Consider the following 505,490-nt stretch of genomic DNA (forward strand, 5'->3'; position numbering starts at 1 on the left):
TATTCAAATGCCCCCAAAGGGGTGAACATGGTGGTTTTCCATTCATCCCCTTTCCTTATACGTATCAGGTTGTACGCCCCCCTTAGGTCCAGCTTTGTAAAAATCTTTCCTTTTCGCACCCTGGTCAAAATATCATCAATCCTGGGCATAGGAAAAGCCGCCGGCTCTGTCACTGCATTTAGGGCCCGAAAGTCACATACCAGCCTCGGCTTGTCCGTGTTTTTTTTATCCACAAAAAACACTGGGCTACCCCCCGCTGCCTTGGACTCTCTGATGAAGCCTCTCTTCAGGTTCTTGTCAATGAACGCTCGCAACTCCTGCATCTCCCTGTCTGACATGGCATACAACTTGCCTACAGGAAGCTGTGCTCCAGGGAGTAAATTGATCTGGCAATCAAAGGGCCTATGCGGGGGTAGTTGGTCCGCTTCCTTCTCGCTGAACACGTCGCTGAGATCAGCATACTGTGGTGGCACCTTCCCCTTCTCCATCACTTCCGTCCCTGCTAGAGTGGCTTGGGCCCCTGCTGACCCCTTTTCCGCCCTGCAGTGTTCTAAGCAGTGTGCGGAACCGAAGGAAACCACTCTTTGATGCCAGCCCACCAGCGGATCATGTAGGGCTAGCCAGCTCATTCCCAAAATAATGGGAGCGCCTCCCAAGGTGGCCACATTAAACGCTATCAGTTCTGTGTGCCTTGCCACCCTCATTATCATTGGGACGGTCTGCAAGCTGACGCCTCCTCCCAACAGTTCCCTGCCATCAATCGTGGTCACCTGCAGGGGGTTGCTTAAAGGGATAGTCTGTATCTGGTGCTCAGCAGCAAACTCCTTGCTCATGAAATTGCAGGAGCTGCCTGAGTCCAACAGCGCCTTTATTTTTAGGGGGTGTCCATTTTGCAGCTCTAGAGACACTTCAATCACTAGAGCAGGTCGAGGAGCTTCTGGCACTGGCACTTGGGGAAGGGGCACTTTCACTGCTCTTTGGCCTGGCTGCAGTGCCCTGCTGGCAACCAGGCGTTGGCTTTTACCTGCTCCGTTTCTCCCTGCTCTTCCCCCTCAACAGCTCCCACCATCCCTTGCCATTCCTTCCTCTGGGGGCAGACTCTGGCAAAGTGGCCTGGCTGTTGGCAGAGATAGCATTTCCGGGCTCCCTTTCCCTCCTTCTTCGCCCCCTCACTGGGCTTTGAAACTGCGCGCGCGCGGGCTGTTCCGATTTCCATCGGCTCTGCCGGCGGGAAAGCTGGCTCAGGAATGTCTGGAATGCGTAACTCCTTCCAACGTTCCCCTCTCCCTTCCCGCCTCTCCAAGGCTCTTGCCTCCTGGCGCGCTCCAATGGTCAGCGCAGATTTGGTCAGCTGATCCATAGACCCCGCCCTGGGGCTCCTGGCCAGCTCGTCTTTCACAGCTGAAGAAAGACCTTCTTCAAATAGCATCTGAATGGGTGCCGCCGATAAATCCCACCCCAATCTGTGAATCAGCATGGTAAATTCAGTCCAGTACTCACGGACAGATCTGCTTCCCTGCTTGCAAGCCATTAGCTGTCTGCGTACCACCCCTTCCTCAATATCGCTGGAAAACATGATATCCATTGCACGAAAGAATTTCATAGTGTCCTTTAGGATATCGTTGTGCGTTGCCATCAGGGGTCGAACCCAGTCCCGCGCCCCCTTCTCAAGATGCCCAATTACGAACGCAACTCGCGATTCCTCATCAGGGAACTCATCAAACTGCACATTCAGAGCATATTGCATCTCAGTCCTAAAGGCATGGTAATCCTTGGGGTCCCCCCCAAACTTCTGCACCAATCCTGGTACCTTTCTGGGGAACTGAGTGGTTCTCCCCTTTTTGTCAGCATCCTGAGCCCTTCTCTCCTCGAGCCTCGCCGTCTGCAGCGCAAGTTGGACCTCCAGAGCTTGATACCTTTCTTCCAAGCTTGGACCAGCTCCAACCCCTGCGTCTCCGGTTCCGACTGGGTTGCTCATGATGCTTTCTCCTGCACAGGCAGCGTACAGAGACTGTCAGACTGCTGTCAGGGGATGGTTAGCTGCTTGTGCTTAAAATTGTGCCCCTTCAGAGTTTGTGCGACCCCACAAACCTCTGTGTGTGACAGAGCTCCTCAGACATGTCTGCTCTAGTCACTAGTAGAGTCTGACAGTGGCTGTCTGCGGAAGCGCTTCCAGCAAAGAAGTTCCTTAACGGAAACGCGTCTCCTGGACTCACGACGTGGCAGCTTCCGGCGAAGCATGGGTCTCCCTGCAGTTGCTTCTGACACCTCCCCGCTATTTTCGCTCGAAGTGTCTCTCACCCCTTTCTCTCCCCTGCTGCTTCCTGCCTGGGCTGCTGCGTCTCTCTCAGCATTACTGAGATCCTCCTCCAGAGACCCCGCGCTCCCCCTGCTGGTCCCTGCTTTGGCTGTTGACTCTCTCCCAGTCTCTGGGAGCCTTACCACTTCCCTTTCCTCCGATGTCAGTTCCCTGACAATACCTAAAGGTTGCACAACAATTATGGAACTCTGTCTTATTGTAAAGTCAGTGAAACCAAAGCTTGAACAGTGATTTGGAAGCATTGTGAAGCCTTTTTGAATGAGGTAGCTTGGGGAGGCATGATTTAAGCTGGTAGAGCAAGGGTGGGAAATCTGCAGCCCTCCAGAAGACTCCAACACCCATCATTACTAACCACTGGGTATGGGAGTCAGAGTTGGGAATCCAACAACATGTGGTAGAGAGTTTGGATTGTTAACTTTTTTTTTTACACTTCAGTTGGTGTTCTAGTTTGGGATGGGGTAGGTTATATATATTGATTGCTAAATAAAACAATTTGGCATGGTGTCTCTCTTGTTGGTGAAAACTGTTCAGGTAGATCCATTGTTGTCCCTGGAATGTCCATACCCTGCAAAGAACACCCTTCCCAAACCCATCCTCTAGTCTAGCATCTAGTAGCAGCGGCTTTCATTTCAGTTCTACAGTTGTGCAAGGTAGGATGCAAGTGAGAATTGCTAGCTTCTGTAGGGGTTTGGATAGCTCTTGCTTGCACAGCACAGGACCTTGTTGCACTATAGTATAGTAGGGGAACTGTGGTTCATTCAGCTGCGGTCACCTACCTTTTTTTACTGAGATGCTGGTTTTAACACACACACACACACACACACACACACACACGTACACACACTGTTAGTAGCTAGACATGGAGTATTCCTTGTTCACTTGGTTGGGTTTCCATACGCTCAGCGCATGCAGCTGTTTTTAAAGCAGAACTGGAACTTGGTGACAAGTCAGTATTTCCCCAGGGACAGAGTATCAGCCACCAAGAAGTTTTCCGATAAAGTAAAGGGAAGCAAAACAGGAACCAGAATCTGGGTGGGGAAGCTGACCAAATTCCAAATGAGAACCAGTCTGTGGTGGTGATGAAATCAATCATGACTTGAAGTCATGATAGGCAGTGGACTGCATGATGGGGGGAAACAGGGACACATGTTGCTGATGGAGTTCAGCCACCGCAGGCTACTCAAGTTTGTGACCTGGGGTGCTCCTGCAGCTACTGCTGCATCTTGAACTCTAAGAGTGTGGTGGAGGCCAGAAGTGCTTTTTACTACCCTGAGAAGGCTACCGCCCTTACCATTACTGTTCAATAAATGAAAGTTCTGATGCGCAGTCACTGAGAATTTGACCAGAGAAAACCCTGGTTCAAATCCCACCCAAATAACAGTATGTAGCTTCAGGCAAGTCCAGGGATGGGGAACAAGTGGCTGGCTCTCCAGATGTTGTTGGACTCCAACTCTCATTAACCCCAGCCAGCGTGGCCAGTGGTTAAGGATGGTGGAAGTTGTAGTTGTAGAAGGCCACAGGTTCCTCATTAGTGCTCTGGAGAGCCACAGCTTCCCTACAGCTTCCAGTCTATACTATGGAGGTGGTATTATTGACCTCTTAAGGTAAAGGTAAAAGTACCCCTGACCATTAGGTCCAGTCGCGGACGACTCTGGGGTTGTGCGCTCATCTCGCTCTATAGGCCGGGGGAGCTGGCATTTGTCCGCAGACAGCTTCCGCGTCTTGTGGGCAGCATGACTAAGCCGCTTCTGGTGAATCAGAGCAACGCACAGAAACACCGTTTACCTTCCCGCTGGAGCGGTACCTGTTTATCTACTTGCAGTTGATGTGCTTTTGAACTGCTAGGTGGGCAGGAGCAGGGACCGAACAATGGGAGCTCACCCCATCGCAGGGAATCAGCAAGCCCTAGGCTCTGTAGTTTAGACCACAACGCCACCCTATTGACATCTTACAAGGCTGTTAAAAGGCATAACAATGTAATGTATGGGAAAGGCTTTGATCACTTGAAAAGCACTATATACATGCAAAATGCTGTTGTAACTTCAAAACAAATACAGTCGTACCTCGGAAGTTGAATAGAATCTGTTCTAGAAGTCCATTTGACTTCTGAAACGTTTGACTTCCAAAGCATGGCTTTGGAAAACTGGGACACTCACTTCCAGTTTTCGATTGTTTGGGAGCCGGAACGTTTGACTTCCAAGATGTTCGGGAGCCGAGGTAAAACTGTATGTTATTAAATTTGCCCTTGATGATAGCCTGAGAGCTATCTGCCACCAAGGGCATCTAAGAAAGCCCTGATTTTCACCAGAATTCATTCCTTCTGAGAAGGGATAAGAGAAGGGCCATTCCTAGCACAGCCCAGGTGTTTGGAGGGAAATTGCCTACAGAATGTTATTCCTGCAGGCATTCATGAAGGCTGTGAAAAACTACATGTTTAGAGTGGAACTGCACTTTACAACCATATTTAACAAAGCTAGGGTGGCTACTTCTGTTGGGGAAAAGCGGCTTTGAGAAAGGATGATTTGGAGTGGAGAAGCAGTTCAGGAGGGGCTCTTTACCCTTCCCTTGCCTACTTCTTTTCTGCTGGACCTCCTGCCTTCACGCTGCTCCACAAACGCACTTGCAGGGTTCCAGATGTGTGCTTCCCCTCTCTTTCCTAACAAGCAGCCTATACAATGTAAAGGGGGGAAATCCAGCTTTAAATGTGCAATTTAAGTGGAGGGATGATTGATGTTAGTTTTTGCCTCAAATCATGAGCTTGATAGTGAGACCTTGAAGAGACACTGTCAGCCAGACATCAGTTTGTTAATATGCTGGACTGAGGCTTCAGAAACATGAGAGGTTCCAGCAACAGGGATGTGTGCATAGGGATGTGCATTTTCTAGAAACAGACCTAGTTAGCAAGCTATGCCTCCACACGGCCTTATTGCTGGAATCTCTCATGTTTCTGAAGCCTCAGACCAGCATACTGACAAATGATGTTGCCTTACGTTAAGAATACATGTATCCATGTCATGCTAGGAAGGGCCTACCATACTCCAGTTTGTTCCTATGATCCTACTTAAGTGGCTATTCCTTCCTGAGTTGTCTGTTTCTGGTGCGCAGAACAAGAACCCAGGCGCAATGCTCCAGTGAAGGGTTTATTGGTGCATATCCATTTCTATTACATTCAGAGGAGTCGTAATGCACAGGCAGAGTACCAGGGACTTTGCCCCCAACAGTTCAAGTTTCCTAATCCTGGCTATGCAGGGCACAATGGAGGTCACTGTCTATGGGTGGGGCAGGCTGGCAGCCAGCTGGGAATGAGTAGAGGAAAACATTTGGCCTCATAACTACCCAGCCATCAGCAGGCAGCCCCTGAGGTAGGTGGGGAGGGACAGCCTCCATTTTATAGACAGGGAACAAGCAATGGCCCGGAGTAGTTCCATGAGCCAAACTCTTAAGCCACAGCTGGCACATTTGCACACCCCATTATTCCATATACGTAATCTAACAGAACAGATTTAGCTACAGGACATCACAGTGTAGAGTCCCCATGTGATGGCCCAGTGGGAGAGCAGCTCTTCGAAACCTTGCACTGATGGTGTTTGTGCATGTGCTCAACCGCATGGAACACACCACCTGTGCAGTGCCCAGGACTAGATACATGACATTCACCAATGAAGTACAAGGGAGCACAGTATTCTGTTTCTAAAAATCAGATTTGGTGACTGAAACAAATGTATATTTCTGTGAAATTTAGTCCTATCACAAAAATCTGAATTTTCTTTATATGGCAGTTGAAGGGAAATATGAAAATAGCAGGGTTTAAGAGTACAAGAAGGCAGCTGATGATGGTGTTGGGGGAGTGGTTGTGAGGGACTGAAGAGGAGCCAGGAATGGGAGGCCACCAACTTGGAAATGTCAAGGGATGAAGAGAAGCCCCAAGTGCTACAGACGGCTCATACAGCTCATACTGTGGCTCAATGCCACAGTGGCAGAGTACCTCAGCCCTCCTCGAAGCCATCCCCATTCCAGTTGCCAAGGCCAGGCTGGGGGTGGCCTCCTGGAGACTTGGATCTGGTAGTGAATCTTGCTCAAGCTGGGGCCACTACAAGGCAAGAACAAGGTGAGAAATGCAATAGCTGTGCGGAGGATGGAGAATAGAGCAGGAGCTGTGAGGAAGAGGCTACAGCAAGAAACAAGATGAAGCTGGAAATACTGAAGGAGGAGTTGTAGTCTGAAGCACAAAGTCTAGTATAATAGGTAAGAGGTTCTGTTATGTGATGAGGCAAATACCAAAGGCCAAGGTGCCAGTGTTTGTACCTGGTGTGGCTTTTTGCTGCTTGCCTATTACACTGATGTTGGGAGTTCCTGTTTTCCACTGGGCCTGAAGAGGGCAGTGAGCCACAAGAGTGGTGTCAAATCTGTGTGATGATTTCCTGACCGAGAGATGATCATAGTCTTCATTCAATCATTAGGTTAGCTGTTTCCTGGTCTCCAGGTTATGTTGGCAAGTTTTACCTGCACTTCCTTTTCCTGTCTGAGGGGTGGAGATCTACTTCACAAATCACTGTCTACTCTTTGGGCAACCTTTACGGCTGTCCTGAGAGATGGCGAGAACAGGCACAGCACTGTGCACAAGGAGACACATGTGCACATGTATATTGCACAAGTACCTGCATTATACTTGAGAGCAAATCAGGGTGCATAAGGCCCTTGCTAACTTACCCAGCAGTTTACTGGCTTCAGCAATCATCACTGCCATTCCTCAAATGGAAGAGTTTCAGAGTCTTCTGTGGGCAGGAAATCTTAGCTAAGGACATCATTCAGAATGGCAGGTGGACCACAGGCTGTTGAATATTCATGGGCACAGTCATGGGACTGAATGGCAATGGTTCAGCATGGAGAGACCAGTTGGTGCATGTGAAATCTCCCACCCCAGGAATCTGTTGGCTCTGCCTGAATGCTATCAGGCTTGGCATTTCTGGCAGGACCTAGCTGCTCTTTTCCTTTGCTGGCCTGCTGCTTTTCTCCCCTTAGCAAAACAGTGCAGTCTACTTCTCTTCTTAGGGGAGGAGGCTAATGAGAGCTGGCTAAGGTACCTACTCTGGCCTACGCATGGCATAGCACCAACACCAGCAAGCTCTGCTTGGGGGAAATGCGGGGTGGTGGTGCTGGCCCCATACTCTCTGTGTGTCCAGAAGGCAGCATCTCCTGTGCTGCTTGGCCCAAGCTTCCTTTGTGGCCTGGAGCTTCCTTGAAGGGCTATGACACAGCTGCCAGTTGGTCCAGGCCCACAATCATTTCAAAGCCACTTCAGGTTGGTGGTTGTTCAAGGAAAGCACAAGGAAAGAAGGCTTATCCCATGAAGCCAAGGGAGTGCCAGGGCCAGTAGACACATGCCAACTTCTCACACAGGCATGTGAAGCTCATTGTACTCATCCTGCCCATCTTCATCAAAGTTTGGTTCTGCATCCTCGGAATCCAGCTGCAAGTGGGAGGAAAGGACAGAAGAAAAGAGTTAAGCAGCCATTCAAATACAAGGTGGTACAAGGCCATCTCTTTTTCAGAGCAGAGACCTCAGAGCACGAGTCTACAGGCAGGTTTGGGTGGTCTCTGGGAAAATTCACAATGTGCGCCCCCCAAGCTGGTTCTCCAATACAGTACTGCAGGACAGTAAAGAAGGTGACAACAGTCTCTTGCTCTCCAGCTTCAAACAATATACGATGCCATGAAAAGTTTTTTAGTTATGATATTGACCATTTAACCAAATCTGATGCATACACTTTAGACCAATGGCTGAATAAGGACTGAGACTCCCATAACAGTTTAAGACATCAGGCAATGGCGTTTGCTTACCGCTTTGAGTTCTCTCTCATGGAAGAAACGTGGCAGCAGGAATCGTCGCAGGGGGACTGTCATGATCAGGACAAATGGGAAAGCCAGCGATGCCACAGTGGATTTCACCACCCACAGCAGCACAATGCAGGCTAGCTGGATGCATGTGAACAGGTTCATTCTCCAGGTCTTCACCTAAAGGTAAGCCAGCCAGATGATGCACCCTTCTTTGGGCAGCTCTATTTTTTAGCACTTGACAAAGTACCAGACCTTCAGTGTAATACTCCATTCCCTTCTATGGAAGGGTTATCTCTCATAAAGCTGTGCTTGGTACCACTCAGTGAGTGGTTTGCTCCCCATGCCAGTCAAGCCAGCCACTGCATGCCTTTCCCCTGTCCTTCCCCATCTTTATTTTCAGGCCCATCTCAACTTGCCACCCACTGAACTTGCCACCCCTTTCACCACTCCCCACTCCCCCAGTGCACCTACCTTGACAACATAGACATGATCAGGATGGTGCTTGGATGGCATGAAGATAAGGAGGAGCCGCTCATAGAGCTGAATGCCAGTCAGTGACGTCACACCCATATATAGGAAAATCCCAAACAGCACAGCCAATGGGATCTGGCGTAGTACATTCCCCATCACGATGGACAGGCCTGAAGAGCAGGATACAGTGTTGCATTCTCTTTCTACACACAGGTACACCCATACTTCACGATCAGAACATGGGACAATGCCTGACATTGACACACATGTACACCCCTGGATATATATTGAATGGGCCTGATGCTTTAATATAGAGACACAGAACTATGGTTAGAAAGAACAAGGAGATTTGCAGGCTCACTGTTTTACTGTATGTGTCCACTAGTTTCATGGAGCCATGTTCCCACATGCTCCACCCCACCACCACCACAGTATGCCACAAGTAGAGAGTGTCACTACACCACAGGGAAATGAATGCCTGCATAACAAATTCAGGTTGCTCAAATGAGCTAAGATGCACACAACCACCTCAGAGAACACGCTCCTCTGTGTGGACCTCACCAACAAGGCCAGCGATGAGCACTCCTGTCACACGCTGCTCCTTCACTTCCTCAATCTTTGGCTTCTCACCAGGTGCAATGGCCTTGCTCATGACTGTGAGGGCGTTGACGTGGGTGACTGAGCGGACCGTGGCAGCCGTGAGCCAAGGCAGCCCAAAAAGGGCACAGAGCCCTCCCATTGTACCAATGAGCAGCAAATCAAGGTGGAAGCCTGATCCCTTTATCAACTTCCGCTCCTTCTTGCTGACAATCAGGCTGCAAAGGAGATAGGAAGGGAGGGGAGCAGAACAAACATGAGTTTCAGTGACCAACGTAACAGATTTTAGCTGTAGCAAGGGGAGTAGTGGCACACAGTATTTTGAATTTATTGTTATTAGTTTTTGCAGCAGCTCTTTCTAATTGGGAGACTTGGAAGAATCAAGGCATGTGGTCAGCAAAGGGAGCATACAAGATAGATAACATGCATCACACTATAGAAAAGACCTCCTGGGAGCTATGGAAACAGTAGACAGCAAGGACAAATGAAATTAGGAGCCTGCTGTCACATCCCCTCAGAAGGGGTCACTCTGTCTGTCCCCTTGATTCTGACTTCTCTTCCCACCCAACACCAATGCCAATTATTTAATTTTACTTAGCATTTCTACAGGGTGATAGGTACAGAATGAGCTGGCCCCCAGTGTGGAGGCCTGGCACTTACGTGGTGATCTGGGTTTCCATAAAGATAAGGATGAAGACCAGAAGTGCAGGGATGGCAGAAGCAAACATCATCCACATGGGAAACACCTGGTTGCTTCCTAAGGGATGGATGAACCAGCCACGCTTGTTGGGGGTTGTGACTGACAGGACTGAGGGAACATCCAGCTTCTGTGGTGACAACATGGAGGAAAAGACATCAGTCTTGTTTTCTGCATGGAATAGATATCATAATCAACAAGAACTTTATTACCCACCCTTCACCAGTAGGTCCCAGTTCCATTAGGAATGCCACAGAAAGCTTGGAATGTGCTGTTCTATTTTGGCATCTATGTCAAAATCATGTTAATTGGACATGCCTGTACTGGCGTATGGGTGTATGTCTTAATGGGTCTCAGATGCATTCACTGAGCTTGCTCAATTCCCATAGCTGCTGTGGTGCACCTGTGCACTGTCTGCAGTGGGCTCTGCTTCTCTATATGTATATAATGATGGGTTGTGCAGTCACACAGGGGAAATGTGGCGGGGATGCAGAACATCCGCATTGCTTTGTAATACAGTGGTACCTCGGGTTAAGAACTTAATTCGTTCTGGAGGTCCATTCTTAACCTGAATCTGCTCTTAACCTGAGGCACCACTTTAGCTAATGGGGCCTCCCACTGCTGCCGTGCCGCCACCGCATGATTTCTGTTCTCATCCTGAAGCAAAGTTCTTAACCTGAAGCACTATTTCTGGGTTAGCGGAGTCTGTAACCTGCAGCGTCTGTAACCTGAAGCATCTGTAACCCGAGGTACCACTGTATCCCACTTCCCTTGCTCCATTTCTAGTTTAGAACACTGATCAGGGATCACAGAAGTTTTCACATGACAGATTTTGCATCTTTTCTTGGTGGTCCTCAACAAAGACTGGCGGTCCTAAACACAGCCCCATTTTGAAGTTACTGCAGATTAGAAGGAATCCCAGCGTAACATGATAAAACTACCAGTTGTAGATAGCAATTCTAAACTACAGCTTGTATGCACACTAAAGGCATGTATGCCTCTCTCAGCACAGCCACCACAGCCAACCTGAACACCCTAGGCCAATATAGCATCTGACACTATTCGGAAGCCCAGCCAGACATGCATTCTGTCCTTAAGTGACTATACATTCCACAGACAATCCAGCTAGAGGTAACAGGGACACATTCAACAGTGTAACTCACGGAATGGCCTGAACTGGATTTGTTTCCTGTTTAGAAGTCTTGCTTTCATGTGAAATTTACACTGATTGAGAAGACACAGATGCTGGCACCCACATAGACAATGGAAGTCTCAGATTAAAGTCCAAACTCCTTGAAAAACACATGTCCCTCATACCCACTGGGTGGTGAAGAGTTGGAACAGGCAGTACCTACCTGGGTATATGTATCAGTGATGGTATAGTCCACCAGAACCATGACAAGGATAGAGATAGGGATTCCAAAATCTCCAATGATTCGTCGGGCCTACAGACCAAGCACAGGAGATGAAAGTAAGCACAGGGCATGCTGGAGATGTTGCTGGGTGCTGAGCCCAAAAGACCCTATCTGGTCTTTCATCCACTGAAGAATTTCTCACCATATGACTCTGCCTGAAAATGCTTTGTGATGAGGTTTGGTATAGTAGAATAAAGTTCTTAAAGGTGATGCTAAGATGTCTGACCCTTCTCTCCACCACTACACTGCCAGTGCCTGGCCACCTTATATGTCAATCATATGGGGATGCCAGCCAGATTCAAAATGGTATATTGATAACATTTGGGCATGCCCCAGAGTAGCCTTCCCCAACTTGGTGCCCTCCATATGCTTTGGGCTAGAACTACCAACATAATTTACTATTAGCCATGGAGCCCAAGGCTGGTAAGAGTTGGAGTCCAAAACATCTGAAGAGCACTTTGTTGAGGAAAGGTACCCTGTGGAGTGCCCAGCTGAGCCTCTGCATTTCTGTGGTTGAACTTCAGCATCCTGGGGGAAGTAATGTACCTTTGGCCTCCGTGGTATTGACTAGAGCCAGGCTCTCTTCATAAAAAGCTACGCATGGAAGGGGATCAGAACAATATCTCCACCTATTATTGCTCTTAGTACAGGGGGGAAAAAACCTGCTTCAGTGAACATGTAGAATGGAAAGGCTAGATGTCTGTATGGGGAAATGCCACCACACTTCTTGCTATTTAGGCCTTAGCCTCACCTTTCCTCCTAGGAAACGGCTGTTCTTAAACTTGCGCATGAAGAAGGCAATGAAGAAGGTTCCCAACATGAGGATGAGGGACAGCAGGGCAGTGTTTGGCTGCATCTGAGCATCAAGAGCCATAGAATCAGGAGGCAATGTGCTGCCATTTAGATCTCTTGGAAAATTTGGCGGGTAGAACCTCAGTAGTGGGTGCTCTGTAAATACCTGGGAATATAGTGACAGAAAAGAGGACACTTACAGACAGCCATGAAAGACGGAAGAGTTGTTCATCTTCCTACTCAAGGGTGGTGTGTGAGAAGTCACCAATAACCCACAGTTTGTCTCATAATGCTGGCACAGAGTTGATACCAGCAGGCCAGCCAGGTAGATCCAGCTCCAAAGCTCACCTTATAAAGTTTGTAGAATGTTTCATAAATAAAGATGAGGGAGATAAGGAAGGCAAAGATCTCCTGGGTAAAGGGGGAGATGTATCGCACCAGGAAGCTGCCCTCAGCGGCCACAATGATGAAAATGAAGACAATAAGCCAGAGGCCAATCCATACCCGGCCTGTCAGATACTCGATGCCCTGGCTCTGGCAGAACTGCCAAAAAAAGAAACAGAGGTGACAGAAATAAGAGAACTGGCTTGAGCATGTTTCCCTTCCATTCTTTGCACCTTGGCTCATTTTGAAGAGCAAGTCTGCACAACATGTGGCCTGCTAAACTTTGCAGACTGTTATGTATTTGGCAAGCTCACTGTGTTTGCAGTCCCAGGAGGGCAATACAAATAGAGTTTTAGCGCAGTCCCTCTGGGAAGTATGCAAGCCTGCAGTTGAGGCATTATAAACCCCTCCTGGTTTGATGGAGGAGAGGTGCCAAACAACCCAGCAAGAAATGGAAATCATCAGGCTTCATCCTCTGTTCAGTTATATGGTCATCAGCATCCAGTGTCTTGAGCTACCAAAACGTTACCAGGCTATTTTGAGGCACATTTGAGTATTATCTACTGTACTGCATACCCATCACCAAACACTTTTGAAATTTGTGCTCAAGTCTTGCCCCATCATAATTGCCAAACCCTCTTGAGGTAACTCAGGGACACTCTGTGGGCAAATTCCTATGCAAGCAAAGATCAGAAATGCCCAAAGCAACAGAAATAGCAGCAGTGTTGGCCAATAACTACTCTTTCAGCCCACCATGAAAGACTGAGGCAGTTGGGCCTCCTTGGTTAAAGCAATGCATGCATCCTGTATCATTAAACTGAGAGCACATGCTCCTACCCCGTGCAGTGGCGCTCTCTGGTATGGGCATAGCATTTCCTCAACAAGGATAATGTAGGCACATTGTTTAATAAACCAAATAGCCCTATTCACAGGCTGCAGAAGATTATTGTGATGATTTGAGAGGGTGCAGAAGATGATGGGGATTATTTGAGAGGAGTCACCTTTCAGCATGGAGTCAATTCCAGCCTCGAAGTCACTAAATTATGTTATTACCTAAGCAGTGTGGGATGAATATGTAAGCAGGAAATAAATCCATTTGTGTACAGCGACTCCCATGTAGATGGGAACACAAACCTCTCATTTTCAGGTGATTCCACTGAGGTAGTTAAAACCCCATCCATATAGGTGAAAATAAGTTAACAAAAACAGTTTCTCACACAGTTCTGCCCCCATGTCATTTGGAATTTTGGTGACACCCTCACCACTCAAGTAATGTGTGAATTAGGCCAGATTTAAGCCTTCTAGTGTCCTATATGGGCACTTCATAAGCAGTGCACAGCAGCTTGCAGTATGTGGGACATCTGCATGTGAAAGTGGCAATGTAGAACCAAGGAAGACACCAGTTTACAGATACCTTGTAAAAAGCTTCTTCAAAGACCAGCAGAGGCCCTGAGAAGCCAATGACAAGGAGAGGCTGGGCACTCAGCAGAGAAAAGAGCATGCCCAGTACTGAGGTGGAGATGATCAACTCCGAAACGCCCATGAGACCTTCTGTCTTCTCACCTGTAGAGAAAGAGCAATGTCTCTGGGACAAACTGCAGAGTGGTAGACAGAAACATGTGCCCAGCTCCCCCTGGTGGGCGGGGCTCACCACAGGAGAAAACTCATAGCCTTTTCTCTCAATTGCCACTGCCAACGAGTCCCTCCATGCACAGATACGCTACTGTTGGATAATTTTGTAGAACAGTTAGGCCAAGGAACATGAGCAAATTCCCTCATATTAAATTCTAAGAGATAATTTCCATCACAGAATGCATTCCTGTACAGAAATACACCCTTGTTAGAGAGTCCAGCAAGTGATGGGAGATATATTCTAGCTGCAGAGATTTTGAATCCTCTGCTTATTTCAGTTACCTTCTTGGAAGTGTTTGCAATGGATCCCTACCCATAAACATGGGGGGGAAAGGAACAGAGTTTTCTGAAGAGTAAGTGTTCTAGGAAGAATGGTACCCACCCTGTTGGAGCAGGGTAAACTGATGTCTGGATCTACCTCTAATATGAGAGAAAAGTGCAGAATGTAAGTCAGTGGATATATGACTCTGTTACAGTTATTATTATTTTTTATATTATATGACATCTTTTAAAAAATCATTTATTTCTTTACATTTATATCCCACCTTTCTTCCATAATGGAACTTAAGGCAAGATACATAGGATTCGCAAGCAGAGTCCCCCATCCAGGAACTGATCAAAATCAGACCTACTTTGCTTTAGCAATATTGTTGCATCAAGTGCTTAAGAAGTAATAAATACATTGGTGGCCATGAACACGTATAGAAGAATGGATTGTGGGTAATTGGGCTTAAAATACCCTCAATCTGTTCAATAACAAAGGGACAATTCTTCTCACCATTAAACAACATCTTTCTCCTGACCCCAGATGGTTAAGGGCTAGTGCCTGTGCACTGTTTTTTGCTTTCAGGGATATGAGGACAATGTCCACATGCAATCCTTGGCCCCCAGCATTTTGGTAGGTTACAGGAGGCCATTTTGATCCTTACTGATGTTTCTCTGCAGAGATTTGTTGAGACCCTCTCCTGTCCTACACTGTCCTCTGCCCATCCAATTTAGGACTCTGGGTTGCGTGCAAATTAGCAATATTGGGGAGTGACTATTAAGAGTAGTAAAATGCTTTTATTGTTACCATAGAGAACAGGAAAGGAACATGCATAGACTGGAAAGCCCCAGAGCCAGGCAAGAGTGCAATGGGACAGAGCCAAACCCATCTGAACATAGCAAGAGCCAACTGAGCCCACCCACTTGCCCAGCAAGGGCACAGGCACAGATGATCCAATCCCAGCCACTTAGCCAGTATAAGCACAGGCAAAAATTAAACTAATGTGCTCAATCTCTTGAGCAGCCTAGCTGAACAGGAACCAGCTTGAGCAAGGAACTAGGGTGGGGAAGGGGAGGTGAGGAAGGAAGAGGAGGGTGGACTCATTACCTAGCAGTCCCCCAAAGGTGATGGCGGGGGAGAGAGCAGCGAAGTAGATGAATAGCACAGCTGCGAGGCACTGGCTGTGCAGGGCATCTTTGAGGTCACTCAGATACTTGGGGTACCTGCGCTTTATGTCCCGCACCAAACCACCAAAGACAATGCCAGTGCGCTTCAAAGGGTCATCCTCCTCCTCGCCTTCTTCCTCCTCCTCAGCTTTTACCTCACAGATCTCTGGAAAGACAGGGACAGAATGGTGGGGGTGAGGGGAAGGGAGAGAGAAGTAGACGCAAGATACCTTCACACCCAGTGCCAGCCTCCAGCATCCCTAGACAGGGCGGACACAGGTTCCTCATCCCTGCCTACTCCAACTTTCAGAAAGTTCCCCCTCCCTCAGCATCAACAAAATTGTGCTGTGTCTCTTTTGAGCTGATGCAGAGGCAAGACATGGACTGTGCTAATCCTTCCTCACCCACCCTACCCAGGCCATGAAGCAGAATGGCAAGGTACAAAAGGCAAGGAGAGAAGAGACCTTTGGCTTCCTGAACATTCCCTTCTTTGATGGACTTCTTCTGGTCCCGCTCTTTCCTTTTCCTCAGCAGCTCTTTCTGGAAGGTGGCAATTGACTTGAGCAAATCCTTCCCCTCCACTTCTGATGGAGGGATGACAATGCTACAGTCAAGGAACTCATTGATGGCATTGAGCAGGTCCTGGCGGTCATCTGCCATATAAGCGGCTTCATGGAAATGCTGTCAGCCAACAAGGGAAGATGGTCAGTCAGGCAGAGAGCAGCCCATCACTTATCCTGTCCTCCAGTATAACATTGCCTGGTGATGCTGTCTCAGACCCAAGACGAGCTCATCAATCTACTTTCAAAGCCAATATTATCTCAGTGTCATCAAAGGACCCTGTAACTCTCTTCTCAGTTCAGATTGACAGCTGTATTAATTCAATGTCATCGCAATAGCATATGCTCCACCTATCCCTGTTCATTTGATTCCTGTCCTGGCATATCACCATCACTATTTTGCCTTTTGAGGGAGATTGTTGGGGTGATATATATATATATATATATATATATATATATATATATATATGCAGGTTTTGGTGTCTTCGGGTGTCTTCCCGTGTAAGAGTCGGGGTGTCTGTGCGACGTTTCGACGAGGTCTCACTCGTCATCTTCAGGCTGGTGCTTTCGGCTTCTTGTTACTGGCTCTGTTCCAGTAACAAGAAGCCGAAAGCACCAGCCTGAAGATGACGAGTGAGACCTCGTCGAAACGTCGCACAGACACCCCGACTCTTACACGGGAAGACACCCGAAGACACCAAAACCTGCATTCCTGTACCCGTGAAAATCTACGAAAGCATATATATATATATATATATATATATGGTAAAGGGACCCCTGACCGTTGGGTCCAGTCGCGGATGACTCTGGGGTTGCGGCGCTCATCTCATTTTACTGGCCGAGGGAGCCGGCATACAGCTTCCGGGTCATGTGGCCAGCATGACTAAGCCGCTTCTGGCAAACCAGAACAGTGCACGAAAACGCCGTTTACCTTCCCGCCGGAGCTGTACCTATTTATCTACTTGTACTTCATGCTTTTAAGCTGCTAGGTTGGCAGGAGCAGGGACTGAGCAATGGGAGCTCATATATATGGCATTGTTACTGTGAGCATGAGCTCACTAAATCTAATGAAATTTTTATTCAGTGGATATCCATGTACAGTATTTTTTTCTTGGTTGTCTATGCACAAAAGTATACAATTTCCCTTCTATTCTCTCAATAACAGTTTATCCAAGTGTGAAATATTGTTGAATGTGTTTGACTTGCACCTATTCCATCCTATGAACAGTGGGATGCACTGTAAGATTAAAAATTGCAATAACATGATTTTTTTAAGGAAGTTGCTATGGTCAGTTTGCTAGCATACCTTCTTCAGAAGCCAATTCAGGACAGAGTATTTCAAAGCAAATAAAAACAACTTACAGCAAGTGGGGAAGAGCCTTCAGAAAAATGTTTGATACTTAGAGGAGTGTGTTTGGACAGCATGGTGAAGGAATGCACCAGTTGAGCTATTTGGGGCATCTGAAAGGGCATGTCCACCCAACACATTCCTCTTCCCTGGGTTCTATGTTTTAATGTGCATCAGAAGTCCTTCCAAGGGAGCATTTCTTCCTCTGTGCAGACTGCACAGCCCATGCATATTTACAGTTCCCCACATCCCCCATGCTGGCAAGTCAGGGGTCGTGTGGGCATGCATAAATCATTAGCAGAGTATTCAACCAAAGGAGGAAAATGGCTGGAGGCAAAGGGAAGAGGGTTCATACACAGAGCAGTCTGTGGTGCAGAAATACTGGATCAATTGGCTGACAAAGGTGGTGCCAGAGGGGAGCAAACATCCCCTGCCTCCCAACCTGCCCCTGCTGCTTCCCCGCCCTCCCTGTCCTCCAGAAAACTACTCAATCAGAGCAAATAGCAATTCGGGTGTTTTCCTGATTGACATTTGCTCCAGTGTAGCACTAAAGAGTGGGTTTTCCCTGGGAAAGGAGCATAACAAGCAGAAAACCACTCAGACCTGTGCTTTTTAGGCATGGAACAAGTCTACAAACCCTTCCTGACTTGTGCTCCCTTGGCATTGTGCTGCGTCTTCATGATGTTCCCTTTCTAATGCATCTTTCCGCACCTTTGCTGCTACTCTTCTTGTGTTTTCTCCAGCCTGAACCAACACTCAGCTCCTCCTCACCTTGTCTGACATGAGAGTGGAGATGGAACGTCCGATCTCATGGTAGTCCATGTTGGACTGGCTTGGCCCCAGCAAGACAAAGATGAAGCGAACAGGGATTGGGACTTCCAGGACTGACTCCAAGAACACAGCCTCATTCAAACGGACAAAAGCCATTGTTGGTTGCTCAAGGAACTGAACACAACCTATCAGGAAGGGAAGCATAAGACCATGATGATCAGTGTGGAAGCAAAAAGCTTCTGAGATCAGGAAGCATGCTCCAGGTTTAGGGAGACTTGGCAAAATGACACATATGAACACACTTAGGGCATGTCCACACTCCCCCTTGTCCCGTGCTTTCTAGGCATGGTTGCAAGTGGTTTTGCATTTGCCCCACAGCTTTCCCCTGGAAAATATGCTTTTTATGGCTGAACTGGAACAAACAGCAGTCTGCAGAAAACCCAATTTCCTTTTGGTCCAATTCATAGGTAAGCTGTGGGTTTTCCCAGGAGAAAGTGTTGGGGCAAACAGAGATGTGGATGAGCCCTTAGCTGCAAGTAGCACCTGGCAGTGCCCTCTCTACAATACCTGCTAACAGTGGGCAGTGTGAGTAACACAGGATGCAACATCTGAGTATGCAGAGTTTGAGGTTACTGCCCCATTCCCTATTTTTGCAGAAGTGGGGAAGACTGCAACTGAAAAATGACATCTCCATTAATGAGGTGATCTTGATCTAATTCTGAAGCCACCTCAACAAAGCCAAGGGCCAAATTCAGAAGCTTCTCTGGAGTTCCCTCCATCCATACCACAGCTAAGCAGAACCTACTAGAGAATTGTCTTTTCACTATCAAGAACCTCTGACTGACCCAGAAATTCTGAGCAGGTTTACAAGCAATCCTATACTTGAGTTGCTGTAACTGAGGGGCTATAGGACCTGACAGAAGCTCGATTATACTGGCAAAATGCAAAAGATGCTGCTGTCGTGACAAGCACAGCAGCAGAACACTTCAAATATGCTGGCCAATACATTTTTTTGCCTTTGCCAAGACAGTTTTTAGCCAGGCATATGAAAGGTGAGTGGAGGGGTTTGAACCCCTCCCCACTTGGGCTGAGACAGTATAGGTTAAGATGGCTGCTCCACCAGTGTAGCAGCAGCACCGAACCCCTGAACTCCCCATGAGACAATGCCTGCAAAAGGAAGAATGTTACTGTTGTTAAAACCACAGGTCTCCTGATGAGACCTGCTCAAGGCCTCAGTACTAGATTTTGGCTCAGGACTCCTTACCAACAAGCACTACAGTAGCCTCTGCATCATCGGGAATCTTCTCCATCAGCTTGAGATATTTGTGACGATGTCCCTCAGAGCTGTGAAGGTGCATGTTTTTCTGTCTCAACAACAAAGGTTCTCATTAGCCAGGGCTGCCTATGAAAACATTTACTCCCCACAGTGTTGGAGCGCCACTTGGCTCTCTAAATGAAAGGGCCATAAAAAGACAGGCTACATTCTGGTTGCTGAAGTCCAATAGTTTTCCTGCTGCTCTCTGTGATTCTAAATGCTCATTTAAGGCAAATTTAGAAATTGATTGTTTTGGCATACGTATGCTATAACATTCATTCACTCGCTTGTTTGCTTGCTTCCTTTGAAGTTGTTGTTTTTTACAATCAAGTGATATATATACGTTGTAATAAAAATGAAGAAAATTCAGAGAGTTCCTAAGAATTTATTTTTCTTTATTTCCCCCCCCCAAAAAAAAACACTAGATGCGTCCTATGGGCCGGTGCGTCCTATGGGGCGAAAAATATGGTATTTCCCCACCTCTTGACCAATGTCACTTCTCTTACTTTTCCTTGTTCCTTCCCTGTGACCAGCAGAAATAAAGTAAGCTGTGGAAAACATTGAAATCTCTGCACCTTGCTTTGAATTCATTATTTCTTAGCAAGGCCCAGTTAGTTATGAAGGTCTCAGTGTTTTCTTTAGCTCACACAGAGATTTCACTCTACTTATCTTACTTTTCTGTGTATAAGACTAGGTTTTTTTTTACTAAAAAAATGTTTAAAAGGGGGGTAGTCTTATACACGGGGGCAATCTCTCCCCCATTTTCTTAATTTTAAGTCCCCCAAAATAAGGAGCATCTTACACATGGGGGGGGGGTGTTATACACGGAAAGATACGGTACTTTTCAGAACAATTCAGCTCTCCATGCCTGTTCCTCACTCACCTCTCTATAATCAGGGTCATGGATTCTGGGCTCTGTCATCTCAATGCGCTCTTCTCCCATCAATGGCATGCATGTGTCAACTGCATGGTTGTGGTGGTGATGGTGGTTTCCTACCATAGAGTTCATGCTGGAGTTGGATTGGTTCCGGGGAAAGAATACCTCCTTTTCATCATTAGGGTGGCTGAAGAAATAATGTGGATGTTAAAGGAACTACAGGACAGTGGCCAGCTTTCTTTGGCTAAAGTTTATTGCAGCTCAGAGCTTGACCAAAATGAGAATATGCCTTTCACATCATTTATTCCTGTTGTGTCCACAGCAACAAATCCCTGCTCATCTATTTCCCTGCTTCCGTATCCCCATTTTCCTGACCTTTATATACCCCAAAGTCTTGGTCTCCCTGCCCATATATATCTTAAGCTATGAGTTTCTTTCACCACCACAACTTCACTTAGAGATATCCATTTCACTGCCCCAAGACAGCCAACATCTTTATGTATCTCTAGTTCCTAAGAGGACCTCAGGAACCTCATCAGCTCCCCACGAAAAAAATTATCCTGTTCTCACCCAACTCCCTCTTGCAATTCCTGGTCTTTTTGTGCAGTCTTTTATGTATTTATACCACTGTTCACTCTTCCTTAATATTCAGCAGCTCTTCCACATGTGACCCTGCCACTCAAAGCCCAACCTGCTGTCTTTCTAATGCCAGCACATGACTTACCTGTGCTTGAGCAGCAGGGCCCTGAGCACATTGGCTCTGTCTTCAGCCTTGATCTGGTCTGATATTATCATGGTTTCTACCACCAGGTGAGCAATGCCAGGTAATGTTGTTTGCTCCAGGTCCAACAAAACAGCTCCTGGGATCAGGAAGACCAATAGGTTTAGGTCATGTAAGATCACTGAAGAGATTTATCAGGCACAAAGTATCTCAGACTGTTGTCTCCTATCATTTTTCCTGTGCAAAGGAAATTTTAGCTCATACCACTTTGCTTCTGACAGCAATAACAGTGCTGTATGTCAATGACTCAGGGCATTAGGTTGCTCACTCACAAAAATGTATCTGTACCCCACTGCATGGGATTTCACACATCACTTATCTCCCCAGAATCTCCCATAGAGTATTTCTCCCTCAACAGGACTTTCCCCCTCACCTTCCCATCCCACATCCTAAACCTGTTCTAGGGGCTCCCTCAACCATCCAGAGCAGATTTAGGGGGCATAGGGAGTGCACAGGAGGAGGAGGAGGGAAGTCCCATTGTGCGGGTGGACCTTATTCTTTGCACACAACAACTTAGTTGAATCCTGCCCTAAATCTTCAATTGGATCTGAACCTCTTGTGAGAAAAAGCAAACCTTTTCAGTGGCCTCCTTCTTAGCCCAAGACTTCAGTGTTGCACATTCAGCTGCGGGACCAGGCTGCCATGAATGATGGAAAAGATATCCTGGCAATCAGAAGACAACCCACAATTGTCTACCATTCTCTCTCTTTCCCTTGAGAGAGTCTGAATCATGAGAGATCTTGTTGATTTGTGTCTTTTGTTTGCAGGTTGGGATATAGCTTTTATCAAGGTCTTGTCAACATACATCTCAGGACAAAAGCCCAGCCCCACCTTGGTTACTCACCATGGGCAATAGTCTTCCTGAGCTCCAGAAGGCTGCGAAAGGACAGTGAAGCCACATGAGGCTTCCCCCATCGTGCTGTGTCCTCCTCCACATCCTCCTCAAATTTGATCCAGCGCGCTGTCTCCTTCCAGTGCATGTCCTGGTTCTTCTCCACCACTAATTCATTCAACTCCACAAATACCTGTCAGAGGAAAGAAAGGGAACTGAACTGCAGCTGCTTCCTCTGTCCAAGTTCTTTCATGAGAATAGCCTACCTAGCACCTATTGCTGTCGTGGGGTGGTGCTCTTTAGCTCTGTCCTCTTAGCACCAGAAATCCCTGCTGATAACAGAATGCTTAAGACCTGCTATGAGAGAATAGAGATAACTTCAGTGGAAATATGTGCCTGCCTTCATCCTGTGAATCTGATACAGCCCATGGGCCAAGAGTACACAAAGAATATAACTGGAGGTCTAGATTCATATTATCTCAACTGTCTCTAAAGATTTAGGGCTCATCCACACTTCTGCTTTCCCTCAGGGAAAATTACTTGGACCTGTGCTTTCTAGGCATGGCACAAGCAGAAAATGTGGGTGAGCCCTTAGTTTCCCCTTCCAGGCCAGCCATTTCTCCTATTGAAATAGGGCATCTTGTATCAAGAGAGACCCAAAGAGCACAGATTAGGATAAGACTACTTACCTGTACTTACCTACTTGCCATGAACTCTGTAGACACTGCTTCAGCCTCACTTTTGGGTAACACAGTCTTATAATGACTATAATTACTACCTCTGTGGGAAACAATTCACCAACAGGCAACATGGCCAGCACCTGACTGAAGCTACCAATTTTGCCTGTAGCTTGTAAGGTCTCCACAAGGCAGGGCCATTACCTCGTGGGGTTTCCTGTCAAGCTTCTTCTTCTTCTTCTTCTTCTTGACAGACTGTGAAGTCAAAGACTTTTTGCTGCTTCTGGTAGTCTGGCTCCGGGAGGGTTTCTTAACCAGATGTCTTCTTACTCCTGGATTATCTTCAAAACGGTGGCCTAGAAAAAAGGCAGGGCAGGAGAAAGGGCAAGCAGAAGAATGAAGAGAAAAGCAACTTGTCCTTCTGTAGCCAGGGTTGTCTGTATGCCATGACTACAACCATGGGAGCATAGTCAGAAATCTGAGCAGCTCAGCTTTCAGCCCCATGTTTCTAGCCCTAAGAGATGGGTAAGCCATACTAGGTGAAAACTTAGCAGTCAGAAGAGGGATGAGCAAAATTTCTGCTAGCTCAGGCTGGGGCATGGAGGCAGCGTTCTGCATAGCTCCTTCATTCCCCAGCATGTCTATAAGAAACAGAATGAAAAATGAGCCTATTCATTTTAATTTGCTTAACACAAAACACAGAATTAAGCTTTTCTCAGTACACAGCTGGGATAACCTGGGTATGGACTAGGGGTGTTATGTTTCCTTTTTAAAGTAGAGCATACACAGCTCCTCGCTTTTCAAGATTCTGTGGTCTCAAGGTAGCTATGAAAATGTCCCACAAGGAGCCAGGCCATTGATCTATCTTGATCAGTACTGTTTACTCCAAAAGGCAGCAGCTCTCCAGCCCTTCTACCCCAGATGCTTCTAACAGGAGACGCTGGATGATGAACCTGGGGTTTTCTGCATGCAAAACAAATGCTCTACCACTGAGCAATGGCCCCTCTCTGTCCTTGTCTTACTCTACATTCTGACTGTGAAGCAGTTTGCAACACAGCCAGGAAACAGAGGCTTTATTCCCACACATTTGTCCCTGAACACTCTTCCTGAGCAGGTGCAGGTGCTTATGCAATAGATCTCTATCTCAAGAGAGGCACAGATGACTACTGTGATATACTCCATGAAGCATGGCAAAACCTCTGCTCAGCTACAATTTGTTTTGCTGTTTGTTTTCTGGGAGCTGCAGGAACAATGCCAAGGCAGTGGGGGCACATAATGTGCTTATTATCTGTGGCTGCCAGGGAGTGGGGAGAAGGTTTTTCAGGGCTTTGTAAGTGACAGTATAGGAAGGGAATTTTATTGTATCACAGGTATACAGGCATACCCTTTATTATTTTATCTATTACATTTTTTATCATCATCTTCTCCAAGAAGCTCTGGCAGTACACAGTATTCTCCTGCTCTCATTTTATCCTCACCACAACTTTGTGAGGCAGATTAGGCAGCGAGTGACTGCCCCGTGGTCCCCTAGTGAGCTTTGTAGCTGAGTTGGCGTTTGAACCTGGATCGTCCTAGTCCTAGCTCAACACTGTATCAAGCTGACTCTCCCCACAGCAAACATTTTGACATCTGGTTGTCATGCTTTTGAATATTATAATTTGCCCCCTCTGATCCGCAAGTTTTTGGAAAACAGTCCACATTTTAGAAGAACTAAATATTCATATACATATGTTTGCTGTTTGAATATTATCACATAGTGATAAGATCATTCATATAACTGCATAGCTTAGAATACACAAGGCTGAACTTGGTTTCACAAGATGAGATGTTACAGAACAAACTTTATTCTGTTTTGCTTTGTGGTACCCTCACATAAATAAATAAAATACCTAGGGCGTAATCTATCAAAAGTTAAGAATGCAAAAGCCCTGCAGTATGAGGCCAAAGCCCCACCTAATCCAGCATCCTGCTCTCGGGGGGGGGGGGTCTGCCAGATGCCTATGGGAAACCCACAAGTACAACATGAGCTCTCTCACCATACATGCTCCCCAGCAAATGGTACCGAAAGGCATGCCAATACTGAAGACAGTACACAGTGATCATAACTAGTAGCCACTGATAGCCTCGTCATTAATTTACCTAAACCCTGTCCACATTGGATGGCAGCAAATTCCACAGGCTAGCTATGTGAAGAACCTCCCCATATTTAGCCTCATTTGCAGTACTTTGAGATGGAGAGAAAAACTTTTCTGCATCCACCTTCGCCTCACCATGACTATACCTCTATTATATTCCCTATTACTTACCTTTTCTCCAACTAAAAAGCCTCAAATGTAACCTCCCCTCCAAAGGTAGTTCTTCATCACTGCTCCCCCCTCCTTGATCACTTGGTTATCTTTTTCTGCTCTTTTTGCAGCTCTATAACATCCTTTTTTGAGGTGAGGTGACTACAGTACTCCAGCTGCAGTTGCACCACAGAGTATTGTAACAGCATTATCAAACTGGTAGTTTCATTTTCAATCTCTTTCCTAATGATCTCAAACATGGAATTGCCTTTTTTTTCAGCTGCTGCACATTGGGCTGCCATTTTAATTGAGCTCTGCACCGTGACCTCGGGATCTCTTTTCTGGTTAGTCACTGTCAGTTCAGACCCTAGAAGTTAGGGTGGGGGAAATAGCCTAATGTGCATCACTTGACGCTTGCTGAAATTAAGCCTCATTTGCTATTTTACCCATGTCCAGTGTGGAGCTTTTGGAGCTCCTCACAACTCCTTTTTGCTTTTACCACCCTGGACAATTTGGTGTCACCACACTCTTCATTCCAGATCATTTATGAACAAGTTAAAAAGCAACTTTTCCTGCCTTTCTGTTCTCCCACATCAAAAAGCAGGCAGTGTTTAAGGTAGTGTCTGCCAATGTCTAGACAGGCCTTGGGAGCTAATGCCAGAGCAGACATTCTCATGCCATCGGTTCAAATGCTATAGTTGAGGGCTTCTCTGACCTAAAATGGGAGATGTGGTGTGGTCTCTCTCAGAAAACAGCTGAGAGGGGTTGATTAAGTTAATGGTTCATGCCAAGGGCAACTGTTCAGAGGTTCTCATTTTTCCCCAACAGCAGTGGAATTACTGAAAGGTAGCATAAATTATGAGCAATACAGCACTTCTGGACAGTATTGCCCAAGTGTTCTCAAGATAGTTCAGCTATCCATGCCCTCTTTCTATTCTTCATCTACTTTTAATAAATCTTGGGAGTATGAAATGCAGTAGAATCATAGAGTTGGAAGGGACCCCAAGGGTCATGTAGTCCCAACAGCTTGCAATACAGGAATCTCAGCTAAAGCATCCATGACAGATGGTCATCCAACCTCTGCATAAAAACTTCCAAGGAAGAAGAGTTCACCACCTCTCATGGGAGTCTGTTCCACTGTCAGACAGCTTACTATCAGAAAGCTCTTCCTGATGTTGTGTCTCCTTTCTTGTAATTTGAATTGATTGGTTCAGGTCCCAGCCTCTGGAGCAGGAGAAAGCAAGCTTGTTCCATGTGACAGTCCTTTAGATTTTTGAAGATGCTCATCTTATCTCCTCTCAGTCTCCTCTGCAATGCTAGGATTCACTCCCCTGTTCCACATTCTCATGGGAAGGACCATTTTACAGCCTGACACCTTGGAAATCTGGGTCACTAACACTGCAATTCTATGCACGCTTACCTCAGTGTAAGTTCTATTGAACTCAATGAAGCTTGCTTCTGAGTAGACATATACAAATTGCACTGTAAATTAAATATAAACAAAATCTATACATTGCCGGAGGGATTTTCCTCCCACTGGCTGTGCGCCTGATTTGAGGCCTGTTGACAGCTGGATACCACACCATCCCATTTACAGCTACATAAGAGTGACAAAAACCAATAAGTGCTCATCAATACAAATGCACTCTAGCTGCTTGGAGCTGCTATTCTGGGGTCATATTATATGTAGTGCTCATAATTTCAATAGGCAAGTTGTACAGTTCATCTGGAGACAGAAATAACATCTGAGGGCAAATATATGTGCAATACAGGTGTATAACTTGTGTACTTTGTAAAATGTATAAAGCATGTCAGGTGCGATTGTTTGACTATTATAAACATAGAGAATAATATTAGCCTACTCACATGTCAGTCACATACATCTGTGTCCCCCTCCCATGCCTGACATCCCCTTGGAGAGGGATTAAGCAGTGCAGACAGAAGTCAAGTTTGGTGCTTCAAGAACAAACAGATCTGATGTGGGAGGTCCATAATAAGATCTCCTGTCTTCTTAAAAAAACTATTAAATGGCATGTGGTAGCTGCTATTCTGATTGCTGCAGTTGTGGTGGAAAAGAGATTTAACTCTCTTCCCCCAGTGCTGTTTTATTGATGTAAAACCTTTCTGCCCTTAGCAACACATGGGAAAAGTACATGTATCTGTATGGTGCCTATATTCTGCCCCCTCAAAAGGGCCGATAGCAGCTTTAAATTGTAGGATTTAGACATGCTCTAAATCAGCCAGAACTCCAATGAGCAGCATAGAAAACATTTCTCCTGTATGTCCCAAGATCAGAGCTGCTCACTTATTTCTCTCACTATGTATTCATGATGGAAATTGACCTGGGAGGCTGTGGGCCCCAAAGGAAAGTCTTTGGATAAATAAACACTGCAAGCCCCCACTCTGCTTCTCAGCCTGGGCTGACTCAATTCTAGCAAGTACGCTATGTGGTTCTGTCCAGCACTGATAACAGGAACTCCTGGGTGATAAATTAAGACCCAGGGTTTTATGTGCCACAATATGGTTTTAGTGCATATGAGTAGGATTACAAGATGTGTGTTTCACTGTGAGTGTGTCTTCGGTAGAATCAGCATATGTTGCACTTTATAATATATGTTATAACATTATGCTCATATATCAGGATAAACAGCTTTATGATTTCTTCTTGTGAATGTAACATCCCATGCCAACTCTGATTTGGTTTGGTTTGGTTTTTATGTGCTTGTCTCGTGACAGTTTATTTTGTTACTTGGGTTATATGGATAAAAATCAACGAAAATAGTTTCAAAAAAGAGAGAACAACACGACACTCGTGTAACTGTAACCAAAAGCCGTATTTCTAGAAAATACAAATTACAACCTAGAACCAAACTGCAAAATCATGAGCGCAACTATTTGTGTATGAATGAGGAAGTATACACTGTCATTGAGTGTCTTCAGCCTCCCATCCTTTGTAGATTTGTACAGATAGACTCCATACCAAAATAACATAAATGCCTGAAAATTTGTTTATGGGATAGGGCAAGGTATAACTTCCCTGTGCTCTGTATCTACCCAGGGGTAGACAGGATGACCAGATGCAAAGAAGGACAATAGTTCTGTACCTTTAATAATTCTGTAGAAGGATTTTTAATTTTTTTTGTTACTTGTCACACAGGGATGAGATTGTCTGCTATTAAAGGTCCTGACCTCTTTTGAACCTGGTCACCCAATCAAGACTAGACTCTAAGCAAAGTTGAGATCAGGTTGTATGAGGGAATGTGCATATGTGCGCGTATAAGTCTCAGCAGGTACTTACGGGTGGGGTCCAAGTTAGGGTAGCCCAAGTGGTTCTGGATGGCCTCCCATAGGTCATAGTCTTCAAAGTTGAGCGCAAACTCCTCAAAGTCCTCATAGCCAAAAGAGTTACCGACACAGATGGCTATCCCTACTTCCGAGCTGTCTCCTACTCCTGTCTCCTTCACTGCATCCTCTCTGTCTGGAACAGCCATTGCTATGTCCTTAAGAAGGTGGGAGTCGAGGGGCATGTGATAATGACAACATTGGCAAGGAGCAGGACTTAGCAGGTGGACCCTTTTTCTGACTGAAGCTCTTCAGGCAGCACACAATCCAGGAAGCTGCTAGGTCCAGTATTCAGGATTTCTTCTGACAGGATTTGAGAGGAAATGCCAGCATACGTCATCTAAGCAAGTGAAAAGTGTAAAGACTTCCCCTGCTTGCTTGGAGTCCAAGGGAGCATATATGTATCCTTGCTCGCTGCCACAGCTCAGTAGGAAGTTTGCTGCAGGAGATCCAATACATGTGCTGCTGGAAGAGGTTCCTTGGCTTGTGGCACTGCCTGTTGTGTCCCCCCACACTCTTTTGGTGTCTCCTCCCACTGAAGCCTGGAAAGCAGCCTATTGGCTTTTCTGTGTCCTGGGGCTCAGAGCTGGCATTTCCATGACGTATCTTCTGTGCTCTCACATAGAAAGAACCAGCATATGGGGAGGGACATGGCATAGAGCACAGCCCATACATGCACATGTACATAAACTGAATCCTAATGCCTTTGAAACTTTTCAGCAATTGCAACAACACTAGACCCTCTGAGCAGGAAACTGGATCTAATGTGGCCACTCCCTTCAGGAGATAAAATGCATAGATCTCTCAGAGGACAAAAGGTTGTGATAACTCTGAGCCAAGAAAGTCAGTAGGGAAAATAAAAGTCCTGGGAAGATACAGAGCCTGCCTGACCATCTCAGAATTCCATCCAGTCAATTATGGATGGACAGCATCCTAAGACATAAACTCATAAATCAAAACTGAGCCCTTGGCAACAGAAGACCACATCTAGACTGGCCAGAGCTAGAAAGGAAGTTAAGTATTTCAAGACTTTTTCTCTAGTGCACTAAGGCCTAGAGAATCCTCACCAGTGGATTCCGAAGACAGTGTTGGGAGTGTAGGTATGAACTAAGCTGAAGAATGAATGGCAAAGTTCCATGTAGACACTGAACATGTATTTTTCTGGCCCTAGTGATTACAGTGGTGTTTCCTTAAAGTACTGTTGAAAGAAACAACTCAGAAATTATTTTCCCTGGTAGTTTTGGGCTGGCAAGAGGATACAGCAGATATTACAGAACTATTGCCATTGACCATTGACCCACCTCACCCTGGTATGAACAGGATATTATGCAGGAATCAAACCCTGAAAAGGAAGTGGATTTGTAAACAAGAGTTATAAGGGAACCTTGTTTGATTTAACTATGATTTGTGTCAGCACACAATAATGCAAAACCATGTTTAATATGGGGACAGGAAAGGAGGGGGAAGGAAGGGGAAAATATTCCCAAAGTGGAGAAGAAATGTGGAAGGGGTTCTAAACACTTGATTTTGGGGAGATAAAGTTGGGAGCCTGACACACTGCACTATCTGTGTAAGGGCCAAACTACACATGATGCTAAATGTATCTTTGCATTTAACATGTAATGATTATCCCATCCAGCCCTGAGAGGAAATGTAACCATTTTCTTCCCTGCTGTGGTCCTGAGAAAAAGCCCTTTTCTAAAAATGCTATTTGCATCAGCAGTCACAGATAGATGCCTAGTCGGCTTAATTCAGATGATTCATATCCATCAATCTCCCCACACAACCTATTTCAGTCTGCTTCCTTCCTGGCTTTGGGCCAGACTTGTCAAAAGCAAGCACCCAACTTCACCTTTGCAGAGGTAATGGCAGTGCTTGGCACTCACAGAGAAGGATCTGTGGGTGGAAGAAAGCAGTGTTCAAACCATCCCTTGCCTGCTGATTATCCTCTGAAAATGCCCCTAGGTAGCTACCCTCACCCCCCAATTAGACTAGTTTCCAGTTTCCAGTTTTTAGCTCCAGGGAAGGGAATTAATCAGCCCAAGAGAAGGACACTTCCAGGGGAGAATCAGCAGGTGGAAGGCTGCACGCTCCCATCCTGCCTGCTGATTCACCCCCGGAAATGTGCCGCCCCCCACTCCCCACATTAGTATTATTTTGAGAATTCTGTGTTTCCCTTGCAAGTTCTAGTTTGACCCCTCCATGCCAGAATAATTTGACAAGAGTCTTTACCAGATCTTGCTCTCCTGCTTCCCTGCCATTTACTCATTCCTTGTGGCATTTGTGTTACATATGAATGTTGTTAACATGAGATACATCACCGAAGAAAAACTAGGTTTTACATTCATATCATACATTTTCAGCACAAATTTATTTAAGCCTCACAAGTAAGGGTATCCTACGAATTTCAAAATATAAGCTAAGTTCCCATTATTTTATTTCAGCGCAGTTCTTTTTCTTACCTCTATTCCAGACTTGCACACCTTATATTCCTTTCAGTAAAGTCATTGCACATTTTAAATAAACCTTTAAGGCAGTGTTTATGCACTGAGACTATCTAATGCCTTACAGCAACATTTAGGATATTTTTGACATATTCAGGAGGGCCTGAATAGAGAGACTTTTTCTTTCTTTCCTATAATACTTGAACTTGGGGGCAGTAGTGGAAGGCATGGCAGGGTGGCAGCACTCGCCTGACTTCCCAATAGCTGAGTCCCTGCTGCTTACCAGGAAGGAGAGGGGGAGGGGGAAGAAGTCCAGCAAAGCACAAATCTACTGATGGAGCTAGTCTGCCACTCCTGCCAGTATGTTTGCACTGTGCTGGATTTCCTACTGCTCCCCCACTCCCCTCCTTTCCCATTTAGCAGCAGCAACTCAGCTGTTTGGAGGTCAGGTGAGCATCACTGCCCAACCACACTGTCTGCTATTGCCTAGAGATCGTCCAAGGAAACTGAATAGTGGGGGATTCCAGACAGACAAAATGAATTACTTATTTACACATCATATATGGAATTTGCTACCACAAAATGTGGGAATGGCCACCAATTTGGACAAGCTTTAAAAAGCTTTAAATAAGACAAATTCATGGAGGGCAAGGCTATTAGAGGCTGCTAGTCATGATGGCTACACATACTACCTTCTGAAGCAAAGGCAGCATGCCTCTGAATATCAGTTACTGGAGAACAGTGGAAAAGGGCTTTTGTGGGGTTTCCACAGGCATCTTGTTCATCCCTCTGAAAAACAGGTTGCTAGACATCATAGGCCTTTGAGCTGACCCAACAGAGCTGCTTTTTTGTTCTTAGGACCTGGGCTTAAAGCAGGCATAGGCAACCTTGGCCCTCCAGATGTTTTGGGACTACAACTCCCATGACCCCTAGCTAACAGGACCAGTGGGATGATTAGAATTGTAGTCCCAAAACATCTGGAGGGCGAAGATTGCCTATGCCTGGCTTAAAGTGTGCCTATTTCTGCCTGGAAGATGGAGGCAGTTCTGACGGTAGCTCAAGAGGAATTATTTTTGTGTGGCTTGGGTAAACAATTTGACACTAGAATAGGTGCACGTAGGACTTCTTTGTGCTGATCTGAGAGAGTAGAGGGCTCAATTGGGGTCTAGGGAACCAGTTAGGTTTTTAGCTCTTCATAAAAAAGGTGGTCAGAGGAGGTACAAACAGTGCTTGGCAGAATCATGACTGGGGTGGACAGAGAAAACAGGAACAATTATTCTCTGCTTACAATCCTATGCACATTTACTTAAGAGATACTTAAGTCCCATTGAACTCAGAGGCTTATTTCTGAGTAAATATGTGGAGGATTGGATCATAAACCTTCGCAAATACAAAAGCTTGTGGTTATTGATCAATACACAGAAACAGTAGGCTTAAAGACAAACAAAGAACCAGTTCTTCACACAATGCATAATTAACCTATGGAATCTGTTGCTAGAAGATATTATAATAGCCATTAATATAAATGAGCATGCGGTGATAGCCAAAAACACAACCTCTTTTAGAGGCGGTATCCATCTAAGTACTTAATATAAGAGGGATAAACAAAAGGTACATATACCTTCATTGTGTCTTTCTTGTGAAAGCTACTGCGCAATCTACTTGCCCACTTTTAGTACAAAGGGCTATTGTTCTATGCAGCATAGCAATATTTATGCATTTATAAGCCTCCCATATTCATTCAAGTGCTGCACTAGGAGAGAATCTTGGCAGATAGACACCATCACTATCACCCCCACCCCCATCACCAGGGACCCAATCGGAACCTCACTTTTCATATCATCAAGGTCAGCAGAAGCCAGCATCTGAGCCTCAGCTTCATCTGTGGGAATTCGCTGGTAGGTGGCACTCTCCATAGCGGTCATGCTGCCGATACACACCCTCTCCTTCAGGTCGTAGCTTGCCCGTTGCCCACTTGGCACCTGACTCCAAAGTTTGCGCTTGTCCCAAACTCTGTTATCTTTATATCCAGGGAAACTGTGGAGACCAGCAACAGAGGGTGTGATGTTGGCACAGGCATTGCAATAGGAAAAGTTGTTTCTATAAAAGGAGACAAGCCAGGGAACGAGACTGGCTACGTACTTTTGATCTCTCCTAAACAATCCTGGAAGCAAGGGAGAATGTTGCCTCAGCAGAAACAAGCTATTTCCTAGTGGGAAGGATGAACCCTGCAAACGAACCCTCTCCATCCAATTGATGGAGTATCTTCTTACATCAGAGCTGGTAGCTCTGATGTTCCTTTTTTAGAATTGCACTTCTAAAAACCAAAGCTGCTCAAAGTTTGCTTGGAAAGCAGGTCTTCTGTCTGGGAAAACTGATCTCTAATCTCAGGTGCATGAGGGCCTGTTGTGATGATTGTTAACAATCACATTTGTATCATGTTCTTCAAAGAGCTCAGGGCACTGTACATGGGGGTTATTCCATAATATCCTCACAACATACCCTCAGTGATAGGACAATCTGAGATAGTGACTGGGCCAAGGTCACCCAGAGGGCTTCAAGGCAAAGCAGAGATTTGAGTTTATATCTTCCTAATTCAAGCCCAGAAGCATATAGCACACTGATGGCATCACACATGTTTCTCAGTTATGAAAAGAAAGACCCACACTCCCTAGCTATTTACAAATTCCAGGACTGAACTTGGAAATTGGAAATAGGTTCTAGATCTAAACTTGGATTACATGTGACTCAAATTAAGCCCAGTCCCACCTGTGTTTGGGTCTTCAGAATAATATTTTGGTCATGAATTGGGTACATACAAGCACCTTTCTTTCACTACCCACAACATCTGCATCCCATCTGAAGCTCAAACCATGTAAAGAGCTGAGCCCTCTTACCTTTTGGAAGAAATAGGTCCCTTCTCTGGCAGCAGATCGGAGAGATAAGGGAGTGGAGAGAGGTGACTGCATTCCTCTGCCACATGAAATGGCAAAGGGCATGGGCTGCCACAGGCTTTCTCCTCCTCCTCCTCTTCCTCCTCATCACTCCCAATGATAAACTGTAATGAAGCAAAGCAAAGAGCATATCTGGCACAGCAGTCAGGAAGCCTGGGAAATGCCACTCCTATTGCCCTGGCTAAGACTGACAAAAAGAAGGAAGGCTGTGAGTCTTTATCATTTGGAAAACTGCCATCCACCCATTCCCCCCCCCCATATGCATCATACTATCCAGCTGTTTCATACTACAGTGGTACCTTGGTATATGAACTTAATCCGTTCCGGAAGTCTGTTCTTAAACCAAAGCGCTCTTAAACCAAGGTGTGCTTTCCCATAGCAGCAGGGGACTCAATTTACAAATAGAACACACTCAATGGGAAGCGAAACATGTTCTTATTCCAAGGCAAAGTTCACAAACCAAAACTACTTCTTCCAGGTTTGCAGCGTTCTTAATCCCAAGTTGTTCATAAACTAAGCTGTTCTTAAACCAAAGTACCACTGTATGTGATTATTCCATCAGTCTTTAACAGATAATGCACATGCACACAATCACATACAATCAGGTTTGGCCCCCAAAATTTTGCTGCCTATGGCAGAACAACAAATGACACACACACATACCCAAGTCGAGGCTGGCCAAGTTCTTTTGGCGTCTGAAACAGAAAAGGTCAAAAGCACCTCACTCTAGAAATAAATACACAAAAATACATGAAATAACTAACACTTTGCTATCTTTTCATGATGCTAAAAACCTGCCTGAGGTAACACCCACACTCTGACTAATGGTCGGGTCAGCCAGCACTACAAAATATCTGCACTGCCTCATCGTAACACAGGGGGTACTGGAAATCTTTCAACCTTGTTTCCACCGTACCTAATTCTTGTATATGCATCTCCAAGCCCATGGCCCTTGTTGCTGTGTGAGCAGGAAATCTCTCACCTCAATGCTTCCTTCTGCCAGCCCTGCTTTTGGTTTGCCATGAGACTCTCCTTTGGGAGAGGCTTCAAGGTCAGACTCTGCCGAGGCATCCTTCTCTAGAACCTCCTCCCCTTCAGATTCTGCTTCCTCTTCTTCCTCCTCCTCTTCTTCCTCTTCCTCCACCTCCTGGATGGTGGGGGTGACATCAGAGGGAGGTACAGAGGTCTTTCTTGGTTTCTTCTTTTTCTTCTTCTTTCTGTCAGAGTGGGGAAGCCTCTTCTTGTAGGGGAGAGGCAGGTGGGTGGAGAGGGGGTGATGGATGTGGTGGGATGTCTGGCGATGGACTGTGGGAAAGAAACAGAGGGAGGGATTGCGTCATGGAGAGAGGGCAGGAAAGCATCCTGCAGGGAATGGCAAACAGGGATTGGGGAAGAAAAGGCAGAAAACACCTACACTCTATTTTAGCAAGCTTTTCTTGTCCCTGCTAGGATTCCCACTGCAACACACCCAAAGAACTCAGGAAGCTGAGTCAGACCACTGGTCCATCTAGCTCAGTACTGTCTATATTGACTGGCAGTGACTCTGCAGATGTAGCTGGAGATGCTGAGGATTGAATATGGGACCTAGTGTATGCAAAGCACGTGCTTTACCACTGAGCAATGCCCCCCCTCCAGCAACACAGCCATTTCTTTCTCAGTTACAGATAGGTAGCCGTGTTGGTCTGCCATAGTCAAAATAAAAAAGATTCCTTACAGTAGCACCTTAAAGACCAACTAAGTTAGTTCTTGGTATAAGCTTTCGTGTGCATGCACACTTCTTCAGATACACAGTGTATCTGAAGAAGTGTGCATGCACACGAAAGCTTATACCAAGAACTAACTTAGTTGGTCTTTAAGGTGCTACTGTAAGGAATTTTTTTTATTTCTTTCTCAGTCACTGTAAGAAAGAAACTACGGCATCTGCTTCATATGGTTTAAACTTTCTAAGAGGTAAAGGCAAAGGTAAAGGACCCCTGGATGGTTAAGTCCAGTCAAAGGTGACTGTGGGGTGCGGCACTCATCTCACTTTTCAGGCCGAGAGAGCTGGCATTCATGGGGGTAGACAGGATTTTTGTTAGGGAGGACAGGACTTTGTTAGGGGTGCAGGACTTTTGCAAGTGGGGGCAGAACGAATGTGATTGGTCAGTTAGTTAAATATTTTGATTGTTTTACTTGATCTAGGGGAGACAGCTGCCCCCCTTGGCATTTGTCCACAGACAGCTTTCCGAGTCATGTGGCCAGCATAACTAAACCGCTACTAGTGCACAGGACACCGTGATGAGTGCCAGTGCACACGGAAACCGCTGTTTACCACCACAGCAGTACCTATTTATCTACTTACACTATTTATCTACTTACACTGGTGTGCTTTTGAACTGCAAGGTTGGCAGAAGCTGGGACAGAGCAATGGGAGCTCACCACCATCACGCAGATTCAAACCACTGACCTTCTGATTGGCAAGCCCAAGAGGCTCAGTGGTTTAGACCACAGCGCTCCGGCATCCCTTTCTAAGTGAAAGGCACCCCCAAAATATCTCAGAATTGCAATACTGAGGCCAATACTCAGTTCCTGTTGCCTCCATGATACAGCATTTCCACAGTTCTCTCTCTCTCTCTCTCTCTCTCTCTCTCTCTCTCTCTGTGTGTGTGTGTGTGTGTCTTCCCAGCAAATATAATATCCTCTCTAAGCAGTGGACCTCACAGATTAGCCAATCTCTGTCTTTAACATGGAAAGTGATTTGAAAATGAAATCAGACATAAATCAGTAAACTGCAGTTATCAGAAAGCCACTCCATCCTGCTTGGAGTCAGTATTTCCCCTCAATCTAACTTTGCAAAACTCTGTAACTCTATCTCAACCATTAAGCATTACCAGGATCTATTTTAAGAAAAAGAAGAAAATTGAGTCAGGATCAGCTTTACCACAACATGGCTGTAGGTGGCAGCCTAGGGCAAGACTTTTGCTAAAGCAACAGATGAATGCTATATAAAGGGGCAAAAACAACGAATTTCACTTCACTAAGTAACAGCAGCAGCCCAATGGAATCTAGAAACTACAGCCAGTGGCGTAGTGTGGGGGGTGCAGGGGGGCTGGATGCACCGGGCGCAACATCTGGGGGGGCACGCTCGCACTCGCAGCTCTCTGCCCCTACCTGGCTCACTCAGGTTAGGGGGCGCAAATTACTTGCCTTGCCCCGGGTGCTGACAACCCACGCTATGCCACTGACTACAGCTTACTAGCACAGTGAAGAGGCAGGGACTCCAACTAGTCCTGGATGTGAGGATTTCACTGCTTCATCTAGGGTAGCCACTTACACATTGTCAAAAAAGATGAAACATATCACCCAAAAGAGAAGAGGGCAGAGATTTATACGAAGAAGAAGAAGAAGAAGAAGAAGAAGAAGAAGAAGAAGAAGAGTAGTAGTAGTAGTAGTAGTAGTAGTAGTAGTAGTAGTAGTAGTAGTTTGGATTTGATATCCCGCCTTTCACTCCCTTTAAGGAGTCTCAAAGCAGCTAACATTCTCCTTTCCCTTCCTCCCCCACAGCAAACACTCTGTGAGGAGAGTGGGGCTGAGAGACTTCAAAGAAGTGTGACTGGCCCAAGGTCACCCAGCAGCTGCATGTAGAGATAAATTATTTGTGGGTGGTCATAGAATCATTTAAGCAGAAGTACAATAGATTTCACCATAGTGGGAAGACGTGGGCAAGGTGAACTGCATGCTTGCAGTCTACTGAGCAGGTGTTAACTGGTGATGGGCAACTTCAAGGCCCCTGCTCTCCATGGCTGCAAGGCTCAGAAGAGTTCCACAATATCTTTTCAGGAACCAGTAGGAGATAGCTTTAATTATTTGTCAAGGATGCTCAACTTTCTACCAGGCAAATTACACTTTACACACAAATACAAATCACAAAGTCATAATCATTTTATTATTAATGAAAAACCATTCCCAGGAAGCCACAAATTTGCCTGGAGGAGTGATGAGAAAGGGGTGCTTAATCTTTCCCACTAGCCATTTTCCAATCAGGCTGCTCCCCCCCCATGGGGAAAAAAGATAAATGAATCAGGGAAAAACAGCAGGAGGGAAAAAGTTAAAAAAATACCCTCTCCTCCGCACCAGTTCTATCAAATCTGCAGCCTCTTTTTCATTTTTAAAAAACTTGTTTTTCATTTTTTTAAAAAATGACACCATTGTGTCATTGCCCACATTTATGTGTAATATGTTGTTTTCCCCTTAGATGTGGTCTGATGAGGATGAGGGGGCTGCCTTCAGAGTGAAGCTATGCTTATAAAGAAGAGATACTTTGTGAAAGAATAATCTTGATTGTTCTTGTTCCTGGGCTCAGCTGTGGCTTTGCCTGTGCATTACTCTCTGGAGTACTACTCTCCCTAATGTAGTTAGTTGTCCAAAGTCAGACCTGCTTTGTAAGATATTCCAGCAGAGTTCATGACTGTAATAGTGGAAGCATCCACATGAATGAGCACTGCTGAGTAGCCCCAAATACAAAGAAATCATCAGATGTCAGTGAAACAATCCAAGAAACAATACTGATGTTTCCCTCAAAACAGCAGTGCACCATACAACTCACCATCCAAAGCTGCCATCTTGCTTCCATCAGTCTAACTCTGTAAGTAAGAAACAACCCTGAATTTTACCAGTTCTTTTTAGCATTCACTTTGCCTCCCTTTTGTCAGTAAGCCATAGTTTCTGGATCTGAATCAGTAGTGGTTATTACTCAGGCTATGTGGTCTAAACAACGGGTTGTGCCACATGTAGGAAGTTTGAACTCCTTACAAGCCAAACAACAACAACTTCTCAAAGACTATTGTGTGAAAATGCATACTTGTAATTTTCATCAATATAATCTACATGCAGATATCATATAAAAATTATATCTATCTCCTGACTAATATCTTCCATCAAAAAGTGGCAAGACAACATGAAGGATCCAGCATGTATAAAACATCTTAAACTACCATCATCATACATGGAAAAGAAGTGCCATAACATTTACAAGTTTCTACATGTTGCCAAGCAAAGCCCCCAAATAACTTGATGGATCATAACTTGATGGATCAGATTCCATCAATATTCCTGTGGTTTTTTCATTGTGTTTTGTGTTTTTGCTTTCAATGCTTTACTTATTGCTAGTTTATTATAGCTTTGATGCTGAAGGAAATTAGCTCAAGCACTGTCTCCATGGGAACTGCAATACAATTGGCCTAGAATGACATGGATTTGATTATGACAATCATACCAAATTATACCATGGCTTATACAAAAGGTGTGTCCTAAGCTATATTCTTTTAGCTTTAGTGTTAACCTGCACCATTGTTACTATAACTAGATACTGCCTACCAAACATAGGCTCAGACTTGTGTTTTACTGTCTAGGCCAAGAGAGTAAGTCATCCTGGAAATGGATCTAGAAGTGTGGCAATTATTATGACATAGGGCAATTTAAAAACCAACAACAAGAAGAATTTGACCATTGTGTTCTTCTAAAATAAATATTCCTTTTGGGTGAGGCATATCAAAGCTTTGCTCAGGGTTTATTTTAAAATAGGTTTGTCTAAATCACATTCCTCTCTACTTCTATGAAGCGGCTGAGTCTTAATATAGCATATTATAGTCATTTGTAGAGGGTAAGGACACTGGCGTTAAAATAGAAATGAAGTGCTTTGAGTTCACAGCTCAGAGCACTCTGGTTTGGGGGATGTTACCAGGCATCCCTGCATGTCTGAGGTCAAAGATCTGATGGAGTTTGACATCATTTTAATTTGAAATTTAGCAATGAAGCTGAAGGATGCTCTGTGCAGCTTAGCAACGTAACACGGAATTAGTCCCTATCAGCACCAAAACTGCACATGCAGTTAAACATGTCAGCATGTGCAAGGGGTGTCATTTGCTTGTAAACAAACCAGAGCATGTCTTTGGAAACAGAAAACCATGAACTGCAACAGCCAGCATTTGGGGGCAAGCAGAATAAATGTTGGTCAGAAATGTTTAATTGGTGGGAAATGAGGAAGGAATGATATGTACTGTAAAAATCACTGGCTTATCTTCCACACACAGGAGGAACCACCCACCACATAGCCTCCAACTTCCCAGAATTCAAACGCATTTCATTGACCATCATCCAGTCTACCAGGGCTTGCACGCCCTCTCCTGTTTCGGATACTATGGAGAAAGAGCTGTGTGTCATCAGGGTACTGATGGAAACATGCTCCAAAACTCCTAATGACTGCTCCCAACAGCTTCATATAAATTTCATAAACTTTTATTGCACTAGCCAAAGGCCATGGCATTATCCAAAAACAGTCACTATATAGGTATACAAGGTGTCGGTAAGGTTTACCTCGCCTGGGCCAGTTCACTCCAGTGGAGATCCCTCCATGGGCTGGATTGTGCATGCGCGTGAGCATGCGCGCCCGTGATTTCTGATGTCTGCCTCTCTGCAGATGTGATTTGCGGCATCTGCGTCTGTGCAGACGCGATTTCCGGTGCCACGGAAGTGAGCCCCCGCGTTGTGCTGCGCCGGTTTAGCGCAGCGCGCAGGGACTCACCAAAAGAGCGGCTTGGTTTGGGGGTGGCTCGTGGGCCAGTTAAATGACCCCCATGGGCCGCTTGTGGCCCATGGGCCTTAGGTTGCCTACCCCTGATATATGCAGTAAAACCATAGTCAAATCAACTAAAATTCTTTGTTATATAAATAAAAGGTAGTTCTCATACAAAATGTACAAATCTCCAAGTCCCCTTTGCACTAGTTTATCTAGGGGTTTTTTTTCCCCTAAGCTTCCTGGCGGCTTCAGGTAGATGTTAAATAACATTGGAGACAAAATAATGTCCTGTGGAACACCGCAGCACAAGTGTCAGGAGCTTGAAGTGCACCCCCCAGTGTTACTCTTTGGACTCAACCACACAGGTAGGAACAGCACAACTGTAGTACAGTGCCTCCAATGTCCACCCCACTCAGTCAATCCAGGAGGAGACCATGGTCAATGGTATCAAAGGCCACTGAGAGAACAAGTAAGAGTAACAAGGTCACAATCCCTCTGTCCCTCTCCCGATACAGGTCATCCATCCGGGCAATCAAAGCTGATTTAGTCCCCAAAGCAGGTCTAAATCTAGATGGAAGTGGAACCAAGTGCCCATGTTCACAATCAATTCTTGTAGAGGAGCAGTTGCTTGTGCTGTCTATGAGACACTTATAACACAGTAGTGGATTCTTCATGCCCCAATTTTTAGCTTGTCACCACTGCCAGCAAGACATTTGGGCTGTGTGCCTAGACCCCAGAGTCCTGCATGCACCACCAGCCACACATGCTGTCTTTGCTTGGTACTGGTGGCTATCATGCAGCAGTTGAAAATGGGCCTTGTATTTTAAATCAGTGGCTTGCTAGAATCCGAGTGTGTTTACTAATAGTGATTCATTTCATACTTAATATTACAATCAGGGTGAAAACAGAAATAATATAAAAACAGAACTCACTGTCTATTTTTCAGGGCTTTCTCTAAGCTTCACAACAGAAATGACAGTTTTCCCCTCCAGTAGTTTTGAACTACATTTCTCATCAACCTCAACCAGCAGCCAGATTGGGGGGAAATCTAGATAGAAAAAAAGTTAGCTGTCCTGTCACTTGTTCCTCCCCTATAGTTCATGAAAACTGTCCACCTTTTTGTTAATTTTTCAAAATTGCCACATGAGCATTTATCAATCCATTGGTCGCCTTATTACTGGTACTTATATTTTTAAGTACAAAACTACTTTAGGGGTGGGGGTGGGGTTCTTGATGGTATTGCATGTATCTAGTAGCAAATCAGCACTGACAAACTTCCACCTCAAACTTGCAAAAAAAAAAAAAAAATCTTAAGAAGTCAGCCATGGAATGGAAAGTTACATTCAGAATGAAACCAGTGAGAGTGCTTCCAGGTCAGCCTGCTTGCTCTAAAAATATTATATGTGTATTCACCGTACACTCTACACAAGAAGAAACAGCTGCTGCTGCTTTCTTTCTCTCTCAGGATAGATGAACAAGGAAAATATGCCTCACCTGCAAGCACAAAGAAACTCTTGTCACCTCCCACTGCCCCCCTCTATTTTTCATAAAACTACAGAAATAAACAAAGTTAATAATTTGGTTGAAGCCTGATATCTGGGACTCCAGCTGGACGAATATGTGAAACTAACTTCTTTGATAAATCCTAGGCAGCAACAGAAAAAAACTGCCTGTTTATAGCCAGTTTGGCTTCCATGAAGCAACCTTCAATAAGGTTTCATAGTGAAACAGCTTTACAATAAACTTTAAGGGGAGAATGAAATCAGATATTAGCTACTCAAAATCAATTGCCACCAGTCAGAGAGACAAATGGATAATTTGTACAGTAACTGATCAATATGATATATTGTCTATATTTCGAATTAATGACAATATTTGAAGTCAAATAATTGAAACTTGTATTTGTGAATCCTTTTCCCCCTAGATATCAAATTTCAGTTTGAAAAAGTTGAGTTATGCCACTGAAATGTTACTACTGACATATACACACCCGTTTCACCAAATTCTCCAAACAGTGTTGCAAAAGTTGAGTACTTATAAGTTTTTGAAACGCAGAATCTAAAGTTCGCTTCTTAAAATATCATTTCCATTTGTTTCAGTTCTAGTTGGATTGGGTAAACTCTACTACTTTCCTGCTTGATGGTGTGGAAAGACCATAAATGTTTTACACACACTGGGCTAAGATAGGGTTTAATTTGTTCTGCAGGAGATATATAAATAGGGCTGGCATACGTCTGGAATTTCCTGAATATACCCAAGTTTCATCTGCCAAAAATAGCATCCAGGCAGAATTTTCAGAAATCGGTTAAAATTCCTGGGGAAATCCAGATTTTTTCCCACTAAAAATATCAACAACTTGTGTCCAGATTTTCACTTTTTGAAATACTGCAACCCAAAAATAAGCTATTTTAAGCAGGCCTTCCATACCATTAAATATGGTTCCTACCCGAAGGCTGTGCTTGGTCTGTGCTCTGATTATAAGCTGGGGCCAGTTTGTTTATAAGACATACGTACATTCAAAGTCGCTCTCGCTGTAGCTGCGACCTAGCTTCTCCTGGTCTCTTAGCACAGACTTGCTGATCAAGTCTCCGAACCGCTCGATAGCCAAGGTCTTGTCCAAATCCTCCTCATCCTCCGTGCCAGGAAAGGCCGTCTCAGCATCCTCACCATCCTGCACACCAATCCGCAGAACTGATAAATCACACGGTGCCTGAAAACAGTCCCTTACTTAATACAGAGAGGCATAGAAAAATGCTAACCCCTTTTCCCTGTTCCCAGGCTCCTTCCCCAATAGTACCCACATTCACATTTCACAACAATGGGGTCACAGGAGCTCTCAAAACAATAGAGAGTAAAACACTTGGCAGGGTTGTCCACCCTGATATCCATTTAAATTGAACTTGCCTTCCTAATCTTGTCTGCCTTCTTCCCCAGATTGGGACTGTGAAGTTTACTGTCGTGTGCACTGTACAATTTTAGATATCCAGAAGGTGAACAACAGACTGTGTCCAAATCCATCTGTTCAAGACCCTCCTTTACCCTCTCTCCTCTTGATCTCTCTCCACTCCTCTATGATCAGTGTCTCTCACAATCTGATATTTTAACTGTCAAGTTCTTTCTCATCCCCTCCTGCATTCCAGAAAGGAGAAGATCCCTTGGTCTCCAGTTTATTTGAGGGGCGGGAGGAGCAAAGCCAAAAAGAGAGTGGATAAGTGGCGATTCACCTCAGGAGACAGGTAGAACAGGAAATATAGGACATAGGCTTGGATCACGAGATCCAGTGTTGGTTAGTCCATGTCACAGTTGTCTGATGTTTCCTATTGGTTGCCTGCAAAGCACACTTGTGTAATCCCAGTCTCTCCCCCCCCCCAATCTGATCCTCTAGTCTTTTTCTTCCATCTTGTCTTCTTCTATCCTGAGTCCACAGGCCCTGACCCCATCCCATGCTCCCCATTACAATCTTCCACTTTGGAATATCTGTTATGGCCACTTTACTGTACAGCTCTGGGTATCTCCCCTTTCTTTCTGGATCCATTTCGGTCTTTCCTGTGCCTTTTCCAAGCGCCACAGTTCAATCCTGCAGCTATGAGCTCTGTCAGTTTTACCCCTTACCAATCCTCAGCTGCAGACACTGGTTAAAAGAAGAACAATTCCTGTCAATTTAGCCTGAAATGCTGGTGCCAAGCTGTTGTGGACTCCTCGGTTACCATGGCAACACAGTAGGCCCAGCAGTGACAGGTCCTTGCTGAACCAGAATAGGAAGTAAAACCGCTGAACAGCTCCCAACACCCACCCCTAGATAAACAGTCAAGAAAAGCTACAATATCTGTGCTACTGTGCATCTGTACATACACATGCAGGTGTGTAGTTACAGTGTTGCCATTGCTCCTGGGAAGGCAGCCCCTCCCCCTCCCCCCGCACAAGGGCTTAATTTGAGACAGGGCTCAGCCCTGGAATTTGCTTTCACTTACAGGACTACTGTACTTCCTGATGCATTTAAAGAGTACCTGCAAGGTTGTGAAGAAAGCACATTTCACTCAGCATGGAATGATCACAGCTGAACTTACAAACAGGAATTATGATAAAGGATTTTTAAGGCCTGAAGTCCTGCATCTATCATTTTAGACATTAAGGATTACTTTGAAGCATCATTGCTGGTGGATCTTGAAGGAGCCTGGTCTAAGGTGCAGGGCAGAGAATATATTACTAGATTCCCTCCATATAGGGAATCAAAGTTGCAGACATATTGTGATATAGACACTCCAAATGTAAAAAAATAATAATTTTAAAATGGCTTTATTCAGAGGACTTCACATGGAGAATGAAAACAAAGTAAAGATCGGTCATTTCTTACAGACATGAATATTTCATAATATCACAAAATCACACAAGTCAGTTGCTCAAATCTGCAATTATTTGCTTCATGTGCCAAAAATTTATAGCAACTATATTTTGATCCACAGGTGATATAATGAATACCATTGGTATAGTGAGTACTTGATCACCTGGGGCAACCATGTAACAATAGTTGCAGAATGAGTGACTCCACCTCCAAAATCTTAAATTCAGTACTTCTAGATTCCTATCAGATAACTCCAGCTTTCACTAGTCTGATAAAGGCTATAGGTTATTATGTCATATCAGCAACAAATCTATGTCACATTGCCCTCTCATTCTTTGTAAATATTCTTTTGCAATTTATGCATAAATAGTGCTCTATTGATATATTATATAATATTGTAAAATGACTGGCTGATTAGTATCACTGATCCATATAAAAAAAGTTGATCCTATGCAACCATCTGTAAACAGAGGCTTTCTGCTCTCTTGAGCAAAGCCCAGTCCACAAATATATATTAAAAACAGGAGAGCTTGGATCCCAAGAGAAGTTAAGTTTTTAAAAGCTATGGAATTAAGGTTTCTTGTTGTTGCCCCTGCAAATACCCCCACCCACTGAAAAACATATCGGGGAATTGCCCAAAATTAGGTGGAGGCCTGCCCACTTTTGGTCAGTTCTCCCCTGTCCCAGAAACCCCCTGTGCCCCATTGCACATTATTCATATGGGCCTTCACCCTCTGAAGAGGCTTTTGTGACGTGAAGTTGACTTCGGAAAGAAGTAAGGGCACTGGACACTTTTATTCCATGACCTTCCTTGAGTTAGCTTATCCTAGGATCAAAGCCAATGTCTTTTAAAACTCATTTCTGGGTATTAAAGAGGGGAAATGCTTTGAGCTATCACTTCTTGAATACCAAACTTCAAAGAATAAACACTGCTGCAGTGTCTTCAGAAGAGTTGTCATGTTAGCCTGCTGCAGAAAAAGTCTTGTGACACCTTAAAGATTTAAAGAGCTCTAGCTTATTTCACAATTTATCCCAATCTGTATAGGATCTGAAATTTTTTTTATGTGGAATTGTTTAAAGTTGTTTTTATTGTCTTTGTTTTTGTGGTAAAGTTGCTTGGAGATATATATGGGCAGCAATTCATAAATGGAATCAAATAAATAAATTTGGTTAGTCTTAAGGGCTGTAAGACTTGTTTTCACTGATTGTGCAAATCTGTTATGCTTTTTTCCTCTTGAGACCAGTGAACTAGTTAGGGTATAGATTTTCCCACATAACGTGTGAACTGAGAAGACTCTAAGCAGGGCTCATAGTCAAAGAACTTCAGTCAAAAGAACTGAAGTAATTTGTACACAAATCTCATTTTCCACAGCAAAAACGTTTTACCAGTGCTTGATAAGAAATTCTATTATATATACATATATATTTAAATCACCTGCTGCACTGTAGTGAAGATGCCTCCCAAAGGAGCATTTTTTCCATCTGCCATCTTGGTTTAAGATCTATGGACCGTCATGCAACGTTTGGGCAAATATCAACCCTTCTCTTTCATTAGCAGGCAACCAGTAAGTCTGAGGCGTGGCATAACCTGTGGAGAAAGGATAGAACACATGGACATCTGGACCAGAGAAATAGCAAGAGTGTGTAGCTATATTTGTGATGAATAAGAACTAATGGAAAGTTAAGAGCCACAGCTCAGAATCATACGACACCCTTACGCAAGACACTGAGTTCTAAATTAATTATAAGCACTCAGAAAAGTGACCTGGATATTGCTATGGACAGCTCAACAACTTGCTTGGCTCAGATTGCATGCCGCTAAGTGTCAGGATGTAAAAGGAATGGCGTGTGGCATAATAATAATGATAGTCTAATGATGTCCTCCTCTGGAGAGTCATGTGCCATTCCAGTCACCAATCTCATAAAGAAATGGGGGGGGGGGTGCTGTGTACAGGGTTATGTGGAGGAAAAGCCTCTTTATGGGGATAGGAAGAGGACTTTGAGAGCACAGGCAAACAGCTTGAGATGACACAACAGATGTTTGTAAATAATAAACAGCAAAGCAAAGGAAAACGATTGCAGGGGTTAAAAGGCAGTAATTTATAGCTAATCAAGGAAGCATAGCTGAGTAATCCCTCTGTTTGCGTAAGCCCTACGTAGCTACTGGGTTTCACTGAGCAGAGACTTGGTCTCTTAATAGCCCTCTGGGGATTTTCTGTCTTCTCTTCAAAATAGTTGGACAAAGTAGACTGTGGATAGCATTGCTTCCTTGCTGGATTTAAATAGGACTCATGAGAGGGTCCCCCCTCCCACCTGGCTAGGTTTTTTAAAAAGAGCTCCATTTCAGTTTTAGGTGCTGGTCAGCTTTCAATATGTGTATGTCTCCGTACATTAAAGCATACAAATGGTTGTTTTGTCTGGGAGAGGAAGTAAACCCTCCTCTGGGACAGGAATTGCAAAAGTCTCTAAGCAAAAGGATTGCAGGTAACATTAAACTGCTTTTGTAGATCTAGGCTGCAATCCTATACACATTTACCTGGGAGTAAGTCCCATTGAGCTTAATAGGACTTACTTCTGAGCAGACGCGTATAGGATTGCTCTTAGTGTACAAATTGAGGAAATAATGACATGAAATAAATAAACCTCAGTCATACATTGTTAGAACTCCTGGAAAAACATTGCAAACAGCTTTCTTGAAAACAACATTTCAGCACAGAAGGGTGTCAGAAACATACTGGTGCAGGCTTGCAGAAATTCTGGTAAATGTTGGGCTAAGAATTTGACTAAACCCAACCATAATTAAGACAGCAATAGATTTCTGAGACAAGGAATGCCCCTGCAATCACTAAGCTGGAGCCTGCTGTTGCTTCAACATCTAATTATCCCTGAATGTCAAAATACTGCTCCTTGAGCGATAATAGCTATTGTATAGCTTAGATGACCAACATCCTGCCCTGTAATAGTGCATCTACCGCTTTTGCTAATTGCAATTAGAAACATGCACTTTATTTCTTGTTTTAATTTGCCTGTGTAACTTTCAACTCATTGTATTTTGTGTTGGCTTGGGCTGATCTTGACAAACCATTTCCTCCTGAATATTCTCAAAAGAAGTTTTGTAAACTTAAATGTAGTGCCTCCAGAGCTTGTTAAGACTGCTGCTGGTATGTCTAAAAATGAATTAGGGTCTCCAATGCATGTATTGTAGATGTTTCTAGCTAAAGTTACATACACATGCAGTGCCAAGTATAGCTGTCTGTAACACCCGCATACCATCTTATTTTTGTTTTGCTTTGCTTTTAACCAGAGTTGCCAGGAATTGAACTCGGGACTTTCTGCATATGAAACATCTTCCTTCTCTTATCTAACACTGAGCTTGGGTTGATCCATTCATTAACGTATGTGTCTATGATGCCATGAATAAGGGATGCTTGGGGGACCTCTGGGTTGGAGAGTATTACTTTCCATGCAGTCTCAATAGTCATGAGTCTCAATACTCATTTATTTAGAATGTAAAAATGAAAGAATTCCCCCTTTCAAAATGTATAGAACACCATGAGAAGGGACTGAGAAAGTGGGCCAACTCCAAAATACAGTGGTACCTCAGGTTACATATGCTTCAGGTTACATACGCTTCAGGTTACAGACTCTGCTAACCCAGAAATAGTACCTTGGGTTAAGAACTTTGCTTCAGGATGAGAACAGAAATTGGGCTCTGGCGGCACCGCAGCAGCAGGAGGCCCCATTAGCTAAAGTGGTGCTTCAGGTTAAGAATAGTTTCAGGTTAAGAACAGACCTCCAGAACAAATTAAGTACTTAACCTGAGGTACTACTGTAGAAACATAGTTTGTGGGGTTGAGTTTTCAACAATGACCTGTGACATCTGAGTTTGACTTTCCATCCAACCATGAAGCTCATTGGGTGACTGAATCACTTTCCCTCTCTCTCAGCCCAACCTGCTTCAAATGGTTGTTGTGAGGATAAAAGGGGACACACACCATGTAATTAGGTATACATTTCTGTTATCACAGATGGACATACGAAGTTGCCTTATACTTGACAGAACATCGGTCCCATTCAGCCCAGTATTTTTTATGCTGACTGGCAAGTAGTTCTCCACAGGTTTGCAGCAGAGGACTTTCTCATTATCTGCTACCTGATTCTTTTAACTGGAAATGCCAGGGATTGAGCCTGAGCATGCACTCCCTTTCCATTATGGTCAGTGTGTTATACATCCTCTTCACAAGGGTTCCCCCCCCCCCCCCGCCGAGACCATACTCAGACAAAAGGGTGGCAGTTCAAGACTGCAGCAATGCAAGAATGGGATCATTTGCATTTGACATTTGCCCTCGCCCACTCCATTCTGTTGGTTACATACTAGGACTGGGAGTGCTCGAGAGGGTTAGGCGGAGGAGGGAACTTGAGAAAAGTAGATGTCAGTAACAGCAGCAGGACATGGCTCTGTGGAAAGCCCAAGACAGACATTGCGTGGGACTGCGGCCCAGAGTGGAGGAGGCAGGGAAGGGGCAGCTGCATGGCTAGGAACAGCTGGAAGCAGGAGAGAAGGGGGGGGGAGGAAGGAAAGCAGTGACAGAAGCTAAGATGTCAACCAGATTTTTGCATGATGCTCTCCGTTGGCAAGGAAACTTTTGTTTTCTCTTTACCAGAAGCTGGAAGAAAGTGGAGCTCCTCCCACCACTGTACCTGCACGCTAGTCCTGCTCCTACTGCATTTCTGCTGCTCAAACAGCTGTTAAAGAGTCAGCAAGTCTTACTGGGAGTGATTGACAAGGACATTAATCTATTAAAGCCATGTGCTGTGGACACTTCCTTTAAAGGCTGCTGTTAATAAGGCCAGATGGGCCACTGGTGCTGACGATTAAAGCAGCTCTTAATTCTTACGACCTTTTATAGCCTTGCCAATAATGTATCTTTCTCTCATACAAGCCAGTATAATTTTACTTGGACTCCCTTGTCTATCTGCCTAGCTGTCCCCACTTTTACATTCAGACTATGGGAGCTTTGAGGCCATGTATTTATACACTGCTGAGCGTGGTCAGGGCATGGCTCATACCTGAAGCTTGTTAGATCCATGGCAATAAACAAGAGAAGCAAGAGGAGGAAGAAAAGGACAGATTTGATTAGAGAGACGCACGTCACTCCCAAATGATAGGCTGTTGGCGCCAAAGGAAAACCAAGAGAGGGACAAGATGCAGTGTCCTGTGCAACAGAGCAGGAGATAAGGGCTCAAAATCTCACTTAGCACATGCCCAAAGTTCAAACCCCTGCCTGAGGAGGAAGGGACCCTTGAATATGATGAGAAACTGGAGACATGGAGCACACACTGAGATAATAATGTGCAGTAGATGGGACTGAACTGAAGGCATGACATGTACAAAAGCACACACACACAAATGAGGGTGTCTATGCCAGGAGTACTGTGGCATATGCATATTTTGGGGGGATCACAGTGGTGGTTAATTTCTGTGTGAGAGCAGTGCTGGAGCTTGCGCCTGACAGCCACACCCTCTGACCTGGAAGCCCTGGCCACTGATCCCACAAGCAGAGTTTGCTGAGGAAAAGTACTCTACGCATGCTCAGAGGCATTCTCATCTGCATTGCTTCAAATTTTCCCAAACTGAGACCTGTTCCCTAGAGCTGAGTCTCTCTCTCTCTCATCAAAGGATTGCTGATTTATTGCACTAGATTTTGCACTGGGGGAGGGGGTTTGCGTTGTCACTTGTCACGTTCAGGAGGCTCCAGATTTCCCAAGCAGGACACATCACTGGCATCTTTTGTGGGCATGCCCAAATGTGGGCATGCTGGGCGGTGAGAATGCAGACACATACACGGCCTGTTCTGAAATGTCCCCCCTCCCCTTTTTCCTTCTTCTGCTCTCTGAACAACTCACAAAGCATGCACATACCTTGCAGTCTCCTCTGCTGCCCTGGCAGGTGCTTAGGGGGCCCTCACCCCCTTTTACTTCCTTTTATTTAATTTTTTTGCAGCAAGGACTTGACACCCCGGAGAAAGAAAGCCCCAAACCTGTGTGCCAAGCACAAGAGAGGCAAAGGCAAACCCATCTACAGTAAAAGGGTCCTGCTATGAGATCCACAGCTTTGCTCCCTGCGGAAGACTCTCTCTCTCTCTGCCCTGCACCTGGCAACGTCAGGGACATGAGGATGCTGGACCAGGATGGGATGAAGGCAGGAGTGGGGGTGGGGAAAGAGGCTATACTGTACCTCGCTGCTGATGAGAAGGAGAGCTGCCTGCCTCCAGCCAGGGGTCCACCGAATTCACGCTGCTGTGACTGGCCTCTTCTTGCCCTCCCTCCTCCTGCTGCTGCTGGAGATCACTCAACATGTGTCCATTTCCCTGCTAGTGGCTCAGGTAGGGTGGCTGTTTGAGACACCTCCTCTTCTCCTCCACCACCTCTGCCTCCTCCTCTTCAGTGCAGCAGCAGCAGCAGCTTCCTGCTCCTCCTGCAGGCAGCCATCCGCTGTTACTGGCTCTGCTTGGAGACGAGCTGCACATTGGCTGCTCTGGCTCCCTTATTTAAAATTCTGTGTGGCGAGCCGCTCAGGCTATGAGTCACTCGCTGCTTTTCGCCGAAGCAGAAGCAGGCAGCAGCTGAGCCGAGCGGCTATTCTGGAGAGTCACAGGACGGTGGGAGGGAAGGAGGGACGCCAAGTCACCTCCCTTGCTCAGACAGCCTCACTGGCACCTCCACACCCAAGGAGCATGGCACTGGGGCAAAGCCGCATGGTCGGGCAACGCAGTGGTGCAGGCACCACTTGATGCCTGCACACCATCTTCCAACTCTCAGAGGTGCCAACAAATAAAATATTGGGGTGGAGAGAGGTAAGCCCTGCCCAACATAATCGATCACAAGACGCAGAGCGCACACACCATTTGAACGGGAATGCCCTTCAACTTTGGGGGCCCCAGCTCCCTCAAATATTTTATTGGGGGAACCGAAGGGACATCAGCCCCAAGGAGTTGGCTCCTATGCCATCGCTACATACCAACTTGCATGATGCATTGTTATTCCAAAGTGTTGCACATACCAAATTGAAAATGATACCAGTGGCTAAGAGACTCAGCCCTCCCGGGGCTTCTTAATGAGTTTTGAGGTTTTGGCTTTTTAAACTTTAAAGACTGAATTCTTAATCCATGTTTTATATTGCAGCTGTATTTTTAAAAATTGTTTATCATGAATCTTAACCTTTTTTTAAAAAATGCACGCTGCCCAGAGAATTTCCGTTATGGGGCAGCATAGTAATACCGTTCAATAATAATAAATAAATCATCAAAGAGCTCCCCCTTTGAATCTCAACACTGTTATGAACTCACTTAGGCAAGCCACTCTTTCTCAGATATACCTTACAGGGTTGTTGTGAAATTACAGCTAGTTAATGTGCTGCAGGGCAGACTCAAGACTTTGTGGTGCCTGAGGCACAGCAGCAAATGTGCCTCTCACCTCCCAAGTCAAGGTGCATAGGGTTTAAGACAAAAAAATCCCACAAGCACCACTCTCTGAAAAATAAATAACACATTAACAACAATTAAAAAATATTTCCTGCCATTATACCCAGACTGCCTCATTCTCCTTAAGGATGGGGCCAACTCTGACAATGCAAGCAAAGGGCTTTGAATACTTGCAAATGCTATACAAATTTCAACTATTATAATTCCTGTGCAAATTTTTGTGCCAGTTTTAAGTCACCTCACATGCTTTAGCTGAGAGGTGTCCTATGAATAACCAAGCAAACAAATATATTATCAGACATGTTGTGTGAACAAAACAAAAATATAATATTAGCAGGAAATTCTATCTCTGTGTGTGGGTGGGTGTGTAAATTTAAAGCAGCCTTACATCTGAAACTGAAGCCAGGTTAAAAGTGTATTTTTTATCAAGAGACACTACACAGATCATATATTCACAGGTGCATGCTAGGATTGTTTGTTTGTTTAAAATCTATGCACAATCAGCTGCTTGCTAATCTTGTCAACTCAATAAACCATACATAAAAAGTATTCTTTGTCCCTGTGCTATCATATAGGACACAAAAAGTAGTTCTGCTCCCACCCAAATTAGGCCTGATTATTTGACCTTCAACTATTTTCTCAAAAGTGTGTTAACATGAATGACAGGAGCAACTGTTGGTGCCCTATTATAATTCTTTCATAAGGGAAAGCTTTGACATGAAAACTGAGAATTTATCTCCTAGAGAGGAGAGAGCAGATCTGTTCAATTAATAATTTTTGCTTGTGTGTTCAATATTCTGAACGCTCTGTGGACCAAGAAGGATTACCCACACCCAAAGCTGGTCATTTATTTATTTATTTATACATACATACATACATACATACACACACACATAAATGCATACACACTTATTGGAACAATTCACAAACTACAGTACAGTGGTACCTCGGGTTACATACGCTTCAGGTTACATATGCTTCAGGTTACAGACTCCGCTAACCCAGAAATAGTGCTTCAGGTTAAGAACTTTGCTTCAGGACGAGAACAGAAATTGTGCTCCAGCGGCGCAGCAGCAGCGGGAGGCACCATTAGCTAAAGTGGTGCTTCAAGTTAAGAACAATTTCAGGTTAAGTACAGACCTCCGGAACGAATTAAGTACTTAACCCGAGGTACCACTGTACTTAGAATGGAGTAGGAGCAGTTAAGTCACCTAACTGACCTGTGGGTTAACTGATTTTAAGTGACTTGCAGATGACCACAGTACCTAAAATTCTTAGTTGCACCGAACATTTGTACTTTGCAGTGAGTTATTCCCAAATGAGCAATGGAAGGATTTTATCAAGAAACATAGCTAAGGGCTCATCCACACTTCTGCTTGTGCTGTGCCTAAAAAACATGGGTCTGAGCAGTTAGTGTGGAGGAGCCCTTAGTCACAGCTAAGTTTCTGGATGGGATATTTTTGTATTATCTCCCACATCTATTGTGCTGGCACACATGCAGATTTAAATTCCATACCTTAAAGCAGGTGTGGAGAACCTGTGGCCTTCCCCATGTTGTTGGATTCCAACTCTCATCAGCCCCAACCAGTATGGCCAGGGGTCAGTCCGACAACTTCTGGGTGGGGGCACACAGGTTCCCCACCACTGCTTTAAATAATGTGTAGACAAGAGGTAATAGCAATGGATTAAAGAATTGGGCTCACAAGAATAACTGATTAATGTAAGCATAGGGTTTTTTTAGAATTATGACTGGCTGTAATCATTATGAATATAAACAAAATAAAAATAGAAGCAGAAAAGCAGAAGGAACATGGCTTGGACTTCCTATAAATTCTAACTAAAGCTTTAGGCATGCACATCTGATGAGGGGACTTCCTTGTACAAAAATAGGAAGGCTCTGTCCTGATGTGATATGAAACTGGGTTCTTTGCAAAGCAATATCAAACCTGAGAACTGTCCTCCCTTTGACCTGCATTCATTAATGGCTCTGCGAATAAGGAATCAGTAAACACCCATCAAACATTTGGTTAATACTAAGAACTCCCATATATTGGAGGACCATGCTGTGCGCAGCATGGCTTGCTTTATTTGTTTTAAGGTGTATGTGTGCATATGCAGCACGCTGAGGGAGAAATGCCAGAGCTCAGCAGAGAACCAGACTTCTACAAAGGCACACTAAATGGAGCTATTCTGGCTACTCCGCACAGATTGTCAGAAACAAAAGACAGAACAAGTTTTCAGTAAAACTTCTCTGGAAACTGGCAAAAGACCCAAGAAACATGGCTGTGCATTTATTTCTGTCCTAATCCAAAACCCCCAGGGTTCAGGCCCTTCTGAAAACCGAAGGAGGTACTGAGTACCAACAAGCCCTGCCTCAAATAAATTATTACACGGTACTCATTATTAAGACCTGAAGCACAGTGATCCACAGAAGAATGAGGAATCCTGGCCCTCTGGATGTTCCCATCAACCAGCATAGTCAATGGTCAGAAATGATGGGAGTTGTTGTCCAACGACTTCTGGAGAGCCAGTTTCCCCACCCCAAGTCACTAGAGCCTCAAGACTCAAGCTTGACCATCAAAACATTGTAGAGTACGATATTCTCCAGCTTCTCATCGACTCCTGCAAATAATCATTTCCCACCATTATGTTAGCTCTGTAGGAAAAGTGCAACAGCAGGTCCCCAGTTCAGTCTGTGGACACTGCAGCTGGAGGGCTGATTCAATATGAAATTGTATGAAATGACAGGTGTGACCAGAAAGCATAGAGCAGGGGGAAGAGAACTTGCAGGTGTGACCAGAAAGCATAGAGCAGGGGGAAGAGAACTTGCAGCTCTCCAAATGTTGTTGGTTATAACTCCCACCACTCCTAAATGGCCTCTGTCCAGTATACCTGAAGGAGCGTCTCCACCTCCATTGTTCTGCCCAGACACTGAGGTCCAGCGCCGAGGGCCTTCTGGCAGTTCCCTCGCTGCAAGAAGCCAAGTTACAGGGAACCAGGCAGAGGGCCTTCTCGGTAGTAGCACCCACCTTGTGGAACACCCTCCCACCAGATGTCAAAGAGAAAAATAACTACCAAACTTTTAGTAAAGGTAAAGGTACCCCTGCCCGTACGGGCCAGTCTTGCCAGACTCTAGGGTTGTGCGCCCATCTCACTCAAGAGGCCGTGGGCCAGCGCTGTCCGAAGACACTTCCGGGTCACGTGGCCAGCGTGACATCGCTGCTCTGGCGAGCCAGAGCCGCACACGGAAACGCCGTTTACCTTCCCGCTGGTAAGCGGTCCCTATTTATCTACTTGCACCCGGAGGTGCTTTCGAACTGCTAGGTTGGCAGGCGCTGGGACCGAACGACAGGAGCGCACCCCGCCGCAGGGATTCGAACCGCCGACCTTTCAATCGGCAAGCCCTAGGCGCTGAGGCTTTTACCCACAGCGCCACCTGCGTCCCTACCAAACTTTTAGAAGACATCTAAAGGCAGCCCTGTTTAGGGAAGCTTTTAATGTTTAATAGGTTATTGTATTTTAGTGTTTTGTTGGAAGCCCCCCAGAGTGGCTGGGGGGACCCAGCCAGATGGGCGAGGTATAAATAAATTATTATTATTATTATTAATTATTATTATTATTATTATTATTATTATTATTATTATTATTATTATTATTATTATTATTATTATCCTGGCTATCACCTATGCTGGCTGAGGCTGATGGGAGCTGGAGTCTAAGGATACCTGAAGCCACAGGTTTCCTCAGCTCCAAAGCGTAGGATAGTAGACAAAAACTCCCCGCTTTCGGGAGCACCTGCTTGCTAAAGTTCATGAGATCTGCCACACTGCACTCCCTAAAAGGAAGGGCTTTCTGCAACCCAGCGAAGGAGATGGCGAAGCGCGATGCCGTAGAAAGAGAGGGAGGAGCTCTGAAGGCGCGGCACCGGCTCGCTTATTAAGCCAGCCGAGGACGCTCTAGCTCGTATGTCTTTAAATACTCTATGGTGACGCGGAAGTGAGTAAAAGATTCGGGAGCTTGTCTTGCGTCTATGGTCGGGACGCTGTGTAAGAAACCGGCCGTCGGCATTCCAGGTAAGGGAGAGAGAGTGTGTGTGTGTGTGTGTGTGTGTGTGTGTGTGTGTGTGTGTGCGCGCGCGGGTGGGTGGGTGGGTGGGGGTTGAATGGTACGAGAGGCTGCGTGGGCGTTGCTATGGTTACTGCCTTCCTTCCAGGCAGCCGCTCCCCTGTATCATGTGCTTGCTTTATCCTGCCCCATAGAGTAGTCTCTGGGGTTTGGAGACCAGCTTGGGGTAGGTCATCCCCCCCGCCGCCTCTCCTCTCTCCGGTGGGCTTCCGAGAAGGCCCCGGGACCGTCTGAGGCGGGGCGGCGTCGGCGGCGTCGTGTGGAATAAGGGCTGCCTCTTTCTGAAATAAGGGTTATTCAATCCTGTCACTGTCACGTGCCTGTGTGCGAGCACCGTAGCTGCTGACTTTGCGAGGGTCTTGGTGTCCGCACTAGGTTGGCCTGAGAACTTGTGGCTCTAAAAAATCACAGTCCTGGGAGGTTAGTGTAAAAATCTCTATGCCCAGTGGGCCCAGACACTTTTTTGAGCAGGAATTCTGGCTGGCTGGTGAACTAGTGAGTTATTTACAGCACCTTGTTTTGAGATACTTGTAACTGTGATACGGGCTCTTGGGTTCCCAAGTGATGATTCTCATCTTTTTGTTTGCAGATGGCTCCTGGCACACCAAAGGAAATAATGCTCCAGAGCTTAGCCCATTTACTGCAAGAGTCTGGTGAGGTTCTGGTGGTTTGAATCACCTCCACATTAAAGTGTGCTCTTTGCTTTGTTCTAGGTGGTAATATAATGGCCATACATTGGGGTCACAGCTACACCATAAAGCACATGACTTTCCTGCAAAGAATCTTTGGAACTGTAGTTTACACCTCACAGAGCTAGAATTTCCAGCTATGGTTCCCAGGATTCTTTGGAGAAAGCCATATGGTTTAAATGTACGGTGTGGGTGTGACTTTGGATTTGAGGCCAGAGTTGGTGGTAATGACTGAATATAGGAACTGCATGGGATGAACTGCAGTAGACATTGTTATCTTTTTTAAGGACTACAAAACAATATGCCATAGTTTTATTAACAGACATTATTCAGTAATGCCTAAGAGCCATTTCACATCTTGTTTGTCTGCATCAATTTACTCACAGTGCATGCTTATGGTGGGTAATGCAGCTAATCCAACTTCCTGTTGCATATATCAGGTTAAATGGGAGGCATTCATTGGCATGTGCTAATATCTTTAACATACGCAGTAAAGCACCATGTTAGTATCTTAAACATGTGTGCATAAAATACAGCATGTGTATGCAGTGAAAATGTAACATGCAAAATGGTGATTGATGTTGCCACTTTTATTTGGATAAATGCTGGATGTTCTTCAACCTGTATTCAACCTGTATTCAACCTGTTCTTCAGAGAAATCATGCTTCCATTCTTGTGGTTGGTTATAAGGTTATTACTTAGTAGGGCAGGGTTCCAGCCTGTCCTAAGACTCTTGTCCAAGTAAAGGAAGATGGTTGTAATTCCAATCTAGGAACCAGCTCTTTATTGATGTCCTTTCTTTTTATTGTTCAGAGATTTTATTATTCAGAGATTTGCAAGTCATTGGGGCGTGGGTGGAGTAGCCTAGGAGAGTAGTCTAGGAAGCCCTTCATATTGTTCCACTGAACTGGAATTTTCTGTCTGTGTGAGAGGTAGTGATGGTTCAGGAAAGTCAAGAATGTCCAGTACTTAAAGATTATGCGATGAGCACAGAACTAAGACTGCTGCATCAGAAATAACTATATTGTAACGTGTAGTACTTCATTCACATTCAGTAGGTGTGACAAGGCTGTGGAGTTATGGTGGCAGACGTACAATAAGGGGGCTGGAGCAAATTGCCTATGAGGAAAGGTTATAACATTTGGGGCTTTTTAGTTTAGAAAAAAAAGGCAAGTTGGGGAGGACACAATAGAGATGTACAAAATTATGCTTGGTGTAGACAGACATTTGCCTCTCTTGTAATACTGGAACTCGGGGTCATCCAGGTAAACTGAACAGTGGAAGACTCAGGGCTGCATCAACAAGGTATTGCTTCACATGGTTAAACTACAGAATTTGCTGCCACATACAGGCAGACCTCTAAATTCCAGTTATTGTAGTCTTCCTGTAGGTGTCTCATTGACCACTATAGAAAATAGGACTCTGGATTACATCGGCCTTTGGTCTGATTTAGCAGGGCTCTTATGTTCTTATGAACCTTTCTTTGTGTGGTTTGTGATGGTAGGGAGTACATATGGATTTATTAATGCTAATTATTCTTTTTCTTCAGGAGACTTGATTCTGGATGGTACTAGCACCTTGACCTTATTCACCTCCACACTGCAGATTCTCACACAGATCTTTGAGCAGCACCTATTACCACGAAACCAGAACCATGGCTTCATTGCACTCTCGTCACACCCTGCTGAAACATCTGCCATCCTTCAAGCCCAGTTTCTCTTTGATGTCTTGCAAAAGACACTCTCTCTGAAGGTACATGCCAAAGTAGGAGTCTGTGAGCAGCGGGTCTATGCTTCTTGCCTTATCTTGCAGTGAGGATACTGGTGTTGATGTAGCTATATTTCTCACTTTTTTATACAGATGATAGTTTTGAAAATTATTTTAGTTGTATTTTATTTCATCAGTCACATTGGGAGGACTTACTCTGAAAGGTAGCAGAAAAGTATTAGAAATAAAAATAAATTAATTAAATATGATTATAAGGCATTATTTTTTAAATGCACTGTCCTTGGCCTGAGTTGGACCATTGGTCCATGTAGCCCAGTATTGACTGGCACCAGCTCCCCAAGAGCTCCAGAAAGCATGGTGTCTCAGATGCTTTTAAGTGGAGATGCCCAGGATCACACCTGCACCTTAGTACAGTGGTACCTCGGGTTACAGACGCTTCAGGTTACAGACACTTCAGGTTACAGACTCTGCTAACCCAGAAATAGTACCTTGGGTACTATTTGCTTCAGTACCTTGGGTAACTTTGCTTCAGGATGAGGACAGAAATTGTGCGATGGCAGCACGGCAGCAGCGGGAGGCCCCATTAGCCAAAGTGGTACCTCAGGTTAAGAACAGTTTCAGGTTAAGAACGGACCTCCAGAACGAATTAAGTTCTTAACCCGAGGTACCACTGTACATGCAACACATTAGTTTGACTGCTGACCTATGGCCCCTCCCTACTACTCTGCTGAACCCCCAATGCTGTTAATGTTTTACATGACTCCTTGGTCAGTCTGCCTTAATTGGGAAACTTGCTTTTTCTCAATTGATGCCAAACCCAGTTGAGTTACGGCTTAGTTCCTTACTAAATTGGCATTCTTACCTCTTTAAGATACAGGCAGCCATGTGATTTGGTACAGAAGCAGCACATACTTTCAGTATCCTCCAGCATTTTGTGTCTGACGGTGTGCTTAATAAGTTTTGCATGATTCAGGACAGCTCAGATAAAAAAAATATTATATATTGCCTCCAGATGAGTTTGTTTAACCAACCAGAACAAAAAGTATGGAAGATGCTGATATTCCCATTTTTTTTTAATCACATAATGTCTTCGAGTGTTCTCTACTTTTTGTCTGGAGATTAGGGTGTAGGCAACAGCAGAATGAGCCAGGACTGACTGGCATAAGGCTGAGGGGGTGGTGGAAGATTGGAAAAGGAACTAGCTTCCTCTTGGCTGTAAACGTATATTCGTGCCGTCTGTTCAAGCAGACAAAAAACAGATTGAGGGAGTTGGGATGAACTGTGGTTGCTGTTCAAGAATGCTCAGTAATTTAGTCTTAAAATAACTGAGGAGATACGTAGTGGTAGAGGTAAGGCAATATGAAAAGTAATCTAGCTGATAAACTGAAGTTAAAGCGTGGAGACAGGAAGTCTTCGGCTGATCTGCATTACAAATTTCAGGTCTGTTTGCATCAATTATTTAAGTAGGAATATTTGTATCCATTTCCTGAACTTGTAGATTCATTCTGATGGTGCAGTCTAGGATATTCCTGTTCCCCTCCTTTCTCCTTATTCACAGGGGTTAGTGACAGAGCAGAGAGAAAGGACAAAACCTTTGTATACTCCTTGTTCACTGATAGAATATGTGGCACTCTGAAGGGCAAAGACTTGGAAGGAGGCAGGAAGTCTGAAAACAGTTCAACCAAACTTGGTACCACCTACATCCCTTCAGCGTAGTGCTCTCTCTTTGTGTGTGTGTGTGTGTGTGTGTGTGTGTGTGTGTGTGATAGTACTAACTTTTCTATATAATCACTCAGTATGCACACCAGTTTATATATATACATTTATTTTATTTAGTTAATTTACATACTGCTTCAAATGCCCACAGAATTATCTAAGCAGTTTATAAATCCCTACAGAAAGGAATCTATGTAAGAAATACAATACGAATTGCATATATTCTTCCTCCTAATCATCAATTTCACATCGTAAGTAACATAAAATTAAATCTCTCTCTAAGCAATATATATAAGGTATAACATCTAAGAATCACAAAAATCAATTGTGTACAAAACATCAAAATATATAAAATACATCAAAATGAAACATAATTAAAATATATCATTGAAATGTCATAAATATTATTTAAAAAATGCATAATGTAATAGTTAACAAGTGATACCTGCAGCAGGAAAGAAGGGCAAAGGATGTGGTAGAGTCAGATTTGTGTCAATGATAGATGCTAATAAGAATCTGTTTGGTGCTGTGTAGAATCTTCCTTCTGTGAAATAAGATTTGTATCACTTAATAACCAACTTCATTAGTTTGTGACTTTTACCCTTCAAGGTGAGTTGTGTATATTGAGTTTTATCTCTCGGGTCATTGTTCAGGTTGTTTCCATTGGGTATGTTTGCTCTGCTGGTCATGAGGTTTTTAGCCAGAGCAGCAATGACACAGATACGGATTGAAATGTGCTTGCCACTTTCGTTATCTATGCTGTGGGCCTCTGGTGTTTGCATGAGTTAGTGCAATAAATTAAATCTCTTCACCCGAATGGATATTTTGTGTTGAAGTTTGGAAAATCCGAGTTCCAGATTAACCTTTTAAATGAAAAGGGATATGAGAGTTCTTTAAAGCATCTACATGGAAGCTGCTGGTGCAGTCTCATTCCCAACATATGCTCTGTGAGGACACATGAAGCCTGTATATATTGAGCAGGGTCTTAGATTTGTGCTTGTTGGTAGGATGTTACTCAAGCCAACAAGAAGGGTCAGTGATGTCTGTCAGATACAGAATTCCCATTGGGAGCCATGGGCAGTATCCAACGAACACACCTTGTCAGTGCCAGGATTTCCACTTGCACAACAGGACTCTTCCCCCCTCGCCACATCCGCTCCAGAGGATAGGGGAAAGCCTCAGAACAGAGGTATGGGCTGCATATTGGGAAAGGAGGGGTCCTGTTGTGCAAGTGAAAATCCTTGCAGTGATGGGAGACTTACGTAGCCCTATGCACTGGATACAACCACAGATCTGTTATTTGTATCTGAAGCCCTCGTGACAGCCTATCATCACTACAGTATCTGATCTGCATGCCTTTTCCTCCTCCCTAATCTAGTGTAAACTCTGACGTTTGTAATTACCCAACACTGCCAGATAGCATATTTTGATTATTATACTGTATAGGTCCATCCTTATGTGTGACCCATAGGGCCCTTTGTGTTGAGAAACTTTAAATCAACTTAGTATTTAAAGGTGGTTTTCTGCTTCACTTTGTTCCTTGCACAGCATGCACTGTCATTTGTTTGACTTCAGAGTGACTTTGAACCTCTCTAGCTTCTGCCTTGTGGCTGTTGTTACTGGTTAGATTCTCACTATCTTCGCACATGCTACTATGATGTGATCTACTAGTGCAATAGCCTGCTTTGTTCTATTTTTAATGTGGGCTTTGGTTAGCAATCTGGGCAAAAGGCCAACATCCTTAGCTGATACCAATTCTTGAATTTCACTGTTATATTGGATTAGATTGCCGTTGCATTTGGTTTAATAATAGTGCTTCTACAGTGAAGGGAATAGTAGCGGGTTACTTTGGGGCAGGATGAGGAACAGGGAGATTGCTGTTGGCGAGACCATGTGGGATAATCAGTTGTCATTTACTCTGACCATGCTGATAAGATTGTGTGTTTTATTTTTTCAGTCCTTTTCCTTCAGGGAGCTCAGAGCGCAACATATGGTTCCTTACCCCCATTTTATTGTTACATCCACTCTGGGTGATAGTTATGCAGAGACATTAGAGATCCATGATCAGATCTGTTGTCTTGATTTTTTTTCTTTTTGTACAAAGCACCCACCTTGCTTCTGTTTGATTCTAATAGGCAAATAATGACTTTTGGAGGCAATTTTAATTGGGAAAGGTTACCCTATTCCCTCAGCACTGAGGTCCCAATCTTCTACAGTTGTTTTTAACAAAAAGTTTTAACAGATGTACCATCTGATTGCAGCTCTCTGGCATACAGTCCAGTTTGGCCCTTAGTGAGCCACATAGCTCAGCAGGGACTCAAAACTAGGCCTCCCTGTTCCAAGTCAGACACTTCATCTATTATATTGCACTGTTGCCAGGATGATTCTGATCCTCCTGTTAAATTCGGTTAACTGAATTGTGGGTGGCGGTAGGAAGAGACAGGTGCATCCATCAAGCTTCTGGGACACCACTCCTGGAATTCCTTCTGAAGCAGCAATTGCTAGCAAGCAAAGCCCTGCAACAGGGTGTAGGGAGGGCATGGGGAGGGCTTTGTGCTGGTGTGTGTTGGGGAATAGTTGTTAGCACACATCTTCTGCTAGGTGCACTTTTCTGTTTGGAGAATCCAGGAGGAAATGTAGATGAATGCTAACTTTCCATTTCTTTCTTGTCTCCCTGGATATACTTCTTTAGTATATAAAGGAAAGAAAGAAATAATAAAAGGCGGGGTATAAATCTAAACATAAAACACAATGCTCCTTAAAACCATTGTTCCTGAGCTTCAGATATCCAAGGCTTGTCGTTTGAGAGTTGGTGTCTATGGTTTGAATAAGTGTGAATCTAGAGCACCAGCAGCCAATATAGTGTCTTGCAGATGCTGTGGATAACAGCCCCCATTAGCTCCAGCCAGCATGGTCTGTGGTTGTCAAGGGTGACAAGGGTTGTACTCTATCATATCTGGAGGGTATCACGATTGGTTATGCTACAACATCTGATGGGCACCACATTTAGCTATCACCGATCTAGAGTGTCATGAAAGTATAGAACTAGTCTGGTTTATGTTCTATTGCTTTCCTAAGCACTGTTCTCTGTGAGATAGCCTAATCTCTAAGAGAAAAGCAATCTCCTTACAAGACTTGCTTTCTCATGCCCTTAAATTGCATGTGGCATGCTGTCAGGCTGTGGCTACTCAGTATCTGAACTTTGGTAGTTTTTTGTGTTGGGTGCAAAGTTATGTATATAATAGAACATGTTACCCTGGTGCCTGTTCACAGCTTCATTTGCCACTTTTGTAGAGCATGGGGATTAACTTCAGAGATGTTATATTCTGAAGTTGTGGATTGGGCATCATGAATCTTGGGGTGTGGGATGGGTGCTCCATACTGCAGGGACACGGGTGGCGCTGTGGTCTAAACCACTGAGCCTCTTGGGCTTGTTGATTGGAAGGTTGGCGGTTCCAATCCGCAGGACAGGGTGAGCTCCTGTTGCTCTGTCCCAGCTTCTGCCAACCTAGCAGTTTGAAAGCATACGAGTGCAAGTAGATAAACAGGTACCACTGCAACAGGAAGGTAAAGTGTTTCCGTGCGCTCTGGTTTCCGTCACGGTGTTACGTTGCACCAGAAGCGGTTTAGTCATGCTGGCTACATGACTCGGAAAGCTGTCTGTGGACAAATGCTGGCTCCCTTGGCATGAAAAGCGAGATGAGTGCTGCACCCAATAGTCGCCTTTGACTGGACTTACCGTCCAGGGGTCCTTTGCCTTTTACCATACTGTGGGATGGGGCAATGAACTTGTAGAGGTGACTCCTGTTGCTAGTGGGTTATTCCTTTCTTCATTATCACTCTCCCCCACTCCTTCTGCTTTAGCTTGTTCATGTTCCTGATTATGCCCTGCCAATTGATGTGAAGATTTTCCCCTTCAAGTCTTTGCGACGTTTAGAGGTGAGTCCCAGATGCTGAGGTGAGGAGCCTCTGGAATAGGGGCTAGATGGTAGCTTGGCCTATTTCTGGTGGCTACTTGGGGTGAGAAGCTGTGCTGTCCATAGCATGCACAGAATGGTGGGTGGGACTAGAGTGGGAGTTCCATAGTTTCTCACGGTAGCCAAGCAATTTTATTTTCCTGCACTTTGGACTAAAGTAAGACTTTCTAAATCCAGAATCAAAATATTTGATTTGGAGAAATGGCCTTTATAGGAATCAAGACTGAATTTAGCCATGCTGTTACATGGAGGCGAGGGAAGTCTTTGGTTAAGGAAAGGAATGCACGGGATACTGTCTCAAGGGGAAAATAATGAGGGCCTAAAAGTATGTGTGCCCTTTTCTGTAGAAGAGCCCTTAGGCCTATGTGACTTTTTATGTGCTTTGCCCTCTTCTTTTCTCATCTCCTGACTCCCGGCTTTCTCCCTTGCCTTAGCTGAAGTGTGTTCCTTTGCACTATCTGCGGGGCCTGCGGTGTGTCTATTCTCAGTTGGAGGCTTTAACCTGTTCCAGATGTGTGAACTCTCTGAAGGTGAGTGAAGATGCCTAATTTGATTGCTTTCTACTTCAGGAGGGAAGGTGCTAGAGCTGTTTTCAAGAGAGGCTGTCACAGATTCACACTGTGCATGCTGCTCAGTTGCATGAATGTGCTCCCAAAGATTTTTATGTCCCCTCTACCACTGAAAACTATATGCTGTGTTAAATCTCAGGTCAGGAGTGATTTAACTAAAACTAGTACCTCAAAATTTCCTGTGGAGTATGCTAGCCAGGTAGAGTTGCCAGCTGGCTTGCTCTTGAGCCTTTGTTTTATGTGCAGGAATTAGCTTGTGAAGCTGTTCACAGCATTGAGGGGGGCTTACACATCTGTTAGTTGCTGTAGCTCAAACTGCTATTCTAGACCTTGCTCCAGACCTTGTTCACAAGATGGTAGGCAAGATGCAAAGACAGCTCCTTCTTCCTTGTCAACTTGTGTTTTATCCTGCAGGAGATCATCTCTGCATGTGGAGGGGACCTCAGTTCTGCCCTTCCATGGCTAGAACTACAGACTGTCAACTTCAGCTATAACTCCATTGTAGCCTTGGATGATTCACTGGTATGCTGGAGAACTGAGAATTGGGGGAGGTGTAGTAGGTGATGAGAATGGCATTTTACTTAATGGAATACTGAGACAGAGGGTAATTGTACAATTGTTTTCTGGCAGCTTGGGTTTCTCATTCTGACAGTCCTCTTGTTAGTGTTAGTCCTTCTGAGTAGGTCAGGTAGGACTTGGGCTTTTGGATGGCTGTGCCATAACTGGCCACCTAGTCTTGAGGCTGCTTGCTCTATGGGGTTGACTCAGTTGCCATCACTAACCTCTTATCCCTTCTTTCTTGTTTCTGATAAGCAATTGTTGAATGCCCTGAAAGCTCTGGATCTCAGTCATAATCTCATCCAGGACTGTGAGCGCTACCTGACAGTAAGTATCTGGCAGAGGGCTCAATACCACTCTTTTGAAATCCATTATGAGCAGTTAGCAACTACATCCTTTCTTCTTCCTTCATTGCTGGGTTGACTCTTTTCAAGCCTTGGTAACATATATTGGAGAACTGTGGATGTGGTAGAAAGGGGAAGGGGGATTTCCTACTTTGTGTTTAACAAAACCACATACTTGAGTAGCACCCCCCCCTTGAAGTCAAACATTCTTGTGAGCCTGAGAGGAGACTTCACCTTCCAGTGTGTTGTATAGTTAAATGTGAGGGTGCTTTATTTATACTATATAATTCTTCTTACAGTAGGAATCTTGGACCCTGTGCACTCATTCCACCACCCCCTGGCTTTTTTCTTTTGCTTTTTTCATACTATTAGTCTTTCAGGGGCTGTTTATGTGGCAGAGCCTTCCCCTCTGCCAGGGCTGGAATAGATGCCTTCTAGTTCCCAAGTATTCTTTCCATGATTGATTTTGTTAAAGTCTGGATCCTGCCTTCCTACTAGAAACTGAAGGCGGCTTCAGCATAAAAATGCAAATGGTATACAAACTAAATTAGCAATTAACAGCAAGTGCTTCTCAAATGGGTAGCTGTGTCTGTGTTGGGAGAACTGCCAGTCCTCCTTGGGTGCTGGCTTCCTCCTCCTACTGTGATGCTGCTGCCTCTCCTACCCCCCAAGTGCCACATGTGGCTGTCTGAGCAAGAGCAGAGTTGAGATCATGTGCAGCCATGGCAGATTTCCTGAACAGTTTTAAGTGAAAGAAGCCCTCTGCCAAGAACTCTAATCTTTGTGCTGTCATGAGCCTGAGTGTGTTGGGTTCTGCTCTTTTGATCTGCCATGTGTACCTTACGTTAACAATATGTTCTCGGGGCTGGGGGTTCACTTTGAAGGTTGTTCAGTGTAGCAGGGAGGATGTGAACATGGATGAGCAATGTGGAGAACTGCCTTGTTTTCTTTACAGGTGCTGACAGAGCTGGAATATTTAAATGTAGCTTATAACCTCTTGCCCAAGATGCCTGAACTTGGGCTACACAGCCAGGCTAAACTGGTGACCTTGATCCTGCGGTACAACCAGCTTGATAGCATTAATGGTAAGACTGTTGTAGAGCTGCTGATATGAGGGGTAGCCTAGAAACTAGGTCATGCTGCATTGTACCAGACTGAAGAAAGGAGGCCCACAGGGTGGCACAGTATTGGGGAGAAGGATTCTCTTCCGACATTACTCTACTTCCTTTTCCATAGGTGTGGAAAAGCTTCCCAGCCTTCAGCATTTGGACATTGCCTATAACCTGCTGCTGGAACACACTGCCTTGGCACCACTGTCATTGCTGCACAACCTGAGAAGAGTGAGCAATCAACCTGATTGGTTATTTATTGCATTTATACCCTAACTTTCCACCAAGGAACTCAAGGCAATGCACGTGTTTCTCCCCTTCCCCATTTCATCCTCAGAGCATTGTGGGGTAGGCTAGGCTGACTGTGGGTGACTGGCCCAAAGTCATTCAATGAGCTTCATGGCTTATTATTATTATTATTTTGCAAAAAATTTATTGGCTTAGGGGGGATTTGGATCCTGGTGTCTCAGGCCTCCCCCAACGCTATAACTACTGCACTTCACTGGTTCTGATTGGTGGTCAGTTTATTAGTATCTGTTTAGTGGTTTGGGCATTTGAGTAACACAACATTATAAGACTGTATTTTGTTTGAGGAAGGAGGCCTTGTTATTTAAGGGTAGTAGACAGTAGATGCCTTTGACACTCCTAACATATCTCTCCAACTTACAATGGATTCCCTGTCTTTTAGGGAGGAAATTGTTCTGAATACCCATGTGGTATAATGGTTAGGGTACAGGACTAAGAAAACTTGAGTACAAATTCTAGTGAACTCTTCAGGGCTAAGCAATCTCAGGCCATTTCCCATCTCTTGGCTTCACCTACCTCCATAGGGTTGTTTTATAAGATAAAAGAGGTCAAGGAACTCCTTGAAGGAAGCTGGAAAGTAGAATTCAAATTTTCCTAGCAAGAGTTCGGGGGAAAGGCAGTGAGGTACATGGGCATAGCCTGGGGTATAAATAATAAATACTTAACTAACTGAGGTACTGCCCCCTTAAATCCTGGCTACATCCATACTGAGGTAGACAAGGTTCTGGCAATTAGTAGTGTTGTTTTGTTAAATGAAACATACCTGTTCTTTTTCTCCCCACCCCACTCCTCACAGCTACACCTGGAGGGGAATCCTTTAGGGTTCCATCAGAACCACCGGCCTGCTACCATAAGTCACTTGTCTCCTAGAGCTATCTCCAGCAATGTGAGTATATGTGGTCACCTCAACTCAGATGTAAAGATGGCATAGCATGGAAGGCACTTTCCTGTGGTCTACACTATTTAAATACTTTTGTATGGGAAGCAAACCCTGTGTGTGTTTACACACTAGTAAGTAAACTGTGTACCAAAAAAGATTGCTCCCCACTTTTTGCCAAAATGTTCTTCTCCATCTGTGAACTGAAGTTGGGGTCTGTAGCTCCAGAAATCCTTGTTGGCTACTCTGGCTACTCAGTCCCATATAAAAGGATGCAGGACTTGTATTTCCACCACAGGGAGGCAGCATAAGAGGTGTCAATCACTTGGGCCTGTTGTACAAAGAGAAGACATCTCCTGCTCTCCAACTAGGGGTAATGTTGATTTAGCAATTTGCTGAGCCCAGAAGCTCAGTTTCCTGTTCCTGACTTCACACGCTCTATTGGTAAAGATACCTGGAATGAGCCTGAGAATTCCATGTCCATCTGCAGCAAACATGGCATTTTTTTTAGCTGGGGCAATTAGAATAAGATCTACCATCTGACTAACCTGTTTAATGCCTGGTAAAGAAAGCCCATTCATTCATATGTTTTATTTGTGTTCAAGTACAGTTTTTAACTTTTTCCATTGTTTAATTGTAATTCTTTGAAGGTATTTTGTATAGCCAACCATCTAGCTATATCTGTATTTTATGTGGCTCCTTTGCTATGGCATGTCCATTTGTAGGAAAGGGCTTTTCTGATTTCTTGGTTATGTGAGTGACTAGGAAATGGGGTTATTGGTGTCTTAACTGCCATGTTTTGTTCTAATACCAGTTCCTTCTTGATGAAGAGCCATTGTCTGCTTTTGACCTGAGGGTGAGTAGGGTATACAAGTATTACTTTTCTAGGTGTTGTGGTGGAATGAAGAGGGGGGTGGGGTGCAGAACTTCTTGCTGCTGGAAACTGTCTCATCCTCTGTGTGATCTAGAATATCTTGATCCTTCAGAATAATGGGAAGCCAGTAATGGTATTGTTGGCTCAGATGCTATTGCTTATCCAGAAGCCTCTCTCCTGAAGGATGTATCGTCATTTAAGGCTACTGAAACAGCACAGGCTAGCCACTTCTCAAAGAGGAGGGTAGAGGGTGAAAGAAGAGAGAGGTCTTCAAACCTGCCATTCTTACTTCTCTTGGGTTCATTCTGTCTCTTTCAGCACCTCTCGAAGCTGGATCAGGCTGCTGTCCAATCACTCTGCACCTCAGTCTCAGAGAGAGCCCCGACAGACCGCAGTGCCCTGGAAAGTTCATGTGCTGCAGACCAAAGTGACAGCCAGTCCCCTGCAGAGGGCAGACCACCCCTATTACCCCCTCGGAAGAGAAATAAGGTGTTCTTGCTGCTTGGAGTGTTCAGGAATTGTGGGAGGAGAGGAGACTGTTCATCTACTGGTGGTTTGTGTACCATGTGATCACTCACATTAACTTGTTCAGGAGGAGTTGCAGGAACATAAACAATAGCAATGCTTTGGATGTGGTTTACCATTATGAGAATGAGGCTAGCCTAGGGTTTGAATGCCCTCCCACTCCTCTTCCAGTGCAGCCACACAAAGGTAATAAGCTTCTGCTTCCATTCTTAGATTAACTGCAGTTCAGTGTGTCATTCATTCCCTAAACTATGGATAACCTTAACTATGACTATTGAAAACAAGCCAGCTTCATTAACCATGGTTTGTGGTTGGCTTGTTTCCACTGGCTATAGTTTAGATTAAACGTGGATTGTCCAGGTTTAGATGATGCAGCATTATTGATCCAAAATGGAACTCATGACCATGCCAGAGGAGGAGGTAGTGCAGCAGCTTGCAGAGGGAGGCTAGGTTCATCCTTGTAACAATAAACTCTATTTTAGCACAGGGATGAGGAAACCTGTAGCCCTATACATGCTGTTGGACTCCTACATCTATCATCACGGACCATTGGCCATACAGACAGGGGCTGATGGAGCTCTATTCCAACATTTGGAGAAATGCAGGCTCCCCATCCTTCAACCTTGTCTGAACCAGTCCAGCATGGAAGAAGATCTCAAATATCCATCTACAGTGCTCCTCAAACTTCAGTTTCCATCTGTTGTTAGACTACAACTCCTACAACTCACATCATCCCAAGCTAGCAGCACCCAGTGGTCAGAGATGATGGGAGTTGTAGTCCAACAATAGCTGAAGACTCAAGTTTGAGAAATGCTGATCTAGTAACTTTGTGCAGCATCCCAAGCTCTCTTTTTTGGTGTTGTTTGAAAGGTGGTGGAAATGGGGGGATAGTTGCCAAGAAAACACTTTAAGGTTTTCAACAAAAACACATTTAATTAGACACTTCTAAAAAAGCCTTCTTTCCAAAGGCGTGAAGCAATTAATGATAATATTAAGGTATTGTAATGCTACCATTAAGGAATGTGAGAGAGCCATTTCCAGCCTAAACTTAACAGCTTATCTTTCCTTCAGGGGCAAGTGAAAGTGCGCAGGGCCAGCATTTCAGAGCCCAGCGATACTGAACATGAGTACAGAAGCCTGCCCGTCTCGGCAGGTGAGGCACACAGAAACGGGGCTATGACCAGGGGCTGGGTGTGTGCAAGACACCGTTGCAAACTTGGGGGGCTGTCTGTCATCCCACAGGTATAGTTCGGCAGCACCAGGCAGAGATGGAGCGCATGGACAGTTTCCGGGATCGCTTTGGTACCCGCTGGCTCCAGTACAGGCGACACCTGGAAGCAGATGGACAGGCAGCAACCATCACCCCTTCTGGCAGCCCCACAGTAGAATATCTGGGCAGCTCAGGCGAGGCTTCCCAACAATGCAAGAACTCCGTGGAGGAGCAAAAAGTTCCTGAGGCCACAGAGGAAAAGGAACCGGAGCTGCCGATGCCTGAAATCCTGGCAGAAGGCCCCCAGGCAGTAGTGGAAGCTGAGAAGATGCCAGTTAAAGAAGATAAACGCCAGGAAGAAAAACCAGAAGGTAAATGCTTCTGCTCTTAGCTCACTGTCCACTTCCATAGGAAGGTGAGAGGCAGTGGGCATTTGGGCTGGCATACGGTTAGTGCTGAAATCTCAAAAGATGCCACCACGGTGAAAGACATCTATAGTATTTATATATTCTTTTTTCCCCTCCTGTCTGACTTCTGTCATGCCTTATAGCCTTTGCCTGTGTCTTTGCCTGCATTCTATCCCTGGCTAAAGCATTTCGTTCTGCAAGGCCTTAAGCTGCGAATATGCCCACATGTAGTCCTTTTCCTGTTGGAACAGGGGACTCAGTGAACCCTCCAGTACAGGGAAGGAGAATCGGAGCTGGCCAATGTGGGCCAGATCTTGATCTCCCCCACTGCCTGTGGGCCAAATTGGATAGGTAGGAGGAGCCATTCACCTGTCCATTGCCTACAAGCCCCTTTTGTGTCTTTACCTGCCCCATATCTGACATAATATAGGACAGTGGCTTCGATAAAACTGTCTTATGGGGAGACCTGCTGAGCCTAATTAGGCCTATGGGATGGAAGTTGGCCTCCCCCATTCTAGAACCTGTTCATATGCAGCTTACTGAATGGCCTTGGACTCTGCATAGGTGTGAGTAGAGCACAGTGCATGATAATGTTTCATGCAGAGTCCGTCCGTCCGTCCATAAATAAATAAATAAATAAATAAATAAATAAATAAATAAATAAAATCTGTCTCAATGTGCAGAGGCCCTGCCTGGGCCCCCTTAATCAATACTAAATGTGCTCAGTGCTAGCTTCTGTTACAACCCTAATCTGTGGTGGCAGAATTCGTAATGTTGCCAAAAAACCTAAAATTAAAAACCAATTGAATGACCAGAAAACATGCAAGTTCGTCTTGCCTTAAAATCTGGGTATTGTGATACTGTATTTGTGGTGTGGATACACGTTGACAAGTACACTTTGTTCATATCAACAGTGGGGAACATGTGACCTTGCAGATGCTATTGGCCTCCAACTGACTGTTGACCATGCTGGCTGAGGCTGATGGGTGCTGGAGGCCAACAATATCTGGAGGGCCACAAGTTTCCCCACCCCAATTTAAGTAAAGGATTCTTCTTCCTAGAAAGTGCAAAAAGGTAATGCCATTCTAAGCTAGCAAGCCCTTGGCATGTTACTGATGGAAAAAGGAGATCCCAAATTGCTTGGGCTTGACCTTTATTTATCTTCTGGGTAACTTTTATGGTGCAAACCCTTTCTTTCTCTGTGAGGCTGAATCTCCCCACCCATCCACCAGCCGCTGCCGAGAAATAACACCTTGAATTGGGGTGCTGAAAGCTATTTGCTTGTTAATAGTTAACAATTCACAACTCTGTGTTTACTTTCTACCACTGAATACCAACCAGATGCCATATCTGTGATCTTTCATAAGGGGAATACTTCCTGTTCAGTGTTGACAAATCTCGTCATACCATACAGAAATTGGGAATCCTGGCTCCCTCTGTGCCTGACAGTAAGACACATAGCATTCCTTTTTCAAAAGGAGTTCAGAGTGACATTAAGTCCTCCTGGACTGAGAGGTATCATTGGCTGAGAATGATGGGCATGTGAAAGCCCACAGAGCCAGGATTTCAAGCTAGGTATATGATGTCCCAGTTCCAGCCCTAGGGCAGACTGCATTATGTGACAAGATTCTTCCAAGAAAATTACTTTGCTTGCATCATGCGGTGCCCTTAATTTCATACCTGCTTTAGTTAAAGCATTGCCATAACTTGTCTCTTGCTTTCAGTGGGCTTTGCAACCCTGCAGTTTCCATAGGCAGTCTTTGAATATGTGGGGATTTGCAGACTTTCATTGTTGCTGGGACTCTGGATGCTGAAATAGGTAGAGACTAATGTTCTCATTTATCTTGGCAGTGGAGCTCTATCAGCCTCTGCTGGTAAGCCAGATAGAAGATGGTTGTGACCCAGAACCAGACTGGATCTTTTTGCGGATCACTTCCCGACACATAATGGAGGTGGAGCTGAGAAAAGGCAAGGTTTTGCGCAAGCTGGAGCTGAAAAGCCTTCGGAAAATAGAAACCTCAGAGATGCAGTGGAGAAGGATGGTGAGTTCCAGTTGCTTTTGTGGGGGACAGGGTTTCCAGTAAACTGACCACCATGAACTCCAGTATAGCATTGTCTAATGATTGTATGCAAGTATTGGCTGGCTCTTTCCAATGAGCTTTCCTTCAGGCAGTGCACAGGTATATTAGATTATTTCGGGTGGGACATGCGGTGTAGACTAGGCTGGGCAGATCTACCAAGTAAGTGAGAATTCTTGTCAAAAGGAAACGTAGTACAGTAGATTATTTCCCCCCCCCCCCCTGAAACAGAGTTGCTTACTCTAGTCCATACTTTCTGCTTCAAATTCACTACTACTGCTACTATAAAGCACATGATCACATTACAGCTGGGTGAGTGGTAGCTGGTGCTGGCACCATTTTGCACAGTTTCTGTTCAGTTTTCTTCTTATTTCCCAACAGCTTAATGAACAACAGTGTCAGCCTTGTTTTTAAGCATCTAAGGTTTTGTGGTAGCTTGAGCCTGCTTGGTTGCCTTCTGATGATACAGAAATCGGAGCACAACCAACGGGCGGGAGAGGGAGGGAGGGAGGGAGGGAGGTCGAATTGGCACGGCGGATCCGCCGTGGAACGAAGCGTTAGAAAAAAATGTGGTGGAAGAAGGGGCAAAAGAGTTCCCTCCGTGGATGTAGGGAAGCGGCTTATTCATCAGCTCAGGTGCTACATTTATTATAGCCCGCCTCTTTTCCTCTAAGGAGCGCTAGGTGGCGCACACGCTCCCCCGCCCCGCACTCCATTTTATCCACACAGCGACCCTGCGAGGTAGGCTTGGGTCCATCTCGCTCAATATTGCGTACACCAGGCACATCCAGCGGGTAGATCACTGGCTCCCCCCAAATAAGCTCAACAACTTTGGGCCCCCCCCTAAAAAAAAAAGCTCAACAGCCTTGCATCTCCAAAAAGCGGGGCTTCCCTCCTTCCTAAAAAAAGCTCAACAACCTGAACCCCCAAAAAGCAGGTAGATCACTCTCTGAGTAGATCGCAGTGTCTTGGGAGTTGGCCACCCCTGGCCTACACTGACCGGCAGCGGCTCTCCAGGGCTTCAGGCAGGAATTTCTGCCTCGGGAGACAGAGGCGGCGACCTTCTGCATGCAAAGCACATGTTCTACCCGTGAGCAATGGCCCTTCCCTGGTAATGTGGCCTTCCTCCCATCTCCCATAGATGTCCCTTTAATGCCACAGTTGTGCTCTTTTAGCTGTCTCAGCCCCCCACCCCACCCTCCGCAGCTTGTGGCTGTGCCTTCAGTATTTCACTTTTTATAACCTCCCTCCCTCTTTAATGTCTACCCATGGCATCCTACCCAACTGTTGCTTGAGCTGTGTGAACTTGGCCTTCCATGGTGTACACTTGACTATGTCTTTCTATCACAAATCCCAAGATGACACGGTCACTTTCCCTCAAGGTTCCTGCCACTTCCACTCCTTCAGTCAGTTCTTCCCTGTTGGTCAAGATTAGGTCAAGGGTAGCAACTCCCCTTTCCCCCCACCTTCACCAAGAGAATAAGAGATGGCACCTCTGGATAAGTTAAGCTGACTCTCTGCTGCCTGCCCCATTAATGAGCTAGTCTTGCCCATAAGCCTGCCAGAGATAAGGCATCTTATCAGCAATTCCCTTACGTTTCTGATGCTTTGCTTCTAACAACTTAAGGAGTTCTGACCAGAAACTTCCCTCTTCCTGGCAGGACCTGGAGCGGGTGTTTCCTGTTCTCACACTGCACTTCAGCTACATCCGCAAGGACCGCCGGAAGCGCCAATACGTAGTGTTGGATGACCACCCTGAGCGGTGTGTGCAGGTAGGTGAGGAGGTGCTTGGTACACAGCTCAGATTGGAGTGGAAGGGGAGGGTGCCCCTGCAGAACCTTAGCTTCCCAAATTTAGAGGGGGGATGTTGTCTCTGAGGTGGGGCCAGCTTGACTCCTAAGGACACAAGAGCAGCCCTGTCTGAACAGGTCAATGGTCCCATCTAGTCTACCATTCTGTTTCCCTCAGTCGCCACCAGATGAGTGTGGGAAACCCAAATGCAGGGCATGGAAGTTGATGATCATTTCCTGCTCCCCAGGTACTGGCATTCTGTGACATACGGCTTCCAAACCTTGAATTTCAAAATGCTGCCAAGATTAATAGCCACTTGAGTTGGACAAATTCAGGGATGAAAGGTCTAATCCCCTTTTAAAGTTATCTGAGCCACCGCATCTTGTGGCAACAAATTCTATAAATTTTGTATTTCACCTTATCTGTCCTAAATCAGTTGCTAGTCAGCTTGGAGAGAAGTGCAGTGCTTCCTCCAGTGTTCCTGGCCTCCCACCCTCTCTGCCCAAGGCTAAGAAAGGTACTAGTTGTGATATTCACTCTGGTGTAAAGGGAGGCAGTGCCCTGCTGTAAAGGGAGGCAGTATCTCAGCTGCCCTCGCATTCTTCTGCAGCTGTTCTGCCCACTTCTTGTTTTTTTCTTTTTTTAAAGGACTTGCTCCGGGTGCTGGGACCCACCCTGGAGGAAAACCAGAAGAAGGCCGAGGGAAGTTCAAAGCTCCAGTGTCTAAAATGCAAACAGGAATTTGTTGGATTCTTGTCACTTGGACGGCAGAATCCAGGCTCCACTATAGACACTTCAGCTTTCTCTGAACAAGGTATGGGATGAACAGGTTATCCCTATTTGCAAAATGGGGGTCATACCTACTGGGTTGTACTAAAGCCCTATAAGTTCAAAGCACTCATTGGAATGTGAAAACACTGTGGTTGACCACTTATAATCTGATTTGTTCTCCCTTGAAGAAGAGAGATCTAAAATGGAACCTGTGTCTAGGGGATTTGGAGCCTTTGAATGAGCAAATTGGCTACTGCAGCTACTTTGCCTTCTTCCTAGATCTGTTTAGTCCTCTGCTACATCTGCATGTTTCTATGGTAGGACTTTTGCTGCCCAGCTGTTAAATTTCTCTATAATGCTATGAATTATATTGATGTTTTTTTTCTGGTTAGCTTTCCATCTTTGTGAGAGTGTTGTGTTATTTAATCATAAGTCATTGTCTTAGCTATTTGGATGAATTCCTTTGGGGTGGGGGAATGCATTGACATAGTATTCAACTTTTGCTTTTCTTAATTTTTTCAAGGTTGATTATGAGAGATGAATACAGTGCTTTGCTGCATAATTAGCCAGCGAAACCAGAGCATCAAGGGATGTACATGGAAACTCCCTTAAGGAGAAGGCAGGACGGCAAGGGACTAACATGTTAGACTTTGGGTCCCCAAGAGTAGAGCCTGGTGCTTGATTAGTTTGCAACTAGGACTGTGGCTGCCAGACGAGGTTCTGCTATGTTCTTCTTCCTCTTCAGGTGCCACTACTCTCAGTGAGCCCACCATCTGCCCCAGCTGCTCCAGCGACCATGTGGTCATCTTGCCCTGCGAGGGACGTTCCAGCACTCCATTGCTTCCTGGGGAAAGCCAGCAGGAGGCCGAGTCGGGAAAGTTCTACACTGGCGAAGAGACTACCTCTGAAACGGGAACCGGCTCCAGTCCCCGGATCCAAGAGCTAAGCAGTGACCAAGGCAGCGCTGCCCATTCTAGCTCCCGCAGTTCGGAAGGGGCGGACGGCAGTGGCAGCAAGAGTGGCTTGAGCTCCAGGGGCCGCTACTCCTTCCTCAGCCAAACGGATACCAATGGCGGGGGCCTGTTGGGGAGCTATCAGTATGGCCCTTCCCGTGGGCCCACCCCTCCCCAGCTCTCCCTGAGCATGGAGCAGGAGGAACACTGGAATCTGAGTCCCCGTGAGTGCTGGCAACCTGGTAGGGGTGGGTCTGCAAAGTCAAGGGGAGTGCTGAATTCTGCACAGTTAGAGGGGGTATACTAAAAGAAATGTCATCCTCTGCCCTAAGACTCAGTATTAACCTTAGTTAATATCTTTGAAACTGCCTTAACTCCTGTCACTGCCCAGGCTGGTATTCCTATAAATAGAATTGTGTTTTTTTTCCTGCAGAAGTGAAGCAGGAGCTCCATCTGCTGATTGTTAAGAGCACTATGTGGCTATTTATTTGAATTGTTTTGTTTTCAGCTGCAATTTTGAATGCAGCCAAGAGGCGGTGACTTGCTAATGTCTGTGTAAATGTCTGCTAAAGGTTTGGTGGTGGCTGCATTTGGATTGGTAGTGCCAAAGTAAGGCGACAGCAGGCAGATTGCTTTAATTCAGGCCTGCCTAAGTGGAGTGGCTGGGGATGGAGCTCTTTAGGGGGGTGTTACCAACAACCTCCATTGTTGCCAGCTTACTCCCATCTCTGCGTAGGAGCATCTGTGACCCTGAAGTTACCTGTCATAGAGTTGGAAGGGGTCCCTTGGGTCATCTAGTCCAACCCCCTGCAATGCAGGAATCTCAACTAAAGCATCCTTGACAGAGGGCCATCCAACCTCTGCTTATAAACCTCCAAGGAAGGAGAGTCCACCACCTCTCATAGCAGTCTGTTCCACTGTTCTTCTTTAGTTAGTCTTCTTTAGTTAGTTTAGTTAGTTCTTCTTTAGTTCCACTGTTCTTCTTTAGTTAGAATCTCCTTTATTGTAACTTGAATCCATCCCCTCCAGTGCTGGAGAAAACAAGCTTGCTCCATCTTCCATGTGACAGCCCGTTCGATATTTGGATATCATATCTCAGTATGGCCAATGGTCAGAGGTTGTGCCCCCAACAGCACAGGTTTCCCACCCTGGTTCTAATCTGTGCCTTTTCCTTACTTCAACTTCTATTAGAGCTGGGTTTCATAGACCATAATATTATCTGGGTGAGTGGACATCTATTCTGGGAAAGCTACATGACACAGAAGGGGAATTCTGCATAGATCTGGTACTTTGAAACCCATTAGCAACCTTCGGAATGTGGTCCACATTTCCATTGATCTATCTAGCTTGGGCCCTAGTCAGATGATAAGCATACTCTAGCAGAGGGAGGCTTGCCTTCAAAAGAGGTGGGCCTAACAATCTCTATTTTGATGGATTCTAAACTCTGTGACCAATTCAGGTATGACCTTGTAACTGAAATAAACCCAGTCTGGATGCAGTAATAGCTCTAGTTTGATACAGGCACCCATGACTACCTGGTTGCAAAGTTAAAATGCTGCCGTTGACTGCTCAACCCCACTTTTTTTTCTTTTTAAAAACTCTGTTGCCCCCTCAGCCACCCACAGTACTATGGACATGCAGGACTTCTCCTCTGTGGATCATCGGCTCAAGCTTTATTTGGACATGGAGGTCTTTGACAGGGCAGAGGAGTTCAAGTGCTTTCTGAAGGTAAGAAAGGCAGCTCTCCACAATAAGGTGGGTGGGAACACATCTGGATTTAAGTTAGGCATTGACAGTCATGTAGGTTGCTGTTTTTTCCTGAGGCTCATAAGACCCTGCCTTCTGCCATTTTTGTTCTAGGTGGCTGTTGTGAAGAATGGCCGACCTGGGGAATTCTTGGCCCTCCTGGTGGCTTCAGACACCCACTTCCACGTGCTGGAGATTACAAGACGGATTAGGTGAGAAGGGCTATTCTTGGAGCAGTTCTCATTTGTGTTCTGTTTCCTGTCTTGACATCCACTTGATATGGCTAGAGCAAAGAGAACCTTCCTGAATAAAGAAAGACCTCTATTAAAATCATATAACGCCTTCAACCTATGTTACCCGGCATTGTCTACTACCCTAACTAGTGAATAGGTGTTTGAGGTCCCCGGCAGAGGGCTTCCCCCATCACCTGCTTCCTGAAAACCTTTAGCTAGAGATTCCTGGGATTTAACCTGGGATATTCGTTCACACAAAACATGTGCTCCTCTCCTGAGCTCTGTGTTCCTGACTGAGAAAACTCTTATCCCTTCTTGGTGTTCATCTCTGCCAAAAAAAACAACCCTCCTTGAGCTTGCTGGGTAAGGTGGGCCCTACCTTGCATTGACTTGACACATTTGGTTCTTCTGCACCAGGGGACAGCCGTCTGCTTGGCTGAAGAAGGGGGACAGTCACTGCCTGTCTGACCTGTCTTGCCTGGAGGTGGGGCTGTGCCATCAAAGCTTGCATATGGAGTTTGCGAATCCCTGCGCCTCCTATAACCTGCTGCTTCGCAACCAGAGTCACTGCAGAAGATTTCTCCAGTGCCTGACATGTAAGAGGGTGTATGGGGCTGTGTGTGCATTTGTGCAAGCTTCCCTGATCTTGTCTCTGTGCTGACAGGGAAGAAAAGTAACCAGAATAATGGTGGCTTGTGTGACAATCCCAAACAAGTGCTGTGGTCAGTGCAGTTCTGCTAAGCCTGTTGACTAGAGGCTAATGCAGTGTGGTACAATAGAATTCCTCTTATTTTTGGTTTGGCTTAACTGCCTTGTAGCCTTTGCTCAGATGGTCTTAGAGAGCCAACTCTAGCTACTTGACTCCTCCCTGCTTGCTGCTGTGTGAGCTTTGGTTTCCCACCCACCCATCCAAGCCCTATGTGAAGGAGGGCTCTCTTCTCTGACGCAGCAAAATTTAGTCTTGAGAATTGGCCCTTGCTGGCTTAGACCTTTTACCTGGAAATTTACCTTGAAACCGCCCAAGTATCACAATTGCATCATAACTTCCCTCAATATCCTCTCCAGATCTCAAAGAGGAATTGCCGGCCAAAATCAGGAGGAAAATCCCAGACGTTACTGTGGAGGAAATGAATCCGCAGCATCCATTGTGGTAAGATGCCTATTGCCATAGTACAGTGTAAATGAGGTTTTAGCCTACAGGTGGTGCTGTCGTGACAAGGACACAAAGTGGGAAGTTGTAAGTTATGCAGGCGAGGAATAGTGGTTGGCTAGGATAGGAGCAACAAGGGAAAGTGAATTTGGTGGAGGACTTGCCTCAGTCATGTTGTGTCTGTGTTGTAGGCCATTGATTGAAAAGGACCTAGCAAAAGAAGCTGCACGTGGCTTGGCCAGACCCTTCTTCTACCTGTTGGCATACCTCATTCAAGGTATGGATGTGCTGTTCCTGGAGTCATTTTCAGCCTCAACAAGACCCTTGTGTGGCTTGATATAATTCTGTTGCATAAGCTGACTGTCCAACCTCTTTTTCCCCAGGGGCTTCTGCCTTTCCTGTGACTGTGCTCAGCACCCATAAACATATCTTCCTAGTGGAAGAAGATCACCAGTGGCAAAACATCCCACCCTCTGCTGCCTCAGACACTGGCGCTGAGAAGCAGGCAAAGAAGTGCTCCCGGCTGAAAGGGAGTGAACCAATCAGCAGCATCTGTGGTGTTATACTTTACCGTTTCTCCCCTTGTGACATGAAGCTGCAACTTTACGATGAGGTACAGGTCACAGCATGAGCACTTCTTTCCGGGATACTAAAATGCTTGTATGGAAGGGGGTAAATGCTTCCTTTGGAAAGGTGAGCATTATTGCAGGACTGCTCTCTTGCTCGTAGCTAAATCTACTGGTTCCTTGCAAAAGCAGGTGACCATCTCTGGTCCGAGTAAGGAAGGGCAATTCTGCTTGACCTAGCAAGCAGAATTCAGTCCAGGGGCTTACTGCTGGGTATGCCCATTCCCTGATCATCTGAACTGCGCCTTCTTCCTCTGCAGGTCCTGAAGGTGGAGAGCACTTGGCATTTGCGAACAGAATGTCCAGACTTGCTGGCTGATCTGGTAGAATGGCTGCGTGTGCCCTGGGAAGAGATGTTCTCCATTGCTCTCCAGAAGACTGTTCTTGAGGTATTGGACTGAACCAAAGAAGCTCTGACTAATATGTTTCTGTCCCTGTCGGATTGGAAGGACCAGTTCTTTTTTGAACCACTTCCTAGAATGTGGTGAATGACACCATTTTGAACTTCGCGGCTGTTGCAAATCGCAGCGGCATCTGGGAACTGTAACCGGAAAGCTTGCATCTGTCTTCTGTTTTGACAGTACAGAATCCTGGCCATTTGCAAGACCTCTTGGTGGCTGTGTAGGTCACTTCCTGCAGGGCCAAGAGGTGAGCCAGCCGCAGTCTGACCACATATTACTTCCTGTTAGACTGGAAGAAGCTTCAGGGTGGCCCCAAAGCCAGGACTAAGCTTTCCACAGCAGTTCCATGTGCACTCGTCACTTTCTCTTGGGTAGCAGCTACTGGAGATCCTAACTCTCCTGGATTCTACACAAAACTGGACAGTTCTGATCCAGGTAGCGGCCTGGCACTCTCACTGCGGATCTTGGGAAATTGTCTGACCTTCTTTGCTTAACTGTGTAGGCCTCACTTTCCAGACTGGCCAGGTGCATATGCTGCAAATCTGTCCCTGTGCTGGTCGAACATTCCTAAGGGTTGCCTTAGCTATGGGCACAAGGATATGAGAACTCTCTTCTACACTTTGTGGATGTGGAGATATTTGGGCACTCAGGGTATGACACACTGCAAGCTACTGTCTTCCCTGGGACAATTTTAACTGTGAAACTTTTATTTTTTGGTGTTTAATAATAAAATCATTTTTAACTTCTTTTGGTTCCCCCTTGCTGAGATGATGCAAATTCCTAACTGGCTTCGATTTTGCAAGTAACTGATGCTGCTGTTCTTCTGAGAGTTACCCTGCACAGGAAAATACTGAGTTTTAAGATGGGCTGTGGCTTCACAGTCTAACAGGGGTTCTCAAACTTGGCTCTCCACTTTTGCTGGAATAAAAATCCCATCATCCCTGACCAGTGTTCAAAAGTCCCAGACTTTTAGGTGCATTTTGCAACAGGGAATTTCATTAGTGCGAGCAGTTTGAGCTCTGGGTGCAGTACTGTGCCTAAGATTTCAGATTAAAACTGCAGAGTGTAAAGAAAGGAAGACCTTTTTCTGCCTCTCCACTACCAGCTATTCTCTGAAGACTGGAGAAGAGACCCTCCCTCTTAAGAATATTAGGGGGGTGGGCCAGGGAAGGACTAGACCATGTTGAAAACGAAGATAATATTTTAGCTGCAGTTCATTTATTTTCAGCTTTGTATTCTTGTTATAAAAAAGCGCATCTAGACATTCTGCTGTTGTACCCATAACCTAGGCTTAAGGTGCCATTTAGCTCCTAGCTTTCATAACTCAGTTTCTAACACTGTCCCTGACCACTGGTCCTGCTAGCTAGGGATGATGGGAATTGTAGTCCAACAACAAGTGGAGACCCGAGTTTGAGAAACACTGGTCTAATAAATGTGCTTCAGTTGCAGACTTCTGGGGAGTGCAGGGAGATTAAAGTGCAGGGTCTACACTTTTGCCTGGTACTCCAGTGACAACATAGGGAGTGTTGCAGCAAGCCTGGTGGTGATCTTTGTGTCCCCAGGAGACCTCAAGTAACTATTTTCATAGTCATTGATGAAACCTCCTTCTACAGAGGCCTGTTAAGCTGTCAAGGCTTGCTGCCCCCTTCTTTGGGGGCTTCCCTTCTACTGAAATCTGAAGGAAATCTGAGGGAACGTGTAGGGGACACTGTGCTGAGCAGACCAGGGAAATTATGCAATCTCCACCCCCAGTTTCATCTCCCCTTGTTCCTCTTTTTTCAGGGTGGTTCTGTTCCTTTCCATGCATGCCAAACTAGCTGAGAGCCTAGTTTCTTCCAGAATCAGTCCAGGGACATTCCTGGCAAGAGTGTGATCTGTTCTTCTTCCAGGGTGCCCTGGAGCACAGAAATGACTGGGGTATGTTGCATGACCAGTTAGCTGACCTGCGTTCCGGAGAACAAAGCGTGCCTTGATCAGCAGTCCTACACTAACAAGGGACTGAAGCAGAGGCAGTTATATCACAATAACGGAGGTTTTTGTGGATTCTGTGACGGCACTGCAAAAAGGCCAGCAGCTAGGGAGGAGGCCTCTGTGGTGTGCATCTGTTTGGGGGACACACCCAGTGCCTTGAGAGCCAGAACCTCTTTTTATCTCTTTACCAAAAACAACACCACCACCACCTTACTAGGTTTAACAGAAGCGGGGGGCTAGGACCCTGCTTTTTACATCCTTTCACAATGGCCTTGCAAAGTAAGCCAGTGCCAATGGCAAAACTATCCAGTAATTGCTACCACTACACTTCCTGTTAAACCTTGGCAACTTTGTGGAGTGAAGTCTAGGAGGTCAAAGCAATTGCTGGCAAAGGTAGCCTGAGTCAACACACCCTGCATTTCTCAGATCTCTCTCAATTCATCAGGAACAGCAGGGTTGACATCTAGTTGCCTTCCCCACTTTGGTGTTCAGTGCAACCCCTTCTTTCCCCTGTGAAATCCCACAATTTCAACCCCAGTAGTATACACTCAGCAACTAGGCATGTGGGAGATTACAAAAAACTCACATAAACACCCATTAGACCCCACAGCCGCCATATGTGAATTTTTATGAAGAATGAAAAGGAAGGCAAATGGATAAAGCAGGATATGGAAAATAGATTGAACCAACAGGTTCAACCTTGCTATTTACAAATGGGCTTCTAATCTCATGAGCAAACCAACATAGGTAGTTTTCTGATGGTTGGTGTGGAATGAAAACTGCATACCCACAGCCCATTTTTAAGGGGTTTTCCGCCTACATTGGGTTAAGTTACAAGAGGCTTTCCCCACCCCCCAGCCAATCAGAGCACACGTCATGCTTGCCAGGTTACCGGTATGACACCTTTCTGAGAGCTGGGGAGATGGCAGATGACCCCTGGGGGCAGGTGAAGATGGCTACTGCTGGTGTAAATTCCCAGTGGGATTTCTCAAATTCCCTGTCCCAAATCTAGCCTTTCCTTTTTGATTCAAGACTTTGATTGGAGTACAGACCTGGCTTATTCAGTTGCCATAGAGGGCAAGAGATCGGACCTTTTACTCAATCTTTACTATTTCTCAAGCTCTCCACCTGACTCTTGAGTAAAGTGGCTTAAATGCTGCCCTGGGTGCAAAGCTAATTCCTCCTCACCCAATACCCACTTACCATTGTTCTACAATGGCTCTAGTTAACTTCATTCTAAGCCTTCTGCTAGGAGGCTGCTTGAGGAAAGCAAATGGAGCACTGCAAAAACAAGCTCCTTCACTTGAGTGATGAATGAGTCTGCTTTGTTTGCTCTATTGGCATCCTGCCCTCCCACCAAAAACTCATGCCGGCTGTGGAAACTAAAGCAAGTTAGATTTAGAGTGCCTTTCTCAAAGCTATCCAGTAAACTTCAGAGCTTACAAGAAATCTGAGGCTTACCAAATACCCAACTTTGAATGTTTATGACCTTCCTGCCACACTGGGTGCTCTGTTGACCACAGAAAAGCAACGCTGCCTTCCTTAGCCCAGGTTCTTTCTATAATTTCCATAGTAATTGTGGCAACATGCACTGGAAACTGATTATCTGAACTGACGATGAGAAACCTATGCCCCTCCAGGTGTTCATCATCACTGGTTGCCTGTCACTTATCCACAATGGTGCTCAGAGTAGCTCACAACATGAACGATAACAAAAAAAAAAAAAATCAAAAAACAAATTAAGAACAATTGAAAAGAATAATAATGTCAATAGATACAGGAAACAAATCCATACAATAACAATATGAATTAATTACCGGTAATTAACTTGACAGCCTGAAGCTCAACTCCAGCCACAGCCAGCATGGCCAATGCTCAGGGATGATGGGTATTTGTGGTTCAGCAGCTATATGTGGAAGGCCACCAGTTCCCTCGCTCCGTTCTCTCCTCCCCATACCCCATTTGTTTCAAAAGCATTTTCAACTCTGTCCCCCTGCCCTAAGCTTATGCTAACTTTTGGGGGCTCCCAATCCAGCACTAACCTCACGATCTATTTTACAGATGAACGCAGAGAGAACCTCGGGTACATACGATCTGCCACTAAGTGTAAAGAGTCATGGATTGATTGCCAGATGGTGCTTGGGCTACCCCTGCCTTGGAAGGTTCAGGAGGAAGGCAGCACTTATTTCAGGGGATCTGTATTCCATACAGTTTAAAAACAGAGGTCTCTCCCCACTCCACACACACTGCACAGCAAAAACTTTGTCTTTAGATTTTTTTGTGGGTTGTGGTTCTGTGCTGCAGCAGCATGCTGTCTTATGTAAATATGGGGGGGGGGGGGGATAATTGAAACCTTGCCAGTCCGCAACAATTAAAGCAAGTGAAGTTTTCAACCTCAAAGAACAATGATCAGCCAAGGGCACTTCATTCTAAAAATGGCATATTAAATGGTACGTTGGAGCCTTGTGCTGAGCAGGGCAACAGGGGTGGGTGCAGAGAACACCTCTCTGCTCCTTTTCTTTTAATCCTCCCCTATTCTTGGGATGTGTGCTGTGCTTCTGTGTAAGCACATTCCTAGCTTTGAAGGTCTTGGCAGTGGCCAAGCTGACTCTTGCATACCATGTGGAATAGTTGGTGCTATGTTGGGGTGGGAGGAAACAATGAAATGTATTTACTCTAAGGAAAATTAAAGAGGACTAATCTGCCTCCCTGGCCTACTAATGGGCTGATTCATTGTTGGCAGAGAAGAAGCCACTAGCTTAAGACCTCCCCAGCTTTTAGGCACATGCGTATGTGTGACCTTTGTGGGCCCATCTGCCACAGTCTGGAGAGTTTGGATTAGGGAGAAATTAGGTTCCCTTAAGCGGCACTTCTGGGACTGAATCAACTGAGAGAGGGCTTCCTTAAGACAATCGGAAAAGGGACACTCCAGCCAAATACTTTGCGCAAAGGGCGTGCAAGTACCTGTTCAGAAACAGGAATGTGATGGCCTTTGGGGATTGGAGAGCAAGGCATTCACTTTGTTGTCAGAGGGCACAGTAAATTAGTATACTGTGATCTGGGAAAGAAGCTAGTGGTTGCTCATCGCATCTTTTTGGAGTAGCTTTCTTGGAGTGACAATGGTACATGCGTTGTTGAAATGGTTGGTGCGAATATGCAACGCGGGAATGGGTGGGGAGTCTGTTTTGGGGGGACTAAAGCTCCCATCACTGCCAACCATTGGCCACACTGGCTGGCTAGGGCTGATGGGAGTTGTAGCGTCACAACAGTCAGAAGGTCACAGGTTCCCCACCCCTGTTGTAAAGGCAGAAACTCTCCAGAGTTCAAGCTGACAATAAAACAAGCGGAGAAAAGGAGCTTGCCTGTGTTAGGTGAATGATTCATAAGAATCAGAGAATTTTATAAATGAACGGGGCCGAAGTGAGAATAGAGAGTTGGAAGAAGAAAGTATGGTTACATTATCTAAGCGAGATATCAATGTACCGTATTTTTCACTCTATAAGATGCAATTTTCCCCTCCTAAAAAGTAAGGGGAAATGTGTGTGTGTGTGTTATGGAGCAAATGCAGGCTCCATGGCTTTTGCTGAAGCCAGGAGAGCAAGAGGGATCGGTGCACACCGATCCCTCTTGCTCTCCTGGATTCGCTTCACTGGAGAGGGACTGCACAGCTTTCCCTCTCTGCACAGTGCCCTTTCAGCGAAGCAGGAGGAGAAATGGAAGGGGCTCCATTTCTCCTGCTGCTTCGCTAAAGGGGTGCTGCACAGAGAGGGAGAGAATATTTTTTTTCTGGTTCTCCTCCTCTAAAACTTATGGCCAGGTGCGTCTTATAGAGCAAAAAATACAATAGATTTCCAAACTGTCCATATTTGTACTCTAGCAAAGATTGGTTATTCTATACCTGTTTTTTTTTTTAAAAAAAAACCATGTTCAATGTTTTATGTTTTCGCAAACCGCTTAGAGATTGTCTTACAATCAACCAGTACATAATTTTTATCAAGCTTGGGGCTGCTGTCTCTTCTTGCTCCCCTTGCCATCCCTCACCCATGGGTGTAGCCCAGGTGAGACAGGGAGGGGCAGCTGCCCCCACAAATCAATAAAAATCAATAGCAAACTGAGGTTCTGCCCCCCCCAACAAAAGGCCTAGCCCCCGTTAACAAAAACCCTGATTACGCCCATGCTCCCACCCCCCTGCTCCCACTCCTGGCAACCTCTTCCCGTTACACCTGCCCCACCCTGCCCATCACAGCTTGGCAAACCCCCCCTCCCCTCCCTCATTAAACTGTTTAATAGACAGTTGGTCACTTCAGAGAGCAGTTTGCCAAACCACTTTCTGAAGTGCCCCCACACTCCCTTAAATGTTGCTCCAGTAATGTTTAATGCACGTGGGGGGCTCAGAGAGCAAACTGCTCCCTGGAGCCCCTTCTACCCTCCTTTGAACATTGCTCCTTCCTCAGCAGCTCGCCTGGGCTGCCTGCCATCCACGCTGCTCGCTGCTCTGTTGTCACATTGCAGCTGGCATGGCCGTCTGTTGGCAGCCATGTGAACTGCAGCATGATGACAATTTTTCATACAAAAATATAGTCTATAGAGAGAGAACTCGATATACAACAGAAATCTAAGCATGTGTTTTGGAAAGCCTGTGCCTCCTTGTAGTGGAGTACAGGTGCCTTTAAAGGTGTGCTCTTATATTCTTGCCTCTAATTGGCATACACTCAACTTCTAAACCATTTTATGGGCAAGCATCTGATTTTAGCCTGGAGCAAGCACCTACTTTGCCCTCTCCCGGTCTGGTTTTATGGGAACAGAACAGGATTTAAAGAGTGTATTTATGAGCAACAGTGCATAGTGAACTTTTATTTTAATTTATTGCCTGCTGAAACAAAAAATAAAGGTGGCAACCTCTCCCCCTAGCACTAACTGCCGTTGGTCATTGCTGCTGGAGGGCCTACTTGTAGTCTGTATGGTATTGTGGCAAACCTTTGCCTCTGTACATCTTGGGAGATGAGATTTATAATGAGTGAGGGGTAGCAGGTGCACCTTGATAAGTCTGGTGACATGACGCTCATTAAGGTTAGGGGGCTGGTGTATGAGTACTTGAGAGAGGCCGCTTTTCCATTGTGCATGCTTCAGACAGCTCCCCATGAAGTCTCCATTGGGTGACACATCTATTGAAGAAGGGAATGCAGTAGTAATTAAGACAAAACTCACCCATCCAATACAGGAAGCTGCAGTGAAACTCTCCCTTGAGCTTTCCCCTCTCCTCTCTCTTTCTTTGCTGTGTACCTTGGTTTTGGGTTTAATATATAGCAAATATATTGGAAAGAAAAAGAAACAACATCTGTTCACATTAATAAAAATATCCCATCCAATTCTAATAAATATAAACAGTCCATATATCCAAATAGGTGTCCAAATGAGATTGCTGGTTTTAAGACTGAATGTCAAAATATAGAAACCATAAGGTTAGGAAGGATATTAATAATCAATATATCCTCTCCTGCCACCCTCAACATTCCCACACCCTGGAGGCTGGGACCCTGACAAGGAGCCTGTATTGTCAGCTTGTGATGTGCGCAGACACTATACCAAGCTGATGATGGTGTCAGTCGCCAACTGGTTGTTTTGAGACATATACATTAAACACATTACAGGCCGCCATCAGTATGAGCTGCTGGCTCGCCCCTCTAACCCTAGAATGGGAGGAACCACAAACAGTTTATCCCCCACAATCACTGTGAGGAGAAACCATGAAGACTCTGAATAAACAGCCTGCCCCCCTAACCCAGAAGAAGGGAGCCACCACAGGCTCACCCCACTATACCCAAAGCAGGTGAGCCACAAACAGGTCCCTCCTCCTCCTCCTCCTCCATGAGTGGGAAGCCCCAGCTTCTTGGCCTTCCTCCAATAGTGTTAGGGCCAAAGGCAATACCATGCTGCCAACAGGCCCAGTGAGTTTCCCCACAGGTGGATGCCAAGGTCTATTGGAGACCTGAGAGCGCTGATAATCCAGACAGCTCAGATACCTCCAAAGAATATGCGGCCACCACCCACAGAAATATTCTGGGCCATACCCCTGCTTTCCAGTCACAAATTCAAATGATCAACTTTGGACCTTGTAACACGAAGCCTAGAAAACAACTTGCTTCTTACCCTCACCCTTCCCCACTTATCTAAAATGTCATGTTTTATTTTATTATTGTATGTAACCTTGTACTCTGGGAACTGCTATGTGTGACATTGCAAGTTCCATGGAAATGCTGTTTCATTGCCTGTACATTGGTCTGTAAACAAACTTCCTCCAGTGAAAAAATATTGATGTGTAAGAGGGCCTAAGAAGACAATTATTCATCTGGCCTTCTTCCCCACCCCCTCCACCAGCTGTTGGCTCTTTAGTCAAATGAGGCATTTGGTGATACGGCATCTGATTATTAGTACAAACTCTCACATATGCTCCTTGCTCCAAAGACATGGGGGTAGAGTGATAATAGCTCATGTCAATGGTCTTCACATGTAAGCTGCTTCCTTCCTGTGGATTATACTCCTGAATCTGGGTAAGGGGTGTCTATTGAATAAGTCTGTATCCCAGCTGCAGGGAATCTTTGGTTGTCCAGATGTTGCTGGACTACGACTCCAATGATCCCTGAGCATTGGTCATGCTTACTGGGGCAGATGGGAGTTGAAGTTCAGCAACATTTAGAGGGTCACATGTTCCCCACATCTACTATCTCCTGTTTTTCAGTGTGGCCAAGACTAAACTCCTAGGAACTACTGTTGCTGTTTTATACCCCACTTTTCCCGACAGGACTCAATGCAGCTTATAGATAACTCATAGTCATGGGCTCTTTGTTTCCAATATGGCTGGAGTAGCCAGTATGGTGCCCTCCAGATGTTGATAGACTTCAGGTCTCATCATTCCTGAAAATTGGCCATACTGGTTGGGGCTGATGGGAGATGAAATCCAACAACATCAGAAAGGTGTCATGCTGACTACCTCTGCTCCATGATGTGTATTTAGTTATAGAAGCTGTTTTGCTATAGTAGATTTGTGGTGGCATGGAAGGTGGGACCTGACATCAGGACCTGATAAACTGGCCATCCCTTTGCTGCTCTCCTACTACGCCCCCCTTGTGCCATCATTATGGCTCGTACAGATGATGCTATGCATTTCTGTTGTTCAGGCTTTGGGTACCATTGCTTATATATCCAAAATGACACTACCCGCAGTGGAAAAGGTGAGGTACTGGCAAGCTGAGGGCTACACCAAAGCTTGCAAAAGTACAAACAATGAGCCTAAAGTTGGAACCTGGACACAGAATGCTGACCTGTCGTTGGAGCAAAAAATGGGGAGGGACAGGGACAATGAAATGGAGTAGCTCAAGTCCTGGACCACATTATTCCATGATATAACAGTTATGTTCCAACTAGTAAATAAATATATTATTATTAGTTAAATTTATATCTTGCCCTTCCTCTCAAATGAGCCCAGGGCGGAAAATCTTTCTTTTAATAAGCTCAGGATGGTATGTGGAGGTCTTTCCCCCTTCCCCACTTTTATCAAAGCATTCCTGTGAGGTAGTCACTGGCCTAAGACAACCCAATGAAATGCCGGACTAAGTGGGGATTCCAAGCTGACACTCTCCAGGCATAGTCAAGGGCACAACCAGGGCATCACACAGTCCTAGCCAGCACACCTGATGGGAGTTGTAGATCAAAACAACTGGAGGGCTCTAGGATGGCATTTACAAAAAATAGGTTGAACTTTAAAATTGGTTTTGTGTTCAGGTCTGATGATCATCTTATACTGTATCTTGTTTTTGGTATGTGGAGCCAGAGAAGTTGAAACCAGGCATTTATTTCAAAGGCTATAACTGGCCTCTAGAAGTTTTCTGAACTGTATTCATAATGTGTTTACCATATTAAGTGAAAATATAATGCAGAAGTTGTTTGTGAGAGGAAGTACTGGTGTTTCTAAGGAAAGTGGAAAAATACATACGGTACATTTGTATACAAAGGTAATGGAATGTCTTGGGAGAGTTTTACGGTCTGCTCTGATAAGCAGAGTTGCTTCCTGGTATTGTACTTCACGGATTGGGGGTGATGTTCTGATCCTCCTCCTCCTGACTTAAGTTCTTTGCAGGAGGAGGAATTCTGCTTGTACCATGCTAGGCTTTCTCTGGAAATAATCAGCCAAGTAGCTGCAATGGACTTTAACATGCCATGTTTTGGTATCAAAGATCATATACTGTACCTCCTGAATCAGCATGCTAACAAAGGAACAGACTTCAACACCATTGACCTCTGCTTTATAATTGGCATGAATGACATACATAGGCGTGGCTTTTGTGTGCACTTATGATGAACACCCCACTAAGACATGAGGCACACTTAGCCCAAACTCTCTCTTGGGCAGTGCTTCTCAAAGGATGGCCTCAGCTCACTACAGTGCCACAGCGCACCCAGCACCGCTTCCACTCGCCCACCCCACTCCTTGGCTATGCCTAGCCTTTTGGTTGAATGAATGCCAGTCAGCACCAGCAATTCCTCACATGCTAAAGGTGCTCAAGAGGCAGGATTTCAGGAAGAGAGGTCTCCAGCCTTGGAGGTGTCAGAGGGCCAAAGGAGGCGTTGAAGGAAAAAATGAGAAAAAATATCAATAGGATAATAATTATGTAATAAATTTAAAACGTCGTGGAGAGGAAAGCTGTTATAGGAGGAAGAACTGAATGTAAAAAAGTAGCATGGATGAAATAAGCTGACAGATGGGGGTGGGAATAGGGTAAGAGAAATGACAGCAACTGGGTAGCAATATGAAATATGGTGGGAGGGAAAACAGATCTATTCAAATCTTTCAAATGCCAACTTATGCCTAAAACTGGGATGCCTGGTACTTAGCTTGAGAAAAGCTGAACAATGGAACTCCTTGTCATAAGTGAAGTGCTGTGGCAAAGAATTTAGTATTTTACAGTGAGGAGTATGACTGGAAAATAACTGTAATTACCAACTGACTATGCCAAATTCTGCCTCATGTGCCACCATTTTGTGACTAGCCTTGTCCATTCATTACCGTTTTGTGGGTCTCAGTAATTTTCAGTCCTCTCACATGGGTTCACAGGATAGAAAAGTTTGAGAATCCCTGTTCTAGTACAGTATATTCCTGATCTCTTCAGTGCTGGCGTCCACAATGTGGTACATGTGAGCACTATAGTGCTCTCTGACACACACCCTTGGTGCCCCTTGCAATTGTTTTTTGTTTGTTTGTGGGGGGTGGGCTGGTTGGGTGCCTGTTTTTTAGAGGATGTTGCCTACTTCTTTTTGTCTGTTTTGGGGTATATGTAGATGTTTTGCCTACTTATGGTGTGTGTGTGTGTGTGAGAGAGAGAGAGAGAGAGAGAGAGCATTGCCTGTTTTTCTTCTGTGAAATAGGTATTTTGTGGTACTTGTGAATTTCTTAGTTTTCCAAATGTCCCCCTGGGCCTTGAAAGCTTGCGGACCCCACTCTTAGTAGATACTTTATTGTTTCAAGCCACCCCAATCTCTGTGGGGTGAGAGATTCCAAGGGTTCCAGGCACTAACCCAAGGTTCTTGGACATGAGGCACAGCAGAGACTGTGATGTCTTTATGATACACAGTTTATTTACACATATATACAACTTGAGCCTGTGGTGGAGAGGGTCACAGCATCAACAGACCAAACGAGTTGTGTGTCTCCCATAGCTGCAGCCTTGTACTGAACCAGAAATCAAACATTGCTCTCTGATCCTCTGCTTGCTAATTTGCTTCCAGGTCACACCACTAAACTCTGGCTTTATCTGTTGAGGGACGGTCCCCCTCCCACCCATTTGCTGTTTTGCAAATGAGCCCCTTAATAGCTCATAACCAAGGCTATCACCTCATGGGAAGGTAGTTTGGCTTGATTAGATTTCAACACTTGCTGGATCCAGGGATTAATTAGAGGGGTCTGGCACTCACAAACTCATAACATTACTATCGCAGTTATGTTGCATATGCAACAGAAAGTGGGTAAACAACAGAGAAAGCAAGGGTATGGCTCTGGATTGTATTTGATATAAAATGTTTGTGATTCCTCCCTTTTAACCTGGCTGTCCTAAGCCAGAAGCATTTGGGCTTTCCCATTTATAGGAAAATGCAGTTTTTTGTCAATTCATTATTAAATCAAAATATATTGCTTGGAAGCTGCATCACACAGACAAGATTTTACTGCCTTCCAAAAAAGCCCCTTTTTTTAGGTGTCTGAAGATTGATAGAGTGTCTGCAGGAGAAGCTTCTCTTTTAACTTTCGAACTGTGCTTGGATTTAAAGATAGTTTCTCCTAGTGTTTATTGCTTAGGAAAATGCTCAGAAGTCAGGAAGGCTCATGTCTTTCCAAACTATCTGTGACTCCGAGAATAAAATAAGGAATTCAGTAGAAATGAAATTTACTTGCAACATCTGGAGTCTATCTATCTCTCTGTCCAGAGAGCCTGATCTGCTATCTTGAACTCCACTTTGGGCTGACTCCCCTTGGTTGCTTATGTAAGAATGCTTCCTTAATAAATCTAACTCTTCTTGTTCCCTGTTATGATGTCTTGACATATTGGTTTGCCGCCCAAAACTATTAAGTTGCAGAGGTCAGGCTCTGGGCAACATACCCTCTTACCTCTTTTCCAGAAGTTTATAAGAAGACCCAATTGTTTCCCCACTAATTTATAGATACAGGATATGATTTTTTTAAAAAACCCAAGGCAAACAATTGAGATTTGTCTGGGAATTAAAGAAGCCTTTTCTTGTGGCACAGGCTTTCCTGGGCAGGAAGCAAACTCTCATTTTGGAAAGCATGTGTTACAAAACAGGTCTATTGCCCTGTTTTCTTAACAAAACAAAAGGTATGCATATTTGTACATTTGCTTTATGGTACTACTGTGGGTGGAGGTCCTCTCTGTTGGTGCAGGAGAAAAAAATTGTAATATACAGTGTTGTAAACAAAAATCGCCCTTTTCCCTTATGGGGTATCCAAGAACCCATATAGAGTCCTTACATAGGTTCCCTATTGGTAAGGGAAAATAACAGAGACCAACCAGAGAATATTGAGAAGCAAAGCAGCTAGTAAGCCTGATCTTTATTGATCTGTTGCAACAGGGTCCTCACTCACCACAACGCAGGACGGAGGAGGAACCTGGAACAATGGCGCGCAAGGCCTTATATAGACTTTTGAAATTGCCCCCCTGTAGATCAAGACCACCCCCAGAAACATCATACATACATCGCAGAAGGGGTGTAACCTAAGACCACCCCCCAGATACATCATACCTACATCACAGAAAAGGCGGTCTAAAACAGAAATTTGAATGTTGTTTTTCCTGTTTGCCAGGTTATCTGATTGCCTTTCCTGATTGTCTTTCCTGATAGTCTGTCACTCATTATCTGATTGCCTTTCCTGATAGTCTGTCACCCATTAAAATGCTGATTACTCAATTCCTGAGACAATGGGAAGGCTCCCTGACCCTCCCCTCCCTCCTTGTGGGGGGGGGACATTTGGTCAGTTTGGGAATCAAAATGGTTTCAGGTCGGTCTTCCTGTGCTGATCTATGTATGTGCTTGGTTGGTACACTTATGAACATCACAATGTATCTAAGACCTCAAAATTCCTATCACAACATAAAGGATAATTCACTGGATGCCAAAGTCCAGGTTTGGGGCAAGTACTCTTTGGTGAAAGAACCCCAGCAAATATTTAAAAATCACAAAATATGTGGCAAAGTGAAGTGTGGAAATATGGGCTGTTAGACCTTTAAAATAAGCCCCTGTGAGCTCCTCCCAAAGTTCCCCACTTCCCCTAGCATAGAAAAAGGCCACACATTTGGTAAGTTAAAAATGGTTTACTTACAACCTCTCCAAATATCAGATTCATGTACTTTTCCACACAGCATTCAGAAGTTGCACAGGCAAGAAAACTTGGGCTTAGCTGCAAAGTGGTAAAAGTTTCTAAATTACTGGTAAAAGAACTCAAGAGTGGCTTTTGAAAGCCATGTGATCTGAGCTTGGGGCAACAGCTTAGACCTCCTCACACATTGAACTCTGGCAAACTGAAAGGGAACAAATGCTAGTCCCTCCCAAGGTGAGTTAAGCCTGGCAGGACAGCTTACTCTATAGTCTGAATTCCTTCATGCATTAATTAGATTCAAGCATGTTGCTTATATATGAGCCTGGCTATCTCACATTCTCAACCTACTGAAACTTATACTGCTAATTCCCTATTTACATGGGGGTTACATTCTGCTCACCTGAGCACATAAGTGAAATATGCGTAAATGGGGAGCACCCAACTGTGCCTCCAGCTTGTGAAGAGAACTTCCCCAGAGGCCAAAGGGGACATACTCTTTGGGCTCTGGGGAGGGTCTCCTCACGAGCCAGAGGCTTTTTGAGGCTGCTCAGCTAATGTGTGGGAAAGTTTCACCACACTTCATCAGGGCTTCATTCAGCCATGCAGCTGACACAGAAAAGCTTTCCCATGCATCAGCTGAGTAAACCTCAACAAGCCTCCAACTCATGAGGAGACCCTCTCCAGAACCCAAGAAGGACATCCTCTTCAGGCTCCAGGGAGCGACTGCTCGTGAGCCAGAGGTGCACCAGGGCTTTCTGGCTAACAGCTGACACAAGGGAAAGTGCAGCAGTAGCAACCACTTTCCTGAGCCCAGTGGCCGAAGAGCCTCAGCAAAGCCCTGCTGAGCTTCTGGCTTGTGAGGAGACCCTGCCTGGAGCCTGAAGACGATGTCTCCTTAGGGTTTTGGGGAGGGTCTCCTCATGAGTCAGAAGTTCAGCAGGGCTTTGTTGAGGCACTTCAGGTCTCTCCCCCACACCACTTTTGAGTTTTCCATGCAGCACATATAAATGGAGTGGATGGGTGTTTAAAACAAGGGAATGTTTATTAGTTGTCTCCCAAGAACCCCCCACCCCAGCAATTTTCAAATGGTGGGTGGGGAGGAAAAGTTTGAGAACCACTGGTCTAGTATACATGCATAAATTACTATTGACAGCATTTTTTCCAGATAATTGCTTAGTTGGAAAGATAGCTAAAGCGGAATTAGTGTGGTCCAGTAGTTCTGCTTTCAAAGGCAGTTCATGTAGTCTTGTTCTGTTAAAGTTAACCACAGGATTTTCTGGTAAACGGCAACCAACTATTACTTCCTTGTCACATGAAGGAACGGCTGGAACTGCCTCAAGATGAGAGTATGTTTTGTGTGTGTGGTTTTTTGTTGTTATTTGGGGTTCAGTTATTATTACTACCCAGCCTATGAGAGAATAGCATACTAAGTTTATAACAGAAAAATTAATCCTAACCAAGGTAAATGTAAAGGTGTAAAAAAGTTTCATCTACCACAAGTGTGACATGCATTATATTGGCATATGTGGGGACAGGTATGGTGGGCTAATGAACATTAATATTACCAATTCAAGGGACTGCACATAATGAAGGGAAATTTCAGTTTAGTCCTTCCTGCCTAATACATTCTCAAAACCAGCAAAATAGGAACTCTTTCAGCTGAATTCATTCTCCCTCATCAAGCTTTATGTCTGTGGTGATGATGATGATGATTTATTTATATGCAGCCCACCCGACTAGGTTGCTTAAGCCCCTCTAGGCAACTTCCAACAAATGACATCAAACACAGTAAAATATCAAACACTAAAAACTTCCTGATGTCTTCTGAAAGTTGTATGGTTCTTTATCGCCTTGACATGTAATGGGAGGGCGTCACTGCCGAGAAGTCCCTCTGCCTGGTTCTGGTTCCCTGTAACTACTTGCAGTGAGGGAACTGCCAGAAGGCCCTTGGAGCAGGACCTCAGTGTCTGGGCTGGACAAGGGGGGGTGGAGAAACCCCTTCAGGTATACAGGGCTGAAATTGTTTAGGGCTTTAAAGATCAGCACAAGGTCTTTGAATTGTTACTGGAAACATAATCAGAATTGTGACCGGAAATTACTCAAACTCAAGAGAACACAGTGGGGTCTTGGATGTTGATGACACACAGCTTCCATCTCATGAGGCAACAAGGGTGGCTCCTGTCTGAGGGTGGTGTCTCTGTACTGTTATCTTACGCAACACAATGGAATGAAATCTACATTTGTTCCCATTTTTAATGCTAGTGGAGCCACCTCTCCACTCATTTGGTAAACTCCAGGGATAATCTGGTGGCTTGCTGGGGCCAGAGCCCCAAATTATTATTTTTTTGCAGTGGACCCTGCATCATCGGTCCCCTCCCCTCTCCCACTTTAACCATGTTTTTTTAGAAAACAGCTGGATGCACTGCAAAGCAGTGGTGGTGAGACATTTGCCACCCACTTCCTTAATTTTCCCAAAGGCAATTTGTCATGGGCCCACATCAACTTTTTCTTGTTTTGTGAGTGCCTAGCAATACCGTGGGTAAACCCACCTCTACTTCAGAGGAAAGACCCTAATTGCGCAAGAGAGAGATGAGTGCAGGAGGTTTCAGAAAGCAATCTCTAGATAAGGGGCAGGCTAATAGATAAAGAAGATGTATTCCACCTGAGGCTGAACACAAATGCAAAATCCACCTATATATGGGACCTTGTTGTAGTGGCCATCCAAGAATGCAATGGGCATCACTTGGAAATGCAGCTCAATAAATAACTAGCTCTAAAATGCTCTCTTCTCAAGACTGGATACCAAGGGGAAATTTTTGTGTTTCTAATTAGTTGTAGGTGCCTTCTGGATTCTATCCAGAAGAGCCAATCCCTTAGTTGACACTTATTCAAGGTCAAAGCAGAGCTCAGTTCTGGAAAATAATAACAGTCCAAAAACATACTGAAAAGTTGCTTTCCAGAGTTGCTTATCACCCAATCATATATAGCACAGTACATTATACAGGGGTCGGCAACCTAAGGCACATGGGCCACAAGTGGCCCATAGGGGTTGTTTAACCGGCCTATGGACCCCCGCTGCCCGCTCAGTTGGCTCCCGTGCGCCATGCTAAAGTGGCGCAGAGCAAGGACCACCTTCTGCGACACTGGCTGGCTTCCCATTGGCTGCAGGAAGCTCCTGCAGCCAATGGAAAGCTGCGTATGCCTCTTCCGCGCCGGAAGGAGCACCGGAAATAGCGTTTGTGCACACTCCGGCCCGTGGTGTCTGCAGGACTGTGAACTGGCCCAAGCCACAAATACTTTGCCGACCCCTGGTACATGACAATGCCAAATAGCATTAATTATTTTTTTAACTGAGAGCAGTCTGCTCTTCCCTTAATTGTTGGCCACTTTGATTCTGTGCCAAGAGCTGCTGATATTCCTGATGGTAGAGAGTATAATCCGAAGAAAATTATTCTAGTTTCCAAAAGTTTAATCCAGTTCAAATCAGAGCCCCGGGGATTTCAACAGGATAGAGCATTTGAGTAAGCACTTTGCTACCTAATACCTTTAGGGCAGGTAGTCAACTATATGAACCACTAACACAATATTTTGTCCCAAGTGTGATGTTTTGCTCAGATGGCAACAGGTCTGCTCAGGCAAATCATCAGGTACTGGGATCTGTATTTCTATTCTTGTTACCTCTGAAGACAAAAGCAGCTGTTGGGAATGAAGGGGTTACACAGTATCTGCCTTTCCCTCCTTAATCTAAAGCCATCTGCAGCTGCTTTACATAATGGAAACCCTGGGGCAATGAGGGAAGAATCCATTGCAGAACTACTATACAATAGTTCTGCCCTGAGTGAAGTCCTCGCTAGTCAAGAATTGAGGCATGACCTGTGTCTTAGAACATGGCTTACGCCACACACAGCTGTAAAGTAGGAGATGGGGGTTGGGTGATTTTAAAACAGAAGAGGCCTAAGTAGGAGAGTCTTTCCTTGCCCCACTGCTTTTGTCCCGAAACAGCCTCAACCCCATCCTATTTCTCTGTATGGGCATATTTCCCACTTAACCCCAGTCAAGAAGAACAAAGCTGAGGGTGAGGAGCTGTGAGCAGAGGTCAAATATGGCAGGCAAAGATGGTCTGGCACCTCCTTCCTCCCTATTGCTATTAGGCTTATAACAAATACAAAAAAACACTCCACTCCACTCCTGTGATAACACACAGCTCTGCTACCACCCCATTCAGGCAGAATTTGAGTACTGTACTGTATATAATGTGCCTGTGGGAGCAGGATTTTGGGAGATAAGCAATGAGGAAGCCACTTCCCCTTTCAACATAGGGTGTTTTTCCCCTCTTGCCCTTCTCCCATTCCTTTATTGTACATCTCTCTTCTGTCAGAACAGAGCTATCATTCTTTCTATGCCTGTTTTTAAAATTTCCATTCCCCCCCCCCACCTCCAAAAGCTGCTTCCCTTTCATCCAGCCCCACAGGAGAGGTTTTGTGGAAAAGCATTTCCTTCCTCAGGCCTTGCCTACGCAGCATCACAGACTTGCGTTGCCATTGTATCTGACCACAACAGCTGCCAAGTTTTTACCAAGAAGCAAACTATGTGTGGCCTTGTCAGTCTTAAGTTTTTGTAGGAATGTCCTCTCTTCCCTGTGTACAGCAACTGGAGAACAACATCCCTGCCCTTAAATGCTTCCTCAGAACAACACCAAGCTGAGAACAGGCTTCCATTTGGCCTTTCCTTGACTCTGCTGTTGAAGTCCTTGTGGGCTTCTCTGGTGCTTTCTAATGCTAAGAAGGAGAAGAGCCCTTTGCCTGACCAGATTCACAATCCTTTTTAAATCTTCAAGAGCTAATCTTTATTGCCAGATTGCCGAGGGCTTCAATTCCGAACTGATTTGGGCTAGAGGTGAAGCTCTTTGATCCAAGCCTTGATCTTAAAAGGGCAGAGGCAAAGTTGGTTACAGACAAAATGGCGTCTACACTTCTGGGGCTCAGCTTTCAGTGTCAAACAGCTGGAAACAGCTGTCAAGCAGCTTAAAGAAGCAGACGTTTTGTTGTGAACAACAGCGAGGGGTTTGCCACAATGCAGCCATCGGAAATGAGGAATGGACACACTTTCTCCTAAGGTTACAGCCCCTATTTATTTATTTATTTATTGACACTTGCCAGAATGACTGGGCAACAGACCCATGACTAAAATGCTGGCGTGATGGGTGTGTGGATGGGAACTAGGTTGCTTTCAGAATTTCAAATGCTATTTGGGCCTCTTCAGAAATGCTCTATTACTGTTAAGTTGTGGAGAGCCAAATGTATTCCCTTCAGTTCATACATCTGGTGCCGGAGCACCTAAATGGCTTCCTCACTCTCTACATGTGGAAACATGTTTGACTGTGGCCGACTCATAAATAGCACTTTTAAGTCATTTGGAATGTCATAGTATGAATGCCTGCACTGTTGGCAAACAGCACAAGCCTTACCAGTTCGTGTCAAACACACACACTTACTTTAACTTAAGAGGCTTAATATAAGCACAGGGTGTGCTAAGTTATCAGTAGTAAGATTATAATGTCTTATTTGGGGAATTCTTGTATGTGCTTATCCTGTTTTGCAGGGTGCATTTGCACCCTATTTGGTCCTGTGCAGTCTCAATGATGACAATAAAAATAAATGCAGGCAACCCGACCCGACCCACACCTTGGCAAATCTCTCCTACCCTCATCCCTCCCCTGCATTAGTTGTGTTATTGTTCCTTGCAACCATTCTGAAGAATTCAGGATACAATTGTAAGCTCTTAAAAGGCTATCTTCAAAGGTCTTTTTTAATATAGAAAAGCTTTATATGTAACTTAAAAAATAAAAATAAACTGTTAATAGGTGATAGCCAACATTTGTCATAGACTTAAATAAATAAAATAAACGCAATTGATTTAAATGGGCCTACTCTGAACATGATTTACAGTGGTACCTCGGGTTACGTACTTAATTCGTTCCGGAGGTCCATTCTTAACCTAAAACTGTTCTTAACCTGAAGCATCACTTTAGCTAACCCGAGGTACCACTGTACTTGGTTGTCACCTAATGGGATTAGATAAAAGATCTGTTAGCCCAGTATCCAGTTTCTGATAGCAACCGGTTTTTCCATTTTTCTATTTCTAGTCGCTACCTGCAAACAATGATATAACCAAAGCTGTGTGGAGTGCTCAATGTATTATTTATTTTTATTTGTACTATTACTATCCTCTGGTGGAGCATATGTTTTGCATACAAAATGTATTGGGTTCAAATAATGACATCCTCAAACCGCACGTATGATGTCACGCACCCACCCACCCCAAATCTTGGGCGCTAGACGGCACCTCTGCACAAGGCTTCATCAAAGAAAAACCTTAACCCTTTAACAAGGTGTTTACATTACCTATTTTAATGCTCAAATAAAGGGGTCAGAAATAGAACATTTTCTGTTATTTGAATAGAATGGAATTTGAAGCAAGGGTGGGGGGAGACTTAATGAAGAAGGGCTGTTACCCATAACTCCATCCCACAAATAAAGGAAAATAATGTTATAATAAGCCATGCTGGGTTTGTTTTATGTCTGCAGGTTGGACCTAACTACCCTTTTAGAATTTAGGGGCAATTTGTCCCTAGCATAAAAACAAAATAGAAAGTGGCACATTGCTGGAAAGATTGCTTTCAGATTTGCCTGTACTATTTGTGCGTACATGTAGTGTAGAAAACAGAAAAAAGCCTTTTTAGAATTGAATGTGCATTCTAGCCAATGTCTGGTTTATAACTTTCATTATAGGTTCAGGTAATGCATAAATCTTCCCAAGGGCAACAGAATGATTGTAAAGGGTAGAAATATTCAACAGTGGTCTTGTTTTGTTTCCACAGCTTACAAATACTTAAGCTCTGAATATCTCATAGGAAAGGCAATGACTATTGCCTATTATATCAAGAAAGTTTTTTTTTGTAGTAACCTGTCCCTTGGTGTGGCAAGCATAGCTGCAGGCATTTAACTATCATGAGCTGTGACTGTTTTATTGTTGTTTGCTTTCCTTAGCAACTAGGAGAGCAGGAAGCCTTGCAGTGATAACATTAAAACCCGCTCCTGGGTTTTAATTTAAATAACAATATAAATTTAACTGGCAGGGACGCGGGTGGCGCTGTGGGCTAAAGCCTCAGCGCCTAGGGCTTGCCGATCGAAAGGTCGGCGGTTCGAATCCCCGCGGCGGGGTGCGCTCCCGCTGCTCGGTCCCAGCGCCTGCCAACCTAGCAGTTCGAAAGCACCCCCGGGGCAAGTAGATAAATAGGTACCGCTTACCAGCGGGAAGGTAAACGGCGTTCCGTGTGCGGCTCTGGCTCGCCAGAGCAGCGTTGTCACGCTGGCCACGTGACCCGGAAGTGTCCCCGGACAGCGCTGGCCCCCGGCCTATAGATGTGAGATGGGCGCACAAACCCCAGAGTCTGTCAAGACTGGCCCGCTCGGGCAGGGGTACCTTTACCTTTACCTTTATAAATTTAACTAACAATTTAAATAACAAAACACAAATGGATGGAAAAAGGAGAAGGGAGGCGAATAATCTGGTGTCAAAGAAGATATCAGGCCTATTGTCTCAAATAGCTGCAGGATACTGTGGAAGAAAATCAGCCCAGAATGCTCACTGGAAGGCCAGATCCGGAAGCTGAGGCTCCAATACTTTGGCCACCTCATAAGAAGAGAAGACTCCCTGGAAAAGACCCTGATGTTGGGAAAGATGGAAGGCACAAGAAGAAGGGGGCGACAGAGGACAAGATGATTGGACAGTGTTCTCCAAGCTACCAACATGAGTGTGACCAAACTGAAGGAGGCAGTGGAAGACAGAAGTACCTGGCGTGCTCAGGTCCATGGGGTCACGAAGAGTCGGACACGACTAAACGACTAAACAACAACAACTATGGAAGGAGTTGTTGTTGTTTAGTCGTGTCTGACTCTTTGTGACCCCATGGACCAGAGCACGCCACTACAGTGGAAGGAATACTGTACTGTTGAATGTCCTCCCTACCCCAAATCAAATCATCTGAAAATATAGCTAGAAGTTCACAAGTACAAAACAAATAAAATACATCAAAAATCAAGGCATGGAAATAAAATTAAAGATCTCTATATTGGCAGCTTAATTCTGTAAGATTAAACAAAACAAAACACACCACCCAGTAATCACATCAAAGGCTATCTAGTCCAGTATCTTATTCTCACAGTGGCCAACTAAATGCTTAGGGGTATCTTGCAAGCAAGGCCTGAGTGCAATAGCTCTCTTCCACTCTTGAACCCCAGCAGCTTGGTGTGGAGGGGTTTACCACTTCTGATACTGAGGGTAACTACATACCTGTCATTCCTAATAGCCATTGATACTTATCCTCCAATAACTTGTCTAATCCCCTCATGGTAGCAAATTCGAAAGTCTGATTAGAAGCATTCTCTTTTGGTTGCCCTGAATCTCACAGCATTCAGCTTCACTGGGTGGCTTTGGGTTCTAGCATGAAAAAGAAGAAAAACAACAACTTCTGTTCGTTTTTTTCATCCCATACATAATTTTATGCAGCTCTAATCTTATTGTAGAGTAAATCTCATTGCACTGTGTTTAGGATTGCTGCATGTAAAGAGCCGTTTCTGCCCCTGCTTCTCAGCTAATTTCATTAAAAAGTGGGGTCAACCTTGGTGTTATAAGCCCATTAAATAATCAAGTGCTTTTACTGCAGTGGTTACTGCCATAGCCATGTTCTAGGTCAGTGTTGTGTTCAAGTGTGAATGAAGGGGACCTTCACATATTCATAGAATCGTAGTCAGAAGGGCGCCTCTAAGGGTCATCTAGTCCAACCGCCTGTAATGCAAGAATCTCAGCTAAAGCATCCATGACAGATGGCCATCCAACCTCTACTTAAAAAGCTCCAATGAAAGAGAGCCAACAATATCCTGAGGGAGTCCATCCCACTGTCAAGCAGTTCAGTTGAGCATAATTTTACAGTTTTATCTTGTCTCTTTTTAAGCTCTGTACTTTTCCAGGCCACTGTGAGGCAATAGTTTTAACAGTTTTACACACTTATGTGGAAATAGCTAATGTTTACAAACTGGTCCGTAGAGCTTTGAATTTGAAATATGTCAGCTTGCACTGGGGGAGTGGAGAAGGCAGTCTTTGAACATGCATGCAAGGGGCATGGTAATGAAAACTGTAGAATCTCAGTGAACAACTTAGTGTTCTAGATTGCAAATACACTTTCTCAGGGTCTTGCAAGGGCAGAGGAGAAAAATAAGTCAAAGTTATTGCATGCTCATGCAAACTTATTTCGGAGTCAGCTATAGTGGACTTGGGTAACGTGCATCTGAGTCAACATGCACATGGTTTAACCATTGATGCAAGGCAGGCATGCCTTTTCGGCTGACAGATGGTTTTTGCTTGTGTGCTGCTGTTCAAAGGGAGTATCTTGCAGAACTGAACTTGCTCTAGACCTAACTTCTCAATTTCACCGTCCTTATGTAATGGCCTTGCTTGCAGAAGTGCAAGGCCTTATACCAAATGAAAGCTAGGGGACTGCACCCAGGGGCCTCTATGTGAGTTGAGTGGAGTGCCTTGGTATCCTTTGGAGTTTATGGAGATAACATGAGGCCCTGACCACGCAGGCTTGTTTCTTTGGGCCCACATAATTGTGTCACCAGGAGTCCCCAGAAGTTGCTTGTGACCTTGGACATCAGGTTTTGCGGGTTACTAAGGTGTAACAGTCACACCATCAGGCTCCCTCATGTTTCTTAATCTGTGGCCCCTTTGAGGAAGGTGTTAGATGGATTTATTTAGAATCATAGAACTGTAGAGTTGGAAGGGACCTTTTTGAGGGAATGTTGATAAATTACTTTTAATTTCCAGGCTGTCTGAGGGGTGAGTAACACTTAAGTAACCAGCGGTCAATTTACAAAGTGGAGGGGGGGGCTAAGGCCTGGGAGTTCTGTTTGAAATGCTTGCCCTCTGATCCTAGATGCATGGTTCTGAGCAGCTGCAGGTATGCAGTGCTGGTAGGATGCACTCTGTACGTGGCTAGAGAGAGGCATTTTTATTGTTATACATTTCAGAACCAAACTTTGCATTTGGAATAGGGTTGGGACTGAACCCCGCCTCAAATTAACCCTTGCAAGTAACCCAGACCGGGTTTTGGGTGCTCTCATTTTCCCTTCCCGCTGCGCCAGGGAAGCAGGCAGGCGAAGAGGTTCAAGGCCCGACCACATCACTAAATTCCAAGCAATAGCTTGGCGCACGTTCCACCCATTAAGATGCGAGGCGTCAATCGATAGGGCAGCGCGCAATCCAAAAGGGATCGCCTCTGCCTAAGCAGTAAGGAAATGTAATGGGCGGCAAGCAAACCAATGAATCGGGGAGGGGTGGGAGCAAAAGGCCCCGAGCCGCACTACTTTACTGTGCTTTTTTCTCTTTTTTTAAAGTGGAAAGAGATTCCTAAGGCTTTGCGGGGAACCCCCGACAGACGCCCAAACCATACAAGCATTTTGACGACGATGATAGACGAATTTCCTCTGATTAATGTCTCGGGAGGACTTTCACTGATTGTTGCAATGACTCCTCGTCCTGTGACGCCCGCCCAAGTTTAATCATTTAGTCCGTACCGGCGAGCGGCTGGTATGATTCACATCCAGGGATATCCCATCTCTGAATGTTTCCGTGCTCCTTGGAACTTAAGTTCCACTGCAGGGATTCTACGAATATATGAAGTAAGCGGAGTTTTCTCCCGAGAAAACACGTGCCTGGGATCGGGCCACGGATCCGTGTCTTTCTCTCTCTTGGCTCCGCCAAACTCGGAAGACCTACTCCTAGCGCTGAAAGTTTGTTTTCCTCCGCGCCACTGGCAGGAGAAAGGCAGGCAGGCGGACCGTGTGCCGCCTCGCTCCCAGCTGGGGAGGAGAATGGGTGTCGACGTGTAATGCACACGTTCGGACACGCGGGCTTTTTGCCCGCCGTCCCCAGTCTCTCATTACAGTAGTCAGCGTTGGGTTTTTCCCCCCGGCAGGGAGGCGGGAGGAGGAGGAGGAGGGGAAAGGGGCGGGGGTCCCTCCCAAGGCGTGGCCGAAGGGGGCGGGGGGCGGCGACGGTCTGGGGCCCCTTTGTTCGGACGGGCGGGAGAAGAGCGAGTGCAGCGGGGCGGGAGTCTTTTGTGAGCTCCGCCGGACGAGAGTACAGTAAGTGAGGAGGGACTGGGGTGGCGGGGAGGCTGCTTGGGGCTGGGGGCTCTTTTGCCTTGTCCCCTTGGGCGCGCGTCTTCCCCGGCGAGCTCCGCCAGGTCGTGTGGAGCCTTCGGAAACCCTCTGAAGCTCATGGAGAAATGGCTCGGTGATGGAGTGACTGACTTGGGGTGGGGGGCAGCTGGAATTTGAGGGGGCCACACGAAGGGTTTCGCAGGGCCAGGAGGGCAGGCACCCTCGTTTCATGGCCTTCCCTCCCATTCCTAAGCTTATGGATGTGAGCGTTTTCCAGGCAAGCCCCTGCGAGGGAGGAAGAGCTAAGAGTAGATTCTCACGTTATGCATTTCGAGGAATTTGGTTTCTTTGTGATAGGTAATGCTATCTTTTTTACTCCCGGAGCTGCCCATTGTTCCGGGCACCGATAGCTTATCGCTGCGCTGCCCGCAAGAGCACTCTGTCTTGATTGCGGATTAATTAACCGCGCCGTGATTTATATGGTATACCCATAATAATGGTTAGAAGCCCACCCCTCCACCCCAACAAGACAAAAAATGGAGAGGGGGTCCATTTTCAGGTCGCCCTGGTTGTGTGTACAGCGAGGACCGTGTTGAGTGATTTGGGGCATATGCCCCAGATTAGCGAAGTAGAAGAGTTTTGAGCCAAGGGGGCATCTACATAAGGCCGTGCGGGCTTGTACAGACTCGCATTTTTTGTTTCAGTTGCCCACTTTGAGGCAAAAGTTGGATTTTGAGGCATAATACAGGGACAGAAGTACAGTACTTAACTGAAGGAGGGATAACACACCCCGGGGTCTAGGGCTGGCCATGATATTTTAAAGTGCCCTATGTGCTCAACCTCATGCTTTATTCAGGTGTGCTCTTTGGGCAGCTGATATTTGTCCCATTTACCCAGGAAATGCTCCTTTGCTGGTAAACACACATTTGTGCCAAGTAGTCTTGTGGTCAGTAGTCCTTTGAAAGGAACAGGCCTGGTATTGGTCGGAGTGTAACATGGAGGGGTGGACATAGACCCAAACAACCAACTCCCAACAACGGAATTGTCTAGCTTGACTCTTCTTTGGTAGGGAATTCCTGTGAATTCCTCCATTGTCCATTCTCCTTTGAGTAGCATCAAAGTCAGCTTGGCTCCCTGATTTGTGCTGCATGTGGTCTCCAAGCACATGGCCAGTGTTGAAAATTGTAACTGTAAGCAAAAGGCAATCCTGGTGCTCTGTTTGCCTGGAGTTCTGGTAGCATTAGTCCATCATTATTTATGTATTATATAATAAAGCTTACTTCATCCCAAAAAGGATCCCAGAGTGGGGCACAATACCTGTAAAATATAGTAGTGTGTGTGTAGTATTTTAAATTTTGTATGTTTTAAAGTAGAGTTTTATTTTTTCCTTTGTTTTATTGTCTTATCTTTTTGTAAACCTCTTTGAGGGTTTAAAAAAAGTAGCAGTGTATAAATTTTAGGAGAGAGAGATATACAACTAATAAATATATAGGCATAAAAATTTTAACTTCAGTGTATACAACCACAATGAATAAGCAGTTCTTAGCTAAGCCGCCCTTTCAGTGTTTGTTAAAAGAAAAACTCGTTTATTTGGCAGCAAAATGCAGGTAATGATGGGGGCAGTCTTGTTTCCAATTCAAAGGAGTTCCATAACTTTTGCACTGTTTGTAGAGGTGCCAAAACTAGTGTGTAATTGAGCTTTGTGGTTATCTCTCTGACAAGTGTTATAGAAAAAATAGGGAGTTTGGCTTTTGCTGCCTAACTCCCCAAGGGACTGAGTCCCCTAAGTCCTTGACTGGTCAGAGAGGAATGGATGGAGGCAAGATCCATAGAAAAATGGTGCCTAAGCCCCTATAAAGACTTTTGAAATTGCCCACCCTGTACTGCAAGACCCCCCCCCCAACCCCATCATTCATACATCACAGAAGGAGGCGTTCTACAGCAGAAATTTGAGAGTGTTGCTTCTCTCCTGTCTGCCAGGATACCTGATAATGCCTTGCTTCATTGCATTTTCTGGGTAGCCTGGCCATTTCTTTGAGATAGTAAATACTTTAGTTCCTAAATATATTGATAGTTTACTCAGTTTAACAGATACTTGCCAGACTGTATTTGCAGGAATGTGTAAGCCCTACAGTCGAAAGTCAATTGGAAAGCTTTCCCCATTTCCTTCCTCGCAGAGAAATATTTGAGGTCAATTTGGGAGAGTCAACATGGCTTCAGGATTGCTCTCCTGTACTACAGTATTTCAGACACGTGGTTTGTATACTTATGTATGTGTTTGCCTTATACATTTATGACCATTCTATATTTGAGACCTTAGAATTCTTATAACACAAGTCAAAAATGGCATATTAGAAATAAATAACTTCTATGGTATTAGGTAGCAAAACTTTTTTCCTGGTTGCTCAGTTGCATTACTACTCACATTGCAGTACAGAATAGAATTGAAATGAACCAACCAACCCAGAAGAATGAAGTAAATCCCCCATTCTCCTAGCATGCCTTCTAACTGCTCTTATCACTCCCTTTGAATACAGACTTGTAAATTTCTGTCACCTATGGCATTCTCGAAACCAGACAAGGGAGCCTTTGTAAATTGGAAGAAAATTGTCCTCCACCCCACCCCCACCCCCATTTCAGTATGTTGTGCCAGAAATATCCTTACATGGGAGGGAAAGGCTAGAAGAACATATGGATTAGTAATTTTTGTGAATTTATTTCCAAACCTTTGAATGGGTAAGGTGAGGTCTGCTAGCACAACTATTACATCACTCCTCCAAAACACACACACACAGATTAGGCTGCCCCATTCAGTTTTAAGATTAGCACAGTAAGCCCTCAAGGAGTGGGGATTTTCCTGGGATAGTGCCTACAGCCAAAATTGTGCATAGTCAAAATACATTAGGTGCAGTGACGGTGGGATTGGCCAAGTTCTTTTTGAGACATCCGCCACCTTTCTACTCCCTTTTAAAAATATGGTTTTTTGTTGGTTTTTTGTTTCACGCATAAAACAGAATGTGCACAAGTTAAATGTGTGTAAGTTGTGAGTGTACTGTGCCCTCCCTTGTGGCATTCTGCCATTAGCTGGGAATGCGAATAAAGAGGTAGTTTTAGAGAAAAGGGTGAAAATCTTTCATAAACTGTCTAGCTTGTTGGGGCTGATGGGATTTGTAGTCTCCAAGATCTGGAAGGCTCCAGGTTGAAAAAGACTAGTCTAGGCTGCTTTCACCTGTGTGATAATTGCATACCACCTTCCCTAGGGTGTGGACCTTCCGATCCTGCAAAGTATTCAGTCCTCTCAGCTGCAAAGAATTGACTTGATGGCAGCATTCCCTTGAGCACAGGTCTCCTTTAAAGTTTATTAGGCTCTGAAGTGTGTGTGTCAGGCAGGTTGGAGATTGAGTAAGGTTGTTAAAATGAAGTAACTGTCCTGACTGGTGCTCTAAAACTGCTTTACAGTGCACACTTAGTGGCTGTTTCTCATGTCTTTTTTATGTCAGTTTAGTCAACTGAGTACAAGATGCTTGTGTGCAAATAACCATTTTCTCCTTTATGTGAGTGGAAAACAAACCAATGCTTGTGGTCAGTGAAAATTGTGAGCTGGAAAAAGTTCTGGGAAAACCTATGAAAATTAGGGGAATTTGCATTAGGAAATTTTCAATTTGGCTTGGAAAATTTTCTGATATGCTAGGAAGTGATCTGATGTAGCATGTTTTGTTTCCCTTGTATACACCTGCTAAAAACCTTGAAATTGCCATGCTTTCCTAATATTTATTTCCAGTTCACATTGAGTTATTGCTACTAATGAACTTGGGGAATGGGAAATATCCTGCAGAAAAAGAAAACCAATGAAACTTTTCTTCCCCATGTTCCTACTTGTGGCAATCATTGTTTTTGAACTCTTGACTATGTTCAGAGAACACCTTTGGGGATAACTGAGAAGGATGTCTGCCCCCACAAGGCTGTTCTGCAGGTTGCAGTTCTAACAACTTTTAAAGTACTGGTGGTTTAGTTAAGAAACGTTACCCTTACAGCTCAAAACTGGGTATTACAGGCTATTTCCTAGATCACAACAAACGCCTGCCACATATGTTAGAAGAAGGCTATTGGAGTAGCTTCTGCTTTTTTCCTTCTAGTGATACCCACCTCTGAATGGAGATAGCAGGTGTAGGAAGCAGAGCAAAGTGGGTGGGAATCTTCATTCCCTTGTCGGCATCACTGATGCAATCTTCTGCTTGGGAGGGAAAACAATATTCTATTCCCCTGCTTACAGCATGCATGTGAATGCTGGAGAAATAAAACACTTTGCTTCTCTTTGCATGACTTTAGCATCAGGACCTTTGGGTGTGTTGTGCATGTACTGTTCAAACAGCTAAGATAGGGAGGAGGACCTCGCTAGCTAAGCCCTGGCATGGTGATGGGAACAGGAAGCAGAGGTGATTGAGCACCCTTAAACTTTTGCCCTGGAGAAGCTGAGCATAGCACAAACTTCTACCCTGGGGCTGGCTGGGGTGCCTCCTTTACTCCAGGATGCTTATTGTATGTGAGCATTGGGGCGTCACACGTGGCATCCATCCAAAGGTTGAGGCAAGCCTCTTGAGTTGACTCCCAGAAGCAGCTGCTCTGCCAAATCTCCTGCACTGATCTCAGGGCTAAGTTGACAGCAGGGAGTGTTCTTAGGAGGCAGGGGAGAATAAACCCTCCCCATGAGTAGTATAGGTAGATACTTGGCTTTGTATCCCATGCCAGCCCTCATCTCCATTCAGCTTTGTCACTGTGTGCACGTGCGTCATTGTTATAATATGTGTATGAGATGAGTCAAGCAGAATTGGGTTTCCTCTCAGGAGGAGGGTCAAAGGAAATGTGATGTCAGCAAGCTGTAAAATTCATCACTTTATATGAGGTAGGGCTAAAAAAGTAATGGGGGGCAGTTTTGTGAGTACACACCCACCCCGTGGTGGAACATACAGACACTGCATTTTACTTTTTCAGCTAATTGTACTGGCGGTGAGTGGTTTGGATCAAGACCACAGTGTAGGGAAAGGCTTATTCCCTCCCTCTGCCTATGTTGGATTTCAAATCTAAATGGTCTCCCCTGTGGCTGCTTTTGGCCAAGCACACAAACACAAAAATTGTTTGGGAAATGCGTTCATGCTTCTCGGACATGAGTCTAGTTTGGCCCTGAGTTGACTCCAGACATGGGAGGGGGAGTATCAAGTGTCTTAGAAACTTGCGTTGTGCTTTTTGGGTATGGAAAGATTGGGCTGTGAGTCACTGGTTGGCTTTCTAACAGTAAGCAGGAAGTGTATGTATTTAAACGTGGCAAGAACCCATCGCCAAACTTGAGTTCTCTTGCCTGTTTACCTGTATAATCCATGTGTTTACAAGTATGTATTTGTTGCACACTTGCTGAGTATGTATATACATAAAATAGTTGGCATCTACATCTTTAAAAGAGCAGTTTATTAAGTGGTCCTCAGTTGTTGCTATTTGTAGGTGCTATGCGATTATCAGTTGGAGGTCACCATGGGTATGATGGCAAAAGCCAAGTCGTTTTGTAGTGAGTGGAATTAAGCTATGATTCACTCCTGCTCCAGGGAGCTCATTCTTACATAATTACATGGGAAAATGGGAAGGAACCCCCATTTCTCCCCTGCCTGAAGGTTTTGTCAATTTCTAAGTGGAAAAATTGACAACAACCGCGCAAAAACCCCTTAATATATTTTTTCTCTTTTAGAATGAAGAGTGGAGTGTTTGCAAAGGGCTATGGCTGTGTTTTTTTTTTAACTAACTAAAAAAACTTAAGAAACAAGCTAACAAGTGAAACAGTAGAGGGTCCCCCCCGCAAATCCATGCAAACTTAAGTCCATGGGGATAAAAATGAAAGTTGAGAATAGGAAGCTTTAGATTTGTCTGAAACTGATCCTTACTAGAAAATTTGTTTTGAGATGGCAATGTTTTCAAGGATGTATTATTTATTGTTTAATTGACATGATGTGGTTTTCATGTGGATACATTTCCCAAATATAACAGGATACAGTGGTGCCTCGCAAGACAAAAATAATCTGTTCCGCGATTCTCTTCGTCTAGCGGTTTTTTCGTCTTGCGAAGCAACCCTATTAGCGGATTAGCGCTATTAGCGGTTTAGCGGCTATTAAAGGCTTAGCGGATTAGTGGCTTAAAGGCTATTAGCGGCTTAGAAACAGGGGGGGGGAGTGAAAAAAAATCGCTTTCGTCTTGCGAAGCAAGTCCATAGGGAAATTCGTCTTGCGAAGCGCATTGAAAAACGGAAAACCCTTTCGTCTAGCGGGGCATTCGTTTTGCGGGCACCACTGTACTTTAATGCACCAAGTTATAATAATGTCTGTTAGTTTCCCCAAAAAAATTCCAATTCTCATCACCACCAGAAATTGTGGTTCCCTCCCATGACTTGACTTAAAAAACAAACAAACAAACAAAAAACTTAGACATCTTGTGGGACTGGAGACTGCATTCCTCCTTGTGGGGTCTTGGGGAGTTCACTTGGAAGCTTGTGGGGAAATCGGGTGAAATTACTTCAGTTTAACCTTCTGCCTACTGTGCTTGTTGATTGCAGGCGTGTGCTGAGCCAAGATGAGCTGGAGTTTCCTCACCCGCCTCCTTGAGGAGATCAACCAGCACTCGACCTTTGTGGGGAAGGTGTGGCTGACTGTGCTTATTGTCTTCCGCATTGTCCTGACGGCGGTGGGCGGTGAGTCCATCTACTATGATGAGCAGAGCAAGTTCGTGTGTAACACGCAGCAGCCGGGCTGTGAAAACGTCTGCTATGATGCCTTTGCCCCGCTTTCGCACGTCCGCTTCTGGATCTTCCAGATCATCATGATAGCCACGCCCTCGGTGATGTACCTGGGCTTTGCGTTGCACCGCCTCTCGCGCCAGCCGCCTCGGAAAAGCCGCGCCCCTGTGGTGCACCGCGGCGCAGGCCGCGACTACGAGGAGGCTGAGGACAATGGCGAGGAGGACCCCATGATCTTTGAGGAGGTAGAGCCCGAGAGGGAGGTGAAGGAGCCCGACAGCCAGAAGCACGATGGCCGCCGGCGCATCAAGAAGGACGGGCTGATGACGGCGTACGTGCTACAGCTGCTGTGCCGCTCGGTGTTTGAGGTGGGTTTCCTGCTGGGGCAGTATGTGCTGTACCGCTTCGAGGTGATGCCCTCATACGTCTGCACCCGCAGCCCCTGCCCTCACACAGTGGATTGCTTTGTCTCCCGCCCTACGGAGAAAACCATCTTCCTCCTCATTATGTACGCCGTGAGCTGCCTTTGTCTCCTGCTCAATGTCTGTGAGCTGTTTCACCTGGGCTTTGGCGGGATTCGGGATGCCCTACGTGGCTTTGATAATAAGGACGGTGGTGACCCCCCCAGGTCCCAGTATGTCCAGAAGCATCCCAGTGCACCCCCGACCTACCATTCTCTCAAGAAGGAGACCTCCAAGAGACAGGTAGCCAAGGACAAGTTGGGCTACGGTGGAGAGAGCTTGGCTGGGCTGGCTGCCGACCGCTATGCTGTCGCACCGACCGTTCCGAGCCATGAGTTGGAGCGACTGCGCAAACACCTCCGGATGGCACAGGAGCACCTAGAAATGGCCTTCCACCTGCAGCCGGAGGACACGGCCAGCCCCTCTCGTAGTAGCAGCCCCGAGTCCAACGGGCTGGCTGCAGAACAGAACCGCCTCAACTCAGCACATGAGAAGGAAGGCACAGCCTGTGAGCGACCGACTGGTAAGTGAAGCCTTGGTTAGGCTTTCCTAGGATGCCAGCGAAGGCTGTCTGTTGCAGCCTGGAAGAGCCAGAATCATGATGCCGTCTAGCTGGTGCTGACTGGTTAAGCTTGAAAGAGCTGCTAGTGTAGAACGGAGAGCTGGGGTTTCCCTCGGCCACCTGTAGGTTCTGAGGCCTTGTGAAGGATTACATCAAAGTGCAATATGGTTAAGGATGCTGCCCTGTGGCAATGTGTTTGAGAGAGACAACCGGAAAATAGGCTGGATTAAAGTGAAAGTTGATGATTAGCATCCAGATGTAGCAAGCATCAACAGTGAGGAAATTTGATGCTTGGGGAACAATTGGGGAATTCCCTAAAACAGACAAACTGTAGCCACACCTATTTTTTTTTCTAGAACTTCCAAGATCCACTACCTGGAGGCAGGTACAAAACACATCCACACAATATTAAAGAATTATAAGGCTGGGAAATGGTCCTGAGTGCTAAAACTGAACTAAGCTCACTGTCCATTCTCCAGCCCACAGCTTTCTTCTCTGATGGACCTCAGCCACCCTTCTTGGGATACAAACACATTTGTGAAGTGCAGGTTTGGACTGAGAAACTTAACATGTTTTTCCTTCCTTTTTCCAGGCCTCTGAAGTACTGGGCCTCACTGGGCAGCTGCGCAGATGACAACAGGAAGTGTCTGTGGAGAATTGGCAGTGTGTGAATGTCTGCTCCTAGCCTGAAGTTTGGAAACGCCCGGACAGAGTGGGTGGAGGGACGAGGATGTTCTCTGATTTTTGTTGGGTTGAAGGCAAGGAAGGGAAATGATGGAAGCCTCCTCATCCATGCCTCCTGAGGGGCACGTTTGGAAGTCTAGCTCCATGTATGTATGTATGTATGTATGTGAGTGTGCGAGTGTCTTTTTTTAAAAAGGTTCTAAAAGGGACACTATTTTTTTTACTTTTATACATGTGGTAAAGGTACTATTTTGTTCTCTTCCTCTGCTGATTGTCTCCTCTTAGGAGGGATTTTCATGTTTTCTCTAGTCTAGCCTTCATCAACCTGGAGTCTTCCATGTATTTTGGACTACCAGCTCCCATCAGCCCCCAGCCAGCACGACCATGGAAGTTTGATAGTCCAAAACATCTGGAAGGCTCCAGGTGACGAAGGCTGCACTAGTGGGACAGAGATAGGCAGCTATATAGCAGCATTCACTGTTTTTGTTGGGGTTTACTGTACAGGGGGGAGAGCAGAAAGAGGAATGAGATGTCCACAACTTTCTTCTCTTCTCTACATAGCCGCACACAACCTGGTCATCTCTTTCTCTTTCCGTCTCCTCCGACACCAGATTTTGCAAGCAGTTGGTGGTTGGGCCAAAGATAATTGTACTACATTCCAAGATGCCAGTTTCTAAACGGCATCTGCCTTCCTGCCCTCTATGGGGTGCCGTGCTGGGTTCCCCACTGAATTGCATTGGGACCCCAGTCACGTTTTGATCATCTCAGCGATCAACATGAATTGTGTTTGTATTTTTTGTCTTTTTATAATTTGCGGAAATAGTTAATGAAATTGTGTTTTTTTGCTCTTTTATATGAATATATATATATTTGGTATAAATCAGGAGATTTGTTTTATAGGAAACCTGAGTTCCTGACTCTTTTTTTGCGTCCATGGAGGGGAGGGAGGTTTGGACAGTGATGTGCCCATATGAATCCTTCACTGCAGTCTTAAAAACCTCACTGACCACATGAAACCAAGACTGGGCGAGTTGGATGGGAAGGGATCAATTTAGCACTCTGGGTGGCTCTCTGGATGACTGGCCTTGGAGCCAAGGCAGGGAAAGACCAGGCCATTAAGGAAAGGCAGGAGCCAGTCACCCTGTTGGCATGACAACTATGGGTGTGTTCGCTTGTGTTTCTGGCAATCACAGGAAATTTCTCACAGGGGCATCAGGTCCAGTTGCCAGGCACTGGAGAAGTGTTCCATAGTCCTGCAAGTTAACAGCAGTGAAAACAAGGGAACTGAGAAGGAAGCAGGAAGTGGGTGTTGGTTGAAAGGCAAGCATTAAAGGCTAGAGGTGGCCAGACAGGGAGAATTTCCCTGAAAGCTGAGGCTGGGTAGGAGGGGAAGGGAAAAATGATACTGTTTAATCCTTCAAGCTGACCTCTGAGCAGTAAACCCAGGCTGAAACCTGCAGTCCCTAGGAAGTCCTTTCACCACATCCCCACAGGCAGCAACACCTCCAGTCTATCACATGAGTTTCTTTCCAGCCTTGCCCCCCACTGTGAGGCAGATGGTGTATTTACTGCTGGTTTGTACCACCTCAGGCTTAAGGTGGAGGGTTCAGATGTTGGATACACATTCAGTACACCAGCTTTCCCCAACCAGATTCCCTCTAGATGTTTTTAAATGGCATCTCCCATCATTCCTGCCCATTGGCCATGCTGGCTAGCTGGGGCTGGTGGGAGCTGTAGTCAGGGACGCGGACTTATAAAAAATATTGGGGGGGCCCGGGATAGCTCATGAATAATAAATAAGCTCATGAATATGCAAATAAAGTGGCTCTGCCTCCTCGTGAGCGAATAGGGGAGAGCGTGCTGCACCTATTAATCAGCTCCGGAACAGCTGATATGCGGGAAATGTGGGGCTAGCCGGAGAAGAGAGGGCGAGCCCCCTCCGCTCCGGCCCTAAACCGCTGAAACCGCCAGGAGGAAGGAAATTTCCCCCGGCAGTGCCTTGGCAGTGGCGGTGGTGCTGTGAAGCAGCGAGGCAGGAGCCCCTGCCCCTGGGGATTCCCTAATCTCGCGGGGGGCGGCCGGGGCTCTCCGACTAGGGCGCGCGGCTGGCTGGCTGGCGAGGGAGCAGATGGGGAGGAGGCGGGGGACGGCGGCGGCGCTCTGCTGGAAGGGCGCCCGAGATTATTGGGGGGGCTGAGCCCCCCCCAAAATTTTTTTGAGGGGGCTCGAGCCCCCTCAGGCCCCATGGAGTCGGCACCTATGGCTGTAGTCCAAACATTTGGAGGGCACCCAGTTGTGAAAGACTGTCCTACACATTTGTATGTGGGGAAGGGATTATACCAGGGCTGGGGAAGCCGTGACTCTCCAGTCCCAACTCCCATCAGCCCCAGCCAGCATGGCCAATGGGCAGAGATGATGGATGGTTTGGTCCAGCAACATCTGGAAGGCCAAGGGTTCCTCAGCTGAACTGGGGATCTGTATACATGGCAGAGCATATACTCCCATCTTGACTGTTCTGCAACATTACTGTGGCCTCTTGTCTCTCCCCTGCCTCTCCAGTAACACATCCTGTTGTACTTGCATGGTTTGTAAGCTCAGCCAAGCCCTAAGAAATTAACACTGTTCTGATTCATGCTGTGTTCTATAGCACTGACTTCTCCTATGAAGGGTTGTTTGAACAGTCTATCCTCACATCCTCAGAAATGGGTTGGGTTGGTGAACTTGGGTTGTGCAGACAAGGCAAGAGTGAGAGGATGCAGGCTTGGTCCATTCACTCTAGGAACAGCACTATAGCTGTATTGCCTACAATGACTGGCTGCGCAATCGACACAAGATAATATCACCAAGGCCGCTATCTGTAAAAAAACAATAAATGCCCCCCAAAATGGCAAGTAGTTTCCTTCCAAAATAGGTTTTATCTTAATTGCAAACGCAGTAAATAAAGAGTTCACTTGTGATACACCAGTGGTTCAGTGCTCAGACATCGTTCCACTAAAGAGCTTAGTCATCGAGCTGTCAAAATCAATTGTAACAGAATTGCACTGAATTAACAAGTAGAATAAGGAAAATTAAAAATACGTTGAGAATGAATAATTAAGACATCTTTGTAGTAAATAATATACAAGAGAAGACAGCATGTAAATGACTTAAAGCAGGGATACCTCTCCAAGAATAAAAGTAGTTTATTCGCACATACATAGTTAATACCCCCAGTCCCTCTAATACAAAAAATCTCTATAGAAACTTACCTATCCCTACCTGCATGTTTCCATCAGGAGGCTATTATCTTGGGTCGATTGCAGTAGTCATTGTATCACCACTCTGTTCAGTGTTTTATTGTTATACACTGACTGGCAGCAGCTCTCCAAGGTTTTCAGAGGAGTCTCCCAGCCCTTCTTGAAGGTGTGCCCAGGATTGAGCTATCCCCATCTTGTAAAGCATCCCTGAGAAAAGCTTCTATGAAGTGTGGGGTAGACTTCCTGAATTAATAAAATTTGTGTTGTGGTGACCCACATTGGGCATGGATAGAGCTGAACCAGGGTACTGAAAGGAAATGGCTTCTGGATGCTGCTTAGTGCTCATGGTAAGGGAGCAACTCATTCTGACCATATGCAGCAGAAAGTCTGGTGGTTGGAGTGGACAGTGGTGAGGATGGCTAAGAGCTTGGTTGGTTTTGGGGGAGGTGGGATGCCTTTGCCTACTGTGCCACTGGGCTTCTCCAACCAACCCCTTCATACTGACCCCTGCACCTTGATAAATGGAATAGAAACACTCCTTGCTTCCCAGCTACCCTTTTAAGGAATGCACAGAGAGGCCTCTTCAAATCAGTGTAATGACTAGTATGTGAAAAGGAGAGAATTTTCCTTTTTCCTCCCTCAACATTTCTGAACAATTCAATTCAAGCAGTCAGCCTTGCCTCTTCAAGGAGAGGTGAGTTGGTTTAAAGAGGAAAGTCAATCTCAGCCTGAAAGTAAGCAAGCCCTGACCCATGTTCTTTGTGCTGCCGACTGGCTACCTTGAGTATTTTGCTGCCCTCTGCTGATCAAAACCTTGTGTTGCAGCCAGAAATTACTTCAGTATGTGGTTTGTGTGGTGTGGAGAGAGATTGTTTTCACACAGCTGCTAGCACTCACCCTGCCTGTGCTATCTTGGAGACCAACCTGGTCCTCTACCTAGCTGCTGTGTACTTTACATCACGTACAAAAAGTTATTTACAAGCACACAAGTGAAGCCAAGAGTGAATCATTCCCCTTCCCCACTATACTGTTTATTCAGTCTGCTCAGTAAAGTGGGCGAGTCCAGAATATCCCAAGATAAACATCTCTTAAAGATGTAAGATAGCACTGAGGTTTCAGGCAGAATTTTTTTAATAAGTTTATTTATCTTGCACAGTTTCAGAAACACCTACGAAGCCTTTTTTACAGCTCAACTGCTGATGTTAAAATACAAAGTTCAACAAAGCAAGGAGACTCCCACACTTTGGCAGCCACGCAGTGTTCTGATCACAAGCATCCAACAGCTGCAGGCAGCAGTTTCCTTCTGGGTTGCCTTCTGCTCCCACCCCCAGATGCTCTGGCCAGCAAGAGGAGCAGCTAAGTTGCTTTCCCCTTATTGCAGCAGTTCTAATAGTGGAGCTTAAACACTGGTTGTCGATGTCAGGCCAAGGGGCATCCCCAATCCTCAAGCAGGCAGGACTATGCTTATTGCTGTTGGGGGCTGTGTTCTGGATAAGGTTTTTTGTTTTCTAGGTCCTACTTTCCTGCTCCCTTGAGCATTCCTCTTGGTAGGAACTATAAGGAATGTAGTGGCTGGGTAGAAAACCCTGCTGATCCCACAGTGTAGTATGCCCCTCACCTTCCCCTCTGCCCTGTGCTGCTTCCAGGTACATCTCTGCACTTAAAAGGGAAGGCCCTGAACTTGGATTGCTTAGGTTAAGGACTGGGCTGCCCATGCCTCCTGATCCCTGCAGAGAAGGCAACTCAGTTAGAATGTGGCGCTGATAAGGCCAAGGTTGCAGGTTCAATCACCCTCGGCCAGCATTACAGGGGGTTGGACTAGATGATCCTTGGGGGACGCTCCCATCTCTACAATTCTATGTTATGATTCTGCAACGTGGCTAGATTTTGAAGGATACTGGATTAGAAAGAGCTGGGGTAGCAGGAGGGCAACATACAGTGGTACCTCGGGTTACATACACTTCAGGTTACATACGCTTCAGTTTACACACTCCACTAAGCCAGAAATAGTGCTTCAGGTTAAGAACTTTGCTTCAGGGTGAGAACAGAAATTGGGCTATGGTGGCAGCAAGAGGCCCCATTAGCTAAAGTGGTGCTTCAGGTTAAGAACAGTTTCAGGTTAAGAACGGACCTCCAGAACGAATTAAGTACTTAAGCCAAGGTACCACTGTATTGGGATTGAGGACTTTTAACAAAAACGGGTAGACTTTGGATTGCTCAGACTGGACTAAAAAGATCTCCTGACATTGTTTTTTGTTGGGGCGAGGCCAGAAAACGTGCTGGGCAAGTTGGCTACACGGGCCAGATTGATCACCTGTGTGAGGGAAGAGCAGGCTTGGCAGGCTAAACAAGCCTCTGCTTATATTTTCAGGCGGGAACGCTATTGCAGATCCAAAGAGCTGTCCCAGCCTGATGCCTCTTGTGACAGAAGTGGTCTGTACTTGCAATGCTAACCCAGCTGGGCCAAATGATCAGCAGCATCAGGTTCTCCATCCCTGCCCTAAATAGTGCTCTGGCATTGGGAAACAAGGCTCGGTTTCTGGCTCTAGCAAGAGAAATGGATCCAGAACTGATTCCCCACAGGAATCTAATTTACATGGTTGCTGAAAAGCAGCCTTGGTGGCTACAATCAAAAGAACGCAAGGGGCAGGGCGAGGGTTTGTTTAATCATTTCCCCATCTTGTTGCCTATCTGCTCTAAATTCCTCGCTAAAACTTTGCTTTTCCTCTTGCGAGGGAAATTAGATGGGATGGCTTTTGGACAGGAGGGAAGCAGGAAAGGAAACTATTAAGCAGCATCTCTGCCCAACATCTGCTTTTCCCATTCTCAGTTGTAACATCAAAAGATGTTCCTCAGTAAAATAAATTAACATGGGACTAAAACTTCAGCTGCATGAGATCTGTTGAATCCACCCCACCCCCTGCAAGGCCAATGGCTGGCTGAAAAACCTTTACAGTGGGTAGGTAATGATCATTACTATTTTCCCCTCCCATCACTCTACAGTCCCAGCATTGCAACACATTATAAACAGCATTAAACACAACACATTAAAACAAAACACATTTAAAAGGGGATCGGCTTGGGTTTGGACAGATGGACTCAGTCACCGGTCCAACCAGAAAGGAAACTTGCTCAACAGCTTAAGGTGCATGGGGAGGGGGTGGAGGAGTTCTTCTGAGAGCCAGTGTGGTGTAGTGGTTAAGAGCGGTAGTCTCGTAATCCGGGGAACCGGGTTCGCGTCTCCGCTCCTCCACATGCAGCTGCTGGGTGATCTTGGGCTAGTCACACTTCTCTGAAGTCTCTCAGCCCCACTCACCTCATGGAGTGTTTGTTGTGGGGGAGGAAGGGAAAGGAGAATGTTAGCTACTTTGAAACTCCTTCGGGTAGTGATAAAGCGGGATATCAAATCCAAATTCTTCTTCTTAATTTGAAGACAGGTCCTTGCTACAGGCAGGCACAGTCCTGGGTGAGGATGTTGGGTAACGTCTCATACTTGAAAGAGTAGCCACCGTCTGAAGTAGTGCGGACCCGCAGGGAGCGCATGGTGCCTGGCAAAGCCGCACAGCACATTTGCAAGTTGGGCTTATGGGTGAACATTTGAGCATCGGAGCAGGTCCCATGGCAGTAGTGGAATACGAAGCTGCTGGGGTGCACGATCCACTTATCCCAGCCCAGCTCTTCAAAGGAAATGTTGACGGAGGCCCGATGGCAGTTGCCACCCGAAGGTTCGTTAAGTAACTTGAAAGCGGCTGGTGTCCCGGGCACCACGGATGAACGCCGGGCCCGGTCACGGCCTCTGGGCTTGGTTGCTGTGACAAGGAAGGGTATCTTCTCAGCATCTGCCACACAAGGGCAGCCAGGGCAACGGACAAACAGCACAAATATCTTCTGGGAAATGTAGGGCAGGAAGGAGTCCCCAAAGTGGAAGACGGTCCAGCCCTCGGGTGCTGGCACTGCCATGGTAGCCACAGGGACCCGGCCTTGGTCAGAGAGCTTGAGTATCTCTACCTGTGTCTCAGAGCCATTCAATGCTGCTTCCGAGAGGTTGCTGCTCTGAACGGTCACGGGGCCTGTGTAGAACCACAGCTGGGCCGAAGTCACCACACGACTCAGAGTGTGGCTGGAGGACTGGAAGATGTAGGTGAAAACTCCCGCGTCCTCCGGAAGCTCATCGGACTGAGGTGGCCCACATGGCACGTCTGCAAAGGACAAGAGAGGTCAGCAGGGGCTTTGCTTGCCATGCAGGCCCAAACTTCGAAAGGCAACAGAAAACAGTATAGACCAGCCATGGAGAATTTGTGGCCTCCCCAGTGGTGCTGGGCTACAATTCCCATCGTAAATGATCATTGGCCATGATGGGAGTTGCGAATCTGATAACATTGGGGGGAGGAGTAGATGTTCCTGACCCCTAATATAGGCAAACCTATAGGCAGAAAAGTTAAATGCTGGTTTCCAGATCTTCCTTCTGGTTGTTATTTATCGAGCCTTCCATAATAGCTCCCAGCATCTGGCTTGTTTCACACACACACACACACACACACACACACACACACACACACTTTCTGCTTGTTTCATGCTCTAAACAGATTTTTAAAAGCATGAGATCTTGGTCCCCAGACCCTGTTTGCTTTCCCTCCTCCCAGCACCAGACCCGTGGGGTCCTCATTTTACTCTTTACCCTGCAACCGTGGGCTAGGATTTTTAAATGGAACACTGGCTTTGAAGAGCTTGAAAGAGCTGGAATTAGCATGCTTATGTTGGGCTTGCCTTTTCTAGTTCCAGCATTAATGTTTGTACCTGTTGTACTGAATCTGCCTACAATTTGCCCACTTTCCTGTTCTAAAATAAATGTGCCTGTGATGTAGCTTGGAGATAGATCTCATCACCGTTATCACATCTGTTGTTAGAGACTTGGAGTATACCTGGGTTAAGATTACACTCACACGCCATAGCAAAATGTGCTGATATTTGCATATCAAATGTGTGACTCTTGAGCAGCACCCCCTAGTGGCTTGGATTTTCCTTTATGGGACACACTGAATGCCACCCCAGTGTGCTACCTCCTGGCCCTTCCTTTTGAAATCCAGTTGGCTGCTTCCACCCTGCCCTAGGTATGCATGCAATCCTGTGTCCCGCATGCCTCGCTACATCCTGGCAAATGTCATAGGTGCATATATTTATACAGACATACTTAGGAAAGTGGTACAAAATTCAGTCAGGTGTTCTCTTTTATTAGACCAATTAACTTTCGTTGGGATAAGGGTAAGCAAACACTCATGGGCAGTGTCACATGAGAGCCTGCATGTCCTTGCGCCAGCGGAAGTTGGGTCCAATAAAAGACTGCAGACTTATTTTTGTTTCTCTTAACATGCCAGCATCTGTATACGAAGACTAAGTTGCTGCAGAAGAGCTAGTCAAGCCATAAAAAAAATTAAGTTCCTTCCCCACCTCCTGTAAATAATTACCATTTTTCGTAGAATTTAAATTACCAATTTCCCATTTTTCTTATGTACATCCCATTTCATGCACAACTGGAAACTCCCCAGTCTGCTAATCCTGAATGGGGAAAGTCCGTATCTGTCTCAAAGAATGCTCAATAAGCACTGCAGTCCTATGCACAATGCCAGTGAAACATCCTGGAAACAAGGGGGCTTGCTTCTAAGTTAATATGTGCTAGGTTGGGCTGCAAGGTTGCAGCCTTAGGTGTGCCTGCACAGAAGTATGTCCTGTTGAATTCACTTACTTCCAGGAAATATTGCATACTTTGCATTGCAAAGTCTCTTTAAACTCAGTTGGCTATCCAAACTCAGAACTGGGCTGCACAGCTACAAGAGGGAAGGGATGTTCAGATGATACTGAACTTCAGTGGGAGTCCCAGTTTGGACTGGAGGAACAGAGGTAAGCAATTAAGACTCAGGAGCATTTGCAGGTTGTGGATTTCTATATATATATAATTTTTCTATTAATTTTAAAATTTCAAACCGACATTTTACAATCTTTAAAATATCCAGTGACTTCCCTTCTCTTCCCATGGTTCATTTTACATATAATACATCCCTGCGCATTTTATTATAACCATTCAAATCAGTTTTCCACTTTTACATCCATCAAAAATTATTTACTCTGTTGAATTTATCTTAATGCTGCCAGCGTTTTCAGCCATATACAGTTATTTTCCATATATTCAATAAACATTTTTCAATCTTCTTTAAACGTTTGTTCTTCTTGTTCTCTTATTCTATATGTTAAATCTGTAAGTTGTGCATATTATGTCAACTTAAGTTGCCAATCCTCTTTAGTTGGGACCTCGCTCACTTTCCATTTTGGGGCTAACAAAACACGGGATCGCAGTTGTTGTTGCATACATAAATAACCTTTTCTGGCACCTGGGAATTTCATTCTGGGTTATCCCCAACAAAAAGGACTCTGGTTTTTTTGGGAAGGTTTTGGATTTCTAGAGCTGGAGAGGAACGCTTTAGGTGGGGGAAGCAAATATGTCAGGTGTAAAGTCTTGGGGCAGATGGAAGTTGGTATTCTGAAGCATCTAGGGAGGCACTGAATTGGGGAAGGCTGCATCTGAGGCAGTGGGTGCTAGGTGACTGAAATTCCTTCCATAAGAAATCAGTCAATTTTTAAGATGCTACTTTGTGTGTGGCTTAACTCCCATAGTAAGCCCTCAAGTAATGGGTTTGCTTACCTCTGGAGGGGAAGGCGATCACCTGGGATGTGTCCTCTTCCTCCCACCTCTGAGCAGCTGGTGTGTCTGAGGCATGGCGCCGGCGGATCCCTCTTCGTCCCACCTGGACCCTTTCACCTTGAAAAGCAGGACCCAGGGACTCCAGGAAATGAGCCCTGACTTTTTCCAGGATGAGCTGCCTGTCAACCTCCCCGCTGCTGCAGCCAGCCACGGCACCCGGAGCCAGCAGCAGGACCAGCATGGAGCTGATGAGGGTCCGTGTGCGCAGAGAGCTCTGATCCAGCATGTGCAAATAGAAGGATGTGCAGGGTGTGCAAAATTGCTGCTGGGTGGATGTAAGGGGGCGAGCTGAGTCTGTGGCCAGGAGCTGGTTCGTGCTCCAAGGGATGCGTGTGTGTTTGTGCGTGCACAGAGGTCCTATGCGTTCTCTGATGTGGTCTTGCTCCTCCGTTTCCTCCTGTGCATCTAACTTGCCGGGCTCCTTCTGCCTCCTGACTCCCTTGCTGGAGTAGGATGGCATTGAGACTGTATCTGACACTGACGCAAGTGTCTGCCAGCCATGAATATTATCTCCTGGGCAGCAAAACACAGGAGACGTCTGGAATGCAAGGACAGTGCTGCCCCGGGGACAGGGCTTTAGGGTAGGGTACTCTGAGGGAGAGAGGGAGGCAATCGAGGGCTGGGGTGGCAGCAATGGGGCACAGCAGAGACCAAGAGGGCAAATGCGTCCTAGTTTGTCCCCCCCTCCCCTCAATAATGGCCTGGAGATCCGTGTTGGTTCTTGAGTTACTAAAATCAGAGCTAGTCAACCTGACCAATCCCAGGAATCATTAGGGAGATTCAGGCTACAATCCGATACCCACTAGCCTGGGATTTAGCTCCCTTGAGTTCAGTGGGACTTACTTCTGGGTGGCCAGGTATTGGATTGCACTGTAATATTGCCGTGCAACCCAGGATCCTGCATTCCTAAAGGCCTCACTAGGCAGCTTGCATGGGTATCGCACACAAAAGAGCACAACCGCATTGCACCTTGCAACCCATTGGTTCGGTATTCACAGGTGCTGAAGTGGATCGAGGTCTCCAAAAGGATGTGTTAGAATTATTGGAGTGGATTAAAACAACCTTTAAACGTGCATTAAAAATGTTTTTTAAAAGTCGCACCCTTTTATTACAAACCGTGTGGGTGGTGAGAAGGGGTAACTAATTGTGTTTTGCTTAGCTGTGAGTACTGTGGGATGATTAAACAATGTCCCCACCTGGAAGGATGCTCCATCCACTGCTCCCTGCTCCTTGGTCCTGGATTGCATTTCAGAGATGGGCTTGCCAGATCCCAGCCTGCCTGGTTACAAGGCTTTTAATCCTAAAGAAACTAAATCCATGGCTGCCCCTGCCCCTTCTGACCGGGAAAAATTCTTAGCCCAGTGAACCATACAAAGCTGCCTTTGCAATGAATGGTCTATCTTGCTTGGTGCCATCTGCTCTGCCTGGCAGGAGCTCTCAAACTCCCTTTCAGCTTGGTGAAGAGGCATCCCTTTCACTGGAGATGCCAGAGATTGAACATGGGACCTTCAGCATGCCAAGCATGTGCTCTACTGCTGAGCTATGGCCCTCTCCCAGCTAGAGCTGGTCAGCCGAGTGAATCGGGAACCAACACCACAGATTTCTGCTCACAGTGCTAAACACAACCCCTTCCCTACATCCCAGGGTTGGGGGCACAGGATGTGTGAAGTGGTGACCGGAATCCAAACGCAGACAAATAGCTCATGGATTGAGGGAGAGACTACAAAGAATGTAATTTTTCAAGCACGAATCAAAGAATTCAGAACATCTTGCTGCGCCAGCATCTGTTGGCTGAGGTTAAATTTCAACACACTCTCAAACTGTGGTGCGATCCGGTTCCCACTGGCAGTAGGGATTTGGTGGGGATGATTCCTGGACCCAAAGGATAAGGAAGCAAACCTGGCCTGGACATTTTCTGGGGTGTGTGTGTGAAACTGCTGCCAATGCCATCTCATCTGACTTTGTTTCCAGTGATGTATGCCTGTCTGGCTCTATGAAAGAGGGTGGCAACTGAAATGGGTGTGTGGGTGTCCTGCTGTGTTATAGAATAAGTAGCTCAATCCCTTGGCAGTATTCATGTTCAAACAGCCCAGGGGTCATCCTGGATTTGTATCACAAAACCCTCCCACCTTCTTCAGAAATCCAGGGAAGCCCCTTGCTGCCCTGTACAGGCCTAACTTCCCGGTGCTCAACAAAACAGCATCAGCTGGAACAGTTTACATGAAGCAGAATAAATAGTGTCTCACTTCTAAGTACAGGTAGGTATTAGAATCATGTAGCTAGGACCTCAGCGATAATCTAGTCCAACCCTCAGCCAATCCAGGAAAGCCACTGCCTCATCCCGGACAGTTGTTTTCCCAGTCTCTGCTTAAAAACCTCTAAGGAAGGAGGGTCTGCCACATCCCAAGGCATTCTGAGCAAGCTAATGAATTCACCCCCATCTCTGTTACAGCTTAGCAGGATGCTGACAGGTGTTGTTTTGTTTTGTAAGTATGGGGATTTGTTTATTTTTTGAATTGCATTACGACATGTAAGCCCCGAACTTGAGCCTTTCATAGCACAGTTCGGGGGGGGGAGTTCCCCCTTTAATTCTGTCAAATGCATAAGCCAGCTTTTACGAACCTGACGTCTTCCAGAAGTTCTGGACTACAACTCCCATCAGCCCTAGCCAGCACATCTGAAGGGCAGCAGGTTGGCAGAGGCTGTTGTAAACTGACCTCTCCACCACCGCTATGTGTTCCTCATTGCAGGATCTATGGCTCCTTCCTTCTCAGGCCCCCACCCTGGATTCCATTCTTTTCTTTTTTAACCTCTCGGCTGAGAGCAGGCTGCCAGTTGTTCCCTCCTGGGAAAGAAGGAAGCCAATCTTTTGGGAAATGGGGAAAGTTGCAAATTATCCTGAAAACGATGCGTGCGTTTAAATGGCACCAGTATTGTTTGTTGATAATATTTGTAACATGGAAAGCAAATGAAGAATGCAGTTTATGGGGAGAAAAACAACTTAACAGCTCAGTACTTGCTGAAATGGTGGCAGTGAGAGAATATTGAGTTTTCCTGTGACCTTCTGCTTCTCTTTTGGCTAATGTTGCCATATCCTTTGTCACCTCCCCATTCCAGTCTTCAGTGATAAAATACTTTCCAGCGCTGTAGCCTGGTTTCTGATTTTACTTCCAAAGTAGTATCCAGCAGCAGAGACAGCTCGAGGTTAAAGGGGTCCCCAGTCAAAGTGCCCTCTTGTGCCCCCACCCGCTTTTTGCTGATAGGCTCCTTCAGGCTTACAGCCCTCTAAATTTCCATTTCCCACAATGCCCTGGAATGTCCAACATAGTGTCACCTTGGTGCATTGGGAAAATTAAGATGGAGGCTGGCAGACCCAGTTGCCTCATGTGTTGATGGCGGGCCCTATAAGGGCTCTGGGGTCTCAGCAGCTGCCCTGGAGTACCAGGTGCTGATGCCAGACCTCCTTCCCAGTGTTTTAAGCCAGTCACTCTTGCAGTGTGACAGGAACCAGAATTTCAGGCAGCCTGTGGGGGAAGGGGTTATCCTGAGGGGTGGTTTACCCTGCTTTGAGGGCATGGTGACCCTTTTCTCCCCGTCCCCTGAGGTGGGTTCTGCCTGAGGCAGCTCCAGGGCTGAGGGATGCCTTTGTGCTCCTCCCTGCTGGGCTCTATACTTAGCCAGGCCCCAGCCCCCGCTTATCAGCCCAGCCATGTCATCAGAGGGTATTTTTGGGGACAGCAGCTGCAGGCATTTGTAACGTCGAGTCCCTGCTCTCAGACGCCTGGTGAGCAGGGCAGCAGAGGAGGAGGCCAGGGACCCACAGTATGTGAGGGGCAGAGGGTAGGTGTGTGGGGAAGTGGTGCAGGATTGGCAGACCGGCAGCAGGGATGCCCAGCCTGGGGCGCCGCGGTACAGAAAGAGAGAGGAGAACGAAGGAGAGCAGCTGGCATGAGGATAGATGGATGGATGGGCAAGTGGAAATCGTCTGACTGGAGGAGGAGGAGCTGATCGATTGACAGAGTGGGGCAGTCGTAAAGTGGATGCACAAGGTGGCTTGAGGTTAGTGAATGCCGGGAGGAAGGCAGGCCGGTCCCCTCACAGCCCCTTACGAGGTAAGTGTCATGGTGGGGATAAAGGGGAAGGAGCTGGAGGGAGGCAAAGTTATGGCAGCGGCAGCGGTACTCTGGAGCTGCTGTGAGTGATGATGGCTCCTCCAAGATCCTAGTCACTAAGGGATGAATCAGATGAGAAAGTATTGGGGCTGGCTTTGGGATACCAGCAGAAACCACAGCACCAAGAGCCTGGCTAACCTGAAGCCTGGAGGTGGTGGTGTGTGTGTATGCTGCACAAGGTGGTGATAATAACCCAGAGCCTTGCTTTGAAGCAAACCCTTTCTCTCCATCCTGTCCCTGCCCCTGACTCAAGTATACAGCACACAGACATTCTCTTCTCATCCCCCAGCTCCTTCTGTGCGAGGAGGATGTTCACACAGAAAACCGGAGCCTTTTGAGTGAGAGCTGGAGGAAAAGAGAAGGCTCTCTGGAATGTTCTCCCTCCCTCCCGCTCCATGGGGTGTCAGCCTGTTATCAGTGAAGCATTACACAGAACAGGATAGGGCAGGAATGCATATTGCGGGCCCTCTGGGGTCTGGCGTGGCGTTTGGGCACAGAAAGCAAGCTGTGAGATGCCCAGTTCAAATCTCGCCTCAGACTCTATGCTCTTTCTGAGTGGTCCTTGAGAATCCACTATCCTCTTAGCTTCAGTTCCACCCCCTACCCTCCCACACTGTGTGGATGATAATACTGACCTACTTTAAAGTTGGTGGATTGCAAAAACACTAGAGATAAGTTGTATGAAGGAATAATCAGTCTCATTTAACATTATCATCCCCATCTTCATGGACTGGTGGCCTAGGAACTGGCTCATAGCCATCATGGCCCAGAGTGGGGAATCCTGGGTCTTCCCTCCCATGACTTGTGTGTCTTGGGGTCATGAAGGGGGGGGAGAATATAGTTGCATGTATACATGATGCTTCTTCCCAGATTTCTATGAATACCCACAAAATGAAGGCGCAATGTAGTCCTGTCTCTCCATTCATTCCCCTCTGATTGACACATATACATTATATGGTATGTGTGAACTATCTTGAGATGTCCAAAGACAGAGCAAAATAAAAGTCTGATGGGACAGCACTTCATGGTGGGTGCAACTACAGAAAGGAAAAAGGGTCACCTCTTCAGGAGGTGTAGAATTGCACACCGAGACCATGTGTCTGCCCCTGACCTTGGCCTGCTGCCAGCATGGAGCAGCTGCTGAGATTAGGGCAAGGGGAGAATTTGATGGACTCCGCCTGCCCAAAGAGCATTTGTTGATATCTTATTTTGTCCAGAGGACCTGCCCACAGGATCATAGGGGCCAGAAGGTAGTCCAGTACCCTGTCCTACTTACAGCAGAAACCTTCTGCTCATTAATTCCCTACAGGCTAACCTAAACCATACAGGGCTAGCACAGGGCACAAAAGGGCCAGCATCACCGAAGCAGGTTGGTACAAAATGGGATTATCTGGTGGGATTAGCCTGGAGGCACAACCAAAGGAAACCAGTGGTGGTGAGAGCAGCATGGGTGGGTTGAATGGCTCTGGCCTCCATCTGCCATGTGATAGCTTCACTGGCTGCTGGAGAAAGGTTGGATAGCAGTGTGATAAAAATATGGGTAGGATAAGTGATCGCCTGCTTGGCAAACTGAGTTCTGATCCACTTAAACATCACCATTGGGTAGAGTGAACTGAATCGCAGGGAAGGTCTCCCTCCCCGTCCTTCACCTCAGCTTCTCCAGCAATGGTTCTTTCTTGATCTCTGTAGGTCCCTGGCCTCAGCTGTATCCCGAGTGTGCCAACCATGGATGCCTTTGGGGGAGCCCCCCGATTTCTCACCTACCCCCGTACTTTTACAGTGCCGAGTGGCACCAATGCGGTCCTGAAATGGCAGGTAGCTGGTGAGCCACGTCCCAGTGTCGCCTGGGAGAAGGATGGCTCTGTGCTGGACCTGCCATCAGGGCGGATGTTGGTGGAGGCTGATGGGGATGCGTACAGCCTGCTGGTGTATCAGGCTGGTCCAGCGGACAGTGGGCGCTATGTGTGCAAAGCTAAGAACAGTGTGGGTGAAACCTACGCGGCTGCTACTCTCAAAGTGGAGGCAGCAGAGCTGAAACCCAAAGGAGAGCTCGACATTCAACCTCCGGTCTTCCTGAATAGGCCGGTCTCTGCACGCGTCACCAGGGGAGAGGATGTGACCTTTGCCTGCAGGGTCTCGGGGGAGCTTGAGTGGGAAAAGGATGGGTGGAAACTGTCAGACATCTTTGAGAGCAGCCATTACAAAGTGGGCAGAGAGACTGGTGACTGGCACTCTCTGCACATCTATAACACCCGTCTCCCTGATGCCGGTGTTTATGTATGCCGGGCACAGAACAGTTTTGGAGAAACCATGGCTGCAGCTGTGCTCCTAGTGGATTCTGTAGCATGTGTTCCCCACAGTGACGTGTTTACACCCCAGAACAGCCATTTCAAGAAGCAGCTGGAGGCACAAGATGAAAAGTGGAGGTGGCATCATCCTGGGCAAAAGGTGTCATCAGAAGCCAGGCAAAATGGAGAAGTGCTTCCTAGCCCACCCACGCCAAAGGCCTTTACCGTCAATGAAGGGAAGCACGCCAAGTTTCGCTGCTATGTAACCGGGAAGCCCAAGCCAGAGATCGTCTGGCAGAAGGATGGGATGGTCCTGTCCCCTGGAAGGAGACACTTGCTCTACGAGGACAGGGAGGGCTACTTTATCCTCAAGGTGCTATACTGCACAGCTCGGGATTGTGGCCTCTATGTATGCACAGCCTGTAACACTGCTGGCCAGACACTCAGCGCTGTGAGCCTCCATGTCAAAGGTGCGTACACAGTGGGGAGGGGGGACAGAGGGGTGGGTGTCTGAATCCAGGAGTCAGAATGAGAAGGGCACTTGGCATGTGGGAGGGCAAAGCCTGAACAATTATGGGCGCCTCTAAGGGACAGAAGAAGGAGTTGATCTGGTTGAAAACAGGGGAGCCTGTTTTCAACAGGATTAAAGTATTAGAGGTAGGACAACCCCTTGAAGGTGTAGAAAAGCAGAGACAGGGTGGAGTGGTGGATGTTACAGCATAAATTCTGAGTTTTGAGTTAAAAGTAAACCCTTCCTCTTACACACCCTTCAACATTTCTCTGATGAAAATAGAGATGTCCTATTCTATTATTATTATTATTATTATTATTATTCCCCGCCTATCTGACTGGTTTGCCCCATCACTCTGAGGAGCTTCCAACATATATAAAAGCATAATAAAACATAAAACATTAAAAAAAAAACTTCCCTATACAGGGCTGCCTATGGGGAACGCATATCTCCATACCCTCCTATATTTCTTTGATGAAAATAGGGGCATCCTAAAGAAAAGTGGGACATTCTGGGATCAAATTAGAAATTGGGACGGCTTCTTTAAATCTGCCTCTGGAAAACAGGGACACTTGGAGGGCCTGGTCTTAGATTATGGAACCCATTATGCCTGCATGACCTCTGATCCACCCTTGCCCTAATGGGAATGATGAACCAAGCAGCCAATTGCTCCAGGCTGGGAGAGTACAGACAGCTTATTATGTAAAATAAGAACCGTGATGCAATAAAGAAGTACAAGCCCCAGAGTTGGCAGTTCACTTGCCAGAGGGGGGACAGGCCTGGAGCCAAAGCGGTCTCATATGGAACTCCTATGGCCTTCTCTTTTTGGGCCTGAGAGACAGTAGCAGGCTCAAAGGGTGGTGGGTACTGCTCCCTGCTTGTTGTCTGCTTTTATGCTGAGGTGTCTGGGTGACCCTTCTGGCACATTCCTGGAAGCCTTGCCAGGAATGGGGGGTGTATGCCACTCGCCACTGACAGTGCCTATGAAGTGCTGAGTAGTTTGGGTAGTAGCCAGAGAGACCAGGTCGGATGCCAAGTGCAGGGATGAACATGAAATATTTCCCATCCGGAAGGAGGAGACATGGCATGTGAGATAGCGGTTCTAGAACATAATTTGGCAGGATATTCTTCCATCTTGCAAAAAGAACTATAGCCTTTTTTACACATACAATGAATGTGTGCAGAAATTACTCAAGTAATCAAGAGGTGTGTGTAGGTGGGCAGGGGGGTAGGATAATATCTGCAGCTTTTGTGCCTGCTCACTTGAACAACTGCACATTGACAAATCTTCGGAGTTATGTGCCTACAAGCTATAAGCCCATGGGATTTCTCTCCAGAATTACTGATCAACACATAGAAGTTGAGTGTGTGCGAAGGCAATGGGTACAATCCCCTCTTTTACCCATGGATTCTACTCAGTTTTTTGAGTGAAGGAGGCTCTTGGTGGCTCAGAGAACTGAAGGAGATTTTGTTTGCTGGCTAGCAGGATAGTGAGGCCTAGTTACACAACGGAAGATGAGGTGGAAATACTCCTGGATTATGGGTGGGGATTGCAGGACTGAGTCCTCCTCTATTGCACATACAACCCTAGATGTCAAGCTGAAAAATTAGTGTCCAGCTTGCTCCTAAATCCATTTAAAAAATAAAAATGGATGAGCATTCATTGCCAGATTACCAAGTAGGCACTGGCCTATGGGCCCTATGCCTTTTAGGGGCCCCGTGACAACGGATCAAAATAATATTGATTTGATTTTAAAAGGAAATTACAAAAACATATTAGGACACAAATTGTGGCCCCCCACTCCACCCCTGTTCGACTGCCTAGGCCCTAGAGGCCTCCATAGGGTTGAATCCCTCGCTGTGAGCATTTAGTCATGTGATCTTCCACCTGCGGTTTGAAGTGGTTTTTACTGTTTTGCCCTGCTGTTGAACTAGACCTCCGCCTCTGAAAGGATGTTGAGGGGAAAGGTCTGCCAGTGCCAGGGCCAACAACAGCCTGCTCTTTGTCAGACCTGGAAATTGGGCTATGTTTGGCCTTGGGCTGCCCACAGTTCATGGTGCTACCGCAGCAGAAGTAAGGATTCCTTGTAGAAGCTGCTGGCCACCCCTGGACCTTTGTGGACTGGTATGGGACAATTCATACTAATGCATGTCATATTGGCTAAAATGAGGGCAAAGTGTGACAAGGGGGAGAAAGGGGGGTGTGCTTAAAAAAAAAAGTTTTTCAAAGCGTGACAGCACTTATGGATGGGCCCATTCTTTGATGGCTTGAAGCCCTTAATTTTGAAGAGGGTTCCAAGGAGATCAAGGGAGATGATGATAAAGGCTTTGCTGAGTTGTGCACTTTTGTTTAGCCTGGAGAGCAGAATCTGGGAGGTGGATACATGATAAGAGGCTTCAGTTATACGTCAAAGGCTGTCCTTAATAAGAAATGAACCAACTGTTCTCTGAAGCTACTGAGGGTCAGGCAAGATGAGAAATGGGCTTTACAAGGCGGAGGGTGGGAGTAGGGGTGAGAGATTGAATACCAGAAAGGTTTTTCTGTCCATAAGAATAGCCACGCAATGGAACATGTTACCCAGAGAGTTTGAAGTGCCTGCACTCGTGTTGTTGTTTTTTGTTTTTAAATAGTTGAAACATCTGTCAGGACGGGAGCCTGAGTGGAGAAAGGATGGAAAGAAAAAATCCCCTCAGAAGAAGCAGAGAAAGAGAGATGGCTAGTTGTACAGAGGAACTGAGTGGGCCAACTGTGGCCCATTAATAATAAGTTGAATAAGTTATTGTGGCATGCTGGTAAACAGAAGGGAAACAGAATACAGATTGTTTATAGCCTAGATTAAGCAAATAGTAGATGAGGCAGTACAACTGTTCCTTGACTGTACCCCTTCAGATTGAATTAAATGTTTATTTTATCATCATCATCATCATTATTATTATTATTTAAAATTGCATACTGCTATATCATTAAAAAAATTCAAAGCAGCTTACAGCAATAAAACCATAAAACCATACAATAAAACCATAAAAACTATATAAAGCACTCTTTGCTCATAGAAAATGGGACATGATAGAAAAGTGTTACAGCCTGGCCTTTCCCCTGAAATGCTAGCTTTCTTTGGGTGTGGGAGGGGTCGGGGTTTGCCCGACTGAAGTGGCTCAATCAGGATTAGTTTTACCACCTCACTGCTTGTGTTGACCTGGACCAACCAGAACATTATTTCTAGGGGGAATTCCCTTTAAAACATGACACACATTTTAAATGATTATTTGTTGTTATCTGTCTTAATGTCTTCTCATCCAGGGCTTAATCTTTGCTAGGCCTCAGTCCTGACATCTATTCTCAGTTCTGAGATCTTTGGATGAAGGGCGATATGCAAATTTAATAAATAATAAGAATAAGAATATAGGATGCTGCCTTACACAGAGACAGCCATTAGTTCAGAACAGTCTGCCCTAACTAGAACCAGTTTCCCAGGATTTCAAACAGGGGCAGGGCTTTATTTCAGCTGGAACTTGCCGGAACTCAGTTCCATCACCTCTCAGGTGGGGCCTTTGCCACTATAAGAGAACAAGAGAGGTGTTCATGGTGAGTTCTGGCACCTTTTTTTATTAAAAAAGAGCACTGGACAGGGGTATCTCCATAGAGATTCCAGGTGATTGAGTCGGAGGCCTTCTGGATGCAAGGCACATACTTTCCCACTGAGCTATGAGCAGGGGTGGACTTTGGTAATATAGAGCCCTGAGCAATGACAAATTTTGGCACCCCCTCCCAAATAATTCATCTTTTCACAATAATCCCTTTTGCAACGGTTACTTTTTAAATAGATATTCTCAATATTATTATTATTATTATTATTATTATTATTATTATTATTATGCGCCTCCTCAGCTTGGTGCCCTGTGCAAGGGAACCACCCACACCGCCCTAAATCCAGTGCTACTATGAGAAAAGATGAAACTTCTTACCAGTTGGGTGCAAAGTATATTGAGCTTATCACTGAGTAACCTTATAGAAGCCCCATGCATTGGAGATTAAGGGGAAGGCCTTCCAGACAAAAGGATATTATTTCCAGACTGACTTGAGCCTGGCGTCTTTTTGTCCTGAAATTAATCACTGAGCTCAGCTGTGCCATCAAAGCAGCCCCTGCCTGTTCTTCCCAGAGCAATTTGCCCTTGCTGTTTCCCACATTTCCATCTCTGTGTTGCATTCCCTTGGGCTGCTGTGTGGGTGGCAGGTGTCCCTTTGCACTGGGACCCGGATAGCTGACAGCAAAGAGGTTCAGTGTGATAGATACCACATGCCACCCACTTAGCACTCTGCCACTTCTCAGAATAACCCTTGGTAGGAGAACCTGGCTGCCCTCCCCCCAATTCTGCCTCCCAATCATAGGCGCCGACTCCATGGGGCCTGAGGGGGCCCGAGCCCCCTCAAAAATTCGTTTGGGGGGGCTCTGCCCCCCCAATAATCTCGGGCGCCCCTCCAGCAGAGCGCTGCCGCCGCCGCCCGCCTCCTCCCCACCTGCTCCCTCGCCAGCCAGCCAGCCAGCCGCGCGCCCTAGCCGGAGAGCCCCGGCCATCCCCGTCGCGCAATCGGCTGGATCTCCCTTCAGCAGGCCGTGCTCACAACTCGGCCCAGGGACCCCCCAGCAGCGGATCTCCGGCCCAGCTGAAGAATCCGGCAACAAGCCCCCTCCTCCCCAATCGCTCTGGCTCCGCCGAAATACTTTAAAACTCACTAATTTTCATCTAAAATTTAGAAAACTTCCCGGGGCAGGACCCCGGTATGCCCCCCCCCCAATATTTTTTATAAGTCGGCGCCCCTGCTCCCAATTCTACATTCCAATTCTGCTTCCCAATTCTGCAGGCAAAGGAAGGGCAGGTACTAGCTGAATATTCCTCAATACCTTTCCTCAGGGCCCCACAGCAGCTTTACAAACAATTGAGTTAAACCTTTCATGTTTATCTAGTCCCTTTTTCAGTTTGATGGCAAAACATTCCAGAAAGAATGTGGGCAGGAGATTGTGGGCAGGAGATAACCACTAGTGCTTGTTAAAACAATTATGTTTAAACCCTTACATGCATATTCCCTTTCAAGGTTTGATGACAAAATATTCTAGAAAGAACATAGGCCGGGGAGATTGCTATCATGTTTGTTAAAACTGCCTTGTGCATTTGTAAATGTTGAGATTCAGTATTCATTAACGCCTCTGTTCATCTTACTGATTATTCCATGTGGCAAAGCCCCAAAGAGTTTAACTAGTTACTGACACTTTCTCATGATGGATTGGGGGGGGGGAGTCAGTAGATGCCACACCAAGAAAATGTGATGTGGTGTTCAGCTCTTTGGTCTTCCCAAGCTCTAGAAAGAAGAACCAGATATGGGTTTCTGGGCTGCAGATGTGCTTGATGGTTGAAGTAGGAGCCCAGCCAAATGGAGAGGTGAAAATATCAGTTGTGTTGGTTGTGAAACAAAACACAAGGAAGCCAGAGGGCTGAGGCAGGAGGGCTGTGGCAACAACAAAGGAATGGACCTTTGTGAGGGAGAAGAGTGATATTTTCTGGATCCCAGCACCCTGACTCTTTTCCTCAGCTCTGGGACCCTGAAGATTTCAGTTGTCTCTGTGGGGATGGGCCTTTTCTTATGTTCAGGTTTCCACATGCATTCAGGTCCATCTTTATCTCTTTTTCACAGAACCCCGACTGCGGTTCCAGGCACCGTTGGTGGATGTGGAAGTGCTGGAGCGCCAGGATGCAGTCTTAGAGTGCCAAGTGCCTCTGGAGACCATCCCTACAGCGTGGTATCTTGAAGACAAGCGCCTGCAGCCCAGCCCCAAGTACCTGATGGAGGAACAGGGCCTGTTGCGGCGGCTGACAGTGCGGGATGCCCGGGCCGACGATGATGGCATTTATCTGTGTGAGATGGAGGGCAAGGGCCGCAGCGTTGGGGAGCTCTCAGTGCAAGGTGAGGAGAGTTTTGGAGTCATGTGTGGCTATGATAGAGGTTCTTCTTCCTGTGCTAACTGTCCAAACTCTTTCTTCAGGTCTGATTGTGAAGCGGTTGCCGCGGAAGCTGGATGTGATGGAAGGGGAGAATGCCGCCTTCTATGTGGAGACGCGGGAACCTGTGGAGGCACCAAGTTGGGGCCGTAATGGTCAGGAACTGGTGGAGGCACCCCATACCCTCATCAGAAGCTTTGGCAAAACCCATCTTCTGGTCCTGGTGCACGTAACACGGCACGATGCTGGGGTCATCACTTTCACGGCGGGCGAGTCGCAGACCTCCGCACAGCTCCGTGTCAAATGTGAGTGGAGAGGAGAGATGGGGCTAGTTGCAGCAGGAGAAGGAGCATTCAGCTAGCCACAAAACCCATTACATTTGGCCGTTGACACAAACTCCAATCGTTAGTTTCCTCACTAAAGGAAAAGTTTATTATTTCCTGCATTTCATCCTGGACTGGATTGGAATTGATATCCCACAGAAAAGAGGTTTGACATATCCACTCTAGAGTCAAACTAGATTCACCCATAACGAATAATAAAATCATAGAATAATAGAGCTGAAAGGGACCCTGAGGATCATCTAGTCCAACCCCCTGCAATGCAGGAAGATGCTGTAGTGTTCTAGTTGGTAGGCCAGGCCTGGATCCAGCCTGATTGAGACTGCCCTGAATGACGTGGAGTCGGGTCATGACTGAATTGTCACAGAAATTTAAACCAATATTCTAATAATGACTAACACATTTCAACCCCTCTTTTGACCTCAGGTCCTGGTTTTGAGCTGTCTTTTAGCCATTCTCCTATGAGAGCCCTTCACAGGTCACACTCTGCCTTTCAGAGGGTGTCACCAGACTGCCAATATTTTGCAGGAGGGATGCAAGCAAATATCATGAAATTTAGGTTTCTGCAATTAAAGTAGGTTAAAGTGCTATGTCACCAGAGTGCAACGAACCCACTTTTTTAAAAAATGTACTTTTTGTGTTAGGAAACTGGCAGGAAATTGCATTGAAGCAGGTGGAATGAATGAATGATTAATGGAAAGTTGTGTAGTAAACACCCTGCAAGCAAATCAGGATGAATAGGAGGATCAATGATCATTGTTGTATAACCATCCTGCCATCATTTTAGAATGAATGTTAAATAAAGACCAGATATGATCTAACCTCCATGTAAGCTTTGTGCAAGCAAATCAGGATGAATGCTCAATAAATAAGTTGTCTAGAGGAGCCTTGAGCATCTCTATGCCAAATGAGGATCAAATTGCTTTAGAATCACAAGAGAAAGAAATTGCAGCTAAGCTACAAACTAGCTACTTGTGAGACTTTACAGCTGAAATCTATGAATAACCCTTGATAAAGAGTTATTGTACTTGAAACGTCTCAGGAACAAAATTAATCATACAAAGAAGGCTTTGCTGACAGCAGCTGTTTTTGTTTTCTGTTTTTCCTGCTGTCCAACAATCTAGCTGCTCCCTGCTCCCTGACGTATGCCCCAATTGTGTGTTTCTTTGCCTAGATGGTTTGTTTTGCTAACAGCTTCAGAGTCTGCAATTGATCATGCAAAAGTAGTTGGAATGGGCAAGGGCTGCTTAATATTTTATCTAGGTGTTTGTTCCTCTCCCATTCCCTCAAGCTTCATTCCCATGCTCTGGAATGGGGGAGGGAGGACAAGGGTTAAATAAGCCACCCTATCACTCTTCCACTCTTGATTGCAGCCTCAGAACTGCTTTTCTGTTTAAAAGAGAAAAAACTAACAAACACAAAATCTACTTTGTGGGAAGGACACACAACTTTGTTTAATGTGTATTTTGGCCCTAGGTCTATCAAGCAGATATGCAGATTGAGGATTTTCTTCCCTCCCAAGACATCACTTTTTGGGTTTTAAGAGTGCAAACTGAATTTGTGGCGCTGCTGGTAAAAGCCTCAGCGCCTAGGGCTTGCCGATCGAAAGGTCGGCGGTTCGAATCCCTGCGGCGGGGTGCGCTCCCGTCGTTCGGTCCCAGCGCCTGCCAACCTAGCAGTTCGAAAGCACCTCCGGGTGCAAGTAGATAAATAGGGACCGCTTACCAGCGGGAAGGTAAACGGCGTTTCCGTGTGCGGCTCTGGCTCGCCAGAGCAGCGATGTCACGCTGGCCACGTGACCTGGAAGTGTCTTCGGACAGCGCTGGCCCACGGCCTCTTGAGTGAGATGGGCGCACAACCCTAGAGTCTGGCAAGACTGGCCCGTACGGGCAGGGGTACCTTTACCTTTACCTTTACATGCTGTTGGCAACATCACATTGAAGTGTCTATTCTGCCATGTGCACATGTGATGAAGAGCTGTAGATGACTATTGCTGTTTGATGCACACACATTGCCACGAACCAGTGATGGCCTAGATAGGGGCTAGAACTGAAACCCAATCCTAACAAGATGGAGGTTAAATAATTTGTCTAAGAGGCTTCATGGTATTCAGTTTGTACTGAATGGGCTTGTGACCCCTCTAAACTTAAGGATCAAGTTTGTAGTTTTGGCGAACTCACAAGCTTTGTTACTGGAGAACCATGTACCCTTCTCCTCTCCCTTCCCCTCTAACTTCCTCCCTAATTCTGTTCTAAGGGTTCCCCCAATAACCTGGAGCAGATTCAGGGAGAGTGCAGGAGGAAGAGGGGGTCCTATTGCACTAACAGGATGCGCTGGTTGTATAATGTCATCTGACAGGAGTGCCTTGCATCATTTTAAGCTTGTGCACTAACTGTGGCCTAGATAGATAGATAGATAGATAGATAGATAGATAGACAGACAGACAGACAGACAGACAGACAGATGCTGGCCCGTTATCCATGCTCTGGATTATGCCCCAGGTTAATAAGATGGAAAATTGATAGAACTGAATTATTTTTTGCAGGTGCCAAGAGGATCCCACCAAGTGCGCCCGTGGCAGCAAGGATGTGCATGTCACGCAACAATGCTGCCCTCCTAACTTGGTGCCCACCACCTGATGTTCACCGCAGCCCACCAAGTAGTTACATTCTTGAGAGGCAGGCAGTAGGAGAAGCTGAGTGGGTGCCTTGCCTCACCACTGATGTTGCCAGCATGGTTGAAGTTCCAGGCGATGGTGTGCCTCAGGAGGCTGACTACCGTTTCCGTGTGTGTTCTGCCAATCAGTATGGAAGTAGTGGCCATGTGGAATTCCCAGGCACTGTGCACCTTGGTAAGCCTCTCTGCCCCCTAATAGTGACTGGACACTGTCCCTTACTCAAGCATGGACATTGCAAGGATCTATGACCTTTTATTTTTGAACCACTGGGCACTCTCTTCTTCCACTGTCCTTTGCCATTGGCCTCTGCAGCTGTGAAAACACTATAAGTGTTGCCACTTCCTTGCTTTCCTGGGCCATGATGATCCACCTGCCTGCTAGACTACCCTTACCATTTAAAGGGAAGGACCACTACTCTGTCCAGCTACCTTCTGCTTATATTTGCTCAGCAGGGCACCTAAATTAGCTAGGCTATTTCTTACTAACTAGCCAGTATCTTTAGTCGAAACAAAATAGAAAAATTCCTTCCAGGAGCACCTTAGAGACCAACTAAGTTTGTTATTGGTATGAGCTTCCTGCAGTCAGCTTTGGAAGCTTGTGGTTTTCTTTTTCTTTCTTTTTTGGGGTGGTGGTGGGAATTCTCATTTCCTTTTTTTTTTTTTTTTGTCTTGTCTGAGACCTCCCTATTCCTTTTTATTTTAAAGCTCAGTGTATGTGCTGTGATTACTATCTCCACCTTAGGCAATTCACAATATACTGTGTGGCGATCTTGTGACAGTATCTCCTTCAAACCAGGCCTGCTTCCAGCATGTGGCATATCCGTGGAAGTAGATGCCTTTTGTCTGGTACTGGTGCCTCTGTAAACAAAATGGCTAGGTTGTGCTCAGGCGAGGAGCAAACTGCAGTAGCAGAATCTGGCAATACAAGCCACCCACTGAAGCATCGCCACAGATGTGACAAACCACCCACCATGAGAAATGTGCTAACAAGCTTTCACAACAGTGATATATAATGGATTGTTTTCACTTACTAGATTTTTTACAGTGTGCAGAAATCTAAATTAAATATATAAAAAATACAAGCTATCATTTTGATGATGGTTACATCATACGGATGCTCCCCCCCCAAAAAACCCACCTTCAGATGTGAGCAGCACAAATTCCACAATAACTTTCCACCTGGAAGTTCCCTCAGACAATTGAATGCCTCCCATTCATTTTCTTCCACAATCTGAACTCTTTCCTTCCTATTTGTGTGTGCCAGTTGAGTGTGTGTATACATGCATGCCTCACCCATTTTGAGCTGACTTCCTTCATCTCTGTCTGCCTTTGTAGTGCCCAGGGCTCGTATACAAAAAAGACTGCAAGATGTGAAGGTTCATGCTGGAGAGGATGCTACTTTTTCAGTGCAGCTTTCAGCCTCTCAGAGCGGTTGCTGGTTCTTCAATGGGAAAAGGCTGGAAGAGGAGGAGGGGGAAGAAGGCCAGCAGTACCAAATCACACACAGCGGGTTGGACCATGCTTTGCGGATCAAAGGAGTGCAGCTAGCAGCCAATGGGTCTGAGGTGCAATTTGAAGCTAATGGTGTGAAGGAATGTGCTGCATTATGTGTACAAGGTGAGCCTTTGGTTGGATCTAGGTAGCGGGCCAGGAATCAGTCGACTGTACCTAAAATGATTACATGCAAGCAACCATACCATGAAAAGAGCAGTGCTTTGCTCATAACATACAACAGTGTTCAACCTTGGGTCCCCAGATGTTGTTGGACTTTATCCCTGACCTTTGGGTAGGCCTGCTTTGGATTATAGTCCAACAACATCTCCGGACCCATGGCAGAAGAACAGAGGTTGGGCCGATGGATTGTTCTGCTGTGAGAATAATAGTTTGATGGAATTTAGATGGAAATAATGGCATAGAGGTTAAGGTTTTAAAACCTCTTCCATAGGTTTTTCCAGTCAAAACCAGAGCCCCATTTGCAATTATTTTCAAGTAAAACAAAAAAATATAGCAGGAGATCTGATCATGAATTTCCTGTGCCATATGTGGTCTAGCCCTCCAAGCTGCCAGCTGTTATTCCACTTGGATTCCTTGCAGCTGGAATCTTTATAGCTGTAAACGACAACAACTGGCTTCAAGGCATTTGCATCAGATCTCTTTGAAACTTCCCTCTGACAGTTTACTCTGAATTGCATTTGTTTATTTTGAGTTTCTGTGATTTGCACTACTCTTTGCACAAACCAAAGCCAAATTGGCGCAATCCAGTTCTGCCGAAACTAGTAGATAAGATGTTCTCCTGCACATGATACATTTCAGCCAATCTGAAATCTCAGTCATAACTTATGTTGTCTTATGTATTAATTTAATTTCCAAGATCTCTGTGCCCTCCAAGGCATCTCCCCTATATGATTAAAAATGTATAGCACAGCTAAAATAACATAAATGCATGCATAAATACAACTGAACATAAAATACATCGGTTGCAACTGCATAACAAGTAAAACAGCAATCCAAAAAACAAAACAAAAAATCAGATAAACAGAAGTAGCGACAGTTTAAGCAATTAAAATAAATGGGAAGCTTGTCTTCTTGTTTGCCTTGTCTGTACATTTTAATTTTTATTGCCCTTTAAAAATGTTTTTTCTATACTATAAAGGCTACAATTCATTGTGCATAAATAGATATAAACATACCTGTTGTTGTATAATATACGGTATGTATGAGGCGTGACATGATTAAAGGAAATTTCCATTGCATTTCAGTTATTTACAAGGATTACCCAAGGAAGGCTTTTAATCTGAATCACTGTTACTAAAGCAGGAACTGTCACAATATTCTTCTGAGTAAAGGAGATTATGAACAGTTGGATTAAGCCTATGGATCCATTGCCTTGGCACCAACTGTGTTGAAAGATGGAACAAATCAACACAAGCTTCGTATCTGTCACTCAGAGTTGTGTTTAAATACAGATATCCTGATGATTCTTCTATCCCAGCAATTTATTGTGGTTATCACCATAACTTATTACCACAAGGTAGTCACTTCTGTGCTTTTCACATGTGACACTGGACAGAGGTTTTCTCTCACAGGTGTACCTGGTGTTTTCAAGTGGCGTCACCTGTTCTGTCTGTGAAGTTAATGTTTCATTTTGCATAGGTTTCACACGCTGTGTCTCCCCAGCCCCACAGGTACATATCACCCCAGTGCCTGAGGCTAGGCGACTCCGAACACTCACAGCTGGCATGCCTCTACTCCTGGAGTGTGAAGTCTCTATACCTGACACCCCCACCAGCTGGTTTAAAGAAGGGAATCCGGTGGCCTTAGATGATAGTCGCTTTGGTGTCCAAACCGAAGGCCGTATCCACAGGTTGTTGATTTCCTCTGTCTGCTCTTTGGACTCTGGGACATATACATGCGATGCAGGCGATGATGCTATCAGCTTCACTGTGACCGTGGATGGTGAGTGGAGGAAAAAGAAGTGGGCCTAGTTTTGAGGATCAGCTAGTGTAAGTTCTACTTGGGTCACCAATGGAGCCATTGCTGGGGGCAAAAGGGTGTCATTGAGGTCTTTCCCTGACACCTGTGAACCCTCTGAGGCCACACACACACTGTCACCTTGGCCATGGTGGGTTAGGATAGTTAACTATTCCTTCCTTGAAAAGCAAGTTACATAGAGCTGAAGGAGGAAATTGGAAGACTGATACTCTTTCTCACTTCCTCTTTCAACTCTATGTGCTCAGATTAATTGTATGGGGTCAGACTTTTACTAAGATCCCTTTGAAAACATAACTGTGTGTGCGCGCACCTTCTCTCTTTCTGTCTCAGGGCAAGGAGGAGGAATAGTCCAGGGGAGAGGAGGGAGAAGAGACCAGAATGGGTGGCACCCACAACGTTTGCTCAACAACCTGAATGTGCCCATGGGCCTAAAAAAAGTTATGCAACCCTTGCTAGATTAAGGTCTTAGAATAAGGTCTAACCTATTAAAATAAAGAGGTCCCTTAAAATAAGGGGCACCTGTGAGATTTCTGCCATCCGGTCCCAGCAGGAGTTTGTCCTGCAGCCCAATCTTTTCCACCCCCAATTCAGAAAAAGTGCTCCATCCTCTGAATATTTTCCACCTTTTCTGCCATTATAGTAACTCTTTGCTGTTGCAGAACCTCCTGTGAGGGTTGTTCACTCCAATTCTGAGGAGGCCCATAACTACCAGGTCACAGAGCGTGTGGTGCTAACCTGTGAGCTGTCCCACCCCAATGCTCCCGTGCGCTGGTACAAGGATGGGGAGGCAGTGAAAGAAAGCGACAGCTTCTTACTGGAGAGTGAGGGCCCACACCACCACCTGGTCATTCCTGCAGCACAGGTGAAGGATGCAGGGGAATTTGTGTGTGACATAGGTGGAGATTCTCTGCTCTTCAACATCACTGTTACAGGTTAGTAATTTCCCCCAAATGAAGGGCCACCACAATCTGAACATGCCCTCATTGCTCAGTCCTTGAAACCTTGGTACAAAGAATCAGATAGATAACAACCTTTTTTTCTGGCTCAGATAAGGGGACAAACAATACAGGAATATATTTCTGCATTCATAGGGAAAGGCCTGCTTCATCCAATGCATGGACAATGAAGATGGTGGATATCTATTTTTAATTCTGATTCTGATGAAATAGGCTCTTGTCTATCAAATCTCATGACAAAATTAAGTAGCTTGTCTCTAAGGTGCCACATGTTTCAGTTTGGGGTAGGATTTTTTTTTTTCCTACAGCAGACTACATAGCTCCCTTTTCTGAGGAGTAGGAGCATTCTTCTCAGCCATCTAGACTCTGGCACCTAAGTTGCAGAAGATTTTACAACAGTGATGTAGCAGACCAGGAACAATAGCACACAGAGGTGTGTCTGGTACTTTCATCATGTAGTTTTCATGAAGATGCACTTGGTCTGAGAGATATTTTCAGGAGATACACTCTAGTATTGTGACTGTTGTTTTTTTAAAGCCATTTTTAATACTGTGTTTTAAAATTGCTTTCTAATTCACCCTACAACCTTAAATGAAAGGAGGGTAAGAAATATTAATATTAATGTGATCTCTTGGGGCACTATTTGTCAGTCCTTCTCATGTCAAATAAATGAGGCCTCTCACCAAGAGAAACTCACTAAATAAGTTAAGCCAAGGTAAGATGTAGGCTACATTAGTGCGCATGACTAAGGCTGAAAGTGGATCTTTTATTTTGACAAAAAAAAACTTGAAGTTCGTTTAACCAAAATGTTACAAAATAGTGAGCAAGCTTTTGAGTCCATAATAAGTCTTAATCAGGCTGAATGTTAAGCAAAGCAGATGGCGTGTATTATATGAGGGGGGAAATACATTTTTAAAATGTATAGTCTGAGAAGGAGCATAGCTGTGGGGTTATTGTGAAGAGCACTCACACTCTTGAATTAACCACTCCATCACTGTTTTATAAATCTGAAATGCTGAGCTTTTCTGAAATTGTCTACTGGTGCTTCATTGTTCCAAACACACAATTAGATTTTCAGAGGTTATTTCAAACACACCCCTCCCTTTTCGTTGTTTCTCAGCTAACTTGTGGTGTCACCATTCCAGAAAAAGAAAAGAAACCTGTTCAACAGCATTGTTGGCCCAAAAGCTTAGGAATGAAGCTTGAGTGAAGTAGCTGCTGTGAATGACCTAAAGCAGAGGATTTCAACCTTTTTGAGTCCACGACTCCCTTTACCAACTACATTCTTTCTGCAGCACCCTTGTGGGGCTCAGGAGCCCAGTTATGTCACCCTGTTTGCCTGCAGAGCTGGCAGCTTCTCACACTTTTTCAAACACCCTCCCTCACTGAGAGAGGGAGACTTGCCCTACGGCCGGGCAGTTTGAGTTTCATGGCAAAGTCAGAATCTGTATGTGGGTCATTCTGTGTCCAAGCCCTACATGTTAATGGCATTTATAATTTCTAAATTACTTTAACAGTTAGCTAAGTGAGCAAATTCCCATTCCATCACAACCCTGCAAGATTGGTCACTGTTATCTCTGCTGTGTGTAGATGGGAGCACTGAAGTTGACAAACAGTGGCTTGCTCAAGGCCAAACAAAGAGTCTGTGGCAAAGGTGACGTTTGAAATCCAAGTCTTCCAAATACAAATTCACCTTTCTGTCTTCTAAACCATCTGGCCTCTTAGTAAAGGGAGATCTGATGGCACGAGGTTCTGTCACTGAAAACAGGCCTCCTTGTGCACTCTTCCTTTCCTCCAAGGTGATATGCATAGTTCTCCCCACTTTATCTTCACAGCAACCTTGCGAGGCACGTGAGACGGAGAGGCAGTGATGGCTCTCCCACGTCCCAGTGTAACACTTTGACCACTGCACCATCTTTTCTCCCTAACACTGGTTCTTGTTTCCATAAAGCTCACAGTTTTTTGAGTTCGTTTCCAATTCTAGAGTGGGGATGCAAGAGTCTCTGGGGCAGTAATAGGCTTTTCATGGTGCAGTTCTCCCTCCCCTCCCCCAGACCCTCCTGTAAGGATCCTGCACTCCAACGCTGAGGAGACCCATGCCTACCGAAACTCTGAACGTGTGGTGCTGGCCTGCCAGCTGTCCCGCCCTGATGCTCCCGTGCGCTGGTACAAGGATGGGGAAGAGGTGGAAGAAAGTGAGCGCCTCCTGCTGGAGAGTGAGGGCTCACACCGCCGCCTTGTCATTTCCTCTGCACAAATCCATGATACAGGGGAGTTTGTATGTGATGCAGGCGGTGACTCTGCCTTTTTCAACATCACCATCACAGGTGAGAGCTGTCCCCTGTCCTTCCCCACTTTTTATATATGTACATTATATATTGCCTTCTTGACAGCCAAGGGGTACTTGCTCAGGGAGGGAGAAGTGGTTATCATTTGAGGGAGACCCTGTCTCCCCCAGCACTGCTCCTTCAAGGTGCCCTGTGCAGCTCCTTTCCACCTCTGACATAGGAGGGCAAAAGGAGCCCCTCAGAAAGACTTGCAACATCCTGTGCAATCCTCCCCATGCTTTGTACCTCTGACATTGTGGGTGGAAAGGAGGGTTGCAGGAGGATTGCAGAGGGCCTTGCAAGCCTCCCCATGCTTCCCCTTTGTACCTCTGACATCAGTATACCTGAAGGAGCATCTCTACCCCCATCATTCAGTCCGGACACTGAGGTTCATCTCCGAAGATCTTCTGGCAGTTCCCTCACTGCCAGAAGTGAGGTTACAAGGAACCAGGCAGAGGGCCTTCTCGGTAGTGGCACCCGCCCTGTGGAACACCCTCCCATCAGATGTCAAGGAAATAAAAAACTATCTGACTTTTAGAAGACACTGTATTGGGAAGTCACTGTATTTAGAAGACACTGTATTGAAACCCTGTATTGGGAAGTTTTAATATTTGATGTTTTATTACATTTTTATATTTTGCTGGAAGCCACCCAAAATGGCTGGGGAAACCCAGCCAGATGGACGGGGTATTATTACTATTACTATTACTATTATTACTATTATTATTAGAGATTCTCACACAAGCTTGCCTATCTGGCTGGTGGCTGCTGTTTAGAGTTTAGTGCTGGGTTCTTCTCCAGCTCTACTTGGCACTTTCTGCATGCAAAGCATGTGCTTTACCACAGAGCTAAGGCCCTTCCCTAGAATAATAGAATTACAGAATTGTAGAGTTGGAAGGGACCCCTAGGGTCATCTAGTCCATCCCCCAGCAATGCTGGAATCTGAACTAAAGCATCCAGCCACTGCATATAAACCTCCAAGGAAGGTGACACTTCTTTTTTGTCACAGAGCCACCTGTGCACGTTGTGTGCTCCAACGCGGAAGAAGATCATACCTATCAGATCTTGGAATGTGTGACGTTGTCCTGTGAGTTGTCCCGTCCTGATGCCCCTGTGCTCTGGTACAAAGATGGGGAAGAGGTGGAAGAGAGTGAGGGACTTCGGCTAGAGAGTGAAGGATCCCATCACCGGCTGGTCATTGCCTCAGCTTGTGTACAGGACACAGGAGAGTTTGTGTGTGATGCAGGTGGCGACTCTGTTTTCTTCAATATTACTGTTACAGGTCAGTGTGAGATTTGTTGTTTTTCCCCAGACATGCATTTTAAGGCCAATAATGGTCCTCAATCTTTAGGCTAGAGAGCCTTTCACTTCTAAAACTCAAGACAATGTAAAAATAAAAAAATTCCTTCCAGTAGCACCTTAAAGACCAACTAAGTTAGTTCTTGGTATGAGCTTTCGTGTGCATGCACACTTCAGGTATCTGAAGAAGTGTGCATGCACACGAAAGCTCATACCAAGAACTAACTTAGTTGGTCTTTAAGGTGCTACTGGAAGGAATTTTTTTATTTTGACTATGGCAGACCAACACGGCTACCTATCTGTATCAAGACAATGTAGTCTTTTTGTAACTTTTCATAGCCATGTTTGAGTTGGCTAAGTTGAGTTAAATGATACCAAAAGAGGATTCAGTCTGCCCCCTTTATTTGTCATTAGCGATTGTGTCTGAGCATGTAGTTGAGATATTATTTATCTCTCTCCTTTGTAAGCATTGGTTATTTCTTCTGAACCTCTCTTCTCTGTGGCTGTTCCATGACACTTTCCTGCCCTGTACTGAATTTTGTTGAAGGTCTTTGCTGAATAGCTTTAATGCAAGCAATTCAGCCACTTCAGATCTCTTGAGTGACTATATCTTGTCATCTAGGGAGACTTTGCTTTGTTAATTATCAGTTCTCTTCAGTGCCCAAAAACTTGGTGGCTTTCGATACAGCAGACAAACATGGCTTCTCCTTCAAAACACTTTGTTGACAATTTCTCAGTTTTAAAGGCAATCTAGATTATATGTCCAGTATAAATTACAGAGTTGGCAAAGGGTTTGATGAGAACACGAGTTCTCCCAAAGAATCCTGGGAACTGTAGCTCTGAGAGGTAAACTACAGTTCCCATTATTCTTTTAAGGAAGCCGTGTGTGTTAAATGGATGCTGTGTACACAGCATTGGTGTCCAACAATATCTGAAGGGCCCAGAGTCCCCCAGCCCTATGTTATATGGTTTTGTTCTACTTCCCAATATTTCAGTGTGGTGTTGGTGGAGGGGGCATATTTCTTTCTACTGATCCCCATCTATAGAATGTCTCTTCTTGCCACAGAACCTCCTGTGAGGGTTCTTCGCTCCAATGCTGAGGAGGCCCATACCTACAAGGTTGCAGAGCATGTGGTGCTGGCCTGTGAGCTGTCCCGCCCTGATGCTCCCGTGTGCTGGTACAAGGATGGGGAAGAGGTGGAAGAAAGTGATTGCCTCCTGCTGGAGAGCGAAGGACCCCACCGACGGCTGGTCATTCCATCAGTGCAGATGAAGGACGCCGGGGAGTTTGTGTGTGATGCAGGCAGTGATTCTGTTTTCTTCAACATCACTGTTACTGGTAAGAGAACTAATCAATTTATCTTCGTAGAGAGACGTCCCCTCCCAAACCCATGTCCTTTGCTCTTCTCTGTGCTGCAGTCCATGGTGCTTCAAAGGCCTTATTGGTGTACTTTGGTAAGAACCAACAGGGAGAGGAGCATAACTGCCATGCTGCATAAATTGTACTGGTCCATCTTGTTTTGTGCTGTATTTATGAAAAGTCATCAGACAGATGCCTGAAGGAAGTTCATGTTCACTGTTGATGTATCTGGTGGTTAGAGGTCTACTGACTCCGAATAAACACAGGAGTTGCACTTTGGGCTGTTCTGAGTAGTAAGCCACTCTATCCTCATTTGTTATCTAATCCTTTGACCAAACTTTATGTTGGTTGTCATCACAACATCCTGTGTCAGTCAGTATCATAAGCTGATTATACCTTGCGCAAAGAGGTTCTTTCCTTTGTTTGTCTGAAACCTCCCGCTTCTTATCCATTTCAGTGGATTAGTTTACAGTATACATCTTGAGTGGGAGTGAATAATATTTTCCTATTCACTCTTTTTCATGCCATTAGTGAATTCTGTTCAGAAGACATTGGTCTTTCTTCTTTTTAAGCTAAAAAAATAAATAAAATCAAACTACTTCATTTACAAGAAAGATACTTGATCTCCTGAATTCTTTTAGTTGCCTTTTCCTGCCATCATTTGCTTTGCTACTTCCAGAGGAGTAGCTGTGTTAGTCTGCTGCAGCAAAAACAACAAAGAATTTTGTGACACCTTAAAAACTAAAATGTTATGGCATAAGTGTTTGTGAGCTACAGTCCACTTCATCAGATTCATGACGTGTAATCCTCAGGTGTAGATGTATGTATGTAGATACGTAGAGACGCACACACAGAGATTGTAAGAGGGGGATTTATAAGCAGTGAGGTCAGAGACAGATGAAATGCAAAAAGTACAGATAATGACAATTAGAGCTGAAATATATGCAAAATAAGCACAGTGACCCTTTACAAAGCAGTGATAGGTGATAATCAGTTTGACAGTGCTGAGTTAATTAACATCTGAAGTGGGAAGGGAAACAATTGAATAGAATTGATGGCCTTGATGAATTGTAATTCAGCATTTTCAGTCTGGAGCCTCTCTTTGTAATTCATTCCTTCAAGTATGGCAGTATTAAGATCAGTGCCAAATGTCAAGGGCAAATGGAGCTTAGCTTGGAGCTCTGAATTCAGACTGAGTCAATTTGAGAAAAAGGTCAGACCTATAGGCTGTATGGGGAGCTCTGAAGATCCTAGGAGCTGCCTTCCAATAACCTAAGTGAGGAGCAGTGTCTGTTGTGAATTTCCACTTATGTTCAACCTTTAAATTTGCAAATATTTATAAATTCCAGTAAGCTTCCAGTGACCTCCTTAGAAAGGAAACAGAGCTTCAGCCAGTCCTCATTCACTGCACCCCTGAACCCTCTCAATCCAGGCATGCATAACTGTTGTTATAAATGTGGGTTCATCACAGGTTAATATAAGGAAGCTGTGTTATTTGCTACTTTATTTTCAAGCACTTTCTCAAAAATTCCTAGCACGGCATCTGCCTTCCAAAAAACAAAAATGTGGCAGCATGCTGAGATGACATTTTCAGTAAGCTTTCCCTCTCTCTTTCGCATGCACTCTGCCCCCACACTTATGCTTCCCATGACACATTGGTTTCTCCTGCCCCCTTCACTTTGCTATCTGGTTCCTGATCCACTGCTTTTCACTTTGGTTAGAAAAAAAAGACAACCTGCCAAGCATCCTCCCCCAACCAGTGGTGTAGTGGTCTGAGGTTGGGGTGTGTGTGTGGAGTGCTGATGGTGGATGGATTGGAAGAAGTTCACTCTGCTTGTCATGTGATACTTTGAGTTCCAAGCACCAATTGAAGCAGGCAGAAAGGTCAGCACTTTACTGTTCAGGGGCTATCTGGCCAGGGGCGCCGACTTATAAAAAATATTGGGGGGGCCCATACCGGGGTCCATACTGGCGGCAGGATGGCAGTGGTGCTTTTGCATGCAAGAACCGGCCTGCCCTCCCCAGGCTTCGCGCCGGGAGGCGGCCACCCCCTCCTACCAACGTCACCTTAGCCGAACCCAGAAAAAAAGCCCCGCTCCGGCGGCGGGAACTCCCGTCCCCTCCATTCTCCCCTCACCCCGGTCCCTCGCCGGTGACGAATATGCCGTTCCTCGGCCCCGCGGCTCCATTCCTTTCTAAAGTCCCGCCGCTGGGGGTCTTCCTCTGACTGACCGACCTGCCCGCCCCTTCTCAGGAGCTCCCGGTCACTTTGGGAGGCGCGCGCCGGAGTCCCCTGCGCGGTTTTTGGCAAGGTGCCTAATAATTTTCTTAAATTATTGGGGGGGGCAGAGCCCCCCAAAACGAATTTTTGAGGGGGCTCGGGCCCCCTCAGGCCCCATGGAGTCGGCGCCTATGTATCTGGCTATGAGGCAGGCAGTAGCTGACCAGTGAGACACAATGATTTCTCCCACTGGCGAAGACAACCCATAGTGTTTATACCTAATGCCTATCAGGTTGAGCTTATAACTTGTAATTGCTGCCTCTCATGTTGTTTTTGCTGCGTTTGCAGCACCAAAGTGACCTCCTCAGGGCGCAAGCCTACGCAGTCTATATGGAGGTCTTGGGCTGCCCAGATGACAAGACCACCACTCTCAGACTCACTGGTGTGATCCAAAGCAAAGCAATACATTTGGCACCAGCTTGGCTGCAGGAGTTGCCGGAAGGAGCCATACAAGACGCCATCCAAGCTCCTTAGGGACTCCTGTCCGGATTTGTATAGGGTTTACTCCTTATCCTTTTCTTCTCCCAAAGATGTCCTGCAAGGCAGCAGGTACAGATTGTTCCTCAGGATTTACTCCTGAAACCTTTCTGAATGAGTATAGCTGTGAGGCAGTGGAGGTTTAGGATCAGAGTTTTCCTTCTCCTAGATGGGCTACCTTCCCAGGTTGATGACCCCACTATATTTCTGAAAGGGACGCGTGTGGTGCTGTGGTCTAAACCACAGAGCCTAGGGCTTGCCAATTGGAAGGTCGGCGGTTCAAATCCCCGCAACGGTGTGAGCTCCCGTTGCTGGGTCCCAGCTCCTGCCAACCTAGCAGTTCGAAAGCATGTCAAAGGTCAAGTAGATAAATAGGTACTGCTCTGGTGGGAAGGCAAACGTCGTTTCCGTGTGCTGCTCTGGTTCGCCAGAAGCGGCTTAGTCATGCTGGTCACATGACCCGGAAGCTGTATGCTGGCTTCCTAGGCCAATAAAGCGAGATGAGTGTCGCAACCCCAGAGTCGTCCGCAACGACCTAATGGTCAGGGGTCCCTTTACCTTTGCATTTACTATTTCTGCAGCAGGGTTCCTGCAAGGTCTCCAGTCTCCTAGAGCCACCCAATCAGCATGAAGGGGGGGGCTTTTTAGCCACTTTGTGATCCAACGTGAAACATTTAGGAATACTGAAAACACAAGGTGCTTCAGTTTCAGGAGAATGGTGTCTGTTACCCTGAAAGAAGATATCGAAGCACTCCAAATCATTTTCCATGTATGTATGCAGAAAATAGTAAATCTAACTAAAATGAAGACCTGCATTGATCATTGCAATGTATCTTTAATTATTATTATTGTATAATTTTAAGATTATTGTCTAGTCTTAGAAAGTTGCATACCCTTAGCAGTCGCATAGCTGTGAGGGTATGCGGCTGTGACACATAACTGTGAAGGGACCTTGCACTTCTGATTTTGCTACTACACTACTGCCCCCAACAGTCTCCAAATCTGCTTCTAATTCCTGAAACTTTTCTCTCTCTCTCTCTCTCTCTCTCTCTCTCTCTCTCTCTCACACACACACACACACACACACACACCCTGTAGAGCCACCTGTGCAGATTCTGCACTCCAACGCAGATGCATCCCATTCTTACCAGGCCTCTGAACGTGTGGTGCTGTCCTGCGTGCTGTCCTGCTCCAGTGCCCCTGTCCGCTGGTACAAGGATGGGGAGGAAGTGGAAGAGGGAGAGCGCTTGCTGCTGGAGAACGAAGGGCCCCTCCGACGCCTTGTCCTTGCCTCAGCCCAGGTGCAAGATTCAGGCGAGTTTGTGTGCGACACTGGGACTGACTCTGCCTTCTTTGTGGTTACAGTTGCAGGTTAGTAAATGTACAGTGGCGCCTTCCTTAGGACTCTTCCCCTGACCACTCTGATACATGCCATATATTTCCTCAGAGTCCCACTTTGAAGCCCATTGCTAAGCTTCTGTCAGAGTAGACAATACTGAGCTAGATTAGGGGTGGGAAACTGGATTCAGACAATAGGCCAGATTCTGATGTCCCCACACCCTCCATGGGCCACTTTGGCAGGTGGTCAGCCCCACCCGCCTGCCAATCACCTGATGTCAGCATGCCATCAGGTGAAATATTTCACTTTGCACACCAGCTTGAATTCACTGTTGGAGCTAATCCCTGCAGGCTGGCATTCGGCACTGAATTTAAATTCATCACCAGCAAATGTAAGCTCCAGTTGCAGCAGGGACTGACTCTGCTTGAGAATTTAGAAGGCACTGAAGGGAAGCCCCACTTGCAGTGGAACAACTGGGAGCTGGCTTTAAGGCTCCCAATTGTTCCTTAGTAGCCTCAGTTTTACCCGCGGATGTCAGCTGTGGGAGGGAGGGTGTGGCTGGGGGAAAATAAGGACTCCTGCCAGGCCTAATTTGGCTGGCAGGCTGAAGGTTCCCCAAGCTGAGCTAGACCTACAAGTTGCGTGACCTGGTATAAGATAGCTTCCTATGTTCCAAGGGCAGGGGCACCTGAGCTCAAATTCCAGGGATCAGATTTGCATTTAGCTTCTATAATCTGTATTGCACTTCACTGTGGAGCCATGTGGCAGAGATAATGCCAGTTTGAGCTTTTCCTGTCCTACGTCCTGAAAAAAACTCTAAGGAAGTTGCCTTATATTGAGCCAGACAACCTGTTTATCTAGCTCAGTGTTGCCTACACTGACTGGCAGCAGCTGTCCAGAGTTTGACACGTTTTTTCTCAAGCCCTACCTGGACACACTGACGATTGAACCTAGAATGTGAAACGTATGCTCCACAACAGAGCTATATGGGTTCAGTGGTTAGAGCAGAAGCTGGTGAATGAAGCCAGCTAGACCTGCACCCAGTCGGTGCTTTTGAAAGTGGAAGTTGATAGGCCTGGATTCAGATTTCTATTAATTGATTTATGTATTGGAAAGGGTGGGAAAGAGACAGAAGTCAACTCTTGTCCCCCCATGGGCTACCCCTGAGCCTTAGAGGCAAGCAGAGATATTTAAATGATATTTACTAAGAAGTTTAAATGAAAGTACAATATGTAATTGAATATATATTGAAAGAGGAATAGACGTTCATGAGAAAATGAAATTAAGAAATGCTGAAAATAGTGAAAAGCAATACAGTTTGTATATATTGGCTTTCCTACCATATCTGAGTGGGCTCAGAGAGGGTTACAAGATACCCAGAGAACTGAACAGAAATGTCTCTCCTAGATTCCAATCCAACACTTGGTTTTGCTGCACAACACGGATCCTGTGCCATGCTGCACATTTGCATCATATGTGAGTGTCTGGCTTTAGTTAGCTTTTCCCAAAGCCAAACCATAGTGCTGAGCACTATGAGCCCTACTGCAGCTTCTGTGCTCAAGCTAAGCCCTTCCCAACTCTAGAGCCAGGGGCTGCAGTAGCTGTGGAGATCCTGTCATGGCTCTGTGGGCCAAAGATATGTGTCTGTGGGCTTGCTTCTCATGCTTAAGCCCTGAATCTTTGTGGAGGTGTGTCTTGGCCTTAGGGCAGAGCAGGGCAAGCTTTTTCCAGCCTAAGGGCCACACTCCTTTCTAGGCAACCTACAGGGGGCCACATGCCAGTGGTGGGCAGAAGGAAAAGTGGGCAGAGCAGCAAATACAAAATTCACCTTTGTGCAGTAGGCTGATTTCTGCACACATTCAAAGGACCCTCTTTGTCCTCCATCCAGAGAAGCAAGAGGCATTATCAGAATTCTCAAGGTTGCAGTCCCAGCTAGGCAAAAACACTTGAGAAGGATGCAGAGCAGCACCAGTGAAGGGTGTGGTAGCCTGGGAAGAGGCTGTGTAGCTGGGGAGAACCCTGAGAGGCAGATAGAGAGACCAGAGAGTGACATTTGGCTCTTGGGCTTGAGGTGGGGAACCTCACCCCTGGCTTAGAGGATGGCCGCAGCAAGCCACTCTCCAGCTTTGACTGCATCATGACCCAATGGATGGAGTTTTCTCACTATCTTAAAAAGACCATTCCCACCCGCCCCCACCACGCTCCTGCAGTCTTGTGTGAGAGAACGAAGTTCTCATTGCAGCTATGGGGATCCAGTGAGGATCCATGCAACTAAAAGTGCTGTCGTCTGGCACAAAGCAGGAGGTGAGGTGGGAAAAGAGGATATGGCAGGCCAGCCTTTATCTTCCCTTTTCACCCTACATCCTGGCTCCAGAGGCTGAGGGCTTGTAGATCTACACTGCTCTCCCTTATCAGCGTTTGCTGGCATCATGAATGCAACATGGCCTGCACCCCCTTGCGATTTCTGCAGGTTTGGGTAGAGGCAGGGTTTCCCCCCATCCCCACCTCAACAAACCAAGATTTTGCTCCATCCCTCCTGACTCATCACAGACCCTCACACTCCTATCCTCTTCCTCTGCTGTTTTGCTGCCCAGCAAACCTGCCCACTAGCTGCCTATTAGAGCAGTGGTTTTCACACTTGAAAATTTTGCCCGTCAGTATTTATTCAAGATACTGGTCCAGATTCAACTAAATTGTTGTGTTAGCAGAAGCCAATGGAAGAGCTCCTATTACTGCAATAAGATTTTCCTCCATCAATGCCCCCCCCCCTGTGCTCCCCCACTCCTTCCTCATGTGTTCCCTCCCCCCCCCAGATCCGCTCAGCAGGGTCAGGAGATCCCCTAGAACAGCATGAGAGGGGAAGAGAGGGGAGATAGTTCTGCCCGGCAGGCGGAAATGCTTCCATTGACAGTAGTGTTTACCCAGCAACTTTATGGACCCCTGTGGGAATCCATCCTCCTCCAAATCTGTTGGATGAGGCTAGCCATGCACTGGAAACATTAACAGGGCTACAGTGGCCCACTGATTGATGATGTCCTTCTCTCTCCCACCCACCTAATGCTCTCTGCAATTTTTCACAGTTTCCAACATTATTATATACGCACTTACACCCACATATATTTTATATAATGAATATATGCAGTAAACAACCAATAGCTATAATAAACAATAAAAGCAAAATCTAAAATAATGATCAAATTCTTTCCCAATGGGCGATCAAGTCAGAGAAGAGAATTACGGCTCACCTAAAAGTTACTATCGCTGGTTGTAAATTGAATTACCTTCTGCATACCCCTCTGAATATCAATTCTTCATTCAATACTGATTCAATTACATATTGTGCTTTCATTTTAACTTCTCAGTAAAGTTAATTTAAACTTCTTCGGTTGTCTGTCAGATTCACGGGCACTCCAATAAGCTCCTCATCAGGGAACTGGAGTTCAGCTCTGGATCTTTTCCAAGGCACAATTCAGAGAAAAGTCTTGGTTCAACATTACAAATTGCTGTAACTTGAGACACATCCCACTCAACTGCACCTCTGGTATAAGTAGAGCCTGTTGAAACAGGGGAAGAGAAAAAGACAAGAGTAACATACAGAGTTCACTTCCTGCTCCCTGTTTGAAAGCCACTATTTGAGAAGCAGAACTATGATGGAGGAGTTGCTTGCCCACACATGAGTCCAGAGTAATATCCTGTTTGTCTGCCATTGGTTGCCATACAAATGGTTATACTCAGTTGAAAATGGGAAGTGCCAATTAAAGTGCCAGGGGGCTGGGACCCCTTGGAAAGCTTTCTGTTTCACCTGTGCTCATAACCAGGGCTCTGTTTTGAACTCTAGGAAGCAGGAAAACAACGTGCCTCTGAGCATGTGCAAAGTGTCTCCCCTCACCCACATCTCTGAGCAATTACCAGGCCCTTTCATTTGGCATTGCAGGTCAGAGGATATGACATTTAGTTATTCTTGAGCCCACTTCTCCTTACAGAAACTGAGCCCTTTCTATAAATTAAAGGGGCAACTGAGATAGGATATTTTGTTCCATAGCACAGATTCTCTGTAGGTCAATTTGAGATCATGTGTCCTCCTTCATGTGGCCACAGGAGCACAAAGGTGCTCCATCCATTCACAATGTCTCTCTTCAGCTCCGAAGGTGCACATCGCTCCAGTGTCAGAGGCCCAGTGTCTCCAGACAATCCTGACTGGGATGCCTCTCCTCCTGGAGTGTGAAGTCTCTGCCTCTGATGCTACTGCCCAGTGGTTCAAGGATGGAAATCCTGTGGACCATGACATCTTCACGGTGCAATCAGAGGGCTGCATTCGGAGGCTGTTGGTTCATTCAGCCTGCCCCCTGGATTCTGGGACGTATACATGTGACACAGCTGATGACACTGTGGTCTTCACTGTGATGGTGGATGGTGAGTTGAGTCAAAGAAATGTCAAAGGAGTGCATGAGGCAAGCCCTAAACCTGTAGTCTTCAGCTTTTCCAAACCTGAGATGCATTTTAAATATGGACCCATTTATCCCTCCCCCCTCTTTACCATCTAGTTGTATGGTGGTGCAACATACCTTATGTTAGGTCATGACCTATTTTAGGGTCCCAACCCACCAGTTGAAGATCAAAAATGCTATTAGACCTAAAGTGCTGTTCCTGGCTGAAAAAACTCAGGAGCTGGTGACAACTTCTCAGAACAGCTGCCCAGTCTCTCTCTTCATTGCCCTTTTAGGACCTGAACCAAGTTTATCTACTTGAGGCCACCCATATCTCTGCCTTTCTTCATGCTCTCGTTATTTCATTGTCCTTTTTGTGTAATTTATAGGTGCCATACCTAACTGATTGTTAATAATCTCAGCAGCACCAGTCTCTTCTAAAATGGCAGGCATGCTGCAAGCACCAAGATCCCTGCTTCCCACCTGTACCTCATCCACTATCTCCTGCTCCAGTGAAATGCACAGCACTGAGCCTCCTGTTCCATTGCTCCCCCAACAACTCACATAAGAAATGATGCCCTCACTCTCTATTCTATGCTTTTATGACATTTCTATGCTATGGTGGTATTATGATGGAGATCCAGTATGGTGTAGTGATTAAGACCCGGTACAACGAGGTTCAAATTTCCAGTCAACCCTGATTCTCCCTGGGTGATCTTGGGCCAATCACCGTCTCTCAGCCTAACGAACCTCACAAGGTTGATAGGAGGACAAGATGGAGGGGAGGGACCACCTTGGAGAAAAGAGGGGATATGAATGCAATAATAAATAAATAAATTTCTCCCCTGCAGAGCTGCCTGTCCGAGTTCTGCACTCCAATGCAGACGCAGCCCATGCCTATCGGGTCTCAGAGCGTGTAGTGCTGGATTGTGAGTTGTCCTGCTCTGATGCCGTTGTGTGCTGGTACAAGGACGGAGAGGAGGTGGAGGAAAAGGATGGCCTCCTGTTGGAGAGCGAAGGGCCTCATCGCCGTCTGGTTATTATTGCGGCCCAGGTTCAGGACACAGGGGAGTTTGCATGTGGCACTGGGGGCGACACTGTCTTCTTCAATGTCACTGTCACAGGTAAGCAAGTCTCCAGGGTTCAGTCCCAGTGATCTTGTGCCCAAATTCACTCTTCCTCTTTGACTTAGGTATGGATTTCTGTCTCTTGCTACTAACCATGATGTTCGTTCTTCACTAATTAGAGGAAGCCATATTTGAGATTTCTGGTTCCTATCCTTTCTGTTCTATCTCAGAGCTTTCTAGAATGAAGTGGCTCTAAGTCATCTCACACAGGGGTTGAAGCCTCATATATTCCTACATTTGTCTTGTAGAGCCACCCGTGCAGATTTTGCACCCAGTGGAGCGTTCACTAGAGAAGCATATACAGGCATTTGAGTGCTTGGAGCTGAGCTGCGAGGTGTCCATTCCCAATGCCCCTGTGCGCTGGTTCAAGGACGGCCTGGAAGTGGATGAGACAAACAACTTGTTGCTTCAAATGGAAGGTGCTGAGCGTCGCCTAGTTGTCCTGCAGGCAAGTGCTGAAGATGCTGGTGAATACATCTGCGAGACCAAGGATGAGTCTGTCTCCTTTGATGTCAGAGTTTCAGGTGAGCACTCTGATCTTGAACCTGCAGTTCTGAGAAGAAGGAGGAGAAAAAGCACCCAAAGCCCTAACCCATTTTCAACTTTAAACCAGCGCAGAAACTTAAATTCTAAGCACACCAGTCCCAACACAGCCCAGACTGAGTTACAACTGGCTAATCTGTAAATGAAGCCTTTCCTGCTCTAGTCCAGGGATGGGGAACCTGTGGCCTCTGATATTAGCCATGCTAGTGGAGTCCCAACAGCAGATGAAAGGTCATTTGTTATTCGCCCTGGTCTAGTCCCAGCCATAAATCTGGGTTTATATATTAGTGTATAGATTTGGGCACAGAATTATTATTAAAGCACTCACAATGTATATTATACTCAAAAAATCTCTGGAAATGGAATTAATGCCAGGGACAAATGGAATAGTACAAGAGACACAGAGGTGCCATTACGCTGTGTCTCTTTATACCCTTTTCTTGTGAGGTGATCCAGAGAAAGTTTCATTGTGCTGTGGGTCTTCCACCCCCATCAGACAATGTCTGGCCTTCACAAACATATATGCCCTTTTAAATTTTCGCAGGGAATCGTCCCTCTTCAGTACAGTGCAATTGGAACATATTATTGGAAGTACCTGCACTGATGCAGGTGGCGCTGTGGGTTAAACCACAGAGCCTAGGGCTTGCCGATGGGAAGATCGGCCGTTTGAATCCCCGCGACAGGGTGAGCTCCCCTTGCTCGGTCCCTGCTCCTGCCAACCTAGCAGTTTGAAAGCACATCAAAGTGCAAATAGATAAATAGGTACCGCTCCGGTGGGAAGGTAAACGGCATTTCCGTGCACTGCTCTGGTTCGCCAGAAGTGGCTTAGTCATGCTGGCCACATGGCCCGGAAGCTGTACGCCGGCTCCCTTGGCCAATAAAGTGAGATGAGTGCCGCAACCCCAGAATCGTCCGTGACTGGACCTAACAGTCAGGGGTCCCTTTACCTTTACCTTTACATTGATGCCCAGAAAGCAAGCCTGATGCCAACTTAATCTACACCAGCAGATTATTACAGTATTCTCTAATGAGAACATAAGAGGCCTGCTGGATCAGACCAAAGGCCCTTTTAGTCTGGCATCCTGTCCTCGCAGTGGCCAACCAGATGCCTGTGGGGAGCCCCACAAATCAGGCATGTGTGCAACAGAACTCTTCCTGTTTGGGATTCCCAGAGACTGGGATTCAGAGACACCCTGCCTCTGGCACTGGAGGTAGTACACAGCCATCGTGACGAATAGCCTTATCCTAAACCCCTCTTAAAGCTGCCCAAGTTGGTGGCCATTACAGTACTACATTTTCTGGTAGTGAATTGCATAATTTAATTACGTGAAGAAGTATTTAGTTTTGACTGTCCTCCTGAATCTTCCAATGTCCAGCTTCCCTGGATCACCCTAGGTTCTAGTATGAGAAGGAGATAAACTTCTCTCTGTCCGCTTTTTCCACACCATGCATAATTGTATGTACTTCTGTCATGTCCCCCTTTCTCACCTTTTTCCCGAACTGCAAAGCCCTAGACACTGTACCTTTTACTTTATAGATAAACTTATTGTGCTCTTGCAGGCAAACCCTGAGAGAGCTCAAATAATCAATACAAAGGAGGGATTGTCATTCCATGCATGCATGTTATGTGTTCGCTGTGAGATCCCATCTCTTAGGGATTGGCCTCCATAGTGCTAGTGGTGGTTTGGGAATCCCTACTGGCCAAAATTCACAGGGTCAGTAAAATAATAACTCATATTTAGACCAATATTTGTTTACAATGCATTGTATGAGCTTTTGCTGGCCAAAGCTTTGGCTTTGCGTACTGTGGAAATGCCAGAGCTTTGCTAAATGTGTTTCTAAGGAGGCAGTAAATAAATAGGCCATCTACCTAAATAGGGAATCTCCCTTGCCGTTTGGGGATCCAACAATGCTATTTGCATGAGTGCATCCTTCTATGGCTGCACTTCAAACAGCTCTCAAACATTTATTCTGACCAGTATATAAATTTGGCAAAACCTGTAGAAGGAGTTGAATTCTGCACAGAGGACTCCAGCTACAAATGTTTGGGCGTAAGCTGCTAGCATGGTGCTGCAGCAAAAAGGCCTAATACCACCCCCAGGTGTATTTGGGGGAGCTACTCTTAACCGTACAGGCACCCTCCAGCATTGCTTTGAGTTCTAGCAGCCCTTTTAAAAGTATGGCTTTAAAATAATTCCTGGAGAGGGAAGTTGGAGAACTGTTGGAATGACCTATGATTGGGGAAGTCAGGCCAAACTGTATGTGATACTCAGTTACATGTAGAGTTTCCTCAGTGTTTCTCCCACATGCCCCTCCAGTGAGAAAATTGTGGGTGTGGCCCAGCAACAGCAGTGTTGCCTGTGGCCACTTCATATCTGGGCTGCCTGCCCTCTCCTTCCAGAACCCCCTGTGAAGATCGTGCAGCCCCGCAGGACTCCCTCTGTCCTGAAGGCCTCAACGGGGGAGACAGTGACCCTGACCTGTGTGCTCTCTCATGGGAATGCGCCAGTCCGCTGGGTTAAGGACGGTGTCACGCTTGAGGCTAACAGCGGCCTCATCCTGGAGGAAGAGGGTGCCCGGCGGTGTCTGGTCATCCCTGCAGCTGGCCCAGAGCATTCTGGGAAGTACACCTGCAACGCTGCTGATGATACCATGGCCTTCGCCGTCCAGGTGTCTGGTGAGTGCAGTGCTCAGGGACCCTGGTAGCACCAGGGAAGGGAGCTGAGATAAGAGTGTGGGTGGGTGGTAATTTGGGCAGGGGGGTGTTGGAATTCCAAGCCAATGTTGCTGGGATGGATTTCATGTACTGATCCATTCCAGACCCCAGGCACTCTCATTGTCGGCCACATTCCTTGCACTGCCTTCTGTACAGAGCTTGAGCAAACTTGTCCTGGAGCTTATTGAGGACTGGCTGTACATTCCCCAGAGCCGGTGCTCTGGGCATCAGCATGACTTTATCTCTTAAATCCAGACAGGTTCTAATTTGGTAATGAAAGCAGAGGCATAACAGTATTATTTCCTAAAGAACTGAGCCTGCAATCTGGTCTTGTATGACTTTGGTAGCATTCTTTGCCAGTAGACTCATAACAAACACCCCTGACCATTAAAGTCCACGGGAAGTGTTTGCTCTAAACATTGGCTTTTTGTGATCTTCTGCCCTGGATTTCTGGTTCCTTGGCTTGCCTAGAAGTGCGCTGGCTTTTCTTTGTGTTTTCTGCATTCTTGTACCGCTTGATGCTGTCATTCCCGCTAGTATGTTTGCACATCATTCATTGTCCAGAGGGAGTGTGTGCATGTTGTTCTGAGCATGAGTTCGTAAGCACTCCATGTACTACAAATGCAGCCCTATCATTAATAGCAGATTTTGGGTTATTGCTAATCACCAGTTATTTGTTACGTGCAAGATCAAAACGAACAAACCAAAACCCATGCAGCCAGCTATACAGGAAATAATAATACAGTACATTTAAAAAGCCAGGGCAAATAAGAAGTACATCTGAACCTGGAGCCAAAATATAAAATACAATGTAGGAGTTTCAAAGCTGGAGCACCACCAGCAAAAAGGCTCCCCTTCTTCAGGGATATGGGTCCCCCCCTTCCGTTACTATGGGGAGCACCATTTGCATTTCCTACACCTGGCACAAAAGTGACTTGTGCTGCCCTTTTCTTTCTCTGAGGCTCCAGAGATGGCCACAACTGGAGACATGCGTGTTGTGTGTGGCGAGGTGAGGATTTAAGCTTGGGAGACTTGGGGTTTGAAGTTGGCTTCACACTCAATGCCGAAGACCCAAAACCACAAATGTCAGTTCATGGAGTTCTGTGCACAGAAACAATGTGTTCCATCTCATACATATTGATTTGAAAATATTCTTCCTCGTGTACACAAGATCCCCTCTTTCTCCACCATCACCATCAGCTTACGGTATTTAAAGCATGTGCAGAGCAGTGGTGAGATCACTTCGATGGATAGAAGAAACTTATTTTTCCTTGATAGGCTCGCTTGCCAAAATAAATGCCCTAGAACTCAATTTTTTAAATGGACAACCCATAAAAATGTAGCTGAACTGAATAAAAATGCTATCTGGTTCCCTGGAACATTGTAGATAGGAGGGTTCTAATATGGCCCACATACCAAGGTTTCTCCTACCCAGTCCAAAGAACTGCTGTGTTGGGTTGGGAGGGGATTTGAAACCCTGCTTCTTCCTGATATCAGTTCAGATCTATTGCTGTTCCTGAGTGGACCATTTCTTTTGCTTTAACTGGCTGGTTTTAAGGATTGCCACAGTATTTTACCAATAGAGGTTGTATGCCTATAGCAGTGGAATGGCAGGCATATTGAGCTACTCTTTACATGCAGTTATCTTTTGGTGTGAGACTTGTTCTCTGATTGTGATGCACTCTCTTAGTCTTAGTTATGTGAAAGGTTAAAACTGCAGGGGAAGATGTTGCTATGTGCTGTAGATTCATTTCAGCCACAGAGGAGAAGCTGAAGAAGACTTTTGGTCTTGTCCAACCCCTAAGACTCGATTACTCTGAAATTTTATTAGATAGGTAGCAGCTGCTTAGTAGGAGTAGTAGGAGTGTATGATGTTCTTGTGGGGTGGTGGGTGGGGGGTGTCTTTATGATTTACCAGTGAAGTAGAGGTTCATAATGTGAAGGAGATGAACAGTATTCATTCTGCACTTCCTTGAGATTGAAAACTGGATCCCATCACCTTGCTGCTTTGCTTAGAGAAGGGTATTCTTAATAGGACTGTTGCCAGCTTTGTAAAATGAAAACTTTTTATGAGTGCATCTGGCACGATTAAGGTGGGTTAATGCAAGACAATAATGAATAGCATGGATTCAGGGGTCATTTTCTCCTCGGATAGAACCCCCTAGCTTCTTGGTGCCAAAAATGTTTTCCACCCCACATCACACCAATAAGCAACAGTAGCTTGCAAACAGGAAGTACCTAATTAAATGGTACTTCTGGTCCCAGGAGTATAGAGGGACAGTTGTCGTTTTTTGGCACAAGGGTTTCTCTGTTCTCTCCTGCCAATCATAAAGAAAGTGTCTTTCCCTTATTATTGGTTTGTCACAGCCAGTTCTCCAAACTGGACTTTATAGTTACAGTATTGGGGATGGCAGGGGAATGCCAATTCCACATAGGAAAATGAAGAATTGAGCTGCAACACATTTTTTTGACATCCTGTATGTTTTGAGCAGAAACCCATGGAAATGCTTAGTCACAGGAATGCTTTCAGCCACCATAGAGGCTGGAGTAGTTAACAGTGGTGTTAGCAGAGGGCCCCCCTAAAAGAGGGCACAGATTTGCATGTGATGATGATGATGATAATTTTATTATTTGTATCCTGCCCACCTGACTGAGTTGCCCCAGCCACTCTAGGCAGCTTCCAATAAATAAAAGCATAATAAAACACCAAACATAAAAAACCTTCCCTATAAAGGGCTGCCTTCAGATGTCTTCTAAAAGTTGTATAGTTATTTATCTCCTTGACATCTGATGGGAGGGAGTTCCACAGGGTGACTATGAGCCTGCTCAGTCTTTTGTTCAGGTGTTCACTGTTGATGGGCAACGTCAAGACCCCCGCCCGCCCCTCCTGCTGCTTTCCCTTCTCAGGGTTTGGTTTTTTTAAACATTACTTGGATTGGACCACCCTTCTGGCAAAGAACTTAAAAGTGAGCTGGGCTGCGTACACATTACTGGTTAAAATGCAGCAAGGTCTCCTCCCTGCTGCATTTCAAATCATATTTGCATAGTGTCATACACATCATTACAGCTGGATGTGTTTCCAGGTTGCCTGCTGTCTGTCCATGCCAGTGGGCAGAGAGGGGGCGCGGAAGTCTTAAGATGACTTATGTTTCCAAATCATATTGAAGCTCGTTTGGGGTAAAACACATCAAAACTCAGTATTTCTCAAGAAACTGCAGGATAGATGTGGATTGTGGCTAATGTCATGTGTACACAGCTTCCCAAACCAGTGGTGGGTGTGCCCTGCATGCAGAGTCAATGGGAGTGTGTACACAACCCGGTGTGCTGATGAGAACAAAAGGAGTCTTGAGTGGGGGGAAATGTCTGCTGTGCTTTGTAGTTTTGGCCTCTAGGTGGCACTGCATTTGTGGCAGTGGCGTGTAGTCTTGGCAGTGGATTTGTTTTCAGTAGAATCAGCACGTAAGTGATTATCAGACAATTTCTCAGAACTCATATCCAAATGACGGGACGGAGGCCAGGAGACAGGATGTTCTTTGACTTTTTTTTGGTGGGGGGAGAGAGTAAGTAAAGAAGCAAGCAAGCAGCCCCAAAGGAAAACTCCATCAATTAATAAACTTGAGATGGAGAAAGATTGCATGGCCCGTGAGAAGCGTGCTGGTTACACACAGCTAAGGAAAACTTACGCCCTGATGCACATTTGATATGGGAATTTGTCTCACAAGCCAAAAAGTATTTGTTATGAAGGCAAGGAAACAAAAGGAGCAAAATTCCAAGGCAATTGGGCATCTTAAGTGCCCCCCAAAACACACACACACACGTACGTGATGTTGCTGAAGGTGTATGTGTAGACATGGTCAGCCTCTTGCATGAGAGACCCCTGGGAGGCTTCTGTAAGAGGAGCATAGGATATGTTTTCACGTGTTGCTTCAGTTGGGCATATAAAGCCTACAGTGTCCCAGATGCTCACGTCATTTGCATTGACCAGTGCCTCTCCTCCACTTTTCTTCTGCATGAGCAGTGATTGGATATAGCATAGCTAGTTTGAGACAGGCGGCTCAAAGTCAATTTAAACTTGACATGTGAAAATGGCAGTGCCCTCCATATCACTTGCACGTAAACTCCTATGCCCAGTTTATTTCAATTGATCTTAATCTCCTTTAACATTGTAAACCTGCCCGTTGGCTCAAAATGCCCAAAACAGTATACTGACACATTTTTTGTATAGAAAATGGAAGTAATCGTTGTTATATTCTTTGCTGTGCCCAGGACTCTTCGCTCCCTGACGCTGTTGTGAGCAAGCCTTCTTGGTGCTTAACTGAAATCGCTGGGACTGACCCTAAGCACCAAGTCAAATGGACCCATAGCCTCAGAATGATATAACATTGATTAAACCCATGGAATTTAGGTGCCCCAAATGATATACTTCATTTCATTCCAGTTCTCTTAAACAACACAGTGCTTAGGGTGCATTTTATGTACAACCAGGGAAAAAATAGTCTCTTGGGTAGGGAGGCTGTTGTTAGGATGAACACAATATGGATTGCAGAATGCTTTGCACAGTAAGAGCGCTATGAAAATGTTTACTGGATTGAGAAGCAGTGGAAAGTTAACAGAACCTTTGTTTATGCTGGCAGACCCCCCAGTGCGGATTGTGGGGCGTGATGAACTGCAGACTCAGCACCACTGCCTGACCTCGGAGGACCTGACCCTGTCTGTGACGCTGTCTTGCCCTAAAGGAGAGGTGAAGTGGTACAAGGACGGAGAGAAGCTGCAGGACACAGACCGTGTGCGTCTGGAGCAGGATGGCGCGTGCCATTCGCTGGTGATTCTGGGAGCCGAGCGCTGTGATGTAGGAGAGTATCTGTGTGACAGTGGTGATGACAGCCTCATCTTCTACGTCACAGTAGAGGGTAAGGTCTGGGCCTGGAAGGAGAGGGGCCGCTTTTGAGAACCTTAAAAAAAATAAAAATACTGGTAATTTTTTTCAAGGCAAGAATGCAGTCTCACAGCAGAAAGAGCATCATGTTCCAGCGTACAGATTGCTTCAATATTATTTCAGTAATCTAAATTCAGTAAGGGAGAAAAAGGTTTCGATGGGAATTTGTCCTCCCACGTACATTTGCAAAAGGTCAACTTATTCACAGTCATTACCTTTTGTTTCGTGTTTCCATCAACTACAGTTCTGGCTGCTATTGTAATGTTACCCACAAATTCTCAGTGTCTCTTGAATAGAATCTCGGAGGGATCCTCATAATGTTAGGAAAAGAAAGAGTGGGAAATTCATATCCTGTAATTTATTGCTTCGGCTTCTTTATGCCAATAGCATTCAGTTTCTTCTCCTTGACACCAACATGCATGTAATTAGCTTGCCTTCATAGTTGCATCTCCAGCTTCTATATGAAATGCCACTGATATAACATCTTGTAACATTTATCATTCAAAGCACCTGTTAAGTGGAATCTCTGCAACAAATAATCTCCCATCATCCATGGTTATTTTATGAGTTAAAACTTGTTCTTATTGATGTTTGCAGTAATAATGAGGGTTGTGGATACTTGGTGCTTTAAAAAAAACCCAGCAGTCTAACAACAATCAACTTTCAGGACCAAAAAAGCTGTATTCTACATGAATTACTTACAAAAACCAAGCAAATGCATATCTATTTGCTTATTTTCAAGAATGCTGGTGGTTTTGGAGAATACTAGCACCTCATCTCCAACTGCTGTTGAGAACATATTTATATATTGCTATATATAAAAATATTTAGATACCGCTGTATCATAGAAATAGATCACAGAGTTTTACAATATAAAATCATATAGTAAAATCATTTTTTTTTAAAGAGATGGGTTTTAACCACTTAATGTGGAAACTTAGAAGGTGCCTGTGAACAGATAGTAGCTGTGGCAGAAAAGTACAAAGGACAAGTCCCTGGCAGATTGAGTTCTGTTCTGGGGTCAGGGGCACTTCCAAACTGTCAGTTTTTTTATGCAAAGTAAGTTGATTTGGTGCTGCCCTGCAACAAACGCACTTTCCCCCAAAACTGGACCTTTTGTGATAAGGAAAGTGATGGGGAAATTCACTGGAAAAGGTGAGATAACAACTGTTTGATGCAGAATTGTATAATCTCCCCAGGAATGAGAATGAATACTTAATAAACAACCTCCCCGCAGACTTGGTGCAAACATGCTCTATAAGCAGGTTGCCTGGAAGTGACCTGGAGCAGGTCATAAAGCTACTGGTGGCTGCTAATCCTGATCACTGTATATTACCTCCAGTGTATTCCATACGGTCTGCTTCTGAATGCCAGTTTCTGGGGATCACAAGTGGGAAGAGGGCGATTGAACCCGTGTTTTGCTTGGGCATCTGGCTGACCATTGTGAGAGCAGAATGCTGCACTAGAGAAGTCTTTGGTGTGACCCAGCAGGACTCCTCTTGTGTTGTTACAGCTGCCCACCCAGGAAAGAGACCCAAGCAAATCACTCCATCTGTGGACAGCCTGACAGGCCTCACCAGACACTGAGAGGGCTGCAAGTTGTGGGCAGTGAGAACACTACAGTGTATGAGCTCTAATGCGCTGGTGTTTGATGTTTCATAGCAAACTGCCTATCAGTCCTTCATGTGTCCTCTGAAATCAGTCTCATGTGAATACACTGAGCTTTTAAGGCTCTCCCCATTTAAAGGAATCTCTAGTTTTCCCCTCCCCCAAACCTGGGCCTGCTTCATGGTGGAAAGGAAGTGAGATAGGGTTGAAATTTGCTGCCTCATCCTTTGTTGGGTCAGAAAAGCACAATGTTCCCCACCTTTTTGTGTGGTATTCCTTTGTGCCCCCTCTGCTCCATCTTATCTGTGTTGGCGCTTGTGTTCACCTTCTGGGGGTTCTTTATGACTACTGGATGGCAGATGGTTGTGTGTGCCTTCCTTTCTCTAGACCTGCAGGCCCTGTCTGTGCCCTACACTGTGACACCTTGTCTCTTTCTCTGTTTCCTAAGAACCTCCCATCTCCATTGTGGGAAACACAGGGGTTCCAGAGCACCACTCGCTGGTGTCCGGAGAGGCTCTGGTATTGGCTTGCAAGGTGTCTTCGCCTAGTGCTGCTGTGCGCTGGCTGCGGAATGGGGAGGAGCTGGTACCCAGCAAGCGTGTGCGCATTGAAGCCCATGGGAGACAACGGCAACTCACCATCCTTGGAGCCAAGCCGGGAGACTCAGGCTCCTATGTGTGTGATGCAGGCACTGACCGAATGGAGTCCACAGTTAAAGTGGCAGGTGAGGTCTCGTCAGAAAAAGTGAGAAAACTGGCAAGCCATGACTGGGGTTGAAAGTCGGGGGTACAGAGAGCTGGGCAGCTCAGAAATGTTGCTTATCCCATTCCTTCTTCACTGGATGGAGAACTCAGGAGCTGGTGTCGTGCAATTGCTTGGACCAGAAGTAGTCAAAAAGCAAGCTAACAAATTGCTGCCCTCTCATGACACCCCAAATCTGCTGCTTCAGTTGCCTCACTCTGCCCAGTGGTTGGGCCAGCCTTGGCTGGTTTCATTGCTTTGTGGCAGGGGTTGCCAACCTCTCTGGATCCATGGGCATGTTGTAGGCACCATACACACCCACCCACAGCCAAGCACACACCATAACCTATTCTACTGGCTACAAAGAATGCTTCTTTCAAGCCTAAATTCAACAGGAGGGGACCCTGTGAGCACCAGGGAAGGCCTCTGGGGGTGCATGCATGCCCTTGGGTGCCACAATGGTGAACCCTGCTTCATGGATAGCATTTGGGGGGTTAGTACAGAGAGCTGGAGTTGTGCTCCCACCTTCAGGCTCCGAGGAACTTCGTAATGGAACGCGGCAGGTGACAAGTGAAGGGTTCAGGCTGCTTCTCTATCTGCACTCTGCCAGTGAGGGGGTTAAATTTAACTTTGGCCGATTCTCAGGCGCCACTACTTCTGCACCTTCTGCCAACAAATGCTGCCCTCCTTGAAAGCAAGGGAGGCCTTATTGACTGGAGGTTGTTTTTCTTTTCTTAAGTGTGAGGAGAGGGAGTTGGCAAGGGCTGCCCCCACCAGGACAGGTGCTTTGAGGAGAGGAAGGGAAGTAATCCCAGTGGCCTCTGCCCAGAAGGTAGGGTGCCAGCAGGAAGGAGCAGTGGCCTTTCCAGCATCTGGGACTGGGCACCGTGCCTTTGTGGGAGAAGAGGAAGCCAAAGAGCAAAAACAAGTGCTGGGGGCAACAGGACACATTTCTGGAGTGGCTGTGGATTTTGTCTTGAGGCAAACACTCAGCTCCATTCATTGTGGCACCCGCTGCCAGGGCAGTTCAGGACTTTGAACATACAAATGCTCAGCAAAAGCAGTGAAATTTTGCTACCACATATAAACGAACCAAGTTTGCTGACATGCACTTGCCCTACCTGATTTATTTTATTTCCTGAAATGGGTATGAGTAAGAAGGGGTGGGAGCAACAAGAGTGTCAGGGGATGATTAGCTGCTTGTGCTTAAAATTGTGCCCCTTCAGAGTTTGTGCGGCCCCACAAACCTCTGTGTGTGACAGAGCTCCTCAGACATGTCTGCTCTAGTCACTAGTAGAGTCTGACAGTGGCTGCCTGCGGAAGCGCTTCCAGCAAAGAAGTTCCTTAACGGAAACGCGTCTCCTGGACTCACGACGTGGCAGCTTCCGGCGAAGCATGGGTCTCCCTGCAGTTGCTTCTGACACCTCCCCGCTATTTTCGCTGGATGTGTCTCTCACCCCTTTCTCTCCCCTGCTGTTTCCTGCCTGGGCTGCTGCGTCTCTCTCAGCATTACTGAGATCCTCCTCCAGAGACCCCTCGCTCCCCCTCCTTGTCCCTGCTTTAGCTGCTGACTCTCTCCCAGTCTCTGGGAGCCCTACCAACTCCCTTTCCTCTGATGTCAGTTCCCTGACATCCACCTCCCCTCCAGGGCCCCCTTCTCCCCCGCCCCTACTCTCTCCTCTGGGCGGTGAGGAGCTGAAACCCCGAAAAGAATCCTCTTCATCTTCAGACGTCTCGAACATTTCCCTCCATCGGTCTTCGTTCCGACTCGCTGAATCCTCCTCCACCTCGGAATCAGAGAACCCCTCCAACTCTTCTTCTTCGTCGGTGGTGGCGAAGTATTCCCTCCGGAACCTCGCCACTGGCTGGGGTTTACGAGGGAATCTCTGATGAAAAGTTTCAATCAAAACCTCGTCATCTACATCCTCTGCCCTGACTCAGGTGTTTTCCGACTCCGGCTCCCCTTCCCACATTACCAAATACTCTACTTGCTCTCCCTTCCACCTGGAATCGAGAATCTCCGCTACATGGTAGCTGTGTTCTTTTTCCTCCATAGCTGGTCCCCTATTGACCCTCCCCTCTCTGTCCCCTATATACGGTGACAGCAACGACCTGTGGAACACTGGGTGCAACTTCATGTGGTTCGGTAACCGGAGTCTGAAAGCCACTGGGTTGACCTGTTGCGTGACTTCAAATGGGCCCAGCCTTTTGGGTCTTAACTTCTTACAACCTCCTTTGAATGGTAACCCTTGGGTGGACAGCCACACCTGGTCCCCCACCCTAATGCTTTCCCCTTCCCTTCTGGTTTTGTCTGCCTGCCTCTTATATTCCTCCTTCGCCCTGTTTAAATTAAGTTGGAGCTGGCGATGGATCGCTTCCATTTCTTCAACGAACTGTTCTGCGGCTGGAACGCTCCAGTTCTCCCCTTCCCCCCCTGGGAAGGCTCGGGGATGACACCCGTGATTAGCCAAAAAAGGGCTCATCCCCGTGGACACGTTCTCTGCATTGTTGTAGGCAAATTCTGCCAACGCCAGCTTCTCCACCCAATCATTCTCTCTGTCATTCACATAACACCTCAAATATTGCTGGAGGACACCATTAGCTCTTTCCGCCTGCCCGTTGGTTTCTGGATGACGGGCAGTAGAGAAATTCACCTCTACATGCAATAAGCTCATGAGCTTCCTCCAGAACCTGGAAGTAAATTGTTTCCCTCGGTCAGAAACCACCCTCAAGGGGGCGCCATGCAGCCTAAACACATTTTCCACAAACAATTTAGCGGTTTCTTCCGCTGTGACCGCATGTGAGCAGGCTATAAAGTGGGCCATCTTGGTTAACAGGTCTACCACAACCATGATGGCTGTTTTCCCTTTGGACCTGGGCAGATCAGTCATGAAATCTATTGCCACTGCCTCCCATGGCCTTTCCGGCGTGGGTAGTGGTTCTAATAAACCTGCCGGTGCCCGCCTCTCCCCCTTGGCTCGTTGGCATTGGTCACACCCTCTCACATATTCCCGCACATCTTCCCTGACCTTGGGCCACCAGAATTCCCTGGTAACCAGCCACATGGTTTTGTGTTGCCCAAAATGCCCTGCTGTGGGGCTATCGTGCAGTTGCTTGAGTACCTTTTCCCTCAATTCCCCTTCAGGTATGTATAACGCTCCCTTGTAGTACAACGCCCCGTTTCTCTCCTCAAAACCCCCGGGTTTGTCTCCCTCCCTCCTGAGACCCCTGAGTTTGTCCTGGGCGTATTCATCCTGCACCGTTCCCTCTACCAGTTCCCTTTGCCCCACCAATGCCGCCCCACACACCCAGCGGTCCTCGGGAATGACATGGGTCTCTTCGGGTGCACCCTCTCCCTCCAAATATTCAGGTTTGCGTGAGAGAGCGTCCGCCCTAACGTTCTCCGGGCCTGGTACGTAACAAATCTCAAAGTTAAATTTGGAGAACTCCTGGGCCCATCTCAACTGCCGTTGGTTGAGCACTCGCGCAGTTCTCCAATACTCTAGATTCTTATGGTCCGTGCACACTTGCACCTTCTGTTGTGCACCAATTAGCAGGTGCCTCCATCTCCGGAAGGCCTCATGAATCGCAAGAAGTTCCCGGTCGTACACCGTGTAGTTCCTCTCAGATTTGTTCAGCTTTCGCGAAAAGAAGGCACACGGTCGCCACTCTGACCCCTCCTTCCCCGGCTGCAGAAGAAGCACCGCCCCTATGGCTCTGTCAGAAGCGTCTGTTTCGACCCTCAGCTTTTTTTGTAAATCCACATGTAGAAGTTGTTCATCAGAGGCGAAGGCCCTTTTCAGTTCCTCAAACGCTCGCTCCGCCTCCCCCGTCCAAACAAACTTCTTTTTACTGCTGAGACAGTCCGTGATGGGCGCCGTCAGGTGGGCGAAGTTTCGGATGAACTTACGATAAAAGTTTCCAAACCCTAGGAACTTCTGCACATCCTTCTTGGTCTTGGGTGTTTTCCATTCCAGCACCGCTTGAACCTTGCCGGGGTCCATGGCCAACCCCTTGTCTGACAAGCGGTACCCCAGGAATTCCACCTCCTTGGTATGAAACTGACACTTCTCCAGTTTCACCCACAGTCTGTTGGCTTGCAGCCTGCTCAACACTTCTCTGACGTCTCTCACATGTTGCTCCTCATTCTCCGAATACACCAACACGTCATCTAAGAAGGCCACGCAATTCTTGTAGAGCAAAGGCCCCAGTACGTGGTTCATGAAGGCTTGAAAACACGCGGAGCCTGTTTGTAATCCAAAAGGCATAACGAGGTATTCAAATGCCCCCAAAGGGGTGAACATGGTGGTCTTCCATTCATCCCCTTTCCTTATACGTATCAGGTTGTACGCCCCCCTTAGGTCCAGCTTTGTAAAAATCTTTCCTTTTCGCACCCTGGTCAAAATATCATCAATCCTGGGCATAGGAAAAGCCGCCGGCTCTGTCACTGCATTTAACCGCCGAAAGTCACATACCAGCCTCGGCTTGTCCGTGTTTTTTTTATCCACAAAAAACACTGGGCTACCCCCCGCTGCCTTGGACTCTCTGATGAAGCCTCTCTTCAGGTTCTTGTCAATGAACGCTCGCAACTCCTGCATTTCCCTGTCTGACATGGCATACAACTTGCCTACAGGAAGCTGTGCTCCAGGGAGTAAATTGATCTGGCAATCAAAGGGCCTATGCGGGGGTAGTTGGTCAGCTTCCTTCTCGCTGAACACGTCGCTGAGATCAGCATACTGTGGTGGCACCTTCCCCTTCCCCATTACTTCAGTCCCTGCCAGGGTGGCTTGGGCCCCTGCTGACCCCTTTTCCCCCCTGCAGTGTTCTAAGCAATGTGCTGAACCGAAGGAAACCACTCTTTGATGCCAGCCCACCAGCGGATCATGTAAGGCTAGCCAGCTCATTCCCAAAATAATGGGAGCGCCTCCCAAGGTGGCCACATTAAACGCTATCAGTTCTGTGTGCCTTGCCACCCTCATTATCATTGGGACGGTCTGCAAGCTAACTCCTCCTCCCAACAGTTCCCTGCCATCGATCGTGGTCACCTGCAGGGGGTTGCTTAAAGGGATAGTCTGTATCTGATGTTCAGCAGCAAACTCCTTGCTCATAAAATTGCAGGAGCTGCCTGAGTCCAACAGCGCCTTTATTTTTAGGGGGTGTCCATTTTGCAGCTCTAGCGACACTTCAATCACTAGAGCAGGTCGAGGAGCTTCTGGCACGGGCACTTTCACTGCTCTTTGGCCTGGCTGCAGTGCCCTGACGTTGGCAACCAGGCGTTGGCTTTTACCTGCTCCGTTTCTCCCTGCTCTCCCCCCTCAACTGCTCCCACCATCCCTTGCCATTCCTTCCTCTGGGGGCAGACTCTGGCAAAGTGGCCTGGCTGTTGGCAGAGATAGCATTTCCGGGCTCCCTTTCCCTCCTTCTTCGCCCCCTCACTGGGCTTTGAAACTGCGCGCGCGCGGGCTGTTCCGATTTCCATCGGCTCTGCCGGCGGGAAAGCTGGCTCAGGAATGTCTGGAATGCGTAACTCCTTCCAACGTTCCCCTCTCCCTTCCCGCCTCTCCAAGGCTCTTGCCTCCTGGCGCGCTCCAATGGTCAGCGCAGATTTGGTCAGCTGATCCATAGACACCGCCCTGGGGCTCCTGGACAGCTCGTCTTTCACAGCCGAAGAAAGACCTTCTTCAAATAGCATCTGAATGGGTGCTGCCGATAAATCCCACCCCAATCTGTGAATCAGCATGGTAAATTCAGTCCAGTACTCACGGACAGATCTGCTTCCCTGCTTGCAAGCCATTAGCTGTCTGCGCACCACCCCTTCCTCAATATCGCTGGAAAACATGATATCCATTGCACGAAAGAATTTCATAGTGTCCTTTAGGATATCGTTATGCGTTGCCATCAGGGGTCGAACCCAGTCCCGCGCCCCCTTCTCAAGATGCCCAATTACGAAAGCAACTCGCGATTCCTCATCAGGGAACTCATCAAACTGCACATTCAGGGCATATTGCATCTCGGTCCTAAAGGCATGGTAATCCTTGGGGTCCCCCCCAAACTTCTGCACCAATCCTGGTACCTTTCTGGGGAACTGAGTGGTTCTCCCCTTTTTGTCAGCATCCTGAGCCCTTCTCTCCTCGAGCCTCGCCGTCTGCAGCGCAAGTTGGACCTCCAGAGCTTGATACCTTTCTTCCAAGCTTGGACCAGCTCCAACCCCTGCCTCTCCGGTTCCGGCTGGGTTGCTCATGATGCTTTCTCCTGCACAGGCAGCGTACAAAGACTGTCAGACTGCTGTCAGGGGATGATTAGCTGCTTGTGCTTAAAATTGTGCCCCTTCAGAGTTTGTGCGGCCCCACAAACCTCTGTGTGTGACAGAGCTCCTCAGACATGTCTGCTCTAGTCACTAGTAGAGTCTGACAGTGGCTGCCTGCGGAAGCGCTTCCAGCAAAGAAGTTCCTTAACGGAAACGCGTCTCCTGGACTCACGACGTGGCAGCTTCCGGCGAAGCATGGGTCTCCCTGCAGTTGCTTCTGACACCTCCCCGCTATTTTCGCTGGATGTGTCTCTCACCCCTTTCTCTCCCCTGCTGTTTCCTGCCTGGGCTGCTGCGTCTCTCTCAGCATTACTGAGATCCTCCTCCAGAGACCCCTCGCTCCCCCTCCTTGTCCCTGCTTTAGCTGCTGACTCTCTCCCAGTCTCTGGGAGCCCTACCAACTCCCTTTCCTCTGATGTCAGTTCCCTGACAAAGAGCAACCATGGAGTCTTGCTACTGACTATTGAGTCCTACTTAGTTTCCCTCTGGATTAAGTGTTCCCTGACATTGCCTAGGTTAGGGTTGCCATATTTCAAAAAGCAAAATTCCTGACACCCACAAAGTTGTTGAGACCTAAAAAATGTTGAGCTTTTTTGGGGAACAAACCCAAATTATTGAGCTTTTGGGGGAAAACCTGCCCCCAAATAGTGATCTTAAGCTTTTGGAGCTGTTTCCACTGCTTTTTCCATCACATTGCCATACATCCGGGTTTTCCCTGACATTTTGCCGCTTTGGCAAAATAGCCCCGACGCCATTTTTACACCCGAAAACCAGGACATGTCAGGAATTTTCCTGACATATGGCAAGCCTAGCCTATGTACTCACAAGTCTGTTTTTGCTGTCACAAAAAGAATGAAGTAGAAATTTGGTTTATTACGTATATTTATAAAATGAAAGCTGATGATATTCTGTTTTTCACCAAACAGAAAATTATACACAGTGGATGTCAAGAATTTTGACTCCTGGGGCAGAAAATCCAAATGGCACTTCCCAGCGATGCTATTGTATTTGATTATTATAATTTGAGAGGCTGGACCTCTTTTGTCTAGGAACTTTTCTGCAAACAAAATGTTAATACTTAATAGAAGGAAGCCACATATGTTGTTGTCTAGAAATGCTGAATTTGTGCCAGGCAATCTTAATTATGTACTAAAGTGCTATCACAAAATAAATGATCCAGGAGAAAATATGTTAGTTGGGGTTTATGTAAAATACAACCCCTGTAGCTGTAGAGCTACAGCTTAAAAAAAGAAAAACAGCAACCCTTGACAATTTCTTGCCCTTTATTGGCATAAGTCCAAGACCACCTCCTTTCACCAGCCTGCCTGCTTTGCAGTGGGGTTGGCTGTGTTTTCACAGGACAGCAAAATGTCCCCTGCCTTGCTTAAGAGGGAGGTCTTCTATCTCTTGTTACCAGCACCCCCTGTGCACATTGTGAACAAGAACGATGCCCATGTGCCTTTGGAAGTCCAGGAAGGAGAGAACATGACCCTGGTTGCCCGTCTCTCCCAAGAGAAAGCTTCTGTCCGGTGGCTGAAAAACATGCGGCCCCTTTATCCCGGGCCACGCCTGGTGGTGAGCAGCGAGGGGGCAGTGCGCAGCCTCACCATCAAGCAAGCTGAGCCAGGTGACAGCGGCACCTATACCTGTGACACTGGGGACGATGAAGTGCATTTCACAACATATGTGCAAGGTAAGATGGACCCACCAGTTCCCTTTCCAGGCCTGATGGGGCGACAGTAGCAAGGAGAAGCTTCCAGAACCAAGTCCCCCCTCCTCCTCCATCTTCCTTATGTTTCTGGAAGCCTGTGGCAGCTATTGTGGCAGTTCCATTCTGTAACATTGGCAGTGGGAGGAGGATTGGAAAAGTATGTGGTATCCCAAGGTGCTGTGGCAGGAGGAGCATGTGTTTGGTGCTAGGAGCTGTAGGGTGGTCCCACATGCAGCCTGTGAACTATCAACCTACAATATTCTCCTTGCAAAGGTATTTCCTCCGTGGTGGGGGTGTGGGGCAAGGGGGAAACTCATGGACCAAACATCAAGGTCTGATGGAAGTCTCCTGTGTTCCCCAGTAACAAGGGAGAGTTGAAGTGACACTCATAGAACAACTAAAGAGAAAAACCAGAAGTGGAGTTAGCTGCACCAATGAACAAGGTGTAGGGTGGGGATTTGAAGGAACCACTTGGCTCAGCTGGGCAGATATTGGAGACCATTTTGACCACCTTCTACCCTCTCTAATCTTCTTCTTCCGCTAGAGGCCCCCGTGCTGTTTGTTCCCAAGCCAGAGCATCCAGAGAAGGTGCTGGTACTGGAGGGTGGCAGCGCAGTGCTCTCTGCCATCGTCTCCAAGGAGCCAGCTATGGTGAGGTGGGAAGGACCTCGAGGGGCCTTGGTGGCGGGCGACCAGTGCCAGCTGCGCAGAGAGGGCCGGGTCCACAGCCTTCTGCTGAGCAACGTGGGCAAAGCAGATGCTGGAGAGTACATATGCCACTCCCATCATGACCAACTGCGCTTTGAGCTGAGTGTCAAAGGTGAGAGGTCTGTGTTGGGGAACATGGGAGGCAATCCCATATGAGACTGGCAATACTTCGGGGCTCTGTGGGATGGACTGAACAAAAGGAAGCAAGTCCCATTAGGATGGCTTGTGAGACTCAAAATGGAGTGAGGATGTTTTGTTAATTTAAAGCTTATCCCACATAGTTGCCTCCAGATGCTTTGGACTACAACTCCCATCAGCCTCAGCTGGACGCCACTACACAGGGAAGCCTGCATCAAATGATTTTGTTAAAGGGAGAATTATGGCAGGTGTGCCAGCTTCTACCATACTGGGATAAGCCACATGGGTTGAAATTCTCCCTTCTACACAATGGTCAAAGGAGCCTAGTTCACCAAAGTCTCTATTTCCCAGTGAATCTGTTTTTATTCCCAGTGAGCCTTGCACCTTTACTGGCTAGTCCAGCCTTCACCAGCCTGATGTTCTCCAGATGTTTTGGACTACAATTCCCATGCTGTCTGGGGTTGATGGGAAATGTAGTCTGAAACATCTGGATGATATCAAGTTGGAGAAGGCTGGCCTGGAGCAATTGCTAATTTAGTCTTATTCCAAACCTGACGGCTTTCTTTACAAGGGGATGTGGCAGGCACAAAACCGTGAGCCTCTCCCTGCAGCATGATAGCCTAAAAGCTCACTTTTATATAGCTATGCTGTGTTGTTCAGGTAGTGAAGGACAGAGGCAGTCAGCAGGGGAGAACTGCAAGTGGAGTTGAAGCTTTGCTTAGTGTTATCTGTTTGGTACCTCTTGATATAGAAGAGACAGACCTCCGGCCAGTTTCAGAAATAGCCTGTATTTTTTTCCTCCACACACTGGGAACAATCAGTGGCTACTAGAAGTGATAGTTAAATAGATTGTCTCTATTCATAGAGGCAATATTGACTTAATTCCCAGGTGCTTGGGGCAAACAGTGAGATGATCCCCATTGCGATGCTCTTGTATAATTCCAGAGGCATCTGTGTGGCCGCTGTAGAAAACATAATATGGAGTGAGAAGGGCTCTGCTCTGATCCAACAAGGCAGTTCATGGTTTATGACAAAAAGTAGCAACCAAAGCTCTAGCACACAGGCCTCTTCTGCATGCTTATGTCTCTTCTTTGGATCCCCACTTTGATCCCCCTAATCTGGGTTTGCACTTTAGCAATTGTGGAGTTGACTTTGCTTTGAAGGGGCCCGAGCCCAGTGGTGGAGCGTGGGATTTGCATGTCCAGCATTCTTTGACTCAGTCCTTGGCATCTCCAGTTAAAGGGATTCTAGGGTGGAGGGCTAGGAAAGCTAGTGCAGGAGACTTTGGTTTGTTAAGCAGAGGAAACAATGCTGGCCTGACTCAGTGCAGTAAACCCACAACTTATACAGGGGTTACTTTCTGGAGATGGCGCTTAAAGCTAAAATCGTGTATAGTCAAAACACTTTGGGTTCAGTGGCTGGTGGGTACTGTATACTATAAGGCAACTTCATTTATACAGGATTTTCATTTTTTCTCCAACCCCTGCCACCATTTTTATGAAAGCAGCTTGTACTTTCTACATAAAATACTAAAATCACTTATCTGCCATATTATATTTACACAAGATTTTCTGTTCCTTGGTTCAGCAACTGGCATTTTTGGCTTGGTGTAGAGCTTGGAACAGTCCAGCCCTTTTGTAGCCAAGATTGGAAAGCAGGGACTCCAGTTCCCTGTGCTCAAATTCTGTGACTGGCATAAATAATGCATGTTTGCATGTGTTCACATAAGTTCCTTATTTATTCAGCAATTTGGAAGAGTTAAGAGTGAGTGAAGAGTGCTACTTCAGAAGCCTTTCCTTCTGAACTTAGTGAAAGCTGTTCCTCAATCTTTTGGGTTTCTTCAGAAAATTATGTCCTCAAATATTTATTTGTTTTCATGAAGGTTGGAAATTTAGAAAGAATTGTGGGTCTTGGGCTTCTGCAAAAGATTTGAGTTGCTGCATGATCAGGATTTTCTGCAGGTTTCCAGACAACCACCACCACTCACAGTATGTAAGACAGCAAGTGTTCTGCCTTTTGCCTTCTCACCTCAGTGGTACTATTCCTTGCCCTCTTTAGAGCTGCCAGTGAAGTTTGTTCGGGGTCTCTCAGATGTGTTGGCACTGCAGGGGGAGACGGTGTTGTTCTGGTGTGAGCTGTGCAAAACCAAAGGGGATGTCCTCTGGCTGAAGGATGGGCAGGAGCTGGAAGCCAATGAACACCAGGAGATCCGAGCAGAGGGACGGGAACGTTCCTTGACCCTGAGACACGTAGGGCCTGAGGATGCTGGTGAATACTCGTGTGAAAGCAAGGATGACCGCACCCTCGCCATCCTCACAGTGCAGAGTGAGTGCTTTGGGGAAAGGGCCTGAGCTCAGTGGTTTTGCATTCAATGTTTTGCATGCCAAATGTCCCACATTCCATCCCCAGCACCTCCAGATAGGACTGCGATGGGGAAAGACGCCTTTCAGATTTCTGGAGAGCTGCTGCCAGTCCGTGTAGACAGTTCTGAATGGGATGTACCAATGGTCTGACTCCATATAAGGCAGCTACCTTTATTATTTCCCATGGAACAACTTGATCTGGTTCCAATAACCTGTGTCCATAATCCTACATACATTTTTATTGTGGGCCACTGAGATGCTATGAGGGCTGGGTGCTGGGATACCCCCACTGGACTGACAAGATACTGTGTATCAATAGGCTTCAGGGGTAGCCAGGGGCTCCCCAATACAGGCCTAGCCACCCCTGACTTTAAGCACTTTCTTCCCCAGTCCCTAGATCAGTGGAAATCATTTCCGAGCTCCACAACTTAACTGTGCTGGAGGGGGATGATGCCACCTTCAAGGCTGTGGTGTCTCCAGATGACGTGGCTCTCAAGTGGCAGCACCATGGCCAAGATATAGTGCCCAGTGAGCGGTTCGCCACCACCAGGGTTGGGCTGTGCCACACCCTCACCATACAGCAGTGCCGGCTGAGTGATACTGGCATAGTCAGTGTCCACGCAGAAGGTCTGGTGAGTTCAGCCAGGCTCAGTGTGCAAGGTAAGAAGAAAGGCGATGCTAGCGTGTGGTTTTGGGATGAATCAAAGGAGCATCTAAGTAGCCGGGCGGTGGCACATATTGGTAGTAAGCAGGAGTAGGGACACCTGTATTTACCCTATCTATCATGTGCCCCGCCCTGCTTCTGAATTGTGCATTAAGGAAATGCAAATTCTGCTGCCTGAATAAAGTAAACAAATTAAGAACGATTGCCTGTCTTTGCTTATTTGGCATGATATAGTTTGCTTCTTTAGCCCTGCAGGGCTGGCAATAGAAGCTTTATTGGAAGTTCTGCTAAACCTCACCCTCACCCCTTGTCTTATGAGATTTTGTCTGCTGCTGCACAATTGATTTTTATTTTTTTTAAATCCCCTGTAGCTCTACAGGTCCTTGCACTTTCAAGAAGTGAAAGCTGAGATTCTCAGGGTGCTGGATTCTGTAGCCAGTACCAAATTCTGTTCCAACCAGCATACCAAACGCACCTGAACCTTGATGGTTATAATTTGGGGCTTACAGATTCATGGTTCTCTCCTGATAGAGAGGCAGGGGGCATGGCCTGGTAACATGCCGGGATAGGATATGAAACTGTAGTTGACCAATCTTTGACTTCTTCCTGCAGAGGCTCAGGTGATATTTGTGCAGACCCTGCGTGACTTGATGGCTGAGGAAGGGCAAGACGTCTGCTTGGAAGTGGAGCTGAGCTTGGAGAGCGCAGAAGTGCAATGGATGAAGCAAGGCATCCTTCTGCAGCAGAACACCAAATACTCCATGGAGGCGTGTGGGTCTCAGCGGACCCTTACCATACACAACATTGAGCTTGCAGATCGAGGCACCTACCGCTGTGAGAGCCTGCATGACCGCACCCAAGCCAGGCTGAGTGTGGAACGTAGGTGCCAACCTCTGACTTCTTCCCCATCCTTTTTGGTCTCTCTGATCTTGGCTGTAGGTTGTCTGTGGCTGCCACAATTTTAACTGGTGTAGCCAGATAGAATCATAATTCACTGCTGCTGAAGGAGTTACATTGGTTGCCTATTCGTTTCTGAGCTTACCTTTAATGTCCTAAATGGCTTCGGGCCCAAATATCTGAAGGAGCATCCCTCCCCTGCCAACCTGCCATACTTTAAGATCTTCAGAGGAGGCTCCTCTGCATGTACCTCTGTTGGAGGAGGTTTCTTTTGTGTCACAGACACAAAACTCTACATACCTGAAAACAGGCATTTTCAGCTCTTGCCCCTGTTCTGTGAAATGTCCTTACCTTTGCCATATGTGAAGCAGCAACCATCAGTTGCTTAGGATGACTTGTAAGGACTTGCCTTTTGGCCCAGGCAAACTCTTAAGATTGGAGCCCACCTTGTGTATGAATCTCCTGAATCTGTTTTATATGTTTTTTTAATAAAATACCGTTTTGTTGATTTTAGGCTGTAGTTGTTTTAATGGATTTTTGTTATATTGTATGTAGTGTGCACCATATTTTTTTTTAATTAAGCAGTTTAGAAATGCATTTGAATTAATGCAATAAATCAATAACATTCCTAGCCAGCTGCCATTATTCTTGGGGAGCAGGCTGCTTTCTTGACAAAACCAAAATGGAACTTGCACTAATCTTTTAACCTTCTTTCCCCACTACTTCAGCCCGGAGGGTGACGGTGAGGAAGCCTCTGTTGGATGTGGAGACTTTTGAAAAGGAGACTGTGACGTTTGAGCTGGAGCTGTCCCACGCCAACGTGGCCGGGGTCTGGACACGCGATGGCATCCGTGTGAAGCCAGGCTCCACCTGCCGAGTGAGCGCCACGGGCTTTGTGCACAGCCTGACACTGCTGGGGCTCACGCTGGACGACTCAGGGACCGTGGCCTTCACCGCTGACACCGTGCGAAGTAGTGCCCGCCTTACTGTCCAAGGTACTGGGGCAAGGCAGTCCATGCGCAAAGGGCAGAATTGTCTTGTGCTAGATGAGCCCCACCTAATAGATTCAGCAGGGATGGGCAGTCAAGGGGAAGCAGTGGGAAGGAGATGTGAAGGGGGATAGTGCCTGGAATGGCCCTGAGGTGAGGAAAGCCCTGTGCATGCCCCTCCCTTCCTTCCTTCCTTCCTTCCCATGTGCAGCTGTCTGGGTTTGGAAGTGCAGTAATGATGCTTCCTGCTGCCCAGTTGGGCCCCTGGGTCTGGGCTCTTGCAGAAACAAAATGCATCCAATGCCACTATCCTCAGCACCAACACAGAAGTGCCAGCTCACATAGAATGCTCTCTTCTGCAAGCAGCAAATGCAGTCTTTGGGCTGCAGCTCCCCCCACCCCCGGGCCACACCCACTGTGCTTTAGGAGATGCGCATCTCTCCCCTTCACATGCACTGACCACAACAAGCACTGGTTCAGGGATGGGGCATCATTTCCATTCAGCCATGTGCATTCTGTGCTGTGTAGCCTTCTTGGGGTGGTGGTCACATGCCAGTGGTGGGTGGAGCCAGGGGAAAAGATGGGCAGAGCAGTTAATGCTAATTGTGCCTCTGCATAATGGGCCAGTTTCTGTACATACTCACGCACCCCTTTCTATCCTCCATCCAGGCAAGCAAAAGGTATTATCAGAGTTCTCAAGGGCACATTCCAGCCAAGCAAGAACATTCAAGGAAGGTGCCAAGCAGGGCCTGTGAGAGATGTGGCGGGGGTGGGTGGGTGGGTGGCCGGAAGAGAGTCTCAAGGGCCTGAGATTCCCTATCCCTGCACTAGTCCTACAAGACACTCAGCCTGTCACTGCTTTGAGCTGCTTTACACTCAATACAGCACTTGCAGTTACACTAAACTTCTCAGTTGATACTTGCAGAATTTGCTGGCACAATATGTGGTGATCACTACTAGCTTAGATAGCCTTAAAATGGCAAGCTCACCTGGGGTGAGGCTATCAGTGGCTTCTAGTCTTGATGGCTGCGTACTGCCTCCCGTATTGGAGGCACCTTGCCTCTGAATATCAGTTGCTGGGAATGGCAGCAGGAGAGGATGGTTGCCCTCATGTCCTGCTTGTGGGCTTCCCAGAGGCATCTGGTTGGTCAGTGTGGGAGGTGGGGTGCTGGCAAGATAAACCTTTGCCATCTGATCCAGCAGGTCTCTTCTTATATGTTCCTATGGAGCAATGTCCAAAGCTCCTTATTTCTGCAGGGCTGTGTCAAGTGCGAAGCACCTAACCGTGGGGTCAGGTTGGGAGTGGTGAAGGCAAGAGGTAAGGAAGCTGGGCGAGTGTGTGCCTTCCACACTGAACTTGGGTAAGGGCTGCAGGGAGTGCCCTGCCTTGACTAAGCAGAGCATTATGCTGTCTTGTTGATCTTTTCGGTCTCCAAGTCGATGCATCTTTTTGCCACCTGCACCCGCCTTTGTCTCTGTCCCTGCAGAGCCGCCAGTTACTATGCTGCGCTTTCCCCAGGATATGGGCATCCCTGAGACAGGCTCAGCCACCTTTGAGTGTGAGCTGTCCCGGCCCCTGGCTGAGGTGAAATGGTACAAGGTGAGGGTGCTATCTCTAGCATTGCCCCCTCCTTTAACTCTCCTGGATCTCCCCGGAGCTCCCAAGAACAGTGGTTTTCCTTCCAAAGAGCGTGGCTTGTGGCAGGGTGAGCCAGTGCTTCTGCGATGCCCGCTTCCACATCTCCCCACTGTGCCCTTAGCAAACCCGAGAGCAGCACCCAATCCCCTGCTCTCTGGCATTCTCCTTCTCGCTGCCTTGCTCAGCCCTTAACCAGCCTCTCTTTTCTGTGTCCCTGGCTGCCCTAGGATGGGGAAGAGATCCAGACAGGGCAAAACTGCCGCATGTATTCAGTGGGACGCCGGCGCCTCCTACAGCTCAGCCATTGCGGCCTTGAAGACGCGGGCGAGTACACATGCGATGCTGGTGACTGCCGTGCCTCTGCCAAACTGAGGGTCTTTGGTATGAATGGCATATGGGATCAGAGGTCGAGAAAGAGGGTTGGGCTATACAAAGCTCCCTTTAACTCCACATTCTCTGGGTGGGGGGGTTGTCTGCTGTTCCCTTTTGCCATATGCTGTAGACTCACCCCCCTGCAGCATCTTCCTGGCACTGCCTCTCTTGTGCCTTGGAGGTAGACTTGGGATCGGCTACACCGTGGTGACTCAGAGTCTTGTTCTTAAAGCTTGTACAGCTTGTACAGGAAGCCGTGCTTAAAGATAAACATTCAGTGCTGGGTTTGAAAGGAAATCTTTCTAACTTATAATAGCATTTCAGCAATGGAAGAGCATGCCCAGGAGAGGAACCTTACTTCCTTAAAAGCCTTCAAGAAAACATTTGACAGCCTCGTGTCAAGGTTGCTTTAAAAGCATAGATATCCCTTTTTAGGACTGGGGACTGGGCTGGAAGAGGAATGACTCACTGGGTGATGATGTCTCCCAGCTCTGCGGTAGAAAGCAAGCTGTGCAGGAAAGTCTGGAGGGGATTAGTGGGGAGGATGGGACTCTAGCTTCTCAAGTTTTAATCTGAGCAGGGCTCAGCTTTGAAAGCTGATTTAATGCCAGGATATCTCTTGACATTCAAGACGCCATAATAATGCTAGAGATGTCTCTGGGCAAGCACAGAGTGCTGTCCTTCATCCCTGAGAAAGGACAGCCAGCTTTCTCATGCACAACTGGAATGAGGAAGTCAGACACCCCACCCCACCCCAATTCAGACAGTACAGTGGTACCTCAGGTTAAGTACTTAATTCGTTCCGGAGGTCCGTACTGAACCCGAAACTGTTCTTAACCTGAAGCACCACTTTAGCTAATGGGGCCTCCTGCTGCTGTCCCACTGCCGGAGCCTGATTTCTATTCTCATCCTGAAGCAAAGTTCTTAACCTGAAGCACTATTTCTGGGTTAGCGGAGTCTGTAACCTGAAGCGTATGTAACCTGAAGTGTATGTAACCTGAGGTACCACTGTATAATTTCCAGGCATACCTGACCCTTGACTGACCAGTTAAGTATTGCTGCTCCTGCCAGAAAAAGTAACAACTGGGGTTTGTTGTTGTTTAGTCGTTTAGTCGTGTCCGACTCTTCGTGACCCCATGGACCAGAGCACGCCAGGCACTTCTGTCCTCCACTGCCTCCCGCAGTTTGATCAAACTCATGCTAGTAGCTTCAAGAACACCATCCAACCATCTCATTCTCTGTCGTCCCCTTCTCCTTGTGCCCTCCATCTTTCCCAACATCAGGGTCTTTTCCAGGGAGTCCTCTCTTCTCATGAGGTGGCCAAAGTATTGGAGCCTCAGCTTCACGATCTGTCCTTCCAGTGAGCACTCAGGGCTGATTTCCTTCAGAATGGATAGGTTTGATCTTCTTGCAGTCCATGGGACTCTCAAGAGTCTCCTCCAGCACCATAATTCAAAAGCATCAATTCTTCGGCGATCAGCCTTCTTTATGGTCCAGCTCTCACTTCCATACATCACTACTGGGAAAACCATGGCTTTTACTATACGGACCTTTGTTGGCAAGGTGATGTCTCTGCTTTTTAAGATGTTGTCTAGGTTTGCCATCGCCTTTCTCCCAAGGAGCAGGCGTCTTTTAATTTCGTAACTGCTGTCACCATCTGCAGTGATCATGGAGCCCAAGAAAGTAAAATCTCTCACTGCCTCCATTTCTTCCCCATCTATTTGCCAGGAGGTGATGGGCCCAGTGGCCATGATCTTCGTTTTTTTGATGTTGAGCTTCAGACCATATTTTGCGCTCTCCTCTTTCACCCTCATTAAAAGGTTCTTTAATTCCTCTTCACTTTCTGCCATCAAGGTTGTGTCATCTGCATATCTGAGGTTGTTGATATTTCTTCCGGCAATCTTAATTCCTGCTTGGGATTCATCCAGCCCAGCCTTTCGCATGATGAATTCTGCATATAAGTTAAATAAGCAGGGAGACAATATACAGCCTTGCCGTACTCCTTTCCCAATTTGGAACCAATCAGTTGTTCCATATCCAGTTCTAACTGTAGCTTCTTGTCCCACATAGAGATTTCGCAGGAGACAGATGAGGTGATCAGGCACTCCCATTTCTTTAAGAACTTGCCATAGTTTGCTGTGGTCAACACAGTCAAAGGCTTTTGCATAGTCAATGAAGCAGAAGTAGATGTCTTTCTGGAACTCTCTGGCTTTCTCCATAATCCAGCGCATGTTTGCAATTTGGTCTCTGGTTCCTCTGCCTCTTCTAAATCCAGCTTGCACTTCTGGGAGTTCTCGGTCCACATACTGCTTGAGCCTTCCTTGTAGAATTTTAAGCATAACCTTGCTAGCATGTGAAATGAGTGAAATTGTGCGGTAGTTGGAGCATTCTTTGGCACTGCCTTTCTTTGGGATTGGAATGTAGACTGATCTTCTCCAATCCTCTGGCCACTGCTGAGTTTTCCAAACTTGCTGGCATATTGAGTGTAGCACCTTAACAGCATCATCTTTTAAAATTTTAAACAGTTCAGCTGGAATACCATCACTTCCACTGGCCTTGTTATTTGCAGTGCTTTCTAAGGCCCATTTGACTTCACTCTCCAGGATGTCTGGCTCAAGGTCAGCAACCACACTACCTGGGGTGTACGAGACATCCATATCTTTCTGGTATAATTCCTCTGTGTATTCTTGCCACCTCTTCTTGATGTCTTCTGCTTCAGTTAGATCTTTACCACTTTTGTCCTTTATTATGGTAATCTTTGTACGAAATGTTCCTTTCATATTTCCGATTTTCTTGAACAGATCTCTGGTTCTTCCCATTCTGTTGCTTTCCTCTATTTCTTTGCATTGCTCGTTTAAGAAGGCCTTCTTGTCTCTCCTTGCTGTTCTTTGGAAATCTGCATTCAATTTCCTGTATCTTTCACTATCTCCCTCGCATTTTGCTTGCCTTCTCTCCTCCGCTATTTGTAAGGCCTCGTTGGACAGCCACTTTGCTTTCTTGCATTTCTTTTTCATTGGGATGGTTTTAGTTGCTGCCTCCTGTATAATGTTGCGAGCCTCCATCCATAGTTCTTCAGGCACTCTGTCCAGCAAATCTAAATCCTTAAACCTGTTCCTCACTTCCACTGTGTATTCATAAGGGATTTGATTTAGATTGTATCTTACCTGTCCAGTGGTTTTTCCTACTTTCTTCAGTTTAAGCTTGAATTTTGCTATAAGGAGCTGATGATCTGAGCCACAGTCAGCTCCAGGTCTTGTTTTTTGCTGACTGTATAGAGCTTCTCCATCTTTGGCTGCAGAGAATATAATCAATCTGATTTCGATGTTGCCCATCTGGGGATGTCCATGTGTAGAGTCGTCTCTTGTGTTGTTGGAAAAGCGTGTTTGTGATGACCAGCTTGTTCTCTTGACAGAACTCTATTAGCCTTTGCCCTGCTTCGTTTTGATCTCCAAGGCCAAACTTGCCAGTTGTTCCTTTTATCTCTTGATTCCCTACTTTAGCATTCCAATCCCCTATAATGAGCAGAACATCCTTCTTTGGTGTCACTTCGATAAGGTTTTGTAAGTCTTCATAGAACTGGTCAATTTCAGTTTCTTCAGCACCAGTAGTTGGTGCATAAACTTGGATTACTGTGATGTTAAAAGGTCTGCCTTGGATTCGTATCGAGATCATTCTATCATTTTTGAGACTGCATCCCAGTACAGCTTTCGCCACTCTTTTGTTGACTATGAGGGCCACTCCATTTCTCTTACGGGTTTCTTGCCCACAGTAGTAGATATGGTAGTCATCCGAACTGAAACAACTGGGGTTACATAGACTTAAATTGATTTTTAAAAACCATTTTCTCAAAGAACCCCAGGTACTGTAGTTCTATGATGGGAAAGGTGAATTTCAATCCACCTCACAAAACTACAGATCCCAGGATTCTTTGGAGGAAATAATGAACATTATGAACATTAAACTGATGTAAAACCAGTTTGTCTGGAGTGTAAATATCCCTCAGGAGACTAGGAAACCCTAGTAGTATCTTAAGCTCTTTAGGCACTTGTAAGCTCTTTGATCCAAGTAGAGGAAGACAGAGGAAATGAATACTAATGGTGAATTCTTTAAGTCAGAACATGAGGAACATCTGGCCCACATGCCAAATTAGGCCTGTCGGGGTCCTAATTGGGCTTGTGAGGCTGTTTTCCCCCAGCCATGGCTAGCTGCCTCACACTAGATATTAGATGATGGCAGGTAAAGATGCAGCTGCAAAAGAACAACCAGGAGCCTTAAAGCACATTTCTAATTATTCCTCTACAAGTGGGGCTTGCATATGGAACTTTTTAAAATTTGGTCCCACATGCAAGCCCTTACGGGATTTGTGCCACTTGGGAGTTTCCAAATCGGATTGGCTCAGTTGTTGCCAGGCAGGTCTCGCTGGGGAGTGCATTCCATAGTCAGGGAGCCACCACTGGAAAGACCCTTTCTCCTGCAGCCTTTCTCTGTGCTTTGACTGGAGGGGGCACTAAGAGGAGGGCCTCCAATGATGACCTAAGGGTCTGGGCAGGTATATCCAAGGGGAGATGTTCAGGAGGGCAAAATTCAGGAGGGCAAAATCCCTGATCAGAGGCTGTTGTTGAAGGCATTTGACCAGCCATTGTGGGAAGCAAGATGCTGGACTAGGGAGGCACTTTGCCTAATCCGGCTCTTTTTTATAGTCTGAGAGAATGTATTTACTGATTCTCATAAAATCAGCCAATTCATGGAAAAGGAAGTTTGCTTGGATGAGATCAGTCTTTCTGGGCCAGTAATAACCAGAAGGAGTCCCACGGTCAGGGGTGGAAACAGGTCAGATGCAGTGTTCTCTGTGGACCCCGTAAGCCCATATGACACCCAGTAGGAGGCGCTCCTCAGCCCCAACTTCATGGCTTTCTCCCCCTCTGTAGAACGCCAGGTTCAGATTGTGCGGGAGCTGGAGGATGTGCGTGTGCGAGAGAACGAGAATGCTGTCTTCATGTGTGAGGTGTCACTCGAGGAGGTGAAAGGCGAATGGTTCCGGGATGGGGAGAGAATCAAAGTCAGCAGCATTGTGAAAATACGGCAGGAAGGTAAGTGAACCCCTTCCGTCTTGTGGTGGTGCTGGGATGTGATCCCCTCTAACTTTGGGTCAAGGCAAGCAAGAATTGCAGCTGCTCATGGACAACTGATGACAAGTCAAATTGTGAGACAATGGCTGCATTCAGACTTCATGATAAACCATAGTTTATTGTGATGGGGATAAGCCACTCTCTCCATTCCCTCCTCCTCAAGCGTAGCCTCAAGGAAGAGATTGAAAGTTTTTTCTTCCCATTTCAATTAACTAGTTTAGCATTGCATCCCAACCCTAAACTGGCTAATTTTAACTATGGATTGCTTGAAACAGACTAGCTCCAGAACCCATAGTTTGAAATGGGCTTGTTTCAAAAACAAACCATAGTTAAAATTAATCATAATTTGTCACACTGGAGGAGGAGAGCTGTGGGGTGGGCTCATTCCCATCACAATATACCTGTGGTTTATTATGGCATCTGAGTCACCCTGGAAGGTGAGGATAGAAGCAAGCCTGATGGCTGATCCCATGTTCAGCTTTCTAGGAGAAGTACAGCTGTAATGCAAGTTGCAAGGGTAGATTCACACCATGGTTAAAGCACTGATGGTTGCTGCTGTGAAAAGTGACATCTGTATTCATCCTAAGTATAGGCCTCTCCTGCAGTGCCTGTCCAGAACACCGAAATGTGGTCCTTGGTCTTCGTGTGGAAGTCATGCTAGCCCAAATCCAGCACCAGGGACATAGTATCCCATCCTATTGTAATGCCTGAAGATGTGGCAGCCTTGCTAATAATAAAATAACTTTGCTACAGAAGAATATCCTCTTCAGAAGAGAGGTGTGCTCCAGCACAGGAGAAAGGAGATGGGAGAGGAATCTGTGGAAAAGCTGCAGCTCTGTGGCAGAACAGACAGTTTGCATGCAAAAAGTCTCAGGTTCAATTTCAGGTACCTCCAGGTGGGGCCAGGAGAGAACCCTGCCTGAAGCCTTGGAGAGCTGCTGCCAGTCAGCGTAGCAACACTGAACCAGATGCAGCAATAATGCAACTTTCTGTGTTCCTTCTGATAAATTTGTAGATGTGCATTTGCCACTAATGTAAAGTGCATTTCTGTTTCATTGATTTTAATGGCAGATTTAAGCACATGGATAACTCTGTCTTTGGAATAAATGGGGCCTGTAGCTGGATTTGCACTGTTTGTACAGAAATGCTGTTGGAGCAATTGGTGCCCCGCTTTCAAAAGAACGCAGGATGCCTGGGGTGGGGGAGCCCGAGTCACTTGTCGTGGGCATTATCCAATCACCTGTATTTGTCATTGCAACAGATCACTGGTGGGGAACCTCTAGCCCATGGGCCTAATTATGCCTGCCACATTTAGAGGTTGGCCCACAAGGCCATTTTGGGAAACCACACCTACCTTTCCCTGACCTGATGTCATGAAGACAGGAGTGGGAAACTTCAAGCTGTGGCTAAAAGGAAGAACTGGGAGAGCACTCAAAGCACGTTCTTCATTTGTCCTTTGGAGCCAAAAGTCAGCACTTTTCGAATTTGGTGCCTTTTTCTCTGTTACCCTGAACGTTCTTTCTTTGCACCCACAGCTAGATTTCAAAAATCTTCCTTTGAATGTGGTTTGAAATCAAACCACATCAGCAAAGGAGGAGAGGAAGAACCAGGAATACTCTCACTTATTTCATTTAAAGCTTTATCACCCAATGTAGTGATTGATTGATTGATTGATTGATTGATTGATAGGTCCCCGTTGTCACAGTGGCCCATGGTGGGTGGGGGAGTTCAGGATCTGGCCCGTTGGGCAGATCCAGTTCTGCACCCCTGCAATAGATGGGGATGGGGGAAAGAATTTCTCCTGCAGCTTCTGAATCTTGTGGTTTAACAATTGGGAAATTGAAACAGACACTCCGCTTTCCAAAAGATGTTCAGCTCCCAGGCAACAGCCGTTTTTTTCTTATGCAAACAGACACACAAATGTTGAAAGGCCTGGGCTAAGCAATCCTGTACTGTCCTAGGCACCCCTGGCCAAGGAAGGCACATGCACTTACAGCAACTCCCACTGTGCCTTGGATGCACATGCTTCTCGCCTCTAGGCACCTGTCCCCAGGTCTGTGCCGTGTGGAGCAGTTACAGCAACAGTGGGACACCCCCCCCCAACCCAGCTTATGTACCCTCATTTGATGGGGTGTGTGAGAGCAGCCTGATGCTTCTCCTACACAGAAGCTGCCACTGCTGTTCCCTCTTCAGGCCTCTCCTGGTTCTAGGAGGCAGCAGAGCAGGGGATAGTGGGGATTCAGCTGGCCCCTACCTTGCTTGAACAGACTCTTCCTCCAACATGTCCTGCGTGCCCATCTCTATTCCTCTTCCCCCCCGTCCTGGGTCCTGCCTCATGGCCAGCCCAAATCTCATAAATCTCTGGTCTCCTCTCCTGGATTAATCCACACTCACCAGAGCCCTGCCAGTCCCTGACATAAACTTACCTCATGCCAAGCCTGTTGCTGTGCTGTTGGACCAGTCACTGAATCCTACATGCACTCTTCCTGAGAAGTGTAGGGGGAAATACTAAAAAAGGAAATAGAAACCAGTGGGAGAACAACAGGCATGTTGCCAGCATTGCTGGAAACACTAGCACAATATACCAGTCAGGGACTGTGCCAGCAATGACATCCACTGTTCATCTGGACACAAGGGAGCCAAAGGACTCATGGTGATCCAGGCATACCCCAGAGCATCCTTCAGCGGGCTGGCTCTAAAGGGCAAAAGTTTGGGAACCAGAAGGGATTTTGAGCCCCAGCAAGGGGAAGGGAGCAACATACCCCCACTCAGCTTTAGCATGCCTTGTTTTAAAAGCAAATCTACTGTATATAACAACCAAGTAGTATATCCAGATTGCATCTGTATTTTACCTAATGCAGGCATACGACCACGTAAAAGAGTCTAACTAAATTAATACTCTGACTCCTCACTACAGAACATGGCTAAAAAGTCTTCTTCTATAAGACATATGAGCTGTCAGTATTCACTCCACAAGTACATATGGATGTATATTTGTATTAGGAAATATACTTTTGGATTACACTACTTGGGTCTCTTGTTTGTTGCATAGATTATTCCTGGGAGACGCTTATGGCCAGATTCAACTAAACAGCTGTGCCAGCAGGAGCCAAGCCAATGAGTCCCACTAGTGCCATGAGGTTTCTTCTCCACCCCCTGCTGACCCCCACCCCAAATTGGCAGAGCAGGAGGCGGGGAGGGAAGCTTATTCTGTCTGGCAAGCAGCAATGCTTGCACTGACGGAACAATTCAATTAACGCAACATTGAGTTCCACCCATAGAATGCATATTTTTATCGGTTTAAAACAAAATATATCAGAGAGGGAGTTCCTGGCGCTCAAACCCAGACATCAGAGAACAGCTTCCTATGCATGATGCAGCAATTGGACACATCATGTAGCACTTGGAAAGTGAGATGTGGAGGGGTGCTGAATGTTGGGGTCACACAGGGCGCTGCTGAAATTAAAAGCCCAAAGCTACTGTTCTCTTTCTAGGCTGCACAGAATGGGGTGTGGGAAAGATCCTTTAGCAATAGGAAAAGAGCCCGCTGAGAGTAAAGGGTGGCCCAAGAAGACAGCAATGACTGGAGGACATCGTCTCAGGGTCTCCATGTGTTTGCTTGTGAGGAGTTAAGAGAGTGGTGCCACTTGAGTGCCCAGGCAGTGATCATGCCTCAGCTCCCCATCACTGGAGGACAGAAAGAGAGCGTCCTGACTATAGGCAGACTCACTCCCTTCCCCTTTGGGGGTAGCAGTGGAACTCAGTGTACAGTGACAGCTTGTTCCGCTTCATGCATCCGTGCTGCTTTCTGAAAGCAGAGTCCTTAATTTGCCCCAGTTGGCAAGAAGGTTGTGGCCAGATACCAGAGCCTGAAATGAGTCCAGGAAATGTATTTGAAGTGCATCAGCAGAATGCGTTTCACTTTATAAAAGATGTAAGCATAAAGAATATTAAAGATAAATTAAAAGCACATAATATATTAATGAATCTTGAGAAGGAAAGGATAATATAAAGAACAGTGTATACAATACAATAAAATACATTGATTACATGAAAAAAATAAAATAGGATATGAATATGCAATCTGAAGCCCCAAAGTGAAATAACTGTTCTATGTTGTGTTGGGATTAATAAAAATTTACCTTTTAAATTTAGCTCTACTTAGACAGAAGAAAAATATCAAAAAAATCTAATTGAACAACTATGGCAAACTAAATTTGTGGCATGTAGAACTTAAACCAACTCTACTCTGATTTGTCACCTAAAACTCCCACCAAACCAGTTCAAGCTAATGCTATGTTACCTATGGTCTAAATATTAAGAAAAGAGAAATGAAAGTATATCTACCTATCCAAGCAGGGCCTCAAAGGATCAAGTTACTGTGGACTTAGGGGAGATTTGGAAGATGGATCCGATTGGTAGGATTCAGAAGAATCCAAGTGGAGCGGAAAGACTGAGAAACAAAATTGTGACATTTAACCCTCACCAGGAAACAAGCAAAAATTAAATAACAAAACTGTATATATAAAAACTGCTAAAATTTAAATCTGCTCAAGATTGCTTGTGAGCCAGAGATCCAAACCCAAAGGGCTAGTTTAGGGGAATATTATTATAATATTTCTTCAAAACCAAAGAAGGGACAGTTTCAAAGTAAGAAATCCTTTCTTCTCTCAAAGAGAAGGCGAAAAGGTAAACTGGGTTCCCAAGGCCCCAGAATAAGCAAAGGCATATTAGCAAACTGGTGCTTAGCTAAACATAAATTGAAATGAAATGAAGTATAACAAAATAGAATAAAGCAAAGAAGTGAGCTGTAGCACTAAGCACAATCTCTTTTTGATCCACCATTGACACCCCAAATGTTCTGCCTTTTGATTTATTGTTTGTTGTCACCTCACTTTTTCCTCACCAAAAAAAAAAAAAAAAATCTCTTCTGTATTTGTAACTGGCAAGTCATGGGGCAGACATCTACAGAAACAGTTTACCATTGTTTTATGGGACTGATGTATTCTCAAGCCTTATCGGGGTGCAGGGAGAATTGTGAAGGTCGTCTAGTGCTGCTAGCCAAATGGAGTAACAAATCTTCGTATCTTTTCTGTACTGGCGTACTGTCTTAACTTGACTAAGGCCTTGTCAGCATTTTTTCTCCCCACATTGCAGAGTCCAGGCAGCGAGAGGCATCTTTGCCATCCATACAGACCTTCCCGTCTGCTTAATACTATGAGCCAGTTTCTTGACTGAAGTTTGCTTCCATTCCACTCCATAGCTCTCTGCGGGCAATCACCTTCCCCATGCATGCAGATTCCCTTCAGAATGAGCTACGTAACATGATCCACCAGGGCGGGGGTCGGCAACCTGCGGCTCCAGAGCCGCATGCGGCTCTTTAAAGCCTTTGCTGCGGCTCCGGGGCGGTGGCGAGGGGAGGAGGCGAGGGGCGGAGGCGAGGGGCGGAGGTGACCAGCCTGCCGCCCGGCGGGTTGGGCGCCGTAAAGCAGAGCGCCCCCCTCGCCAGGCAGACATCCGCAGCGTGGGGAGCCTTGCCGGACTTCCCGGCAAGGCTCCCCACGCTGCGGATAGCATCCTGCCGCCCGGTGGGCGGGGCGCCCTAAAGCAGAGCGCCCCCCTCGCCAGGCAGACATCCGCAGCGTGGGGAGCCTTGCCGGAGGTCCCGGCAAGGCTTCCCATGCTGCGGATAGCAGCCTGCTGCCCGGTGGGCGGGGCGCCCTAAAGCAGAGCGCCCCCCTCGCCAGGCAGACATCCGCAGCGTGGGGAGCCTTGCCGGAGGTCCCGGCAAGGCTTCCCATGCTGCGGATAGCAGCCTGCCGCCCCGCAGGCATCGGCCAGCCCCACAAGCTTGGGGGACAGCAGGGAGGCGCAGCGCCGCCATCCCGCTGTTCCTCGACCTGGTTCGGTTTCCCCGACCTGCTTTTGGGGGGGAAATAAAGGGAAATTTTTTCCCCCTTTATTTCCCCCCCAAAAAACTAGGTGCGTCCTATGGGGCGAAAAATACGGTATTTTTATAATGACGAATGCCTCATTATTAATTATTATTTACATCAGGCACTGATTATGATTTATGGTACACTGGGGCCCTGATTAATTTTCTATGGCATTTTGGGGCATTGATTATTGGGCATAGCAAGTCGCGGTCGCGTGGAATTTGTGCTTTGTGACCGTTTGAAGTGGGGTTTTTTTCTTGGGAGGCTGGGCGGCACGAAGAGAGGGATTATTTTTATAATGACGAGGATGACATTGGGCCCTCATTATTAATTATTATTTACATCAGGCACTGATTATGATTTATGGTTCACTGGGGCCCTGGTTAATTTTCTTTGGCATTTTGTGGCATTGATTATGCAGTCGCGCTCGCGTGGAATTCCACGTGGAGTTAGTTGCCTGAAGCCCCTTTTTAGTTGCTTGAAGCCCCTTTTTAAACTTAAGCAGGTGAAAGTTTGATGAATTGCTGCCAAGGAGTGTGGTGGAGTCTCCTTCTTTGGAGGTCTTTAAGCAGAGGCTTGACAACCATATGTCAGGAGTGCTCTGATGGTGTTTCCTGCTTGGCAGGGGGTTGGACTCGATGGCCCTTGTGGTCTCTTCCACATATGTATGTGAGCAGGTCTTCTCCAACATGAACTATATTAAAAACAAGCACCGATCACGCCTCACAGATGACAGCTTGCAAGCCTGTGTGAAAATGAAGGTGACGTCTTACAGCCCTGATGTGCAGACACTGAGCACTGAGGTTCAGGAGCAAAAGTCCCATTAACCTGGTTACCTGGTTGTAAATTAAATATTTTAATTAGCTATTAATTTGTCCTTTTTTCTTGAGATTGACAGCTGACTGCACGATCCTGTATATATAGCATAAAGGCAAGAAACAATATATGCAGTGTTATATTTGTTTTAAATGTTGCAATGTTTTTGCGGCTCCCAGTTGTTGTTGTTTTTTCGGAAACGGGCCCAAGTGGCTCTTTTTGTCTTAAAGGTTGCAGACCCCTGCACCAGGGGAAAAGTGCTCAGGAGTCAGTGTTTGCAATGGTTAGAGTGGATTGCCTGGCCTTTGCCAACAGAATGCTTACTTAAATGTGGGAGTGAGTGCCTCCACCTGTGTGGAAGACACTGCTCCCTCCTCTTGGACAGTTCAGACATGACATGTGACAAAGGACATGGGTGGGGCAGAATTGAAGACCCTATCAGAGTGTTTCCTATCCCAAGAGTTCCTTCTGGGAAGCTCTAATTGTGCATGACATGAGGCTAGAAAAAGACAGACCTAGGCTATATATCCTATCATTTGAGCTGGTGGTGGTGGGACAGGCTGCAGGATTACATTGTATCCTATGTACTGCCGCACCAACATGGGTGAGGCAGGAGGTGTGTGGGGCTGGGCAGCTATTCCCCTCCCTTGTCACACTGAAGTCCATGGAAGGTGGTACTAACATGAAGTTGTGCAGCCAAGGGTGTTGGCCTGGCCGTGGTAGGAGTACAGTGCAACCTCGGTTTTCGAACATAATCTGTTCCGGAAGTCTGTTCAACTTCCAAAATGTTCAAAAACCAAGGATCAAAGGGCTGTCAGCAAGTTCAATGGGGAAAATTGAAAAATGCACCTTGGAAGTTCAAAAACGTAAGCATTCACTTTCAGCATTCAGCTTCCAAAACATTCGGCAGCCGAGACATTCAAAAACCAAAGGTTTGACTGTATAGGATTTGACGCAAGTATGTTCCTCTCAGCCCTTGACTCCATCAGCATATGGGAGGAAGAGTTTTGCCAGCATATGTGTCATGCCGATGGGCTTCCACCACTTTCTAAAGCCCATCAGCCTGCAGATCTTGAGTATAGGATCACACACATAGTTACCTCAAGCAGCACAGCTGATATGTGCAGCATCAGTAGTTCCAGTTACCACCATTGCAACACACACCTGTCCTCCCTGGGGCTGGCAGCAGAAACCCTCCTGCCCCCTTAAGAATGATGGCATTCCTCATGTCTTTGACAGGAACCCGGCACTTTCTGCTCCTGTGCTGTGTCCGTCCTGAGGATTCGGGCCAGGTCCGCTTTGTGGCAAAGGCAGCTGCTTCTGAAGCCCGCCTGGAAGTGGAGGGTAAGGGAGCTGCTTCACCATTGGCCCTCAGCTATCATGTGAGAATGGATTGCAATGATAGGCAAACATGGATTGATGTGATTGACCATTGCAGGAGAAGTGTGATGCCACCCAATGTATGTTATGGATTCACAGTGTTTTGATAAATGGAGGTCTCTGTTACTCTGGGTCACTGGCTGTACTATTATATAGAGAGATTTCCATTACACAAGGTTATGAGCATAATCTCAACCTGACCAACCATAAGATACTTTCTGCCACATCTTCTACAATTTTCAGCCTGTATACTCTGCAACATAAATAGAATAAAGAACTCTAAATATAGGCAGGTGGGAAGAATGGGCTGGGATTAGCAGGTGTGGTAGCAAAGTGTGTGTGTGATGTGGGGAGTCTGGGCAAGCAGGCCTGTATCTGGGAAGATCTATGAATGGATGCATGTATGAGTTGGTATCAACTTAAGGGAACACACAACTTGTGTTGATGAATGGTAGGATTGCATGTTAGGCAGGTTGCTGGGTATGTATCGTATCTAGCAAGGGACAAAGGTTGGTGCCTGTGTGGGGTTTGAGGCTCCATCCCTAGCCAGCTTGAGCCTCTTTGGAGTTGCTTTGATCCAACCATCTCTGGAGGGACTGGAACGTGTGCATGTGTCTGCTGCTTCCATAGCACTGCCCATCCGCATCGTGAAGCCGCTGAGGGACAAGACTGTGCTCGCACGGCACAAAGCCACGCTGGAATGCACAGTGTCTCAGTCTCGTGGCCGAGTGCGCTGGTTCCGTGGGGACACAGAGATCTTTGCTGGCAGCAAGTACGAAATCTGCAACTTGGACTGCTACCGAACCCTCGTTATCCACAGCGTTGAGCCTGCAGATGAGGGCCTGTATACATGCGATGCACTGGACGACCGCTCCACGGCCCGTCTGCTGGTGGAAGGTTAGGGGGAACATGCAAGTACCATGAAGAACTACAGAGGGGCGGAGATGGGTGGGCCCAGAGGGGAGCTGGCAAACTGCTGTGGATTTGGTATGAAGTTGTCTGCTAGCCAGGGTAGAGGGGATAATGATGAAAAGCAGGCAGTGCCACTGTAGGGGGACAGGCAGGCTGCTGTGTCACATGGGAAACTGGTGCTGTTCTCTGCCCCTGCAGCTGAAGGGATCCAGGTGGTGCGAGCATTGCGGAACGTAGATGTGGTGGCTCCTGCAGAGGCTCGGTTTGAGTGCGAAATCTCTGCTCCCCCGGCATGCAGCCCGCAGTGGAGTCTCAATGGAGAAGACTTGCAGCCCGGCTCACAAGTGCGCATGGAGAGCATGGGGCATGTCCACAGGCTGAGGCTCTGCCAGACAACCCCTGGCATGAGTGGGATGGTGAAAGTTACTATTGGCAATGCCCGTTCTAAAGCCCACCTCACAGTCCGAGGTACGTGTGCCTGGCAGCAGAGTGGGTTGGTAGCAGGGAAGGAATTGAGGGTATGTGTGTTTGTGTGTTCCAGGACATAAAAATGCAAGCTGTTTTCTATCCTAAAATGGCGGAATGGTGAACCCTTGTCCTGTAGAAAGAACCATGGGAGAAAAAGACCAGTCCTTCTGCATGGTTTTGGGCGCTGCTGTAGACCTAGCTTGGTCACAACAAGACAGTGAGATGACACACTGGTGCTGGGTGACAAAATGAAGAAGGGAAAGCTGGGCTGTGTGCTTGGGTTCAACAAGAGACACTGTACGCCATGGGTAGCCAGTGTGGTGCCCCACAGTTGCTGTTGGGACTCCCATCAGCCCGGATCACTGGCCCCGTTGGCTGGGACTGAGCACCTGGAGGGCCACAGGTCCCCTATCCCTGGTCTAAGCAGTATCACTGAAGGAAGGAGAGGTGGTTGAACGGTGCCTCTGCCTTGATAGCATTTCTCTCTAATGCCTTATTCTCTTCACAGAGCGCTAGCATCAGGGAGACCCTGTGAGCAAAAGAGCCACGTGTGAGCATGGAAAGCCCTGGGGCTACCAGGGGAAGGTGGAGACAGCATGTTTGACACTTGCATGGACAGCCTGAAGAATTGTACACACACAGAGAGAGAGAGAATTCCTCTTCCTATCTCCCTCTTCTGCATGACAAGGGAAGCAAGATCTGCTTTTATTAAATGCTCTTGATTCCTGGTTTGTTTATTATTGTTGTTATGCTGGTGCTCTTTGGTAGGTGAGATGGCTCTTCTGGGCGGGATGTCTCATCAGTAGCCTAGACAAGCAGAAGGATAGTGAGGCACTGGAGCTCTGCCACCTGTGCCTCAGCCCACCCTTCAGCACGCTCCAGTGTAAGGCTTTTTAAACTGCAGGGACAGCTCCCCTGCAGTATCTAGAAAACACAGGCGAGTAGGTGGGTGTGTTGCTGTGACAGGCGACTGCTGTTTCCTCCTTCTCTCAATGCCCCATTGCAGAAGAGAGGCTGAGGCAATACCCGGCTTCGCGAAAGAGGTGGGAAGAGCCCCATGCTAGGGCGCATACACTGGGCAGGATAGATAGGTGTGTGCATATGTATTTCTAAGCCCCATCCCTCTGGGAAAACCTGAAGTCCGAGAAGAGGAAGGAAGGGCCATGGGCTGTGAAGAGAGCCCACAGATGGGGTGGATAGAAGGGATTGTCTGGGGTGTAACTAAAACTATGGTTTAACGTTTGCCTCCCTGCTCTGGAGCAACCTTCCCCAATAGAATGCTGTCCATGTTTTGGATGACAACTCTCATCAGTCCCAGCCAGCACAACACAGGGAAAGGGCCTAGGATCTATGTGCAGATGGGCTCAGGTTCAAGCTTTAGCATCCACAAGTAGGATTGGGAGAACTTCCTGCCTGAAACACTGGAGAGCTGCTGCTAATTGGTGCAGACAGTACTGAGATAGATGGACCAATTTTCTGCAAGTGGGATCTTTATGTTCCTCTGGTCTCTTTCCTCCAAACATGGTTCTGCTCATGCCCCCCGACCACCACCATGTGCACAGACCCATTGTTTGCCATTCTACTGCCATGCAGAAAGAAGTGGTGGATCAGAATCTCTTCTGGCTAAAGGTCTGCTGCACATGCTGCCTCAAGTTGTGGACCCCATTCCTCACCCTCATTCTCCTTCTGTGCCCAGTCCAGGCTTGCCTCATGCCCACGTCCAAGATCCAAGCTCATGCATGTGTGGTAGTGTTTGTGCCGCAGTCCAACGCTTGTGGCCCATTTCATTCATGGAGAGGCTGCTCTGAAAGGCTTTTTTTTTTTACTTGCGCAGCCGCAGCCCGGCAGCGTTTGGCACATATACAAAGAGAAAGAGAGGACAAAACAAAGAAAAACGAGAGTGCAAGGTTTCTGTGGTGACAACAGTGGCGATTGGTGACAGAAACATGCAGTTTCTCCATGAAGGAGAGGCTTTTCTGAGCTGTGCTGGACCCTCCCTTGCCCCCATCCTGAAACAGATGGCGAATCCTCCCTGCTCCTGTCCCCTTAAAGATGGAGACACTGAGAGACTCACAGCCCCCACCTCCCACACGATAGATAACAAGGAGACAAGCTCCAAATGTGGGGGCCACCACACTTTGACAGGGTCCTGTGCAGAGGGACACTCCCACCCCAGCTCTTTGAGGCTAGGTAAGGTAAAAAAGGGTGACACCCATCCCCAGGCATGGGCCTGAAGGGAAAGATACGAAGACTGCAGGACCCTGCCCCCCAACCCCGGGTCCAGCAGAGCTCTTCAGGCCCAACTCTTTGTCAATAATAAATTAATACAAATAACTGCAACAAGAATATGTACATGGATGTTCCCCCCAGTCCCAGTCCCCTGACTACCCTGACCCTCACTCCAAAATGAGGAACAGGGGGAAGGGGAAGTAGGAGGGGGGTATCGAAAAGGCTCATTGCCTGGATACCAGCCGAATGCCCCATACTTGCTCCAGCTCCACCTCACACACGCTCACACACTCACACTTGCACACTTCAACAGTTAGACAGCCCAGCCCAGGAGGCCCAGATGCCCACCCCTCCCTCCTCCCTTCCCTCCTTGAGTTGCCCATTCAAACAGTATGCCAGGCACTGGTATGGGCAAGGGGCCCGGGGCCCAGAGGACCCCATTTCCCTGAGCTGGCTGCCCCAGCCAGACTAGAGTGAACTGAGTCAAATCCTACCACTTGTGCCCTGAAATAGTCCTTGCGGGGGTCAGTTCAGGCAAAGACAAAGCTCCAGGACAAGGAGTGGGTCCATCGTGTGGCAAGACAACAGCACAGGAACATCCCGTTGGCCCCTCCATCTATGAGTCACTCCAACAGTGGTGGGCGGGGAATGTTGACAGTTCCTTGTCATTTTCATGCAGGCGATTGGCTCTTTCCTTTCCACCCTTCACTGCATTCCGCAGTCCTGGCTCGGGTGGGTTAGCAACCAGGTCTCTCTTCAGCCCTTTGCCCCAAGCACCTGCTCATGTATGCTTTCCTTGCCCCTTGTTGCAGGGCAGCTTAGCTGGAGCCAGAGTTGCGCTGGGGATAATTCCGCATATCCTTGCAGTGTGAGAGAAACTGGGCTACAACTGCATGTCCAGGCCAGGTCTACGAATGCCAGCAAAGAGTATCTGCAAGTCCTCATGGGAACACAAGCGCTAGGCTAAGCCCACCACGGCCTGACCTGCGTGACCGTGCGAAGGCAGCGTCCTTGGGACCTGGCGGGAGGTGCTGCACTATACCCGCATTGCAGGGCCAGAGCCCGTTGTCAGGGGCACGGTGGAGCCACAGTCATAGTCAATGTCAATGGCGGCATGAGCGTTGGCCAGGAGGCTGTTGAGAGAGGATCCCGTCTGCCGCTCCCGGAAGCTCTGTATGTAGCTCTACAAGGAGGAGGAAAGCAGAAGATGAGGGTGCTGCCTCCATCCCCCATCTGTGATTGAAACTTCCCTGTGTGGAAGGACTTGCCTGTGACTTGCTCCTGAGTGCTTTGGGCAGGTCCACCTCAATTCCTGGGACAAGGCCCTTCCTAATGGCTGCCACATCACCCTCTCCTTGCAAGTAACCAAGAACCAGCTGTTCTTCCACACAATGCCTTGAGATGTAATAGGATTTATTTTCTCCCACATCTACTGGAAAGGGCCCATAGTGCTTCCTGGGGTAGGGGTAGGAGGAGCTTCTGGTCCTGCTGGAAATGACTGGTAGGGAGGCTGAGGTTTGCCTCTCTGTGCTGTGATCAGGAAAACTAAGGGCTGCAGTGAGGTGTGAACAGTAAAAGTGTGAACAGCAGATGTGCATTATTAGGCAGATAATCTGCATATGTCCAGAAGCCACAGACAGCCATTCAATATTCTATGCTGCCTGTCCATAAAAGTTTAAGAATGCGTGTCTGCCATTCACTCGTTCCATATTGGCCATACTGGGGCACTGCTAGAGCCCTGTTACCTTGCAATTTTGAACAGATCACAATACCTTAGTCTTCTACAAAGCTCAACACCCTAGTACAGGGATGATGCCACAACAGAGCACAGCTTGTCCCAGGCTATTTGTACTTGGGAAGACTTTGGGAATAAATTGATGAGAGACTTACTGGATGTATGCATTGGCTGGCATACTTAAGCATGTTCACTTTCATTTAAAGATCACCCTGTTCTTCTGCTATGTCATGAGGAAGTCACTGCCTTTCCCCCGCATCAATTAGCAAAGCTCCCCAAGGACCACCTGACAACACTATTTGTACTAGGCAGAGAAACCTCCATGGGTTGAGGAGAACTTCCAGAGACACACGAAGAAAATGTTAAGAGACACAGAGCTTTGCTTTTGGATCCCAACTGAAACTGCCAAATGTAGAGCAAAAAGCAGAACTTGGACAAAGTTTCTCTACCCATCTTCCCTCCATTTATGTTATGCCATGGTGTTCTTGTCTCGCACTGGGCTTCCTGCATATAGAGGCATCAATGGGGATGGGAGTGGCCAACAGTGCTGGGAGTCCCACCGAACTGGTTCCCTGCTCCTCTCTCTATGGGAATTCCATACAGATAGTCCGTATGAATGGAGTGTGGGAAGCAAAGGGTGCAGAAGCCAGAGACACTTCTGTCCTCTACAGATGGGTTTCTGAATGTGGGAAGCATGACTGACAGGGCTGGCTCTTAAGGCAGAAGTGTGTCACTGATGATCCAAAAGCAAAGGAAACAAAGCAGGGAAGCCTGGAGGAACAGAACTGGGAGCAAGTTGACTCCCACCAGTCTCTACCCCTAGGGAGCTGGATTCTTTGCAGTGTAATACATACAATCCCACCACCCTAGCCCTGTGCAGGAGGGCACTGGCATTGACTCACTGGGGAGAGCACATCCCCATCAAATCGGCGCACAGGATTAGGCTTGCGACGGTAGGCAGGCTCCGGTGGGTGGGCCTTGTGTTGCACATGGGGATGGGGGTGTGGCCGCCTCTTCTTCTTCTTCTCCTTGCGTTCTTCTCGTTGCTTGATCCGCATCAGCTGAACACGGCGCTGCTGCCGACTGATAATCACTGGGGGGGGGGAGGGAGGGAGGGGCAGGAGAGAGAAGAGAAGGGGGTGTGGTCAGAAGGGGTGGCCCAAGGTACCAAGCAGATGCCACTACTGGAATGCTTTGCTGTGGAATGAAGTGAAAGCCAAAAGCAGAGTTGGGATACCACCTCCCATAACCAGGTAAATTCATAATTGGCAGAGCCAACATGAAGTATTAGGTGTGGTGACTGGGGAATGCACCTGTAGCCTCAAGGTGCAAAGTTCCAAACCATTTTTATTCCAGGAAGCTGCCACTGAGATAAATGAGGTGCCAGCCCAGATAGCAGCATTTGCTACCTAAGGGAACTAGCCTCCTTTCACTACAGCAGGAATCTCAAGGTGGCTGAGCATGATTCATGCTTTTCATACAAGGCATCACCTGCTAACAGGCTTGTGGCAACTACTGCATATCTGTTTGGATGCAATATGTAGTTTAGCCCTCAGAGAAAAGGGGTACCCTCTGGATGTACCCTCTGTAACTCAGAATAAGAGTTCAAAGCATTAATTGGTTAATTTCTGCTAAATTCTTAACAACAGATAAAAAATAACCCTCAATTTAATTGTTAGGGGGCAGACTTGTGTGTCTTCTCCCCTCTCCCTCAGCCAAATTTGTGGAAAAGGGAACTTCAACATGGCTCCCAGTTTATAACCACAGCTGGGACACAGCCTGTCTTCCTGGCTGAAATCACTAAGATTTTCCTTCTGGCAATAAGAACCACAGGGAAGTGAAGATGACAGTTCAAATTTTACGCCAATGTCCACCCCCCTTCCTACCCACCCTGCTGCACCGCACTCACCTTCCGTGTGGGAATATCCCTCTGCCGTGACTTTCCACTGCACCAGGACGCCCAACAGTGCCAGGACTGGCCAAGTGCCCAAGATGACCCAGCTGTACCAGCAGATGGGCCGGGCGGGAGCTACCTTGACGCGCTCGTAGACGTACTGCAGCAGCAGGAAGAGCTCAACAAAGTAGTCGGCAGTGGCGGTCATGACGGCACTGCCGAAGACAGCGGTGGAGAGCGTGGTGAAGAGGCGCTGCCACTGCAAGGTGAGCACCGCACACAGCATGCCCACGCCGAGCAGCAAACCGATGGGGATCCAGACGGTAGGCGGGTGGTAGAACTGCTCCATCACCACCAGCGCAGCCACCGCCAGCAGCAGCCCCAGCAGCAGCCCGACCATGAAGAGCCCAACGCTGCGCACAAGCATGGTCACCAGCCCGCAGAGCACCCCGATGCCCAGCCCGATGCCCACGGAGGCCTCGACGCTCAGCTGGGTGTCCAGCACCCGCTCTTTGTAGCACAGCATGAAGATGATCACGGAGCCAAACATCAGTCCTGTCAGGAACATCACCGCCTTGAAGCATCGGTACCCTGAGGAAAGGAAGAAATGGATGCTAGTGGCTGTTGCTGCAGTCAGGAACACAGGACGGGTTGCCCATCTGTTTGGTTGAGCAGGACAGGCTATCCACATTCCTTTGAGCCACCTGCACTGAAAATCCTGGCCTCTGACTTAGGAGGATCATGCAGAATACCTACGCAATGTCCTACACTTACACACAGAGAAAGATATTCTGTGCTTACCAGTATATCACAAAGGCTGGGGAGTCCTAATATCCAGGGCTTCAAAGAGCATGCTGCCTTACATGAGCATTCACCACACTCCCAACTGATCTGTGTAATGCATAAGTGGATGCACAGCAGTGTCTCAGGGAAAGCCAGTGCTAGCTTTTTCTCCTGGGACGCTGATGCGGTCAGCAAAGGAGCCCCGTTATGCAGTCTGGAAAACTAATGCTAGTTCCTGTAAGTCACATGGACTGGCAAGGACCCATACAGGCTAAAGCACCCACTTGGGTGTCTTCTGTAGAATCAAAAGCATTAACACAGCTCTCTGCTGTTGGAACAGCTTGGAATTACATTAGGTTTATTTATTTATTTTCGTATCAAACTGTTAGCATATTGCATATCAAAATTATAATGCATAAAATACAAATCAACCCCCTCCCTTGTTTAGTGCATTAGGTGTTGAACAGGGAGGGCTAATAGAGCAAGCTAGCAGGAGGCTACAAAAACTGGGAACCTGCCTTTTCCATCTCCCTAGCAGCCTCATCCTAAACATGCATATTCAAAAATGCCCCCATAGTTTTGAGTGCAAGCTCAACGGATTATTGCTGAGCGTGAGTCCCACTTCACGCCTGTTGCAGACATACTGTGACACAGGGCTGGCTTTGAGTGGAATGGGCTCCCTGGGCCTCCTAAGGGCACTGAGTTCATTGATCTCCTTTGCCCCCATGCCTCAGCTCAAACTGTCCTCCGGGCACCTAGGACAGTACACAGACCCACCCAAACCCTTTCTCACCAAAGAAGCAGTAGATGATCCCAAAGAGGCAGCACATGGCGCAGACCACCGAGGGTACCACTTGGTAGCGCCGCTCAATCTCCTCCTCACAGCTGTATGTCCGGTCTTGGTTTGGCACGTGCGGCAGCAGCGGGAAACGCAGGGTCTGTACCGTTGACGTCATGGCTCTTCAGGGTCTCCTGGGGCAACGTCAGGCTCCCCACTCCCTCCCCGTCACCTGCGGGGGATGCTGTCTCATGGCATTGCTTCCATCTGTGGAGTGAGAGAGAGAGAGAGAGAGAGAGATTGAGGGTGGATGGGACAAAAAAGGTGAGACCTGAAGGCATAATGTATTCCGCACTCTGCAGGGCTGTTCCACTCATTAAGAAACAACTCCCACTTTTCTGGAGGCTGCAATGAGGGTTTTTAAAAAAGTGATGAGATTAGAGATGGGAGCACCCACTAACTCCCTGGGCCCCAAGCCAAGTCCAACTAGTCATTCCTGGCAAGGAAAAAGATGGTTTGAGTGTTGGCAATATATTATGCAAGGGGCAAAGCAGGCCAAGCATCCTAGCTGGGCCTCTAGGATTCCCGTTGATCTTTCTCCACCTCTGTCCCAGGAGTACCAATCTCACTGAGTCACCCCAGCCTTAGCCTGCCAGGGAGCTTAGCAGCATATTCCATGTCGGAATGGAATCAGAGCAATGCTGGGAGGAAGAGGAGGGCGCTGAGCAAGGGATGGGACAACAACAACTTTCCAAAATGGAAAAGCGGGGCGGCGGGGAGCGGGGGGAATGTGGCTATAAAGAGAATCGCCACCGTATGGTCTCCACGGCAACCGAGCAAAGAACAGATGATACTTTTAGCAACGCACATGCTCCCCCACTTCCAACACTCACCCCCACCCCACCCCACCTTCTTCCTCAAAGAACCTGTGGGGTAGGAGAATGAGTCACCAAAGAGGGAGATGTAGCAGTTTGGGGAAAGCATCTGCCAGAGATTTGAGTTTCATTAACCCTATGTGTGTGTGTGCAGGCTGGCTGAGAGCAGCTCTGAAGACAAAGGAGGACTGGTTAGTCGGCTGAAGCATCTTCCTTCTTCTTTACCTCTGATGTTCAGCCTTGGAAAGCAGCTGCAAATGCGGATTAGAGAGTCCCTGAGTGCTGTTGTAGGCTAGAGCACTGTCCGCACCCCAACCCCTCCTCATTTCTGGTGGATTGCAGGCTGCAAGGCACAACAGAGAAAAGCCTTTTGTGTTAGTTCTCCCTTGCTCACACATGCTCAGATCTGTCCAGCACGAGCCGAGCCCTCCTCACTCCAGCAGCCCCCAATTAAGAAAGGACAGGACACTCTAATGATGCAACTGGGGTTTGGGGGGAGTGTTTCTGAACCCACTTCCAGACAGGTGAGGTTTTTGGAAGCATTGTAGCTAATGATTAGGGAAGTTTTTAATTTTTAATGCTGTATTGTTTTTAACACTCGATTGGGAGCCACCCAGAGTGGCTGGGGAAACTCAGCCAGATGGGCGGGGTATAAATTTTATTATTATTATTATTATTATTATTATTATTATTATTATTATCATCATCATCATCATCATCATCATTATCATTGTCCCCTTTCACAGAAGAACCGTGTTTTCAGGGTAGGAGCTCAGTGGCATGGGGATGGGTGAGGAGACTTTAAGAAAGCGTGGCTGGAGAAATGTTGCCCACAAGCAGGTCAGGAGCCTGGGAAATCTCATCCCAACGTGCGCGCGTCCCCCTCCCCGCCGCCTCTGTCTGTCTGCATGTCTGTCTGTCTGCCATTCCCCCCTCCCCGCTGACGCCAGCACCAATGGCCGCTAGTACTGAAAGCATGCTGCCTACGGATTGGTGCACTCTCTGTTGCTAAGGGAAACAAGTCATTTTCCCATTGGATGCTGAGAAATTACCAAACGCCGGCCTTCTCCTCGGCTATATCTTTTTCGCTTTGTTTCAGCAACTCGGCTTTTTCCTCACGAAGCCCCGCCCGCTCTTGGAATGTGGCTTTACTTCTCTCTCACGACCCCCCTCCCGATTCTCTTCAGTTTTTATCCCACCTGCAACCCCCTCCCCCCCAAAAAGTCGTGTGCCAATGGCCCTTATTCCAAATATGTGTCCTCCCTGCTGGCTCCCCAGACACTTGATAGCCCTCAAACATCCCCTGAAACCCCCACATTACAATTGGCAGAGATAAAAAAGGGGCTATCATGCACACACTATTAGTGCAACCACAGACACAACTTGTGTCACAGAAGGACAGAACAGCTCATCCTAGTGCTGCTTGCTTCCCACCCCCAAGTGGCTCCTGGCTTGGCAGGAGAGTGACCCTTGTGAAATGGAAAGGCCTGCCATCAAGTTTGGGAGCTACAGATCCAGAAAAAGCACTGCCTGAGGAGGACTGTGCTAACCCAGTTCTTATTCTTAGAAGGATCTAAGGTTTACTTTCATTCAAACAACAACAACATATAGAATATTTGATGTCAGCAAGTACATCTTCTAGGTATTTGGGTTACACCGAGAACGGCTGACACTAAGAACTTTGGACTTTCCCCCTCCACAGCTCAACACACAAAGAAAAAGCAACTTCAATTTCTGTTGTCACCTCAAGTCAAAGCTGCCTACTGTATGGAGAACGTAGTCAGTCATTTGCCAATGGAAGCTTTACTGCGCTAGGCATGTAACCATTTGACAAGCTGGTCATCCATAACATCCTGCCATAGGCTTCAAAAGGTTATTAGACAGGTCCATGGAGGATATCAGTAGCTTCTGACTTCATGTTGTGTCTCCAGCGTCGGAGACAATATGCCTTTGAATCCCAGTCACTGGGAATCGCAAGTGGGGAAGGTACTATTGCACCCAGCTCCTGTTTGTGGACTTTCCATGGGCATCTGATCAGCCACTGAGAACAGGATGCTAGACCAGATGGGCCACTGACCTGATCCAGCAGGACTCTTCTTATGTTCTTATGCTATCAATGAAGACAATTCCCCCCACATCCATTCCCTGTCAGAAATCTAGGGAAGCAATGGGAATAATGGACCCTCCTCACCACCTGGTAGAAGATCACAGATGACTGTCAAGGTATATGTTACACGGCCATCTGTATTCCCCCTGTATCATCACTATCTGGTTGATCATCGCCTCATGATCTGCACCTCAATGATTCATGTCACACAGTATTCAGACAAGCTGGATCAAGAGATGCAAAGTAAGTACTGTATACCATTCACAGGGAAGTGATAATCAAAACTAACAGAAAGTTGCTTTCCCACTTGTCTCTGCTGAAAACAGAGGGCTGCCTGACAGCAGTAAAATGGGCAAAACTGAGGCAGGCTCTTAACAAATGCAGAGTTAATAGCCACACATTGGGATTTAAATTAGAGGTGTGCTGGGCTCATTCCCAACATCTTCAGAATACCAGGTGCCATGTAGGATTTTCCATCAAGTAACATCAGTGCGAAACTGACTGATCTGGAGGGGGGTTGATATACACCCACCCGCCATACAATCAGGAATGGTCCATGATAAACATTGTAACTGAGCCAGGTAATCCAGTCATCCTGGGTGGAGTAATACCCACAACTGCGGCCAATGTAGTTCCTCCTACAAGCTTTGTAGTCTATGTCATTAAAAACAGCTTCGAAATATAATTGAAAATGTAAGACCATAAGACATATGGCGGATTAAACCAAAGCTCCATCTACAGTATCCCAGCATCCTGTGGCCAGCCAATGACTCTTAGAAGCCCCAAAGCAGAGCTGGAGGGCAACAGCCCTTTCCTGTTGTTTATTCCTAGCATTTAAGAATGTAAGCGTGGTCCTGCTGGATCAGACCATAGGCCCATCAAGTCCAGCATCTAGATGCCCCAGGGAAGCCTGCAAGCAATACCTGAGTACTGAACATGTAAGGTGGTTTGGGGAAAGTGGGAGCAAAATGCTTGGTCCGTGTATGTAGTTTATGCCAGGATCTCTTGTTGAACACTTTGCTCCTGGATTGGAATTCTGGTCCACTCTAATGAGTGTTTACTTAGAAATCCCATTTAATTCAAGTAAGTGCACATGGGATGGCAACTTTAAAATCAATAAAGTATTGCCCCCATGTGGGTCTCAGAGCAAAAAATTGCTACTAAATGCAAAGTAGAATCATAGAACTGTAGAGCTAGAAAGGGATTCCTGAGAATCATCTAGTCCAATTCTAACCAACTTTTTGTTGGTATAGCAATATGCAAGATGTTGAACTAGTCATATCTGTATAACATGTAAGCTTGCATAGTTGAAGCTTGGTGAACCTCAAAAGCCTCCACATTTCTACCATAACAAGATTCAATCAAAAGAAATCACTAACCTAGTTTATATCTCTGAAAATCACACAGATCCATGGAGCTGACACAAACAAACTGTCATGCTCTTGTTCCCAAACAGCAACGTTTGGCATCATGCCAGCAACTATCTGCCAAAATCATTCCAAACCTAAATGTGGAAAATCCAGCCCTTAACAGTTTATCTCTAGACAAGCTCCAATTTGTTTTTCTCTGTGGCACAGTCTTTCCAGCTCTCTCCCCCCCCACTCCGCACCAAATCCCTGCCAGTTATTCTAATCTCCCTCTTTCCACGTGGTCCTGTTGCCTAGGGAGGAAGAAAGGCCAATGCAGTTCACAGCTAGCTAATGCCTGCTATGGGCCCAGAGGTAGCTCTGATACAGACACAGATACCTGTTCTGTAAGGAGGGGCTCTCAGTCTGTAAACCCTGTTAAGAAGTGTGTATCTGAACAAACAAGGTTCTGCCCAGGCTGGCACCAGGTACCACAGCCTGTGACCTTTCCTCTCCTCTGTGGGAGCAGGGAAACTCAAACCTTGATCCTTTTTAGTGTTTAATATATTTGAGTGTTGCTCCCCACCCCCAAGGCAGCTAGAGGAGAATCATGACCCTGCTATGGGTTCCAGGCCAACTGGCTCAACTGCAGTCCAGGAATTGCATGAATCCTCTTCCACAGCGATTGAGGACAAGAGTGCCCACTTTCCCACAGGCTCTCTTCACGTGTGCCTACACAACCTTTTCGCCCTCAACTAGAGCAAGGAGACTGACCTTTTCATACAAATGTAATCTTAATTATTTCATAGGGAAGAGGAATAGGGAGGCAGAGGAACTTTATTTATACCATTTCCTGGAAACCTGATTGGAGTATGTCTGGGATAGTCCTGGAAACCAGGCCACTCCACAAAGGAGCTGTGCCCAATACTGCAATCCTAGGTTCTCTCAGCAAGGGAGGTGATAAGAAAAGGTTGTGACAATGTAGATTCTGCATGTGAAGTTTTAGGAAAGAAAGACTGGTCTATACCAACAGAAGACACTATGAGGAGGGCATGTTGTGGATTCTTACTTAGTAGGAGTGGGGTAAGGATAGTTGTGGAAGGACTAGGAAGACACTGCCTCAGCTTTTGCTGCAGGATGCAGAAACATGAATAACCAAGCTGTTCCTATTTTAGGGGGAAATGCCAAGGCACAATGTTATGCCAGGTACTTTTCTTCTGGGCTAGGGTTAGGCACACCTACTCTGATAGGATCTGTGTGCAATATGGAAGGGAATCCTTGGCGCCTTATCCTCTTCCTGCCACTGGGATTACTGTGACAGCTTGCTGAAAAGCTCCTAATGAGAGAATCCTATTAACCTGGGAGTAACCCAGGGGAGTGGCAGTACTTTGAGGCCTATCTGCAAGACAGGGCCCTGTCCTGCAGGTACTCCTAGTTGCACTAACTGCACTATAAGGAAACACTGTGCAGAGTTTTCACAGAGGTGGCAATAAGGTGGCAATATTATGTTCTAGGAAGGATTAAAAAAAAAAATGATTTAGTAACCCTTGTATCGGAAAGCACCCAAATCAACCACACTTGGTACAAAAGTCAGCTGTAAGCATCACACACATATAAACACACACTACCCAGAGCCTGTGGCCTGCACCTAAGAATTTTTTACTCCAGAGAAGGACTAGCTCAGGATCTTCCTGTCTATGCTTCCTCTCAGTGGCCGACTGGAGGGCCCTAGCATAGGATAGCTGTTTTGTGCCTGTAGCTAGTGTGTCTGAAGGATATCAAACATGGGGCAGGTTCAAAGGAGAAATTCACTTTACTGGGGCATAGCCAGGTTGCAAGAACCTGATGCTTTCCTGTTCCATGCAAATCTCACATGACCATACCATAGCCTCTCTTCACATTGCCTGGCTCCATGCAGTGCCAGCCCTCTACTGCAATCTGGCTGACAGACTCTATCCCATTCCATAGCAAGACACGCTGACCTTTTCTATTCCCAAGCACAAAGCTTGCCCATCCAACCTTGGACTTGCAGGTGCTTCTGGAAAGGGTTCCTTATTTTGTTTTGCAAGTATTGAGTATGATGAAAACACCCAATCCCTATGTTGACTGCTATCAATTCAAATGGAAAGCAGGACTGGAAAATGTGATGCTGCGGTCATTGCTCTAAATTAGCCACACTCATACACCTCTCTAGGAAGCACAACTTTTCTGAAGTAGTTCCTGTGTTGGCATTATGGTGGCTGGTGTAGATTAGCTCCACCAGCTTGCATTCCATCTCTCTCCTCTGCCTGCCTGACATATACCTGGCTTTGTTCATCCATTTACACCTCAGCCTGCTCCATCTACTTATCAGCTTGTTCCTGCCACTCATACAAGCTGGACCAGGTTTCATTCTTGTTTGGGACTGGCAGATCCCATAAGGGAAGCTGCAGAGTTGCTAGGATACAGAGCTGCAAAGACTTCTGGGGAGCCCGCCAGACTCCCTTTGTTCAGGGGATCCTGGGCTGGTGGGACCCATACATGCCTACAGATAGCTATCTTGACTTAGGATACAATGGTTCCCTTTTTGAAGCGGGAGGCATTGTTTCCATCCAGCCAATCGAGGATTTTGCTTTTGTTTTTTTTAAACTCAGCCTTTGTTGACATAGGTTTATGCTAATTAATAACTAGAAATAGAAGGCTGGGCTTTTATTGTTCTCCCTGCGGGGAATCACATCTAAGCAACACAAGCCAGAAGAAGTAGGGACTTCAGGCAAACACACTTTTTGGAACTACCCTTCCAGCGGGGTGAGGGAAGGCTGATAATCCCTGAGCCTGGCTAAAGTGTGATGTGTGGCTCACCGCAGCCCTGGACGAGCGAAGCCTGTTGGGTATGTGTGGGGGACAGTCTGGAATAGCACCCGTCCGCTTCCCGCTTCATGCGCATCTCTCCCCTCGCTCGGCGGCCTTCAGGGCTGCTTTAGCATGGCTGCGCGGGTGACGGGCGTCCACGTGAACTCAACCCCGCTGCCTCTCCAACTTCTTCCCACTGCCTGCTGCCCCCGGGCAGGAGAGACAGCGAGGCACGGCCATCCACGGCTTTCCTCTCGCTGGCATTTACCCAGCGCTGCCGAGGCGCCCAGCTCGCTCTTTGTGCGCTTCCCAGTCACTCAGCGCCGCCTTTTTTTCTTTCCTTCTCCAACAATCCCGTTCATTTAATGCTCCGCGATCGAGCCCTCCTTCCCATTTCCCAGCCCAGCGGCGGTGGCGGCGACCCTCCGTCTCCCTTTCTCCTCCGGCAAGGGGCGCTGCAAAGGAGGAGCAGCAGACCCAGCCAGCAACCCTCTCCCTCTCCTCTTCCCCGCGGTGGTTGCCCCCCTACCTGCGCGGCCCGGCCTCGAACCCGGTCCGCCAGAGCCCGCCCGGCTCGGCCCGGTGCTGAGGGACAGCTCCGCGTGACGTCAGCGCCCAGGTCCTCTCCCTCGGCCGCCCCCCCCCTCCGCCGCTCCTCGCGCGCACGGCGGCCGAGAAAGGCTGCCTGGAGCGGATGCAGCCAGGCGAGCGCCACGGACACAACAAATAGGCTGCTGCCGCCGCCGCCGCCGCCGCCGCTGCTTCTTCCTTCCGTTCCCCTTCCAGCTCCTCCCTCGCCGTCCGCCCCCAACCCTCCTCATCCCCCGCGCCGCTTGGGGCCTGGAGCGCGCGGCGGTGGTAGCGGGGGCTCCGCACAGGCGAGCGTGTGTCACACAGGCGCGCACACCCGCAGAGCCTCCTCCACGGGATCCTATCCGCTCAAGGAGCACTTGTTAGGCATTCATCCCCCCCCCTTCCAGTGCGTTGCGTCGGCGGGCCCTTGCCGCTTCCCTATTGTCATGGCACTGCATCAATCGCCGCCTTGGTGGATCTCTCTACCCCTCCCCCCCCCGCTCCCCGCCTCGCGCTCCGATTTTGGCTTCCTCCCCGCCCCCGCGCTCCGCACTACCTGCGATCCTTACTATGTTGTGCACCACCACTGTGGAATCCCGCTTGCCGGACAGCCTACGCTGGCTCCTTCGCCATATGGCACCTTGTGAGACTGTCCACTTCTGCCCCGCCCCCAACTGCATTGCTCTAGCGGCTTCGACGGTCTACCTCTGGTTGGATTGCAACTATTGTTTGCATCGCTCCCCGCTCCAGTGCTGTGCATTTCCCAGCCCTGCGGTAATGTAAAAACAAAAAAACACTCCATTTAGAAAAAAGAATTGTTTTGTTTTAGTTTTTTTTGTCTAGGAAAAGCTTTCTACTAGCAGAGACACACCATGTAAACAATGTTTTATGTGCTGAGACACCCCAGTCTCGGGTGAATGCAGCCCCACCACCTTGGAGTCTCTGCCTTGACTTGCCTGAGGACTGATGTTCTCCTAAGGCCATGCCCCCTCATCAGCCCTGCTCTGTGCCCCCCTCCAGCATTATTGGTTTGAATGGGTAGTTGAACTCTGTCTGATAATGCCCCTTTGTGTGTGGTTCTACACTCGCTTGGTTGTTTGGAAGAGGAAAAGATGGGGGTCTGGGTGTGTAGAAACATTCACATTTGCTTTTTTGGAATGTACCCTGCTGAAGAAAGGTAAGAATCACTTCTATTGCTCCATCCACTTTTGTCTGTGGGCCTGCATTCCTACCACCATGTGTGATTCCTTGACTTGGCTGTTCTTTCTGTTATTTGTTAAATTTGTATCCTGGAATTCAATTCGTCCCAAAGGAGCCCAGGGCAGCAAGCACTTCAGTAATAACAATACAACTTAATACGTTTTAAAACGGTTAAAAACACATAGAAAACAATAAAACGCAATAAAACATTTGAAGCGAATTTAAGAACAGCTATAATCAATTGATGTGTCTGGATAGCTCTGTTGAAACAGAAAAGTTTTCAGCAGGTGTCCAAAGGAGCAGTGATGGCACTTCCTTAAGTACAGGTTGCTGCTGCAAATATCTATTAATATATATATATATATATATATATATATATTTGCTTTCGTAGATTTTCACGGGTACAGGAATGCAGGTTTTGGTGTCTTCGGGTGTCTTCCCGTGTAAGAGTCGGGGTGTCTGTGCGACGTTTCGACGAGGTCTCACTCGTCATCTTCAGGCTGGTGCTTTCGGCTTCTTGTTACTGGAACAGAGCAGAGTCTGGTGTTTGAGTTCCTATAAATACTGTTGAGGGGTGTGGTGTATAGCCTCCAACGTTCTGGGCAGAGAGGAAGTTCCTAGATTAGTGTGCCTTTTCTTCTTTTGTTCCTTAATTACTTGAGGGATATCTTGGGTGATTTCATGAGTGATATTCTGAATACTACTGGCCAGAAGCCCAGCCACCCTCCACAACAACCCATGAAACAAACAGTACATAACATATCAGACAGGATCCTCACCCCAACTGAAACCAAAGTACTCTCCAAAGGTTTCAACTTTGCAGTCGCCCCGAGACGCATCCCCACGGAAAACATCATATGCGGAGTCGAAGCTAGCCTGACCAAAATCGACCCAGAGGAAGCCAATAAAATCAGACTTGAAGTCACCAACATCCTCTGCTCCAGCAAACCACCCAGAAGCAATTTACACAAAGAAGAACAGAAAGCACTCACCAACCTGAGGAAAGACAACAACATAATCATTCTCCCAGCAGACAAAGGCAACGCCACTGTTGTGATGAACACATCGGACTACCAAGCAAAACTATCAAATCTACTCCAAGACCCTACCTACCAACCTATAAAAACAGATCCCACCACCTATCTGGAAAAAACCACCAAATCCAAAATAAAAGCCTCTCCTATCAGTGAAGAAATCCAGCTAAGAATCATCCCCAGAGAAAAATCATCCAGATGCCCCAAACTCTACGGTCTCCCCAAGATACACAAAGAAGGAACACCACTCAGACCAATAGTCAGCTCCATAGGCTCACCTCTACAAAATCTCGCTAAATTTCTCGCTAAGCAACTTCAGCCCTATGCAGAATCCATCGCTTCACACGTTACTAACTCCTTCCAGTTCATAGAAACAATAAAGAAGCAATACCTACATCCCGATGACCTACTTGTGAGCTTCGATGTTGTATCTCTCTTCACTCAAGTGCCCATTAATGAAGCCTTGACAGCCATTCAAAACAAATACAACCCCCCCAAATACATCCTGGACCTGACCAACCACTGCCTAACCAACACGTACTTCATCCACAATGGACAAAGATACAAACAGATAGAAGGAGCACCCATGGGATCACCCCTCTCACCGGTCATCGCAAATCTGTACATGGAACACTTTGAAACCAATGCTTTAGACAAGTCAGAACACAAACCCAAACTTTGGCTCAGATATGTTGACGACACCTTTGTAATTTGGCCACACGGGAAAGAAAAACTAGATAGCTTCCTCACACATCTCAACAGCCTACACCCCAAAATACAATTCACTATGGAAATAGAAGACAACAACCAACTCCCCTTTCTTGACGTCCTAATCTACAAAAAACCTGATGGCTCCCTAGGACACACTATCTACCGGAAAAAAACACACACCAACCGCTACTTACATGCACAATCACACCACCACCCTGCACAAATAAACTCCGTAGCCAAGACTCTCATCTCCAGAACCAAACGCCTGGCTGACAAAGACCACTTGACAACTGAGTTACAGAATCTCTCAAATGTGTTAATCACCAATGGATACCAGAAAAACAGGGTTACCAAGCTAATCCAAAAAGAAACACCCCCCAAAAACCAAGACACAGAAGAAAACAATGGCATGGCCCTCCTTCCTTATATCAAGGGCACTACAGACAAAATCAGCAAAATCCTCCATAAACACAATATCAAAACAGCCTTCTGCACCAACCAAAAAATAGCCAATATCCTCAGAAACCCAAAAGACAAAATCCAGCTGGAAAACCAAGGGGTCTATGAAATACCCTGCAAAGTCTGCCCAGCCACGTACATTGGACAAACAAACAGACGAATAAATGCACGTATCGCAGAACACAAAAATGCCGTCAAAAAAGAAGAAAAAACTTCCTCTCTTTTCCAACACATGAAAGAAACAGGACACGAAATTAATTTTGCAGATTCCAAATTGCTCTTTAACATGGAACATCACCACAAGAGAATAATCATGGAAGCCATCGAGATAGAGAAACACCCTCACAACATGAACAAGCGTGACGACACGTCCCGCCTGCCAGACATCTGGAAATTAGCCCTCCCCACAAAAACCGACACCAGAACCAGAGGCACACAGAACGCCGTCACCAATCAACCACACCAGACCCAAACCCAGACCCTCTCCACAGACATATTACAGACTCCATCCAGTAGCCAAACTATAGTGGCACCTCCGGATGCTGCACCCCCCTGCAATCCCTACACAGATCTGGCTGGCACAAGGCACAAAACCACAGCTCGCCCCTATACACGAAGCCAAGCCAGAGCACAACTAAATGCAGCACAGCCATCTTCTCAGAAAAACTCTTCACAAGCTCAAGAGGTCAAGACACGAAAGCTTTAGCAACTAATCTACACTTAATGACCCACCCAGTAGTATTCAGAATATCACTCATGAAATCACCCAAGATATCCCTCAAGTAATTAAGGAACAAAAGAAGAAAAGGCACACTAATCTAGGAACTTCCTCTCTGCCCAGAACGTTGGAAGCTATACACCACACCCCTCAACAGTATTTATAGGAACTCAAACACCAGACTCTGCTCTGTTCCAGTAACAAGAAGCCGAAAGCACCAACCTGAAGATGACGAGTGAGACCTCGTCGAAACGTCGCACAGACACCCCGACTCTTACACGGGAAGACACCCGAAGACACCAAAACCTGCATATATATATATATATATATATATATGCTATTAGACTACAACTTCCATCATCCTGACCACTAGTCTTGTAACTAGGAATGATGGGAGTTGTAGTCCAACAACATCTGGGGACCTGTGGCTTAAACTGTTAATGTGGCCTGACCATATGCACAGAATTCTCTAGCTTTCATTGCCTTGTGGTCCAGGAACTGCAGCTGCTCCGTGTCCACAACCATTGGGCTGGATTTTTATATGCTGCCCCTCATGTAGGACAGTAGCCAAATCAGTTGGGTTTGGATTACAGGAGGGATATGAGCTATGAGCTTGTCAGGGAAGCCAGATATCCCTGAACCCCAGAGGTCAGTCATTCCACTGGCTTAGGCACGTCATCGAAACTGCTCAAGGCTGAATCCCACTTACCATCTGCTGAGCTCCCTGTGTCATGAGAAGAAGGAGGAGGATGTGTGCGAATGATGATGAGGCACTGCTGCTCCTACTGCCATCTCCTCCCTTCCCACTCTCAGCCTTTAGCAGCTAAGACAGTTTAGATCCTCCTCTGCTGTGCCAGGTGATTAGCTCTGGCCTGTAGCCTAGAGAAACCTTTATTTAAAGGTCTTAGTAATATAGTCAAGCAGAAAAGCATATGTATGCATATCCACCTCTAAAGGTTATGTGGTTGTATAAGACTTGGTGATGTCACTTGTGTATTGTCAGCGCATCAGACAATTTTTTAAATTTATTTTTTATTGTCTGGGCATCAGAACCCTAATCCCAGTTGCTCTGGCCGGTAAAGCAGTCTTCTTAGCCTGTCACCAGCTTAACACTTATCTGGATGGGGATAAGCAGCTGATGCACCAAACCTTTCTTAGCCATATCCCTGCTGCCTTAAAGCACAAGGCCTACTGAGTTTCAGCTCAGACCAGCCTACCTCTTTGAAGTATATGGCACAAATCCAAGTGCAGTAAGCACCAAGGAATTTGTTTTTTTTGGGGGGGGGGAAGGATCAAGGGTAAATGGGCTGAGAGAAAGCCAATTAATAGCAAAGGAATAAATGCAGAATGCCATCTTTGCCCACCATAGCTGCAAAGTATACATCGTTACAACCACCCTGAAAATAAGCCCATAAAAGTTACTAGTCTGCAAAGGGTGGTCTGTTTACTTGCTAGTAAAGGTTGGCAAATGAAGGACAATGAGCTTGGTCCCTTCTCCAGCAACCTGCTGCATTTGTATGCTGCTCACAAAGAGTGGGGGGGGGGCGCTTCTATCCCCATGCAGCAGCCAACTTTCTCTGCTGGCATCAGAGAAGGGATGGGGGTACCCCTTCTCCACCAGCCCAAACCTTTGCCTGCTTGCAGTTACTTGTTGCCTATGCCTACCACACAACAGCTCAAATGCAAGGCTGAGTGTGAGTTCTAAAGCAAAACACCGGGCTTTTCACATTAAATCAGTTTTGTGAGTCTGAGAAAAATAATAAGACTGAATGAATATCAGACTCATAATTGTTTTTGGATTCTAATGAAACTTTAATAGAATGTGCTTGAAGGTGTGTGTGTGTAAAAGAGAGGGGTTTTTTTTTGGGGGGGGGTTATCCCCAAGGCTATCCTTGGGTATAGATAGCCTTTGTGTGTCATTGTGTGATAGTGCAATCCTATGCATGTTTACTCAGAATTAAGTCCCACTACATCTAATGGAACTTACTCCCTAGTAAGTGTGTTTAAGATTGCAGTCTGATTCATTAAAGATCTGGTACATGAAATGCTAGTGGCTTGAGGCTAATGCCAATTCTAGGGGTGGCACTGTAAAGATGATGTAGGAAGGGAATAAAAATAAGGTTTTTTATGTAGTCTGGCCAGCTGGAAATAACAGGGCTCCTGCACCTTATGTGGAAAAGGGAATTTCAGCAGGTGTTGCTTGTCATGCAATGTACACTTGATAGCATATTTTCTTCTGTGTGGCTGTTAAAGCTGCAGTAGCCCTGTGCCCTTTTCCATCTGGCAGTTCTAGTTTTGTGTTTCTTTCTTGTATATTTAAAGCATATCCAACACATATTTAAAGGGCATGATTTCCCTCCAAAGAATCCTGGGAACTGTAGTTTGTAAAGGATGCTGGGAATTGTAACTTTGTGAGTGAAACTACAGCTCCCTGTTTCTTTGGGGGGTGCCATGTGATTTAAATGTCAGTTGGATATGCTCTAAATTAGAGCTTTCCAAAGTGTGTGTCATGACACGTTAGTGTGTTGGCTGCAGTGGTGGTGCGAATGCTTCCCGCACTCATCCCAGGACAGGCAAGGGGTTAGTTTAACCTCTGGTTTGCTAGTAAAACTGAATTACTGTGTCGTGAAATTATGCATGTGGAAGGTACTTGGGTCACAGGTTCTGATACTAGGGTTTTATATGAAAAATGTAAAAGTAATACTGTAGATATATATTGTGTGTGTGCATGTTACATGGTTTTAGCTGATCTATGAGGCTCTGTAATGAAAAGCCAAATTACTTTTAAGTAGGGTTTAGACATAAATGCAACAATAAATCAAGTTCAAAATTGGAGCTGAGAAGAGTGCCCTAGATGTCACAACACTGAATATATTCATTAATGACTAGATAAAACAAATAAAGATACTTTGCAGCTAAACTTTCAGGTGATACAACAGGAACAGCTGTAAATGAGGCGAAGAATTAGTTTTTAATCAAAAGTAATTAATGGATTAATGCATGAATAATTTTGAGCATTGTAATGACCATGATAACAATTTTACAAAGCCAAAAATAAGGCACTGTGCATTGGTAAGAAAAACACTAAAATGAGAATGCTAGATAGCTTGATCCTATCTACCTTGGCTCAACAAAATCATTTTACCCACAGGCCATATTATTTTCTTCTGCAGCTGAGTTCATTTTCAAAACAAGCTGCAAGTGAGTCAAATTAAGTGCATCAGATTTAGGCTAATGAAATTAGTTTCCTGACGAGTACAAGCTGTGGGATCGCCTTCCTTGGAAGTTGTTTCTTAAATGACGGGCCCCTTCAGGCATCATTTTTATTAAGCATTCATCATTATTTATGCTCGTGATCTTCGGTGGTGATTATACACAATCATGCTTTCATAACAATTTGTGCCTGCAAAATGTTTTGGGCATCATGTAGTTTCCTGCTAAAATCCTGTAACTTTTCATGCCCCAAAGTGTGCCACAAATGATGCCTCCTGTCACTATTTTGTGGGTGGGACACAAGTGTATGCTTGAACTTTAGATTTGCTGGTCCATTGAAGGGCTCCATCATGGGCTTAGCCAGGATTTATTTTAGGGGGACAGGCTTTATGTTGGTGGGTGGCAGAACAGAGTTATCTGCCATGCAATTGGTCAGTTAAGTATTTTTATTTACTGTATTTTTCGCTCTATAACACGCACCCGACCATAACACGCACGTAGTTTTTAGAGGAGGAAAACCCGTAGGCATGCCACCCGTAGGCATTTCCTCCGTAACACGCACAGACATTTCCCCTTACTTTCTAGGAGGAAAAAAGTGAGTGTTATGGTGCAAAAAATACGGTATTTACTTGATTTAAGGGGGCAGCTGCCACCCACCCATGGGCTCCATTGCCCTAGTGGAATAAATCCATTTAAAAAAAGAATTAGACTTTTTGCAGTTTGGAAGGTGACATGGAAATGCACTGAAAAGAGGGTAATGGCTACCAAGAAGGGGTATAAAAACTCTACAAGCAAATCAGGATAAATGCTAAATAAACAGGTTGTCCGGAGGAGCCCACAGTATGTGAAATGGCTTCCTCAACACGTAGAAGGTCTGATCTATACATACAGCAGAATATGGTAGTAAAGACCTGTTGTGATATGATGTAAACAAAGCCGGGCCTAAGATTAGGCAAACTAAGGTGAACAGCTGGGGCTGGGCAGGGGGCAACAATGGCAGCTCCCTGGCTGTTCCTCTCAGGTCTCCCATTTATTTCCCTTTGTTGGATGACAGATGCTTCAGTACTACCCCTCCTGTCCTCTCTAAACTGGCTTAGGTACAGCAGAGGACCTCATCCCTAGTTGTTGAAGTAAGATTCTGCTGCCAGGCTTGCATGCTTCCGTGTGGGCAGCAGGCACCATTTTGCCTTTCACTGACCCTGAAATGAAAATATATTAGGTTGCATTTGAATCCTGCCCCATATACAAATAAACTCCCATCTGTAGAATGTAACTAGTAGGCCTGATCAATTCATCTGTCTCCTGAGAAATCTCTATGTGGGACAAGAAGCTACAGTTAGAACTGGATATGGAACAACTGATTGGTTCAAAATTGGGAAAGGAGTACGACAAGGCTGTATATTGTCTCCCTGCTTATTTAACTTATATGCAGAATTCATCATGCAAAAGGCTGGGCTGGATGAATCCCTAGCCGGAATTAAGATTGCCGGAAGAAATATCAACAACCTCAGATATGCAGATGACACAACCTTGATGTCAGAAAGTGAGGAGGAATTAAAGAACTTTTTAATGAGGGTGAAAGATGAGAGTGCAAAATATGGTCTGAAGCTCCATCACCTCCTGGCAAATAGAAGGGGAAGAAATGGAGGCAGTGAGAGATTTTACTTTCTTGGGTTCCATGATCACTGCAGATGGTGACAGCAGTCACGAAATTAAAAGACGCCTGCTTCTTGGGAGAGAAGCAATGACAAACCTAGACAGTGTCTTAAAAAACAGAGCCATCATCTTGCCAACAAAGGTCTTTATGGTTAAAGCTATGGTTTTCCCAGTAGTGATGTATGGAAGTGAGAGCTGGACCACAAGTAAGGCTCATCGCCAAAGTATTGATGCTTTGAATTGTGGTGCTGGAGGAGACTCTTGAGAGTCCCGTGGACTGCAAGACGATCAAACCCACCCATTCTTAAGGAAATCAGCCCTGAGTGCTTACTGGAAGGACAGATCCTGAAGCTGAGGCTCCAATACTTTGGCCACCTCATGAGAAGAGAAGACTCCCTGGAAAAGACCCTGATGTTGGGAAAGATGGAGGGCACAAGGAGAAGGGGACGACAGAGGACGAGATGGTTGGACAGTGTTCTCCAAGCTACCAACATGAGTTTGACCAAACTGCAGGAGGCAGTGGAAGACAGGAGTGCCTGGCATGCTCTGGTCCATGGGGTCACAAAGAGTTGGACACGACCAGGGACGCGGACTTATAAAAAATATTGGGGGGGCCCCGGGAAAGCTCATGAATAATAAATGAGCTCATGAATATGCAAATAAAGTGGCTCCGGCCCCAAATAGGGCAAGCCACGCCCCCCAGCCAGCCAATTGGCTGGCTGGGAGGTGTGGCCAGTCGGGATTCCCCTGTCCCCTGTTCTCTCGCGGGAGACGGCCGGGGCTCTCAGACTAGGGCGCGCAGCTGGCTGGCTGGCTGGCGAGGGAGCAGGTGGGGAGGAGGCGGGGGACGGCGGCGGCGCTCTGCTGGAAGGGCGCCCGAGATTATTGGGGGGGGCTGAGCCCCCCCAAAAAATTTTTTGAGGGGGCTCGAGCCCCCTCAGGCCCCATGGAGTCGGCGCCTATGGACACGACTAAACAACAACAGTAGGCTGCAACCCCTGTAACTAGCACAAAAGGTGCCTCCCTACTCCAGTAGTTTTCTGCTTGCATGGGATCTGATTTTGTGTGCTATGCTGTGCTATTTTGCACCTTCAAAAATGGATAATGTGGAAAAAATGAAAAACACAAAACTTGAAACTGTTAAATTTATTTTAAATTGCAATAATAATACAACAAAGTTTCATCATTTTTTCTCAAATACCAGAAGAAAATGTTTTTGCACACAAATAATTTTGAACAATCTTGTGAAGAGCGATGTTAAATTTTAAGTCTCTTAAAAGTTTCAGTCTCAGGCACATCAAAATCTCACTCCTTTGCCAATTTTGCCACCAAATCCTTCAGGTCAAGTGATGCTTGGGCATGCTGAGTTGATATGGTTGCTAAGCCAACAGGTCTCTTTTGCAAACACTGTTGAGCGTGTGCAATTTTTGTAAGTTTGAGCTCTGAGAAATGGCGTTCAAAGTACAAAATAAAAGCAAAATATTGTTAGAAATTCCCAAGATATAACAAAAAGTAAACTACATAAAATTGCACCCCTCCGAGGTCTGGGAGCCCCGCGAGGCCTCCACCTCTAGCAGCATGAGAACGGGTTGCACTCCAGTTCCCTCCCTGCAGCATCATCACGAGCAGCAGCAGCAGCGGCGGCGGCAGCGGAAGTTTGCCTGGCTCACGCGGGACAGCTGGGCCCGCGGACCCCCCGCCTGCTCTCGCCGCACCTTCTTTCAATCAACGGTCCAGAAAACCTAAGGCGGGCTTTGACGAGCGCGCATCTTCGGGCGGGCATTGGCTGGGGGTGCGGCCGGCCCAGTGACGTCGAGCGGAGGGGGCGGGGATTGCGCGGGGGTGACACGTCGGACGGCGCCGGCGGCGGATCTCCTGCGAGACAAGCCAGGAGCGGCGCCTCCCCTGCCCACCGCCCCTCGCGCCTTCCGCCCTTCTGCTGCCTCGCGGGTCGGGATGGGGCGGCTCTAGACCAATAAGGCTCCGGATCCCGCAAGTGTTCCAGAATTGGGCCGGCCCGCCCCGCCCCCCTCCGTTGCTTGGCAGCGGCGGCCCCTCCCCCTTCCCAGGACCCGAAGCCGGGACCCGGTTCGCTGCCCCCCTTTGCTCCGGCGCCTCGTCGGAGCGGCCCTTCCTGGCAGGAGCCACCGACCCCCATGACCCCTGGGCCTGCCGGAGAGGCCCCCTGGTGACCTTCGTGGGCAAGAGCCCCCGGGCTCCTTGGCCTCAGGACTCCCCACAGCTTCCCCCCTTCCCCTCAGGAGGTTTAAAGGCACGCCCTTGAGCCCCTTCCCCTGTTTGGCCACCGAGGCGCCCCTCCCGGTGTCCCCTTCAACTCGAGACAGCCCCCCCCTTGCCACGCTGCCCTGCTTGTGCCCAGGTGCCCCAGCCTCTTCCCAGCACACTGGCGCCATGCGCTTCTCCCTGGTGCTGTCCCTCCTGCGCCCTGTGGGGCCTGTGGTGGTCGGGGTGTCCCTGGGCTTCACCCTCAGCCTGCTCAGCGTCACCTGGGTGGAGGAGCCCTGCGGCCCCAGCCAGGGCAGCCTGCGAGATGGGGGCATGGAGCAGCAGCAGCACCAAGGCGGGCAGGGCAACGCCGCCCGCAAGCCCAACTCCGTCCCTGCGGGGATGGGCACGGAGCCTGAGCAGAGCTGGGAGCCCCGCGTCCTGCCCTACAAGCCTCCCAACCCGGGCAAGGCTGCCAAGAAAACTATCAGGTATGGGGGGGGGACGAAATGGGGTGGCTTGGGGGAGCAAAGGGTGTGTATCGAAAAGGGAACAGGAAAATGGGCTTTGGCCCAAATGTAATCTCAAGGTAATCTGGCCACTGTTTGGGTTCCCGTGGAATTTAGAGGCTCACAGGTAGGTGTAATTTGCGGCCTCTTTGTTATACTGCGGTGGTCATGTGATGGGAATATGCCACATTATGTGACCTATTAGTGGTTCCATGTAGCTGCTGGCCTGTGGACATAAATACTTGTATGTAAGCAATCTTTTCATAATGCTGAATGAAACCAGTATAACATTCGATCAATATAGTGTTCACCCTCATAGCAGCCCTATGGAGGTAGGTGACAGGGACTTGTGACTGGCCCGAGGCCACACAGTTAAACCCTGATATAGGTGGGACTTTAATCCATGCCTCCCACGTGCAACACCTAACTGCCTATTCAGATGTGGTAAGCACATCCATAGTGGGCCTATGTTCAGAACAAACGTGCAGATTCATGGGCTGTTTCCTGTGGTGGTTCCAGTCAGAGATTGGTTAAGGGTCTTCAGGGCCCTGTGGGCTGGGGGAGAGCTTTGTTGTTGGCATCCACCTATCTCAAGTGACATAGAGGTGTGCCTCCACGGGTGAAGTCGAACCACTGTGTTGGCATCACTGAAGTGACCTCCCAGGGGCACAAGGCTGGGCAGTATGTATGGGAGGTCCTGGGCTGCCCAGACAAGAAGACCCCCCTCTCGGCCTCACTGATGTGGTCCAAAGGAAGCAGAGCAATATGTTTGACACCAGCTTGGCTGCAGGAGTTGCCGGAAGGAGGCATACAAGATGCCAAGCAACCTAAGGGTTTACTCCTTTGCCTTTTCTTCTCCCGAAGATATTCTGCAAGGCTTAAAACTTGCTTTTTGAGAAAACTCGGCCTTGGATGAAAAAGCTATGGAGGGCCATGGTACAATAGAGCCAATCCCTGATCGTGGGCATGGAGTGCTATGGTTCTCTGAGCCCCCTTCTTTCTGCCTCCTGCCTTCAGACTGCTGCCCTCCTTTTTTATGACATCCCACAGGAAAGCTTGGGGCTGTGTTCTTCCTATTCAGGAAGTCTTTCGGTACAAATAGTTTCCTTTGAAAGGAAATGGGCTTGAGCAGTGCTTTTCTCAGGGGGTATGCAAGGGTACACAGTAACTGTACCTCTTTTTGTTGTTGTTAAAAAGTGTGGCACTTACTGTAACAACTTTATGGTGTGTACCAGCACCTACCGTATTTTTCTAGAAAAAAAGCACTGGGCTTGAGTAAAGAAAAGCAATGATGGGCTATTGCTGTTCCAGAGGTAGCTGAATGAGGGCTTAATCAAACAACAGTGTATATCTTGGGCTTCTGCAGAACCTTTCAACACAGTTGTTTCTCCTCCCTTAATAAATGTAATAATATTTTTAATTTTTATAGCACTTTAGATGTTCAAAATATTTCATTTATTTTATCTGTCTGTAATCCTTACTATAACCTTTTAAGCTAAGTCAGTATTATTATCCGCCAGATTTAGCAGGCGGGCAGAGAATGAGATAAATGAAGTACCTAAGGCTGCCTAGTGCAGGGGGTTTCACATATTCTACCCCCAGGACCTACTTGCAGTGGCTGAAAATTGCTGAGGCCCACCAGTCAAAAAATAGTGGTGTATTATTATTTTTATTACATTTATGTACCACCTTTTCCTCCAAGGAGCTCAATGTGGGGTGCATTATTATTTTCTTCATCATTTTCCTCTCACAACAACTCTGTGACGTAGGTTAGGCTGAGAGACAGTGATTGGCCCAATATCACACACTGAGCTTCATGGCTAAGTGGGGATTCGAACTCTGGTCTCCTAGGTTCCAGACCAGCACCCTAACCATTAGGCCACACTGGTTTTCCAAGTGTAGGGGCAGGGGCAGGTACAAAATGGTGGCAAATAGGCAGAATTTGGCATTAGTTGGCAATTACTGACATCATATCTAACTTATCTTTGGAAAATGCTGCATTCCTTGCAGCATTTTCTTTGTGATATGGAGTTTGATATTTCAGCTTTCCTCAAGCAAAGTACAGACATTTGCTCTGGAGGTATTTTGGCAGCCTCCCCATTTAAGGCAGTATTGGTTGATCCAGAGACAAAGTGGAGAAAACTTTTTCTTTTATATTTCCCACCTTCTCACGCTGCCTGCCTTTCAGAGGTTTTTACCCCCATCTCCAGTAATTTCATCATCCATTCTCCTTCCTTACTCAACTTACACCCCTGCCCCCAACCAGTTTTTTTCCTCTCTCCTCTATTGTCTTTTTACATTCGCTTCTTCCTCCTTTAAACTTCCTTTCTATCCACTTTCTTTCTATGTTCAGTTTTTTCGTTTATTATTTTCTATTAAAGGTAAAGGGACCCCTGACCATTAGGTCCAGTTGTGACTGACTCTGGGGTTGCGGCGCTCATCTCGCTTTATTGGCTGAGGGAGCTGGCGTACAGCTTCCGGGTCATGTGGCCAGCATGACTAAGCCACTTCTGGCAAACCAGGGGAGCGGATGGAAACACTGTTTACCTTCCTGCCAGAGCGGTACCTATTTATCTACTTGCACTTTGACGTGCTTTTGAACTGCTAGGATGGCAGGAGCAGGGACCGAGCAACGGGAGCTCACCCCCTTTTATCTCATTTCCCTTTAATAACACCTCCCCCGTCCCTTTTCCTTCAGAGGAAGAACTTCCTTTCCTCCAACTCTTCCTGAACTTCTCTCTTGCTTTGTCACCATTACTCATCTTGCAAAATGAGTTGCTTGTGCTGATACTGGTCCAACTGAAAGGCTGTGGCATGGTTAGGGGGCTGGACAGGCAAATGAGGAGGCACTAAGCAGTCTGTGGTTCTAAGGCCCACCTGAAAGTGGCCCAAGGCCTATTTTCAAAACCAATGACCTAAGTTCTTTGTAGAGGTGAGATTCAAACCAAGGACTTCTGATTCATAGTTCATTCTCTTAGCTGTAACACTACAGATCTCTGTACAGCTTATTGGGTGATTTTGGCACTTTCCTTTATGAAAGTCCTCCTGTTCTTGGCGTGCTGCATTTATATGTCTACCACCTTGAATTCCATGGAATAAAGGTGGGATCTGTACTTTTCTAGTTCTCCAAAAGACTATTTTGTCACTGGGAAAGTGCATTTCCCATCACCATCTACCACATGTTGCACTGACTAATGAATTTTATCTGTGTGTTTTTAAAAAACAATGTGTAAAATGTATTGGAGACTCTGCACTCCTCCTGAAATAGTAAAAGAAAGGAGTACTTGCATGTCTGGGAGGAAAATAAGATTTGTGGCCCTTGTGTGGGTTAATTAATAAAAGAACCAGTTGGATGCCTGGATTCAAAACATGGGACTTTGCACACACTCCATCGGAGGAGAACCTCCAGCAAAATTTAAAACAGTCATAGAGTTAAACTGCAGCATGAGAATATAGGTTGTTAGACCCCTTTTCATATCCTGTTTAATCTGCTTACAGCACTTGCCCCTCTCTCTACCGCTCTGTCAATGAGCAAACCACACTCGTTTAACAGCTTTACTAACAAAACCCAAATGTCAGATTCATGCATTATTCCATGCTGCAGCAAGGAGAACACAGGCAGAATGCTCATGGGTACAAAATACAGATAATTAGCTTCAAACACCCAGTCTTGGCAAGTTCAGACATGTCCTTCCTGGTCGATTACATGGGACAAAGATAGTGTGAGGAAAGGAAAGGAAAGAAGCTTCACTTCCTCACCAAAGGTGAGGGGGTGTGACCCAACTGAATCTAGCAATAGAACTTTGGTCTTAACCCCTTCAAGCATTACCGTATTTTTCCGTGTATAAGACTAGGTGTTTTTAAAAAATAGGATTAAAATTGGGCCCCTTCTTACACACGGGCAGTTCTGAGGGGTGTGTTCTTAATTTGGCGTCCCCCAAAATAGGGAGCGTCATATACATGGTGGTGTCTTATACACAGAAAAATACAGTAATTAGCCCTATGTTTTCTTGTTTTGTTTGACTGCAGTTTCCCACGGCATGAATATTTTGGGGCAACAAAATTATACAAAGACTGTTCCTCTCTGCCTGCTTTTAGCAGTGCCTTGCAATTTGAAGATTTTCTTAAAAAACCTTTTTATACTTCTTCAGGTCTCACTTTTCTAGCACAGAAGTGCTTATTTCCTTTAAAAAACTGACCTCCTTTCTTGCAGCAATGTCCATTATTTATGGACTGCACAGTGCTCCATCTAGGAATATCCCACAAAGGCAAAAAATGGTTTTGACTGTTTGTTTTACATAGGTTTCTACCCTGTCTCCTTTATTATTATTATTTTGCAGCCCAAATAAGCTGAGAGCATGGTGGAGTCTTCTCAGTGCTCTACTGTATGCTCAGATCCTGATTTACCATGCCCACAAAAACTTAATTTGCAGTTGTGCAGAAAAGGTGGTTTTGCTTTTGTGTTCTCCAAAGTCTATGGCTTTTTGAGTGGGTGATTCTTCCAGACTTTGAAAACAAGTAATTTCCAGGAAAGGGTTGGCTGCTATGCTTCAGAAAAGTCCTGTGGCTCCCTTTGTCCATGCATGTGAATAGTCAACACATATTGATAGGTCAACATGCATTCAAATATTTCCTATAAGGGTCCTCATTGATGGTGGGGCACTTGGACATTTATATTGGTACAAATCTATTTAATCCAGAATGACAAAAATAGTGTGGATGGTATAAAAGCCCCAAAATGTAATCATGTCAAGTTGACCTTTAGGTATGTCCATAAATGATTTGCCATTGTTTGGCATGTTTGTTTGAGTCCTGCACACCATATAAGGTTTTCCTTCTCCCTGTGTGGAATGTTCCCTTAGTCCAAATTGCTGACCAGGGAAGTACCAGCTTTCTGTGTTTAACGGAGATGATATGGGATATCATTGCATAGCTTTGTACTATTGTGGATCCTTCTTTCCACTTTTCCAGTTTATTCCAAAATATGCAGCCAGCAGTGCTGGCAGCTAAAGTCTGGGCACACACCCTGGTTGCACTTTAATACTTAGTTGATTTTGTCCTTGTAACTTGCTGCTTACCAAGTGTTAGTAATGGTTGTCCCTAGCAGAACATATGAATGGCAAAGGACATGACACTGCTATATGTCTGCTAGGAGGGAGAAGTCATATCACACACCAAGCTACTCAAGTTTTTGATACTGAGTTGTCTGCACCCACTAACCTTTTTTTAAAAAAATGTATCACTTTCCATTTTTCAGCAATAAAAAATAGATAAAAAACCCAAAAATAACATCAAATCAACTCCCCACCCCCAATCCATGGAATAGTGGGCTTCTAACAACTTTTAGCACCCTTTAACAAACTACAGTTCCCATGATTCTTTGGGAGAAACCATGGCCTTTCAGCTGATTCCTTGGTGGCCCACTGGAATGCGGAATTAAACAGGGCTATTGACTGTCTGGCTCTGAAGCGCCCTCTCCGATTGCATGGAGCTCGGACATCCCTGTGGTTTTCCCTAGAGCTGAGGACAATGAAACAATTGCTGAGACGGCTAGAGTGCCGGGGGCAGAAGATTCATTTTGAATCGAACCAAACATGGGTTAGAGCTCAACGTTGAGCCTACCAAGTGGTGATAGCGATGGTGAAGAGGACCTTCTTCGCCGCCTCCTATTGTATCTGCAGAAAACAGCAGCAGAAAACGCTTTCAGGTGGTTGCAATCTAATGGAACCACCTTTGCTGCCAGGGCCTGGTGAGGACCCCAAGATCTCCTGCAATGATTTTGGAAAGTTTTTTGCATATCAAGTCACTCAGATTCAGAAAGAGGTAGGCTTCACCATGGTGGTTGGACCAGGGCAGGAGAGTGCTAGAGTCCTGTCTAGTCAAGTTGCACGGGGTCAGTTCCAATCTGTTACCTCTTAGGATGTGGACAGGCTGCTTGGATGAGTGAACTCGACCACCCTTCTCCTTGATCCTTGCCTGTCCTGCTCATAAAAGCGAACCAGGAAGGGCTGGGTGATGGGCTCCATGGGGTGGTGAATGCCTTCCTCTGTAAAGGGTCTTTCCAGACCTGCTTAAAGAAGCGGTTATTCAATCACTTCTTAAAAAACATCTTTGGACCCGGCCAATATGGCCAACTATCGCCCAGTCTCAAATCTTCCATTCTTGGGCAAGGTGATTGAGCGGGTGCTTGCTGAACAACTCAAGGCATGCCTGGAGGATGTGGACCATTTGGATCCCTTCTAATTGGAATTCAAGCATGATCATGGGACTGAAACGGCCTTGGTTGCGCTGGTCGATGATCTCTGGTGGGCTAGGGACAAAGGTGAAAGCTGTTTCCTAGTTCTGCTGGATCTCTCAGTGGCCTTTGACACCATCGACCATAACATCCTTCTGGAACGTCTAGAGGGGCCGGGAGCTGGGGGCACTGTTACACAGTGGTTCTGCTCCTTCCTCCTGGGCCATGTTCAGAAAGTGGTGGTGGGGGATGAGTGTTCAGACCCCTGGGCTCTCACTTGTGGGGTGTCTCAGGGCTCTGTCCTCTCCCTAATGCTTTTCAACATCTATATGAAGCTGCTGGGAGAGATCATCAGGAGGTTTGGGCTGTGTGTTCACCAGTATGTGGATGATACCCAGTTCTACCTCTCCTTTAAATCAGAACCATTGAAGGTCCTCTGTGAGTGTCTGGAGGCGGTTGGAGGATGGATGGCAGCTAACAGATTGAGGCTGAATCCTGACAAGACAAGTACTATTTTGGGGGGACAGGGTGGGCAGGTGTGGGGCACTCTCTGGTCCTGAATGGGGTAACTGTGCCCCTGAAGGACCAGGTGCGCAGCCTAGGACTCATTTTGGACTCACAGCTGTCCATGGAGGCACAGGTCAGTTCTGTGTCCAGGGCAGCTGTCTACCAGCTCCACCTGGAATGCTGACTGAGATCCTACCTGCCTGCAGACTATCTCGCTAGTGTGGTGCATGCTATGGGTATCTCCCACTTGGACTACTGCAATGCACTCTACGTGGGGCTACCTTTGAAGGTGACTCGGAAACTACAACTAATCCAGCTATACTGGTGACCGGAAGTGGCCACTGGGACTATATAACACCAGTCCTAAAGGGTCTTCCTTGGCTCCCAGTGTGTTTCCAATCACAATTAAAATTGTTGGTGCTGACCTTTAAAGCCCTAAACGGCCTTGGCCTAGTATACCTGGCCTAGTATACCTGAAGGAGTGTCTCCACCCACATCGTTCAGCCTGAGGTTCTCCACCGAGGGTCTTCTGGTTCCCTCACTGTGAGAAGCAAAGTTACAGGGAACCAGACAGAGGGCCTTCTTGGTAGTGGCACCCTCCCTGTGGAACACCCTCCCATCAGATGTTGAGGAGATAAAGAGGTACACAAGATTTAGAAGAAATATATTTTAAAAAATAAAAAAATTGTCCAGTAGCACCTTAAAGGTAAAGGTAAAGGTACCCCTGCCCGTACGGGCCAGTCTTGACAGACTCTAGGGTTGTGTGCCCATCTCACTCAAGAGGCCAGGGGCCAGCGCTGTCCAGAGACACTTCCGGGTCACGTGGCCAGCATGACAAAGCTGCATCTGGCGAGCCAGCGCAGCACATGGAAACGCCATTTACCTTCCTGCCAGTAAGCAGTCCCTATTTATCTACTTGCACCCGAGGGTGCTTTCGAACTGCTAGGTTGGCAGGCGCTGGAACCGAGCAACGGGAGCGCACCCCGCCGCGGGGATTCGAACCGCCGACCTTTCGATCGGCAAGCACTAGGCGCTGAGGCTTTTACCCACAGCGCCACCCGCGTCCCTAGTAGCACCTTAGAGACCAGCTAAGTTTGTTCTTGGTATGAGCTTTCATGTGCATGCATACTTCTTCAGATACACTGAAACAGAAGTCACCAGTCCTTTATATATAGTGAGAGGATGGGGAGGGGTATTACTCAGAAGGGTGGTGGGAATGGGTGATTGGTTGATAGGTGTGGTCTTACAGGAAAAATCAAGGGATGAGATGGCCAAAAATAGCTTTATCATGTATAATGAGATAAGAATCCAATGTCTCTATTCAGAACAGGTCTCTCCATGGTTTTAAGTTTGGTAATAAGTTTTAATTCAGCAACTTCTCTTTCCAGTCTATTTCTGAAATACTTTTGTAATATGACAGCTACTTTGAGATCTTGTATAGAATGTCCTGGGAGATTGAAGTGTTCTCCTACTGGTTTCTCTGTCTTGTGATTCCTGATGTCAGATTTATGTCCATTTATCTTTTGGCATAGGGTTTGGCCTGTTTGTCCAATATAGAGAGCTGAAGGGCACTGTTGGCATTTGATAGCAAACACAATGTTAGAAGATGAGCAATTAAATAGTCCTGAGTTAGTATGTTTGATGTTGTTGGGTCCAGTGATGGTGTTGTCTGGGTGTAAAGGTAAAGGGACCCCTGACCATTAGGTCCAGTCATGGCCGACTCTGGGGTTGTGGCGCTCATCTCGCTTTATTGGCCGTGAGAGCCGGTGTACAGCTTCTGGGTCATGTGGCCAGCATGACTAAGCCGCTTCTGGTGAACCAGACCAGTGCACGGAAATGCTGTTTACCTTCCCGCTGGAGGGGTACCTATTTATCTACTTCTACTTTGACGTGCTTTCGAACTGCTAGGTTGGCAGGAGCAGGGACCGAGCAACGGGAGCTCACCCTGTCGGGATTCGAACTGCCGACCTTCTGATTGGCAAGTCCTAGGCTCTGTGGTTTAACCCACAGCGCCACCCTGTCTGGGTGTATGTGGCAGCAAAGTTGGCATCTGGGTTTATTACAGGCTCTGTTACTTTTTCTTTTATATTTCCCACCTTCTCACGCTGCCTGCCTTTCAGAGGTTTTTACCCCCATCTCCAGTAATTTCATCATCCATTCTCCTTCCTTACTCAACTTACACCCCTGCCCCCAAACAGTTTCTTTCCTCTCTCCTCTATTGTCTTTTTACATTCGCTTCTTCCTCCTTTAAACTTCCTTTCTATCCACTTTCTTTCTATGTTCAGTTTTTTTGTTTATTATTTTCTATTAAAGGTAAAGGGACCCCTGACCATTAGGTCCAGTTGTGACTGACTCTGGGGTTGTGGTGCTCATCTCGCTTTATTGGCTGAGGGAGCTGGCGTACAGCTTCCGGGTCATGTGGCCAGCATGACTAAGCCGCTTCTGGCGAACCAGAGCAGCGGATGGAAACTCCAATTTTCCTTCCCGCTGGAGCGGTACCTATTTATCTACTTGCACTTTGATGTGCTTTCGAACTGCTAGGTTGGCAGGAGCAGGGACCGAGCAATGGGAGCTCACCCCGTTGCGGGAATTCGAACCACTGACCTTTTGATCGGCAAGTCCTAGGCTCTGTGGTTTAACCCACAGCGCCACCCGCGTCTTGTAGTCTTGACTGGTCCCATTAACTCTGTGTAACCCAGTAGGATACAGGCTCAGTTCTGGAAATTAGAGCCATGCAGAGATTTCCCTGTGGGCAGGGAACACTTTCTCCCTTTGGGTCTGGAGTGCAGAGAGCCCAAAGGCACAGGCATAGTGAGCTTTAACAGTGACAAAGAACCACATTCTAAAGTTTCTGGCTTGCTTTAGACTATCAGATCCTAGCTTAATGAGCCAGGATATACACAGGCTTTGTGCTCTCAAATGCAGCCATTTTTCTCTTCATTTCTCCCTTTGTGCAAGTGCAGAATCAAGCCAGAAAGCTGCAGTTAACCATGCCTTTCCAGGATTTGCAAATTGGGAAATGTGTTTAAGGGCTTCCAAGCAAGTCAGGATTTAGAGCCCTACTTTAAATCATAGTGGACTCACTGTAGCTTCCTAGTTTGTTTCGCTGCTTGCATGAAACGGAGAAGCAGTGTGGGCACTCAGAGGGTGTGTGCAGTTGCACAAATATTGTACCTAACTTGGCTTACTTAAGGTAGGCTTTGATCATGCATACCTGGCCACTGTTTCCCCAGAGATGGGAATGAGGGGTGTGTGTGCATGCGGAAAGGGAATCAGGAGACTTGCTGCTCCTATAGTCACACATTCTGTTTGCCGGTTGCCCAGTTCATTGCTCTTTTTAGTTAAGAGTGTCATTTATTCTGACAATTTATAGTGACATATGCTCCTTCCCACTCTCAGTGTGTGCATGTGTCTGTCTGTGTTTGCTGGGGTTACTGGTGGTTAATACTGCCTGCTGGCAGTCCAAAAGACTGCCTTGCCTTTATTATCTCTCTGCATTTTCTCTTTCTCTCTGTCCCTCCCTCCCTCCTTTTCAGGAAATTGCCCTGTTCCTTACAAGGTTTAACTATGTCAAGCCTTTTTTTAATAAGATATTTATTAAAATTTTCAAAGTATTACAAAATAAAAATAAAAAATAAGAAAATACAAAATAAAAATGGTTATAAACAACTCATTCTTTCCATTACTTATTTTTCATTAGCTTGTTTCCCGGACCTCCTCACGCCTCCCTTTTTTGTATTCCAGTTCAGTTTGTTGGTTCAGCAAATCCTTACCCTCTTTGTTTATCCTAGTCTTTAATCTTAAGCTATTGTAATGTTAAATTTTTACCTATTAATAATCAATTTTTCATATTCCCTTATAGTATTACAGCTGAAAACCACTTAGTTTCTATCCAACATCATTCTAACATTCATTAATTTTACAATATTTCTGTAGATAGTCTTTAAATTTCTTCCAATCTTCTTCCACCGACTCTTCTTCCTGGTCTCGGATTCTGCCAGTCATTTCCGCCAGTTCCATATAGTCCATCACCTTCATCTGCCATTCTTCCAGGGTGGGTAGATCTTGTGTCCTCCAATACTTTGCAATGAGTATTCTTGCTGCTGTTTTGGCATACATAAAAAAAGTTCTGTCCTTTGGCACCAATTGGCCGACTATGCCCAAGAGAAAGGCCTCTGGTTTCTTCAAGAAGGTATATTTAAATACCTTTTTCAATTCATTATATATCATCTCCCAGAAAGCCTTAATCCTTGGGCACATCCACCAAAGCTGAAAGAATGTACCTTCAGTTTTTTTACATTTCCAACATTTATTATCGGGCAGATGATAGATTTTTGCAAGCTTGACTGGGGTCATGTACCACCTGTATACCATTTTCATAATATTCTCTCTTAAGGCATTACATGCCGTAAACGTCATACCTGTGGTCCATAACTGTTCCCAGTCAGCCATCATTATATTATGTCCAACATCTTGTGCCCATTTAATCATAGCAGATTTCACCGTTTCATCCTGAGTATTCCATTTCAACAGCAAGTTATACATCTTTCACAAAATCTTAGTTTTGGGTTCTAACAGTTCTGTTTCTAATTTTGATTTTTCCACCTGGAAACCAATTTTCTTGTCCGAATTATATGCCTCCATTATCTGATAATACAGTGGTGCCTCGCAAGACGAAAAGAATCCGTTCTGTGAGTCTCTTCGTCTAGCGGTTTTTCCGTCTTGCGAAGCAAGCCCATTGGCGGATTAGCGGATTAGCGCTATTAGCAGCTTTTAGCGGATAAGCGGATAAGCGGCTTAGCGGCTTAGAAAAGGGGGAGGGGAAACCCCGCAGGAACTCGCAAGACATTTTCGTCTTGCGAAGCAAGCCCATAGGAGATTTGTTTTGCGAAGCACCTCCAAAACGGAAAACTCTTTCGTCTAGCGAGTTTTCCGTCTTGCGGGGCACCACTGTAATGAAGCCAATCTCGCACTTTGTTTTTTAGTTTCTCAAAACTCTGCAATTTCAATCTATCTCCCTCTTGTTCCAGAATTTCCCAATATTTCGGCCACTTGGCCTCCATATTGAGCTTTTTCTGTGCTTTTGCTTCCATTGGTGACAACCACCTTGGGGTTTTGTTTTCCAATAAATCCTTATATCTTATCCAGACATTAAACAATGCTTTCCTGACAATATGATTCTTGAATGCTTTATGTGCTTTGACCTTATCATACCACAGATATGCATGCCATCCAAATACATTGTTAAAACCTTCTAAATCCAAAATGTCTGTATTTTCAAGAAGCAGCCATTCTTTCAACCAGCAAAAAGTTGCTGATTCATAATAAAGTTTAAAGTCTGGCAGGGCAAATCCACCCCTTTCCTTTGCATCAGTTAATATCTTAAATTTTATTCTGGGCTTCTTGCCCTGCCAGACAAATCTAGAAATGTCTCTCTGCCACTTCTTGAAGCAATCCATTTTGTCCACAATTTGCAATGTTTGAAACAAAAACAACATTCTAGGCAATACATTCATTTTTATCACAGCAATACGACCCAGCAGTGAAAGCTTCAAGTTTGACCAAATTTCTAAATCTTTTTTCACTTCGGCCCAGCATTTTTCATAGCTGTCTTTAAATAAATTCCCATTTTTTTGCTGTCATATTAATCCCCAGGTATTTCACTTTCTTAACCACTGTCAAATCTGTGTCATTCTGAAACCTCTCTCTCTCAATCGGTGTTAAATCTTTCTCTAAAACCTTGGTTTTTAACTTATTCAGTTTAAATCCTGCAACCTGACCAAATTCTTGAATCAGTTCTAAAACCCTTTTAGTACTAGATTCTGGCTCCTAACTATGTCAAGCCTTTATCCTCAGCATCTCTGTGCCAGATATTCTGTGTTTGCTTTCTCTCCCACCACCACTCCTTCCTTGCCTTCATCTCTCTGCAGTGTGTGTTGGCCCCTTTATTTCTCACCTTCCCAGCCTTGGGAGTATTGCTTGTCTAAGTGAGCCCCATGAGCACCCCTCATCCCTGTTCCCCACCCCCTTCCCAGTCATGATGTGGGGGGCGGGGAGAAACTCTGCTTTGTTTCTCCCCCTCTGATCCCTGGCACCAGGATTACCATCTCTTCCTTTCTCCTGCGTGCCCTCAACTCAAAAAACGGGTGAGATCAATGCTAGGGGTTGGGGGCCCAGGGACGAGGGACTGAATGAGCTGTGTTGTCCCCAGGAGTGAGTGAGGGTGGGTGGGATGGGCAGGAAGCGGAGGGGCTGAATGAGCCCACTGTGTGAGTGGAATGGGGGTGGGTGGGTAGGAAGGCAGGAAGGAAAGGTTTCCTGCTGCATTTGAATAATTAAAACCTGAAACTTATTGTAAGAGACAGGCCACCTGCATCCTAACACCAACTGTAATGTCACAGGGAGCAAGATACCCCCCCCTCCCCATTTTCTTAACGCAGCCCCTACCTAACTGGGAGATGTCAGAGTCTTTCCGCCCCCTCCAGATTCACAATTGCAGCAGTCAAATTATGGTGGGAAGCTGAATTCCCTAGGCGTTTGGATTCTAGTCTTGACAGCCTCCCCTTCTCTTCGCACTCTTGAGCCTTACACTATTGCTCCTTCCTCTTGCTACTCAGTTGGGGATTATGATTAGCTCCTTAGGGGGCCGCCTAGGATGGAAGCTGAGGCCAAGTGAGATCTGCTCAGCCATGGCTACCCTCTCTAACATTTTGCTAATTTGCCCATCTGGGTGTCTGTCTTGCAGGTTGGCTTCAGTTGCTTGCAGTGTCTTTTTTTTATTATTAATGATATTTATTAAGGTTTCAAAGAAAAGAATTACATAAATTAAAAAAAGAAGAAAAAGAAAGACAAAAGTAAAAATAAAAGAAAAAGTACAAAATACAAAAAAGATAAAAAACACTTAAAAAAATACATCAGTCTTTCCATAGCTTACATTCATTTCCTTGTTTCCCTGACCTCCTCACGCCTCCCTTTTTTGTACAGTGGTGCCCTGCAAGACGAATGCCTCGCAAGACGGAAAACCCGCAAGACGAAAGGGTTTTCTGTTTTGGAGGCACTTCGCAAGATGAATTTCCCTATGGGCTTGCTTCACAAGACGAAAGCCCATAGGGAAATCTCCGGGGACCTCTTTTAAATGCTGGCGGTGGGGAGCAAAGCCTCCCCTCCCCTCCGGCCTGCAGAAGAGGTCCAGGAAGGCCGGTGGGGGCCGAAAGGCTTTGCTCCCCACCAGCAGCATTTTAAAAGCAGTCCGGGATAGCAGGGAAGCGCTTCCCACTATCCCGGACGGCTTTTGAAGGCAGGCGGGGGGGAGCAAAGACTTTTGCCCCCCGCCGGCCTTCAGAAGAGGTCCTGGACCTCTTCTGAAGGCGGGCGGGGGGCAAAAGTCTTTGCTCCCCCCTGCCTGCCTTCCCGGGAGAGCGGAGAAACGCGCTGCGTTTCTCCGCTGTCCCGGACAGCTTTTGAAGGCAGGCGGGGGGGGAGCAAAGACTTTTGCCCCCCGCCCGCCTTCAGAAGAGGTCCAGGACCTCTTCTGAAGGCCGGCGGGGGGCAAAAGTCTTTGCTCCCCCCTGCCTGCCTTCCCAGAGGCTTTTAAATCGCCCCGGACAGCGGAGAAGTCCTCCGCTGTCCCGGGGCGATTTTAAAATGCCGCCCGCCAGAAGTCCTCCGCTGTCCCGGGTTTTTTTAAAATGCTGGGGGTGGGAAGAAAAGCCCTTGTCCCCCCCCCCCAGCCTTCAGAAGAGGTCGGGGGACAGACTGTCCCCGGACCTGGTCTGAAGGCGGTTTCCCTAGGAACGCATTGATTGATTTTCAATGCATTCCTATGGGAAACTGTGCTTCGCAAGACGGAAAAACTTGCGGAACGAATTAATTTCGTCTTGCAGGCACCACTGTATTCCAATTCAGTTAGTTAATTCAGCAATTTCTTTCCCTCTTTGTTTTTATCTTAGTCCTTTAACATAATATATTATAACTTTGGATTCTCACCTGTTAACAATCCATTTTTACATACACCTTTATAACATTGCTGCTTAAACCACTTAACTTCATTCTGACATCATTCTAACATTCATTAATTTTGCAATATTTCTGTAAATAGTCTTTAAATTTCTTCCAATCTTCTTGCTTGCAGTGTCTAAAATGGCTTGTGAGTGTGTGTGTGTGTGTGTGTGTGTGAGTTTTCATTTTTCTACATTTCAAAATAAACATTTTACAAATGTTAAAATATCCAATGACTTCTCTTCTTCTCCTTCCATGGTTCATCTTACATATCATACGTTCCTGCATATTTTATTATACCCATTCAAATCCAATTTTCCACTTTTACATCAATCAAATATTGTTTACTCTGTTGAATTTATCTTAATGCTGACAGCGTTTTCAGCTGCGTACAATTATTTTCCATATATTAAATAAATATTTTCTACTCTTCTTTAAATATACATTCTTCTTGCTCTCTTATAGTGAGAGTAAATATTTTAAGAGATGCAAGGAATCTCTGTCGATTGTTGGGGTTGCACTCAGATATATGGTGGTGGTGCCCCCTCAGCCTTCATGGAAACTTGCTTTCTGAGCTGGGGAACCAGTTCAGATCTCCTTTGGTGGAAAGAACAATGCAGAAGGAGGCTGAACCTGAGCTTCATGCTGGAGAATAATGTGGAAAGGATTTCAGAGGCAATGGGGTTGCACTCTGGGATACTCTGTTGCTTTGTGTGAGAGTCTGGGTTTCTTACATAAGTTGCAGAACACATTCTTGGTTATTGCTGAGGTCAGGGCTGTCTTACACATAGGTGCTAGGGCTGCCAGGCGCTGGGCTCTCAGGGACGGCAGGCCAAGAGTCCAGGGCCGAGAATTGGAGTCCGGGGATTGGGAAGAGCCGACAGCTGCGGCCGAGCAGAGGCCGTCAGAGCGCCTCCTCCTCGGGCTCAATTGTTGTTGCGCTGGGCTCTGCTTGTCCACCCCACCCCAGGTGCCTGGTCCCGGCCTTGCTCTGCTCCCACTGCCGCCACCTCCTCAGGCTACTCTGTTGTTGCTGAGATGGCTCAACAACTCTGGGCAACCTGAGGGGGTGGGCGCCGGGTGGATCTTTGCACCCCAGCGCCACATATGCTTAAGACAGCCCTGTCTCCTCCAGCACCATAATTCAAAAGCATCAATTCTTCGGCCATCAGCCTTCTTTATGGTCCAGCTCTCACTACCATACATCATTACTGGGAAAACCATAGCTTTAACTACACGGACCTTTGTTGGCAAGGTGATGTCTCTGCTTTTTAAGATGCTGCCTAGGTTTGTCATTGCTTTTCTCCCAAGAAGCAGGCATTTTTTAATTTCATCCGTTCCAAGACGGACAGGTTATAGTGGAGAGTTTTGACCAAACATGATCCACCTGGAGCAGGAACTGGCAAGCCACTCCAGTATCCCTGCCAAGAAAACTCCATGGACAAAGACAACAGGCTTTACAGGATAGCACAGGCCAAAAAGAAAGGACTGATTCCTTCACTCTGGGGGTGTACCTTGCAAGCTTAACTATGACAGTGGCGAGAGAAAGCAGAGAGGGATTGGAGAGGTAAAGGTAGCAAAAGAGCAGTGTAGGTAAATGTATCACTTAAGATGCCATTTTGATTACAGATTAAGGCACACCCACCCTTGTCCTTGTGCACGCGCACACATGCCAGCCGCTTTTTTGTGTTGTAGTCCCCCGTTGCTGTGGGCTTTTTTTGTGTGTGTGAATACTGGAACCTCATGGGCCATTCCCAGCCCTTTGTAATTTTCATTCCCGGCTAAGTGAAGGCTTATGCCATGAGGCCCAGTCATGCAACACTTGCATTCTCACATTTGCACACACCCAGCAGCTGCATAGGATTGCACCACATGGAAGCAGCTCCTGCACCAGTGCTGGCATTTGTGAGTGGGGCAAGCGCTGTGGTCATTTTATGGGGAAAGTGGGGCTTGAGGAGAAATGATTGTTTGCTGCTTGCAGCGCAAAGCCTTGTCTCAGCAGATCCCACTCTTCAAATGCTCCAGAAGGTGTTTGCAAATATGCTCAGAAACACAGGGCTGAGATGATGCTTCCTCAGTCGGTAGGGGATGTTGGTGGTGGAAATTTGTAGGCTCCTCTTCACCTCCTTCACTGCCTCACCTTCTCTTTCTGCCTGCCCTTTCCATTCCCCCAAAGGACCCGATACATCAGCACGGAGTTGGGCATGCGCCAGCGCCTCTTTGTGGGAGTGTTGACCTCGAAGAACACATTGCACTCCCTCGCAGTGGCGGTGAACCGCACCTTGGGACACCGGCTGGAGCGATTGGTCTACTTCACGGGCACCCGGGGGCGCAAAGTTCCTCACGGCATGACGGTGGTGACGCACGGTGATGAGAGGCCCATCTGGAACATGTACCAGACTGTCAAGTATGTGCTGGACCATTACGTGGCTGACTTCGACTGGGTTTTCCTGGTGCAGGACGACACCTACACTGAGGCCCACCGTGTGAACCGCTTGGCCTCTCACCTCAGCATTGACACTCTGCTCTACATGGGCCGGCCAGAGGAGTTCATTGGTGGGGACACGCAAGGGCGCTACTGCTATGGTGGCTTCGGCTACCTGCTTTCCCGGGCCCTTCTCCTGCGGTTGCAGCCTCACCTGGAAAGCTGCCGGAACGACATCCTGAGCGCCCATCCTGATGAGTGGCTGGGGCGCTGCATCATTGACTACACTGGGGTAGATTGTGTGGCAGAGCGTGAGGTAAGAAGGGCCAGCTGCACTGTAGTGTCCCTCTCCTGTGTTCAGTTATTTAACTTATTTTGTATATACTACTGAATCATAAAAAACCTCTAAGCGGTTTACATACAATATACGCAAATGTTATTGGTACAAAAAACAGTATGGCGGAGGCACCTGCCTAATATGAAGGGGCAGGGAGTTGCAGTGTAGGTGCTGCTAAGCCATGGGATTAATATCCTTGCAAATGTGGAATGAACATGATCATGTGTTTCAAAGATTAGGGGGAGGAACCAAACACTCAATATTACAGGATGAATTCTTGATCCCAGTTGAAAGCTGAGCATCCTCTTCAGACATGCTTTTGTTCCCTTACAACTGGAGGGGAATACCAGCTGGTTGTATGTTATGGTTATATGTACAGTGGTGCCTCGCAAGACGAAATTAATCTGTTCCGCGAGTCTCTTCGTCTAGCGGTTTTTTCGTCCTGCGAAGCAACCCTATTAGCGGCTTAGCGGATTAGCGCTATTAGCGGTTTAGCGGCTATTAAAGGCTCTTAGCGGCTTAGCGGCTTAGAAAAGGGGGGGGGGAGCAAAAAAAAATCGGAACACTCGCAAGACGTTTTCGTCTTGCAAAGCAAGCCCATAGGGAAAATCGTCTTGCGAACCAGCTCAAAAACGGAAAACCCTTTCGTCTAGCGGGTTTTCCGTCTTGCGAGGCATTCGTCTTGCGAGGTACCACTGTACTAACATGGATGGCCTGGATTTCCCCGCCAGCTGTTTTTCTCTCATTCCTTCTCCCCACCAGGGCCTGCATTACCAGTATTTTGAACTTGGAAAGAACACTGACCCTGAGAGAGAGAGCGACCCGCGATTCAACACGGCCTTCACTGTTCACCCTGTGCTGGACCCTGTCCAGATGTACCGGCTGCACAGACATTTTGCGCGTGTGGAACTGGAGCACACATACCAGGAAATCCAGCAGCTACAGGTAAGGCGGGGAGGACGTTGGATCTGGGTCTGTAACTGACTGAGCAGAGTGGGGGACTCTGTTCACTCTCCTCATGCGCCACAGTTTCCATTGTGGCACTACATTTGCTTACCAGCTATAGGAAAGTCAGCCGTGTTTTGTTTATTTTTACATTTATGTCACACCTTTTTCTTCAAGGAGCTCAAGATTGTCGTATGCTCCTCTTCCCTTCCCAATTCCATCTGTACAAGAACCCTGTGAGGGAGGTTAGGTTGAGGGACTTTGACTGGCCAAAGATCACTTAGTGAGCTTCATGGCAGAGTGAGGATTTGAAACTTGGTCTCCCATGCCCCAGCCCAACACTCTAACCACTGCACCACACTGGCTTTCTCCAGTGTAGCTCAGCTGTAGAAAGTAACTGAGCCCATTTCACTTCTGATGTCTTCTAGGGCGGAGATGGGGAACCTGGGGCGCTCTTGATTTTATTGGACAATCCATTCCTTGGGGATGTTTGAATCTGAAGCTATACCTTTCCTTTCCCCCCCAAGGATTTGGGCTTAACTGTGGCAACCCTCATGTTGGCAGTTTCTGAAATCTCCATATTTGGCAGCACATGCTGAGCTCTGACCCCTGGCTGTAGCTTCACCACTGGAGATTGGCTGGGGAGGGGGCAGGGCTGAATTTGAAGTGGTGATGGTGTGCGTGGGTGTGCGTGGGTGTGTGTGCGTGTGCTGGCTTGCTTCCATGCACACTTAACCTTTTCCCCACCCACTGCTTCTCTCATTGCAAACCCATTTCCTCCAGCTGCAGTTCCAACCCCTCAATTCGCTGAACTATTAACTACCACTTTTTACTGGGAAAATAAAGAGTGCACTAGTGAAACTGAAAAATGTATAGAATTTTTGGTTAATAGGTTTGTTTTTTAAAATAGATATACAGTGGTACCTTGGTTTACAAACTTAATCCGTTCCTGAAGTTCGTTCTTAAACCGAAAGTGTTCTTAAACCGCGGTGCGCTTTCCCTAATGAGGCCTCCCACCGCCAGTGCCCTTCCACCATTTGGCTTCCGTTCTTAGATCGAGGTAAAGTTCGCTATTTCTGGTTTTACGGAGTTCATAAACTGAATCATTTGTAAACAGGGCTATTCTTAAACCGAGGTACCACTGTATATGCATTCCAGATAACCTCAAGCTGAATCTTAGTGGGCATTGTTGCAGTGGGTTTCCTTCAATGAAGGTCTTAACCCAAGTCGTAAGTTTGGAGGTTTAGGCAGCAAGCTCGCATGTTTGATCAGCCAAAAAGGGCAATTCCTGGATTCCAAAGTGGAGGTTTGCTTTTGGGGAAATGCCAGACCAGTCCAGACAGCTGTCTGCTTCTTAATCTCATTGCTGAGCACAGCACTGGCTACCACGATGGACCTTGACTCATAGGCTGCAACTCTGCGTGCTATAAGCCGGGAACTGGGTGGCGTTATTGATGCCTTCATAGGTTCCACTATTAGCCTTTTGGTTCATGTAATAAAATCGGCAGAATATCGAGATGTGTGAAAACATACTTGAAAAATTGTAAAATATGGAACCGAAAATGCATACAGGTGCTCAGGAGCTACATTAAATTACATTGATTGCTATTGCACATTGGATTTTCCTTTTCTTTGCGCTGCTGTAAATTAATATTTGAGTCTATTGCCTTAGGTTATAATAAGTTTTAAAGTGATTTATTTATATAGTGCCCCTGCCAGTTGGCACTTGGGGACTATGACATAAAAGTAATATGCAGTAATGTGTGTAATAAAAAATGAAAATCCATTTTAAAATAACTTTTTTAAAAAAGAGAGAAATGGGGAGAAAGAAAAAGCATATACTTTGGTGGTGGAGAAATGACATGATGGTCAGTTCTCCCACCCCCTCCCCCATGGATCCTGGAGGACTTGATGACAACAACAGCAAATGTATTTGGAGGCTTTTTTTGAAAGGGGAAGGGGGAGTAACAGAGAGAGACCATGCCCTGCTTGGAGGGGAAGAGAGTGTGGAGCCCCCCCCCCAGGGGCAGAGATCTCTCCCTGGAGAGGAAGCAAATGTAAAGTGTTTTGCTCAATTGCCCACCAGCATAAGGTGTCATTTTTTTGAGCAGCAGGTGTTGTCTGAGTAGAGATAAACAATGGAGAGAGATTAATTAGGGTAATTATAATTTGACCAGGCGAACTATATTTAATCCATTGCAATCTGCTATGAATTAATGGAACTTTTCTTAAATAATGACAGTATATTAATCTGCACACCAAAATAAATAAATAAATAAAGGGCAATGAAACCTTTTCCATAAACCAATGAACACATTTTAAAAGGTGGTAAAAGCTGTAATTACATGTATTTAAAATTCACTTGCTTCCTTTGCCAAACCAACTCCTGATTGTTACGGACTAGGACCTAAGCTGAGGGGAGCTGCCTTTTCCACCTAATTTAGACTCAGTGGGGAGAGCTGGGTTGGGGGCTCTCACCTACTTGGGGGTGATGTGGTTACCAGCCAGTTTAGGGGCTTCATGGTGTCTATTTTGATTTTATTTAATTAATTAAGCTTCATTTTTCTACCTCTCCTCTTCAGAAGAGAGCCCAGGGCAGTGCACAACATGGAAAAAAATGCAATAATTAAAGTATTTAAAGTATATAAAGTATATAAAGTAATAATTAATCAATAATTAAAGTATCTAAAAATGGCAGCACTGAAACAGTATATTCAAACAACGTGATAACAGGACTGTTGAATCCCAGAGTTAATTTATGGCCCAAGACTAACAGCTCAACCCAAAAATATAAGAAAGTACAGTGGAAACTTGGTTTTTGAGTATCTTGGAAGCCAAACAATTCGGAACCCGAATGCCAAAAACCCGGAAGTAATTGCTTCCATTTTCGAATGCGCCTCAGAAGTTGAATGGCATCTGAATGGCATTTCTCCATTTTTTCAATGGATTTTGCCAACTGCCCATTGAACCTTGGTTTTCAAATGTTTCAGAAATCGAGCGGTCTTCCAGGACGGATTATGTTCAAAAACCGAGGTTCTACTGTTAACAGAATACTGCAGGCACATTAGGCAAGGCAGACCCAACACGTTATTTCCTGACTGAAAGCCAGAAATAAAATTGGAAATAATTTATGGAGAATTTTCTAAAGGGATCAATATATATAAACCGAAAGTGTGTTAATTTAATTAATGTGGCCTAATTTAAATGCAATAAATGCTGAAGAATGGGATTCAGTATTTGGGTGTGGTGAGATAGACAGGCGCATGTGAAGAGACTGGCTGCTTTGAACCATGTGGCCCATCTTTCACCACAATACTGTTTTATTTTTTACTTCATGGGGCAAAACAGTGCAGGTAAGCTAGTCCCAGAGCTGGGCTCATAGCGTGGGACCACACTGCCACCAGGTGGCTGGATGGTATAACTTGGCACACCCTGCTGCTTGCTGATCCTGCTCTTGTTTAATGCGCTTACACTTTGGGTTGGGCAGAAGTTCATCTGGGCTCATATGGAAAGGTCTGGTGCCCCAGGGCAGTTTGTCGCAGGCTCGGCTCGCCACTTGTCGTGGTCTAGCTAGCAGTGCCCCTGTTGATTTCCGCTCCGGGGTAGCTATGCTGGAGGGGTGGTCAAACTTAATGGTCCTCAAGCATGTAATGGATGATTTGTCTATTGGGAAGCGTTGGAGGGGTGGAAGTACTTAGCTTTTTGAAGTGTTCATGGACGCCTAGTTGTGTATTCCAGTCAGGCATCCTAAAGAGACGTGCCTGACCTGACTGTAGTGCAGGGATGGGGAAGCTGTGGTTGCATGTGGTTCGACTCCAGTTCCCATGAGCCACAGCTACTGTGGCCAGTGCTCAGGGATGATGGGAACTGGAGTCAGTTACATCTGGAGAACCACAGGTCCTCTGAATGAAGATTTACCTGGAAGGTTGAGGGGTGTGTGTAAAAGAAAGAAAGAAAGAAAGAAAGAAAGGAAGGAAGGAAGGAAGGAAGGAAGGAAGGAAGGAAGGAAGGAAGGCAGGCTAATATCCAAGTAAATATGGGAGCTGCTCTTAGCTATGGGGAAAGTTTGCCTTAAGTGTGTGTGTGTGTTTCTGTGTGTGCCTCTTAATTCATTTGGAACTGCTGGGAGTTCTGAAAAACTAAATTCTGAGCCTACATTGACTCTACCTGCACCCTCTCCTTTCAGCTCGAGATCCAGAACACCAGCAGCCTGTCTGCAGATGGCGACCTGAGTGCCACCTGGCCCATTGGCATTGCTCCCCCTTTCCAGCCCAAAACCCGCTTTGAGGTGCTTCGCTGGGATTACTTCACAGAAGAGGCGGCTTTCTCTTGCGTGGATGGAGCTCCCAAGTGCGAGTTGCATGGTGCAGACACAGCTGATGTGGCCGACGTTGTGGCTGCAGCTGTGGAAGAGCTGAACCACCGGTACCAGCCGTTGCTGCACGTCCGGAAGCAGCAGCTGCTGAACGGCTACCGCCGCTTTGACCCGACTCGGGGCATGGAGTACACCCTGGACCTGCAGCTGGAAGTGGTGACACAGAAGGGGCACAGCCGATCGCTGGCCAAGCGCGTGCACCTGCTGCGCCCTCTCAGCGAGGTGGAGATCATCCCGATGCCCTACGTGACAGAGGCCAGCCGGGTCAACGTCATCCTGCCCCTGACAGCCCCAGAGCGAGACTATGCCGCGCGCTTCCTGGAGGTCTATGCTGCGGCCGCCTTTGAGAATGCAGAGAACGCCGTGCTGACCTTCCTCTTCATCTACGACCCCTTTGAGGCTCAGCAAGTAGCCCAGAATGACGTCTTCCGAGCAGTGAAGGCACGCATTGCGGAGTACGAGCGGCGCTATGCTCAGGTGAAGATCCCCTGGATCAGTGTCAAGACAGATGCTCCCTCCCAGATCAAGGTGATGGACATCATTTCCAAGAAGCACCCTGTGGACACGCTCTTCTTCGTGGCTGGTGTGGGCACCGAGGTCACGGCCGAGTTCCTCAACCGCTGCCGCATGAACACCATCAACAGCTGGCAGGTCTTCTTCCCCATCCACTTCCAGGGCTACAACCCCACCATCGCCTTCCACAACCAGCCCCCGCCTCTGTCCGGCCTGGACCTGGTGCGGGATGCCGGCCACTTTGACCGCGATGCCTTCAGCGAAGCCTGCTTCTATAACGCCGACTACATGGCGGCACGCACGCGCATGGCGGCCGATGCCCAGGACAACGAGGACATCCTGGAGACGCTGGACATCTACGACCTGTTTGTCAAGTACTCCAACCTGCATGTCTTCCGGGCGGTGGAGCCGGCCCTCCTGCAGCGCTACCGGCCGCAGGGCTGCAACCCGCGCCTGAGTGAGGAGCAGTACCACCGCTGTGTGCAGAGCAGCCTGGAGGGCCTGGGCTCCCGGGCGCAGCTGGCCATGGTGCTCTTTGAACAGGAGCAGGGCAACAGCACATGAGCCCGGGGCCGGGGCCAGCCTGCCACCTCCCCTCTCCCCCTGCGCGTCTTCCCTGCAGCGGCAGAGGGCGGCGGCCCAGGATGGCTCAGGCTGGGCCTCAAGGGAGCGGTTCTGCTTGGCTGTCCAGGTTGCCTTGTGGACCAAAAGCGGGCATTGGCGGGTGGTCAGGATCCAGTCCCACTTCTGCCTTGCTCTCTTCTCCTCATGCAGGCCCAGGCCCTCCCCCCGGGCAGCAGGATGAACAGCTGCAAGTGCCAACTGAGCAAGGGCAGGCAGGGCCTGCTGTGGGACTTCTGCCTCAAACCTCTGGATGCCGCCTTGGTGGCACCAGGGCTTTTAGAAGAGGCTTCTGTGTGAGGGTGGGGTGGGCTGAAGCCGAGGAGGCTGGCTTGGGGTTTCTGGATTCTGGGGCAATAGAGGCAGGAAGGAAAGAAGCTGCCCCTTCAGGAGCACTGCTTGGTCCCCTTGCTGCAGTTTGGGTGTTAACTTAATGGACACTCCAGGTGTAGGTGCAGGATAATCTTCTGTGGGTGGGAGGGGCAGAGGGATTCTGGTTGGTTATTTTTTTCTCTTTGTCCGGTGTTGCTCCTTTTGGAAACGGTGACTCGGGCTGCTTTAGCCTCAGATTAGGAGTGGTAGGGGCAAGAGGGTGGCACAGACCTGGTGGGTGCTTTCACTGGGAGAGTCAAGCAGCCCCCTGATGCCAGGCTGGCTCTGGCACTGTGGGGATGAACAGTATTTCTGGGGCTGCCTGCCCTCTCTTTTGCCACCCGCTGGGCTGAAGGTACGTAGATTTCGCCCATCTTGCTGCCATGAGTGGTTGACCCAGAACTGTTCAGCAGAGCGGGTTGTGTCAATCAGCCAGGCGCTGGGACCAGGGCAAGGCCCAGAAAGGGTGCCGTTGTGTGTGTGCACGTGTGAGAAGGAGTTGGAGCTTGGCTCTCCAGTGGGTTTATATTTAACTTGGATTTGGGGCGGGTTGGTGACTAAAATGTTGTTTTGCATTTTAATAAACTGGAGCGAAGCATAAAGTGTTTGGTTATGATTTTTCTGTTCTAGGCTGTATGCATGCCTGGTTTGTATGATGGAGAGAGATTGTGGAATCAATAGAAGTTAATTTATGTATTGTATGATTCCCTTGAGATGAAAAGAAAGCAGTGATGTGTATTTCAAGGAATGTAATACAAGTAGTTAGGTAGCTGTGTCCACACTAGGGTGCTAATGTGCATGTGTGTTTTCCTCCACACATGAGTGCTTTCAATTGTATGCCTCCAAAACCTGTCCGTTTCCCATTCATGCTAGTGGGTGCTGCTTGAAGGGATACAGTAGCACTGTGTGTTGTTCTTCCATTCGTGCAATGAGTGCACCCTACACACCGTAAGTTCCAGGTGCCAGATATCTTTTGTGGGCATGCGCCTTGGTATGTTTACCTGTGTGCATGCACCTTAAAACATCTATCTATGAGATTTGCATAAAAGAGCTGCAAAAAATAATACATCAACAACTCTGACATCTGTTGTAGGTTTGGAGGGAAAGATTGTTTACTTGTGCATGCACACCTTTTTTTTAGAAACAGTATTTTTGAAATACAGATTTTCTGATATGCCAATTTGCACAAAAGAGCAGCCTTCCTTCCTTCCTTCTTTGGAAGCCAAGCATTCCTTCCCTTTTCCTTTCCTGCTTCCTGTACTTACAAGGGCAAAATTTGTTTTTATTTTTAACTTTCTTTCTTTTTTTTTTTTGCAAGAGTACTTCTGCTCTGTGAACATGCCTTCAGCACCAACTGATGGGAAAAGTGCACCCTTTCCTTTTGGTTGATAGAAAAAAATGGAAGGAAAGGTGTGGGAGCAGCACCCATCAAATTGTCCCCATACATGTAATGGACAGGAAATGGTGTTCAAAAAAGCCAGCCACTTAAAATGGCATAACATTTTAACACCATAAATAATCATAACATTAAAATTCTCACTTCTGTGCATGCTCAAAAGCCAGCCCAGATAAAAAAGTGGGTCAGATTTGGGTCGGTTTTCTCCAGCCATGAATGGTGAGTGTTGGCATATAAGTCGTGTAAAGAAATGATGCAGAGACCCCTTAACAGAGTGATCCTTTTCACCCTGGGAGCAAACAGTTTGTGAACTTCTGATGAAATAGCATCTGATCCTTACTTACATTTTGTGCGTGTTTTCTGTGATGGTCCATGTTTGTGAACACCTAAGCAGTCAGTGTTCTGTTTTGTTTAAAAGAATGGTCCGTATTTTTAGAAATGTAAATCTTTCTTGATGTTGAGGGGCAGGGCAGGTCACATGTTTACAACTCAAAAGAAAACGTGGTCTGGGGTGGGTGGGACAGCACATAATACAGTATGATTGTATCTTATGCAGAGTTCAATTCCAAGGGTTCTGTGTATATGCAAAAATGCATAATACCCAAACCCTTAGAACTGAACCCCTGTGCGAGCTCCAGCAAACCCGGGATGCTCTCACAAGGTCTTTTGGGGCCACCCAAGTTCCTGTGAGATCTTGTGGGAGCCTTGCTCAGGAAACAAAAGTAGAGAGCTTAAATTTTGCTCCAGGAAAATGTGGTGCGGTGAGCTTTTTAAGCTCATTGTGTTGCTTCTCAAGCAAGGCCCTCTCCACGCACCAACTCCGCTTATTACTTGTGGGAATTCAACTGCCTATAGTTGATATCACATAAGTTAAATGCATGTAATATGTGATTGTGCTGCACCAGGAGAAAAATGGCAAGTGAAATATAAATCAATGCTATTCCTTTTGCTCTTGGACCACATGGCCAGTCAGTTCACTGTATATTCATACTAGTTCCACACACATAAGAACAGCCTTTTTATTATTGTGATTACAAATTGGGAACAAAAAAATGCAGTGTGTGTTTTTACAGGATACAAATCAGTAATCAGAGCCATAGGAAAGATACCAGAAAATGTCAAAATGGTATGTTACACTCTGGAGGCTGATGGATGCAACGCAGGAAAGAGAAAAAATCAAGAGCACCATTGTTGAAGGTAAGAAATAAAATGCTATCAAGGGATGGAGAAGATGGCTCCAGAATGCCTTTCTGTAAAGATTCACACAATACGTGCGACAGACATGATTTTCACATTAGTTTATAAAGCGGGGCGAGGAGACCCCAGTTGCCATGTCTCCTAAAACCTGTCACTCTTGCTTTGCCCCTCAGAAAGATTACTTTGTTGAGTGGGCTTCCCAGCTAAAGCAATTCTCCATGGTGGTTTGTGTCATGAGTTTTATGGAGCACGCTATAGATGTGTTGCAGTGCAGGCCTGTTTCCTGACTGGCTGCAACCAATAGCAACACTGTGGAGTCTTTATGCAGCCGTCTTGGCTGGAGTTGATGGCAACCAATGAGTTCCAGGTTTGCGAAGGCCATGGACAGGATACAATAAGGGCTCCAGGGCTACCTCATAGATTCATAAGAGGAGCAATATTGGATTGATTTGTAAAATGTGCCTAATGATTTCCTCTATTACAAATTCACTACTACACCAGAAATGACATAATTGATTAGTGTTGCGGAGGCTCCCTAAATATGGTTTTTATGCCTTCAGTTTTTATATCAGGTATGGGGAATCTCAGGTTGAAGGCATAAATGATGCTCTCTAGCCCTCTCACTATACAGCCCCTTAGACTCTTTGTGTTCACACTGGTGTCCTTGAATATTTGGGAATGGGTCTTGCTTGCCTAGATGGAGGGGTGTGCGTGTTGTGGAAACCTTTGGCTGGAGTGTAGCCCACTGTAGAAAGGTAAGAGTCCTATCCACTACCCAACTCATTTTTGCTTGTGGCCCTGTCCACTATTGGCACCAGAGGGTTCCATGAGGAAATACAACACTCAATGTGAAAACCATTCCCCACCCTGTATTTACAAAGTACATTCAAAGCACACACACCCCCCAGACTTCTGGGTACTGTAGTTTATCCTTCACATAGATACAATTCCCAGCAACCCTTAAGAAACTACAGTGCCCAGAATTCTTTGAGGGAAATAATGTGCTGCAAAGGTATAATATGTTGTCATTTAAATTAAAGCAAAGAACTTGAGAGGCTTAATTTATTGCTCTACTTTCATAAAACCAGACAGAACAATTCAGAGCATAACACACATAACTGACAAGATGATATTGGTGTTTTTTTTTTATAAATATTTATTAAAGTTTTCACAGTATTACATAATGAAAAAGAAAAAATACAAAATAAAAAACAGTTAAAAATAATTCCATCTTTTCATCACTTATCTTTCATTTACTTGTTTCCCGGACCTCCTCATAACTCCCTTTTTTGTATTCCAGTTCAATTTATTAGTTCAGCAATTCCTTTCCCTCCTTATTATCCTGATCTTTAATCTTAATATATTGTAGCATTATATTTTTACCTATTAAAAATCCAATTTTTCCATATTCTTTTATACCATTACAGCTAGAAACCACTTAACTTCAATCAAACATCATTCTAACATTCATTAATTTTGCAATATTTCTGTAAATAGTCTTTAAATTTCTTCCAATCTTCTTCCACCGACTCTTCTCCCTGGTCTCGGATTCTGCCAGTCATTTCCGCCAATTCCATGTAATCCATCATTTTCATCTGCCATTCTTCCAGAGTGGGTAAGTCTTGTGTCTTCCAATACTTTGCAATAAGTATTCTTGCTGCTGTTGTAGCATACATAAAGAAAGTTCTGTCCTTCTTTAACACCAATTGGCCGACTATGCCCAGGAGAAAGGCCTCTGGTTTCTTCAAGAAGGTATATTTAAATACCTTTTTCAATTCATTATATATCATCTCCCAGAAAGCCTTAATCCTTGGGCACGTCCACCAAAGCTGAAAGAATGTACCTTCAGTTTCTTTACATTTCCAACATTTGTTATCGGGCAAATGGTAGATTTTTGCAAGCTTGACTGGGGTTATGTACAAGATGATATTGAAGGGGCCTGCAAAGTCAGATTCTCAACCACAGTCGCTTGAAGTTGTCCCATAGATGTGATATTGTAAGAGCAGCTGAGAGTCCACAGATATTTATACTGGTTTGGTCCAGAGGATTTCAACTGAGGGAGGTCCATGCATTTCAAATGACATAAGTTATTCTGAATTTCCAAAACAAGTCATGGCCTAAGGGGTGTATTTACATTCCCTCCTTTGATCCGTTTGCGCTCCTGAGCTAGATTTAAAATTGACTTCTTCAAATTCTGTTCATTTAATCATAAGCATTATTTTTTTCTTTCCAGAAGATGATTGCTTGCTAATGAACATCCATTTCTCACCCCTTCTAATCCAGCCTGTGTCCTTCCTCCTAATCCTTTCTGAAATATATAAGGACACTTTGATGTGTGTTGACAAACAGCTGAAGATTTAAAGAAGGCTAGAGAATTAGGAACTTGCAGTCTACAAAGCACAGTTTAATGGTTAAAGATTGAGAGAGAGGGAGAGAGAGAGAGAGAGAGAGAGATCAGTTTGCTAGAGTGAGGGCAAGGCAAGCAAGAATGAAAACTAAATTAAAACTATGATCTTCCTTTCATATGCCTGATGCTGGGTCATAGAATCAGAATTGTAGAGTTTGAAGGGCCCCAAGTGTCATCTAGACCAACCCCCTGCAATGTAGCAATCTCAGCTAGATCATAAATGACAGATGTTCATCCAACCTCTGCTTAAAATCATCCAAGGAAAGAGAGTCCACCCTGATGTTTAGCTGGGTCCTGTTTTGTTTAAATTAAAACTTTACTATGATTTATTTAAATTGCTTGACTTGTTTAAATTAGAACATTATAAAATCACAATCATTCAATGCAAATTAATTAGTTTATATAATTTGGGCTCTATCACAAAACTGATTTGCAAGGGGTGAACTGGGACTTTCGCCTGGTACCCCAAAGACTTCTAGCCAAGAAAATGTTGTCCTTGCTAATAGGGTTGCCCACAGAGTCGTCTGGGCAGGAATTCAGTAAATCTGCGAGGTGCTGCACTTCTCCTGATTCAGCCATCACTCAGAAGCAGGGGCAATGTTTCAGCAGGTGGGGCAATTGTGGGTTTGAAGGGGAGGTCAAAGAGATGGCCTTACCTGTGGCAGCCCCAACCTGTGGAATTTTCTCCCCACTAAGGGTTGTGTGGCCCCTCCCTTCTATAGGGTTCTACATATGCTGAAGGCATGTCTCTTCACTCTGGCCTTTTGATACCTGAGATTTATAGACTTTAGGATCTACCCAGTTCATCTGACTGTAGTAACTTGTTTTAACCGTTTCTAATATTATTATTATTTTGTATAATGTTGTAACTTGCCCTCGGAACTTGTAGTGAAGCGTGCGTAAGAAACCCAGTACATAATCGTAGTATGCCCAGACTAGAAGCCTCTGAGTCAAGCTGGGCAAACTGGAGGGTTTCATCTCAAAGGAGAGCACAGTGGGCATAATCAAAACCTGGTGGAATGGAGAAATGGAAGAGTGGAACGGGACACTCATCTCTGGATACAGGCTACATAGGAAGGATCGGCAGTCATATACCAGAGGTGGTCTTGGTCTGTATATTAAAGTTCAGCAAAGCAGAAATCCCCAAAGAAGCAGACTCTTTCACAGAATTGCTGTGGGTGGAGATACTGGACCCCAAGAGTAATTTAGTACTGGGAACGTAATGTGTCTCCCTGACCAAAATGTCCAGGTGATCTTTATATGGAGAATGAAATCAAGTAAGCTTCCAAAGGAAGAAGTGCCATAGTGATGTGTAATCGGAACTCACCATGAATACCTCCCTTGTTCTCTTATAATAGCAATGGCACTCACCTGAGACGTGCCAGAACTGAGTTCTGGCTGAAAAAAAGTCCTAGGTGCTAGCAGCAGCATTTATATAGGCAGAGATTTTTTAGCATATTGTTGTCAACTTGGTTTATTTTTGTTGATAAGACTTCCCATATATTCCACCCAACTTTTTATCTAGCAGTGGGAGTACATGCTGAGTTAGGGTGGATTTGTTTAAAATGGGTTATCAGAACGTAGGCCGGGAAGATAAATGCCTTGGCTGAAGTGGCCCAGCTCAATTATCAGCCGAGAAAAGGGAGGCTTTTGTTTAACTTGCATGTTTAACATTTTGTTGTGTCTATTTGCCTGTAGCTCGAAAGAAATATTGCCTATTAAGAAAGAGCAGCGTTTTCCCAGTTTTTCTTCCTAACCATCTCTCTGTCCTTCCTGACAGCTCACTTTATGCTGAGCTTAGAAACTGATGGTAAAACAGTGGAGTCACATCCTCCAGAATACTGGTTAAGAAACCTAAAGAGCTAAACTGGCAGCTATTGCTGGCTGCTCTGTATGCAGCCAAGCTTGTACCAATGGTTCTGTATCCAGGACCACTTAGGAGGGCTTGGGTGGTGCAGAATGGCATTTGGCTTCATTGTGTGAACTTGTGAGTTCTCAGAGTACTTGCATATTCACCCAAATTGTTCACCACAGGCAAATCTGAAATCTCTCATGCTGCCTTTAATATGTACAAAGAGTAGTATCAATTCATCCCTTTTTCTTGTTCTTTTTTCTTTCTTTCTTTTTGGGTGCGGGGTTGCAGATCCTTGTTTGGCCTAGTGGACAAGGAGGCTGACTGAGTTGATCTTGAACTTGGTTACCAGTTCCCTGTTTGCACTGAGAGTTCAAAACAAAGCTCAGTCAGAACTATTATTAAGGGACCTAAAGTTTATATGCCCCTGAACCCCAAAACAAGCTTTGGTCTGTTCCATATTATATGTACACATCATGACTGGGTGACCGTTTTCTTCAAGATGAGCAATAATTGTCCTCCAGTCAAAGCCATAGTTTTGGGACAATGGCCAGTCATATGTGGTGAGCCCAGATGACAATTACAAAGGAGCAGCTGGGAGGGTGCACCCCACAGTTAGCTTTGGACCACCCCAAACGATGGGCCCAATGTCCAGGATTGTGTTCTTTGCAATATGGTGTTGAATCTTCTTTCCCTTGGGACCGGGCTGCTGTCAATAATAGCCAAAATATGTAGAAAAGAATAAGGAATGAGCGTGTCCACCCCCACAGTAAGCTTTATGCTATTAAGCTTTACACCATCTGAAATCACGCACCCACACATATTCAAGACAGTATCCTCTGTAAGATGCTTTTGAATCCTATCTGTCCCAGCTCTTCAGTGGGGTTGCAACCCCCCCCCCCAAACTGTTTAGCAGTACTTTAATATAACATGAATGAAATGAAACCATAAACATAGCAAATCAATAAGCTTTGACTCTTGGATGTTAAACTTTGTAGGAGGAAGGCGAAACAATTACTTCACATCTCCAGTGTAAATAGCCATTCTAGATAAATGAATTGTTGTTCATCAAAGCAAACTTTCCTGGGCCAATTAATATAACCAGCCACCGCCATACAAATTTATCATCTTTTTCCAGACTTGAAGCCTCTCGTGAGTATGTGAGGTAAAGCTTGTTGATTCATGATACTTAATTTGTTTTTGTTTTATATTAGGCAGTTGATGAAGACCTTAGTGTCAAACGTGTTTTATGTTCATAAAATTAGAGAATTGCAGAGTTGGAAGGGACCCAAAGGGCCATATAGTCCAATCCCCTGCAATGCAAGAATCGCAGCTAACATATACTTGTACAGGATTTAGCCTATTATGGATTTATTACTGGGAAGCTTGCATATATGGGAGAAAGAATTTAACATACCTTTCCCCAGCTCTGTTCATGCCACTCAATTGGGGTTCTTCCATGGCTGCTTTGTCCAACTCCCTGCGCTACAACCAACCGACCAGTAAGAAAACTAGTTATGGGATCTCCTTCCCACCATTTCTTCTAGTTTGGTCTGCTGGCTACATGAGTGTAAGGATTGCCTGTCTCCAGCAGCCAGGGATGGTGTCATTTTGATTGCCTGCAGATGAGCATTCAGCCCAAGTTGTTTGTGATTAGACAATATTGGCTATTTAATGAGCATTCATTTGGACATCTTGGCAGGGAGGTTAGGGGACATTGCCTCAATGCAAGTGTTATCTCACATGGTCCAGTGCCTTTCCCCCATCCCTTTCCTGATAGGAGCAGAGCTGGAAAGAAACCAAGGAAGGATGGAGCTCTAGATAATAGTGGGTAGAATCACTGATGACACAAGAAACAAGGCTGGAGTTCTACTTGTGCCTCTTTATTGGGAGAAACTTGTACATTTGTAAAACGGCGACTCGCGCTCAGTAAAGTCATGGGATTAACAGACCCCCTCCTGGGAAGATCCCTGGCTGGGTCCCAGTCGAGAGTCTCCTGCAGCCTGCACCCTTGGAGTCACACACATATGCAGCAGGCAGGCGGATTTGATTTGCAATATCCCACTCCCTCTGCAGCAGTCAAATGCCTTGACTGCTCTTGGCTCTTGAAGATGGTGTATGCAAGCGTTTGGTGTTGTCACTGGAGGAGGAGGGGGGGCATTTGCAGCATATTCCTGTGCCACCTTTATTCCTGAAAATGCACCCCCAGGATTACAGGCACGTTTCCCTAAGTGTGGGGCATGACACCATGAGGTGTCTCGACGGTGCATGCTGGAGCCCCCATTGGTTTGCTACATGGAGGGCTGAGGACCACAGCTGGGTTCTGGGGTATTCCCTTGTCCCATCAAGACAGCACAAGGTAGGTAGGTTGGCTTTTTCCTGTTGTACCTTTACTCAGGGCCCTGCTGCAAAGAGAAAGATGACATTTCCCCCTGCTGCCCTTGAGGAGTCATCGCACACACCCACAATCCCCACATGCGGATACGCTGGGCAAGTCTGCTACTAAGTGCTTCAGCCTAGGGATCTGAGTCCTGGGGGGCTGCCTGGGCTCCTTATCCTCCCCTTGACATTGTGTGGGACCCATAAGGCTCTTTCTCCTGAGGGCGGGGTGTTTTTGTGTGGCTTGGACCCTGAATACTGCTGGAGGAGGGTGGAAGATGTGGGAAGAGGGGGGTGTCTGTACATCTGGGAAGGGGCTGCCCCAAGGGAACTCGGGCTTTGTTGGTGCCAGCAGCCTCCTGCAGCATCGGCCTCTGCACTTGAGCTGGGAGGGAACCTGAGATTGGACGTCAATGTTGTGGTGTCCAGCCTTACCAGCAGTTTTTAGCAATGCCGGCAGGGGCCAGCTGCAGCAACGAAAGACTGAGTATAGCCGGCTAAAAACCACAGACCCAAAACAGTTATGTACAAATATACAGTTCTGAGGGAAGAAGGGATGGGCGACGGCTGGCCAGCCATGAGGGTGAGGGGCCTGTACCCATATGGTAAAGGGGCACATCGTGGGCAGGATGGGAGGTCTTTAAACCTCCTTGTGGGCGCAGTCTCAGTGTGGGAGGCAGCAGCAAGTGAGCAGTGGGGTACATCATGGCACTCACTGCCCAACAGCAGCAGCCGCCAGTGGGATACAGGACCTCTTTCCTGCCCTGAGACACCCTTGTGTGCAGGTAAAATAGTGGTACATGGAAATGTATGCTTGTAAGGAGGCTGAGGGAAGAGGTGTAAGTAGGAACAGTAATGATAAGACAGGACAAAGTGAGAGGTGTTGGAGGGAACATGGCTCCCGGAACTCAGAGTCTGTGGCAGAGGCTGCCACGTGGGGCTGTGTGAGTAGCTGGTTGGGTGGTGCTACCGTGTTATAGACTGGGCCCTGGGGGAGAGAGTTGCCTCTACTTTTGGTGACGCCCTCTTTGCTCCCTTGCGTGCTCCATGTCCCCCTTCCTCCCACTTTGTGAAATTCCAGGCAGGCTGCCTGCCTCAGTCAAGCCTTGCTTCCTATCAGTGGAGCAGTTTAGAGTCCATTCCACCTCCCCGTTCTTGGCAGCTGATCCTCGGTCTTTCTCTGTGCTTCAGTATGGGGAAGGTTTGTTGGGGGTGGTGGTGCTGAGCCCTGGAGGGCAGGGGCAGGACCAGCTGGACTGGGGAAGGGGGTTAGTTACAGGAGGGAGGGGGCTATAAAAGCATCCCGGTGCTTTTTGGAAGCCTTTGGAGGTGGGAGGAAGGCCTGGCCTGGCCACTTGGAAAAGGCTTCTTGGCGCAGGCCGGAGCCTGCTTTGCCCCAAGCTGCTCCAGAGGCACTGCTGCTGTTTGGGGGGAGCAGCGCACGAGCTGGCTTAGCAAGCAAAGTCTTCGAAGACCCCTTGGCCCGAGTAGTGGTGGCGGTGGTGGTGGTTGGGCAGAAGTCCTGTGGGGTAGCTGCCCTCGTTGTGGCGGCCCAGGCTCTCACAGGAGCTCTGAGAAAGAAAGAAAAAGAAGAAACACGGTCAGCACAGCAGCTGGTACCTCTGGGTGGGTGGGTGCTAGCTACATAGCTCTATGAGCATTCTGCTGAAGTTTTCTAGAGAGAGACCTCCAGGAAGGCTGCATGTGACAAGAAGTGATGGAGAGACATCTCCGCTTTCTTGCAAAGTGATATAACATCAGCATGCTATCTATGCCTTGCCCTGCCCCTTTCAGCTCCACAGTGTGATGACCGGGGGCAGCTACCATCAGTCCAACTAGGCAGCTGTCCAGCGCACAAGCCTCAGAGGAGTGCAGGACTGACCTTTGAGGGGCAGCTTTATTCAGATTATTTTTTGTTATATCTTAAAAATTTCTGATAATATTTTGGAGAATTTTATTTCTGCAGGACATCTGTTCTTGAAATTTTAAGTTAGCTGTGGGGTGTGTGTGTGTGGTGTGAGTAATTAGCCTTGCCTAGGGTGCCAATAGCCTGGCCCTGGCCCTGGTGATGACATTACACTGTCTGCTGCATCCAGAAACAAGAAAGAGGCAGGATGAAGAAACATGGACTAGCAGGAACTCTCTTCCTCTGTGGTGGTAGCAAAAGGCTGGAGCTATTAAGATTATGGCACAGAATGGCAATATTCTTCCACTCCTAAATTTTGCTCTCTGAGATGGGCCTTCGGAATGCTCTGTCACAGGCTTTGCCTGTTCAGCTCTTCCTTAAACAGCTCCGTCACCTTCTGACAACCTCACTCTCTCCAGGCATCCCATGTACCAAGCCAGATTTAGGCAGTCCCTACCTACTTGACAGTCACCTGCCTTTTTTGTCTAGTCCCCCATTTCCACTACTGGACAGCAATATAACTCCTTCCCAGTGCAAGTTCTTAAGCCTGCTCTACTTTTGACTGTAGCCTGTAGCCCTGTTAGATCTCCCACACCCCTAAAGGTGGGATGTGTGCATGTGGGGGGGGATCTCACCCCATGGAATAGGAATCTACACTTGGAGGGATGCCACACTTAACCATGTCAGATGAGATCAAGACTCTAAATATAATTACAGCTGTGGGTATAAAGCTGTTAGAAACATGCAGTGCCCTGTGTGATTTAGCGAATGAGATGAAATGATAGCTCCCGAGGGTAAAGCTGTACCATGGTATACTTCACACCATCAAATTCAGAGAGGCTCTGTGAGCTCAGGAATCATGCTTTAGGGTGGATATTATTCAAAGAGAAAATTATGAGAGAGATTAGAATGTCCAATCTCATTCTTAAATGGACTAGAGAGATGATTCTTAGTTGCTGCATGTATAAATAAGGTGAAGGGGAACAATTCATGTTGATTAAGTAGTAATTCCAATGTTAATAAAATGTGGGATTCCCGGGCAGGAAACTTATTTCAGGTCCTTAACATTGGAGGTCTTTAGGTGCATTAGCAATTTTAATGCGGAGAACTGAGGCTGCACACAGATGATATTTCTTCAGTGGCATGGAGCTGCTATGTGGGAATATCATTGTCTATACTACATATTCTGTTTTCATTCCATATACATTCCCCTGGTCTAATCCATTTCACTGCACTATTCCCTTGGTAAGGGACCAGGGCAGACACGGCTGCAATTAGGAAACAAGAAAAAGGTTCCCACTCTCTCCAGTGAGGTTCTACACCCCATGGATAATGTTTTTGCTGCGCTAGAAAGCTGCCATTGCTGGATCAGGCTTAATTATAGGGTAAGGTGGAAGTTGCATCCATGGGTCTTCAGAAAGCATAGCCTGTGCACAGCATGAAATGCCTTTCACAAACAGGAAAAACAGCGTGTCAAAAACACACAAAAGCTTGCATTTCAAATACTGTACCAGCATCTCCAAGAAACATTAGGCAAGCAAACAAACATGCACTTCATGGAATGTGGATAAAGATAGAATGGCTTGAATGAGGGGTGTGTGTGTATTTAAATTGTGTTCAACTGAATTTTACTCAGAATAGATCTAGCTTAGTCATGCTTGTTAATTTCATGGGTCTTCGCTGAGTAAAACTTAGCTGAATACCACCCTCCATGTGCTTATTAGCTTACCAGCACAGGGGTGACCTAACTGTGCCACTGCTGGGTTCATGTTATGCCTGGCTAAGCCAGAAGTTCCTGGAGAAAAGGCAGCCTCCCTTGACTACATGATAATATCACTGGACTTGCCACCATCCTTCCTGAAGACAAAGGCCTCCAGGCGCTTGAGCCAGGAAAGGATGAACTATCACTATAGTACTTGCTCAGGAAAAAATGATTCTGTCCACAAGGTGGTGCTGTGACAACACAGCTGATCACCTACGCTGGAGCTTGTTTTGCACTAGCTGTTTGCCACAGATAAGTATTGATTGGAGGCATCTGTTGCGTGCATCTAACCTGGAGGGACCACGAACAACATCCATCTCTCCTGCTTTCTGTTTAGATAGACCCTATGCTGAAGCAGAGTGGCATGTCCTGAAGGTGTATGTTGCTCCACTGCTTCTGTGGCTGAAAATGTGTTTGGCATCAGACCCCACTCCCATTATTTTTTTTAGAGGTGGGGGGAGATTCTAATCCATCCCCTACAATAGAAATCAACACTTTCTCATAAGGTTTCCACTGTGAGAAGTTGGAAAAACAGTGTGGTGTTCTCCACAAGTCCTTTCAGATTCTTCTCAATCCCCTCTTATGTCAGAGGACAGGGCTTATATCTGCTCTCCTGGTTTCTGCTCTTGGACCAAAGAGCCCCAGCTCATCCTACGAGTGAGTGCCTATCCCTCCTGCAAACCAGCTGGCATGAGGAATCTTCCTTCGCTGGTATTTTTCCTGCTACTCTTCCACCACTGTAATCTTCCTCTATCCTGTAAGCACTCTTTCTCTCCTTCTTGCTGTTCGCTGCTGTTTATAAGACCCCTTCTACCCACCCCACCTGCTGCCCTCCCACAGCCTACCTGGGTTTAAGTCCAAACAACAGGTATGGGCAGGAAGAGCAACTCTCCCAACTTCACAGCTGCTCCCCCCCCCAAAAAAAACACAAATCAGATGCAACTGCAATTCTTACAATGCGGCTGGTTTAGGTTACAAGGAGCTGCCTTGCACTAGGTGGGAACACAGGACCATCAACTAGCTCAGGCCTGCCCGCTCTCAATGGAAGTGGCTGTCCAGGGTGTTGGGCAAAGGACTCTCCCAGCACAGTTGCCTGAGATTTTAAGCAAGAAAGTACTAAACGTAGGGTGGTCCATGTGAATATCTGTTGCTGGACTTGCAACTGAGGGGAGAGTGCTGCTGAATGCAGGTGCTGCTGGTGGGCTTTCCCTGAGCATCTGGCTGACCAATGCGAGAACAGGATGCTGGGATAGAGGGGCCTTTGGTCTGACCTGGTAGGCTCTCCGTATGTCCTTATGGTATGTACTTCGCATTGTATCTAGGGCACACCCCCTTGATTTGTGCTATTGTGCATCTCTGTGATAAAAACCGAAGTAATATGCAACTGCATGGTTATTACATGTGAGGTTAAAATAAAAAACATAAAAAGGAGAAAGTGAAGGAACCGAGTAATCACAGCTCAGTCGGCCCAGAATAGCTCATCTCTGTGCCGACAAACGATGCTGCTAAGGAGCCAATGTCCAAATTCAACCCTGAGCCACATGGAGTGTGCCAGTGAGCAGTGGACAGTACTGAGTCTACTGCAGTAAAGACATATATCCCATGCCAGGAGTAACCCTGGGATGTTTGGCTGCAATCTTGAGACATTGACAGCAACACCCTCGTTGATTTTAATGGCTCAGGATTGCAGCTCTCATGTCCTGAAAGCCAAGATGAGAACAAAGGACTTCCTCCAGCGGGTTAGGTCCAGAGTTAAGCCTGTAAATCCACAACCACTCAAGTGGAATACAAAATGCTGCTTTCATCTTGGCTGGTGTGCTAGGAGTGAGCACAGCTTTGCTGGGGTGATGCCCAGAGGTCCTGCTGCAGCCACATGGGCCTCTTTTGCCTTCAGTGCCCTACTGGCCAACTCATCAGAGGCGGCATTGGAACTGCCACGGAACGAAGACCAGTCTGGGTAGTTCTCTGTCTGCACCTTTACTTACAGCCCTTTGCTGCAGCCAGGTTGAATTTCAAGGAGCCCTAGCTTCTATTGACTTAAATGTTGGCAGCAGCAGGAAATTAAAGTAAACTCAGCTGCTAATTAGTTATTCCTTGTCCAAAGGCTCCAGAGCCAGCCAAAAATCGGCATGTTTGATGGGCTTTCCCTGACTCTGCCTCCTGTGTTTTATCTTTATATAACATCAGGGCTCCTGGGATATTGAATGCACCAGCGGAACGGCTCCCGCTCATGCCGTAATACAGGCATGCGGTATATGTCACTCGCTCACCATCATGCTCACATGAGATTAGAGGCAGGCAATGCAGCTCTCCCTATCTCTCATGCTCACTCACACATGCACATAAACGATTCAGTGCCAGCTCCAGGATTTGGGGAGCATGCGAGCCTAGATGTTATGGGACATGCCAACCTAGAATTCAAGTCATGCTGCCTCTGATCTTCTTGAATCCTCCAAGTAACATGAGAATGGCACTGCTGTTGAGGCAGCAAGTCACTTGCTGGCCTTGGGGTCCCAGGAAATGCCCAACTGCACAACAGCTTGCCCTGATTACACTATATTGCTGTATACGCATGACCATGCAGACCTGCCCGAATGTTAAGATCCTCTGTGACCTTTCTCTGGGTGGTTCCTGCCTTTAGAGGTTGGTTAGGTAGGAGGCAACTGTGAAAGGGACCATTTCAGCAGGAACACCCATTTATGGGGGGGTTCACAGGGCTCCAAATCTTGTATCGTTCTAGCACCACAGGGAAGCCACTAGGGAATAATGCTTAAAGGAGAGAGAGAGGGAACCTGTGGCCTTTAAGCTGTTCCAGCTTTCCAAAGGTCAAGCAGCGGAAACAGGGAATGTAGGCTGGAAAACACAGAGTGGGAGGGCTGTTGTCTGCAAAAAAGACTCAGCCCTGACCTGAAATTATCTGTATCCAGGCTGGGTCAGAAGGAACCACGGACTACATGGCAAATGGCACCCAGAACAGAAGTGCTGGCCCAGTCTTCCTCCACTCTGCATCTTTGAGTGGCTTACCACAAGTGCTGTTGTGTTCAAGTCCTGTGCACAAGCTCCCCCTAGGCATCTGGCTGGCCACTGTGAGAACAAGATGCTGGACCAAATGGGTCTTGGGCCTGATCCAGCAGACTCTTCTTATGTGCTTAGGTAGAGGCACCAGCCCATCATTTAGAAAGCCACCTGTTTGTATTCCAATGCTGACACATGACCTCATGCAGACTGCATGGATTCACCCTACAGGTGGCTGCCTTTCTTTGGTAGCCACCACTTATTCCTTGCTACTCCATGCCCAGCACTAGCAGCTCTCAGTACGCTTCGTTCATGTTATCGCTGCCTTCCTGTGTAGCCTGTGTCTGGAGAGGGCTGTTCCACTCTCCTCCACCTTCCCAGTCCTCCATGTGTCTCTAAATTTTCTCCTCTCCGGGTTCTGTGTCCTTGAATCTGTTCCTGAATCTCAGCCTCCGAGCCATCCATTCATGTCTAAACAAAGGGTGACCTGGATCCTCCATCTGTTTCCAGCGTCCTCGATGACATGCTACTTTGCAGTGGATTGATGGTGGGGCAGTGCTTCCAAGTTGGTACAAAGAACTGCGCATCTGTGTTGGTCTCAGGGTCCCACTAATGATACAGCAGATACAATTTAGTTCCACATTGATCTTCCTTGCATGGGCTGGGCAGTACCAGGCAGGGAATCAACAGTCAGCAGAGCCAGAGCTGCTACATTTGTGCATCTGTGTACCATTTCACATTTGCCAGCTTCTGAAGCCCAACCACACTATGCTGTTGGTTTTCCTCCCTGGTTTTGGGATTTGTGCCCTGAGCAAGGAAGAACAGCCTAGCGTGATTTCAAGTAGACCAGTTACCCTGGAGTAATGTATTAAGGGGTTTTATTTCCGGCAGCTATAATCATGTTGCAGGGGAGAAAGTCACAAGCTGGAATTTGCAGCACACCTTTTCCTACTCAACGGATCTGAAGCATACCTTTTCTTGACTAACGGTGCAGAGGTTATCAGGACAAAGATACTTCTGTGGAGGCAGGAAAAAGAAATTATAAAAAAAATCCTTGGTGCCTAAATCCGCGAATGGTTCCTCATTCTCCATCTCTGCCATCTATTTCTCTTCCCATTCATCTCGGTGAAAAAATGTCGATATGTAGTAATGAGGCCATTAACCAAACAATATGGTTGGTCTTAGATATTTTCTCTCTCCTTTCAGTAGGTGTCTGCTGTGGTTCACAGGAGCAGGAGCCTCTGCATAGTCTAGAAAAATGGTACTGGTCTTCTTTACACCTCTGTGAAAACTAAAGTGCTGCGCTTGACCAAGGCTAGCTAGGCCTGAGCCCTCTTCAATTTTTGGTAGCATTTCCTTTGCACACTTGGGGACAGGTATGTTAAGACTGGTTTCTTTTTAATGATTAACAGGCCCAGGAAGGCACAAGACCATTATTATACCATTGAGTACTATATGAGGAAGTCTTGAGACGCCCACTTTTCATTTAAAAAGAAAAACAGGATTCTGTATTCACTGCTGATGCCTATGTTGTTTAACATCTACATGAAACCGCTGGGCAGGGTTATCCAGAGGTTCAGAGTAAGTTGTCAGCAGTATGCGGATGACACTCAGCTCTATTTCTCCTTTACCTCTGCAGGTGAGGCAGTGGAAGTGCTGGACCAGTGTCTTGCCTCCGTAATGGACTGGATGAGAGCCAACAAACTGAAACTCAATCCAGAGAAGACTGAAGCATTGTTAGTGGGTGGTTCCCTATACCAGATGGGTGGGCGGTTGCCTGCTCTTGATGGGGTTACACTTCCTCTGAAGAAGGTTTGTAGCTTGGGGTACTCCTGGATCCTTTGCTATTCCTCAAGACCCAGGTGGCTTCAATGGCCCGGAGTGCCTTCCACCAGTGGTGGCCCAGCTACGCCCCTAACTGGACAGGGATAGCCTAACTACTATGTCCATGTTCTGGTAATCTCAAGGTTAGATTACTGCAATGCGTTGTACTGCCTCTGAAGACAGGCAACTTCAGCTAGTGCAGAATTCAGCGGCCAGGTTGCTTACTGTAGCAGGATGGTTTGATCATATTACTCCGATCCTGGTCTGACTGCACTGGCTACCAATTAGTTTCCAGGCCCAATTCAAAGTGCTGGTTTTGACCTATAAAGTCTTAAACGACTCAAGACCGCAATACCTCACTGCCTCTTTCCATATGAACCTACCCGGATCCTGAAATCATATTCTGAGGCCCTTCGTCGTATTCCGCCTCCTCAGGAGGTCTGGAGGGTGGTAACACAAGAACTAGCCTTTTCTGCAGTGGCTCCCCAGGAAGGCTCACCTGGCACCTTCATTATACCCCTTTAGGCACCCAGCAAAAACATTCCTTTTTAACCAGGCCTTTGGTTGATTTAATTGTCATCCTTATTGTTATTTGTGCAATAAAATAACAGAGGCAAACAATGATTTTGCCTTCAAATTCATACGTGTAACCTTTCAGAAAAGTGAAAAATGCAAAGACCATTTCCTAGACCTCTTCACTCTGATCTATGGCAACAGGATCTTTACATAAATCTGCACAGAGCTGCACTCACAGCTACTCAGAAATTGCTTCAGCACAGGGATCTGGAGGGGGTAATTCAATCAGTTCTATTTTCAGCCATCTCATTCTGGGCACCATCTTTTCCTTCCAAACGGCAGCCTGTTGAGTGTGCCCTGCAGCTGATCTGGGTGTGAAAGCCTGTTTCTGTGGGTGGAAGTCACTGGGTCAGGTTCCTTGATTTGGAGGAGTTCTTAAAATATACATAGTCTGGATCCTTCTTTGATGCATCTTTAGCTTGCATTTACATCTTATGTATTCCCACTCAACTCTTTCTGCAGCTGAATGGCCTTATCAGCTTCTTCCTGCTCGGGGTCTGAGATTTATCAGCATCTTGTTAGATACACATTTTCTAAACAATTCATTTCCATAGGTGAGCAAACAGCCGGCAGATATCAGGGCCTCTCTTTCTTCACGGGTGCAATGTTGGTTTTTGAATGTTTACACTACTTAACTCCCTGATTTAAAGCTAAATAGAGTCATTGTGGTACAGTGCCAGGTCACATCTTTTGTTTTTCAAATAGTTACTATTATAGATTAGATTTCTTTGTTCTGTTATATCCTGCCATCTTTCCTCTCCCTACCAATTTGCTTCATTAACTGTTAGCAAAGTAGGTCAATTCTTTTGCAGAAACTATTTCTGAAAAAAACACCAGTGTGCATCTTTGATTTTCTTTTGTCTCTTTATCAAGGTTGTGGAAGTGCTCTCTACACTCTCTTTAGGATTATTATTTATTTGCAAGGAGGCAAGATTTGCTATCTAAAGGCTATCTTTGTAAATTCCCGGGCCAGCAAGACATTCCGTCTCTGGAATGCAACTCTCATAATCCTTGACAGTTGGCCATGCTGGCTGGGGCTGAGGAGAGTTGGGAGTCCAACAATATCTGGAAGGCTGGAGATTCCCCTCCACTGCTGTAAGAGGTGGTGGGTCAAGGCATTGGTTTCCATCTCCCTAAGTAGAGGAACCATCTCACACTCCTCAACTGCCTAGAGGGACAGATTTGGCTTACGGCTTCCAGTTGCTGACACCTTCTATAAACACTGTAAACGAACTTCTGGAAATCATTCCTGATTGGAGATTGGTTTCTTTAGAAGCACAGGCCTAACATCTCCTTTAGCTCTCAGAACCTTTGGAAAGCACACTTGTCAATTTCACTAGGCAATAACTCATATTCTTCGTAAGTAACCAGCTTTCCATATTCTGGTCCCTGTTGTAGGTTTCCCATGTCAGGTGGGATGCAGCAAGAGGAAAGCAGAGAGGAGCTGTCACTTGTCTGGCCACACTGAATCTGCTGCACTTGAGAGACGCAGAGTGAACAGATGCTCAAGCTGAGCTAGGAGGTGCTTTCATCCACTGACTGCTCTCTGGGTTTATATACTGTAAAACACTTATTGCCCAGGATGGTTTTGTAGTAAATTCCCCATTTTAACTACGACAGGTTCACAGATGTAACCAAAGCCTTCTCTGCGGGCATCGCACAAGCAGTCTTGCCTCTTTTATGCACAAACAAACAGAAACATATGTATGTGCATATGTATACATTCATGCGCACATGTATGTACTGGTATATCGGCGCTGTCTACCCAGATCACAATGGGCTCACACAAATACATAAAAATATACTCATAGGAGCATGTCCACACACTGCTTGCAGCAGCACAGTCATGTGTTGCACATGAGAACTCAGCATGTTGGTCTGTCAACATGATAGCTAAATGAAACTTCAGCAGGATGAAACTTCAACAATAGATAGCCATCAAATCTATGTCCTGCCTATGAGCTTCCAGGGATATCTAGCTTGACACAGCTGGTAGGGAAAGGTGCTGGACCAGATGGACCTTGGTCTGATCCTGCAGGGCTCTTCTCATGGTCCAGAGCACAAAAAAAGACAAACAGAACTGTAAGACTTTGGTTGCTTACTACACAACACCACACCCAGCGTTGAGGCACTTTAATATATGACAATGGCAATGCACTGTTTAGCAGGTCCAGAAGCTTTGTGGGTGTGCAGTTCCCAAGTTTCAGAAATGGGCAGTTTCAGAAATTGCCTGTTCTTGATGGAGTTGCACTCTCCCTGGAGGTACAGGTACATAGCATGGGAGTACTCTTGGATCCATCACTGTCACTGGGTGCTTGGTGACTAAGAATGCCTTTTCCAGCGTGGGCTTGTATGCCTTCTGCAGCCGTTCCTGGACAGGGATACATGGGCCACGCTGCTGCATGCCTGGGGGACCTCTAGACTGGACTGCTGCAGTGTTACCTATATTGGGTTACCCTTGAGCAAGTGCAGAATGCTGCGGTCCAGTTTTTGGCCAGAGCAGCTCCGCATCAGCATTTTGGTGTGGAAAGTTTTGCACTGGCTGCCAAACAAAGTTCAAGGTATTACTGTCAGTGTATAAAGCCCTAACCTGAAGTTACCTGAAGGACCACCTTGTGCTTTATAAACTGGCCAGAAAACTGTGACCATCTGGAGAAGCCCTACTTACTGTCTCATAGTTATTTCATATTTGTTTAATTTCTATACAAACCGAAGCTTTTAGCATGGTGGTACCAGTAACTTGCCACAGTGTTCCTGTTGAAATCAAACAGGCACCCACAATTCTGGAAACATTTTGTTTTGCCAAGCATTTCTAAGAGAATTAATTTGATTCAGTGCTGGCCATTTGTTTTAGAATCACAGATCTGGAAGGGACCACGAGGGTCATCTAGTCCAACCGCTTGCAATGCAGGAACCTTTTGCCCAACATGGGGCTCAAACCCACAACCCTGAGATGAAGGGTCTCATGCTCTACCAACTGAGCCATCCTTGAGTTTTGTATGTTACGGTTTTATAATTCTATAGTTTTCTAATTCTTTTTTTTTGTACACTGCCTTGATGTATTCTATCAGTTAGCAGTTTGTAAATCATCTCATAAATAAATACACAGAATTCGCACTGTAGCTGACACATTAACGTGCATCTTTTCCAGCCAATGCTGTTAAGAAATACAGTACAGACACACATCACATGCAGCCCACATGGCCCAAAGCATGCAGTGGTCCACAAACAAAACGAGGCTCTCATGCTTAAATGACACAAACTCTCCAACATCATTTTTCATATCGGTGGGCATTGTGTGGATATACCCAATACAAATATGCAAAAAGATAGAATATTGTTCTCTCTTACCCTCCCCATCCCTCTCTAGCTGACCAGGTTCAAGGCTGGGAAAGGCAAAGAATTGCACCTCGCTTCCTTCCAGCGATTCACCCACTCCCCATTTTATGGCAGCTGCAGGAAATAGTCTGGGTGGCAAGGGAAACAAGTGTACCTGCTCCTTGATCTCCTCCAGTCCCAGGGTGGCAATGCTGCCTGAAGGCTTCTTCAGAGGGGGCTTGGGGCGTCGTAGGCCATGGGCCACCTTGTCACGGATCACCTGGGGCACAGCAAAAGGCAGAGAGTGGCAGCTCCATGTGTGTTTAAACTCCTATATCACTTTGCGGTAGGGAACGTGTCATATACACACAGCAACTCCTGCCAACTTGCATTTTGCTCTATTCCCACTTCGCCCTATGATGTCATCAAGCTAGATTTCTTCCTGGAAAACAACTTTAGAGGCCCTAAGTCCTGCAAGCAGGTAGTCATGAACAGCCAAGCATCCTACATGGACCATAGCAAGCACCTATCACACAGACTGTGGTTGGAGTTCACTGAAGCTGTCCAGATGCAGCAGATGTTACCAGCTTGTTCTGTAGTACTGGAGGCAGGGAAGACTTGTGGCTCCCTAGCTGTTGTTTGACTCCCAACTCCAAGTATCCCTTGTTCCTCATCCTTGCTCTAGAAGTGGTCCAGGAGCTGGTTATTACCACCTTGGGGGGGGGGGATAGCATAGCCTGTGCTGACAACAGGTAAACTCATTGAATTTAGGGGAGTTTGCCAGCTCTATGTAAGGTGTCAGCAGTTAACGGTACAGCACTATCTTAGAGGGGGGTGCCAGAGCTATAGGTTCCCCCTCGAGGCAAGCTCTAAGCTCAGCCCAGTACAAAATCACAGCCAATGCAACACAAGACCCTTTCTTTCTCCCCTAGGTGGGCCCTCACCTCATAGATGTAGTCCAAGATTTCCAGGACAGTGAGGACGCTGGCCCCGATGAACAGGCCCATTTGGCCTCCAATGTCCCCTGGCAGAAAAGGAGGCAGTTAGGGCAAGGGAGACGATGGTGAAAAGCAAGTCATCTGCTGGACCCTGAGCACTGGGGAGGCCTCTGCAGGGAGGAGGGTGACTGGGCCTCAGGCAGGATCCCTGCCGCTTTTATTGAGTATCGGGGAATGGGAGAGGGAGAAATGGTGACTGAATGTGGTGGCCTGGGGAAAGGCAAGAGGGTGAGCAGCTGGAGCATTGGTATGGCTTTCCTTTCCTTCAGGGTTTAGCTTCCTGCTCCTTTTGAAAGCAATGGGCACCAGGGTCCTTCTAGCACTGGAGGAAGAGGTTGGAGGAAGACTTCATGGAGAGGATGAAGTAGGTATGTGAGCACAGCTGCTGTGGGAGCAGTACCTCCCCGCACACTGGTTGGGTGCCCAGCAGGGAGTAAGGCAGCTCAGGCCCTGAAGTGTGATGTGTCAGGGAGAAGGGGGGTGGGGCTCTATAAAGTCCAGGCCAGGCGCCTTCTTGCTGTGGCGGCTTGTCAAAAGAGGGAACTGCTGTTGGGCCTGCATTGCTGGCACCACCAGTGATGGAGTCCAGAAGTCAGTACTGCAGCACACAGCCAGAGATGCTGGCAGATGACAGAGAAAGGCCAATGAGGTGAAACCTGTGTTGCCATAAAACCTTGGGATTTTGGTGAGCCCACGTCATGTCTCCGTCCCAGCAACATAAGGTATGAATCACAAACAGGTTCTTGCCCATTTGCCTGCCTGCCTGTGTAGCTTCCTTCTCAAAGCTTGCTTTGCCTCGAGAGCACTAGCCCTAACCAAAGGAAGGTGGCAGGTAGAGGAGCAGATTCACTCACCGAGAAGCCCTGCCAGGTTGTATGCCCTCTTCTGCTCAATCGCCTCATAGTTCAGTGCCTCAAAGAAGATGTCCAGCACCAAGAAGTTCTCCCTAAGGGGAGTTGGGGAGGGGAGAGAAAGGATTCAGAGGCTGAGCCGGCTCATCTAGTTCTCCAACCCAGTTCCCTCCCAGCCCATTTTTGTTTATAATGTTCTGGTGCTTCTCCCACATCCTGTGGGCTGTGCATCAGCAACAGGGCACTCACCGGATGTAGGTCTCATTGCGGTTATACTTGCGAGCAAGGTACCGGGCCGAGCCCTTGTTGGGCATGCGCACCATGGAGATCTCCTTGCCATAGCGGGTCAAGTTGCAGGGTGTGGGGCAGACACAGCGCTCCTGGGAATCCTCAACTGCTGTATCTGTGAGCAGAGAGCTGCACGTTAGGCAGGATAGGAACACTTTGGAACAACAATCAAAACAAGCCATTGCCTGCTCAACCCTGCCATGGCAAAAGACCCACAGCCTATTGAGGCAATGTCTCATGGTCTAGAAATCCTCTTGGGACTCCTGTTGGGATACGAACACGTGTCTGAGAGGGTCAGTGGAGCCCTCGACACAGCCCAACAACATCATGCCTCTCCATCACACCTCAGGGTGACAGCTGCCCTCCTCTCCTCTGTACCAGCCCCCTGGACCCTGCTCAGTATCTGCTGAAGCACTTACCTAGTGTATGGTCAGCACATTCAATGTAAACGTTGGGCGAGCAGATGGTTTCGTTACCTGATGGAGAAGGAAGGACCTGGTTAGTGAGATACAGAGTTGGGTCCTCTCCTTACCCAATTCAAGCTCATGCTGTTACTCGGTGGTGTTAAGAGAGACGGTTGGTCACTTCATTAGGCAATTATAGGCAATTGCCTAGGATTGCTGATGGAAGGGCTTCCCCCTTGCAGACTGCTATTTGCTCTGATTCAGCAGTAAAAACAAGGGTTTTCCCAGGGAAAGTGCAGAGACAAAAAACAAAACAAAACCACTCAGACACAGAGCTTTAAAGCCTAGAAATGCAGCACAAAAGGAAGTCTGGATGAATCCTGAGCTGAGGATGGACTGAAACTTAACAGGGACAGTGTAGTAATAAATTTCCTGTATTGATAAGACATTCTAGAGTTGGATGGGACCTCAGTGGCCAACTAGTCCAACTCTTCATTGGATACAGGAAATCCACTGCTACGACATCCCTGGTAGGTGACCTTCCAACCTCAGTTTAAAAGCCTCTAATGAAGGAAAGCCCTTCTCCTCACAGCTTCCAAGGTAGTCTGTTTCACTCTCAAACAGTGCGTACAGCCAGGAAGTTTTTCCTGACATTTAGTTGAAATCCCCTTTCTTGTAATCTGATTGGGGCCCTGCCCTCTGGAGCAAGAGGGAACAAATTTGCTCCATCATCTATGTGACAGCCCTTCAAATAACTGAAGGTGGCTATTGTATCACCTCTTAATCATCTCTTCTCCACGTTAAACATACATACCCAAGTCCTCCCAGGACTTCATTGTCAGATTGATCGCCCTCTAGATGGGGGTTTGTAGACTTCAGTCCACTTCATGTGATGAGATGCCCTGGAAGGTGGCAGATGGCTGTGGGGGGGGGGGATGGAGACTGAAGGAGGCAGAACAGCTGCTGGTGTGGTAGGCAAGGAAGAGCTACAGCCAGCCCAATGCATTCCAGGGGCTGAGCCAGAGGAGACATAATGTGAATGATCTTTTCTTAAGGTGCTCACATGCCTGCATGGAGTCACTATGGAGGGTCACACTTCTGCTCCAATAGGGAGGTCTCAGGGCAAAGATCTGCGCTATAGGAAAGTTGAGTCAAAATTACAGTGGTACCTCGGGTTACGTACTTAATTCGTTCCGGAGGTCCGTTCTTAACCTGAAACTGTTCTTAACCTGAAGCACCATTTTAGCTAATGGGGCCTCCCGCTGCTGCCGTGCGATTTCTGTTCTCATCCTGAAGCAAAGTTCTTAACCCGAGGTACTATTTCTGGGTTAGCGGAGTCTGTAACCTGAAGCATATGTAACCCGAGGTACCACTGTACCAGGGGCTTATGCAAGACAGTTTCTTCTCCCACAAGTACCTTGAGTGTGTCAGGGATCCTAATACCCAAGAAGGCATAGAATATGGCAGTGCAAGGAGGCTGAGAGCAGGGTGGGCCCATAGAGGGTGTGTGGGAGTGCTGCCTCCATGTCTCCCCCAGCTCCTGTCTCTTTAATAACTGTATGACACACACAAAAATTTCCTGGCACACAAATGGATTATGGGGAAAGCTTCACTTGCTTGGCTGCCAAATGTCTGGCTGCTCCATTAAAGGAACAAGAGCAGTCCAGGAAAATGACAACAGTGTCAAAATAGCACATGGCAGAAATGAATTCATATTCCAGCACATCAACGAGGCAGCAAAAGGAGAGAGTCCTGGAGTCCGTGGGACTTAAGGGGAGGGGTGGTGGTGGGTCACCTTACCTGGCATGTGCACCATGCGGCACTGGCAGTTCCGCACCACAGCCTCCTTCTCGCACTGCAGCCTGCAAGCAGCAATACTGTAGCTCTCGTAGCCGGGCAGAACCTGTTCCCCCTTCACGCTGGCCCGGCAGCTGCCCCAGGGCTGGGGCAGGTACGTCAGCTGCAGGAGAAGGCGGGCAGGCTAAGAGCCAAGAGAAAATGGCGCCCTGGCCAGCTGGGGGACCAAGAATGCCTCTCTCAATGCAGCTCTGGGGCAGGGAGTTTTGCTTTCACTGAAGCCCATTTCCCAGCTCAGCTCTCCAGTCCCTATCCGCTCCCAGTGTCCCACAAGCTCTGCTGTAAATAACCCTAGTGGTGCTTCCCCCCCCCATCAGCATGGAAGTTCAAACCCATGCATGAGGCACCACCAGTGAGCTCTGTATTAATGGGAATACAGTTGCATCAGATTTTTCTTGACATTTCGGAGTGTGCACGCTTTGTACTCTCACTACAGATCTGCAGAATGAATCTAACAGTTTTCATTTGAGCCTTGGAAAAGGGCAGTTCTTCATACAGATCAAGTGCAGTGGCTAAGGAAGTCTGCAGTTCAAATCTCAAATCAAGAACAAGCTCCCATAAGGAAGTCATTGTCCTCACAGCCTCTGCACTCTTTCCCCTTCCAATGTGCTCTATTAAGACACCAGCCCAACTTACAGGAATGTTGTGTAAGGGCTAGAGAGATACAAGTACTCAGTACCTTGTACTACATTATCAATAACGTGTACCTTGAACACTTGAAATGTGCTATATAAATACTAAGCATAAGCCCTACAAAGGCAGGTGATTGGTGTGTGAGGGGGGTGGTATTTCAAGATCAATATCTAATGAGAAAGCCTACATGATGTGATGTGATCAACTTCTTTCTGGCAGATGCTGGCAGAATGCAAAGAAATGAGCCTTCAAATGACAAATGTTGATTTAACACTTTTTTACGGTGATTTTTTTCTTTCATTCATTGTAATGCTGTGGAATTCTTTGATGAATAATCAGAGTTGCCACCCGGCTAGATGGAACGAGGATTGCTCATCTGCATATGCCAATTCATTGATATGTATGAAAAATTTTAAACTGCTCACTGCCTTGTGCTGAAGCTGAGCTAAAATTAAAACAAAGCTAGGTAGAGTTTAATTTGAACATGGTGGAGGAAGGAAATGAGGCACTAAATTGACACAGTTCAATGCAATTAATGTAACGTCTGATAAAGGAATGCTTCTAAAAGGACGGCAGCTGTCTTGCATTTTTTTGGGTCTGAAATAAGCTTCTGCAATTCATTCTGATTATGAGAACTGTGTTTTGCCATTTCAGATTTTCCCTCTGATTCCAATGCCTGTGAAGAAACAATCATTTAAGGTGGGAAACACAATGGTGCACCCAAACCCTGCAGAAAGCAGGACTAAATTCATCCCACATTGACGGAGGCACGGGGAGCTCAATCCTGCCTGGTCGCTATCTCCCCCCAACCCTGCGGGCCAACCTTGACAGGTGGGCAGGACAATCCACACATCAATCATATGACATCATTATTACATCATATGATTGATGTGTGGGTGGTCCTGCCCACCTGGCAAGTTGGGAAGGGGTAGATAAAGATCTGGCCTGATGAGCCAAAAAGGCTGCCCCCTCCTGATTTAGGCATTTCTTCCCGGAGCACAGAAAATCAGCACCTTGTATTTACACTACAGATTTATATTGCTTTTATGTCATATTAACTTTCATGGCTCCCCCAAAGAAACCTAGGAATTGTAGTTTGGTTAGGTGCTGAGATTTTTCTCTCCTAAGATCCTTATTATTCTATTGAATTACAAATGTCACGGTTCCCTGGAAAGATGGAATAACCATTAAACCAGTTTAAGTGTATAGATTTGCTTCTCCTCATTAGAAAGCACAAAACAATCCCTGCAGAAGATCTGTAAACACTTCAGTGTCTTCATTCAAACTGCATTAGAGTTAGCTGAGAAGTTGTGGAGTTTGCTGAATAGCATTAAGATGTGCTGTGCTGCTGGGTTTTTCCCCCAGATGTCAGCAAGCAGACCTATCATTTATATTTAACTTCTCTGCAAGCAATGATCTGATTTTAAAAAAATCCTGGTTGACCCATGGTCCAGCCTGCTAAGTGGAGGTCACTGTAACAGCATCACATCTGGTTGCTATCTACAGGCTAGGGTCTGGTGGGAGAGATGTTGACGTTGTCTAATTCTCATTCCAACTAGCCTGAATGAACCAGACCAGGTAAGAGTCCTGGATCCTAGGCTATCAAATGCCTGTTACAGTGACATTCAAGTCCAGATCCTTTTGGGATGTTTGCCTAGCATGTCATTAAAGCCACTGCTTAGTCCTCCTCTATAACAGCTCATAGGGAGGTTCTAGGGATAAACATTCACTGACTGGGAGCTCTTTGCTCAGTGTGGCTATGACACTTTGCATCTACCTGTCCCTGCCAGAGGCATATCTCTCCATGCTCCCTTACTGTTATCAGACCCCACACAATCTCCAGTCTCACTTTTCCCGAAAAGCTGGAGCCCTTTTCTCCTCCCACCCCACCAGCCCTGCACTCATCTTCCCTTGTCTCATGGTCTTTACCCTCTGCTCCTGGCAGGACACAAAGGTCTGGAAACCTGGAGAGACTCCAAACCCCAGTTGGTGGATGTAGGGTGGCTCATCTTGGCTGTGGATCTGTACTCGAATTCCGGCTTCAAATGATGTCTCATCTGCAAGGGGAAGGAATGAGGCCATAGTTAAGGAAGGTTTTGCTAGACCTTAGCTGAATAAATTTAGCCATGTAATTTAATGAGATCTTCATGTCTATCCTTTGCATTCATACATCCCTGTCCTTTCCAACCGTTGTGAGCAGAGCAGCTGACTGACGCCTAATCAAGTGGGGACTCTTGATTTTATCAAAAGCATTAATAAAACAAACAGCTCTGGTTACTGCTATGTATTATATTTTTTTAAAATATCACAAATGTGCTGCCAGGAGCGTCCATTTGAATATGCCAGCTCATCAGTGTCTTAAATGATAGTATGTGCAAACTGGTGATCCTGGTGACATTTTTTAAAATTGTAATATACAGTATAGCAATTAGGGCATCTGGTTGTTTGATGAATGCTTTTTATGTTTGTATATTTGTAATGAAAAATTTTCTTATTGTGCTTCCTAACTCTTTGATTAGGGTGTAGAAGTTGTTTGTTTTTTTTAGGCACTCTTTCCCTTGAAAAAATGTTGGTGAACCTCTAGTTACTTTCACGAAACTGCAGCTAACCCCTCCTGCTCACTCCCACTGGCTTCTGGGGTGGGGGGTAGATAGTGCCATCAATGAGCCATATAAGAGGGAATCTGTTATCAGGAGAGTGAGGACTGAGGTAGGCAGAGAGAAGGGGAGCTGGGGAGCAAGGAGATTAGAGCTGCTGGCACAGTGACTCCATCATCTTAAGCTCAGTAGCAGAACACATGTTTTGCATTCTGAAGGCACTAGGTTCAATTCCTGACATTTCCAGGCAAGGCTGGGAATACCCCTCCTCTGAAACCCTGGAGAGCTTCTGAAATTCAGAATGGGCAATAATAAACTGTATCAGGCACGGGAAGCCTTTTTCATCCTGATGGTTGTTGTCTCGTGGGAAACCTTTTCCATGTGTCGCAGGCCAGTGATGGGCAGGGTAACGGAAGTCCAGTCCCACACAAGTCAGAGGCTTCTATGCCTTCATCGCTCCATCCAGGCAAGCGAAAGGCATTATTGCAGTTCAAGGACACATTCCAGTCGGGCAAAAGAAATGAAGGGGGTTGTGGACCATGGCTGTGAGGGATGTGGCCTGGGAAGACTCCCTAGGGACAGTCAAAGGCCTGGAGGGCTGCACTTGGCCCCCAGGCCTGAGCACACACCCCCTTGCACTAGAAGGCACAATCGTCTAATTTGTTGTAGGGCAGCGTCCTATGTTTCTACGTCCTTTCCTCTCTCCCAGCACCCTCCCAGCTCTTACTGGTCTCTCTCCAGATGGGCAGGTACTCCTCCTGCTGGATGTCCAACATAATCTCCAGCCCGTTGCCCATCCCACTCTGGCGAGTCACTCGTGGTTTGTTCCGGTCGCCATTGAATGTGTAGCACTTCCCATAGCGTGTGTAGACCTGGGGAGAAAGGGGCATATTAGAGAAAGGGCCCATCATGCCTAGAAGCCCAACAAATACTGTGCATGCCAACGTAGCCAGAAGGAGCAGGAAGCTTCCCCACTCAACTCTGCCAAGGCCTTTGACCCAGAATTGGAACAACCCCTCTGCTATTCCAGCATCTGGCTTATCCTTTACTCTACCTCCATTTTACCATGGCTTCTTCCCCTGACAAGATCTATGAGATCTGTCTGCCTAAGTTGTAAGTCCTACAAGGTACTGGGGGAGAAGTTTCTCTGGCATAGGAGAGAGGTGGGTATAAATATCCTGCTTGAACCCAATACACCATTTAGCTGGAAGGAGGGAGAAACACACAACTGAAAAAGAGGGTCAGATTCTTCAGAGAGTCAGAGGACATGTCCTGCTTGCAGTCTTCCCAAAGGCACCTGGCTGTCCACTGTGAGAAACAGCAGGATTAGAGAGAGGCATTTGATTTCATCCAGCAGAGCTCTTGTGAGTTCATGGCATACACTGTATTTCAGGAAATAAGTGGATAAATGGTACTTGACCCCGGGAGACTAAACAGGGGCAGGATAGTAGTGGGGAGATACAGCTACAGAGGCAAAGAATATACCAGCAGGGCCAATTCATCCCAGGACAAGGTTGGGACTGAAAATAACCAAGGGGAATAAACCTCAAAGTCAGCATTTGATACATCACCCATGTTGGTCCCAAGCTGTGATGGCGCCCCCTCCCACATCAAGGACCCTCAAAAAGCCCAGCTGCTCCCTCAAATCATTCTGAGACAAGCACTTCCCGCTTTGTGTTTACCAGGTTGGGTCAGGATACTGACCCCAATCACTCTACAGCAACTAACTCCTTCTTTGGCCACCACTATTCTGGTGGTACTGAACCCTTTGGGATCCATCAGCAATATTTTAGGATTGGTTTATTTCTACAGTGTCCAGATACACGTGATAATTTGACCGTCTTAGGTCAATACCTTAAGCCACACAGAAATTATCAGTTTGTGCCAAAGCAAGCAAGTAGTTTTTTAAAGTGAGATGATAATAGGTACAAGAGGAATGCTGTTAAAAACACTAGGGAGAAGCAATATTGATCGGCAGGAAAACAAAACTAAAATAGCCGATATTTCTTTCTCAAACATCCCCCCCAAAAAACCCCCAGTATACTTAGATCTAACTTTAGATTTCATAGTACCTCAAGTCCATTGCAGTGGGATTCATCCCTTGTAGCAGAAAAACAACCATCCACTGCCACCAAACATTTACCTTGTCTGCCTCAAGCCTTGTAATTCTCTCTTCCTCCTTCTGGGTTGCCCCATGAGGTCTCCCTGCCCTCTCTCTTATGAAATTCCATCAGCCTAAGCCGCCTTAGGGCATCACACAATAACCAAGGAGCAGGGCTGTGTTGCTGGCTCTTGCTTGGCATTGGGTACGCTGCTGAGCTTGCCCCTGAATGTCTTTCTGTTGGCAAGGACATCTGTACTGAAGAAACCGCCACGTGAGAGCTTGTGCTATTGATGCAGAAGGCTGCTTTGGATGGGGTATAATCATCATCTTCTTCATAATTGGGACACCTTTCTGGTTGCAAGTGCCAATCACCTGGAAGCCTCCACACCAGCAACTGCTCATGTGTAGGCTTCTTCAATGCTTATATCTATGAACAGCCATCCTGGAGCAGAACCAACAGAATGCCTGATGGCAGAGGCAGGACCAGCAACATCGTGCTGCTCTCCAATAATTGCACAATGTTCTATTCACACAATTGACACATGCAGGTGACTCTAGCTTATCCACTTTCCCTATCTGTGATTAGCACCCATTCACAAAGTATGGCTTCGATGAGTATTTTTCAGACTTACACCCTGCAGGAGATATTTTCCAGAGTGATTCATCTGCCATGGAACCTCTTAGCAGCTGCCATGGAACTCCTACACATTGCAGAAGATGCTGGAGCAAGTTCCAAGGTGCAGGCAATCCTAAAAGAAGCCGTGTGTGTGTGTGTGTGTGTGTGTGTGTGTGTGTGTGTGTGTGTGCCTCCCCCCCGACTGTCACAGTCACTTTGGACCAGCTGCCAAGTCAAATGGGACTAAGAGGATAAGGGGAGCAAATACCCTCATGGCAACAGTTCCTGGCTGTTGCAAGTGCCATGTTTGTTCTGCAGCTCAGCAACACAAATCTTGAAGCCAATTGCCTGATGATCAAAGAGAGGCAGCAACAGTCTAGCTTGAGACAGTGTCTCTGGCAAGCGGATGAATGTTGCCTCCCCACAACATAGGAAGGAACTGAACCCAGAGACTTTTGCAGAGTCAAAGTGAATGGACCATGAGTTTCCCCGATGGAGGCTCTGCTATATCTTCATCTAAGGTGCAGCTTGCTCCCTTGCATCTGCACCCTTAGGGCACACAAGTTGAAACCTATTAATTCTGGATTGATTTGTTAAAATCAAATGACTACCACCAACCAATTCAAGCTGCTAATGCAGATGAGAGCTGCTGCACTGCTATTCAAACATGCATTGAAAAAGCAAACATATCCTCCAACTCTTCCCTGTTCCCTATTGCATATACACACAAAAATTGATTCCAAGTGTTTTAAGAAGGCTGTAATCTGTTTTCCTGACTATTCATCCTTGCAGCCTCTTTACCCCTCCTCCCCAGGTCTTGGTGCAGAACGGAAGCCACTCACAGGGGTGAAGTCTTGGGCTCCGCAAGGTTTGCCCTGGAAGTGGCAATCCAGCAGCATGTCCTCAATCTGATGTCCCATGCGATGGAAGAAACTCTCCATTGTATGTGGAGAGAGGCGTGATGGCAGGAACCGGGTGTAGTTGGCCAGGCGGCTAAGCCAGGGGCGCTGCTCTTCTGGTAACTCCTCCAAGACGCTGGGAAGCAGGGAGTGGTTCTTGTAGGTCAGCCCCAGCCAGTGTCCTACTGAGTACAAATCCGGCCTGGTGAGCTGGAGGAAGCGTGCTGGGTTATGGTTGCAGAAGGTGACCGCTGGGAACTGCATCCAGGGGGACCAGCTCATGCGGGCTCTGGTGTGCACCGGTTTAGCATGCAGGTACTGTATCCGGTTGGCTGACCATGTGCACAGCAACCCCAGCGATGTCAAGAAAGCCCCGCTCCAGAACAGACGCTGTGCCCAGGACTGCTGGCGTGAGCCCATGTAGTGCAGCCCGTGCAGCTTGGTCGCACGCAGGAAGCGCGAGGTGAGCTGAGCCAGGGAGCCGTCCAAGTTGGGCACAGGAGGGGACCCATCTGGGCAGCAGGACAAGGGCATCTTCACCACAGCTGAGAAACCCCCAGTTCAACGGATGACGTTGGGCAGAGTGGAGCCCTGAGGCTGAGTGTCCTAGATCTTCCCAGGGGCTCCACCCGAGGAAAGTCAATATTCTCATCTGCAATGTTTTGCTTTCTGCAGGGAGCCCCCCGTCCCCTCCACCACAGTGAGCCAATTGTGTCAGATGCCACTGGCTGCTCTGTGATGAGCGAAGGAAGGGGTGGATCCCAGCATCAACACCCCTCCCTTTGCCCTTAATACTTCAAACACCCGTTTCTATCTCAGGTAAGAGAGGGCTGAAGGTGCTGTCGCATCTCCTGGGGACGGTGTGTGTGTGTGTGAATGCATCACCCCACATTATTTGTTTTTTTAATTGCGTTTGGCCAGCACACTCAGCAATTACCTGCTAGTCAGGACCCCTCCTCAAGACAGAGCAATTTTGCCCCTAGGCATTGTTAGCCTGAGCTACCCTCTGGGTTGTGTCTAAATTGCTAGGTTTGTGTGCCAGATCCCCTGCTTGCTGGTTCCAAAGGATTCTCAAAATCAAATCTCTTGGGCCTATATCCGGTGTGATCGACCCCTTAGCCAACCCCAATACATTTGCAGAGACAGAGTTAGGGGACTGCAACCAGTTTTGTCACTCTGAGTGCAAAGCCTTGGGAGGCGCCCAACTATGATACCGTGGTATCTTGGGTTACAATGCTTCAGGTTACAGACGCTTCAGGTTACAGACTCCGCTAACCCAGAAATAGTACCTCGGATTAAGAACTTTGCTTCAGGATGAGAACAGAAATCGTGCTCCAGCAGCGCGGCGGCAGCGGGAGGCCCCATTAGCTAAAGTAGTGCTTCAGGTTAAGAACAGTTCCAGGTTAAGAACAGCTCTCCGGAACAAAATAAGTACTTAACCCGAGGTACCGCTGTATAGAATTGAAGGTGAGAGGTGGGGGGTGGGGCTGAAATTTGAGACCCCAAGGTCTGCCACTGACATCTTTCCCTCCCTGCGATTTGATTTAGAACCCATTACATTCCGGATTCTATGCTTCCTCCACCTCAATCTTATGCACCTGCACCATTTGCCAACAGGACCATTTAATCAATACGGCCTCCACTATGTGGGAGGGGGAGCTTGTCTACAGCGTTCAAAGGGAACCACTGTCATTTCCCTGCAGATACTTTGGCAGCACAGAAGCCTCATTTGCTAGTGTGATGCAGTGACAAGAGTTTTACAGGGCGTCCTCCCCAGCATCAAGCACAGCAGAGTACTGAGTTTTCAGAGGCCCCTTATGAATGTCAAGAGCCTGAAACCACTACCGTCCATTCAGCTGAGTAGCCCAGGAGTGTGTGGTGTGGCTTGTACCACCCCCACTCTTAAAGTGATTGGTAGCCAAGGTGGTGCCTTCCAGACATTATTGGACTCCCACCCCCATTTGTTGTTGTTGTTTAGTCGTTTAGTCGTGTCCGACTCTTCGTGACCCTATGGACCAGAGCACACCAGGCACTCCTATCTTCCACTGCTTCCTGCAGTTTGGTCGAACTCATGCTGGTAGCTTCGAGAATACTGTCCAATCATCTCATCCTCTGTCGTCCCCTTCTCCTTGTGCCCTCCATCTTTCCCAACATCAGGGTCTTTTCCAGGGAGTCTTCTCTTCTCATGAGGTGGCCAAAGTATTGGAGCCTCAGCTTCAAGATCTGTCCTTCCAGTGAGCACTCAGGGCTGATTTCCTTAAGAATGGATAGGCTTGATCTTCTTGCAGTCCATGGAACTCTCAAGAGTCTCCTCCAGCACCATAATTCAAAAGCATCAAATCTTCGGCAATCGGCCTTCTTTATGGTCCAGCTCTCACTTCCATACATCACTACTGGGAAAACCATAGCTTTAACTATACGGACCTTTGTTGGCAAGGTGATGGCTCTGCTCTTTAAGATGCTATCTAGTCCCAACCAGCATAGCCATTGGTCAGGAATGAGGGAGCTGTAGTCCAACAACATCTGGAGGTCCACAGGTTGTCGTCCCCCCCCCCCGCACTATGTTTCGTTAACTGTGTTTGTGTTCTGATCCATGTATATGATGCACTTTTTTATGCCAATAAAGGAGATTGATTGATTGCTGGAGAATACTCCCCCTAGGGAATATTCAGTGAAATGTCCCTCATCCCTACCTTAATTCGCCCATGAATAGGTTTAGAATTGAAGGTGATGGCACCATGTTTTCATATGAATGTAAGCAGCTGTGGGCTTGGCTCTTGCTTTTTCCAGTCCTCCTCTCCATTATTTCACCCAAGGAGTTCAAAATGACACACAGAAGTTTCCCCCCTCTGCACTTTATCCTCAGAACAACCCTGTGAGGTAAGTTAGGCTGAGAGACTATGGCTGGCTCAAGGTCACTCAGTGAGTTTTCTGGCTAAGAGAGGACTTGAATACTGGCTTCCCAGGTTTACCCACTGCTTTTTTTTGGGGGGGGGGGAAGAGTGCTTCCTCAGCTGCTGGGGAATTCTGCCTTCCCAATCCTCACTGCTCTGGGAGAATATTCAGCAAAATGCCTTCCCTTCAACTTTGCTACCAGCAAATAGAGAGGAGAACTTTGGGAGGCCATTTTTGCTCAGACTTAGAACATTTCACTTGGCTTCACAGAACAGGCAGTAAGGGTATCATGAACAGAATAATTCAGACGACAAGTCCCCAACCCCTCTTTTCAAATCCAGCTGAGAAAAACAGGAATCAAACTTTATGCTGTATCAAAGTTCTCTATGGCCACGCCTGACAGGCAATGGCAACGTACAGGCCTAAGGCTGTCTTGTCATGGCTCCGTGCCTCTTTCCTTCTCTGCCGCCCTACCACATTAACCCAGCACAGTTTGAACCCATTCTGATGCCATTCTGTGAAGTTTTCCCATCCTCCCTTTCCTTCTCTTCCTCTCCTCCCACCCCAGCCCCTTGCCTCTGTGGACTAAGCTTTACTTCTACAAAGCTGTACTGCTCCCAAGAAGACACATATACTTTTCCTTTTCAGGCATCTATGCTGAACCCTTAGGCGTCAAGGGTGGGGGGGTAGAGTGCCTCACCTTCTCATGATTCATTGTGAAGAGGGTTCACATCAGCTCAGTTCACTGCCAGATTCTGGTATGGGGTAAAATACACTGCCAGTTTCTCTCAAACTTGGCCATACTGACTCCATCCGCAATATAGCATCCCCTCCTCCACCACTGAGACAATTCCTACTCCACTGGGTAAGGAAGGGCCTGTAGCTCAGAAGACCCACTTGCGGCTCGCCTTGCAAGGTCATCTCCAAGAATTTGAGGCCCTCAAATGAAGCTAAATGATGGAAGATTCAGGACAAACAATTTAAAAAAAAACAAAAAACTTATTCACACAGCACTTACAGTTACATTTAGGAATACACTCACACAAGAAATGGTATTGGTTACCCATTTTAAGAGGATAAAGCTACTAGCCACAATGGTTATGTTCTATCTCCACTGTTGGAAACAGCGGGAGAAATTCAGCATAGCACTATGGCAATTGTTCTTTCAGTGCAAGCTTTTCAGCTTGTCAGATGGAAAAACACCCCCCACCTCCGATGTGCAGTTTTGGGGGTTCTCCTGATCACCCCCCTAACCAATTGTGTGTGTGTTTGTATGTGCAGGGCAAGGGGAAGAAGCCCCACTATGCTAATGGAAGTCCTTGCCCTGGCTTCCTCTAGTGCAGGGGTAGGCAACCTAAGGCCCAGGGGCCATATGCGGCCCAATCGCCTTCTCAACCCGGCCCGCGGACGGTCCGGGAATCAGCGTGCTTTTTACAAGAGTAGAATGTGTCCTTTTATTTGAAATGCATCTCCAGGTTATTTGTGGGGCCTGCTTGGTGTTTTTACATGAGTAGAATGTGTGCTTTTATTTAAAATGCATCTCCGGGTTATTTGTGGGGCACAGGAATTTGTTCATCCCCCCCAAATATAGCCCAGCCCTCCACAAGCTCTGAGGGACAGTGGACTGGCCCACAGCTGAAAAAGGTTGCTGACCCCTGCTCTAGTGGGACTAGTTAGTTGAATTCCACTCAATATGCCTCTGGGTACCAGTTGCTGGTGAGCAAAAGTGGAGATCGAGTGCCATTGAACTCAAGTCCTGCTCATATTCTCCCCATAGGGATGTGGTTGGCCTCTGTGAGAAGAGAATACTGGGCTAGGTGGGACACTGGCCTGATCCACATTTGCTAAGAAGGTGACAAAACTAATGGAGAAGGCATGTTGGGCCTGCCACAGGGCACAGAACACCCACAACATCACTTGTCACCGTCTCTTCATGCACCTGCCTGCTGGTGCTGCCCTATTCCTCCCCCTCAAAGCCCTTCCTATCTGTTTCAGTTGTTCCTGTCACTCCCAGAGGCTCTCGAGTGGCTGCCTGCCAGCTTGCCCCCTGTCTAGCTTGCAGGTTGCCTAACGAGCCCTTCCTGATTACACACTCCACTCATTACCGCCCTAATTCTGCATCACAATTAATTGTGGTAATTAATAAATATTGATTACAGCCAACAATTGGAGCTGATCTCCCTCAGTAATTAAGCATTGCGGAGGTACAAGCCTTTTTCTGTTTCTGACCTTCCTTTCCCCTTCAAGGCTGTGGGAGGCAGCATTTAAGAACCCCGCCTCCTGAAGGCTGGAGGGTGCCAGGGTGCAAACGAAGCTTTGGGATTTGTTCATCCCCTAACAAGGAGTGTATGGTGTTTGCAGTCAAATAGGCCCAGGGCTGCTTTGGAAAACTGCTCTATGCTTAATAGGCTGCCAACTATTCAGGCCCTTCAGCTAGGGTTGCCAACTTTTATTTCGGGAAGAGCTCTTGCGCCTTTAACAGTTTTATCTGTTGAGCTTGTCATGTAGCTGCTAAAGCCATGTAGTCATATCAGGAGCAAAAGGTCACAATCCCAACTTGGGTTCACAGAATTCTAAATAGGGAATAGAAACTTTATCAAATGGGGAGCACAGGTGTATTCTGAGCACCTTTAAAAGAAGGAGACCCATCCACACACTACATTCTTAGAGGCACACCTGTTCTTAGTGTGCACAAAATAATGTACAGCGTGAAGGTTACATGTAGCATGCAAGGATACTTGCCAAGGGCCCACAATTGGATACAGCTTCCTGTTGAGCATGCACTTGGGTTTGCCTCTCCATAATGTGTGAACTGGACCCAAGATTTGGGCCGCCTAATTAATATTTTCCTTGAGTCAGACCCTATCAAGGCTCAGCAGTGGTCTCCCTCCCTCCCATCCTTCTATATCTATCTATCATCTATCTATCTATCTATCTATCTATCTATCTATCTATCTATCTATCTATATCTATCTATCTATCTATGTGAGCTTACGCTAATGTTAGCCAATTCATGATTATTGCCCATTCTGCCAACTGGCACAATTGTCATGGTGCATCCTGCCTCATTTAGTTCCATTTTCATTTTATTACCCTTAGCTTTCCAAGTACTAATCTTTATGTGTTTACAGTTTTTACTTACTTTCTTGTCCTGGAACTGCAAGCTTGGTCTTTTCATTTTTTTAATTATAAACCATGGAGTTTGTGCATTTGTACCAGAACATTCATAACCACACCTATAAATTTGATGTGGTTGTGCAGGAAAGGGGTGGAGGCCTTGAGGCAACAATGTGACACTAGCTGGGCTCCAGAATCAGGAAGTAGCTAGGCCTACCTTTTGTTAAATAATATTTTTTAAAATTATCAAGTCATATCTAGGTTATTGAATGTAAACAGGTACAATGACAGAAATCCATTGTAAAAAAATAACAAGGACAGAGGAGGGATGGGAAAGTGATGAGGAAGTAGGGCAGTACAAGATGTCTACTCAAACCAATCTTAGGGAGGTTTGTACCTCCTTAATGATGCTTCAACTTTATGTCTTTATGCTAAGCACAACAGAACAGACCAGTTTAAGAAACCCAGTTCAATAGCTGAGAAAAGAAAGCTCATCAACACTCAATGTGACTTTAAATTTAATTAATATGGATATAGCCCTTTTTTGTGTGGAATTTCCTTTTTCTTGTGCCATATGTGAATGACTACAGACTGGCTATATACAAGATCTGCTCATTTACCTTAATGGCAAAACTATAAACTTTATCCCAACATTATCCCAGCTACAGGATATAGGGAACTCTTTCTGATGTGGTAGTGCAAGATTTCTTACTTGGATTCTAACATTGTTGAATGTGATATTTCAGAAACAGGCTTTTGTTTTACATCCTGGTAATCTGAATAGCTGATTTACAGTGAATGAAGGCTGTGATTGGTTACGACTTTTTAATGCAATCCCTCATACTAGATTTTGAGATCTTTAGAAAAAAACATAGGAGGTTCTTGTATTAAAGAAAGTTAAAAAGATGGATCTTGGCTGTGTCTATGATGGATCTTTGCTGGAAGAGCCTCTTGTCAATTTGCATCCATGATGTGACTTGGAACTACAAGTGGGAAGCAGCTGCTTGGACTTGGATTTCTGGCCTTTGAAAATGTAACCTCTTGTACCAATGCAATGGAAGCTTACTGCCTTGTCAAGCCTTGTCACCGCTTGCCAATGTTCATTAGGATCTTGCTTCTCATTCTGGCTTATTTCCATCTGGCCTGGGAGAGCCAGGCCTGCATTGACTGACGTAGGTTGCAACCCGATGCACATTTATTTGGTTTAGGAAAGTACTACATAACACAATGGAATAGATTTCTAAGCAAACATCCACCGGAATGTATTATTAGGGGGCTGTTGCTGGGGGCAACATTTAGTTTAGGATTAAATGTACTCTTTTTGCTGTTTGGATTGTATTTTTGTCTTTCTATTGTTAGGCCACAGTATGAATTATTAGTGGGTTGTTTAATCTTAGTGCATATTAATGGGAGATGTTTGGCCTTTTAATATTTACATGACTATTAACTATAATGCTTTGAGGTTAGTGAATGATCCTGAAATGTTGGCTGTATTTTATTATGCAAACTTTTCTGATGCTACTGCAAACTGCTTTGAACATGGTTCACCATGGAAAAGTGGCACATGAGTAAACTACTAAACGGAGGAGGAGGCGGCAGCCAGCTTGCATGTAGTTATTTTTAATTTTCACACTTCTTTAATCCTATGACTTTTTATTTCTGCTTTCTATATTAAACTAGAAAGTTTACTTAAACATACATTTGCTCTTTTCTTTTGATATACCATACATCTCCCAGGCCTTAAAATACAGCTGATAAATCATACTCCAATATAGCAAGATGTTCTATGCTACCAAGAACAGTTTGAAGAGATAAGATTATCTCAGGGTCAAATACCAGATTCCGACCTCAATCCAGAGTAATTACTGCACTCTGGCTCTGGTTGGGCCTGCTCTCTGTTCCAATCTGAAGTTGACAGTAACTCTGTTGAAGCCCAAATGGGCAGAATAACATCGATTCACTGAGTCCAGCATTCTTTACAACAATCTATCACATGTAGCTATAGATTAAGCACACATAAGGCATTTACTTGGGTAGGGTCCCGTGAGTTCCCATGTCATATTTTTTTGGGGGCCGGGGGTGGAGTTGTTAACCTTGAATATTGGTTCCTACACGTGCATTTGTACATCAGTGTGGTTAGGCCATGGATTGTTAGCAGAGAAGTACCACGTGGGGAAGATGCAGTGACTTCAGGTTGTTGGGATTCCTGTATGGATCATGAGGGTGGCCATTTGTCCTACTTTAAAGTCTTCTCTCTGAAGGCACTCTCTGTTGGAAGGGTTGTCCACTCTGTCCCCAGTTTAAAGCTGAATAACCCTAGGAAGCGAGCAGGGGCGCTGAAATTGTCCGTCAACAGTGAGCATGTGAGTGGCAGACTGAGCAGACACACATGGCCTTCCCCACCATGGCAAGATGCATCGTATTTCTTTAAATTCCAGTAATGATTTCTAAATCTGCATCTATGCTTAAAGCTGTTACCCTAGCATAGATAAGTACTTTAAATGTGCCATGAATCTCTTAATCGTTTGAGCCTGTCTGCTTCCCTTTCCACAGCTATTACAAACTCCAGCTGTGTTGGTGTTGGACCGTGGCTGCAAGCACAGGAAAAATAGTTGGACTTCTTTCCTCTCGTGCCCATGGCCATGTTCCAAAATCTCTCACCAATAGCTGCCTTCTGAAGAATATATACATATAAATATGGGAGGTGGTAATCACCCTTAGTTTGGCCAAGTGAGGAGAGAGATGATGCCCCCGAAACAACAAAAGGATTTCTGACATAAAAGCACAAATGTTCATGTGAAAAAGAGAGGAAGTGGGGTGCAAATAATGGTGGGAGAGAGAATGCAGAGTAGGATGTGGCACTTCCTTGCATGATCATGAAAAACAAAGAAGCCTTAAACTGCTGATCTGAATACCCTTATTAGCAAAATTTTCAGCCAAGGCTGGACTTATTTCAAAGTTCAGCAAAACCAGCCTGTGCTCATAGCACCAAGTTTCCAGTTAGTCAGCAGGTGGCAGCACTTGCAAGGAGATGGCAACTGTCTATTTACATATTATAGAGTGACTAAGATTTGGACAGATTCCCTCCAACCCCCCCCCCCCAACTTCCAAACCCTCATGGATTATGATTGTACATTGTGTGTATAAGGAATGTCATGTTTAAAATTGCTGGTTTTAAAATGGCTGCACACACTTATTTTACTTGCATGGAGCTGCATTCATGTGGCTCCCTGTCACGAATGGTCACTTAAAACATGATTGTGTCCACCATATGTATCCACCTTGCATATTCTTAAATTATAACAAATGGCCCTCAGCCGCAGTCACTGGCCCAATGGGTAGCCCCTATCTGGAGTGTGTCTGCCAATCACTGAGCCGTTGCCACTGCACACCTGGTTGTTCAGCAAGGGCTGGACGTTGCGACTGAAGTCCAGAGCCACACAATACAACCACCCAAAGAGCAGCTGATGGAGGCAGACGTAAACAAGCCCAGCATCAGCACCTAGGCTGAGATAGACATACAGGGGCCAACCGGGCTGACGCTGGTCACAACATTCTCTTTTTGTTTTTAAAAACATTGTACTGTCAGGGGGCAGTCATGATTACAGATGATCATCTAATTATTTATTTACTTAAAATTTATGTTACCCCTTTTTGCAATGAAATGGTGCACTTATTCCCAAGCAAATGTGTTTAGCGTCAAGGCAGCAGAAGAAAAGCACCATGTTATTCTGTAGTGCTATGATTTTAGTATTGTTGTTTTTAAAAATGTGCAACTGCACATGCTGTAAGAATTCCTTCTTATAATAGGGTTGGCAAACTGGTCTTTTCATTTGGATTTTTTTATTTTTTATTTTTGCTCTAACGTATCAGAAATGTAGAAGCTGTTTCAAAGCACAGAATGGTGCCAAGGAGGAAAAATATTGTGTGCTTCACAACTGAAGTAAGGCATGGCCTTCTAAAGAGGAGGGGGCGCTAAGTCCAGGATCTTGAATTAGACAGGGCCACTGTACACACTACCATTGCAGCCAAATCCCCAGGAGCCCAAGGAGGGGGAAATGTCATTTCGCCAATAACCTAAGTGTTTGCAACAGTCTCAACTTCTTTGGAATAAGCGGGTGCACTGACAAAATATGAGGTCTTTTAGAGTCTGCTTCCTATTTCAGTACTCTTTGGTTCTAGGGTTCACTTCTCCTTACTGAGGAATTCTACATTCATGTGCACTTTACATTATGTATATAACCTTACACAGGAGGAAGTGTCTAAGATGGGACAAAGTGGCATGCCAGAAGAGGTCAGTCTGCAAGGGATATGTAAGAGGGAGCACTGATAAGTTTATATCTATAGGGTACAGCTTCTTATTGTCTGTGGTAGTGATGCCCAAGTGCATGTACATATGTGTTGAGAGAAATAGCTCTGTTTCTGTATATATATGTGTCTTTGGGGGGAGGGGTAATGGCCAGTGTTGTATTGTGCCCATGCTGGTGAGACACCTGTATATGAATGCATTTTGTTTCGGATTGAAATGTGAGACTAAAATTGTCTCCTTCTCTGATGAATCCTTGGGGCCTGTCTGCTGTAAGGGGCAGCCATATGCTTCAGGCATGAGGGTTAAGTGAGGGTTGCCATCTTTTGTGTCGACAAGTTGCACGTCACAAGCACCTGCATGGCTTTCAAGAAATCAACAGGTGAGCCTTTCCTTATCACTGCATGTTTGTGCTGTACTTGTTGAATTGTGACTGTCATAGACGCAGGGATTCTGTCCACAAAAAAGGCTGGCAAACACATGGTGAAGGATATATTAGTTTTGTAGGTGAGGGTTATCAGTACGGCAGGCAGCAGGGTAGCAGTGTGTGTGAGGAACAGCTACATGCGCCTGTTCTGGGGCCAACGATGCTCCTGCCCACGACAGCTGGATGTGCTTGTTGTGTAGGGTGATGTGTCGTGTGCGACAGAGAAAGACCCAGGGGTCTCCTAAGGAGATATCTGTGTATGAGTCTCTGAGAGTGTGGAGTAGCCGTATGTGTGTGGCTGTGCCCGTCTCAGTGAATGTGTTCCTTGCTGAGATTTATTGCGCCTTCCCTGATACCATCGGGCCCTTCACACAAGGGCAGCTTTATATTAGTTTTTCTCACGGCTGAGGACGGTAGTTCCTGGCTCTGCCGGGCGAGAGGAAATGTCATTTTGCTGGGAGCTTCTGCCTAATAGGTTGATTTAACCCTGCCAACGTGCAATGTCTGTGGCAGCCGTGCCTACCCAAACATGGCCTCATGGCTGGGTGGAAGTGGGCCAGTTATAATGGGGGCAAGTGGGGAGGGGTCAGCTGCACTGTGTGTGAGATGGGACAGTTGACATAGCTTGTGACTAACCTCGAAATTAATTTCCCCCCTTTCAGCTCTATGCCTGTACAGTGCTTAGATAAGCCTTGAAAGCTCCAAGAATCCTTGATTCCTCCCCCTGGAAAAAAACACCCATTACCCCTCCCCTCAGCTATATAGCTGTTGTCTTGATGTTGATATCCTTTCTGTGATGTTCAAATACTAGGGGATTTTCTTTCTCCGTATCCATCCTTGCTCTCTCGTGCTGGTGTTGAAAGTCCCTGTGATTATGGAAATATTGAGAAAGAGGCATATTTTCTTCCCCTAGATGGTGGGGAGGCCCTTCCTTAATTACCCAGGAATTGTGCAAAGTGTCTATATTAAGGGGTGTGTGTGACTGCATCAATAGGTGTTGGGATAGAAACAAACTGAGCTCAGCAACAGACGTTCTGCAAAGCATGGGACTGGGCTCAGTCTAGATACTTCAGAGATAGCCACTGGGCAGTCCAACTATGATCCATTTGTCATTGCTTAGTTTGAGGAAAGTCTGTGGATAAAATGGCACCCCTTTAAATACTCCTTTTGATGGCGCCTCCAATTTGAGCTCACTTTCATTTTCCAGTGTTACTGAAAGCCTAATTATTTGCATGGTGAGTGAAAAAAATACTTTACTGGGTCCAAAGGTCCAGGGAGGCCTAGTCTGAGGGGTGGAGTGGGGGGGGGGGAGAGAGATTAGCTTAACTGAGGATCACACTTGGAGGTGGTTTATGTAAACTATTCACCAATATCTATAAAGGGCGCCCACTTCTCCTATGATCTCATGAGATCCACCTCTGAAGGTTTTCTGGCAGTTCCCTCATTGTGAGAAGTGACGTTACACGGAACCAGGCAGAGGGCCTTCTCGGCAGTGGCACCCTCCCTGTGGAACGCCCTCCCATCAGATGTCAAGATGATAAAGAACTACACAACTTCCAGAAGACATCTGAAGGCTGCCCTGTACTGGGATGTTTTTAATGTTTGATGCTTTATTATTCTTTTTATATTTTGCTGGAAGCCACCCAAAGTGGCTGGGGAAACCCAGCTAGATGGACGGGATCTGAATATGATGATGACGACGACGACGATTTAGAACCAATCAGTAGAAGAGTTAGAACAGAACAAGCAACATCCTGAACCGTGGAGGGTGGGAATTATATTTCCTTTTCACAGGCAGGATGAGCCAAGATGGTGTGGCAGCTGACTGATAAGAAGGCAGGAAGGACAAACATCATATTAATCAGGGACATGGAGATTCCATGGACACTGGCAGCCAGTACTGTGGAGCGGATTGACAGGCCTCAAAACATATGGGAGTAAGGCTTCTCATCTCCAGAAAGCATATGGACAAATTAACACTAGATCCCCCAGACATCAAGCAGCGGCTAAAGGGAACTTCTCACCCTTGGGGAAAAGGAACCTACAAACCTGAAAGAACACCAAATGATCTTCCAGCTTTTTCAAAACAGACAAAGCCTTTTGTGAGGGAGAGAAGGGGGCCCCATGGGGCAAGTTTATACAGGTCCAGAGAAGTGACGTTTGGGTACCAGTGTCCGCCTGGGCCTGTGGAACTAGGGTTGTCAGGACACAACCTGGAGATCTGCTCTGACGCAGTGCAGTCTGTTTATCAGGAAGGAAGACCCACTGAGCACAACGGCACTTAGACTCAGGTAAGTGTGCATAGAATTGCAGTCTTAAATTTCCTGAAGCAGCAGGAAGCAAGGCAGCTGCATTTTCTCTTATCCGTTCCTCCCACCGCCCTGTTGTGCATGTCCCCTGCCTCCCCTCGCCTGCTGTAATGAACAAGATTTCAGGTGTGCTGCACAGCAGGTGGAGGAGGGCAGAAGCAGGCAGGATAAACCATCACTGCCCCATCCCCAGAGGCAGCAGCAAATGGAAAGGTGGGCTTCAACCTGGCAACTCTGTGGTGGCACTCGTTGCCATGGGGCATGGAGATGTGAAAAGCAATTTCCTTTGCTTTGTGGCATGTTCCATATTCCCTTTTACCAGTGTTCTTGCATGTCCTTATTTTAAACTGTATTTATTTTCTTTTACAATTTTCTTAAAAGCATTTGTATTCTCACTGTTCTATCAGGGCAATCAAGGGGACTAATGTTTTTTTAAAAAAATACACGCAATAACAAACCAACCAACCAACCAACCAACCAACAAACACTACACATTTCCACCTCCCAAAATTTTAACAAAGGTGGCCTACCATAAAACATAATTTTAAAACAACATAATAGAGTCAGAATAATATGAAGGGAGTGATCCTAAACCCTTGAGGAGGGCAGTAAAGGGCCCACTGGATGTTGTGGATTCCCCTCTCTTGAGGTGGAAAGTAAGATCAACAGGTGGAGATCTCCTTGTTGCCATGGACAGTGGGAAGCTCCACCACCACCACCACCACCACCACCACCACTGCTCTGTCTGTGGTCCTGTGAGTGGAACACTTTACAATGGGATGTGTTGGCTGTGATCTTAGATTTGCAGGGTCCAAAACTTAGCATCCCTGATACCCTCCAGGAAAGGGGGGGGGACCACCCGCCCTCAATGCCCATGGGAAGAAAAAAAAGTTAAAAACCAGGAGAGGGTGGGGAGAATCCTGGAAAACCCACCTCCAAACCATCCAACTCTACAATTCTATGATTCTACCTTTCCAGAGTGAACCAGCAGAGCTGTGGATGAAGCAGATGTTCTGTTGTTGATCTCCAGATCCTCTGTAAAACTGTTTTCTAGTCTAAATGCCACTTTGACCTTTAATGAAGGGTTCAGATGGGCCACTCTAGGAAGAGAGATCCACAGAATACAGTATGTGCCGTGACAGAAAAAGCCCAACTCATGTCTAATCTGTTTTTCAACTAAGCAGAGCACAAAGTTTAGCTTCTCCTGTGGGTCTCAGAATATGGACAGGCCATGCTCCATGTGGGGACAGCAAAGAGGTTGTGTAAAGCATACAAACATGTAGCAGCAGTTTGTTCTTCCAAACTTGTGGACTACCAAACCGAGATGTCTGCCAAGAGCTTCACAGCCCTGTCCTGCCTTTAGCAGTCTCAAGAGCCCCCTTCATGACATGTGAATATAAAGTAAAGGTAAAGGGACCCCTAACCATTAGGTCCAGTCGTGACCGACTCTGGGGTTGCGGCGCTTATCTCGCTTTATTGGCCGAGGGAGCCAGCATACAGCTTCCAGGTCATGTGGCCAGCATGACTAAGCCGCTTCTGGCAAACCAGAGCAGCTCACAGAAATGCTGTTTACCTTCCCGCCGAAGTGGTACCTATTTATCTACTTGTACTTTGACGTGCTTTCAAACTGCTAGGTTGGCAGGAGCAGGGACCGAGCAACGGGAGCTCACCCCGTCACGGGGATTTGAACCGCTGACCTTCTGATCGGCAAGTCCTAGGCTCTGTGGTTTAACCCACAGCGCCACCCGCGTCCCTATGTGAATATACGAACATCTAAAAATGGGGCCAGGTGGCATATCTGATGCCAGAGGCAGGAGTGTGCCCCCCCAGTGTACTCAGATGATGCCCCCTTTATGCGAATACAGGGTATAAGCAGGCCGCAAAAGGAGGTTTATTAAAGGATTAGTGTGCAACTATACCTTGCCTATGTGTTGCGCTCAGCTTGCAAGCTCACCTAGGGGTACCACATTTGTATAGGGTTCATTCTGCAAGCTGCTTTTGGAGGAGTGGGGGAGCACTTAGCTTAGTTGAAGGCAAACACATCACATGAATATATGAACTGAATTCTGATGAGGAAGCAGTAACACACCCAGAAAAAGAAGAGCATGGTACCTGCTAGAAACAGAGCCTGCTAGAGATGTGAAGGCCTGGAAAACACCCGGAAAAAATGTGTGTGGGGAGGAGCCAGCCCCTCCCCAATTTTCCACCCCCCAAAAAATTATGAAAAACACTAGAATAATCAGGGGTGGTACATCCCCCAAATTTTCCATCCCCTGGCAGGGGGATTAGGACAGGATTGCCTGCTGGCCCATGGGTGAGAGATGAGCCTATGAAACCTGAGCATGGTGGAGGAGAGGGAGGGTTTACAACACTACATTTTGCGGTGACACCCATTGTGAACAGTTCGGATGCTGGCAGAGATTGATGAGTTGCAGCGGATGCACTTGAGTGCAGGACATGAGTGGGGGCACAGGGTCGGGGGCAGGGCTTTTCTCCTTTAACATCTTCATTAACGACCCAGGGAGGAGAGCAAGCAGCAGTAATGAAATCTGCCTGGCATTAAATCAAGGGGTGTGGATGGTCCAGGGCAGGGCAGGTGTCAGGAAGCGCGGCGCTTGGGGAGCTGCAGCAGAAAGATTTATGGGCAGGGAATAGCCAGGGGAAATTTATGTCCGACAAGGGCAGCCCATAGATCCAGGGAGCTTGGCAGGTGAGAGGGAGGGGGCTCAGGCAGAAGAGGGGAGACAAGGGATGTGGAGAAACAAACCTCAGGGTTAGCAGTTGGAGAGTGTGGTAGGTGGTGGAGGTGGAGGTGAGGGGTCTATACAGCCAGGGGGAAGCCATTGTTAAGACTCATGAAGGAAATGCAGGTTATGGAGGGAATGGGCTAAAAACTGCCTAACTGTGGGCACCTGGGACTAGGGAGTGTCCCAGGGGAGCAAAGACAAATGTGAGGGACAACAATAGAAATGAGAGCACCTGAGTGTACGAGGACAGGGGCCTGGGAAGCTGAATATGACAGAAAAGTAGGTCAAAGAAAGCCTGATATATGTGGAAAGAATGGCCTGGAGGCTCTGGGTGTGAGGGGGAAATAAGATCTAGGTCAGGGGTGGGGAACCTCAGGCCCATGGGCCAAATATGGCCCTCAAGGCCTGTCTATTTGGCCCTTGGGACTTATTGCAGGCCACACCCCCTCTCCACACCATACCCCTCTCCCCAGGCCACCCCCCCAATAGTCCTGCTCTACACCCTCCTTGAGTGCTTTTGCCAGGATAGAATAGATTAGTAAGGGGCGTAGACTGGGGAGTCCTGAGGGATGGATAAGAGGTCTGGAGGGTCATATTCAGACCCCAGGGCAGAGGTTCCTCATTTGATTTTAAAGGATGATGATGATGATGATGATGATGAAGGTATGTCCAAAATGCAGAGGGAAACACAAATGGGGCACCACCGTGTTCAGGGTTAGCTGGCATCTCTGTGGCCAGAGTTCCCTGAGAAGAGGCACTGATTGTTAAAGCACTCTGCAAACTGTAGCTCTATGAGGGGAATGGGTCTCCTAACAACTTTCTCAGCCTTAGTAAACTACAGCTCCCACGATTATTTTGGGGAAGTCAAGACTGTTTAAAGTGGTATGATAATGCTTTAACTCTGTAGTGAAGATGGGGCCAAAGTAAATTGGCAAAAGCATGTATAGATATAACCCTGATCATTCTAAATTTTTGAAACTGTAAGGCTAGGATAGGCCCTTCTCTATGGAAGCGGAATAGACTGCTGTACCCACGCACCACCCAACAGCTGGCCCTAATATTTCTCCCTGGGGACCTTCATTTCTGCCCCTTCAGTTTATCTGTGCTCTTTTTCCAGCTCGCAGTCCAATCCCTCATCTCTCAGTGACCCCTGTGCTGGTCTCTTGCCTCTGTTTCCATCAGAGCTCTAGAATGTCTGGGATTCCCGCCTGCTGTGTGCCAGGGAGACCCCATTAGCAGGGTAATTTCCTGACGAGATCCCTCATTTCCCTGCTCTACGAAGCCGCTGCTGCCAGTGCCACCTCGGCTACACTCTGACCTTGACAGAAATAGCTCAGCTTTTATATCATCCGCCATCATCAAACATTCTCTCAGCCCCGGCGGGGGTTTTCTCTTCTTTTCTCCAGAGCTGCTAACCCCACTCTGCTGGTGACGGCGTCCACTGAAGATGAAAAGGAATGGGAGACAAGGGAACCTGCCTTCTGAGTCATTCTGAGATGTGACGAGCAGGGCAATCTTTTCCCACTGTTCTCTGCCACGGCTAGCACCCAGCTTGCCCAAGGGAAGCCTTGAGCCTAAATGGGTGAATTCACTGGGTGAATAGAGGAAAGGAAGCTTAGCCTGAGGAAGGGCACTACTGAGAAGCACAAGATTCAGGCTGGCACTTCCAAGGCCCTTTTCTGTGATCTCGGGTTACTCCATGAGGATGCAGAATCAGTGGACTGCTTTGTCCTCAGTAGTAGAGTTCCCTGTTTCCCACTTCATCTCAGCTCTACACATACACCAAGTGAAATATGCAAGCCAACAAGAAATGACCAATCCCCACCAATAGCATATGAATTGATATGGTTAACCTGATCCAGCAACACCCCCCACTACACACCAACAAAACACACTGCAATTAACCAAATGAAATCAACCAAGACCTCTGGTCTCTTGCATCACTAGCAAAAATAAAGTAACCACTCACATGACATTGGCATAAAAGCTTTGCTCATATGCTATGTGACATAATAAAATTTTACTATTCCCCCATTTCCTCCCCTCTCTCTTCCCACTTCTCTTACCTCACAAACCCATATTGCTTGTAACAATAACATTTCACCACAAATGCTACAGATCTGTATGTAAGATTCTACGACTTGAAAACAGAGGCTTTGTATGTACCTTGGGTTACAGACACTTCAGGTTACAGACTCTTCAGGTTACAGACTCCACTAACCCAGAAAAAGTACCTCGGGTTAAGAACTTTGCTTCAGGATGAGAACAGAAATCGCGCGGTGGTGGCACAGCAGCAGTGGGAGGCTCCATTGGCTAAAGTGGTACCTCAGGTTAAGAACAGTTTCAGGTTAAGAACGGACCTCCAGAACGAATTAAGTTCTTAACCTGAGGTACCAATATACTACTATTACCCAAGTAAAATCCTTTAATTTAAAAGAAAAGAAATGGCAGCTCCTAGATCAGGGGTAATCAACATGGTGCCTTCCAGTTGTTTTGGGCTACAATTCCCACCATCCCTGAACTTTGGCCATGCTTTGGGGGACTGATGGGAGTTCAAGTCCAAAATATTTGGAGAGTGCCTTGTTGGCTATTCTTTTTCTAAATTAAGTATCCTTAATTATATACTGCTGACAGAGAATGACATATTAACATATGAAGCTTACATACAGGGGCATCTTGCCCACAGAGGCAAGTGGCGCGGGGCACCAGGGTGCCATGTTCTGGAGGGCGCCAAGGAAGAGGTGGAGGCTGGATGCAGCGCCTCCCGGCATCAGCTTGCTGCCCTCACCCACCTCCGCCATGCACCAGGAGGCTCCGCCTGCCGTGGCCACCACGGCACGGGCGCCAGGGAAGAGGCAGAGGCTGGGTGCAGCACGGTGCCTCCCGGCATCAGCTCGCCGCCCTTGCCCGCCTCGGTGAAGCAGCGCCGCGGCTGGAGCCTCCCTCCAGCCGCTGCCCGCCTCCTCCAGCCCTGCAAAGCTGCCAGCACTGCAAAAAGGTCGGCAACTCTGGGAAACAGGGGTTTCTCCAGTCTCAGGCTGGTTGAGATGTTTTTTAAACAGCTAGTGGCAAGGATTGACCTGTGACCTTCTACGCCAAGGCTGGGGAACCTATAATCCTTCAGATGTTGTTGGACTGCAGCTCCCACCATCCCCAACCCTGACTGTGCTGACTGGGGCTGATGGGAGATAGAGTTCAACAACATTGAGGTGGCATGGGGGGGGTGTCCCCTCACCCCTGTTTTCCACTCAAAAGCCATGTGCTATACTACTGAACTATGCCCCCTCTCTCAAGCAATGTCTCTTTCTTGGTGGATGGATACAAATGTGACACCCTAGTAAATAGGTTTATGGGACTCACCATATCCTTTTTGTACATGTCACAAATGAGAAGGCTATGGGGCGGGGAGGGGAGCAGTTGGAGAACAGGCAGTGGCAGAGGATACAGAGCTCACTCAAATGTATGGAAATAATCCCCTTGAGGTCACCCCAAGGGGCACACTACTGAATGGTGTAATTAATCTGTGAGCATTTATGTGCTATCTCCGTGATTAGGCTGTCTTTCCAAAGGCTGCCTGAAAGACTAGTACATGTGGATTCAGTGACAGTTTCGCTCCAAAGCACTTAAGGGTCTTACTGACGCATATGCGTGTACAGTGCAGCAGAGAACTGGAACCTCAAGTGCTACCAATCAGAGCCAAGCACAAAAGACGTACAGATTTCAAGAAAATGATGCCTGTTATCACATTTTGAGCCTAGGAATTTGTTTTTAATGAGTTCACAGTTTTTTCCACACAAAACTCCACTCCTGCATAGCTTTCCTCTGTTTTGGGAGCCACACTGAGAGGGGAAAGTTGTTTTGTTGTGCTCACCACTTTACATTAGAGCCCTGGTAGGGAACCTCCCGCCCATGGGCCTAGTTAGCCCTGTCAGGCCTCAGAGGTTGGCCTGCGAGGCCATTTTGGGTCAACCACGACCCCTTTTTCCATACCTGGCTTCATATGAGATAGCTGTTGTGAGTACCCAGAGGTTTGTGGCTCTTCATAACTTGGATCACCTGCAGCCCTGGCACAGATACTGGCCAGCCTACATGGAAATGAGCTCATGGCAAATTAGCTCAATTGGCAGCCCTGAAAGCTGGAACCTGTTCATGTTTCTTCCAGGATTTTGTTACAGCTGCTGTGCCACTTGTCCAGTCCCTGGATGTTCAGGAAAAGTCTTTCCTACCACACTGGCATGCCAGTATTTCTGCGGCCTCGCTGCCAGTTCTCACTGCATGATCTCCTCTCTCTCCAAGTCATCTTCCAACCATCTTCACTACCACTTGGCTACCAAACTCATCAACCGAACGGCATGGCCTACAACGCTTCACACTGGAGAAAGAGCCTAAAGCAGCCAAATAGGCCTCCCTACATATTGTGTTGCATCCTATTCCCAAAGGCAGGTTAACACAGGGAGAATTTGTGGGTCAGCGGTGGACTTTGGGCTCTTGGTTTACAGTGGCAGCCTTTGCCACTCGCACTCTGTTCTACAGCATTGTTGCGGCACCACATGCAGCTCTGGTGCCCAGTGAAGCCAAACTGGTCGTGCTACCCTAAAACCACCTCTGACCCGGTTATCCCAGGGCCCCAAAGGTTCTCTAGGCACCAGGAACGTGTGGTTTCCTGTCTACGGGTGCCGCACAGAGATTGGGGGCTGAAGAGGAAGCGCACGCAGCATCCATGAAAGCAGCTGTGGAAATCAGAAGCCGTGCCTGCTAAGTGAGAGTGCTGAGCCAGAGTCACACAAGTGCCCGTTGCCAAGGGAGACGGCCCAGGGAGACGGGGACACTAGCAGAAGTTTCAACTTGTGTAAGTGGCAAAGTCAGAGCAGGGGCACGGCCTGGACATCAGCTCCCTCAGCAAAGTCAGTGTCCAGCAGAGATGGAGCTCCTAGCTGTCAAGAGCTTTGTCCGACTGTCCCATATGCACCTCTCTCTCTCTCTCTCTCTCTCTCTCTCTCTCTCACACACACACACACACACACACACACACACACACACACAAATCATATTCATCAAATGCCCTTTGTTGCAGTCCATGGATCTCCACAGTTTCAGTCTTCCTCTCCCCCTCCCCTTGAAGTCTCCCCTCCTTCCCAGCTGCAACTCCCCTCCTCCAGAATGTACACCAACATGCATACCGACATCCTCCACCTGTTTGCTCCATGAGGGAAACACAGCGCAGATACCAGCATCCCATTGCTGTTGGCTTGGGATATTAGATCCGTTTGGATTCAGCAATTTCAATTCATTTCAAGCCTGATTTTGCAGCAATTTTCTGACCCAGTGGGATAGGATTTCACTTCTGATACCTCCTTCCCTCCCTCTCACTTGCCTTCCCCCTCCCTTTCCCTCCTTGTCCTGAGCCCCTTCCCAGACAACTTGAATTTCATCTTGCCCCTGCATACTGCATGCCTCTTACACTTGTGGCACAACAGCCTCTCATCCACGGGCCCCTGCTGCTTTTAATCAGCTGCCAGACCAAACAGCCTACTTCAGACCCTGAGCTGGAATTGGCTCTGCTCCTGCCTTTGCCTTGGATCTCCAGACCTCCTGTTCTCTTCTACCACCAGCAGCTGCCTTGTAGGGTCACCCACTTCACCATTTCTCTCAGTCCACTCTCTGGCCTTTGCCATTTCTTAGGGATGCCACCATAGCCATGGCTGACTACAACATACAGGACACATTCCTCTGCTGCTTGTTCCTGGTTTCAGTTAACTTGTACCAGTGGTTGCAGCTCCACTGCAGACGAATTTGCTCCACTGAGCCATTTGTAACATGGCAGGCTGTTGCTACAGAGAGTGCTTCCCATTGCTTGATCTGGAGCTGACTGTTCTGCACTGGTGAGCCCCTGGCAGGCAGGTCCCAAACAAGGCAAGAGTGGCTCAACACCAATAGGAAGGGTGTCACTCTTGCAGTGGTCACTGGTTCGTACTGCTTGGTTCTGAAGGGCCAGGCATGTGCAAGGTTTGGAAGGCAGGCTAGGTTTTCTGTTAGAAGCATTGGATGTGATTAAGGGGCAGAGTGAACAGCCTTGTCATTTGGGGTCTAAAGCAAGCCTTTCCTAAAACAAGCTTGTATGAGCATAGTCACAATTTAAGATTGTGGCTCCCAGAGCTGTTTCCAAAAAAGACCCCATCCCTCCAGTATGCCTCCTGATCCCTGATTTACCCATAACACTGTGTCCATTACCGGCACCAGAGAACCAAACCAGATGGCACCCATGCCCTACTATTAAATATTATCCTCTCCCCCACCCCACCTCACCCCCCAAACCCCTGCATTGGCAAAGATCTGAACTAGGAGCCCTTACCATGCCTATCATCCTGCCACCAGGACAGAAGACATCCCATTGAGATTCATGAACCAGAAATCCCTGCAGTGCGGGAAACTCTTTGTGCATGAAGTGTGGAAGAAAAGTGATTGAGACAGCATGGAAAGGTTGGGAGTAATGAGAGGGTGGAATGGGACTAATTCTGCAGAAGAAATGACTGAGAGCATAATATTGTAGTGGCTGAGAGGATAATACGTGAGTTGGAGGGTCCCTGGTTCAGATTTCAGCTCAGTGGGTGAACTTGGGGAAATCACTCAAGTTTCAACCCTAACTTACCACCATTTGCAATATGGAGAGAGAAAAGAGTTGAATTAGATGAGTGTTATCTGTTTTTGGAGAAGAGGAGTTATTAAAAAAACAACTGTGGGAGAACACAATCAGTATAGGCACCATGGTACATGGGGTTTAACCTTCCTATCTCACATATGAGCTCCACCACAATAAATCACACATTATTTGGCAATCTCACCCCCCTAGCAAATAGTAAGGGGGGTTAGAAGTCTTCCACCTACCTGAGAGTAAGCATGTTTACGATCTGCCTGGCTTGTTTAGCTGCACGCTAGGTGTGGGCAGAAGGTAGATCATGATCTAATGGAAGGAAGGTCTCTGAGAGTATCTGAATCCCAATTGTTTAAAATCGGCAGCAGCAAAATGACACCTGCCCCACCTGCCCCCCAGTTAGAAAATTTTGTATGCTGGTGAAGGTGTTCCAGGAATGGCTTTCTGTACGGAAAAATGGTGAACTCAGTTCAGTTCTTCACTGCAAATTCCTGGGCTCAGAACTCTTTTAATTCTTTGAGTATATCTTTTGCACATGGTTCTGGTTAATAGATCTTGGAGTTATAGTTAAAAGGAAAAAAGAGATCTCCTATGCCTGACGTTCCAATGCTGGTGGCATTGTGTTATAGAGAACAGCAACTCTGAGAGGACAGCTGGAAAACGGGGTATTAGGGAGTGAAGGGACTGGTGTTCAGTCCATTTGGATGGCCAAAAGTCAAGGGTGGTTTTTTTAGAACTGATGGTGTACAAAATAAAAGGTTAAATGAGGACCTGTGGTGTTGATCAAAGCTTCTCCCTGCTCCCTTTCAGAGCCTCCTCACCTGTTGGGGGGGATTTTTTCCATCCTCATGCACACCAGATTGTCAAAGAGAGTATTCAGGTATCTGTATCAGTGGTAGTTTCAGCTGGCCTTCATCCTCTCTCTGTAGCCATTCACGCACCCCCTTCCCCCCATTAAAAACCCTGCAGTCCGATGACATAAAGGACTCTTGTTCCATGGTGTTTTGGTTCAACTTCTGCTGGGCAGAGAGGCTGTGGCTGGATAGGATGGCAGACCCTGCCTAATTTTCTGAACTATGTTACTATGGAGCCCAAGTCACACTCTTTTTACATAAATTTTGCATGAAATTTATTTTAGGGCTTGTTAACACTTTTACTGGCTTTTGTGCCTGAGCAACAGGACCACTGCCTAGCCTTGGATGAAAGCCTGGGGCAATTGTCTCTTAATCCCAAGAAATTTGTACCCCAGCGATATAACGCTAATTAATCCTCCTTAGCCACCCTGCTGAGTTGCACACAATTAATTTAATTTGATTCAAAGATACATTCTTGGCAAAATAAAGTATACATGCATTTAGGAAGCAGAGCACTTAGGAAGCATGGCTGAAGATGAGTAGAGATTCAACTTGTTTTGGATGCTAGTCCTGAGCAACAACAAAAAAGTGCCCCCAAGAATGGGCCTTCCATAGTACATTTCTGGAACTTTTTTCAGAACAAGTGTGGTGATGTCATCAAATGAGTGAGGTGATAACAACTATTTCAAGTTTGTGACAAATCAGCATAAAGGACTCATCCACACTTTGCTTTTCCCGTGCCTAAAAATCATGAGTCCGAGAGGTTTGCCACTTGTTCCATGCTTTCAAGGCAGGGGTCTGAGCAGCTTTCTGTTTGCTCCACTTCTTTACCACTGAATCGGAGCAAATGTCAATCCCCAGAAAACCTGATTGACGTTTGCTTTGACTCAGCGGTAAAGAGCAGGTTTCCTTGGGAGAAAGTGGCAGGACAAGCAGAAGCGTGGATGAACCCTTGGAGAATGAAGCAGAGTTGGAGACTTCTTTCCTCTCCTTTGATGGAGTTCTTACTTCAAGCTAGCAGTTTAAATGGCAACAGTTCTTTCCAAGATCGTTTGCATTTCCATTTAAAAGTTCAAGATTGCCTTTCAGCTCGATGATGGTCTTTTGATACAGCTCAATGTATTCAACAGGTTGAACCTATGCAAATAAAAAGCAAAGTACATCTTACTCCTTGGAAACTATGCATAGCCGTCATGCTCATCCTAAGGAATTGGATATTATGCTATGTACTGCTGTTCTCTGGTGTACGCATCTGTGTGAACTGATCAATTTACCTGCCCGCATCTCTCTTTGGGAGCTGTTGTGATGAGCTCCTGCACTTGGAACATTTAGTATTACACTATGGAACTCTTCCCCTCATGACTAAGAAAGTAGAGCTGAGACAGCTGCAGTGCACCTGGCAATGGGAAGCAGGGCTTCCCTGGTCAGAAAGCATGGCTTCTTGGCTCCTTGGAGCACCAGCATTTCTTCTTCAAAGAACTAAACCTTGTTTCTTATGTGCTTGCCAGGGTAGGGGGATAAGGAAGAAATCAAGATTCTGCAGCTGGGGTCTGAATCTCTTTGGTCCCCCCTTCATCACTGTTTACACAGCACGGTGCCAGCTCTCTTTCTTCTCCTGAGACCAGTTTTCTTTGTCATTCTTTGCTTAAGGAATTCACATGCAGCAGCTCCCTTCTACATCTCTGGGCCTACCAGTTAGCCCTCCTCTTTGTTTTCCAGGAGAAATCATAGCACATTTGATGGCAGTGTGCTAAAGAGAAGCTACTACTGACCCACAAAGCATGTTGTTAATGGCTAAAATGCGGATGAGCTTGACACAGAGGCAGCAAATCGGAGAACAGGTGAGGTCCCTACGGACTGGAGGCAGGTAAATGTTGTCCCCATCTTCAAAAAGGGGAAAAAGGAAGACCCAGATAACTACCGACCAGTGAGCTTGACATCGATACCAGGGAAGGTCCTAGAACAGATAATTCAACAGGTGGTCTATGAGCATTTAGAAAAGGATGCTGTGATTACTAAGACCCAGCATGGGTTTCTCAAAAATAAGTCATGTCAGACCAATCTGATTTCTTTTTTTCTTTTTTTGATGAAATTACAAACTTGGTGGATCAGGGAAATGCTGTGGACATAGTGTATCTTGATTTCAGAAAGGCTTTTGACAAAGTCCCCCATGATATTCCTGTGAGGAAGCTGGTAAAATGTGGGTTGAACGAGGTAACTGTTAGGTGGATTTGTAGCTGGTTGACTGACCAAACCCAAAAACTACTCATTAATGATTACTCGTCATCCTGGAAAAAAGTGACAAGTGGGGTGCCACAAGCTTCTGTCCTGGGCCCGTTGTCGTTTAACGTCTTTATAACTGACTTGAATGAAGGTATTGAGGGGATGCTAATCAAATTTGCAGATGACACCAAACTGGGAGGTGTAGCTAATGCCACAGAAGACAGAATCAGAATTTGAAATGACCTTAACAGATTGGAGAACTGGATACAAGCTAACAAAATGAATTTCAACAGGAACAAATGTAATGTACTGCACTTAGGCAGGAAGAATCAGATGCACAAATATAGGATGGGGGACACCTGGCTTACTAGTAGTACACGTGAAAAGGATTTAGGGGTCTTGGTGGACCACAAGCTTAACATGAGACAACAGTGTGATTCAGCAGCAAAAAAAAGCTAATGCAATTCTAGGCTGCATCAACAGATCAAGGGAAGTAATACTACTACTCTATTCTGCCTTAGTCAGACCACACTTGGAAAACTGTCCAATTCTGGGCACCACAATTTAAGAAGGATGTTGACAAGCTGGAATATGTGCAAAGGAGGGCAACCAATATGATAAAGGGTCTGGAAACTAAGCCTTATGAGGCGCGCTTGAAGGAGCTGGGTATGTTTAGCCTGAAAAAGAGGAGACATTCGGCAAAACTTTCTGACAGTAAGAGCTGTTCAGCAGTGGAACAGAGTCCCATGAGAGGCGGTAGAGTCTTCTTCTTTGGAGGTTTTTAAGCAGAGGTTGGATGGCCAACACTTGGCACCAGCCCTGCACCTTCATATCTAAGGTCAGGATTTCAGAAATTTAGCAAAGTCTCACTTTCCTCTTTGAAGAGATGGTGCTTCTCATTGGCATATGGTTGGCCCTGAGAGAACAGGATGCTGGACTAGATGAGCAACCGGCTGGTCCAGCAGGGCTTTCTTTATGTTGCTCCCACCTGACTACTGGTAACTGGGCCCCAAGCCTTATGGGGAAATGTGCAGTGATAAAGGAGGGAGATAATCTTGGGTAGTGTTGTTGTTTTTAACCCATTTGTTTACAATAGGGATATGGTCTTAAGACTTCTGGCCCATTTTAGAAAGCAAAGAGAGAGCCAAGCAATGTCTTCCCAACACAATTTTGATAGGTGGGACCATAGACATCTGCTATAGAGATTTACCCTAATATTCATACAATTCCCCGACTTCTTCCCTCCTACCCCACTCCACAGGGACAACAGGGGCAAATTCAGACAGAGAAGCATCTTGGAGAAAGAAAGCGTGGAGAAGCACAAAGGCAGCCACCAACACTTTCCTCACCAAGATCAGGAACAGCAACTGAGCCTGGCACGATGCAGGAGTTTCTGCTCCCAGTAAGAAAAGAACAATGCCCTCCTTAGCTGAGGAGAATGATTTCTGCACAGAGGGGAACAGGAATTTATTGGGACTCTCAACAAAGCCTTTGACAAATGTCTCTCCTCGGCAGAGTCTGTGAAGAGAATGGAGCCAGGTAAAATGATCCATAAGAGAGATGGGGAAAGTCACAGGAGAAGATTCAGATGGAATAGCTAGTGGTATGCTCAAAAAAGTGTGGCTCCCGAGAGGATTGGTTGCTGGCTCTCAGGTAACAGGATAGGGTAACCTGGTTCTGCCTGGCAAGGAGCAGCAGTAGATGAAGAATCAAACTGGGAAGCCAATTAAAGTGCAAGGAACAAGCAGCAGTGATCAGGATAGCCCACAGGGGCGGGAAAAGAGCTTGACAGGAAGTGCCTTAAAGAGCACCAGATAAGGGTTTTGATCATGGTCATCTCTGAACAGCTACCTGGAGAATGGGGTGTGGACCATCTACTCAAGAGAAAAGAAGATGTTCCCTTTCCCTGAACAGAACTGACATCAAGACAAGGTGCTCATGATCCAGTGGGTGGGACACCCTTCAAGCAATTAGTAACCTTGTGAATTGTTTTTTAAAGGAGTAAATAGAAGGTGTGTCCCTCTGATCCAAATCAGAATACTGGGGGGGAGGGGGAGGGGAGAGATAACCATTTGCTCCGCTCTGCAGTCCCAATCCAAATCCTGCTATTTACAGTACTCTAAAGGAGACATTCACAAAAGTGCTAATTGCATGAATGGTACCAAATCTAGACTAGAGGGACAGTAGTAATGGCTTGCTGCGGTGTGTGTGTGTGTGTGTGTGTGTGTGTGTGGCGCTAGCCTGCCTTTCAGCTTTGCATACAAATATTGCATACTATAACTCATGTGTTTTATGGCCTCAGGGCCCCATTGCCATGTAGAAATGTATCTACTAACACTTTATTTCTTTTCTATAATACACTTATAAGCTGCTTAGTATTTTTAAAAAAAATCTTGCAGTAGTGTACAACATAAAGCCAACAGACAATATCATTAAAACAAAGATACAACAAAATCCAGTAAAGCAGTAGTCATTGTGTATACAAACAAATAGAAATGGGAATCCTGAGAATTCAAACAAATAAAAGAGGGTCCCACCCCATGGGTCAGGGGAAGCCTAGGCAAAAAGGTATGTCTTTGCAATACAAACCATGCACGAAGTGGGTCCTCCTTGTCCATGAAAGCTTTGGCCATAATTACCATTCTTTCTGATCTAGGAGGACTGGAGGGGGTGGGCTGGTATGACACATGAGTAAAGAAAAAAGAAGCTTCTTTTCTCTCTTGAAGGGGGGGAGCGTTGCACAAGATGCTACTGTTTGGAGTCTCCAGAGATGCACACCAGCTTCTCCTAGGCTGCTCTGTTCAAAAGGTCACAATTATATTGGTGCTGCTACTGCAGCCCTGAATTGGATGGTTGCATGGGGGGGGGAGGGGGAAAAGGACCGATTCCCTCCAGCTAAGGCAAATAACGGGACAGGGGCTGGGGGGGGGGCGGCGGCGCGGAAAGGACCAGCCTGCAGGGCTCTAGTCACTTCCCTGGACAGCTAAGAACAGGAGTCTCTCCCCACCCACCCCCTGCACTCCCCGCTCCGGGGCTAAGATCGGCCCTCAAAGGGTTAACAAGCAATTTCTTCTCTTGACAGCTCTGAAAATGTTCGCTATCAAGCGGGAGAATGAGAGGGGAGAGCGCTGCGGAGATAAAACGCCAGCCGCGCTGGCACCGCCTGCTTAATCCCAGCATTTAATCTGCTGGGGCAGAGCTGGCTGCCTTATCGCACCGTCCTTCTGCTGCCTCCATCTCATTACCGCTCCCAGGACCGCGCCGGCCGCGCGCGCGAGCAAGTGTATAAAACTAAACTCGGCTAAGACCTGCCTGGGGCAGCGGACGCCTGCCAGGCCAAAGCAGCGCCCTCGGCACGCTTATCGCTGGCACAGGCGCTTCGTGCTGGGGAGGGACACACACACGCACAAATATTGCATGCCTCTATTTAGCAAAGAAACACACACACTTTATGCCTACATCTAAGCCAGAGACGCCCGAGTTCTCCCGTTTGCTGTGGAAGGGAAAAGCACAAGCACTCCTTATGCTTACTGGTGGTGCAGAAAACACATGGGTGCTCCAATCCACCCAACTCAAGAGGGCGGTGTGGGTTGTGTGAATGGGGCTGGGCTGACTTCTCTAGCAAGAAACATTTACAAGCCTATTTTCACAACTGTAAGGACTAGTACCTTGCCTAAAATAAAAATAAAAATCCTGAGCCCCAGTTCTGCTTTTCTAAGCAGCGATTACAGCATTAGGAAATATACACAGCCCAACCTCATCACGCAGTCAAGGCAGTGGCGTAGCGTGGGGGGTGCAGGGGGGGCCGGCCGCACCGGGCGCAACATCTGGGGGTTAGGCTTAGGGGGCGCAAATCCACGGGTTAGGGGGCGCAAATTACTTGCCTTGCCCCGGGTGCTGACAACCCACGCTACGCCACTGAGTCAAGGTATGTTATATATACTCTGAGGCTGTCCCAATAAATGCATGAGCTAGGTTTTGTGACATAAACGACTTGACTTCTGTACTCTCTGACTCATGTTACACCAAACATGATCATCTGCATACACTGGGAATTTGGGACTCCTTCCCTCTCAGCTGCCCCCCCCCATGTAGTAGTTTATAGACCCCCGAGTTTGCCCAGCCTCTCTCTGCTATCACACAAAAAAGAAAGCTAGTCTATTGCTTTACCCTTTGTTAAAGAGATTCAGACACTGCAAGATACAAGTCAGTAACCTGCAACAGCCTTACTTCTTATGCGTTTGGAACCAGGGCTCTCTGGGGGCTTGCTGTGGAGCGGGGACTTGCCTTTGTCTTTTTTGTGTCTTTGTAGCTTTCCTAAACTAATTTTTCCACTGTCCCATCCCCCTGCTAATAGCCTGGCTGCATCGCAGATTTAAGGAAGAGGGAAGACCTAGACAAAAGGCCTCATCTCCTATCGCACTTCTGGGCGCTGGTAGAGAATCCATCTCCTACCCAGCCGTGGTGTTATCTGCAAAATCCTTCACGGTGACATTGTGCAGATGCAAGACTTGTGTTGCGGGGTGTGCGGAGCAGGGCCTATCTCTCCGGGAGAGGATGTGCTTCTGCTGATAAGATTTATTGTCACACCAGCTCCCAGATGATGGTGCCAGAATTTCCATGCCTGGTTAACAGCACAGGCAGCTCTCAGAGTCAGCTCGGCAGGAAACATCGGGAAAAGCGGCTTTCCGCAGGGGACCCAGGGGCACGTCATGGGCCCTGGTGGCTTGGAAATTAAAGCCAGCTGGGCAGCCATACAGAAGAATCTCAAGAATGGTTTGGGAAGTGGAAGAAAATCCTGCACGGCAAGAGATCGACCTGGCAGGGCTGCTTCACATTCTACAGTTTCAACAAGCATGTGTAGTGGTAGTGCAGAAGATGAATAAATTTTTAAATAATCTGTACATGTACCAGGGGACTGGCCACTGGTCAGGGTCCCCCTGGTGTGCATACATGACTTTTGAAAAATATCAGTCATCTCAGAAAGGAAGGGTATGGGTCTTGGGTATGGGTGTCATAGTTCAGCAGTAAATCATATGCTGTTCATGACGGAAATCCACTTACATCCCCTATTCCTTCCTCCAGTTCAAGAGAACTGGAAATTTCCCATGTAGTTCAGAGGGCATCCCTGTTCTTGCCTCATCTATCTTCCTCTGCAAGTACCAAGGGCAGAGGGAGTGGGTGGGAGAATGGTTCACCATCACTTTCTACCACCAGAATCAGAAGAGAGTGAGCTTCACACTGCAACTAGCCTGAAATTATGGGGCATGGGGCAATCAAAATCCCTAGCAAGTGATCATGAGTTTATAACTCCTGCTTTTGTGGCTAAAATCCAGAATCCTTTCCCTCCAAGGTGTTGTCACCTCACCATGGGGCTGATGGGAGTTGGAGTCTAACAATATCTGGAGTGCCATGGAGGTTCCCTGTCCAACTCCCATCAGCCCCAGCCAGCATACCCAGTGGCCAGGACTGGTGGGGACTGTAGTCCAAAAAATCATCTGGAGGGTTGATTGTTTCCCCACACCTGCCATAAAGTCTGCATACAGGGAGCTCCGTCGAGATGGACATGCAGCCAACTAGGGAACACAACTAGGGAAGTACCAGCAGTGCTCCCTGTCTGGCCACGTTGGTCCCCTTCTGCACCTGTCAAGGGATGTGCCTGCCTGAAGTGTAGCTGCAGAATTGGCACACATGCAATGGGGTGAATGAATTGGCGAGAGCACAGGGTGAAGCAAATTGCTGTGCTGGGAGTCAAGACTGCCAAGCGCATTTGGGGGCAATGGAGTGAAGGATCAGCAGGACACTCTGAGTGGGGCCCTCCCTTGCACAGTTCATAATCTCCATTCCTCTTCACTGTTCCACACTGTTTCGATATTGGTAACCCACTCACCAAGTGGTATGAAGTTTTATACTATGGTTTACTTTGGTCTTCTGAATTAAGGAAACTGTTGTTGTTGTTGTTTCCTCATGCCACATATTGTAATGCCATGGTAAACAGTGGGGACTTTATCAAGCACTGAGGCTTTCCCACATTTACCATGTGGTAAATTTCTGCATTCACCCCATGGCCAGGTACAGCCCTGGCCTGAGTCTTTAATTATCCTTTTGATGCCCCCATTTCTCATCTACAGTGCTCTTCTCTTTTTCATTTGCTTGAAACCATAGTGTCTTAAGCAGGGGCGGAGGAAGCGGTGGTGGCGGACCCGCCCCAGGTGTCACTACTGAGGGGGGGGTGACAAAATGGCGGGTGGCACTCACTGCGGGGCCTGCAGCATGCCAGAGCCATGCGTCTCTCCTGGGAGTGACACAGTGGCTTGGGTGCCCACAGGCTCTGCGCTGCCCCAAACGGTCTGCCCACCGCCTCCCCCTCAGCTGTAGGGTGGCTGAGAGGGAGGAGGCAGGCAGGCTCTTCAGAGGCCCCGTGGAGTGTCCTGCCCCGGCTCACACTGAGGAGCACAGGGCACGCACGCCGCCCCACAAGCCTGAATGGCTTGCTCCACCACTGGTCTTAAGGACTGCTACTTTGTTGTGTGCCACAGTGTCATTACTACTGAAGGGACCCCCTCAGATCTGCGAAGGAAGCAATTCAGGAAGAAGCATCAAGAACACCAGACAAAAATGATGGCCACAGTAATCTACTATGGATGGCAGAATGGGCTCAGGACCAGCTCCTCACTTGCGTATCACCAGCTACTCCTCCCAAGCTTACAGCTCACATCAGTAGGAATGGTTACATCACTTCATTTCCAGTTCTATGCCACTTTTGCACAGTATCATTCGTAAGCCTGTTCTGCCCCATTTCTGCATTAATCTGCAAACTTTCTTAAATACAAAATCCGCACCAACCCCCCATAATTAAATATACATTAAAAAACTTTATTTGAATGCTTTTTCTCATAAGATACAGAATTATAAATCTGTTTTCTCTCAAAGTATGCATTTTCAAATGTATTTCACCCTAAAATCTTTACTATTTATTTATTTATATCTATTAAATGGTTATCCCACCCTTCATTCTCCCAGTGGGTGGCAAACACTTCAGGGATTAAACAATGCAATTAAAAATAAAATAAACATATTTACAACAATTAAAAACAAGTAGGCTTTTTGAGCTGAGAACTACACCATAAAATTCAAAGAGCGAACTCTGCAGGATAACTATGTGATAGCCTAGGAGAAGGTGGATCAGGTCAGCTCACACCAGAATTCAGAGAGAACAAATCTGTCAGGGAACTGACATCGGAGCCAGAGGCGGAGGGAAGGCTCTCAAGTGATGCTGGAGAGGGACCCAGCAGGGAGAGAGGTAGCTCAGCGGGGGAAGGAAATCAGCGCAACACCAGGGATAAAGGGGGGCAGATGGGGGAATCGGCGAGAGGGCTCCAGGACTCTTCACTGGACACCAGCGGGGAGAGCACGGGTCCTCCGCTACCCACACCCTCCCCGCGCAGAAGACTTCCGCGCAGGGAGAGTAGGAGGAGACTTGGGGTCAAACAGCTTTTATGCTGGAAAAGGTTTAAGAAACGCCCACTGACGGATTCTGCTAGCGACTGAGGCAGCCACGAAGTGAAGGGCTGTCCAGACAGAAAAGGTTTAACAAGGCAACATAGCCAGGAGTGGCGGTAACTTACGCAGGAGCATCCCCTATATTCATTACAAAATCCCTTGAGCATCTCTACCCACCCAGTTCACTCACACCCTCACACCACTCTCCCATACACAGCTCTCCATGAATTAAATTTGTCTCTATTATTTATTTATTTTTTGTTTCTAGATCGTTGGGTGCCTGCCTTTCATTGTATCCCTCGTTTCAGGTGTTTTGTCTCCAATCACAGCTCATTTGTGCAGCACAAACAAAATCACCCTGTTGCATTCCAAAATAATTAACATGAAATTAACTATCCACACCTCCTGACTCCATGCAAATCATTACTGTGGATTAAACCCCCCAGTTTTCCCAGAGACACAATACAGAAAGGGGTGGGGATGGGGTCCCTCCATGGCTAGTGATCACAGGGATGGACGAGTTAAATGGTAGGGCAAGCAACCCTTACCAAGCGTTTTTGAGTGAACATCCTTTTATGGCTTCTGTTCCTTATTCCAGAGCCCAGCGGCTGAAAGGCATGTTCCCCTTCATTTCATAAGGAAAGGAAGGAAGGGAGTGGGGAGAGGCAAGCCAAGAAGATACAGGGTTGGCCCTACCAGAGTGAGGCAGCTGCCATAAGCAGGCAGCAGATTTTGCGGTGTTATGAAAAGGCAGCAATGTGATAATGATGCTGCTGATACCTTTTCTGCCAGGTAGAGGAAAATTCCCTTTTGGGATTTTCTGTCTCAGGAATCAAAGTACCGTACTTTTCCGTGTATAAGACTAGAGTTTTTTTACTTTAAAATAAGGTTACAAATCCGGGGGGGCGTCTTATACACAGATAGTGCATATGCTAATATTCTAAATTTGGGGAACCCAAAGTAGAGGTGTCTTATACATGGGGGCGTCTTATACACGAAAAAATATGGTACCTTGCCCGGCCTTTGATGGCATGGGGTGAGGGGAGGCACCATTTGTTGCTCTGCTTCAGGAAGCAAAATGTCTTGACAGGCTGGACCTTAGAGCATCAGAAAAAAAAACCTGAGAGATGATATGCATGTCTCTGTGGGAGAAGGATACCCAGAGAAGGGATAGCCAGGGTGTCGGCAATGGTGGGACTGATGAGCACATTAACATTGGGGGTGGGGGGTGGGGTGGAGAGAGGTGAAAGAAAACAAGGCTCTGCTATATCTTTAATACTTGTGTATAGAACAGGGAATTTTGGCAGGTTTTGCTTGCCGTGCTGAAATCCTCTCTTCCACGCAGGAGAACCTAGCCCACCATACAAGAATCTTTCCCCACTCTTTCCTCTCTCTGTATCTCTCTTTCAGACACGACATCTCTCTTCCTCTCTCCCCGTGTCCCTGTGGTTCGATTCCGGGGGTTTGTAGCTTCTGCCAAGGAGAATTTGACACCAACACATTAGAGAGGAGAGAAAAACAAACAGGGCGAGACCTTCCCACTCCTTTGCCTCTCATCCTTCCCCCTGCAGCCGAGGCGGTGGGAGGGAGGGAGGGCACAGCCTGGCAGCCTCATCAGAAGCTGCAAGTGAAGTAGGGTGAGCTACAAGCCCAGCTCGTTAATAATGGAACCCTTTTAAGGGAGATTATGCCAACTTCACGGCTTTGATCTTTGATTGCCAATTTGCATCTTTAAAGAGTTGGGACCGCTCCAGCCCTGGGCCTGGCCCTTTGTGGTTCTCTCTTGGCTGATGGGTTTGTTCTTGATGCCTAAGCAGGCAGCTAACGGCTGATTAAAACCCTTTCGGCGGTGCTTAAATCAATGAAACAGACATGATAGGACCCGGCATTCCAAGGCAACAGTGACTCCCACAGAAGCGCCTGCAAGCCTAGCTTGGGCAAGCTCTAGGGCAGCTGGCAACCTGTGCAGCATCTGCCTCGTATCCAGGAGAATATGAGTAGGGCCAGCCCTACCATAAGGCAAAGAGAGATGGCACCTGAAGCAGCTGATTCTGGGTGCTCTGAAATGACGGCAAATGGCAAGCTATTATTGTTATTGGATTTTTCTTGCCAGAGAGGGGGAAAGGCACTTGTGGGATTATTTGCTTCAGGTTCAAAAATGACTTGGCCAATATTGGATATTATGCACCTGATCTTGCGGGTGTGGGGAGGGCTCCACCTCAGGCAGCAAAATGCCTTGGGCCAGCCCTGAATGTGAATGTGGATTCAGGCTCTACTTTAAATATCGTGCTACAGGTGAAGGGGTGACTGAGCAGTCAAATCTGTATAAAGCAGCCATTGTCACACACTCAGGACTGTTGTTTGCTACTTCATTGTTCAACCTGCTTTGGGAAGCTCTAAAACTGTGTTTAGTCATGAGCTATCTATTGAGTGAAGCAATTAAAATGCAGTTTTCTGGAGCATTCACCACTGACCTTGCCATTCCAACTGTTCACCACACTAAAATAGTTTTGCAATTCAACCAAGTGTGCATTTAATTGAGGGTGGTACTATAGCAAAAAACTGAATATGGAAGTGATCCTCCAGGTCAACCTCCTTAATAGCAGTGAGATCTATCCAAACTAGCCTGTTAAGAACAGGTGACAACTTTTCTGCCAGGATTGTCCATGAATATCACTGCAATGAGGCTTAGCTTGTCTCCAACAAGGAACTTGCATTCCCCTGAGTGCTGCTCATCTTTGATACAATTCATTTTGCAAGGTGTATGTGAGAGTGTGTGTGTTTTTGCTAGCTGATTCACACTTGCAAAATTTCCTTTTTCTGGAAGTTCTGCAAAGTTTGAAAAATACTGAAACTATTAAATATTATGAATCGTTTTAGATTTGTTTTGTGCTCTTCATCTGTATTAATGCAAACTGTATTTTTAAACATTAAAATAACAACAACAACATTAACCATTTAAAAATGGTTTTGACCATCCCTAAAGATAGATCAGCCACAGGTAGAACAATAGGGGTAAGGCAGAGCAAATACTACCTGAAAAATACCTCCCCCCCCACGCACATACACATACACACACACACCTTGCATTGCATTGCATTGCATTGCATTGCATTGCAAAGTACCACTGCCATAACAGCTTGTGCACGCAAGTCAGAATTGGCCCTATTTTGTTCTTCCCATCCCCCATTCTCCTGCCCTATTTCTAGCGCTGAAGTAAGGATCTAAACATTTATTTATCCTTTCATTTTATTTATATTCCGCTCTTCAGAAAGTGCAAGAGTGGTGTGCATGAAGTTGCTTCCCCTTCAGGCACTGATCAAGTCCCCAACCCACATCAACAGTGTATATACCATCCAACAATATACAAAACAGAATACGAACACCCACCACTTCCATTGTCTTTGAAGAATGATCCATCAGACCCAGAGGAGTCCCCTCCCATTGCTGTTGGTACAGGGCACCGATCTCCCCCTTTGCTGTGTCACAAATTACCCAACCTTCCCATTTTAAAAGCCAATTACCCTACAGCACCTCTCCACCATAACCACGATGCCACCTATATTTTCACTCTTGGAGAAGGGACAGCAACAACAGAGACCCTTACTGGTCATTTGAATGTTGCATCTGGTCTATAATGCCTTTGGAAATTCATGAAAAATGGCTGCTGTTTTCAAACCAGGTAGATGGCAACAGGTCTACGTGTGCCCCATAATGTAGAGGGGGGAACACCCACATATTGTACTGGAGCTGCTACACTGAGCAGAGGGAGTGAGGAGGATAGGCAGAGTGACTTGGATGAGTCTGAAGAGATCAAACATTCAGAGATACCCATCAGCAAACTTTGCTCTGGAATAATCTCCCTTTGGCTAATATTTGCCAAGAGCTACGGATGAACTGCCAGGAATGTATTTGAATTGCCACCCCAGTGATATAATAATTGACTGCATTGAGGACAGGGAAAAGGAAGGCTGGAGAGCTCAGGGGCAGAATAAACCCTGGTCTCCAACAAAGGGCAGGTGCTCAAAGTGGGCATTCATCCAAACCACCCCTTTCCCTAGCCTAGAAATTGGTTAAGGGAACAATGATATTGGGCATATCTACTGTCACTAATGAAGAGTTAAGAATCAAAAACAAAATGAAATTAAATAGAGACAAATGTAAGATTCTAACAGTAAGGTAGGAATAACCAGATGCACAAAATAAATATAAGATGGGGGGGCACCTGGATTGCCAGTACCACATGTGAAAAGGATCTAGGGGGTCTTAGCAGACCACAAGCTAAACATGAGTCAACAGTGTGATGCAGCAGCAAAAAAACCCATAATGCTATTCTAGGCTGCATCAACAGAAACATAGTGTTCAAATCAAAAGAAGTAAAAGTATCACTCCCTTCTGCCTTGGTCAGATCACACCTGGAGTACTTTGTCCAGTTCTGGGCACCACCATTTAAGAAGCATATTGGCAGGCTGGAGTGTGCACAGAGGAAAGTGACCAAGATGATAAATGGTCTGTAAACCAAGCCTTATGAGAAACAGTTGAGAATGTTGGGTATGTTTAGCCTGGATAAGAGGTGATATGATGGCCACTTTGCTGAAGGGCTGTCACATGGAAGATGGAGCAAGCTTGTTTTCTCCTATTACAGAGGATATGACTCAAGCCAACAGATTTAAATTACAAGAAAAGAAATTCCAAGCAAACACCAGAACTTTCTGACAGTAAGAGTTGTTTGACAGTGGAATGGGCCACCTTAGAAGGTGGTGGACTCTCTTTCACTGGAGGTTTTTAAGCAAAGGTTGGATAGCCATCTGCCAGGGATTCTTTAGCTGTGATTTCTGCATTGCAGGGGTATAGATGACCCTTGGGGTACCTTCCAACTCTACAAACTTATGTTTCTATTACTATGGTGAGCCCTGCCTCACACAATTTCTTTGGCACCCCAGAATGAACTATTGTCCTCAGGTCCTAACATGCTGCATGCTACAATTTGTCTCCTTAGGCCAGGGAAGGGGAAACCTGTGGCCCTCCAGATTTGCTAGACTCCAGTTCCCATCAGCCCCTGTCAGAAAGGTCAAGGGTCAGGGATTGTTGAAACTGTAGTCCAAGAACATCCGGAGGCCCCCAGGCTTCTTATTCCTGACTTAAGCTCTAGGCTGCTTTGGTTGCTTGCACATCCACTTCCCTTACCCTGTTGCCTGACTCTAGCTTCAGGCTTTGTCCTTCCTTCACTGCCTGTTGTCACTGAGCCACTGAAGCACATTGATTCCTAGACAGCAAATGGAGAGGGAAGATCCTTTCATCATTTGCTGAATGTGTTTCACTGCTATAAGCACTGCCCTAGGCAGCCACCTATATGTAATCGTAGGACCAGCTCTTAGATGCGTTTAGGAGCATTCTGAAAGGCATCCACAACAAAATCACTTTAAAGGGCCCCACTCATCTCACCAATGTTGTCTAGAACAGATGTGAGGAACATGTGGTCCTCCAGATGTTACTGTGCTACAACTCCCATCATCCCTGAATACTGGCCATGCTTGGCGTTGGAGTCCATCAGCAGCTGGAGGGCCCCTTTTTCCTCTCCTTTCCTGCATAATAAAATGTTGTTTGGACTGAAGTTGCAATGGTGATTACCGTAGCTGTGTGGATGACACATATGGAGGTGCATAATGCTTAAGCACTGGCTGGTGTTCCCAGAAACATACATAATCCATGTTGCAGTGGAAAGGTCAATGTGTGCACAGCAATCATGTTTGCCCCCTCATATGGACAGCTGCCCTAAGATCCCTAGGTTCTGGAATGCCATTTGCAGGCTGATGCTGGCAGAAGGGATGTAATATACTTCAGACATGCTGCTTTCCAAGTTACACCCACTGACAAAGGTTCATACTGTCTTCCTTGGAGATTGCTCAAAATGTACTACCTGGCTTTAGTACAACCAGTTAAAAATGTGTGTTTGCACCATGAATTCCAATTATGAGGGCTTTTAGTCACACGTCTTCTATTTTGCACATTATTTGCAAATTGTGGATATGTGGATTCTTTCTCTCTCTCTCACTCACACTCTCTCTCTCTCACACACACACACAATTCTGGCAAATGTGTACTTGCTATATTTGTGCCTAGGTGAAGGGGTCATTTGCACCACTTCTAAACACACTAACCCCTTCCACTCAACCATGCTAGTACACATACACACTCACCTTTCTGAGCACAATCACATGATTGACTTGAGTAGTGTGTGTCAGCGTCTCTCTGTGTGTGTTAGGATGGGGTTTGTGCAGAAGCAGCTGGGCCCGTTATCAGGCCAGAGTTAATTAAGGCCATGTCAGGCGATAAGAGAACAGGATGTCGGAGCAGGAACTAGGCAAGCAGGGGGGGAAGGGGGACTCTGGGCTGAGGGAGGAGGCAATGGTGGCGAGCTGAACTCTCCTAGGGAAACATCCTTGCAACGCTCAGCGCTGAGAGATACGATCGGCACCAGCAGCACCAGAGTGATGGAGAGTCTCCCAGACAACAGAGCAAGTGCACGGCCTTGCTGCTGTCAGGGCCAGCGCGGAGCACAATGTACATCACTGAGGGGTCACAGACAAGCATAAAACTATCCAGTGGGAAATGGGGAAGAGGGAGGGTTAGGAAGCCAGGACCTTTGTTTCTGCCCCAGGCGCACCTACATCTCGTGGGAAAGCCATTTCCGACTATGGGGAGGAGAGGGGGTTGCGGTCTAGCCCCTCCTCCCCAAGCGCGGGGGCTAACCTTGGGCCCCCGCGAGAGTTGGGGGAATCCCTGGGCGTGCTCGCGACCCCGCCCGCCTATCGGCGGGTCGGGGGAGGCGTGGCTTAAGGTATTTTAAGCCGGGCACGCCCAGGGTCCGCCCTCTTCACTCCCGAACAGCCCCTTATCTTCAGTTCTGCTCCTATTTTAAGCACTGCTCAGGAGAAAGTGGGCCTTTTGCCATGTGAATCTGTGGTCCTCCAACTTGGGCAAGGGGAAAAGAGATACACTGAACTTTCTCCAGTTTCCCCTTACTTCTCTCCATGCCTAGCACTGGTAAGGGGTTAGCGCATAGCTTTGGTCCTATCTGGAGAGATGGCCCTACCCACAAACTGTCCCCGCAAGGCTGTAAGCAGATGACCCCCAACTTTATCTCTCTGCATGTGAACAGCTGCCTCGGTCCAGGCCTTAACCTCCAACTGCCTCTCTGATATTTCTGCCTGGATGATTCATTGTCATCTCAAACTCAATATTCCCAAGAAAGAATGTCCTATATAACAACTATTTGCATTACTAGTGCACATGAAAACAATGCACAGAAAATGGGACAATAAAACAATAAAATTTATCATGAAACTGGCCACTACCTTAAAATGTCTGCTGGAACAAGAAAGTATTAGCCATGCTCCTGAAGTTCAGCAAGAAGGGTGCCTGTCTACTCTCAGTTAGGAGTGAGTTCCACTGGTTTGGGACCACTACATGGCCTCTGAGTTAGCCTTTCCACAGAGGTGCTCTTGATCATTTTGGATGCCCCTTTCTACTCTATTATAATTAGTTTATAAAGGTTGCAAAAACATAGCATGCATTCCTGCACACACAGATAAGCAGTGCATATATGTATGCAGACATGTAGCAACACTGTGCACAAACATCCCACAAGAGCCTCAGATTTTATTTCAATAAGCAAGGAAGCTTCTAGCCCATATGACAGTGGAGATAAGTTTGAAAGTGTGTGTGTATTGCCTAGTGACATTTCAGGAGCCAAAAGGGACGGAGCAAGACCTTCATTATTTGGGACGTGGGTGGTGCTGTGGTGTAGACCACTGAGCCTTGGGCTTGCTGACTGTAAGGTCGGTGGTTCGAATCCCTGCGACGGGGTGAGCTCCCATCGCTCAGTCCCAGCTCCTGCCAACCTAGCAGTTCAAAAGCACGTCAAAGTGCAAGTAGATAAATAGGTACCGCTCCGACGGGAAGGTAAACAGCGTTTCCATGCGCTGCTCTGGCTTAGAAGCGGCTTAGTCATGCTGGCCCCATGACCCGGAAAAACTGTCTGTGGACAAACATCAGCTCCCTCGGCCAGTAAAGCGAGATGAGCGGCACAACCCCAGAGTCGTTCGCGGCTGGACTTAACTGTCAGGGGTCCTTTACCTTTACCTTTTTAAGATCTTCATTTGACAAAGGGATTATCTGCCATATTACTTGCCCTCCTGCACAGCCAGCAGAAAAAGAATTATTCCAAAGAAACAGCTACGATTTGTCTTAATTTGTATAATGCCCCAAACCCCTGCCTGGTTGTGATCCCTATCTCACCCAAGCTTGCAGCCCCTGTGGGTTCTGGGTACTGCATGGACATGATCTCCCCATTGCACTACGGACAGACCTGTCTGCTTAGTGGCAATGCTGGATAGATAGTTAAGGCCAAAGATTGGGCGCTTTTGGAGTGTTCCTCCACCCACATCCTCATTCCCCCGTCCTCAGTCTCCAAGGGCAGTGGAGCCTCTGCAGAGTCCAATCAGCATTTTGCTGGAGAGACAGAAAATACAAAAGAGTCTTTGCAAATAATTAGTGAGTGTAATTGTAGCTGATCTTTGATTAATGAAGAGGGATTCTCGCCGCCTTAGGAGTCCCAGACGCAGTGCACAAGAGTGTGAGTGTGGGGGGGGGGGGAGATGGGGGGAGCAAGAGGCCGCCACATGCAGCCTTAATTGTTCTGTTTGGAGATTATTTATCACCCTTGCGCTCCCTGCACAACAGAGCTGGCTATTAGTAGCTCCTAGGCTGTGGACAGACAGGCAAATGGGGAGGAAGGGTGGAGGGGAGAGAGCAGGAAGTCAGGGGCCATGGTGGGGCACAACCACCGCAAAGCTGCTGTCACAGCAGGGATGCTTCCTTTGCTGAGGCTACTTTGACAGCATCCGTGGCCTGGAGAGCCTAGGATGGAGAGGGGATAATGAGCAGTTGCATCAATCAGGGCCCCATTCACATCACTTTGCTGCCACCCCTCTCCCAAGGGCACTGGCAGCTGTTGAGATGGGCCTACCTTCAGTCACAGGGATCACAAGCCAATACTTAGCTTGAAGCCGGTGGACGTTCTTCCCCTACACCTCTCTGCAGTCTCTCTGCATCACATGCCACCCCATTCCAATGCAATGGGACTGGGAAAGAAGTGCTGAGCTCACTCCGCCTGTCTCCCAGACATAAGCTTAGCCCTAGAACCTAGTTAGAATTGTAAATCAAGGCTGCCTCTTCACACACTTAGTCACTTCTCTGAAGACAAGTAGGATTAGCCAAAGTATCCCAACAGCTGATAGATGGAGCTCCTCTTTCCATGTCAGAACACCTATCTGCATTCCCACCTATCTGGCACTGACCCCCACCACTTGTCCACACTTGCATGTCCTGGATATGAGAAGTAGAAAAGCTGGAGCTAGGGTTGCCATATTTTGACAAGCAAATAAGAGGACCCATTGGCCGACTTCTACTTTTAACTATGGATTGCTATGACTACCCATGAAAAAGAGGGCGTGTCCTGGGGGGAAAAGGACATATGGCAACCCTAATTCCACTATCTATCCCCTTATCCCTGAAAATAAAAAGCTGAGCTAAACTTCCCTAATTGTGCAAGACAGAAAGCCACTAAAAGTGCCTTCATAGGCATGTTTGGTAGGGACGTGGGAGAGGGCCTTCTCGGTGGCTACTCCCAGGTTTTGGAACTCTCTTCCTAGAGAAACTAGACTGGCTCCCTCCTTGTTGACCTTCTGCTGGCAAGTGAAGACTTTTTTTATTCCAGCAGGCTTGGAGAACTGACTGCTTTTAAGGAAAGGACTCCTAATAGTGTGCTATAGTGTTTGGCTGGGCCTCCCCCCCCCACCCATCTGCGTCTTAGTAAATAGTTTTTTTTAATGTTGTTTTGGTTTCAAATATAGTTTAATTATTTTTTAACAAGAACATTTAATATGTTTTTAACTAAATGCATTTTATCTGCATTTGTTAGAATTTTTGTGAGCCACCTTGAGTCCCAGTTTTGTGGGGCTAGGTGGGAATAGAATAGAATAGAAGCCAAGCCAAGCTAAGCCAAGCCAAGCCGGGGATTTCCCCCCCCCCAACACGTAAAACTAGTTCCAGTTTAGGGAATGTGGCCTTCATCATAGTTGCAAAAACTGGAATCCTTCTGTGAATTCCAGAGCTCTCACATCTGCAAAGCAGTACAGCACAGAGATCAGTTGTATCAGTTGCAATGACTGAGCTAGGACTGCACCAAAGCACACAAGAAGAGTGTTACTCCAGTCATATAGTGCCACCCCCAATGCTATGTAAGACTATGTAAGGCAACTAGTGCTTAGGTGGAAAGGAATTTCCCTCCATTGTGGCACCAGCAATAGTTACTCGTAGGATGTGCAGAACCACCAACAGAGAAAAGAAGGCAAAAAGGGGATGTGGAAGATCCCAAGTAATTTTGGGGGGGGGGGAGAGAGAAAACAGATAAGAAGATGGGTACAAGGGAAGCAATTTTCTCGGAAGTTGTCTTGACAAGTACTGAAACTGGAGGCTTTTAAGAAAATTAAGTAGCTGGGTGAGATAAGATCAGGGCTGCTTTTCATAGATGAGCAACTGATTACAAGATAAGACACAAAGGGCAAGGATCTGTGGTCCATTTTCATCCTGGAGAGAAGTAAACAATGGAGTGTTCAATAGTAACTGAGAAAAAAGATGGGCATTTAAGCAGAGGTTTGGGCAGGGTTAGGGGATGCCTGCAGTTGATACTCAAGACCATTTAAGTCTAAAGCAGGCTGCTGGAAGGATTTTCCAAAGGATCCCATAAAATTGGGAAAAGATACAATGAAATGGGAGATTAAATTTAATGCCAGCAAGTGTAAAGTGAGGCATCCTGGGAAAAGCAACCCTTCTTTTTGGGCTAAGAGTTATGATGTGTAAGGTTGCTCCCACTGAGGAAAGAGATTTAAGGGAGTCCTTGTGGCTAGCTCCCAGAAAACACCAGATCAATGGGCTGCAGTTGTCAAAAGGCAGCCGAGATGTTAGGAGCAATTATGAAAGGGATAAAAAAAGAATAATGCAGAAAATAGCTTCAGCACTTTTCTATAAGCCAATGGCATGTGTATACAAGGGATGCCCATGCACAGCTTTGGTAACCCCTTACCTACGAAAAAAGGAGGAAAGAAAGGTAGGAAGAAAAGACACAGCAGAACTGGAAAAGATTCAGCACACAGACAGCCTGAATCAAAACAGTCAGGGGAGGCAACATTTCCATACCGCAGAAGATGCAATAATAATATTAGGACATCAATTTATAAAGGAGACAAGGACAGAGGATGAAACAAGATAATTAACAGAGGAGACAAAGTAGGGAAAGGAGTACCTTGAAGTGGAACAAGTTTGGCAAGGCTTTGATCTTTCAGACACAATGAGGAAGGAGCAGCTAAGTACCCTTTAACACACATCAATCGGGAATAATAGAAGATAAGTCAAGAGAGGGATGGAGGTGTCACATTGTGTCCCAGTGACCCAAGGAAGCAAGGCTTCCATGCACTTTGGCATTTTCAAGATCCACCAGGTTTCTGAATTTTAGCATCAACACACGCATTTTTAAAAAATTCAATACAAGGTGTATATTTCCAGAAGAGCAGAAGTGTTCATAGGTGCCAACTCATAGGGGCTGAGGGCCCCAAACATACAATATCCGCCCCAAACGTACAATATTTGAGGTGCCCCCCCCAGTTGATGGGCATTGTTCCTGCAAGAAAGCACTGGGAATACAGCTGCCGCCCAGCACTTGCTCACCCTATTCAGCTTTTCTCCCCCCCCCCCGACCCACTGGAGCTCTGTTGGGGCTTAGGGAAAACAGGGCATGAGCCAAGGGGGCTGGATGCGCCGGCTCTCAGTCACAGCTCTTGTAAACACGGGGTTTAATTGTTTGGGGGTTTTTTTAGTATGTTGTTTTAAGGAGCTCTGTTTGAAATGCTGTTTTCACTTCTAAAGTTTTAAACTGTGTATATATATTGTGTAAATGTTGTATACATTTTGAGGTGGGGCCTCTCACACAAGGACGTGCATAATAGCCACTGGCTGGCCAGCCAGTTGGGAAAAGGAGGCGGTTGCTCTCTGTTGACACCTTGCAAGGCCACAAGAAGGTGGCTTCGGAAGGGGGCCGTGATGGTTATTGCTGCTGCTGCTGCTGCTGCTGCATAACACCTGCCTCCACCTCCCTTCCTCTCCTCGGCCCTAAACCATGGGCTTTCCGCATCTGCCAACCCTGAGGGAGATCTCAGCATGTGTCCTGCCACCAGTGGGAAGTGGAGAGCGAGGGCTGCGTCCTCCTCCTCCTGGCCCATAGCAGAGGCTGAGGGTGAGAGAGCAGCCGCTCGCCAGAGGGTTCGGCTCCACCCCCCTGGTTCCTCCCAAAACACAACACGTCGTGCGTCACACATGTGACATCATGCGCGTGATGTCGGCCCCCTCAATTTTTGGTGCAAGTTGGCGCCTCTGGCAGTGCTAGTCTTTAAGATGTCATAAGACTCTCACTACATATTTATTAATGATATAAAACATTTCTTAGCCTGCTCTTCATCACCACAGGCAATCCCAGAATGGGGTACAAGACTTAAGATAAAAATATATATAGTAAGGACATACAGTACAATAAACAAAATCAGATGTAGGAAGTGTAATCCTGAGTGGGCAATCACATGTATCTTCCAATTTGGGATTGCTTTGTGCATCTGATGAAGTGGACTGTAGCCCACAAAAGCTTTTGTCTGGGGTCCTCAATGTGACGCTTGTGGGGAGTATGGCATCCTGATACACACACCCCATCAGTGCCCACCAAAGCTCCTTGCCCCTCCCAAACTTTAGGCAGTATTCAACTATCAGTGGGAACCCTGCATGTGGTAAGCTGCAATGCTTGCATAAATAGAACATTCATCACTGAGCGGCACAATTCCACCCTTTCTATTTTAAATTGAGACTTATTTATTTATTTGAGTTGTTGTTGTTGGGTGTGTGTCCCTGTTTTTTCATTTTTATTTTATTCGTTCTGGGGAGTGTGTAGCTGTTCTGACTGGTTGTTTTGGGAGGGTCTCTGAGCACTGTCAGTTTCTCTACTATGAAATTAGTATTTTGTGGTGCCCACATCTGTTTCTTAGATCTCCAAATGTGCCCCAAGCCCAGAAAGATTGCCCCCAGCTTATGTCATAATAAATGTGCAAATCTTCTAGGTGCCACAATATTTTTATAATTTTCATAATTCCTGAGATGATGGTAATCAGTTTTCATTTAATTTTTATTCTATTTGAGCAAGAACTCCATTAATCCCAAGAGCTTACACACCTCCCAGATGGTCTAACCAAGCAATGAAATCCCCCCTCTATGTTTTCCATTGCTGTGAAATACTTTGTACAATACAAAAGGCAGCAAACTATGAGATGATGTAAAGAGGCGGCAGTCTTAAAGGAAACAAAAGGCAGGAATTTTCACACACATTTAACTTTAAAAATAAAGAAACCATCCAACCCTATAACCAAAAACAAACAAACTGTGAAGCTCACTTGTGAAGGGAATAACAATTTAAAAACCCAGTGAATGAGTTCCAACTGATACAACACATTCACAGGACAACTAACATTACTGAGAAATGACAGAGATTGTTTTTAAGGAGGGAAGGGACAGAGAGAGGGCAGGGGTTTGCTCAGAAAGCTCTGATGAGCAACACGGGAATGTCAAGGCTGGGCACTGTTGCAGATGGGACACCTGCCTGAACAGACATGGATCTAAAAGTGATTCTGTTTCTACCACTTTTTCCTTTTTTTGGCAGTATAGGCTCATATCCCTTGCAACTTCCATTCCTATCAGCGCTGTGCAGGTCTTCAGCCATGAAAGCCAAGCCATTCACATGCTGGACGGGTCACTGAGCTGCTGTTCAGTTCATTAGGGGATCAGATGAGGTGGGATTACAGGTCAAAGCTGGGGAGCTGGGGCAACAATCTCCTTTCCTATCAGACCAGGCTTCTTAATGCAACGAGGTCAAATCCCACACTCATTCTGCAGAGGTGGGAGAACCTGGGTGGAACTGGAGCAGCTTCCCTGCCCCTTCACAGGTGAGTTTGCTCCATCTTGCTGTTTCCCTTCACCTCGCCTTCTCAGTTCCTTCCAGGAAAGGCTCACATTTAACATAGAGCTTCCAACAGTTTCCACAGCCCTGTTCCCCATCCCTGCCCTGCACACAAATGCTCACTGGAGTAAACTGCGTAACATGTACAAAAGTAAACCTGATTTGTATAATTACATTGCCTCGTCCCTTCCTTTGAGCAGGTAGGATCACAAGAAGTGTGTGTGTGGGGGGGGGGGAGAGAGAGAGAGAGAGAGAGAGAGATATCATGAGAAAATTTGTGTGGTGTTGTGGCTAGAATTTTGGATTACAACGGGGAGGTCTAGATTCAAATCCCCACTTAGCCATGAACCTTACTAGGTGACCTTTAGGGCAGTCATTCACATTCCCCCTCTCTTCTCTCTCTCTCTCTCTCTCTCTCTCTCTCTCTCACACACACACACACACACACACACACACACACAGCATAGTGTTCTTGGGAAGATAAAATGGGGGTGACAGAGACCATGTATTATTCTGAGCTTTTTGTAGGAAAGGTGATATAAAAATGTAATAAATAAATGCATATGTACAACGGAGCATTGCCTGAAGGCAGACACATGATGCAGTCACCTTGCTGAAGCGCAGCAGGCCTAGGCAAATTGTTGACATGGGGCCCCCAATGCAGAGCAGAACCATGGACCTCCTTGCAAAAGGTTAAAATGCCCTAGACACAGTTTGACTACAACTCTTACCTATCCTCTCCATTGGCCATGTTGGCTGGGGCTAATTTGAGTTGGGAGTCCAATACCATATGGAGGGCATCACATTAACTATCCCTGCACTAAAGATTAAGTCAGAATCAAGCCAACCACACTAGCAATTTGTTTTTCTTTTTTCTTTTAAAAAACCAACCTGTACTTGAAAACACAAATACAAAGCCAATATATTGTCTAATTTGGCCTTCACCTGCTCCCATACCAGCCTGTCCATGTCCTAAAATCTGACAAAGAGACCCTTGTGTCCAGACTATGGTGGAGGCTCAGCTGACGGGGACTAGAAAAAAGGCCTTCCCTTGTGACTAAACCTAACTTGTGGAACTCTTTGCCCTGGGAGACTCAGCTTTCTGGTTTGGTCACACATTTGCTTCGATTATTTATTTAAATCCATTTATAAACCACGAAATAGTTTACAAAATCTCTAAGCAGTGATTGAACAGATAAAAGAGAGCCTTTGGCTGAATACCTATCTGTTAAACTTCTCTCTCTCTCTCTCTCACATACACACACGGTATTTTTAATGTTTGATTTTTATTTGTTGTTAGCTGCTGAGTGGTGCGTAGGCACCAAAAGGGCAGGACAGAAATTTCCGTATAAATAAATAACGATAATAATACCTCTCTATCTCATGCCCTCTTTGTTCAGTATTTGCGGCATATGAAGCTTCCTTCAGCTGACTGTAAATGTCACAATCAGGTCATGAAGACACAAAACCATTACTCTGATTCTTGGAGCTGTCTGTATTGCTTCTCTAATCGGTGTTCGAGGGGCAATGTATTAAAAAAGCCTCCCCTAGCCGCCTGTGGCCAGGCTCCAGGTATTCATAGAATCATAGAATTACAGGACTGTAGAGTTGGAAGGAACCATAAGGGTTATCTAGTCCAACCCCCTGAAACACAGTAATCTTCTGCCCAACGTGTGGCTTGAACCCACGACCCTCAGCCCCAGCCAGCATGGTCAATGGCCTGGAATCATGAGAATTGTAGTCCCACAACCCCTGGAGGGCACTGGGTTGGGGAAGGCTGTTAAACATGTGCACAAATTGCTGCTGGACCTTTTGTTTCCTGGGTACACCCAAGCTGTTGTTCTTTCACAAGACATGATTGCCATTAGGGCCCTGTGAGCATGTAGGAACGTGTTGTGTGTGTGTGCTTCTTCCTCTACTGCCCTCCACTGCAGAGGCACTAAATATGGGCTGCCAAAGAGGCAGAGACTCTTGGAGCCCAACACAAGCTCAATGCAGAACGGCAAGGGGACAATCCAGGCTCCCTCCCTCTCTCATTTGCTAGGCCTGACTTGACCTTTTGGCCCTTTGTTATCTCAGTGCTGCACGTGTGTTGGGAGTCTCAGGCGGTCTGCGGTTTAGAAAGGGGGAAACACAGTTTTAAACAATTATTGTCTTTTCCACCTGACTGGCTGCAAACTTGTTAATTTCCCCCCTTTAATGTGTGAAAGCGGAGACGGCAGCTGCATGGAAATGAGTCGCCCTCTTATCCCCAGGCCCTGGCTGGCGTTCAGAGTACGCCGGCCTCTAGCGCAATCAGGGCCTTCTATAAATAAAGCCCAATATCTCATCAATGGCAGAGCAGCCGTGCTTTATAGAGTCGTCTGACATAAAACCGTCCCTCTTTACGGCCCTCAAACCATTTGCGTCATTTAGCGCAGCTCTGTAAACCTTCTGTTCTCCACGCTAAACCGTGTGGAGTGCCTAATGGCAGAGGCACTGTCACACAAACCCTGTTCCAGGGAGCTCGGGAACCCCCGGCGCGTAAATATGGTCGCCTCCCACACATCGACGACTGGTGGCACCTGGCACCAGAATATACCCTGACTGTACTGCCAGGAAACCCCCGAGCCCAAAGATTCAGCCCACAGTTGCAGCTGGGAACATCTGGCACACATTCAATCCAATACAGATACACTCTCAGAGAACATCTCTCAATGCCCATTCTTCCCCTCCCCAAAAAAGTGACACGCAGGCTACTCACTCCTCTCTCCGTCAGGTCATAACTCTGTAAATCCCCCTCCATTTTCCTATTTCTTCTTCACTGTCTCGGCATCTATGAGAGCCTGTGACAGCTTCGTCCATTTATTGGCCTCACGCAGTCTGCTAAAAAAACACGGTGGTTCTGTGAAACAGTGGAAGAGGGATGGCTGCTCACACAACTCCTACTGGGCCATTTCCTATGGCTGCTTTTGAGGTGTAATAGACACAAAAAAATCCCCGGTTTTTTTGAAGTGTGGATTGTAAACTGCAGATTGCTACTCCTCCTGCAGAACAGGAGATCAACCCTTAGAGCAAATGGGGAACTTGTGGCCTTCCAAAGGTAGTTGCCCATAGACACCACCGGTCACTGGTCAAGGATGATGGGAGCTGGAGTCCAGTAACTTCTGAAAGGCCACAGGTTCTGCATCCTTGCCTAAAAGGACCTTTTCAGTGGTGACGCTACTCTAGAGAGAGGCCTGTCTGGGGCTTACAATGACATCTTTTCAGCAGTAAACACCTTTTTCTCCACCCAGGCTTTCTAACATATTTTAAAAGATTTGGTATTCTGCACCTAAATTTTAACTTAAACCTGGTGTTAATTATATTAAGGTGTGCCCACCGCCTCCCAATACAACGAGCATCTCTTTTATTTGGGGTACATTATGGTATCATTATTATCCTATCTATTGATTAAGTCCCATCAGTCAGTTTTGGATTTAGAGGCAGATCAATGAGGTCATACAAAATCACGTACCACTCGCCTACCACAAGACAAGAACAGGGAACAACAGCTCTTCACAAATACTTCTCCCGACATATATGCAAGCCAACATCACCCGTAAGTTGCAGGCTTACACCCACCAATATGGGCATGCATATATCAGCACAACACTGATCCCTGGCAAAAGGGCCTTTTATATATTCTAGCAGGGGTATGGCTTTACTCAACAGTGCTATGATAAAGTTTGAAAGCCTTACATCACATGTCTGGGGTCAAATTATGTAAGTTTCTCTCATTCTGGGCAGTCAGTTTGTGTGACTGATGCCGATCCCTTAAATGTTGATTGCCATTGTTACTTTAAACCAGGGATAGGAAACCCCTAGCCTTCCAGTTGTTGTTGAACTTCCCAGCATCTCTGACTACTGGCCATGCTGGCTGGCTGGGACTGATGGGAGTTTGAAGGCCATAAGTGGAAATGTGAATGGCTCACCACTGCTGTAAAACCAAAAGGGAATTAGAGTAATATTCCAAACTACAGAGATACAACTTCATCTTAGTCTACCACAGTCAGTGAAGCCTAACTCTATGGCATGGTTCAAACCATAGTCCTCCCTTCCTTTCTGTCCATCAGAGATCAAACCTTGGTTTCCAATCCTGGACTGCAGGACAAGTGCGAATGGCATTTGGATGAAAGGACAACTGTGACATGGCACAAACCGAAAAGGGAAGGAACCCTGAAGGTGAAGGGAATGTGCAAACTCCAGAATACTTCAAAATCATGGTTTAGTTTTACACTACCAGAACAACCAAGAAAACCAACCATGGAAACACACTTTGTTCCATGCAAGGAAACACAGTTCTACGTGGATGCTTCACCTCACCTTAGAGAGAGTTCACATGGGCTCGCTTATAATTCAGAAACTACAACATCTAGTGATGCCTCACTTGCATGAAACAACCAAGACCACAGACAAAGCTTTCATATTGCTGACTTGACATTGCCTCAAGACACTATATCCTTCAACGGAGGCAGTTCACACATTTAGTTGTAAGGATGTGTGAATCAACCCTTTCGGCTTACAGTTTATGAAAGTGAAGGGTGGGTGGGAATTTATGGCTGGAGGTGTTGTAGGATTCTGCCCCATTTAAGCTCTTCCAGGTCTGGTCAGGCTGATGAGGATGCACACAATTCTTTCTTCAATCAAGCTGGCAGCTCCGGAGCTACTAATCCCCATATGGCAGAGCCAGACCCCTCGGGCATGCCTAGGGCACTTGCCACTGCATCTTTCAGAGCAGGAAGGAAAAAGGGGGAAGGAAGCAGGTAGTGGAGCTGTAGACTTTCCAGCGTCACAGTGTTTGGCCTGGCCTCTATCTCACAGGGACTATGACCTCCTTCCTTTTTAAAACAACAACAACAACAACAAATGCTAAGGCTTTGTTTAGTAGGCTATCACTTTGCAGGCTATTCTGTTTTATTTGAAATAAGCTTTCTAATTCACCTGATGATGAATTCAGTGTAACTTGAAAGCTTGCCTACTGCTACACCAACAAAGGTTGGCATTTTTTCTCTTTTTTAAAAGCAGATTTTGCCTTAATATTTATCATTATTCTCAGAGAGCAAGACTGCAACAACTGTCCATTCTTTTATGGCATTTGCCGTGTGCTAGCTGACAAAGGAGGAGATGCAAGGACAGTATCTCTGTGTCCTGGAGCCCTGACCTCGCAAAGCACCCAGCTGCCAGGAAAAACAGAGCAGCTATGCACTCCTCTGGCAGCTTGAAAGAGACTCCGTCTGTGTGAGAAACCAGTGTCTGTGAGCAAGCATGCTGCTCTGTTAAAGAAAGATCAGGCTTGTAAGTGATCCAGAGAGAGATCTGGGGGTATTTATGTTGCTCCAAGGCCACTCTTGGTTCCAACAAAGCATTTATTTGGGCTGAAAGAGCCCAGCAGGAACACTTCTCTCAATGTATAAAGATGATGGCTCCTAGAGGCATTTTCCAGACTTGCTAGGATTGTTGTTTTATGGGAATAGCAGGGCTTGAGAGAGGGAGGGGTTTTCCAAAGCAGACAGGGAGCACACTTGTGGCCCTTCTGTCTATCTCCTATGTCTAGGGCAAGGGAAAGGATTGGTAAATGGAAGTAAATGGAAGACCATCCGGAATGAATTGCAGGAAAGAGATTCCTCAGCCCAGCAGCCCTAACCCAATTCCTTGGTCCGCTGTGAGCCCAGAGGATGGAGCCTGATGATATTCCTGTAGGAAGCCCAACACTATCTCTATAGGCAACAGAAAAAAATCCCAGAGCGGGAACAGTTAAGACTTCAACAAAGAAAAGCCTCTAAAGGATTCTGAGCAGTTTATCCCAATTGCAGGGGGCAAGTCCCAAAGTATATTTTCCATGAGAGAGGGATCTTGCTGCAGATTAGCAGGGATCAAGCAAGGGATCTTCTCAGAGCTGACCCAGGCTCAACTGCTTTCTGGTCACATGCTCCTTTTGGCTGCCGTGTCCTCCCTTCTTATCTTTTGTCCCCTGTAACTAAAAGAGTTGCTTCCCCACAGAAATGGAAACTATGCTCCAGTCTCAAAGCCACAGTGAGGGAAGCAGAGTCAGTGGCACAAGGCTCCAAACCAGAGGGTTACGTTGTTTCTTGGCACCAGTGGATAGGCAGACCTGGGTACATACATACACCTGCTGCCCTCATGCACCGAGCGGGAAGAGTGGCTTGAAGGATGCTCCTTGGGCCCAGCGCTCATGCATACCCTGACAGTATTACAGACAGGCTTATTAAGTGTGTAATATTAAATTAACCCAGATAAGAGCGTAAGAGCTTTTAAAGTCAATTCATTAAATATAATTATGAAGATAGCTTTTTTATGCGTGGCAGCAATCTGATCTCAATCACAGCGACGGTGCCGAGCCTGCTGGCCCCCACGGCATCTCTGCTCCCAACTGCGACTGCTCTTGGGCTGTGCCACCATTCCCAGGCAAGTGAGATCGCTATACACGGACACCCTCCCCAAGCCCTGGTGTTAGCGGAGTGGGGTGTCAGTAACATTTACTGACCACACCAGGCCCTCCTATCTGATCCGGGGTTGCCGCCGGCCTCCCATAATATTCACAGGCTGCTTGCTCCCTTTCTGACTCAAGTCTACCTGACACTCCATTGTTGCTATCCCAGGCTTGACTTTCCCCAAGTGTGGCTGACTTCTTATTCATTCTGGGATGAAATCTGAAGCAGATGGGGGAGAGACAATGAGCAATGCTATCTTATCTCTCTTGGTGGGTGGGTAGGGATAAAGACTTGGATTCCTGCCCAACGGGGCCTACTTTGACTCATCATACACACACCCTGGATGAAGAATGCCCCCGCATTTCCATCTAACTGCTTCCTTCCCTCTCACTGCCCTCCTCCCCACCCCCACAGGAGTTAATGAGGCTTTCCGCTCTCCCAAGGCTGCTTGCGCTCCTGCCCCAGTTAATTAACTGCTCCTGGGAAACAATTAATATCTGTCAGGAGATGTGGGGTCCATGCCAGCCACTCTGCCAAGTTTTCGCTCAGCAGCGATTGGGGGGACAGAACAGGGGAGCCCAGCCAGTCCCATACACCTTGAAGGTCAGACTCTAGAGACAGCTCTCTGCCCTGCAGATAGCATGCTTTTGCTGATGCTAAACTGGGGGCGGGGGGGGGGTACCAGCCAGGCTTGGTCAAGGATATCGTATCTCTTAAGTGGGCCCAGCAGAGCCTTGAGGATGTTGTGACACTCAGCCTCTGCCTATTGCCCATGGCAACCGGTTCTCTTGCAGGTCCAGAAAGAGGCATAGGCTCTCAGCCAATTGTAGCAGCAAACACAACTACGGTTAGGTTGCCCTTTGCCTTGTGATATGTAGAAGTGCAGACTATGGAAACAACCAAAGAGTGGGAGATCAGCCTGAGTCACCCTCTGGCTTCCCAGCTTCCAAATCCATCTAATCAAAGGAAGCCCAAAATGATGATAATGATGTGATGATCATTAATTTATTAATTGTCTTCTATACAACCATCTTAAGGCGATGCACAATAAAAACAATTTAAAACAGTTAAAAGCATGCCAAAAAAGAAAGAAAGAAAGCCCCTCAGGAAATACATTTAAAACAAAACTGACACCATACAGAAATAAAGACTCATGGCGAATACCCCTTTATCCAGCTGGGAAAAGCTGCTGGAACAAAAATGTCCTCCATTGTTTCCAGAAAGTGAAGAGACTGGGCGCCTGTTGTATCTCTACAGGAATGCTATTCCACAGAACAAGGGCAGCCCCATTAATTACGCTTAGGTAGCACAGATGCGGGCTTTGCATCCAACCAAAGACTACTCCAGATATACTGGATCCTGACAAAATGGACCTGTCTATTCCTGTCCAAGTGACCGACACAGAGAGTCATATACAATGTTAGTATTTTAGGGCTTGTTTGCCCAAGAGGTATAGGTAAGGTTTGAAGGTCTGTTAGCTGGTCTTACTGCAAGTCAAAAAGAGGTTTGGATTGCCAGGTTCTCCTGGGCAGAGCCTGAACCAAGAGCTGATGGCAGGGATGGAGGAACCTGCAGCCTTCTAGATGTTGTTGGTCTCCAACTCCCATCAGTCCTGGCCAGTATGGCCACTGATCAGGGATTATGGGAACTGGAGTCTACCAATATCAGGAGAATGACAGGTTCATCATCTCTGGCTGGAGAACCTTCACAAAGAGTCTGCTTGTGCTAGGGACATGCGAAACAAGTTCTGGGTTGACAGGACGGAGAAAGCATCACTCGAGCCAAAGAGACACCAAAATTGGGGGACATTGCATCTGCAGAAGGTATGCTTTCTGCAATTTGTGGAGTCACAAAAAGGGCCAAATCATCCAGGGCAGACTCAGAGCAGCAAGCATACCCTGCCAAGAAAGTAGCTTTGCACAGAACCAGAATTGATTGGTTGAATGGAGCAAGGGGTGCAGAGGCCTGGAGGCTGCATCGGCTCCTGGGACTGGTTACTTATTCAGATGCTTTGGACACAGATTCCCTCTCATTGCTGGTTGCTTATTAGCATTTTCCAGCCTGCGGGCAGCTCTGATGGATGGAGCACAGCATCGGCCTCCTCTCACTGCAGAGCCAAGGCCAACAACCCTTCTGCGGCTACAGCTCCACTCTGATCCCTTCCGCTACCCTTTCCCCCATGTCAGAGCAGCTAGCGGCTTTGGAACAGAAAAGTTACACAGCCTCCAGATCCCAGGAACAGGGATGGGTGGCCTCTCCTTCTCTTCCATGTTGCAAAGTAGCAGAGCATGTGGGTTAACAGATTGGTCTGTCCTTGGGAAAACCCCACAATAGGTAGAGGGATTTGGCTTAGGAGGTAAAACTAGACTGGGGTAGGAATTATGGGAAGTCTACTTGTATACACACCTCTAAGTCATTATCTTGCCAAAGAATAGCACACAAGTGTGACCACCTCTCCCTGACTGTACAGTCAATATAACTTGCTTGTGTGAATGAAGTCATCGTAGAAGACAGACCTTGCATATCACACAAGGCTGAATGAATTGTTTCCAGGCAAGGGACTTCACATGTTCTGAGTATCACCAAGGACTGAATAACCAATAATGTACATTTACATGTGTGAACAAGCTCGGAGATGTACAAATGACCATGTGGGTGTTCAAAGTAAAACTGTTTATGGAAAAGGGGAGGTACATTCCCATCTTCTCACCTTAGAGCAACAGGGTGACTCACAAATCATTGGTTCTAAAATCCACATGGATTTCCAGGCAGTCTATGGGCTCCAGGATGAGCGCAAGCAATGAAGAGTCCTGTGGCATGCTGAAGACATATTGTGGCATAAGAAGTTTTTGTGGTCTGCCTTCATCGGATGCATGCATTGCTCCATGCCACACAACTGATGAACCAGATATTGTGCTGCAACAAATTTTTTAAGTCTTTAAACCAGCATTTATCATTTTTGCTACAACACCCCAACCACAGCGAGCCTTCAGGAATATGTCAGCATTAGCACAAGACAAGATGGTGACCTTGAACCAGTCACTCTCTTGTAACCTAACCTACATCACAGGGTTGCCGTGAGGATACAACGGGTTGGGAAGACTGAGAGAACCACCTATGTTGCCATGAGCTCCTTGGAAGGAAGGAGGAATAGATAATAAAGAATCAAATCCACAACTCAGTAATAGAATATCTGCTTTGCATTCAGAAGGTCTCAGGTTCAATCCCCAGCAACTCCATATGGGGTTGGGAGAGTCCCCTTGCTTGAAACCCTGGAGAGCTGCTGCCAATCAGTGTAGGCAATACTGAGTTAGAAGAACCAAGTCTCTGACTTGGTACAAGACAGCTTCCTATGTTGCTAAGCAAACATCAAATTGGATGGGATATGGAGATGTCATCTGCAACAGATGCAGAAACCACTCTGTGCTGGCTTTGGGGCTAGCAAGGGAACTCTAGAGAAGAGGCGGTGCAGCCAGCATGACAAAGCAGTGTGGCAATGATAGCTCCTTAAGCCATCAGAGGACAGTACATTTGCTAAGGATGCAATTTGCCCTGGGGGTGAAGAGTAAAAGATGGTGGAGAGGCAAGAGGGCTCAAGAAAGGGAGGATGACCCTTGTATGCAAAGGCAGCCCCCAACCCCACCTGTTCCCTCTGTGAGATGCCAAAATGCATGGGTTGCCAACAAGTCCAAATGCTTGCCACGGGTCACATAAATCCAGCCGCTTGTTTAACAAAGCAGAAATTGCCTCTGCCCACTCTTACATCCTTCTGGGATTTGTTCTCTCCTCAGGCGGACCCATGTTCCTTCTGCTGGCAGGAAGCAGGCTATCCTCCCTCTCTCCCCCTTTGCCACCTACTTCCCAACTACAAGCCACCAACACTAGCGGGACTGCCTGGGACTGCCTGCAGCCTCCTTTTCTCACTTCTCTCCATTGTGCGGGCTGGGGTTAGGGAAATGGATTGCACGGCTGCCTCTGAACAGTGGTGGCCGGGGAGCTGCACCAATGGGCAGGCAGGAGGTGGCAGGTGGAGGGGGAGGCGGCGCAGGGAACTCATTTACCCAGAGTAAAAATAGGCTGGAAAATGTGACATTTATTAAGTACGATTGTGGAGGAAAGGTCATCGCCAGCCCCAGCACCGAGACGGGGTGCCACTGATTATACAGCTGGGGAACGAGGCGGCAAAGCCAGGCTGAGCAACAGCAATTTGGGGGAGGGGGTGGTGTGTGTGTGTGAGAGAGAGAGAGAGAGAGAGAGAGAGAGAACACATGTGTTCTTTTGTGCTTTGAGCCCACAGTCCACCAGGCAGGGATCCCTGCTGTGTAGAGCCAGGGATGCCTTAGGATCAACATCTGCCTACACTCTCTGACCCTAGCTCATTCTCACCTCTAAATGCCCTGAGTTCCAGGCAAGGAACCACCTTTGGAGAAGCTGAAGCAAAGCAGTTTAGTGGAGGAAGCACCCTCACATCCACAAAGCCCTCTGAAAATGTGGACCTGCAGGAAAGTCCTCTCTTAGGCAGCACTTTTTAATCAGCCCTTCCTGCTCTCCCCACGCTATCTCATCCACACATCGTCCTCTAATTCTTTGGATAATTTGCAAGACACAACTGCAGCATTTTGATTGTCTGCACACCCACGTCACCTTTCCCTCCACAAACACACACACACACACACTACTCCAATCTCCCTACGGGTGGCTACAGCTCGGAGACCCTGCTATTCCCATGGAGAGTTGCCTTCCAAATGCCCCACAAATTCCCCAGGACTGAAGAAAAGAGACTTGATCAGATGGGAAATAGAAACAACAACCAATACTTAGGAACCTTCCCCAGGATGCTCCCCCCCAAAAAAACCAGGATGATGAGATTGACAGCAAGGGATTTAAAATAATAAGAAATAGAGAAGGAGAAGAAGAAGAAGAAGAAGAAGAAGAAGAAGAAGAACCAAAAAACACACCACCTTTGACATCGATTCCAATTTTTTAGAAATGCATTAGCCTCCCCTACAAGTGCTGGAAGAGGACCCCCTGCAGAGCAGGTGCCAGCTGGGTAATTGTTCTTCTGAGTGTGCACACTGGTGTGCCTGAGCATATCCCCCTCCTGTGGATCTGCACAAGCTTCCATTGCCCCCCTCCTCAGAGCAAAGCCCCTCCCAATCATTTCCTTCTGCCCTCGCTTCATAACCTCTCCATCAACTGCACCTCTTATCCTTGAAAAGCTCTTTGCACCTTGCACCCCTTTACATAAACATATGCGAGAAAGGGCCCAAAATTTTAGGGCCGGCATTGATGGGAAGCTGCAGACCGCCCTGTAAATAGGGAGCTGTCCCTGGCAGCCCTAGAATAGGACCCCCTCTGCTTATGGACAATGGGGTCCAGATCCACTCACAACAACCCAGGTAGGGCAAACTGAGCCACAAAGCATCAGGTGCAGCCCAAGTGGCTGGTTAGGGGCTGCTACTGAGCCTGATGAGTGCCGAAGGAGTTAAGTGCCCATCCCATTTTTGCCCAGAGGCAAGTGCCGGTGACCCCTCCATGCCCCCTCCCCCTGCACAGATACTGGGGAAGGAAAGGGGCTGAAGCAGAACCTGCCAATCCCTCCCTCCCACCCACCCTGCTCAGCTAGTGCAAGGGAAGGACAACGCTGCTGGGGAATCTCCTGTCCAGCAGAGGACAAAGAGCCAATTGATTTTCCCTGCACAATTCAAGTGATGGAAGGGGGGGGGGCTGTTCTTGAGCCTAAGGTACAGGGTTCACACACACACACACACACATACATTCAGCGGCCATCACTGCAGGGAAGGTGGTGGAGGAGCAAGACATTTCCTGTGTGCATAGCCCACTCACCAAGGAAAGCCCTCACACCCACCCCAGCTCCCACAGAGCAGAGGGTGCCCAGGAGTTGGGGCCGGTGCGGGGAGAGGGAGGCTCGCTGCTGCGGCTCAGCAAACGGCCCACCAAGATTTACTACGCTGGCCGGGCTTTACTGCACACGAGATGCTTACGCGGGGGAATCTTCCCGGCGGCCCCTTAATTTGCCGTCCCATAAAGAATGTGGATTTGTGACGCTAAATAGAGGCAGATCATTTACCGAGCGCGGCTCTTACTTACAGGATCTTTAAAGGGGATTCATCATGCGATGCAACGACGCGAGCGGCAGGCAGCTCAGCAGCCGAGGCAAGGGAGAGCAGCCCCAGCGATGGTAGTAGGCGCTGGCGGCAGCTCCTTCCAAAGGAGAGCGGTGACTATGTTTGCCTCCTCAGGGGCCCTTCCGAAACACACGGGCACTTAGTCCCTAATTTCTACACACCCACCCCACCAACGCCCTTCGTTTCCCTTCGTTTTTGTGGATTCCTCAGAATCCAGAGCTGCAGCTGCTGAAACGGGTTAAAATCAGAGATCAGGAATATCCCACGCTACTAACAAAACCGGCCCAAAAGTGAAGATTTAGGTCCTGTTCCCCCACCCCGCTGCCCTTCAAGTGTGCTGCCCCCAAGGGGCCCTCGCGGGATATCCCTCCTGAAACCACGCGCATCAAAGCAATGACTCTGGCACTGGGTGCCCACCGGAGGGGCATCCCCTATCCATCACCCATCCATAAGCACAGAATTTAGTCCTGGGCCAGAATTTAGCATGCTGGGGGGGGGGGGGAGAGGAATAAAAGCTTCCATTTAACAATAAAAAAGCAAGTTTCTAGCCCTCCATGAGACAAAAATCTTGTTTGAAAATGTAGGCAATTTCTGGTTAAATTCTGGGGTCCATGACAACTTATGTGGGAGACTGGATTTTCCAGCATTTATTTATTTGCATTTGTTTGCTTGCTTCCTTGATTTTTACTAACATGCAGTCACAGGGGACTGCCAGTTCCTTCAGCGGTGGGAAGGGAGGTGCTTAACCCTTCCTTGCTGCATCATTTTTTTTGCTGAAAAATCCTTTCTTCCTGAACTGCTGTTTGTCCTGCGTTTTCCCTTAATGGAGCAAACAGCAGCTGGAGGAGGGGGCAGGTGCGGATCAAGAAAACAACACAGGGGAGGGGAATATTAAACACCCCCATCCTGCTGCTCCAAAGAAAAGCCCTCTGTAGCTACATTCCAGTAACGGCAGCAGCAAAAAGGTTACAAAGTCAAGAGGTGTGCAGTATTACTTAGAGCAGGATTTCCAGGGGTTACAGCTTCATTTGTCCAATATTTACAGACTGCAGAATATTCTCAGTGTTGATTTTGAGCAAAAAAAAAATTGAACTGTGAGTGCAGCACAGACCCACAAAACTTAGAGAGTCTCTTGGCATTCTGACACAGCCTGCAAGGGGTTCATGCGGCCAAGGACAGCAGACAACCCCTGTCAACTGTGGGGCAGGTTTCGCATAGGGCCCAGGGGAGGTGTGGTGTGCTCCTGGGTCCTGAGCCGTGTATCTGCTCTGGATCTGCCATACCAGACATGCACCCCCATAGAAGTGTTTGGGACAAGAGAGTACATCTGTGGCAGGCCCTGGCAAGGAAGATGTTCTTTAGATCCACTTGGCGTGCGTGCTCATGCATGGCCCTATCTTCTCTCTTCTCAGCCTCACCTTCTAAGCTTCTCCCTGCCCTGCACCACCCTCCCCCCCGCCCCTCCGCACACAGTGATCAGAAGGCGAAGCAGCCTCCAATGTCCGCAGGAGAGAAGCAGCTCATTTCCAGAGTCATTATGGTCTGAAAAGGGTCCCATCAGGTATTCCGCCCGCTCAGCACATTTATTTCCCCAAACCACAGCGGGGATTTGTGATTTTCAGACTCAATATTAGAGCAAGCGCGGGGCCAGCTCATTCCACCCGGCGGGAAGCCTCCCTGATAGTGCAGGCACAGCCATGCCAGAAAAAGTGCCATGAAGAGGAAGGTGGAGTGGTTGCTGTGCCACCCTGGCCAGGACCGTGACAGTGCCACCATGGGCACCAAGCTGGGGGCACAGTCTGCTTGGAAATGAGGAAAGAACGGCATCTCTAAGGATACAAAAGACAAAATCTTGGAACCACCAAGTGTAGCCAGCACTGCCCAGGGAGCTCCCATCTTCTCCAAGCACCTGGAGAGCTTGTGGCAAGCTTGAGGGAACCTGCAAACCCCCAGAGACTGTTGGACTCCAGCTCTCCTCCACACCAGAAAGCTGGGCCAATGGTTAGGGATGATGGGAGTCCAACACCTGGAGGGCCACAGGTTCCCCATCCCAGACTTACAGTTTTCCCCACATAACTTATAGGGTTATCCCCTCTTCCTTGTCTCAAGCTACTCTAGCAAGAGAAAAAGAATTGCCCAGACTAGAAGTGGGCATTTCCTTCAGTGCCTGATCTGCTTATCTCCATGCCTCTCTTTTTCCTCATATGTCTTGCATACAGCGGTATTCCCTGCCTGCATCTTACCTGATGCACCTGGTGTCCCATCACCCATGCTCTAGAGCTGTTCACAGGCCACAAAATCTGCTCTTTGGGGAAGGGCCACAGCTCACTGGCAGAGCATCCGCTTTGCACACAAAAGGTCCCACATACAATCTCAGGCATCTCCAGGTAGGGCTGGGAAAGAATTCCTCTCTGAAACCCTGGAGAACCGCTGCCAGTCAGTGTAGACAATACTAAGCTAGGCAGAACAAGTGTCTCAACTTGATATAAGGCAGTTTCCAATATTATTGTACTTTCTCCCACAGTGAAACTTGAGGCACAAACTCAACCTCAGCATAAGCATGGGTACCAGCAATGCATTCATTCCAACCAGTGCTTGACAGAATGGCCTAGAGAGCGCAGGAAAGGCACACTGAGTACTCACCACCGTGAAGTTCCCCGCAGAGCAGTTCTCGCCGCTGAAGCTGCAGTTCTTGAGCATGTCCTCAAGCTGGTGCCCAGTGCGGTTGACAATATCGGCCATGTCAGGGTCGGGGTAGAGCAGGTCAGAGGCCTTGTGTCCATCACGGTCCTTGGGCGGCAGCCCAGTCATGTTGGCCAGGTGGAAGATGTCGGCGTCAGTAAGGGCCGAGTGGCGGAAGCGGTTGATGTTGCAGATGGTCACAGCCGGGAATATCATCTTCTGGGTCGCCTCCTCGTCCAGGGTGGTGACGTGGGGGTGCTCCAGGTAGAAGAGCGCCGACCGGGCCGCCTGGTACAGGAAGAAGGCCAGAGAGGCCACAAATGCGAGCGCCCAGAGGGCCTGCCGGACCCCCAGCTGCCCTGGGCGGCAAATGTGGCCCAGGCCGTGCAAGGTGCTGGCCCCGGCAAAGGCGGCCAGGTCACGGTGGTGGGGCTGGCTGGGCTCCTCTAGCAAGCTCTCCTTGTCCCCTTCCTCTTTCGCCGCCTGCTTCTCATCCTCCTCTGCAAATTTGATTTTGCAGACAATCTCAATCGGCATCTGTGCTGAGGCACCAGGCAGCACGCTACCCCCCCAGCGAGGGGAGGCAGCGGGAGCCTGGGGTGCCCGGCACCGGCCGCTCTCCCCTGGCTGCTGCAGGACGCCCCTAAATTAGTCAGCCCAGCTGAGGAGGTGAAACAGGACCGGGGAGCCTGGCCCAGCCTCTTGGGAGCTCCCGGACGGAGGGCTCTGCCTCGGTGCCTTGTCTCACTAGTGATCTCCTGGTGCTTCCGTCCGCTTATCTGCACAAGCCCAGCTGTCAGAGCTGCCCGCCGCTGCCGCCGCTCCCTGTGCCGCTGTGTGTGCCGCTGCCGCTCCTCTGCACACCCGGTTAAGACCCCACCAGATACAGGCAGCATTTAGGCATCGTGTGCTAATAAAATCCAGGGGATACTTAATAATTCAAGGCATGTCAACATTATTTCATCCTCAAATAAAAAAAAAAAAAAGAGGGAGAAGGAGGGAGGAAGGAAGAAGCGGGGGAAGCTCACGAAAGACAGGCAAGCGGCAAGGAGGAAGGAAGGAAGAGCCGGGCAGCGGGAGCCTCTTCGCTCTCTGGAGCCACCACTCCAAAGTGATGCTGGAGCCACTTGTTTGAATCGCTCGCAAGCTGGCAAAGTCTGTGCCAAGGAAAGGAGGCAGCACAAGGCAGCAGCCTCTGCTGGGGTTGCTGCTGCTCAGGGCTGCTCAAGCTCTTCAGGCAGGGCAGGTTCTCTCTCTCTCACTCTCTCACTCTCTCTGTCTGTCTGCCTGCCTGCCACCCACTTCCTCCAAGTGAGTACCCCTTGCTAGTGCCCAAGGCAGCTGCCCATTGACAGCTCCCCGCCTAATTCCTACCTTCCTCCATCTCCGCTGATCTGAAAAACTGCTCGCTAAAGATGCAAAAGGAAAGCAAGGAAAACGAGAGAGGGGAGGAAAAAGTTGAGAGAGGGAAGAAGACGACAAGAGGACTGCGTTCCTCCCGCGTCGTCGGCTGGTGCTCGGGTCCAACGGGCAGCGACGGCACAACAACCCCCTACACGCACACGCTCTCACACGCAATAACCCCCCCGCCCGCAGGCTCCAGGGCTGACTAATTGGAGAAGGAGCGGCCAACGAGGGGGAGCGGAAACGAGGAGACGCCCCCTCCTCCCATCGATCCCGCTCCCCACGGAACAAACAAGAGGCAAAAAGTGAAAGGCTTATTGATCGGAGGGAGGGAGGGAGGGAGCGCAGCTGCTGGGGATTAGGGCAGGAGCAGGCGTGCGGGGCGCGGGGGTGCGGGGTGGGGAGGAGCGGGTCCGGGTGTGTGTGTGCTTTCTGGAGGAAAATGAAGGCTGCGCAGCCGGGACCGCGGCACTGCCCAGACCCAACCTGCAGCGCAGCCGCTTTCCCTGCACCATTGATTCTCTTCAGTCCCGTTTGCTTAGGAGGCAGTTCTAATTGCTTTTGCAAAAGGGTCTGTTTGCCGCCGCCGCCTCCTCCCCGCCCCTGCCTGGCCAAGTGGAATCAGGGCCAGGGAAAACCCCCACCGGCAACTGCAGCTGGCGCGGGACCAGGGAGGCCGAGCAGAGGAGGAAGGGGAGGCGGCGGCCTGGGGGTGCCCAGTAGGGAGAGGGGGCCGAGACTGCGAGGGGAGGGCGGGGAGCAGCGCGGCCTAGCGGGTGGGGCGGCGGCGGCCAGGACAGACAGACGCGCCAACTCTGCCCAGTTGTGAAGCGCCGGCAGCCCAGGACTCCGGAGAGCCTCAAGCCAGCAAAGTTCTCGCCGGCAAGCCGAAGCCCACGCGCTGCGCTCGCTGCGAAGCCGCCCTCTTGCGGAGCCAGGCCAGCGGCCCACTTCGCTCCGCCGGTAGCTCTCGGCGGCTTCTGGCAGCTGCTCAGCTAGGGAGATCCGGGAGTCGCGCCCGTAGACCCTTCTGCACGCCAAGCGCGTGTTCTCTGCTGTGGAGAGGTGATCCCCACCCCACCCCTCCAGCTTGGCTGGGGCAAAACCCGTGTCCGACTTCCCTGAGAATGGGATGTTGTTGTTTGGGGGGGGGGGGCGAGCAGCAGCGGAAAGCGCGCCTTGCGAGGAGACAGGAACCGCGCGGACTCTCGCCGTGGGAAGCCCTGCCAGCCCCGCCCGGAGGCTCAGCCGGTCACAGCGACCTTCACTCCGCCCGGCCGGTGCCAGCGGGCTAATCCGGACCGAGGAGCGCCACGCTCACACGCCTTCGATCCCTGCAATCGACTGGCACGGAATACACACGTCCCTCCCGCGGGTCAATACGGAAGGACAGGTCTCTCCTGGCTGAGCAGCGGGCGCTGATCGATGCCCAGGGCGGAAGGCCAAGGTGGCTCCAGACCAGCGGGAGGAGGAGGAGAGGGCGACGGGGGACGGGGAGGGAAACCACCGAGGCAGGGGAAAGGGGGCATAAATGGGGGGGGGGAGAGACCATCATATTAATAACGGGAGAAGGCGGGGGTCCTAAATCAATGGGGTGGGGCGGAGGGACGACCCCGTCTACCTTCTTCAGGAAGCACCGTCCCCTCTGCCCGGACTGCTCAAGTTTATTTCTTGGAGGCCGCATTCAGACATGCAGAAAGAGTCTGGTTCAGAGGCGGGGAGCAGGCGGTGTCCCTTCTCTGGCCTCCCCAGCTCCGAATCCCTTAATGCCGATGAGTTAACCCTTACCACTCTTTAATCACTCTGCTTTATCACAACCGTGTTAAACAATGCATTTCTTCCACCCGTTCAACGTTTGCGAAAATTCTAGTCAGTGAGTGCCAAGTACGGTGTCAGGAGGTGATAGAGGCGATTAATCAATGCAGAGACGGAAGACAGAAAGATTCGGGTGAGGGTTACATCCACTGCTAGGATTCTGCCAGGAAATCAGTGTAGGGGTAGACGGGAGGAACGGGTGATGCCGACTCCTTTACATGCTGCTCTCTCCCCACCCCCGCCCCTAATTCTCCCTTCCTTCTTTGGAGCCCACATTCATTTATTCATTATATTTCTATGCTGCTTTTCAATCAGATGGGTCACAAAGCAGCTAACAAACAATAAATAATAACATAATAAACATCACAGTTATAACGTAAGTCATATAAAATAATTAGCAAATCATCAGTTAAACAATTACAAATCAGTAGAACAATCACCTTCTATTTACCAAACAACTAAAAAAATAGGGTAAGCAGCACAACCACAAGAAAAGTCATATTATAAAATTCACAAAGCATTACAGCACTCATAACCCACAAAACAATAACTACAACATAAGCTAACAACCCAAAACAAACTCAATACTGTTTGTGTCTGTTTGAGACTGCTGGTCTAGACTGAGGATCCAGACTCTGCACAAGCGCAAATTTTAATTTTGCTGTTAATACACTTATTTTGTTCAAAAACAGTTCTGTACAAAAAAAGCTATTTAAAAAATACAGGGAATGTGTTTTCAGCAACAACTGGTGGGAAAAGGCAGGCTACATTTTTTCTTTTGGGCTGATGGAAGCAAAATGGAAGTAGGGGGTGAGACAATAGATGGCAAAATGTCACCACACATGTAAAAAATACCCCAAAACCACCCACCCACACTATGTGCTTCAGTGGCTCCTCCTTCCACCAGATTATACAGGGACTGGGAAAATCCAAATTTAGCAGGGAGAAGTGCAGGCTGCCACTTAGGGTTCATCCGCACATCCATTTGTCCAACTGAATCCTATGCCTTTGCCCCACCGCTTTCCCCTAGAAAGCCTGCTCTTTAGTGCTGAATTATTATTATTATTATTTTATTATTTTTTGAATTTATATACCACCCTATACCTGAAGGTCTCAGGGTGGTTCACAGAAAAGATCACAATATATAAAATCAAAATAAGTACAATAACACCCCCTGGATCTTGCCAGCAAAAGGGCTTACTGTTCCCTGCTGACCGAGCATCCCATAGCAAGAGGAGGCAGTATCCTCAAACAGGCATTGTGAAGCATAAACATGCCCCACTTTAGTAACAGTCGTGCCTTACCATTTCCCAGAGTTTGAGAGTGATGAAGTAGGCAAGCCAGTAGCAGGTGAAAAGGCATGCAGGTGGCAGATAAAGATTTTTATTTTATTTTAAGGAAATATTAAGTAACCCAGCTTTAAGCCTGACAAGGTAGTAACTCTGCTCCCCCTGTGCTGACTCAGGCAGAGCTGCTCCCCTGGGTGACATCCTTGCCCCATCATGACTGTGGGCAGGTGGCAGCAGCAATGAATTAGAAGCCACCCTGGGAGCTTGCTGGTCCCTGGATCCTGGCCCCATCCTGGCTGAAGCTGGCACAACGTCCCTTTCCCAGGTCCCTCTTCTGCCCTGGTTCAGACCATGCCAGCTGCATGCTCAGCCCCATGCCTAAAGGGGCTCAAATCTGGGAGTTATCATTAATTTTGATCTAATTGAAGGCAATGTGGCTGCAGAGCCCAGCTGGTCGAAGCATGAGTCTCTCTGCTTCATGCCAAGCAGAGCCTCCTGAACCTGCGGCAGAGAGAGAGAGAGAAAAAGAGGGAGAGAAGGGTTGGTTGGTGCCCCTCCTGTAGTGCTTGTTATCACAGGCAGGTCAGGCTCTCAATGAGGGCGGCAGGCAGCACTGCTTTGGGGAGATCCGGGATGACAAGATGTCCAGTCTAATTATACATGTGCCGCCAGAGGGGCTGGTGCAGCCATCATGGCTGGTTCCTCTGCAGGCTGTTCAACTCTTTGCACTGAGAAGCCTAAGAGGAAGGAGCATGGGATGGCAGGCAGGCGGGTGCATAGCTGGGTGGGCAGCAGAGAGGGCAAGGGGGGGGGAAGCACCCAATACATCCAGGCCCCATGCAACGTTAGTCAGGCAATGGGGTTTCTCCTTTTTAAAAACACCAAAAACTCACATACACCACGCAAACATTACTAGACAAACAGCACAGCTACTCTTCCAAAGAATGTGGATACAATCAAAGTGTCATGCCCAGCATGATTCAGTGCAAAATAAAAATGGGGAGGGAATATGCATTGGTTAAGCTGCCTGGGAAGTTGTGGATTTGGTTTCACAATTTGCAAATTCCAATTCAGGATGATGGATGCTTCACAAATAATGATCAGAGCACTTAGCATGTATATAATAATTTTTAAATCTTCAAAACGGCTCACATATATGAATCTCAGTAATTCTTACAAGAGTCCTGGCAAAGAAGTCTTGGCCAAACATATTTAATGGAGTGGGGGAACTAGGGTCAATTCCAGCCTGGACATTTCCATCTAACATACATATCTATAGGGCACGAAGGATTTTTAAAACAGTGGAGTGTGATTGTGTAGATAGGTAGGTAGGTAAGTAGGTAGGTAGATAGATATCTCACATACTGTGGGTGTCCTCTTGTACTCCAGCCTTTAGCCTTGCCTATTTACCTCCATCCAAGTTAACTCACCAACAAAAATCCAGTCCGTACAGAGGAAAACGGAACCGGCACAGGGCTTCACCTATGTCAGAATGCAACCCAAGAATCTGCTTCCAATACTAGAGCTGAGTCTACAATAAAATTGCCTCTGGGCATACACAGGGTGCATTTCTGTCATCACTGAGCAACAACAGCTTACTTACTCCCTACACACTTAAAGAAAAATAGTGTCTGCTTACTAAGGAACTAGGGACGCGGGTGGCGCTGTGGGTTAAACCACAGGGCCCAGGACTTGCCGATCAGAAGGTCGCTGGTTCGAATCCCCGCAACGGGGTGAGCTCCCTTTGCTCGGTCTCTGCTCCTGCCAACCTAGCAGTTTGAAAGCACCTCAAAGTGCAAGTAGATAAATAGGTACCGTTCCAGCAGAAAGGTAAACGGCATTTCCGTGCGCTGCTCTGGTTCGCCAGAAGCGGCTTAGTCATGCTGGCAACATGACCTGGAAGCTGTATGCTCGGCCAATAAAGCGAGATGAGCGCCGCAACCCCAGAGTCGGCCACGACTGGACATAATGGTAGGGGGTCCCTTTACCTTTACCTTTACTAAGGAACTGCTTAGGTTTATAGAATCATTACCAGAGAGTAGTCCTTGACACCTGTTTGAAACTAAGATATCTGAAGGACTTCACAATCCCACGTGTCTCTTTGTGCCTTCAGTGTCAGAGGATCTTCTCTGTGTGGCATGAGACAGGGCCTCTTCAGTTCTTGTGCTATGGTTCTTCTAATTTTCTTCTGCGGTGGGCCCACCTGGCCCAGTCATCACTAACTTGGCTCTTTAAGGATGGTTTTGGATGCTGACACTATGTTTTTAAAGTTATGATGGTGGTGGTGATGTTGTTTGAAACTGTTTTACTAGATACTGTTGTATTGCTCTATTATTTCTTGCTTGCATCTACAAGCTGCATGGGGAGGAGGTCATTTGGGATCAAAAGTGCATGGCATGAAATAAGGTAAGTACATAAATAAGTCCACCAATTCTTTAAAGATAATTACATCTCCTGCATGGACCCAGAACTCAGCATAACTCTAAAACAACACTGGCTAGATGTTCATTTGAATTTTATCATCCACACATCCTGAGGATGTGTCTCCAGATCTTCTCTGGAAAACTTGTTCCCAGGTCTTTCAACAGGTGCAAAGTTTATTCTAGTGTGTGCTAAATTTAAGAGCTTATCCACACTTACCTTTCATTCACTCTTTCAAGGAAAGGTCCTCACTCAAAAGCTCAGTGTCCAAATGTGACATCTTTTGTCCCAGAGTTTTCCCTGTGGAAACCCGCTCTTTAAAGCTCAGTCGGAGCAAACAAAAATCTGTGGAAAACCCAAATTGACATTTACTCTGAGTGCTAAAGAGCAGGTTTTTGTGGGGAAAGCTCTGGGGCAAAAAGAACAACAACAAAAACACTCAGACAAGGAGCTTTTAAGCATGGATTTGTGTTTGGAAAGAATGGGGCAAAAGTAAGTTTGGATAAGCCCTAAGTCTCCCTGCAGTTTCCAATCAATAGGCTTTATGGGTGGACTTGAACATTTGCAAACCTTTTATTAGCTGATGACATATTGCTCAGTGTTTTTATGTTTAAAATTGCTAAACTGCACCTTCATCCACACACATGAATTACAGGGCAATGTACATAAAAAGACAAATAACCATACAATATTGAAACAAGCAATAAATATCATAACCACATAATTAACTGTTTAAAAGTAAAAAGCCTGAAACTATATAACCAACTAACATGGTGCAGTAGACTGGGGTAGCTGTGATGGTTGAGGCTGATGGGAAAGTGAGTCCAAAAACTTCTGGAGGATACTGTGTTGACTACCTCTGCATAAAAGCCAGGGCAGATAAAAACATATTAGCCAAAAGGAGTACACAGTTTGTGCCTGCCATATTCTCTCCAGGAAGGTATTTCAAAGCACAGTCTTCTTCAAATATTTCTATTTCCTTCTCTGAAAACATCCAGTTACTTCCATGTTTCCTCCATTTTCCTTCCATCTTTCAAAGCTCAGCCAAGGGCAAACTAGAGTCAGGTATTGTGTGAAAGCACACAACAAAGGTGTATTGATGTACAGAATATAGATGTACAGAAACACCCTGAATTCTGGTGTCAGAATTATGTGGGGAAATTCAGCACCTTTGCTCTTTCATTCCAGGGGCAGGGGAGATACAGCTGCATGGCAGAGAATATGCTGTGCAAGCAGAAGGCCCCAATTTAAATCCCTGGCATTTCCCTTTATGCATCTTGGTAACAGGAATGGGAAAGTTCTTAATTTGAGGCTTTAGAGAACTGCTACCAATCAGAAGGGACAATATTGGTCCAGATGATCTGAGTCAGATCACTGGTTGGCTTCACACATGTAGGTAGCAGGGAACAATGAGCAACCCCAGCAGCCTGGGGTGCTGCCTGTCTTTTGAGAAGACAGTGCAGTTTTTCTGACCCCAGTGCAAACCCAGCCTCATAGTCTGAGAAGTAGAACAGCCAGTGCCCTACTGCAAAATTGCAATCCATGCACTTCATCCGCTCACATCAGTGGGCTGAACACAGAGACAACACGCTTGTCCAGTCCCAGAGAGGCATGTTTTGCATCTACAGAGATTATGGAATGTTGGTTCTATACTTGCTCTACTGTTCAGTTGAACAGTGTGGGACCCAGATCTTCCAGAAAGACCCTTCCCCCTTTAGCAGAGGTATACTATGCTTCTACTAAGGAGAGGGCTTTTTCGGTGGTAGCACCTTGTCTTTAGAATACCCTCCCTAAGGAGGGGGGGTGGGTTTGGCACCAGGTGAAAACCCTTCTTTTTGTCCAGGTATTTTAATCATATAATTTTTGGAATTGTGGTTCATTTGTTTGTTAGCTTTTGGTGTTTTGTGTTCTATTTTGTTATACTTATTTGTTGGTTTAAATTGAACTCTTGCTGTGTGGTTTTGTTTTATTTACGCTTTTTGTACACTGTTCTTAGAATCTTTTGATGGAGGAAGGTTAAGAAATATTTTAATTAATAATAAGCCAGTGAGATTTCATTTGAATTCTCATGGAATGTAAATGTATCCACATATTCATCCATCATTTGTATGTTTACCCATCCCTCCCTCCATTGTTCATTACGGTTAGCAACTGTGCTACACTTCTGGATTGTAACAATGGATCTTATTCTACTCTTGCTATGGCTCACGTGCTCATCCCACAATATGGTGTTCTTCCATTTATGAACATTCATGGCTATATCCTTTGTACCTGCTGCTGCACCATTTCCTTCAGCACTATAGACAGCAAATGCTAATATTTCTCCTCTGAAACCAAAGATGTTTCCGTGCAGAGCTGTGACTTTAAGCAGAGACTGTTGACTCTGTTACATCAGTTTCCACTGGATCACAGATTCTAAGCAAGAACTTTCCAAACTGTGTGTCGCGACACATTAGTGTGACTACTGCATTGTGTAGGCGTGTTGCGTGAATGCTTCCCGCGCTCCTCCCAGGGCTGGAAAGGGGTTAGCTTAACCTCCGGTTTGCTAGTAAAACTGAATTACTGTGTTGCAAAAATGATGCATGTCTAAAAAGTGTGTCATCAACATGAAAAGTTTTGAAAGCTGTGTTCTAAACCTTCCCAATTAGCAACAAGAATTGAGAAACTGCCCTTCTGAGCATTCTGCAGCTAGAACAGCTGAGGTCAGAGATGGTCAAACCTTTTTTCTGTTGAGGACCTGTTCTGGGCTGCAAGGTGGGTGGAGCCACCCATGTTCTCTTCTTGCCACCCCTCCCCCCCTTTCCCCTCTATATTTCTCTGCAATATCCTCTGTTTTCTCAATTTAAGTATGTTTAACAAATTAATGCTAATTTCTAACAGATCATATAAATTACTGAATACAACACATGCATTTTGTTTGCTTGGCATAAGCCAAGTTTAATTATTATATCTTTTTTACTACCAATAATCACAGGATTTGCCAACACCATTTCCCTACAATGCATTAGAGTACTATTTTCCACTGCTATGGAAGTTACATGTGATCACAGACTGGTCATTTCATAGGGGTAATTCTTGGGGTGACTAAGTCACATGATGTTCGGGTTACGCACCAGTCAGCTTTGACTGATGCAATGGGCAGAGGTGGGTATGTTTAGGGCAGTTGCAACATTAACATGAAAGGTACTGAAAGCCCTGTGGCTTGTGGGTGAAATGCTGCCAACCTACAGAAAACATGGTTCATGTTTTCAATTAGATTAGTGGTGAGTGAGTGTGCAATTCTGCCATGGCAAGTGTGCACCCCAGGTTTAACTACAACATTTGTCAAATATGAAGAGCCATGGGGAAACCTAGTGACAGACATGTAGGTAAGTCTCACATGGAAGAATTAATATTTAAACCAGGTGAACTATTTCCACTTCCCAGCAACATCTTTTTAAAAAGTTAATCAATAATGCCGGGCCGTCTTACATTGCAGGTATCCAGTCTTCTTCTCCCGAGTCTCCAGAATTGGGTGGCAATGATCCCCAGTCTATCAAGGAGGAACTGGAAGGGAATTTGCTTAGGGAGTGATGAGCAACTGAAAAATTCCCCCCCAGCTGTTTTAAACCAAAACAGCATCTACCATGCCCCTACAAGCACCCTCACCAAGCCCCATATTTCTTGTTGCCCAAGGATCATCGTAAGTCCCCAAATGTTGGTGAGGAGGCACTCGCAGGCATGTCCTCCCAGCACACCTTGAAGCCAAACCAGCACAGGCAACAGTAAAAGGGAACTGTCCACCAGAATGCTCAGTGTTATCCTGACAGAAGGCTTCATTACTCCATAATCCTAGACATGATTTTTTTTTGGAGAGGGGGGGGAGTTTGATTTGCTCTCCAACTGGGAAGGGAAGGAAGCATGTGCTCTGAGAAATTGAGAGTACTATTAACAACCACTGAACAGAAGGGAATTTTTAAAACAAGTCCCTTGGGAAAGTACGGAGCACATTTCAGAACCTGCAATTTGCTATTGATAACATTCTCCATTCTATCCTCTATCCACTCCACACACACACACACACACACACACACACACACCCAGTGGCGTAGCGTGGGTTGTCAGTACCCGGGGCAAGGCAAGTAATTTGCGCCCCCTAACCCGTGAATTTGCGCCCCCTAACCCTAACCCCCAGATGTTGCGCCCGGTGCAGCCGGCCCTCCTGCACCCCCCACGCTACGCCACTGCACACACCCCAATGGGGTATAAGGAACTTTCTGGAATGGCGGGTGGGGGGACTGGTGCACTTCAGCCACTGTCTTGTGGTCATTGAGACCCAAATCAACCTACTGATGTTGGGAGTTCAGTTTTCAAAAGATTCAGAGGAATGAATGGTTTGGTTTCACTTATTTGGGAGAGGGGAACAATAATACCTATTACATATTTAAAGCACTTTTATAAAAGTTCTTTACAGAGAGTAAAGCAAACTCACTAACAATGACTTTTTATCACTGAGACCTGGGTGGGTGAGCAGGGTGCTGGACTCACCCTGCTGTGCCCACCTGGATACTTGGGTGCAGCATCATGGCATATTTGAGGATCAGGGAGGAGGAGTTAGTGTGGTCTACAGAAATTATCTTTCTCACTCTCCAGGCTCTCTGTTCATAGGTGTGTGTGTGGGGGGGGGGAGAGAGATCTAGAATGTGTGTTCCTGTCATCTGACAACCAGAACAGATTAGGGATTCTGCTGGTTTACTGCACGCCTCACTGCCCAGCAACCTCTGTGCCTGAGCTGACAGAACTAGTCTTGGAGGTGGTGTTGAAGACTTCAGCATCCATGCTGAGATGACTGGCTCTGGGGTGGCTCAAGACTTAATGGCTGCCATGGCAATAATGGGGCTGCCCCAACATGTTAATGATCAAATCACTTCCTGTTGAGATTTAGACTTTCAGCACCTCTTCCCCTGTGCAGGGGCAGGGGACCTATTTTGACGGTTGGCCCTCAAGGCTGATGGATCAAATGGATTTCCACATGGCTCTGGGGGATCTTCTGGCTGATATGACTGGTGCTCCTGTTGAAGTCCTGGCCAACCTCTGGAACACCTGAATGGCTCAGGCCATTGACACAATTGCTCCTGAGCACCCTCTCTTACTTCATGGAATTTGTTTAGCTCCCTGGTATACTGAAGAGCTTGGGAGGAGGAAGCAAGCTGAGAAATGACTTGAATGTGAGTGGAGGAAAACTGCAACCAAACATCGAGCCTACCTAGTTGTAATGAAGACAGCATTGAAGGCATACTTTGCTGCCTCTATTGCATTCCCATTGTGCTGTCCAGCAAAGCTTTTCTAGGTAGTGTGGGGCCTTTTACAGTTTGTTTTTTTTTTAATTGATTTTTATTGATTTTCCAAAAAAGAAACGAAAAAAAAATAGAAAAGAAAAAAGCATATCAAAGAAAAAATCCAAACACCCCGCGCGCAATATATATACATTAAAGATATTTTTCACTTAAAACTTTACATTGTCATTTCTTTGTAGACTTCCTTCAGCTTGTCCGTAAATCTTTCGTAGCAGTACCCCTAGTCCCACATTTCTTAGTTTGTATTGTCATTGGTCTTCTTTGTTAACTTCTGTTTGCTTAAAACAATAACTCTTAATCTTTTCACAGTGCTTCTCTAAATCCCTTTAACGTCGTTTTTCCCTCACTGATACATTCCAGGTACTCCACATACTTTCCCCAGTCCTTGATAAACTTTTGGTCTCTTTGGTATCTGATCTTTCCTGTCAGTCTGTCTAACTCTGCGTAGTCTAGTAACTTTGATCTCCACTCCTCTATCGTTGGCATCTCCTGTTTTTTCCACTTCTGGGCAAGAATTATCCTTGCTGCCGTAACCGCATAGTATACAAATTTACAATCTTTCTTTTCAATATCCTTCCCTAATAACCCTAACAGAAAGATTTCAGGCCTCTTTTTAAACGTATATTTCAAGATTTTCTTTAACTCAACATATATTCTTTCCCAAAATTCTTTAACTTTCCGGCACTCCCACCACATGTGGTAGAAGCAGCCCTCCCTATCTTTACACTTCCAGCATTTGTTGGATATCTTGTACATTTTTGATAGTTTTACAGGTGTTATGTACCACCTGTAGAACATCTTCATAACATTTTCCTTTACTGTTATACATGCTGTGAAATTTAGACCCTCTTTCCATAATTTCTCCCATTCCTCAAATTGTATACTATGGCCTACATCTATAGCCCAGCGGATCATTACTGATTTCACTTCTTCATCTCCTAGATTCCAATCCAGCAACATCCGGTACATTTTAGATATTATTTTTACATCATTATTTATAATTTCCATCTGAAATTTGGAGTCTTTATCCGCATACCCTCTTTCTTTAGTATCTTTCCTGAACATCTCGTTAACTTGACGATGATGTAGCCAATCATACACATGCTCCTTAACTTGCTCATAGGGCTTTATTTTCCACTTCCCATCTTCTTTAACTGATAGTTGACTATATGTCGCCCAGTTACTCCTCATATTGATTTTCTTCACACTCATCGCTTCAAGAGGTGAAAACCAATGTGGGACCTTAGGTTCTAATAAATTTCTGTATCCTTCCCATATTTCAATAATTGGACCTCTGAAGACATGGTTTCCAAACCCCTTATGTACTTTCCTTTTCTCATGTCCTAAGTAGGCATGCCAGCCGTATCTGTTATCGAAGCCCTCTAAATCGAGCAGCTCCCTGTTCTCTAGTTTTATCCAGTCTTTTAACCAGCAGAGGCATGATGCCTCGTAATACAGCTTCAGGTCTGGCAGGGCGAACCCACCCCTTTCTTTTATGTCTGTTAGAAGTTTAAATTGGATCCTGGGTTTTTTGCCCTGCCAGATGTATCTTGAGAGCACTTTCTGCCATTCTTTAAAAATACGACTCCCCTTAATTATGGGAATAGTCTGAAACAGAAACAGTACCCTCGGTAGTATATTCATTTTGATCGTGTTTATCCTTCCCCAGAATGACATTTTTAATCTTCCCCACACTTCCAAATCTTTCCTTATTTCTCTCCATACCGACTCGTAGTTGTTCTTAAACAAGTCTATATTCTTGGGTGTTATCCAGATTCCAAGGTACTTCACTTTCTTAACCACCTCTATCTGGTATTGGTGTTGGATTATGTCTATTACACTTTGGTCCACATTTTTGACTATCATTTTCGTTTTTCTCTTGTTTAGTTTGAAACCTGCCAGTTTCCCAAACTGATCAATTTCCTTTAGTACTTCTTCTATTGTAATCACTGGATCTTCAGTCATTATTACTAAATCATCTGCAAATGCTTTGGTCTTATACACGTTTTCTCCAATTGTCACTCCTTTTATCTTTTTGTTTTGCCTAATTGAGTTTAGAAGAACTTCTAAGACTATTATAAATAGTAGCGGGGAGAGTGGACACCCCTGTCTTGTTCCCCTCTGTATCTTTATTTCCTCTGTTACTATATTGTTTACAATCAGTTTGGCTTTCTGTTCCGTATATATTGCTTTTACCCCCTTAAAAAAGTCCTTGCCCACTTCCATATGCTCCAAATTTTTCAACATGAAGTCCCATATCACATTATCAAATGCTTTCTCTGCGTCCACAAACATCATTATGGCTTGCTTATCAATCCTGGCAGACAGATATTCTAACATATTAATTATATTTCTTGTATTGTCCCTCATATGCCTGCCAGGAAGAAAGCCAGCCTGATCCTTGTGGATAGTTTCTGATAACAGCGACTTCAATCTTCTCGCAAGGATACCAGCAAAGATTTTATAATCTGTATTTAGAAGAGAAATCGGTCTATAATTTTTAACTTGGGTTAAGTCCGCATCTTGTTTGGGGATAAATGTAATAAATGCTTCTTTCCAGGTCTCCGGAATTTCTCCTTTTTTCAAAATGTTATTCATAGTCACCTTCAGAGGATTCACCAGGATAGATTTCATCTCTTTATAATAACCTGCTGTGAAGCCATCCGGACCCGGGGCCTTTCCTCTCTTTAAATCTTTTATGGCTTCCTCTATCTCCTCTGTTTCAATTGGAGTATTCAATCGTTGTTTCTTATCTGTTGGGATTTTCTGCACCTTTTTGTCTCTCAAGAACCTCTCTATTTTCCTTAAATTGTTTCTCTCTTTATCCTTGTAGAGGTTTTTATAATAATCCAGAAACTCTTTTCTAATTCCTTTTGGTTCTGTTATCTCTTCTCCATCTGCAATAATTTTGTTTATTGCACCTTGTTCTTTCCTTTTTTTAATTTGCCATGCAAGCCATTTACCTGATTTATTTGAAAATTCAAAGTTCTTTTGCCTTAGTTTCTTTATGTTCCACTCTACCTCTCTATTTATTATAGTGGCAAATTGCGCTTGTAGGATTTTGATATTTTCCTTTATTTTCTGGCAGTTGGGTTTCTGGATTAATTTTTGTTCATTGTCCATTATTTGTTCTAAGATTTCTTTTTTCCCTTTCTCTCTATTTTTGTTTTTGATCGCATTCTGCTGAATAAAGTATCCTCTTATTACTGCCTTGCTTGCATCCCATATCACATTGATCTTTGTCCCTTTGTCGCAATTATCTGCAAAGTAATCTTTTAGCTTTTTTTGTGCTGTTTCTACAATATTTTGGTCGTCTAGGAGGTATTCTCTTAGCCTCCATCTAAAAGTTCTTCTCTCAAAACTCTCCAATTCTAATTCTATCAGACTATGATCTGAGATTACTTTTGGTCTTATTTCTATTTGTTTAACTCTTGGACAGAGTTCACTCGAGATCCAAACCTGATCTATCCGTGACATCGATTGGTGTGGTTCGGAATAAAAGGTGAACTGCTTATCTAGTGGATGTCTCAAACGCCAAATATCCACCAAGTTGCAATTTTTAACCATCGAAAAAAAGGATTTTGGTAGTTTCCCTTCTTTACTTACACCCTCCCTTAGTCTATCTGCCTCTAATGAAACCACACCATTCATGTCTCCCATTAGAATGATCTTTTGATCCATATGTTCTAGTATTTTCTCTTCTAAGTTTCTAAAAAAATCAGTCTTGTTGCCATTTGGTGCATATACCCCGATCACAACCACATTTTCTCCTTGCCAATTAAGTCTAACCGCTACCATCCTCCCCTCTTCATCCTTAAAAATCTGTTTGGCCTCAATTTTGTTTTTAACGTACAGTACCACCCCTCTTTTCTTTTCTTTATCCGAGGATTCAAATTCATTTCCCAGTCTTTTATTGATTAATATTTTTTTATGCTTCCTAGCTACGTGAGTCTCTTGAAGACAGATAATGTCCAGATTTTTCCTCTTTAAGAATTGCTCAATTTTATTCCTCTTTCTTTTCTCATTCATTCCATTAACATTCCAATTCCAGATTTTTAACCCCATATTAACTGATATGTACCTAAACTTTCTTTACTTTTATAAATTCGCTGGTTCTTCTTCTTCCCCCTCTTCCTCTTCACCTTTTACAGTTTGACCCAAAGAAGGTGACAGAACCAATGGTAGATCATTTGCAAAGTGTTTTGATTTGTTTGCAAAGCATTTTGAGGATAGATTCACTTGAATCCACCAGGACTTTGACTCCACTGTTACAGTAGATGGATCTCAACAGGGGTCCAGAGCATTGTCTAGTTCTGTTATGTTAGATGACTTTCAGTTATAATAATAATAATAATTTATTATTTGTACCCCACCCATCTGGCTGGGTTTCCCCAGCCACTCTGGGAGGCTTCCAACAAAGATTAAAAATACATCATATTAGTTAGTAATGCTCGAGGATGTGGACAAGGTGTTTGGCTCAATCAGGGCAACCACTTGTGCTCTGGACCCTTGCCCATCTTGGCTAATAAAAACTAATAGGGATGGGGTAGCTGGCTGGGCCAGGGAGGTGATTAATGTCCCCTTTGAAGAGGTGGTGGTCCCTGCCTGCTTGAAAGAGGCAGTGGTATTTTTGTATTTTTATATTGTAAACCACCCTGTGATTTTCATATGAAGAGCGGTATAGAAATTTTATAAATATTGATAATAATAGAATAATATTTGCACTTTTAAATTCTATTTTCAAAAAAGTGAATGGAGCTAACTGACATACAACGGGGGTTTTTCTTTGCCAGATTTCCCCCCCTAAATAGTACAGAATATTGAGCACAATCAAGACTACATCTAGCACTGTTAACTCCTCCCATTACAATCAAGGGAACTTAATGAGTACACAGACATTTCTTCCATTATAATCAATGGGGCTTTAAAGTGCTAAACTTAGGCTATAACATGCCCACTGTGACCCCTGATTATGTGAGTTTATGCGCTATTTATTACTGGACCCTAGTCGGATTTCTATTTTGCATAAACCATTTATTACAAAAAAGTGTTCATTCTAAACTGCAGTTATGATAAACCATTTATATATTTTCTCCTGTTATGCTTCAATTCCCCCTCACAGTTTTTTTATTAAGATTTGTGAAAAAGATGATTGCACAATGTTGCAAACTAAAACATATTATGAATGTAAACCCCCCAATACAAAACGAACAGAAAAAGAAACACATATATAAAACTAAACAATCAATTCTTGCCTGCCACCAGATACAGCAACACAAGCAGGAATGTTTGTTCATATACAGCAATGCATAATCACATCTCATTTGGGGGCTGTATTTTTCTGGTCTTTTCCTGGGACAGAAGTGACCTCTGTGGGCTATTAATACATATTTGTAGTTTCCTCTTTTTGGTTAAAATTAGGGGAAAGGGGTGGACTCTTTTTAGCACTGGCCAGATTTCTTTGCACCCTCTTGCTCCTGTGCTGTAGATATGCAGAAACAGAAACTGAATTTTGGGTTCCACAGCTCATTCCACCTGCTAGCATGACCGTGAATGAATTCTGGTGCTACAAGAGAACAAAGAAAAAGCATTGGCCTCAATAGCAACTAGATTGGCGATTTGGTCTTTCTCTAATTGACAATGACAAATCAAGAGATTTTTTTTAAAAAAATGATATTTATTACTTTTTCAACATTTTCAACACAACACTACAAACAAAAAAAGAAAAGAGAAAAAACAATACAAATACAATACAAATACACTACATGGACTAACAAAACAAAGCAAAAACAAACAAACAATTTAAAAACGCCTCAAACATTTTCAATATCTTATATTTCATTCACTTATTTCCAGCGACCTCCTCACACCTCCCTTTTTGTATTCCACTTTTATTAATTGTTTCAGCAATTCCTTTCCATCTTACTCTGTTTTCTATCCTATAATTATCTTAACACATTCTTGCCTTATTTTTCCTTTAATTTTCTATTAATCTATTTATACTTAATTCCTTATGACATTTCTACTAAAGCCATATAACTTCATTCCAACATTTTTCTAACATTCATTAATTTTACAATATTTCTATAAATAGTCTTTAAACTTTTTCCAATCTTCTTCCACCGACTCTTCTCCCTGGTCTCGGATCTTGCCAGTCATTTCCGCCAATTCCATATAGTCCAGTGTTTCCCAACCGGTGTTCCGCGGCACACTAGTGTGCCGTGAGACACCGGCTGGTGTGCCGTGGGAGGGAGGCGGGCGAGTCGGGCGGCGAGAGGCGGCGGCGGCGAGGATCCGCGTCGAGCCGGGGGCGGCTCCGCGGTGGTGGTGCCGAGCGGCGGGGCAGCGTGCGCAAAAGGGAGGAGCGCGAGACAGCGGAGGAGGAGGAGGCCGGCATGTCCGGGCAGCAGCAGCAACAGCAGCAGCAGCAACTCCCGGCGACGGCTCCTCAAGCCCCGCCGCCGCCCCCTCCTCCGCCCGCCACCACCACAACAGCCGCCGCCGCCTCAGCTGCCGCCATCCCTCAGTCCCTCGCTCTGCTGCCTCCTCCCACCCCGGCAAGGGGAAGGGAAAAAACGTTCACTTTTGTGCGTCCCTCCCGGCGTGACGCTGCGCGCTGACGTCACGGGGCGGGGCTTTAATGGTGGTGTGCCGCGAGATTTTTTTCCGGTAAACAGGTGTGCCGTTGCCCAAAAACGTTTGGGAAACACTGATATAGTCCATCAACTTCGTCTGTTGTTGGAGAGCACTGACTTTTTCCTGTGGACAATTTGACTCTAAAGTAATTACCCGTGGGTAGAGCTGAATTGGGAAGAATTGGATTTTTAAACGTTTAATCTGTCATCGAAACGGGGAGGTTCAATACAGGAAGTCCGCCTCCCCCTTTTGTAGATAAACTGAAGCAAGGAGGCTGCAAGCTAAAGTCTTGGAAAGCCTTTTGTAAAAGACTAAATTTCCATCAGTAAAGAACTAAAAAACCCCTTTTTGGAGACAGGAGAAGGGGGGGAGTGGTGGACTGAATATGCCTGGAGGAGAGAGTTAAGAGAGTTAAAATACCTCCGCTCTGACCCTGGAAACGGGCTGCTAGCAGGATTGATGTTTTTTGGAACGTCCATTGACAGCGTTTAGAATGTTCATTGACAGGTAGCTAAACAAGAGAATACATTGTTTCTACTGTCTCCGGTTGTTTTCAAAAAAAAGGAGGAAAGTAACTGAAAATTGAAACTAACTTTGGATTATTGAAACTGTGTTTAAAAGAGGACATACTGACTGATACAAATAGAAACTGTTTTCCCCTAGTGGAAGCTTTTGAAATTGGTTACTTTACAGGAGCTGGGCTAGGGGAATTTCCAGCTGCAAGATAAAAAAGTGTGAGACTTTGGAATTGACCTTGAATCTCTTAAGTGTTATGGCAAATGGAAAGGAAAAAACAGACGGGATGTCGACAGAAGAGGCCTTAGTGGCTGCATTATTGAAAATAAACGATTCGCTGGTACAACTTCACGAGAAAACAGATGTGATAAATGTGAAAATGGATGCTGCAATTATTGAAATTGACTTAATCGTAGAAAGTTTAAATAACTTGGAACAAAAGGTGAATACCAATTCAGAAACCACCCAGAAACTGACACAGGAATCTACTCTGATACGGCAAACTGCAGATGAAGTCAGAGGAAAAACCCTTGCTGCTGAATCTAAAGCAATACAACTTGAGAGGAGAGTCCCATCCATACAAAGACAACCTGATGAACATAAGCTGACATTCGTTATGATTGAACTTAAAGAAGAACAGATGAATTTGAGGACCAGAGCCCTATCTGAACTGGAAAAGGAAAGCTTGACAGAGTTTCAGGAGGCGACCGGACTAACATTGGTTGAGAAAGAGAGGTATTTGGGGGTTAGTATGACCGCCAAAAATGTGAATCTGTTTAAGGATAACTGTGAAGGATGTTGGATTGAAGAGAAGGGGGATTTGAAAATATGGACAAATCAGAAGTTGTTACTGTTGGGCCGAGTTACTGTGGTGGGGATGAGGGCTGCTATGTTGCTGGAGATGTTGCTTTTGTTTCAAACATTGCAAGCATTTTCCATGGGATTGGAGCAAGCACAAGTGTGGGTGGTTTGTAAACAAAGGACTGGATGCCACAGAAAGAGAAACAGTCGTGGGTGGGTGTTTGGTTTTTTGTTGCCCCCCCCCCAGCAACAGGGTTTTCCCAACTGAAGAGGAGGCAGGGAAATACATGAATTCCTTCCATTGAAAGCTGAAATGCCACCAATCAGCTGCCATGCAGGGAAGGAGGAGCAAGTGGGTAGGTGGGAAAGAGGGGCTGAATCACCAGCCCTTTCTTCTTGCTGAACATCTGGTTGCTTCTGGATAAGAAAGAGGAACCATGTACCCTGCGCTGAGTTGCTCCTGTAGTTGTGCTTCCAAGGCACAAGTTGGGAAGCAAAAGAGACTGGCTGGGAAGTAACATAAGGCACGAGCACCGTGCACTGCCATTGACCCTGTGCCATTTATCATTTGAGGTAGGGACTAAAACTAGTAGTTTATACCACTAGTTGGTGACTGCAAAGTACTTTTATTAGAGGCACAGAGCTGAGGAGTAGGTGGAACAAGACAAAGCAGTAAAGCTCATTAAGCAAAAGGAAAGGGGGATTAATGGAAATACACAAATGTAGTTTGATATATGAAGTGTTGAAGTACTAAGCACATTTTTCCATACAAAACAGAACAATCTTTCCCTTTCCTTCCCCTGTGCCCCACCTAATGCTCCAGGGCAGATTCAGGGAGGGCACGAGGAATGTGTGGGGAAAGGAGAAGGGGGAAATCTCCCTGTGCTAATGCTAAACTTTGTACTAATGCAAAAAACAAAACAAAACAAAACCAGTGGAATGTCTCCCACAATGTGGGCTGGGTGAGGGATTTTTTTAACCTAACAAATAGGTTGGGGTTTTCCACCTTATCTAGCATCATGATAAAAGGGTCAACGGTACCTAAACATATAGAAATCAATGGGCTCTGTTCCAAAAACGAGATAGAATTCCATAAGTCAAGCCACAATGTCATGACCAAAGATTCCCTAGAAGCCTTGTACTGTACTAGGGAGGGAGGTTTGACAGGACTGACCCCAAACACACTGTATGAGGCAAAGGACAAGATAGTGCCCTCCCCATTCCATGCACACTTGAATTTTACAGGAACACCTGAGGTGTCCTCCACCACAACGAAGGGAAGCAGGCTAGTTTATGGTGCACTGCTCCTTGCCTTGCTGCACCTGTAGCCCGAGGCACCTGCCTCCTGCTGCCTAATGGCAAGGCTAGACCTATGGCTTGAGCTTTTACTGCTGGCTCCACTTCGGAGTTCTCAAACGTCAGCAGTGGCGTTGGTTCATGTCTGCTCCAAAAAGAGCAATCAAGTTGATTGTCAATTGGGTGTCATTTGGGGCCATTACTGGATTTCGCATTATGTTCCTTGACACGTTGGATATTTCATTTCAAGGTTTTGCTCTTGGTATGGCACTCTGGTGCTGTGTGTGCGCCTGTAACCTCACTGGGCCATCCGGTCATCGGCTTTCTGGAAAGCATTGATATTTTTCTATACGTTTGGTTCAGCTCCCTTTGAAATTGCTCTTCAGCCTAATACTCAGGATCTCATCATTCTTACATGTCATACTACATATGCCACTGCAGACTTAAAAAATAAATAAAACGAAAGGCGATACTAGCAGAGAAGTATTCACTTTCGGGTATGTATGTACGTGCAAACATATATTCCACCTTTCCACACACACCCCTCCAAAAGGGCGAAAATCTAGAGCAGCTTAAAACATTAACAACATGCACAGTTTAACCATTTATTTATATATTTGTTTGAATTTGTATCCTACCTTTTCCCCCAGGGAGCTCAAGGTGGCATGCATACATAGTTCTCCTCCACCTCATTTAATCCTCTCAACAACCCTGTGTGGTAACTTGGGCTGAGAGGCAGTGAGTGGCCCAAGGCCCAATGAGTTACAAGGCCGAGTGGGGATTCAAACCCTGGACCATCAGCAACTCGTCCAACACACCAGCCACTACATCACAAACCAGCCAACAACAAAAAACAAGCAAACCCAGCAAGGTCAGCATGCGCCTACGGAGCCAATCTGGTGTTCCTGCAAGTGTGTTTGCACCATGCCAGCCTGCTTGCTGCCTTTCCCCTCTCGGTAAGCAACAGTGGCTCATGTGCCAGGAGGTCAGGTACAGTAAGTGTCTCCTCCTCCCCACCACCACTATCCACTGCTGGAAGGGCACACCACTACAGATTAAGATATTGCACATGGTGAATGTGCATTCACACCACAACAGCTCCTGACATGACACATCAGCATGTACCCCAAAGCATACATTTGCAAGCATGTGTTCGGCATGGGTGCACAAGCAACATGATTTACATCCAAACCCAGGTATTTCTGTGTACATTAAAAGAAAAAGTTAATGGTGCAAAGTGAGCCTCAGCACAAAGCATCTCCTATTGTTGTTGTTGTCTGTATCCTTCTGCATTTCGTCAGCCAGGTAATTGTGCACGATTAACTCTGCTCATACCAGAGCACTCATTTTCCAGGCTGCCGGGTGGCACACACCCCTCCCTCTGTGTTGCCTACTTTTCAACTTGTCACCTGCGCAGTGCTTTATAAAACTTTAAAGCTAATAGCACCATAAACTTCTGTAATGATACTGCAGCAGCATGGAGCAGGCCAGAATGCATACATGATTGGGGAGCTGCAATGAAGCAATGCCCCCCCCCCCCACTGCTTAGTCTGCCAGCCCCGGATCTCTGTCTGTTTTGGGGTGTACAGGCCCAGAGTGCAAAGGGACTGTGGAGGAGAGGAGTGAAAACAAGCTGGTGCAGGTGGGGAGAGTTGAGGCTCAAGCAAAAACAGTCCCCTCCTCAGCTGCAAAACCTGTGCCTCGAAAGGTCATCTGCCTGCAGCCACCCACCTCGGGCTGTTCTCTCCTGTCAGAACTCATAAACCGAGCAATGTTGGGTCTGACCAGGGAGACCCCGGAGGAGAAATGGAATCGACCAACGGGAAACATGAATCTTTTATTATGCACCTGCTGAGTCACCAGCAGGGGAGGGGAGGGCTGGCAGGAGAGCAGGGCACTCCATCAGGGAGATGGCAGCATGGAGGGAAAGAGGGTTCACTCCCTCCTCCCCTCTCGGAATAAATACCAAGGGAGGGAATGGAACAGAGGAGAACTAAGAGGGGCAGGGAAGCCCCAGAAAGTCATTTCCTTGCCAGCCCTTTGATTTACCTGTGACAATCCCCACCACAAATCCCTGCTTCTTCCACACAGCCAGAAAGGAATGAAATCACTGAGGACAGGAGAGTGCTCCAAGTTTGGCATCTATACATTTTAAATACCAGAAATGGGTCCCTGGACAAAGAACCTGAGATGCGCCAACGCTGAGCCTTTGTTCAGCAGGTGTCATAAGCTGTTCGCATAGCTTTTCACTGATGTTTGCTATATTGACTCAACAGAAAAGCTAGCTCAGGGGGTTCAGTATAAATCTGTTTGCTTTATCAACAACGTCTCCCTGGTTCTCTTACACTACCCTGCTACTGAACACCTGTACTGCGCTCTGACCGCCTGAATTTAACACAACAACAGGTGAAGGCAAGCCCTTGTTGTAGCCACCTCCAGGCCCAACTAGGAACTATTGTTTCCAGTTCTTGGGGAAGGGCTGTAGCTCAGTGGAATGTCACCTGCTCTACATGCAGAAGGTGCCTAGGTTCAATCCCAGCACCACCAGGTAGGGCTGGGAATGTCCCCTGCTTGAAACCCCAGAGAGACGCAGCTGTTCAGTGTAGACAGTACTGAGCTAGGTGGCCTGACTTGGTCTACGGCTGCTTCCTGGGTTCCCTTGCCTGCTTTTTCTCCTACAGAAGGGCTGGAGAGGAGGGAAGGAGCTGGATGGAGCAGAGCCAGCAGAGCGTGAGAGCACAAGGCAATGCGTGCAGTGGGAGAATGGCTCAGATGCTCTTATGCTGGAGCTCAAGGGGCCAGACTGTGCGCCACACTCCAGATGGGGACTTTGCTGGGGTGGTGGCTATGTTGGAGAAAGTGCGAGCGGATCGAGTTGATCAGGAGGACCCTGCTTGCCTTTTCTGGCAGGAGAAAGGCGCGCAGGGGAACACAGCCAGCACGCCGCGTGTGCATGTAACCATGCGCACAAGCTTCCTGTGAAAACAATGCCTCCTGCCAGTTTTACATTTGCTGCTCTATGCGTAACACATACATATAGACACAAATTCCCCACCACTCATTCCTTCCTGTTCCCCAAAACAAAACAAAACAAAACAAAACAATAAAGCTCCATTAATGCTGCATTTACAGCCAGGATTCTGAATGTACGCAAGCTGGGAAATTCAAAGATATGGTCCCCAGAACAGCCATAGCTCAGTGGCACACGGAGCCCAATCCACCCAGGCATCGTGGCACACACGGGGCAGAGTTAGCATCACCGCGGGAACCATCTCTTTGAGTTGCCTGACGCGTCTGTGATTAAAGCCTCAATTTGATGCCGGCAGCCACAGAGGCTCGGTGCCCGTCACAGTAATCTCAAGCGCTTGGGCTAACTAAGCCTCCGGGAGCCGTGGTCACACCCACACCTCTCTGCCCCCGCCTGGCTGTGAAGCTAGGCAAGGAGGCGCTGTGCAAAGTAACCCCTCACACATGCCCTGCTAACTAATTTCTGCCAATTCCAGTCATGTGACAGGGAATCTTAGCAGAGCATCAATATGCCCTCTGGAGCAAGAGAGAACGCACGAGATGCAGATACAAAATCGTTACATCCTTTTACGGCCTTTTCACAAATGACAACAACCGTGGTTTTTCATTTCACGCATCTGTATTGCAAATGCATGAACTGTACTAACTGGAATGTACACACTTATATTTCCTCCGCACCCATTCTTTACCTCTGAATCAGAGGAAACGGCAGTCCGCAGAAACAGCTCTAAAGAGCGGGGGAAACTCAGGGTGGGGTGGGGTAAGAGCACTCAGACATGGATCTTTAAAGCACAGACCTGTGCCTGGAAAGAGCTGGGCAAAAGGTAAGTGTGGATAAACACTTCAATTTAATAGGGCTCTTTTTCTGCTTTCTCTCCCACATTAACAACAGTCACACATGGTCACCGACAGTTCAAGAGACAGTCTCAAAGGTACCTTTTTCCATTATGTGTGCCAGCAGCCTTATTTGGGCATGTTCTGTAATAATTACTAACCTCCTTTCCTCTACTTACAAATAACAAAAAAGGGTTTCAACCACCAACCCATGCAAAAGATCCACCCTCTTCAGCGTATGTTAGTTCAGCCAGATTGCAAATAGACAAATTAGTATTGTTCAGTGGTCACCACTTCCCCAGTGGTGAAAAGTCCCAGGTCAGCAACAGGGGGGTTAATCTCTTCCAGAAGAGTGAACACTGCAGACTTCTGCCATTTGTGTGTGACAGTTGTTTACAAACATTCAAACAAAGAATATTAGCCACATTAGGGTACTTCCAGACTTTTGCTATTTGGGGTGGGATAAACTTTCACAAACTATCAAAATCAGGTCTCACAATTTAAGTTGATTTGGAGCTCTTATGCAACAAACCTACTTTCCCCTAAAACTGGACCTGTTTGCGATAAGCCAAGTGATGGGGAAATGCACTGGAGAGTGTTGGTGACATCAGGCAATGTCATAAAACCTCCCTGCAGATAAATCAGGATGAACACTCAATAAATAACCAGTGTCTTCTAATCTCCCTGCAAACAAATCAGGATGAATGCTCAATAAACAGGTTGTCTGGAAGCCACCATAAACAATTTAAACAGACTGCAAAACCGCTGATCCTGCATTGAATTCCCAGATTGCCATTGCATCCCAATGTGATTAACTTTCTGCCAACTCATGGTTGTCGCCCCTCACCAACCCCCAGTTCAAAACTGCAACACTTTCCCCTGCCTCTCCCATTAGTTGAAGCATTTTGCCTTCCAAAGACAAGCGAGGGAGATTTCCAGTCGTCAAGAAACACTAATGTTCTATTGTAGAAGTTCCTGACCATCTACGAATTGCACAAGATCTATGTTCAACTATATAGTTGAGCAATTCTTACATTGTGTGTTTTTTTAAATGGAAACCACTGTGTGTGTAGATATGAGGAAAGGAATTAGCTAGAGGTGGTATCTTTGGGGTATAGTCTGTCCTGAAGATGCTAAATTCAGGTCAGCTTCAAAAATCTCAGGGAAGAGAGTGCTCCCTGCAAGCCCATGACATGGGAACTGAGGGGCTGCTGAAAGCAAATCCCATTGCCCCCCCCCAGCTTCTGCTAGCTGCTCAGAGCTCTTGGCACCCCTGTGTCTGTCTCGCAAAAGGGGCACCTGCTCCATCAGCCCCTGTTATTTCATTCGCGCTTGTCCCTTCCCATTAGTGCAGCTGTCTGCCACCAGAGAAGGGAAAATTGATGCTAAACGGGATATCAATTTATCATGGAGTCTGTCACCCGCCACGCAGCTCTGCCAGGAGAGCAACGGGACATCGCTGCGCCAGCCAAGCAGCACCTGTAATTAACAGCCTGCCAGCATTTCCACACATACCCCTCACTTCCTCTGTGCTACAAGTAGCAAAACCCTCCAGGTAAAGTGCTGGGAAATCCGAGTTACATGGCCACTTGCTCTGATGGCTTGGTTTACAACTGATGGCTGCCAGGTAAGTTAGGAGCAGAGCTAGCCTGAAAATTAATGAGCTCTGAGTTCACCCCATCTCTCCCCATGACCAGCCATTTCATGTGGACTTTCTGAGATCTTGCACTGACTATCTTCCTTTGATGCCATCTAGCACTCAGCTTTTCCCACCAAGCCTCCTGCACATCATCTTTCTCCACCAATCTGCATACGTGCTGTTTCCATTAGGATGCAGGGTAGACTCCTCTGATAAGGGCAATCTACCCTCCCCAACCCACTTTTGGATTTTATCTAACATCTTGAAGTTGGTTTCAGCTCTCATCCATTTCATCCGCATACTACCTAACCATTTATTTCATCATTTGTGGTTAGTGTGAGGAAGATCTGGTCTGCAGGACCTGGGCTGCAAGATCAAAGCAGAGCTCTGTGTAAGAGCTCTGTGCTTCTCCGCAGACTTAAGGAAGATAAGATTTGCAGGTGGCCAGCTGTAAACTGTTTAATATTAGAAGTTACAAACTGAGCAGAACAAAAACAAAGCACCAACACTTAGCCCACTCTTCAGTCTTAAAATAGCCCCATATGGTGTGTTTTAATAGTATTATTTAGCTTTTTGAATTAATAGAATTATGAAAACACCAACAGTCTGTTTTCTTCACACCACTTTCCCCCCACTTTTGGTTTCATTTCAGCATTGCCAGGCTCTGGTATAATAATAGTGGGGCAGGACTACTAGAAGAGAGGCAAGGGGGAACAAAATCTGCCAGTTTAGATTCTTCAACATCAACTTTGTTGGACTGGTCATGTTGTGCGGATGCCTGATTATCGTCTTCCAAAGCAACTACTCTATTCTGAACTTAAAAATGGAAAGCATAATGCTGGTGGTGAACGAAAGAGTTTTAAAGACTGTCTCAAGGCAAATCTAAAAAAAGTAGTATAAACACTGACAACTGGGAAACACTGGCCTGTGAGCGCTCCAGTTGGAGAACAGCCTTTACCAAAGATGTCATGGACTTTGAAGACACCCAAACTCAGAAAGCAAGGGAGAAACATGCTAGGAGGAAGGCACACTTGGCAAATCCACACCATGATCAACTCCTGCCAGGGAACCAATGTCCCCACTGTGGAAGGACGTGTGGGTCCAGAACTGGCCTCCACAGTCACTTACGGACTCATTGGTAAAACCGTGTTTATGGAAGACAATCTTACTCGGCTATGAGTGATCGCCAAAGAAGGAGCAGCCCATCAAGCTTTGTCTAACTCCTCTCTGGCTTTGCACTTCTGTTCCTCTGGCCCCTGCTCCATTCTGAAAACCAGTAGCTTGATGCACTGATCTCACTGCTCTGGTTGGAATTCACATGCTCAGTTACGTACAGGGCCAGCTGCCTGAGGCAAAGGACAAATTTCCCTCCTCCCTCACCATTCCAAGTAGTGAAGATAACTGGACTGCTAATTGAATCTTACTTCAACACTAGTAATGGAACCTGCGGCCAGCAGGTTCACTTATGGGATGTTAAGTGGCACACAAAGCTCTATCCTCCAACACCTAATCATAACTACCCACCCCCAGCAATTGCTGCTTGAGGTGGGTGCTTCATTTGGCCCGATGATAGGGCCAGTTCTAATTATGTCAGCTGTGAGAAGAAGTTCACAGGAAAATGGGTAGCCTAGACTTTGAAGCTAGCTCAGTATTGTCTACACTGACTAGAAGTGGATCCTCAGGGTGTCAGGAAGGGGCCTCCTCCAGCCCTACCTAGAGATGTTAGGAATTGATCCTGGGACTTTATGCTCTACTACTGAGCTACAACCTTCCCCCTAATTACTAACTGTTCTAGAGTAGCTTGTTTACAAGGGTCAACAACTGCACAAGAAAATTATTTGGCTATAAAATCTCACTAAGTTTGCCAAACTGAAATTTTTCCAAGAGATGCTGTGGACTTGTAGTGCTTATTCCAGGGAATGCTACAACACACACATCACCCTGAAATAAGGGCATTAAGTTATATCAAGCACCCTTCACCTGTAATAAAAAGACTTCACCTTCAAATGATGGGATAACTGGCAATCATAGACCCACTGGCAAGGACCGAAGTACCTGCGGGCACATACATTCCTCCAAGCCCTCTAGCTATCCAGGCTACAAGCTAAAAGGCAAAAAGAGGATAGACAAGAAGGATTCCCCTCTCCTCTGTCCAGGCCTAGTTCATCTCTCTCCCTCGGCCGGCTGCCGGCCTGCTCCACGCACTTTTCTCAGCAAAGCGAGGCTGTAACTCACAGGGTTGACACCAACCTGTGAGTAACGAGCCGGGAGCCCGAGTCACGGGTGTGAGTTACGGCTGCTGCCTGCGTACAGGGGGACATCAATCGCGGGTGATGCACGGATAGAAATGTAACCATAAACGCTGCAGGGAAGGAGCTGCAGGGCAGGAAATAAATCCTGGGCAGCCGGGAGAGGAGCGAGATGAGGAACTCCCTCCGCAACCTGCTCTTCTCCACACCAGTGACCCAGCAACATCTTGGGGGCGAGGGAAGGGAGAGAGTGGTCCCTTCCAGGAAAATGCGCCACACGGATGGCCACGCTGCTGCTGCGTCGGTACTTTGTTTGCATGAAACCTTCCTGCTGTCCAAGCAGCCAAAGTGCTGGCTTGCTTTTGATTAAGTTATTGCAGATGTGCCATCTGGCCTGACCCTCGTTTGGTTTCAGTTTAGCCCGAGAATGAGCTCCAGTTACGACTCCCATCAAGCTGTTTGGGCTTGGAAGTGGGAGGCCTGACTTGATCTCTGGGGAATGCAAAGGATATTTAAATTCATACCTAGGTAGCTTGTCCCACAGCTTAATTAAATCTCTTTCAATCCCCTCTCCTCCACAACCTGGTTATCTTCCACAGGCAAGGAGTTTGGAGGAATGTTCGAACAGTCGATCCCAGGAGGATGGCACCACATCCCCCCACCCCACCCCCGAATTGGCTCCCAGGCCTCGTTTCTGAGGGAGATTTCTCACAGGGAATCTGCTTAGTTTGAGCTCCCAGCTTCTGATTTCTGTTTTGAGTCCCCGCTACTTAATCAAAGCACCCACTGATGACTAACAGCACCCATTTACACATTCAGTGGCATCAAGTGGCAAAGCTTTTCCTGGACCGTACCTCCCCATGTGTTTGGGTACCCTCCATTTTTATATATATATTCCCACTTTACTGTCAAATGATTCTATACAAGAGGCTTACAAGCAACAGGCTGTTATAATACACTCCCCTCAAAGCTCTCTCATACAGACACACCTTAATTCTCTAGCTGGTGAATGAAGATCAGGCTGTGTCTTCCCCTTCCTGCCACCATGTTTTTGGGTGGGTGGTGATTCAGCTTCCCAGTGGCCCTAGGTCTCCTGGCCAGCAGCAGACACCGGTGTGCTTCTCTTTAGCTCACTAGTCCCTAGGGAACATACAGAGCTCTTATGTCTAGGGACGCTTTCAGCATTCATTTCGAACTGTTTGCAGGGAAGTTAGACAACACCATTTAATGAGCATTCAACCTGATTTGTTTGTGAGGAGGTGATATGACTGTCCAGCTTTTGTTTTTGGGGAGTCCCCATCAGTTGCTAAGCCCACTATGTCAAGCAGCTCTTTCCCACATGTAGGCAGATTCCCCCCAGCACGATGGCCGAATAGCTTGGCTGCCTGTCACACAGACGTTGCACATGGTTGTTTGCTGTTCCTCTCCCAGCAGCAACTATGCACTGTCGCCTCATCTGCTCTGGCTGCCTGCTTGGCTTCAGGGGTTCTTTGAACAGAGAAAACTCAGATTTTACCCCTTGCTGCTTCTGAAGGGAGTGGAGTTAGGATAAGCACCCCCCACCCTCGGGCACAAGTGCCGCTGAATGTGCAAGGGTCATTAGACTGCAAGCGGGCAAGCTGGTGTAATCCATCCTCTAAATCCTGGAGCCACACATGGGACTTGTGCTGGGAGAGCAGGGGCACGGAAGCATTACAGCTTACTGACTTCATCACTCTTCAAAATTCCCCTTGCTCTTTCAGTTCCAAAATTTGCAGAGTAGAAGGCCTCTTCCTACTGAACCTTAGATGATTCTCTTAGCTGCCATGATTTTGAACTGCACTGGGATCTGAAAGGGGACAATGTGAGCAGGATACTGAGCATACTATCCCTGGGACAGTGCTGTGTGTATTTCCAAAGTGGGAGAGGGCTGAAACAGGTAGGTGTAATAGGTGGTGAAACAGTACTATCAGGAAAACATCCGCTTGAGAGGGCTGGCATGTCCTCAGAGATGGGAGAAGAGTTCCGTATTTCCCACTTCATAAAGATGGCAGTTGAGTTTCCTGTGGCTGTACTGGTGCTTCGCTAGTACTATTTTTGCTGTGGTGAACATGTGGATTGCAAATGGCTGGCATTTATTTTCAGAATTCACTGTTCATGTGTGTCAGGGAACTTCAGCCGATAAGGCAGTGGGCATCTTTTGAGAAAGTGCCAAGGGCCTCAGCCACAAAATGGCTGTTGTGGGGATGTGACCTAACAAAAATGACTGCTGCACCTGAAGAGCAGAAAAAAGACAGGCCCACAAAATAGGGTGAGCACCTCCCCACAACCATCATCCAGCCCTCCAGTGGGGGAGGGGGAGGCATCTACATCAACCACTGCCACACCCAGTGAGGAGTTCTTTGCACCTCTGCTGTGTTCAGAATGGAAGGGAGAGTGGGGATCCAATCCTGACAACCAATTAAATGTAGGTTTGCTTTAAGTAGGAAAGGCTGAGTCAGTGCAGATAAAAACTGAGCAGGAACAGCAGACAGTCTTGGATGCAGAGTGGATTTTTAAGGGGACATTTACTGAGACCTTTCACAGGAGCCGTAAGAGGTACCAGTGACTTCAGTCTGTAGGTGCCATGCTGGCAAACTCTGCCTGGGTCACATGTCCCTGTTAATAATCTATATCAGGCCTTTATAGCAGCTTGCTAATATAACACCAAAATATATAAAAATTAGAAACGACCCAGGCATCAACATGCCCTTGCCATTTGTGCGTTATTATGTGGATACCAGAAACTTGTGTCAGTCAGCAAATTTAAACCAATCATAATGCCCCAGTCCCCTTATGAATCTGAACCCCATGTTAGGGATGGACATTGGTGGGTGTCACAAAACAGCAAAGCTCATCTCAGGCTATTTGCACCTATGACTACCAAATAAATGCATCGGCACAGATTTAGTGGCTGAAACTGGTTAGGCACGTTTGCCCACCGCCTGTGAGCACCAGAGACGCAATGGGCTAGTAATTGCCTGCGTTCTCCCAATGAGGCTGTATCATTTTTATGTAAATATGACATTTTCCCTGATGCTCTTGAAATGTGCACAAAAAAAGAGGAACATTTAATCGAGTCACATCGCGCCTGCCGCGGGCCAAAGCTGTCCTCTCTCTGTCTCGGGTGCTGTGTTGTTTTAAGAGCTTGGCTAATGCGCACCATCCACCCCCATTAGCCAGCAAAGTGTCTTGCTGGCCTTGCTCAAGTGCCACCTACTCTATCCAGACCCCAGGGAGCCATAAGCACAAGGAACACAAGCCCTGCAGAAAGGTACTAAGACAGGAGGGTGACTCAAGCAAGCACCAACCACAAATAACACCCACCTCTGAATTCACAGGCCAGAAGCTCCCCCCCCCCCATTATCACCTATACCTCCCTATTTCTTATTATTTCTATCCTGAGACAACTACATAGACACCAAGCAGGTAAGTCATCCAGCCCTAGATTTGGGAGCATACACCTCCTCACTTGAACGTGATGGGAGAGTTACCGGTATATGCTGTGACAGAAAGTGAGGTATTGAAGATGGTAATTGGGGTACAGAATTAAGCTTCCAAAGAATCTCTTCTTTAAAAAGCATGTTCTAGTGCTCATGGGTGCAAAAATGTATGTTCAAACATACAGGCAAAGCCTGTAGAAATCTCAGGAGCTAGACAAATGCTGATTTAAGATTTCCAGTGGTTGGGAGCAGGGCTGTAGTATCTTGCATTACATAGCCCCCAAGGCCTTTTGGAAAAGAATTATGCAGAACGAGTTTTAATTCGCCTAATTTATGCATGCTACAGAATTCAGTTCTTCTGGGTGTAGAATTTTATTTTATTTTTAGTGCAGAAAAGAAACAGCCCTGCTTATATCCCCTTTGCTCTGCTTCCTAACTATGACCATTACAGAGTTAGTACACCCTTTCTGGTGAGCAGGAAGAAAATTAGAAGAATGTGGATGCAACCTCAAAAACAGTCCCTCTTGCACAGCCTCCCAGGGTCTCAAAGCTGGGCCTCTGCCAGTCTTGCTGGATTCCACTTGGAAGGGCTTTACAAAACAGGCTTCTTTCGCTCTACCCCCCCCCCCACCATGTCTAGCATAAGCCTTCTATGTGCCCCAGCTGATAACAACTGACGCAGAAACCTTGGGGAGGCAAAAGATTAGAGTGGCATCTATCACAATGATATTCCAGTTGCCAGGACAGCAAATCAAAGCTAGGAACAAACAAGACCAAATCTCTGCCCTGAAAATTATCCCAACACCATTTACATCTCACCAAGCACCAACTCAGAAATACAGATGAGAGTACAAAGCAGGAGACAATCTGAAGCAGATTTGGCTCTTTCACACAGACACCTGCATTGGGTGACTACAAAAGCAAGCACGTTTCATAAAAGCATGGAAGAAATTCTCTCCTGGTATCTTTTAGCATCGGAGCCCACCGACACAGAGATCCTGTTCCATTAACACCCTGGCACCACTCCTGCCCTTACTGTTCCCCCACCCCTTGGCCAATTCCACACCTGAGTGTTCTTCTGGAATTCCTGAATCCCCTCCCAGCCAACAAATGATCTACTTCAGTAGGAACAAAAAAAGAGGCTTCCTTATTGAGGACACACAATACCTGCCCTGACCCATCCTAGTAAGCACCCAGTTCAGAAAATGGGCAGCTTGTATTTCTTGCACTGATTACAATTCTTATATTTTAATTTCCTGAAACTCCTCAAGGAGTCCTCTTGCTCCTGCCCCACACATTTCGTTTCGTTTTTCGACTAGCTTCCCTACCCACTTGCATCTCTGGTGGAAAGCAAGGATGAGCACTGTCTCCCCTCCCCTAATTTTAGGTGTGGCTGGCATGGTTTTGTGCTTTGCATGAAAAGAAAACAAACAAAATAAAGATTTGTTCTCTCGATCTCCCATCCTTCCTTTCTGTCTCAAGTTACCAATTCTGAATGAGAGGGAATTGAGGGCCTTGGATTGAAATCAAAAGGACAGGGAGGACTGGGAGAAAGGGTGTGCCAGAGGGTGAATAGAAAGAGCCTATGTATGCACATGTGTGTGTGTATCACACATGCTAAATTTGAGAGTGAGCAAGGCAAAGTGCTTTGTAATACCAGCGGCAGGCTGGACTGAAGACCCAAGGACAGGCCTTGAAGCTGCTCTCTGTTCCTTCGCAAGGGCTCCCCACACCCTCCTGCTCTCGTCAGCAATGAGCCTCTCTGTGCACCCTATGCACAAGCATTCAGCTGACATAGCCATTTCCCTATCCAACTGCCTCGCTGCATTACCCACCCCGCAGGCGCCCGATGCTGAGCCGATGCAGCTTTCACGGGGCATGGAGCAGCTCGGTGCCAAGCTGCAGCCAACCCTCCAGGGGCTGCGGCAAAAGGGGCCCGCTTTAGCATGGGGAGGCACACAATGCCAAGTGTTTATGGGTATGTGTGTGGTGGTAGAAAGAATGCATAGGGAGTCATGGGGCATGGACCCGGACAGACGAAATTTCCACAGTGGTTTTTGCTCCGATGCTTCAGAGGGCAGAGCAGCAATTAATATCCGACTCTCAGAGGGCTCAAACCCACAAGCAGCTGTACCAAAACAGAGAGCTCACAGAGTTTGGTGTAAGGGTCTCTGCCCCAGCAGGAAATGACAGGCTGCTCCCTGTGATGGACTGTGACCTTTAATATGACCACCCCTGATGTAGGAGGAGGGGTGGGCCTAACACTGAGAGACATCCTTTTCATATAAGCAAAAGGAATGCAGAGAAGAGTAGTACGGTGGTACCTCAGGTTAAGTACTTAATTTGTTCCGGAGGTCTGCTCTTAACCTGAAACTGTTCTTAACCTGAAGCACCACTTTAGTTAATGGGGCCTCCTGCTGCCACCACACCGCCGGAGCACGATTTCTGTTCTCATCCTGAAGCAAAGTTCTTAACCCAAGGTACTATTTCTGGGTTAGTGGAGTCTGTAACCTGAAGCATATGTAACCTGAAGGGTATGTAACCCGAGGTACCACTGTACTTTCAAACACACACACACTTAACTGGGAGAGGTGTGGTCACACAATGGAGTGTGGACTGTGCAAGGCATTATTTGTAGCTCCAAATACGGATTACAGAAAAACTGCGAGGACTGGATATAGCCTGAGGTGCCCCAACCCTCTTTTGTCTTTGCTTTTCCTCAGGCAGCAGCAACACACATGGATGCATCAAGTTACACAGGAAAAGCCCAAAGCGCTACTGGAGCATTTGTATCCCTCTTGATCACTTCGAGCCTCCAGCAATTTAAGGCTTAGGAAACAACCTGCCAGGAGGTAGCATTATTCTGGCCACCTGAGCTCATAGTTGCCAGCATTCCCCCTCCTTCATGAACTTGTCAAATCCTGTTTTGAACCTGGCTACAAAGTACAGCATTGGGCCATCTCTATGCCCTACATGACAGACCTTCATATGACAGGAAAGACAATGAAGGTCAGAAGGCCTGGATTCAAGAGATGGCGAGCAGCCTGGGCTTTAAATAGAAAGAGCTGCGAGGAGAGCTAGAATTGAAGGATGGTAAGGGGTGGGGGTGGGGGCGGTGCCTAGCAAGTGGGAAAAGGCAGCATTTGTTCAAGTAGATTTGTTAAAATTAGAATCTTTTTCTCTCCGGCTTCCCAAGAGTAACACAAAAGGGCAGGAGAAATTATGTAGCAGAACGGGCAATTTTAGCAAATTATTAGGAAAAATTCTTGGTATGAACTACTGAGCAGAGGAGACCTCAGGGGGAGGGGCAGTCAAAGATGTCTTCAAGGAGTGGCTCAGGCTCAACTGAGGGCTGCTTCCAGGACTTTGGGGCCAAAATCCAGGGCTTCACTAGCAGAATGTCCAGAAAGTCCCCCCAAGGTCTAGCTTACCACATTTTGAAGCGAGCGAAGGAACATATATTACCTTCTAAAAAACATCCCCATCCCCAGCAGTACATTTAGTCCAGAGTCTGAAATTAGTAAACTGCATCATCAAGGCTTCTCCACATTTAGATGTTGGTGAACGCTGGAGTTTGACATGACAGAACACTTAAACCACAGGGAGACTTGGGTCACTCAGCTCTCAGAAACCCACACTTGGCTAGTGGCTGTTGCTCCTCGGTGCATGCCCACTAAGTGGTTAGACAGGCGTGTTCCCCTACACACATGTGCAATACCGAGGGACCACAGCACCTGTTGAAGACCTCCCTTTTTCAACACACCTAAAAGGTGGAAATTTTTGTCCCCAGCTTGATCTGTATTGGATTTAAAAATGTTTTAATATGCTTTAGTTTCAGGATGTTTCATAGGAAGAAATTAATTAATTGATCCATTGACTGATTGATTAAAACAGCTCTCAGGCTGTCCTAGTGCAAGGGTAGGTCTTATGAAAATTTATCATACAGTGGATTTCACCCCACACCTAAAAAAACACTCAGGAAACCAGGGAAGGTAGAGTGTGTGTCATGAATCAGGCAGGAGGGAGTTTCAAAATCTGACTCTGCACTATAAATAATCGGAGAGACCTTCAGATGTCCTGAACAGCGATGGCTTAGCAATGACACCACAGCCAGTGAGTCAAAAAAATAAGGCCACTGCCAATTTGGGGTTCCAGCTAGAGTGCAGCCATCTCAAAGATTCCCACTCTAAAGGGCATCAAGGTATGTTTCCTCCCCCCCCCCCAAGTCTCCTTCCCATGAGACTGACTCAATGCAACACCAGATATGTGAAGGAAGTAGGGGAGATGATGCCTCTGGAAGATGCAGCAAGGGGCAAAAAACTTAACTGGTTCCATCTGCACAGAAGTCTAAAAAAGTTACATGAACCTGAAGCAGGTCAGCTAAGTGTGACAGAGGGGGCTGAAAGAGGATGCCTTGGTTTGGCTGGGCAGTGTGGAGCAAGCGCTGCAAGTTCCTCAGGTCCACCACATGCCAAGAGGGGCCAGTTTTGCCAGAGAAAAGTGTGCTGTGCTCTTCTCCTCCCAGCCATCCTGGGGAGAAGAGCCACTCTCTTCTGCTGCAATCCTTTGTGGACGCCCTCCCACTCCCACTTTCCTGCCCACCCTTTCCCTGCTGAGATTTCAAAGGGGACTCTGGGCTATTTCCAGCCGCTTTGTTAGCGCCTGTGACACCAGCAGCTGCAAGAGCGCATCCGGCCCAGTCCTCCCTAATGAAGAGAGAGCGCAAAGCTGCCGCCGCCTCTTTGTCCTAATCACAAAGCCATTTCCCAAACACCTTCTTTCCCCCACAAACCAGCGCAGCTATTTATAGCCCAACTGCCTCTTGGCATGCTGGGAACTCCCACCCCCCAACAGAACTGTTGCCTGCCCCAAACCCCTTTAATATGGAAGGATGCAAGATAGTCCTCTGCAGGATTGTATGATCCAGAGGCAGCTTGTTAGCACCCTGGGGTTGGCAAGAACACCTCTAACAGGAGGCCAAGGCTGGGGGTGCTTAGGGAATCACTGGCCCCACCCTTGCCACATCCACAGCCTGAAAATGCTGCTCTGCACCCAAATCCTCTGTTGGGTCTCTGTTCCGTCTCTCTCTCTCTCTCACACACACACACACAGTCCAGTTACCATGCCGGGAGGGTTGCACTTCAAAGTTAAATAGAATGGTCATTCTTAAAGGCCCTCTAAAATATGGGGTACAGATGAAAAGTAGACAAAAGCTCTTGGAATATAAAAGAGCTGGTGTACCCTAGTGGTGAAGGGACTGAGCTATAAACTAGGATGTTCCTCGTTCAAATATCGCCTTAGCTATGAACTTGGCTCTCCGGCTGTTTTGGGACTACAACTCCCATCATCCCTAGCTAACAGGACCAGTGGTCAGGGATGATGGGAACTGTAGTCCCAAAACAGCTGGAGGGCCAAGTTTGGTCATCATTGTCCTAGATAGTCTTAGCCAAGCCATCCTCTCTCAGGCTCATTCTACTGCCCTGGAAACAAGAGATATAATAATACTGATGACTTACCTCAAAAGGTTGTTGTAAACTTACAACCAAACAAGGCACATAAAGAGCTTTGAACTCTTGAAAGTGCAATGCAACCATATTATTATTTATTACTATTACCTACAATAATCCACTAGACCTGTTCCCAGAGATATTGGAGAAACAATGGGTACTGGTCTTCTTGCAATCTTTTCAATAATTTTTGGAGTACTGCTGGGGCAAAGAAAGCTTGGTATCATCACATTCCTCTTCACAAACATTCTAAGATTTAAGTCAAATATGTTCCCATTTTACAGATGGCAAGCTGACTTGCACCATATGTACGCACATACACCTGCTTATTTTATGAACAACATGTACGCACATACCACACCTGCTTATTTTATGAAAAACATGACTCATTAGACTCAAGAGAGAAGTGCATTAAATCCCCCCTCACTATGGATGGAATGTGACGTAGCAGTACACGGGATATACACACACAGAACAAGGTCCATTCATGCAATGGGACTTTCCCTCCTCTCCTTCTCCAGAGCAGATTTAGGGTTGAGCAAGGAGACCTCGTTCCATGTATGCAACAACTTAATCAAATCCTGCCCTATACAGTATTTCCTTCTGCAAGTGGTGCCTCAGTTGCCTTACAGTGGCAGTTCCATGTGGCCGCCTCAATATTCTGGACATACCATGTGAATCAGTTTCAGTTTGTGGACTACCTTTATTCCAGACACATCCTTTCCCTGCTGGATCAGTACCAGAAAAAAAATTCATGGGGTAGCATCCTATCCCATATGTTACAGCAACCGTGTGGAGCCTGCACAGCTGTATTCCCCTACCTGGCCTCCTCCATATGTTGTTGGTCCAGCTCCCATCATCCCTGACCATTGCCTATGCTTTTCTGAGAATGCTGGGAGTTGTAGTCATAGAGCAGGCATAGGCAAACTTGGCCCTCCAGATATTTTTGGGACTACAACTCCCATCATCCCTGATAACTGGTCCTGTTAGCTAGGGATGATGGGAGTTGTAGTTCCAAAACATCTGAAGGGCCAAGTTTGCCTATGCCTGTCATAAAAGATAAGACTACTGATGGCTACTAGTCATGGCAGCTGTGTAGATATGCCTCTGAATACCAGTTTCTGGAGAGATTAAGTGGGAGAGTGTTTGTGTCCTGCTCATGGGCTTCCCAAAGGCATTTGGCTGGCCACTGTGGGAACAGGATGTTGGACTGGATGAGCAGTTCTCTTATGTCCTTAGTCCAAAATATTTGGAGGGCACCAGATTGGGGGAGACTGTCCAAAGTAGCAATAGCCAGTGTGGTGTAGTGGTTAAGAGCGGTAGTCACGTAATCTGGGTAACCGGGTTCGCGTCTCCGCTCCTCCACATGCAGCTGCTGGGTGACCTTGGGCCAGTCACACTTCTGTGAAGTCTCTCAGCCCCACTCACCTCACAGAGTGTTTGTTGTGGGGGAGGAAGGGAAAGGAGATTGTTAGCCGCTTTGAGACTCCTGAAGGGGAGTGAAAGGCGGGATATCAAATCCAAACTCTTCTTCTTCTTCTTCAATAGATGGAAGTGGTTCTCAGTGTATGTAATCATTGCCCATAGCTTGAGATGTGCCCTTTGAACCAGGTAACATGCTTCTGCCACCCCACTTCCTCCATAATCACACCACTTCTTGGTAAAACACTCTTTGTCTTCCCAGTTCTGGATAACCTGAACTATCTGGGGCACCATGTAGGAAGAACTGCAAGCGAAGGCTGTTGCATTGTGAGAGAAGGGAAGAAGAGCACCTGCCAAGCTGAGCCATTTGTTGGAAACTCCTTCCTTCTTACAAGGCCCAGAAGCATGCCTGGCTCTGGAGCAAACTCCCTCTTTTCCCTCTTGGCCCTTTCAAGCCTCAGCTCTGTGATCATCCCTTTGTCGCTAGCACAAACAAAGGGCCACATGCGTGGCATGCCCAGTGCCAAGATCAATGCCAGGTCTCTGGCTGCTCCCGCCCAGCTCCAAGCACCAGAGGTGAGAGCTGGTATTTATAGCTGCTTTCAAAAAACGCCAGAAAAACGGAGGGTGGAGGAAGGGAAACAGAGCCACGGCCTGATTTCCGATCTGATTCCTGCCACTAAAGATAACAGCTGTGTGGAGACAATTAAAGGGAGAAATGGGACGTGTTGCGAATGGCAAAGAACTGCGAGGGGTGGCATAAGGGGAGGGGAGCAGAGCGGAAGAGGAAATGGGCAGAAATTTAAGGAAGGAGACCCTTGGAAGCAGAGGGCAGTGGTTGGGCCACCCTCGCAAACGTGGAGCAGTCCTTGGCATCCTCTGCGTTAAGAAGATCTGAAGGTGGTACAAGGTAGAGGCCTCCTCAACCATGATAATACATTCACATTTCTTTCGCCCCACTTTTCTCTACTGTCAAACAGGCTTTACAGGCCTCTGAAGCACTGAAAACCCCAAAACACCATTTACCAGAGATAACAGAACATAAAACATAGGCGGTGGCATCTGTACCATACCAAGTTCATCAATCTGAAATCAAGAAGAACTCTAGCCAGGGAAGTGGCCTTCCCAGTTTGTTACTAAAATCAGTATTGCAGCAATGCAACCTCTGTTCTAAGACCAGACACCCAGGGATGGGCAACCAGATGTTGTTGGATTACCACTCCTGTCACGCCTCACAATTGGCCATACTCTTTTAAGGCCTCCAAGGACAGAGATCCCACAACTCTCTAGAGGTAAGCTGTTTCCCTGCTATTGAACATTGTTCTTAAAATGCTGGGCACTTGTTTCCCAATGCTGAACATAAATCTGCCACCCTTTAATTTTAAATCCATTTCTTCTTGTCTTATCTTTAGTGGGCCTGGTGAACAACTGTCTCCCCTCTGTTAAATGACCTATTAATGACAGGACAATATGCAAAGATGCATGTTACGGAGAAGTCTTCTAGCAGAAATGCAATGTCTGCATTTAACTCAAAAGCCCACATATTGTTATACAGTATTCAGACCCTTCTGCATTCAGCCACTTTGAAGATGACACCTCTCATTCTGAATTGTATCTTTACATCATTACCCACCTAATCGTTTATTTATTAGTATTATTATCACTCTCTAAAATAAAAAAACACAGAAATTACTATTTATACCAAACACTTTAGGATGCAAACTAGGAAGGCATGTCTGCATGCTAAAGATAAAATTCCAGTTCAGACAAGTATTTTTTAAAAAAATAGTAACTAAGTTGGGAAACAGGACCATGCAGTAGAATGAAGGAGACTTTGGCTGTCTGATATGAACGGCTACTAGTGCTGGGTGACAGGCCAGGATGCAATCACTCTTGAGATCAAGTAGGCCAGTCATAGCTCCAGGGCTCCAAACCATATTCCTGTGCAGCATCAAACAGGAGTATTCAAGTTTCCTTACATCAACAACAAAAGGAACAATGAAATCCAGATGTGCTTGTTTTAACTATTATTACTATTCACAATGTTTGTTATCTGAAATGTACCAATACAACACTCCAAACTTGCATTTTAAAACATTTGATCAAGACTTGAGTTTTTAAACACTCCTCATTCCCTAAGCCTCCTTTTAGGACTTCAGGTCCCTCGCTAGCCCCAGGATACCCAAGGTCCATAAGGCACAGCTAACTGAATTAAGACATGAATAAGGAAAGAGAGATGAAAAAGATTATTTGAGCTGGAGGGCTGCCAACCTGGCGATCATGAAGCAAGGCATGAAAGGCTGGGCTAAAGCTATGCTTAGCATAACAGTCACTCCTAGGAGAGCAACTCTTGGAGATCTGCCAGCCTAACTTTGGCTTTCCCATGATGCTTTGCCAAATGTTATAAGCCCAACTGGATGAGATGGGGTGGGCAGGTGTCAATATGGGAGAACAATACATTCCAATAATTGGAATCAGGCCCACACCATCCCTAAGAAAGACACTCAAGTGTAGGAGAATGGTATCACTCCAGAATGCCCCACTGCAACCAGATCCCAGCCCTCCTGCAAGAACCATTTCACAGCTGCCCCTCAATTCTGACCCCAGCCCTGTACATTGGGTTTAGGAGTATAAGACTTGAGGCATGTTGCTCCTCACCACAGACGTGAGAGAGACATGATCCTAGCAGGAGACATCAATTGAGTCCATCCACTACCCCTGTAATCGCAGCTGGCATCAGCTGCACCTCAGTGCCATCGCCACTCTTCGCCATCTAATAGCAGCCAGAGATATTGACAGGAAATGAAAGATTCATGCTTCCAACAGCACCTACAAGCAGTGACCTCACCTGCTGCCTCCCTCTACCTCGCTCATTGGTGGAACGTGATCAGCATGGCAACGGGAGAAGAATAAAGTCCAGGGGGCTCCAACCCTCAACCTGGGACAGTATTAAGCAAGTGCGGATGTGAAAAGTAATCAAAAGAAGCACATGTGAAGAAGAGGCTGAATGTGAATAAGAGCTTGTGGCTCTGTCAAGCATCCAAGTTAGCAATGTCCATCATAGCCAGCATCCTATTCTCACAGTGGCCTGCCAGATGTCCACAAACAGGACCTGAGTTCAACAGCACTCTCCTCACTTTCCCTATACCTCTGCTACATCTGCTTTCAATATCCTGTGCCCCCAGCCCAGGCACAAGCTGATGACCCCCCAGTCCAACCCACATTGCCTTAATGCTGGCATCTTTGATACAAATGTGTGAAGGAGGAAGTGGGGACCATCTACAAGACCCAATATCTATTCCCAGTATTTGTAAACCTGGTAGGGGAGGGGAGTGATCCAGTTTGGATGAATTAGCTTCCTGAAGCTGGTGAGAGGTCCTGCATGAGGGAGTGGGGCAGTGAAACAGAGAGGAGAGAGAGAGAGAGAGGATGGTGCAAGGAGCACCTCGGGATCCAGCAGGCTGTCACTACTGCAGTTCTCATTCCAGAGCCTCAGTGCCCAGTTTGCCCTGACTGCATTACTGAATATAGGTGGGCGATATATGCATGAGTGTACCTGTAAGCTAAAGCAGTTGAGTGAATCTTGACCAACAGGAGGCTCTCAAGAGAAAATAAATAGGCAGGGGCTTAAGAGAGGATGAGCAACATATCGCTTAAGGTGGATTGACAGATTTACTGTTAATGTGCATGAAGCTCCCTCAGCTCTCCATACATTGATCAAAGGGCACCTGTGTCATTCCAATGAAAGCTGGTGTAAGGTACCAGTTAAAAGCACAAGTTGTGGCAGGTTAGTGAAGCTAAGTATGGCAGCATCTGTGCTTTGGAAGGCCCTGGCTATTGACATTAGGCAAGCACTGTCCTCTTTTTGAAAACTTGCTGAAAACTTTTCCATTTCAGCAGGCTGACCTAGGCACATGGTTTGTTTACATCTGTTTTTCATTTTGTTTTGAATGTTCTAATGTGTTTAATTGTATGGGTGGTTTTAACAGCTTTTGAATGCTTTAAATATTTTTTGTTGTTTTATTTTTAATTGTACATTTTTGTGTGTGTTTGCCACCATCAGCTCCTTTGGGAGAAAGCAGGGAGGGGGGATATACATTTAATTAATTAATTCATTAATTAATTAACGTCAGCCACAGGCTTTCATGGCTACATTTGCCTCACATTAAACTTAGCAAAGCCTCAAGCAAGGACTCCAAAATTCTGCACAATGCAAAGAACGAAAAGCAGCCCTGGAAGAGGCAGGTACATACTTCCCCCAAACACGTGCACATAGAGCCCGTGCTGATAGTAGGAAGCTTGCTGTATGAAGTGCACAGCCCACACTAATCCTCTGATCATCCCTACCAGCTGTGGAGTAAAAGAGTGGGCTGAAGACCTGGCATGAGCTGACTGCAGGGATTGGATGTTATGCACAACTGCATGCAACTCCTGAAATAAGCAGCATATTGATGTGTCCCTGGAACATCAGGTGTTCTCAAATTACACTTGCCTTAAAATGTGCTGCATATGGAGCACGCAAGGGAAAATGTGGGAGAGTCACAGATCTTAAGGCCAGCAGGCATGAGAGGGAGATCACCAATTCAACAAACAAGCTCCTATAAACATTCCCTATAAAACATGAGGACTGCAAACATGTAGGCAGGCCTGCTCCTGTGCCTTTAAAACAACAGGAAGAAATACAGAAATTAAACAACCAAAATGTGACTTTCCTTCATAGAATCAGCACTCAAGGAAAAGTGTCATCTGCTCAGTTCCTGTACTCCAAGCTGCCGTAACTTTACCTGCCTAACTGCATCTGTTGAAACAGCCTCAACAGTCCAGTTTTGAGCATAAGTCTCTAGTCTAAAAAGCTATCGGGATTTTTAAGCCATTTCAACAGTCTGTCACATGCTGCTCAAGGTTCCGGGATTATCTATTTGATTACAGGGATATGAAATGAAGGGTGGATTTTACTCCCGTTGTACAAGTCTTCTACAGACTGGCAGTGCCCCATGTTCCACTCCACCCGTCTTTCAATTGCTTGTACAGAATTTCCATAATGAATTTTGGAATTGGTGCGCACACAGTGTGTGCTCCTTCTGCACTGCTTAGTTACTTCCATTTCTCACGATTTCCAAAGTGACCCCATCATCAGCTAAGCCATGCACATGAAAGATTGTGCACATCTTTTTTTTTTATGCATAATTTTTATTGGTTTTACAAAAGTCACAGTACATAACAAACTTTATCCAAACTCATATCTGTTCACTTAGAGAAAATAAGTTGACTTCCTTCAGTCGTTCCACGAATCGTCCAAAATAACATTAAAACAATAAATCCGCATTTCCATGTTTGTAAAGCCATAAGTCATTCTCATCCATCCATTTTCTTTTAGCCTTACCCTTTACCTCTTACAGAGCTCCTTGGAAACCTACTAGTGTTGTCTGTTCATCGATTAAGCTTTCCAGATATTTCGTAAGACTTTCCCAATTTTCAACAAACCTTTGATCTTTTGTATATCTAATTTTACATGTCATCCTGTCCATCTCCACATATTCTAATAATTTACTTCTCCATTCCTCCATTGTTGGAATACTCTCCTGCTTCCAATTTTTTGCTATTAGGACCCTTGCTGCTGTTGTTGCGTATTGGAACAATTTATAATCTTTCTTCTTAATTTCCTTTCCTACCATACCTAGCAAGAACGCCTCTGGTCTTTTATTAAAGGTATATCTTAGCATTTTTTTCATCTCATCATATATACTTTCCCAGAATTCTGTAACCTTTGGGCATTCCCACCACAGGTGGTAGAAGGTACCCTCCCTTACCTTACATTTCCAGCATTTATTGCAGGATCCATACATTTTGGCTAACTTAACCGGGGTCAGGTACCAGCGATAGAACATTTTCATTAGGTTCTCCTTGAGTAACACACAGGCCGTAAATTTTAGGTGTTGCTTCCAGAGTTTTTCCCACTCTTCAAAATAGATGTTGCGGCCAAGGTCTTTGGCCCAGTGGGTCATTACCACCTTAACCTCTTCGTCAGCTAAGTTCCAATCCAGTAAATACTTGTACATTTTTGATAATATTTTTGTATTGCTCCCCAGAATCTCAATTTGGAACCTAGAGTTTTTGTCGGCGTAGCCTTTCTCTTTTACGTCTTTCCTAAACATATCATTTATTTGGTGATAGTGTAGCCAATCGTATACTTGGGATTTAACCTGGTCGTAGGGCCTCATTTTCCATTTTCCTTCCTCCTTCATGAGCAGTTGTTCATACGTTACCCAATTAGTACCCATATTGACCTTTTTAATGGCCATTACCTCTAATGGAGATAGCCATTGGGGTGTTCTGGGTTCTAACATCTCCTTATATCTTTCCCAGACCTCCAACAGGGGGCCCCTGAATATATGATTCCCAAATCCTTTATGGCTCTTCTTCCGCTCGTGCCACAGGTAAGCGTGCCACCCATATCTGTTGTCGTGACCTTCTAAGTCTAGCACTTCCCCAGCTTCTAGTTTTATCCATGTCTTTATCCAGCATAGACAAGATGCCTCGTAATATATCTTGAAATCAGGAAGGGCGAAGCCTCCCCTTTCTTTCGTATCCGTCAAAATTTTAAACTTTACTCTCGGCTTCTTCCCCTGCCAGATGAATCTGAAGATGTCTCTGTGCCAGGCTTTGAATATCTTAGTACCTTTAATAATCGGAATGTTTTGGAAGAGGAACAGAACTCTTGGGAATACCGACATTTTGATTGTGCACATCATGCACTGCATAATTTAGTTTGTGTTTGAGGATGTGATCTTGCACATAGCCACATCAACATTCCTTGGCAGTTCCTGTTTTATCCAAACTTTCAGCTGGTCATTTTGCCAATGCTCACGTAGTTCCCCATTCAAGGCCTTTGTGGGCTTGCAAAGTGCTCATCATAGGTTCCCATCACCATTACCAACTATTAGCAAGCTGCTCAAAGCTTTCAGTGGGGAACCATGCACAATTAAAGCAACTTTTCCCTCAAATGGAAGCATTAAAATTTTCTTTTTACATAAAGGAACGATATGCACATAAGTGTAATTTCAAAAAGCAAAGAGTGAGCATGGGGATTCTATGTGTTCCAATGATTGTGTGTGGATAGAGGTGGACAGAGAGATATGACAGTGGGAACCTACAATGAGACTGGCAAGCCAGAGACAGCAGACAATGGGGACTAGCTGTTGATCAATAGGAAGACCAGGTCAAATGAAATGAAATGCAGGAAAGCAACGTTGATGTAATAGTGCACACAATCACATGTTCAAAACACACACAAATGAGTGAAGCTTTAATGCACATGAGTAGCTGGAGGGGAGGGCAGTATGAAATGAAAGCTGCACACACACTGGTCTGTACAAGTTTCCAAAATCCAATTTGGAAGAATGACAGAAAGCAAATGTATTGATGCCACTCTATGGCCAGGATAAGGTAAATCAGAATTGCTGATTCCAGAGGGAAATCGGGAAGCATGTCTATTTGTTATACTTGCATTAGTAAGTTATTTTGCTCTGTTTGGTGAGCTACCAGTGCAATGGAGGACCTCTGTGTAATATGAGTATGTGCTGAAATAAAACCTTATACCAACAAAAGATGGATCCATAAGAAGCGTAGCTCTTTGCTATCTTTAAAAACCTTTTTTTTAAAAATGTTTGGCATGAATGGGCAGATGGTTATCAGAATTTTGTGAAGACCACAGAGCTGTTGCTGTGGCAAATTTTCAACATTTATACTCCATTCATACAGCTGATTTTGTGCAACTATCAGAACCATAGCAAACAGGGCAGATCAATTGCTTGTCAGTCATGTCAGAAGATCAACTTCTTCACACACGTCCATGGGCAAAGTCTGATGGGTCAACTGTTTGGAGGTTACCCACCTGTCAATAACCTGGAGGCACAATGATGTCAGGTATTCCATTTTTGCCTGCACAGTTTGAAATCAAAAAGCATGTGCAAGGAAGTGTGCCCAGCACTTTCCAAGTGCCAACCACCACCTAATAATCAGCACTTTGGAAGCACAGTGCAAGGAGCTTTGCAACAACCACTGATCAACTGAAAGGGCCTGCAATACTCCTTTTGTCCAAGCCCAACCTTTACCTGTCCCACACCATATATGTTGTCAGATGTACATGGCTTGGCCAAAATGGCATGGTGGGCCAAATGGGAAGGCCTGGTGGGCCTAATTAGGGCTGCCATCTGGAGGTTTCCCACCCTTACCTTAGGTCTCATGGCATTTGGGAGCAAAATTAGGTGGGAGCATAACTGGAATGTAGCAACCGAATGATATCAGTTATTAAAAAATAAAAGATACAAAACAGAAAGGAGGAAAAGCATTATATGTCAAAAACATGTATCCCGGCACAAATATGTTCAAGTGCAGAAAACATCTGGGGAAAACTAAATGGGCAGATCACAGGTGCTTGCAAGGAGCTGTGTGTGGCTATCAGATAATTGTTGAAACTTCAAAGTGCAACACCCCTGTATGGTTTCATTTCAAACTATGATCAATACCAGAGAAAAGACTACGAAGGATTTACCGTATTTTTCGTCCCATAGGACGCTCCGTCCCATAGGACGCACCTAGTTTTTTTGGGGGGAAATAAAGGAAATTTTTTCCCCTTTATTCCCCCCCCCAAAAGCAGGTCGGGGAAACAGAACCAGGTTGAGGAACAGCGGGATGGCGGCGCTGCGCCTCCATGCTGTCCCCTGAGCTTGTGGGGCTGGCTGATGTCTGCCCCGCACCTTAGGGATTTTTGAAATATTGAGCAGTAGATAAATGCTTTTAAATAAATACATTAATAAAGTGGGTATGTTTAGCCTGGAAAAGAGAGGACTGAGGAGAGAAATGGTAGCATACTTGCAGGGCTGTCATACAGGAGAAGTTAAATACTAAATCTAACGAGCTTAAGTCACAGGAGGATAGGTTTTGACTGGACATTAGTAAGAAAATATTAAATCAGGGGTGGGGGACCCTTTTCCACCCAAGAGCTGCATTCCCTTCTGGGCAACCTTTGGGGGCAATGTGCCAGTGGTGGGCAGGGCAGATGCAAACATGGGTGGAACAATGAATGTGAATTTTACCTTTGCGCAATATAGGCTAGTTTCTACACACTCATCCCTATCCTTCACCCAGAAAAGCAAGAGGCATGATTAAAGTTCAAAGGTACGTTCCAGCCAGGCAAAAACACATGACCTGGGGAGGGTTCCAAGGGCCAGACAGAGAGACCTGAATGTCTGCATCTAGCCCACCCTGGCCTTGTTGGTAAGAGAAGTGGTTGGAGTGGGGCTTCAGTCGGAGACCAAACAGGGATCTGCTGGGGATGCTCTAGTTCTGGATTTCCTGCATCAAGCAGGGGGCTGGACTAGATGCCCTTCAAAGGTTCCTTCCACTCTGATTCTGCAAACACCAGACTGGTGGAACAGGGCACATGAGCAAAGCTAAACCTTAGCAATGATAACAATGAGGATACATATTGAATTCCCTTTAGGAACTAAACAGCCTTGGAAGCTCTTTTTAGAGCCTAAAGGCAGAAAAGAAATAGGGTAGGGTGTCTTTTTTTTAAAAAAAGAAAAGCTGTGGTTATATATAAAAAGTGAATTAATTCTGATTTTGTCTTGTCAGTTCATGTTGCGAAGTTGTATCTAAGCTCTTGTGTATATGGTGCTGTCAATGTGCAGCAAGGTGGCCAAACTCCAGGGATCCTCCTGGCCCTGCCAAGGAATCTCCTCTCATTTGAAAGAGAAATTTGGCTGTAGTGTGTTGCTCAGGCTGAACACTGCCAAGAAGGCTCCCTTCTTGTGCCTGAGACCTGCCTCACTTATTCACTTAGATCATATGCTTTGAAAAATATGGACCACAGATTGGAGCATGACACCCAGCCTTGTGCAAGGGAACAGAAATCTAATGCAGAACCTAGTCGTCATCGCCCCCCCCCTTTGTCTAGCTGCAGGGTATTCCATGACCTAGGAGTAACTGTGCTGCTGGCTAAGGGCAATGACTTCCACCAAGAAAAGTTAGCCTCCAAGCACAGTGCCCACAGCTGGGTGAATCCCTTGGAACACACACACACAGGGTAGTCCCACCATCGCTGGCATCCCCAGAGGCGTTCAACACTGCCTGTTTGCAAAATATATATCCTCAATAAATCCTGGCTTGTGCATGTGGTAATTCTCAATACATTTTCAAATATACTTCAATTATTTCCCCCATATATCATGGGGAAATTGCATTGGCGAGCAGCAGCGGTAAGCAGGGAGTGCATGGTGGGGCGGCGTTAATAAGATTGGGCTTGCTATTATGCATGAGGTCGTTGAGGACACAGTGGGGAACCTCGAGTGCCAATGAGAGACAGAAAGGGAAGAATAAATGAAACCGCCTGCCTCCCCCTTCCATCCTTCCCCCACCACCTTGATCAACTTTGCTAGGATTAATCCACAGAGTTCAGCCCTTCTCTACCTCTCTCCCATCTCAGTGCCTGTGCTGTCCACAGCTAATGCCAGATGCTTTTTTTAAAAAAGGCAGTACACCGTTTGCAGAAGCAAGAGACCATCACATAATCCACATGATTGGACTGTTTAGCCCAGTTCTCTCCTACCCAGGATGGCTCTGTGTTTATGTTGTTGTTTAATGCATTTTCCCTTTAACTGGAAGAATAAGTGATAGAACACAGACCAGAGAAAAATTACAAACAAGCAAAGCACCACCCAAGAGCATCAACCACACTTGGGGAGCGAGGAGGACCCGGGCTCTAATAAACTCTCATTTTGACTGCTGCAATCTATGCAACATGGGACTTCCCTTCAAGACAGTCCAGAGGCTACATCTAGTGCAGAATGCCACTCACACGCTGTTATGCGGGGCAGCAAAAAGCAGTCCTGTAATGCCAGTTCTTACAAATTTGCAGTGACTGTCTGATAGCCACTGTGCTCCAGTAAGAGGAAGGATGAAATATAAAAATGAATAAGCAAGTAGATGATAGATAGATAGAAAGATAGAAAGATAGATAGATAGATAGATAGATAGATAGATAGATAGACAGACAGACAGACAGACAGAGGTACGTCTAAACCAGTTTCTCTCCTTCAAAAAAAAGGGGGGGCCCACAGTCAAGTATCTAGCTGGTGTAGGGGTCCCTATCTTGACTTGTTACATTTTAGCTTGCCTTTCTTCCAAGGAGGTCAGTTTCTCTACTGGTCTATCTATCATGCAGCAGCAAAATTCACACACAGAATAAAAAGCGCAAGGAAATCTCAAGGATGCTTTTAAAAAATCCTGTGGAAGTGTACAAAATACTCACCTGGTGAGTCCCTCAGAAACAAAGTGTGGATGCCTTCAGAAGTCACCATTTCCCCTTTAAAGTATGGGGCAACTTTCCTTGTCAACTCCTGTGAATGTTCTGAAGGGAAATGTAGAAAATCTCTACACATATGTATACTTCACACACACACACACACACACACACACACACGTGTATATCTTGCTCTCAGGGCAGCTAGCAATAATTAAAACCAACTGTAAAATTAAATTAAATTAAAAAATAGGAATCATTGAGTTGGAAGGGACCCCAAGGGTCATCTAGCTCAACCCCCTGCAATGCAGGAATCTCAGCTCAAGCATCCATGACAGACAGCCATCATAAAAACAGAGAAAGGTGCAGCAGATAAAACAGAGGCACTGGATAAACATTTATCCATTAAATTGAACCCCTGAACAAAGAGGAAGTTTCTTGCCACATAGCACAGTACCATGAGAGAGGGAGCCGGTCAAACAACCCAGGGCAACGAATTCCACATTCTAGTAGGCTGCACACACATTATACATTTAAAGCACATTCAAAGCACATTTCCCCTCTCAAAGAATTCTGGGCATTGCAGTTTGTTAAGAGTTGCTGGGAACTGTAATTCTGTAAGGGGTAAACAGCTGTGCCCAGAATTCATTGAGGGAAAGAAAGCCCTTAAAATGTGTGTTGTTACCATAGTGTGTATGAGTACTTAGGGACAGCCACAGAGAAGACCCTTTCCTCTCATACATGGCATGCTGCAAGCATAGCACTCTGGCTCATAGTCATTTCCTTCTGTTATCAAAAAAAAAAAAAACAACAAAAAAAACCTCAGTGGTGTAAAGTAGAAACATAAAAGCATATGCAAAGTGAACAGACTAACTACACATACATCTAACAGAAGCATGATGCTGCTTAATAAAAGGATCTTTGAGAGCAAAGGTAGCTTAACGCTTTCCCCACCTGTCAGCTCTCTGCTCCAAATAGCTCCTTCCTCCAGGCAGGTGGGAACTTGGCAAATTGCAATAGAGAATGACAAAAAGAGTTAAGTACCCCTCCCCATCTGTGGCTCCTCTCTTCTAAATTCCTTCCTTCAAGAAAGAAAGAAAGAAGTCAGGGCTCTATTACATACAATCTTTAGTTAACATATTCTCAAGTACAGAAAGGTACTGTAAGGAAGACAAGACACAAAACCATGTTCTCTTAAACACACTTGAGTCCCTGACCCCCTTCACTATCGGTATGCAAGTGTTTTATGCAGTGGTTCACCTTCCTCTGCTGCCAAACTGTCCTTCCTCCCTATATAAGGATTATGGGGGGCGGGGGGGGGGGGGAGAAGGCAATCTCATTGGGATGTTCATGTCTAGGTTGGGCCCCTGCTGAGATCTTGCTCCCCACACCTGGACTGCATCGTTTATTAACCTGCCTAGCGTTAGCTCTCTCAGCGGTGGGCCCCAGCCCCTCCAAGTCACGAGGCTCAGAGTAATCGCGCCCTTCAGGGCAGGCGCGTGTAATCATTTGGGACAGTCAAATTTCTTTACATTTCCCAATGAATATTTATGCAATTTGTGCAGAACCACCAGAGCTGCAACACCACCGCGAGCGCAATGGGAAATGTCAGCACAGCCCCACCCCCACCCAAGGCTCCCTGTGGCACTTGCACACAGGAAATGCATCTCATCTCCCTCACACATGGCATGGGCAGGGTGTGTGTGTGTGTGTTGCACACATGCACACACATACAAAAACATTCCTACTTACAAGCTTCTCCATGTCATAAAGCCAGCAGCTGAATTCCTGCTTGAAACACACACACACATACACCAAAGATAAACCCCAACTCCCCCAAAAGTCCATGCACAGCTTACTGATGGAGGGTTGTATCACATGGCTACCTGCCTGGACAGTGAAGTTGGCCCTACAGAGCCCTACAGTGCTTCAGTCATGAGAAAACAGTGAATTGTGTCCACTTCTTTGGAAGGGCTCCTTTGCCTATTAAGTCAGAAATCACATAGGTGCTGCTCTTCTCAGCATGCTGTATAGATAGGGGGAAGAATTACCTGTTAATTTTCTGCCTAGTGTGTTATTGTTAAAAGTCCCAAAATTCTTATACAGTATTGGGTTTGGTTGTGAAAAAGAGGTTGAAACTAAGGTCCATGGGGAATGGCATGGATAGACTAGAATGTCCATTGAAGGCTGGCAAAACGTTATCTATATGCCCTATTACAAAGGAGAGTCTAGCAGCCTTCATCAACCTGTGAGTCCCCAGATGTTGTTGAACTACAACTCCCATCACCCCTAGCTAGCAAGGCCAGAGCTCAGGGATCATGAGAGTTGTAGTCTAACAACATTTGGGGACACACAGGTTGAGAACCACTGGAAGGGAGTTATAAACAACTTTGTTTGGGAGTGGGTGAGGAGAAGGTTCTTGAAGGAGAAGGTTCTTGAAGAAACAATACACATTCATCCCTTAAATGCTTCTCTACAGGACTATAACCAGTTTGTAGCCCACAAGAAGAAAACCAGCCAGTTCATGGCAGCCCTGCAGGCACTGACTCAGCTAACAGCCAGCCCAGCTTTAGAAATACTGCATAGTTTGTAAAAACATTAACACACCCACTCAGAGTTTTGCCATCTTGCCCAACCAGGAAAAGTGGAGCAATAACCCCCCACCCAGCCCCAAAAGGTACACAAATCCTAGGAATAAACAAAACTCAACCTACAACTGGTGTTTAACAAGGTGGTGACTGTGATTTCATTATTTGGTGAGGCTTCCCTGTCAAACATCCCTGTCAAACACCTGCAGATGTGACCCAAGACTCTTTTTGAAAAGAAATTTACCAGGCCATAATAATAAAAGTGATGTGTTAACGAACAAATGCTTACTCAACGGAATATCCAAGGCCAGATTAACAATTATGACACACAGTGAGGCAGAACCACCACCATAGTTTTCACATCCTAAAAAACACAAATTTCAGTCCCTTACAGGAAGGAGAAGAGTGTGGGTAGAAACATCTTTTTTTTTTTTAAGTCTACACAAAACATTGTCCAGAGAAGTTGTCTGTTACTTTTGCTGCAGCAAGCTAACACAAGAGCCTTGTGGCACTTTAAAAGATGAACGAATGTGTTCTGATGTAAGCTTTTGTGGACTACAGCCCGTTTCATCAGATGCACAAAGTGTTATCCTGAGTCACATGGTGGCGGGAGACTGTAAATAGTGAGGTCAGAGGGAAATGAAATCCAGAAAACAGAGGCAGTGACAATCATATAATTAACAGTGGTCATTTACAATGATCACCATAATTACACAATTACCATTGTCTCTGTACTTTCTGCATTTCATTTCCCTCTGACCTTACTGTTCACAATTCCATACACACTACAACTGTCTGTGTGTGTATACCTGTTACTCAGGTATTGTCTTTAGCCCCATGGAGATGATATGAAGCGGATGGTCAGATCCTGAGGAAGAATGGGGAGAGCTCAGGGTCTTGGAGCTAGTAGGATGAAGGAGGTGAAATTGGGACCCCAAGAATTGTCCAAGCCCAAGGAGGAGGCCAGTGGTCCAGGAGTGGAGTGCTGGATCCAGGGGAGGGACCAAGCAGGTTGACAGAGGAATGTTCCACCCATGTGAAATCAGACATCCCATGTCAGGTAATTCCTCCTGTAGAGTTGCCTGTGGCACCTCCTCCAGTTAGTGAGGAATCTCCTCCTTGAGCAGAGGCGACTGAGAATAAACTGGATGCTGAGTGGCACCAACACCACCTTCATCTCCAAGGACATGGAGACACCAGCGCCTCACAGATCCACCCCACTCAACAGAGGCTGTGTTTGCCTTCCCTGTCCCAGGACTCTGGCCACTTGCCACTCTAAGAGCTGTACCCACCCGGCACTTCAAAAGGAAGGTGCTGGGTGCATGTTGCCTGTTGGATCTATGTCTTAGCTTACGCTTAGCCATATGCCTCTTATGGACTAGCTGCACCTTGTACCTAGGAACCAATTTAATTCATGCATTACAGCCCTTGGCAGCAATAGAGCTGGGGGTTTGAGTTCTTCACTTGGCATTGAGAGTCAGGGCACACATCACATGTGGGGAGGTGGTGGTTGTGCTTAGTTCCTGCTTGTGGCCTTCCCATGGGGCATCTGTTTGGCTACGGTGAGAACAGGATGCTAGGCTAACTGAGCCTGATCTGGCAAGGCTCTTCTTATGCCAGAGTTCTAGCCATGGATCAGAAACCCTGTGGGGATTTAATTTCCAGCTTGGGGTAGGGGCAGGGGCAGGGAAGGAAGTGGGGCCTTGTGGGTGTGAGTATCAAACCAGGCCAGGGCTCTAGGGCTCTCCCGCTTCTCTTTCTAGGAAGATGGGATGCAGAGGCTCTGGCTGTGAATTAAGCCCCCCATGAAGTGAGTGCAGGTAAGGTTTACATTAAATGGAAAAACAAATTATGAATCGTAGGAGCAGGCCAATGCGGCGCAGCACGAAGCTGTCTGTCAGGGGCCGGCGCCTCATGAATATTCAGTGCTCAAGTTCAGCACTAAATCTCATTGGCATGTCAGGGACCATTAGCTAGACAAGGTGTGCTTGTGTGTATGTGGGTAGGTGGGAAAAGAGATAGAAAAGGACAGCAAACTATCATACACTCAGGTAAAGAGAAGAGGCTTGATTTGAGGCCTACATGGGAATTACCCCAGGACAAACCAATGGCATCTGAAACTCCCCTTGCCAGACAGGTCTGTTTTGAGATAAGGGCAATGTCTAAACACTGGTAACATGTCACTACCTTGGTTTATAAAATACAACTCCCTAGTAGCAGCAGCCATAACAGTATGGCCTCTGCCTTCAGCCAGATGGTCAACAAGACCAGCAGGAATCAACTTTGGCTTAAAGGAGAGGACCTTCCTGGCTTCTACCATTCTCCCCCCACCTTTGGGCTACGTTCTCAAGTTGAAGCACACAACCATGGCAATTCCAAAGTCACCTTTCATATTAAGTCTCCAGTTCTGTGCAAAGTTACTTGGGAGTTAGATCCCTTTGAAATCAGTAGGGCTTCCTTCCAAGTCAGCAGGAACACGGTCAGGCTATTAGTTAAGATTAGGCTTCCCCACTGCTTGTTCACTTCAGGGTTATCTGATCTGACAACTGGGTATTAGATTAGATGTTAAAACCCTCTGATTCCCAGATAATTACTCAGAACCCATGCCATGAAGAATTCCCTGTCAAGAATTTTTAAAAATAGAGCCATTTCCCCCCACAATAACTTTAACTTAACATGCAACCATAAGTCAAAGGTTGATAACAGATTGAGCTGTTTTGATGTATTTCAGCACAATTTTGCTCTGGGGACACATGGGTTACAAATTCAGTCGCTTTCCCCCTCACCCCCAGCAGATAGCAGCTCAGCATGCAAACAGTCACTAGTTGGCTGCTATTTGGGATATATCCCACCCAAATTAGCACAATTACATTTAGGGGGTGAAAGATTCTATAGTATCTGCCACCAATGCATTCATGTAATTCCAGTACAGCCTACAATCTCCAGGGAGCATAGACATGAGGGTAGGAGGCAGGAGGAGATCTCCTGGAGCATCAGATACAAAGGAGAACCTTAATGTTATACAACGGACAAAAGGTTATATTTGCATATATTTAAATAAGCCAATATATCCAGATTAGCAAAGCTATCATAATTTTTGTCCCCTAGAACAGGTGATATACCAGAACCTGGCAAAATTCATTCCATACAGAAGTTCCATGCAGAGATTGTGCATCAGTTTGGTCCCTGCATGATTTATTCTGCATCTAAGGAAGACCCATTGCTGACTATAGTGAGATGCTTTCCTTTTCAGTAGGTATCGGGTTTCCCCGCATCTGATTGTTGCAATAAACAAAATTACTCCAGCTCAAATTCATTGCAATGCTGCCTATGGCCAATTCATGTATAAACAAAAATTTTATACATACAATGTTTCTCGGTTCTTTGGTAACTTAATGCATCAGCCACTCAGGCCAAAATTAAGCGAAGTCCTCCATGTACACCAGTTCTAAATGTGTCAAGCCTCCTAGTTTTTTTACATTTGTTTAGCCCCAAGTAGTACAACAGGAGCAGCGCACAAATGCACACGCACACAATAAGAGAGAAAGATAAAGTATGCAGGCACAGAAAGGGGTCCCCCCACTAGGGTAAACAACAGATGGGGGAGGAGATTTTCATCAGGAAAAGGGATTGGTGGGGGGAATCTCTCTCATCTAATTTTGCCTACAGAGAATAAGAAGCAGCAACAGCATCCCTGCTCAGAATATTTCCAATCCACATTAGAAGCCCAAGTCACTTGGGGAAGGGTCTTGGTGGGTGACAGAGCATCTCTTTTGCATGTAGAAGGTCGAAAGTTCAATGCCCAGCATTTGTGAGTCGAGGGCCCTCCACCCGCATAGGATTATAATAAGACACACAGACACATGATTTTAGGTTAATGGGCAAAATTAGGCCACAACTTTTATTGGTTACAGCATGTGAGTAGTATTGGCTTAGGCATTGGATGAAACAGCAATACAAGACTCCACCCACACAGCCGGGAGTCATATCAGGGTTAACAACCAATGGGAGGAGCTTGTTGATGCAAATACAACTGGAAGCTCCCCCATGACATCACCGGGGGTCGTGCCATGGCCCTAACCACTAGCAGGGCACCGGACAGGATCCACGACCACTGGATTCCTTTAACAGAATACCCAAAAGAGGAGGGGTAGATGATGGCGCATACCCAATCCTCCAACACAGCACACATATTCCAATGCCTAACTGCCACCCAGCAGCAGAAGCAATCAGGAGCAGGGAGCCAAATATGCCCTGCGGGAGACTGCTCCCGCTCACAATCCCTCCCCTCTGGGAGGAGAGGCCTTCCCAGGAGGCATGGGAGAGACTCCGATCTGAAAACCAGGGCAGTTTGTTTTCCATTGGTGATGACAATACCGTCGTAGATGGATGAAGGCCTCACCTGGTATAAGGCAGTTTCCTGTGTTCCTTTGTCAAAGGAAGTGAAGAAGGGGAGGCGAGGACCAGCCAGAATCAAAATGCATTGAGTGGGAGCTTCCCCTTCCATCCCTTGAAATATGCACAAATAAACCTCATCTATTTAAATGGATATATGCAAGTGGGCAATGGTTGGTGAACCTGCAAAGTCAAAGGATCAAGATATGCCGCCATTGTGGTTGAGGGGTTGGGATGTGCTGGAGTACAGGGATGCTGTTTGCAGGAGCTAGCAACCCCAACTCCTCAAAAGCTCAGGACTTGTGCGTGGGCAGCTGCTGCTAGCCATTCTTTTGTTCAGTCCCCCCCCATGCATAGCATAAGCTGCGAGGTGCCCACAGGGGAAGGGTGCATTTCTGGGAGCAGCCTCCACCCCCAGCAGGCATGAAAAGGCTTGCCCTAAGGGAGCTTGCAGTCTGGCCAGCCACTTTGCTGAGGCAAAAGGAAAGAGTCCGCCAATTACACCGATATGTATAAGCTCTTAATCCTTCTGAAGATTATCCCAAGGTCAGGGCGTCAGTGAATCCCCCAAAGCACAGCCTATGGTGCTGCTGGCAGCTGGGCAAGGCTGATAACGGCCAGAGCTGGCTAGGGATCATGGAAGAAGCCTTGCTAAAGAATCAGCCCCACCATGCTGCTGGTCCCAACAGAGGCCTGCAGGAAACCAGGAGGCCTTCAAGCTGCCCAGGAGGGAATCCAGCTCTTGTTTTCCCCAGCACGCACCGCCCAATACGCACATGCTTTGTAAAGGAGCCCAGTGCCTCCTCCTCCTCCTCTTTCAGCCTGAGTCGGAACACACCAGCATGTCAAACAGTCAAGTTCTTCAAGGGCAGAAAGAATTCAGAGAAGCCATCCATTCAACCCCTTTGCTCTGCCTATCTATGTTAGAAGTCACAGATAGGTAGCCGTGTTGGTCTGCCATAGTCAAAATAAAAAAATTCCTTCCAGTAGCACCTTAAAGACCAACTAAGTTAGTTCTTGGTATGAGCTTTCGTGTGCATGCACACTTCTTCAGATACACTGAAACAGAAGTTGCCAGATCCTTCTATATAGTGAGAAGGTGGGGAGGGGTATTACTCAGAAGGGTGGTGGGAATGGGAGATTGGCAGATAGCTGAGATGAGCCTGTTGACGACTCCTAACGACTGTAATAGGTCTTACAGGAAAAGGCAAGGGGTGAGAAGGTGAGAAATGGCTTAGTCATGTATAATGAGATAAGAATCCAATGTCTCTGTTCAGACCAGGTCTCTCCATGGTTTTAAGTTTGGTAATGAGTTGTTAGAAGTCCTCATTAACTGCATCGAGCCACTGCACAGGTTCTGCTCAGAAAAGTACCCCCTTTCCAAACACGCCACAATCTGGATCTGCCCATTTCTCCAAAAGCAAGGTATGATAAAGGATGCAATCCTCTGCAGAATGACTTAGACACAATGGGGTGTACTTTGGAGTAAACATGCACAATTAGGCTGTAAACCCTTCCTTTGGAAAATGGAGACCTGGATTGTAACTGGTGAAGGTCTAGGGCCAGCCTTTCCCATCCTGGTACCCTCCCAGATGATTTGAACTACAACTCCTACGCTGGCTAGGGTTGATGGGAATTGTAACTGAAATCACGTAGAGGGAACCAGGCTGGGGAACTGTGACCTAAGCTTCACTCTCAGCCCCTGCTTCCTCCTCTACTGCCTCCTCCTGCTTCATAAAAGAGCTCTCTCTGGAGCTCTTATATACAACCACTATTATAAACCTGAAGAGCATCTGTGGCACTTCCTTCGTTCAGTGGCCAGGTGTGCAATTTTCAGAGCGGTAAGCCAAGAGAGCATTAAAACTCCATGCATGACAATCTGCATCTGAAAGGTAGCCTTCCATCCCACAGAGAACCCTGTTACAACCCAGGAGTTTTGTCTCCTGAAAATTGCCCACTTCCTGGTACGAGAGCATCAAAGTCCTTGAATGACAAAAAGGCCAGCCTGATAAGCGTTTCTTGATGGCCAAAGAAAGAACGCTGATTACCTAATTAATGAGTCTGTTCCTTCTGAGGAAGTTGTACAAAGCCTTCTGCACAATCCGAGCCCTGCCGAAGCTGGGCTGGGAAGGGGAATACATATTCTGAAGTCTGTTATCATTGTTATACTTAACTGCCTGTGATAAAGTTCAAAAAACACCTCACTTTTGTCAAGAAAAACTGGTTGAAAACTCTTAAGCTCCATTATCACTGGCCCTCAACCCATGCGGGGTGCGGCAGGGGGAGGCGTTTTAAAAACAGGAAGCTTTGCTAAGGGCCAGACAAATCTGATTCTTATAACAGGCACACCACATCTGTCTGGGATGCTGCTTGTCACACGATTCTAGCTTAGGGAATATTTGTGTATATTAATTGTCACTAAAAGTAGTATAGGTGTGTAGCAATTGTTTCCTATACAGTTTTGCATTTGCCTTAGAAATTCAAATATTAAGCCCTGGTGCCAAAAACCTTGACACATTACAGTGATGCAGAATGTATATTCTGAAGGATGGGGGAACCAGTGGCTTTCCAGACAGTGATGGGACTCCCTACTCCCTTCCGCCCCTGCCAACATGGCCAGAGATGGGAAGAGCTGTTGTCCAACATTATCTGGAAGGTCACAGGTCCCTCACCACTGCTCTAAAATGCAAGTGTTTATTGCATATTTCTAAAAGGGAGAAAACCCAAAGATCCTGCTGTAGCCCAAGTCAGAGGGGTGGGCAACCTCTGGCCTGTGGGCCAAAAGCTGCCCCAGAGTCTCTCTATTCAGCCCTTGAGACTTCCCAAGCAATGTGACTCACCAGCCCTACTGCCTGTCCTCCTCAGGTGCTTCTGCCCGATTGGAACATGTCCTTGAATGAAGATCCTGTTTCTTGTTTGCCAGAATGGAGATAGAGGTGAGTTTAGAATGTAGATTACTGTACAAATTTAGAAGTCACATCGGTTGCTTTGCCTACTTTTGTCTCCGGCCCCAGACAACGCTGGCAGGCCAACCCCAGGTGGCTGTCCATTAGGCTGCAAAGGGTTCCCCACCCCTGGCGCACACAGACTCCTTGCATTCTTGTAGGTAACCCGGTGAATGGTGTGGCATAAATACAGCAAATACGAACAATCTCATCAAACTCTGGATAAAAAGAGATGACAAGAAGCGGCAGGCTACCCTAAAGGATTAAGATCCAATTCACTCAGACTTCTTAGCCCCCCTCAGCTGCATTTACCCATTACGGGCAGACCTGAGGCTAAACAGTAAGATCGAGGGCTCTACAGTAAGATCAGGCTGCATCTTGTGGCAGTAAGTAGTTTGTTCCCTCCAACTTCTCCTTTGATTTCCCCCTGAAAACAGACCTCCTTTGTGTAAGGTGTCCTTTACATATTTTTACCTCAGATTTTTTGACAACGCTTTGGCACCGCTATAGATGGATAGATAGCTGCTGTCACCTCCTACTCTGAGAGCTTTTACCAGCAACACCTGAGGGAAAAGCAGCACTAGGGTTATTAATAACTGAGGAGGGGGCTGGCTTCATTTGACTCTGAAACTGCTGTGGTGCTGAATCGCTCTTTTAAAATCTGCTTTTAATCAGAGAGAAAAGAAAAGAAGTTTGGACAATTAAGAGTAATGAGGAGCTTTAAAAAATAGCTCTGGGAAAATTAGCTGTGCTTTTTACTGCACTTGGAACATTTAAGGAGCTATGTTAATGTGGAATAAAAATCTGTGTGTGCCGTTTGCGTGTTCTCAGAGAACACAGTGGGGTCTCAGAGAATCAGAGCACTCATGGTCTGGGAGTGTGGAAGGAAGCTACTCACAAGGATCTCAGTTTTTGCATGTGTGTGGCCAGTCGTGGGCAAGGGTAGAGGAACAAAAGGAACTGGCTAAGACCTTGCCCACTATTGCTCAGGAACATTACTGACAGTTACTTTTAACACAGGGATAGGCAACGCAATGTGGCTTTCCAGATGTTGCTGGACTACAACTCCCATCATCCCTGATTATTGGCAATTTTGTCCTCTGAGGAAAACCAAAAAACAACCCACCTTTTAGGAATCATTGTACTTTAAATGGGGAGGGGTGGAGATAGGCAGCGAGTGGGCAATGCCTGACACTTCAGAAGGCAGGAGAATCACTGTTAGAGTTGCACAATTAGCCACTTCATGCTGTCAGAGGCTTAGAGGGCCTCCAGGCCACAGGAGACATCCTTAAATTATTCCAGGTGATAACTGCTGGAGGACCAAGTGTCAAATCCCCACTTGTTCTACTGGCTGTGGCAATGACCCATAGGGACAGGTTTATGGATAAGCATGGATCACGTCAGCACACTTGGACGTTCCAAAGGACTGGGAGATGGTGCGATTTATGTTCAGTATCATGTTACACAGTGTTAATTCACCTTGGCGCAGAGATGACATTGTCCTGGCAGCTGAGGACTGACTGTAAATAAGGGTGTGGCAGTCAGAGAGTGTCGCAATGCCTGGAAGCATAGGCACACGCATGTCTTCATACTCTCTAAACTAATAGCAGCCATAGTACTAACAAATGCTTATCACCTTGGCTTGTGTGCATGACAACAGGGATCCACAGATGGCTTAAAGCTGACAGGGCAAGAAGCCTTTAAAAAAAACCCCAGATGACAGATAGCTCTACTGAGCCTACTCACCCTCCCTCACCCCAAAGGTTAGGTAGATGTATTTTCAGCCACAGGGATCCATATTCTGCCTCTGTCTATGAGACACAGGGCTCTGGTTCTTGCAACTGACTTTGCTACATGCGAGCAACCAGGTCCCCTTTCTGCCTTGAGCTGACCAGAGCAGATAATATGCTGCTTCAGCTCCCATTGCCTTCTTGCCCTAGCACTGAAATGTGCCCTTAGCCTTGAATTTTTCCAGCTTCTCCCCAGTGTGCTGTACTTGCCCCTCTTATTATGTCTGGTATTCCTGTCTTATTATGCATTCTATGTTTTACAGTTAGCATCAGGCTGTGAGCTTATGAGACAGAGAGATGGAAGAGGAGAGGCCACAGCAGGAGACTAAGATGCTTGGAGACTCAAGTGTGCTCCAGTGACCCTACACAAAGAATAGCAAAATTGAGAAGTGGTTTGGTGGGAAATGTAAGAGGTTCCACCAAATTTTTTAAAAAATAATTAGCACATCTAGAATATTGGAGGAGAGAACAACCATGCAGGCCGTGATGAACTTTTGCCTCTATTGGAATCTTCACACAGCTTTGTCAGACTTATTGTGCAAGGCCCAACTCCATGTTGCTTGTTCTCATGAAGATGCTAGGCAGGAGTGTGTGTGTTCATTTTTTCTATCTAGCTCAGGGGAGATGCATGATAATGATGATGATGATGATATACAGTTCACCAAATTTAGCACAGGCACCTTTTTTCATTGAATACCACATGAAGGCACCCATGGTCCTGATACCATGAGGAACTGACCAGAAGAGTAGAGAGTGTGGAGGGGAACAAAGCTTGACAGAGCCATTGCAAATACTCAGGAAGGAAATGGATAATGGGATTAGATGGCTGGAGGGATGCTGAAGGAAGGTTTATGATGGGACCTTGTAACAGGAGGGGAAAGCAGACTGTAAAATGGAGCCATACTTGACTGCAGTTTAGAGATCAGGGGCAGACAGACCCCTCAGAAGGATGCAACTGTCTGGGAATCAAATCCCACTTCCAAAACCGATTGAAAATGTGAGCCTCTGCACAAGGTGAACTTCAGACTGCTGTCAAGTGATAAAATTAATTCGAAATGCCCACTTTCATCCTGGGGCAACTGTTGTCTATGAAATCTCAATAAAAGAGAATCCTTTCGGAAACTACAACTCAGACAGCAGCCTGTTGAAATAGGAGAACATATAAAACTGTTATATTTCAAGACAGAATAGGTTGCTTCCACACTAGAATCCTCTTCCACACTTGAGTCCTTTAACCCTACAGAGGAAATTCCTTTTCTGATTAGGTCTTTTGCTGACATAGCCTCTCACTTTTTAAAAAATCTGTGTTTTAACCTTGGGGTTTCAATGTGTTGTGTTTTTTTGTTCTTATTCTGCTTATGCTTTTATAGTTCTGTGTCTTGTTTTCTTATTTGTTTACAGTAAGCTACCCAAAGAACTTTGTTATGTGGCAATCTACAAATGCCATTCATACAATTAAATAAACAATATTTGCTGAAAGCTGAACCAAAAACAGGCGGTTCCAGATAAGAATTATAATCTAGCAATTCCTTTCCCCAACAGCGAAGGCCTATCACTAATCCCACCCACCCACTTCCACGCATGTTCATCAGGAAGCAACAAAAGGGGTTTAACATGCAAACCAGAAGTGTCTAATTAAAGGCAAAGGGGACCAGAATAAACTTAATAATGCTTTGCCAGTCCACATTCAAATTGGATTTTGTTACCCTTCCTCCACACCAAACACAGAAAATCAGGTCTAAAAAACACAGCTGAACATTACAGAAAAACACTGGAATGCTATGGGATAAGAAGACATCATTGATGGGACGCTCAATAGAAGATGAGCAAGAAACAAATGGCATTTCCAGAGAAAATGGCTAGTGTGGAAGTAACTATATTTGTCAAAACATATTGGGCATTTCCATTTAATAGGCACTCCATGAGTCACTGGTTTGAGTCTCTTTTTGCTTCCTTGGCCTTTCTTCTTCTACTTCTTCAGAGCTGCCCTGTTTTCCTTTCCACCCCTGTTCAGGTTGTTGTCATCTCTTTAACTGCTGTTGCTATGACCTCCCCCAGCTGCACAGTGATGACAACCCCTCTCCCAGGGGGTTTGCAGGGAAAGGATATGCAGCAGCTGGATAATTTTCCAGCTAAGTGTGCAGTAAAGCGCACAGATGGGTTATTGGAGCACGCAGCACAGGGAACAATGTGGCAACCACAAGCGTTAACTCCTCAGCGCAGCAGAAAAGTATTCGATGCAATTCGTATGGTAATAATGTTGGCACTAACGATAACTGGTCCCGTACTACGCCTGGAACCGTGGATGATCCACATTCATTGGTGGAATTCCCGCCCCCTCCCACACAATGTTCTGCTGCTCCTTTCCTCACCCACCCCACATGGATCCACAGCTACAGATTTCATGTGAATGTTCAGTGCCGATTTGCATAAATCTGCATCTGGTTTTCCATGGAAATCTATGCAAATTTAAATAGACCACTGGCAAAGACTAAAGCTGGATTTAAAATGCAAACTGGGGAAACTGGAACTAGACCCATGGTTAACCCCCTCCCCACAAAAGACTACCTTGCATGCAACCGGTCTAGAATAAAACTAAAAATACCTGGGGAAAGCAAGCAAAAGAAAATTTAAAAAAACCCCAAGCAATGCATGCACACATGCTTTGGTCGAAGTCTCTTGGTTTTACAGTGGGTACCAACATCTAAGAACTGAAGCAAGATATCAACACGCATGAGGTTCCCTGTGGAACTTTTGAGGATTCCTCATTACGAACAAACTGTTATTGGAATAAAAGGGAATGTGCTGATAGTGAGGTTAGTAGAAATCTGAAGCTTTCCCACTTCTTTGGAATTTTGCCCTTTGTTCGTCTTGACAACTCAACCCCTCAATCCAAATCCCCAACTAAAATAAAGCCTCTTCTTCCTCCTGCTTTCCATTACCCTTGACATTCCCTTCCTTTCCCTTTTGCTCGCTACCCAAAAAGAGATTATAACTGCACCCTTCGATTCTCCTGCTGCACTGGACAATGTACATTTACAACATACCTTAAAGTGCAATCCTAGTTTAAGGCCCATTAAGTTCAGTAGTCCTTACTTCATGGTAAGGCTGTACAGTGGTACCTTGGGTTAAGAACTTAATTCGTTCCAGAGGTCCGTTCTTAACCTTAAACTGTTCTTAACCTGAAGCACCACTTTAGCTAATGGGGCCTCCTGCTGCTGCCGTGCCGCTGGAGCACAATTTCTGTTCTCATCCTGAAGCAAAGTTCTTAACCCGAGGTAGTATTTCTGGGTTAGCGGAGCCTGTAACCTGAAGCGTATGTAACCTGAAGCATATGTAACCCGAGGTACCACTGTACTGAACTTACTATTGTTTATTAATTTATATATCACTTTTATGCTATATTGACTTACAAGTATAAAAACCAATTACACAAGAGTTAAAATATAAACATCCATAATTAAAATATGTAATAAAACTATCTCATTAAAACAACACAATAATTAGGAGGAGGGGGGAAATATGGAAAATTGTTAGAGAAATTGTTAGAGGATGTATACATAGAAAAACCAATAAAAATATTTAAACAACACCACCACCACAATAATTAAAAAAGGAGACGCAGGTCAAGATATCAAGCAAATGTCATTGTAAACAGGCGTGTCTTCAAAAGATGACAGAATGCCAGTACAGACAGGGCCTCTTGTACTTCAGCAGGGAGTTGTACCCGGGCCACCATCTCCACAAGCTGTTAATCAATAAGCACTGGCAAGACTAACTTAGTGCCTTTACTGCAGGGATGGGGAACATAAGGCTTGGGGCCCGAATGTGGCCCTTCAGGCTTTTCTATCTGGCCCTCACGGCTCTCTCCAATCCACACGCTCTCCTGAGCCACACACCCTCCCTGTCACTTTTTCCTCTGTTCCATACAATGCTGCTTTTGACAGCTGGCGAACCATGGGCAATGCATGAGTACATGCACCAGGGATGGTGAACATATGACCAGATATTGTTGGACTCACAACTCATTCCCAGCCAGTATGGCCAATGGTCAGGGATGGTGGGAACTGCAGTCCTGCATCATCTGGAGGTCCCCAAGTTCCCCATCCCGGACATAGGTAGACAACTTCTGAACTCACATCAGATGTCAAAGCCGAGGATAACACACTCCCTTAACTGCAACTAGGAGATTCTAAGGCAGGCACTGTCCTGTCCCTCTCCAAGCCATTTTCCCTCTTTACCTCTCCTCATGTCCCAATCAGGAAAATCCAGATTCTCCTTTCTCCATAGAGCCCTGAACTGGCTCTTCCCATTTTAGGCTGCTTAAGAGAAAAAGAGGGAGGAGATCCTCTTTGCATCATAGCAGCACCAGCTTGCGTGTTTCTGCTATCCTCTGTCAACCTCTTGAGAAAACCCTGACTCTGGTTGCTCTTAAGAGTACAGTTTTGCCAGACCTGCCAGGCTGTGCCCAAATCACAGGTCCCAACTACAAGTGGGTCTGACGCGCCACGTGGCTTTGTGCGCCCCGGTGAACATGATTAATCAGAGCCGCCTGCCCAGGAAATGAAAGGCAGGTCAGGAATGTATCAAAATGCAAATGGGCCCTTTTCAAGGGAGTGAATGTTGGTGGGGGGGGGATGGAGGGAATGCGAAGCAGAGCGCAGGGAGAGAGGAACAGGGTAGGAGAGAGCCCTCCGGCTCAGAGCGGGAGATGGGATCACACAGCTGTGTGTTAGCATGCACTGGATCCAGGATTTAAATTTATGTCCAAATCACAAGGGGACACCCATGTCCTTAGGAAAGACATTTCATTCTCATCCCTGGCCCACAAGCACAGCTGTGTGTGTGTGTGTGTGTGCGCACGCACACACACACACACACAGACACACACACTCCCCAACTGAATCACAATATTCGGTTAAGTAGAAACACACAAACACATACACATTGTGTGCCTCAACCTAATCAAAATGCAAAAGGGGGGAGGGGAGGGCATCTGATGAAATTTCCACCTGCAGCTGCTCAAAAAAAGAAGCAAACAAACAAAATAAAGTTATATATCCCCACAAGGCCCTTGCTGCCAGCAGGTGGGGTAGGGGCTTTTGTCATAAAAATTTGGTTAGATAGCACTAGTATTAGCCATGCAGCCCAGAGGATGCAACCTCACACTCTGCGGGTCTCTAAACCATTTCTCTCGACATCTATCTATTGTCCAATACTTTTTAGTGGCTCCCGGGCTTGTGCTAAAGTCCTGAGAATCACAGCTTTCACATATATCATACGCATACACATCTCAAGCCTTCACGGGAGGTGGAGAAAGCCTTGGGGAAAAATGATTACAGCATGTTTCATGCAAGCTGCAAGGTGTATTGTCTGTGGGTTATATACAGTGAATCTCCCAGAGAGAGTGGGGGACAGAAGGGAGAGGACAAGCCTCTCAGCTCAACACAGCCCTGCTCAAGACAGTTCTGTTGGAGTCAGACTTACAACCCTGGTTGGTTAGCACCTAATAACGGGCCCAATGGCCTTCCTACAAAGGGCTGAAAGAACACCAAACCACTGGTTGCTTGAAGCACCTGGAAAACTGGTGGCACCCAAGAATGTGAAATGCTTATTTATCCCTGTGCAAACTCCTAAAGAGCTGGCGGCGGTGACAGCAATTAGGAATTTGGTTTAAAAAAGAAACAAACACCCCTCTAACAATTAATCCTTGCAATATTGTGCACATATGCCATTCCAAAACAGAACAATCCCACAACAGATAAGGCAGAAAGGCGGGGGTGAGGTGGGAATCTGAAATGCAAATGAAGCCAAGTAGAGTACAAGGACACAATGCAACAGTTGTGTAGTTGTGCAAGACTACTGTTTATGCACAGATTCTATTGGAAGGTGAATTCAATATGCCTTTAAAAGGTTTGCAGTCCAGAAAAAGTGACAGTGTTCTTGCATCTCATGATAAAGCTCAGACTCTGGGGTCCCCTCAGGCAGCATCTGCAGACATCTCACTGAGGTCCTCCCTCCCTCTCGTATTAATATGTTTTTAATCTGGTGGCCAAAGCATGCTACAAAGCATAGTGCCAGCCTCCAGCCACCTGCCCCCTGAATTTCCACAGAATGTTTCTGGGCCCCAAGTACCCAAACTGCCTGGCAAAGCAGTTGTTTTGTTTTCAAAGACTCCTTCACTGCAGCTGCCTGGCAAATATGGGTGTGGGAGTGGGGGTAATGGTGGAGTGGCCAGGGAGTTGGGGGACAGGAAGGGGGGAGGAAACAACCCAATGAGGTGGGTGGGGAAAGAAAGCAAAGAGAATGGGACTTTCAGGTGTGGTGAGTGGGGGGTCTGTATGTGTTCGCAGTCTAGAGAGTGTATAGGGGGGAAATTGATTTGTGGATAATCTTCCTATTAATGGGCAGTCAAGGGGGTGCTTTTGTGCCTGGGAGCTGTCCTGACCCTATCTTTGCTTCATAGTGATTTCTTGGCAAGTTACTTGTCTTTTACCCTCACTAGATTGCTTTCTGTGGAAAGTGTTTTTCAACTGACCATGCCCATCACAGCCACCCTTTGGTGAATGGTCATACCCCCATGACCCCATGGCAGCCGTTTTGTGCCAGCACACACGCTTCAAAATCCCAACTGTGCCCACGGGCTCAAAAAGGTTAGGGAGCACTGTTCATACCTCATTTCTCCATTTTAGACTCTAGAGGCTGCAGCATTTCTTGTCTTTAATCTTTGAGCCTGCAAACACATAATAAATAGGCCATTGTCATAGGTGATGTTTTTTGCATCTTGGTTTTTGAATTTCCCTTGTCATTCCGATGCAATACATACATTCACCAGAGCCTACATTTGATTTTAAAATGACTTTCTTCCATTTTCTACCCAGCGGTTAAAATCATTCCCATTTGCACACAAACAGTGAAAGAACGGCTTACAGGCAAGTTTAGGGTCTTAGGTGCAGATTGTCCATAACATCTCCCTTTTTTCTTTTTTTTTGCTAAAGTGCAGCAGCTTCCTCCTTGAGGTAAACCTTATCCTAACTGCGCAACATCTATTTTTGCCTCGTTATAAATTCAAAGAAGAGATCTTTCTGAGGAGAATTATTGCTCCCTCTCTTTGAAATGCTACTTATTCCAATAAAAAAGGCAGTTGCACAAAGGGTGACTGATGGGAGTAGCCTATAAGCGAAGAGGCTCGTCTCTCCTTTGCGGCTTATTCTCTCAACTTATTCCTGTCCTCTCACACCAGTGCTGCCGGACGGCAGTTCTGGGGCGTTTCTTTTCCTTTCCAGTTAATGCGAAGTCATAATAAAGAACGCCCTCTGAACATACTCTGAACATGTGCAGAGTGCATTCCTTTCCTTTCAGTCACAACCCGCTCCTATTCACCCGATATAAGAGTTAGGGGCACAGCGTCAGGCACAAACCCCAGCACTCTTTCTTTTAGAGACGGACCTACCACAGTTCGCGGGGCGCCCGCGTGGGTGGGTGCCAGGGCGTGGCGCGTTTGTCTTGAGCTGCGTGGCGTTTCCCGCGTTTCCCCCCAACTTCGCTCCCGCAGGCCCGTCAGTCCACGTGCCGCAGGAGCCCTCGGGGCGGCTCCCTCCGGCGGCCCCGCGGCCAGCTCGGCCTCCCGGGGGAGTGATAAGCACCGCAGGAGTTACTGCCGCCTGACACTTTAATGAGGCGGCGTCCTAGCCGACATTAATATTGCGAGGCCTGCCATTCCCCGGAGGCGTTTTGAGGGGGAAGCAACCCCGCGCCAGGAAAATCAAATAAATAAATCTCGCCTAAACGCCGGCGAGACCGCGGGAGCGCGCGGGGCACTCACCTGATTTCCCCGGTGAGCCAGCACCGGCAATCAGCGCCGTGCTAAACGGAGGCGGCGGGTGATTTATCCCAGCCTCTCTGAGGCTCAGATTGGGGCCGCGGCCGGGTGATGCATGGAGCGGGAGCGCAGGCGGGGGGGGGGCAGCTCGGGAGGCCACCACTCAATCCCAAATTAATTTGAATATTTTGCCCCATCAAATCTATTTAGGGCCGCGTGTGGCCCACGTCCAAGGAAGATTGATGACTGTTCCGGGCTGGGGGCTTTGATTGCATATGGCACGATGCCCGGCTGGCGCTGGGCCTCAGGCAAGCTGATTCCCCCGGGGAGAGGAGGAAGGAGCAGCAGCCGAGGGGGAAACCCGACGGGCAAGCGGGAACCTTTGCAGTACAAGGATCTTAGGTTTTAACCCTGAAAGCAGCCCTGCTGACCTCAGTGGGATATACCTCTGAGTTGACGTGTACAAGATTGCGCTGTGAGGCTGCAACTCTACGCGGGGGTGAAGATAGCACTGGCTGTAATCAGTGTGCAAACAGTAGGACATTTTTCAAAGTATGGGGTGGCTGATGTGGAAAAAGAGAGGGTTGGGAAGGGGTAGGACTCCCAAGTTCCACTCCTGCAGCCCTGGAGCACAGGCAGGGAACTTTTTTTTCTTTTCAACTCCAGGGCCACAGTTCCTTCTTTTCACAAGCACAGTGCATACACACACTCTCGCCTTGTACACCCCTCTCCAGCCTCCATTCAAGAGGCATTCGCAGAGTTCAATGACATATTCCAGGGTGTAAAGCAGGGCCAGTGAGGAATGCTACCTGCGGAGAGTGCTGAGGGCCAGACTTTGGGCCCTTGAGCCTGGCACTCTCCATCCCTACTTTAGAGGTTGGAAAGCAGTGAGACTGTGCATGTATCCTAGGCTTGAGGCACCGCAAGGTAATTCCACCTGCCCACTGTGTTTCAAATCACATTCGCACATTGTAGGCAACAGTACAGTTCAATGTGTTTCCATGTCGCCCACTGCCTGTCCACACTGATGGGAAGGGAAGGGGTATGGATGTCTTTGTATGGCTTACCTTTTCAAATGGGATCAAAACTGGGGTTTTTTGGGGGGGGTTGAATCAAAGCTCTATTTCTCAAGAAATTAAATATGAATTTTGGCTAATATTGTGTGTACATGGGTTCACAGTGGAGCACTGAATGCAGAGCAAATGGGAGTGTGTACACAGTCTGATAAGGAAGGGAACTAAGCTAATGTTTCTTTAGACCTCACTTGCTGTTAGCCAGAATAGAGTTGTCATTTTCTCCAACTCTACACCCCAGGGCGAGATTCATCTATTTTAAACAGCTGAATGATATTCAGAGGGTCAGCAGGTTTCTCTCTTTTCTCTGATAATCTTTACTTGTTGAATTTTTGTCTGTTGTGTTGCTGTTAATATAGCACAGGAGCCCTGCCAGAAAAAATAAAGACAGCACCTTAGAAAACAATCAGAGAGGGCATACCAGTTCCAGATTAAGGAAACAGGGACCACATGAAGAAGCAAGGACTTGAGCTGAACTAAATTAATAAATGAATTTTTTTGTATCATTGTGGGCAAGACAGATGCAGAATCCCATGATCATGCTGAAAGCTTATTTTTCACCCCAATGTCCTTGTCAGACCAAACGAGAGGTTGAGGCGCGGCCACCCTTTTAAGAACGTTGTCACAGATTCTGGTGCTAAATTTGAATGTTGCCATGCACAAAAAATAGCATTTGGGTCTTGGGGAGGTACCCAGGTGACCCTTTCATCACCTTCATATTCGCTATGGGTTCTGTCTCCCTCTCCCTTTCTCCCCCTTTCCACACACACACACACACACACACACACACACAGAGAGAGAGAGAGAGAGAGAGAGAAACAAACACACACACACACACACACACAGAAGCACAAATTAAAAAGTCACAATGAATGAAAAGCACTCCTTGAAGAGCTTGTACGAATCTGGCTCCTGGGTCAGATTTGACAGCGCAGTTAATGCCACCGGCAGGCCTTTGGATGCATGCAGACATATAAAGGACATTTATGATATTTAAAACCGAGGTATCACTAAAGACGTGAGAATAGGGAAGAAGAGGACTCTTTCTTGCTCTCTGGGTGCTGTCATACTCAAGGCTGTCACTGGCAGTAGCTGCTGCCACTGACTGCCTCCCTGTTCCTAGAATCCACACCCCCAAGCATGGGGAAGCCCTTCTTTCTTTCTTCCTCCCACCTACATGTTACTGCCACATTTATCACCAGGTGTCGGATGCTCATGGAGCGCGAATTTCCCAGTCACAACTAATTCCTGGGTCTCACACTCCATGGGCCAGCTCTGCAGTGTGTGTGTGTGTGTGTGTGTGTGTGTGTATAATTACAAGCAGAGCTGCACAAGCCACCTATTATTAACCCTTCTGGTGCTTGAAATGAGGAAAAGGCACTGAAGCTCCCAGAAGACAGGGCCCCACCCTGCAACCAAATTAATTGGCACCATATTTCCAGGTAGCAAATGAGTTTGCAGGCTAGAATGGACTCAGGGTTTCTGCTGCAGCTTGTGCCTCTTAAGGGTTTAGAGTAGTGTCCTGGATGTAATGAAAGGTTGTAGATTAACTATAAGCTACACACTTTCTAAGCATGGAGAAATCTCACACCAATCACCTTGTTTGTTCAGACAAAAAGGGAATTTCAGAGATTAGACCTAATTACTAATTGTAGTGTTACAAAGACACAGATCAAGGAAGTTTATTAGGCACACATTTAGTACAACCCAATCAGGTAGGAAATCACAAATTTTTGGTGTGTTTGTGTACCTCTCTCCCCACTTCACCAGAAATTGTGCAGTAGCATCTTGCATAATACTTCAAGCAAGTGGTTCCACAACATGCCCAGGCCTCTTGTTCCCAATGACATTTTTCAGCAGGGACATATTTTTCTGATAGTCAACCTCAACGTAGGCAGCTGCAACAGAAAGCCATTAATATACAAATTAATAATGTATAAATTAATAAAACTGTTATGTATTGCTCCTTGCAACCACATTTAAATGATTTTTGAGAATGCACCCTACAGCATGGAGTTGGGGATTCTAATCCATTAGCAAACTCTTGAGGACAGAGCAAGATGATGGCAACAATCTGGGGCAATCAATCCTGGGAAAGACAGTGAGATTTGGAATGCATCCAAAATGCCAGCTCCCCTCAACTTGCCTTGCCCTTTACTGTTTCTGTTGCGACTTCTCACCCTTACTTACAAGATGCAAATTCTGCTTGTGACTATACAATAAGTTTAAAGCAAATTGTCTAAGGCACAGAGGTTATTGGCTTCAGGATGGGTGCTCTAGGAAACTTGTGTGTAATGCAATACTGCTCAGTACCATTTTAGAAGTGTTTCCCATCTGACCAGAGGAGAAGAGGCCAACCGAAGGTCAGGTAGGGCCAAAAGTATATGGGGAGAGGAGGCTAGTTGCAGAGTGCACCAAGTGAGCATCTTTGCCTCAGCCTGTTCCTTGCCAGATCCGTGCTTCGTTTCACAGATGTGAACAGCTGTTTTTGTGAATCTGCATGATGAGCAATTTTCTCCCAAAGGGTTTAATGAACCGATGCTGCCATGGAATCAAATTAATGAAAAATTAGTGGCTGCAAAATGACCCTGGCTGGGCTTCCCTTGATCACACTGCAGGTGGCCATTCTGCAAGGCAAATAGCAGCTGGCACAGCACAGTGTCCATCCATCCCCCGCCAACTTCATTGCAATGTGCTTAGGCCAAAATTCTCAGCACAAGCCTCCACTATATAAATGCTCATGACTAAACAGACCTCCCAAGGCTGAGCCACTGGGGTCAAACCGGTCATGCAGGCATAATCTTATCCCAGCATTGGAATCCCCTAGTTCCAGGCTGTAGGGCAGTGCTACTGCAAAACTCAGGGTATGTTCACATTAGCAGCTTAAAATGCTACAGCAAGGTCAGTTCCTCCCACTGTGTTTCAAGCTGCATTTGCACAGGGTTGTTCACATCAAGGGGTGGGGCTGTCTTCACCCAAAGTGCAGGACCCTTTGGGCTTCCTCACCCCTGCAAACCACACACTTGGAGGATGGATGGCGGCTAACAGATTGAGGTTGAATCCTGACAAGACAGAAGTACTGTTTTTTGGGGACAGGAGGCGGGCAGGTGTGGAGAACTCCCTGGTCCTGAATGGGGTAACTGTGCCCCTGAAGGACCAGGTGCGCAGCCTGGAAGTCATTTTGGACTCAGCTGTCCATGGAGGCATAGGTCAATTCTGTGTCCAGGGCAGCTGTTTACCAGCTCCATCTGGTATGCAGGCTGAGACCCTATCTGCCCACGGACTGTCTCGCCAGAGTGGTGCATGCTCTAGTTATCTCTCGCTTGGACTACTGCAATGCGCTCTGTGTGGGGCTACCTTTGAAGGTGACCCAGAAACTACAACCAATCCAGAATACGGCAGCTAGACTGGTGACAGGGAGCAGCTGCTGAGACCACATAACACTGGTCTTGAAATATCTACATTGACTCCCGGTACATTTCTGAGCACAATTCAAAGTGTTGGTGCTGACCTTTAAATCCCTAAATGGACTCGGTACAGTATACCTGAAGGAGCGTCTCCACCCCCATTGTTCTGCCCAGACACTGAGGGCCTTCTGGCAGTTCCCTTGCTGTGAGAAGTCAAGTTACAGGGAATCAGGCAGAGGGCCTTCTCAGTAGTGGCACCCGCCCTGTGGAACACCCTCACACCAGATGTCAAAGAGAAGAACAACTGCCAGACTTTTAGAAGACATCTGAAGGCAGCCCTGCTTAGGAAAGCTTTTAATGTTTAACAGACCACTGTATTTTAATATTTTGTTGGAAGCCGCCCAGAGTGGCTAGGGAAACCCAGCCAGATGGGTGGGGTATAAATTATTATTATTATTATTATTACTACTACTACTACTGGAACTCCATGAAGCTGTGATCTGTACATGCACACTCATGTACCTCAGACATTCAGATTACCACTTATTCCACATCCAGTTTTCTAGGTGGATGGAAGCCGGTTTGAGAGAGGTGGGGGGTGGGGGCGTGCATCAAACAGCAGCATTTGTCAAGAAACTACAGGATCAATATGGAGTGTGGCAAATGTCTCATTAATGCTTCTAAAATTAGCAGTGGGAGCACACTGGATGCAGCGTAAGTGGCAATGTGACCATACCCTCAGTTTGCCAGTAGAAACCAGTGGTGTAGTGGAGCAGGGACAGGCAGGTTGAAGCACCACCACAGGAGGGACGATAATATTTTGTAAGGCACTATTTACCAATCCTCTGCATGTCACAGTGATAATCTTCAGTTAAGAACATCAGGCATCTCTACTTGAGAGGCTGGTGGAGTGGGAGGGCTCATATGCTAGTCCAGGCTATCAGGACTAGGCCGGGTCAGTAGTCCAAGAGGAAGTGCTTGCCATTCATGTGAGTTGTGGCAGACTTACTTATTTACCATGGATGTATCTTGCCTGTCCTCTGAGGAGCTCAAGGGGCTATCCCATTTTACCCTCACAATAACCCAATAGCTTAGGTGAAGAAAAAGAGAGGAAAAGAGAAAAGAGAAAAGAGGAGAGAAAGAGAAAGAGAAAGAGACCGACCCAAGGGGGGCCAGTGAGCTTTTTAGATGAACAGGGACTTGAACTCAGGTCTCCCCAATCTCAGTTTGACATGCTGCACTGGCTCTTCAGAGATGCCCAAGTAAACACAAATGGAGATAACCTGCTCCAGCCTTAAAGTGCTGGTTCTCACCCTAGAAGCTGACAGGCCCATCAGTCAGCAACTAAAAGTGCCCCTGAACAGACAATCACCGAGAACATGGTGGCAGAAAGACCCAGTTGATGATGTCAGCTAGCCACTCAGAGTGCGCTGCAGCGTGCAAACATGCACATGAATGTGCATCCCTCACATGGTCTTGACAGGGAATGCCCCAAGCTTACATGTGGAGTTCCTGTGCCTGCCAGCCCTGCCAGGTCCGTCTCAGTTGTTCCACCCGACTGAGGTTGGTCTCCATTAAATCAATCTCGCAGGCGGGCTCCGGTAGGTCCTTTTGTGTCCCGCTAGGAACAAACGTCTGCTTGCATTAGCATTTGGTGATGACTTCTCCCATGGTGGGGAGCACCAGGTCGGGCCTGACATCTCCATCATGCTGCCAGCCTGACAAGCATTCTGATCAGAAGGGAAAGGTGACAAACCCTCTGGGAGAGACGGGCAGAGTTCTTCCAGGCTCTCGGAGCTCCTAGGCACCAACTTTATCCCTGGAGAGCCCATCAAAAGGGGACACTGTGCTGGCCAATGAACTGGAATTGGCCTTGTCTTTAGAGTATCCATCTGCACCACAGGGTTTGTGGCAGGCTCACAAGGGAAAGGAGGCAGGCCAGTGCTCAGAAACAAAACACACACTGCCCAATACACAGATGCAGCACCTTCCTAAAACACACCCCCTGTAGCTAACAAATAATAATAATAATAATAATAATAATAATAAATTTTATTTATATCCCGCCCTCCCCAGCCGAAGCTGGGCTCAGGGCGGCTAACAACAATCAAAATAGCTCAACATTCTAAAACATTCATTATAAAATTAATTAAATCAAATTAAAATCAAATTAATGGCAACCATCAAGCAAAATTTTGTGCAGATTGCCAGAGGAGGGGGTCAGGCTGCACCCTGACAAAAGGCCTGGTGGAACAGCTCTGTCTTGCAGGCCCTGCGGAAGGATGTCAGGTCCTGCAGGGCCCTAGTCTCTTGTGACAGAGCGTTCCACCAGATTGGAGCCGCGGCCGAGAAGGCCCTGGCTCTAGTTGAGGCCAGCCTAACCTCTCTGAGGCCTGGGATCTTTAGGGTGTTTTTATTTGCAGACCGTAAATTTCTCTGTGGGACATACCAGGAGAGGCGGTCCCGTAGGTACGAGGGTCCTAGGCCGTATAGGGCTTTAAAGGTTAAAACCAGCACCTTAAACCTGATCCTGTACTCCACCGGGAGCCAGTGCAGCTGGTACAGCACTGGATGGATATGATCTCGCAGTGAAGACCCCGTAAGGAGTCTCGCCGCGGCATTCTGCACCCGCTGGAGTTTCTGGGTCAGTCTCAAGGGCAGCCCCACGTAGAGCGAGTTACAATAATCCAGTCTGGAGGTGACCGTCGCATGGATCACAGTGGCTAGGTCAGGGCGAGAGAGATAAGGAGCCAACTGCTTAGCTTGGCGGAGATGAAAAAATGCCGCCTTTGTTATAGCTGTAATCTGCGCCTCCATAGAGAGGGAGGTATCGAAGATTACACCCAAACTCTTCACGGATGATGCTGGCACTAATTGCACCCCCGCAAGAGACGGGAGTTGCCCCCTCAATCCCATATTGCTCCGTCCCAGCCAGAGGACCTCTGTCTTCGAAGGATTTAACTTCAACCGGCTCCCACGTAACCATCCAGCCACAGCTTCCAGACATCTGGTCAGTGTATCTGGGGCCGAGTCAGGATGGCCATCCATCAACAGATAGAGTTGGGTGTCATCGGCATACTGATGGCAACCCAGCCCAAAACTCCGAACAAGCTGGGCGAGGGGGCGCATAAAGATGTTAAAAAGCATCGGGGAGAGAATCGCACCCTGAGGCACTCCACACACCAAGGAGTGGCGCGATGACAATTCCCCCCCAAGCGCCACCCTCTGTCCCCGACCGGAGAGAAACGAGCGCAGCCATTGAAGGACTGAGCTTCTGATAACACTGCCCAATCATGCCACACATTAGATTCAGCTTATTACAACTAGCAGAGCAGGGTTTGACTGGTTGGGTCTAGAGCATGGTTAACTCTTAGTTGTGTGTGTGAGTGATCCCTGCTGCCTTGAAAAAAGGAGTGGTAAGGGCCCTCCTAAGGAAGCCAACTGGAACCGACAGTCTGGACTAACTACCGACCAGTCACCAATACCTGCTTTTGAGGGAAGGTTGTGAAGACAGTAGTGGCAGGCCCACTGCAGACATTTTTAGTGGAATCCTCACAGTCTAACCGCAGTGGTTCAGGCACTGGGTTGCTGCAACGCACTCTACGCAGGGTTTCCCTTGTGCTTGATGCAGAAACTGCAGAATACTGCAGCACAATTGCTGACAGGTGTAAGAGTCTGTCAGAATACTATATCTGTGCTCAAGAATTTGCACAGAATTCCAGTTGGCTACCACACCAAGTTCAACTTCAAGGTGTTACTATTAGTACGTACCGTATTTTTCGTCCTATAGGGCGCACCGGCCCATAGGACGCACCTCGTTTTTTTGGGGGGGGAAATGAATTTAAAAAAATTATTTCCCCCCCCTCCGCCTGGCTGCCGCCCCAACCCTTGCGCTCACCTGCCCGAAGCACAGGGCACCCTCCGGAGGGCTCCCCGTGCTCCGGGCGACATGCTGCCGCCCCAAGCCTCGCGCACCCGGCGGGACCTCCTGCTGGGCGTGCGAGGCTTGCAGACACTCACGCAAAGCACGGGGAGCCCTCCGGACAAAAAACAAAAAACAAAATAAAACACTAAACAAAAAACAAAACAAAACACTAAATAAGCATACTGCAACACGGACCATTATGAATAGTGAAAGCTAGTCCATTAGAGTGAAGGAGGCACTGCCCCACTCACTTGGGTCTGTCCTCAGCCAGTCCCACCTGTTTGCCTCCTCTTACAACCAGTCCTGGGGGTGGCCTTGGCTGCCAGATTCCTCCTCCTTAGTCCCAGCAGTGCCAAGTTCTACAAGTAGTGCTTGTAGAAATCAGCAGGGAGGAGGATGGGGACAAGTCAAGAGTTAAGTTGGCTCTGCCTGTCATTGGCTCTTACCCACAAACTGTGGGCTCCCTGCTTTCCACCCTACCAGTCCCAATGGGCGGCAGCCACCATGGATCATGACCATATGAAACAAGCCATAAAAATACCATAGCAGAATTTGTTTCAAATGGGTATTATTTCCTCTAGCCACAGATTCCTAGCTGTTACCCATCATTATGTTTAACGAGTGTGCAATCTGCGTACACAGTAGATGATCTGTACACTCACACAGTTGCTCACATGGAATGTTCGATGAGTGTGTGTATACAACTGTACAAATCAACAAGTGTACACCCTTTCACACAAACACTTAAAACATTTGTAAAGACAGCTTGTTGCTGTGTTCAGTGTATCCTGTAAGCATGGAACAGATGCACACAAACCAACTCCATGTAGTCAGGCCAGTTCCTAAAATACCCCACACACACACACACACTGGGGTGGGGGTGGGGGAGAAGAGAGAGAAAAAATGACCTCCTAACTTACTTGAACCAATTATCGAAAGTAGATGCCCTGCAGAGCAGGATGCAACAGCTTAAAGCGGAACAAGATCTTATCAGAAAAGCCAGTGCACAAAACTACACTCCCATATCCACTGAAGCAAATTACCCACATCTCAGACAGCAAACTTCAATTACAAGGGACCTACTTTTGCCAAGCATAACACATATGAAGTGCCTAGCACAATATCCCCGTTGTTGCGACCGTGTGGGTGAAACCAAACAATCCTTGAGAACATAAACAAGAACAGCCCACGGGCCTGTGCGCAAACACTTTCCTCCACATTATCTGGATTTTTCATTCCTCTTCCAAAAGGGAACTGGTATAAATACCTTTAAACAAAGGGCCTGAGAATGTTGACTCACAACCCTGCGGAGTCCAGTAGAAGCGGACTAAGCCGAGGCCTCTCGGCTCCTTGAGTCATTGCCCCTCCACAAGCATCCACCCACATTGGAAGAATGTGGCACTTTATGCCCAGTGAACACACAACAGACCCTGCCAAGCCCTTATCTGCTGTTTTCCCCAAACTATTGAGCCACCTCCAAAGAGACATACCTTACTCATGACTGCTGCTTCTCCCCCAATCCAGCTGAATATGTGGGGGCATTGCTTGCAAGGCTGAATGTATGTGCAAGGGGGTTCCTGTGGCAATTTCAATTTGCATGTTAAGTGGAATAGTCAGATACATCTTGCATAGGCCTACAAGGTGCCTGTCTGTCCATGTCATGTTTGCACATATGTGCATGTATGCTTGAAAGGGAGAGAAGCCTACGTGCATCCCATGTGAAAGGGATGTACTCCAGTGCACGCCTGCTGCATGTACACGTGTGCTCGGCCTGCATTTATGAATGGGATGTGAATCGGTGTGCAGCTGCCTCCCAAGGGAGAGGCCATCCAAAGCCCTGGGGAGCCACTCCCCCTTGCATACACAGAACTCGCCGCTGCCTCAGACATTCCTTAACTGGCACATGCCAGCGTTTCTGTACGAGCAATGGAGAGTCCAATTAAAGGCCCATTGTTGGGATTAATAGCTATGCCAAGCTCCCACACCGCCCCCTCCCTGGGCACAATAGAGGAGCGTGAGCGGAGGCTATTCAGGGGCATTGAAGCGTGGAGAGCTGCATGAATTCTGGATGGCTGCTTGAGCGCTGCTCATGCCCACACTGAGCATGAAGCCAGCCCAAAAATCCTGCCCTGGGCAAGTGCCACCGAGCAGCGAGGGGAGGAACCCTGGGATGAACAATGGACCAAGGCAATCTGGTTTCAAGCAGAGGCTTTGGCTCCTCTTTCAAGGTGCCAGGCCCACACCCTTAACCGATTCCTAAAGGTCTGGCTACTTCTGGTTCCATCTTCACAAGGAAAGTGTATTTGAACCACTTTAGAATCTGGTCCTTGCTCCAGGAAATGGGCACTTATACTCTGGACCAAACTAAGAGATGCAAAATGCCTCTTTGCATTTAATGTGCATGCTGGCTAAAAATGAAAATAGCAGTGGCCAGGGAGAGGGGATAGTCATTCTCAACATCACAATAGGTAGAGGGTGGGGGTTCTGACCCTTTCTTCTCTCCTGCTGCAGTCCTGACAAAAAAAGCCACTCCTTTAAAGGCTGCTATTTGTATTGGAAAAAAGCACCCAAGGGTACTGATGGAGGGATTTCTTCCTAGTGCAAATAGCAACTTCAAAGGAGTTATTTTCTGCAGGACCACAGTATGGGAGGGAAGGGTTAAACTCTCCCTCCCTGCCAGCTGGAATCCTGACAACTGTCAGCTCCTGCAAATGGCAGCTATTTGCATTTTTTAAAAATGTGCATATTAAATGTAAAGATGCATTTAACATCAGGTCTATTTTGGCCCTTCACTGTTCCTATTTTCCAGGGATCACTTTTTATCTGGTATATGTCCCTTGCAAAATGATGTCCTTATTTTGCCTGCCAGGAATGAATTTTAAGAATTGTTGAAGCCAAACATCATATCGCACTAAAGCATCTCTGCAAACAACATGGATCCCCCCCACCTTTTTTTAAAAGTATAAACAGCAGGCAGGCAGAGGGATGGGTGATTAGCATCATAGCCATGGTTTGCACAGGTTTAACCATTCCCTTCCCTACCATGATCCTGATGACCACCACTCAGCCCCAAAAAGCCTGTTGTTAGTTCTGTGAAGGAAGTTTCCATTGACACCAAGGAACACCAGAGTTCTTGCAGGTTTAAAGTTGGCTCTCTAGATAAGGAGTGACTAACCTGTGCCCACACTCAATATACTGATGGGCTATAACTCCAATCATCCCTGACCATTAACCATCCTGACTGAGGTGATGGGAGTCTGGAGTTCAGCAACAGCCAGAAGCTAACAGCTTCTCCATTTGTGCTCTAAATTGTCTCTAGAAGCTAAATATCTTGAGTGAGTGATGATCCAACTTTATTCCAGCGCACATACATGCAGATACATGCAGAACGAGCTTTGCTTGTCTTCGATTTCCCTACCCCTACCCCTGGTTCCTGTCCAGGTAATAAATGCTGCTGAGTCTGAGTTGCAGTTGCAGCCAGATCCACAGTGAGATTCACTATTCTAAGAAATCTGTTCTGGTCAGTTTGCTCACAGACCTTGCTTCGGAAGCTGATGCAGGACAGGCTGTGGCAGAGTAAAATGAATACAATGGGCAGCAAGCAAGGAAGAGCCTTCAGCAACGTATAACACGTAATGATACTGAGAAGAGGGATTACAAGTCTCCCTGTTTTCATCTTGGAACTGTTGGAGGGCATGTACTCAAAAACGGCAGCAAGCAGAGGCCTTTTTTTGCAAGGGGAGTTAAAAATGCTGGCACTTAAGGCACCTGAAGCAAAAGACCAAAGTGATGTCCTCCTGCACTAGACTCAAGCACATTTGTGTCTAAAGCAAAAACGCGCACATTCGTTCTGCTTTTTCACAGAATAGCCCCTGAATGATAGCAGGTCAGATAGCTCACAGTGTATAGATCAGTGTGGGTTTTTTTTAAAAAAAACGACAACAGTATATTTATTTGCAAACATTTCAAAAATTATAAAAAGCAGCCATCCAGAAGTTATAGTACAGAGGGGAAACACACACATACCTCTGTATATATATGCCTAAAACCTCCACCCTCTAACAACCACCAGCAGCACCACTCCATTTGTTGCTGGGTATGCACCATACTGTGATGAGTTTTGGCAGTGGCTGGGGGGGGTTAGGTCCCCCTAAAAGTGTTACGAGTTTGGGGGGGCAGATCCCCCTAAAATCTTAAATTTAGTAAATGTTAGTAATAGATACGTTGTTTTGTGCTTGTAGCACAAAAACATAGTTTTTTTCAATCTGGAATCGTTCATGATCATCCTCACCACGCTTCTTTCAATCTAGATTTATTCTAGTTCCTGCCACCCACAAAGGTGAGTGTGATTACTATACTTGATAGGTCTTCGAAACCCCTCCCTTTGATTAGATCAGGGTTTCCCAAACTTGGGTCTCCAGCTGTTGTTGGACTAGTCCCATCATCCCTTGCTAGCAGGACTGGTGGTCAGGGATGATAGGAATTGTAGTCCAAAACAGCTGGAGTCCCAAGTTTCAGAAACCCTAAATTAGATTATTTATGTCTTTTCCTTCCTGCACATGCCCCAGCTGAATGAACAAGTAGCTCTTGGTATGCACCTCCCCACAATGTTAACTGGCAGGTGTGGACACACCCTCCATTACTGGGACCACCTACATCTATTCTTACCTGTTTTCAAATGGACACATTGAGGAACAATGCAGAACCCATCTGAAATGAGATTTTATTTTTGGAATGAAACCCATTCCTCAAGAGGCCCATTGCAAGGGCAGAAACATGCAGTAGATCTCGATTGTGTGTGGACTACGCAAAAAAACAAAAACAAAAAAACCCCCACCAACAACCACAAGTACTCAGTCTCCATTGCTTCAAGAATAAAATGTTGTGTGCACGCAGCCAAGGACAAGCATGGATGATTCTGGATGGAGAAAAATGGTGTTTTCGTGCTGCAAAAGGTTTGTGTCTACACAGCCTTATCAAGTTTGATCTGCTTGAGCTCTATGCCTTCAAAAGCCTTACCTGCTCATTTGTAGCAGATCAAGCTGCTGTTAAAGGCACAGGAGCAGGCCAGCTTTGTCAACTGCCCCCACCCCTCCGTTGGCGGTTCTCCTAATGAAAGGTCCTGGGGGGGGATCATGTGTTGTGCATTTTTTTGTCTCAATTTATACACGTTAGAAGTCCCCACTGCCTAAAGGCTGATCTATTACGGTACTTTAAAATCTGCCCAGTGGCAATCCTCATGCATGGTCCTTGTGTCTGGTTCTAAACACAGAAGCAGCCGGGGGGGGGGTGACCCTACCTCCTACAGTGAACAGTCCCACTCAATTTAGGCAGGGAGAAAAACATCCAGCCTCCAGATCCTGAGCTTTGCCAAATCCCACCCTTTTGCTTTTCTTTCTCCCCCACCCCCAGGAGAGGGGATGCTGACGCCACCACCCTGCATGTGGAGAGGGGGGTTTGAATGCCTGATGCTTTTCTCTCTAAGGTGCTGGCTCAGCATTCTCCTCCCTGCTGTAGCAGGGCAATGGGGGGTGGGGGCATATGGCCCCTACGGAGCCATCTTTTCCAGATGGCAAGGACCGTTAGCATGGCTCCCGCACACTCAGAGCCATAAACTTTATGGGGCTCATCAGTTAGGGTAATGGGAGCTGTTAAAGTCGCGCAGTTTAAGCAAACTCTCCTTGCAGGAGCCTGTGATGCCAACATAGGCACAGCTTTCTTCAGCCAGACCCATTTCTCAGCTAGGGAGGCAGGCACTGGCCAAGGGCTTCCCCGCCTCCATTCACTTTATGGAGCTCCAGCTTCTTCAGTGAGGCAAAGACCCCATTCACCTGATTCACACCCATGGCACTGTTATGGTTTTGTTAAAGCTTGGCATCCCCACACGTCTGCCACTCTAAGCCCATGCCAAGCTGTGGCATTTGTAATGTGCACCTGACCTGTATGGAATACATCTGTGCTTAGCAGTTGCACAGCAAGATTTTGAAAAATGTAGCAGTTTGGATGGGCAAATTTCCTAATTTAGATGTAACTGTGCAACAAACATGATGAGACAAGTGACTACATGCACACAAAATGTTTAAACCGCATAACTTCTTCCACGGAATCTTGGGAACTGTAGTTTACCCTACAAAACAACAATTCCCTGCACTCTTAACAAACTATACGTCCCAGAATTATTTGGGGGAAGTCATGTGTTTTTTGTGGACGCGGGTGGCGCTGTGGGTAAAACCTCAGCGCCTAGGACTTGCCGGTCGGCGGTTCGAATCCCTGCGGAGGGGTGCGCTCCCATCGTTCGGTCCCAGTGCCTGCCAACCTAGCAGTTCGAAAGCACCCCCGGGTGCAAGTAGATAAATAGGGACCGCTTACCAGCGGGAAGGTAAACGGCGTTCTGTGTGCTGCGCTGGCTCGCCAGATGCAGCTTGTCACGTTAGCCACGTGACCCGGAAGTGTCTGCGGACAGCGCTGGCCCCCGGCCTCTAGAGTGAGATGAGCGCACAACCCTAGAGTCTGTCAAGACTGGCCCGTACGGGCAGGGGTACCTTTACCTTTCATGTGCTTTAAGCAGATGGTGTGTATGCAGTCAACAATTCCATTAACTGGAATTGTAATTATTTTGTGTTGAGACCCTTGGGGTTACTTCCTTTGGCCCTTGATCTTCCCTCTCTTTTCTGATCAATTCCGCAGTTTAAAAGAAAAACCCACAAGGGGGAGTTGTTTTAATCTGTGATTTGTATCTTCCCCACCCACTCTCCTTACCTTGGCTTTGCACAACTGTACAGCCTCACAGATTTCAATAGTGGGCCGTGTATTACATTATGGATCTGCTGGATATACAACAACCACTTTAATACAAGCATTCAAATAATGTATCTTACCCCATATTCTTACATGGGTGTATGGGAGTGGGGCAGAGGAAGACAGAGAAATCAAATGGCAATAAACAAATCATGTTATGAGCTATGCAGAAGATGTGGTTCTCTGATTGCATTTTGTATTCCAAGGCATGGCACCTTCCAGGTGTTGTTGGACTCCAACTCCCATTAGTCCCAACCAGCATAGCCCAAGGTCAGGCTCAGTGGGAGTTGCGAGTCCAACAATATCTGGGAGACAACACCATCACAACTCTCTCACTCACTTTCACCACAGATTCTGCATTCAGAATCAAAATCGTGGTAACTCTTGGAGGCTGTGTACCCACTGCACCTTTAAAGCATGTTCAAAGCACATTTTCTTCCCTCAAAGAATTCTGGGCAACCTAGTTGCTAGGAATTGTAACTCTGTGAAGGTAAACTACAGTGCCCAGAATCCTTTGAGGGAAAGAATGGGCTTCAAATATGCTTTAAAAGCATAGTGTACACACAGCCTGAATGGTGTTGGATGAGATTATGCAGGTAGTCCTGTGCAATGAGCACACCCAGGGAGGATATAGCGCGGCACTGAGATATATTTTTGGGCCTGGTCTGAGAAAAAGAATCATGGCCAGGACTGGAGAGTAACTAACAGAGCACTGTTCTACCTACTTACCTAGCAGCAAGCCCCATTGAACTCTGTGGGCCTCACTTCTGAAAAGACATCTATGTGCTGCAATGCCCTTTTGAGCACCACAGCTGGAAGAAGTCTTAGGTGAACAATGTGGGAGTTGCTTCCTTTCCCAGTTTCCTTAACCATAATTGCTGACGCAAAGTCCCCACCACATCCATAACCCACATTCTGTTACAAATCTAATTGTAGTTGTAATTTAATTAACCACAGGGTAGTTAAATAGTGTTCAGGGTTAACTAATCCTTGTTAAATGATTTTAAGTATGTGCCTTTTGCTTACTGGATGGCATTTTTCTCAACTGTAAGCCTGGGGACAGAGCTTGCATTGCTTTCAAATTTTGCACAGTGGTTACCAATTTTAGGCACTTTATAGGCAAGGAAGTAATACTGAGGAAATAGCTGAATTGGCTGTTTGGCCACAATAACATTTCAAGCAGGGTTACTCCTTCTGCCCCCCCTCCCCACCCTAACTTTCAGGCCAGCAACTGAACACCCTAATAGTTTTGGGGCAGGGCAGATTTTCCCAGCAGTGGAATTTACTGAGATGTACAAAAGAAAAAGGCCCTGCCATCTAACAAAGTATTTCTCCCCTCGGTGATTGCAGAAACAGAGCAGGTCAGTCCACACAATACTTATCCAACCTGGCAAGCAGCAATCCACAATTCATAGGAAGTGTCAGAACCTCTCCTCTGCACGTCTGCCCAGAGGTTCTGAAGGCCCAAGGCAAAACTTAACCGAGGCCAGGCACAGCATACCTGTGTATGAAAACCAAGATATACTGCACAAATTGCCACACAAATGTCTTTATTAGATGTGAATCGAATGACATTGCTGATGACTACTAGCCAGGCACTGAGCAACATAAAAACAACAGCTTACATTACATGATTTTTTTCATAACACCATTTCAAGCTCTCATGGGACAGTAGCTGCTCTCCATACAGACAGAATCACATATTTCTAAATGTTGAAACTAGGTCTTCTTCTCTTTTCCAGCTTCCCTGACTTACCCGCTGCGACCCTTATTTTTCCTTTTCTAGAATTCTCTTTTTGAAATGATGGCCAGTTGCTGGGGACTGCAGGAGGAGAGAATTCTCAGGTTCTACTTGTGGATTTTCCACAGGCATCTGTGAGAATAGGATGCTGGACTGTAGATGGGCCACTGGCCCCATCCAACAGGCTCCTCTTATATCATACCTCAACAGCTATGGTGCAGTGAAGCCAGTATGGTGTGATGGGTAGAGTCTTGGTCTAGGAGCTGAGAGACCGGGGTTCAATCCCCACTCAACCACAATGTTCACTGAGTGATCTGGGACAAGCCACTGTTTCTAAGTCTAACGTACTTCATAAGCTTGTTGGGAGCGTAAAATGGAGTGGAGAACCATGTATGCCTCCTTGGACTTCTTGGAGGTCAGGTGGGATATAAATGAAGAAACAACAACAACAACAACAACAACAACAACTCACTGCAGCACATATGTCATGTTGGGAAATGCCAAGTGGTCAGGAGAGAAGAGGGAGGCAAGTTTGTGTAGGCATTGGTTGTGACCAAGGTGTCAGCTGTGCAATTGAGTTGTAACACAAACACATCTACACATAGGATGGCAAGTCACAGAAGCCTGAATTTTCTACAGAGTGAAGAATGGCAGGGAGCCTAGATTAATGGGTACCGCATATTATTTGCATGCAGAAGGCTCCAGAGAGCTGCTGCCAGTCGGAGGAGAGAATAATAGGCTAAGGTAGGCTTATCCACACTTACGTTTTGCCCCTCTCTTTCCAGGCACATGTATGTTCATAAGCCTGTCCTGTCCTGTTTACATATCAATCTGCATTTTTTTTAGACAACATGAAATTTTGCTTTGTGTTTGCATACATCTTTCACAAAATACACATTTTTGCATGCACTTTATCTGAAAATATGCATGTTAGTATTATGTCATCATGAAATACAAATGTCAGTACATTTTTGAATAAAGAACCATATTGCAAGATTTGGAGAAGCATGGAAGGGCAAATCGGAAGTAGGTTTGTTTCAAAACACAGGCCAAGCAAAATACTCGAGCATAACCACTTGTTTTGAAGCAAACATATTTAGGATCAGGCTGTTAAGGACACACAGATTCTCAAGGAATCTGTAAAACAGAAGGATGAGTCTGTCCAGGAGAACAGACATTATTCCTCTTGCATCTCAGGAACACAGATAAATGTAGTTAGGCTGAAGCAGGAGGTTAGATGATAGCATAATGGTTTGTGGCTGCTTTTACTAGAAAATCTAATTTTGTTAAATTAGGCATTTTTCTTGCTCATGCCCTTGCCCTTGTTTGACCAAAATGAGGGATCGACATGCCCTAAAGTATTCTACGAGTGTTCTCCTCCATTTCTTTGGAATATTTGGCTAGATGTGCTGTCTAAGGTGATTCAGAGCCATCAATGGGATCTGAACACTTCCTGGATTAGATGCTGTTCTCTTATGCTCTGGCAGATACTTTAGAGCTGTTTATTAGAATGCATTTATCCCACTTATATTACAAGCGCTAGCTCACTGGGTGTGAAACAGGATGTTCTGACAGCATTTTGTAATATGGAATTGGTGAGATCTGCCTCCCCTTATCCCAGGGTGCTGTACAAAATCCAGAGGGGTCCAGAATACAGAAGTCACCTCTACCTTTGCTCCATTAAGGCAGCAATCCTATGTCCATAAGTATTATTTATACTGGACCATTGATGTACACAGCGCTTTGTAAGGTAAGACTGACAGTCGATTCTTGCTTCAGCACCGGCAGTGGGACAGCGGCCTTCATGGCACCAAAGGCCACAGGCTAACTTAGGGAGTGCAGGGCAGGCCACGTGGCACAAAAAGCTCTCTTCTCTCCCGGTTCCTCAGGATTCACTGCCTGAGGTGGCTGCTTCTCTTTGCCTCCTGGGATCTTAGAGTCTAAATGTTGATAGTGGGAAGATATTAAACCAAGAGGCGGGAGGGGGAGACAAACATAGCAAGTATACAGGCTTAGGATCAGGCTGAACAACCAATATATTACCCACCATGCTCTATATTAGTGGAACAAATCTTGTGGACCAACCATCCCAAGTGATTGCACCAGGTGAGAGAAAATCTATGAAGAACCTTGACATCCACTCTCTTGCAGGCAGGCAGGCTGCTTTTTTATTTTTATGAAAACATAAACAGGCCATAACTAGACTTGTTCTTGCTGTTATTCAACACAGAGAAAATACACGCTACTTGTGGTGCTACCTTAAGAAAATCCAAGGTTTCCTGCACCACAAAGGACTGGAGATTGGAACAGTAAATCAAAATACAATACCATCCTACATATTCTCAACTCCTTGGCTAAACGACCCCCTGAGCAGTTAATTCAAGCAATCAAATCCAAGGTAATGCTCAATTTGCTAATCTAACCACTAAAATAGCTTGGTGTGTAGACAATAAGTCGTAGTCCCAGAGCACAGAGAGACCAAATGGGCAAGGTGATATTGTTTATTGAACTAACATTTGTCAATGTAGAAGTATACAAATCATGGCGGGGGGGAGGGGAGAGGAAACAAGTCAAACCAGTTACGCAGCTACAAGTCAGATTGCTGCAAAATTACGATGTTGGGAGACTGCTTCAGCAGAAAGACTATCCAATTCTTCTTCTTGCTTGATTAATCTTTGCCCCACAGACTGTACCCTTCCCTAGGGTTGGCACAGAACAGATGCTACATCTCCACAGTCACTGTCTGTTATCTTTAGCATAGCCTTCTCCAACCTGGTGCCCTCCAAATATTTTGGATTATAACTCACATCATTCTCAGCCATCATGGCCAATACCTAGGCATGATGGGATTTGAAGTCCACTCACCCTCTGAGTTTTATTAAAAATGAAAACATGTTGTATGTAGCATGTAGTTTGGCCCTAAAGCATGCACAGAAGGGAAAATTGTACCTGGTATAGCTTTTCTCATTACATAAAATCATACCAGGAATAATTTTATCTTCTGCCCAGCCAGCAAGGGAGTGTGATTGTGTTGACCAGGAGCAGATTTCTGTTTGGCAACTACACCACGAGTTCTGCTCAATTCTGGTATTCAAAACCAATTCCTGGACTCAGATTTATTTCATTCTAAGTGGATGCCTTTCGCACCCAGTTCCGGCGGGTCGTTCTTGTGGTTCAGGAGTATGTGTGTATGTGTGGATAACACCAAGCAGAACTTGCAAGTCTGAGGTCTGCTCAGCTCTGCCTTAGTTTATATAGCTGGAACAGTCCACTGTGATAGATGTGGGGACTAGAAAGGCCTCCTCTATATAGACAGTTGTAACAGTGAATGTCTTAGCACTCTGTCAGACCATAAAATGCTGATTCATGGTGTAAAGTCATTGTGACACATGAGAGGTACCACCAGACTGCTAATCACACCACCAGACTGCTAATCACACCACGGGCCCAGGATTGACAGTGTGGATTAACAATTGTCAACAGCATGCAGGAGACATGAGGGAAATCAATGCGTGTGAATATCTTTGTGATCTGGGGACCATGATACATGTACGTCAAGGTCAGCAGGCTAGTTGGATGGATTGTAATCGAGAGCTTTACCAGACTAGAAAGAAGGAAGCAGAACAAACACACACACACACACACACACACACACTGCTTGAGGCATAATGGAGACAGGCAGATGTGTCCTTGGAGACAGAGGTGTGAGGACTTGAAAAGGAAAATGGGTGCTTTAATCAATTAAAATTCCTAAAAGCACTTCTCCTCTAATTTATGAAATTCTGCTCCTTTTTTAACTTCACTATATCACACTCCCCCACTCTAGAAACCATTATGGATATACTAACACAGGGTTAGGGAACCCCAAGTTTGGGGTGAAATGTAGCTCTCTAGACCTCTTTATCTGGCCCTTGGGGGCTCTCTCCAGACCACTCCCCTTTCTGAGCCACACCCCCTTTCTCAGGTCACACCCCCTCACCAGCCCTGCTTCAGACCTTCCTTGAGTGTTTTCACCTGGCCCAAAAGTGCCCTTGAACTCTGGTGATGCTTCTCATTTGCTTGGATGGGGAAGGTATGGAAGTGTGAGTAGAAACTCGTCAACTGTACGAAGGTAAAATTCATCTCTGTTGCTCTGCCCAATTTTGCCTCTGGCCCTGCCCACCAATGGCACATGACTTCCCAAAAGGTAATTCAGCCCCTGAGCTGAGAAAGTTCCCACAGCCCTTTACTTACCCCAGTACCTTCACCTCCTCTTGCTCAGCTTCACCACCACCATGATCCTGTGCCACTTGTCCCTTGGGCTCCTATAATCTAGTCCACTCAGGATGCTCTCATAACCAGGCCTGTTGCTACAAGTAACTTATGACCCCACTCCTTTCGGCAAGCCTCATGGGGTCTACACTTGGGAAAATCAATAGTCTTGATCAATAAGACATGTAACATTGGTTCACCAGTGTCCTGTCTCTTCCAGGGAACCCCACCCCACTTAACAAAACAGCCCATTAGAGGCCTGCTTCAGTGCTCTTTCAGAGAGGGAATAATTATGCCAAGGTAGGTTATGCTGGAACCTTGGACTACAGCAAAAGGAATACAGCTATTCTATGTATTATAGTCCAGGGGTAGTCAATATGGGTCCCTCAAGATGTTGTTGAACTCTCATCAGCCCCAGCCAGAATGGCCAAAGATGATTGGTGTTGTAGTCCAACAGCATCTGTAGTCTATTTGCATGCACCTGATCAGTTCCTGGCTATCCTTACAGGCTTCTTTCCATCTGAACCTGTTGCAGCTCTGTTGTGCATTCATCATGCACTTTATAATAAAGAAGAGGGTTGTCTTCCATTTACACAAGTCGATGCAGAATCAGATATGATGTGGTTTTTAAAAACTAAGCATACTTCTGGGATCATGGAAAGTGTTGGTATTAATTTCCATCATTTCAGGTAAAGAATGACCTTTGTATACTTCATACGCATTATGATGCATTGATCAGCCAGGGTTACAGGCAGCTGTAATCACCTTGAGTTAATGATCTTGGATTTTTTGAGAGAGAACTTCTTGCTAGTCAATGTATTGTACAACAGACTCAATACAGAGGGTAACATTTGGACAAGTGGTGCAGGGATAGAAAAGGCTATGAGCACCACCCCGGGGTTGCCAGGCAAGGACCCACAGAAGGGAAGTCAGAGCAAGGGGGCACAGTTGCATCCTGGCAACCCTACCACCTCACAGCTTTGTCTAGTTCTAGAGAGGAATTCACATCTTGTAATGTGTACAACAATGGCTTTGCACCCATTGGTAGATTCTCCCTCACTTCCTCCCTTTGCAAGTTTCCAACCCCCACCCCCACCCCCGCTCACACGGCCAGATGTCAGAGCTGGTATCAGCCTCTGGTGAAGGAGCTTGTGAACTTGTCCCTCTGTATGCACAGAAGCCTCCCAGCCCTGACCCACAGAGCCTGATTAATTACAGAGCAAGCCATTAATATTCACGGCTAATTAAAGATTCTTATCGTGACTAATTCAGCTTATTCTACATACTTGGATCAGAGACCACAGGCCCTTGGGAACTGAGGACAGTAAGAAAGAATGGAGATCACAGCCTGAGAGTCTGGGGCAAGGATGCAGTGGGCAGATCTAAGCTTTGGGTTGGTCCAACAAAGGCATTTATTTTACTCCCTGAAACGAAAGACAAGAAGGCAACCTGCAAAGACCTCCATTTGATGTACAAAAGTCAACCAGACTGGTGGGTGGAATCTTACTTCCAACACCCACAATGGGATGGCATCTTCCACTACATCTGAGGGTGGAAGGCTAACTTGGGAAGCACAAGGCAGGCAGTGTATGGCACATACAGGCTCATGCCATCAGTCCCTCACTACTTCCCAGCATCTTCTGCTTGAGGCAGCCACCTCACCCTGCCTAATGATAGGGCTGGCCCTGGCCAGGGCATGGCAGTGGAGGAGACCTTGGTGATTCTGGTAGCGAGTGAGCGGAAGAGAGCCAAGTGGTGAAATGAGGTGTAGTCAGCCCACTGAACCTGAAGGAAAGAGAGGAACTAGGAATAGGGGCATGCACACACATAATACATTTCAATCTCACTCTCCTCCCCCCCCAAAAATATATATATATATATATCCTGAAAACTGTAGTTTGTAAAGGATGCTGGGAAGCACATGTCACCCTTGTAAACCACTTAGAGCAGTGTGGGGAATCTTTAACCCAACCAGATGTTGCCTCCCCTCACCCCAGCAAGCATCGCCAATGGCCAGGGATGATGGGACTTGCAGATCAGCACCATCTGGTCAACCAAAGTTTCCCCACACCCAAAGAAGAGGCCATATTACAATCAAGCAGTATATAAATTGTGTTAAATAAACAAAGTACAGCTCCCAGTATTCTTTGCGGTGGGAAAAAAACGTGTTTTTAATGTACGGTGTGTATGCAGCCATTGGGAGCAGGCAGATTTTGAACTCTCTCTGTGCCTACATATGTGCCTGAAGGAATATGCCATTTTCTAAAGAGGGACAGGGTATAGACTTCTCAAGGAGTGAATCTTGGAGGAGGCAGAACCTGAGGCTGTCTTGGCTTCACTGCTCTTCCTGCCTGACATTCCCAGGGACGCCCTAGCCCCAGTTCTCCCTTTGCCTGAGTGTGAGATAGTGGGGGCCGACCCTGGTAGGAGCAGTGGGGCGGTCTTCCTTCTTAAGCTCCTGTTACACAAATGAAAGGTTTTTAGTCGGAAAGACTCGGAGAGAGTAATACATCTGGCGTATTGATCGCAGGCCAGGGACCAAGGCACGGCTTAAACAGTAATTGATTTCCAGCCGCCGAGCCGTGTTGGGGAACATTGATTTAACAGCACTGCAGACACTGCTACTAATCTGATTAAAGTCTTTAGCAGGAATGTTATTCTAAAGAAACACGGGCAGAGTTGGGGGGTTGGGAGTGAGTGAGAGGAGGCCAAGGGGGGCACTGGGTGGGGTGGGGGGCTGGGGGGAAGGGGCTTTGAGAGCAGAAGGGGGGAGACTGCAGGGAGAACTCCCTTAAGCAAGCCATACCCGTGGATTCATGCAGTGAGGCTCGGACAGGAGGGGAAATTCAGGAGCTTGTGCACATGAGGGTGACACAACCCATTCCACTTGTGGCCCTGGGCACTAGCGCTCAGTTTTTCAGGCAGGCAGCTTTCCAGAGCTCGCTAAATATTAGCCTGCTGGAAACCGGAGATGATTGACAAGACACTGGAGAATTCCACAGATGAAATTGCCTGGGCTGATCCAGGCTTGCTCGGAACAAGCCACCAGCCAGAAACTGCAGCTGGTACAAGAAGTGGTTGCACAGTTTCTGGCCGGTGTCAGATAGTCAGAACATATTATGCCAATATGGTACCAGTTGCATTACTTAATGGTGCATTTCAAAGCTCAGTTTAAACTGCTTGTGAATATATTTAATGCCCTGAATGGTTTGGGGTGGGGTTACCTGCTTGAAGGAGTACCTGTGCCCAGGACAACCAGTTGGGCTTCAGATATGGTGTTAAGAGCAGGTTGTTGATAACATGCTGAATTTATGTTGGTAGGGTATATTGTTTTTGTGATGACTTTTTTAGGTTACTATGAGGTTTACTTGTATTAACATTTTCCAACTCTTTTTATATTTGTTATTTTTCAATCAGAGGGCCTGAGCCCTAGGATTTTTGTGGGCATCTGATGAGACCCCAGCCACTCATCATCATCATCCCTATAATATAAACTAGGATATGCAAATTTGTGGTAGGGACTTGTGATCCAACTCCTTTTAGTTCCTATCAATGTCTCCGTCTATCAGCCAAGAATCTGTACAGTACATGGATCTTGAATGCCCTTTACACACCACTGCAACATAGTCGAAGCAATTTTCTATGGTAGTATTCCAAGGTCCACAGGTAGATGGACAAGGCTGAATGAATGCCTGTTCCCCACAGAATCCTTGTGAATGGTTCAATCTACCAGCTGAGTGTGGCTAGAGGAAGACATTAGTAGACGAACTGTCCTTGGTCCCAGTGCTCCATTTATCACCCCTGGCTCCCAGGTAGACCTTGGGCTACCTGTCCATAACTATGAAAAAAGGACACCTCACATGGAAGGATGAGCTCCTCTTCTTCCCAAGCTAGATGAGGAGATGGGAAACACACCATGACATTGCCAGCACTTGGCATAGGGAACATGGGGCACCAGTCTTGGCAGATCTCCAGGTTCATACTACCTATGCTGCATTCTCCAGAAAGCTGAAACTAACATTCTCCCTGAGTTATTTAGAAGTGGGATAAGATTGAGTGTGTTTGGGTAAAGGGAGCTGTCCAAACTCACAGTAGGGACACCTGAATGAACACAGGTGTTTACATTCATTGTTTTCTGTTTTGTCTCATATCAATTGTAGTGGCACCCTACTAGAGGGCTCAGCATGTTCTTCCCACTTAGCAGAGATTCTGGAACCACTTCACTTGTCTTTATGGCATGTTCCTTGGTAGAGTTGGCCTCTGCCTGGTCTCAAGATCCCAGTATCTCCTCTTCTGTTCCTCTCACCTTCCCAGTCAGCTCTGCTCCCAAAGCTCTAATCTACCCTGCTCTCCTGTCCCAGCATTATTGCTTTGCCGCACTGATTTAAATCAAGGCGATTTAAATCAGTAATTTAAATCACCAAGAGAAGAGATGGGCTTAAATCATTGATTTAAATCAAGTTTCCCATTTGTACTCCAGCTATTTCCTAAACAAACATGCATACTAATTGGCTGATATAAACGTTTTAAAAATGTTGATTTACAACTAAGTAGAGTCTTTATGCTACCTAGAAGGTAATCCAAGTGTTTTGCTTATGCAGTCCACGTGCATTTGCACTGCAGTCTTAAAAACCATTTAGGGAAGGGGCAATTGAGTGCACACCTTGGAAATATCCCCATGCGTAAGCTCCCATGTTCTACTGCCATCCCAGCCCTGTCCCATTTTGGATGAATTTAAGCCCACACATATTTCCTTCTCTGCACAGCATATCCCAGTGCTTTTGTCCTGCAGATACTCATCTTTTTCCTTAGATCCCAGAATAGCAAGTGCTGTTGGACTTAAGATCCAATTGACTGTTATGTGTGTCAAATAGGATGTATAAGTGCATGAATAGGTAGGGTGCTTAGATTGGTCAGGGCAACCACTTGCACTCTGGATCCTTGCCTCTCTTGGCTGATAAAAACTGGCTCGCTGAGCCTAGGAGGTGATCATTGCCACCCTGCAAGAGGAGGTGGTCCCTGCTTGCTTGAAGGAGGCAGTGCTAAAACTACTACTCAATAACACTTTCCTGGATTTGGAAAATCTAAGTACCTACCAGCCAGTTGCCAATCTGCCTTTCTTGGGCAAGGTTCCTGAGTGGGTGGTCATGGACCAGATCATGGGCATAGCCAAGGAGAGGCAGGGAGGGACAGCTGCCCCCCTAAATCAATAAAAACACATAGCTGAGGTTCTGCATCCCCTACAAAAGGCCTGCTTCCCCCACAAAACCCTGGTTACGCCCATGGACCAGATCCTGGCACTCTTGGAGGAAACTAATTTTCTAGATCCATTACCATCAGGGTTTAGGGCGGGTCTTGACCCAAAAACTGCTCCTCGACCTCTCAGCAGTTTCCAGTACCATTGGTCATGGTATCCTTCTGGAGCAGTTGCCTCCCCCTCCATATTTTAATATCACCAAAGGCTAAATGGGCAGGCTCCATGGGGTTTGAGCCTGAGCACGTTATAAATCATCCAGGCAGAATGCGTATCTTTCCTAATCAAAAGCTTACATTTAGTCAAAAGAAATCAGGCTAAGATAAAGGACAGTTTGAAAATGAAAGCTTTGCTGCAAAAGATTAATTATCAGTGCCTAGAAATTTCGAAGGCCATTGTGCAAGACCAATGCCAGGCAAGCTTGGCCAGCAGCACCCCCACTTCCTAATTCTCTGTTCTAAAAAGAAGAAGAAAGAAAGCACCACAGAGCCAGAGAGTAACCGGAAGCAGAAAAACAACAACACCCATTATTCTGCCCAGAGAGCTGCTTTATTGGGGGGAAGAAATCATGTGGCTAGGGACAAGAAAAGAATGACCTTGCCTCCAGGGTCTACAGACCAATAGCAGTCCTATGTGCCACAGTGATGTCACAGGCAGGTGGTTGGGCTGGACACACTCCCCATTATGACAAAGGAAATTACCATTTTAATTGATTTCCCAGGAGTTACAGGATAGAAGGAGAGGAATTCAAGGACTCATTAATCAAAACATTTGCTCTGTCTGGAAGGGTGTTTTCCCCCTAATAGAAAACAAAAGGATGTTGATTTTGCCTGATATCCAAGGAAGAAAAACATATCAGGAGACTGATAGCTCATTGACTCTAGCAGGCAAGCTGTGTTTTCCCCCCTGACTTAAAATGGAGGTTATGTCCTAACATGGCTGCACATTCAGTCACAGAGAAATACAAATATTAGTAACAATATCAGCACAAGTTCACTTTCTCTCTCAACAGGTGACTTTCATGCACCAGGTCATAACTTCTCTTGCACTTTTACTTGATAACATTGCCTTGGGGTTCCCTGGACCCAGGTGGCCCCTTCTTTAACACCCAACCAGCATGGATGAAGATCAAAGCTCCATAAAAGGCTCAGAATAAATCCGCAGTCATTCACCTGGGCAAGAACTGCTCGTCCCAGATGTTCTGAGCAGCAAGCCTGATGCTCCTCTTGTGCATTTCCCCCTTGCTACACCTTGAGCCCCAAACAATCTGACACAAATATTTGGGATGCATTAGTGCCAAAGAGGGTCCTTAAAGCACTTATGTGGCCTCACCCTGGTGTGCAGAAGAGCAAGGAGCACTGAGATGCCCAAATACGTTAATGTCAGAAAGCATCATAAACTATCATGAGAACACTAGGGGCTGCCTTATTACTCAGGCCATTGAGCCATCTAGCTCAGTACTGTTGACACTGACTGGCTGCGGCTCTTAATGGTTTCAGGTAGGAGTTTTTCCCAGCCAGGGATTGAACCTGGGAGCTCTTGCAGGGAATGTCCTTCCATTGAGCTAAGGCCCTTCTTCCTGCAAGCCTGAGTACAAGTCTGGAGGTGGATGGATCACAGGCTTGGCGGTCTTTGGTTTTCCTCTTGACACCTTGGACTTTTCCTCCTCTAAGCAACATTCTTAGGAGCTGCAGCCTCCGAGTTATTTCTTCAACAAGATTTCCTCCTTCTTAGTACTCACAAACTTTATGCCCTCCTTCCCTTTGATTGCACTGTGGGGTATACGTTAATTATCCACTGGGACTGACAGAGAGGTTGACAGCTAAAGGGAGTTTTCTGCCCATGGAAAGAGGAAGTGCCTTCTGTTCCTGGTTGAAGAATAGATGTGTAAATATGTGTGCTTAACAGGAACATTCTCTCTCTCCCCGCCCCCCTCTCTCTCACACATCCATACACACATGTGGCTGATCCTCACCATCTGTAACAGTATTAATGGGAAAGCAGGCCAATTGTGATGGCCTCTTCCAAGGCACAATGTGCTTGTATTTCAGCTGTTCCCTCCCATTCTTGCCTGGCTTGACTCTACAATTTGCCTGCACTAGGTAGTTATCACATACTGGGTGCTACCCTCATGGAAAGTACCTTTCTGAGCCAGGACATAGCAAGTGACTGTCATGCATGCATGATCCTGAATGACTGGAATGGGAGCAACTGGTGGTGAAAAAAAGGTGCAATTATGTTCAGATTAGAGAGCAGGCTCCAGTGTTTCACAGGACAGAGATATATATACACATGCTACTTGGCTGGGCTTCTAGGGAATAGGATTCCTTGTCTCTCCAAGCTTCCTATTCCAGGGCACGTGGTTCTTATAGAGACATCATCCACCCACAATTAAAAGGGGTAATTTATTGAAGGGGTAATTGTTGATCCCTGCAATGGGTGGTTGGTTCGGTGCCGAGTTAGGGCTTCTCCACACTGGACCAAAATTTGGACGCCCATTCCACTGTGGTCTCAGACCTTTCCTACTTTAAATACAGGTTTTCCCAATGTGGACTTTCCAAGGATCAAAAAACACACATTTAAAAGGGGAATGGCCAGTTCACCATTGGGATGAGGATGCCTTTACATTAATGGGGAGACAGGCCAGTACAAATAAACACTTTGCTCCAGTGTGGGCAAGCCCTATGTCCACTATGCCTTGTTTACATATTCTATATTGTTTATATATTGAGGAAGTAATTCAAACCTGATCAGTTTACACATATCAGTTCTCTACCTGGCATCTGCATCTCACTTTGCGCCCTGTTGTAGAACTGCACATAAATGTTTAAGAACTGCTGGATAGAGTAATGAGAATATGGACCAGCTGCAAAGGAAGCCTGTGCGTAACTTCAAGCTATCTTTAATTCAAGAGTCTAAAAATGCAATAGCTGCTTTCTTGTACCTGGTGGCGTCTTTCTCTTTCAGAATACTCTGCTCCTTGCCAAAATGCTGATATTCTTGTTGAGTGGACCATGGGAAAGTTCAATGTTCTTTCATTTATCCTTAAACCTCAGAATCCCTCCATCTGGGAGAAATTCCCATGCCAGCCCCACCTCCCCAAACTGATCCACTCTGGCTCCGGATTTGCAAAAGCCAAGCAAGAAAGCAAGATCTACCGTATTTGTAAACAGCAGGCAAAGACTGATGTGCTTTCTCTCTCTCTCTCTCTCTCTCTCTCTCACACACACACACACACACAAAAACTGCTCCCCCTCCATCTGCTATGCCAGTTATCTTGCTTAACTGTATTGTCAAAGAAGTTTATCAGAGATAGAAAATATCCTGCATTAATCCAGCCACTGGTGAGTTGGAATGAACTCCTGGACTATTAATGGCTTTGGAGAGAAGAGGGAATTAAAAAAAAGCATAGGGACAGACTACATGCAACTGCATGCAACTGGTTTTTGTGTTGTCCACACAATGTTGTCTGCACCCAACTGGCAGCCTGCACTTCCCCCCATTGAATTCTGATTTTCCAAATCCCTGGATAATGCAACAACATAATTCCAACATACAATTGTGTGCTATCCAAGTATGGACACACTGAAGCACATTGTCTGGGCAGGGTTGTGGGGGTTTTTTTGCATGTCAATGTTTTGCTGGGTGCCATCAAGCACTGTATCCCCTACTCCATTTACTTGTCGTCTGAGCTCAACCCATCCAGGAAAGGATGCAGCTTGCCTATTTCCACCAGTTGTTGCTTAAGGCATGTTCACAGAAATCTTTTTTAATTTTTTAAAACAACTAACTGTTTTGTGTGGAATTGCTCTTGCACTAAACAGCTGTATTAAATCCAAAACTAAAATTGGCCCTTGCAGGTACATAAGGAGGTTAAGGCATGGAAAAAGAAAAACACATCTCCAAATTCCTCTCCCCCAAATCATTCTCCCCATCCTGCCTTGCCATGTGTGCTTATGTGTGAAACATACTGTTTATGTTCTTCTCCAAGCTGAACTGTGGCTTTCTGTGCTGGTGGGGGGAATCTGAAGATTGGAGGTGCCCATGCCTTCCAACTGCCCAGCCGTTCTTTACACTGGTGAGATGGTCCTCAATGAGGTGCTGGCTCTCCACTTAGCAGTACCAAGCATGATGCAAAAATAGGTTTTGTGTAGATCCAGCAGATTTGTCTACTGTGAAACATGTGTGGAACTTTGGTGAAAGCTCAGTATTGCACTAATCTAGGGACAGAACATTTTAAAAAAATAAAGTCTGTGTACAGAGGTAAACAAGTATACCTATTTGCATGCCCACAATGGATCTCAGGTTTCTGGGCCTTCTGGAAGGCTGGGAAGTAGTAACTGAAGGGAAGGGGCAACAATACACAACAAGAATGCATTCCATCAAGCACCACCAATTGTGTGGATGGGAAACTTCAAGATAGTTTTAAATGTGCTCGTGTCTTAACAAAAGTGTACAAAAGCACATGTTTTCATGATAAGGAAGGTGATGGGGAAATGTGCTGGAAAGGGCAGGATAATACTTGTTTTGACACAAAGCCATCTAGCCTCCCTGCAAACAAACCAAAATGAATGCTCATTAAATAGTCAACATCGCTGAATCTCCCTGCAAACAAATCAAGACTAATGCTCAATAACCAGGTCATCTGGATGCTCCATAGGAAAGCAGAAGTGTCGGCCAAAGACGGCATTGTTACATTGCAGTTGTCTGTGTAACCATCTCTGTCTCCTTTTAGCTCACTTGTTTCTACTTTGAATCCAAAACATTTCATCGATATACTTAGATTTTTAGTTTTACCACAACTCCCGGATGTTCAATAGAAGCGTTGATCATTGGCAGATTAAAGAGCAGCAGAACCAGCAATGCCTTTTTGATATTCAGTGCTCTTGCAACCTGGACTTTGAGGGAGGAGGTTTATTGGATGGGAGAGGGAGGAACAGAGGGAAGAACTGAAGGGTGTCACACACTATTTTTGATAACACAAAATTCTGAAGCGCCCTGCCTCCTTTCCCCTTATCATTTTTGGGAGTAGTGAAGTCCTGCAGCCTCCCCTCCTCCCAGTTGTTAGATCCCAGGCAGCCTTCATAGCGATAATTAAATTATAATATTTATGAGGATTTTACATCTCCTGCCAGATGGAACTGCGACCAACAGCAAGAGGTGGAGCCTCCTCTCCCTCCAGCCCCTCACCCCACCTGTTCACTGCCTGCCATACCCCATTCACAGGAAGGAGGGAGAAAACCCAGGAGCAGGCAGAAGGCAGGCTGCAGCAAGGAACACAGGTCACCCAGCAGCTCACTGTGTGCTGTTCCTATTTTTTGGCAAGCAAGCTACCAGTGGTGAATGGTTCCCATTGGGGCAGATGGAATGAAGTGTGTGTCACTGAATTCCACCCCATCCATTTCAAGCACTCTTATACCACTTTGTATACTGTAGCTCTGTGAGGAGTCCCCTAACAACTCTCAGCACCATTAACAAACTAGTTTCCAGGATTCCTTGGGAAGCAGTTTAGGGGTGAAGCAACTCAACAGGGGATTTCTTCCAGGGAAGGGAATTCAGATTTTATTTTTGGAGGGGGGAGGAACAAATGCAATAAGGAAGTTGAGTCAGCGGGAAACCAAATTGGTCACCAGACCCCCCCCCACCTCCCCTCAAAACAAACCAATTATACTAAGCCTGAAAGTGGACCTTGAGCTATCAGTGTACAAAATGTATTATGGAAAGGTGGTGGCGGAAGGTTTGGTGGTTATCCGAGATGAAAAGCCTGGGTCCACTGTCTCTTTTCCAGGGCAGAACTATGTAGTCCCGGTGCCCATCATTAAGGCAGAATAGCAACATTAGGAGAAAAGTTCACTCCTGGGTGACAAGCTGTTCAGACACATAATGCTTTTCCTGTATGACCTCATTTGAGTGACTTCAGAGAGATGATGATTTGGATTTACCTGCCTAGTTACCATTGTGGCATCTGGAGTGTCAACAGTGACATCTGGAGTGTCGGCTACGTGCTGCGTCTGACACGGGAAGGTTGCTTCTGCTTGGAATTCTTTGTTATGAAAAGTGTACTGTAGGTGGTTATTGTAAAGGTGGGTTTGTAGCTCTGACATCTGTCTCCACTACCCCCTCACATCCCCAGAAAGGGAGCATGTGACCTGATAGCTTCTCAACTGGGTAGCTGACACTATTTTCTGATTCTGGTATACTATTTGTTTTCTTCCTTTTGGACACCTTGCCTGCACACTAACTCCAGACACAAAGTCATTAGAAATCCAGGAACCACTGCCCCGTGAACCCATGAGAATTGGAGCTACTTCATCATCCACAGTTTACTTTGATGTGTATATGAAAGAGCACTACATCTCCTGTCAGGCTCTCCACTCCCATGGTGCGGTGAGAAAGGGCCTTTCCAGTCTCCTTTTCTGGCATCTGGTTAGGAGGAGAACCTAGAGGTGCACATTCAGGGCCCTGATTCTGGGCTATATTCCAAACCCTAGGCCCTTGCTATTCAAGTGGGAGAATAATACATCCCAAGAAGAAAAGGCTGCAGAACCTTCTTATCTATCCCTTGGTTTTACTTTACAGGGGAGGGCTGTAGCTCAGTGCTAAAGCATCTGCTTTGCATACCGAAGGTCTCAGGTTCAATCCCCGGTATTTCCAGGAAGGGCTGAAACTGCTGCCAGTCACTATCTGGAAACAGTGCTGAGCTATATGGATCATTGGTCTGACTTACTATAAGGCAGCTTCCTATGTTCCTGTGTACTTTTGAACCAGAGTTCCTCTTTCTGTGGTTGTTCCCAAGTACGACACCAAAGCACGTTTCTCATTTCCTGCCAATGTAGCACAAATATAATACACTGGCAAAAATATGTTGTCTTGTCAAAAATTGCTGCTTGTACCCAGCATTGACACACATGCACACAAATAGTGCACCGGAAGCTCAAAGGAACTGCGAGTGTTGGCTGCGAAGATGCCCTGGAGCTGTGCAAAAGGAAGTCTAGATGGCTCAGAGGAAAGCAGCCTGCTGGGGATCAAAAGCACTGATTAGTGCTGTGAGAGCCTTCATAACCTCCTTCTGTGGCATTGCAGGCTGTTGATCAGGTCATGACATTGGCCCAGATCAATAAGGTTATGCTCTGGAAAAAGCACCAGACACAGCCTGTGAGGTAGTAATAAGAACACAAGAGCCCTGGTGGATCAGGTCAAAGGCCCATCAAGTCCAGTATCCAATTCTTACAGAAGCAAATCAGATGTCCACGGGAAGTCCGAAAACAGGACCTGAGTGCAATAGCCCTCTGCCCACTTGCAATTGCCAGAAGGTGGTATTCAGAGACATATTGCCTCCAGCGATGGAGGCAGAGCATATTCATCATGGCTAATAGCCACCAATAACCTAAATCCCCCAATGGTAGGAATGGATGAGCATTGCCACCCAAGGCTTTCTGGCAGGAAGATATGAGGATACATAATGCTGGCTTCTCTTAGGGTGAAGATGGACATAATGTGAGGTGATCCTGGGGGTCAAGGTGAATCCTAGCTGTGGTATAATTCCAGCACCACAGTTTGCCTTACACATCTGCACACCAGAAAGAGAAATCCTGGCTCAGCTATGAGTCTTGCCTGTCCACTTAAAAACATTTTTTACGTATTCATCCCTAGATTTTATATACACACAGATCCTTCTCTGGATCCAAGATTAGATTTGCTAAGATAAGTTGGTGCTGACACAGGTACTAGCCAATAGGAGTTCTGCTTTTCATACTGAAACACTGCAGAACTGTCCCCCCTCTCTCCCCAGAGTTCACCCCAAGACAGAAGAAAGGTATATTTTTCTCTGATGGCAGTGACACCACTTTCAGACTGCCCCCACTGCTCTTTATAAAGCCGTGTCTGTCCTCCCCGTCCTAGTGGCAGTTTAGATGAAGAGTAGTAGAAGGAGAAGCTCTCTCTTCAATAGATCTGTGTATGAGAGAGGTCACTGTGTGGTGCAGGAGGGAGTTTCCTGTTTTCTCCAAACAGAAGGATGTGCCAGTCCAGTCACTCCCCTCCTGCCAAAAAATCCACCTCCCCCTGGAGCCACTAGGGAAGCAGTCCCCAGCTCTGCCTCAGTTCTTGCTATCGATTCTTTCATTTCCGGCTTTATTATCTTTACGCCGCACCAGAGAAAGCTTTAAATAATTCACCAACGTGAACCCGACACAGATGTTCCCGGAGGCAGCTGGATGTGGAGACCAGGCTGTGTCTGAGCTGCTGAGATAGCAGCTTCCCTGGGGCCGGCTGACGAAGCTGGGGCTGTTCCAGTGTGTGTGTGTTGGGCGGGGGGTTGTGGGACGACAGATCTCAGCAGGGAAGAAAAGTGGTTGCAAATCCAGGGTGGGGTGCCAAAGCAGAAGTCCTAGAATCCTTCCTTGGCTGTTTCAGTGCTGCTCCCTTAGCTCTTCCAACAGCCCTTAGTGCTAATACAACACACACACCCCATCCAAACTCCCCTGTTCCCTCTCAAACTAATGAGCCAGCTATACATTCAGGGCAAACCTGTTGACTGGATGGATGAATGGAACATTTGCTCTGGAATAATGGGGCTCAATGTTGCTGACAGTAAGATGGAAGGCTGGGAGTTGGCAGTGAGTAAAGGAAAGGAAGAAGGAATGAGAGTGAGATACAGAAATGTGTTCTGGTGGGAAGCAGTGGGAGGTTCTGTATGTCCTGGGAAAGGAGGCTAAGGAGAGGTAGCCTTCAGATCTAGGCGAGATGTACGCATGTAGATCCAGCCCATGGGTCCAGACTTAAAGCTGCGCCCATACAGACTACACTCAGCTCTCTTGAATGCTCCCAACATCAAACACAAGCTTTTCCTTACCCTGTGGTGCCAACCATGAGTCCTACAATGACTAATCAATCAAAAGGTAAAGAGAGACATTTGTCTTGAGTGCTAAGTGGGAAAGAGAGTAGTGGAGAGATGGTGCTGTTTTTGAAGAGACCCTTGGTATCCAAGGATCAAGGGAGTTGGAGCAAGAAGCACGAGCCTTGGCTGGTGGAGAAGCAAAAGAAGAGGTCTCAAAATAGTGCTCCCAGCAGTCAGGTTTCCATACCACAAGTGCCCTGTGCCTTGCAGAGTAAGCACTGTGCTCTAAGGGTGCCACATAGGCACCAGTCCTGGTTCCATCACCTAAAAGTGTTCTGTCAGCTGACACCAAGGGCCAATCCCTGTCCACCAGGCCCCACAAAGGCCGATTATCAGAAGTTGCTCCTCGAGTCTGAATATCTTGTTTCACAAGATAAATGCTCACCTGGCTAAGTTTCTGCTCCCTTCCCTTATGCTGTTTTGGATCCTAGTCTCTGTGCTGACTAAATCAGCTGCCTCTGGCCATTTAGACCTATGGCACTTGCCTCTGAAATATGACCCTTGTCATATTTTGTGCTGCCAGCCTCCAGACCTTCCACTGCTGCCTTTGGAACCTGACCTCTTGCCCTTCTTGGATTATGTTACCTGCTTTTCTGGGCCCTTTGACTGCCATTACTGGGACTTGACTCATGCCTGCCCAGGACCAACCTGCTTCCTTCTGGCACCTTGCACTAATGGTCAGTGGTCCTGAAATGGAATCACTGGAGGTTCCAATAACTACTAGCTCCTGAAAGGAGATGTAAACATAGGAGCTAGGAAAGTGAGAAGGGTGGGTGGGTATGCGTGCTCAGGGCACGTTCTGGATCAGGAGGGAAAAAGGAGGGTTTTTATAGACTCACACCCCTCCCAAATACTCAGGGCTATTGAACTGTAAGTTCCTTCTCAGGTCTCCTGATGCTGCCCAATCCAAACACGCAACTTCCCTGCTCCCAGCCCAGGGCTTTCCCCTCCTCTCCCAGCTTGGCTGATGATGCTCCTTGTCCCTGAAATGCACCCTTCCGCCCCCACCACTTCAGCCTCAAGTATTTCCTGTGTCAAAATAGATTTATTCCCAGACAAAGCACCATTCGCCTGGTGCTTGCTCTGGCTGTAAATACAGATCAATAATTTAAGGGGGTAAAAACTATTAATAGAACAGGGGGAGGGGGGGAAACATGTTCACCGGAGAGATGGGGAAGTCACAGCCAAGGTCACCTTGGAACATGATCAGTGGTGTGTGATGAGGGGAAGAATTGGGGGTTGCTCTGTAGGTATCAAGGAAAAGGTTCAACCCTATATAATGAGAGTGGGTTCAGTGAATGGCCAGGCACTTTGTAGGTCATCCGCAGACCAAAGAGCTTCCGTTGTCTTGGGTTGTCTGTTGTCCCTAATCGAGATGTGAGTATGCTCTGTGGTTTGGGCCTGAGAGCTGTGCCTGAGTGGTGGCAGCACAGCAGACAAAACCTTATGGCTCCATCCATTTCCATGTTAGCCAATACAGAAGGCAACATTCTGGAGGCTGGAGCTTGTGAGGGTTCCATTGTAGGCAGAGCTAGGAATTCCACACTACTAGAAAGGGCCTTCTGGGTGAGACAGTTGCTTTCAGACTTTCAACACAGAAAGAACCCTTTGCATAGGGCCTGCCTGCTGAAGTATCATTGAGAAGCACTCTATACTGCAAAGGATCCTGGGAGATGTTCTAGCCTGGTACATACACTTAATTTGCCCAGAGTGCTGGGCCTGGCGAGACTTACTGGGACTCACTGTCCCCTCAACTGACTGAAAGTGTGTTCTAGAAAACACCCACATGTCCCTGCAGCTGCGCATGGCAGGGGGAAGATGGTGGTGGTGGGCCACCTGTTCTGTGAGGCCACTTGTCTGCCATTACTATTTTGTTCATGGAAGACGTCCTGATAAACTTGCATGGAGCACAGTTTGAAAAGTGCTAAGAAAAGAGCAGAAGAAAGCGAAGAGAAAGGCATTTGCACCATGGGAAACAGCAGCATCCCTCACCTAAAAGGGCAGCAACCCCCAGATGCATAGTCAGTGCCGAATGGAGAAGGGTACGTTCCAAGCCAGCTGTTTGTGATAACACCATTTTTGGGCAGCGGTGCTGGTAGTCAAGCAGTCGCTGGCATGGAACATGTTAGCGTAAATAATAAGTTGGCTGTGCTATGAGCCTGGGGAGTGGGTTATTGATGGTCTGGCAGTGCTGCTGTAATGACAGGCCACACTCCCCTCGCAGCAATCCCTGCAATTATAAATGTGATCGCTCAGTGCATTCTCTGCCTGCCATGCCAACCCCCTTGTCAGCATACAAGCCACAAGCAATGGCCTCCCCCTACAGTGCCCCCACTGCAGCCCTCAGGAAACGAGCTAATTCCCAAGTAAATGCGATTAGGAGAGAATGCCAGACATATACGTCTCTTAGCCACGGCCTTTTATATTTCCAGCCCTGTACGAGGCGGCCTCTGGGACTGTCCACTCACTTGTTGGCAGCAGCCACAGCAAATGGGCCAGTGGCTCCTTGTCGTTGGTTAACATGTCAGAAGAAGGAGCCAGCTCTGCTCCAGGCACAGGGCCCAACAAAGAATCTGGCCGCAGGACAACACTGGGGTTAGTGTCTTGGCCTCTATCTAAAAGTATTGGTGCCCTTGCTGCTGATGTGTCTTGCTCTGCTGGAGGAAGGTGGACAGGACAATTGTTTCCTTTGTTCAGTTAGAATTGCCCTGGTGAGACTGTGGGAGCAAATTCTACAACTTAACTTTGTGCTGTGTGAAGAAGTCCTTCCATTTGTCCAGACTCTCCCAACATCAAGATGGCCCCAAGTTCCAGCATTATGCGAGAGGGAGAAAAACGTCTCCCTATCCCCTTTCCCCATGCCATGCATAATTTTGTACATCTCTATCATGCACCCCTTACTCGTCTCCCCCCCCCCGAGGGAAGAACCCAAACTATCTAAACTCTGCCTCACCTGCCTCTTTGCGCAGAATGTGAGTGACAGGAAGGTGACCCACAGAGCCCCACAAGAGCCTCAGCTGACAGCGGATCAAAGTGGGCCTTTGTGCTCTAGCCTCTAGCGTCTGTCAGGACAGCTATATTTGGGAACAGTGTCCGGCAGGAGCTCTGCATAGCAACTTCTTCCTGCTGTGGCTAAAGCTGAAGGGGGAAAGCCCTGCTCCTTTTCCCCTCCCCTGCCCTCCCCACACGCAGCTCTGGTTGCCAGGAGCCTGCCAATGGCAGGGGGTGGGGGGAAAGAAAGAAAGCTTCTGGGAAAACTCAGGAAAGAGAACATTAATGGTGCAGGAATGGATGGGTGCCAGAATACTCTGCAGCCAGCTGTGTTCCTGGGGTGGCATGAAGGATGGGGGTAATTCTGCTGAGCTGCCAGCTGGTGGGGAGCTGAGGGGTGTTGCCTGGGGGGTGGGGAAGAGAAGCAACACAGAGGAGAACATCTTGTAGAGCTATGGTTCTTGGGAGGCTCTGAGCCGCTTTCCCTGCTGAATGCATGCCAGTGATATTGCAAGATGATAGAACTTTCATGCTGAACATAAGTAGTAATAGTGATAATAATCTATGATTGCTATTGTTATTACTATTATTACACTGATAGCCCACCTTTCCTCCAAGGAGCTCAAGGTAGCATACATGGATCTCCCTCTCCCCATTTTCTCCTCACAAGAATCCTTTGAGGTAGGCTAGGTTGAGAGACAGTGACTGGCCCAAGGTAACCAAGTTAGCTTCATGTCCAAATGGGGATTTGAACTCTGGTCTCCCATGCTCTAGTTTCAACACTCTAACCACTACACCATATTCATTAGTGTTCAAAATGCCACGTCTGCATTATTATCTGGATGACCCTTATAAGAGCTTTGCAAAGTGGGCTAGTTTTATTTATTTGTTGTATTCATTCATACATTATACCATGCCCTTAAACCCAAAGGAGCCAAGTATGGAAGACAGAGCCGTGATGAAACTTTTTTTTAAAAAAATTATTAATCTAAAAACAGTTTTAAAACATTTTAAACAGTTCAACAACAGTAACTCAACCAGTGATCTCAAGGTTGCAAAAAAACCAAAAAAAACCCACACACAGTGTCTTTCAGTGTTGAGTAAACAAGGAATGTTTTAAAATTTATCCTGAAAGTCAACAATGAGAAAAACAGGTGCACTTCAACAGGGAGAGTATTCCACAAATGGGGAGCCACCACTGAAAAGGCAGTCCCCAGTGGGGGCACCACTGATGAGGCCTCATTTGCCTCGCAATCATAGAGTCTGAGATGGTTGATGTTGGGGAAGGTGCTCTTTTAGGTGCTTGAGTTCCAAGCCATTTAGGGCTTTATATGCTAGCACTATGCGGGTGGCGCTGTGGTCTAAACCACTGAGCCTTGGGCTTGCCGATCAAAAGGTCGGCGGTTCGTATCCCCGCAACAGGGTGAGCTTCTGTTGCTCAGTCCCAGCTCCTGCCAACCTAGCAGTTCGAAAGCACGCCAAAAAGTGCAAGTAGATTAATAGGTACCTCTCCGGCGGGAAGGTAAACAGCATTTCTGTCTGCTGCTCTGGTGTCAGTGTTCCGTTGCGCCAGAAGTGGCTCAGTCATGCTGGCCACATGACCCAGAAAAACTGTCTGTGGAGTGGACAAACGCTGGCTCCCTTGGCCTGTAAAGCGAGATGAGCGCTGCAACCCTAGAGTCGTTCGCAACTGGACTTAACTGTCAGAGGTCCCTTTACCTTTACCTTTATGCTAGTATTAATGCCTTGAATTTAGCCCAGTAGTTCACAAGCAGCCAGTGCAGCATTTTCAAGCCAGGCCCCAACTACATTGCCCCACTTACCAGACCAGCAGTTGAATTCTGTGCCAGTTGCAGCCTCCCAATGTTTTCAAGGGCATGGAAAAGTGCGGCCAGGCTATGCTGACCCACAAATGGCTATAGCTGGCAAATCAGCATAAGTTGGGCATAAGAACACCTAGCCACAGGAATCATGTGGGATTCTAGTGACAAGCTGGACTCCAGGAGTACTCCCAATATATGAATCTGTTCTTTCAAAGGGAGTGCAACCCCTGCCAGAACAGATCACACACCTAATTCCCAAACACAGGAATCACCCACCCACAGTACTTCGATCATATCAGGATGCAGCCTTACTGTATTAGCCCCCATCCAGTTCATCACTGCCTCCAGACTCTGGTCCACAGCCTCTCTCGATTAAGAAGGAATATGTCATCAGCATATTGATGCCACTATGCTCCAGACTCCTGGACAACAGTTCTCAGCTGTTTTTAACATCCAAGCTAAATGGCATAGGACACAGAATGGACCCTTGTGGGACCTCACAGCTCTAAAGCCATGAAACCAAACAATAATCTCAAAGTACTACTTTTTGGTGGTGATCCTGTGGATAGGATAAAAATCATCCTAATACAGAACCTACAACTCCCACTTCCCTAGGTTGCTTCAGGAGAGCACCATGGTCAATGGTGTAAAAAGCCAAGGAGGGATCAAGGAGAACTACTAGAGTCACACTTGCCTGTCTTTCTCCTGATAGAGTTCATCAATCAGAATGGCCAAAGCTGTTTCAGTGCCCAAACTGAGCCTGAGACCAGACTGGAGTGGATCTAGATAACCTAGATGCATTTTCCTATTACATGTGGAGAATGCAAACTGGGACAGCACTTTTCAGCAAGTAATTATGTGGTGGGTTTATGGCAGACACAAGATTTCAACCAGAGGATTCTGACTCATAACATTAGTTTCTTTGCCACTACATAAACTGGCAGGGAACATCTATTGTACCTACACACAAAGTCCAATATCACATACAGAGAGAGGAAGTTTCAATGAGTGAAACAGTTCTGAAGACTTGAGGAGCAGGTGCTAGTAATGAATTATTGCTGCTCTTCTGTGATATAGAAGCCTGATCTATCCTACCCTGTGATGACACTGGTGTAAAAATCCATTGCTACCTCATCATCTTCCAGCGAGGTAGAGAGCCAGCAAGTGCCACAGCTGGCACAGTAGGTAGGGAAGCATGACAGCATTCAAAAGTCAAGCTCCAGCACTTCATACAGCACCCAGGAGATGGCCCAGCATCCTGGACTATGCTAAAAAGCAAAGGGGCCAAATCTCTTTTACCTGCTTAAGCTGAGATGCCAACCACAACCTCTCCCCTCTCCACAAGGATGGGTATATGGCCCAAGTCATCCATGCCTTCAGAACTTCTCAGATTGATTACTGAAATGCCCTCTCTGTGGGACTCTCTTTTAAGATGGTTTGGAAATTGCGGCTGGTACAAAAAACTGCTGCCTGGCTAGCTACCAGGGAGAATATGTTACTTCAGTGCTGATGAGATTGCACTGGCTAGCAGTTTCCAGGTAAGAGTCAAGATGCTAGTCTTAATCTTTAAATGCCTCCAGACTCAGCGTCAGTCAAGAAGCAATTCCTTATATGCGACTTGCTCCTCTTCCTTGATCTCTCATTGGCATTTGATACCATTGACTATGATATCCCCCTGGACTGGCTCTGGGGAATGGGAATTAGGGACACTGTGTTACTGTGGTTGCAGTCCTGCTTTCAGGACCAAATCCAGAGTAGTATTGGGAGAGTGCCTTTTGGCCCCCTGGTGGCTACATTATGGGGTGTCACAGGGGACTATCGTATCTCCACTGCTACAGTGAGGGGGGAAAGTATTCGATCCTCTGCTAAATTTGCCCGTTTGCCCTCTGACGAAGAAATGACCAGTCCATAATTTTAATGGTAGGTTTATTTGTAGCTGTGAGAGACAGAATAACAACAGGAAAACCCCCAGAAACCCAGAAGACAAAAGTCAGAGATTGATATATATGTAGCAGCACTGTAAATGTGAGGTTCCTTCCAGGGGAGGCCCTTGGGCTCTGGTGTTCTTTAGCTTTAGAAAATCCCTATTCCAGCAAGCTTTCCCGCAGGCCAGATGTGTTTATTTACAGTATGCTGCAGGTCACTGAGATGTGTTTATTGGTTGTTTTAATGGAATGTTGGTATTTAATCATAGAATCATAGAATCATAGAATCATAGAATCATTCTTCTTCTTCTTCTTCTTCTTCTTCTTCTTCTTCTTCTTCTTCTTCTTCTTCTTCTCCTCCTCCTCCTCCTCCTCCTCCTCCTCCTCCTCATCCACCATGAGTTTTCTTTTGGGCATTAAAGTCGGGCATACACCTATATCCAATGCATATAGCTAACAAATAGATTAGCTAGCACCACTAAAGGAGATGAGATTCAGAACCTTGGACAGTACCAGAAGAACAAAACAAGGCCAGCACCAAGGCCAGCACCCGTGTCTTCACTTTAGGTTTGGAAGCCCCAGAAATCACCATTATGCAGCTCCAAACAATGAAAGAGGTGCCTCTCTCCAATCTAAGACTGATGCAAGGGATGTATTCTGGAGAATAGATACATCTCACATGGAAGCCTTGCTTCGTGCTGCATGCAGGCCTTGTCCTACCTTTCTCAGCACTTGAGTGTGTCATATTCTGTACGCAGTCCCAATAAATCACTGATGCTATGATGGATTGGTGACGGGAATGCCACTTATAGTCCTCCAGTGACCAAATGAGCATGGGTGCCCATTGGTAACCTTTTGATTTCATTTAAAATAAAATAACAAAGAACTTGGCTTCATTGGGGTCAAAACAGAAAAAGGGGTATATACACAGTATATATCTCAAATCAACACAGTGCCCTCCAGCGACATTAGCCATATGCTACAGAATGATAAAGCCATACGCTTAAGCCTTAAGCTATATGCTTAAGGAATGAAAAAAGTTGGATATAACAAAAGAAATAGGTTGACCCAATAAGGGGTGTATCCAAAAATTACATTTATTAGGACCAACTAAAAATGTCACAAAGTAGTCATCCTAAACTTGTCACCCACCTATTCTTACAGTGGCAGAGTGGGTGGAATAATACTGTCTCCAAGACTGAATTACAGAATGTATTACAATGCATTGCTCATGAGCATCCTAAAATAGTTACAAGGATACTTAGCCACATCCTGGAGGTGTCATTACCATTGCACCCTGCTATCAGAGGAGCAGTTTCTGTGTTCACTGTGGGTGGGTGGTGGCCAGAAGACCAACACTGCCCCTAATATTTGGCACTTTAATGCCTAGGCATGGCGAGCAAAGTCTTGATAGGTTCAAAACCATTCTGCTTCTGACAGGAGACTACATTTTCACGGACAGAAATTAACAAAAAAGCCCTTGTGTTCCTCCAGTTTTCAAGACAGATGTGGAAGGACAGACCCTGAAGCTGAGGCTCCAATACTTTGGCCACCTCATGAGAAGAGAAGACTCCCTGGAAAAGACCCTGATTTTGGGAAAGATTGAGGGCACAAGGAGAAGGGGACGACAGAGGACGAGATGGTTGGACAGTGTTTTCGAAGCTACCAGTATGAGTTTGACCAAACTGCGGGAGGCAGTGGAAGACAGGAGTGCCTGCCGTGCTCTGGTCCATGGGGTCACGAAGGGTCGGACACAACTAAATGACTAAACAACAACAACAAGTTTTCAGGTTCAGTTCACATTGTTGCAGCATTGCACAAAGCAGGGGGTTAAGGTGGGTGGAACTGAGGCTTGATCCAATATCACAGCAACTACCCAACACTTTCCCCCTCACCCATCCACACATACACCCACCCACTGCTGTTATCCTCCAAACCCTCAGCCACCCATGATCTGGGGAGGCTCTGTACCCTCCTAGAAAAAGTGACTCTTTCTCCCAGGGATCAGCAATGGTCAAGGAAGTGACTCCCCTGGCAGAGCTGTCAGGCATGCCCCAGCGAATATAGGGACAGTCAGCTTTGGTTCTGGCTCATTACTAGGAGATTAGTCCCTGATCCCAAGTGGCCTGGCCCAGGGGACAGGTATTCTGGGAAGCAGGAAAGGTTAATTTCAGGGAGATTAGGCTTGTGCCTCAGTGGGACGTGAAATTGAGGTAAATCTGTTCATCTGAATGAAAGGAACAGCTGCAGCACGCAGCAGGGGGAGCGGCTAAAAATAGCCTGGTATTTACCTGTCAGAGCCTGGACATGCTCTGGAGAAAGCACCGTGGCATGTTGGGAGCATGTCAGTGCCAAATGCCTGCACTCTGAGGAACGGGATGGGGCCACAAACTGCTCTCAAGCAAGTCCCTCCCACTCCTCACCATTTTGGGGCTTCAGAATGTATGGAAGAAGGGGAATGGTGCCTGTGTGTTCTGAAACCAGCCAGGTCATTGCCAAGATTTCTTCACACCACCCAGACTCCTAGCTGAGTCTGAGTTGGTATCACGGAGTTGGTTGGTGCTGATGGGAACTGTGGTCCAAAACAGCTGAGGATCATCAAGTTAGAGAAGGCTGTTCTATGCCAATGTATAAGCAACCACCCCCAACTTGATGCCCGCCAGGCGATTTGGACAGCAGCACCATTGACCTGACTAAGCTACCTATGCTCCTATGTTGCTAAGCAAGGCGGAAGGGGCCAGTTGTGGCACAGATAAATGGGCATGCTGCATTTCCTAACTGCCACCACTGAGCAATGCCTGAGCAGTGCCTGAGTGAAGATGCGTAAATGCTGTGACACTTATGCTCACACAACAGGAATTCATAGCTCTGTGCCTAGCAGCTGAAGTACAGTGGTGCCTCGCAAGACGAAAATAATCCGTTCCGCGAGTCTCTTTGTCTAGCGGTTTTTTCATCTTGCGAAGCAACCCTATTAGCGGCTTAGCGCTATTAGCAGTTTAGCGGCTATTAAAGGCTTAGCGGCTTAGAAAAAGGGGGGGAAGCGAAAAAAATCGCAAGACTTGCAAGACGTTTTCGTCTTGCGAAGCAAGCCCATAGGGAAATTCGTCTTGCGAAGCGCATCGAAAAACGGAAAACCCTTTCGTCTAGCGGGTTTTTTGTCTTGCGAGGCATTCGTCTTGCGGGGCACCAATGTACTGATGTTTTTCCCCACACAGGCCTTTGGACAGATGCAGCCCTTGCAGTGAAAAAAATTGAACTTCCTCCAGTAGTGTATAGCACACACCCTTCACACAATCAGAAATGGGTGAGCAACCTGTTAACTTCTCCTCCCTTAAATTATTTTTCTATGAAAACTGCTGGGGCGGGGGGGGGGAGAGAGACATCACTGAGTCATTCCTCTCTCCCACCTTCCTCTCCCCAGAGCTTTATGATTGTTGTAATCAACTGCATGGAGCTGGAGACAATGCTGATGGCATGAGTTGGCCTTGGGAATGAGCTGCTATTTGGACCATGCTGGCACCATTAGGGCTGTGTGGAAGGCAGGCTCTGTCAAGGTGATGAGCCTGCGATTGCTTGAATCACAGCTCACTGCGATACCTCTTAAGTGGTTCTTAATAAGATTGTGTTCGGATTTCAGGGGATTTGTGAGTGCCACCCAGCTCCTTTCTGTTCATTTGCTGCGTACTGGAGGGAGGAGAGGAGCAATCTCTGGGTCAGCAATGGCTTAGAGGCCTCATTCGCCCACCAAGCTTGTTAGGCAGAGTGGACTTGAATAAACATGAAGGAAATTTGTTGTGGAACACTTCAGTCTTCCTGGACATTCTGCAAGAGCCTTGAAAGTCACTAATTCAACAGAAAGGATTCCAGCAGTAAAGCAGTAGGCATTTGTTTGTTCATTTGATACTATCAGACCTTAGCTCAGTAAAGATGGGGTTGACCAACCCATTACAGGAAGCAAGGCTGCATATACACCATACATTTAAAGCTCACCCTGAATCCTGGGGAATGCAGTTTGTTAAGGGTGCTGGGAATTGTAGCTCTGTACAGTTCCCAGGATTATCAAGCTGGGGTGGGGGTTGCTTTAAATGTATGGTGTGTATGCAAACTGATTGTACTCCTTAAGGTGTTTCTGCTCTCTCCTATCCACTTTTGTCTCTGGCTCTTTCCACCTTTGTAGGGGCACACCTACTTATTCTAATTCTTTTCACTCTGTTTGTGGATCCCATTTTGGGTTTGCTCTGAAGAGACAACCCCCCTCAAACACTGCTGGGCCTTCCAGCTTCAGTCTGTAATGTCACTGTCCCACCGCATCTGTCTGGACCCACGTATATGTGTGGAGAGAGAGAGAGATGAAAACTGTCCACTGCAGGTAGTGCTTCACGAAGCTGCTGAAATGGGCTCCGGCCTACCAAAGCCTCTGACACAATAAATTTGTTAGCTTTTAAGGTATCACAAACACAAAAACACAGGTGCCCTTGTTGCTTTTATGAAGGACATAAAGCATGTCACCACTCTCCAAGGTATCTAACTGTCACCAACCTGAGATAAAACCCTTCCTCAAAGAGCCCCCTTCAATCAGCCCTCCCGCTTGACTTGCTATCACCTCCACCACCCTAACTAGGGACTGCGTTTACGACTGTGAGGCCCAAGTGGCTGGGGATTTGCTTCCCATTCAACACCAGCTGAACCAAACCGACAAAGAGTTTTGTGCCCTCTTAAAGGATAGCAGATTTATTGTGGCATAAGCCTTCACTTTTTTTCAGCTTAAGTTTTACACAGAGCAATGTCACAGACTGTAGACTGGATTATGTGGAATCATGCCTCTGAACTGTCAACAGGAGGGAATGTTTTTCAAGATCATGTGGGCCATGATATATGGACCCCTGTTTCTACATGGCCAAGGCTCCACAAAGCTGACCAGTTTACCTCAACTACCCAGCCATTAGCCACACACACAACCCATCATGTCCTCCACACTTCTCTGCACAGCAGACCCTTGCCACATCAGACCTTCTTTGTCTGCTAGCCAGAAGTATACAGGCCGGGGACATGAGGAAGTTGCTCCAAAGACACTACAAGCACAATGTCCCAGAGGGATCTATTTTAGCAAATTGCATTCAGTGTTGCAGGTTTCCTATGCTGTGTGGCAATCACCTTTATTTTGACCCGTGGTACCAGAGCACCTCAGCGGGATAAATCATATTACTTACATTCTTTCCTCCCTCTTCAGGTGCAGGCACTGACATAGGTCTCCACTGCAAAGGCCTTCCATGCTTCTACCCTCCTCTGGTCTAACCCTGCAATACCCACCAGCCTTGCCATATTCCACCTTCCCTTAGTGAAATGGTGCTCTCTCTCTCTCTCTCTCTCTCTCTGTGTGTGTGTGTGTGTGTGTGTGTGTGAGAGAGAGAGAGAGAGAGAGAGAGAGAGAGAGAGAGAGAGAGAGAGAGAAACAGAGCCATTCCTTTCTCTCAGGTGCCAGCTTTATTCACCGGAAACATTCCCATCAGCATCCATTGATCACTAGCTTTATGGCTCATAATCCTCGCCCCATTGACTCTGGAAAGGCAGGCAGAGGAGGGGGCAGGATGTGGGACTCCTTTCTCAGTTATTACGCACTTTGAGCAGGGGCCCTTCCTCCTTTTTCCTCCTGCCCTGGTAGCTTCTCTGGGAAGCCCGTGGTGAAGGGAAGAGGGTCACTTTCCTAGCAGCCTGACAGGTGCCTGGTTGTGTGGCAAAGGGGGCAGGAGAGGGGCTGACATGAAAATACACCATTCCTGGCAGCAAGATGTATAATCAAGTGTTTCTTTCCACAGACACTGTAAGTTCATAAGGACACTTTCATGTTCATCCCCCCCCCCCCCAATTTCCACCTTCTGATGTGTGTCCCACCAAGTCAGACTTGGCAACAACAGACTGGCAGTGCCCTTTTCTTTCATATTTGGCAGTAGCACCATCAAGCTGGCAGGTTCTCTGCGGCTCCATCCCGGAAATGTTCCTGGACTAATGCTGTGAGAAAGGCTGCACCTGCATGCGTGAATATGGATGTGGCATCAACAGGTTTGCGACGTGCTGAGGGGTTCCATCTGGGTCAGTGCTGAAGTGGCAACATGGGGTATGCTGTGCGTCAGGGGTCTGATGGCACTGTTCCCTTTTGTGCCAGGACTCAGAGTCAGTGCCAGCTGAATCATGCCTGTCAGCCTGAGCACACCAGATTCCTTGTAGCTGAGCCCTTAGGAAAACATTATAGCTGGTGATGTTATCCCGGGGTCCTCCTGGCTTAAAGACCAATTGTTTTTCAGAGGATGATTCCTGCCTTAGATGCTGATTGCCCAAAATAACTGCTGATCGCCCCTTGCACACACCACAGCCTTTGCTTTGCCTCTGAAGCGCTGGGATGCGATGAGCGCCAGCCGGCTGACACCTGCGCACTGTACCACACGGCAGCCTCACTTTGTTCTCATTATCGCAATGAGTGGAGCCGTCACACTGAATTAAGGCTCTTCCTGTGCATAGCTCCGAGCCACTGAGCACACAGCAGCCACCAGCCACAAGGGCTCTGAGTTTCGGCTTGCAGCAGCCGCTGTCTCCACTGCCCAGCAGCGAGTCTTGCCATATGTCTTTCCCAGAACCTGGGAAACAGGGCTCTCATGCATGCACACTGCGCACACCCACACCCCACCCCATGATCTGTGTGATGAAGGAAAGCCAGAGCTGGGGGCATTCTTAAAGGTGCAAGATCCTGGACTTGATGACCTAGATCACGGCCCCAAGGAAAGCTCACAGTCATTGCAGCTTTGCCGTGAAGTCTGAGGAGCAAGAGCTCCCTTCACAGAGAAAAGTGACCAAAGCTTCCATTCCAGCTTAACCCTTCAAACCCAGCTTAAACCCATACCTGAATGAGATCCAAATTTCGATACGAATGGGTCAGTATATAGAAAAAACAGCCCTAAATTCAGGCAAAGTGTAGAATGGACTGCAGAGGAGGGGAAATAACATGCCTGTGCTGTTTAGGGGTAAAAAAAATCCCCATGCAGTTGAAAGTGCTGTACCAGCCCCAAATTAGCCCTTTAAGAGAAAAGCTGGGGGGGGGGAGTGAGGGAAGATAAGATTTCTGCCTGCCCTCACTGCTGAATTACTTTGCAGAGTTAGCACACAGCTTGAAAGCTGTCTGTGTATTGAATCCTTGCTGGCAGAGGAGGCTTGCTTTAGTTGCAATCACACACTTAGAGACAGTTGGTAGGGAAAATAAGAAAGCTTAGGTTTATTACAGGATATGCATACTAGAATAGAAAAGAGTTATTAGTTACAGCTAAGTTTGAGATGCAATGGAGTCCTGCTTGGTCCTTGCACTCAGCAGAGATACATCGCAAGATGACCTCTCTCCAAGAAAGTCAGAGAGAGAAGAGTAAGAGAGGCAGGAAGCAAGTGCTGCAACCTGAGAATATCAGTCTAGCATCAAGGAAGAAGAAGAAGAAGAAGAAGAAGAAGAAGAAGAAGAAGAAGAAGAAGAAGAAGAAGAATTTGAATTTGGATTTGATATCCCGCCTTTCACTCCCCTTCAGGAGTCTCAAAGCGGCCAACAATCTCCTTTCCCTTCCTCCCCCACAACAAACACTCTGTGAGGTGAGTGGGGCTGAGAGACTTCAAAGAAGTGTGACTGGCCCAAGGTCACCCAGCAGCTGCATGTGGAGGAGCAGAGACGCGAACCCGGTTACCCAGATTACGAATCTACCGCTCTTAACCACTACACCACACTGGCTCTCAGCATAGAGATAAAAGGACAGTAAGGCAATTTAGGAATCTCAGAGAATCCCTTTTCTTCCTGCTTCAATCCCATGCAAATCCCTCAACAAGCTGAGTTGCATCCTAACATTTCCAACACTTAGTTGGCCACATTGATATGCACCCATGTCACCAGGCCCTCCTAAGCTCTGCCAGCTCCCTGCCATTTGCCAAGTGTTCAAGCCCCTGATTTGTAGCTCACAAAGTTACCCTGACGAAGAAGAACCACTGCACTCTGATGTCTAGAAAAGAGGCAACTCGGATGTACCATTTAAAGACACGTTCACACAAAACAGTCACAACCACACCTTAGCCCAACTGCGCCCAGTGTCAGGATAGACGATGTTCCATTCTATATGCAGATAGAATATGCAGAACCACATCCTATACCTGCCCTTAAGAATGTCTCTTACCCTTCAGTACTTTGCAAGAAGGATATAAGCAGATAGTCGAACTTTAGGGTTGTGTGTGTGTTCCCTTGCTGAGAACAGCCATGCACAGCCAAGGCACAGTGTGGAGCTTTTTAAAAGCCCTTTTGCAAACAGCCCCATGTTGTTCTTTAAAACTGTAGAGGCTGCCTTCCTCTACTTCCTCCCTCCCCCTGCCCAGCTGTTCCATCTTCTGACAGCCCTGGATTGACCTGGGTGGGCTGGCCCAGGGCAATCTGGTGCTATCTCAATCTGACCCAGCCGGTATCCACATCCAACTCAAAAACTGCATATTTGAGTGGTCAACTTGCTGTGGAAGTTTGCATATCATATTGTGTAATATAAAAGTACATTTCCTTGACTCGGATTGATCTCAGCCACTTTTCAGAAGAATCTGGCCGTGAACAGAGTGGATTGGTTGGCCCTGTGATGTCACAAACCCACTGCCCCTCCTCCCTGAAACAGCTTTGAAACTCTTTTTAAAATTGATTTTTCCTTAGAAACAAACAAACAAACAAACAAACAAACAGCAAAATGACAAAAATTTGTTTCCCTGACTAAATGTTCATGCTGTGCTTTAAAGAAAAAAAGCAGAACATGCACCTGAAGACTGGGGGTTAGCACAAGACAGACATCAGAGGCTTTCATTTGATTAGCTAAGCACATCTACTAACTATGTTGTAACGGAAGAAAAAAGTGTGAACCCATTTTAAAGGTGTATCTATATACACCAAACCCAAAATGAAGGGGTGTGCAATAGAAATGGCCAAGGAGGCTATGCCACAATCCATACCAGTGGTGCCTAACTGACCTGGAGTGCTGATTGGCAGGAAGCTGGGAAGGGGGCTGGCGATGCTGGTGAAGATTTGCACCTTCCAAAGCATTCTTGATTTTGCAAGCAGAGATAATGAAACGGCTGTTTTGCAGCAGGCTGTGGCTGCCTGCAGGGCCAGATCAAGTCCTTCTTCACACACACACACACACACACACACAGAGAGAGAGAGAGAGAGAGAGAGAGAGAACACTTAATTCCATTTTAAGGGGGGGAGAACTTAATTCCATTTTATGGGGGGGGGAGTCTCATCCAAATGGGAAGGAAGATAGCAGGAGGCAGACACCTACCATTTATCCAAAGGAGCACAGACACATCCTTGCTCCAGTGTCAACACTAAGGGATAGAACACAGGTGGCAATGAGGAGCTCCCAGGGCCAACCCAGGCAGAAGAGGCGGACAAGGCAAGGAGATCCATCACACCCAGGACTACTTCCTTGGGCTTCTTGCCCTTCTTTCTGGAGCGGGTGGCTCAGCAATAATAATATTGCTTGAATAATATTGCCTTTTTCCTGCCACTTTGGCTGGTAAGCAGTAAACTACAGTGCCCAGAATTCTTTGAGGGGTGAAACGTAGTTTGCATGTGTTTTTAAGGCATAGGGTGTACACAGCCATAGTCTACTGTCCAAAAGTAAGTCATATGTATTGTTCTGCCCATTTTTTTACTCTGGTCCTTTGCATCGCCAGCAAATCATACCCCTAAATGTGGCCATTAAGCTGAAAAAAGGTTCCCCACCCCTTGTCTTAGTAGCTGGAAGGCTGATGCTAGGGCATGAAGCACAGTTATCCCCTTCCCTAGATCTCTTGCAAAGTCATGCAGCTGAAGATTCTCAGTTTTAGGATCCCAAATGAGTTTGAACCCTTTCAGATTTAGTTAATAATAATATAATAATAATAATAGTAATTTATTATTTATACCCTGCACATCTGGCTGGGTTTCCCCAGTGACTCTGGGTGGCTCCCAACAGAATATTAAAAACACTAATTGTTTCGCTAGGATGAAAGGAAGTGGTTTCCCACAATCTGTGGGCCCAAACTCTGAAAAAAGACTTTGCTCACAGTGTATAGCCTGGAGTATCTAAGCATGCCATGAAGTTTCTTCCCACATCAACACACAGGACCCTTGGCTCATCCCAGCCAAAGCAGTCTGTTCTTCCCACTACTGCAAAGCCCACTACTGAAAACCAAACACAAACCCCACTCCCTGCCACTCTGCTGTTATTACCTATCACTGTGAACAAAACCAGGATCCAAGAATGTTCCGATTCATTGTCATACTAGAACAACTCTTCGCAACCCCCTACCCAAAGAATGACTTGCAGCATCAAATATTGTTTCCCAGTGAGATGAGAAAAGTAATGCAGGTTCTCTCTAAGCCCAGGGTCAGGGACACTGATGAGATGTAGAAATCTGAGGTTTTGAAGCCTTTTCTGAGAGAAATCCTAAACAGCAATATCTATGTAGCCAAAAGGAGATGGAGGCAGAAGTGATCTGCATGATTACCCCCTGGCACTGGAAGAACACTTTAAAGAAACAACCTCAGAGTGACTAGAGTCAGGCATGTTTCATTAGCTAGCGATTATAGGGAAATGTGCCTGATCCCCACAATGGCCACAGGCTACAGAGCACACAAACAAGGGTGAACAGGAGAACTGAGAGAACTTAGTTCCGGTTTGTGAAAGGAGCGCTGGCCTAGGAGAGACTAGTGAGCTTTTAAAAAAGAGCTTGGCCTGAATATGGCATTTCAGTCATTTGAAAGGTTTGGTGCGGATCAAATTCTCCCCTCAATACAGTGATGAGGAAGCTGTGGCCCTTCCAACTCCCACCTGCCCCAGCTTGCACGGCCAATGGTCAGGGATGATAGTTGTTGTTGTACGACAACATTGGGCAGGCCACAGGTTCCTCAGCCCTGATTTAGCAGCAGGAACAGAATTACCAGTTATTTGCTTGTCCCTAACCTAGCTAAGAATCCATGCTACCCATTCCATGAGCAGAGCACCATGAGGTGTTCCCACTATCCTCAGCAGAGCAGCGATGTGGCGGTAGACTCACTGTTTCGAAGTCACTGGCATTGCACGACTCATTGCCGAAGCTGCACAGAACCAGCATCTGGTCCATCTGGTGCCCAGCGCGGTCATGGAGCTCTGTGAAGTTGAACGGGAGGTTCCTTTCCCCCTTGCTCTGCATTAGCTTCTTACTTAGCACCTCCCGAATGTCCCCGTCCTCGCCCTTGGACACAGCAATCTTGTCATCGCCATCCAGGAAGCCCAGGTACTCTCCAGCCCAGTAGAGGTCATGGCCAGAGAGTTGGGAAAAGCGAAGAGGGTTGAGATTGCAGATGGTGATCGCTGGGAAAGTCAGACTGGGGAGGGTCTCTTCTTCCAGCGTGGTGTCGTGAGGATACTGAAAGTAGAAATCCACTCGGTCTGCATAGACGTGGATGAGGAAGCCAAGGGAGCCCAGGAAGGCCACGATCCACAGAAATTTGCGGCCTGTGTTGCACCCATGGCGGAAGATGTGGCTGATGCCATGGAGCGTTGAACTCCTGGCAAACGCTTCCAGGCTGGGGGCAGAAGTGGGTGGGTGCACCACATGGGAAACCTCCTCAGTATGCCGGACTGCTTTGGGCAGAGGGGAGCAACTGTGCCAGGAGGGTATCTCCTCTGTCCATGTAGGCCCTGGCATACTTGCAGTGGCCTCTTGAAAATAAAGGATAGGTACAAGCCCCTCAAAGGCATGCAGTTAACAATCAGAAGGCTCTGGAGTTTGGATGGGCTGGTGAGTGTTGCAGCGGCCCTCTCTGTCTAACAACAGGGCTCACTTACAGCAGCATAGTATTAACAGCCACGGGGCGGGGAGGAGCTTGGCCTCATGCCTCGCCTAGGGCCCCTCCTGGGAGCTGAAAGACAGTAAACATGTTCATCCAGGGCAATTAGCACTGCCGGATCCCGGAAGAGCCTGTGCCAGATGAGGGGGAGCAAATGCGTCCCTCGCAAACCGCAGGCTGAGTCCATCTCTGTCTCCTGGGACTGGGGCTGCTAATTAGCCTGAGGCATCATTGATTCACTCCAGCACTTAGTGAACAGGGCAGGTAAGCAAGCATATCCAGCCCTTGAAGAACAGTCCAGCAGGGAGAATGGAGGGCTAGGTCGTTCTGCTTCTTTCAGTGTGGTTGTGTATAATGGAAAATAAATACTTGAGTTGGAAGGGGGAAAGGTAATGGCCTCCTGGGCCATATGCCCATAATCAGGAAGGAGTTGGGACCAACCAACCAAGGTGGGCCTGCAGGCAAAATGCAGCAGCTCATGGGGCAGAATGTCGCCACCATGTTGTGCTGCAACTGAAATGATTGCACTGGCTGTCAATCAGCTACAACACAAATGTCAGGGGTACAGGGACAGAGGCACAGGGAAGGCAGGAAATGGAGAGCGATGGAGAGGAATCCCAGGAGAGCGAGGAAGAGGATAGCAATGACGCAGGGGATTCCATGAGTCTCTCCAGCGAATCAGAGGATTCCCAGAAAGGGGAGCCTGTGGTAAGGGCAAGGGGAGCCACGGGGGGAAAGTGTCAGGAGCGGGGGGCCAGCAGGGGACCCCAAAGCGGCAGCTGGGAATCAGGGCCAGCCTCCCCACCAGAACGCAGCGAGGGAGGGGGAGGTTCCAGTGTGTCAGAGGGAGCAGCTCCGGCGACAGAGAAAGGGGAGGGATCAGAGCAAGCCGTTCTCCCGGAAGGGGAGGAAGGCAGTGAGGGGAGTAGCATAACTGTCAAAAGGAAGGTCAGAAGTTGGGCGCGCGCGCCAAGTTCAAATGAGGAGGCGCGCGGGAGAACAGGGAGCCCGGAGGAGGAGGGGCCAGGACCCAAAGCCCGCAGGAGGGGGCAGGAGCAGTCTGGAGACTCCGCTTCAGGAGAAAGCAGGAGGGGAGGAACCCTGACGGGCAGAAAGACCCTGCGGAAAAGGAAAGAGAGAAAGAGGTGGAGCAGCGTTAGCTTATTAAACTGGTGTAGGGGAGGGACCGATTCAGAGGGGACTTCTAATGTCTAGGAGAAAGAGACGCGGGGCTGCACGCCTCGGTTGTGGAACCAATAATGAACTGCAATAAACATCCTTGTATATAAGAAGAGCTTGGCGTTGGTCTTTTGTGAGCTGAGACCTGAGGCAGCCCTGACAACAAAGTTCAGGATTCTGGTATTGGTATACAAAGCCTTATACAGCTTGAGGTGAGGATACCCAAAACATCGTCTCACCCCTTAGATACCCAAATGATCACTGTGCTCTGCAAAAGAAGGCCTCCTGCTGATGCCATCTCACCAGGAGGTCCCCTCCCTAGGATGTCAGAATTAGACCTTTAGTGTGGATACACCTGCCCTTTGAAACTCCGTCCTGTTACATGCCAGACAGGCACCACCTCTGTTGTCTCTTAGGCTCACTGAAGACCTTAGTCTTTTCAACAAGCATTTTAAGTAGAGTTTTTTTTAATTATTATTCCAGTCTGCTTCTGAACTAAGGTTTCAAATTGTCTTTATACATGTTTTTGCTAAATCTCTTTGGGATGTTTCCTGGGAAGGAATTTGTAAATGAAATGATATAAATACCTAAAAATAAAACTTCTGTGTGAGCCCTACCTACCCTTAGGGCTATGAGCATCAGCCTGAGGGATTCCAATGAGCAGGCCAGGACTCAGGTGAATAGCACAACTCTACAAATTACACCCTGAAGTTCTGAAGTTGTCCCCTTAAGCACATCAATACCCACCCACTGACTTCTTCAGAACTTAGGCAGCTTACAGCCCTGTTCATAGCAGCCCCCATGTGAAAAGGTGTCAGGAGTGTGGGTCCCCAGCAGCCTTTCTAGGGCCCCAGCTGCATTATACATTTAAAGCTGAATCCTGCCTTTAAAAAGTGAGTCTCTCTCTCTCTCTCTCTCTCTCTCTCTCTCTCTCACACACACACACACACACACACACAAAGAATCCTGGGAACTGTGGTCAGCTGAGTTGTTAGAAGGCACCTATTTCCCCCCTACAAAAAGTTACAATTCTCAAGAGTGGTTTAACAGTCAATCCCTCTTTCCAGGGAACTCTGGAATCTGTACCTCTGTGAGAGGGGTAAGAGTCTCCCAAGACTCTCAGCACCCTTACGTAACAACAGTTCCCAGGATTCTTTTGGGGTAAGCCATGGCTGTTTAAAGTGGCAGGATATTTCTTTAATGTATAGTGCAGATGGGGCCGAGGTCAATATGTGGCCTGTGTTAAGGTGTAAGAAAGGCATGAAAACATATATGGGTAAGTATAGGCTGCTGTGGACAGGTGTTTTCAAGCTTGGGGGTGAAATAGATTCAGTCCCTCAATTTTAGACATGAAGAAATCCCTTCTAACTGTTGCAGATTAATGCATGCTCATTCAAACTGACAGCCACAGTTGTGGTGACTAGGGAATGCCTGGGCAGGGCTCCCTCTTAAAAAAAAAAAAAAAAAGGAGGGAAGGGGTTTGGGAGTAATCACAGCAGGGTTTAAAATGCTTCGGAGAGAAATCCAGATTCATTGGATCAGCGTTTGCCAACCCTGTGCCCTCTAGATGTGACCTCTACACCAGCCCAGGTTGATGGAAGTTGTACACCAAAACATCTAGAGGGCAAAGTCTGCTCTGGACAGTCTACTATGCATATGGTGATGGTTAAAAAGTGAAAGGGTGGGTTGCCAACAGCCCCATACACATGTCTCATTGCATCAGATTAGAGGGACCCAGAAATGAAGGTATGAACCTGGGAATCTTACTCAGAGTATGGAGATTATAAAGGAAAGTAGAAGGCATGAATATTTGATTTAGTTCACAGTGGACTAGACATATACCGTAATTGAATGAACAAACAAGCTTTCACTTGATGGGTGAAGGGTAATTGATTTGAACTAGGAGCTGGTGGGGGGTAAAGGAACGTCTCCTAGGAGAGAGATGGGAAAGAACGGCTAAAAGCTTTTGAGAGGAAAAGTATTTAAACAGAGATAGAATTATACAGTGCAGGCATGCTGAGGCAGATCAGGAAGAAAGCCAGATTTACCTGGATCCTTTAATGCAGTCTCCTGGGAGAGAGGCAGAGAGGCAGGGCTGCAATTTCAGGAGTCACCCCCCCCCCCACTCAAGGGTGCCAGTCACTGTCCCCACACCATTTGCCCGTTCTGCCAACCATACACCCACTTCACTGACAGTGCTTCAGTGAGGGAATTTTAGACCAGGGATGGGGAACCTGTGATCTTCCAGATGTTGAGGGACTTCAGTTCCCATTATCCTTGGTCATTGGTCTTACTGGCTGGGGCTGATGGGAGTGGAGTCCAAGGGCCTGCTTTAGATAATGGATGCAATGGTCGTACTGGAGGCAGAGGGGTTTCCCTTTTTTTAGATGGCAACGACTACTACTTCACACTTTCAAATGTTCAGCTGTGTTTGGGAGCCCTCCTGCTGAGTGGTAGCCTGGACTTCTGCCCCAATACAGTACCACTGTTCACAGACGCTGTTTTCAATAACTGCGTCTCACCTTCCCATACTCCCTTTGGCCACAGTTTAACCTGCTGCTCATTCACACTCACGTTCTGGGGATTAGGGTGTGGATGGATGATTCAGTTACTAACAACTTATGGGGGGTTGCAAGAGGATTAGGACTGACTATGCTGTCTTATGAATTGCTTCCCATATACACCTTTGAAAGGAATTATGTCCTCCCATCCTTCGACACCCCCCCCCCCAGGACTGCTTGAGAAAGCTGATGAAGAAGACCCATTGTTACCCCTGAGCAGATGGTAACTTATTGGGTATGGGGAAATGAGCCTCCTCCGTTAGACACAGGCTCCCAGACAGCAATGCTCAGATTCAGCGTGATCCACCTCCCCATCTCTCTCTCTCTCCACACACACACATAGAGGCACACACTTTCAAGCAAGGCTTTAAATCCATTAGCTTTGCATAATTAGATTTTTCTCAATTACCAGATTATGATAATTACTGGCTCGTTTGTAACAGCTAGCTCATAATCCGGTATCATTGCACTTGGAGACGAGCCAGGTGCTGTGTTGTGTCGCTGGAGCAGTGAGAGTGTCGGCACCAGCAGACGAGCCAGGAGACTCCACCAGAAGAGACTGTGCAGCCGACACTCACCTTGGCCTGGCACTTGACTGACAAGAAAGAACGGCTTTTGCCTGGGCACGCCGCACGGCTCCCTCTTAACTTTCTTAAGAAACATGAAAAGAGCCCTGCTGGACCAGGTCAGGTCACAGGCCTATCTATTCCAGAAGCCCATTTCCACAGTGGCCGACCAAATGCATATGGGAAACCCACAGGAAGGACCTGAGTGCATCACCGCTCTCCCCACTTGTGATTCCCAGCCCACTGCCTCTGACCCTAGATTGGTGAGCAATCACGGGAGACCAACACATGGGAGAAAGTGTGAGAGTACACTCAGGCAATCTTCTTACCCTCCACACTGTCCTGTTAGCATGGGCCATTCAGGGATCCTTCACAGCACTGTGTGCTGCAAAGTGGAGCCCAGTCCTCACACTGCTGCAGCTTTTCTTGTTCTTTGGTCAGCAGAGCCCTGATGGGAGATGCACCTGCACAACTTGTTTGTTATGAGGATTCTTCTAAAGGTTTCCTCTCTTTCAAAAGACACATACAAATCAAACCCAAACTTAGCTCCATCCTTCTCGTTTAGCCACTGGTTGGGACTTAGACAACTGGGGGATCGAAAGAATGCATGTTGCAGCACCAGTCACAAGAAACAATCAGTGCAGGCAGTTAGCTACAGATTTTCACCATGTCAGTGCCATCTAGCCTACTCTGTCTCCTAGTCACTTCATGCTGGACTCATCTATTATTATTATTATTATTATTATTATTATTAGTAGTAGTAGTAGTAGTAGTAGTAGCAGTAGTAGTACTTTTTTCTTTTTAAAAGTGTTTAGGGTTACTCTCATTTTGACTCAAGAAAATCACCATTTAATAGTTCAAATTGGGAAAAATAAATACAGTAAATGGACAGAAGTACAAAGATTCAAAAAATGTTTAGGAGTATGCGTACCCCGGCATCTCCCCAGAAAAAGCACTGATCATTATTATTATTATTACCCACCCTTCTCCAGCAGGTCCCAGGTCTTTCTTGCTTCCTCAGAAGGACACAGGGGGTTACAAAATACAATAAATAACCTTCACAAGAGGTCAAGAGGTGCAGGTTGGTTATTTTTGTTTATTTACTCGTGAGAAGATAAGCAAGCACATGCTTATGGAATGTGTGTGTGTGTGTGTGTGCGCGCGCGTGTGCGTGAGTGAGTGAGTAGGGTGAATGTGTGTGTATGTGTGCAAGCAGAGCAGAGGTTGATAGATACGCTGCCCAAACCATTGGCAGCTGGCTTGCACAAAAGTAGAAAGATGATGAAGAAGAAGAGTTTGGATTTGATATCCCGCCTTTCACTCCCCTTCAGGAGTTTCAAAGTGGCTAACATTCTCCTTTCCCTTCCTCCCCCACAACAAACACTCTGTGAGGTGAGTGGGGCTGAGAGACTTCACAGAAGTGTGACTGGCCCAAGGTCACCCAGCAGCTGCATGTGGAGGAGCAGAGACGCGAACCCGGTTTCCCAGATTACGTGACTACCGCTCTTAACCACTACACCACACTGGCTCAAAATAACATAGGCATAACTGACCTATAATTCTAAGGCTCTACTAAATCCAGTACAAATTCCAGAATCCAAATTAATGGTTACTTCTGAAAACAGCTAAAAGAAAAGTATTGTATGATCATTTCACCAAAAGTACAACATAGTTGGAACTACTAAACACGTAATGTATCTGCTTCTCTAAAGTGTGCAAGAAAGAATGATCAGGGCTCATTTGCTTATCTTGAAAGTAGATCTGCAGCACACTCCTATGCATACTTTCTCAGAAGCAAGTCCCACTGAAGTTAATGAGGCTGACTCCCTAATACATGCGTTCAGGATTGCAGCTTTAAGGAGGGAGGCATGTTTTATTTGTATTTCATCTCATTTTCGTAAACTGCCCTGGAAACACTGCTGAAGGGCAGTGTAGAAATGTTTTACATAAAACAAATAAATCATTGTGTCATTCTATTCTTACAGCCTCAAGACTTCCCCCTGAATTGCCATTATCATCTTCCAGTGCTTCTACACTCCCGTTCAGTGCACTCTGCAACCAGTGCACACCCAGCACTGGTTCGGGAGGCAGTGTACATGTGATGTTAGCCACAATCCATATTTTTTGTTTAGTCGTTTAGTCGTGTCCGACTCTTCGTGACCCCATGGACCAGAGCACGCCAGGCACTTCTGTCCTCCACTGCCTCCCGCAGTTTGATCAAACTCATGCTGGTAGCTTCAAGAACACCATCCAACCATCTCATTCTCTGTCGTCCCCTTCTCCTTGTGCCCTCCATCTTTCCCAACATGAGGGTCTTTTCCAGGGAGTCTTCTCTTCTCATGAGGTGACCAAAGTATTGGAGCCTCAGCTTCACGATCTGTCCTTCCAGTGAGCGCTCAGGGCTGATTTCCTTCAGAATGGAGAGGTTTGATCTTCTTGCAGTCCATGGGACTCTCAAGAGTCTCCTCCAGCACCATAATTCAAAAGCATCAATTCTTCGGCGATCAGCCTTCTTTATGGTCCAGCTCTCACTTCCATACATCACTACTGGGAAAACCATGGCTTTTACTATACGGACCTTTGTTGGCAAGGTGATGTCTCTGCTTTTTAAGATGTTGTCTAGGTTTGCCATCGCCTTTCTCCCAAGGAGCAGGCGTCTTTTAATTTCGTGACTGCTGTCACCATCTGCACTGATCATGGAGCCCAAGAAAGTAAAATCTCTCACTGCCTCCATTTCTTCCCCTTCTATTTGCCAGGAGGTGATGGGCCCAGTGGCCATGATCTTCGTTTTTTTGATGTTGAGCTTCAGACCATATTTTGCACTCTCCTCTTTCACCCTCATTAAAAGGTTCTTTAATTCCTCTTCACTTTCTGCCATCAAGGTTGTGTCATCTGCATATCTGAGGTTGTTGATATTTCTTCCGGCAATCTTAATTCCGGCTTGGGATTCATCCAGCCCAGCCTTTCGCATGATGAATTCTGCATATAAGTTAAATAAGCAGGGAGACAATATACAGCAATATAAGCAATATAATATAATATAATATAATATAATATAATATAATATAAGCAATATAAAGTCAACAAAAGAATGGCGAAAGCTGTACTGGGATGCAGTCTCAAAAATGATAGAATGATCTCGATACGAATCCAAGGCAGATCTTTTAACATCACAGTAATCCAAGTTTATGCACCAACTACTGGTGCTGAAGAAACTGAAATTGACCAATTCTATGAAGACTTACAAGACCTTATAGAAGTGACACCAAAGAAGGATGTTCTGCTCATTATAGGGGATTGGAATGCTAAAGTAGGGAATCAAGAGATAAAAGGAACAACTGGCAAGTTTGGCCTTGGAGATCAAAACGAAGCAGGGCAAAGGCTAATAGAGTTCTGCCAAGAGAACAAGCTGGTCATCACAAACACGCTTTTCCAACAACACAAGAGACGACTCTACACATGGACATCCCCAGATGGGCAACATCGAAATCAGATTGATTATATTCTCTGCAGCCAAAGATGGAGAAGCTCTATACAGTCAGCAAAAACAAGACCTGGAGCTGACTGTGGCTCAGATCATCAGCTTCTTATAGCAAAATTCAAGCTTAAACTGAAGAAAGTAGGAAAAACCACTGGACAGGTAAGATACAATCTAAACCAAATCCCTTATGAATACACAGTGGAAGTGAGGAACAGGTTTAAGGATTTAGATTTGCTGGACAGAGTGCCTGAAGAACTATGGGTGGAGGCTCGCAACATTATACAGGAGGCAGCAACTAAAACCATCCCAATGAAAAAGAAATGCAAGAAAGCAAAGTGGCTGTCCAACGAGGCCTTACAAATAGCGGAGGAGAGAAGGCAAGCAAAATGCGAGGGAGATAATGAAAGATACAAGAAATTGAATGCAGATTTCCAAAGAATAGCAAGGAGAGACAAGAAGGCCTTCTTAAACGAGCAATGCAAAGAAATAGAGGAAAGCAACAGAATGGGAAGAACCAGAGATCTGTTCAAGAAAATCGGAAATATGAAAGGAACATTTCGTACAAAGATTACCATAATAAAGGACAAAAGTGGTAAAGACCTAACTGAAGCAGAAGACATCAAGAAGAGGTGGCAAGAATACACAGAGGAATTATACCAGAAAGATATGGATGTCTCGTACACCCCAGGTAGTGTGGTTGCTGACCTTGAGCCAGACATCCTGGAGAGTGAAGTCAAATGGGCCTTAGAAAGCACTGCAAATAACAAGGCCAGTGGAAGTGATGGTATTCCAGCTGAACTGTTTAAAATTTTAAAAGATGATGCTGTTAAGGTGCTACACTCAATATGCCAGCAAGTTTGGAAAACTCAGCAGTGGCCAGAGGATTGGAGAAGATCAGTCTACATCCCAATCCCAAAGAAAGGCAGTGCCAAAGAATGCTCCAAATACCGCACAATTGCACTCATTTCACACGCTAGCAAGGTTATGCTTAAAATTCTACAAGGAAGGCTCAAGCAGTATGTGGACCGAGAACTCCCAGAAGTGCAAGCTGGATTTAGAAGAGGCAGAGGAACCAGAGACCAAATTGCAAACATGCGCTGGATAATGGAGAAAGCTAGAGAGTTCCAGAAAGACATCTACTTCTGCTTCATTGACTATGCAAAAGCCTTTGACTGTGTTGACCACAGCAAACTATGGCAAGTTCTTAAAGAAATGGGAGTGCCTGATCACCTCATCTGTCTCCTGAGAAATCTCTATGTGGGACAAGAAGCTACAGTTAGAACTGGATATGGAACAACTGATTGGTTCCAAATTGGGAAAGGAGTACGGCAAGGCTGTATACAATCCATATTTATCCTGCGCTTTTAAAAGGAAATACTGTACTTGGATGTGCTTTCCCCCAAACCAGCTTCAATCCAAATTGAAAAAAAGAATGCCCTCGTTGCATCGTAATCCAGGAAGGTGAACACAGTCTTAAGGCTCTTCAGAGAGGTTGAGGGTGTTGCTTTTCTGCAATCAGCTGGAAGCAGAATTATAATGGTGGCTCTACACAGCCCTTAATATCTACTTATTTACTATATTATACTCTACCTTTCAGACAGATATCATCTCCCCAAGCAGTTCACAGCAATTCTCTCCCTCCTACAAAAAGAGGTCGTGCCCTCAAGATTACAAACTTAAGAAGGCATACAAAAGAGTAGGGTGGAGAGGAAAGACGTGGGAGGGAGGCCGATTTGACAACGACAGAGCAAGGCAGTTGTGCCTGACCCAGGACCCTTCACCGCCCTGGCTGAAAGCAGATTAGGCTTCCTCAAATTCCTGAAGTCCCAGGGGTAAGTGGCTGTTGCCAGCAAGTATTCTTTTTCCCTGCAGCTGCTGCTTCTCTAGCCAATGACTGAGGTCAGGCTGGTCTTTCCCTTGCCCATTATGTTTTGTGCAGGTGGGAGAGGCTGCAGTCTCTCAAGGGCTTCCCACAAATCCTCCTCCTCCTCCTCCTCTGGCCAATGGCTGGAAGTAAGCATAATCACCACCACCCCAATTTTTGTTTGCTTGTAAAATAAAATAAAACTAAACTACTAATACGAATATATAATATATAATTTTGTATTATTTATAAATAATTTATCATTATCATCATCATCATCATCATCACCCAACAAGTGGGATTGCTCTGGCTACAAGTAAGAAACTGAACAGCAGCTTGCGGCTGGAAGGTATAACTGATTAATGACAGCAGGAGTGCAAACTTTTTCAGTCGCTTCCTGATAACCTTATGGGGGCCACATGTCAGTGGGGGGTGGAACCAGAGACAACAAATGGAATGATGCAACAAATGTGAATTTTACATTTGTGCAGTTGGCTATTTTATACACACACCTTCTTTCCTTTTTCTAGGGCCTAGGCAAACAAGGAGCATGATTAGGGCTCAAGGGCACATTCCAGCTAGGCAAACACAGTCAAAGAAGGTGCAAAGCAGGACCAGCACAGCGTGTGGCCTGAGGAGAAGGATTGTGGCCTCATGGGTGATGAATGCTGCCCGGGGAACACCTCAAGGGCCAGACAGGAAAGCCTTTGGCTTGAGGTTTCCCACTCCTCAATTAAAGGGCCAGTAGCTGGGAGAAGCCTCACTAGTGCTGTGTCAGTCCCCAGACAGGCTGGCACAGGGATTGCATTATACATTTTTCTAAAAACCCACTGAGTCTGAAAAAAGGTTGGTCAACACAGAAAGCAAGCATTGTACAACAGTTTGGCAATGATCTCATCTTGATTATTTGTAAAAACTGAGTAAGCAAACAATTCTGGAGAAAACGGCTAGTGGAAGCAGTGCTTTCCTAACTGACTTTTGCATAGTTCACCCTCCCTTCAACTACTATTGTTTTCTGGATGCCCTCCACCTGCTAAAAAAAACCCTGTATCCTTAGGAAACAAATCAGTGCACCCTTAATTGAAAATGGCATATGGTGGAGGATGCTTTTGGGCCCATGGGGTAGGGAGAGTTCTTAGTATTAATGGATAGCTCCTGCAAGACGTCAGCATAATATGCTTCTGCCAAAGAAAGTGGAAACAGAACTAGTAAGAAATAGTAGGAAAAGGTAAAAAACCATTCAAAACAGTTGGGGAGGGGGATGCATATAAATCTATAGGCATCCATACTGAATGTTCTGTGTAGCTTGTGTCACCCCATTTCAAAAATCTGGTGGGGAAGGTGAGTACACAAGCACACAAACACAGACATATGGACAAGTGTGGTATATGAATCGATTTTCCATCCACACAAGAACAAAGTAAAACATTTAGCATGGCAACTTGGTAAACAGACCAAAAGGAAGGGATATGATTGAAGTATGCAAAATTATATAATGAAGAGGGAATCGTTGCTTACCCTTCCACTTAATGCTGGCACAGGAGGGTACCTAGTGAAATTAGTATGCATGCCACAAGATTGATTGAAACCAACAAAAAGCAACATTTTTTTACAGAGTTTGTTTGTGAAATTTTCCGCTTCTAAGTCTTTGTCCAGGTGATCAAATGAGATCTCGCCCCTCTACTTTTCAAACTCCACCCCACCCTGGTTCTTCTTCTGCCAGTGCTTGAATTAAGTGGGGAGCAGAGGAGGCCCCAGTCCACAATGTTAACTCCTATTTTCAGAAGGCTACAGGAGGACATGATGTGGGGTTGGGTGCAAGGTGAGTGTTGAGGATTTTTGCACAGGCCTCCCTGCCTTCTCTTCCATGATTCAAACACTGCTCTGTGCTCCTGCCCGGGTTCTTTGCTCTACTGACAAGCCAAATGTCAATCTTTTACTTAAGCCTCATTATTGCCTCTGTGCCCCATCAATGCCCCCCTGTCTCTCAGCACCCTTCCATTAGAAAGCTTTCCTATATCGGACTACCTTCCTCTAATATAATTTCCCAGCACCTCTCAAAGACAAATCTCTTCTTCAGCCTGGCTTTTCTTGGGGCTGACCGTTCTTTACCTTTTGCGTTCTTTCGCTTAATGTGTGCCACCTTCAATTAGATTGTAAGCCTGCGGGCAGGATTGTCATATATTGTGCATCTCCTGCTGGTTTTAGTTGCTTTAATGTGTGTTGGGGGTGGAAGCAAACACAACATTAGGAATTATTTGGAAAGGGGTTGAAAAACAGGGAGCCGTCATCAAAGTCTCAAGGGATAGTTCAGCCAGTACAGCATGAGATTCTTAATCTCAGGGTGGTGGGTTTGAGCCCCACATTGGACAAAAGATTCCTGCAATGAAGTGAGTTGGACTAGGTAACCATCGTGTTTCCTTCCAACTCTATGATTCTGTGATCAAAACTACCTGTTTTAACTCTGGAGTGCAATTTTCAGCAATTATATGTTGTTTCCTCCAAGGCTGATGGTTGAGACCCAGAGGCTATGCCTTCCGATCCTATGGAGGATTTTGTGGGAGGCTTAGGGGTCCAGCCAGCTGGGGAAAGGCAGGAGGAGTGCCCAAGGATCCCAGGGAGAGGCAGGGCGTCAAGAGATGAGAGATTGTCCTCTCATCATCCCAGAAGAAATGCAGACCAGCAATTCCCACAGGAGAGGGATTCTTGCACATAACTGAGCTTTCTCTGCCTCTGCTCAAAAGCTTGACAGGCAGGCAGGGAAACTTGTTGGGACAACTTTGTAGAGCCCATGCAATCTTTTTGCTGCTGCTCATGAACTCCTGACCTTTGTGCCCTTGCTCTTGTACTACATTTTTTGTTGTTACTGCTTTGCCTTGTAAGAGCACATAGACCAGCTGCTGCATTTGTACCATTAGGCTGCTGTAATAAAACTTATATGCAGAATTCATCATGCGAAAGGCAGGACTGGATGAATCCCAAACCGGAATTAAGATTGCCGGAAGAAATATCAACAACCTCAAATATGCAGATGACACAACCTTGATGGCAGAAAGTGAGGAGGAATTAAAGAACCTTTTAAATGAGGGTGAAAGAGGAGAGCGCAAAATATGGTCTGAAGCTCAACATCAAAAAAACTAAGATCATGGCCACTGGTCCCATCACCTCCTGGCAAATAGAAGGGGAAGAAATGGAGGCAGTGAGAGATTTTACTTTCTTGGGCTCCATGATCACTGTAGATGGTGACAGCAAAAAACAGTGGTAACGGGTGGCTTTTAAAAGGGTTATTCAAAATAATGGAGCACAGGTCTATGACAGTTATTAGCTAAGTGGAACCTCCAGGTCCAGAGGTAGTGTAACCCTGAATGCCAAATGACAAGTATGCTACCTTCATGCCATACTTACAGGCTTTTCAGAGGCATTGGCTGGCCACTGCGTAGAAGCAGAATGATGAATTAGGTGGGCCCTCTTCTTGCATTAATCAGTGTGTGTTTCAACTGCACTAGTCCTTTCACTGTAGTCCTGCTATTTCCCCTTCAAGGGCAATAGAGCAATATCCAGTTTGGTTGTAATGGATGGGGAGAGTTCATTGCCACTCACATTGCTTGAAATATGCATATGCATATACATATATCAGGGCAAATGTGCTAATTGAATTGTAGAGTTGGAAGGGACCCCCAGGGTCATCTAGTCCAACCCCCTGCAATGCAACATGGGGCTCAAACCCACAACCCTGAGATTAAGAGTCTCATGCTCTACCAACTGAGCCATGCTAGCACCTTGCACCATGCTGGAGAGAGGAATGCACAACCTTCAAATAAAATAAAAGCAAATGAGATGGTGTGGCATTGCAGCAGTGGCCAGGCCAGGGTGTGGCCTTTTAGTGACTGCTACTGCCCTGTACAGGGAGTTCTCATGTGATAAAAAGGGGTAGGGAGCCTCGTGCCTTCCAGAAGTTACAGGGCTTCAGTTTCCGTAATCCCTGCCTATTGGCCATGCTGGTTACGGGTGGTGGGGGTTAGAGTGTAGCATATCCGGGAGGGGCACAGGCTTCCCCACCCTCTGCTCTGAAACACACCATACAGTAGCTGCAAATGATGTCCTCTCTCTGCGGACAAAGCCACAAGCTCCCACTGAAAAACATTAAGGCTTGAGTGCTTGGGAAATGTGATATTCCAGCAACAGGAGTGCCGCCTCGAGGGAAGATGTCTGGACTTTCTGCAACAAATGGGAAACATTTAGCATTTCTTCATGCTGAAAACTGAAAGCCTGAAAAGAGCCTGAAAGTGATGAAGGCCAGCAATATAAATGAGTTCATAAAGGCTGTAATCCTGTGCATGTGGTTAGAAAGCAGTGCAGGATGGGCTACAACCCCAGAGTACCACAAAAATGTAGAGGACACAAGGATTTTTAAAGCTGTTCAGGCAAGCCCTCTCAGAGGTTCAGAGAAGCCCAGGCCACTTCCAGCTTTTGAGGGCATTAGCCATAATAATATGTATATTTTAATGACAACACCCAAAAACAAGGCACCAAAAAAGAAAAAAAATGTGAGTGATTTGTTTATATAATCAGCTGATCTGAGAGAACATGTTAATCATGGTCTAATCTTGTGCCATCAGAATCAATATTTCTTATTAATATTTATGAACATTTTAAACTCTTTAATATGACAAAATCAATGGGTTGACTTGTATCTAACGAAGCCCTCCCGTTAGCACAAGGACTTCTGCCTGCTCAACAGGACTTTCTCTCCCTCTCCTGAGGGTGGAAGTACTTGCAGAAAGACTTCATTGGATACAACCCTGTATCAGGCTGGGTATACACCTGCAGCTTAAAATGCCTCCTTGCTCACACTTGCACTTTGCTACACACACCACAGTCTGGACGAAGATGTCATCACCTGATACACAGCACCTGCTTTGTTTCTCCACACCTGCAAGCACCCTCCCATAGAACTTCTGTTTGTGAAGCTGTCATCTGCACAGGTTCAACAGCTGTCCCAAATGTACACACTTTGGCTTAACCGTGGCTTATGTTTTTAAATTGGATGGAAGGTGATTTGAGGAAAAACACGTCAAACAGGAGCATTTCTCAAGACTACAGCATACATATGGATTGTGGCTAACATCATGCATACTCAGCTTCAAACACCAGCAGTGAAAGCGCCCTGGAGCCAGAGTAAACAGCAATGCATACACAGTCTCAGTTAACAGAACAGCCACAACAAAAGAAGTCTTTTACCCAAGCACATCTTGTTTGCTCAGATTTGCAGCTCAAAGCTGAGTGTGTGTGTCACATTTTGTTCTGATGTGCATAAGTTGCAAAACTTATCAAACGTCAGCAAATTAACCTGTCTACATTTCGGGTCTTCTTTGAGCTTGAGACCCAAACCAAATGGAGCTCCTGGCCCCCTCTCTCATTGACCCAGCCCTCAGTAGCTTCTTAACAGATCCCTAAACAAGAAGAGCCTGCCAGAAGCAGGGCCAGCCCTACCAGAAGTCAGAGTGAGTCAATGGCAACCTCCTTAGGTGGCAGGGGGTGGGGGCAGCAGGGGCAGCTCCTGGTCGATTTCTCCTGAATCCCTCCCTCTGCCACACTGTATCTTTCTGTTGAAGGACACAGCTGTGTGCTTTGTGGCTTGGTCTTCACCCCATAACTAACCAACTTCACTCAAGTGTGGTGGAGCACCCGCTCTTGTTGCCAGTATTTCAAAGAGAAGCAAAGGTGGACATCTGCACAAAGGAGGGGTGATCCACAATATGTTGTTAACTCCAACTCCCCTCAGGCTCAGCCAGCATGACCAGTGGTTGGGGATGATGAGTGTTGTACTACAACATCTATAGGGCCTTGTGTTCCCATACCCTCCAACATTTCTCTGACGAAAATAGGAACATCCCAATCCATAATGATAATTTTACTATTTATACCCCACACATCTTACTGGGTTGCCCCAGCCACTCTGGACAGCTTCCAACATATATAGTAACATAATAAAACATTAAACTTTTTTAAAAAATAAAATAAAACCCTATATAGGATTGCCTTCAAATGACTCGGGTCAGATAACTCCAAACCCTGCAACATTTCTCCAATGAAAATAGGAACACCCTAAGGAAAAGTGGGACATTCCGGGATCAAATCCAAAAACTGGAATGGCTTCTCTAAATCAGGGACATCCCTGGAAAATAGGGACACTTGGAGGGAACATAAAAAGGAACATAAAGGAGGTTCTACTGGGTCGATGCCAGTCACAGAGCTTGAAGAAACTGTAAACAGCAGAAGCTGCAAATAGAGCACTCCAGCCTTCTGAGTAGGGTTGGCCATCAATACATTTTGCTGCTTGATGGACAAGGCGATGCCACCACCTTCCAGCTGAATCATCCCTCCTTTGTGCAGACATCCACCTTCTCTTTGGCTCGCAACTTGAGCAAGTTGCTTGAAATGCAAAGGCAAGTTCTGCTTGCCTACTTCCCACAGGCATCTGGGCAGCCACTGTGAGAACAGGATGTTGGACTGGATGGGCCTTTGGCCTGATCCAGAAGGGCTTTTAATGATCTTAAGTGAGGGAAAGAGTGGGAGAGTCTCTTGGGCTTTCTACCTGTTTCTACCTTCTTTCAAGGAATGGTTCCCTTTTTAGAATTAAAATGGATTGTTCCTTGTTGTTGTTTTTTAGGGAACAATTTCATGAAATAAGAAGCAGGTAATTAGCCAAAAACTAAGCAAAGGGTGCAGCACCTGGGCAACCTGGGAGTAACTGTGTGCAGTTTAAAAACGTGAGGTAGATGGGCAAGTGTCGTCTGCCTGAGTTCACAGGGCAGGACTTGAGGACTTTGTAGAAGAGACAGGCTGTGTGATGTGTTGGTTGTGAGCAGCATTTACAGTCCTACTCTAAACATACTTATTCGAAAGCCCCACTGGGTTCAATTGGACTTACTTCCCAGTAAGCATTGCTAGGATTGCTGTCTTCTTTTGACTTTAGTGTGCACCACAGATATTAAAAATATAAAAAGAGCTCATTTCAGCTGCCTTGATTTTCCACAGGATTCGTTTGCAAGAGAAAGCATAGATCAGGACCAGAGACATCAACTCTCCCGCCCTTTCTTCTTTTCTTTGAAGTATTTCAGAGATCTAAAAAATTTCACCCCTCCCTTAGCAGAGAGGGGTATACTTAGGCCAGGTAGTATAGAAGCAACAAGCTTCCACTGAACTCAAGCAATCCAGCCTGCTGTGGCTGCAGCAACATCATTAAGTGCATTGTCTGTAATTAGAGTGAGAACAAAAGTTGCAGAAAGAGAAACATGTTGTCCTAATCTATGCTTCTGCAAATTCAAGCCTGCTAAGAATGATTTGACTGAAGTATTAAAGCCAGCTTTGCGCTTGCTCTCTCCCTCCCTAAAGCCTTTGCAACATATGGAAATTAGCCATATTTCCATAGGATCAAAGAGTATATTAGCTTATCTGAACAGTAGGACTAGCAATGCAAATCTCATAGAGCTTATTATTATTATTATTATTATTATTATTATGAGAGAGCGAGAGAGAGCCATTCACTCCAATCCCTTAGGTGCAGCAGAAGAGGAGAGGCAGCTTCAGAAGCTGGTGCAGTGGCTTCACTGCTATTAGAAAATACCACAATGCCAGCGTTTCCATTGTCAGCAAGGAAGACCCCTCCATGCCAGCCCTCACAAGGTCTTCCAAAGGAGCAGATGGCTTGAACAATTCTGCTCCTCCATAGTACCATCAGAGTCACTAGCAAATAAAGGCTACACTGTAAACAAAAGGAATGATGGGGGAGTATTGATGGACAGCTGGTTATACACATATGAGGAGGGAGAACCTTTTATCAGTGTTACCAGTGCAATCCTTATGAATGCCACATTTTAAAATTGAACATAAAGAATTTATACACTGCCATTTCATATTGTTTCCATCTGGGTACAGAGGAGAAGCAGGGCTATTTCATCGCCTCTGTGGAGAGACTTACTTTGGCCCTGTCTCAACTGTGATGTAGCTGCAGCCACTGCATTCCAGTTGGTTGCTGCAATAAACTGCAACTTCAAGAACTGGTGCATGAGCTTGGTTTCCCCCCACTCCTCCCTCCTCTTCCCTTCTTCCTTGTGTGTCATGTCTGTTGACTGGTAAGCAAGGACTACCTTACTACTGATGTTTTATAGGTCACTAATCAGGGTCTTTTAAGCAAATTTCAGAATAAAAATGTTTTGAATAAATAAATGCAAAAATCATACACATGATTTTGTAAGTTGTGTGCATGGGCAGTGTTCATTGACTTAGGATCATAACACTGGCAAAGCCAGGGGAACCATTATCCACTAGCATAAAAATACAGCATCAAGGGGGACTGGAGATGTTGGTCAGTGGCATCAACAGCTCCAAGCAAATCAATATGGTGTGCAGCCAGCTTCTCCTATGAACATGCAAAATCTGCCGTTTGGCAGCAAGGGCTTAGAGTGGGTTGTGGCCTCACAATGGAGAATGTTGGTTATCTGATTAATCTCAATTCATCCAAGCCCAGCTATGGTAAAGTTACCAGATGTCCCCGTTTCCCAGGGACAGTCTCAGGATTTACAAATCAGTCCCCGTTCAAAAGCCATTAAAGTTGAAAAGTGTCCCCTGATTAATTGGAAAAAATGGCCTCCATTGCACCGATGGAGGCCTTAATCCAAAAAATGAACAGGGGTAGGGCTATTCTGGACATCCCAGCAACTTTTGATACCAACTATCTGGATCTTCAGGACATTTTTTGGGCAGTGCTTCTGATATGAGCATCCTCAGATGGTGGTGCTGGGGGGTGTGTGTTGTGATTGCAGAGTCCTGTGCACAACGGAATGACGAACAGTACGTGCCACATGCTTAAAGTTGCTTTATTTTCAGTTCATTGTTGAGAAATTACAAACATGCATCTTGCCTCTGCTGGAGCAGAGAAGCAACCGTCCTTCTCTTCGGAATAACAAACACCAAGAGAACAGTGAAAAAAACAGGAAACCAGTGTAACGTCACATCCAGCTTCCCATTCCCGTGGGAAAACCCAACAGTACTCTGACTGTGGAATGTAAACATTGTCTTGTGACAAGCACTTTGCTGCACAGTGAAGAGAGCTGAAACTAACATCCTCCCCCTTTCTGTGAACATCACTGGGCAGCGTGTTCGTACAATATCAGTACAAACCCAACTTCTGTACATAGGTACAGTGTTGATCCCTTGATACAATCTTGGACAATACATCAGCAAGAATTTCATTACCTGGCATATAGGACACCGTTACGAGTCCCTTCTGAATATGTTCCCTAGCATGTTGCAACTTCAATTGCAAGTGCTTCGTGCTTTGCTTACAACCTTCCGAATTCAGCAAAGCCAAACATGCTTTGTTGTCCTGGTAAACCTGGATTGGACATTTGACAGGAATTTTCATGTCTTTGCACAATTGTAACAACCATTCACAATCCTTAAGTGAATAAGACAGTGCATTCAGTTCAGCTTCACAAGTACTTAAGCTAATTGTTGTTTGCTTCTTGCATGACCAATCAAATAGACCCTGATTGTACATGTAGCAAACTCCAGACGTACTTTTCCTGTCTGTAGTGTCACTTCCAAAACTTGCATCTGCAAAAATCTCAAGACCACCAGACTTCTGATTGTTAAATCTCAGTCTGTAATGCATAGTGCCTTTCAAATAGCGTGCTATGCGTTTCAGAGCTTTCCAATCCTTAACAGTAGGATTGTTGACTTGTCTGCTTAGCAAATTACAGCTAACAGCAATGTCAGGTCTTGAACATCTGGCAATGAAGTTTAGCTTGCCTAGCACACTTCTGTACAGTGTAGTGTCAGAAAATGCTTCTTCAGTGTCTTCTACCTGATAACCTGTTGTCATCGGTGTGTCTACAGGGTTAGCATCCATCAGGTTCAGTTTGCTTAACACATCAGCAATTTTCCTTGACTGGTGTACTAGAATGTTACCACTTTGATCTTTCTCTATTTCCAGAGATAGGTAATTGTTTACCTCACCAAGATCTTTCATGTCAAAGTGCTCTTTCAGTTGAGCTAGGGCGTTATTGTACATTGTGACATCTTTCCAAAAGAATAAAATATCATCAACATAAAACAAACAGTACAGCTTCTTTTGCCCCTCCTCTTTGACAAACACACATGGATCAGCTTTCCCTTGTTGAAAACCTAGAGAAAACAATGCTTCAGTGAGTTTTGTGTGCCAACACCGTGCACTTTGTTTGAGACCATAAAGGGACTTCTTCAGAGCACAAACAAATCCCTGTTTTACCTGTACGCCATCAGGTGGAAGCATATAAAGTGATTCACCTAGAGATCCGTACAAAAACGCTGTATTTACATCATGGTGACTAATGTGTAGATTCTCCTCTGCAGCTAGCTTGAGCATAAGCCTAATGCTCTCATATCTCACAGTGGGTGAGTAGGTCTCGTGATAGTCTTCACCTGGTACCTGTGCAAAACCTCTGGCTACCAATCTGGCTTTGTGTCTGACTATCTTGTCATTTTGGTCAGTCTTCGCTTTGAAGACCCATTTGCTTCCAAGCAGTTTCATTCCTGGAACTACTGGAACTAGCTCCCAAGTTTTGTTCTTTTCTAAGGAATCAAGCTCAGCCTTCATTGCATTTAACCATGGCTCAGCTTCCTTAGAATCCAAATCCTGGATTTCTTGGAAACCTGAAGGTTCAAATACCTTCTTGGAGCTTTTAACAGCTGCTACTGCTGTCTTAGCAAATTCATCAGCAAATCTCTTTGGAGGTCTGCCTTTAGTGGCTCTTTGTGACCTGCGAATCAGCCTTTGGTCTTCAACACTCTCCTCTTCCTTCTTAGGAGAAAAATGACCTATTGTGAACAATGGTTCTTCCAATTCCTGATCAGAGCTTTCAGAGGGTCGCATAGAGGCTTTCGCACTCTTGAAATCCTCTGAATTATCCGATTCAGTTTCTGACTCAGAGTCAGAACCTTCATCAGTAGGTGTGGGTTGTTGTTGCTTATCCTCAGTCTCATCACTGTCATCAGGATAACATTGGAAAATTCCCACATTCTCCCCCCACTTGGCATTGTACTCAACACTTCTTGTGAGCCTAATTGTCTTAGAGTCAGTCATCATTATTCTGTAAGAACCTTTCTGATAACCTAGAAAGATACCATGCAAACCACGTTTGCCTAACTTGGAGCTTTGTGGTGAATGAATCCACATATCAGAACCAAAAATTTTCATGTGTTTGATGTACGGTTTCTTGCCAAACATCTTTTCATACGGGGTACAACCAATCGCTGAAGATAACCTGCGATTGTAACTGTAAATAAAACACGAGAGAGCTTCGGCCCAATAACTCTCTGGAAGATTGGCATCATGCAGCAAGGTTTTTAACCCTTGAAGCAATGTCTGATTTGCCCTTTCGCAAAGTCCATTCTGCCATGGCGAGCGAGGACTGGACAAATTGTGTTGAATTCCTTTCTCAGTCAGAAAAGCTTCAAACTGCTGAGAAGTGAATTCTCCCCCGCGATCTGTGAAAAGAATTTTTATCTTCTTACCATGCACATTATCCAACCAAGCACAGAATTCCTTAAACCTTGGAAAAGCCTCTGATTTCTGCTTGAGATTGTACACATAAATATACCTGGAAAATGCATCAATGAGAACCATGAAGAACCTATTGTCACCTAAAGAGGGCGATAGTGGACCAACTAAATCAGCATGAACAATCTGGTATGGTTCTGTAGCTTGCCTACTAGACACCTTACCTTTCGCAGCCATTTTCACCTTGTTTGCTGCGCATGCTTTGCACTTCATGTGGTACCTGCAGGGTTTAATAGTCATACCTTCAACCAAGGTAGGCATTTTAGATACTGCCTCAAAATGCAAATGACCAAATTTCCTGTGAAAATCATGAATACATCCTGCATGCAAACTTTTGTTAGAACCTGCAATGCAACAAGTATCATTCTGCACAACATCATCATAATACAAAACAAACAAACGATCAACACATTCAGCATGCAATACATAATCGTCTTTCTTTGTGATGGTGCATTTCTTGTTCTTGAAGGAAACGTCAATGTTCCGTTCATTCAGCTGCATCACACTTAGAAGATTGTGTGTGGCATCTGGAACGTAAAGTACATCCTGTATTGATAAGTCCAAACTGTGAAGAACAACAGTTCCGTAGCCTTGACTGGGGATCGTGTGGTCATCCGCCTGGTGAATCGCACCTTCCTGCGGTGTAAAAGACACGAACAGTCTCTTATCGTTGCACATGTGGTGGGTAGCTGCTGAATCAACCACGAAGAAAGATCTAGATGTCTTCTGGACCTTTGCGACGTTTGGAGTAAAGCGTGAGACCATTGCCTTGTGCTGCGTTGTCCTGGACACCGGACCTTTGCCTTTGCTTTGGCCTTTTTCATGCGATGAACTTTCGCTGCTCTGCTCTGTCTTGGCCCTGGGATATCTGCATTCCTTCTTCATATGGCCTAGACGTCCACACGAGTAGCATTTCACTGCCTTCAAAGCTTTGGCGCCCTCTGGTGGTTCCACTGCACTCTGGGATGACGTCTGTGAAGACTCCCCCTTATCCATGCAGCTAGCACCCCGGCGATCTGCTTCATTCTGGATCACGGCAGTAACATAGGCTACTGTGAGCTGAGCAGTTGGTTGAACAGCAATCTGAGTGGCAACGGACTCCCAACTTGGACCCAAAGAATGTAGTATCATGAAGGAATACACAGCCTCTGGAAAGTTGAGTCCTCTCTGTTGCAGCTCATGTCTCAGATTCTGCATCTCCATCAGGTGTTTACGCACATCTCCACCTTCAGCAAGAGCCATACCATGCAGCTTGGCATAGTAGTACATTGAGGAACCAGCTTCTGTCCTCAAGTGAGCCTCTCTTAAAGAGTCCCAAATTTCTCTGGCTGTGGTCTTTCCACGCAACAGACAGAGCTCTTCTGGGGATACTATCAACGTAAGCGTTCCCCTTGCTTTGGAATCCTTAGCATTCCATTCAGCTGTAATTGGAGCTGGGGGGTTGTCTGTAATAACATTAAACAGACCTTCTTTCCGCAGAATTGCCTCTGCATACTGCACCCACTCCGTGTAATTTTTCTTATTGAGCTTAGGAATCCCAAAAGCATCAGCCAGCTTTGCTTCAGCCATCTCTGCTGCTTTAAACAAGCTGCGTCACAGTACTGCAGCTTTTTCCAAAAGCACTTTTAAAAAGTACTTTCGTTTTCCCCAGCCATCCAAGCCTGTGAGCTTGTGCCTCATATGTATCGCGGCAAAACGGCTTTAAAAGTACAAAGTCCAGCCATAAAGCTATAAATTAGAAGCTGGCAGGCTGCTCCGGAGCATGAGCACATACCTTCATCAATCAATCTTGACGCGCAGAGCAGATAACGCCGATCCGTTCCTCTGTACCTCTGCCGGCATTCCGACTCAGCTTGATTTACGTCTTTCTGGGCCCGATAACCAAAATGTTGTGATTGCAGAGTCCTGTGCACAACGGAATGACGAACAGTACGTGCCACATGCTTAAAGTTGCTTTATTTTCAGTTCATTGTTGAGAAATTACAAACATGCATCTTGCCTCTGCTGGAGCAGAGAAGCAACCGTCCTTCTCTTCGGAATAACAAACACCGAGAGAACAGTGAAAAAAACAGGAAACCAGTGTAACGTCACATCCAGCTTCCCATTCCCGTGGGAAAACCCAACAGTACTCTGACTGTGGAATGTAAACATTGTCTTGTGACAAGCACTTTGCTGCACAGTGAAGAGAGCTGAAACTAACATCGGGTTCTTGCTCTACCGCAAAGCCTTTGGTTTATGGAGGCTGGGAGAGTTGTTTCTGTATTCTCCCCCATGCCTTTTAGTCATCTGCATGATGCTGCTGGGGGGAAGTCATCCAAAGGTGAGGGATGCAGCATTGCCAGTGTGCTGATAACATGCAGTTCTATCTTTCTTTCCCACCTTCTGGAATCTGGGAGGCTTCTCAGAGCCTGAACCAGTGCCTGCAGAACCCCCTACTTTTCAAAAGAATGGTCCCACAGACCCACTGTGTGGGTTACATGGACCCTCTGGGGTCTGCAGACAACCAATTGGGAACCTAAACAGTTTGCCTTCAAATTACCTGCCAGTTCCTGTACCATCCTGCCCAGACACTGAGATCTCAACTCGTTCCTCTTTAACCAGGCATTTGGCTGATAGACATCCAATGCCTGTTTAAAATGCGTTGGGGGGTGTTATTGAGATCTTTTTGTTTTTATTTTGATTGTGTATTTTGTACTTTTATGTTGTGATTTTATCCTGTGAACTGCCCTGAGATCTGACGGTATAGCACGATACACTTAATCAATCAATCAATCAATCAATCAATCAATTAAAATAACTGGAGGCCCTCTTGGTGTGTCTGCCTTCTAGGTCTGTAGGATGGGTGACCACAAGACAGAAGGCCTTTTCTGTGGCTGCTCCATACCTTTAGAACTCCCTCCTAGCAGAACAGCACTGGGCAGCTATACTTCAGGCTTTTTGGAGGGCCTTAAAGACTCACTGTTTCACCTGGCCTTCCCTGTGCAATATTTTCCATGCTGCTCACTGGATAGAAGCTGTGATATTATTATGTTGTTATAGTTCTGAATCTATTCTATCTTTGTGAATCTATTTTATTTCTGTTTTTAGAAATACTGATTTTTGTACTTGCAGTTTCTATTGGAATAGACTTTGCCCAGAAAAGCAGCATATACATATTTTTAAATATTTCAATAAATATATTTCAATAAATTCTCTTCCCCTGAACTGCCTCTGGGGGAGACAGACACTACATTAATCTAAACAAAATGGGGCAAGCATGTTTCTACAGTGTTAGGTATGTCTGTATGCCGCCAAAGTGGAGGTACACCCATATACACCCAAACCCATTTACAGTGCAATCCTGTACAAGTCTACTTAGAAGTGAGCTCAGTGGGAATTACTCCCAGGTAAGTATGTGCAGTATTACAGCCCAAATCCTGCTGTTGTCCTAGAGTTGGAAGCTTTGCTGCAAAGATAGCGCATTAAAAGGTTACACTTTCCCTGTAATTGAGTTGGATCTCTGAGACCATGGGATGGAATTGCAAGAGCATCTATTTTAAGCACCTATAGAGTTGTCAAACTGTGTAGAACTGGGGTAAATCATTCCTATTACTCCAGCTCTCCTTAGCACTACTCCTTCGTTTATCTATTAACACTATGCTTTTTCTTTTTTGCGACCCATGGATCCAAAGCCTTCCTTCTATTGCATTTGTTTGTGCACGCACACACACACACACACACACACACACCCTGAAACGTTAACGATACAGCATTCTAATCTGCAAAAGTAAAACTGCTACTATGGGATGCAAATTTGTGCACTGAGAAATGCTATTTCCCTGGGCAGCAATGGAGCCACAGCACTGAGCAAACCCTCCCTGGGACTTTGCAGATCAAAGGGTCCTGCTTCCTCTTTAGCCCAGAGGCAACCTGGCAGGGATCTAGAGTTGGAGCCACCAAGGATAAAGGGTCAGGCCCCTTCTGCTTGAATCAAAAGACTCAGAGCCTTGAAGCACGTCCTGACAATTCTGAGCTGGGGGAGCTTGTAGGATACCTCGTGGCTGGCAGAGGCTAGAATTGCCAACAAAGTCAGGCTTTGAAGGATGCTTCAACTGATTAGGTTGGAAGGGGAACATTGATCCTGCTTTTATATATCCATTAAAAGCCCCAGATTAACCAGCATCTACAACCACCAACTCTTAGTAGCTCTGGGTGGAGGGAGAAAAGGAAGTGCAGTGGTTGGAAGGGAATGCCAAAAGCTGAAGATATTTCCATTAAAAAACAATCTATTTCAACACGCACACACGCCACATGCCACACACACACATTCACATACTTTGCTGGCTGTTCAACGGAGAGGGAGGCTGTTTCAATTGTGGGAGGAGGGGAGGATTTGCTGTGATTCACAGGCTCCAAATCAAGGCCGGGTGCCCTTCGCAAAGAGACATATCAGGCAGACACAAACAACTGGACTCTTTCCCCCGTGAGGCTGCCTGTCTTGGAGCTGCCAAAGTGAACAAGAGAGGCAGCATGTCTCTGTCAAAGCTAATCCAGCACCTGCTGGGGTGAGGAATGCCCAGGCACACATAAGGCCCAGTCCCAGGGGGCCCACAAGAGCTGAGGCAGCTGCCCCACCCCACCATCTACTTGTCGCTTCAGGCCCCAGTTCACCTCTGAGCCTGTGCAAAAGCTATTCCAGAGAGCCCATGTCTCACGTCCTGTTTGGGGACTGTTATTTCTCTACACCAGGTCTCATATATCCATGCACAGGGGCCTGTGAGATGCAGTGTGCATTCTTCAAGGGGCACCATAACAGGAAAATCTGGAATTCTCCCTGGGACTTTGGGAAAGCAGAGGTGAAAGTGCCCTTAGAACAATACTTGGTGTGCCTGGTCAGGATCGAGTACTTTGGAAAAGGACTTGAAAGGCAGGAGGAGTCACTGCTGTAATGAGAACATAAAAGAGCTCTGCTGGATGAAACCTTCATCTCGTCCAACATCCTGTCCTCTTTTAAAGCCATCCAAGCTATCACCACATATTGCAGAAGGAGATTCCAGATATTAAGATGGGCCCCCTGATCACGGCTGTGTGCACTGCATGCAAAGAAAACCCAGGTTTTGCATCAAACATATTTGCATCTATTCTGATGTTATTTGGCAGCCAAGATCACAGTTGCATTGCTGGCATAGTCTGGAAACAAGCAAAGAAAGACCACAGAGAGCTGATTTAGGTGACCAGTTGGGCAACAGCTCAGAGGACATTTGTAATCAGAGAGGGCACTGTAGCCACCAGCTGAATTTCATCCAGGAACACCACCAAGAATTCCTTATTGATTAGAACCTGTTCTCCTGTTTCCCCATCTAAGAACTGGTAAGATATCTGGCTGTTTTAAGGGCAAGATAGTAACCTCCCTCATTCCATGCACAGAAGCTGACCAGACTGGCAGCTGAATCTTCCTTCAACACTGGGGACAGACAGCAGGCCAACTTAAAGAATGCAGAGCAGGCCACGTGGCACATGCACACACACACAGCCCTGTCCTCAATGGCAGTCATGGATGCTTTAGCTGAGATTCCTGCATTGCAATGGGATGGACTAAATGACCCTCAGGGTCCCTTCTAACTCTGCAGTTCTATGATTCTACAATTCTCTGATGCTATCTTGCTGCCACTTCTCCTTCCCAAGCATCCATGGCCTCGGGAAGCTACCATACTCTGCCTAATAGTCCTGTGCCACCTCAAACAGAGCACATAAGGTTACCCTGGGTTTAGAAATATGGATACTCCTAATCCTGGGCAGAATCCAATGTCATGCTACGGAGATCATTCCATCAACAAACATACTTCTGCTCACCAGAGAGAACAGTATCTCCTCTCTACCTCCCACATGCTATACTGGGGGCTCTTCTGACCCTCCTGTAGATTTGGGAAAGGCAAAGATCTGGGCTGGTGGTGGCTGATAAGGAAAAAGATATTGGGGCCATGGAAGATTTCTCAATGAAAATGTCAACCCAGTGTACAGCAGCTGTGAAAGAGGTGGATTTAACACCAGGGATCATTAGGAAAGGGATCGAAAAATAAAACTGCCAATATTGTAAATGCCATTATGCAAATCGATGGCGCGACCACACTTGGAGTACTGTATAGAGTTCTGGTTGCTTCAACTCAAAAAATAGTATTATAGAATTGGGAAAAGTGCAGAAAAAGGGCAGCCAAAATGATCAAAAAGATGGAGCAACTCCTCTGTAAAGAATTTCTCCCTTATAATACTAAAACCTGAAGAGTCTTCCAATGAACCTGAGTGGGGGGAGATTTCAAGACAGACCAAAAGAAAGTACTTCTTTATACAGTGCATAGTAACAAACTATGGAATTTGTTGTCCCAGCAAGTCCTGGGGAAGGGCACCAAATTTAAGGTAGAGTTTGTTTTAAAATGCAAATAGCATCAACTGGGGTTGGCTGATATTTAGCAGCATCGCAGCAGGCATGGAGGAAGACATTAACCCTTTCCACCCTTGCTGTCCTGAGGGTGGGGGCAGAAACCCTCATTTTACTTTTGGAGGAAACTCCTCATTGTCACAAATTTGGGAGAGGGGGATTTCCTCCCAGTACAACCACTAGCTTTGGAAAAGGAGTTTTCCTGAGGATTACAGGTTCCCCTCTAGTGTCTGCTGTTATCTCAGCAATTATCACCCCCTACCAGCTGAGGTTATTTGGACCTGCACATTAAATGCAAATACACATTTTAATGATCAAGTCTAGCTTGTCTCTTAGATAGCTTTAAAAGGGGATTAGATCATTCGTGGAGGATAAAGCTATCAACAGCTACTAGTCATGATAGCTATATTCCACCTTCAGAAACATCATGTATCTGAATGAATATCAGTCACTGGGGAACACGTGCAGTTCCTGGGCTTCCTAGAGGCATCTGGTTAGACACCATGGGAAAGCTGGGCTTTCTTTCTGTTCTTACCCATAAAAATTGCAAAATCTCAGATTCTCATCAGCATATCAAGGAGTGCCTTTCTGTAGAAAAACATGTGTTCTTGAATATTCTTCAATGTGCATTTTCCCCAGAGATACATATATTTGTGCTGACTACTTCATTGTTTCCCAAAGCAAGGAATCTTCCTAGCCCAGGAAGACAAGGGACAACCAGAGCAGCTGGGCATGTTGTGGGAACAAAACAGTACTTACCATTTTGGATGTCTCATTGGCAAAAGGTATTGAAAGAGTCAGTCCTTGGGGGTTCCAAATGGTGGGTCATAACGCATGGATGATTGCTGAAAGGAAGGAGCAAGATTCACAGGTGGGAGAGGTGGAAATGTTCAAGTGTACAAACTGGCCAAAGTAGGAAATGTTATGAAATAGCTGCCGTGAATATCCTCTATGCAGCTTCCAGGTTGCAGTATTGTTGCACAGATGATGACAATGGTGACAATGATTCAGTTGATTCCTTATCTACCCTTCACCATAAAGTCCCAGGGCAGGTAAAAGCAAATAAAGCTGCAATCATATAAACACCTGAGAGTAAGTCAACTGCAGTCAGTGGGGCTAACATTTGAGTAAATGTGCTCTACCTCCACTGTTGGAAGCAATTTGCATCTGGATACCAGGTCCTGGGACTCACAAGAAGGAAGACTACTGTTGCATTTGGGTCCTGCTTTCAGGCTCCCCACAAGAAGCTACTATGAGAACAAAAGGCTGGGCTAGGTGGCCCACTAGTCTAATCCAGCAGGCTCTTCTTATGTTTGTACTAGATTACTCTGTGAAAAGTTATAAGGGAGATGCAATTTTACAAAGTTCAAGAAACATTGGGCTAACTGCTTGGCAGTTGTTCTCTATTTTGATTTCTCTGTTCTTTGCTGCAACGACAGAAAAGTCCCAGGATTGGTTTCTACCCACTCATCCCATAAACCTCTGACCCATTACACCACTTTTCTTCCACCTGTCAAGATGAATGCATCTTTCCCCAGTGAGCAATCAATTAAGTATTGAGAGTAGGACCCAGGGACGGCATTGCTGAAATACAAAACAAAGATTCCTAGGCTGCATGCGGAGGCACGAGGCCCCAATCAGTTATAATTCAGTATGAGAAAGGAAGATAGAGGAACCTCAGTCCCAAAGGCCTGGGCCTGTACCTGGCCTGCAATACATCTGATGTGACACTGGATGAGCAGAGTCATTCAACCAGTAAGTGCTCTGACTTTGTATTCCAGCTCACTCTGGGAGCCTTGGCTCTCAGCCCCCATTTCCCATTTATAAAACAGGAACTGTGCCTAGTTCAAAGTTGCATTATAAAGCTGAACAAGATATGGAATGTAAACTTCCTTCCACGTTAACAGCGCCCAGATTCATTTCATATTTATTTGGGAGTTTATCTTATTGAATTCAATGGAGGTACTCTACAAAAGGATGGAAAGACAACAACAGTGAGAGAGAGAGAGAGAGAGAGAGAGAGAGAGAGAGACCACCTTTGGGGCATAGCACTTACAAGTTAGCTCACGTAATAATGAAATATATATTTAATTTAGTTAATTAAAACATTACCAAAACAGCAATGTATTCCCCCCCCAAAAAGCAATGATACTAAAAGCATTTTAAGAACAGCTCCATTTTAGACCAGCAGAACTAGGGGACCTCCTTTAAGAGAAGGCAGTCTGAAATAAATACAGCCCACTTAAAAGCATGTAATGGTGGAGCCATGTACACCTCAGAGAGTTGCAAGTGATTTTGAAATGGGCATCGCATTTCTTTTGTACTATTTTCACTTCTAGTTAAACAGGGCAAGCCACTTTTAAAAACAACACTGAAACCTTTTAACTTAAAGTGATGGCTGTACATTCAACATGTCACCCTCAGCAGCAGGGAGCCCTCCTTCAAAGTGCCTTTGACTTGTGTGAAAACACACTTGCCCGCCTGCAAGCTTAACATGTGCAGGCCTTTAAGCTGAACACGTGCTGTGATTGCCAGGTAAAACCGGGGTTAGGCAGGTGCCTAGAAAGAGCATAGAGTTTTCTTAAGTTATTGATTTTTCAAAAACCAAACATCTCTGATGTTTGTGCTCTTGCAGTTCCAGATTTTGGGCTTTGTGTGTTTAAACTCAGTTCCTGCTATTTGGACTGCAGCATCAATAATAACTGAAGGGGTGGGGTGGGGTGTGGGGGCTTTATTCAGCCCAAGAGGAGACCACATGCCAGTGATAGGCATGGGCAGGTGCAAAAGTGGGTGGAGGAACTGGCATGATTCTTACCAGTGGCAGACTTTGCGCTGTAAAATTCCAGCGGCATCCTGCAACAAGCCAAAATTCAGTGCGCCCCCAATTCTCACCTTTCGCTGTTCCTCATTGTTGCAGCGCCCTCTTGGCTCAGTGCCCAGTGAGGGTGCACCAGACATATTTCTCTAAATCTGCCTCTGCTCTTACCTTTGCACGGCAAAAACCGGAGGTTTCAACATGCAGTCCCAGGCATCTGTCTATCCTCCATTCAGGCAAAGGAGAGGCATGAGGAGGAGAGTACGGATCAGCAGTGGCGTAGCGTGGGGGGTGCAGGGGGGGCCGGGCGCAACATCTGGGGGGGTGCGCTCGCACTCGAGTGCTAAAATCCACGGGTTAGGGGGCGCAAATTACTTGCCTTGCCCCGGGTGCTGACAACCCACCCTACGCCACTGCGGATCAGGCCTGCCCAGGGCCAGGCCTGGGAAGAGTCTTGAGGCTCAGAAACAGAGGCTTGAGGGCTGCATTTTGCCCTTAGGCCTGACGCTCCCCGCCCCAGATGATTTAAGGTATTACTGGTTTTGTTGTAGGTACTGTATTACCTTCCCTGTTTCGTTATAATATATTGTGCATACCCCCACTCTGAGACCTTCAGCTACCGGGCGGGCCGTAAACGCTTGAAATAATAATAAAACACAGAATAAAAGTTCAGTCCTTGGGGACCGAGGCCGAGGCCCCGGGCGGTTTCTTACGGACGTCTTCCAGTGGGGCTTCAAGGATCCTGTCAGCGCCAGAGCCGCCATGGAAGCGGCGGAGTTCCCGGGGGAGGTTTCTCGGGGGGCTTTGCTCGTGTTCGTGTTTATTGTAGACAAATGTTCTCCCCGCCGGGGCTTCCCCGGCTCTCTCGTGCTGACGGCTGGCTGCACATTGCTCGGGAAGTGCTCGGAGCTCCGGGGCGTCTTGCCGCCGTTTGCTTTGGGAAGCGCAGTTGCCTTTTTCTCTCTCCCGCCGCACCCCTCAGCTCCCCTTGGCGAAGCCGGGCCCGCTTTAGACCTCAGCCGCCCGCCCGCCTGGCTGTATGGCTGGCTGGTTCAACTGCAGAAGGGCTCGCTCGGCCGCTAATTACTCCATCTGTTTCCTATGCGAATTCACCTGCCTCCGGTTTTATCGAGTGCTTTCCTTATTGCAAACATTTCCCGGGCTCATCTGGCACTCAGTTTCCTGGAAAGAGAGATGGGGGCCCAATGCCCGCTCCCCCCCAGCCTAGTAGCGGGGTAGAATTTGCCAATGAGGCGAAATAGGCGGCTGAGGAAGGCCCGAGGCAAAGGTGGGGTGGGGGTGTGAGCCCCACCCTAGTAGCTTCCCACCCAGGGGGGCAACGATGTGCCCGTGACGTGAACGAAGGAGCCTGCTAAAACGCTGGTGGGAGAGAGAACCGGATGAATTCTTCAACCCGAAACAAGCAGGACAATTGCAAGACAAAAGCCAGCGCCACGCATTTCGTAGTCCTGCATCAACCCCCTTTCCCCCACAGTTCTGAAACTCCTGCCCTGTACTCGATTTCTTCCTCCCTTCGTCCCAGGCTTATTGCTCCTTCCCCCATTCTCACTGTTTAAAGTACCCTCACAGTACCTACAGTTGCAACTGTCCGGGCTCCTCCTGCTCTCCCTCTTCCCCTGTTGCTTTTCCTTTGAAAGAGACGCGGCTTTCCCACTCCCCCTTTTTCTGTCTATGCCGCTCTGTAAGCACCGTGTTCACCAAGAGTCCGTGTGCGTGTATAACAGCAATCCATCTCCATCCATTCCCTGCCTTGTTTTTTAAGTTGGAACTTAAATCGTCAGATGGTTTCAGTCCGTATTGTTTAGACAGATAGAGATGAATATAAAAAGTTGTGTAGGGTTTGCATTGTATGAAATAAATAGAACTCCCTGCCTGTTGACATCAGGTGGGCGGCTACACTCTTTTCAGCACCTGCTAAAAACATTTTCGTTTAGACAAGCTTACCTAGATATGTAGAATGATTACATGTGTCTTAATCCTTTTCTTAGCTTATTGCTGATTTCATTATTTGAATGTTTTAAATAGCTGCATTTATCATTTTTATTTTATTTTTATAAGCCCCTTGAGGTGGGTTTTTTTAGTATATAAATTGTACGAAATATATAAAACATTAAACCAGTCACTCAGAAGGCAATGCACTGCAAACCACCACCTTCTTTAGTGCTTCGATTGTCCATCTCTGTCTCTTATACTCATTTCCTTACATTTCTCCCAGTTGCAGACATAACTGGTGTTCTAGCTGAAGTGGTGGAATAGAAAGAATGGCAGGCAAATGGAACATTTTAGCACTAGGACCCTATGCCGCCCTAAGAGATTGCCCCTGATACCTTTTTAATATATATATATATATATATATATATATATATATATATATATATATGCTTTCGTAGATTTTCACGGGTACAGGAATGCAGGTTTTGGTGTCTTCGGGTGTCTTCCCGTGTAAGAGTCGGGGTGTCTGTGCGACGTTTCGACGAGGTCTCACTCGTCATCTTCAGGCTGGTGCTTTCGGCTTCTTGTTACTGGAACAGAGCAGAGTCTGGTGTTTGAGTTCCTATAAATACTGTTGAGGGGTGTGGTGTATAGCCTCCAACGTTCTGGGCAGAGAGGAAGTTCCTAGATTAGTGTGCCTTTTCTTCTTTTGTTCCTTAATTACTTGAGGGATATCTTGGGTGATTTCATGAGTGATATTCTGAATATCACTGGGTGGGTCATTAAGTGTAGATTAGTTGCTAAAGCTTTCGTGTCTTGACCTCTTGAGCTTGTGAAGAGTTTTTCTGAGAAGATGGCTGTGCTGCATTTAGTTGTGCTCTGGCTTGGCTTCGTGTATAGGGGCGAGCTATGGTTTTGTGCCTTGTGCCAGCCAGATCTGTGTAGGGATTGCAGGGGGGTGCAGCATCCGGAGGTGCCACTATAGTTTGGCTACTGGATGGAGTCTGTAATATGTCTGTGGAGAGGGTCTGGGTTTGGGTCTGGTGTGGTTGATTGGTGACGGCGTTCTGTGTGCCTCTGGTTCTGGTGTCGGTTTTTGTGGGGAGGGCTAATTTCCAGATGTCTGGCAGGCGGGACGTGTCGTCACGCTTGTTCATGTTGTGAGGGTGTTTCTCTATCTCGATGGCTTCCATCGAGAACACAAGAATGCCGTCAAAAAAGAAGAAAAAACTTCCTCTCTTTTCCAACACATGAAAGAAACAGGACATGAAATTAATTTTGCAGATTCCAAATTGCTCTTTAACATGGAACATCACCACAAGAGAATAATCATGGAAGCCATCGAGATAGAGAAACACCCTCACAACATGAACAAGCGTGACGACACGTCCCGCCTGCCAGACATCTGGAAATTAGCCCTCCCCACAAAAACCGACACCAGAACCAGAGGCACACAGAACGCCGTCACCAATCAACCACACCAGACCCAAACCCAGACCCTCTCCACAGACATATTACAGACTCCATCCAGTAGCCAAACTATAGTGGCACCT

General features: G+C 46.5%; 8 protein-coding genes and 2 long non-coding RNA genes across 31 annotated transcripts; 5 read left to right on the plus strand and 5 right to left on the minus strand.

Moving 5' to 3' along the window:
- Nucleotides 1-5,447: 5,447 nt before the first annotated feature.
- SLC4A3 (solute carrier family 4 member 3) lies at nucleotides 5,448-51,241 on the minus strand. 4 transcript variants are annotated; one of them, XM_082215532.1, is made up of 23 exons: nucleotides 50,900-51,241; nucleotides 46,097-46,249; nucleotides 42,834-42,990; nucleotides 34,746-35,068; nucleotides 33,707-33,867; nucleotides 32,641-32,846; nucleotides 22,943-23,094; nucleotides 22,074-22,254; nucleotides 21,173-21,308; nucleotides 20,455-20,635; nucleotides 19,521-19,620; nucleotides 18,257-18,441; nucleotides 16,042-16,258; nucleotides 15,519-15,743; nucleotides 13,929-14,077; nucleotides 12,479-12,673; nucleotides 12,090-12,296; nucleotides 11,279-11,368; nucleotides 9,887-10,053; nucleotides 9,191-9,444; nucleotides 8,630-8,799; nucleotides 8,162-8,335; nucleotides 5,448-7,790 (listed from the first exon to the last, which is right to left on the minus strand). In XM_082215532.1, the coding sequence occupies exons 2-23, from the start codon at nucleotides 46,148-46,150 to the stop codon at nucleotides 7,713-7,715; spliced, it is 3,762 nt and encodes a 1,253-aa protein (XP_082071658.1). In that variant the 5' UTR covers nucleotides 46,151-46,249; nucleotides 50,900-51,241; the 3' UTR covers nucleotides 5,448-7,712. The 4 variants fall into 4 exon arrangements, with proteins under 4 accessions (XP_082071658.1, XP_082071659.1, XP_082071657.1 ...); XM_082215533.1 differs by lacking the exons at nucleotides 46,097-46,249; nucleotides 50,900-51,241 and adding an exon at nucleotides 43,224-43,354 and having other exon boundaries at nucleotides 9,260-9,444; XM_082215531.1 differs by lacking the exons at nucleotides 46,097-46,249; nucleotides 50,900-51,241 and adding an exon at nucleotides 43,224-43,354.
- Nucleotides 35,077-37,099, plus strand: LOC309528402. Its single transcript, XR_014217734.1, has 3 exons — nucleotides 35,077-35,431; nucleotides 35,668-36,828; nucleotides 37,002-37,099. It is a non-coding gene; the product is annotated as an uncharacterized lncRNA (long non-coding RNA).
- A 4,822-nt stretch (nucleotides 51,242-56,063) lies between the features above and the next one.
- Nucleotides 56,064-81,654, plus strand: STK11IP (serine/threonine kinase 11 interacting protein). 3 transcript variants are annotated; one of them, XM_082215571.1, is made up of 25 exons: nucleotides 56,064-56,218; nucleotides 56,860-56,923; nucleotides 58,509-58,711; nucleotides 64,268-64,342; nucleotides 64,815-64,910; nucleotides 65,364-65,471; nucleotides 65,763-65,834; nucleotides 66,807-66,936; nucleotides 67,088-67,191; nucleotides 68,063-68,152; nucleotides 68,958-68,999; nucleotides 69,336-69,506; nucleotides 70,614-70,695; nucleotides 70,785-71,123; nucleotides 73,011-73,201; nucleotides 74,899-75,009; nucleotides 75,677-75,842; nucleotides 76,545-76,976; nucleotides 78,368-78,480; nucleotides 78,613-78,710; nucleotides 79,149-79,327; nucleotides 79,797-79,881; nucleotides 80,073-80,158; nucleotides 80,265-80,494; nucleotides 80,768-81,654. In XM_082215571.1, the coding sequence occupies exons 2-25, from the start codon at nucleotides 56,860-56,862 to the stop codon at nucleotides 80,906-80,908; spliced, it is 3,408 nt and encodes a 1,135-aa protein (XP_082071697.1). In that variant the 5' UTR covers nucleotides 56,064-56,218; the 3' UTR covers nucleotides 80,909-81,654. The 3 variants fall into 3 exon arrangements, with proteins under 3 accessions (XP_082071697.1, XP_082071698.1, XP_082071699.1); XM_082215572.1 differs by lacking the exon at nucleotides 56,064-56,218 and adding an exon at nucleotides 56,343-56,436; XM_082215573.1 differs by lacking the exon at nucleotides 56,064-56,218 and adding an exon at nucleotides 56,490-56,562.
- A 12,326-nt stretch (nucleotides 81,655-93,980) lies between these two features.
- LOC309517119 lies at nucleotides 93,981-95,539 on the minus strand. The gene is made up of 2 exons (XR_014213159.1): nucleotides 94,309-95,539; nucleotides 93,981-94,273 (listed from the first exon to the last, which is right to left on the minus strand). It is a non-coding gene; the product is annotated as an uncharacterized lncRNA (long non-coding RNA).
- A 9,408-nt stretch (nucleotides 95,540-104,947) lies between these two features.
- On the plus strand, nucleotides 104,948-115,371 carry LOC309528296 (gap junction gamma-1 protein-like). Of its 2 annotated transcripts, none has more exons than XM_082215715.1 (3): nucleotides 104,948-105,110; nucleotides 112,581-113,744; nucleotides 114,376-115,371. In XM_082215715.1, exons 2-3 carry the CDS (start codon nucleotides 112,598-112,600, stop codon nucleotides 114,381-114,383), a joined length of 1,155 nt encoding a protein of 384 aa, XP_082071841.1. In that variant the 5' UTR covers nucleotides 104,948-105,110; nucleotides 112,581-112,597; the 3' UTR covers nucleotides 114,384-115,371. The 2 variants fall into 2 exon arrangements, with proteins under 2 accessions (XP_082071841.1, XP_082071840.1); XM_082215714.1 differs by lacking the exon at nucleotides 104,948-105,110 and adding an exon at nucleotides 105,871-105,967.
- Nucleotides 115,372-117,888: 2,517 nt separating this feature from the next.
- Nucleotides 117,889-125,410, minus strand: INHA (inhibin subunit alpha). The gene is made up of 2 exons (XM_082231399.1): nucleotides 124,401-125,410; nucleotides 117,889-121,902 (listed from the first exon to the last, which is right to left on the minus strand). The coding sequence occupies exons 1-2, from the start codon at nucleotides 124,918-124,920 to the stop codon at nucleotides 121,148-121,150; spliced, it is 1,275 nt and encodes a 424-aa protein (XP_082087525.1). The 5' UTR covers nucleotides 124,921-125,410; the 3' UTR covers nucleotides 117,889-121,147.
- A 2,799-nt stretch (nucleotides 125,411-128,209) lies between these two features.
- Nucleotides 128,210-313,523, plus strand: OBSL1 (obscurin like cytoskeletal adaptor 1). Of its 8 annotated transcripts, none has more exons than XR_014223231.1 (32): nucleotides 128,213-128,572; nucleotides 130,322-131,390; nucleotides 137,124-137,393; nucleotides 137,473-137,733; nucleotides 140,315-140,620; nucleotides 141,781-142,062; nucleotides 143,623-143,901; nucleotides 144,597-144,869; nucleotides 146,948-147,220; nucleotides 148,230-148,502; nucleotides 149,586-149,858; nucleotides 153,736-154,008; nucleotides 158,117-158,389; nucleotides 159,255-159,527; nucleotides 159,779-160,054; nucleotides 162,475-162,750; nucleotides 167,424-167,699; nucleotides 169,782-170,057; nucleotides 177,799-178,074; nucleotides 178,637-178,912; nucleotides 180,997-181,263; nucleotides 181,692-181,961; nucleotides 182,578-182,844; nucleotides 183,591-183,857; nucleotides 185,339-185,451; nucleotides 185,718-185,871; nucleotides 190,791-190,952; nucleotides 198,983-199,087; nucleotides 199,754-200,020; nucleotides 200,234-200,503; nucleotides 201,012-201,132; nucleotides 313,511-313,523. XR_014223231.1 is itself a non-coding variant. In XM_082237222.1 (31 exons), exons 1-31 carry the CDS (start codon nucleotides 128,528-128,530, stop codon nucleotides 201,017-201,019), a joined length of 8,229 nt encoding a protein of 2,742 aa, XP_082093348.1. In that variant the 5' UTR covers nucleotides 128,213-128,527; the 3' UTR covers nucleotides 201,020-201,228. The 8 variants fall into 8 exon arrangements, 2 of the variants coding, with proteins under 2 accessions (XP_082093349.1, XP_082093348.1); XR_014223233.1 differs by having other exon boundaries at nucleotides 128,213-128,519; XR_014223232.1 differs by lacking the exon at nucleotides 144,597-144,869.
- Nucleotides 202,309-216,337, minus strand: TMEM198 (transmembrane protein 198). Of its 6 annotated transcripts, none has more exons than XM_082237319.1 (5): nucleotides 216,225-216,337; nucleotides 207,938-208,189; nucleotides 206,377-206,952; nucleotides 205,370-205,560; nucleotides 202,309-203,915 (listed from the first exon to the last, which is right to left on the minus strand). In XM_082237319.1, exons 2-5 carry the CDS (start codon nucleotides 208,098-208,100, stop codon nucleotides 203,769-203,771), a joined length of 1,077 nt encoding a protein of 358 aa, XP_082093445.1. In that variant the 5' UTR covers nucleotides 208,101-208,189; nucleotides 216,225-216,337; the 3' UTR covers nucleotides 202,309-203,768. The 6 variants fall into 6 exon arrangements, with proteins under 6 accessions (XP_082093445.1, XP_082093444.1, XP_082093443.1 ...); XM_082237318.1 differs by having other exon boundaries at nucleotides 216,212-216,334; XM_082237317.1 differs by lacking the exon at nucleotides 216,225-216,337 and adding an exon at nucleotides 215,612-216,115.
- On the plus strand, nucleotides 225,890-252,315 carry CHPF (chondroitin polymerizing factor). Its single transcript, XM_082237277.1, has 4 exons — nucleotides 225,890-227,363; nucleotides 244,298-244,862; nucleotides 245,646-245,828; nucleotides 250,015-252,315. Exons 1-4 carry the CDS (start codon nucleotides 227,059-227,061, stop codon nucleotides 251,278-251,280), a joined length of 2,319 nt encoding a protein of 772 aa, XP_082093403.1. The 5' UTR covers nucleotides 225,890-227,058; the 3' UTR covers nucleotides 251,281-252,315.
- ASIC4 (acid sensing ion channel subunit family member 4) lies at nucleotides 260,424-471,371 on the minus strand. Of its 4 annotated transcripts, none has more exons than XM_082237284.1 (10): nucleotides 470,724-471,371; nucleotides 281,697-281,841; nucleotides 280,302-280,429; nucleotides 277,683-277,842; nucleotides 275,898-275,954; nucleotides 275,440-275,593; nucleotides 275,194-275,285; nucleotides 274,286-274,365; nucleotides 273,517-273,621; nucleotides 260,424-262,511 (listed from the first exon to the last, which is right to left on the minus strand). In XM_082237284.1, exons 1-10 carry the CDS (start codon nucleotides 471,354-471,356, stop codon nucleotides 262,392-262,394), a joined length of 1,674 nt encoding a protein of 557 aa, XP_082093410.1. In that variant the 5' UTR covers nucleotides 471,357-471,371; the 3' UTR covers nucleotides 260,424-262,391. The 4 variants fall into 4 exon arrangements, with proteins under 4 accessions (XP_082093410.1, XP_082093413.1, XP_082093411.1 ...); XM_082237287.1 differs by lacking the exon at nucleotides 470,724-471,371 and adding an exon at nucleotides 347,003-348,724; XM_082237285.1 differs by lacking the exon at nucleotides 470,724-471,371 and adding an exon at nucleotides 284,532-285,149.
- Nucleotides 471,372-505,490: the final 34,119 nt, after the last annotated feature.

The sequence above is a fragment of the Podarcis vaucheri genome (assembly GCF_965113315.1).
Source record: "Podarcis vaucheri genome assembly, chromosome: 1".
In the NCBI taxonomy this organism is placed as follows: domain Eukaryota; kingdom Metazoa; phylum Chordata; class Lepidosauria; order Squamata; family Lacertidae; genus Podarcis; species Podarcis vaucheri.

Excerpts from the sequence above, each read along its gene's own strand:
- SLC4A3 (XM_082215531.1), bottom strand. The coding sequence starts at position 43,337 with ATGGATTTGGACACAGTCTGTTGTTCACCTTCTGGATATCTAAAATTG. Across the intron at positions 32,847-33,706 it reads GGACCTATTTCTTCCAAAAG|TTTCCCTGGATATAAAGATA; the intron begins GTAAGAGGGCTC and ends TGGTCTCCACAG. Across the intron at positions 9,445-9,886 it reads ATGGAAACCCAGATCACCAC|CCTGATTGTCAGCAAGAAGG; the intron begins GTAAGTGCCAGG and ends TCTCCTTTGCAG.
- STK11IP (XM_082215571.1), top strand. The coding sequence starts at position 56,860 with ATGGCTCCTGGCACACCAAAGGAAATAATGCTCCAGAGCTTAGCCCAT. Across the intron at positions 58,712-64,267 it reads AAAAGACACTCTCTCTGAAG|CTTGTTCATGTTCCTGATTA; the intron begins GTACATGCCAAA and ends CTTCTGCTTTAG. Across the intron at positions 67,192-68,062 it reads TGCTGCACAACCTGAGAAGA|CTACACCTGGAGGGGAATCC; the intron begins GTGAGCAATCAA and ends CACTCCTCACAG.
- LOC309528296 (XM_082215715.1), top strand. The coding sequence starts at position 112,598 with ATGAGCTGGAGTTTCCTCACCCGCCTCCTTGAGGAGATCAACCAGCAC.
- INHA (XM_082231399.1), bottom strand. The coding sequence starts at position 124,920 with ATGCCATCCTACTCCAGCAAGGGAGTCAGGAGGCAGAAGGAGCCCGGC. Across the intron at positions 121,903-124,400 it reads GATCGCCTTCCCCTCCAGAG|ACGTGCCATGTGGGCCACCT; the intron begins GTAAGCAAACCC and ends TGTCCTTTGCAG.
- OBSL1 (XM_082237222.1), top strand. The coding sequence starts at position 128,528 with ATGCCGGGAGGAAGGCAGGCCGGTCCCCTCACAGCCCCTTACGAG. Across the intron at positions 148,503-149,585 it reads CTTCAATATTACTGTTACAG|AACCTCCTGTGAGGGTTCTT; the intron begins GTCAGTGTGAGA and ends TTCTTGCCACAG. Across the intron at positions 170,058-177,798 it reads GTCCACAGTTAAAGTGGCAG|CACCCCCTGTGCACATTGTG; the intron begins GTGAGGTCTCGT and ends TCTTGTTACCAG.
- TMEM198 (XM_082237319.1), bottom strand. The coding sequence starts at position 208,100 with ATGACGTCAACGGTACAGACCCTGCGTTTCCCGCTGCTGCCGCACGTG. Across the intron at positions 206,953-207,937 it reads GATCATCTACTGCTTCTTTG|GGTACCGATGCTTCAAGGCG; the intron begins GTGAGAAAGGGT and ends TCCTTTCCTCAG. Across the intron at positions 205,561-206,376 it reads GGGATATTCCCACACGGAAG|TGATTATCAGTCGGCAGCAG; the intron begins GTGAGTGCGGTG and ends CCCCCCCCCCAG.
- CHPF (XM_082237277.1), top strand. The coding sequence starts at position 227,059 with ATGCGCTTCTCCCTGGTGCTGTCCCTCCTGCGCCCTGTGGGGCCTGTG. Across the intron at positions 227,364-244,297 it reads GCTGCCAAGAAAACTATCAG|GACCCGATACATCAGCACGG; the intron begins GTATGGGGGGGG and ends ATTCCCCCAAAG. Across the intron at positions 245,829-250,014 it reads AGGAAATCCAGCAGCTACAG|CTCGAGATCCAGAACACCAG; the intron begins GTAAGGCGGGGA and ends CTCTCCTTTCAG.
- ASIC4 (XM_082237284.1), bottom strand. The coding sequence starts at position 471,356 with ATGCCAGGGCCTACATGGACAGAGGAGATACCCTCCTGGCACAGTTGC. Across the intron at positions 277,843-280,301 it reads TGTCCTGCCAGGAGCAGAGG|CTGACGTACCTGCCCCAGCC; the intron begins GTAAAGACCATG and ends CTTCTCCTGCAG. Across the intron at positions 274,366-275,193 it reads CAACCTGGCAGGGCTTCTCG|GGGACATTGGAGGCCAAATG; the intron begins GTGAGTGAATCT and ends CTTTTCTGCCAG.